A 576,716-nucleotide genomic window follows, 5' to 3' on the forward strand; every position below is an offset into this window, starting at 1 on the left:
AAGGGAGGCAGATGCATGGCTGTTGGTGTTGTTCTGTTATGCTATTCCACAGCAAAGCTTTTAGCTGTTATTTAGGCACGCATAAATAGATTGGTTTATTTATAAATCTCTACTTACTATAGTAACTCATTATTTTGTCTGACTTTCATGAAATGACGACTCTCTTGAAACAAATGCACATGTTAAAAGAAAGAAAAAGAGAAAAAAATCAAGCCAGAAAGCCCCCAGCCAAGCCAAAGAATGCTCCAACTCTTAAAGTTGAGCAAGATGATCCTGAGAAATGGAAAATGTCCTAAAATTCAGATTAAAGAAGGAAATATGTTCTTTTAGATTCTGGGCCTTTACAGCACAGTAAAAACATGTGACTTAAGAAGTCTCTGGCCCTAATACTTGCAGGTCTTGCTTGCTTGTTTCTTTAACAAGAACTGAAATGTTTGTGTGTAAGTTGATTCCATCTGCTGGGCTTTACGCATGGTATTTAGTATCACGAGAATGTCTTGCCCATTTGCGGTTTTATCTTAAGTTGAGCTTGCCAGCCAACGAGGGAGAAGTTTGCATTAGCTGTGAGGTTAGGACCATAAAACTATGACTAACTCAAGGAGAGAAAGTAACCTGACAATATTTCAAATATACCCACTGGATCAGGAATACTATATACCATCAATCGCGAAATAATACTTTACTTTCAAAGCTATCCCTGTGGTTTCATAAGCTTTTGCCTTTACCAGAAATACAAGAAGTAATAAAAGAGACACAGTTCTAAATGCTATAATGGATCCGAAGGGAGTGCAGATGGGGCAGATGATTGCAGCACTGAACTCCCTCCTATGGAAATGGACATATCTGAATAGAAATTTCCCCTTCAGAACTTAACAATGAGGTTACAGCTCCTGAGACTGCATAGCGCTGACCAGTACTACTTTTCTGGCACAGTTTTCTTTAGTAACTTCAATAATAATATCAATTTGGTAGTAGTTTCTTTCAGAGACTTGTTAGGCTTCAGGCCCCAAAGTGTTCCCAACCCATGTATGTCAGGACAACTTTGTGGTTAAGCCCTTCTTCCCAAGGATTTCTTGAGAACAGAGCATTCTATAAGGAAAAGAACTAAGAAACCTGTTAAAGCTTGTAGTGTTTCAGCCATTAATCTGGAAATTCTTCCAGAGTAGCCTGATTTAAAACCTTCAAGTGGGTGGTTTTAAATTATTCAAAATATTGTATTACAAATCCATCTGAGTCAATTCAAATTTCAACAAAAAATTCAAAGGAACATAAATTATCTGACTGGCATTACATGATTACCTCAAAAATCTTAATGACTAAAAAAAATGTTTCCCTGTAAAATTGTCAGATAAATTAGAAAAACCTAAACCGCTTCCATACTGTGTTTCAATTGTTGCAGCAGACATTAAAAACCCGAAAAAAAATATCATCGAGAAGTTCTTTATCTTTTACATTTCGCAGCGCCCAAAATATAAAATGTCTGGTTTTGTTCATGTATTGCTTCTAAATCTCTAATCATTAAATTCTGACTGTTTGTGAGCTTAATCACTGCTCATCAACACCCTTTTTCTATGCAGCGCTGCTAAAAATGTTTGTTTGCAGTTGCCCTTGTGCTCTGAACTGTCCTGTTTCCCATGCATAACTTCCTGTGCAGGGAGGCAGAGCATTAATACCCTGTTCAGGTAATTCGGAGAACACAGTGACACATTGGCATAATTAAATAATGTCATCAGTCTCTGAAGTGTACTCCCTACGGTGATGCACCGCATGAGAAACCTCCTAATACGACACCTACGGGTTTCTTACACAAAACTGACTTTACTGTAATGTATTCCATTAGGAGAGCTGAAGCTTAATGGAGAAATCATTATTTTATTTTATTGGTATTTCATGGGTAACACGGTATGAAGCTTCTGCCCACTGGATCCCGTTATACTTTTTTCCAGCTCAATGAAAGACTTGTCTCTTCTATGTCTTTGCCACATTGGTGCTAGACCACCATGGTCCAGCCTCCTCGGTGTAATGAGTTTAGGTGGCCTCAGACTACAACGCAGGTTTTTGTGTTGCAGAAGTTCTTTCGAGCTCTTCTTCTAAAGCCTCTACAATTTTAACTGCCATTTTGAAGTGTGGGGATCCAAAGTATGACACAGTGTTCAAGTAACGGTGTCCTCAAATATTAAATCCCATAGCTGTAACCCTGAGCGTTTCTCCCACCATGCCATTCTCACCACAGCCATCAGGCAACATGAGATCCCAATCCTGAGGAAAATGGCTGGGAGAGGGGTCTCTGCAGTGTTGCAGCTGCTCCAACACCAGGTAATGGGCAATATTGTCCACACTGATTGTGACAACTGGGCAAGGCTTCAGCTCTAATATCCATTGCCCTTATCATATACTCCAGCTAGATAAACTTTCTTACAGCAAAGCTGAACACATTTGCAGTGTTTCTGTCTCAGAAAAGCACAGGACAAAGGACCATTGCTCCAGGGTGCAACAGAGGGCTTGGTTTAGCAGCTTCTCCAGGCTCTCATCCCTTGCGAAGTTTTTCTGCTGCTGACCTCCATGTCTTCTGCCCTTCCTGTTTCTGCTATGTTATACACGAGCTTTTGGGTTCCTACCTTGTATCACCTCTTGCAGTCAGGCTTGCTTTGTTTTACTCATTCCTCACTCTGACTCCTTGCCTCTCCTGTATTATTTATTTATGCATTTAACACTGTTCTCATGATTATGGTATTTGGGCACCAAGCAACTCGAATAAACTGTGTACTTCATTGGCTCAAACTGTTCTCATTTATGTCAGTTGCCTGGTAACAGCTGTTGTAACTGAAGTTGCAAAATTTTTAGTGAAAAAAGAATCCCATGCTCCCAAACAGTCTGAACTTGAATAAAACTGCAAGCAGAGCTGGAATTTTCCATGCTTTGGGGCTCTCCCAAGTTGATCTCTCGTTGTCAGCTTGGAGAAGTTCAAACAAAACCAAGTCAGCCTCCTTAAAGTCCTGTGGGGGGAAAGGCAGAAAGCCCAACTTGTGTCTCTGCTGCCTTAACTCCTGTCCTTGCTGCGCTCACATGAATGCAGATCACTACCTGAGCCCCGCAGCTGGCTGGAGGCTGGCGGAGAAGCTCGCTCTTGGCTGGAGGGTGTTCCTGACTCTCGAAATGGCAACAGAGGGTTTGTCTCTGTTTGTCTCTGTTTGTCTCTGCCAGTGGTTTCCACCCTGCAGGATTCAGTTTTGAAGCTAAAAGATCTTTCTAACTACAAGCACTGCAGAGGCAGGTTGGGAGGTGGGAGGCTGCATGATTTTAGCCATGCCATGCTGAGGAGGGGAGGCAGAGCATGCTGGCAGTCAGGCACGTACCCAGCTTGCCACGATGAAACCTTTGTGGCTGTGTGCTGTGGGTCCGGACGGTGCAGGTGGCAATGTCTCTAACCCGGCCTGCCCATGGCCCAGGGCCCATCTCATACTTTGCCTTCAATGGACTGGGAAATCAAACTGGTGGGCAGGGTGATAAGAAAGTAATTGGGCTGCTGGCAGAAGCAGCTTTGATTCAAAACCCGGGATGCAGGGACACTTTGAGCGGCAGTGGGGCATTGCAAAGATGGAGGCAGCTCTGGGGTGCACCCTTCTCTGTCGGCTCCTACCAGCCCCTGCCCACCAGCAGTGCGGGGATGCTTTCCCTTTGAGCTACTGCAAAACATCATTAAAACTGCTCCCCAAATTACTCCTAGATTCTACAGTACCTTGTAAAAGCCCTAATCCTCCCGCTAAGCAGGGAGGGGTTCAGCCCCTTGCCAAAAGCACCCAGACCTTGCAGAAACAGATTTTCATGTGACCATAAAATTAACTTTAGGGCCAAAATTGTAACTGCCGCAGGAAACAGATGAAAAACTAACTGTTAACCTTCTAATGAAAAATCCATACTACAGAAACCATGGAGAAAGAGCAAAAGATTTCATGGGCCAGTTAGAGTAAAAATAAGAAATTTCATGCTTTGTTGTATTAATTGAAAAGCATCTAAACCCACCAGTAACATTATTTCATAGTATTAATTATTATTATTTAGTGTTCAAAGTTATTTAATGATGAATCCAAATACAAACAAAATTAGTGTGACCAGATCATAATCTATTTTTAAAAATACGAATGAGCTGTTGAAACAGCAAGCAAAAGAAATCAGCATGTGTTTGTTTGTTTGTTTGCTTTTTTCCTTATGGAATTAGTGGGTGTATTTCATTCCCAAAGTCTAGCAGAGGGCAAAAAGAGCATTTAATATGAGTTCTGGAGGGGTGAGAAGCTGTTCTTAATGCCAACATGAAAACTTCCCCTCTGTGTTTGTAAATATGTACACAGATAACAGCAAAGGATAGTGTGTGTAGGCTTCAAGTACTGAGTTTTTCGGGGTAATGTTCTCATCACAAGGAGAAATCACTGAGATTTTCAAGCCTTAAGAAAAACCAAATTTAGCTCCTTTGAGGAAGTCGCAGATATGTACTGGCACTTCACAAACTTTGGCCAGGGTAGCTGGCTTTGAGGTTTCTGAAAACCAGGCTCCCCCCGTGTGAGATTAAAGAAGGGAAACCTAAGAGCATGATGTTAATGGATAACACTAAACAATATTTGCTTAAATTAACATGTCCCTTAATTACTGGTTAAATATTACAAAATTATGTCATGTGTAAGATTTTTTTTTTTTTTTTATCCTTATTGATCTCTTCAGTGTGGGTAAACATGTTGGGGCAAAATAATTACAGCTGAAAAATATTATTTATTATTAAACAGCGTGTCTTATTTTAAATATCAATATTATTGCCTCCAGCACTAGCTTTGCATTGACTGGAACAATAAGGGTTGTTTTTTCTGTTTTTTAAACAGATCCAACACTCTGTAAACAGTGTCTAAACAGATACAATCTTGGTTTATGTTCTGAAAATCCCTTTGGCTTTGCATGTAGTTAACAAGAATATTACTTGCACTTTACCCCCAGATTTCAGATTCCTCTTTCTCATCCCAAGTAAATGATAGCAAAGGTAAAATTCTGTTTGCTTCAAATGTAACATTTAATAAAATGGATGGTAGGTTTGCTTTGTGGAGTATTGTTCTGCTTTCTTTTATTTTTTTTCCCCCTCTCTTCCCAGGTGTCTGGTTTTGATCCCTTTCCTCCTCTGCTGTGTGACAGGCTTGATCTGGCGGCCTTAAGCCTTGCAGAAGCTGACCTGGGGCAGGCTTGTCCCCAGCAGACACATGGTGAGTCAGCAGCACAGGAACCTCTGCAGAGGAAGTCTTGGAAGAGCCCGTGACAAGCTCGGTTCCCATTTGAAGCCAGTGATTTCAATAGGAAACAATTTTCTTCCCTAGAAAAGGAAGGGTTTGTCCCAGTTTGTTACTGGAACAAGGGAGGAAGCTGATGGTATTTATGTCTTGGATCTATTTATTTACAGCTGTGGGATTATGTAGCTGGTGTATTAGGTACTTGCTAGTCCTACAGGTGCGGTAACTCAGGAAAGCTCTGAACGTGCAGCTGCAGATAGATGTCAGGCTGTGGACTGATGCCCAATAGGTCAGAAAAGTGAACTGTTTATTCAGGTCCTGAAAAATCCTCAGGTACTCACCAGACATGGCTGAGGTTTCTCCTCTTCCTGTATTTACGTAAAGCTAACCACACTTCCTAATCAGGAGCAATATAGTACTGGTGTACAGCCATCCGATTAGTGAAGGGTTAATTTCTTCTGTCCAGCTCAAGAACCTTCAAAATAACATTCTTCCCAGCATGGCCAGGAGTCTGTGTTGCAGGCTTAAATCAAGCCCTGAGCACTGCATGTCTGATAAGCATGGCGTAACCCCTGTGGTGACGGGACACTACACAGTGTCCCCCCGCTCCTCCTACCTTGTGTAAAACACGTGGCTTTCCAGGGATGTGGCTGGCTTGGGTGGCCTCTCCAGCGTTGCCTGGACTAGCTGCCAGCTCATGCTGAAAGGCTTGGGAGTGGGGGAGGTGGATGTAACCAAGGAGAGGCTGGATGTAAACTGTAGAGCAGATGAGAGAGTTTGTCTCGCCTGCTAGCTCTGTGCTGACACGGGGAAGTCAGAGCTGGGTTCCCGGCAGGCACCAGCGGCAGCGAGAAGCCGCAGCGGTAAGTGGCAGGCAGAGGAAACTCGGCGCAGTGCCAGGCACTCTGAGAAGAGCTGGAAAATCTTTTCCTGTTTGCCACACAGCCAAGTTTAGGCGGCCTGCATTTGTTGCTGTAGCTGATGGAAAGCTGAGAAATCCCTTAGGAGGAAGGGTGTGATAAAATGACTGAGGGTTTTACTCAAAGGCTGGCAAGGTGTGACCAGAAGGCCTATATTAATGAGAGGGAAGTCAAATTCTCATCTGTTCCACCTGTGAATCCCCACTGAAGTCAGTATGGGAAGGCCTAAATAATGGGAATATCTGAAAACCTCTCACAGCTTAATTATTATCAAAAAGGTCCAAGAAGGGTTTGAGTGGCTGAGGAGTTATGCAGTCTGAATACACATCACCAGAGTAAAACCGCATTAGAAGCACATGAAACTACAAGAAGGCGATAGCTGGACTACAGAATTCAAAGACCAATGTAATGTATTTTTCCACTGCAGGGCAGGATTGAAACTTCTAGCTGTTGTTTAAAGAGGGAAAGAAACTCTGGCCCTCAGGGCTGCAGTAGGAAAGATAGTTAAAAAAAAAAGATCATTAAAGAAAAATCTGTCTTGAAGACTTTGATGTCTATTGACACAAGGTGCTATTTGTTCTCCTCATGAAGACAGATCTGAAAGACTCTGCAATTACTAATAAATCATTTGCGATATTGAGCAATTACCAACAATGCAATCATAAAACAGTGCAATAACTAAATAATTATACACTTGCTGGGAGAATATGTTATTGGGCACCTTAGAAAGAAAGGGGAAGGAGGTAAAAATACAAAAGACAGGATATTGGATACCGCATAAATAGTAACAAAGTACACTTTGCAGCCAGAATGCTGAGTAGTTGTACATACTCAGGGCCAAATTCTAGCCCTGGAGAAAATAAGGGAAAGTTTTAACTATTGATAGGAAAATTTTTAATAGAAAGATTAATCTGTCATTCAAAGCATTAAATATGATGGCTGGAAAAGGCCTCTTCTGCCTACTGGCCATGTTCCATCCAAAACCAGCCCTGAGAGCACCAACTATCTCAGTAGTACTTGTTCTATTACTCATCCTAATGATAATAGGCTGCCAGCTCAACTGGGGGCCCAGCTGAGCGTGGGGAGCTCAGAGGAGGGTAGTGCACTGCAGTCAGAAGGGCATGTCTGTGCTGGTTACCGTGGCCCATCTGGAGCCAGAGGAAGCAGATTCCCACACTTCAGAGGAGGCTGAAATCCCTGTGGATGCATGGAGGCCACCCTTTCCATACCCGGTAGTGAAGGGAATGGGAGTGCTTGGACTGCGGGACTTCTGCACTGGGTTAAAAAGAAATGGAGGGATGGGGAGAAAAATAGCAAATGTGAAGCTGAGGTTTCATCAGCAAAAGCCGATTATGACAGTAGAGAGTGAGAACATTGCTGTTGTTTAGATTTCCCCCTCGATGAATTTGGGATTATTCCAAAAACATCTGGAGAAAACATCTGCATGAATGAATTGCTTCTTGGAAGGAAAGGTGTGTATCAGTTACCACAAGTCAGGCTGATACGCCGTTGGCTTGGCTCGCTGGTGCTCAGCTGTTGCCTTAGGTGTGAAAGCTGGAATACAGTGGAAAAGAATGAAGATTTTGAAATACTGTTGGGAAATACTGTGAAGTGCTGTAGAGGAAGAAAGCACACTATGTACCGTATGCACTAAAGAAAAATATCTGTTGTTAAGGAGATCAAGAAATCATAGCTGGAGGATTTTGGATATGTACAAGGATTAGGGACCATCTGGAAAAAGGATCATGTGAGGGAGCGTCTGTGGTAAAACATTAAAGGAAAGGCGGGGTGCTTAGCATGCCTGACCCAGATAGCTTTGTAGGCACTGTCTACATAAGCAGAATACAATTTATGGAGTGGTCTAGGGACTCTGATATTCCTACAAAGCACAATGCCATTCTGGGAACATCAAGCAATCCTTTTCAGTGGTGATGGTTAAGTAGGAGGGGAAGGCAAATAGGAGTAGACTGGGACTAGCAGGTGTGCCAAGACTCCAGTAGCCAAGGATTTATGCTCCCTTCCTCCTCTTGAACAAAGGAGAGGAGGAAAAGCTCTGCTCTAATCCTCCTTCTGGCATCCATTTTAAGTAAATCCTTTGTGGTCAAGGGAGAGGAACAGCCGCTTATACACCCTCCTCCTTCAGCTGCAGAAGGTAATGCAGCTGGCAGCAGGCACAGCATCTCTTTCCACTGAGTCCTCACTCCTCCCTGCAGTGTTGCTAGAGAGATTGATTTGTGATCTCAGGGACTGAAATTTCCTCTCTCTTTGAGTTCCCCCCAGGCTTCTCTGACCTGGGACCCCACAGCTTTTCCATGTTTAGAGCAAATCTTTCAGCTTTGGGGAATGAATGGGTAAAAAATTTTAGCATCTGCAGCTCATATTACTGGACAGTATAAAATAGCTTGGAAGGAAGAAAGGGAGAAGGCAAAAGAAAGGTAAACAAAACACTGAAAAATGGTGAGAATCTTCTTTAAAAACCTGCATCTTCAGCTGTGATGTAAATGGTCTTCTCATGGATTCTGTGCTAAAATAGATATTTTAAATCACATATATTACAACAAATATAGATGTTGCTGTTAGCAGTCACAAACAACGGCTGCAAACAGAACAACTAATGAAACCCAAAGTAGAAGAAATCAGTGCTAAAAGCTAGGAATAAACAGAATCTGGAAATTACATACTATTAAACAGGAATCAGTGGTGGCCCTTGAAAACTTGTTTTTTGCTCTCAGATAATCAAAGGCCATATTATGCCTTTAGGCACAGCTTTGAGCAAGGAGAGATGAATAAATTGTGATGCTACAGGAGTAGCCTTAGGGTGGGAAGAACAGAGAGTCAATGTAAGATCCCGGCTGCTCAGATCAGTAAGCAAATGTAGCGCTCTGCTGCGCAGCATCTGCAGGCCGTTCCTGGGAGCTGACAGCACTCTCCTGAGAAAGGGTGACAGTGTCCAGCCTCATGGTCAGGAGAGCAAATTACCACCACTGCAAAGCTGTCACGTGGCATGAGAGCAGCCCATGGACGTTGGCTCTAAAATACATACTTGACACAATGTTCTGTAGCAGAGCTGATTTGACAGACCCTGAGATCTTAACCTGAATCTCATCGGTCAGTGGTGTAGTAAAAGGGCAGGACCTTAATTTTCCTCGCTAGCTCAAGAGGAGAATTCCTCATGTACAACTGCTAAAGGTTGTTGTACAAAAAATCCCTATGAGGAAAAAGTTAAGCGTGACTGATTTTCAGGGCAGCCTATGTGCTTCTGCATAACCTCAATTTACCATATACCCTGTTTGTACATTGAGCTACCTGGAGATGAGCAAGAACATGGAGGGTGGCTTAGACCAAATCCCAGGCAACAGTACGCAGCCAACATTATCACAGAGTTAATAAAGAAACAAGCCTTACTATAGAGAACCAGGGAGAGCCCAGGGCTGGGCAGGCTCTCCACCGTCTCACTGTCTGAGAACATTTGCTAACACAAGACATCTCTTCCACAAACTGCTGTGTCTTCCTGTGCTGTTGCAGAGCAGAAGGGCTCCTTGTTCCCTTCCTGGATGTCTTGGGGAAACATCCTGCCATCCTGGCACAGAGGTTGATCCTGGCCAGGGTTCACAACAGATGGAACAAGAATGAAACTCTGACAAAGTGATAAATGGGACCTTAGTGTTGGTCATGGACCACAAAATCACTCTTCGTATAAAAATGAGGTTGAGACTGGAGTGAAGCAGACCCCAGTAGACAAAGTGAAAACAACAGTGAGTAAGAATTTTTGAGATATGTGAACAGAAATAAAAAAAGAAATCTGGGATTATATTCACCTATGCTTTTAAGTTAGCTTCAAAAGGCTTTTCTTTCTCTCTCTGGAAATCCTAGTGATTGTATCACTAAGGTGTTTACATAACTTGGGGGCTGAGGACCATTTTAAAGAAATCTTTAAACATGTAACTTTTATACATACATCTCCCCTGGGGCTCTATTTAGATTTTCCTTCCCCTCTGTATTTCTCTGAACATACTTTTTTTTTTTTTTTTTTTTTGAGAGAGAGAGAGAGACTAATTTCTTCACCTGCCAAACTTTTAAGAACGTTAATATCCTTTGGACCTATTTAGACAGAGCCATCTCCTGCCCACACTGTAAACAGAGCTCGTTATCAACAGCTCTTATGTTTAATTAACTGTAAACAAATCATTATCCGATTGGGAGCAAAACACTCCGCACCGCAGGGTGGGGTTTGGCCCTCAGTGTTCAGCTCTTGGGCGCTCAGCCTTTCCTTTTCCAGGCATGCATATACTGAAGGGTATGCCTGGTGCCAGCAGAACCTGGAAGGATGTATAGGGTGTTACTGCCCAGGTTGTTACAGCCGATGAGGGGGTTTTGCCAGCCCTCTCTTACCCTTCCCGGAATGGCAACGGGGAGAAGGGACCTTTTCTCATCAGAAAGGGGAAGGAGAGCTGTGAGTCCACCTAGACTAACTGAAACTGGATTTCTCCCAGCTGGTTCCACACTTTTGTTTTGATATTACAGTGGATATAGTACTGGCTATTCAAGCACGCTCTTCTTTCAGATCCTTATAGAACGTAGATATTAAAAAAGTTCTTTGTTGAGCTAAATCAATATAGTTATATGAGCAGAAAGAAGATCCAAGGTGAACTAAGGGTGACATCATGAATGGAAACCGAGAATCATCTTGCTTTGCAAGTCTATCTATTTCACAATTCCTTTGCTTATTCTTTCAGCTTTAAATTGGGTTCACATTAAACTTTGGCAAGAATCTGATTTTATATAGATTGTAAACAGATTTTTTATATTGTATTTTTAAAAATTCTACTGCAGTTCTCAAGAATGTTTGTTAGTTTGCTTTCTCTTTGTTCACCAACATTGTACCACTGAGACTTGGCAGTGAAAGTGGTTTTATTGATTTTCATTATCCAAGCTGGGAGAAATGCAAAATATAAACAGCAGGAATTATGACCTTTTTTGCCTTTAGTAATTGAAGGGTTTACTGGTAACAACATTCAGTAAGTAGCAAACAAATGTATTTTACTGTGTTAACAGAAAAAAAGTTTGAACAATCACAAATCAGATCTCCATGGATTATCAGATTGATTTAAATGATTAAGTCTTCTTTTCTTTTCTTTTCTTTTCTTTTCTTTTCTTTTCTTTTCTTTTCTTTTCTTTTCTTTTCTTTTCTTTTCTTTTCTTTTCTTTTCTTTTCTTTTCTTTTCTTTTCTTTTCTTTTTTCTTTTCCTTTCTTTTCCTTTCTTTTCTTTTTTCTTTTCTTTTTTCTTTTCTTTTTTCTTTTCTTTTTTCTTTTCTTTTTTCTTTTTCTCTTCTCTTCTCTTCTCTTCTCTTCTCTTCTCTTCTCTTCTCTTCTCTTCTCTTCTCTTCTCTTCTCTTCTCTTCTCTTTTTTTTTCTTTCATCTGGTCCAATTTTATCCCCAAATCCATTCCAGTCTGAAGCCCAGGAACAAAACATACCTGTAATAATATCCTCTTCGTGCTCTTTTAGGAGTTTTGGAATGTACCTGAACTCAGACTGACTGTATTCCTTTTATGATTTTTATTACTGGTAGAAAAGAGGCTGAGGCAATAGTGCTAGAAGAGCATCTTCTTTGGCAGCCCTGGCTCCTGATGTCAAATAGTTAAATGCCTAACAGGTGATAGTGTAGGAAAGAGGCACTGCTCCGTTCCAAAAATTAAAGGCCAAAACTTGTGTTGTCTTGTTAGCAGCAAAACTAGGAAAAATTCCTTTGTGTTTTTAGGCAAGTTGCTTAACAGTTCCACGTCTGCTGACACAATACTTGCAAATCTTCATTGACATTTGCTGACTGTTTTGGGATCTTTAGATAAAGCCTCATAGATAGAAAAGCAAAGTGCTGATTATTCTTACTGCAATTCACACTTATAACAGAGAAACTGTAAGAGCCGTTCAAATTAGAAAAATGTTAATTCAGGAGTCTTAAATTCTAGTCCTCTGTCTGGCACTATGCTAATGTAATACCATTGTGGGAAAGGCTGGGAGGGAGGGCAGGGGTGCTAGTGGGGGCCGCATTACTGGTACAGTATCAAAAGATCTATGCTTTGACATGGAGGGATTGACATAGCACAGTGATGATGATGGTATGAAGTGAATTTATACCTGGTCAGCACCTTATGTTGTGGTTCTAGAGTTTCTGATTCGGTGCTCAGGAGCTTGGGAACTGAGTGGATGGTCCTGACAGCCCACAGCCTGTGTGGAGAGGAGCCAGAGGGGACTCCAGTCGAGTCAGTTGTAGCACAAAGTTACATGAAACCTACAGCAGATTAGCTAAGAGTCATTTGGGCAAATGACATATTTCAGTTGATCAAAGTGGATGTCTTGTCCATTCTCCTGCCTGCTCCCAGCTGCAGGGCCCCGTGCTCACACTCCAGTGTGCTCTGGGATGCATCAGACCCTTCCCTGAGCAGCTTTAGCTTGCCAACAAAGGTGTTAGTTTTTTACCAGACTGATGAGCTGAAATGGCTCATGGAGATATCCAAGAAGCATCAGGTGGGAAAGGGCGATGGGAGGGGAGCAAGATAGCACTGGTATCCTTCAGTGGCAATGAGCTGTTAAATCTGCGCATCCCTTCTCACGAAACTGATACATTAATGTTGTGAATATTATCTCATGGATATGTACATGTATTTGTGTCTGAAAGTCTCAGAACTAGGCTGCCTGCAAAGCACTGTAAGCTGCTATAAGCCAAAAGAAAAAGACTGCCGTCTTGCTGAGCCATGCTCTCCCTTGGGCCAGCACAGGCTTTAAGCCCCATTACGGAACTGAGTTCTGATTTCTCCTGATTTTCTGGTTTCCGCAGAACTGATTTGGCTGAGAGCTAATCTGGCAAAAAAATTAATTTCCACAGCATCTCATTGCACAGACCTACAACTGTGCGTGCTGGCACATGAAAGGGAATGGATGGGAACAAACAGCTGGGGCAGGGAGGGAGCAGAACTCCTCCTCTGGGGGGCAAAGCCAGTTGATGCTGCTCACAGCATTATCTGGATGATGATCTCCTTAGAATGAAATATGGCTTAGATTTCTGTAAAAGAACCAAGCAGGCAACCCTCTTCAATGCACAACAGTGTAGTAAAAACTAGACCTCATTATTAGTCAGTTTTAAATGTTGTATTTTACTCTAAGTAAGTTTAAAATGGGCATAAGGATGATATTGACGAACCAGTTCTTAGGAGTTTTGTGTGCCCAACAAGATGTGCGTGTGACTCTGCAGCTGCTTTGGGGTTTAGAATTCTTCCACTCTCAAAGGTTCGTGGGGTATTTTTCTTTCAGGAAAGTATTTTTTGGTCATAGTTTCTGATGATCCCGTGCAGGAGCAAATGATGTAGAGATCTGATAAGTAAAAATTACCTTCAGCTCTCCTTTACCCCATTCCAACTCAGGCTGTAGTTTCTTAAGAAGTGTTTTATGGGAATTCCAGTTCAACACTCTTGGTCCTCTCATGCTTGGCTTCTCAGCCGTTATGACAGCTTTTGCTGACACACTGGTAGCTGTATTGGAGGAACTCAGCTTTGGAAAAAAGTGCTGTGTCCTTTTTGCTCCGTGCCCCAAGAAGAAAAATATCATGGCCATGTCTCCGATAAAGGAAAGGATTTCCTTTCAGAAAGTTGTGCAGACTGAAGTCCCAGAGACGGTTACAGGTAAAACCTCGATATGTAGGTGTTAATTGTTACCAGCTGGCTTCAAAGACTTTCAGACTGTTTCAGCGTAAACAATCGTGTAGTGCACCCAGAACACAATGATGTCTTATTTGCAACACCAAGCATAACTTTCAAACAAACACTATCAGACAGTAAACACACTGGTGATTCCTCTGCAACCTTTCCTCCTTCCCTATTGATGTGTGATAATTAAATATACTCTTAGTTTCTGTAAGATACTTATCATGCACATTTAAAGAAAACATTTTATTTTCTTCCTTACTGAAATAACTCTAGGTCCTTACAGTGTAACCATAGACACCTTGAAACCTGCTGCTTATGCTTCAGGTAGGGTATTGGGGCCAAAATTGTTTTAATTGTTTCCAGATGTATCAGCTAGTCTAACACAAGACACGATCTTTGTCAGCAAGCTCCATCCAACTCCAGTTACAGCCCATATCACCTGCACTTTTCAGAACTTGAAGAAAAAAATCATCATACCACATTTTTTCCTAAATGTGTCAGACCTTGCTCATAAACAGAGAGATAGGAGGAAAGGGAGAGCGAAAGAGAGAGAGAGAAAGAAGCCTTTATGTTCGCAGTCAATCATTAACCTAAACCCCCCTGTACTCTGTAGCCAAAGCCATATAAGCCCAGGGACCCAGGCTTCCCACCAGCACGCCAGCAGCTGGGATAGAGGAGTGCCTTGAACTCCTCTGTCTCCTGCTCTCACTGACTCAGCTCTGAGGCTGCCGTGTGGGACGACTCCCCCTTATCATTTCTCAAGAGCAAAGAAGAAAGGTGTGAGCAGCTGTTGCCTCCCTGCCCCAGGTACCCCTGCTGCTCCTTCCTTACAAACGCAGCTGATGGAATTGCTAGGAGTTAAACGAAGTCTTCCCTTTTTCCCCTCCTTGATTATTTTTCATGTGAATCATTTCCGTAGCCTAGCTGACCTGCTGGTCCCTCCCGCAGTTGGAAGGAATAATTATTTAACGTGATGAATGCTTTACAGTGGTGCTGACCCACGAGAAACCGTTGGGCCTCGCTCTGCTGCTGGGAGCCAGCGGTGAGTTGGCCTGGGGCTGAGCTGGCCAGGACCAACACTGGGTCAGGGATGGCCACGGGGGCTGACCCCAGGGAACCTTTCAGCTGCCCCTAGCACATTCAGCACTGCCCTAGCCGTCCGGGGGGTGTTCCTGGTCTGTGCTCTGATACCTTACCCATGGTGTTTCCTGAAGAAACAATGTTCCTGTTCCTTTGCATCACTCCTTTGCTCTGGAGGGAAAAAAAGTTACATTTTTCTGGTTCAAAGCATATGGGATGCACATTTGTGCACTTGCACATGCACACACACGTACATACCCAGGGAAAGCAGTTCTATATATGGTTTAATAGATTATTTCCCTGTGATTTGCTCTGAAATGCTGTGGGCTGGTGGCAGACACATCAGGATTAGAAAAGGCAAGGAGGAATGCTCACCACTGCAGCAGTCCCACACTCTGCCTGTGCCTGCTCCTAAGGAACCAGTTTAGGAGGGATGAGGATAGGCTCCAGCTTTCTGCTTGCTGGAGCCGATCCTCATCCCCAAACTGCACTATTCACTTTAACCTCCAGTTTAGGATGGTTTGGCCCACTTCTACTGCGACTTCAGTGGTACTATCATTTGGTTCTACAGCACAGGGCATGGGCTGCCTTTTTGAATGCTAATCTGGGTTGGTGGGGCATTTATTTTTACTGCAGCAATAGTCCCCTTGTGCTGAATGATGTCATGCTGTGGTTCAGAGGTATTTTTATACCGCCTTTGCTTTGCGGTGATTTTCAGTTGCACACATCTCTGCGTGTGCATCGATCTACGACGATTGTAATGGTGTTGGGCCGTCTCGTGTAGTTGCGCTATGTTGTACGCGATCGGGTGGTAGGCGAGATGCAGGGGCCACTACTCGGTACCATGTGGTACAGAAAAACGTACTTTGCAGAGTAGCATGTGTTTGGGGAGTGCTGCAGAGCCCGACATCCCATCGTGCAGGTTGTGTGGCTTTGCCACGAGTCAGAGGGCCTAATGTTGTGTTTCTGCGTGTGTTGTGGTACGGTGCAGAGCAGGCAGGGCGCGTGGGAGTCCCTGCAAGCCGCTGTGTGGTGTGCCAAGGCACGCGTCAGCTCCTGGGTCACTGTCGCGGCAGCCCGGGGCGGGCAGCCCGGGGCGGGCGGTTCCCTGCTGGGCACGGCGGTGCAGGTGCCCGTGCGGTGCTTCTCCCCAGTGCGGCGCGGGGTGACAGAGGGGCGGCTCCGCCCGTGCGTGCCCGTGCCACCGGGGCTGGGCAGCCTGGGGTGCGCTGTGCCGGCCGCGGAACGGGCGCCCTGTGAAGGGCTACGGCTGTGCTGGGCCTCTGAGGGCACCCGAGAGCGGCGTTCCCCGGCGGAGCCTGGTCCGATGCTGGTCCGAGCGACCACCTCGTGCCGGTCACGGCTGGCGAGGACCGGACAGAGCGCTGCTGCCTGGGCGCAGCGTGCGTGCCCCGCTCGGCTCGGGGGGTGCGGGGGCCGCCCGTCCCCAGCCCGCACAGGGAGGGCGCCGCGTTGCCCCGGCTTTGCGCGGCGCGGGCCACGCGGGGCAGCGAGCGCCACGGGGCGCCGCGGCCCCTTTAAGCCCGGCGCGGCACGGCCTGACCGGCGCTGCCGTGTCCCCGGGCGGGCGCCGCCGGCCGCCCCGCTGCGCCGCCCCCCCCCCCCCCCCTCCGCCCTACGGGGCCGCCCCGCCCGGTCCGGCCCGCGCCTCCCCGGAGAGCCGGGCGGGGAGGGGCGGGCACAGCGGCCCGCCGCGGCGGAAGGAGGCCGCCGGCCGCGGCCTCGCTCCCGGCGCTGCCTGTGCGCGGGGAGGCGCAGCCCGCGGGGCTCCGCGCGCACCTGCCGGCCCGCCCCCGCCGCGGGGCCGCCGACACGCACCTGCCGGCGCCGCCGGGCCCTCCCGCACCTGCGCCCCGCACCCCCGCTGCCCCCTTACCCCGGCCGGGCCGCGCCGCGCGGCGGCGGCCGGCGCCGTTCCTCGGCGGGCAGGGCATGGCGCTCCGCTGAGATGAAAGTGACCGTGTGCTTCGGGCGGACGGGGATCGTGGTGCCCTGCAAGGACGGGCAGCTCCGCGTGCGGGACCTGACCCAGCAGGCCCTGCAGCGCTACCGCAAGGCCCAGGAGAAGGTGAGGGCGTGGGCCCGCGCCTGCCCGCCCGCCCGGGGGGCCGGGCCGGGCCCTGCGCCGAGCCGGCCTGCGGGCTGAGCGGCGGCCGGGCCGGGGGGGCCGCGGCCGGCGGCAGGGAGGGGGCTGCGGACCACGGGCGGCCGCGGGGTCGGTTCACGGCCGGCGGCGGGGCTGGGGCTGGGCTGGAGGGGCCGCGGGCGGCGCTGGGCGGGGGGGGGGGGGGCTGCCAGGCCCTGCGCCGCGGGGCCCACGGGGCATGGTCGTGGAGGCGCCCCTCTTGCGTGGGCCCGTGCTGTGGGCCCCCCTGCCACGTACCGTGTGCGAGCAGCTGATGCCGGCGGGCCGAGAGTGTGTGCCGCTCAGCGAGACAGCGTGGCTCGTTTTACGTGATTTGTTTCCTCTGTTATTGCTGTGTATGTTGACTAACAAACTTGATACAGACACAAACATAACTTACGTTCGTATTTCTACTAAAGCTTGGGTTTTACGGCATCGACTGCTCTGTGTGGTGCTGTCTGCATGGGTAGATGACTTCCTTTACATGAAAGGAGCTCGAGTTTTTCTTAGGTTGTACCTAATTGAGCATAAAAATAGTTTTTTCTTTCTCCTCTAAGAGGCAGGTGCTGAGGGCTAACGGGATACTGTTTAATATTGATGAAAGGCCTAGTGTTGCAAATACTGCTTTGTGAAAGAGATTCCAGTTACAAGCCCTGAATTAAGGGCTTGCAGGATTGTCCACTCTCCTAACACATCTGAACAAAAAACTACGCCAACGGTTTATGGGATCTACTTTGCACCCTGTGCTGGTTTCTGCTCTGCCCAGTCAGTTGTTTGATATCCTGAGTGCAACACTGGAAGTAAAATTGTTGTTCTTGCAGGTTTATTCTGAGAGAAACTTGCCACTGATAAGTTAAATCCATCAGGAACAGCTGAGAGTGCGCTGTGGTAGAGATTATAGTAGTCACCATGTTAGTCTTTCTGAACAAGTGTCGTGCTTTTAACCTACCTTAAGACACATAGGGCTTGACAAATATTTTGTATGACAACTCTTCTTCATAATGAATATTGCATGCGTGTAATAACTGCAGAATGTTTATAGAATTCTTGCTCCTGTTACAGCCAACAGTCAGTGAGATCTTTTGCACCGAAGTATGGTTCAGACTACTAAAACAGGCATATGGTCTCTGATCAAGAATAGAGTTTATCAGAAACAGAATTACTTTCAGCTGAGACAAACTTAGAAACTTAAAATTTGATTTCAGCTTTGATTTGTGCTTGTGATGACATTGGAATTAGTCTCCTAAGGATGGCTGAAAGGTGGCCTACAAAGCTTTTGTATAAAGCCAAACACCTTTCCTTTTTTTTTTTTTTATTCCTTTAAAAAGGAGTAGAAGAGCGTCTGCATTTCTAGGTAGGGTCCTGACTGTTCTAGAAGGCTCAATAAGTAGTTTATAGGAGAGAAATTCCAACAATGTGTGAAAGGTTCAGATAAATGGCAGACGTTTAGGATGTACTACAGTCCAATTAGTTTCTCATGATTTTGCACCCAATTTAGTATTTAGGTAATATTTAAAGAAAATTATTTTTATACTAAGCAGAGATCTCCTGTGCACCCTTCAGTGTGAGGTCAAAATCATCCAACCATCTACATAAGGCAGTCAGAGGCCAGAGTTCATGTTTCTGACCTTGTATTTCTTGTCTTTGCAAATAAAACTTTGTCTTTTCTGGCTATTTCCTTATAGAAGTCTTGAGTTCCCTATTCTGCATCATAGATGGACAAAGTGGATATAGGCCAGTTTATTCAAAAATTGCTGATCACCTCGAGTAACGGGGATTCAGAGCTTGTACAAGGACGTGCGGAGAGGCAGGGTGCAGGGAGCAACCTAAGGACCTGAAAAATACATAAAGGTTTTCATTCAAGAAAGTCTTATGATTTATGCACCCCCTTGTTCACTGGAAATTTAAACAGTTCTCTTGCAGTGCTTTGATTAGTTATTTTCAGTCTCCGTGATCTGCAGTGGAGCTAGCCAAAAAGATAAATTCTAAGATAAAAGTTAAATCTTGACAAGCATCATTCGGAGTTAGTGCTCTTTCCTTAGTGAAAATTTGGGGTTGCTAAATAGATCATACAGAATTCACAAACAGTTGATTTTATTATATTGTGTAGAGTTTCTGGCCAATCTAACATGGATGGATTGCGTGTTTTGCCATTTTCCTTCTGTTGTCTCTTTCTAAAAGTAACTTTCTTTATAGAAGTATAACCTTATAAGAATGGGATTATCTTAAGATAATCAACAGCTAAATCCTGTTGTGAGGTGTGGGCGCATAAACAGGTTTATGTTGAAGATAACTTAAGATTTGGTTTTCTTTTCAAAATATTTAGAATGTTTGGAATACTTCCTGTGGCAGAATGCTGATGTTTCTGTTGGCATGTTAAGTGTTCTTTAAGGAATTCTTTTTCAAGTGTTAAAAATCTTTTGAAAGAAGGAAGTGGAAAACGGTATTGTTAAAGTGCCTAAAGTATTTGGAGAAGGGAGGAAAATTGATACAAGGAATATCTTTTACAGTTGCAGGATGGAAAATTAAAAAGGTAGCTAGGATACAAGCTTTGGGAAATTTTTATTAGACATGGTACTGTCAGCATAAAAACATGTGTGAGAGGCCCTGTATTTTGGGAGTTGTTCTGGAAGCCTAGTTTTGCTATTACCCTGCAGTCACTTGTCTGGTAAGGGGAAAGATGAGATTAGAATATTAATTCATGTGTATTGTAAAATATTTGCATTTCTGTGTATAAAAATAGGAAAAATTTTAATTGGTCTAAATTACTCGGCACTTCGTTACACTTGTAATGAGAAGAAGGTTGATGCAGTAAATTGACTTAAGTCTCATTTCTGTGAGACTTTTGGTAAACAGCTGAGAACTCTGCAGGCAGTTGCTTATTGGAGCCTGCTGCGTTTTCTTAGCAAGTTTGATTTGGTTCTTGGCTGGGCTGCATTGGCAAGGTTTGGTCATGAAGGCCTAGTTGCTCTGTTAACAGAAAGAAAATACTGGGCCAGTTTCAGCTGCAAAATCAGTGCTTATTGTTTGATGCTACTGAGTTTAGCAGGTGGGTTTCAGAGGTTCTGTTGCAGTTCTGAACGGGCAGATCTTGTCTGATTTCACTGGAGAATACAAGTAACTGTTTGGGCTTACGAAATATTCTGTGTGTTACAGTATCAACTAAGAGATTCCTGTTTTCTGGGGCTTATTGATGTGAATAGTCTTAGGTGTGTAAGAGAACATTTTGTGGATCAGCTGCTTTGTGACAACTGTAAATAAATTTTCAGGGAATTGACTGTCATGTCTGAAAGTAACTTGTGTTTCTGTGAAATGAAGCTTGATGGAACTTTGTGACTCGGGCTCTGCTTTTGTTGCTGTTTAGTAATGTGTGTGTTAAAGCTTCCTGCTGACAGGTAGATACAGTAGGATTAATGATTCCTTATTGTCGGCCCAGTCCTTTAGTACTACTTGTAACTTGGTGCCTTGGGGAACACTTGCGTGTCATCTGTTGTATTTAGGATTCTTTGCTTGAGTGGGAGCAAATGTGCTGCCAAATACTTGAGCTGCTGTGCCTGTTGTTACTGCGTTTGTTTCTCTGTGGCAATACGGCATAGCCCTTGGATGCCAGACCGAGGTACCTCGTTGATTGTTTTCCAGTTATTTGTGAGACACCTTTTGTTTGTTTGGTTGTTTGTGGTTTTTTTTTTTTTTTTTTTTCCCCCCCTGAGTATGTGGATGAGAGAGGGAGAAAGAGGGGGTTCTGGGTTCCATATGCTCTCGTGTTGTCTGGCTCTGTGGGGTCCTGTTGAAAGCCGATTCCTCAATGCATACGGGGCTAAATGCATTCAAGCTAAATGCACCATTGTGCTCATACTTCTTCCCTTTGAAATGCCGCTCCCCCCACGTAGGAGGCAATACTTGAATTACCAACTTTGTAGTGAAGCCCTTGGTTCAGCTGGAGATGCTAGTTTGCTAACTCAAAGGCCTGTAATGCTTGTTGGTACGGAAAGTGATGTACTGTACACCCAGGGAAAAGAACAGCTCTGAGACTAGCAAGTGAAATCCACAATGACTTTTGTTTAAGCTGCAGTGAAACGTTTCCCAGGAAAACGTACAAAACCATCTTGCTGCTCCAGATGTTCTTTACCTCTCTGGAGAAGCGGTGTTTATCGTCGGCATGTTGATTTGCTCATGTTTGCATGCGTGGCACTTACCTCGATGACTTGGTTGATGTGACTGCTTTGGCTGTCTAAAGGCATGTTCATAGAAGCCAGTTGAATGGGTGGGACATGGGACCTCTGTAGCAAAATTAATAAATACTGCAATTTGTAGTTTAAATACCAGCTTAAAATTTGTCATTTTAAGCACAGTTAAATTACTGAGGCGCACTTTGACAGCCTTTGTGGGCCTCCCTTTGGGAATGCTGACACGGACAACCAAGTATTAGTTGAGCTAATCTTACAGGGACTGGATCTCCAGTTGTTACAGGTATTAGGGTGAGTGTTTCCACTGCTGAGAGTGTACAGAAGCCAGCAGTTGATTCTGGAATGGTAATGGTAATTTTGATTGGCAGCCAGACTGAGTAGGAAGCAATAATAGAATGACTTAAGTTGATTCAAGAATGGTACATTTTTGATTAGGGCGAAAATAGCGGGTTGTTTTGGTATTGGCAATCTTCCCCAAATCAGATGCATTTAAAGAGCTAATACTGCAGGTGGACTGTCTGTATTATATTGTGATTCCTACTAATAAAATACTTTTCCCCTTTCTTTCTGTTCTTGCTTACCCCACAACATGACAGTTAGTTTTCTGGAATTGTGTATTGCTGTTGTAAATCAGCCAGCAAGCAGAAGAAGTACTAAATGTTCTTGTAGTTTCCCAAAAAACATCGGAGGTAGGGAAAATGATAATTTATTTATTTTGACTCCAAACTCTATGCTTACAAAAACTGTTTGCAAAAACAGAACATTTCTTCAAAAGATAAATGTAGAAAGTCTTGAAAGAAATCCTATTTTATGAACATATTTCTGTTTTGGGCAAATAGTAAGTATTTAGTCCTTTATAAAGGTAAATTAATACAGTTGTATTTGTGTGGCACTTTTGTCTTGGTCCTGGTCTGTAGTGGTGTGGTTTTTTTTTTCTTTCCCAGTTTGTCTTAGTTTAGGGCATAAAATAAAGGGGATGGAGTTAATCCATAATCTTTGTTTTATCAAAACAGTTCTTATTTTTGCTTTTAAGTACTTTAATGCTAGGAAATGTTTTAACTATTCATTCCCATATTTGTCTTAGTATTGCTTAATCAGCTACAGTATGTTAGTGAGCTTTTACATTGTATTGGAAACTGATGTATTTCAATGAACAGCTTGATTATCACTGCTCCGTTCAGCCTTCAGATTTGTCCACTATCATACTAAAATAGGAGAATATAACACTGCTTTTCCATTACTGTTGTATGACTTCATGGGTAACTGACTCATGTATAGAAGACAGGCCTCATAAGTAAGGGGAAGTAAAGGGAAGGAGACAAATGGTTTTAAAAAAAATTTATAAAACAAACTCTGTTACTGACTTAACACCAGTGGTAATATTTCACTGAGACTGGAAATCACTTTCAAGTGGCAGAAATTTTGAGTGTCTTAAGGATCGCGTTTACAGTGATCCTGAAAAACTGAGAGTTACAAAGTGCCTGCCTTTTAATCACTTCTGTAAAATGTCTGCTGTTATGCTGTGTGGTAGCCGCTAGTGTTGATGTAATGAGGTTTTGGTAGATTTCCAGTCTCCTTTTCTCTTTCTAACAGGTGTTTATAATTCAAACAGAAGAACTGCCATTGGATCTAGACTTGTCGCACAAAATGGCTTAAAGGACATTATGTACTTATGTAGCCTGAAAAATAAATTTTTAGATCACTTTGTTCTTTTTAGGAAGGAGACTACTGCCAGGAACTTGGGCTTTTGGCTGAATATTAATTTACCTGATGTTAATGTGTTTCAGGAGGGCTCAGCTGAAGGGTAGAACTAGATAAATAAAACTGGTGGAAATTCAGTAGGCAAAATGAGACTAACTCATCCTGGAAATACTGCAGGTCAGACCTCAGTGTATGCAATAATACATTTTTGTCTCCCAGATCGTATTTATCAGGTTCTGAGTACTATTCAGTTGTTATCACTTGAGAGACAGCAAAGATTTTGTAGTAACTGAGTGTTAAAACAATCATAGAAGGAAAACATTGAAGAGCAGTAGAGTTCTCGGAAGCAACTGCTTCCTCTTGCTCTTTGTCCCGTTGAAGATGAACTTGGAGTGGGCTTGTACGAATTTGTGAAGAAGGAATTTAAACCCCAAATGGTGTTTCTTGTGTATTTAGTTCCAACTTGTGAAGCACGTGTAGTACGGTTAGTCTCAGTGTTAAAAAAAAATGTTCTTTTGGCATAGGATGGAATTGGGAGGTGCTTTTGCTTGCATAAAGTGAAGTTTTAATATTTTTTTCTAAGTATTTGAAAATGGATGGTTGTGTTATATTGATGTTTTAAGAAAACTTAATTTTTAGTTTTTAACAGGGTTATTTGGGAATAATGGTTTATGTTATGTGACTACACTTTCCTCCTAACTTATTCAGTATGATAGGTCAGTTGAATCGCACCATACTGTGCAGAATCTCACATCCTGCTACTGAAGCAGCAGATTTCCTCCCCCATTGAGCAGAACATTCTTTAGGCTTTCCTAATGATGAGAGAGAGTGTCATAACTGCAGCTTTCCTAGCCATGAAGACCTATTGCTTCATTACTGAAAACTCCAGCCCCCTATTAAGATGCTTGTGTTTCATCCTTAATTAATATGATGCTAAAGGTCTTGAGCAATTAGTATTGTTGAAAACAGATTCTGCTTTGTATTTTTATATTTAAGTCTTGAGTCTTGCTTATGCATAAAAATATACCTATTTTATGTCAGGGAACTGGCTAAATAGAAATTACGGGCTCAAGTGAATGACTTTTTGATAGAAATGGACTTCTAAATTCTGCTAACCAGATAGTGCCCTGGATACACTGGTAAACTGAGAAGGCTGCTTCTTATGAAAAATTTGGAAAATCAGCATAAGAACTTTTGGAGGAAAACGTCGATGCAGTATTTGCATAGTATCTTCCTTAGTAAAAATATTTTTTTGTTCTCAGATTATAGGTTGTTGTGGTAGTTCTGTAAGTCTTATCGTCAGTGCTTCATTTTTTACACAGCATTACTTCAGTAATTTATATGTAAAGAAAACTTTGTGTTATAAGAAACTACTGATTGCACTGGATAGGGCTATTTTTGGCCCATTATCCTCACTTTAAAGAGGAAATACATATGGCTTGATTCTGTTAAAGTTTTTTTTTCTTATGCTTAGTGTGTTATATTGTGCTACAGACACCTCCATTAAGTGAACTGTTGTAATGTTTTAATGTCATCAAAGTCTGTCTTGCTTTCCAGGGTAAACCTGTAATTTTTATGCCATCAGTACATCCATTCAGAACTGATGACTTCGCTTTGTTGTGGCAGGTACCATAGATCTATTCCAGTGCTTAGATTTGCTCTTGGGAATGTTCCTGAATTGGGATGTTTAGACAAGTTGCTTGTTGTTTTTGTGAGGATGCACTGGCAGCATTTATTGCTACGGTGAGACCTCTTACATCAGTGCTTCTCTTTATTTGTTACTACATGTATGAAAAAGAAAATTACAGAATGCTTGAATGAACATGCTTCTTACAGCTGATAATAGGGATACCATTTGTAGAAATGGTAGATAAGGAGGTAGATGAATGACTAGTCTTAACAAAGACTGATATTTGGAATCACAGAATTCAGTCTGATGGGTAGAGGCTAACAGCTGGCTCTGAGCGCTTTTTTTTTTTTTTAAATCTGGCTAGGGATTTTTCTTCAAAGATGTGGCTTCATTGAGCCAAATGGGTTTGCAGTACAGCTTGTCTGGTAGAATGTTTTCCAGATTTCCAGTGAAATACTAGCTATTGGTGAATCTTAACATGTACCCTCCCTGCCATTTTCCTTGACAAAAATGCAGTAATTTCTCAATCGGTAGAAGAAAATGGAGTGCTTAAACTGAAGGACAATTTGATACAATTTAAAGAAGCTCTGAGACCTGCACTCCTGGAAGATTGTGTGGCTTCTTTTATTTTCTTTGACTAATCAGTTCCTCTGTTCATCTCTTCCCTAAAACCTTAGAAGACCTTCAGATTGGTATAGAAGATAGTCTCATTCTCATCAACTGGTCAACTGCTGAGCTGATCTTTATTGGCAAACCTGAATATCTAAGTTACAGATTTTCTGAGAGGAGAAAAAACTACTTTATATAATCATCTCCTGTTTCTTTTAATTTGGGCATTGGTGTAACGGTCAACTAAGAGTAGTTCCAGCTCCAAAGAAGTTACAATCCAGCATGTGTCTCTTCAGACCTTTGAAGGAGAGACAAGTTATAAATCCTGGTGGATTTGTCCTGTCTTCAAACTCTGGAATGGACCTTAAACACCCACCTACAGTTGAGGATTATTTCTTTTAATTTGGGCATGGATTTATGTCTTCCTATTACCTGTGAAAGGTAGTGGTAGTGTTTTCACATTTCCCTGAAACCTACTGTTACAAGGTTCTGTCCTTCTGGTAAGAAGACAGGTGATCTTCAGCTGCTACAGAAGGTGACTGGTTGAAAAGGTACACGTACCTGCTCTGCAGCTGTTCTCTTGGCTGGTGTGTCTGTGGGGCAGGCAGACTTGAATTAAATGCATCTTTATAAATTCCAGTGATGTTTGTATAAAGATAGCTCTTTATTTATGCTTTTCCTCAAACTAGAAGTTTTGAGGACATACAGTCTTTCCTAGCTTTTTTTCTTTTTCTGTTAGTCTTGCAGTGCTGATTGTCATTAATGGTGCTAAGGCCAGAATTTCCTGTAGAGAGTTTGGGGTGTAATTCTGCTATTTTCCTATGTTTTAAGGAGTCTAACTACTGCTGAATGTAGTTACCATTCACTTCCAATCCTGTAGGTCTGGCATTTTTTGTTGAATGCAGTTCTTAGTGGCATAGTTTATGACCTTTGCCTAAAGTGATAATTTTTTAAATAATTCCCTGTGATACGAATTTGGTGATGGATTTGATGGATAGTATTTTGAGTGTTACAAAACTTTTCACTAACATTTTCTGCTTGTTAATTTTTTTATTTCTGAGCACAAGCCAGAAGTGAAACCAGACTGCAAACTTAAGGCTTAAGACTTTGCTGTTAGTTGAAGTGTTGGCTATAGACTTTTGGATACAATCTTTTGTAAGGGATGAGTCTTATGAATAAGGAAGATAGTATGTGACCTGGAATTCTACTTAGCTAATTTCTTCCTTCACAGCTTGTCAGAATTGCATGTGCTGTCTAACCCTGCAACTCCTACATGGAGATCAGTTGCAGGATGTCTTTCCTGTGGATCCTTGGTTGAGCAGCTATTGAAATTCTCATTCTGTCAGCTGTAACCTTTTCTGTAAGTCTTTCTTAACTAGTTCAGTAAGGATTTTGATGGAGGGTTCTCATCTCAGAATTTTTGTTGCATTTATCCTAGATGCTAAACACCACAAAGGTGGGACAGAAATACAGTAATGCAGAAGTAGGGGAAATGATAAACAAGGCAACTTGTGACAGTGTGTCTGTAGCTCTTTTAAAAATAGAAGTAAATTCAGGGGTTCTACAAATGTGATCAAGATGAGGTTGCTGTTTTGCAGCAGTTTAAGCCTTGAAAAGCTTAGTCATACCGTTTTCTCCTTCATGGGTAGTACGACCTATTCCGTTGTGTAATGAAAACTGTTCCTCAGGTTATCCAGGCCAAAACCAAGTGGGTAACTTCCTCTGATCCTCTAGCCTGTGTTGCATTTTGTCATCAGTAAATTGGAGGATTGTACTGCATCTCACCTGTACATTTTTTCAACTGAAACAAGCTTTTGTTTTTAAAATAAATAATACTGAAGTCTTCCATTCATTACTTAAGATATTTCTTACAAAAAGTTTTTATTAATTACCTGGCTTTTCACTTGAGTTGTGAGTTAGTTTACATGAAGCCTGCATGGAAATTGGAAGTCATACAGGAAGATTTTTTGCTGAGTAAAGACTCCAGAGGGCTTGCATTTAGAAAAAAAATATCAGTATTTGTTAAGCTTGCAGGAAAAAATGAGACAAATACATTATTGGATCCATCAAGTGTCTATATATTGTGAATGCTATGAAAATCCAGTTTACCACCAAACCATGTTTCTTCCACTCATATTGAGTTAAAAAGTTGTTGGCTATAACAATGATTTTTTTTTTTTTAAGGTATAACTTTTTTTTCTAATAAATAAAATAATTGGCCACAGTAAAGTGTTGTCAGCAATCTACTGGATTGTTTTTTACAAGCTGGTTTATGTCATACCAAGTAAGGACTTCTACATTTGAGGAAATAGCTGGTCTGCACTAGTGTGCCCAAAATGTGGCATACTTTGCTTTCACTCATTAACTTAATTTTTATTTTCTTTAGGTTACACACTCTACTAAGATTTTCTATAGAAATTGTCTTTTCCTTTGTGTCCCTTCCCCCCCTCTGCTCCCTGCAGGGTAGGTTACAACAGTACACTAATATCAAATTTACTTCATTGGCATATTGTTCAGAGGTCTGTTTCTAGCAGTTGACTTATTTAACAAATATGGCATGTGTTTTTTTAGTTGATGTTGGAAATTTGGCTGTCATCTGCCTCTGGCACCTCTCAACCTCTTGTCTGCCCAAAGAATAGAAGATTGGAAAGGAGATTGCTCCCTTGAATTGAATCTTGCGGTGTTTTGTGTGTGGTAGAAAGACTTTCTGAAATTTTCAAGGGCTGAAGGGAGTTAACATGCTCAGCTCCCACAGAATTAGGCTCGTTTGAAAAACCTAGCTGCTGCCAATTCACAATTATTTTTCCCCTGCTGGCTGTAATGAATGTATTCTGAACAAACGTTTCAGTAGTTCCTGGCACTATAAGCTACAAAACCAAAACTTCCTGAAGACCTGGAAACCTGAAATAGTTGTGTTGGGCAACAAAAAGGAGAAGGTTCCTTGACATTTTGTGCATAGAGAAAGACCAATGTTTGCATAGTGGCAGTCATGTTTCAGGTATTGTTTAGACTGCTGTGAAAAATCAAGATAGATTTCTTTCTTTTTGAGGGGGGAAAAAAGTAGATGTTTGTGTAAATTAATCGAACGTTAGGGTCTGTCCTGTCAACGATAAATGAGGACTTCTCTATGTTACGCAAGAAGATTAGCACTCAAAAATCCAGACAAGTCTTCTGTTTTAATGTTTCAGGAACAGTTATTTGGATAGCTCTCGTTCAGCTGTTGACTGATAGATACTAACTTTACGTGAAAAAGCCTCATAGAAACCACTCCAGTAGCTTTACAAATAGCAAAATTAGGAATTAATTTTTGCTCAAAATACTCAACATAACTCAGAAATACTTCAAAGAACACTCATGGCCTGTGCATTTTAAATATATTACTTCTGAGGGTTTTTTCCTCCTTATGATTACTGTTGTATTCAATGCACTTATTTTTCAAAACTGTCAACAGAACAAAATTGCTCTAAAGTCATCCTTTTCACAGACTTCAAGATCATATGGGAGTATGCCAGTGCTGACCCCTTAATCCTTGAGCCTGGAAAAATATTGGTTTAGGCCATCTTCCATTTAAATTAGATTTGTTGTGTTGTGGGGGAGTAATTGCAGCACATCAGAAACTGAAAGGAGTAGATGGTTTGCTTTTGTACATGTGGTGTGCTTTTTCTTATTAGACCTTTCAGGTAGTATTAAGAATGTAGTGCTAAAGTTGGACTGTGTCATCCTTCTCACTCTCCTTGTCCCAGGTCTCTGCTAACTGTACTTGCAATGTGGTTTTTTGTTTTGGTTTGCTGGAGGAATGTTCACTACCATTAAACTCTAAATAGAGGCTGAATACCTACTCTGATTGTGGTTTTCTATAGATCATGAATTTTGCAGTTATGCATGTTACCATCATATTCTTTCTTGTCTGGAAAAATGAAATATATATTCATTGCCACCATGATTTTATTGAACAAGCCATACTCAAAGACTTAGGATAACAGTAGGTAGGTCTTTTTTGGTAACTTCAGATGTTCCAAATGTAACATACATCTGGCAGTATACACACGTTGTTTGTCTTGGTATGACACGACCATCTTTTGAATTCAACGAAAGTGGAGGAGTCTGGCTTATTGTTCATACTGCAGTTCATTAATGGCTGTAGATATGAAATGAGCATCTCGCTAAATGGAAGTCTTGGTCAACCTCTGACTCTTGCCTTAAGGGTTTGAGAATAGACAATATGCAAAAAATATCAGCTTCTTTCCAGATGGCTGAATGCTTGATGTGTCTTTATGTTTAGCTGTCATTCAAATGTGAATGCTGTGGTGATTATAAGTGTCTTCCATTTTTCTGGTTTGAAATGATCCCTTTTATGTATTGTGTGTTTAGAGATTAACTGTTTGGCTTATCAATAGGGATTTTAGAGGAGAAAAAAAAAACAACTTTATGGTATAGGAAAATCCAGGATGTTAGTGTTCGTAAGCGGGGACTTGACAGTACAGGTCAGCTCCACGTACCACGTTGCAGACTGTGATTGTTTTGAAATGGGTTGTAGTGGACTCCTTACATTCTGCAAAATGTTATTTCATTTTTGAAACATCTTATGCATGATAAGTTTCATATTGCTGATTTTGTTAGTGAAAAAATATTCTTCTGCAATCTGGGGGGTGCAGTTAGAGGAGGCTTTGAGAAGGATTTTCCTCTAATTGGGAAGAAAAGAGCTAGATTTAGTTTTTAAATTGAGTTTAAATCATACTTTTACATGATGGTTTTAGATAAACATGTGAGTTAATGAAGATGCCAACTACAGTTTAATGACTAAATTGTTTAATACTGTTGTTAAAGCTCACTTAATGAATTTTTAGGCTTTTTTATTGTTGGGGGTTTTTTTGTTTGTTTGTTTTGGAGACTAACTTCATAGTTAGTGTAAGAGATACCTCTAATAATGCAGCCAAAGCTGTTGCTGGTTCTGTAGGAGGCCAAATCACTTACCTTACGCATTATACCAGTGAATTCTGATGTTATCATTTTTTCTATTAACTGACAATGGCTGTTTCCTCACTTAGTAGCCATTTAAAAATGCTTCATTGCATGTGCTGGTTTCCTTTTTCAGGCACTGCACGTAGTGGATAAAATTTAGTGAAAGTAGATCCAATTACTTTGCTGAAAAGCCTTCAGCATCTTGTGGCTGAACTGTCAGTGACCGGCTCTCCACCGGTGTTTGTGTTATGTGGGTTGAGGAACAGAGATATAATCACCTCTGTTAATGAGAAGGTAATGTTACGCTGGAAGTCCTACTGACAGTGCATTGTGATAAAGCATTCCTGTAACCTGTTTAGCCTTGTGCATTCTTGTGAATAATGGCTATGTTACGTCCTGTTTGCTGTAGGTATTTCCAATAGGTCTTTGTTTACTTTTACACTGAAATCTTACTTCTGTTGGTGCTTGAGCATGGCGTAATATATGGAGCCAATGTATCTGGAGCCCAAAGAGAATGAATGAGGTGGCTGACTGAAAAGTAAAGTGGACTCATCTGTGTGAATGATGGATGGCATCAAACTGCAGATGAAAAGGTTGTAATGCCATCTCAGGACTGTTGCAAAATATATGCAAATTCAGCATTTAATCAAGTTTGCTTACCAGCTGTTGTTTTCATTTGAAGTTTCTTGTGGGGTTGTACTGACTGGATTAAAATTGTGTAATGAAAGCTTCCACGTGGCCCTCTTGCAAGCTCTGCAAAGAAATTCCTGGTTAGAGGGTTGGAGAAAGTTGCCACAAAACGGTAACTGGAACATGTGCCCCTGGTGTTAGTTTTCCGCGTTTGAGCTGAATGCTCCTCTTATCTGTTTGTCAGCTGTTTTGCAGTGACTTTCATTTTGATTTGCCTTCTCTTTTCCTTTAAATCTCTGAAGCTGTTCCTTCCCAACTCTTTCGTGGTTCTGTTTTCCTGAAGATACCTGGAGTAGCAGGAGAAAGCAGTTAGTTCTTCTTGTGCTTCAGGATAATGTGCAGGGTGAGGGGGGAACCCTTCTGCACACTAGCAGTATTGAATTTCAATGAAAGCATGAATAACCTCATTCTCTTCTTTGTTGTCTTCTATCTGGCCAAAATCCCCTTCATGTCTTGTGGTTAGGCATATGGTATAAAGTTTTGATGATGTATCAGTTCTGGCATGTTCTGTATTTTCAGCCAGGTGAAGGTGGAAGTTGATCTCAGGAGTGGGAGAATAGTCCTTGTTTGGGTTTCGTCCAGTTCCATCACTTGACTCTGCCATTATGATTAGAGGTAGAGGTCGTTTGGGCTATTCACCGGGTATATTTGTGGTATCTCAAAAGTCAAATACTAAAACTTATCAGTATTGTACTGTGATAATATCAATGTTATTAATATAACACAAAATGTGAGAGAGATGATCTAATAATCCCCACGATGTAATATTATGCTGGTAAATAGTTTTATTACTTTTTAAACTTCCTGCTCTTTTTATTTCAAACAATAGCCAGAACCAATGAAGCTGACTGTGAAATTAAGCAGTGCTTGCCTGTTCATTGTGCCTTCAGACTATTCTTGACTGAGTCATTTTTGTTATTGAGAAGTAAAGGGAGGAGGGAAGCTGGTTAATTTGGCATTTCATATGAGAATAAAGTGGCATGTAACAGCTTCATCTAGTACAGACCTTACTTCAACACCTGTGTGGTTGAAAATCCTTTATTTCCCTCCCCACACATGCAGTTCCTAGTTGATCTATTACTTTCCACCACTTCCCCCCCCCCTTTCTCTTGTAATGAACTTGAGCCTCACAGGGACTCTACTTACATCTTCAAATATTTCTAATGCTTTGGGTGTTTAAAACTACCATGACTGTCTCAGCATCTTTCTAGCACTTGTGACTAGTTGTCCCTAATGACTCTATTCTGGAGCACAGTGACCAAGCGTACTGTGAAAGCTCATGTATTTTCTTCGTGTTCTGAGTGAGGAGAAGGAGACTCCAAATGCTTAAAGCTTCTCTAAAGAGACCAATGAACTGTAACTTGGTAGTAGGTTGTCAGAGAGCGTGGAGAAAACTGATTAGGGTTGATATGGGAAGTGGCACTGGTGGGAACTGGTGCCGTTGCAGCAATGCACCAGCTTGGGAAGTGTGAGAAGACTATGGTGGTCTGGGGTCTGCCTGGCCTTACTAACAGTGCAAGTTTGCCAACCTTCTGGCAGAATTCCTCCCCAGCTTCTGCTTGGTGGTTGAACCATGCAAGAAATAGGATGGCACTGCAGCAGAGGAGTCCTACTGTTTTCTGTGAAATACTTTCATATGATTGAGGGAGGGGATTTTTTTCCTCCAAAAAATATGTAATGGTTTTTATGTGGAATTAAGGGTATACTTCTGTGATTTACTATTGTTCTTTCTTACTTGAGTTTTGTCTAAAGCTTGGTTTATGTTCTAAGGTCTTACAGGATTTCAGCATACCTGATCTGAATTGTTTTACAGGCATTTGTATTCTGTTTTGTGGGAGTTCAGAGTCTCCTGTTACTCAATCACACGTTTGAAACTCCCAGCTGCTTCTGATAAGCAGTCCTGTGTCTGTTGCAAATACATTAATCAATTTATCAAAGGAAGGCACAAACAGCTGTAAAAAAAAAAAGCTTCTAGATGCAGGACTGAAGTTGTCACTGCTCTTATTGTAGATACTGAGCCATTTATCATTTTTTGTTCAAGATCTGGTATACTTCAGTGCTGAGTTTGTTACAAACTGAGTCATGTGAATTTACAGCCAGCCTATGTTGTTGTTATCTGTAGCTGTATTAAATGGTTTGAATTTAAGGTATCTTCTGTTTTAGTTGGCAAAACAGCGGTGTTGTTCACTCAGCCTGGACTTTGCTTTTGGAATACAGTATTCTTGTATGCATGCCTTCCTTATTTTCTTAAGGTTTTTTCCTCATTTCTGTGTGAAAAATGTGTGGCAATTTGAAGGACTAGTTTTATAGTTGTGTGCTCACTTTAAGTTGGATTTTAAGAAATCATGGCTGTGGTACCTCAACCCCTGTGTTAACCTTCGGCTATCAAACAAAAAAGCCAGAGTTAATGCTAATTATTTGCCAGGTGCCTGTAGTTGTGTAGCAGTTTGCTTATTAGCATAACAATACTACTCTGAATCTTGTAGCTAATATATGACCAGAGAACTTGGGATATGAAAGCTTAAAATGTCGTGGGCTTACATAGAAATAAATGTTTTGTTCTGGAGCTGTTGTATTAACTTACATAGGGATAAATCTTTTGTGTTTCTACATTGCTGAAGCAACCTAGTCTACTAGCCTCAATGAGCTGAAGGATATTCTTGGTTTATAGCTGAAGATCGGTTTACACTTGTGTTCTTGCATTCGTATAGTTATCTTGGATTCAGAGCCTGGTGTACACTGCACTTCGGTTTCAACTGAGGCTTTAAGGAGAGTCTTCGTAATTGTTACAACTGCAGTTTGTGGACCTCTTGTCTAAATGTGTCTCCAGCTATCTTTGCCTGTTCTGGTTTTGCATACTTGTTTGTCACTGAAATATTCTTCTTGAATGTCAAATGTTGGAGTGTAATGTTAAAGGTGGGCTATGTGATCCCTCTACTGATGATATTCTCTACATCATATTTTATTCAGATAATATTTAGATAGTGGACCATATTCAGAGGGTGGTTCTCATTCACATTCAGATTGAGTATAAACTCAGAATGCCCTTATTTTTGAAGGGTTCTAGTGCTGCAGATCAAATCAAAGTTTGAGTGTAATGTAAAATATTTTTGGTCATTTGGGATTTATGTATTTATGCTCTGACTATTGGCCTGTTGGGATTCTATGCTAGGGATATCTCTGCCGTTTTTTCTGTTTTCATCCTCAAACCTAATGTGGGAGATAGGTATTTTTTTCCCCTGAATATTCAACTGCCAGGATAAACCAACTTTCTCTTCTTTCTGCTCTTCAGGGATAGTGGAGATGAATACCATCCCTGTCTTGTGAGAAATGAAAATACTTTCTATTTTTTAGTACACAGTCCTATGAATTTTTCAAAACATAGTCATTAAAAGATGGCTAAAGAACAAGGAATATTCTAGTCCCTCTTTGCAAACACTGTCTCTGAGAGACAGAAGAGATTCACCGTCCTGTTCTGCTGTGGCCTGCAGTACACAGGTGTCAAGTGACTTGGGTGGAGGAAACCTATTCACCGTGCTCCCTTTGTCATGCTTTCTAACCGATCTGGAGAACTTTCAGTGTGTTTGTGTTCTGTTGCTTTTTTTTTCCAGGAGCTCAGAGCAGGATCCTTATCTTAAAAAGTGAACTAGGACATTTAAAAAAAAATGAAACTGGGGTGATGGTGGCATGTATGTAACCTATATGTCAAGTTGCTTGTTAGCGAACATCTTCACCTTGAGAGACTGACCAAGATGGAAGCTCTCTGATGTCTAAGCCTGTCTTGCGTTAAGGAGGTGGCTATTATAACTTGTAAATGTTTCTTTTTCATCTATCTACTCAAGAAAAACAGAATGTGTTAACTGTAGACAAAAATGAATCAGAGAAGGAAGAAAAGGAATGGGAGAAGGATGAGTTTCAGTCATCTAAAATGAAGTGTATGGTGGTGTAAAGAGGTTTGGTGAAGGAGATGGAAAGTAGTTATCAGTCCTTGCTCTTCTGTTTTGATGCATAGTCATGGTAATACCTAGTCCTGTTAATTTCTCAGAGCATAATAATTTGAAGATGGCTAAAGATAAGAAATATTCTAGGGCCTCTGGTGACTAGGGACTGGCTAGCGATATTTTTTTTTTTTTTGACCATTTAGCATGTTAAGTATAAAGCTGATAGTGAGCTGTGCTTATGCTGTGTTAGTGTCATTCCAAAGACTAAAAAAAAAGAAGCTGTGCTTTCTGGTTGCTGGCTGTGTCTGCTTTCACTCAGTTGTCCCCCTGACTTCAAAGAAAAACATGGGAAGACTTTTCTGCCCTTTTCCAGATGGGTAACAGTTTTTCTGTGTCACAAGCCCGTGGTACTCCACAGGACTTATGCATGAATTGTTTGACTGTGTTTGTTTGTTTTGCTCTTTCCACTGCAAACCTTAAGAGCCAGCAAGGCAAACAGTGTGAGCAGACTTCACAAAAACTGCAGATGTGCTGAGATAAAATCAGCCATGGTGACAAAGATAAATCTGTTTCTGTGCTGACCTGATCAGATTAGAGTCCCCATTTTGACATCAGGTTTTTAGCACCTTCAAAGAGAGAAACTTTTAAAATCGGATATTTAAAGAGACCTTATGGGGTTTTTTGTGTGTGGTTTTTTTTTGTTTGTTTGTTTGTTTTTTTTTCCCCGGGACTTCTTTCCTACTTTGTAATTGCACCATTTGACTATATCGCATCCAATGATATATATAAAAAAAAAAAAATTGGGTGAAGGATAAGTTTTCACAACTAGTCTTGAAAGAGAAAGTGAATGAATCTTAACAATGTGAAAATACATAAAATGAGATTTTAACTTCTTTTAAAATTGCTTGTTCACATGGAATAGCTTCCTTCACTATAGTTTAAAAGCAGATCTTCTAAGCGGTAGGGCAAATTGTTTTGAAGAAAAATCTTTGGTTCAGCTCATACTTGAATGTTTAATTTATTCCTCTTGAGTAAAATTTCTTCTGTGTTGTCTTACTGTGTGAAGAAAACTTCTCCATCTCTCTGAAAATCAAAATGTGTACTTTGGCCAGAAACAGAGCATCATGGATATATTATTTAGCCTGTCTTTTCTTTGTGCAAGCTCTCATTTTATTTCTGTATTGAAAACAGGACACAGAAGCTGATGTAAACAGGTGCAAACAGATCAAGTGTGTCCTCCTCCAGTAAACACCCATGTTAAAAATTATTTTGATCTTTTGAGGTCCAGGTTTTTTGTGGTTGATGTGCTTTTAATCCTTGCGAAAAGATGGTCCTTGATGCTTATTTGCAGGTGACATTTTGCTTTTTAAAAAAATTGTACTGATCTAAGGATTCTTCAGTTTCTTTATTTCCTATAGGTTCCTCATGCCTAGATACTTTTTGTTTTGAGAAAAAAATTTTGGTTTGAGAGTTGAACATGGAAACAGATACACTAACTGTTGTATGTGAATTAGTAAGGGAGGCTTACTAAGGAGAAATTGGAGTTGGCTGCTAGTGTTTTTAGGATGATATCATGCTCAATGGTTATGATGTAATCTAGTATTTTAATTTTCTTGAGGTAATTGGTCTAAGATTGCTTAAGTTACTGTTGGGTGAAAACTTATTTTAAGAGGCCCTCATGTAGCAGGCAGTGGTGACCTGTCTTAGGCTAATGAAATATGTTAAGATCTTTGATTACTTCAGCTATGTACTTAAATGTGTTGCAGTCATGTGATACAGCCTATAATTTCAAAAGCATTTACTCAAGTAGTTTGTTTAATTGGACCTCTTCTTGCAGAAAGGGAAATGTGAGAGAGCAGCTCTTGCTGAGTTACAAGTGGGTCTCTTCATTGGCAGATGCCTTCCTGGTAGGAAGCTGACAGATGCAAACACTGCTCAAAATGATGTAACAGTCAATATTGTGGGGTTTGGTGTGGTGTGGGTTTTTTTTTTTTTTTTTTTTTTTTTTTAATTTCTTGTTTGCTTCACTTTATGGCTTATGGTAAAGAACAGTTTCAGGGCTGCATGCCTGTATCTGTATTAGCTGGAATGAAAATACCTATTTGTGAAGATTATGGAAAGGGAAGCAAAGTTATGTTTTGGTAGTGGGGTTGAAAGCTTGTTGGTCGGGACTATTTCTACTGTATGGTGTTCTGTGTTTTCCATAGTTTTACTGCAGGATGCTTAAAAGCAGTTTCTTTCTGAGCAGACTACCTTCTGTCCTTTGCCCTTGTCTCAGCTTTTATTTCTGTCTTTTGAGCTCGATCAGTATAAATCTTTTTCTTGAATATTACTGACTTAAGAGAAGTATAACTTCAATTGATAGAAGACTGTAAAGAAGTTTTATCATCTCACTAGCATCTTAAAGCATTTTCACTTGTAATGCAAGCAGATTCAGAGTTTTGGTGAAGGAAACAATACTGTGGAATACATGAGGAATCTTTCTCACTGTTTCACTGTGCTGTAATGTCTTTCTATTCCTTGTATTGATGGTTTCTTGAAGATTTCTGCTGCTTTTGAATTCCCACCTAGAGATGATAAAAAATGTCGTGCTTAATTTTATGCAGTTGATCTATAGAGCTATAAAGACAAGGCAATTAATTCCAGGTAAGAATTTATTTTCAACAGTGAGACTTAGAAATGCAGGTTTGTAATTTACTGTTATACTGTAATGCAAACTAAACTCTGGAAGCCTCCTGAGCAGTGAAACCTAAATGTTGCTTTTTCTCTGATTTTGGAAGTTTGTGAGAAGAAAACATAATTTATACTCAGTTGTCCTTCATATATAAGGTGACTTATTTGCATCTGGTCAGTGCTAGGATCTGCTAAACTTAGTAAATGTCTGGAATGGACTTCATTCCTTTTGCAGAAAGCGGTTCATTTTTGATTTTTATAGAAGCTTCTTGTATTTGTTTTTACTCCATAAAAATGTAATCTCAACAACATACAATATGGTTACAGAAATGATGCTGTTCTACCATTGCAACTGTCTTCACATGTGCGAATGCAGTTCTTTGCTTGCTAGGAGGACAGGGTGTGATACATTTTTATTAGGGTTTGTCTTAAGTTGTATAGGGACGTTCAAGTGCGTTGTTGCTGACATCTAACTGTTCAGCTCTAGATCATTCCTGAGAAATCCCTTTGCTGTGACTGAGAACAACCAGCAGTGATAATACGTAGTATGCAAACATCTGCTTCCTGATCAGCTGTTGATTTTGGGAACTCAGTATTCATATTCCCATAAAACCAGAGCCCTCCTCTACTACAGCTGATGGTGGCAGCCCAGTTGCTGGCAGTTGAAATGCAGTTTGACTTGAAGTACCACTTCAGGCTTGTTTGGGGGTGGTTATGGTAAACAAACACAAAATGCTAGAGGCTGTTCTAATTTAGTGATAAATTTTGAGAAGGATTTAGAGATGAAATTTGAGGTTGTGACCAATCTCGTCCATCTGTTCCTTTCCAACTCCCTTTTTGTACTCCGCTCTGCAAGCTATGGTTTAAGAGTAACAAATACTTACTGCTGTTTGGCTGTGGATAAATGATACATCATGTAGCCTTAGAATGCTTATAGAATTCATTAAATATGTATTGGGAGGTAATAGATCACATTGCAATATACAATCTAAAAATAATTAAATGGTGGAATCTCTCTGTCTTACTGACCTTAAGCAAAAATATCCCCTTCATCAGGAAGTATGTTTTGGTTGTGGGTTTTTTAATCTTATTTTTATGCTGTCTAAATGACAGAAAACAACGTAGCCAGAGTCCAATCCTTCCCCCCAACTTTGACCTAGCATTTATTCTGTTGCTGGGAAACAGGCGTATGTAATTTCCATTTTTAAAAATACGTCCTTTTTCATGCTGTATTTCATTGAAGTCTATTTGGTCTAATGAAGCAATAATGTGGAGATACTTCAAAAATATTGACCCGAGGAGTTATTTTGGGAGGAGCTTTACAAAGTCAGTCCTACTTCTGAATTTTTCAGTGCATCCTATCTTTACTGTACTTAAATTAAAAATTCCATGATAGGTATTGCAATTAATTTTATGCATTCTGCACAGAAGAACTAATAACATCACCAAACAATAATTAATTGCAAAATCATTAAGTGGTTTATTGATGGGCCAGCTGAAATGTATTTAAACTTGCTAGGATTCTCTTGCTCATTAACAGTCTGAAATACACTATATGAACTGCAACGCTGATAAAACGTGTTGCTTTAGTTTTAAGAAAAGTAGATTGATGCTTTCCTATTTGAGTTTGGAACAAAAGGAATTAAGATGCTGCTCTAAGGTTTTGATACATTACAAATCAGTGTCTAAAGATGTGTACGAAAACCCCTAACAATAAATGTCTTTTACTTGTAGACTGATTGGTCTTTCACTTGAATGTGTGTTTGTTGACTGAAAATAAATGCATAGAAGAATTCACAGAATCATCAAGGTTGGAAAAGACCTTGGAGATCATCTAGTCCAACCCTTAACCTACGACTGACAGTTATTTCCCAACTACACCAGATCCCTCAGCGCTATGTCAATCCGACTCTTGAACACCTCCAGGGATGGGGACTCCACCACCTCCCTGGGCAGCCCATTCCAACACCCAACAACCCCTTCTGAAAAGAAGTGATTCCTAATATCCAGTCTAAACCTTCCCTGGTGCAATTTGAGGCCATTACCTCTTGTCCTGTCACTTGTTCTCAGTTCAAGAGACTCATCCCCAGCTCTCTGCACCCTCCTGTCAGGGAGCTGTAGAGGGCCAGGAGGTCTCCCCTCAGCCTCCTCTTCTCCAGACTGAACCCCCCAAGTTCCCTCAGCCGCTCCCCATCAGACCTGTGCTCCAGACCCTGCCCCAGCTCCGTTGCCCTTCTCTGGACACGCTCGAGTCATTCAATGGCCTTTTTGTAGGGAGGGGCCCAAAACTGAACACAGGAATCGAGGGGCAGCCTCACCAATGCCGAGCACAGGGGTGAGATCCCTTTCCTGTCCCTGCTGGCCACGCTATTGCTGACACAAGCCAGGATGCCATTGGCCTTCTTGGCCCCCTGGGCACACTGCTGGCTCCTGTTCAGCCGGCTGTCAATCACCTCCCCAGGTCCCTCTCTGACTGGCAGCTCTCCAGCCACTCCTCCCCAAGCCTGTAGCGCTGCTGGGGGTTGTTGTGGCCCAAGGGCAGCCCCTGGCATTTGCCCTTATTGAAACTCCCCCAGTTGGGCTCAGCCCATTCTTGAACTTATTTTAAACTATTGAACACTAAAGGTGTTTCATGAGGTGGCAACAGTTAAGTTAGGTTTCTGTGACACCATGAATGTCAAAACCACTTTTTAAAATTTATGTCACTTCTCTGCCTACATCACACTTGTGCATTCATGTGACCTGGCTTTAATTTAACGTTTGGTAAATATTTGCATAGTAATTCCTAAAGTGTTCTCCCACACATAAAGGAAATGATGATAAACAGCTTTTAAGTGGCTTGATGTTAAATGCAAACATGACTTGCAGCCCTAAGGTAAAATGCATGTTAGAGTAACTGTTCAATATTCATTTGGGAAGTGCTGGTATTATACCAGGTAACTTACTCATACTTTTTCTTTACATATTTAGATGTTTCTGTTGTATACCTTAGCTAAACATCTGCATAAGCGTTATATGCCATGTTCTAAGATAACTTCTCCCCACTTGTGCTGTTTGGATTTTTTGGAGCCATTTTGAAGAAAACCTGTAGATGGGTTTTCTCCTAATGTGAGAGCATTTAGGAGCACAGATAGACAGTCACCATACCTGAATGCTGCCCAGAGCTTCTAGGCTGCCGTTAGTGTGTTATTTTTACAAGACAGGATTTTTACACTCATCCTTTTTCAAAACTAATTCTTTCTTCTTGAGCATGTAAACTTCTAGTGATGATGATTAAGGAGATACTGGGAGGAATCATTCCAGACATTGTCAGAATTAGAATAGGACTTTAATCTCAAACTAGAAAACTAGAACCTCTCGGTTAAGGGGGGAAAAAAAAAAAGTTGTCCTAGCATGTTAGAATACAGTTCTTACACTTTTTTTTTTTTGCTTTATATTTGGTAGTTTACTCAGCAGCAAGTGCCTTCTCAGTAAATATGTCCTTAATCAATCCCTTCCCCAAGCACAAACGGGATAAGTGTAATCTTACCCTGTATTGTTTAAAAATTGATAAATCTAGCATTTTCTGCTTTCAACAGGTAAGAAGTGTTATTTCATTGTAGCAAACATATGCAAGCTGGGAACAACCCTTCACATACGTAACAGCGTATCTGATACTGGTGTTACACTTTCAGACCTAGAAGTAGAAAAACTGTCTGTTTTGCAAGAACTCTAGTGATATACTTTATAAAGTTACCCTGTTACTTTGGAAATGCAGTCTCCTGCCTAGTGGTTTTAGAATATATGGAAACCTGAAGTGTTCATGATGCTCTTTGTGATTGTTGTATCTTACTAAACCATAAGAAACTTAAAATAAGACCATCCCTTTTTAAGAAAAGCTTTGATTTCTCTAATGATAATTCTATTTTGGATGTACCACAGTTATTTTTTCAGACCTATTCTATTCCTTTTGAGTTCTAAATAATGTCTAAAACATAAGTGCGTGTATGTGAATGCATATGCACACACATTCATTTTTCCGCCATCTATTCCCTATTCATCATGTAGATTAAATGCTATTTGGGACTTAAGATACTCAACTCTGCTGGTAGTTAATGGCTTATTTTATATGGTGAGTTAGCTAGAATATTGGTGGTTTATTTATTGAAGCTGTCTGAACTCTTGGTGGGAGTAAAGAAGCACAGAAGAAATTGCTATATAGATTTTAGAGTTTTTTCTATAGACAGTTTGTATCCTGTGCATGGCAGTGTTTTTGGAGTTCATCCAAAGAACAGAAAACGTCCTCTGACTTTGAAAACTCTTTGGAATGGGTGAGTGATTTTTGCTGGTCAGATGAGCTGTTGTTGCTTCTGTGACTGTGCAGAGGGAATTTCCTGCACCTAGGCTGTGTAGCAGTACTTACTATTTGCTTCATCAAACAAGTCTACGAAAAGCCTCTCTCTCCCGCCCCCCCTTTCCCTCCTGCCCCACCTAGCCTTTAGTAGATTTTTTTTACTTTGCAGGGATGAAGTTCTGGTTAAGTTGCTAGAAGCTAGTTTCACATTTGTATTTCTGAAACAGCAAGTGTTTTGTTGTAGTCTTTGATAGTTACTGTAGTTGGGGAGTCCTTGATATCAAAAAGTCATAGCGGTTCACTCTGTGTGTACCTGAGTCATAGTATGTTGGGGAGTGATACCTAAACTGTTAAGAAGTATTTTTCTGCTAAAGAAACCAAATCGTGTTCTGTTTTAGTTCTCTTATTTCAGTGTGAATTGTCATTCCTTTCTTTTAAGTAATCTAAAGATTGGTAAAGGAATGGCATCTTCTGTTCTTTCAGAATGATTTGATTTAGAGACTACTTACCTCTTGATATGGCCACTAACAAAACCATTAAATTTCTGTATTTCTTGTGGCCCAAAGTAAAAGGAAGGTTAGGAATTGGTTAAGCGTAATGTAGTTGAGGGTGGCTGTGTGTCTTGAGCTTGTTTCCTGCCAACTTGCTGCATTCTGTTGGGACAATAGAGCTTTTACAGTCCTTTTTTCTTTGTTTATTTTTCAATGACACATCTGGGTTGGTGCAGCTCCTGAATCACAAATAGAAGTGAATATTCCAATCAACTGTTTATTTTTCGCACATCAGCTTTATTCTGCCTACAGGACACTTGAACAGCATAATAGGTGTAACAGGTTTTAATATATCTTCAGACAAAAATGAAAGCTGCAGAAGTTTGGCTAATTAAGAGGAGTGGTTTTCCAAGTATGCTGTTTTAGTGTTTCAAACTATGAAAACTTTTTGTAATTGTGTTAGTAAAAAGGTTCAGGAGGAACATCTGTAGCTACTGATGCATTCCAGTTTGAGAGAATTATACTTTGTAAGTTTATTGGTAGGGTCAAGTGACACTCTTTCACAAGGTTTCTGCATTAGGTAAATTGTTTGATCTAAGTTAACGTGGTTGCTTGTTGGCAGAGGTATTCCTCTCTGCCTTTTCATCTTAGAATTTTGTGGTATGGTAAAAATACTTAAACCATGGGCTTTAAAATAGAATTTTGAGCTGTAATAGTTGTCTATGCTTTATCCCTTTGCAGAGACAAAAGCATGTTAATTGATTTTCTTAAATTTTGTAATTTTGAACACAATACCTAGCAAATGTTTGTTCATTCTATTTCACAAATGGGTGGTTTCACTGTGAAATAACTGTAGTTAGAGATAAATTACAGATTAAATAGACATGTTACAAATAGAGTGCTTACAAATAATATGCTTAATTGGTTGGTTGTTATTCAGCCATACTGTACCTTAGGTACACTTAACCCTCAAACAAGTGCAAGGGGGTGAAAAAGCTGTGGGTTAACCTAAGGCTTCTAAGCCCTGTACAGCTGCTTGCTCACTCCTTGCCCGGTGGGCTGGGGAGGAGAATCATGAGGGTACAAGTGAAAAAACTTACGGCCCGAGGTAAAGACAGTTTAATAGATAAAACAAAAGCTGATAAACATAACTCTAACCCAGCCCCCCTCCACGCTTCTCCTTTCTCCCAGCTTTTATTGCTGAGCGCAGTGTCGTATGATCTAGAATATTCCTTTAGTCAGTTGGGGGTCAACTGCCCTGGCTGTGTTCCCTCCTAACTTCTTGTGCACCCCAGCCTACTCCCGGAAGGGCCAGCGTGAGAAATGGGGAAGGCTCAGATGCTGTGTAAGCACTGTTCAGCAATAGCCAAAACATCCCTGTGTTACCAGCACTTGCTAGTCTGTATAGTGTGTCTGTTGTGCTTCAGTTTGCTTCCAAGAACTGTGATCTATTTAGACTTAGCAAAGAAGAAGGAATTAGAGATACAGGTCATTGGGATTGTTTATTTCACATCAGCAGTGCTCTTTGTCCGTTCCAGAAACCTTTCTCAAAGCTATGTGTGTGCAGGCCAGTTTATCGACCCTTAATTTTAGCATATTCTGGCCAGTCTCCGTAATATTTGATGGAGGACTCAAATATGCTTTGTAATCTTAACATATTTCTTTTCTTCAGCGTGCTGTGGAAGATGTGCCAATTCAACATTTATCAATGCTGATACATAGAGTATTCAAACACGTTGCTTTGACTCAGTGAGCTGCCACGTGCTTGTCAAACCACCATAGCTGGTCCTAACAGGATAAATGTTCAAAATGTTAACTGAGGGAATTCAGATGTAACTACTGCTTAGACTGTCCCCCTTGCAAGTTAATGTGTACACAGGTAGCTGGTATGGGTTTGGAACAGACTGTGTCTGCTCCCTGCTTTGTATTTCATGTCAGGGAGAATTTGCTGTTGAGCAGTGCGCTCTGAGCCTTTTGACTTCAGGGTCAGTGGAATGATGGCAAAGTTCCCAGTTACTGAAGTGAAGTAGTTAATAATATATGAGGAAAACATTAGTTTTGGAAGACTAACATGATTCTTGTTAATATGGTGCACAACTTTGCATTGGAATTTGAGAGCATTTATTGTGAAAACAAACTGGGATTTATTTATTCTATTCATTTCTTTTTGCCACAATAGCCAGACCTACCACCTCAGAGAAAGAAACTATGGTTGTGGGTTTTTTTTTATATATATATATATATATATATATATGTATATGTATATATATATATATATGTATATATATAAAAATGTATACACCCCTCACTCCAAAACTGTCAGGAGTGGTGCATGTCCGTGTATATATATATATATTTATGTGTGCCTGCTGATAATCCAAATATTCCAATCATCAACTGTTGCAAAATGAAAAAAGCTTAATTTAGCCTTATTTTTACTAACTATTTAACTTAAGTAAAGAGTGATAATAAAATGGTAATGTACATTTTAAAGATCATTTGCATAGTGTTCTATAGGTAATGTTATGTGTCTGTGGCTTTCAGTCTCTTGGTTTCAATTTCAAGTAGTGGCTCCAAGCTTCAACCTCATGATTAAAGAGGGAAATGAGTGGGAAGCACATGGGATGCAAAACTGCTTTGTCTGGTGGCATTAAAGGTTATCATCAAGGTTATGTTAAGAAGTCTTCTGCCTGTCTTGCAGGATCCAACTTCTTGGGTAAATATTCACCACCTGGAGTATACAGATGGAGGAATCTTGGACCCAGATGATGTACTGGCAGATGTTGTGGAAGACAAAGATAAGGTAGAGCTTGGATGAAAATACGACTTTTGCTTTTTACTGTCTCTTTGCAAATAACTAATGCTACTTTCTCATTTCTTGGATATCTGACAGAGGAGGTGGGTGTTAAATATGCTTAAATTAAACATATCTGCCCATGGGTGCTATAGCTCTCTGTTTCTATAGTAGAACTGGAGGGAACAAAGAAAAAGCATGACCAAAATGATTAAGATAATCAGGGGAGTCTAGCAGTTGATTTGGGACAACATTTTCAAGCAGTTCTGTGTTTATTTTTATTGCTGTATGAAAACGGAGTGGTGAAGGAATGTGAGTTTTGCAAGACATCTTTTTTTATGCCACTTAAAATATCTTTACAATCTCTCTTTTACTTAGAGTTAAGTTTTTGAGAATCATTCAAATGTCATGGTTGAATAATGTGTGACAAGCAGACAAATCCTGTGATGACAAGAACAGCTGCCTCAACTGTGTTAAATTTCAGGAGGAGTTCCTGCGATTTGCTACTGAAAATCTAAGCAGGCCAGTTACTAATTTTAAAAGCTGTAAGTCTCTAACTTTTCAATTCAGACAAGATAGATGTCCTTTCTGGGTGGAGAAGTAGCTGCAAAGAAGCCTCTTCTAAATTTTCTTTTGTAGTTATCAAGAAAGTTTAGGGAAACTAATTGGTGACATGTTAGCATAGAGGAGGAGGGATATAAATTATAATACTTTGAGGTTTTTTTCTTCTTCATAAAATTGGAAGAAAAAAATATATCTAGTGGCTTGAAACTCAAGATCCAAATACAGGATATGCCCGTACTTTAAGACAAATAGTCTTGTCTATTTATAGTACCATATGCTTGGTGATTTAAAAAATAATTTTGTTTATTGCAAACAGAAATGCTAGTTTTGTATGCTGTTGATTCTTCAGTGACTTAATACAAAGTGCAATATTTTGCTTACAATTAATGGGATGCTCAGTTTTCCAAGGTTTCTCAGTACCTTGGAAAGTTGTCTAAGGTGTAATTAGTGTCATTTTATGGTGTTTTGTGTGGGAACTCTTAAAAAAACAATGGAGCTCTGTTTGATATATGTTCTTTTTATCAAACTTGTGTTTCTTGCTTGTCCATCTTTACTGAAAAAATACTTAAAACACCCTAAGAGTTGTTTCCAGTAGCATTTGGAGACTGAAGATTGGGTTCTGAGGAATGACACAGCTCTATATAAAGGATAAGACCATAAGCATAAGGTGTTGCAAAATGAGATGTCACATCAAAGGGAAATGTGTTACTGGTCTCATCAAGTAATAAAAATTAACATGTCCACCCAGTATTTCCTCATTTTGAAGTACTGATACAGGAACACTTATGCAAATATGAGCAGTAGTTTGCATAATATTTGATACACCATCCAGCTTTTAACTTGTTGCCAGAGCCTTTGCTATATTTTATTGGGTGTCACTGATTGACGACGTGCTGCTTGATGGTAGTTCACACACAGATGTAGGTTTAAGCATCTTCTGTTTTAACGGTGCTAGTGGGACTCCATAGTTCTGAGGCTGTCTTAAGGAAGAACTACTGGAAAACTGGGATCTTACTTGCTGAAGTGCTTGGGGCGGTTTAGGTATACAGCAAACTCCTCAATTTTCTTCCTGTGATGTTTCAATTACATGTGATGCATCACTGTCATCTTCTCTTCTTCAGAAGGCCTTGGTAAAACAGTGGTAAGTAAGACTTACTGAACAGCAGCAGCTGCAGTGACAAATCAGGTTTTTTGATTAAACTAGGGGAGAATCATGTGAGAGGGCTGCTGTTTGAGAGGCTGAAGTATTCTTCCATTTGAGACTGAAATTGGGCCATAGCATGTGTAAGGTGATGTCCATACTACTTATTACAAGGTTTCATACGATCTGATAAGAACCAGCCCTATAAAAGGCCTACAAATATTTTAAATCATTTTAGTGTGGCCTATTAGCCTTTGAGCCTTCACCCCTGCTATTCCACACTGAGAAAATGGCTAGAGGATCTTTAAGCTTTGCAAGAAGGGGAGGACATATTTTTGGATCTAATTGACCTGATATCTAATTTGGTATTTAAAGTCCCTAAATGGATGAAAGACTTTTTGGTACATTTATCTGTGCACCGATTCTCTTTGGTTTGATTATATGCATGTGTGATAAATGAATGAGCCACAGCTTTGTTGCTTCCTTGTCATCCTTTCCTATGAATCCAAACCAGTAATGCAGCCTCCCATGAAATCAGTTGCTTTGTGTAAAAATAAGTGTTGCACTTAACCTCAGTGCCTTTAACCAAAGGTGTGTTTGGCATTGCAGAACATCAAGCTCTTATTCAGTGGCAGAGGAAAGTAGATGATGCTTTTTAAAGGGTTAATCTGCTCTAGATTGTACTTTGATAGCAGTAAATTAGCACAGTTCCTTCAAAGGAAAATGTGCTTGCTAATCTATTGAAATTCTTTCACTGTGACAACAAAACAGTGAATTGGAGAGAGCTATCAGATACAATTTTTTTGGAATTTCAAAAGCTTTTGACAGTCCTTAACAATAGAGTGTTAAGGAGGCACAGCTACTCATGAGGTAAGCAGCAAGTGCTGCCCTGGGTCAATAAATGATGGAGGGGGAACAAAAAGATAGAATAAATGGTCAGTTTCCAACATTGTGAAATGATGGCACTGGGATGCATAATGCATGTTACTGTGAGTGGCAGTGTTTTTGAGCTCTGCTTATTTTAACTTTGTGGTTTCCTCATGAATTCAAAACAAATCAAAATTCAGAAAATAGGCAGTACAGTGGATGATATTAACTGCTGTCAACTCCACAGTTTTGCATGTTGTAGTGGGTGGCTTGTTCTATTTGCATATAAAACAGGTCTAAATTAGTATTATATGTGCTTGGTAACATGTGTCGTGTGAAAATGCTTTGGAAATTCTTCATGGTGAGAACCCCTCTTGCTAGTGCTACCTCAGCAGTAATGTGTGGTCCGAATTGGATGTCAAAGCTTGTGTTGAATAGCTTTAAGATAATTTATTTTCACTAAGTTAATTGAGCTTTCTAGTATTTTCTCTAGGGCTTTGTAACTTTCTGATAACTGGAATGCAGAAAGGTTGGGATTTTTTTTATATTCTTCAGTTCATTGTATGACAGTATGATACAGTTGTTTAGGAAAAACAAAGTAAGATACATAAGACTTAGTTACAGCCGAGAATTTTTACCTATTGAAGTATATGCTGTAGTGTTTTTTTTATGTAGACTGCTCTACAAGTTGTTGCTTATTAGTCAGCTTTTCCCTGGAGAAGTTAAAAAAATAATAAATCCCTTTGATATAAAGAATAAATATGTAAGAGAGATGTCTGGTAGCATAGAAAGCAATTTAAGGATGTTAGTTTTGTATAATGTGGAGGTAACATTTTAAATGTGCAATGGACACAGGATTGTTCAAGTTGGTTTATTATAACTCGCGTGCTCTGTATCTTTCATAAAATCTCCACCAAAAAAGACATCAATCGAAGAAAAGAAAACCCAACTTTTTTCTCTGTAAGGTGGTGAAAGTTGCTCTGGACTAGGGTTTTGGCACTCAAATGTTTTATGACATTTAGTTGATTAGTACCATGGCCAAGTTACTATTTTAATGTGTGTGCTTTTACTGACTGTTAAACTGGTTGCGGGAAACACATGCTTCAGATTTTTCATACTTCGTGCTTCTGGCACAGTCGTCTTGGTTATGCTTCTGTAAGTTGAATGTCTTGTTTGAGAGAACTGTTGTCTAGAGGCAGATAACTTTTATGTTTAGTTCCTTGGGGCTAATGAAGTAAAACGGGGATTAGTAGATTAAAAAGCCTGGTGTGTTCAAGATGGGAAACATGAAGGTGCAGAAATTTGGCAAAACTGGTGTGTAAGGGCTGTTGTTCTTTGATTTGGTTTTAATGGTTTTTTTCCAAGTATAATTTTCAGGATGTGGTTAGCATCTGTGCCAGTATATGTGTAGATATTTGTCTCTGACACTTGCTGCTTCTGGTTTTGCATTCATATTTTGTGGTTTCATTAATGAGATGCTATAGATGAGCAGAAATATTAATGTTTGATTAGCAAAAAAGATAACAATTCATTCCTTTAAACTCTAAATTGGTAAAAATTAAAATCAATTTAATTTTTATTCCAAATAACATGTTTACAGCCTTCAAAAGCGTGATACAGTGTTCTTCTCTTTGTTGTATTTAGAGCATTCTGCTTTTCCCTTGTATTTATAATAGGTTGCAGTTGTTATTTCCCATAATCAAAGTTATTGGGATATGAAATTGTTACTGCTGACAGTATTTGTTTACTGAAATATTCATAGCTAATTCTGGGTGGTGAAGATACAAAGACAAAACACTACTATGAGTGAAACCTCTGTGTAACTTCTGCTCTATCAAGAGAGTCCCAGTATTAAGTATTCTTCAGGTGTCTGATAATTAGCTATGCATTGTGTGCCTACAAGAAAGGGAAGTATTAGAAAGGCCATTATTTTCAATACTGTCGTTATCCTTTTCAACACTTGAAAATGTGGAGATATGAGACACGAGAAAATTTTAGATCAAAATGGAGTATCTATTCTTTTGCGTTGACTGTGATGATGACACTTCCCCTCATCTTGAGTCAGAAGCTTTTTAACTCTTTCAAAAGGACAGTGCCAATGCTTGCTAAAAAAACCTTTGAGTTTATGCTTTATGTGTAGTTTAGAAACAAAAACAAGCATTGGGGATGGGGGACATTCTTATGGATGAACTGCGTACCTTGATTTGCTGGCCCTTTGATGAACTAGGGTGGAGTTTTGCTTTTGCTGTTGATGAAATAGTATGCAAGCCAGTCAAGCTGCAGCCTATTTTAAAAAAATATGTTTTCACACTTTTCAGGAAGAAAAGGTTTTATGCCATTTTGAGCCAGTGCTTGTTTAGGAAACAGATGTCTGATTTCACTCTTGTGTAGTAGGGTATGCTGTGAGCCACCATATATATATATATAAAAAAGGATATTTTGATAGGAGTTAGTCTGTTTATTTTTGAAGTGGGATCTGAACTGTGAGTACCAGAGGGAGGGGTGGGGGGAACCACCATCATTAGTACTTACTAAGCAACACTTTATTTCAGTAATGCAGTTTCTTTTAGAATACAGATTATGAAGCTCTGCATTTTTATGAAATTTGTTTTAATTTCTTTCTGCAGAGGTGCCATGCATTATTCAAGATTATAAAATGATTTGGATTTCAGGAGCATTTGGATTTGCTGATGAGGATTTCAAGCTGTGTAATTATGAAACTGTATGCACATAGGTTGGAAGTTCAGAACTCATTAGCGTAATCATTAAAATAACCATTTTTTAAGTGTGGTATTACATTCCGGGGTGTGCAATTACACTATCATGTGCTTCTGGTTACTGGAAACATTCTTGTAATAAACTTCAGGTCTAGAAATGTGCTTCAAGAGAAGTTCATAGCTTTAAGAACAGACACCTGGTCAAATGTTGCTTAGCTTATTAAAGAAATCCCAGTTTTATAGCTCAATCTATAACACAGGGCCTGTATGCATAAATTAGCTTCCTATTTAGCCTAGAAAAAATTACAAGCTTTTACATATTTAGTGCTGTATAATGTAATTTTCTTAAAATAGATATTGTCTTGGAACATATTGCAAGGGTTACTTATTTCAGCTCTACCTACTTTAAAAGTAAAAATGTGGTTATAGAGGTTCTTGCCAGATGGACTCCAAACTTTTAGTTTTTCCACAGTAATGTTTGTGTTTGAGCATTCTGAACTGTGAACTCTTTCTCTGAACATTTGTAACCACCAGAGTTTTCCATTTGTGATAAGTATTTCATTACTTTTCTTCAAATTAAAAAAAAAAAAAAAATTAAATGTGGCAGTGGATCTGTGATGCTAATAAAATTCCTGATAGTTTTGGAATAAGATTGCCTGTTTAAATGTTAAAAGGGGATTTTGGAGTTAAAATCCTTTTTATGTAAGATAAATGCAACCTGAAACTTCTGCTTTTCTAATTTGATTTTTTGTTGATCCCTCTATTATCTGATTTGTATTTTGGCATTTTTAAAAAAAAAGAGTATTAGAAACATACAGCAGGCAGAAGGTTTGGGACCTGGGTCATGTGGGTTTTGGGGAGTATTCAGCTCTACAACTGTAACACTTTTGACCTGAAAATGTGTTTTGTCATCTGGGTACTAAGTGCTATAGCTAATTGGTGGTCTGACAACTGAAGCTGTTGGAGTTTCTGTTCCTTAAACAGTGAGAGGGAGGGAGGGAGGTCATTCTAAGTGCATCTGGTCACAAGTGGTGGGCTGAATGGACATTCACATGTCCTCAGGAAAAGGAGCTTAATATCTCTTTGTTGTAAGCATAACCTGGTGGAAGATGCTTATTCCTTCTTAATGATTTTTGTAACAAATACTTGGAATTCTGTATTCACATGTTGATGCTTAAGTGCATATAAGCACACACATGTTAATGTTTACCAAGAGAGTGATATGCATTGTGGAAATAACGTAACCTTGTTGTGGAAAGATAATTTGGTGGGTTGTCTTGCTATAAACTGAGCTGAGCTCTTACCCATAGGGGTTTATTTATAATAAGCCTTGGAGACTGAGAGTTGGGGTGGTTCAACCCAGAGGAGAGTGGGCTTTGGGGAGGGAGACCTTATTGTGGCCTATCTACTTAAAAAGGGGGCTTATGAGAAAGATGGGGACAAACTTTGTGGTAGGGCCTCTTGCAATAGGGCAAGGGGTAATGTCTTTAAACTAAAAGAGGGTAGATTTAGTCTAGACATAGGGAAGAAATTTATTCCAGGGAGGGTGGTGAGACACTGGAACAGGTTGCCCAGAGAGGTGGTAGATGCCCCATCCCTGGAAACATTCAAGGTCAGGTTGGATGGGGCTCTGAGCAACCTGAAGTAGTTGCAGATATCCCTGGTCATTGCAGGGGAGGGTGTGTGTGTGTTTGGACAAGATGACCTTTAAAGGTCCCTTCCATCCCAAACGATTCTGTGATTATTATTTTTCTTGTTCTATTTAGATTGCAAATGGATGGAGGAGAGGGCTTTTTGTTCTGTTTTCCAGTTAGGGCTCCAAAGACTACCTCAGTACAAGAAATTGTAGGTGCCTCCTGTGGTATACCTTGTTGTGTAAGGCAGTGGTGAAGGAGGTGAGGTGTTGTGTTGGTATTTCATTCCTTTTCAGAAGCAACTGTGTTCTGGCCCAAGGAATCGGAGCAGGTCCTGGTACTGTTTTGGGAAACTGTTTCAGTGTAGTGAGCTTGCATTATTTTTGATAGGTACACAGCTCCTATGTACAGTTCTGTTCTTCTAATTCCCATGACTCTTCCCTCCAGAAAGTTGAAGCTTGTTTAAAGCTTTGAAATACAGGTAGAAATGTCTCTTACAGTTTGGGATTTGTGTTTCAGAACTGTTCTGTTGTAACGGGGATATTGTAATGGTGTGCTAGAGAGATAAGTTAATACCATTGCTATTGTGAAAGCACATCCCTCCTAAAAGATTAAACCCCAACCAGGCGTAACCCAGTTCTTGTGTGGAGGTTTGAGACATCAGCCCTTACTTTATTGAAGTTACAACTGACACGTTTGAGGAAAAGAACGTGTAAATTGCCATTAGAAATGCACACATAACCCGGTTGTGTGCCAGCTTCCTGGTGTATGCAATACGGAGCCTAACAGAAAGCCCACCCTAGTCTGACTTCAAAAGGTTGGGAAGGACACCGGCTCTGTCCTGCACCTGAGGAGCTGAAGCATAGCAGACTTCTACTGAAAGTGCCACGTAAGTGCGAGTTAGTGCCTGCTCTGTGGGGTGGAGAGGCTGATGTGTGCACAAGGCCGTAGGGGTGGAGGCGGCCCTGTCCTTTGATATACCCGTCATACAGTAAATATCTTTTGAGAATGTGTATGAAAAGAGAACACGCCTTCGTCTTTTGGGGCGTTTAGAAGTCTCTTCTGCAAAGAAGCAGAAGGCTGCTCCCCAGTCTTATGCGGAGCGGCGGAGGGAACTGGGGTTGTTCAGTCTGGAGACAGGGAGGCCGAGGGGAGGGAGACCTCATCGCGCTCTGCAGCTTCCCGAAAGCAGGTTGTAGTGAGGTGGGTGTCGGTCTCTTCTCCTGAGTGACAAGTGATAGAACAAGAGGAAATGGCCTCAGGTTGCACCAGGGGAGGTTTAGAATGGATATTAGGAAAAAATTCATCACTGAAAGGGCTGTCAAGCATTGGAACAGGCTGCCCAGGGAAGTGGTGGAGCCACCATCCCTGGAGATATTGAAAAGATCTGTTGACATGGCACTTGGGGACGTGGTTTAGTGTCACACTTGGCAGTGTTAGGTTAATGGTTGGACTTGATGATCTTAAAGGCCTTTTCCAATAGGCCTTTAAGGGATTCTATAAATCTCTTAGGTATTAGTGCTCTCCTGTTGTTCATTCTGTTGTTATTCTGCAAAGATGGCATTAATATAAAAATTAAGTTACAGTAATTTGAAGACTCAGGTATTGAGGGCTTTTAGTTTTCTTCCCTTTCTTCAAAGACAGATGGAACAATAGTTCAACAACTCAAAAAAATCTTTTATTCACAATTACACATTTGAGGGTCAAGATACAATGCCGCTTCTATGTAGTTACAGTTCAGCTAATTAGCCAAATAAAAATGAAGTTTAAAAAAACCCCCTTAAATATGCATTCAGGAAAATGTTACAAGAAATGACATCTAGGAATAAGTAATCTAGCTGGAAAAAATGGAATAATGTTAAAATATGCTGAACTTGCTAGCATGAGAATATATTTGCTGTGCTGCTGCCTTCTACAAGCCCTTGACTGAATCCATCCAGTGCTGGCTCTGTGTGCACTAGTTCCTTTGTGGCTTTGGGTTTTTTTTTTTTGGTGTGTTTTTTTTTTTGTTTGTTTGTTTGTTTTTGGCTTTTTTGTTTCTTTTTTTGTTGGTGTTTCTTTTTGGTTTTTTGTTTGTTTGTTTGTTTTTGGCTTTTTTGTTTCTTTTTTTGTTGGTGTTTCTTTTTGGTTTTTTGTTTGTTTGTTTGTTTTTGGTTTTTTTTTTAATTCAGATTAATCTGTTAGAGCTGTTTTCTTGCTGTTATAGTGCTAGTAGTCTGATTCTTGCTCTTTTACCCTAAACGCTATTCAGACATTTAATTGCACCCTTGTTTTTAAAGATTTCTTCCTTGTTAGAAAATAAGCCAGGTAATCCAGAAGTCAAAACTGAGGAAGATTAGCTGACAATAAGGAGGAGAAGCTGAGTGATACAGGAATTGATAATTGCCTTGTCTTGTTTATTGGTCATTTTGCACGGTAGCTACTAGGGATGCTTGAGAGGCAGAGGTAAGAAAAACTCTTTTTAAAAATATGATAACTTTCGGGGGTACTTGTGTCCTGAAGTGTATAAAGGCTATCTTAACTTCAGCTTTGTGTGGTAAATCTTACTAAACACAAAAGGATGCCAGACACTTCTTTGAGTTCACTTTTGCTCTTGAATAGAGGAAAATGCTTCTTACTGTATATCCATCTCTCTGAATGTCTTCATTTTTTTTGCTCAAACTCTTATTTTCTAGTGGAAGAACTGTCTATCCATATAACTGAAAGTGGCTCTTTGAAAGAAGGAAATCAACCAAATTTTCGTCGGGTTTGAAGGGTTTGCAGCTTTCAGGATTTCACCGTTACCTGAAAATACAAGGCATTCTGCAAATCACTTGGACTGGAGAATCAACACGGGATACCTGAATCTGAAGGAACACTGAAATTTATCTGTTACTAGGACCGTTTTGGACGAGTATGAAAGGAGTGGTGTGACAGAGCAAAGGAGACTTTTAGAAAAGGATTTTTAGAGTGCACTTGCCATTGCCTATGCCAAGGGCAGGGGCTGCAGGAAGCATCCTGTCTCAGAAACAGCTGGTGCAGTAGTTGACAGCCAGCGTTCCCAGTGAGGACACACCTTTCTCTTTATTAGAAGTCTGAGTATGTGAAGGAAGACCAGGCTGTGCACTGCGAATGCACAAGAACTTCACTGTTCTCTGCTATTATCTTAGGTCAGGCTCTGGGGCCAGAGACCAGCTGCAGCAGAGAAATGCAGACTTCTGAGAGGTTGTCTGGTACTGTTCCTTCTTTGGTAGGGAATGCTAGAAGTGGATAAGAAAAATTAGGACTTGTAAGGCTGCTTCTAGGTTGTTCAGTTCAGGGCTCCTCACTCAATTTTACCCTGAATTTCTGTGCCAGAAGAAACTGTAGGATAAAAATGTTTGGTAAAGAAATGCTTAATAACTACAGTTGAATCTTGGGAAATAAAAAATAACCTTTACTTCCCATATGTGTAAAACAAATTTATCTTACTGTAGAAAAATTACAAGGAATGTCAGTTGCAAAGAATATAGGGGAAAGGGTAATTCTAAAAAATTACTTTTTAAAATTAATGAAGTTTACATGTACACTTCAGCTTGATTGGAGGCTTCATTTGTAGATGCTTTTTCTGTTGCATGACTTGAAAATTGACTTGAAAACAATCAATAGTCAGAACTTAAGAAAAAAATGCATGAAAAACTAGTCAATAAAGTATGCACATGTGCATTATGTGGCTTCCTAGAATGTCATGAAAATAATATGTGGCTTTATACTACTGTTTTTGCAGAGTTCTATTTTTTTCATGTGGTGTGTGATTTCTTACTAATTAAATGTAACTAGTTTTAAATCTATGGGTTTTTTTGTTACTGTCCTTTTAACAAAATAATTTCTTGTCTTCCTTGAATTTCCAAATAAAATGAGAGCTAACTTTGAACTCAAGTTCTACTCATTATTTAGCAGGCTACAGTAATTATAGAAATTAGTGTGTTTTTTTAAAAAAATGCACTGGGAAAAAGTGTACTTTTATTAACTTTAAGGTATAATTCTCAAGAGGATAGTAAAATACACTGTGGTAGATTATGCAATCAAGTTAATGCAATCAAGTTGCTAATCATTATCTTGGAAGAACCTCCATTAGAGAAGACTTGCTCTTCTTCTACTGAAGAAATGTCCTCATTTTCTGTTGATTGAGGTCCTAAGCTTAAACTGCTAGGTTTAGCTTGACCCAGGTCATGTTAGTGTCACTTTCAAGTTCTGATTGCTTGCCTTCCTGGGAGTACATAGAGATTACCGACTGATAAGAAATCAAAGAACTGAATTTCAGAGTATTGAGATTTTCCTGATCTTAATGTTTTACATGTTTAAAATCTGAGGATTCTTTCATATAGTGCTAATGCATTTTATATTAACACTTCTGAAAAGTTTTTCTTAGATGGCATGTTCCTTCTTATATCGTTTTATGTTCAGCCTTCAAGGAAGTTTTTCCCAAACTTTCACTTATATCTAATAGTCAGTCAAAGCTTTAAGGAAAAAACCCTATATGATCAAGAAGTTCCTGCAGGTCAGTACAGAATAACAATAGTGAGATGAACAAACAATACAGCAACAGGAACTATGTGTCTTAAGATACTTTACCTTTGCAACATTGAAGCTAAACTGCTGAAGATAGGTATGAAATTTACAATGTGAGGAGCTTTGATCACCATGTGTGGTGTATTTAGTTTCAAGTTATCAGATCTATATGGAGCTAACACTACCCACTGGCTTTATTTATAATTCTTGTATAGAACTGTAGTTCTTATTTCTGGCCCCCCTCCCCGCAAACTGGTTATAGTAACTGATGTACAAAGGGGTGAAGAATTTTAATTTCTCCTTTTAAATGACAGCTTCTGTAGCGTTATTGTGTATGGTGGTTTATTCTGTATGGTAGCAGCATTCACTTAATGGCAGTTCAAGTAACATCTTCATAGCTAGAATTCTGTGGAGTCTCATATATAAACACAAAGTGGAAAAGTGAATTCATTTGGAGACAAATTAATCTAAGAAATCAAATTGAAGTGCACTTTAGAAAAGTTTTTTTCTTTTTTTCCCCTTCTGAAAGGTATTTTTTTGATTTTGTGAAGATGAAAGCCTACGAACATATGGCATTTTTGTGTTCAGAATCCCTTCTTCAGAAACCTTCCCTGTTCCTTCCAGCCCTCACGAAGCTGGCATGAGTTACAGCAAAGGGCCTGTAGCAATTTATGTTCTCTTTACTGTCTCATGTAAGTCACATTCTCATTTCCCTATAACCATTTTCGAATGCTGTCCTGATTGTCCCGTGTGAAAGAGAAGACAGCAGCGGTTGTGTACAGCTGTGCTTATGTAGCCTGGTTGGTTGCCTGTGTTTCTGGGAACAGGGTTTTTACTTCAGTGTATGAAGTCTCTGCTTCTAGTAGGGCCACTAAAATATAATGAAAGTTTCCTTGGCTTAGTTTTGCTTTGGCTCTTGTTTTCTGGCAGCCTTCAGCCAGCCAAAGTGTGCATTTGCTTTCAGGAGAGATAGTGTTGTCTCTCTCCACTGAATCCTGCTGCTCTTGCCCTTTGAACTGCACAGGAACTGATCTGACACAAAAAACTTCGTTTTTACCCAGAACAGTTTCCCAGAGTACTTCCTTTTGTGAGCTTTGTGCCTGCCAAAAGAGGTGAGAAGCAGCAGTTTCTCTGGGTAGTGGAAAGATGGTGCTGCTAATGTTCATGAAGTGGTCAAGCTACTGTGGTACATAAGGAGTTCAGGCTCCCGTTCTTTGCTTGCAACCACTACAGGAAGAACATAAGTTTCAAATTGTGTTACTAGGCAATAATACACCAGAATGGAATGAAAAATGTCCCTGGGAAACTGGGACCATCTGTCACTCCTTTTACTGCACTGCTTTGTTGAACTGGGCCATCCTTGCTGTAGTAGTTTACAAGTTTCAGAGATTTTGCTGCCATTGCACAGTCTAATTTTTATCACTATACTCTGTTCAAAGAAATTCCAGTAAATGGCAGGGAATATGTGAATAAATAATCATTACATGTTCAATACGTTTTCCAAGAACTGTCCTATGCCACTTCATGCACCTTACTACTCTGGGATGTTATTTTTGTACCAAGCTTGCCGGTGTTGGAGTCCTCTCTGCTCCCCTAGGAGAAGTGCCTGTTGGACACCTCCTCTTGTCCTGCCTCACAGGTATGGCTCTTAAATGAGGTTTTAGGATAGGTGTATGGATTTTTTTTTTCTTTTTTTAATTTATATACTGCTTCATCTAAATGCAGATTTGCAACCAACAAGCGCTTTTTCATGAAGACAGAAGTAATGCGAAAGAGTTGGTTTTCACCTCCTTGGACCAAAAAAAAATAGTTTAGAAAGGGATTACGGTGCAGCATAAATGGTTTTGTAGCTATGCTGATTAGCTGTGCTGCTTCAGAGTTTAGAAAACTTGATGATTGGCCACGTACAGGAGAGGAAAACCTGATAACTGCAGCATTTGGAACCCCAGCTTTTCTTCATTAAAACTAATGAGGATATGAATAATTCTACAGTTTGGAGGTTTTAAAAGTAAGTATAAAACCTGGAAATAGAGATTATAGGCTGACTGAAAAGAGTATCATTGTGCTGTGATACTTAATTGATCAATGGCTGTTTTAAAAAACAAAATTGTACATACCTGTCAGCAGGCACTGGCACAGTTACGTCAAAAGGCACAGAATGATCAGCATCATTATAAACATTAGTTATAAGGTGTTTGTGGGTTCCTTGCTTGTCTGCTTTAATTAACTATATTCTGGTACTAGAACAGGGCTTGAAAGTTAATGTGCACAAATGTTGTAGCAGACATACCCGGCTGGTAACCTCATAGCAGAAGAGGGGAGGTGAGGATGACTATGTCTAGCTTCCTGGCAACCAAAGCGTGTCACATAATTTAGTCCTAGATGTACTTCTGTGTCCTTGTATTAATACAGATAGAAACATATGCTGTGAAACTCTTTTGGAGATTCAAGTGAGAAGGTTTTTTTTTCTGGCTCATTTATTACTTTAAAAGTAAAAATTAGTAAAAAGGGGTAATTCAGTCTGTTTTGAAATTGTCCCAAATGTGTAAAGCACATGAATAAATGCTCCCAGCTATTCCTTTTTCTGTTGGATGTTTAATTAGTAACAGTAGCCACTCTGTGGATGATAGCTGAGAATATAAATATACCTTTAAATATCTTTGGATCATATAAGGTAGAATTGAGGAAAAATAACAAACAGCATCTGAAGTATCTTTATCTTATCTTAACATTTGATTGCAATGTAAACAGTGGGTGTTACTGGGACTTCCAGTACTTGGCTTTTTCCCCAGTATGTTCCTTCTCTTCAGAAACAAAAAAACCCCCCACAACCCAGAACTGTACTGTGAACATGTTATAAGCACCGTCATAGTTGCCTGGTGAATGTATTCGGCAGTACGATTTCAAGTAGTGGAAAATAGTTTTATCGAGTTAGTGAAAGACACGTTATTGACCGTATCTGATACAAAGAAAATCGAACTGTTAAACATGATGACCTGTTTATTTTTAAAATATCGTTCTGAAAGTGCAAACATTTGAAAAGGAAACCTAGATTGCTTATCTCCCAAGAAAAACAAAAGCATCTTTTAGCTTTCTGTGATCATCATGTGCTGTTGCTTGTTGTCCCTAATTGTCAGGACTGCATGTTTCCCTTTTGTTTGACCTAGATTTCATGCCTTCTTTTTAATTTATCTTTTTATTTCAGTTGCTAGATAAGATCTTCTGAATCAGTTGAACTGGTTTGTTTAAAATGCTAACAAAAACCCGAACAAACAAGCAAAAAGACAAAAAAACCCCCCCACGTCCCAAGGAATTGAAACTTGTCAAAGAAATATGCAGCTGTTCTCAATGGTGTTTTTAAGCTGTGAAGTTTCAGACAGCCTTAATAGTTGGCAGTGCTGTGTCTTCCAATTGCTACCCAGCCAGTGGATAGTCTAGAGTAGATAGACTGCTAGAAGTAATTCCACTTGCTAGAAGGTGTAATTTTAAAACTCTTAAGGAATTATATTTAGATCTGGAATGATCATATTGCGTAAACTGGAACGACTAGTTTTAATGTGTAACTGGGAATTGATGCTTTTCAGTTTAAGGAAGCAGGAATGCTAATATACTGCAGTATGACCTGACAGCCTGATATGGTGAACCCTGGGGTCTTGATCAGAGTTAGACCTCTAGTTCTAATGGGGGCCACTTACAAGCCAGGCTAAATACTGCTCATTCTGGTGTATATGTCTGGTACAACTTCTGTACTTTCTATGTGCAGAACAAAAGTATTCTTACTACTGTACTTTTTACGGGAAGTTAGTAGCAAGATACAGAACTTTGCCTTGCGTGGAGAGGGTAGTGAGTGGAATATCCCTACTATTTAGGGATGAAAGCAGATCTTTTTCTCTTAGTTGTTCTTGGATTAGGCAGAGGAATCAGGTTTTTCTCATGAGGGATGACTCATGGATTTGAAAAGTGATTGACATAGGTGGAGACACTATCAGATCTCTTGACCCTCTTAAAAACCCCCCCAAAACTCACAAGCAAACAAAAAACCAAACAACAGTCCAACCAACTGAAAAAAAACCAACCATATAAGCTTCTTTTTTGTCTGTAGTTAGAAACCAACCTATGGACTGATAATATACAACTGGATTTCCCAGTGTCCTGTCTCCCCACCAAATTACTGATTCCTGAACTGTCTTCCTCTAGCCCTATCTAGTCTCTCCTCTGGCCCTGACTAGTCTTGCCTCTTGCTGGCTTTGTTGTAACATCTGTGGTTTTAGAGCTCTTACTTTCTGGAGAGAGAAAAAACCCAAACCAATAACAGAAAACCCCAAACAAAAACCCCAAACCACTGCTTGCATTATGTAAGTAGTAGTAACAGCACATACTCAGTTGGCGTAAGGAACAATGGTTTGCAGATTTTTGAATTCTTTGAATGTGTTCATCTGTTCATTATAATGTTATAAACCTGAGAATTTGCTTTCTAATTTTCAACTCCCCCTACACCACCCCCACCCCCCCTTCAGTATTCTGTATGCAAGTACCAGGTAAGTATCAATTCTCATCTGGGAAAGGATGTGTTAATCTGGGCAAAGGACAGGTTACTCTCACTTTTCAAAACGGGTTACTTAAGCTGACACTAGACACGTCCATATTTTTCAGTGTTGATTCTTGCTTGATAAGCAAGTGTTGTCTAAATTTTTGTTCCGAGAAAATAAGTTTGTTAACATCATCAGCTCTGAACTTCCGGAGAAGTTGAATGGGTTAAACTCCTTGGATCACTCACTGGAAAGCTTCTCTCCACTCTGGCCTGCAGCATTTTCTGTTTCTTCATTCTGTGTGTGTGTGCATACAGACATCCCTAATTAAGAACTGTATGCATTTATACTTTTATTTATCTTGCACTATAAATTATATTAATTGAATCATATAGCTACTACTTTCTGCTCTTTTATGCAGCTAAAGGCTAAAAGATTAGATGGTCCTTACGATATGAACTACTAGCATGGGGAAGCTGTAGTCTTTTTGACTGGTCTGTTACCATGCTAAATGCCTTTGAATCACTCTTTCCAGAGAATTCCCAAATGTGCAAACCACATTCCTTATTCCTGTTTATTTTTTTTCATGTTAATTCCCTTGTTTCCAGCTGCTGTCTTGCCAGGAAAAATAGATATAGGATAATTGATTGGATGAACATATTGCAGACAAGACAATTTCTTTAATAAAGTCTAACACAAAGTCTGAGAGGCTCTGTCGAGAGTGGCAAACAACTGTTTATCCAAGTTGAGATTGCCAAGTTTTGGAGGAGTGCTTTATTTTGGCAAAGTACTAGAGCACATAAGGAACATCTTAAATATCTTTTTTTTTGGCACTTCACAAACAACAGATTTATTAACACTCGTCACCTGTGCTTTATGGAAGTCTGTAGGTGTAGAGCTGCAAGAGGCAGACTGTATTTGAAAATGGCCCCAGCCAGTTCAGAAGTGTCTCTAATAGTGAAATTTACTGTGCATCGAGAAGTTCAGCCACGAATACAGCTGCAGGGCTGTGGGTCTGTATGCTAGAGTCCTCTTCCATTACGCATGGGGGCACTGCTGATAGTAAAGGGAGGCACCAGGTTCATGTTCTGCTAACAGGTGTTAAATAGGTATTGTACACTAACTCTCAGCTGGGTAGTGTGCATCTTCGTGTGTTTGTGTTCTTCCTGATAGTGCTTTCCAGAGGTTTGTTTCTGACTTTGGGAAACTTGGCACTGTAATCGGTGTGTGCTCAAGGAATAATGGTAGATCTAAACATCAGGTATCGTTTGCCCTGGAGTGGCCAAGTTGCTGACCTTGTAAACCAGGGAGCAAAATCTCCATAGGACAGAAGCCACAAGACAGATAGCATACCTTGCAAAAAGCTGAGGAGAGAGGAGTAGTTTACAGGCAGGAGAAGGTGTAGGAGCCACTGATTTGTGAACATCAGTTACCTGGCCAAACTGGGCTTTTAACTTGCTCCCAAGGGAGGTTGACTTTAGGAGCAAGCCAACTGGAGCTTTCGCACCTTTAGCCTAGAGAATCAAATTATCCGGTGGAGTGGTAAGCCCTGCTGTTTGAATCTCAGAAGCCAATCCAGCTAAATAATATGCTGTTAAATGGCTCGCGCAGAGGATCTGAATGATTTCATGGAGCTGTATTTGAGTCTCCCCCACCCCAGCCTGCCCCTGCCTTCTGTATCCGTTACACACAGGTGCCATGGAGACTGCAATGCCTGGTGTCACTGGGACACTGAATCTCTTTTCATTATCACCTTCACTGCTGAGGGATTCTCTCCTTTATCTGCCTCCTCCCCAAGACCAGCAGATCCCCAGTGTGGGTATGGACAACTTCTTATTATTGGATCTCCAGCTGTTCTCCCTGTCACTGGGCAGCATACAGTGGGACCTGTGTTGGTAATAGCATGGTACTGATGGCAGGGTTGTAAACCTGAAGTCAGAGTACAGAGTACCATGTATGCATTATTGGTCTATCGTTGTAAGTCTTTGAACTACATCAGGTCTGCTGCTGATTGTGTGATCTAGTCCCCTTGTAAAAAGTGTGTGTGCGTAGGGTCTGGCAAGGCTTGTAGTCTTGCTCTGTGTGTCTTATGGATGGCTTGGGTCATAATTTCTTTTCCAGCTGGTTGCTGCTCCCTTGTTCTCTCCCCCTCTCCTTTGTAACCCAGTGTGTGGCATTTGGGTGCTAGTGAAATAATTCTTCTTGCCCCCTTCAGTCATTAGCTCACTATGTTAGCGATAATATAGTACTCCTTGGCAGAAGCACGGTGCATTGTATTTTAAAATGGTTTTGTACATGTAGTGTATCCAAAAAAAAAATTTTTATTAAAGAAGGCTTGAAAACCAAGTTAAGTGGTAGAATAATAATCAGCATGTTGAATGCACTGACATTTTAAGCAATTAAATATTTTCAGGAGAAGAAAGAAAAACTATTGGTTTGGAGTCATTTAGCACTTTTTAGTATTTCTAATAGCTAGTGTTGTGTTAGCTTGCTTGTATTGAGAAATCTGTAACAAAGTTTTTTATAGTGGCTGTGAGAGACATGTCTTTTAACTTGTACAAAAATTGCCTTTTCTATTAATTAGATATTGATTTGTTCTTCCCAGTTTTTAATTGCAAAATAGTTAAAAAAAAATTGTATTTAGTTCAGTTGTTTGTTGCTGCGTGCATTGGCTTTCAGCAGTGTAAAATGTAAATAAACAGTTAAATGTTGTGATCGCATACTTTTTATTAGCATTGTCTTTTGGGGTTTTGACCAGATTTTTAAACAAGGTACTATCTCTTCATTTGTCTAGCTGGATGAACTTCAGTGTTTTGGAGAAAGATATTCAGTCTGCAGCGGCTTGCAGTATAATTCCTTTGTAATTGTATATTGTTTTGAGTTTGTTCTTTATATTTCAGTTGAAAGCTTCTGCTTCAGTTAAGAATGGAACTGGATAAACAGAACTAAGGGAGCTTTTTAAATGACATGAGAATAGATCATTTGTATGTGAAAAATACAGAAACATTTGGAGAAAAAAAGTCTTAAGTCAATGTCAGGCCCTTTTCCAAAGGGTGAAATTTTGTCAAGGTGGATTGAAGTATTTTGATTCCTTGACGTGATAACATTTGAACACTGAATCAGATGATTGTCATGTCTTTAGACAATGTCTGTGGATTATTTGCTTTTGGATAGCTGCTTGTGCTGTATGCTGTACCTCAGCACATGCTCCTTGTCCCATAGATTTTAAATATACTATTGCTGAATGGACACTGTTGTTTCTTATGTTTTGGAGCAATTTGAAAGAAGTGGTGCACAACATGACTTTCGAAGTTTTTAACAGCTGTTGTCACTGAGTGACTTTGTGCTAATAAAGGCTTCTGAAATATTTTTGGTCACGAATTAAGAAAGGATGAGGGCAGATTTGAACAAAATATGGGTTTCTATTATTTAGGTGATACATGGCTGGGGCTTCCAAGTGCTCTAGCTCCCAGTTCCCAGTAATTTGAGCCTGGTCATTTAAGTGTTAAAACATCTGTTGAGGTGCTCTTTCCCTTTTCTGCAGTGTTGAGGCATTTTCAAAAGATTGCATAGGCTTTTATGTACAAGAATACACAACATAGATATTTCGATGTGGGAAAATGGATAATTAAACTGGTATGGTTCATGTGGAGTTCTCCAGGTACAAATAACTTGAATTTTGACATTCACAAGCTTGGCTCCATATGAAAACTAAAGCATGATGAATAGCCTTGGAGTTGCAGTTCTCAAGTCTCTGATTTGACAAACCTTATTTAAAAGTACTTTTTTTTTTTTTTTTTTTTTTTCTTTTGAGCTTGGCTATCTCTTCCTCTTGCTCCTTTTTTCCTTATTCCTTTCTCAGAACAAAACCAGTGAAAACTTCCAGCTCTCTGTTGTTGAGTGGTTTTAAAAGTTGTAAGATTTTAAGTCTTGTGTCATCAGTTTTCTGAATGAAGATGCTGTTAGGTACTATGAGCATTGGTTGGAGCAAAACGAAGTAACTAAAAAAAATAGTCTCTGAACACTTCTGTAAATCATGGGTTTTGTCTGTTTTGTTGGAGTCTGAAGGAGAACAAGGTTTCTGTGGCTCCTTTAGCTTGGACTCTGCTGTATTTCTCTCGCAGGGTCCTTTTGGGCTGTGGAATGGCCGCCTTGTACTGGCATAGGCAGGGGACAAACTGAACTAGGGCTTTTCTTGTTGTTTTATCTCAAGCATGGTGCTTGGTTTCTGTGTTAATATTTCTTGGAATAAGGGAAAACGACAGAAGGAAAGGCAGAGGAGAGTTTCACTGGGGCTAAAACTCCGTAGAGTTTTATAGTGTCCTCATGATAAGCACATAAGCAAACACTTTTAAGTATGTTTTGTGGCTTTCTTTAAAAATCTGATGAAAAATGAAACAAGTATTTAAGAAGCCGAATTTTAATTTGATATCCACTTGATAGCTCTGTACTGGACTGCTCCTGTCATTGATTTTGCTTTTTAAAACACTGTTTTACAGCCTACTTAAAAATGATTTTCCTACATGTGGGAAATAGTGAAGTAATTAAACACATTTGGGTCTGTGCATAAATTTTCTAAAATTAACTGTCTCTTTCACACTAATCTTTCTTGTCTTTAATTGGGTTGAAATGTGTGAAAGGGAAAAAGGTTTGATAGGGAACTATTTTTCAGGGAGTAGTTTAACTACAGAGCACATAAAGGATTTGTTAGATAAGCTTGGGCCAGAGGGGCAAGAACCTTCTGTTAAAAGGGGAAATATTTTTGTATTGGTTTCTGATGCATCGTTTTTGAGTAAATCACCTGCGATTTCCATGCTTTTATACTTTTCACTCCAGTGGAGAAATTCAAGTCTTAGGAACAGAAAATCCTATTACTTTCAAGAATTAAAAACCCTTAATCATGGAATTGTGGCTGTCACTTACCATATTATTATGGATTCATTTAATATTAATTAGTTTACATTTTCCTTTTCCCTTTTTTGTTTCACCATCAGAGTTTGCTAACCTATTCACTAATTGCAGTGCTGGCTAACCTTTTCAGTCTTCAAACGTGTCTAATAAGTAACTAACAAATGACCCACTTGCACAAAAACTGAGAAATCATTCTGAAAGGTGCCCAATACATTTCAGGGAGAAATGGAAATGGAAGTGAAAAATATTTAGGTGTATATCCTGCTGTAGTAGAGTTGATGTAAAATAGTGGAACAAACAGTTGAAATACTTTGTTTGTAGCTGTGACTCTCTTTTGGCTTTATTTACAGCTGAATTCTTACCCCCTACTTTCTTCTCAGTACAATTGTTTCCTATTTGGAAATTCTTTTCCAGTGCTGAGTAGGAAGCTAACTTGTTTCAGGTGTATGTATATAAATTTTAACACCGAAACAAATGGTTTTGCCCTAGGGAACTTTTTACCTTTGACTCCATCTTTATTTTCAAAGTATGCTTGCTGTTACAATAAACTTAAATTCCAGTTAACTGGAAAAAAATTATGAAGCATATCTGGGATCAGCATTCAGTCTTTCACCTGCTATAATAAATTTGAGACACATGGTTATGCGTTTTGTATTCAACTTTTCACTTTCGAGTAAGTGATTAATCTTTCTTCTTGTCATGTTTCATGTCACAGTATCACTGTCGTTTTCTCCCTCTGACAGCCTGACACTGTTTAAACATCAGTCTAATTTTGCACGAGCCAGTTTAAGAGAAGGCAAAAAAGAAAAAAAAAAGAAAAAAAGAAAATCACGTGAGGCATGTCACAATAACTTATTTTCAGAAGCAGCAGGCTTGCAGAAGGCACAACTTGCTCTGTTCTGTCTTGATTTCTGCTGACAGCAGGCTGTGGTGTTAAGCACATATAACAAAAATCAGGAGTATTTCAGACAACAGAAGTATGGGAGAGTACATATCTTACTGTGAAATGAAAAGGCAAAGCTTGGTGGAGGGAGAAGGTGGTGGAGCCCATATATGATTGATTTGTACTGGTATCTCTATCTTTTTAGGGAAAACGTCTGCTTTATGCCATGTGTTTTAAGAATTACAGTTTTCCTAATATTCTATGGTTTTTGATACAAGTATTGCCCCTCACCTTCAGCATTTGAGAATGATGTTTAAATATGCTGATTTCACCCTTCTGTTTTGTAAGTTCACAGTAAGTCATATGAAGGTCATGTCTAAGATAAGAGTAAGTGATCAGTTAGGAATGGCTTTTGTTTCCTGTGTATGAAATCTTTTATGTGCTGTTCCTTACTCTGTCACCTTAGGTACATTTGTATGGCAGAGTCTTTCTTTTTTTGTTTAATTCTGCTCTAATTTGAGAACAGGTTAAGAAATACCTTTGTATCTGGACATTTCCATCAGGGTCTTCATGATGACAAGAAAAGAGAAAAAACAGAAAGCCTTTCAGATAACTTTTGATAAGGTATGGTGTTAAATGTTGTTCTGTATATTTTGTGGGTGCTTACTTGTCTTTACTGCAAACAAAATTTAGTTACCAGATTATAAAGGGATCATAATTAGGTTACGTGGGTCTCCTAGAATAGAGTTGGTAGAGTCTGAAACATGTTGAGAGTTTTAATTAAGCTCTGGTCTGTTCTGCTTCCCTGGAAGTATCCTGGACCACTCCTCTTCCTCAGTATTGAGAATGAAGAATTCAGGGAAATGCCTTTCTGTAAAACATCTTCAGCTTGTATTTGCCAACCTCCTTACTTTGCTTATAGGTTCAGGTTTGCCATTCTGATTTTCATTTTTATTTACTCCCTGACTTTTGCACATTCAGAGTTGCAAAGGAAAGCCACAATATAGGAATTACTTTTTAAAAAAAATATTATAATCACAAACGTAGTTTTATGTTGTTTTTCGTGTGTCTGTCTTGTCTGTGCTTGAAGAGAGATCTCAAAAAAAGGTGTGTGTTCAGAAAGGAAGGAATTCATTGTTAATGGGCCCGGTTTTCCGAATACTTTTCAGGATAGGTATGGGAGACTTGATGCAGATTGGAGGATATTTGTAAAAAACCTGCTAAGGTGTTAAATCTGGCTACAGGGAGAGTTTTCTGCCATGGGAATGATACATTTGAATAATGAAGTTCCAGCAGTGGTTTTTTTTCCACAGGAGGGATGATAATATTATGTACATTATCTACAAATAAATTTTCTTCTTTTGAATGTAAGAATACATGACTGAAAGGTACCTGTCATGTAAGGGTTTTACTCTAGAAATTAAACAGCAGGAAGTTAATTTTAATGTGTAGTCAGGATTCCGAAACGGTGAACATTTCTATTAATTTGATGTTATTTTTAGGACAGGAGCAAGAAAGAATTGGGAGAGCAATGCACGTGGAGAGTGGAAGAGAGACTTAATTTTTCATAGGAAAAGCTAGTTTTTGGTATCTTATTGTCAGCTGTTGTGTCTACAGTTGCGTTATGCTCATACCAGTTTTTCTTTTGAATTTTGAGGTGGTGAACTGGGAAAACTAGTGAATTGTCATGTATGTGTTCTTTTCTCTTGGAAGAAGTTAAAGGTGTAAGGCAAAATAACTTTATGTCAAGGTTTACACTTTTATTTCCATGAAAGAAATTTTTCTCTGCATCTGTGCTGAAGAAGGCGTGGTCAAATTCATCTTCCACTGGGAGTAGGAATTTGCAAAACTGGTGGTTCTTCTTAACTCCCAAAGATTTTAGTTGGAAATTTTCTTTCTGGCATAGAGGAGATGCTTCCTTGTGTTGAAGACATCTGTTGTTAGGTCCAAAGTTATGCCCCGCTAACAATTGTCTGTCTTCGTTAGAAAGCAGTGGGTTAAACAACTTTTTCCTGCTTTACTTAATTCCACAAAAGGAAAAAAGAAAAGATCATCATTTGGGGGTCTTCACCAGGTTGACATATAGGATAGGAAGTGTTCGTAACATCCAGGGGCTTAACAATCTGCCATAGACCTTTGTATCTGATTGTAAGATAATTACTTTCAGGCTTTTATGATTTTATTCTTCTCTGAGCAGTGGCACAAATGTGCACTTACTATGAAAATTACTTATCCTTGCCACTCTTAAGCAGCAATACCATTAAATTCTGAGAGTTGGGTCTCGGGGCTAATTATCGCTACGTCTACCTGAAAGACTCTGCCTGCACAAAAATCATGATTTCAAAATTTATTTTGGGTTTTGGTTTTTCAAGTAACATCTTTGAGACTCTGAAATATTCTCACCTCTCCCTCACTCATCCTCTGAAAAAGGGAATGAACTGATCAGACAGAAGTACTAAAGTTGTGTGGAAATACTAACTGAAGCGCTCCTGTTAAAAATATAACCTCTCTTTTTTGCTCTGTCCCCTAAGGATGGAAAAGAGTTTCTTGTGCTGTTGCCAGAGCACTGTGATACACCAGGTTCTGTTTTTCTGCATGGCCTAGCCTGGCCTTTCTCTGTTTCCACTTGCTTGCTTGTTGTAGTTGACCTTTCACAAGGTGTGCGTTGTGGTGTAAACATCACTACCTACAAGATCAGAATGTGCAAAAATGTTTTTATTACACAGGCTTAATAGAATGTTCATAAAAAGAAATACTATTTAGTCATTGGGAGTATCCTTCATCCTCAAGTAATGCAGGTTTCAATGGGCAAACATCACATAGGGAGCAAAATTGTAAGAACTTGAAAACACTCCGCTTACCTGCTAACTATGAAGAATAGAGACCTGTCTTGTGGGGCTATACCTGAACTTCTGTGTGGTCAAGGCTAGCAAAATGAATATAGCTTTTATAATTCTCTGACTCTTTTTGGCAGGTGAGAAGTTGATAGAAACTTGAAAATCACATAGTAACTTACTTAGAGCACACCTTCCAGTATCATGTGAAACGAGCTGGCAATTAGCTGGAGGCAAATTTTAATACTTATTTTTCCATTAATTTGTAGACAAAGTAGTGTGTATCAGAATTGGTACTGCAAATGACGTACTGTCAAAGTTGAAGTCATTTGACTGCAGGACATGCTTCCTGTGCTTACAGAGCCTTCTAAAGCTGTTTATTGCAGTCTTGAAAATCATCAGGAAGACAACAGGTTTTTCTCCCATCAGTGCAGCAGCAAGAGAAGTACATTGTTTCCATTGTTTTAAGGCGTCATTGGGAGAAGAGGGAAATATTACTTTTTTAACAAGTCTGGTTTATCAATCGATGTGCTATTGTCAGTGTAGGATGCCGTTGTCCTGCTAGGATACATTATAGGTACCCTGTCTTGCCTGAACTTTTTCAATTGAAAAAAAAACCCAAACTCACACAACAAAAAAAAACACAACAAAAAGACCACAACAACCACAATCAAACACAAAAACCCAAACCCAGCAACAACAGCACTGATTTCTTCAGGCTGAAGTTTACCTCGTAGAGCACTGCTATGCTGATACGAGCAGGTTAAGCTTTTCTTCTGAGTTGGATCCCTTACATATTAAGAATGAGCACTTTTTTATAGTTGCCACTGTATGTTGCCAAGCCTGGAGAATAGTTTCCTGCAGGATCATCTAATTCAAGTAAATACTTAAGCAATTTTCTTTAAAAGCATCTTTATGTGGATTCAGTTTTCTCCCCTTCTTTCTGGATTTCTCTTCCCTCCATACTTACATTTCCCTTTCATCTGCAGATCAGAGGAAGAAAGTGTTGCCACATGAGGGGCATGTCAAACTCCTTTGAATCAGAAATAAGCTTTTTCTTCTTCCTTCTGTTAGACTCCTTAGTATTAGTTGATCTCGCCTCTTGCCATTCCTTTGGGTTATCGCGTGCTGTTGGCCTGATCCAGTCTGTTACTCTGTCTGCTCAACACTTGTAATGTAGCCCTAACTGAAAGTGTTGTCAGGAGGAACGTTTGACCCTTATTGGAGTTTGTTACTAAAGCCGATTTGTATTATGCTGAGCTTGGGTTATTTGCCAGAGAGATTTCTTAAAAAACTTTCAAGGAAAATGAGTGAGCTAATGAAGGTCTTTGATCTCTTCTGTACAGAAGCTAACTGATATTTGGGTTGCTCATAATTAATTTCATCCTTCAAATTAATTTTCACAAGCGATAGAAATTTCTAGTGAAGTAGTAATTCATAGCTCTGGTCCTTCTAGTAGGCGTTTGGCTTAATGGTAACTTTGGGAAATTCTGTTTATGATAGAGGGCAGTATGCTGCCATTGGGTAGAAGAATCTGCTCCCTTGCTAACAGCATGACTTTCTTGGTCTTGTCTACTGTTACCTGTTTAGTGTCCCTATCTCTGGGTGACTTCGTTGAGCAGTTTGCATTTTTCTCCTCATGTCCCCTCGCAAAGATACTGTCTGGCTTATCACAGCATGTATGCAGATATGTGTCTAAAGATCGCTTGCTTAAAAAGAATTACATAAAGTCTTGACTGATTCAGTTTATAGGTGAAGTGGCTTAAAACACTTCTGAAGAATGATGGATGACAAAAGCATTGGACCCATTTAGCTTTAAGACTAGTATTACTATGCTCCAAGTCAGCAGTTTATTCAGGTAGAGCCTTACAGTAATGGCAAAAGATCCTGTGAATTCCACGTCTGCCTCTTTCAATAAAACTCAGAGATGTCAAACATCATGAAACTAGAAATTGCTCCTTAACTGAACTTCAATGCAGGTGCTTATAAAATATGAAGATTTAATCCTAGCGTCGTATTTTAAATAACAAGATGAAATTAGTTTTAAAAGCTCTTATATTCTCATGCTAACTCCTCCTTGTTTTGAATCAGCCTCTTAAGATGCTGGGCAAAGTTTAGTGGTGTTTTTGCTGTCCCTGAGGAGTTTTTTTTCATGATCTTTAGTCCTACCTGTCTAAAATTGCTGAACTGTGGATTGTTTTCTTCTGTGTTCGTGCGTGTGCTCTATGTAAGTGTTATTTGGATTGCTTACAATTAACTAAATTTATCATAGAGGAAAGCCCAGTAGGAACCTGTTTTAGAAACCAAGCCTCTTGCAATAGTGGACTAATAGGTCAGCACTTGTGTAAATAATGCTTAAAAATAGTTTTACACTATTTTGTTTTTCAATTAAATAGTTCCATGAGACAAAGCAGTTCACTGGTGTTGTGTTTCTCGTAGGATTTCTCCACCTTTGAAAAATCTGTTGTAAAGCCTGGAAATGTTCCATATTGTATTTATATTTAAAAAGTATTAATATGATGGAAAGAACTTTTAGATAACCCAAAGCTGCAGGTTCGCTTGCACTGTAATCACATTGTTCTCTAATTCCTTGTGGAGAAAATTGAAAATGGAGTTTGTCTGTTGTACCAAGTGAAAATATTTCTTATTGAATGAAGCAGCTAACTATCCCATAGGAAACTTTTGTATGTAGGGCCTTGAAGTACAGTGTAAGTGGAGGAAGAATAGGAAAAGGGAAAATTTGTTTAGCCTATTGTAATACAGTGAATCTCTTACACTAGTGATGGACCAGAAAGTCACGTTGCGTGTAGTCTCATCTTCTCTACCCCTTCCACTGCTAGGCAGCTTCAAAATGACAGCAGTGATGTTCTTTATATTTTCCCATTTTTCATAGACTCCCATTTCTGTTGAAAATAAAAGCACTGAAAGGCTGTGTTTACTTATAGAAGTAGTGAGAGGTGGAAAGAACTCTTGACAGTTCTCCCGAGGCAGCAGAAAAACTAATAATGAAAGAAGTAGTTCAATGTCTGTAAAATATCTGGTCTAAAATGAATACATCTCTGCCCTCCTTGGAGATATGCTGGTTAACAGCATTTCAACAGACTGGTAAGTATTGTGGATGATATCTGTTATGTAAGAATACTAGACATTTCTGCAGTGCGAACAATTTAATATTAGTGTTATCCCTATGTATCATTTACATATACAATAAATAATGAACTCGGGAGCAAAAAGGCAAAGTATCTCAAGTGATTTACATATTTTCCTTTTCTTTGTATACAGTTCATAAAATGTGATGTCACAGAGTGACCCAGAACTTTGTGAGTTGCTTGAAGACACTAGATCTTTTCCCAGAAGAACTTCAAATGTTACTTAGGCAGATGGAAAAAACCCGATGATTTAGATGTAACAATGCGACAGGACAGAGATTGCAGGGAGATAAATGTTATTGGAATTTAGAAGTGTTTCCATATAGCTTTATGAAAGACTTCTGGTTCTGTTACTCTCTCTTAACTAGCAAAGTAGAGATAATTTATTGGATTGTTTTTCAATATCCAATATTTGCTTTATGTACATCTTCAGACAAAAGCAAAAGAGAAGGCAGGCTCATCTTCAAAACAAGCACGTTAATGTTAGAAACAAAGCTATATAGAGCTGTCTGTGAGTAGCGTGTTCTCAATATAACCAGGCGATAAAAAATGTGGGCTTGATGTCTAATTCCACAGCCTCTCTGGCTTGCATTTAATAATTTATATATATATTTTTTTGTCATTGCTAGTCTGTAGAGGAAAAAAGTAAAGACTAATGAGGCAGGTAAACTTCTAAGAGCAGATTGAGAATGTTTTAAGCTTCATGATGCGTCAGAGTATGTTATGATGATGAAACACAAGCAGACATTAGATGACATACTTGGGTTATTACATGCAGGGGGAAGGCTGAATTTTGGTAGGAGCTGGGTGAACCTCTGTTCAAATCAGAGGATAGGTTGTTTGCAGATAACTGCAGCTTCATCCTTGGATGATTGATGATTCATATAATTTAGAAAGCCTGGAGTTTAGTGAAATATTCATGCTTCCCTGGACTACCTTGTTCCATGTGTACATGGAAACTGCAAGGTTAGTTTGAGAAGGTGGCCAAGCTGCAGAGGTGTGTTAGCTGAAACTCATACTTTATACAGGCGAGTGGGACAAGGGGCTTTAATAACCTTGAACTAAGAGTGCAATAGAAGATGTTTTTAACATTTTAGGAAAATTCCTTGTATTGTACAAGATTTGGGCTTATTTAATGAATATTGTATGCTATTAGATGCTTGGTCCTCCAACTTTTTCCTGAAGTAATGAATATGATGCCATTAACACAATCTACTGCTTCCAGGAAACCAGCCCTGTGATAAGAGGGTTGTTCTCTTATCACACTTAAGTGTGGCTTAACGGTTAATTACAGTTTGTTACAGAACAACTAAATATTGCTGCTTGATTTAAAAGGATACTATTTCAAGACTGTTGGTTTGGGGTTTTTTATACCTCTTCTCAGCTGTGGTTTTTCTGCTGTTATCCTTTAGTGCTGTTTGTGTGAGCAATGCCATTTAATGGGCAGAGCTGTTAAGATGGACTTTTTTTGGTGACAGCGTAATTTTACTACAAATTTATTTGGAGATTGTACTAATACCATTTTGCCTTTAGCAAGTTAACGTAAGCGTGTCTGTTGTGTGTTGCTTGTCCCACGTCGCATCCTTCTCCACCTTTTAGATGGAATATGTAACCATTTTGACATTGATCTTCCCTCCCTTGCTAGTTGGTAAAAGAATGTTTTTGTTTGTTTTGTAATGATTGTAAAGAAAATGGTAATATATTTATGGCTATGTTCTGAAAAAAAAATTAAATATTTTGTAAGTATTGGGGGGAAAAAAAATCAATCAGGGATTTGGGATCATGAGCCTTGTTTTTCTGAAATTGCATGAAATGTGAATCTGTGTTTTCCTTTGTCGTGTAAATGCCAGTAGTGCTTTGCTGTTTTCTGCAGCCTTTTCATTTGTATTTTGAGGGTTAAATAACTTTTCTATTTTTTCTTGGTCCATCACTGTAACCACAGTAACCATTTTAACTGTGTTTGATTTAGTCCCAGTAGGCAAGCAAAAAATTAATATTTAGAGCAATTCACAGGCAAAGCAAACTTATCTCTTCATCCCAGAGGATTTAGGAAATGAATTAATTAACTATCGTTGGCTTCAAAATTGGTGTTGTATTGACAAGTTAGAAGTTGTTTTGTTGTATTTTCATCTTTTTAACTAGCTCCACATTCTTTCAGCTTAAGAAATAGACAAAAAAAAAAAAATAAAAAAAATCTAGCACTTGTTGAAGCTACTGTTGTAAAAATACCAAAGGAAAGATCAGAAAACCTCCAAAAACTACAACTAACAAACTAAAACTACAACAAACCCCGACTTCCCCCACTCACAAGAGTTCACTTGACCCTGACTTGATTGCATTAGTGGAGATGCAAGAAGCCAAAAAAGTCAATGTCCAGCAAAAGGTAGCTTCACCGCTGTTAACGTTCCTTTTTAAACCTGGAAATTCTGTATGTTGAATATTAGTCACATATTTGAACTGTTGCCTGTGGTTTTGTGCTGTTTACAGCTCTGTAATTTCATTTCTAGGTTCAGAACACAACAATGAAAGCAATTTCTCTTAGTCATATATAAAATATGAGATACAATACACAGATTTGGACACATAAAAATATATTATTGCTAATATAGATCTGTGTATATATAAAATACAGATATATTTAGTTATATAATACGTTATATTAGATCTATATATCACATATTAGAGACTATCATATATATCTAGTATAATTACATTTAGTACAACATATACTACACTCTATATCTCGATGTGTGTGTATATATTAAAAGAAAATATATCTCTGTGTGTGTATATATATATATCTGCAGTGGTCAGATTGATCTACATGCATGCAGAAAGTATGGTGTCTGTAAGGGTAGAGCCCTTTAAGTGGGGTGGAAGTTCTTAGGTCATGGAGAAACAAGGGGCTTCATTTTCCAGTAGTGACATTTGTTAACACAAAATTAAGTTCAGTTAAGTCACAAATGCAATCGCAAGTGGGAGTTTTGGGGATGGAAGTGGTCTGTTACTCACATGAGGCATGGTGGAAATAAAGGAATTGGTCACTAACGTTCAAAGTTTTGTTATTTCTTACACTGCGTGGCTTCAAAATGTTATTTTGTTAGATTTATAGCCTGAATGCATATTTTTAAAAGAACTTTTACCTTTTAAAATGTTTCTTACAACAGTTCTCCATTTCCTTCCCAAGCAAATATCAACATAAAATATCTGGAAGTGATTAACGGTAATTACCTTTCTGCATTATTCCCTGTGTTGTGCAGTTAAGAACAAAGTCAGGAAAAATGTTAGAAAAAAACCCAGAATGATCAGAATGCCAACATGAGAGCAGCAATTCAGAGAGGTACAAGTGCATTGTAATTTGTTTGAATGTGTTAGGTCTTTTGAGAAATATTGTCCCATACTTTGATCTGCTGATACACTTTGATTCCTGGCTCCTCTAGCAGTCTGTTGCTAAGTGCTCTTCACAGCACAGATATTGCTTTTTGTTTGTCATCACTTCAGGGTACTTCCAGGGAAGCTAATGCAAACTCACACACGCCATAGAGGAGTTGCAGAGGGAAGGTGGGGGAATGCGGAGGTGTCTCCAAAGTGTCATCACCCTACCTGGTGGTGCTGTGGTGGACACTCTGCCATGCTGGCTGCTGCCGTGCGCCTGGACTTGGGGTTCTTTTCCCGCCAGAACACGAAGAAATAACCTAAGGCCACAGTTTAATCTGAAAATCTAAAATTGTTTTGTTTGCTGCTTCAGTAGGTAATGAGTGTATTGTGGGATTCTGTGCCTTGCCAGGAACTTGGTCTTAGCCTAATAAATCATTAAAGCTTGTCAGTGTACTATGGTGGAGCTTATTATTAGAGACTACATGTATTTCGGAGTGCTGTGACCCTTTCATGAGTAACTATAGAAACCTCAGCAACAGTAATTATTAGCTTATATTATGGAGTTCGTATTTTAAAAAAAGATATTGGCCAAAGTCAACAGCTAATAATTTTGTGTCTAAAATGGTGAAGAAAGATTGTAAAACTAGAATTCTGGTTATTTAACTTTGAGTAACAACATGATAAACAGACTATTAGTTTTCACAGGGTCTCTCCCATACTTTTCCAGAATTATAGAATGCTTGTGTGAGTTGTTAGACAACACTACCCCCCCCCCCCCACTTGCATATTTTCTGAAATTATTGTATACAAAACATTTTATGTCCATGCCCTTTCCACCAGATTCACAAGTTGAGTGAAATTTTCTGAAATAGCAAATAAAATGTCTTTGGGTTTTTTATTTTATTTTCGGTATATTTCTAATAATATTATTTCTTATTATTAGACTTGATTTACCCTGGTAGATGAGGTACTGCAAAAAATTCTGTCTCAATTTGCAAAACAGTGTTAGGTGTAATTGCCTCTGGTGAAATATAAGGGAAAAAGAAGAAATAGCAAATGTGAATGTTGCTGCAGAACATTAAGGCCTGTAGGTATAGCAGGTTTGAAAATGGGAACTGAGTATTTGTACAGCTAATGAGATAATTCAGTTGATGCCAGCCTATGTTTTGGTAGAGAGTTTAAACTCAGTCCTTTGTGACTTAAATTGCTTTTTAATTTTCTTTGAAAAGTAGAAGGAAACGTGATTTGGAGGGTGAGAGTATTCAAAGATCCTCTTTACTCTGGTTCATGACACATATGGCACAGGGCAGTGTGAGGAGGTAGGTTATTGGATTATATGTAAAGAGCAAATGCAGTATGGTAATCCTGATGTTTTCTGTGTTGCTAGAGCTGTGAAATGCAGGGGAGAGTGCACCATAATGTATTAATAAGAAATAAAGGTGCTGCTTGAATGTGTGAGGATGAATTTTGCCCTGATTGAAAGAGAAGCCATTTCAGCAGTGGTGCTGTTTTTAAAGTACATCCCAAACCATCTTGCTTTGGACCAGATCAACGGGAGTTGAGCGAGCCCGTCGTCTGTGTTTGTGAGTAATTGGGATACAGGGAGCGAGCCAGTGGGTAGAAATGAAACTTGTTTTGATGGCAGGATCAAAATGTTGAAATTAGGCAGTGGGAAGAAATGCCTGTGTTAACTTGGAGTAAATGTTGTCCCGCATGTGAGTCACTGAGCTGTTCAAGTAATTAATGCTGTCATTGTTCTGTTTTTCTGTGCTTCCCTCTGTGTATATTGTGTATTGCAGGCTGTTGGGTCTGCAGGTGCTTTTCTGGCAGGATGCCACTGGCGTACTGAGACAGGACTGTCTGCTGACAGAGCAGTCCCTTTAGTACAGTCTCCAGGGTACTTTTCACATAAATACTTTGTATAAAATGGTTACCTCCTTGAACTAATATTGAGGGAGACAAACTTAATTCTTACGCATATTTTAATCTTAGAGTGATGTTTTAGTAACTGGAACCTGCACATATGAGTGATGGGATGTTGGGTTGGCCAAAGTTTGCAGGCAGTAGTATTTTTTTTTTTTGTCGCACTGCCAGCATTTTAAGAGAAATTTGTCAGAACTGTGGATCTTGGAAACTGTGTTTTTATTATAGTGGAAACTAGAATCGTGAAGATGCTTAAAAGGAATAAATATAAATATGGAGCATGGCAGAATGTGGAGAGGGCTGGTGGAGCAGTTCCCCAAACCCCACCCCACTGTGCCCAGATCTTGGGTTTGTTTTCAGTCCAGCAGCCCTCAGTGGCTTCTTGGGTAACAACAAATACTCTGGAATAGTAAGAATAGTAAGAAGAGTTCTTATGCCACCTCCAAGACCTGTTTGTGTTATGTTCTCCCTGCTTTTCTTGGGAAGGCTCAGCCTCTGCCTGCCCTGTAGGGGAGACTGTGTGGGAACCTGGGGGAGAGGGAAGCAGGGGAATTTGTCAGCTGCCTGCTCTCTCCTGTGTCCTGCATGGCTCACCCGCAGCTCAGTGTGCTCAGAGGCTCCCAAAACCAAAATGCTGTAGCCAGGAGAAGGCCACCTCGGAGCCTTTCATCCTGCAGACCTGTCATACCCTTCTGAATGATGGCATATAGTAATTGCAGATCTCTAGGTATTATCTATCATAATGTGCATGGATATTTTGTTTTGTGTGTGCTAACTTGTAAAAATGTGTGACCGATTTCCTATGTACCTTTTAACTGTTGAATCTGCCCTCCTTGTGAAAATCCATATATTCAAACCACCAAGTTGTTATACAGTACTGCTGCTTATTTTGCTAGTTTTTATGCCTTTCAGTCCTTTTGGGGTTGAAGGTTTTATCAGTTGATTAGCACTCATGTGTGCATGTTAAATGTTCTGTAGCATTTAGGCATTGGACTGTCATTAGAGTTGTTCGAAGATTTATTATGTTATGCTTCTCTGTAAAACTTGCCTTTAAAAAAACCCAAACAAAACCAGGCAACAACAATTTCTCTGTTATATGCTGTGCTCTCAGTTCAGCCTTTGGATCATCAGGTTAACTGACAAAATAGTCATATTCTTACTTCTGAAAACTTGAATCCAATACATGTTTGGCATAGAACGTTAGTGAAAAAGATACTTTCCTGTAAATATACTTTCTATATAACAGAAAGAAGACATAAAGATTTCAGTGCTCACCCTTTGTGAGTCTCTCAGAGAAGAGCACTGAGGAGAAGGAACAAACACCTGCTTCCTCCAGAAGCCTGTGAGCACTGGGGAAAGGAATGGTGCAGAAACAAGAACTGGCTTTCTTGATCTGAAGTAGGCTTTTTGGTTGTTGTTTATATCACTGGTTGGTTCTTTGGGGTGGAATAAGAATGGAATAAATGTGTCTTAAGCTTTTATAAAAGTAAAAATTTAGATATTGAGATAAATCTTAGTTCTTGTTCTTTGAAGACTACAATGTAAACCTGTCAAACTTGATCTGGTTTTTTATGTGCTGCTTTTTTTCTGAAGAAATATTGAGGGGGTAGTTACTGTATATATGTGATCAATAGTCTTCAAAATAATTTCACCAGTGACTTCATTAATCCTATTCAAAATGCGGTGGCGAGGGGAGAAAAATTTAAAAAAAAAAATCACTAAAGAATAATTAGCAAAATTAAATTGAGTTAGGAGGTGTGACATCCAATTATTTTCTGCCCTGGAGATAAATATCAAGTGAAGGTTGGATATTACAGCTTCGGTGTCGCACCTCTGCTTCTTCCGAATCAGGCGGAGTGAGAAGTAGCCATGTTGTGTGAAGAAGAATGATCGTCTCTTAGACCGTTGTGGCTAACACATAGTTTGGTTCAGGGGTGGGTTAGCCACTTTTAATCGCCACTTTAATGAGGACTTCATAAAAATTATTGGCTTGTGGCTTGCTACATGGCAGTTTAATTTAGATAGTCTTTCTGCTCTGTGGGTGGAAACGATTCGGGAGCGGTTGTTAACGCGCAGAGGTTGAATACTGTGCTGCAGGGGGTTTTGAAAGACTTTTGTGTTCTGACACAGCATCCTTGAGGGCTGAGACTGAAGCAGAGCTTGCTCCCACACACCCAAGGATTTCTTCTAGGCTTTCCTGCTAAGAAGGCAGCTTTAAATAGTTGCACTTCGTGTTGTGACTGGCTGAGCTAACGTGGCTCTGTGATAACTGGATTCCTGATCCGTTGAAGTCTTGACATGAGGTGGAAAAGCTGGACGTTACAGACTGTATCAGATTAGCTGTAAGTGTGTAATAGACCTTATCCCATGAATTGCAACTAAATGCAGTCTTCTGCAGTGCTTTAGGCTGTTGTAGACATGGTTTTATCTGTGAAATATGAGAGCTTTTCTTTTCCCTCATTAAAATGAAGAAAAAACATTGCATTTTAAAACCCTGGTGCACTTTACTTGAACCTTGATTGGAAATACTGTATCACTGCCTAAGTTGATACCATGCTTACGTTTTGTCCATGCAGTGTTGTTTTAATTTCACTGCTACCTTGGGATGTATTTCACGCATTTAGTTTTTGCTAGGAAACTGCCCAGATTTCTTTTTTTTTCCCCTAAGACTACAGGTATCAATTTTTCCTTGTTGGTTACTTAGTACAGTCCAATTCATTCTTGGACTTCTGACAAAATAAGCTCATGGGCTATTAAGAAAAACTCAACTATTTAAATAGCTGTCAAAAACAATGTCACAGGTACATGTGTATGTGTACTTATGTCCATGTAAATTATAGTTTATGGAAAACTTAAGTATTGTTGAAGAGTTTCGATACTAAACCTGTAGCACTGGGTTAGAAATTTTATATAGATTGTATAATTACCTGTTTGAAATAAATGAAAAATGCTGTTAAGAGGATTTTACATCATGTGAAAATGGCCTGTTTCTCACAAGCTAGTTATTCTTCCACTCCATATTTTTAACTTGATGTTGAATTTACCACTTTCCCCATGTACTGTTTTTCTTTGAACTTGTACAGTGTATAACTTAAGTAGCCGGCACTTTTTTTGGGTGAAAGAGGTGGTTTATTGATGTGTTTGTAAAGCTGTAAGAATTTAACGATACTGATGAGATGCAGAAGTGCTTATATTGGTTTCTTAATGTAGTTCTGGTATTTCTTCTACTAAAGTACTCCACTGCGAAGATTCTGTCCTCAAACTGTGTTCTGTTAAACGCAGATGTGTGGTGCAGACAAGTGTGTTTTGAAATGAGATTGGAGATGATGAAACTTAGTTCACTTGACTGGAGTGTAGCACAGACATTCAGATCTGAACAATAAAGAGACTTGATTTCAAGCAGTAAAACTGTAGCAGTGAAAAGGCACTGATGTGGTGGTGAGAAAGCTGGCATCGTTCATTTAAAGGAGGAAACCTTCTAGGTTAATGGGGGGAAAAAAAAAAACCCAACCCCTCCCCACACAAGCAGTCTTGACAATGTGTAGATGTTTTAATGAAATTCATATTTGGTTGGTTTGGGTGCAATTTTCAGTTCTTACAGATTTCATTTTCCATATATTTGGGTCATTAGTTTTACTAGTAACTATTTTAAGTGGTTGTTTATTTCTTGGAAATAAACACAAGTTTATAGAAGTAATTCTGTTGGACTTTAATAAATGTGAATGAAGCAATGATCCATGCTTGCTGTTGTTGAGATGCTACTGCATCTAGAACTAATGCAAGCAATCTGACATTAATGGTGTCTTGGAATATTTTTTTCAGGCTCCCTTGTGTAGTCGGACTAAGCATATCGAGTGTGGGAAATTTAGTAAGTGTTCCTTGTTGAGCAGGAAATCAGGTTACTAAACACTTGTTTGTCTGTGCAAATGAAATTCCATGCGTGTTTTAAAATGAGTGTTATAAAACCTTGTTCTGTAGTGTGTACATTTTTATACGTAGAATGGACATTTAGGTGAGAATTTTTTTTAATTAAAAAAACTTGTTGGGATGGAATAAAAGACAGCTTTGAGTAATGTTAATGTTTCTCCTCACTGTAAAATGCGGTGGCTAATTGAATGCACTTTAATTTCTTTCATGACAGGATGCATGGCAAACAGTTGTGTACAGGTACCTCTAGAGATGATGGAATTCACTCTGGTCAAAATGGGTGTGTATATTGAGAATATAATTAACTTGTTCAAAGTAAACTTAACTGTATATGACTTTTATCTGGCAGATTATAAATGACTCATAATTTTCATATGGCTTACCAGATCAGTTTCAGGATATTGGTAATTTTTACTTGACCCATTTTTTGCAATTTCAGCAGACTTCATGGCCAGCTACTTTCCAAGTGTTTCAGTATAGAATTTCAAATTTTATTGTACCTGTATTTTGAAAAAGCCAACAGTAAACAGCTTTAAGGACTTTGGTTTCTTTAAAATGCATTACGTGTGACCTGTGCAAAAGACTTCCTTTATCATATGATCATGCAGTGTTTTTCAAAAGCTCATAGTAGAAGGAAGTCCTTTTTGGAGCCTATCTTGAATACAGAAAAGCTTTAAAAAGGCTTCTTTTGCTACCTTTGCAGCTTCCTTGATTTTTTTTTTTTTTTTCCCTCCCTTACCCTGAATGGGAACTTGAGTAAGTGGTTTCCACCTTCATACTGTCTGTTGTCCATTTATGTAGCCATTCACACAGCCAAGCAGAGTCTCTTAGAGGTAATCCAAATTCTGATCTTTGTAAGAGAATGCTCAGTTCATACATGCCAATTTATTTATACCTTTAAGAATAATGTTTAGATTTTTTTATGCTAGTCAATTGTAGAATTTATGGTGGAAGTACTACTCTGCTTTTAAGCCCTCTGAGTTTATGAAGACTAACAAAAAATGATGGCTCTTTCAGTGAGAATGCTGGATTTCATTGTGTTTGCACACATACCATTCTGAGTAGACTGTAGCTACAGCTGATCACTACATAGCCTGTTAGTAAGGACCGGCCAAAGTAAGGGTTTCAGGGGTCCCATAAATAGCTGGAGTCTTAAACAGGGAGGCCATTTCTACAAAGGAGGAGATAGTGATTTTCTTTTTCTGGGAGGGTACACTCAGACACTTCATAATTACAGTGAGTCTTTTCCCATTCTGTGTAGTTTATTTTTTAAAAAAAAAAGAAAAAAAGGCAGGGGGGCTGGAAGGAGGAAACCCTTGCCTTAAGAACACAAACCAGCCAAAAGTAAAGGCCACATATGATACTTATTTTAAGCTTTCTCTGAAACCTTAAGTAGACCTTTAGCTGTGGAAGAAGGCTATACTGGGTTTTATACATTTTCACACTTTTCCAGTAGAGTAATCACCAGCAGTTGTAGGAAAGACTGTAATTCATTAGCAATACAATTTTTCTGTCCAGTGAAGTTTTTGCCTGAAACAAAATGAATTCAGGGTCATGCTTACTTGCTATTTAAATAAAAGCAGTTCCTTGGTGTTAATGCTCTGCATGTAGAAAAATTTTATCCTCAAAGTAAATTTACAGTGTGAAGAAAGGGGGAGGATGACTGGGTGGGCCCTTACCACAGTTCATATGGTTTAATGTTTAAAGTACATCAACCCTAACATTTAAAAATATTAAGACTATTGACTAAAAACTTAATTATAGTGTAATATATATTGTGTAAGTGTTGACATAAAAATACTGACAAGTCACTATGGAGTCATTCAGATAACTACTAAATACTACATTGTTAAGAATTTGCAAGGCTTTTGATAAGAATTTCTTGGTTTAGACAACAGATGTTTTTATTTCTGGATTCAGGCAGACCTGACAGATCTCAGTACTGAGACTTCATGGAGAATGCAGAGTGAAGAGCAATGTGAAGATTCAGGAGGAAAGAGGGAGTGTGTTTAAAACAAACCAACTCTGGTGTGTCGTCCTGTTTCACCCCCCACCCCGAATACCGAAGTTAGAGGTCTCATCTCTAGCCTGTTACTAATAGATATCAGTTTAGAAATGCAGTGTTCTTTCACTGGTAGTAAAACCAGGAATCTGTAATCTGGCACTCAATTTTACAGGCTTTTTGGGACCCTCTCTACGCAGGGGATATGACTTTCCCCAGTGAAAGCAAAGTTAAATCCTGCAGTGTGTAAGAAGATGTGAATCCTGAGGTGAGGAGCTTTCTAGCTCTAAAGTAATCATTCTCCAAAAGGAACTCAACCTCTTATTTTTGTTAATTCTGAAATTATTGCTGAGAATATTATTACTACTTTTAAAAGGTTAGGAGATTTATGTCATATTGGCCAAGTAAGCCTATAATCAGCATAAGAACAGGTTCATTCTAATAGCTGGTAGTCTCCTAATTGGAACTGGCCTTATTAGTGGCACATTTTTCCTTGTAGCCAATTTCACGTGTATCTTCAACTGACAGGGAAAGCAGCAGCATAGAAACTAAGAAATACTTGGAAACAAGTTGTGATTGTCCTTATATTATAACCTGGGATTCCTGGTAAGACTTTTTGGGCTTGCTTTCCCTCTGTTGTCTTTAACCATTCATCTTAGAAGAATCCAGTTTAGTTCTGGATTCTGGATTGAAAATCTATTCTCTTTTTCCCTATGTTCCTTTTTAATTAAATTGATACAAAGTACTTCTATTTTTTTTTAAATATTACTAATGTTTATAGACTTTAATTAAATATGTAACCTTAGCTCAAAAGTGTCATTTTACCAATAAACTGTTACCAGACCCCAGTATGTTCAGTATCATAACTGGGGTATATAAAATGTGATGGTAGTGAACTGCTTTGTCTAGTTCCTCAAAGGCTAGCTATCCTTTCACAGAGTAGCAAAATACTGTTGGGTTAGGAAATTAAATACCAGTTTCTTCTATTTTATTTTATTTTTTTTAAAAAAAGAGACCCTCTTCTTCCCAGTTGCAGTTAATCATTTGGTTAGTCCTTAACATGCAGATGTTATCTCTGAAATGTTGTAAGGGGTGGGGAGAAAGCATAACAGATAGTAGGTTTTGATAAAGGGGGAAAAGCATGATGTACAGATACATTCTAATTTATTGTTTGTTTTTTTGCTTTGTTTTTAATATTCTGGCTTTTTGTGCAATATGCATCAGTTGTCGCAAGTGAGCTACTTCAGGCTGTCAGTTTGACAAATGGTACATTTTAGTTTTTAAAGCTTATTTGTAGCTTCATGCTGTCTTCGGATATGTTCTTCTGTAGTGTGTCTAAGGCGCTCCTTTAACATCACTCGGAATCTTTGAATATTCACAAATATTTTTGCTTAGGTAATTTCACTGTAATGTTAGTACATCTTAAGAGAAAAATCTAATGTGATAGAGCACTATGGGCCATGTAGTATTTTCTTTTTTCCTAAAGATTAGGTTTTAATATATCCTTACAGAATTTTGAGGGAGTCTCAAAATCTGTACTTTTAGTGCACTATTCTTTGGCTTGTTACTATGATTCGTTATTGAAACACAAGTAGCTATTAAGATTGATCTTAGAGGTATCTGCTTTAGTAGATGAAAGGACCCTGCTCTCCTACAACGAATTAGTTTGTAAAATCAGTTTAAAAGAAAAAAGTATCCATCTTTTCTGTGTTAGCAGTCACCAGGCTCTCCTTCCTGACCTTGTTCAATGTTAACAGGCTACAGGTTCTGCAATGAAAACATCTGTAATGGAGGTGCCAGTTTCCAGATACCTGCTGTTCTTGCCCAGCGGCTTCTATGGTTCTGTGATCACAATATAAAAGGAAATCAATTGAAATTCAGTAACTCCTAAAGTTTAGCATGGGAAGAGGTTGTAGAAATTCAGATACGATAAATGCCAGACACTGTTTATTTTATGTGATTTATGGAATGTCTGTGAAAACAAAATATTTTGGGTTTGTTTTCTGTCTTATTTAAGCCTTTGGATGCTGATTTGGGATGTTTTGGTTGTAATGTTACAGAGATAATCCTCAGTTTGTAGATTCCTCCCCTATTAATACAATTATTTTACGTGGTTAGATTTGCCTTTGTAGTTCTTCTCTACAGTTGCAGCTTTTCCTGGTAACATTTTTACAATTTTCTTTTCCTGGTAACATCAGTGAGTATCAGGTTATGGCTGTGTATATCTGACAGCATGTGAGAAGCCAGTGTGTGTTAATTTCCAGCTGTTGGGGGTTCTGCTAAGTTTCTTCCTAATACACCTCAACATGTGTGGTGCTTCCTACAAAGCCAGTTATGTCTTGCTGTGCTCCAGAGGAGGACGGTTATCTCTTGTTCTGCTTTCAGAGGAGGACTAACCTGCACTCCATTACCCCAGAGCATAGAGAATTCACAGGTGCTTGTTGACTCTGTCTCCTTAGACTTTGAGGAGCTTACAGATGCAAGTATCAAAAGGATACTGTTTTTTTCTAAAAAAACTGGGGAGAAAGAAAGCAAGCAAGCAGAGGGGAAAAAAAAAAAAAAAAAAAAGAAAATGGAAGAGGTGCCTTAAACTTTTTTTTTAACATTTGAGGCTGCTTTTGTGCCTTTTTTCCAAGCACTATACACTCTGGTTTCCTAGGAGTGAAGTGCTGAAGATCCTGCTTGATTGATGTCCCATGGATGTCTGGGGTAGCAAGGGTGTGATGTATTTTACATCAGCAGCTCCTGTCAAATCAGTATCTTGCAAGTACACCTAGTAGTCCTTACCATTACTTTTTTTTGGTTAGTGTTTAATCATCACATTTTTCTTTAGCAAAATGCGGAAGCCATTAAAGTAATGTTAACAAGAAATACTTGGGTAATCTCATCATTCTGTACTTTTTTGAGTTCAGGATCATAGAATGGTTTGGGTTGGAAGGGGTCATCTTAAAGATCATCTAGTTCCAACCCCCTGCCATGGGCAGGGACACCTTCCACTAGCCCAGGTTGCCCAAAGCCCCGTCCAGCCTGGCCTTGAACCCTGCCAGGGAGGGGGCAGCCACAGCTGCTCTGGGCAACCTGTGCCAGTGTCTCACCACCCTCACAGGGAAGAATTTCTTCCTTACATCTAATCTACATCTACCCTCTTTCAGTTTAAAACTGTTACCCCTCATCCTATCCCTGCAGAGTCCCTCCCCATCTTTCCTGCAGCCCCTTTCAGCACTGGAAGGCCGCTGTAGGGTCTCCCCAGAGCCTTCTCTTCTCTGGGCTGAACACCCCCAACTCTCTCAGCCTGTCCTCACAGGGGAGGTGCTCCAGCCCCTGATCACCTTTGTGGCCTCCTCCGGACCCGCTCAAGCAGATCCATGTCCTTTTTGTGTTGGTGCCCCCAGAGCTGGACACAGCACTGCAGGTGGGGTCTCATGAGAGCGGAGTAGAGGGGAAGAATCCCCTCCCTCGCCCTGCTGGCCACACTGCTCTTGATGCAGCCCAGGACACGGTTGGCTTTCTGGGCTGCGAGCTCACATTGACTGCTCATGTCGAGCTTCTCGTCAACCAACCTGTTCATTAATTTCATGTGTATCTTGTATCTGGAACAAAAACTTCTTGAAGCAGTGTTATTAAGAGTGTTTTCAAATTGGAAGGCCAGATCGTGTGTTATCTACTCATACCCAGCCGTGTGATGTCTTGGCTTGAGTTTGAGGGTTTTTTTTGTCAGAGGACAATATCTGCGTACCTAGAATTGGTAGATTTTAGCACCACTGTCAAGTTTACTGTTGCAGTGCAGGACTTCTTCTTTAAAGCCCATTACAGGTTTTCTTCAAGAGCTGAAGTAGCATGTCCTGCATTCCACTCTGTAGCATCAAAATATCCTGAGTTTTAATTACCGAGAATATGTGGTTTTATGCTGTATGATATAATTTCAAGTGATACTGCCCTGAGGACAAAAGTGGAAAAACTGAATGAGGAAAAATAATAAAATAATATCCCTTTTCTGAGGTGGCAGGAAGGCATTGCAGCTTGTCAGAATCCAGTTGCACATACTTTCATTGTGTGTGTCTGAAGTGTAGGGAGAATACAAAGGATACGCATTTTCAGAACACCGGTGAACTTGTGTTACAACCTGTTTCTATATCTTCTTCTACTGGTAAGTAGCCTGATGCTTTACCAGTGATACTTTTCCCTTCCCCAGCTGCCCTACTCCCTCTAAATCAGGGTTAACACTTGCATTAAATTAAATGCTTCAGTGAAGAGCATGAGCTTAAGATTCAGTGACTGATAAAAATTTGTTCAGAAAGACCAGCAGCACTGCACAGGAGGCAATTGGATTGGAGTGCTGGTGGGTAAGTCCTTTACTGTTACATGAAGGAGTAAATAAAATTAAATAGTGGACATTTTGGGATCTCCCCTCTAGGTCTGCATCACGTTCAGTACCTGCAAAGGTTTTTTTCTGATTTTCACCCATATATTAAATAGATAAATCAGTTTCCAACTAATTGACTTAAGACTTGTTATGTATCAAGCTTGGCAAGGAAAAAGTAAACCCTGATTTTGAAATGTATCAGTTGTGCTTTCAAAATAAATGAAAGATCAAAAAGTCATTCCTATTAAACTCAACTGTGTTTCTGAATGTACCTCGAACGTTTTAGTGAAGCAGTTCCATGAATTTTTGGGTTAACCTCAGTGCTCGTGCTACACAACAGACAAATATAAAAAGCAGTCCAAAGCTGAACTGTGAAGTGCTATTTGGGTAAGATTAAGTAAACCTTGCATGTTTGTTAGCAGCTTCAAAACTCATTCTAAAACTTCCTCAGATTTTAAACTTCAGTCTTTATCCAGCAGATGTGTTTGCACAGTATTAAGTATGAGTTAAGCCACATTTGTTTCAATGAGAACACACTTGAGCCTGAATTCATTATCTTGTTTTAGCTTTTGCTCATTAGCTTTTGCTTTGATGCTTCTGCTTGGAAGATTTGTACTCAGAATTGGATGTATTCAATATGGATGATTTTAAGATCTGATGGCATTGTAATTTTTACCTTGGGAAACTCAAGCAAGTTTAGCAGTACTGTTATAGGTGCAGAATGCCACTAATTTCTGTGTGCCAGTCAGCGGTAGAATTATGCTTGGTTTCAGTAACGTAGCTGTACTCATGAATTTTCCCATATTGTTTGTATGAATACTTAGGAGGATGAGGGGTGATATTTCTCTTCATTAATGTGTTTGGGGGGTTTGGAGTTGTGTGTTTTGGTTTGTGTTTTTTTGTGGTGTGGTTTTTTTTTTTTGTTTTGTTTTTTTTTTTTTGTTTTTTTTGTTTTAGGAGCCTAACCGGGAATCAATATTTTCATAGAAATAGATTTCTGAAGATACTACATGAATATGAAGCCAGGCTTCCATAGGGGAGCTCTTAAGTTTCTAGCAGATCTGAGGGAATGTGTATGACTGTGGCTCCTGTTAGGTGTAACAGAATTGTTTGGAGTTACCTGCCTCATACCACCCGGCTTCAGATGGACAGTCCTCTCCTCCTTTCAAAGGCTGCCAGACTAGTTGAAGTAAAAGACCAGCCTTAGATTTACATTATCAGCTGTAGTCCATTCAGAGAGTTAAAAAAGCTGCACAGAGAATCTTATTTCCACTTAAATTTCTTTGATTTTAGTGGAGCAATATTAATAATAGAGTAATTTTAGAAATTAACTTCCTAATATTCTGAAGTTGTTAGGAATAATGCATAAAGCATAGTGAGGTATATGAAATTTAAATAAGTAATATAATTTAAGATGCTGCATTTCCAGAGGTCATGTTAATTTCATAGGAAGTTTAATACCTGAATGACTCACGGTGAAGAGTGAAAATACTTAGAAATTATTACTTTAAAATATTTTATGGTATGTTGTGAGGGTTGCTGAGAGATTCCTTGCCATGATCATCATAATTAAAAAATGTAAATAATAGAGCATTCATTTTTCTCATGACCTTTTAAACTTACTCTCTAGAGTTATAAAACCAGGAGTCAAAACCTGTGGGTGGCTACTTAATTTTAAAATATGTTGACAATATCAGCAGAGAAAGAAGAGACCTGAAAGCATAAACTTTATATGTTGTGGAATTAAAAGGATAAAAGTAGATGTACTTGTTTTGCCCTTTTTTTTTTTTTTTTTTTTTTGTACAAACTGAAGCGATATCTTCTAAATGGACAGAATTGAATTGTAATGCTTGAGAGTGCAGATTGTTGACAGCTTGTGCAGAAAGTTATTTTAAATTGTATGATGGATTGCTTGCTGATGGAATATTTAAAAAAAAAATAAAATCCAGCTAACAAAGTCAAGATTAGGTGAAGAATGCAACATTAAGGGCTGCTTTTTGCTCTTGTTCATTCGATCAATATGAAAGAGAGTAATTGTTCAAATTAATAAATGAATAAAAAAAATGAATAAATCCTTGCTTTGAAAAAACGTTGTGGGTGGTTTTTGTTGTTGGATATGTGAGGATAACACAGCCACATGATACTAGGATTCACCTGGGTAATTTAGCAAAGTTGTGTACAAGCTAATTGACTTGCTGCTGCTTTTAGTTCTAGGCTGTCCAAAAAGAAAAACAAACAAATGAAAACCCCAGGATAAGCCTGTGGTGTTCTTGTGTGGAGAAGAACCTACCATGCTAGAGCAATAGAAATTTAAAAAATTAAGATAATGATAAAATGCATTAGAAGCTTGAGAATAAGAGTACTCGAGACACTTTCCAGTAGCAAACGTTAGTATTCTTTTTTTACATATGGGAAGATGAGACCAGGTTAGTGGTCTTCAACAGATGTGACATAAAGTGGTTAAACCTTAGTTAGATGTCATGCCTTTCTGTTTCAGTGCTCTTGCTTCTTGCTAAATTCTGGGCTGTGTATGATAGGGTATTGAGCATCTCCAGCAGTAGTGAAGCTTGAAGCTATGAAAAAGTACTTTTTTGGTGATTTGAGGCTTCATCAGCATGAGTTTTAGATTAGTAGAGTGACATTCCTTTTTTTAGCTGGAACAAGCAAATACTTTTAAAAAAATTAATCATTTGGGTATATTTAACAGGAACAATGTTGGATATTGTCTATTACAGATTTTTAAAAAAAAATTGAAAAGAAATTAAAGATTTAATAAAGGTTCTTAGAACTCTTTGAAGAATTTCTTCCAGTGTTATTGGTTCAGTATTAACTGTAGAGGTTGGTTGAAGAGAAGCAATATTCTCATAGAAGATTTTGCTTTCGGGGTTCGTGGCTCAAAACAGTGTTGTGTGTGTGGATATGGGGGTGTGTCTTACTATCACTTCTGTGTGAAACCAGACAGAAGGCTGGCTCAGGGACAGCTGGCGTGGAGGAGTCCCTTGGGACTTTGTATAAGTAGTCCTGGTTCCTTGGCTCGCGAGCAGCTCATTCAGCACACTGTCCCTTTGCAGCACATGCTGAAAGCCTGAGCTGCTGCATTGCTGTGGAGGCAAGTTGGATTAAAAAGGGGAGGCAAGTTTTTGAGCATCTTGACAATTTTTCTAACCTACCTGTAATTATGCTTTTAGCCTGATATAATCACCCTGCAGCATCTAAAACGTCCTGTGTATAATTCAGGTCTACTCAGTGCAAAATTAGAAGTGCATTTCAGTGCTAACTGAATTTTAAGATGGAACCTAACGTACATTCTCATTTCAGTGAACTCAATAAAATGGGATGCTGTGGTGCTAGTGAGACAAGACATGTCCCGCACATTTCAAATACTGGTTTACATCTCATTTTCTAACTCCAAACTTCACTTGCAACTCAGAAAGATGAGTTACCAGTAGGATGAAGATTACTTTTGTCGTCATGGGTCATGAAGAGCTCATAGAGGCTCTGTTGCCAAGTGCTCCCTGTTATTTGTACCATACAGTCACTAGAAAGAGAGAAACTCTAAAATGATTTGGTTCATTTTTAATGATGTTGCCTTGGAAAGTTGGAATAGAACCTGCAATCTTTAAAATGTGGCACTAAGCTCAGTTTTCAAACAGTTTTTGATAAGGTTGACTTTGAATAAAAGGATTCATGTGTGAAATGAATTGGAAATTTCAGTTAAGTTGTTCCTACATAACTGTTTGCGGTGTGCTTTCTGTCTCTCATTACATTTGACATGCTTTTTGACAGTCTGACAGAAACACAGCTCAGTAGACAGTGAACCTGAACTAGATTTCTTTATTCTTCTAACCAGTGATAAAACAGAGTGGTTATGAAAATAATAAGCTGGCAACAATGAAGGAAAACAACAAGACTTGGAATTGCAACTGTGTGGAAGCAGTCAACTCCTGTGCATTCTTTTCTTTATGGAACTTTAAACAGGGTCTCTCCTTTGGCATTAGTGCGGCTTTTAGTTGACACCACTGTCCCTACAGTTTACATAGTGTTTATATTCAATTGTGCAAAGCTTCACTAAAACCGGGTCATTAATTTTTATGATTGCAATTCTTAAAAAGTAAAAGCAAGAGCTTTACTGCGGAAGATACTACATGCAGTTTGTGAGAGAGCAACTGAAGTGCCATAAAAAGTCGCTTTTAATATGAAATTGTTTGAACCTGGCCAATCTTTATAGCACTCTGACTGACGTACATTGTTTTTAAAACTGAAATCTTGAGAATTAATTTGTCATCAAAGAATGGTAAGAGCAGAAGAGAGAAAGGTGAAGCTGGAGCAGAACCTCTCTTCAGGAATAAGGAATTAATGAGTGACAATTGACTTAACTATAAGCAGAGATTTTCTGGGGATCATTATATTTCCCAGAGGCAAAGTCAAATTGCCTTTGGCTTGTGCCTTGATGTAGCAGGGACAAGCAGTAATTTTGCATACAGACAGTCCCCTAAAGGATCCTAATTTTTAATTATATAAAAGTCCTAATTGTTCCATTTTTGAGTGCTAACTTAAGTTGCTCATATAACTTGTGTTATGAACATACTGGATGAATCTGTGAAGCAAGTTTGTCTCACAAATAGTACTTTAAAAAAACAGAATTAAGGACATGTTAAGAAAGCATTACATAAAGGGTTTCATGTGCTGGGAAAAAAAAAAAAATTAAATCATCCTCTTCAGGTTCCTTTACCAGCAGTTGTACTATGTTTTTCCTCCTGCGATTGCATCACCAGTCATTTAACAAGACTTCAGTTTGATAAATTCACCAAGGAACATTAGTGCAAAGTTGCTAAGCTAAGTGATGCTCTTCATTTATTGAAAATTATGCCCCAGCAAGGTATTCAGATAGATTATGTTGCTGGTGAGAGCTGGTCAGAGACTGATACCACAAGTCCAGGAATAAAAGGTTGGAAAGGAATGTGAAAGCTGAGGCCAAGGGAGACGAGATGATTTCAAGCCTGTATTCTCTTCACCACATCAGCTCTTGTGTGATTTTCTGTTGAAAGTTGGTTTAGGGGAAGTGGCTGCCTATTGGGCCTCCTTACATACCCCTTAACACTGGTGTTCTGTGAAGCACTGACTTGCTGACGCTCTGTTTTAGATTGCCCCACATCTATGCAAGGTAAGTCCTTCCATTGGAAAACATTTGTTACTTCGTGTTAATGAAAAGTGTAGTTTTTAATAAGGTTTATTGATAACACCTAGTAGTAAGGGTGAAGAATGTGAGAATAGTTGGAGGGCTGTTGTTTCAAGCTGTTTATTGGCTTCTGTACCACTTAAATCCCCTAATTAGTTTTTATAGTGTTTCTGACTAGAGAAGTCCTGTACAAAATCTGTCTTGTTCTATGTCTTGTTTTTTCTAACTGAGGCTATTGGTAAATTCCCAGCGATTACAGTCTGTCTTACAGTCTAATTTATTAACTACTGACTGAAAAAATGTATTGGTTCCTAAATCAAATGTCAGAAGCAGAAGAAAGAAGAGAAACATCAAGCAGACGGTTTGCCTGTCTTGGGAAATAGGCACCTGCCTGGAGGAAACTTAATGTGGATTAAAACTAGTAATGAAAGATGTTGATAAAAGACATCCCTTGAATTTCCTTCAAACTGTGGGAAAATACTCATTCTATCAGCTTTTCCACACATTGATACCCTCAGTTGAATTCTGGAGTTTTTGGGTGGTTGTTTTGAAAATGATTGCTTTTTTATGCTTGTCAGGTGGCATCAGTGAGTAGAAGAGACTATCCTTTTCTGTGATAAGTTATTCTTCTGTGTTAGATTTACAAAATTCATGAGGCGGTATAGAAGGAAGGGAGATGAAATGCATATAGTATTCACCTCTTGTGGTATTTCCTCCATGCCATCTCCCACCCCAAGTGTCAGGAATATACTTTAATTTTGATGGTAGAAAAACTATAGATATATGTTTCTTACACGTTTTATTTCTATTGAGAGGATAGCAAGGCTTTATGTAGTATTGAAACTGCTTCAAAAATTCAGAACTTGAAACTGGTGTAGAAGCTTACAAAGACTCAAAGCAGGAAATTCTTGAGTTTTTCTGGAGGTGCTTTCTTGCCGTGTGTTCTGTGTAACTGCTTCCCAGTAGAACAGACGCACTGTAAGAATTTAACAATTTCATTAGGACTGTTTAATCAACAGCTTAAACGTGAAAGGTATCAACAAAGCAGTGTTGAATGAGGAATGAATGATAACTACCTTGGATATATCTTAAATTGAATAGAATTTCCAAAGTAACTATAAATAGAAATATTAAGGAAGTAACCACCACTTAAAACAATGAACTACTCTCCCTATTGCTATTCCATGAAAAAAACCCACTAATTAAAAAAACCCAAACAACAGAACACACACAAAAAACCCACCAAAAAAGCTCAAGAAACCAAAAACCACAGGTAGAAGAAACATTATAGCACTGTGCTCCTTTTAACAGGAAGATATATACACACTAGTAAAATGTATTTTGCAGTTCGGTCTACGCTTTGGGGATGTCGATACTTTCTTGTCACACTGTTAATATTGCTAAAGAGTGGATATATACAACTCCTGATGATTCTGGTTTTGATCGGATTATAAATCAGCCACACGTTGTCTATAAATAATGAATTCTTTTGGGCGACTGCGTAATGCGTTTCAAACACACGTTGGCTAACACCGCGTTTACTAGGCAAGAAGGGAGAAGAGCAAAACTTAATCAGCATGTTTAGACTACTGTTTCAGCATGCAGAATTTCCCCTTTTATTGCAGCCATTGATTTCTAATTAGAAATGATGTTCCAAATAGTAAAACAACTGCAGAATATTTCATTCCCTGGTAAATTTAGTGTAACTTTAGCGTATCTAAAGCTAGTTTATAACATGCGTTGAATATTTTATTAGCCCTGGTGCAAAAATGTTTTTGAAATGGGTTTTTGAAGTGGACAAATTGAACGCTTCTTAGGAAAGCTACACAGCTAAGTAATTAAGACCAGTGGTCTCAAGAAGGGAGTTCGTTGTATTAGGAACACAATTCTAATATCACCATTATATTACTGCTTTTCACAGCAAAGGAAGATGGCCAAGTTTTTTAAGTTTTTAGCATAATGAAAGCATGATTTTATTCCGGGGGGGCGGGGAAGTCTGATATAGATTGTATTACTTCAGTGATTAACAGTCTAGCTCGTTTTTTATCAAATGGATTATCTCTCAAACCCAAGCTCTTAAATGTAAGGCAAACCTAACCAATTAAGCAGGGGAAGTCACAAATTCAGTATTTGGTTAAAAACCCAAACCAAACAAATCCCAAAACAACCACCCCCAACCTCCCCCCCCCCCCCCCCCCCCCCGCCCCAAGTTGTTTATCACACTGAAGGCTGGCTCCTGTCCCCCATGGGGGAGCTGTTCAACTGAATGTCAGGGACATCGCTTAATAGAAATAAATGTAATTTTAATTGTGGATGACAATTTCTCTCCTTCCCAGCGCTTTGACAACCATCCTTTGTTTGAAGTAGTTACAGACTTCCTCTCTGTATGGTGGAACAAGGCAAGACAATTACTAATCACGGGTTCACTAAGTTGGACCTCGTAAAATAGGTATTGAGTTGCTCACAAAGGTGTCTCCACAGTCTGGTTGAGATGACAGGCTGTGTTAAGCTGTGCTCAATTGTTTTATTTACAGGCTTTTGAGATCATTCTCTGGTTGCTCTGAACTTTACCAATAACCCTACTGAAATAAATTATTTTGGAGCTGGTTTTCGGTAATCTAAGATTCAGGCAGTGACCTGAGCAATTAAAAAGAAAGTTATGTTTAGTTTTATTTAGCAGTAAACTCGTACATTAGTTTTCAGGTTCATTTAGAGTTGCATATCTATAGCAACTTGTTTGATTAAAATTCCAAATGTCACAGTTGTGATAAAGAAGAAGCATTAAAGAAAGAAATTCAAGAGATTATGCTTAAGGAAGATGAACTTGATTTTGCTCCTAGCCTTTCAGACTCAGGAAATGTGTTAGCGCATTAACTGTGTGTAGACACAGTTATCATGGATCCATTACAACAGATTACCACTTCTTTCTAATGGCTTCAGTTATGCTCTTGAGTATCTGGAATTTAGACAGATAAAACTGTTATTTCTCACAAATGAATCAGATGCTTGACAGTCAGTTAAAACTTAATTTATGTGGGGGATATGGAGAGTGAACATGGCAGACTTCCAGATTTTACTGTTAACTTGTTCTGTGACTCCTGATGAGCATCTCACCCAATGAGCCCCCAAAAGAAGACTGCTGATGCAGCCATGAGATAAACTATTGTCTTCTGGGAGCTAGAACAAACTACCCTAGAGCATAATCCACAGCAAAGCCAGAAATTCGCTGGCTTTAAGGAATTTTCTGGTAGCCTTAGGGAGGGTATTAATAGAACTTCTCAAGCTTAACCTTGTTATAAGCCTGTAACGTGGCCCTTGTTTGTTCTTAAAAGTCAGGAATTTTAAGCTGATTAATGTGAAGACTAACACAGCCCAGCCTGAGTCAGGATTTATGATGCTGTCAGTGTCTAGTTAATTCTTAAGTAAAAGTTGCTTGTTTTGGTAAAATATGCATTAAACCTCAACAGTAGTTTTAGTCAAATGTTCGTCCTTAATTTAAGTAACAAAACCCCCAACAAAATAAAGCTGTATTTAAATCCTTTTGATACCTTTGGCATTGTTAAAAGCTTCCGGTGTACATGATCTCTGTTCATTGTGGTGGCTTGTTGTTTGTTTGTTTGTTTTTTTAATTCAGAAATAGCAAATTTACTATTTGATCTGGGATGTTTGAACACTTTTCTCACCTCTGCAGGGTTTTTAGTGTACACGGGTGGAGGAGAGGGCCAGCTTGGTCTCAGGGTGAAGAGAATTGTGAAATGCAAAGACTGGCAAACAGCATTGAGAGAAGGGAACACCGTTGCAAGATGCCATGGGCTGTTGGACAAGAAGTTGCTGGATGATATGTTGAAGAAATGGACAGATTTTATTAAAGCAAGTAACTTGTGTGCTCTTGCAATGCACAGGACTTGCAAAGAGTCATGAGAACAGAAACAGAAATGAAGAGAATTGTAGTAGGGGAAAATATTTATTTTCATTCTTGAATGTAAATGTTTATAAATAAGTGATGATGGATTATTGAGTGATGTGATTGCATCTTTTTTTTTTTTTTTTTTTCCCCTTTCCCCCCAATTTTGATGTTGGGGAAAGGGAAGACTAACTTTTGTGGTGCTTTTTGAGTGGTATGCAGTTAGACAATTGTGAATCTCTTCTGCATGGGACAATCCTTACATGGTTTCCTCCCTGGAGGTATTGTTTTGGTCTTCACAATATAAACCCTGACAGAGTGTGAGAAGGTTTTAGCAAATAATGGATTGCTTTTGGTAATGACTCTGTTCTTCAAAGAGCTTTCATTGGGATTAAGAAAACACTATGATTTTGTGTATGTCTTCCTTTACTTGTCTTGTGTATCTCCTAGCTGGGTCCTGTTAGGTTTTGCTGTACAGCAGATCCACACCAATAGTTTGTATAACTGCAAGTGATGTGTGTTCTGTTTTCTATGCTAGCAGATAAGAAGAAACTAACCTAAGATATCAGAGATGACATGGAATAAATATTGACATTTAATCGATGTATGATACTTAACATTTCTAATGCTAAGCAGAAACACATAGTCCTTAAAGCACTGAGGCATTATTCTAGTACCTTCAGCTCTGCGTGGTGACAAGCAGTAGCTTAGCTAAGACAGGTGGAATCCTGCAGGTAAAGAAAGCTGAAAGCCTAGTCTGTAGGTGCCTTTCTAGAGTCCACAAAAAAGGAGATGATCAAGTATGGAAGGATGTATTTCAGTCGGCACGGTGAGAGCATATGATAATTTTGAGGCAGCTTCTTGTGTTTTTTGGGAAATAAATATGGACAATTAAAACAAAAGTTGTGTTCGTGTTTGCAGTATTTCTGACTGGAAATTTAAATTTAATCAGAGTACTTATTTTGTTAAGATTTTTACAACCGAAGGGATGAATGGGTGAACTGGGCTGTAACGATTTTGTGGGAGAGGTTTTCTGTATTGGCTCTGAAGTACGTGGTCAGAGATCAGAATTTTTTGAATAGCAGATTTGGGGTTTCTTCCTTTTCTGCTTTTGTTCTGAAGGGTGCAAAATAGTACTGTGAGGTCAGGTTTCCCAGTTTCCTTGTTCTGTGTCTGAGAACAGCACCACTAGCAGTATCTTACCCAAAGCTGTAACCAGGCTTCTAGGATATAAAACAGACTGTGTATTTTGGAGATCTTTAGTTTTTCTCAATTTTGCTTAAGCTGGTGGCACAAAACAAGTTGTTCCCATCTGTGTTAAGAATTTCTGAAAAATGAGACAAAGATGAACTGATCACATCGAGGTGTTTATGGGATTCCTCTGGGGCACTATATTATTTTAGTGTGCTTCCTGTAGTGGTCCTGTGTGGGCAGTGGCCTTATGATGGCCAAGTTGCTGTTGTTTAGCCCAGTCTGTGTGGGATGCTGAAGAACTCTCACCCAGGCATCTGTTGTGAGCTTTACAACGAAATCACATTCAGTGCTGTTAGTTCATTCTCAGAATTTGTAAAGATTTGTATTTCTTTTATTTGGCTTCACTAAACTCAGATCTTGAAGTGTTTTCCTCTTCATGAGAGCATTTCAAGAGCATACTGTAGAGATTTGTTGACTTTTCATTGCCCGTGCAAGAAAGGGGTTTATTTCCTCACTGATTTCAGTCATAGTTCCTTTTCTGAGGCCTGAGGATAAGGCACGAAGCCCTGTTGGCCCAAGAGGATCTCCCTTCCCCAGCATACTGATGTTTTTCTGTAGTCTGTGCTTCTGCTGTCATGTTGTGGTCTTGGTGTGGGGGAGTACTTTTTTTTAAAAAAAACACTCCAACACAACCCCCCAAAAGCCTCAATAAACAAGCAACATGTCCCCAACCCCCCAATAACACCATGAAAAAACAGCAGCAAAGAAACAAAAGAAAAAACCTAAAGCCCAAACAAGCATTGCACAAAACCACAATAAAACAAAACAAAACAACCCCCCAACTGTACACCAAAACAAACCCACCCACCCTCCAACAACGGTGTAGTTCAGGTCGTGCTGTTGCTTTGCAGTGAGCCTCGTGCCACTCTGGTAGAATCACCTTCACCAGGTGAGCTTTCTTTCCAGAGTGACTGTCTCCTGGTGAAGGTGGTGCTTCTGTCTGCGCCTTGCTACAAAATATTTCAGGATCAGCTTCAGAATAGCTGCAATGCTGAAAACTTGAGGTGGAAGTTTGGTGAAAAAACGTTGGGTTTGAATGTTTCTGCCTAGCAACTGTTTTCTTCTAGTCACAGCATCTCAGAAGCATGAGACATATCCATGTCATAACTACTCTAGAAAAGAGAGCCTAATACATACTAAAAATGCTTTTTTTTTAAAAAAAAAGTCAAGATTAATAATTTTCTATGTATTCCTCTTAGCATTTTATGTTTCATTCTAAAACAGTGGTGAGATGTTGTCAATTTAATCTGTGATGAAAACCTTTACAGAAATGGGGATAGAGATACACTTGATATTGTAACATATAAGGTTGTTAAGAAAATATGCTGTAGATCTGGGGTAGTCTTATGCGAATTCAAAATACCGCTGGAGATTTTTCCTTTTTTAAAGGGACTGAACTTCCCAAACAAAATTGGCAAGATGTTACTGTCTGCTGCTACTTTGTGATCATTCAGCAATCTGTTGGACAAGGAGGGATAGGAGGAATATTGGAATGTGCTATTGATGGAAAATCCTAAAAAAAATTGTAGTGACAAGATGCTATAGAAACTCATTTTGGTAATCTAAAAAAATCGCAAGAATTGTCATGAAAGATGTTGGTTTCTTCTTTGTAATTATTTACGTTTCTTCTTTTGTTAAGATTTAATAGCAGTTATGAAACAGGAGAATTTTTGAACATTTGCTTAAAAATGCAGAGCCTGCTCTTTTTGGAACGAGTTGAAATTACATATATCAATAAATGAAGAGATTTAATTTTGTATATGTGTACAAAATAATTTTGTATATGTATACATATATGTATATGTCCCTGAAGGTGTTGTATTTTTTTGATGGGTAGTTAGCAAAGTCCAGCTACCTGCAATGTGTCCTACTGAAAATTAGCAGAGTTCTATTTCTTTTTTTTTAACTGAGCTAGTCTTATTTATTATTTTGTCATGATCTCAAATTGGAGTTCTGCATTTGTAATGGATATAGCTTTCCCTGTGGCAAGAAAACTTGATACAAGTACACACTGTGATGACTTGTTGAAGAATCTTTAATGGAAAAATGTAAACAGTTGAATTTATGCTGTTAATTAAATAAGCATCAACATAAATTGAGTAAAAATGTTGACAGAATGTATTTTATAAATATTCTTAAGTGTTCAAGTGTTGCATATGTTTTCACTCCTTAGAGTCAAAATGATAGTACTTTAGATAAGGCACAGAGGTTGTGAATTGGTTTAGCCATGAGCTAACCTTTCACAGAGGGATGGGATTGATGACCTGGTGTTTTCCTTGCTAATATTTTGTCCTGATATAAATGAGTGTATATTCCTTTGTTCAGCTCAATAGAGTTTGAAATTGTATATCCTCCTGTGCAAGTGTCCCTCCCCTCCCGGTAGGACCTGTTGGAATCTCCCTGCTGTTGCAGAGGTGTCTCATGAGCTGTAGGATGGAGCCTGTGGTCAGCCAGATGCATCTCTTTGTTTCCATGTCGCTGGGATCGCTGGGGAAAGTCTTCATCGCTTATCTCTGGTGCTGTGATGCATGTGAAACAGTGTGGCGATGAGAGAGAAGTGTTTTAGGTCAAAAAATGAGCAGTTCACAGCCCCTTTGTTTTGTCTGTTGACAGTGCACTCATTCCACTAAATGAACTACATCACTAAGAGGATGGTCACAATGGAGAATAGGTATACATGCACAAAAGTGCTTAAATAATTAACCTTTAAATATGACCTCAACTTGCCTGTTAAGAACCAGTATATCTACGGCTAATATTATCCCACGTCAGTGTGTGTATGTGATGGCTGAGTTTTCTTGGGTTTTAGGTTGCAGTTACTTAGATGTCCCAGTGATTTCCATCGTGCAGAGCTAGATGGAGCTATAAGATCTTCTGTAAATAGGTACAGTGCTAGGGACTCTATTCCAAGTTCTCTTGTTTCTGTATTTTACTTTGGGCTGGCTTTGTCAGTTGAAGAGTTCTGATGAGTAAGCACGTGCCATAAGCCATAGAAGCTCGGTAAGCAAAGAGGCACTGTTTAACCAAGTCCTGGTAAGTAAGTACGCCGTAGCCAGCGGACACCCTACATGAAAGGCACAAATTTTCATTTATTTATCACAAATTTGCTCCTCTAGGGAATGAAGGTATTTAATAAGTTGACAGCTGAGGTACCTTGAAGGCATTGTGCATATGGCTGTCAATGATACTGGTATGGATTGTAAATGCAACTGGCCTGGCCAATCTGCTGAAGATCTTGTAATCATACAAGAGTCACAGTATCTTACATGTTTATCTGTGTCGTGCACAAGTATAGGGACGTGATAACCAGTAGCCACTTTTTAGTATTAACTTGTAAGTCTGTTTTCCCCATTGTTTCCTCCTCTTGTCATAACTGTGCTGTTGCTTTGTGCTGCTAAATCATGAAATGTAGCAGAATAACATGAGATTCTAAATGTTTTGTTTATTGCTTAAGAGTCCTGTGTATTGTCAAGATAGTTTAATAAAGGTCACCTTTGAAGTAGTTAATTGCAGTAAATTACTGTGTTGGATACTCCAACTGGATTGCTCAGGTCCTTAGCTGTTAACATATGCAGATAATCATGATGATGAGCACAACAATTTTTTAAGTTTTCAAACACCACTGAAATCAATCGGATATTTTGTGGACTGCTTAAACTCTCTAAATATTCTTATTTTTCCTTATTTTTAATTTTCCTTCTATCTAGCTGTCCTTTTGAGTTTGTGGGAGACAGGCATGTGGACCACACGTCCTTTGCAAAAGAATAGAAAAATACTTTCTGCATTCCAAACTTACGTGGTTTGAATATTGCAAAAGATGCTATCTTGACAGGCCCAGAGGCTGTATTTCTATCTGTAGAAAACAGACAGCACCCCAGGGGATGGTAGTGCAAAGTTTTATCTATTCCACGTGATTCTCATCAGCCCTGGAAGTGACCATCTTAAATGAGGTAGCTCGGTCTCTAGTCTTCAGTAGGTCTACTGACAGTAGACCATCAGCATTGACATCCTTATGCATGTGCTGGTCTGGAATATTAAATTGGCATTATTAGTTGCTCAGGAAGGTAGGAATTTCTCTTCTGGATCAGCTGTTCTTGTTTCTGCATTTCTTAATTTTTGGATAGTGTTCACATGAGTACAGTATCTAATGGATTTTTTTCCTGACACTGCTGCACTGTGGCAACATACTGCTCGTATTTTACAGGCATGAAATACCATTGAGCAGGTGATGCTTGGAGTTCCAAAAGACATTGTGTAACAGGATGCTGAGCAAAAGCCAGCTTTCTGGGATCCTGTTTTATATCCTGATCCTAATCAAGCAATTATTTCTCCCTAGGTTTGCATTAAGGTGTTTGTGTCATAGTGTACATAGTATTTATTACCTGCTTTTAATCCTTTAATGGAACTAAAGATGTTTTCATCTGTACAGATTTCATATCCCACTTTAAAGTTAGTCTGTTAGATTTTTAAGTATTTACAATAATGAATGGAGTATAAAGCGATTAAAAACCGTTAAAGAAATTTGACAAACTTCTGTAGCGCTATATTCAAATGTTAGAGTATTATAGATTATACATAATTGCTGTGTATTGGTTGATTGCTGTATGCTCATATTACAACACTGTGTAACTTCAGGGTATAAGTTTCTCTTGCTTGATTTGGATCAGTGTTATGCTGCAATTTTGTACGTAGATGAGAAGTTTCAGCTAGTCCTACGTTTTCCATTGTGTAAATAAAAGCCATCCAGGAAGCTCAACTGTAAAATTTCAACACGGCAATATACACCAGTGTGTTTTGAAAGATCTTTTATAGTGGATAGCTAAATTCATAATCACAAATAAAATTTGAATTTTCTGTGGTTGAAGTGTCAGAAATCTGATCACTCTTCTAGGTTGTTGGAGATGGATGTGGCCATCTCTGCCTCAGGGGTGTGTGTTGGGCTATGCTCAGAGGTACTGATTCTGAGACTTTTTAGGTGAGATTTTAGCTGGTCTGTTGTAGCTCTGTCTGGTTGACCAAGTACATGGGTAAGAACGAGGTCAGCAGAGTACTTCAAGTGTGTATGTCTTGAATTGTAAACAGAGGCAGGGACCTCTGAAATGAATGGACACCATCTGCTGTTATTTAAAGTACATAACTGCTTCAAAATGCACGCGCAGTGGTGTCTCATGGGAACAAGTGTTTGCACCCATGGAGGAGAGTATTTATCTAACTGTAAGCGCCTTAGAAGCCTGGTAAATTAGGTACTCTGAAAGGGCTGCTGGAAGAGTTGGTCACTTTAGGCAGAGATCTTAACCTTAGTGTTTAAAATGTGATGTATACAGGAGATGATGTGGATTCCCTCACTGTCTGTAACACTGATAGCTAAAGCACTGGAATAGCCAATGATTATTTTTCTTTAAAATGTTACGAAGTATATAACTTGGTTCGTGTATTGTTTTTTTACTTTTGAAGTACTCAGAAAAGTGCATCTTCCTTAGTAAGATTGTCCAAGCCCTTAGAACATGTCTAGCTGAGGTTAACCACCAGATTCCCTATTTAAGCGTCTAAATGTGATTTTATATTTTTGTAAAGGGATGGAACAGCAGTGGGGCTTGTGGAAATCACTGTATTCTTTAGGCACTTCAGTCTTCTGAGCTCTGCGGATTTGCTAGTGTGGTTACAGGTGACTGACTTCAGCCCCTGATTTTTTCAAAAGCTTGTCATAGTTATTAAGACTCATCTTATGACCTCTTGTTCCTCCTTATTGAAGGTGGTTCTGTGATGCCTTTCTCTCATAGGAAACATATTATAAGGAAGTTACTATCAAAGAAATATACAATGGGACGAGTGTTTTAAGAAAAGAAAAACATTTATAGTCCTTTTTCCTTTATAATAAATGAGCACTTTAATCTGAGTAGAAAGCAGTAATTGGTGGGTGCTGACTCTGTCTTCTGTTGTTCCTACCCTGTTCACATCTCTGCGTAAGAGTGCATGCTGTAAACCTTCTACTCATGTAATTTTCGTTGCACCAAAAATTGTAATTTAGTTATTTTTAAAGAAGAGGAGGAAGCGGTATCTGATAACACTACAAAATTGTGTTCTCTCAAGTTAAAAATAGCAAAAAATAACAAATTTGAATGGCATTTTTTAATGTGTTTAGAAAAGAGAATATGTACACACTAGTACAGGTAATTTGAGTTCCTGAGTTTGTCATCAGAATTTGCAGATGTGCAGTTCTGCCGTAAAGAGGTTTTGACAGAATGATTGTTTAATAGTTTGTAGTGGGCTTGAGTGTGTTTGGATTTTAGCCTCAGGCTCTTTTGTTGGGCCTTACAGTCACGGTGAACAGGCTCTTCTCTGTGCTTAGAAGGCAAGGTAGATTAAAACAGAACCAAAAATAATCTATAAACTGCCTCAACTTTATCAGCTTCATTGAATGTTGAAAGGGATCTTAAATCTTATCCGGGCCTAAGTTTTCCAAAATGTTTTTTATTTTGCTTTTTCTTAGCTTTCTATCATTAAAATCGAGACACCTCAAGTATAAAAACTAGCTTAATGGGCCTGTGAGGCTCTGCTTGTTCATTTACTTGTCATCCACACCATAATGATGTTTTCTGGTTTCCTTTCTGTATTAAACCAAAGTTCTTGTGCTTTTATTTTGATTTTTTTTTTTTTTCCCCCTCCCCAATTGTTAAATGATTCATTGCTTCAGTGTCCACTTTAGATAGTTCAGAGATTAAAAGCTGCAATTTAGCAAGATTCTCTTGTAGATGGGGGGGTGTATGTGAAGTAGAACGCTAGCAGAAAAACCACCTCTGGAGCGGTAGCGACTGTGTGTGATAAGGAAGCCCCAGCTGCTCTGTTTCCTATCAGCAGAGTCTGGGCAGATGTGTGGTTTGGCCACAAAATACAAAGAGATGTAAGGTGTTGTAAAGCTGTATTTCCTCACTTCTTTAGCGATATCCTAAATGACACTTGGCTGAGAAAGGAGGAACATCAAACCTGGCATTTTATACATTTGTGCATATTCTGTCTGTGTTTCCTGAAGTTTGTTTTTTTGCAAGTTGTCTTCATGCTGGAGCTAAATTTATGATATGATGTCAGATGGCTTTCCAAGATATCTTTAGAGGAGCACAGCTGGTCATTGCATTGTCTGAAAAAGCAAAAGCATTGAGATGCTGATAGAGACTTTGGGGGTAGGGTGATGTGTGTCTGCAGAGTGTAAGTGGGTAGTGCGTCTTTTAATGTCTGTTGATGAAGGAAATTCATTGTATCATTTTAAAAAGACACTTAAGTTTTGCTTTTCTTTAAATACTAAGGCTACAAAAGAAAAAAATTGGAAGTTGTTCATTGGCTATTGTTTCCCTTATGGAAGAAAAATCATAGAGAACAGATAAAAATAGATTATCAGCAAAGTGATTTACTGCTGTATGAGTACTCCTAGATTAATGTAGTGATAATGTGCTGTCTAGAGCTAGGAAGATGCTCAGAGGAAGAGCTAATGATACTTTATTAATAGTTAACTTTTGTATACTCCTACTGTCAAGCTTCATTGTCGCTATGATTTGTGCTGTATATTTCTTCTAGAGATGAAGAAATCTGCTAAAGTTTTTCTAGTGCATGTGTGTACACATCTGTGTCCCTCTGTCGCTCTGTCTTAACGTGCATCCTCATAAAATGTTCTGTCGTTTACTCTTAATGAAGTTTTCTATTTTCAGCAGTTAATCCCTCCCTTGGTCATGAGACTGACTTGCCTTTAAAACATATTAAAAAAAAAAAAAAAAAGCAAGCAATGTCTTTATTTGCTGCGTAATTTTGCTCGTGGTTGGGGTGTACCCACATGATTGGAAGCATTTTTCCAGACTGCAGAAAGTGACAAACTTCCTTCAAGTCAAAGATGAAATTCTCATCTCCTAAAATTTGTCCCACAGCTGCAGTTTGAAGATAAGATCAATTATTGTGAGATAGGCAGTAATGTGTTTTGAGAGCTGGCAGCTCCTTGAGTAAAAGACTCCCTTCTGTCTCTTATGACAGTTTTCAGTGGGAGGCAGGAACTGGGTGGGAATCTAAAAAACTTTGGTGAAACATCCTAAAATGGAAAATAAAAACTATTAAATTACATATAGTTTTCAAAATCTCAAATGTTGTCCCTTATGAATATTGGGCTCTAGTTTCTCGTATTTAAATGTTAGCAGTGTTAGATCCCCTCTTTAGTGACGCTGCATATTGTTCAAATGCCTACAAAAAAAGTCTGTTGTGGTTTCATAGTTTGGTTAAATGTATCATCTTATAAGGGCTTTCAAGAGAGGCAAGTGAACAGAAATCTGTTGGAGTGGATCAACCAAGTTGCTATAGGTAAGGAAACAGGTTTCTCCCTGCAGTGTGTGTCTCTCACTCCAGAAGGAAGGATCACTGGCTTGTCAAAAGACTGGAAAGACCATCTGGTAGGTATCCAGCTGCACCCGTAGGTTCTCATTGATAAAATTCTGATAAAACCATAATGCACTTCTGATGATCTGGGTTTCTGTGCTGAAGAGCTTTCCCTACTGATTTTTAAAAGACAGAAGACAAGAAATCTGCTTAGAGGCTCCTGTGCATCATGAGACTGGGGAACCTAAGCTCTAGAGCGTGGCCTTCTTGGTTGCCAGTACCAGATGAATTCGAGAAGGATCTCTGCCAGCCGTATACAAGCCAGGCACAGGGCATGTTTAATTGCACATACACTGATGTTGAGCAGGGGTTTTGGTTTGCAGAGGGAGTAACAAGTCTGTGTGCTTACAAGAATCAGTTAAACTGCACAGTATTTTCTTTGCCTTAATAGGAAAAGATGTGGTGGTTGTGTAACTATTTGGATGCGTTTCACTTATGTGCAGTAGAAAATCCCAGCTGGAGTTAAATTCTTCTCTGTAGAAAGGAAGGGTGTGGGCTATTACCTCCCTTTACCAAACTGCTAGCTGCCTTTCCTCTTCTGTATAACTTCCAGCTGAGTCTTTTTACTTTCCTCTGAATGCTCCCTTGCTGCTTCAGTACAGAGCATTCAGAATGGTGTAAAGATAAAGTCTGGTTTTTAACAACTGTCTGTTGTTACTGCGAGGTAGAGACTTAGAGGAGATTTTCAATGTTTAATGTAGCTGTAGGACATCAGTGTAGTTGGGATCATCTGTGCCTCTGTCTCCTTTGACTAGTTGTCTTGAGTGTTCCATGCAACACTTTTGGAAGACAGCAAAATGCATGTTTTACAAGCAATCGAGTAAAACTCACTGTTGTTTTTCAGAAACTCACAGCCGATGTATAGCTGCACACCAATTACTTTCCCATGGGCAAGTTATCTTTAAAATAAATAAATTTGCATAACTCTATAGGGAATATTATAACTGACGTAATAATTACTTAGGAGCAGAGCCAGCATCCTGCAGTTACTTTAAAGCACATGTGCTGCAATGTCTCTCTGTACTGATATGCTTCTTTTGACGTCCTTCTTCTGACATGTTCAATTAATGTTTTATTATCTTCTTCCTATTTAAAAACCCCCAACAACCCAGTGACTGAGCTAGAAGCAAAATAGCCTGTTCACTTACTTAACAAGAATGGTTAAATGGGTTTTTTTTGAATCATACTGGCAGTATCTTTGCCATGTGAGTTGGCCTTATATCATTGCAAGTTATTGATCATTGTATTGGGTTTGCATGGCAAGGCTTTGGTAGTGGGGGAGCTACAGGGGTGGCTTCTGTGAGAAGCTGCCAGAAGCTTCCCCTGTGTCCAACGGAGCCAAGGCCAGCCGGCTCCAGGAGGGACCCACCACTGGCCAAGGCTGTGCCCTGACGCTGGTAGCACCTCTGGGATAATGTGTTGAAGAAGGCGGAAAATAACTGTGCATCAGCAACTTCAGCCAAAGACATGAGTGAGAAGATGTGAGGAAGGAGGTGGAGGAGGTTCTCCAGGCCCTGGAGCAGAGATTCCCCTGCAGCCCGTGGTGCAGCCCATGGTGAGGCAGCTGTTCCCCACAGCCCACGGAGGTCCATGGTGCAGCAGATACCCGCCTGCAGCCCGTGGGGGACCCCACACTGCAGCAGGTGGGTGCCCGAAGCAGGCTGTGGCCCCGTGGGAAGCCCACGCTGGAACAAATTTGCTGGCAGGACTTGTGACCCCTCAGGGGACCTGCCCTGGAGCAGCCTGTTCCTGAAGGGAAGGGATCCACGCTGGACCAGTTTGTGAAAAACTAGAGCCCATGGGAAGGACTCGAGTTGGAGCATTCATGGAGGACTATCTCCTGTGGGAGGGACCCCACACTGGAGCAAGGAAAGGGTGTGAGGAGTCCTCCCCTGAGGAGGAAGGAGTGGAAAAGACAACATGTGATGAGCTGACCACAACCCCCATTCCCCATACCCCTGCACCACTGGTGGGGGGGAGGTGGAGGAATTGGGAATAAAGTTCATCCTGGGAACAAGGGAAGGGTGGGAGGAAGGTGTTTTCAAGATTTGGTTTTATTTCTCATTATCCTACTCTGATTTGACAGGCAATAAACTGATTTCCCCAAGTTGAATCTCTTTTGCCCGGGACAATAATTGATGAGTGATCTCCCTGTCTTTATCTTGACCCATGAGCCTTTCATTATATTTTCTCTCCCTTCTTCAGCTGAGGAGGGGAGTGATAGAGCAGCTTTGGTGGGCACCTGGCATCCAGCCAGAGTCAACCCGCTACAATTATACATATGCCTGTGGTTGAAGAGCAAAGAGGGCATAGGGTTTCCTTCATTGAGGAAGATGTAATAAGATGGATGTGGTATTGATTAGAATTTTCAAACTTGTTCAGTATCATCTATATTTACCATGCAGCACATGTGGTAACTACCAGCCCAGAATGGAGGTGTTCCTCATCATCATCTTGAACTTGTTGGTTTTTTTTTTTTACTCTAAACAGATGACAGTGCAAAATGCTGCTACTTTAATAGAATGTATAATTCCACGTGGATTGCGATCTTGCTGATTTTCTGTAATTTATTATCTGCTCGAAAGATGCCGTTTCCTTCGTGGTTTAAATGGTTGTATTTGTATTAGTCCCTTTTAAACAGCTATATGTCACAAAGGAAGAAGATGGTGAAGCTGTAAAACTATGACAGGAGGCAGTTTCCACTGGCTTTAGAACTATGGTGTTTATAAAAATTTCACTTCTTTCCCAAAACACCTGTAGGGGAGAGGATCATGGACTGTTAGCTCTGGCTGCTGCACTAGCTGTTGGGGTCTGTAACCACTGGCACACTTGAAAACTGCCTTCACAGTCTTCAAAACTATGTAGTGGCTTGAAGCAACATACAAATGAGAAACTGTAGTCAGATGGTTTGTCTGCATAAGGTATCTTCATGACTACAGCCAGGAATGAGTCTAGTGTGCTGTGCACACGTACACGTGTTGAGTGTGCCGGGAATGACACCACACAGCACGTTTGGTAAGGTGCCACACGCAGCATGTTAAGCATACGTGTTCATATGTCTGTACAGAAGGTGCTCACCTCAGCTTGGTGCCGAAAACTTTTTTCAGCTTGTTCAATGAGAGTTTACAATGAGAGCACTATGACAATTCCAGTTCTGTGTTGTAGTTGTGGTAATTAATATTTAGCATAGTATCTAGTAATTTTCAGCTTCAGTGCACTTTACAAACATTAATTAATTGTCACAGCACCCCTGTGCAGTAGGTAAATGCTTTCTTTACTTCTATTTTACAGAGCAGCCTGGAGCCCTGAGACTTGCAGGCTCACTGAGTCTCACTTGGTGATCTGCTACTTAATTTTTTGAAAAGTTCTTTGTTAAATTAGGATAACTTGTTGTTAATTCTGGGTAGTAAGAAAGTTGTCATTAGATTATTATTGCATCAGCTCCTGCAATACTGTGTCTGTTTTGAGGCCTCACAGATTACGTTAGAAAGGAAAAAAATTAAGTACCTAATAATTTCAGTTGTATTTTACCTATTCTTTGTATGCTATGCCTTTTGTTGCGGCGGTGGTAGAATTATTTGGCAGTCTTTATTCAAGACTTTTCTATGGCAGTCTTGCCCTTGTTGTCTTCTAAGAGTGCACTTATTTTCCTGTAGTTCCAGTCCTTTTTTTGCAGTGCTCCGTGAATACGCTGAGAGCTGGCTTTGGAAGTATGCTGCCTTTTGCTGCGTCCCGCCGAACTTGAAAGCAGCAGTGTAGGTGATCTGTATGGATGGAGGTATGCATGCTTGCTGGAGATTGTTTCTGTAAATGCTCCCCCCCAACCCCGATTATACAGTTTAATGGGAATAAAACCATTCATGTGTAAATGTTCTTCTGTATAGCTCTTGGCATGTAGAGCGGTGTGGCTGTGTTTCTAGCTGTTAGCTTTTGCTTTTCCGCAGTATTGAACTCAAGCAGAACATTTGACTTAAAACTTTCAGCTCCTGCTACAAGACTTTACCCTGGTAACTGTTTCTACTTAGAGCTGCTGACAATTTATGAAAGCTTTTGAAAAACATTTTGCTTACAGGAACAATTCTGCTGACATATTTTTCTTCCTATCTTTTTATTACTAGTAAAATCTGCATGAAAACAGGTCTCTGTTTATTAAGAGTTTGCAATCCTCGGTTTGACAGCGTAATTAGAGCAGCGTTCAACTTGCATAATGGAGCTAGAAGAAACTCACTTGAGTTGAGTTTCTTGTGAACCTGAAACTTCAAGCCCTGTTTAATGATCCTAAACCAAAATTGACTTAATCCATGCTTTGGCGTGTAACTGAGGCAAGATTCAAAATGAGGTGTGGTGGACAGTGGAAGGGTTTGTATGTGGCAAGGCAAAACTGAGAAGACTCATGTGGAAAACCCTCCCCGCACCTCCCCCCAGACTAATAAAAAGTGTCAGGTTATGCCCAGTTCTGGTCCTAATGACTGTGAACCTAATCATCCCTGTGGCCCTAATTATGGTGCTGTGGTAGGCTGAGGTGAGGGATAAGCAGCAGGAGTAGATAGGCTCTTGAGCAGCAAATGTCTCATTATGCTCAAGTGATCAGTATTAAAAATAAAGGGGAGGGAAGAAGCAGAAGCACACTGCTAAAATACAATCCAAAGTATCAGAATTTTCTTTCATTTAAATTTATTTTTAATTCTTTGTGTGAAGCATGTAGCTGCCTTGACAGTGCAACATCTTCATCATTCCTTCCTCCTTCAGAGCAGCTTTGCAGCCTGTCTGTCCGGTTGCTTACCTGTGTATCAGATGTGTGAGGCTGGGTTCGGGAGTTCACAGCAAACCTGTGACCCTTCTCATTTTATGAAACAAGATATTTGGTAGTGTGCAACTGGGTTTCATCAGCGCTTTACTAAAAGGATTTATGAATTCAGACATCTATATTGTCTTCATATGAAGTTTTTCTGTGTTACTGCTCTTTTGAGGTCTGGGAGTATTCCGGAGTGGTTTTTACTCATTAATCATTACATTTGGCCCAAATGAATAGTGGCTGGCTATAGTTTGTTTACTGCTCCAGCAATTTGGAAGCATTTATGTATAAAACTAAGAACACAGTCTAGTTTTCTCAATTAAATGTTTCTGTTGATGCGTTTTAAGAAATCAAGGTTAGCTTTTATAGCTTCTGAATAATCTTCTGGATTTTCGTTATCGTATTGTATTTAACTTAAGCAGCAGTGAAACCAAACAGATTTTTTTAAGTTTTATATTTTCTTAGAGGGTTTTGTTGAGAAGATGATTCAGATGGAGTAAGTCAAGTGTTTTGATATTAGTAATAATACTTTTGCAACAGTACTAATGTATACTTCTAAGAAATAGTCAAATTTTTTTTTCTTGAATGGTATCAAGTATTCAGTACGGTAAACATGTTAAATATTTATGGCTCTGTCTATAGATGGTATGGTAGGGTTTTTTCAGCAACATTCTAGAATATATTTCCTTTCCCCTCTTGTTACATTTTCATTTAGAAAAGCAGGTTTTGTAACATATACAGAACACATGCTGTACTCACTTTGCAGTAAATCAACCAAGTGGAATCTGGTCCACCAAAACAAGCCATTCACCATACGGTTTGTTCCCTGCTTCCCCAGGACTTGCATGAGCTGCTGGCCAGACAAGTTGTACTGGCCAACAACTGCCTGCTGGTCTATATGGTCAACCGTAGTCCTCTCCTAAATAAACCTTCTTATGCGATGGGGTTTGCTGTCAGTTCTGGTCAGGTGGTAGATGTGCTGGTCATCAGATCAGAGCGGTCTGACGTGTGTGTCATCAGCACAGAGCAACCTGTCCTGGACATCTTGGTCAAAAAGGCTCTGTGCTTGAAGACACTAATCTGCATGTGTACTAGCTCTGATGACAACTCCTTAAGAAAAACATCCATCTATCTAGGTGCTATCTTTATGCCAGTTTATTTGGCCTATCCATGGAATAACCTATTTCTGTGCCATTATGGGCTGATAGACTGTTAATCCTCTGTGACTTGTACTGTTGGAATGTTCCAAGAGTACCAACGGTTAGAATTCACCCCTTTCTCATTCGTAGTGTCTCAAAGAAGTGTAGATGTTGGAAGTCCAGAAAATGCTCTATAAATGTTTATTGCAAAGAACTCTTTCTGCTTGAAAGAAGAAAAATATCTTTGAAAACAATAATCTATTTTTAAAAAATTGTTAATTGATGTTTCCAGGCACAGAAGAAAAAAATAAAGCTAGATCAGAGAGCGTTCAAAAACAATTTTGTTTACATTTTCAGCTATCTTTATCAGTCCATTTTGGGACAATGAAAAGGAACTTTCCTAGGCTATTTTTTGGCACTATGTATTAAGCTGGAGTACGGCTTTGTTAAATAATAGACCTATAAATGAACTGGAATGCTTTTAACACCTCTGTAATATATAAAGTGTGCCTCAGTGATAGATATAGCTTATATCATGGTTTACTAGCTGTAAATGAGATTAATAGAGCTCTAGAAATAATGTTGGTTGTTTCTGGAGATGAAAGAGAATTCAAAAGATAATGACTACTTAAAGTTAAATTTCTTTGTATAGGAATACTACAGTAGACAGTGATTAACTGTGAAAGTGTCTTACTGTAATAAAAATTTGCAGAGCTATAATGTTTACAAAGACGTCTTTAATTGCAAGGTTATCTCTATGTCTTTCTAGAAAGTTCTGTAAAGATTGATCAGGCAAATGGCTGTTACTCGGTGTCCTGCTGTTACCCTAAGGCACTCTTGGGGTGTTCTCAAATGGTATGCTCTAATTGCCTCTTAGAAGTGAAGCGAGACCACTAGCCTCATTTCTCATTCAAGGTTGTTTCTGTCATACTAGCCTGGATTATATTCCTGTTTGATGGCCCCTAACAAAGCTATGCAACACTACTTGTGTAGTGCTTGTGATTTGCTGGCAGTTCTGTTATTTACTATGGCAGTGATGCTCATGAGCATTTAAAAAAAAAAAAAAAAAGCGCCAGTATTAAATACCTATATATCAACTTCATTTCCTTGCAACTCCATTTGTTTGATTAGTATTATGGTGGTGTGACAGGGCAATATATCAGAAGTAATCGATCTGATTAGTATGGAGATGATATAAACACAGATTGTATTGATGTTTAGTAGTATGAGCACCCAGGTTCTGGAAACACAGATGTTACGTAGGCTATGTGAAAGGTCTCTATAATGAAAACAGCAAATACAGCAGCTTTTTGAGCTGTTATTTTTGTGCCAGATTTCATAGCAAGTTATGGATAGTTTGACTTTGTAGTGTTAGAGATGGCAGTCAGACGGGCTGGCACAAATTGTTTTAATTGTTTTTTGAAATACATTATTTTTTTCCCCAAGGCAGATATGAATCTTAGTTTCTTAGGCTGCCTTATGTTGATTACAACACTGTGTTAAATATTGCAGTATTATTAGACATGAAAACAAATACTTTATATAATTCTGTTTTTGATAATTAAGTTATCTACATCTATTATTAAAATCTTGATCTCTGGGTAAATTGACGTGATGGAGAATTACTCCTCTCTGTAGCTTAACTTGGGAAGAGATATAAATAAGTAGCAGTAGAATATGCATTTTTGTCTGATATTTGAGTGAACAGCTGGAAGGCAGTTACCGTGAATGAGGGAGCGGAATGCTGTTATCACAGTTACGTAAGGAAGAAAGTACTTAAGTTTCCCCCATTTTGGAAACTGTCATTATGCCCTATCTGTTTCAGTGCAGGCCCCTTGATTGCTTAAGGTATATCTTGAGATATCCAAGGCTGAAACCTTGTAAAAGGTTGGATGTTAGTGCTCCTGATGCTCCCACTGCCAGGAGGGTTCCAGGAGCTGAGCTCTGTCTCTGGGCAGGGTGAGCTGCTGCTGCACCACTGGAGCATCCTCGGGAGTGCTGGGCTGTGGGGCTTGGTGTCATCCAGCCTGTTTGGCAGCCTTTTGCAGCAGGCACTTGATGTAGAAATAAAGATACTGCTGAAAGACAAAGTTGCATCTTTAAAGCAAAACCCAACGTGTCAACCACTTGCTTTCTCGGTTCCAGTCCTGAACCTGTATCAACTAACAAACTTCTGGCAGTGTCTTCTTCCAGTGACTTGCCTGCTCCCCACCTGCAAGAGCAGTGCAGGAGCTACCTGCCATCGGTGTTCCGCATGCTGGAAGGCTTGCTCCACTGCTTGCAAAGCTGGACACCTCACAGGAATTCCCAAGTACGATTTCTGAAAGTAGCTCGTTGTCTGCTGCGCGGAGTCCATTTTGCTTTACTTCTGGTGTCAATAAGAAATAACCCAATAAATGACGTAGACTAAAATGTCACTCTTAAAATGCTACATCGAAGAGGAGCGGTAGGGGGCAGAAGCTGCAGAACTAGCCATAGAACCTGGATGAGGTTTTCTAAATAGATGGTTATGTGGAAAATGGAAAAAAAGTGCTGGTTAAGTTCAACACTTCAGACCTTTTTGAATGTAAAATGGTTTCAGATTCAATAAGCTTTCTTTCTAATGAGTGGTCTTTTTGTGTTCAAGGTCAAGAAGCAGAGTTTCTTAATTGTGAATTTCCCTCTTGATAGGCAAAGAAATGTGTTGTGTGGTAGAGCAAAAAGGAATAGCTGTTACGCTTTTTAGCGCATTATTTTCAGACTGAATTTGCTTGTTTAATTTCATCAGTTAAACAGAAAAGCATTCTTTCCTGTCCGCTTGGTGTAGTACAGTTATAGAAAAAAAGAAGTACTGTTGGGAATTTTTCCTTTTTAATATGAAACATTTTGGATCAGATCACAACCTAATTTGTGCCAGCCGTCTGGTATTAAATTCAATTTGTGAGGGAGGAGGAGAGTTTGATTTACCCACCTGTCTTAATATCATGGAATATATTTCATAAAATATGGAAAAATATGCACTGCCTCACACCTCTTTACACATGCAGTAGTAACTGCTGATTGTAAGCATTGTTGGGGTTTAACAACGTGACAGTATTGAATTTTCAGTTCCATAGCAAAAGTATGAAACAATGTGTATGCACACAAAGGAGTTTGTCATTCATAGAAATAGAAAATATTTTATTTCTATAATATATACTCTGGTAAACGAGTCCGTTCCTTTAATGACTATTTCTTTTCTTTAGTCTTAGGGAAGGAAGAACACATTTCAAGGTGTTCTGATTGGTCATGTACCCACAGAGTTCCTGATGCTGATGTGGCTCGGTGCTGTATTCCTCAGATGCCTACTGCAGTTCTTCCATGTTTATTTGGCATCCCATCTTTACTAGAAAACTTCGGTATTTCCAATATCTAATATTCAAATCAGTTACACCTGTGACAGTCTCATTTTCAAAATATTGTTGATAACATGTCAAAGATTCAAAGGTGATTTTGAAAATCTAGATTCTGCTTCTGTTTTCTGCTTTCACTGTAGGCTGCAATACAGGCTCAGATTACAAAGTTGTTGCTTGTTTGCATTTACATTCTTTAATGTCTTAACTCTTCAGTGTTATTAATAGCTACTGCAGTGGTGTCCCTGTCATCTTTAGAAGTTGGGTCAGCTCCTGCAACATGAACACCACATGCTGAAATTTAAAAATTTGTATAAAGCTGTAGTCAGTGGGGTTCTTATCAAATTGGTCTCAGGTAAACATCTTCAAAGATGGTGAAGTAGTGTTGTTTTTTGTAATGTCAAAAGTTTGAAGGAGAGTGGGATGCGTTTGTGATCTGCATACTGGTTCAGTATTTACTAGTACATTAGCTGGTAGTTAAGCTGCTTATGTCCCCATTCACTTATGATGCTGTTACATTTTTGCAGGTGTCTTTTTCCCATTTCCTCCAATTAAAGCAACTTGTTAAAACTTACAGATTGTTCAGGAAGGTCATTTGATTATTAAAAGTGATCTTTAAAAAAAAAAACAACCTACCTTCAAGAATCAATGCCATAACACTTTTAAAGGGGTGGTTTCAGTACAGAAAGTAAAAATGAAACTGAGAAGGACTGTTAGAAATCTAAATGTTAAATTCTGTGAATGAGAAATAATTGCCTTTAGTGTGGCTCATGAATTTAGATTAGTAAACCTGTCTTTTAAATTTACCCTGAACATTTTTTCGTAGAATCATAGAATTGTTTGGGTTGGAAGGGATCTTAAAGATCATCCAGTTCCCATCCCCCTGCCATGGGCAGGGACACCTTCCACTAGCCCAGGTTGCCCAAAGCCCCGTCCAGCCTGGCCTTGAACCCTGCCAGGGAGGGGGCAGCCACAGCTGCTCTGGGCAGCCTGTGCCAGTGTCTCACCACCCTCACAGGGAAGAATTTCTTCCTTACATCTAACCTAAATCTGCCCTCTTTCAGTTTAAAACCGTTAGCCCTCATCTATCCCTACACCCCCTGACGCAGAGTCCCTCCCCAGCTTTCCTGCAGCCCCTTTCAGCACTGGAAGGCCGCTGTAGGGTCTCCCCAGAGCCTTCTCTTCTCTGGGCTGAACACCCCCAACCCTCTCAGCCTGTCCTCACAGGGGAGGTGCTCCAGCCCCCGATCACCTTCGTGGCCTCCTCCGGACCCGCTCAAGCAGGTCCATGTCCTTCTGTTGGGGGCCCCACAGCTGGCACAGTGTTCCAGGTGGGGTCTCACGAGGACGGAGGGGGAGAATCCCCTCCCGTGGGGTGATCACCTCCCAGACCACACTTCTCTTGATGCAGCCCAGGACACGGCTGGCTTTCTGGGCTGTGAGCACACATTGCTGGCTCACAGTCAGTTTTCCATCCACTAATGCACCCAAGTCCTTCTCCTCAGGGCTGCTCTTAATCCACCCTTCTCCTACCTTGTACTTGTGCTTGGGATTGCCCCGACCCATGTGCAGGACCTTGCCCTTGGCCTTGTTGAACTCCATGAGGTTTGCACGGTCCCACCTCTCCCGCCTGTCCAGGTCCCTCTGGGTGGCACAGCCCTTCCCTCCAGCCCATGACTGCACCACACAGCTTGGGGTTGTTGGCAAACTTGCTGAGGGTGCACTCAATCCCACTGTCCACGTCACCAACAAAAATGTTAAATAGTGCTGGTCCCAACACCGACCCCTGAAGAACGCCACTCGTCACCACGCTCCACTTGGACATCGAGCCATTGAGCTCTTTGATTGTGACCATCCAGCCAATTCCTTATCCATCAAGTGGTCCATCTATCAGATCCATGTGTCTTCAATTTAGAGAAAAGGATGTTGTGTGGGACAGTGTCCTCCACAAGTCCAGGCAGAAGACATCAGTTGCCCTACCTTTGTCCACCAGTGCTGTAAGCCCAATATAGACGGTCATCAGATTATCGGCACAATTTGCTCTCAGTGAAGCCATGTTGGCTCTCAGCAGTCACCTCCTTATTTTCTATGTGCCCTAGTGTGGTTTCTAGGAGGATCCACTCCATGATCTTGCCAGGCACAGAGGTTAAGACTGGCCTGTAGTTTCCCAGGTCTTTTTTTTTCCCCTATTTAAAAATGGGGGTTATGTTTTCCCTTTTCCCATCAGCGGGAACTTCACTGGACTGCCACGACTTCTGAAATACAGTGGATAGTGGATTAGCCACTTCATCTGTCAGTTCCCTCTGGACCCATAGATGCAGCTCGTCAGGTCCCATTCAGGTTCCTTAGATGGTCCTGAACCTGATCTTCTCTGACAGTGGGCAGTTCTTAATTCTCCCAGTTCCTGCCTTTGCCTTCTGTGTCTTGGGTGGTGCTGCTGGAGCACTTGCTGTTGAAGACTGAGGCAAAATAGTCATTGACTATCTCAGACTTCTCCATATACCCAGGTCACCCATTTCCTTCTGGAGAGGGCCCACATTTTCCCTAGTCTTCCTTTTATCACCAGCGTACCTATAGAAGCTTTTCTTCTTGCCCTTGATGTCCCTGGACAGATTTATTCTATCAGGGCTTTGGCTTTTCTACTCTGATCCCTGTCTACTCAGACAGTTTCTCTATACTCCTCCCAGGCTACCTGTCCTTGCTTCCACCCTCTGTAGACTTCCTTTTTGTGTGTCAGCTTGTCCAGGAGCAACTTGTTCATCCCAGCAGGCTTCCTGGTGTTTTTCCCTGACTTCCTCTTTGTTGGGATGCATCACTCCTGAGCTTGGAGGAAGTGATCCTTGAATACTAACCAGCTTTCTTGGGCCCATCTTCCCTCCAGCGCTTTATCCCATGCTACTCCGCCAAGCAGACCTCTGAAGAGGCCACAGTCTGATCTTCTCCTGAAGTCCAGGGTACTGAGCTTGCTGCGTGCTCTCCTTGCTGCCCTAAGGGTCTTGAACTCCACCATTTTGTGGTCACTACAGCCAAGGTTGCCCTTGAGCTTCACATTCTCCACCAGCCCCTCCTTGTTGGGGAGAACAAGGTCCAGCATAGTTTTTAAAAGAGTTCTGCACCATGCTCTACCCTCTTGCAGTGGGAGTGTCTCTTGGCTGTGCTGTGCTCTCTTTTCAACATTGTCATGTTGGTTTTAGCGTTGGAAGTCAGACAGAGAGACGTGTGCTGACCCTGTCCAGAAAACCATGTAAGTGAGTGTTCTGTGTTGTGAGTTGTCTCTGGACCAAAGGGTTTTTTTTCATGTGCCTGAAGCTGAGCATGTGTTTGGATGTCCTGGCAGTGATAAGTAACTCATGAGTCTGACTCTAGGTTTTTTTCACAGATCTCAGCAAATTGTTGTAAAACTGGGTGTGTGTCTGAGTGCATTTCCAATTTAGTAATCCATCTAGCATTTGGCTGAGTGTTAAGACTGCATCCATGCTTCTTGCATACTTTTTTTTTTTGACTAAATGCTAGACTTGTGGTACTGGAAGTGTGTAATTGTTCAGCACTTACTTCCTCCTCCTTTCTTCAATTTGAGGGTTTGTTTTGACAGCTAAAATTCTGGTGGTTTTCTGGTTTTCTGCTGGAGTAGAACCTATGAACAGATGTCGTAGCAGAATGTTTGTGTCCCCTTTTAAATAGTGAAAATTCAGTTTCTCCATTAACTCACAGTTTTCCCACCCAGATATTGTAAATTTTTTCTGGATGGCTGTGTATCATCCCAAGTTCCAAATTTTGGTCTTGGTGTAAAGGCTTACTTAAAGGTAAAATACTTAATAATTTTTTATTTGCTGAACAATTGCTTTCATTATTAAAAAATAGTTTTGGTGATTGACTAATGCATATTTTGTGCGTGTCTGATATTTTTCTTGAGGTGGTATGATTAGTTAGTCTTTGTTTCGGAGCAGATTTTTATCCTGTGCAAAGAACTAACGTAATGCTCCATACTTTAAACACTGGGTGCACCTTGCTTGTCATAGGTCTGTCACAGTTTTTGTTGTTTGGGTAGCTTCTAAACCAACATTTCTTAGCGTGTTTGCTTTTAATTAATTTTGCTTGACCCTATTCATGCGCTAGAATGAAACTCTGAGCATGGGGTGACTTTTCTGTGGATTTGCTGCTGTCTCTATTAACCAGGCTCTCATGCTGCCAGCTCCTTTCTCAGTGAAACTTAACACTGGAGTGTGAATTCTTGATGTGAAATAAGTTTGAGATGGTGTTCTTGGGGTGATTCTTGGGGAGTTACCCTATTTTGTGGGACCTACTGTAGTGATTAGGCTTTATTTAGCTATTTAGGCTTTAAATATTAAATTCCAGAAGCTTTAGGTTAAAAGCAGATGGATTGTATGAATTCTTTAGGGACTGCCTTAAACGGTTTGTTGGGATTCCAGCTTACAGGGCGGGTGCTGGCAGGCTGGTTCATGCTGGTGGCTGAGTGCAGGTTCTCGCCAGGCTGCACAGATGCGAGGTCTCAGCCGGCATGTGTGGGAGGCTCGGCTGCTTTCCGCGCATCACTCCTCACTTAGGAGTGGGAAAGGAGAGTTGAGGAAGAGGGATTTAGGGAAGACACTTTGTGATCACATGTGGTTTATGTTCTCGTGTGGTCTTTCAAGAGGTTCATGAGGCATTAGGTGCGTCTAATCATTATTGGCAATAAAAAGGCAGAGAAATCATTCTCAATGCTGTAGGATAAATCCCACAAACTAGACTTTCATTATTTAGCTTAGGTTGTTAGTTTGTTGGTTTTGGTGTTTCAGGTTTTTTTTGGTTTTTAATCTGAGGCCAAACATGCTGGTAGTTAGTATGTAAACTGTTGTTATTTTGAGAAGTTTTGGGGTTTATATTTAAAGGTGCACTTGTTTGCTTTTTTTAAGTTTCAGTGGAACACAAAATAAACTTTGGATTTTGGTTTCTCTTTGGAGAAGTGAGGATTTTTAAAATGCCTTTTTTTTTTTTTTAAACAGAATTTCACAGTCCACTAAGCAAAAAAAATCTCACCTCATTATTGCAGGCTCAGTATTTGTTTCTACAGAAACAGCTGTTGACATTTTTTTTTTAAACTCCTTCTAATTTCTCATATCTCCAGTGGGTTCTAAAAGAACAATTTCCGGAAACCCTTGAAATCAGTAACCTGTGACAAAACAGCAATGTGTAGCGCTACCCAAGCAGCACAGATTGGGAGCACATTGAGAAGTGGGATTATACTTGTTCAGAATATACAAGCGAAACTTCCTTAGATATTGAAGTGATTCATCTGCATTACGATATGTGGAGTGTTTTTTCAACAATTTTTAACTGACAGAAGGCTGTTAAGAGTAGTGTTTTTTTCTTTGTCAATTTAAGTATTTTAGGTGTTTTGTCTGATTTCTCAGGTGCATCTCAGCTGTGTTCTTAGTCTCTATCTAGAGCTGAAAATAACATGCTTTGGTCAATGTTTTGTCTTGATAAGCTATCATAAAGCTTTTTGAAGAGTATATGAGTAACAATATATGTTTTATAAAATTGCTGATTGCAGCGAGTGTGATAGGAAGTGTGAAAACCAGATGATCTGAAGTTTGCAGGTGCCCACTATGCTCTCAGGAGTGACTGATCTATGACTCGACATTCACAAGCTAGTAGTTGTTCGTGAATTGTTCATGTTGATATTTTGACTCCTGAAATTTTACACTGTAAGTAATATATAATATAGTCTGTCACTGACTTCAGCAGTAGGAAATAAAGCAGAAAGCTACTTCTTGGGGGTTGGGAAATATCTGTTAAGTTGTTGGCATCTGATATTGCAGAAGCACAGAGGAAGGCCTGGCAATTTTAAAGAATAGAGAAAGATGGACCATTGGTCCTTTGTGGCACCTGATTCCTGTATGGATCTTCATCGATTCCCCATTCAATACATGTGTATTTGAAACCATGGTTTCAAATAAACATGTAGTCTCCCTGCTCTGTTTTTCCCATCCCTCATCAGTGGCACCTATTTAATATCATTGCAACTTGAGGTGCTGAAAAAACGTGAGGGAAGACAGTGGGTGCTGCCAGGGATGGGTAAGGATGAATAAGTAGTGGCTGTTAAGGTGAATATAAATTTTGGTTTGAGTTGCCCCTGAGATAAGGTTAAAACTGTTGGGGGCCCTAGTGGTGCCACTAGTCATTTGTGCCCTCAACAGTCTTCAAATTCTTGTTGCAACTCAAGCCCATGTGCACTTGGATAAGCATTTGTGGCTCTCAGATGCTATACATCCCTTCTTATAGCATCAGTGAGCAACATCAATACGCAGCTCTGCTTCGCTTCCTGGGTGAGCAGCAAGGGTCTAGTGTCCTCTCCAGAAAGTCACCCGCCAATGTGCTTTTACTTTTCTTCATGTATGCTGGCAGGTGTGAGATACAGTTTGTATGGGGATGGACTAGGCTGTGCTTCACTGTTACCGTGAATTACACTGGTCTTTTTGCTAGGGTAGTGTTGCCAGCACTCTGCAAAGCTGTCATTCCTGGCAGTTTTTGATACAGAGGTTAGGACAATTCCCCAAGTTCATTTGAATAGGCCAAATGCTGCAGGACATGGGTCCTAGTCAATGACTAGTTGGGGTTATATAGAAATTCTTGGGTTTATGAAGTTTTCAGGTTTAAATATTTCAAAATATTTAAGTATTTGCTGCAGTTACTCGAACTTGCGGGTTAGGAATGAAAATAAATTACCTAGACTGCAGTTCAGTATTTGTTTGCAGTTGAGTTTAATATCAGTGCTTCTCTTGAAATTTGAGAAAAGGATAAAGAGTTCATAACAGTTTCTTAACAAGTGAAATGTACTCGGCAAGTACAGAGAGAGTGAAATAGGTTAAAGGGATAGAAGGAGAAAGGAAGTAAAGATGGTTAATTCAAGCCTTACCTTACCTGTTCCTAAGCGCTTGTTCCAGCATTACCATTTTGTCTGTGATCTGCTCCTTGTCTCAGCCCTGTGGGCTACAGTTACTCTCTTACATTAGTGCACATAAAAAGATAATAGGAAAATGAATGTTTTACAAAAATCTGTTTTAATTGAGCACCAAATGCTCAAACAAGATACTGCTGCTTTTGTATCCTGACCAACTGTGGAATTCTCAGTGACAGTGGGGTGGTGCATTTATCTGGTCTCTACCTGCTTGGAAATGCAGCTATAGGTGCTTTAAGAAAAGACATTTTTTAACATACCTGTTCAGTTAGATGTCTTGTTTTCTTTAGCTATGTACCTTTAAAGCAGCAAAACAGCAAAAACTCTGCTCCAGGGTACAGTATAACAAGTTCAATCATAAGCCAGGCTTTTATGGCATAGTTGTGAGCTGTAATACAACATTTCCATAGTGTAGCATGTAGTGTCAAAATAAAAAGGTATTTATGCTCAAGAGTGTGCTTCTAACATGCTTTAAAAGGGCTGTTAGATGGTGTGAAGTAGCTTATCATTAACAGGTGTTATCTTGTATGGGGATTTAGCCAGACATTAAGTATTTCCTGTAACTTTCATGTCACACAGTTCCATCAGACATTTTTTTTTCTTCTCCCTGCTCTGGTTATACTCTAACTTCACATGGGCCATGTAAACTTGGGGTTTTTTTGTTACTTAAGGCTTGAAATTGGATGAAAATTTGGAACGAGGTATTAAAATTTTAAATGTAGAGGTCATTTAATAAATATATTTTTCCTCTGGTTGTGTTGCCACTGATGCATACCGTGGAGCCTTTTAAATTACCTCCCTCAACGCTTTGTAAAAGTCAGATATGAAAGAATTAAAAATTCATTTGAGGCTGTGGTTGTGAGTTTGAGCGATTAAAGGTTGAGTAGTCGGTTCATAATTGTTCTTTGGTAGCCTGACCTGTGTCTTCCCCAGGGTCGCTTGTGCCCTCTTCTGGGCATCGAGTGTTGGTATCATAAAGGACATGATTATCTTCAATCAAAAAATTGAGTAAAATTCAGTGATGGAAAAGCAAAGCAGACCAAAAATTGAAAGAGAACTTGAAGTACTGGCTAATCCTAAAACTTTGCTATTTGCTTTTTTTTTTATTTATTTATTTTTTTTAAAAAAAGTGGAAACCACATTATTTCCAGAGGATGATGTAGCAAATATTCTACTATGGGAATGCTGCAGGGTTAGTTTGGTTTTGTTCTAAAGATGCAGGCTACTCACAAAATAAATTAATCTGCTTTATTTCAGTAACATGTAAGCTTTCACTAGGCCTCTAAATATGAACAGACAGGAGATCTATTATGCCACTACTACTGCTTACCTATCTTCCTCTTAGGTGTTTAAGCAATGGCCATCTTTGTTTTGATTATCTTCCTATATAGCCGGCAAGAAGCCTGGATTTGGAGGGCTGGGTTGCATACTTAAATTTAGGTGGGGGAAGAAAATCAGAATACTGCAGAAATTCACAAGTAAATCCCAGCTGGCCTTGCAACATTTATAATCTGTGGATTTGCAACAGAAGGTGTCAAACAGTATGTATATGTGCATTGAATTGCATATATTGGATTGGATGCAAAGTACTTAATTTGTAGACCAAAATGAAAATATTTTAGTTAAAATAATGCATGTTAGAAAACCCCTAATGGTTAGAGGTATGTGGCAAAGGTACAAAATTCACAATCTTCAGGGGTACTGGTTTTCTGAAAATAGGTTTATTGCAATTGCTTCTCCAAAATGAACTAGAAAGTCTCTGTTCTGAAGTATCTCACAGATTTCAAAACAGCTTGATAAAAATACTCTTTTAAAAAAAGGAGGTTAGGATATAAACAGTAACACTAGTGCTATTCAAGAGGTTGACAGAACCACCGCTGTGGCACAGACCTGGTTCTCTGCTGGTATGTCCATTGATTTAGAGGTGAGACTTTCCTTCTTCACTCCTTTTTCCACCACTTCACACACATGCTGATAATACAAAATTGTCATGTAGATTGAACTACACTGGAGAGGAAGAAGGGTGGTTCAGGGCAAGCTGTCAGTCCTAGTCTTAAATTATACAGGCTGTTTCCCGTTCTGCCACACAACGGTGTGCTGCCACAGACTTCTTGGGTGCTTGTCAACAAGATGCCTTGTCTGTCACTCCCGTATAAGCTGGACATGAAGTCAATGCACTGTTAGTGACTGGCTTGGCTTTTGATGCTAGCTTTTTGGAGTAGGCATCAACTTTTAACCTGTCTCGGGGGCGCAATGGCTTTCTGATCTCCCGAAGTCCTTGTAGGCTGCTGTAGAGTGAATGGCCGGCAAGTAGCATGGTCAGTTCTTGTCACTGGCTTTTGGAACAATATTTGCAGTATTCACAACTATATATGAACTGACTGTACCCTAAACACTTTATGGCTAAGCTATGTATCTAAAGATAAATAGGATTTTAATAGATCTGTAGTGATCAGGCAAAATGTGAAATGCCAGAAGGTTGAAATTCAGCGTCTGGGCTGGTGCTGACAGTTGTCCTTGCTGCTGCTCATGGACATTTACATTTTCATGGCGATGCTTCATGCCGTTCTGTTAAGATATGGATAGTTTTTTCTTTCATTACCAAGAAATTAATTTTCTGGTCTGAACTCACCTATTGGCAATTGCCAGACATGGTGATCATTAAAATATTCCTCTGAAAGGCCAATATTTCTCTTATCGCCTTATCGTAACAATGATCTCCGTTGAGAAAATTACTGTAGCCATATTGCCCTTGAGGTATTAGCTGCTGGATCTACCTGGTGATCCAGGGAGAACATCTTGGAAGGTACTGCAGACTAAGCTGCAGGATGTTGCAGAGCTTATTTTCCCTGAAAAGGATTTCAAAGGCAGACTGCTGTTAACAGCCACACCGGGCAGCTGTTGTGTGAACATCTCCTCCTTCTAGAGCCTGTTCTTGTCCCAGGAATTGGACCTTTGAATTTATTTTCACTTATTTTCTGCAGCTCTTTATGGCATCCTTTTGATACACATAGTAATAGCATCTCTTGCATGTAAAAAATTCATTTTGTTTTATATGGATTCTGAGTGTTTGATCTTAACCTTCCTATTGTTTTAACACTGTGCATCTCTAGTAAACACAATAACCACTGCTATAATGTATCCATGCGTTAGTCACTCCTATCAAAGGCTCGATCCAGTGTGTTTTAACATAAGAAATTATTCTGTTAGATTAAATGCAAAAATCTGTTTTTTCTTTCCCCCCTCTTTTGTTTCTTTTTCTTCCCTCCCACTGTGCATTGTATAGGCTTTTTATTTACTCTGCCAGATTGACAAGATTATAAATGAGAGCTCTGTGTGGAAGCCTCTAATTTTTCATAAGTAAATGAATTAATTTATCATAGCTGTTGTGTTTTATTGCTGTCTCCATGCCAGACTGGCCAGCTTCTTTATTCCCCCTTTTACCTTCTAAATACTGAATCCATGTCATTGTGTTTGACAGCTTTCTGATTCCCCTGTCAGATGCAATTTGGTGCTAATCACATTTTCTTTGCTTAGTGTCAATGATACAGGCCATGCATAATATTTCTGTATGTCCACTTATTTACTTGAAACACAGCTGAAATGTCTTGGGCATTAATCTGATGGAGCTACTACATTGAAATGCAAAGATGATGCTTGAGTAGTAAGATAATGTGGTGTGGCAGATGTGCAGTAGATAACATTGAGGCTAAACTACTGATCTTTACCAAGCTCTAATGCATTTTATTTGTTGTTTTTGCATACCTTTTCATAAAAAAAAAAAAGATTGTAATCAATTCTGGTTCATTAGAATGGTGTCACTTATAAATTAATTCCTTCTCGGTGATCAAATTAGGAGAAAGTACTTCTATTACACACATACACATGCGCACGCACACACCCAGAGCCATCTCCCCCCCCCCCCCCCAATTTTTAAATACAGGCTATATCTTTTTATAAGGTTGTGGGATGAATTTTATATATGTCTACCTTTAATGTGAGTGTTCATGTCTTTCAGTTACTTGTGGTTTGGAATATTTTAACTTCTTGTTTTTCTTTCATACATCTCTGCAGTTTTCAAAGCTGCCGATAAGTAAGTCTTGAATATTTTAAACTTCTGTACGTTCCTCTGGTTTCTGTTACTGAGAGCTAGAGCATGCTGTAGGTCTTCATCTCTTAATTCCTACAAAGGGTGGTTTGCAACACTTTTCCCTAAACTGTATTGAAACTATATTTCGTAGTATATGTTTTCTCCAGTTACCTCTTAATGCTTTTTTTGTGTTTTGAAATCCTTCTCTTACAACAAAGTGAATGTTTCTAGAGAATGTGACGAGAATGTGACCTTTAAACTTAGGTCCTTATAGTGAATATCAAGAATTTGGTCATGTGTTCTTGTTAGTATTTACCTACTGAATTATGCATTTTCTTTGGTTTCTGTATGGTTTTGTGTACTCTGAAATACTGCCGTGTACTCTTCCACTACTTTATAGAAACAGTGGTGGTGGCTTGTGAAAGACCTAACTGCTTTATAGTTGAAATTTATTTATTCCCTCTTTGTAAGAGTGCACTTAAATGGGTGATTTGGGAAAGGATGTAGTGTTGATCTGTCATAAAACAGATGAATTTTGAGAAACGTATATTTTATGAAAAACTTTAGACTATTGTATGCTTGTCAGCCACAAAGACAATTCAGGATGTTTTTTTTCTAACAGCACCTTCTACATATGAGCTTTGCAGCTGAGTGTCTTTATTTTAGAGTGTGTACTGATGTTAGGAGTAAGAGCTTCTGCAGCGTGAATCAGCAGTTCTAAAATGCCCGTCTCTTGGTATGGGAATTCTCTTCCCACACAAAGAAATAAATCCCAAGCTGGAAAACATCCTTTATGGAGAGCACATTGATTCTGCTTAATGATACTTGCATCTCTCCCTAGACGTGAATATATATACTCCCAATAAAGTGTTTTAGCAAGTAATTAAAGTGTAATTACATAGTGGGGTTTCTAATGAAGTTATTTCTTACAGCGGTACAGTTCTGTGTATTCCTTGAGGGCTCAGGGTTCTTGAAACCTGAAGGTTCACCTGAAACCCTGAATAAAGGCTTTCTATTTTTCTTTCAATTGCCGTTCTCTTTATGTAGAATCTGCTCACTTGTGCTTGAAACAAGCTGGACCATGAAGCTGAAGTTCTTTTTCCTTTGAAAAGGAGCAGGTTAAAATTCCTTACTGCTCTTTGCGGCAGAGGTGCTTACATTGACCCACAGGGATGGTGTGTCCTATTTGATAGTGCATGAAGCAGAACCTTCAGTTCTGAGATGTTTCATTCATTTTGTGGTCAGTCGTAAGTGATTTGACATAGCACATCAGTTCTCCTGTACGTAAAATTAAGATAAAGATTTTGTAAAGAGCTTGAACTATTATTGACAGAAAATGTTGGTAAGGAAAAGAAGATAATTTCATGGTTGTATGAGTAACCTGGGACTTGAGGGAGAAAAGTAGGCTTAATTCCAGGTTTGTCATGGATATGCTGTACTATCTTGGATAAATCAGCTTCACTGTGCCTTCATGTCCATTTGTGAAGTAGGAATGATAGTTCCGCCGTCCTTCACAAGTGTTCATTAAATATATGTGTATATACACACGTGTATATGTGTACACTTTTGTACTTGGTTATTTTTATGATGTTCCATTGTCAGTGTATTAGATATGGAGTGTGCTGCTAACAACAAATACGTTTAATGAAACCAGTGCAGTTTGTCTGCTGGAGATGTAGGATTTAGGTACTTCAAATTAAGGAATTGGAATATAGCTGTTATGTATTTTTTGTTTGTGGAAATAGAAAATGTTTAACTAATGACATGAATATGTCATCCATGAAATACGGTGAAATTCTTCATAGTGTCTTATACTGTTTATATTAGTAAAAGTGTTGAATAAAAAAAAATAATTGTTGAATAAAAAAAATAATTAGATGCCTTATAATTCCTAGCAAAGGCTGTTTGCTAGCAGAGCTGCTAATTTTTAGTCCCTATTTCTTTTTAGGACACCTTAATAACATTGGTATATGCATTAAATTTTATAGATTATCAGTTTACTTTGTTGTTAAAGGCATCTGAATCTATATAATGATAGTGGATCTAGAACTGGGATTTTGTGGTACTTTAAAATCAATTTACCTCATGATTATAGGACAGTTCATAGTATATTTGATTGTGGACATAAATGCTCTTTATTTTTTTTTTACTTATACTTTGGTTTTGTTTTGGAAGATACTGGAAAGTTTTCCAAAGTATATGAACTGAGTATATTCAGCCCTTAGTCTCTATGATGAGATTCCCCGTGGTGATGATTAATCGGTGACGTGAACATTTGTAAGGAAATAGTCGAAGTGTCAAACTTTTCAGAGGGGCTATAACTGGTTGGTGGGCTTCATGGTCATAAGATGCGGAAAAAAGTATCTGCCATATAGATAAATCTGCCTCCATTAGTGACTCAGATGATGTGTTTTTTAACAATACCTGAGGAAATACTGAGTGACTTACTGAATGTTGGTGAGCCTGTGATCTGGTTGGATGTACAGTACATCTTAGGACAATTCTAATAATGTGCTGGGAGATTCATAGACTAATCAAGCTGATCAACACATGTCCGATGAGGCAAACTAATGGTAGACACCTTCAAGGGGGAGTGGGCTATGACGACAACAGTGATGTGCTGTGAACTTTCATGATTTCTGTTTACATAGCATTGATTTGAGAATCTTGAACTGGTGGATTTGTATAAAAGAGAATGGAAGTTGTGTTGAAAATGTATTTATCACACAGGATCTAGCTCTCATTTGCCCATGTTCATCTAGGAATAAAGTCACTGATAGGGTGGTGAAGTGCTGTTTGTGTGCCTGAAAGCTGGAGTGTAGCTGTTTGCTTGGGATCCTCCCTTTGATATGAAAGGGCAGGCTACTTGACTGTTCCCACTAACAGGATCACGTACCATCATATGCAGTAGAGAGAAGCATGTAAAGGAAAGTTTTGACAGTACAGGGTACACCTGGGCAGGTAACTGAGAATGTTCCAAGCGCCTTCTTGGGCTCTTCCACCTGCTGGCAGGCTCCTGGCTGGCACCTGCTGCATTGGTGCAGTTGAAAGTGAAACGTGCTCCTTGTATGCAGAAATGCTTTTTTAAACTTCCCCTTCCAAAGTACCATATTATGGCTTTAAAGGAAACCATCTAGAGACTTGCTAAAAATGACTGATTGGTTTTGAAGGCTTGCTAAAAACACTGAGATGGGGGAAACCCTGTCAAGGTTGTCCTTCAATAACATGTACTTGTGTACCTGATATGAAATGAAAGTTGAAGCAGAGTGTGTTTGGTGCTCTTGGAGATGGAAACTTTCAAAAAGGGTTAGGCGCATAATAACATCAGTAGTTGTTGCCTCTTTTGTTCACTTTTAATGCAGCTGCTAATGGATTTGTTAATTTTTATTTTTATTTTTTAAAAAAAACCCCACAACAGTTAATGTGAGAATTAATATCTGATAATGGGGACCAAGAAATCTTTGAATGTTAATGGCATTGTGCGTGCTCTCTACCCCTTTATATTTGCATTCTAATAGGATTGGAATATTTTAATGGCATTAAAAAAAAACTTCTGTAAAGAGATTGAGTGTGGGTAAATCCTCGGTGATGCACTTTTGGATGAGAAATGTGGGTCGTCAATTGATTTCACTGTCAGCATAACTGTGTTGATTGCAGAAGGGAAAGGTGCTTTAGTAGTTAGTAGGGTTATGTCCTGAGATCCTGTTTCCTAACTGGAGAGTGAACTGACTGAAGTCTAAGTGATTGAAAAGTAAACAAAAGTGTATTTGAAGTAATTGGATTGGAATTAAATATATTTCTACATTTATTTGACAGAATCATTGATTATCAGTGATTGATCTCCACTAAAATGTTGATGTGCAATTAAATGTCTTTACATTAAATTCAACACTTCTTATAAAGAGGAAAATGCATTATATGCATATTTATGCAATGATATTTAGCATACATTTATTCAGAGTCTTAATTTTTACATTTAGCTTAGGAAATGCTGAGTGACAGTTCTTATTTAGTAGAATATTAATTTCTTCATGGCTTGTGTCAAGCTAGTTTTAGTAATTGAAGTTCAATTAAAGCTGCGGAGAACTAAAATGAATTCTAGTTAAGAAAAAAATGGGAAACGTTTTGGATGTGTATTGGGAAGAATTTTGCATTTAAAGCTGATATATTGAACAGAAGCCGTTTGCAGATGATGCATAATAGACTATGCAGCTGATAAAGTAGATGAGACCAAGAGCAGTCTTTCAGGGTCTTGGAGCTAATGGTGCTCAGCTCTTGTATTTAGTTTTTATTCGGAGGCTGTAAGAAAGTAAGACTATTAAGCTTCCTGGCTTTTCAGTTCTCAGCTGATTTTTCATTTTGAATGAATTTATTGTTGAATTGAATTGCCTAGATAAACTGAAATGAGAATATATTCGTTGCCAAGAAGTGGCAGCCACGGCTGTCAGAGCTCGTCATTTTATCTCTTCAGGAAGCTCTAGCTCCATGTGGTTAGCTCTAGGCTTTCCCCTCTTCAATAGCTTGAGTTTCCTTAAAATGTTACAGGGGAACATGCAACTTGGGAGCAATCCTGTGGAGGGTAGGAATTGGCTGTGGAATCCTGATCCTTTTTTTAGTCTAATTTACATTATTTTACAGATTACACAGCAGCCTTATCTCTCTCCATACTGCCAAGTTGTGGTTGAAGAGTAGATCAGAAGTGATTAGTATGAATTACTATAATCCTGGTGGAATGGGTGCTGGGTCAACAGAAGCTGCTGAGTTTCTTGATAGAGTCTGAAAGCATGGAAGGAGAGAAGTAGCTAGCAGGCTAGCAGAAGCCTTCTAGTAATTATTGTGATGACTTTGGACTGGAGCCCAGGGGAGAGGATGGAGCTGCCTTTCTTGCCTCTCCCCTGTGCTAAAGGCCTGAAGGTCAAGAGGCCAAGGACTAATTAGTTATTAGTAGACTACTGACATAGGGAAGGATCAGCAGACTGGAATCACAGCTCTGCAAACATCATTTTGATTAAAACCTGTATATTTTTCCCAGGTAACCCAAACAGAATGTATAGGAGAGGCAAAGAGCAAAAATAAGTGTTTACCACAAACTTAACCAGAACTGATGTTTAGTGTGCATAGTCCTTGTTTCATTTTTGTTGTAATGTCTTTGTGTTTGATTTGTGTTAGTCTAACTTAATTAAAACTAATTCAAGTTCAAATGCAACTGTGAGGAAAAAACCCTAGTCTTTTATGCACCCACAGTGATTAATTCTGTTTTGATATCCCATGCAACAGATACTTGGCAGATTTTCCCCTGTCTCTTAATATCTCTGAGGAGTAGATGAACTTCTGTTGTTTTCTGTTCCTCAGCTTTTCTGAAATCCCTGAATCCCTGTGCAGGGAATGCCTGGAGGGTGCAACTTAAGAGCAACCAAACTGAGCCTGGCCTTTGGGCTCCAGTCTGTGGTCTGTTGGGCTCAGACTGTGTGGTGCCCTGAATTAACTTTTAGATTAAAGTTAAAACTGTGAGAGGAGGGACAAAGGAGTGGCATCCCCCTTTAACATCTGACTCTTCAATTTGTGTCAAAGTAGATAGTGAACATCCTTGGCAGTTTGGCAGTTGTGGCTCCCATCCATCACTGTGGAGTGTGTTGGTTTGGTTTTTGGTTGGTTTTGCCTTGGTTGGGGGTGGTGGTGTGTGTGTTGGGTTTTTTTTTGTTTGTTTAAAGTAGTTTGGGCACTCAGATCTTTAAATCAGAAGTGAAGTTACTTTGGGGGATCTTTCCAAAGACCACTGTCAAATTCTGCAGTGTATGTCTGCTGCATTTCTAATAAAAAGCTATTTAACTTACACTGGATAGGAACCCCTGAGACTTGATTTCAGCTAAGTGTGAAAAAACACTCTTAGTCTCTTGGAAAAAAAATAATTTGACTAGAGGATAAGGATCCAAGGCAGCATGAATATATTTGTTAACTTGTCTGAAACTTTTTTTTTTGTGGATTTTTTTTTTTTTCCTTGGGTTTTGTAAAGCCTAGGAAGCCTCAAAGAACAGTGTGCCATTATGAAAGTGTGGCTTACCTGAAGGGGACTGAATTCTCAGTGTGGTGTAGCCACAGAAGAATGGAAAGCTCTATGCATGGAGAAACTGCTTCAGAGGAGCAAGAATGTCACTTTCATAATAGGGTGGCAGTTTTATTTTTCTTATTGGAAGAAAAAAAATGTGTTAAAAAATCTTCTATAAAAATAGGCAAAGAACTGAATCAGTGTTTTTAGCATTTTCTACCAACTTGAACATTCGTATATTTCAGACCATTAGAATAATGTCAAGTAACGAGGTCATATGGCAGTGAGGAAGGCAAATGTGATTCTACTGCGAATCCATTCAACTACTAATAGTAAATCCGGGAAAACATGAATTCCCATTTACAGGGTCTGGTGAGACCTCAGCACAGATAGGTCAAGGAACAGGAATGTTAATTTTTCTGAAGGAGGCTAAAATACTTGGCTAGTTGTGTGGCTTCAGTTTTGATGACTCTTCATGATATTCAAGATGTTTGAAGAATCATGACGACTGAATCATTTGGGGAGAATTTTCTATTAGCTGAAAGTATTTTACGCCTCTCCCATTGCGTTGTTTGTTGAGTAGTTTAGCTTACTTTTGAAAGTGGAGCCAGGTATATCATTCACTTTGAGAGGTTTTTTTTTTTAATAAAAAATGCTTTGCTTTATGAATAGGTCCCTTTATAATTTGTAATGAGGAATGGAAAATGGATGAACAAGCTTCTCTGAAAAATCACATTTGAGATTTCTGAGTAATGATCTGAATGGTCTGAAGTCATTTATTCCCAAGACATATCACTGTTTTGCAGAGTATTCAAACTACTGTAATCAAAATTAAACTGTGCCCTAAGCATGAAGAAATTTTATTTAAAAAGAAAGCTTCAGAACACATTAAAGCAGTATTTCAGAGTAACAGGCATCTGTTAATTCAGTTCAACTTCTTGGTTGAATATATTTTTCAGTGTTTTTTATTATCTAACAAAACGGTTTAGTTTAATTAGTGTAGGTAAGAAATCATGCTCAGTATTTTGTGGTCTGTTCATTCAACAGGGGAGTTTCCTTTTCTTTCAAAGCTTTTCTTACAGAAGAGTCTTCTTGAGAAATGTTAACATAATTTTTATCATAATTCAGAGGTCAGACTTGCATTCCACATTTTTATAGCTAAATGTTACAAAACTCTTCATCATGTAAATGATCAGCACTATTCATAATAGGGCATTGAAATTCAGCCTTGGAAATGAGGATCATGTCAAAATCCTTCTAGCAAGCAATTATAGTCTCACTTACGGAAAAAGTACTTTGGTTTTATTTTTGGATTCTATACTGTTGTGGAAGGACAAGAACGTACCGAGTGTTGTAATGTTTTGAATGGTTGTTATTTTTTCTTGTGTATTCTGTTTTAATAGGGATGTGTTCATATTTGAATGACAAGTACCGATGCGTGGGTAGTAGAAGGGTACATACGTGAGATCTCGCAAACAAATTTCGTGTCCAAGGGATGCATAACATGCACACATACATACATAGCTGCTACTGACTTTGCAAATGCCAGTTTTTCAGTTGTATTCTGAATTCTAACTCTCAGAAAACCTTGAAGTAGGATGTTTAATTTTACTGTGGATCTTGAAGATGATGTCAGCATTTAATTTGTTTACTAAGAAATTAAGAAACTTAACTATGAAATTGTGCTGTGGGCAGCTAATGCTAGGGTAAAAAATGACCTAAATTTATAACATGTGGATCATTCTTTTAAGGAGTGTAATGAGCAAGGCAGCAGTAGGATGTCTGTTATGAACTGATTGCTGAAATGAGTAATTGTCACTGAAGGGTTTTTTGTTATTGCCAGAGCTGTGACTATCTCTGGAAATTTTACTTTTAGTTCCATTGTTTTCACAGTAATGGTGCATTAAGATGTCAAGTCAAAATATTTTTTTTCTAGTCCTTCTGTTCTGGTAGTTCATTTGGGAATGGATATTTCTGGAACTGCAGTGTTTGAAACCACCACGCTTCTTTTAAAGTTTCTGAATATTTCACAATTCTGTGTATTACTGATCTTGTAATGTGAGAGAGCATAACTTTATAGGTTTCTTCTTTAGTTGTTGTAGACTTCTTAAACTGGTTTGCCTTTAAAAAGGGCAGAAAACACAGTTGTTCTGTGAGTGACAATGACTGACTTTGTTAATGAGTATGATAAAACAAGCCGTGTGAACTAGCCAATTACTAAATACATACTGAGGATTTTGGTGATATTCCCATTGCATTTCTGTTAAAACTTCTTTCCTTCTTCTGTTCTTCTCTGTCTCAAATTTTATGCCTAAAAGGATCATGGCATTTAGGAGCTTGCTTTAGGGACGTGGTTGCTTGAGGTCAGGGTCAGTTGAAGCATATAGGGTTATGACTCTTCTGAAAATGAGTTCACTGTGTGAAAGACAAAAGGTGTTTACTTTCTGCTTTTTCAAAGGGATATGTATGCATTATTATAATACACTAGAAACCCCCTAGGATTACTGTTTATTGACAGAATTAATAACAAACTAGTAGAGACTGATAGCGTTAGTTTATCATTAGGGACAGACCTTTCCTCATCAAGGTGACAACCAGCTTTGTAAGCTTACTTTTGTCTTTCTAGAGCCTGACATATAAACTGTCAGATACAGGGCAAATAATGCAGTCTCACTAAGCTAGGCATCAGTAAGAATAGGACTCTTGGCAGTTGTAAATACTGAAATGTTTTTCTGCGTAGACAGAAACATAGTGTGAGAACTGTATGACGTGTGGCAACATCCCAAGATTTATCAAGCCTGTCTGTACTAATGAAAGTTGTTGTGTTGTTATGTTGTACAGATGGTTTTACACTTTCTGATGGGTTTTACAATTCGAGTCTTTTTTGTGCTGCCTTTTTTTTTTTTTACTTCCGAAGTTCCATTCCCCCATCCCATAATGTCCTCTAAAAAGATCAAAGCCATTTTAAAGCAAATAAACAGCTAATTCACATGCTGTCAGTGAGTAATTGTGGCCAAAGCAAAAGCTTATTTTTGCACATGATGTATGCTGTCAAATCAGAGGGGGGGGGGGGGGCGCAAAGTTCTGGGGTTTTTTGATCTTTACAGCTAGGAAGGCTAAATGTGCATTCATGTGGTGAGCAGAAGCACAGTCATCAAGTCAAGGGAAGCATTTCATCCCCCCTGTTTGGCACTTGTGAAGCCATGGCTAGCATATTGTGTCTAGTGTTGGTTTCCTTTGTGCAAGAAAGACATTGACCTACTTGAAGCAAGCTGAGCACAGGGTCACCAAAATGTTCAGGAACTGAACACAAGAGGTGTGGTGAGAGGGTAAGTGAACGTCATAGGATAAGGGGGAATCTTACTGCTGTTTACAAGTTCTTAATGGAAGGGTGTAGAAGAGAGTACACCCTACCTTCTTGAATGTGTGCGGTGAGAAGACAAGAGTTAATGGACATTAAGTGGTCATGAGGAAGACACTAATAAGATATGAGAAACTTCCCCCCGACCCCGTGAGCGTAGTCAAGCACTGGAACAGGTGCCCACAGACTTGTGAAATCTTCACCCTTGGAGATACGCAAAACTGGGTTGGTCTCTGAGCAACGTGAGCCAACTTTAAAGTTTGAGCTAAGTGCCAGTGCGGCCCTACGTTGAGTGAAAGACTGAAGTAGTGACTTCCAGAGGTCTCTTCCAGCCTGAATTGTTCTGTGGGCCCTACTCATTAGACTGGAATCTGGAAAAGATGGTAAAGTTGAAGTGCTTAGTTACAAATACAGAATGCTTATTAACATCAAAAACGATTGCCTAGAGTATGAAGAATCATGCAAATTCCTAAGAATTTCGAGCATACCCTGTGATCTTACTGACATGGTATAATGTCTCTTCACCGCAGTTTACTTTGGTTTAAATTTCTGAGGATTTTCACATGTTTATATAATCTGAAGGTTAACAAGCTGTCTTGGAGGACTCCGCTTCCTTAAATTTTATATTCATTATATGCAGTTGAGACACTAGAAAAGAGAGAACAAGTGAAAATTGTTGGTACTGCAAGTACATCTGACAGTGTACTGAAGGCCAGTGCTTCTAAGTAGGGTCAGAAGCAGAGCAGTTACAAGAAATGATGATGGGCTCCCTAAATTCATTTTTTCCCACCTCCCTCTCAGCCCTGTGAGTTCCTATATCCAGATCAGATGTGACTGGAATGGGGAAAGCTAGTAGGGAGCAGTCTCTCTCTTGCTTCCCTGTCAGCTTCTGCTCCTTTTATACAAAGCTGTGCAGTGTTTCAGCCACCTTAAATGGCATCATAGTGATCAGGCAGCTAATGGGGATTTGGGAAAGTCCACAAACATGCATATGGATGGGCTGAAACTATGCCCAGGGTATGAGCAGAGTGGGAAGGAAACTACTGGAAAGGAGGCCTGAGGGTACTGTGGGTGCTGGCAAGTGTGAATCCACATGCCTACAACCACCTTGCACATGATTCTGTCCTCTCTGGATTGATGCTTGTTTGTACCCGCTTGGGGTTCCGTAGAAACCCTGTTGAAAAACCCCCAGCAATGAGACAGCTTGTGAGTCCAAGAGCTGCTCCGTTTCTTCTTGCAGCTTTGTCTTTAACTAAATGCTCAGCAGCAGTCCACTTAGACATTTCTTTGTGTCTTAAATCGGGAGCGCCCAACAGGCTGGATTTTTACAACAACCCACCAGGACTTCAGAAGCATCTGGAAGGGGTGAGAAGGTTGGAAGAAGAGGTCAATGGAGTTTGCTGGAGAGGTCTGCTGAATAGCAGGCAAGGTGCCTGCTAAAGTAGGAGTGGGCTGCAGGAATGCCTCGTGCTGCCGTAGGAACTGGGAGCAGTTTGAGCTCTCCTCGTCCGGCTTTCCACCCCTTTGTGTTGCTTTCATGTGTGACTTGGAGTATCCAGCGTTACTGTGTGTTCTCTGTTCAATAAAGATGCTCATTCTATCAAGTGGTTTTTATGCTATTATCGGCTTGTTTTATTGTGTGTTCCATAGGAGGTTTGTCAATGGAATTGGACTAAGCTGTTAATTTAGCATTAAAGTAGTATTTTAAGGCAAGATAATTCATATTATGGAATTACTATAATTCATATTACAAAAGTGAACTTTTATTGATGCTTACCCACAATATAGTAACTGTTACTTGCATTTCTAAAGATAGACTGTCGTATTTCAGATATCATGGCAGAGTAAATTTTTCCTTTTCAAAGACTGATTACAATAAGTGCGTTTAACAAGCACGGTCCTAGTAAGTGATGTAGTCTTTGATATTAGTATCTACTTTTTTAATAGTAACTGTTACTTGCATTTCTAAGGATAAACTGTCTTATTTCAGATATCATGGCAGAGTAAATTTTTCCTTTTCAAAGACTGATTACAATAAGTGCGTTTAACAAGCACGGTCCTAGTAAGTGATGTAGTCTTTGATATTAGTATCTACTTTTTTAATAGTAACTGTTACTTGCATTTCTAAGGATAAACTGTCTTATTTCAGATATCATGGCAGAGTAAATTTTTCCTTTTCAAAGACTGATTACAATAAGTGCGTTTAACAAGCACAGTTCTAGTAAGTGATTTAGTCTTTGATATTAGTATCTACTTTTTTATAGTACCATTTTAAATGGACTCTCCACAATTAGCTCATCTTCAGTAAGGTCCATATAAATGAAAGTACTCAGTTTCAAGGTAAACAGAAAGGAAATAATCAGTCTTGCATTTTACAGTCCCCCTGCCATTTGTTTTTTCACTTGGATAGAGAAAGAATAAAAACAAAGGGCAGTCGTTATCTAGCAAAACTCAGAAGCTCTTTCACGTGAAAACATAATGAGTGTGACAGGCTACAAATAGCATTGAACATGAATCTTTTGCAGAAGAAAGGAGGAATGTCCTTTGCTATATTTACTTCAATCAACCCTAATAAGGCTTGTTTTATGTGTTTTATGCATCCACCATCATAATTATAAATCCTTGACATTTTAGCACTAGCATTTATATCTGCCGGGGAAGCTACCAGAGTCAACCCTCAAGGAATGTCTGTATTGTTACTGTGGATCTCCATAACAGCTCTCAAGTAGTTACTAAGTGGCTTAAAAAATTACATCTCAGTCATGCTTGAAGGGCTCATCAAACTTTGCCACAAATATCAGTGTTAAGTACCCAATCAGCTGCATTGTTTGAAGTACAGTCACGTGTGCCCACGAAGGAATAGGTTGGACAGGAAGAACTAGTATAGAAGGTCTCATCAATCAGGTAGATTTTTTTTTTTTTATTTTTTTTTGCCATGACCTTTCAAAAAAAGAAAAGCAACCCCCAAACCTGCCAGTTCAGCTACAGGGAAATAACAGGAAGATAAGGATATCTTTTGTTTTTCTGTGTGTGATCAAATCAGCAGCTAGACTTTGTGAAAAGTGTGCACAAAAGGGTTTTCTCAGGCATTATTTCTTAACACAGTTATACTTTTTTAACCTCTGTAGAGTAGTTGAGGGCCTTCCCAAAACAGCAATTAAAATAAAAACACACACCAAAAGATAGAAAAGAAATTATATCAGGCTGTTAAGAAAATCTTGGTGATCTGGAAACTCAGGTTCATAAATTTAGCTAGCTACCCAAATTCAGTGATAAGACTGAGAGTTAATGCAAGACTTGTAGTAACAAAGCAGTCCAGAAGTTTTGATCTCCCAGAAATAATGGAGAGTTTGAACCTCCTCCCATGACTGTAATGTCAATAACCACAAATCTAGTAAATTCAAGTAAATGCAGTCAGCATATTTCTTCAGCAAATAAAAATCCCATTGGGTGACTGATAGTCCCATAGCTAGCCCAGGCACAGCAAGAGGGCTGGAGAAGGAGCTCCAGAGGCTTAACATGCAGTTCTTTCTTTATATACTGCTGTCTCTAATTAATTCTCTTTTAGATGTAGTAAGTGATGGGCAAGAAGAGTAACTCCAGATTTCCTGGGAAGTAGATACGCTGATTAAAATGTGAAGACTGGAAACAATTAGTATCTCACTGTTTGGACAAATTTTCACAGCTTAGTGATAATATGAAAATCTCAGCTTAATTTATGAAGAAAATTTTTTTTTTTTAAAGTATCTCTGCTTGCCATAGCACCCATTTATGGTGAAATACAAACATTTGAAGCATTTGACAGGATCGAGGACCTCCAGTGGGCCTGTGCATTTAAACCTCACAATTCCGCATATTCCACCCTCAGTTCTTAATTTTGTCCCCTGCTCTGTCCCTTGGGTTGTGCTAAAACTTCATTGTCACGTGGGTAAGGATCCTCCCCTGTTACCAGGACACTCCTTTCCCACGGAAGGAGCCGGGACTTGGGCTGGGTCTGGTCTCTCTTGTTTTAGGGATGATGCTTCTTTTCCTATTTCGTATTTTCCTTGTATCTTTGAGATAAGTTTTGAGATCGCAGGCTACCAGTGTTTATACTGTGTGCAGTAGGATTCTGTTCTTGGCTACTTTTAGACAGTATCAAAAGAAATCTGAACAATAAGGGTAGGAAAAGCCAGGTAGTCTTCGGGAAGATACTTTGGTGTATGTAGTTTTGGCATGTAGGTAAACAAGATGAGCTGATCACTATAGCTTTCATGTAATGTATCTGTAATTTGTTTTCATATGTAGGTGTGAAGAAGGAAGGCTGCCATATGGTGTGTATATTGGTAATTTTCCTTGACAGCCTTTATTTTAAGTTAAAGAAATTCCAAGGCAAACTATTATGCAAGAATACCATTTCAAATACTTATCAGTATATACCAGAAGAATGCCTTGAAAGAACATTGAGGAAAGGCTGTAGAGCTCCAGGAAAGTTTTAAATTGAAAAATTAAAGAACGCTTTCATCCATTTTTGAGTTACCCTAATTACCTTAGTTCTGTCTATATTGCACTGTTACCAGTCTTTCATCTTTTAACCATTTGAACAGGAGTCTTTTATAAGTAATATATAAAATCTGATTTTACATTAATGAGTTTGTGGAGTTCTGAGATAAATTCCACAGTGGTGTTATGAAATTTTTTTGTTCAACATATGGTACAGCTTTACTTTCTTGCCTCAATCTAAAGTGTTGTCCCATTGTGGGCATAAGTTAAAAGTATAATCCGTGCCTGTAGAAGAGTTTCTGTTAGTAAGATGAACACTCTGAGAACTGCAGAAACATTCCTGGTGTTGTGTTCAGACTTCATAACATGTATCTTACGAAGCTCTTATCGTGCTGTCATGGGAGCAGGGACACAAACGTTGGTACATCTTCATTAAATGAGACAGAGATACATCACTACTGCAAGATTACAGACAATGGTAGTCTAAGGGGATGTTAGTGATGTGATGACAGAAATTTGCTTTGTATGGTTCACAGAGCTGAAGCACCTGGTGATGGAGAGTTGCTTTTCTTCCTGGTTTAGTTCCCTGAACTGACTCACTGTGGGTCTAGGAAGGTTTCAGACTTTGAACTTAAGATGGCCTGGTGCAAACTGCTGACTGAAGAAGTAACTTTGCCTTTATCTTGTGTTGGTGCTGGTGCTCAAATGTCTTAGATGGCTGGAGTGAAGAAATGACAAAACACATAGCCTTGCTGAAACAAAGGAGAAAAGAAAGAAAGAGGAGAGGATCCCTTTTCCCTTTTTGCATTGGTCATATGTAGGCTCCTGTCAACTGCAGCCTTTCCCCATCTGTGTCTGTTTGTGTCTGAGGAGAAATGAAGTTCTGATCTTTAAATATTTTTTTCTCATTTTACTTTGAACTTTGCTGTATTCTGGTATCATTGTGTCACATATAGAAACAGCGTGTGTGTTTCTACCTCTGTTTTGTATGTGTAGGGGCAAATACAAGATTATTCCTACGGATCCCAAACTGAGGGATCAGAGAACGAGGTAATGTGATGCTGTGATGACTGTCATTTTCTGCAGTAGCTTGAGCCATCACTTCTCCTTATGTCACAAAGTTTGGCGAAACAGTCACAGAGCTATTCATTCACCCTTCCTGACAGCTCTTTTGTTAAGGTGCGAGTGCTTTGTGTGAAAAGTCTTTACTATTTGATCCAAAAAAGGGAAAGGTGTTTTGCTGCATCATTTTATAAGTAACTAATAATCACTCCCACAGGGGCACTGGCTGTCAGAAGTATAGATATGGTTAAAAAACCACAGACTTTTTCTTAAATGAACTTTAGAAGTCACGGACAGGGAATATCTGAACAGGAAACAAACGTGTCTTGAACAAAACAATTTTACTACCTTTGTGGTCCATAGTGAGAGAAGAATGTAAATAAAATTTTGAATGTGAAAACAAATTAAGAGGAAAAGTTGCCATCCAACTTGAATGAACAATTTAATACAAGTTGAACCTTTATTCCTTGTTGTGCTTTTGAATATATCATTTCAGCTGTGGAAAATTGCGTCTTTTCAATCATGTACTGATGCTTGCCTAAGACTGAGAACTTCTCTTAGTGATTTTATCCTGACAGTAATTGAAAGCTGATTAATTTAATTGTAAGCAAGCTTTTATTATACCTTCCTTAGTACCTTGTGTACATGCCTAGTGTTTGGGGTCAGAAAGGAAATAGTAGTGTCTGTTTTCTAATTCAGTACAGACAAGCTAGTAAAATATACAGGTTTTAACCTTATTAACAGTAATCTAGTTGTCAAAGTTGTAGTTTGAAGAGAGAAATAATTATGAAACCTTTTATTTAAAATGATGTATAGGGCAATGGAGAGTCAGCTGTTTCTGCTTTAACAGACAAGTGCCTTAAAGCAAGATCTGTAAAGTTCTGCTATTTGTTCAAAGGTGAGGATGTTTTTCTTTGAAGTTCTGAAACTCCATGAAATTGTTTGTGTTTAGTTGAGCTTAATTAGTAAGGACTAAACCAAACCTGTTGCAATTTCGGTTTGGAAGGACTTCATTTTACTGTTCCTTGTGTGTAGGGTGTATATCCCAGCACATGGTGATGCATGGCCACAGTGTATGTGTATGAGCTGCGTGCTTGAATACGGTTCTGCAGGTGTCTGCAAACAGGAGTGACAGCAAAGCTACTGCAGCTGGGGCTTATGGAGGTGAGTGCAACTCATTTGGGAAGGACTCAGAGCCCCTGGAAAACGTTCCCGTGGGAACAGAGGTAGGGGAACAATTGTGGGGAATTTTTAAATGAAACCTTGCATCAGTTTTCTGTTATCTTAGTGGCCAGTAATTCCCTGGTGCTCAGCCCCTTTCAGTTAGTAACGTCATTGCCCGCTATTGGTATTTACCTATTTTTTTGTATATGAAGGTTGATCTTAATTGAATGTGTGTGTGTTGCTTTGTGTGTTTGGGAATATAGTCACATAATTTTTACATAATCTCGTTTTACTTTTCTGCAAGCTTTGCAATTGAAATACCAGTAAACTACTGAAAGAGCTGTGCCATAGGACACCAAAGAAAGTTAAAATTTGGCAGTACTACATTGCCTTGTTAATAAGCTTGCCACTTAAAGATCAACAAAAATGCTAATAAAATAGAACTGTTCGTTATTGCTGCCTTGTGTTGTGACTACGTCGGTATCAGTAGGGAAGAGCTCAGTACTCAAAAATGACAGATAAGTGCTAAATTTTGATAATGTATTGATTGTCCAGGTCACTGGTAGGTTAATAGAGATTACAATAATACTGAGTTGGAAGGAGTTTACCTAAATGGAAATACATAGATGTCTTTCACAGTAAATGTTGATATTATTTAAATAACATTTTTTAAAAAGGAGATGCTTGAGTACAGCAAGTGTACAAAACCACAACAGAGCACCAGCATAACTTCTACAGTTTAAAAATGTCTAGAGTAATATTTTGATAAGTTTAAGAAAAAAAAATCAGCTGACCTACTGAACTCTCAATATTTATAAATAATGAACTGTAAAGAATAAACTAGTGTTGCAAACAATGTTGTTGTCATGATCTGTTTATGGGAGATTTCTTAATGTGTTCTGAAGCTCTTTTCCATCAGAAGAGGTTTGAAGTCTGATGTAATTAAAGAATTTTCTATACTGGAAATGAGAAATCAATTACTACAATTATTTTTGAATAGTTAATTTACATAACTTTAATTGTATTCCTTTCTTTTGAAAGGTTGAAGCTGATAGTCTATAATACTTTGATTGATTAGCAGTGTATTTATACATGTTAGAATTGCTACTGATAAAGATGCTTCTGCAACTGCAGTCCTGAGGAGTTCTCTCCCAAATAAACTTTTTAGAAAACAAATGACTGTTTATTCGGTTGGTGAGGGAAGGCATTGCACCTTTGCTACCTCCACATGGAGTACTGAACTATCTCCTTTCCACACTCTAAAAAATGGGACTTCAGATCACGTCACTCATTTAATGGTGTGTTCCAAACTGTAAAGAAATACATTTTCCTCATTTTGTTCAATCTGTCAAAATAGTGCTTAGGTGTAGACTAGGGAACTGCGAGCTTTTCGCTGAAGTCACTCGAAGACTGACAGCAGTGAGAAGCTTCTGGCTTTCAGACGGGCGTGAGGCCTGTGTGGTTTAGCTCGGATGAAACCTTCTGGCCCCTGGCCAGGCTCTGTGGCGGGTGTTTGCCTGCTGTTGGCTTGCGCCTCTGCCCTGCCTGCTCCAGCACAGAGTATGGAAACAGAGGGCTGGCGTGGGTAGGGCTGGGAAGGGCTTGGTGACGGAGGTGTCTCTTTCTCCTGACTGCTGCCGGAGCTGGGAGGAGAGGAGCTGGTGTGTCTCCATCTGCTGAACTTTCTTCATAGGTGAGTGAAAGGGGCAGCTACTTTAGGATGCAGAACTGATCAAATCATCAAACTATTTGCAATCCTTCCATATAATTAGACAGGTGAAGATGTGGGGGGTTTATCCGCTTTCAGGCACTGTGATTTCTCTGTCATTTTGCCTGAACCCCACTCGTTTCTGGCCAGCTGTCAAGGCCATCATTTGACTTACAACCTGTTGGCTCTTGGGCAGTGTCACCCAACACAGGGGCTGCTGCTTTAGGGATCCTCGGTGTAGCAATGGCACACAAAGTTGTTACAATCACAACTTTATTTTAACCTGGACCCTCTGCAGATCGGTTCCTCTTACACAACTAACACCCCAAACCCTCTACAGGTTGGGTCATTCACTAATGTCCTTGATGCTCTGCAGTCCAAGTCCTTTGAATGCATCAGCCCTTGCTTGAGCCCCAGGTACAGGCAACGCACATACAGAACAACTCCGTCAGCCCTCAGAGGGAGCAGCCAGAGGGGCGATGCCCCAGGCTCCACAGCCCGGCAGCCGCAGCCTCGGTGCCTGCCTGGTGGGTCCCCGCTAGGCCAGGTCCCCGCAGGGCCACCTCTGTGAGGAGAGGCACCTACGTGACCGGGCAGGTGTGGGCATGGCGCACCCCAGGTGATGGTGCATGGGGGGTAGGAGCAGGAGCACCCGTCCCAAGGAGCCAGTGAAATTACGGGGGTGTAGCCATAATGCAGTTGGCCTTTCTGGGCTGGCTGGGGCTAAGCTATCATATCTTACAGCCATTGGAAGCCTGTCTGTGACCTTAATTGTCTGTTAAAATAATTCTATATTAGCATTTCTGCTAAAGTTTCACTTGAACTTCAGGGGAGTAAGGAAAACGTATAGTGCTTAGAAACCGAAGTATGTGATAACACTGTAACATGTGTGTGAGCCTGCAAGAGTGGCAGCGCAGGGCCAGGTCGCTGCTCTGCTGTCTGCTAGTCGCCAGTGGGAAAAGCTTGAAGAAAGCGTGTAGAAATAGGGTGATAATAAGGTCAATGTTCTCCTGGTTTACTTTATGGTTTTTACTACTATGAGTTTGGGGCGCTTTTGAGTCTTAGGTGTAGTGCTTGTGTGTTTGCGTTTAACAGTTCTTGCTTGTCTTTTCCATCAGTTTCTCCAATTTTTTGGAGCCAGTCCCTGCTTTTGGCCTCTGCAACATCCTGGGGCAGTAAGTGGAGAGTCTTAGAACATAATATAGTGTATAATATGCTCGTGTGTGAAACCATGGGGAAACTCAGCTTAGTCCAGTTGAGGAATTCACTTACTTATTCCCATCAAGTCAAAGCTGAGCTCCATTTACTCTATTCTACATTGCAAATGCTCAAGTGAACTTCATACCCTATTATTGCTTAAAGTGCTTTTAGTGCCACAGTCCCACACAATCTCAAATTTCCTCTTCATTAGTAACACCCTCTTTCTTAGAAATAAAGTTTCCACAGGAAAATTGAGATTGAGAAAGCAAACCTTTTGGTGGGCAACAGTTGTAGAACTTCTTGAATCGTGATGGACTTGCATAACAACATGAACATGAATAGTCATTTTAGAAACAAATGGAAGACACCATAGGTTGGGGGGTTTCTTTGGGTACTGAAGAATGTTTCTGTGATGTGCTGGTGTCTGGCTCTAAGGCAGCCTTTTTGGGGCTGTGGGGCATAGCAACAGCCTGGTGAACCAGTGTGAACACCTGGGTAGATTCTTTGTAACGCCAGGACTAAGGTACAAAGATGGTTGTCTTTGTTACCTGAATTAATCTTTCCTATATGCTTTGGACAAATAAAAACCCCAGACTGTGTGTTGTAAGAGTTAGTTGTATGGCCGTGGAAAGGAAACAGGCTCCATATGGAAAAGCAGAGCGAGTTTTCTAGCAAATTATTTAAGGGGGTTTGTGTGTCTCTGAAATATGCATTGGTAAATGTAGGCTGACACATTTCTAGCAACCAAATTATAAATGAGTGGAAGACCTGAAAATGTCAGTTTTTTCCTTAGAAGCACTTCAGGATTTTCCTTTTAATTTTTGTGTTCTTTTCCCTCTCATATATTAATTTCTTTTCTTAGGCAAGTTGAGTTCCTTTAAATGTTTGTGTCTCTGTTTCAGTATACTATTTATCATAGGGTATAATTTTTGATACTTCTTGGAAGTATCAGAGGAGATTTGTTGTACTAATATTTTTATATAGAGAGTGTGCATGCATACTTTTAAAATAACACAGAAAGTAGTAAATCAATCCTTTAAACTTGTTTCTGTGTATATCTTGACATCAAACCAGTTGTGTGTGTTGTAGTCTTTCACGATTAGCTAAGAAAAACTTTAGGATAATCCTAAGAGTTCAGAAAAAGTGAAATAAATGAACACCTTAAGATGAAGATACCTTACACAATGCTTCTTGGCAAAGTGTTTGTCACTGTATGGCGTGAGAACTCTCCCATGTCAGGTAGCGGGGCAGGGAAAGCACTTGCACTGCTGCTGTTACCTCCTCTGCTCTGGGAGAGAGCTCTGGATGTCACGGGTCCTGTAGGTTAGGAACAGTAAGTTTTCTAATTGTTTAAATTAATTGGGAATTAATCAATTTTTTATTTGTTTTTCCAGAACTATAACACATTTAACTCTTTTCCTGGAACTGTATTGCAGTTTACACCCAGCAATGTGTTTCCAAGTCACAGGTGGATGCAGCTATATGCATATTATCTGAGCACTTTGTATTAGTAGGGGCCAAAAGGAAGATTCTTGTGAAAGGCCAGGTTAGCTGAGGCAAAAAAAAAAATTTTTGGTGATTTTTTTTTTTTTTTTTTTTTTTTTAGCATTTTCACATCAGAATTGATGTGAGTTTGTACAGTACACTTTGCAGTCTGTCATTGCCTAATCTTGACCTTCCTGTGAGCCTGAGACTGTGGAAGAGTCGGTGACTGTGGGACAGTTTTCAGAAACAATGTACCTGGTATAATCTTGCAAGAGAGAGTAGGGGGAGATGGTAGGTACATGGTGTGTCGAGAGTGTGCGTCTGTACGTGTACCGGACTGGACCAAGAAACTTTCAGCCTTACAGAGGCGTAGGTTGAGTGACTAAGGATGCTCTGTACTCTGTCACTGTGTGGATGTATCTTGTCCTTGGAATGTAATTATTATGTACTTATAAATAAAACATGTATTGCCTCACTTGGTACAGCTTCCATGGTTGTGTTACTTTTGTGCAGTGTGTCAGTCAGAAGCACTAAATTTTTAAAAATAATAACACCCTCCACCCCCAGGAATTAAGTGCTATTCTGTGTTTTTAAGCATGTTCATCCTTAAATGTTTTGTAACAATGTAAAATGCTCACTAATGGTAGCATGCTAGCTCTGGAAAAATCATGTCAGCACAGGGCAGTGCTGAAGCATATACTTAAGTCATATTGAAGTCAATGTATTTAAATACAAATGTATGTGCTTTCCTGAATCTGTATGTCTATTGTTAGCTGTTATGAAAGTTTTTGTACTCCCAAAGAAGGATGGTTTGTTTTTTTTTTTTTTTAAAGTGAAGCTTGGGAATACTTTAAATATACAAACTGTATTATCTTTTGTTTTGATAGCTGATTGCTGTTTATGATGAGCAAGAAACTCACCGTAAGACTGACGGCACCAATGGCAACTTGACAGACAGAAATAGCCCAGACTCTTTTGAGACGGAGGTGGCGGCGCAGCTGGCTGCCTTTCAGCCGATTGGTGGTGAGATTGAAGTGACTCCTTCTGCCCTAAAACTGGGTATGTATGTCTGGCATTGCTATTTCTAATTTTTTTTTTACCAATATATAGTACTTTCTTATTTCTTTTTTCTTTTCTGAGTATGTCTGTAGTCTGATTTTTCTGTATTTAAAAAAATTTTTAGTGCCCTATTGTTTTCCTTGTAACTCAGTGAACCCAATTGTAATGACAGGGGTTTTTGAACAGTTGATGCTGAAGACTGAGCATGGCAAATTTGCACCTGAGCCTTGTATCCTGCTGTATGTTATGCCTATCCATACAGCTGGGACATCTCTTTTTAAAATTCTTTTCACTGACTGAGTAGGTTGCTGACAAACCATTGTAATCTTCTGAGAGTGGAATAGGTGAAATCTATGAAAAGTATTTTCAAATAACATAGTCATTGAAAAAAAACACAGCATGTTTGTTGAGGAACCTGGTTCATCAAGTATAAAACTGCTGTGTGCAAATACTTTTACTGATTATCTGAGCTAGTGCTCTGTTTTGAGGATGGGAGGTGAAAAGAAGGAGATGCTGGCTGCAAACAGTTCAGCTCTTTGCCTTTGCAGAAGTTGCACAGCAGAGTCTGTTTGCCTGTCTGACTTCCAGGTGAGCAAACCGTTATTAGAAGAGGCTTCTGCTTAATTCCCCCTTATATCACGTGAAGTGTTGCTAACCCTGTTCTCCCGTGTTGTTTCAGTGTGCCTGGAAGGCCAAGAGTTCAGACACTGCTTTCCAATTATAAAGAGCTGGAGTCTTGTACATTGAACACAAAGCAGTTTGAAATACTTTCCTGAGAGCAGGCTAAGCTGTCACCTAGGTACTAGATATAGTAGCTTTCAAAACCAGATCGAAGGTGAATCCTCTTACTACCTGCCTGTAAAGCAGTAGTACACTGACAGCATTTAGCAAATGAATAATGCTTAGGAGAGGCTTCTCTGCATCCCACCACAGCTCATCGTTCAATTCAACCCATATTCTTGAGTAGTGCTGGCCGTCTCCTAACAGTGTGCAATAAAACTGAGTGTAAGTGGGTGGAGTAAGGATGGAAATACTGCCTCTAGTTGTGCTACTCCTGTGGAGCAGTCTGATTACAACTTCAGAAATTGAATATTCACTTGTCTGTTTATTTTAATTACATTTTTAAAGGAAAAGGCTGATTAACAAAAACAATGAGCTAAAATTAAATTTCTAATAAAGCTCATTGGATGAGGCTCTGTAACTTCTAACAGATTTCTGTGCTCATTTCTGTGCCTGATGTAAAAAATACTGAAATTTGAGATGCCTGCAAATACTTAGATTCAAATTTCTGTTTTAATGGATCACCTCTGTTTTTTCTATATTCTAGAATATAGAAAAATACTTTTCTATATATAATGCCACACAGGAATTTCTCATAGCTAAAAATTTTGGGAGGATACTTATGCTTGCCATAATTTGTATGTATTTGAGGTGCATTTTTGGTAAGGATGAGGTATGGAAAAGTTTGTGGCTAAAGGTTCACTGGTTTGCCACTTCATTGCATATTTTTAAATAACACTGTATAAAAACATTTTAGCATGTTTTGGAAAGTGGAGATTGTTCTCCATATAATTCTGAGCCATATTAAAAAAAAAAAAAGTCATTGAGAGTGGTTTCTCTAGCGTACTGTTGTACGTAAATTGAGGATTATAAATAAGAGTATTTCAGCCTCTCACAGTTTTATGTAAAACAGTTAAATGCTAGAGCTCTTGAACTCACCAGTAAGTACTAGGTAGTTCAGTTTTCATAGCATTTATGTAATCCTCTACTACAGAGTGTAAAGGAGATGAAACGTAACATGAGAAGAGCAGCCAATTAGGATTCTATTTCATTTTCAGTGCAATACTAATATATATTTGAAGTTAAAATGCATGCTTGCTGCTTAAAATCGAGAACATAAATATAACGTGTTTGTCTCAATGGTTCTCTTTCAGATTGTTTTATTTTACAACATAAATGAAAGATTTTCTTCTACCTGTCAGTCCTATAAACTCAGTCTGCACTCTGAAATGTAATTGTTTTCTCTTCTGGATTTTTACATCATGGATTACAGTTCTTCAGACTTAATTTTTGGCTTTATCTTTTCTGTACAATTCCCTGGGCCTTAAATTATGTTCCTATTTCCACTAGAGGCAAATTGAAAAGTAAATGAAGAAATAGAAGGACAATTTGGTTGCATCAATATCATTGATGCATGAACCACAGTAGTCTGTCTCCCTGTCTAATTATTGAATTGACTCACAGTTGCTAGCAGAAATAAATAATAATAAAAACTTTAAAAAGCTGTTCTTATTTTGAGAGCCAGAATGTGATTAAATATATACATGGCAACCAAGTGTTGCTTTCCATGGTAGACCCATGCCTCAGGAGTGGTCATATGCTTACCTTTAAGAGTATTTTTCCAGAATACCTTTAGGAATGAAATGCAGGGAATCTGTTGTTATATAAATTGTCAGATTGTGAAACAATTTAATTTCTGTTCGATGTTTTGTATTTTATGAAACAAGATCCACAGTTTTATGTAGAAACAATGTCCATGTATTGACCTTCTCAGAGAATACTTAGAGCTTGATGCTTGATAAGCACGTGAAACCAAACACTGTTTCAAACATGTGAGAATTGGCACAGATTTTAGAAAAGGCACTTGAGATACTACCTTCAAACTTTTTTCTTTTTTATAAATTGTGTATTTGATCCAGTTTAATTACGTTATACCTAGTCTTAAAGCCTTCACTGGGTAGATAGTGATGCCGACAATGGGGGAAATACTTTTTTATTGTATGGTTACTTCTTTCAGGTTTTTTTGCGGTTGTTACCCTTTAGAATACTGATCAGCTTGACTCTGAAGTAATAGTTTTCCCATTATGTAGTTAGTTACCCTTATTTTTCCCATTATCACCTGTAACTTTGAAAGCGAGCTAGAATAAAAGCAGTCTTGTATTTGACTTGAAAACTAAAAGTACCTTGTATCTTACATTGCTTCCACATACTAGCAAAATTTTAGAGCAAAAGTAAGTTTGTTATTTTACTTATTATCAAATTACTTTCTTAATACTTGGCATAGATCTCCTTAAAGCAGTTCAGGAAATTATTCAACTATTTGTTTTCTCTTCCCTGAAATCAATGCATCTCCAGTTTTAAAGCTAACTCAGTGTTCTCAAACAGGTGAAATCATGGACTCTTATGTTTAATATAAGGAAAATGCAGGAAAATACTAACTGTTTATGAACACAGTATCTGCTGTGTCCCTAACATAAGGTGAGGTGCAAACGTACTTAAGTGCCTCCCTCCTCCCGCTGCAAAGCTGGATTATCAGGTGTTGTTGCTGACGGTATCTGAATTCAGACTGCAAAGTAAGCAATACCTGATAGTTTCTTACAGATGAAAAGGCTTTACTGAAATTTCTGATACTCAGGGCCGAAATTACCAAGGGGAACAGTCATTCACTTCTGTTTAAGTACATAATTCTCAATTTGGTAGTGGGTTTTGTGTCCTGGTATTTTCCTGTTAAGAATGACGTCCACAGTGGTGACACGATGAAGTAGTTGTTCCTCCACAATTTACTTTTTCTGTATTCAGGAGATGTAATACTTATCTCTTGAAATCTGCCATCATCCGTTTGGATGTAGATGAAAACCTAGTGATGATGTCACATGTACTTTTGCACAGCCAATGACCATAGGTTTTTTGAGAAGCACCAGTGCTGTCTTCATTCTTGTTTGGATAGGTTAGACAAGTAATGCTGTATCTCAGTAGAAACCTCAACAAAACCTAAAGAGGGGGAAGGGGCATTGCTTGTTTTGTTTCTATTCAGTGTAGATCTTATAAGTATCTTGCTTTTTTTGGTTTAGTGAGCAGGAGAGTACTGAAATCAGATTCTGCAGAGGGATCTTGGGTTCAGTTTCACCTCCAGTTCCCCTTCTATTTTTTCCCATAATTTCATTATGGGAAATTTCCCATAATATTCCATAATTCAAATATAGTGCAAAATAATATCAAGGTTGGCAGGGATTTGTCAATTGTACTCAGTTTCTCTTATCAAAATAAAAAATAAACTTTTAATACTGAAAATCTTAGTGTACAGGTTTCAGATGGCAATGAAATGTCAAAAAAAAAAAAAAGAATCCCCATTTGACAGAAAATGTGATTGGGTAAATACATTTCATACTGCAATACAAATGGTAATAAAACAGCTGTTAATGTATATTACAAAAGTTGAAGATGCACATAGCCATTTAATGTGTCCAGTCAGCTGATTAAAACAGTGAAGAAATGATCATCTGATTTTGGTATTTCTTTGGGTAAGCAGAGAATATTGAGACACTTTTGCTGAACTTGCAGCAGAGAGAACTTGTCTTTTAAGACTGCTTCTTGTGAGCAGAACTTCCCAGAGTACACTCGTGATGTGGACACTACAACAATTTTCAAAGAATGATACAGGCAACTAAATGCCTAAATAGCTGGTTTACATTCGAAAAATTGAATGGAGATAAACATCAACATCTCTAACCTCAAATTCTGTCGTAAATTCCTGATTGCCATTTTTTATGTTGTTTCTTTGGTAGAAAACTGTGGGTAGACAAAACCTTACAATGAACGGTGAAATCACAGTATATCGAATACTTTTCAGCTGCATGACTTTAGCCCATGGTGAATGTAAGGTAACCTACACCCCAGTGAAAAAGTTTATTTTAAGATTCTGTGTCAGAGGTGGTCTTCCAGCTGTCTGACTCCTCAGCCCTCTCCTGCGTGGCATAAAGGCTATTTTATGTTAAGCATCACTTCAGAACTCGTGTGCCCTTAGAAGACTAAACTTAGCCGTTTCACTGGGCCCAGACCATGACTGACAATTAGGGGTTTTCCTGTAGTTTCCACAAGACCTTTTGCTTTCTGAGATTAGATGTGTTTTCTAACAGTGTTTCATTTCTGGTCCATATTGTTCTTGCACCTCCTTTGGTCTGAGCTTACATAATCAGACAAAATTATTTTGAACAGATAAATTGAGATGCAGTAGTATTTCTTTAAAACTGGTATATCAAAGTCATTTAAGAAACACTTATTTCCTTTTTTTCTGCACAGGTGATGGGTTTTGCTTTCTAACCAAATGCTGTTTTAGGTGAATACATCTTTCCTGTCACTGTTGTTGAACATTTATTTATCTTTATAGCAGCAAAATGTGTTATGTTGAATTTTTGGTAAATTGTGTCCAAATATATTAATTGATGCAATAACTAGTAAACTAACAAGTGTTTGGAATGCGGAAACATTTGGACATCCTTGTATGTAGGTGGTAGAGTAACTACTGGGTTAACTAGCACTGTTTTGTGCTGGCACTGATTTTAGATGTGCATTTTGTTTACTCGTTTTTTTGAGTATATCATGTCCTAATATTTCTCTTTGACCAGACATGGTAGCTGAGAAGACTTTGCAGAGTAGGTACTTAACTTTGCAGACCTTGTTGACTTGATTGCCTTTAATCCCTGTTCCAAACTGCTGTTTCATCGCTGATGTATGATTAAGCAGTCATTCTCTCATCTTAAAGGTAGCTTTCCTGGGTTAGTGGATGACATCCTTGTGGAGTGTGTTAAGATCTTTAGAGAGCCCATGATGGATGAGCTTATGTATATTAGGGATACTAACAGTATGCGCAGATAGTCCTGTATGGGATTCTCTAGTTTCGAGGTTTTATAATGCATACCTGTTTATTGTTAGAATTATTAAAAATGAACTAGCAATGTAGAGTGGTAAAACACAACTTTATGGTAGCAACTAATGGGCTATGTGAAAATTGATGTGATCTTCCCAAAATATTTTCAGGAAGTTTTGTTTTAGATGTTTATCAATGGTTTTAATAAGTCTTTTCCAAATAAATGGTTACCCATCAGTAATCTTCTGCTTATGAACTGGTAGCATCCATGATACTTTAAGCAGTGGCCTGCAGGTTGTTGCTAAGCTAATGTCCAGTGAAAGTGTGCTTCTTCAGAGACCTCTAGTCTATAAGGAATGCTTTGTGTGATCATCAACTGCAAGCTAGATATTCCTGCAGAGTATACAACATAGTCACTTCAGAAATGTCCCAGTTTCTTCTAAAAAGCAGTAGTGTGTCATTATAACTTTTCAAGTATGTAACATGCCGGTAGAGGTCCTTTGTTTTTAGTAGGAGAATATTCGATTTCATATAAGGCTTTTCAGTTAAACCAACTGAACTGTCTCGAGTTTTTAATGCTTGTGGTTCTGTTGGCCCTCATAAGTCGTCTCGTAATTTTCTGTGTACCCGTAAGTGTGCTACTGGTCCTTCTCATTTCCTTTTGCACCGAAAGTTGTATTCTTTTCAGGTGGCTTTCCTTGCATGGTAGGTAATAGAAGAGTTAAGGGGGAGTAAGAGATTTAACCTTTTGGGGTTTTTTCATGATGTCGGTTTGTTTTTTCCTTTCCAGTCCACATGGGCAGGAAGGGGAACACTAATTTATTTATGGAGGATCCATTTTATGGACATGTCACTCTGAGCTGGAAATGCTATATGACTGGCTCGATGTTTTATCTGCTTTATTTGACAGATGATGGTCAAGTGCACACAAACTTAGTTGTTGGTTTTTTTTTCTTGCTCCTCTACTTGGTGTTAAGTAGTCATGATTTTGCCTGGAGGAAGACAGGCAGTATTCTGTGATACTTGTCACTTCGGAATATTAAGGTAGGAAAAAAGTGAGGTATGTGTAGGTATCTATCTACACAATAATTATTTTAATTATTCTTTTCTCTTTCTCCCTTTCTTTGGGAATCTGGTTGAAGATTTCTGAAGCTGTTTTCTGAGTACAGGCATTATGGGAAGCAGATACGATTAGGTTACTTTGATTGTTGGCTTTTACCATAAAATTTAGCTTCTAATGAATTTATACATTTGTTGGTGTTTAGTTAAAATGGAGTTTAGATAAACAAATAATTGCTCATAGCAGTTATTGACAGCAATTTACAAAATTCTCTTGTAAACTACAGGAGTTCAAGTCCTCCCTTTGGAAGCTTTCACTGCTAAGTGGGGCAAGTTCTTGCTTTTCTCACTGAAAGGTCTTACTTTAGTGTTTCAAAATTTGCATTCCTTTGCTTTATAGCAAACCTCTGAGAACAAGATTTTCTTCTTTTATATATACACATACACATGCAACCCCACCCCATCTGTTCAGTGTTCTAGGCAAGTGGAAGACTTGAGTGCAGATGATGGTTGGAATGGCTGATTATAGTCTCTCCTAAAATAGGCTTATAAACGGCAATGATGGTTGAAGCTCAAATAATGATGCACTTGTGCTTTTGAACAGTCAATTCTTTCAGTTCTGGACATTTTATGTAGCGTCTTCACAGTTGACATTTCGTTCCTGAGAACAGAGATTGTTACCTGGGAATGCTCCAACCCTCAGTAGGTCTAGTACAGGATAGTAACAGTACTAGCCTAGGAAGTTTTGATTTGCAGTCATTGATCTTGTGGCCATGTCTTTTTAACATTTGGGAAAGGTTACTTGCACTCCTTATGGAATTTCCTTGAAGGTGTTTCAGGGGCTTCAGGCAGAGAATATACTTAATCAGCTTAATATATTCCCATGGTTTTAGACTTGCTCTAGCTTAAATAGTGCTTCATGGGGTTGTTCAGAACACTTACGTAGCTTGAATGGCCCTCTGTCTTTGGGCTGCTACGTCAGTCAACAGACGTGCTTCCATTAGCAGTGTCTTAGTCTGAAGTCCAAGGGAATTGAAGGCAAGGTTCTTCCAGGAGTTTTTGCAAGTTTCTCTTGATAGGGCCAACAGTGTTGAAATTGTTACCTCCAGGGTACGGATGTTGCCTGTTTCTGTGCGACTTCAGAGCTCAGAAAAAATTCTTTCTCTTTCTCATCTACTTTGAAGTGGAAGTATTGTAAGTTGGCTTGGGGGCATTTTAAACAGCATATATTTGGTTAGTCCTCTTTCAGGTTGGTGTTGAGATACTGCGGATATAAAGACATCATATTTTTTAATACATAAAAAGCCACATGACTGTGGTTTTTTAAAAAGTTATGAAAACAGATATGAACAAACTATTCATTTGATAAACAGTGCTGTTAATGCTTGTATACAGCATACATGCTGTGTCAGAGTAAGTAGGAAAGACACTTTTTCTTTCATAAAAACTATCCTGTTAATCTTGCAATGTTAATTTATTGGCTGAGTGTTCCAGTGTTTGTCAGTACATTGAGTGTGAAACATGCATATAATACTCTCCTGTGTGATTCAAGGGAAAATTAACATCTTGAAATTGGTAAGGTTCAAAAGAAATGTATTATAGGAGCACATGCTACCTTCTGCTGTTTGAGGCAATACTGCTTATTTCCCTAAGCAAATACGACTTTATTCCCTTTCTCTGCACTGGAAGGCTGCTCTCACAGTAGTGATATCAAATGTTATTCTGTGCTGTTTGTCATAGGTGTTCTGAAGATGACACTGTACTTGATAGATTTTTCTCCTCTGCAGCATTCTGTTTAATCTGCTTTTAAAGAATTGTGATGATCAATTAAAGTCTACTTGTGCTCCTAAAACAAATGGTTTCTGTTCTCAGGCAAGCTAAAGGTTTGAAGATAACTTTTCATTTCAGTCAGAGTGCAGTCTTGGTATATTTTGACCTCATGACTTAAGCTTGGTATTACTTAGTTGTCCTTGATTCATGGAAATGAGCTTTGCACCAGCACAGCTGAAGTTTATCTTTGTATTGTAGCGAAAGAATATAGTAATGCTTTCTGTAGATATATAAAAAGATAGAGATATATAAAAAAAATTTCCATGTGTTTCTCTGTCTTTGGGTTGCCCATTTGGAAAACAAGCCAGTCTTGCCTTCTTTTCCCCATGCCCAAGAATTTAGTACTAGTGTAGGTAATAAATTTGTCTGCATAGCTGGTTACCAGAGAACCCCATTTCCTTTTAATAGCCCCTCTGCCTCTGATTTCACCAAAAATTGTTTCTCATCAATTATTCCCCTTGTCTTTATTCCCTTTGCACTTGGTTTAATATGCCTTACTTTGGGGCAAGGAAGTATCCCCATGAAAATATGTTAAGTAGGGTTAAAAATATTTTTCCATCACAAGTTAAACGTTTTTTTTCAGTAGCTCTCTAGATGAGATGTTCATTTCCAGCCTTTTATAGTGTCGGGGAAGGTTTTTGGGAAGGTGATGAATGGAACTTAGAAGGATGGAATAAATTCTGTTACAAAAGTTTGTGCTGGTTTTTGACACGCTTTATACGATGTCAGTATTTTTCCTCAGATTTTTGTCTATTTTACTAATTTTGTGATGTTGCTGGTTTTGTATTTGTATACTGTTATGATGCATAGCTAGTTTCAATGGTAGTATCTCTTAAAAAGAAACAGACCAACCCACTTAGTATTTGCAGCTGAAGGCTTTGAAAGTCTGTAGTATGTCTTACTCAAAGGCTGTAGTGCAGTCTCTGTTAGTACGCTCTAGTGCTAGGTAAGACAAAGGAGTGTGTACGTGTGTTTATAAATCTCTACAGTACTGTGTGCTATATTAGCTCTGAGGCAATATGACAAAATGTGTATTTTATGTTGAAAATGAGCCTGCTAAGCTTGGTTGATTGATAGTTTGAAATTGTTCAAGTTACCCCCCAAAAAAAAAAGCCTTCAACTAAAGGTCTTGAGGTAGTAGATCACCCTTTTTTCTTAAGAAAACAAACTAATATAGTTTTAGACATTTTTTTGCAATGTTTGTTTGCTAATGATTGTTTACTGTTTGCTTCCATATGAACATGTTCCAGTGTAGAAATGAACCCATCTTTATGAAAGCCATCATTAGACAAATTACAAATAACAGTTAAATGACTCAGTTTGCCTCTTGCCATGTAGTTCTCGTTGCTTTCTGTTTAATTTACCCTTACAAGAGACTGAGCTGATAGTTAATTTTTTTGTCTCTTTACCTCAAAGTGCCACTTCAGATTTTGATTGTGCCTCACAACAGATATCTAGAATCTTAGCCAAGTAAAATGGAGAGTTGTGTATATACTACTCCTGAACATAGTTGGCAGAAGATGCACCTCCCTCCCAATATGTTGCACAATTTTCCCAACACTAGCTGTTGATTTATGTTTTGCTTTCTTCATGACTCATTACTTACATTAGAGGGAAGTCTGTTTTACTATAGACATTAAATAAAAGGAGGATGTAGTATGTTCACTAGAAAGATGAATCCTGCAGGGCATTTTGGTCAACTCTTCTTAACTCTCCCACAGAAAGGGACAGATAACTCTCTGAGTGCTTTTTTAACTTTCCCACAGAAATAGTCATCTTAGCATTTTAAATATTAAGACGGATTCATAGGGAATGATTATTCACTTTCCCTACCATGTAAAAACTCTGAGTATCAAACAAAGCTATTGTTCAGCAGATCACAAAGCAAAACAACCCTAAACTTTTTCATGAAAGCATTCAACTAAATTGTGTAATTCAGTGTTACAGGCCAAAAATCTCAATGAGTTATAATAGAATTAGACAAATTCACAGGAGGTGGCTTATCAGTGACTGTTAAAATATTGTGGTCTAGATACCACTCTGATTTGGAAATCTTTCAAACGTTATTTTTTGCAAGCTGGTAGGATAGAACACTTTGTTCTTCTCCCTAAGCATTTGCTACCACTGTTAGATGCAGGATAATGGGTGAGTTGGACCCAATATAGCTGCTCTTATGTTCTTCACAGAAAGTTTCAAATTCAGGAGGTTTCGCTGTTTTATCTTAATATCTTTTAAATTTGGCGGGAAGAAGTTTGAAATTTGAGACTAAAACTAGTTTACCATGACCAGAATAAGAAATAATCATAATAGGACTTGGTTTTTAAGGAAAAGTCCAACCAGAAAAGGTTCTTAGTTTAAAACAGATGTATAAAGCACAGGTCATATTTACATATTACATAAACCTATATTAATGCCGTAATTTATGATGCTCCTTTAAAATACCATTAAAATGTTCAAAAAATATATTTTTACTATTCTGCTACTAGCAGTAAAATGCTACCAAAGTGATACTCAAGCTGTACAGTTTAGCTGCCAAAGTTTTAAAGAAAATTAAACCGTTGAACTGTGGAAAAGTGACTGCATAAGCACCTGTAACTGATGTTAGCTGAAGTGCTAAACCAGCTTTTGGCAGCGTGGCCTCTTCTGCAGGTGCACAGAATATTTTCTTTGTGTCAGTTTATTCAACTAGTACAGTTCATTAAGTATTTCATTTGAAGTTGAGAAATGGGCTGGGAATTGAAATAGAAGAAATGCTTATTTTCACCTTTCAATCTGTGAATAAAAATGAGGTGCGAGAGTCTGAGATCTATTAGTTTTAAAATCTTATAGGATATATTAGCCTAAAATGATTGATTTAAATTCAGTAACCGCAGATAATATTTTGCAGTCTGTTTAATAAGATGAATGCTTTTTGCTGTGTCCAGCAAGTTAGATGACTAAGACAACTGGTGTTTTTCAGTATATCTAAAGTCTAGTTTCCATTGACATCCAAATGCCATTTGAAAGAGATTACGTTAAAAAGTAAACCAACCTAAAAACCCAAAACCAAAAGTAAAGACTTTGCATGTGTGTGTAGGGAAATTCTAATATACATTCTCCCCCCCCCCCAAATGACAGTTAAAAACATGAAATGTTTGAAAGTGCTCTAATCCTGTGTCTGAAGCTGGAAGTTGGAGGATGTGCGTCAGTCGGTGGGTGTACAGTGTTGGTGTGATTCACAAGCATGTTTTCACCTGGACAAGAATAAGAGAAAGCCTGGCCTGTAGCGGATAGTGCTGATTCTTGGTGGTGATAGCCAATGTGTTCTCACAAAGCTCCTAATCAGTCTGCCCAGCAAGAGTAAGAGTTGCATATCTTGCTAGAGCTCGGGTTGGGAAAAACCCCACAACTCCCTGTTGTTAGTGAGGTGATGAATCCTTGTGCCAGGAGGATTCTGCCACAGCTCCTTCCCCTCTGCCTGGTCTCTTCCATGTAGTACCTGTAGACCCTTTGGAGTAGAGCCGTGGTGTTCCCAGCACTCCAGTAACTCTGCATGCTCCCTGTCTGTCTCACAAGTACCTGAAAATAGGAGCACTGTGTTGACAGAGGTGAGAAGATCCTGAAATTACTCTAGATCTGATGTGTATTATGACCTTAAATGTAAGAAACGATACTTGGTTAAGATCCGAACTTGAAGTCTTGTCCTTCAGCTGGAAACTTTCTTGAGAGAGGATTTGAAACAGGGAGAAAGTAACAGCATTACTTGTACGTCTTCCGTAGATACTTACGTATCCTAGTGCCTTAAGATGAAAAGTGGTTAACTTCTTTTCATATGGATGTGGCTTTTGATCCTGAAAATGGGATCTAGATTATCTTTATTACTGAAATAATGTACGTAGCAATTCTTACATGCCTATCTCTGAAACTCTAAAAGCTGCAAATGTAAACATTCCATAGTTGTTTGATTTGCACCATTTCTGACAATGACAACACCAAAGAAATTTCATTCTGGTCCTAAAAGCTGTGAGAAGACTTTTTGTACTTCATAACTGAAATCTGACAATGTGTTACAGCACATGCAACCAAAGAAAATAAATCTTTTGAAATTTATGGCACCAAAGGCCATTACCCCAAAACAATCTCTGTTTAAAGCCTTTACTGGGTTTTACCTGCAGGCAATTGCTTTTATTTTTCTTTGTAAGAAAAATTACACCCCATTTAGAGTGATAAGGAAATACTTTGTTCTGCACTGGATTAATATGTAAAAGAGACTGTTGGAAATGGATTTTCATCTGTTTATAGATTTAAGTCAATTGTCTTAACTGTTACATCATCCCAGTTCATTAATATAATCTTGTATCCGTGGGAATTTAAAAAGTACAGTATGCACTTTGGAAAGAACAGATAACTGTAGATCTGAAATTGTATTGATAGGTGCTATTATGAGCAATTTGAGTTAGCTTTAAACATAAAAGTCACACTGTTGGAGCATTGCATATTTAAAACATAAAAAAGTGATACAGCTCTACCACAAGGTAGAACGTACAAACTAATGTCAGCTACATTTTAAGTACATGGCAGAAGCATTACATGATGCCTCAGGTGGTGGTAAGCCATAAATCTGAGGGTGACCAAATTTACCCACACTGATTGCGTAGTGCTCTCAAAAAGCGCTGAGCGGCAGAACTGTCTGTATGCCTGTTGATGTGAAATTCTCCGATAAAAAGAAGAAAAATAGGCATATGTTAATGACCTTTCCTATATTTAAATATAAATTAATATCCTGCTTGCAATATTTTGTTTCCAGTGCCTGATCTGTTTGATGACAGGACCAGTTTAAAAGTCATTCTGTCTTCCTGGTTTAAATGGTGGCTGGTTTTGTTGTATCTGTTCAGAGATCCACCAGTCAAGAACTGTCTCTGCTGAAGTGCAATTTCACATTCGTGTGTGTGTATGCAGGCAGTGTTTCTGGTGTTTTGTTTCAACTCTGACTTGAAATTTTGTTGCGGTTTGCTCAGAAGGAGCTCTGAAAAATATTTAGAGGCACATGCAGGTGAGAAAATAATTTGTCTTTCTGTCCAGGCAAGTGTAATCTGGAAGCAGGCAGCAGGCTAATTGTCATTGGTATGGCCTTTAACAGTTGACAGTTTGATACACACTTGATGGACGGCTTTTTCCCCATCATAGTCAGCATTTTTATATGCAGGTGCAGAATTTAAAATGACGATGTTAACTGTGTAGGTGATTTATTGTAAATCTCTTTCTACACACTTACGGTGTTAATTCCGAATGCATCTTTCATTATCCTCTAAAATAGTTCCTCCTTGTTACTTGGAAAAACAAACAAACAGAAAAACCTCATAATATGTTAGTTGCCAGTGGTGCAGTGGCAACAGATGTGCTTACATTTCCTACGTTCTTTGAACTGTCAGCCAAAAAGTCATCTGAGAGCGCTTGCACCCAAAGCATGCTAAAATCAATTTTTAGTACATAATTTGACTGCACAGCTTATTGGAAATGCTCATGGGTGATAAAACTCTGGTTGTCTTCAGCAGTTTTCTGAATTTGGCCCTGTAACAGCTACCTGCAATGTAAATCCCAAAGAAGAAAAGGATTTCAGCCTGGAGGTGAATTGTGATTTCCTGAGCAAGGAGACTTAACAGCAAAAGAGTGAAAATAAGGAAGGGTTAGAATAAGCTTTTTTTTTTTTGTGATAGTGGTTACCCTGAGCAATACTCAGCTGTCTAAATTTAGGCATCAAATTTGATGCTAGCACTTGGAGCCTAGAGACCCTGAAGAGTTTTGGGGGGGACCCCAGGAGGGACAGCTGGAGCTCCAAAGTTCCACTGACCATGTTTGGATCCTGAACTCCAAACCTTACATTATTAACATGAGGTTGCGGGTCACTTCGGGTTAGTCAGATCCCTCCTAACCTCAAATGCTGATTTCTGATCCACCAAAGGTCTTAAGTGAAGTGAGGCAGAGTGCACTCCTTTTCAGGGTGTGTGTTAATGTCTGTACAGCTTTTTGATGAAATTTAAAAAAACCCCAATCAATCAAAAAACCCCAACCCAACACAGCAAAAACCCACCACCAAATAAGAAAATAGGATTACATCTGGCGTGGAGATGTTTCTTTTGCCATTGTGTTGATGCAAGTTTTCAGTTTTTAATTGTGCACAAATGGCAGAACTTATCTTCTGTTTTTTTCTAATGTAACCAATTTAAATCTAAGTGTGGTTTCTACCATATGCTTGTTTCAACCATATTTGCAGTTAAAAAAAAAAATATTTCCAAAACATAAGAGTTCAGGGAAAATACACTGCTAACCATGAATCTGTGTAGCTACTAATTTTTGAGGGTGATGCTAGCAAAAGGAAAAGATTGATCTACATGGCTTGAAACAAAATGATGGAGAGTTTACTTCAAGGAAAGAAAACTGCAGAACTCTTTTCTCATCAGTTTTGTCAAAGATGTATTGTGAATAAGGCTGAGACATCCACGTGTGCTTAGAAGGTGCTGTGGTACCGTAATAGAAGGCACTCTGCAAATTTTTGAAAGACGGGGAGATACACCCTGAAGTGATTGACATTCAAAGCTGTCGTCACAAAAAAAAATTTAGTCTTGGGCATGTGTTTCAATTTTCGTTGTCTGTAAATTAGTGATGCAATGCAGCAAGATGAGGATAACTAGTTTTTTTAACTGAGTTCCTAAGTTTAAAATAGAAAGTGCTACCCTGGCAGAGAACAGTAGTGCTTGTAAATAATGTGTTTGTATGATCAACTTGGTATGCAGAAAGGAGTTTTCCTGTGTCTCATCATTCAGGGAAAAGATGAATTTTCTGTTCGAGCTTGCACTGGTTGTTATAAATGTTCGGCACAAATGCAAGAGCGTGAGTAGAATAACATGGAAACACAGCAAGACAAAGGGAAAGCGGTAAGGAAAAAGGCAACATTCTGTTTCCTGACAGAGGAAAACAGATGACAGAATCTCTTAAGTAAATGTATAATTGTGTGTAGTATGTCTGTAATAAATGGGTATCACTGATGGTTTTTCGTTACATTTTATCCATGCCTAAGGAAGATGGTGATGAACAAGTTCAAAGTATCTGCATATAATGGACATGATCTGACTCCTGAGTCACGTTGAGTCCTGGGCAATGGGATTTGGAGAGGTTTCCTCTTCCTGAGTGCCAGGGAACATGCTTGACTGTCCAGAGCCTTGTGTGTGCAGTACAGAGGAGGCAAGGAGGGGCTGAAAAAGGAAAGGAGCCTGTGGGAGAAGCATGGGCTGGGAGACACGAGTGGCGAGGAGGGTGTTATGCCAGGGTGCAGCCTGAGCCGCAGAGGAGATGAGGGGAGATGGAGGAGAGTTGTTTAGCTCCAGGAGGTGCTGGGAATTGCTGTCTCATGAAAGGGAGTAAAGGATTCTCCACAGAAACAGGGAGAGTATCACTTCTTCTCAAGTCTTTCATCTAATCTTCCTGCTTGCCATTTGTTTTCTACTGTTAGAGAGGGCATTTTGGTACAATTTACTTTTGCCTAATAAAAGGTTGTTTTCATGCTCCAGTGTCTTTGGTGTATGCATGTAAAACAATAAAGACCAGAGGGACTGTTCTGCATAACTTTAGCTAAAGACTGCAGTTGACATGGTTCACAGACATGTTACAACTTGTCATATCTCTGTACAAAAAATTATGTGTCAGCAAATATATTTTAAAAAATTTGATATAGGACACCAGAAACACTTCAGTTGTACATGAAAAAAATTATCTGAAGGAATAAATATTTATCTTAAAGAAAGGAATGACTTAAAAATCCAACACTTTTTAGCTTAGGTTTTATACACCTTCTTATCAGATATGCTTAGAGGGAAAAAAAAAATGCAGCGCCATATGAAGAACAGGAATATTTGAGTGGAGAAATTTGGTTCCTTTTGACCTACTGACACCTTTGGAAAATAACACAAAATGGATGCATTTGATCATCAATCACTTTTTTCAGAATTTCCCTGTAAAAGCTTGTGTAGCTTTTGATACCAAGATGAGGATCACTTGGAACAAAAAACAATGTTCACCTTTTTGAACATTCCCTCAATACCAGGACACAAATTCAAGTCTTACTTTTGCTTTTCTTAATGATTTCCTGATTAGGTAGACATAGAAGGGATTACCTGCATATAAAACCTGCTGCTCACTATGAGGAAGGGTAACAGCATTAGATTTGCGTACTTGTTCCAGAGCATCAGGTGCTGGTATTTATTCCAGCTATAATTACAAAGTTGCCCTGAGAGTGAATGTGATACAGGCATTCCAGCTTTGTTAGCATCTCTCTAATGAGGAAACTGTTGCATGTTCAAACTTCTGTTATAGATCTAGTAATTATGGTTGCCATCAGTCCCAGCCACTGTAATTAATATTATAACTGACAGTTACAATCTTATTTTCACTCACTTGCAACATCTGAAAAATTATTTTCTTAGACTAAAGTTCTCTTCATTTTTTTTTGTTTGCCTGTGGATAAATTCTTTTGGAAAGACATGGGAGGAAAAAGTAATTTTTGTTTGAATTTCATTTTGGATGGTGTGAGAAATTTCTTACTCATATTACTAAAGATGTTTTCCCTCTCACTCCACCTGAAACTTTTGCAAGGAGTGTTGCATAGTGTATTCTGCTAACTGGATGCCTGTGTTGCTAGAAGCTGCTTACTGGTCTTTGAGGTTATTTCCAGGCAGCATGTGAATAGACATGAATAGTTGGTGAGTCTGATCAGAGATGCCTGCGAGAGGAAGCTGTTTAGTCTACAGCTTCTCTGAAACAACTGCAACTGCCTACGTATGTTCCCTGGGAATCCTGGTAGTCAGTAGTGGGTGGCAGATCTGCTGTGAATAAAATCTCTTCCCCCTCTTCTCCTTATATTCTTATTTAGGCTGTCTGTGCAGAGCCAGCCCGAGGCAAGTTAGATACTAAATTAAGTTAATGTAGGGAGCTACCCATTTACCCTTTAGCTGCCTCTGTACCCCAAATCCTGTGCCTGATCTGTCATTTACATGCCTCAGGTTGGGACAACACAGAAGTAGTGGTGATGGACTGTTGCATCTTGTGGTCTTATGGAAATAAGATTTATGACTGTATATATATGGTCATGCCATCATATTCAGAGTGACGTTCCACCGAGGTTAAATGTGGGTTCTTATGACTGGTGTGGGAGGCACAAGCAGTTCCTCATATGGCTTTTGGATGTATACCAGGAGAAAGTAAGGAACAGTTGAAAATGAGATTGTGAGATCCCGGTTTGGTGGGTTAATGCAGAACAGCACAGCGAGAGCTGTCCTTAGCGTGGAGTGAAAGGCTTTATATCATGCCTTCGTTTAGTTAAGTAACCACTACCAGTTGTAGGAACTAACACTAGCAGTCCAATTCTTCCTGTGTTCACAGTTATCCCTTAGACCAAGCATGTGATTGCCCTGTCAGAACTTGATGGTACATGTGGTCACAGATACATGCAACTACTTGTTTATTTTTCTGAGAAGGTGTCTTTTTCTCCTGTTTGTCAGCAATTTTCATTTAATTTAGCAGCTCATGGATGAAAGTCTGTATAACAGAGCTTAAAATGTTCTTGTTAACTTAGTAAATACCAAATGGCGCAACCCCATCTTATATTTAAGCGTTGTACACGTCTCTTAGTTAAACCACATGAAGCTTTACCTCGTGTTCCTGTAGCACTCTTGAACCGTTGCTCTTTATTTTGTCTCTTAGGCACACCGCTTCTAGTGCGAAGGAGCAGCGATCCAGCTTTGGGCCCACCTGCTGACTTCCAGCCAAGTGCTTCTCATCCCAGTGACCACAGTCTCAAGCATGTTGTGGCAGTAGGTGTCATGTAACTCACCTTTTTCTTAAGGGCAAAAACTGTTCTCACCTGTTGATCTATAGCAGTTTTATAAACTATACATGTATTTGGATCTAAGACAAAAGTGCCTCATACCCATTTTCTGTAAAGGAGAGAATTTCTTCTGGATTAGATGGTTATTTTAGATTATACAGTCAATTAACAGTGGCTCTATTTTTAAAAAATAAGATATTTCCGTAAAGCTCAGTGGTGTTGTAAGGCACTGGAATATGAACTGAACTTTTAGCAATTATTTATTTGTTCAGTATCATATTGTCCACTTTACCATTGCTTACTGGAAAGAAATGTACTTTCCTTTTAATATGCTGTATTGGTCTTTCACCCTTTTCACTTTCCTTGTTTTCTCATGACATTTCTGTCTTCCTTTGGCACCCTGCTATTATCCTGCATGGTCTCATCTTTCTCTCACTTTTCTGTTTTACAACCTGATTCTTCCCTTTTGAGGATAAATTTGTTTTCAACATAGTTATTACTAAATATTGGTGCAAGGACACGATTAGTGAGGATGTCGTAACTCTTATTAGATCTTATTGCAGGCCATCTTCAATCTTCTAAAAGTGATACTGTCTTGGTCACACTTGGGCCACAGTTTTAGCTTCACAGTTTTAAGGCCTGAAGCTTTCTGTTTGTGTGAGGGGAAGACATTCCTATATTCCTATAAAGAGATGAATGTCAGCTGGGATACAGAAGTGTATCAAAGCTTTCTGTTAGTCTTGATGTTTGCCTAGAAAGCTCAGGTGGATCTGCTTCTGCACTACTTTATGCCAATTGAATGCTGGCTTAAATGATAGGGCAGTTGCACCTACTTTTATTTGCCTGTGAAATTTATGGCTTTCCCCTTTAGCTTCCCTATAAGTGTTGCAATTCACTCCCTGTCCGCAGTCGTGTAAGCCAATCTATCGCTGTTTTGTTTCAAAACAAAAAACATTCAGAAACCCCCAGCCTCTTCGTTTGATGTGAGGGGGATGTTTCAGCCTAGATCACAACTAGGCTGATTCCACAAATGCCCATTTTCGCACATTAGGGAGCAGGAGGAAAGAACTGGGATTTGTTCCACAACACGTGCTGGAGTTGGGAAGTGTTAGAACTCCACATGTTGGAGTTTTCAGCTGAAGATGTTGTATTTAAGACCATACTTTCTATTAAGTTCACATGAATGAAGTAAGTAAATCGCAAGTCAGATGGCTTGTGTATAGATTACGTTCTATGCATCTCAATCTTAACTCTGTAATTCTGAAGGCCAGCACAGGATTTTAGTTGACTGTTCATTGTTTCTCTTTGCATGGCCAAATGTATGTGCATCTAAATATTTCGTGTGCATCTTGTGTTATTTACTAACTGGTGCAATATTAAAAGTGCTAGTGACTCTCCAAGTACATTATGGTGTTATAGGGGGCTGAACTTTGTCAAACTCCTGTGTCATTTGTCAGACCTGTTTGAGCTGAGAGGTTTTTCTTGATGTTTCCTGCAAGTACTTACATATTAATGAAATACTGGCTTAGCTTGATAAATGAAAGTACAAAAAGAACTCTTGGCTAACATGCAGATCTTACTCTCTTTGCAAAGTTGAGAAATGTGTAAAGTGAGTATGTCAGTATGTAATGCTGACCTCTGGTATTTTATAACCATGAAAATTGAGAAAAAGAAGTGGAAAATTTGGTGAAATCTGTTGCATTCCAGGACATGTTTTGAATGCTTTATTTTGACCATCAAGGAGAGAAAGATAGGCTTTTGGTTTTTTTTAAAATATTGTATTAATGGTGTAAGTGCATCAGTACACAAGAATCCTCTAGGCCTAAAGGAATTTTGTGTGCCTAAAATACAGAGCATCCCCTTGACAGCTATAGGGTTAACAGTCAAAGCTTGGATAGATAAAAACAGTGCAGAAGGCTCTCGGATTTTTTTAAATGTCATGTAAGGGACAGGGGGAAAAGGCCCAGCAGGTTGAAAGTTTTTATTGTTAAAGTGAAAATCTGTTACAGCAAAATACGTTACACCAGCTCTTATTTTTGCAACGGTACCATTTCTAAAACTCTCATTGTCAATCATACTGAAATGTGCTTTGGTGTAATAGTTAAGCACAGAAAGCTTAAATAACATAGGTTAAATTAGGTATACGTATTGTTTTAAAACATGGCGAAGAATCAATATCTGACAAATGAAAAAAGCATTTCAACTGAAACTTCACAAACAACTGAAGACTGCCTTTTGAATATACCTATGCTCTTTCATGCAAGTGTTAAAGCAGTATCTAGAGAAAATTCATTTGTTCTGTATATTGCTGCTGAAAATTTAAAAGTAATACTGCATTTCCTTTGACACAAATGTATTTTTCTCACATTAAACTGCTTCCTTGCCGTCACATGCAAGTTAGAAAAACCAGAGCTGCTGGTAAATGAAACAATTTTCAGTTGCAAGTAGTAAAAATTAGGTCTCTGCATTTATGCCACACTTACCTTAGCAATCATTTTGTAATTGAAACTGACTTCCCTAATTACCTTAATTGTTTTGGCACTTCTGGCATTTTGGCGTTTGGCACATGTAGAACTGACAGTTCAGTTCTATGTGGAAATACTCACAGTTAGACTGTATACTGTCTTCTATGGTATGTACTGATACACCATTAGTTGATCAGATTTTTGAGAGGTGATTATCATACGAGTCTCTGAAGACAATCACTGATTGCACTAGGAGAGTGCAGGATAGATATACAATAAGTAATGCACAAAATAAAACAGCAAACGTACAGCAATATAAGAAAAGATCATTCAGGTGATCTGGATGAACCTGGTGAACCATTTGAACTGTTTACAGTATTTATGGAATCCAAGCAGAGCATATATTCTGGTTTTTAGGTGTTGTCCTGTTCATTCAAAGGAATTTCTTTTTTCATGCCATATGATGATTACCAAAATTATAAAATCTTTCCTGAGTGACTAGGTAGTCTGAGAAGAATTTAAGCTATTCTTTCATATTTTCTCTGACACTTATTTTGTCTTAGCTGTAGTTTTAGCCCCAATTAACACAATACTTCTAGATCAATCAAAAACTGATGGTGAAGTCCAGCATCTGTTCTTTCAGACTGGAAGTCATTTAGCAGATGGTATGAAATTCGAGTTTCTTTTTTCATCCAAACTTCTCCTTCCTTATCGTGATAGATGCCACTGAAAAATTTAGAGACTATGATCAGGGAAAAATAGGGACAGCAAACATCTGAATTTGTTGTTGAAGAAAAGGTATTTGTTAGTGAATTTGTTAATTTATGAAGGCAGCTGTTAAGCTCTTCTGCTTAGTTATGGTCATAGAGCCCTGGCCAGACTCAGAAATGGGAACTTCTCTCCCTAGGTTTCCAGAGAGGACTTCAGGGAAGCATCATTAGTTTAATGCATTTCTCTGAAAAATTTTGTGGCCGTAGCTTTGTTACTGCAGTAGCCACATGCTGGTCCAGCTGCTTTTTGTCTGTGAAGGGCCTGGCTTCAGAAAGTGGAGTTAGCAGTGTACATGAAGTCTTCCGCTGGGGACCTCCCCTGGAGCGAGGCCATGCTGTGTGACTGAGAGGGTGGAGCCCTTGCTCAACACCCATCCCCAGCTTGCTGAGAGGAGGAGATGCAGTTTCAGGTTCTCTGTGCCACCTCGGAAGTTCCTAGGTGGATTCCTCATCCCAGGCTCCGCTCTGATAAAGATGAGATGCAGCAAGGTAGGAAGTCTGAATTGTGGGGTTCCTTTGGTTTGTTTTGGAAGCAGAATACATTTTGCTGCTTTTGCTCAGTCCCATTCATCCAAGTAGTAATTGCTAAGGTATAATTAAAGCATCCAAATTTTCCTTTCTGGAGCTTTTACTTCTGCTTATCTGTCTTTTTGCCCAGGGACAGACTTCCCTACAATCTTAAGACTTGATCTGTCATGAGTTTTAGATGGAGGATTGGAGTCCTATTTAAAGTTGATGGGAGTTTTGCATTAATTCTGCTGGGACTAAGGTTACACCCCCTCTTGGTAACTTGCTGATTATTATGGGAATACTATGTTCTGCATGACTTTCTTTTCTTTTATAGTTGCATGTTTCCTGCATAAATGCTTAGGTTAACTTGGGAGTTAATCAATGGGAATGGATGATTAAATTGCATTTATCCATATTTAAAGGTACAATGAGATGCTGGATCAATTGAAGAGCTGCTCTGGTGGCTCAATACAGTTTCAATTTTTACCTAGATGTGACTTGAAATTGACTGTATTTTATGCATTGTGGACATATAATTTGCAATTTTGGATAAGGTTCATATATAATCAGAACATTTTTATGTTTTGAGCCCTTGTTAAAAAGGGTCAAAACCTCCTCTGGTTCTTCTGGCCATTAATTGTGTTTGTAATGTATTAGCCTTCCTGATTAAGTGTCTGCAGATTAGCATAATGTGAGCATATGTAAGGATGCAGCTCCACGTTTTGTTACTTTTACATACTATTTTATGTACACATGTAAACATAAAGATGTGCTACAATCAGAGCTTGGCTTTGAGACAAAGTTTATGAGTAGAACTTTCAAAAATGTGTGGGTATTTTATGACAAGAAAAAGGCAGAAATATTGCTTCATCTAATCAGGCAATTTAAAACCTGGGCAGGGCAGAAAAGGTCTTTTTTGACACGCTGATGGAATAATGCTGTAGAGTCTATAACTTGGCTTGATCCAGCAGGTTTCTGCTAGGTCTCAAGCTAAGAGACTGCACTGCCGTGAAGGTTGTATTGTCTGTCTGAATTTAGGAGGTAAAACTTTTGTCCAGTTTACTCACCCTGACTAGGTCGGGTAGTTTTAATTTCTGGTCCGTTTGCATGTGTTAGAATTTCAGTATGAAATTATCCCATAGTTATGTGATAGAATCATAGACTAGGTTGGGTTGGAAGGGACCTTTAAAGGTCATCTAGTTCAACCTCCTGCAGTGAGCAAGGACATCTTCAGCTACATCTGGTTGCTCAGAGCCTTGTCCAACCCAACCTTGAATGTTTCCAGGGATGGGGCATCTACCACCTCTCTGGGCAACCTGTTCCAGTGTCTCACCACCCTCCCTGGAAAAAATTTCTTCCTGATATCTAGCCTGTCCCTAGTTATTTCTTCCTTATATCTAGTCTAAATGTGCCCTAAATCTACCTTTATTTTAAAACCATTGCCCCTTGTCCTATTGCAACAGACCCTACTGTCTGTCCCCATCTTTCTTATAAGCCCCCTTTTAAGTATTCCTGGAGGTGGGCTGTGAGAAGGAAACCAGATATTGGGAGAAATGCAGTAATTCTTCAGGAACTAGCAGTACTGGAAGGATGGTGCAGTGCTTGTTGATGTATAATAATAATTAGAAAACAAATAAAGCAGAGATGGAAACACATCTTGGGTATTACAATGCATGTTGCAGAGTAGAAGCTTCCCTGAGGTGGTGTGGTCTCAGACTGTCATTCATAATAACAAGGTTTTTAAATTCTAGAAGGCATTTATTTTTCTTCTGGTAAAAGTTTTCCGATTAATAATTTAACTCCTGCTCTTGAGATACTGCTGTGTGGAACTGAACAGAAGATCTGGGGAGATTTAAAAGAATTTTCTGTCATTCAGCTGGGGAGTTCCAAACAGTTTTGAGTTTTTAAAAAGGGAATTCTGATGTGGGTGAATCCATTTTTAAAGCAACTACTGTGTGTCTGTTTACGTTGTGGAACATATATAGAACACTCCTAATCAGCACAGGAGCTTGTCAGTGTATTGCTTTTGATGTCTGATTAGATGATCACAGGGACATCTGCAGTGAGTTAGTTTTGAAGTTGTTGGTGTGAGGCACTGCAAGAACCAGAGCTGTGTGGCACTCTTACACCATGAAAAACTGCTGCTCTTAAAGAACCTTTTATAAATCCAACTATGCAGCTAGCTGAGGGCTGTCAAATTAACAAAAGCCATTCCTTCTTGATTCTTTCTGTTGCTTTTCAACCCTGCACTACTTTTTTTTTTTTTTTTTTCCCCCTTCCTTGTGCTGTGTGCTCTGGCATTCTGTGTCAAAAAGAAATTACTTTATATTGTAGAGGAAAAACTAAGAAATGTAAATGAAATATTTGTAATACTTCAGAATACTGAATAGATGATCTGAAAAAGGACAGAAGTGCCCCTGTGGTAATTTCTTCTTTTGAGAGTGCAAAGAGGTGTGTGTGTGGGGGGGGGAAAGTCCTCTTTGTGTTCTTTGCACAGCCTACATTTCAGAAAAAGTATATTGTTTTACCTGTATTGTTTAAGATGAGCAGTGGGTGTAATTTACATATTTTTATTTGAGAAGGATAAGTAGACTTTTTGTGATTTCTTTTAATAAGCGCTAATCATGACTGTTCCATGACGTTAATACAGTGTATAAATTATCAGTAAAAGTGGTACAATCGGTAAAAGCAGTTCATTGTTAATGTGTTCCTTTCTAAAGCGTGTTTCCAATGAGAGGAGTGCAGGGTTCTTACTATTTATGAAAGAAAGTATCTATTCTGACAACCATCAAAGTTCTCCATAGTTCTGGAACTTATGTTAGTAGGGGGGTGGGAACTTATGTTAGTAGGGGGGTGGGTTTTGTTTCCTCTTTAAAGTAAATTCTGGGCCTTGGCTGTCGTTTTGAAGATACCTGATTGTTTATAAACCTTCCTCTTTTGTCCTCTGCCTTGTGTAGTCAGGTAGATGTGATTGCAGGTGATGGAAGATGGTGGAGAGACTTAAACTCCTTCTTTTTCCCACGTGGCCTATCATATAAAGAATGTGGAAAAAAGTATGGGATGGAAATAAGAACTGTTGACAAAAAAAAAAAAAAAAAAAAGGAAAAAGGTCGCGCTTTCAATGCTGTTGATACATATTAATCTCTATAGCTACATCTTTGGGGTCCTACAAAATACTGTCATTCCATCTGGAACAGCTTTTAGCAGGCAGCTTATGCAACAGGCTCATGGCGCTGAAATTGGAATGAAACATTAGCAAGTTACTCGTATGTCTGACAGTCAAATTAAAAGTGGAAGATGGCAGTCAACATGGCTCATGCATATAATTTACTGTCAAGCTCTAGAAACATTTAGCTAAAATAAAATAGGTTCTCAGTCAGTGTCCTACTGAAATGCCTGCTACTAAATAAATAACATTTTCCATAAACATAGCAATCCAGTGGACAACTGGGAATAATGACAGAGATCTTTGATATTTACTTATACCTGAATGTTGCTGTGACATTAGGAAAAAACTAATTTTGGATTTTTAAATACATCATCTTGCAGTCCACTGATGTATGAGACTCCACTCTTGTTGTGGATAATATTTATGTCTCTGTGAAAGTGAGATCTGTGGCTTTGTTTCTCTTACAGGATTGACAGTTATTCACACTCAAAGGGCAAGCAAGATTTTTCTTTTTTTAGGAGAGCCACCTTAGACACTAAATTACCCACCCCACTGGAGAAACCTTATCTGGGGGTTTGTTCTTCTCCTATGTAGTTGGTGTCTCAGCTAATCTGGATTTACAGGTTTTCGAGTTGTGATAATAACATAGTGCTCTTTCAAACTTGCATGTTCTTTTTTTTTTTTTTTTTTATGGCAGCAGGTCCTGATTTACCCCATACCTGTGAAGCAATTTCTTACACTGACTAATGAAGGGAGGAATATTTTAGTGCTTCTGCGTACTGTGTGATTTTGGTGTTGCAGATGTTTGACATGTTGGACTTGGGAATAATAAACTGAAACCACTGTGAATATAGACTAAAATGATAACGGTGATTCAGTGAGATTCAAGATTTTGAACAAACATCTCAACTTTTAGTTTTGTCAGTATTTGCAATGGTTTCTTCTGGCCTGTAAGTCTAATATGACCTTTTTTCATAACCCAGGCAGTAGAGCTTCTCTGAAATAACTTTAAGTAAATAAAACCTAATAAATAAGCAATTTGGTAAATAAATCAATCTTCAGTTAAAAAGGAAGTGATTAGACTCTAGAATAACTGAGCTGATGCAAAAGCAAATTGTTGTCACTGTTCCTCTGTACTGTGAGGGACAGTAATTACCTGTTTGCGAGGCACCCTGGTCTTCTGGTCCTGAGCACCCAATGGTGGACATACCTGCTGTCTGACCTGGCATAATTGTTCTTAGGACATATTTCAGATCCTAAAGAAGCATGTTTGCCAGTTCAAGGTTTTACACATTCCAAACAGTATCATAAAAAAGAAAAAAAAAAAACAAACACAAACTTTGACCCCCAAGAGAGATCTTACAGGAACAGTTGCTCTTGTAAGTTTTTTGCTATTTGTTTTTTCTTGACATCAGGTTGAGTAGTGGCTTGTGCTTTATAAGATGTATTTTTCTATTTTTAAAGTACTAGGAACAGTAAATTTTGTCTTTAATTCATCTTGGTTTAAGCCTTTGTTTAACACAGGCTTCAGTTAGAACATACAGGTTTTCAAACTCCTCTAAAATTCAAGTAATACAGCTTTCTTCTTTGCATCAGTCCCAAGGGATGCTCAGAGTACCATATGTACTGTATTTGAACTGCAGCATGTAACCTGACTGGGCTGAGAACATATCATGTTATCTTAGAGTTAGCAGAACTGCTCTCCATTTTGGCATTCTCGTTGCTGGCTATTTGGTGGCTGGTTTAGAATGATGTGAACTTGGACATTAACTAAAAGAGCCACTCTGTTTCCTGTAGGATGCTTGCTCCATTGGCCTAATAGTGGTGCATCTGAGATGATTATACATTTAACACCTGTGGAGGTATATTGGCCTCCTACTTTTCATTTCTCCTGCTTTTTTTGGAATTACCAAGTACAATCAATTTCATGGTCTGTCAGCTTTACAGAAACAAAAGGAAACCCCTTCTTTTCAGCTGGCCTTGTGTCATTCTAAGAAATATGGTGAAGGTTCCTCCAATCTGGAGTTTGCTTTCACCCCCACACCTCTCATTCTTTAATGATATGCATAAATCTTTCTGTTCTTCAAGCAGCAGAATGGAAATCAAACAAATATATAGGTTTGGGGTAAAGTTGTGTGAGCAGCACTACTGAGCAAGGGCCAGTTACTCTTCATCGTCTCATCTTTTGACACTTTACTTAAGAGCCCAAATGAATTCTGTTTCCGATGCAGAAGAGGCATATTCAAAGGGGAATTTTATAAAAAACTTCTATGAGAAGTTGCAAGCATGTTAAAAGGAGGAGAGGCCAGGGAACAAAAAACCACAGATTAAATGGATTTTAAGTCACAAAGAAGAAAAAAATTCTATTATCAGCAAGAAGAAAGATATATCCTTCAGTTTGGTTTCAAAAGACATAGCCAAAGTATGGACATTTCATCTTAAAAATAAATAAATAAAGTCTGTGAAATGCTGCATTTCTTAGTGACAAATCTGTTTGCTTCTCAGAAGTTCCTGTAGTGAGACTCTCTTTAGGCGAAGAATTATTGTCTTAACCATATTTTTGGTTTAAAAGAACATAGGAACATTTTTCCTCAGATGTGTGAGGCATCTGCCATAGCTGCCTCTAGGCATCAGATGTTTCTGTGTGCTTCTGTAAAGATGTGTTTTTTCCTAATTTTCCTACTGGTGAAAAATCTGTGGCGCAGCAACCAGCTACAAGACCAGTGTGGCTAGCGTATGCCACATGGATAAATTTATCTGCATTTCCTTCATGCGTAGTATGTGCTGCCCTGAATGCTCTCAGATTCCCGTTTGAGAGAGTCAGTTCAGTAACGTTGTATATCTGAGGGAAGAACAGTCTGTAAAAGATACCCTGAAAATACTGATGGCTGAAATGGTTTGCGGGGTAATGGTAGGAACAGCTAGAATCAGAAAGTTTTGCTCCTTGGGGGAAAAATGCAAAAGAACTACTAGGCTTATATTACAAGTCCTCCTCGAGTTCCTACCAGGAAAGCTCAGAAGAGCAGAGATGAGTCAGCATGGGCTAAAAAAGTTTTTTTCACAATGTTTTTATTATTTAGAAGATACCCTTTAAACGTCTAAATAGCAGAATTAGCTCTTGGGATTTTTTTTTTTATATATATATTTTTTTATATATATTATGTATATCTTGGGATAAAAGAAGTCAGTTCCTCAGTTCCTCTTCAGTCCATTCTGTCCACCCTTGATTCCCTGCTCCATCCAGTCATGCGGAAGAGAAGGGAAATTGTCTGGATCACTGTTCAGAGATAGAGCCAAACGTTGCTAGCCAGGATGTTTTGAGATGGATACTGTCTTATGGTCAAATTGATAGTCTGGTCAATACACAAAAGAGAATCTCTGGTGTGTGTTTTTCTCTTTAAAGCACCTCAGAACATAGCAAGAAATTGTCAACAGTAAGAAACACTTTTAGATTAGGGATTACCATGTTAATAATAACGAAGCTATCATGGGTTTAGAAAACACTGAACCAAATGATTGCTAAATGCCTGGCTGTGATTTTCTGCCTTTTTACCTTTCAATGTCTAGTTTATGTGTAGTTGTCATTTTCAAATGACTGTTTTGAGAGACGCGTTGATGATGCTATTGTGTTAATGTCATCAGTCATACAAACACTGATATTACCAGGTAAAGTTATTTCATTAGAACCAGATGCATGCACTCGTAAATAAAATTATTATTTTTTTAAAAGTATGCCACTATGTCAACAGATTATAACACTTTTGGGAAATTAATCTGCTGCCAATTATACGTATTTATAATACTATGCAAGTATATAAAACATCAAATTATTGATATTAGTTCTGTTAAAATTACTTTTATATAGTGTCTGATGCCCGTTCCCAATTAAGCACAGGTCTAACATGCAGATTCTAGGTTTATAGTGATTTAATTTTTGTGTTAAAATTAATTTTATTTAATTCATTACATACTATTATGTATTCATATGATTATGATGATAACTACCACAGAAATAGTTCTTTATTTAATTAGTAAGATTACTTCAGTTCTAGCTTTCTGTTCTGCTGCTGCTAATATTTCATTCTGTAACAATGAAACATGCACATTTAGGGTTGATTGGCAACTCTTTAGTTTGCATTGCCAAAATCAAATGAGAAAATACTCTTTGATTTGATACATGCAATTTATAACCTGTTTGTTTTGCTGCTTAGGTAGTTGAAATAATCTAGGCTTCTGGTAAGTGTGTATTAAGTAAAATGGTACAAAATAAAGTTAGAAAGCAAGTTTGTAGTGTTCACCAGCTCTTGAAAGAAAAAAAAAAAATTTTTTTTTCAAGCAGAAGACAGAAAAATGTCTCTGCTTTGAGCCTACCAGAAGCTCTTTTTAGCAGTAAAGCATGTCTTTGGAAAACAATATAAAGTAATGCTACCCACTTATATGTTCATGTGGTGCCCTTTGTTAACAATGTATTTTAAGAGAATTGAGATGGTGCCTCAGATACATAGTTGTGAAAAGAACAGGAACTAGATAAATATATTACAGTTCACAGATAATGAAAGGATGTCTGTGCAGAGGAATCTGAGAATACAACTCACTAGAGAGTAAAATTTATTTTCCAGCAACATTGAAATCTGAGAAGGGCTCAGCTACCTAGGCACCTACCCCTGGTTTTTACTGATACTGTTGGGATCAGACCCTTAACCCTCTCTATGCTCCCTTTTAAATAGGACCATATTTAGTAAAGTGCCATGAGGTTTGGGCTTTTTTGAACTGGGGAAGGGGGAGCCAATTTTGCAGGCTTGGAGTTCCTCCTGGGCAGGCCTCCTTGCCCCTGCGCCCTGCCCTGTTCCTGCAGGGGACCAAGGGTTACTGAAGACAAGCTGGCCTTGCCACTTGGGGCCCTTCCGACAGCCTCACGTCTTCGCAGTTGCTGGGCAGCCTCTGCTCCCGCTCCCCAGGACTGTGCCTCCTGGGTCGTGGTGGGGCAGGTGGCTCGGAGTGCCCAGAGCCTGGCCAGGGTCACCCCACAGGGCTCCTGCTGCTGCCGTGGCTTCCTTCCTCCCTTCTGTCCTTCCTGCCTGCCCAGCAAACTCAGCTTTATTCTGTGCTGGTTTTTCTTTTCTTAATTTGGACTTTAAGCAGCTTCAAGTCAAATAAGAAATACTAGCCAACAGATATCGATAACTTTCCCTTGCTTTTGGAGCCAGACTTGACTGTACACTGCAATTGGGGAACAGGAGGCTCCCGTTGAGGAAGACAAATTGTGTCAGGAGTGTTCAGCCTCCAGTCTAATATGTTTTTCCTACTGCAGATAGCACTTCTGGGTTCATTATAGCTTGCTCTCATAAGTCGTCATTTCTGTCTCAAGGCTGTTGTGCTTTCCAGTGTAAAGCTGATTGATGCTGGCACATTTTTTTCCATTTTAATTTTACAAAGTTGTCACACTGAAACTGTGCCTCGTATTAGGAGTGCTTTGAAGTGAAGAGATAAACAAAGAGCTAAAATAAAATTAAAAAGGAGCATGAACAACATTTCATCCTGGTTTGTCTTTTTTTAAAAATCAGCTGAATGGATGTAGTACCCTTGTGCCACTGTAGTAAGTCTGCAAACATTAGCCGATCAATCTAAATTGAGTTAGTGTATATGCAGTAAGCAGAAACAGGTGAAAATTAGATTATCTGTGCCCAACTCTTTCTATTTGCTATGAACAGCGAGATATAAACTAGTTTTTAGACCTGATTAGTTTTGTTTATTTTCAGAGAGGGACAGAGGCAGAACATGTGCTATATCTACCGTAGTTATTAAACCAAGAAACTTCATAAAGTCACTAGCTCAATTGTGACATTTGCAGATAAAGGTAGAAAGCCCTGCTATAAATAAATCTGAAGTGAATTCATGAGGAAAACCAGCAGCAATCCTTGGTACATTTCAGTTTTATCTCTATGAAAACAAAAAACCCGAGAATTTTCTGTCCTTTCACTAACAAAAAAAGGAGAAGTCATTGTCTCTGCCAGTGTCAGAAATGCCAACCAGTTTATAATCTGAAATATGCTTTATAACTTCAGTTCTTTTGGTTTGTGGACTCCCAAAAATTTTCCAACAAAGATAGTAAACTAGATCTTCACAGTTACTTTTTGTGAAGTTCTAAAAGGTAGTCACGTAGTTTAGAGATCTGTTGACCAACTATGGAAGTCATTGCCTGCAGCAATAAAATACAAAATATCCGTGGTAAATATGCTCCCACTGTTTTAATTCTTGGGTGCACAGTTACTATTAACCTTTGATTTAAAGGGGAATGACAAGACTTTGTCCCTAGACCAGCTTTGTAAACGTGACATGTAACAGCTTTTGCACCCTATAGAAGCCTTTTATGCACACTTATGCACCCCTCTCCTTACTGGTGAGAAGCAGCAGTTTCAGAAAACCCCATGATTTCTCCTAAGTGGCAGGGTGAGGTCCATTTCTGAGATCACAGTCTTACCTGTGCAGTAGTGGCTTGTATTCACCTTTCCCAGCAGAAAAGTAATTGCCTTTTTCTTTTTCCTGCACCAAAAAGTATCACCATCACTGCAGAATATAAGTAAAAACCCAGGAGACCCAGCTGTGGGCTTCCAGTCCAGTTGTTAATCCAACTTGAAACTACTTACTGCTAGAACCCAGTACCTAACCTGTCTCCTGAATTGTGTTGAAGGGATCTAAAAATGAAGCCAAACGCAGACTGGAAATCCAGTGTTGTACTTTCCACTAGTTGAACAGGCTCATGAGCAGTAGTCTTATGTACTGATATCTTAAAATGTCTATGCCTGTTCAGCCTGTGTACTAAAGAATCAAAGAAACCTCTTACTAGAGACAGCTGTTTTCTTTGACAGAGGTTCTCTGTCACTTATATTTACCAGAGAATTATTTTAAACAATAAAAGTTAATTAGTTGACAGAGTATTAACAACTTCTGCCCTCTCTGCAGACTGAGAACCTGACAAGAATCATTCCCCAGTGCCATTTGCCAGAGCCCTGAATCCCTCTGAACCGAACTGCTGATGGCCTTTGCCTTTTCCCTAGAGGAGAGGTTTGTGGAAAGAACGTTTTGCTGTTAGGTTTTCTGGCATTTAGCATCATCAGTGATCAAATGTGCCTGTTCTGCCTTCAAGAAGGTTGTGAGGATAAATGAAATATACTCTGAAGCGTTCAGGTTCTTTCCATCAGACCAAACTTCAAGGTCTACTACTGTTTCTGTGTCATCTCTCACTTCAAAGATTCCTGCCCTTTGACTTTTAAGTTGAGCTGTTATTGGTGGGGCCCCTTTGGGCTGCCTGAGGCTATCAGATGTCCAAATAGCCATAACAACAGAAATAATATTTGCTTTCATATGGTAAACAGTTCCTATGTGATTGTTACAAAGATGTAAGGCAGTTCAGGCTAGAGGAAAAAAAGAAACCCAACAAAAAACTGTTCAAACTTTATTTCAGTTTGCATTCAGCTCTGTGGATCCTTGCATTTGTGTTTTCCAGACTTGGTGGTGCTTGTAGCTGTTGGAATTGGCTACAGCCGTGGGGATTCTTGCACAAAGGAAACAAACAAATTTTCAGTCCAGATCAAGTGTAATTATCCCTGAAGTTGTTCTGGTTGGGTTTCCATTTAAGTTCCAGTGAAGGTTTGCTAACTGAACTGATCACTATTGAAATTTATAACCACTTAAACAGGAAAGGGTTATTTGCTGGGAGAGCATGTAGCAGATGGAAAGCCTCATCTCTGTTCTTCTTTGAACATGGACTCCTTTAGTGCTTGCAGCACGGTGCTGTAGGCAGTTCACACTTGAGCGAAACTGTTCAGACTGGTTTTTGAGTCGGAGTTCAGCTCCCCAGGCTCCTGTATTTGTGATCTCCAGGCTTGATCGCTGCATTACCATTGTACAGGAGTGAATGTGTGTTGGGGAAGCTCTGAGTAGCTTAAAATACAGAAGTGCCTTGGTTTAGCAACACAATCAGTATTGTCCTGTTATTCCACTGATTTGTTTCATGTATCCAGTACTTCCTATTAAAATATTAAGCCCAATTCACTGTGCTTTTTTGTTGAAATTTAAAGCCCTGCATGAGATCACACACAGATACTTGAAAAAATGCCATTCTCTCCATGATCTTCTTTTCTACCGGGAGCTACTTTTGTCTAGGATGTATTGCTTGTGCCTGCAGGATGTACCATGTTTCAGAGGTCCTAGACTATTAAGCTCATTTTCAGAAGAAAGCAGTGAATGCTTCCTTCAGTTGCTTTTGAATTTGCTAAAGTTCATCTCTGAATGAGAGGCCTTTCTTTAGGAAGTCTACCTTGTTCTTCACAAACATATTAAAGCTATTTCTTCCCCCCTTTTCTTTCTAGAAGAAAAGAATGTCTTTACTTTTGAGTACCTAGAACACATTGCAGTGATATGAAACCACTAAATATGCAGATGAGTAGTGCTCGATACAAGAAAGATGCAAACAAAGTCTAGCAGCTTGCAGTGCTTTGTATTTTTCTAATGTAATTATAAAGTCTTCAGAAAAAGCTTTGCTTTTCTACGTGATAGCATAAGAAACTTTACTGTTAAAAATATTTATAAATTTGCTTTTCTAAGTAATAAATTTCAGCAAATTTGGCATAGGTAATCTTGTTTTCTTAAAGAGTCAGACAAATGAAAAAAACCAAAAAAAAACCCCACCCCCTTACCCCTAGCATCTTGTCAGTCTTCCAGCACTTTTGGTTGTGGAGTGTTTCTGTGTAATCAGACCTGGATAATTCATGTTGGGTTTGTTAATAAGTAATAATATTTGAAATATTTAACTGGTAAATAAAACTGCACTGTGCGTTGTATCTAAGCATATTGTACTGAAGTTTTAAAGCTTAAATAATTCACATACGTAAAAACTTTGTTAACTTACTGTTAAGGTCACTCAAATTTTATGTCAACACATTTCTTAAAATCAAGGAGATTGTACCTTAAGGAAATACTAGTGTTTAAATCATTCTCACTTCACACGCCTTAGCTCAGAAGCATCAAGTACTCAGATGTACTGAACCTTGTAACTCCTTCGTGCATCTGTCACGTTCCTCACTGTCACAAGCATGGTCTTAACTGACCTCGGCCCTCCCAGGTAGCCATAAAAAAATGACAGAATTATAAAAATGAGGAAATCTGAAGAAGGTGGTTTACAGTTTGGGAGGGATGAACCGCAGGAGAGATTTATCCTTGAAGTCAGGGGAGAGGTTTGGATGCTCTTGTAACTTGCACGAAGTTGGGGTTTGTGTGGTTTTTTTTTTGCTGTGTGATTGTTGTGTTTTGTTTTAAAGAGGCGACTTCGGCTTTATGTGTAAAACAGATCTGTTAGCTGTGTCATTTCCAAGAGCACCTTCACCGTGTTACCTCAGGGTCTGCTCATGAAGCAACTTTTCACTATAGTTTGCTTTACCACCTTCTGTTTTGTACTGTTGTCTGAGATGAACTGCCACAAATAGGTAACAATGAGCGAACAGATCAGTCCAAGACAGTTATGGCGTTACAGTGCTAACTGGATACTTTCATTTAGTGAACCATAACGAAATGGCAGTCTTGGAGATAGCAGGGCAGCTGAAACTAGAGGTTTGTAAAGCAAAGCTTTCAGTTTTTCAGTCTTGCTGAACATGATCAAACATTTTCTGAATATTAAAAGACTGCATAAATTTTGAGTTCCTTAGCCTAAAAAGAAAACACTGCCTTTTATATCTAAAAATTTTCAGAATTCAATAGAATACCGAAATGAAAGCTACATATCTGCAAACATGAGCAACATCGTTGTGTCTCACTGGGTTAATTATTGTTCAGAGTACTTTGACTTGCTGGAGTGCTCATGTGATTTGCTTTGGTCGAGACCTAACTGTGAAAGGAAGTAGTAGTTAGGTATTGAGTTGGCATGTACTGAAAGTAGTTTGGTTCTTGATTTACTTTGTTATTTGGTGCCATATTTTTGGTTTGTGAGTTCTGAGGAACTGGACACAAGGGAGCTATTTCGTCCCAGCACGTAGTTTCTCTGTGTATCTGAAACCAGCTTGAGCATCTTCTGTGGAGAGGTTAGGAAAAAATGGAGTGATGGAGTAAAGGCATGCAAGGTGACAGATTAGCTCTTTCCTTCTGCTTTGTGGCAAACACTTATGTAGTAAAAATGCCTCTGGGATATTTTGTTTCTAGGAAATCATTGATATAAGTGAGAATGTTTGTTTATTTTAAAACAAGAATAAGCAAAAAAATTGGGAATTTTGGCTGGAAGACCTTTTTATTACCAACACTTCTGGCGGCACACTTTTCTCCTATTTTCTTCAAAAGTGAAGAAACAGGCATTGAATTGAATCAGGCAGGTTTGTCCAGGAACACATGCAAGAAATAAGAGAATTGAGAACTCACGCTGTTTTCTGTCTTTCAGAAAATTACCCATCTGTTTGTGTCACCTGTCATGCTCTCCTAAGCAACAGCAGTGTGTTCTCTGACTTTTGTTCTTGCAATTAAAGATCCTGCTATTGGTAAACAACTGTAGTGCAATTAAGTCCACCTGTAACATTAAAAAAACAATGTCTGTTGATAAATATAACTTCATAGCGTGAAAATGAAGTTACTTGCATGATTTCTTTTGCTTATTTTCTTTAAGTGACTAAAAACCACCCCTCAACATGCTTGTGAGAGTTTTGTGTAAGATCATCCCCCTCATAATCTGATCAGTAGGTAGAACTTTGCTTGTTACAATATCCTGAACTTAATTAATCTATACAACTTTATTATTGCTGTTCTATTTTATTCCCAGTGAATATGCTAATACATCTTTGCTTAAGATATTTTGTTCAACCTGCTTTCTTTCAACCATGTGATAAATCCTGTTTTCTTCCACTGCAGTTTTTAGTGCTGTCAAATTATTTACTAACCAGCGCTGTTATTTCAAGATGTAGTTAATAATTAAGATGAAACCAGATTATTTTATGAAAGGTTATTTTCTGATTACTTTTAAAAGTCCTAGGAGAGGTTGAAAATACCCTTATGATTCATAAGTATTTGTTGGAAATCACAGTATACTCTCAGGTGATCTGTCTCTAGTTTAAATTGCCTGCTAGGTTTAAGATAAGCCGGTGAATAGTAATGTCTTGGCTCACAGGAGTCAGCTCAGGTTTATTATTAATACCCACTCATAAATTTAGGGTAACATCATGCCTGTAGTTTCAGATCCTAAAATAAGGTTTTATATACAGTTCACAGAATTAAAATGCTACACGGTTGCTTTAATTTCCATTGAGAATTGGGATCGAGATCAAGGGCTTTATGTAGGGCAGTGTGTTTTCTTCCATTTGGATGCAGGAATCTCAATTCCTTGAAGAGATTCAGACAACATTTTAACCCTTATTCACTTGTTTGATGCTGTCTAGGTTAAGATGTTCTCATGATCCCTTAAAAACATCTTCAGGACTGATGGTCTGTTTTTCCTCTGACAAGTTCTTTCTTAGAGAATGTCAACAGAGAAATTCAGGGGTATCTCTAGTCTGGAGTTTACCTGTTAAACAGAGGCCTGACAAGACTGATTTGTGTTGGGTGTTTTATTTAGGCTATCATGATGGCTCCCCGGGCACAGTGTTGGGGAAATTTTGTTAAGAGTAAAGGTTGGCAATTTGGTTTGGAGAATGCCCAGAGCCAAGGAGAGAGTAGGATTTCTAGAAGAAGTAATTCCTTCGTGTACTGACTTTTGTGGCGAGACTTCCATAGTACCTTTGTGACCAGATAAGATTTTGGAAGAACTTCACTTGCAACTTATTTATATATACACAGATAGATATATCTATATATACACATACATATATTTATACATAGGTAGATATATAAAAAGTTATTTTGATAATTTAGCATCTCCTGAAGTACAGAGAAAATGGTTAAATATTAGATGGCTACAAGATGATGCTCGGACTGTTACCAATAAGCCACTTAGACTGAAGCAGGCTGATAAGTCTTTCATTAACTCAATGCCTGAATCTTCTGAAAAGTAAATAAATTTACAATCCAGAAAGTTAAGGGGGAATATTTAACTCTCAGCAGGAATGACGGTGCCTTTAATCTAAACAGGCAATGTATTTTTTAGTACCTTGTTTTCAAGGACTGCATTCCAAGCTGAGGAAGCTCAGCACTGATCACAGACTGGTTCCCTGGGATGATGTGGAAGTGTCTTGGGAAAACACTGGATGAGTGGGTCTCTGAGAGCATTCAGGTCCTTGTCACGCTATAGAGTGGGCTTCTTGTGGGACCCTGGTCTTTGATTTATGTGAAGATTTCTGATTTTACGGGGTATAGTGGATAGTTTTCTACTGTCGCTTCTTAGCAAAGCATTTCCTCTACCTTTTACATTCTTGTTCAGTCTTTATCCTTTCAAACAGAGTGCAGCAGAAGCTTTATTTCAATACTTGTTGACTGCACCATATTTTCAGTTCTTGTCTCATCTCTTGATACCCATATGCATTACTGGCTAGTATGCATACCTCCATTAGACAAAAGAAGGGGTCTTTGACTATTGCATTAGTGCCTAAAGGGGATCATATATTGAAACATAAGACATGTCTGGGAGTTTTGTATTCATGTTTTTTAATTGCAGATGTCCGTTCAGTGTTCAACCTTTGACAAGGGCAAGCAGTGAGGGATGTGCACCTTGGACATCTGGAGAAAAAGCTTCTAAGCTATTTTATATGCTTCTGTTTATTTTATAGTTAGTGGGCTCTGTCGGTGTTTAATTAAAAAAGCAGCCTTTTTTTTAATGTTCTACTTAGCACGACTTGTTTAATCAGTGTTTCTGTGACACCTTTTTTGACTGTTTATACTGTTGGCCACTGTGTTGTGCAGATGTGCCTGTGCATACTGGACTATAAGAAATGATGTAGCTGTTCTACAAAGATTTAGTCAAAGCTAAAATATTCATCTGACTGCACCATCTGTCTTGTGTTCTCTCCCCTCTGCATGTTCTTCGGGCTCCAGCATGACTTGCACACACAGAGTCACATTCGGATAGTTGTCTGTCTAGTTCTGCGGTGAGAATGTTCTAAATATTCATAATGTTATGTATATATCATGCTAGGTGGCTGTGTATTGTTAGAAATCCTGGGCTTTGAGCAGACTGTCATCCATTGTTCAGTAAACACAATTACGTTGCCCTATCTTTCATCTCTTCTCTAATGAATCCATGCTAATTGATTAATCAGTGCTGTTGCTTCACTATGATAATCCCATATGAGGAGTAGTAGTAACATAACTAGCAATTACTAACATATGTTGTACACTGAGGAAAACATAATGTAATACACTGTAAGTGGCAAACCCAGATGAGGAGGGAAGGGAGCAGTGCCGCGGCCAGGCCTCACACGCTGCAGCACAACTCTGTCTGCTGGGGGGAGAGGTGGGCCTGATGCTGCGTTGGCTTTGGATGTGAGAGTGATCCACTGATTACTGGCTTAGGGAATATCTCAGGTTATCACCGATCAGTGGCGTCTTACAAAAAGGCACGTCTGAGAAGGCGGCAATGTGATCAGCATTTGGTGTTGGTTACTGAAGTGACTGTCGTCTTGACTTAAATGTGGCTATGACAGTGACTTCTAAAGAGAGATAAAGATCCTTCTTATACTGTTACATCATCTTATTGATGTTACTGTTTAACGTTCAAAGCAGCGAGTAGAGATTTCTGATCTAAGACAAAGCTTAACGTTGGCTCTCACAGGCTGTGAGTGGTACCCTAGCAGACCGATGGACAGTAACGATTTGGTTTTCCTTGCTGTTACAGAATCAACAGAACTATGGATTCCTGTTGACCAGCCTAGTTTGTTTAAGTCATCGTATTATGTGCTTTATTCATAAAGAGAATTAGCAGCAAATTACTGAATAAAATCTTGAGAAGTCCCTTTTTTAGACTTGAAAACAGGTGTGATTTTTAAATTTTGGAAACCATAGTTGTTCACTCACACTTTCATTGGTGGCGGTGATGAAGATATATAATTATTTTCATTTGGATGAAAAAGACAGCTAAAATTAATAAAGGATTTATTGCGAGGAATAAAGATGTGAGGCTAAAGTATCATGTGTACATTCACTTTTAGATAATACACATTCTTTATAAGCCTTTCATATAATATTGGGGGCATGTTGGTGTAGCAAAAGCAGAAAGTTTTGATTTGGTGGTACAGTTACATTTGTGAAGTTTTGGGTTTTTTTCTTTTTTCTTTTCTGTATTTTGCATTAGTGCTGTTTTGTTTTGGTGGGTTTTGGTTGGTTTTTTTTTTTTTTTTTTTTTTTTTACTGTTCAGAATTAGTAGTTTTATGCGGTGTGAGTAAAATCCAAATTCTAGTTGTGGGAGAAATGGCACTGTGGCATTATGCATAAGACTGTTGAGATAAGATTTAGATGTCCACTAAGTAGTACTTTCATGAAGAAATTATCCTGATGTAACACTGCCCTGGGTTCAGCTGAGACAGTTAATTTTCACAAGAAGCTGGGAGGGGGCACAGCCAGGACAGCTGACCCAAACTAGCCAACAGGGTATTCCATACCAGGTGATGTCACGCTCAGTATATAACTGGAGGGGACAGGCTGTGCGTTGGGTTCCGGGTAGTGAGCAATTGCATTGTGCATCACTCACTCCATATACTCTTTTATTAGCATTATTGTCGTCACTATTTTTTCTCTCCTTGTGTTGTCTTGTTAAACTGTCCTTATCTCAACCCAGGAGGTTTTATCTTTTTCTTCTGATTCTCTTCCCATGCCCCCAGAGGGAGCAAGTGAGCAGCCACATGGTGCTGAGATGGTTTCTGGGCTTAAACCATAACAAATGTATGGTGGTCTCAGAGATTTTACTTTTAGAAAGGAATAAAACCAGTTCCTCTTTGTACAAATAAGAAAAGAGTCAAAGTACAGATTTATAGCTTGCAAATCTCTTGTAAAAGATTCTTTCAAGTAAAGATCTTGGGAGGCTTTAAAAAGTGAGTCAAGCTAGGGAAGATAATGCTGATGTTCTCTTGGCCTGAGAAAATATGGTGAATTTTCTTGTAGAAGTATTAATTTCTTTCCTATTTTTGCAATATTAATTGCCCAAAGGCAGTTTCCAACCAAGAGAAGGGATTAGTGTGCATTTGTAGAGCTAATGATAGTGCAATTTTAAAATGAAGCTTGTTGCCATGGGATTGCTTACAAATAATTTATATAGTAGCTCAAATGTCCAAAGTTTGTGCACTTTCTTTGAACACCAATTTTTGTCTCCAAGTGAATGATACAGAGAAATCACAAGTTTTAGCTTTTAAATACCTGCTTCTTTACTGCCTTGATACTGATAACACTGGCAAATGTTCTCTGTAAATAAAAGACCACCCGTGGATTTCTGGACAGTAAATTTAGCAATAGTCCTTAAAATATAGTTAAAACACTAGAAGGTAAATGAAATATGAATAACAATATCCTAGCAGAATCTCAGTATCTCTGTATGTGACCTTTAACACCTAGGCACAAGACTAGCCATGTTTCAGGTCAGCCAGAATCTTTTTAAATGCTCTTAGCATGGATGAGCTCAAATTAATAACTTTGCTGAGATGCAAATAATACCGGCTCAGGCACAGTGACCTCCTAATACAGCTTTGTAGTGTCTAGTTGGCTTGCAGTGCAGGCAGAGAGCTCGTAGGCAATTAAAATCAGGGCTAATAAATGTAACCTCTCTTTTAAAGGTGCCAATGGTCTTATGGCTGGCCAGTTACTCCATCCTTTCAGTAGTTATTTCAGTATTCACAACTAAAAGTTGCGAACACTTACCATATTACTTATGTTTCCAGTAGTTTTTTGGTTGGTGTGTGGGTGGTTTTTCGTCTGTTTTTTTTTATTCCCCCTACTTGAAACATCTCTTTTTACTTCAAGAATTGATTCTTGGCCAGTGGAGGTGCTAAATCCAAATATTTATCAATATGCTATCAATGCTTTTAAAAGCAGTTTTCTACTGCTTTGGAAAATACATTGCTCACACCTCACCTTGGAAATTCTTAAAATGTTGGGCTTAAGTCCAGAGTTTTATGTGCAGGAAAGCTACTTCTGGAGACTTTTAACTGAGGCAATTTTTCCATTTTTCTTTTCGTCTGAGCTCTTCACAAAGGGAAGTTACTTAGGCACTCAAGCTGTACCTCTTCCTTCCCTTCACCCCTGCAAAACAACTGCCAAGAAAGCTGTGAACTTCAGTGCTGTTACAAGTGGTGGATTTTTTTTTTTCTCTTCCTCAGTGTTAGAGAAGTTTTTCATCTGAGGACTCTTGGAGAGTTTCATGGCTGAAATTATGTGTAACAATTTTGATCTCTAGGCCTAAAATAATCCTTGCTGTTAAAATAAAAGAAATTGCTGTTTGTGTAGTACTTTAAGAAACAAAGCTTTGCTTATTTCCATGCAGAGAATGCTCTTCAGCTTGATTTTTGTATGGTTAAGACTGGGAACAAATTGAGAATAGATAGAGCAGGAAGGGTTAGGAAGAATATTTTGAAGGTTGGTATTGACAAGGTGTGTTTTACATGTAGAGGCTGAACATTTCCAGATGAGCTCAGTGGGAGCGAAGAGGTGAGAAACTGGCTGGTGTAACTTCCGAAGAACCGAAGCTCCTTTGGTTTTTGTTTCTTGATGACTCCTTGCTCCCTGGGAGCTGTGCTTGATACTAACAATATCTTGCACATGTAGAAGGCAGGGGCTTCAAGGTGCCTACTGGCTTTGGACCAGGGGCGATGAGGAGGGTAGGAGATGTTGCCTCCCATGCTTAACCCCATGAGGTACCCTTCCCCTGCCTTCTTGGTGTGAGAGCACCCTGTACTACTAAGAATTTGCCCTCATATTCTTTTGACAGAAGTCGTTGACCACTGAGCTAAGGGCATAAGCAATAATTTTGAAAATATATGCGTGTTCATAAGATGTTCCCGTCCCACTTTTCACGATGATACGGAGTACTTCAGTTGAACTGCGCATGTGATAAGAGTTGCTCCTAATCTGCTTCAGTGCAAAGTTGCCCAGAGTAGTCGAACCTGCCAGAGAAGGGGGTTTCAGCCAGCTTGATTACGTACACTGAACAACACAGTGTACGTAATCCAGCAGTGCAGTTCAGCTGTGATGATAACGCTCAGCAGAGAGTTGTTAGCAAACAGTTTGGGGGAATAATGTCTTACTCCAGACTGATTCTCACGAGAGTGTCTATTTATGCCCCTGGTTTAAAATACCTTTATAAGTGCTAAGACCACAACTCACTACAATATTCAAGAGATCCGTTGGTAACTGAGAGGGAGGAAATGTTGCTGTTGTGGTTCCCGAAACTGTCATGTAATTGCTAAAAGCCATACTATATTATGGCTTTTCTTTGTGCTGTGCTAATTAAACATGAATTCACTTGCATATTATTAAAAATATCTGAAGATATACAGCTATTCTTATGTTGAAAAATATCTTTTACCAGTCCAGTAGAATACATTTCAATTGACAACACTGAAAGAAGCTGTATGATTCTTATTTTCATATTTGTTGCCTGCCTAAAGATCATCTTTAGCAAGTGATTAATTGCATTTGTAGATACTGCACAATTGCATCAATTATCCATTTCAAATGAATTTCATTCTGAATAGTTGAGACGATGATGTAGTTTAATCAGTAAGTGAAATGGAAGCGTTGTAAGCTGTTTAAAAATACTTAGCACGTTTTATGAAGGCGGAATGATTTAAATCAAGCAGACCACTGGAAAAATACTAAATACGCAGTAACAAACACTAGTTTAGCAGCATTTTATTAAGTTTGCTTTGCATTGGTTTCCATCCTTGATATGTTGAGGATAGTGATAGTGGGGGGATGTTAGATGGTTAGGAATTTTTTAATTGAGATAAATTAGTTGTCGTTATAAATATACTTGTTTAAATATGACATCTTGCATTTCTGTTGCTCAGTGTCTTCTCTTTCAGACAAGCTCTGTAAAATTAAAGAGTATACTGAGCGACTTAATTTTCTATTGGTTAGTTTAAAAAGGGTATTTGATATTTCATTATGCTTATTTAGAAGGAAAAAAGGAAAGTTTTGTGTTAAAATAACAAAATTAATCTGGAAAAAATTTTTAAGTGTTGTCATGCATGCTTTTGCAATGATAAACCATTTAAAAATATATTTCAGGAAGTGGTTTTGGGTGTTATGTCAAGCTGTGTGGGCAAGAAGATAGTCTGGTATTAGCTTGGTAATGGAAGGTTAGCTAAGCAGATGAAATGCAGATACTGACACCAGCTTTGTTTTCATATCCAATATTTGAATGACATTGAGTTTCGTGTAACTCATTGGAAGCTGGTATGTTGTAATGTTTAACCTATTCAGAACCCCTGATTTTAATGCTTTACCCCATTTCCAAAGGTTTTTTTTTCCTGCAAAGGTGTTTTAAGAACACATTTCTGCTAACTGATAACTTGCTACATATTTCAATTGTCAGAGTGTTCCCTGACATAGCCTGACTCTATACTTCATAAGTAATAAAGATAAAAATAACTGTTTTCTTAATGTAGTGTTTTAGGGCCACAGCTTTAATTAGGCCCATTGTGGATTTAAGGCCAAATGGGGGAATTCTGATTTTAAGTCTAAAACATCTTTAAAACGTGTGGTTTGCTGCATTCTTTTTTTTGCAGTCGGAGGGTGACAGGAGTATCATAATGAAGGGCGCTGGTTGTTGGGGTTGAATGAAGTTTCTTTGCCTTTTCAGAAACACACATTTGCACACAATTGGGGTGTTGTTCCCAACAGCCCCAAGTGAGCCATGGAGAAGCCTTTCTGAGGCACAGTCATGTGCAGTTGGCCAGAACTTGAAAACAGCAGTGTGTGTAACTGCTGGATGTTACATCAAGATATGTATAACTTTGGTTCAAATAAGGTTACGATATTTTAACTTGTGCTTGACTGTATTATTGCTGAACAAAAAAGGGCTTTTATTTATGTTCCTTGACCTATCTGGTCTTGGGGATCATATTCTGTATGCAGTGTCAGCTGTTGCATTTTTTGCTGTAACTGGAAGTAAACACCTTTACTTTGTAACATGGACTAATTGGTTTGGGAATATTTATGGAAGTGCTGGTTTTTAAAGCTAAAAATAATGCTATGGCTTTTTAAACTCATTCTGGATGTCAGAGATGCTCATGTGATCCTGAAAGTGTGGCTAAAAATGTTCGATTTTTAAATATGGTAATTAAAATTGTCTGTTGTGGGAGCAGTAGATGAGACATTTCCTGCATTTGTAAACTAAGCATCCCTTTCACCCCCAGGTTTCCTTGCATCTGACTGTTTGTTATGTTGGTAGGATCTGAACTCTCAGTGAACCTTCTTGGAAGAAAGTTTTCTGTTGGCCAAGTAGGGAGTGGGAGCTCTGCAGCCTGCCACCCTGCTCCATGACCTTCTGCTTTAGGGTTTGGATGTCTTTCCTTTGTTTTAAAAAGCTGATGCCCTCAGGGAATACAATACTGTAAACTGGAACTTCAGACATACATTTTCACTTTTAACTTTATCATTAAAAGAAAGCTTCAGATAAAGATACTTTCCCTTGGGTATAGCAGCTTGCTTCAGTCCTAATTTGAGTAGATACCACGGGTATTTCTTCTATTAATAGATGTTATTTATTTCCTTCAAGTTTATTTTTAGTGTTTGATGACCATTTTATACTCCAAGTATACCCTGCACTCAGAATTTTCTCCAGTTGTTTATGCAGACTTCCTATTCTCTAAATTTTTCTGGTTCTGAGATTTGTCTCTTGTTGGTTATTGGTCAATAAGATTTTTTTCTTCCAAGTAGAAGGGGATGTTTTTTGCTACATAGCTTTTATAGAAGTGATATATTTTCAATTTTGTACTACCTGCAAAATTACTTCCTCCCTTAAGAATAATGTTCTGAGCCTACCAGAGGGAACTGAGGTGATTTAGGGCCCTTTTGTGCCCATTGGTGGTCCGTGAAATATTTCTAAAGCAGTCTTACTGGGCTAGGTGGTCTAGTCCACTCTTGGGTGAATGTCTAAATTTTGCTACAGAACCACCTCAGCAAAAGATTTAATTTTAGCTAAAACGTAATGCAAAACTACACTATAACCAGGGTTTAGTTGGAAGACAGATCTGGTGCAGTTTAAGATATGAAAATCCAGGTTTTCTGGGTTGTGATGATAGTGAAAAATCAGAGCACTGGGGCTGGTCAGTAGTCTGGCTGTCAGGGCAGCCGTCTGCTGTGTTAGCTGCTCAGGGCTGCACCCTTTGTTTGAAATAAAAATGGTTGTTTTGACTGTTTTCAGTCAATTCTCTCTCTCTCTCCCTCTCTCTAGAAACTGATACTTTCGTGTCTCTGTCTGAAAGTGCCGCTATTGCTTTTTTTCCCCTAGACATTTTGTATTTTTAATACAATAAGCATTTTCAAAAAATTAAAGAATAAATGGAGAATTCTCATGCTCACTAATATCAGTAAGACCTACGACTCATCCCAGCAGATTTATTGTTGGGGCTAATATATGTCCATGCTGACTGTTGAATTGAGAAGTCTGTGCATGTTCATAGAGTAGAAAATGTTAATCTTATGTACTCTGACGCTCTTACTACTGCTACACATACGTATATACCTAATTTGAGAGCTGTCACATAATAAATATCAGATATTTCAAGCATTTGGGTTACTGTTGTTTGCAGAGGGCTGTTATTTCCTGGGCACTGTCTCTTCTGCTTCAGTCCTAATTCGAAGAACATGCCTTTTGCAGCACTAAGAAAAATTGTCTAATTCAAATTATCTCTGTGTAGATAAATTGAAAAACTTCCGCTGTTCTTAGATGCATATGCTTTCTTGGCTTTTATTTTTACCACATCGTTTTAGATTTTATTCCTGTTTCCTAAGTGAAAACTGCAATAATGTTGCTGTAAATCTATTAGACTGATTAGACTGTCAGCTGAATCTGATGCAAGTTTTGTGAGTCAGTGTAATTATTTCTTCTACTACTGAAAAACTGACAATCAGTCTTTAAAATATAAACAAGAGATTGAGAATTTTTGTGTGTATTGGATCATTGTCTTCTAATAGCGTCTTTACCCTGTGCATTGCTGGTTTGCTGTCATGCTGCTAGTTGAGCAGGAGATGATCTGTTCAGATTTACTGTGTTTCTAATGAAATGCTGAAGTATGAAAGGCATCTGTCCATTTGTAGTTACTGTTACGTGACTGGAGCTCTAATGTCATTCTCTGAGAGCTCAATTATCATTTCAGTGTTATGATTCATGTTTTTTTGATCGGTTAAGCCTCTAAATATATTTGGTTTTGTGTGTACAGCCTTGAGCATGTGATGATTTGTGATATGTGTGAGCACTATATGCCTTCAAACCCAAACAGGCAGTGGTGTGCAGGATAGGGGCTGTGACACTGATCTTCCCCCTGTGGCATTTCTGAAGTCTCTTGGCACACTTCTGCCAGCTCAGGAGAGGGTAACTTTTCTTTAGGAGCTTTTACCCTGAAATAAAAAAATCCCCAAACAAACCACAAAATAGCAACAGCAACAACAACAAAAATCACAAAAAAACCCCAGGAAAAAAACAGAAGAAAGCAAGCTGTAATTTTGATTACGGACTCCAAACTTCATCCTCTTAATTTCTCACAGAGGTTTTATCTTGTGGAGTGATGAAAATGTGGAAATGTGAGAGTCAGGCACTTCACAAGACTGCACCATTATTTTCTGGCAGAGGAATGAACATGCCTTGAAACTTTTGTGACGTGTTTATAAATCTGTTCTTGAAGACCTCTACTGAAGGTCTGATACCCCTAATATCTGTAATAATCCTTTTATGCCGTTACAAGACACTTTTTGCTGGTCTGGTCTTCAACAGACAAGAGAGCTGTTGGTTGCTGTTTTTTTTTTTTAAGAACTCCCCATCTCAGAGTGTTAACTGTGCCCTTACCAATGTTGTGCTGGGTCACTAAACAAATGTAAGTATGAGATTAGACTTGTTGATCAAAAAATGGTTCCTTGTGGTTTAAAACCTGAGAATCAGTCAACAGAAACGCGAGATGAGCTTGTGTTCTGAACAGCAGTATTTGTCATTACAGTGAAATCTGTTTCCCAAGAAGTGGAGGTGGCAGACAAGTATGGATGTAACCTCATCACAGCAAGAACAACAGTAACCAGAAGCCCAGAAACAGAGAAATAACACAGCTTCTGCAGACTTGTGTAACCTGCAAGGGAGGCTTTAAATAGCAAAACAGTTCTGAGGCATGAGTAGCAAGTTCTGTCATGCACTTGAGCAGCACTGTGTTGCAGCCAGTGTCTGGAAGAAAAGAGTCTAGCTAATTCACAACCCCAAAATCTGCTTATGGTTTGGCTGGTTTCAGCCCTCCAAAAAGAAGAGCCTTTGTAGCACCAGTGTTTTCTGTGGTTAGCTAAAGAAGGTTAGCTTTGTTTGGAGCATTATTTTTAAGAGATCTGTCTGCCTCTAGTATCAGATCTTTTTTTGAGATGAAGTCAACATATGAAGGCTGTGTGTCAGATTTCTGTTGCTAATGCACTGCTACAGGTTGTTTTCCTTAGTATGGAATATGCTTCATATAACAAAGAATTGCTTCTTGACGTGTGATTCCACTGTGAGAAGTAATGGGAAGAGATGGCACATACTCAGTACAGGTTTTTTAAAATAGTTCTTCCATTAGTGACAGAAGTTCGCTTTCAGTGAGCTATATTGGTCTTGCAGTGGAAGCCAAGTCTGTTGGCTTGCGCTCTGGTTAACACACAAGGAGAATCGCTACCGATATTATAGGTTCAAAAGCACCGTGTGAACCAAAAGGGGATCCAGCTTGATATATAGTACAAGGTTTGCTTGCAAGGCTGGTCATGATTCTTTTTTTAAAACACAAAGCATCTCACTCTTGCCCCAAACTCCCTTGGTACTTATAAACTGAAAATAAGTTCTACAAATCTTTGAGCGACTAAAAACATCAAACCTTGCAAGCCATTTTTCTGAGTAGAGCCATCTTTTGAGAGAAATTGGATGTTTTAATGTACAGTGTAGAACCTTTACTGAAAATTAAATTACCTATCTAGTTGGCTTTGTTATTTGGAATTAATTTATAACATCGCTACCTTTTTCCTTGGGACAACTTGATATGACAAGTATATACATTGGAAAACTGTACCACTGCAACAACAACAAAATAATTATTAACTTCAGGCTTTATCTAGTTAAGATCAAGCTCTGAATTGAATTCTTTAGTGTGTCGACAGCTGAAGATTTATGTCTTCCAGCTATATTCCTGTTGCAGAGTTGGCAGAAGTGACCTCTCCAAAGAAGGCCTTTGTTACGGATTTTGCTCTGTTTACAGTATTGCCATAAGGGTCACAATGAAGTACAGTACATTAAAGCTAATATATCACCTGCTGACAGTGATCTTATCTCATTGGTACCTCTTTCCCTCTCCCAGTATGAAAAAAATGCAGACATTAAGAGTCTAAGGATCACGGAAAGAAAGTTAAGTAATAGTTTTCAAGAGCTTTAGCATTAATGTCATGTCCCTATGTGCACTGTATTTTTGTGTCTGGCCAAATGGTTATATAATTTCTTTTTCTGTGAAGTTACTGTGAAAATATGGCTTTACCAGATAAATGCTACTAAGGGATAGAGCATAAAAAAAGCCATTTGGTTTATCCAAGGTCTGTGGAATCTATTGAGAGAAAGGAGGTTAGCTCAGGCTGGGAAGGTGGCATTCAGGTTAGATAGGCAGATAAGGAATCAGTACCGTGAGCTTCTCCAGTGGAAGCATGGTGGGACTGGGGTGAGCAGCAGCCTTTTAGATACCCTCCTGGTTCTCTCAATGCTGTCAGTTATGCTACATACAGAATGGGTCTTTCAGTCCTCACTGTCAGTGAGATGTTGTTACTTACGGCTTGTTTTCCCTTCCAAATACTGGCTAAAAATATAAATACAACCATTGTTACGTATGCATAAATACGTACATAGTTTCAAAGTATGCTTTGAAATCTCTCAACAGGGTGCTTCCCAGGCATCCTTTCAGGATGGGGAGATAAACCTCGCTGGACCCACAGAACTGTTGCTGGCTCAGAGGGCCCGACTCCCTGTCAGGTAGGAACATCTTCTGTTCAGTGCGGACTCAAGCGTGGTTTATCAACATGCAAGACAAGACTGGCTTCTCATTCCAGCTGCACCTGTGAATCTGCATCGGGCTCATCATCATCAGGATCTCTTCCTCTTAGTCTCTTTCCCATCCTAAAACTCTACTCGACTGATATACTGAAGCACATTTGTGCATGACAGTCTTTTACCCTCGTTGATGAATATGAATGATTTTATTGTGGTGTTTGTAATATAAGGCTAAGGGAGAAATATGCTACTGTGTATACTCTGTTTTTGCTTTCTACTCAATCCTACAAGTATTTCATGCCTTAAGATAGAGGATGTTCTTAAGTAGTATATTATATCTCAATAAATAAACAGTCAGCTGAATCCTAAAATGATCTTTTTCAGTTAAAATGTCACCTCTGTTTTTGAGTGGTAAGTTTATTACTCTGCTATATCGCGTAGCAGATTTTATAACTATGTTTATACGCTGTGAAAACTATAGCCAGTATTTCCAATATTTCCCCCTGCATTGCCTCACTAGAGTAGTCAGAGGGAATGCATCCCTCTCTTCATTTATAACAAACCAGAGATGGCCAGTGCTGTTATAACTGAAGGTGGTATTGGTCACATTGATCGTTTGGGAAATAACTTTAATTTTGACCAGTCTAAATTTTGGGTGAAATTCAGGTAAATATATAATCTACATTGGAAGCCAATACAGTAAAATTTGAGAGCTGCATAGCTGAAATGAGAGTAAACTAGGTGTTCTCAAGAGGTTTAATAATGAACTTTGGGGTATATTATTTCTGAAATCTCAGGGAAAATTCTAAATGGCTGAAATGAAATGATTAAAATAATTTTGCAGATTACATTTGTTACACTAAAATTAAGAAGCCAGGCTGCAATGCGGTGTCACGGAGTAGGGCAGTCAGATCCTCAGTTGTGGTAATAGAAGATTTGACCTGGCAAATTTAGAGCAAAATACTTCCATGCCGCTATTCTTCTGTCCCACCATAAACTTAAATTCCAGTTTTGACTGGTGGGTGATTCAGGTTGTGCTGAAGTCATCTTTTTAGTTGGCAAAGGAATTCAGTCCTTTGTCCAGTACGTAGTGTTTTTGCAGAACTGTAACGGTATTATAGCACATTGTATAATGAAATTAAGAGGTGTTATATGGCAAACTTCCATGTGACAGCTAAAATGTCAAAAATCAATTTATTTCGATTTTGAAGAGAGCAAATAATAATTTGCTATAATTCTGCAGTTTATAGTTGTTTGTCAAAACAGCATAAAATCAAACCCATAAAATAAACAGTATCTGCACACATTAATCTTAGAGCATTTATCCTCACAAACACCAGAGAAAAAACGAGTGTTAATATTCCCATTTTACCAACATGAGGTTCATGAAGGAGGCATGGACTTATATACCCAAAGCCTGTGGGGAAGTTTGCAAGAGCAGAGATGGTCTTATGGGCCACACCAGGATTTGGTAGAAGGATCGCCTTTCCTTTTAGAGCATGTCAAAAATTAGTCACTTCCATGCAAGAAAGTTAATTTCTTAGTTTTCCTTGTTCTTTGAGTCATCATTTAATTTCTTTTTTTGGGAGATTCTTTCATTTTGGTAAGGTTGTGCTTTTCAGCTCATCTGTCTGGAAGTTTCCTCCCTTTTGGAGGCCTCCTTGTCACCTGCTTCGTATGCCATTTTATAATTTCTTCTCTTGCATGCTGGTACTGATACATATTTTTAGAATGGTCTCATCATGAAAAGGAACTGGAGTGGTGTCCTTCCAGCTTTCTCTGCAACTGCCAGGCCTCTAAGTTACACACTAGCTGATTAGTGTTCATCATGCAGGTATAGAACTTGGTCAGTTTGATTGCTAATCCTTATTTTCTCTTTATGGAATGTTGCTAAAGACTTCTACAGCTTGTTTCACCTGGGGTAATTTTACGCATCACCAAATATATGCACTCATTTGTCTCTTGATCCATTAATTTGTAATGGGGATTAATCAAGTTCTCTGCACGCTATGCTCATATTTACTGTTGTACTTACGCTTTTACTAGGGTGTTTTAGATGATCTAAGTCCTCTTAGGAATTTTCTGAGAGCTTATTATTGTTTATTGAGTTAAACAAGTCATTGCTTGCCTTTGAAATTCTTCAGAAGGAGGTTGTCATACTCATTTGCTTTTAATCTTCATGGTCTGATTTCCAGTGTGGCCATTGGAAATGTTGACAATGAGGAAGACTTCTGTAAGACTTTTCAGAGATACCCAGTTTTCTGAAATGGCCAGATCTTTTCTGGCATGTCACAAAACAGTTAATAATAAACCTAGATTTCTGTAACTCTCATAGGTTTTTTGCTGAATTCTGCAAACTGTCTTGACAGAGGAGTATGGAAGGAAAAGTGATAAAAGATCTAGATTGTGGCCCACTCAATTGATGCCTGAACCAGACAGGGAGCAGAGAGAAAGCTGGCTAGAATAAAGTATTCCCAAGAACCTTTCTGCATTGGTTGTAATTTTTTTTTAAATAAAATGAGTTGTCTTAATCTGGATTGAGATTCGTGCATTAAGGAGAAGCATTGGCCAAAGAAAAAAACAACCTAAAAATAAAGAGAAAGTAGCAGTATTTCCTTAAATGCAGAGTAAAATAATTCTACCAAAATACACATTGCTTGTGTTTCCTGTGTCCTGAGGAGATTTTTGAAAACACTGTTTTGCCTGCAAGTGTTGAGGTGGGTAATAAGGATTTTTTCCTCAAAATTGTGAATCATATTCAAGTATTTCTAATATATTCCAGTTTCTTCAAACAGAGAACTTAAGAGGAATTCAGAACACATTATTTTGTAAAGCAAAGTTTGTTGTTATTTCTGTGAAATTCACTGGAATTTCAAAAGTCAAAGAATATAAATTTTAAGGCAATGATTTTGATTCTTGTATGGCTTTCTCCTTAAAAATGAAGAGGGTTTTTTTAAACTATTTTGCCAGAAATTTTTTCATTAGGAGTATCAGGTTTATAATGTAACTAGTCACTAGAGACCATCTGTCTATCTTACTGATACCTTAATTTGATTGAATAAGAGTAAAGAAGGTTTTATTAATAATATTAAATAAAACCTCCGTTTTTTCCACAGGTAGTAAAAGTAGCATCTTAATATCTGATTTGACTCCTTTTACACTGTTCTTTCTGAAAGATAGTATTGTGTAGGTATCTCTCTTCTGTATTTCAAAGATGTTAGGACCATGATACCTTAAGCCTTCACTTAAATAAGCCACGTTAAGTTAAGCAGTGTTAATAAAGCTGATATTTCAGCCTAATTGTGAGCTACTCCATGCTATGGGAGGAAGAAAACCAGTATTGTCACTGCTGCTCTCACTATATTCCTTCCTGTCACTGAGTTTGGTAATCGTTATGACCTATAGCACTTAAGCAAAAGAGCAGCTAGTCACCTGAGAAAATTATCTGAGCCTTCTCATCAGTGCTCCAACCTGTCTGAGGTCAGTGTCCCTTCCCTAACTACAGCCAAAAATGGGTATTTCAGAGGGAAGTGGAAAAAAAGAATACCGTGATTAATATTTTATGGTTATGAAGCCTAGTCAGTTGAAGTTAAAGGCTTCAGACTTGGCTTGTTTTATATTTCTCATTCAAGTAGAAAAACGGTTCCATTTGAAGCAAATCAGTTCACTGATTTAAGTAGGTAAAATTAGTTGCACGTTGGGTAAATGAAATGAGTGGCAATGTGGAGGATTTTTAGCTCCTCTATTCAGAAGCTAATAGGAAGTAAGGTTTTTTGCTTGGATTCTCTTAAAACATTTCACTGTAAGAGTATAGGGAAGCTTTTCAGGACTGTATCCCTCAGGAGTCTGAAAATTTTAATTTGACCTTTTGAGAGTTGAACTTTGCGAGAAGAGAGACTTGAAATATTGGGTCATCGGCACGTTTTTTAATGGAATAAATAAAGACAGGACTAATGACAAGCCTCTTGTAAATTCTGAAGTTGGATTTTTTTATTTATTTCCTAGTAAAGATGATGTTCAGAGTAAGGGAAGCCAAACTAGTGCCATCTGTATATAAAATTTGTTATTTTTTCCTTGCCCTCCCTTCATGTTCAGGACTAGGGCTGGTAGATTTTTAAAGTAACAGCAGGGTCTTGATACTCTACAGAAGTCAGGTGGAAATTTGTCACAACCTTTAACATTTAAACCCTTCACATACTATACATAAAAATACTGATTTTGAAAACCTTGCTTTTCTTAGTAAAAATGACGGTGTTAAGGAGCAGTAAACATTAATCTGTTTGGAAGTGGATGTTTAGCTTAATAGCAGTGGATTTGTTGGAACTCAGAGGGTAATTTATGCATAGATAATTCGTTACATGTTTTCATTATGTTCTGTTTTGCTGTCTTCCCACTTCTTTTTAGCAGAGGTCAGGGTCAGTTCCTTGGTTTAAGCACTGTAGATACATAATTAAAGTGTAACTGCAGCGTTTTTTCCTTCTCTGTATCTTTTTTGTTTTTAACCCACTGTGTCTTTCATTAGTCTAACAATACAGAACTGGAACAACTTGACTTAAAGAAAAAAACCCACAAAAACCTGGTGCCTTCAGGCTGTCTGGTTTTTCTCTAAACCTTTAGACATTTAATCTTGTGAGAATTTACTAATTCTAGTAGGGAAAAAAATTTGGATTACGGTAGCATCTTTACTAGATTAACGCATTTTAGTTAGGAGAGGGTGATTTGTTACCTTTTCAAACCCAAAACTGGAAGATTCTGTCATTATTTCATAGAAAATACTTAAACTTTGTGGATAGTTTGGTTAGTTTTGTGTAGAATGGAGCAGCTGAAATGTGCCTGTCTCCATCAGAAAGAGAGCGAGCAGTTTCCTTAACTGCGCCTGGAAAGCTCTTTCATGACTGCATGTTCAGTTGCTTTCTCATTTCCTTGTAGGGTGTTCTCCATCCCTATTTAGATATTGCGCAGATTTTCATCGTTTAAGCGTATTCACACTCTTTAGCTCCTCTTTCTTCTTCAGGGCTTTCATGACATTTTCATCAGAGCTTTTGAGCATCTAGTTTAAAAGAGGGAAGGGAAAACGTGGAAAAAAGGGTAGGAGGTGGGTGGGAAGTGTGCTACCTGATGGGTTTAGTTGAGCTGTCTAGCCTGGAAGCTTCTTTGGAAGAATGGGTACAAATGCTTTTTATTACCATCAGCAACTGTACTGTTGTAATATGCAAAAGTAGTACACGGACAGAGTCATCACCCTCTTTACTTGGATAAATCAGTGCATGCTTCATCTTTAAAATTCCCTTTAGTAACTTGACGTCACCTGTAAGCCTGTGCTCTCTACCAGATGTCAGCACCCCTTGTTAATGGATGCTCTCCTCCTCTGGAATGGCAGCCTTGGTTGGTGGGGCTGGAGGCACAAGTGAAGAACAAGCTATGAAGTGCAGCTTAATAACTTCACCTGTGAGCTCTCTGCATCTGAGTGACATTTCCTTTGCCTTTTATTTGGCTGTGGTCAATAAAAATGCCACAAAGCATGTTCAGAATATCAGCTATGCTTTTCTGTTTGCAAGGGAAACATTGACATCTTGCACTAAGAGATTTTTTTCAGATACAGCACCTTACTGTACCTTTGCTTAAAAACATATGAGGAATTCAGGGATCTATTCAAAGGGTTTTGCTTCATCATGTGCCTGGGTTGAAGACTTATGTGCCAGTGTTGAATAAGACTAAAATGGAAAAAGAATATGCCATTGGAATGATAAATACTTGATCTGTGTTTACTCAGGCAGTAGATTCTTGTGACATCCACATGATGACAAGTTTTGCCCAACAACCCATGCAGAAAGCAGATTTTTCCAAGGTACTCTCTTCGCTATGTTGCAAAACAATTAATCTGCTTTAGGCTGCTTCTGCTGCGTTCTCCGAGAGAAATCCTACCAAGATTCTGCTAGTGTTTGTAGTTGGAGAAGGTCAGAGCACCTTACCGAACCAGGTCCTGCTGCAAAACTCCAAACCATTTCTTTCTGGGGAGACGTCCCTTTTAAGCATTGGTGTGTTCAGTGGTTGAGATTGGTTCTTCAGTATTACTGGGTAGTTTGCAGAGAATCTTTCAACTAACAGATCTTTTCCCCATTTTGTAACTGACAAACAGGTAATTCTTGATACGGTTTTCAGGAGAGGGAGCTATAGTATTCGACAGCAAGGACACTGCCAATTTGAAGATCAGACTGATTCACCACTGAATATGTGCTGCTGGATGTGCAGCACTTCATTTAAATTTTGCTTTCCATGTTACAAATGGACTGCTGTGCATGCTCACTGCACACGTGTACATCTCTCTCTCTCTTTGCTAAACTGTACTCATCAACATTTTTAATAATATGCATGGCAAGCCTTCCTGACAAATGTGATAGACTGTAAAGAATCTGGCAGAAATCAATAAATATCAAGCAATGAAGAATTTAAATAGTAAATGATGACAGCTCATTCAGGTTAAAAATCAATAGTACAGTGTTGAATGTGGTCTTGGATACCACAGTCAGATCATGCTAGGCAGGTGTTCTCCCTTCACTGGTGCAGCAGGGAGAAGGGAGATGCCAGCATGCATTTGGAGAAGCCTGAGTGCTGTGTTTCTGGTTGGGGTGGACCCTGCAGTTCTGATAAATTTCACCAAGATAAATGTTTTTCAAAGGTTCATGTATTTTGATTGCTGTGACAATATATATGTATGTATTCCATCAAAACTGGATTGCAAACTTAGCAAGGACAGTATTTTCTGTGGTAGGAGTTCTGTCTGCTCCTTGAAGAACACGCAGGAGATACTAGCAGTGTAGCACGCTGAGGTACCTTCTGTGCATTGCTCACCAGTGCTCCAACCTCCCACCCCCAGCTAGCAATTAGACTCCAGGTCTTTTATACTGACTTTGATAGGCCAGACTTGTTTTTTCTTTTACTGCAAAATGCATTTAAGATGTATAGGGGAGATTTGAGATAGGATTAGGTGACTAGTAGGTTACTAACTTCTGGAATTTGATTTTTTCCTATTTTGGGGGTTAGTTTGTTTTTTTAAATGTGTGGAATATTGCAGAAAATCCATAAATTACCCTCTCTGTTGTCAGTATTACAGCTATCAACCAGCAGTGGAAGGCCATTCTGCATTCTCCCTCTTCTTTCAGTTTTTAAACTCAACTTTATCAAACTGAGGAGCCCCAGCACCTTGGTGTCCCTTGTGCCTGTGTCGTTTGGTAATTAGTATTCTTAAAGTTTATCCTGTTCAGGATCCCGTTCAACCATGCTCTATTCCCGAATACTCTCTCCAGTGTAGTGTAAACTGTAAGCCAGTGTGGAACAGTAAGTACACTGCTGGAATTCAGCTGTTCTTGTGGGCAGATTAAACCTACTGAAAGATGGACAGCATGAGTGAATTATGTCAATTTTTTCTGAAGTCCCTAATCTTTGAGGTTCCTAAACAAAACAAAAAAAACAAACAAACAAAAAAATCAAATCCCAGATATCCTGCTTTTTAATTTTTTTTACTGTCAGGCTTTCATAAGTATAATATAACAATAATATGTCCTCAAAGATCTATTAAAATTGTTGTGAAGAGCTCTTATTTTGGATTTTTAGTGCTTTAGTACACCCATAACTGTTAGGATGTGCCACAGTGTTTAAAAATAATACACAATCTAAGTGTGAGCTACTTGTTTTCAGAAAGAAACCGGTTTTTCTTAGTGTGTAGATTTCATGTTAGATTTAAAAATAAACTTCTTTGTTTTCTTTGGCTTTGAGCCTACTTATAACTCTAAGTGCATTGATTTAATATGACAGCTAACCTGTCTATCGTGATAGCACTCAAAAAAATTCCTGCTCTATTTTACAATTGCTTAGGAAGACAGCTCTTCCCTGGAGTACTTATGCAGCACAGGGTTATCTGGGGACAACTGTAACTTACTTAAATTTTCCCTGTACAAATGAAAGCCCATTCACTACTTCTGATCATTTTCTGGATCTGTAGGACTTGGTTACTTAATTTGCTTGTAAGTTTTGATTCTGTAAGCTTCTTTTGTTAGCTCAAAAGACAATAAAAGTAGCCCTTTAATTTTATTTTTTTTTTTCCTGACTCTTAGAGAATTGGAGGAAGTAAAAGATGGAACTGAAAGAAGAGTTAATTTCCTGTGCATGCATTTTTGAGGTTTTGGTAACCACCCTGATTAGCTTCTCTGACCAGTTTCACTAGAAAAAAGTGATTTTTAAAAAAAATTACAGGAAGGTTTTGTCAGGATTTCCCTGTTTGATTCCTGAAGAGAGGGGAATACTGGAAATAAAAAATCAGGAAATATAAATGCCTGTTCATTTTGCCTGTCTCATAAATATAGTAACATGAAAATCTGTTACACTGAGATCAGGGGTGGTTTGTTGTTCCGGGTCTGTTGTTCCATTTCGGGGTTTGTTGTTCCATTTCATTTTCATGGAATATAAATTCATTCCAGTATCAGCCTTTTTGTAAGAACAATAAACAGAAAAACCCTCCCTAAAAATCCCAACAAACCAACCCTCTCCCCCCTGCCCCGACTCCAAAACCAAAAGAAAGTTATATAAACTTATTTTCGAGTGTTATTCCATATTTAGCTGACCAAGCCAAGAATTGTATCTAAGGCAAGTTGCTTCCAATTAATCATTATGTAACTGGATATAGGTTCATAACCAAAAAAAACCCCAAACCTCTTACATTATTAGGAAGCAACGCCAGAATTTGTCTAAGATCATTTACAGTAACTGTCCTTGTGAGATAGTTTAGCTGTGATGTGGTTTTATGTTGTGTCTAATCTGGTGTAACCGTGTTGCCACTTCAAGGGTAGTCCCAGATTCCTCCCTTACACCTGCGCATTTCTGATGATTCTTGCATCAAATCAAAGGATCATAAGACCATGGGTCAGTGAGGTCAGTCATCTGATCCCAGAGGAAGTTGTTGTGCAAGGAAAAAATCATTTGGGGTGGGGGAGTGGGGTGGTGTGGAAGAGTTGGCTTGGTCATCTTTCTCATTTTGCAAACATGCACTCTCTAGATCTGTTGAATGCTTTTTGGAGAATGATCAGAAGTTTTTTTTTTTCTCAACAGCAGCCTTCACTTGCATCAGTTAGACCGAGTCTTTAACTCATGGCAATATACAAACTGGCCATTTGGTTCAGTTTTACATGTTCTGTAAATGCTATAGGATTGACACGCAAGTGTAGAGCTTCTTATAGCTTGAATGCATTAGGGTGTTCTAATGTAAATGGAAATCCCCAGTAGTTGTCCACTGGCCACTAACCCTGAGTGCTGATAATGTTCAGTACAATTTCAGGGGAGGGAGCGTTACAGAAGATGTAGGTAGTATAGAAAGAAGGAGTGTGATCTGCTGTAATACAGACCGTACTCATTTCCCTCTCTTTTTTTTTTCCTATTTAAAAAAAAAACCACAAAACAACCCACCACATTCTAGCCAATTCAAGTACCTTCCTTTTCAAATTATGATCACCCAGAATAGAGTTAAGGTCACTGTAAGGCTGGCAGCATAAAATACTCAATAGGAAATGAAACGGTACCTAGCCATGAAACAGCAAAAATCTGTCAGAGATAATGTAGTGGGTTTTGATAATGGTGTTTGAGGAAGGAAACTTCCTAATAAAATGAGCTGGGTTGCACTTTTGATTACAATTTGTGTTGTTCTTTGTTTGTCGGTGAGGTGGTATGCAACTGAGGGCAGAAATCAAGATATTTAAACATGATTTTACTGATTTCCTTATTGGCTTGATGTTTTTAATTTGTTAAATTCATGTTTATAATGTGTCCACATAGGGAAATTGACTAAAGCAGCTCATGTGGAGTTTAAATTAAGAGCACATAGAATAAGATTTTTTTATACTTTTTTTAATGATGAAGTCTCTCCTGATTTAAAAGCTTATTCTTTAATATTCTGGTTAATTTACTTAAGGGTTGACTTAGGAAAATGTCTAGTACTTGGTGTCTTTCCCTTTCAAAGTACACAAATGCTAATTAAAAAAACCTGAAGAATTCAATAGCCATTTTACATTTTGTTGTATTTTTATATATTAGTGAGCTCTGAGTTGAATATTTTTTCTATCCTTTCTGCTCTCTGATCAATCAGGAATTTGTTTTTAACATAGAGAATTCTGTGAGGAAGCATATGAGATGTGTTTCCCTGTGCTCTCTTCTAGTGAAATGACAAAAACAGTGGAGATTTCTGGGGAAGGTGGACCCTTGGGAATACATGTAGTGCCCTTTTTTTCATCTTTGAGTGGAAGGTAAGATATTTCCTGCTCTGCCCAAGAAGTATATTAATGAAAGGATTTCAGTTGTGGTTCTCTTTAAAATACCTACTATTTAACCATAGGGAAAAGAAATGCTTAAAAGAAAATTGGTCTATGACACTGTTTTCCATTACCAAAATATTTACTAGTCTAAGAGACCTATGAGACAATACCAACCCTTTTGTTCATATATGTCTTTTTAATTACCTCTGTTTTTATCCTCTGAATGGTGAACTAGACTTTCTGTAGAATAATATCATACTGAAGGTATAGGGTCTAGGGGGTTGGGTTTTTGTGGGTTTGGGCTGTTTTTGTGGTTGTTGTTGTTGGGGGGAGAATGTGGGGGGTGTGTTTGGGTTTATTGTTTTGGTTTGGTTGTTGGTTTGGTTTTTTTTTTTCCTGTTGGGTTTCTTTGCATAGAGGCCCTTCCTTAGTGACATATCAGACAAGAAAAGTCAAAAAAATTGCTTGCCTGGTCATGCCTCATATTTTCCAAGCCACCTTTCAGATTTGGTTGTGTAGCATTTATAAAATGTGCACTATACCATGAACTTTTCTTTGTCACAATACAATTACTTTAATTATAAATGATTTAACATAGTCTCTTGAGATCACAAAAGCCTATTATACCAGTGTGCTCATATTGATGTACTGTAGTTAAGACTGTGTCAGCATTTTCATTATAACTGTTTTCCAAGCTATGTAACTCAGATGTAAAAAAATTTTTTTTTAAATTCTAGGCTGATATTTGACGTACAGAGGCTTAGCCAGAGAGTTAATTTGACACTGGCAGCCCTGAATAAGAGAGGAGAAATTGCCAGTACCATAAATGACACTACAGTAAAATGTCTGCCTGTAACACAAAGACAATTACTGCAAAAGTAAATATTGTCTAATTCTTAAGTGGTTCTTGTCATCTTTCATGTAAGGCAGAGAATGTGAAGGGTTAAACTGCCTTGTAAAGGTCTGTGTGTGTAAGTGTTTTCTTGGCAAGATCTGAGTTTGTTAGTGGGCCCAAATTCATCCAGAAAGTTTTATTTGCCAAATGGGGAAATAGATGTCCACCTGCTGCCTGGAAAATGTTGCCACTGTCTCAAGAAGAAAGTTGGTCTTCGATGGGAACTGCAGGAGGTTTGAATTGTGTCCTTGGCTTTGCAGGTTGTCTGTTTGTCTTGAGAAAGACACTTGTGTTTGTTACCCCCTCATGAAATGCAGACAGTAGTTCTTTGTTACAGGCATGCCATAAATGTTGTGGTGTTTCCAGATCATTAGGTAAAAAATGCAATGAAATTGCAAGCTATTAAAATCAGTAATTATTGTGACTGTAACACAGTTCTGTGCTGAAGTATCACTGTTGGGTGCAGCTTTTAAAAACCTCCATGAAGAAATAGTTCCTTCGTCTACATAGCATACATGTTTTTATGTCCTTATTTACAAATGCTTTTGGGAATCCCTTGGAGCAAAGGGGCTTTTGACAGATGGACTATTTGTTTAGACAGTTGTCTTGAAATTTTAATGACCCTTGGCAGAACTATACTGTTATCTTTGTAAAAGCACTAGAATGACTCAAATCATTTGCCCCTCTTCTTTAATCAAGCTTGAGACTACTGTATACATTTTAACTCATCATAACTTGAGAAGGTACAGAAGAGCATGTTTTATTTCTGTTAATAACAAGGTACAATTTATGGGGGCACCCTGGCCATGACTTGGTCTGGTATTTCAGTTATAAAGTTATCTTCTAATAAGGTAATGCTGCCTTTAGCCTAGTGTTGCTGTAGAGCAAAATTTTTCTAGAGGTAGTTAAAACGTTGTATTAATTTACAAAATGTTAAAAAAAACCACAAGAACTACAAAACTAATGGAAATCATTTTTCCCTTTTCTTTCGCACTTAGATATCATTAAAAAAGGAAATGAAAATTTGATAGTGCATTAAAATAATGGTAGAATTGAGGCTGTGGTAAAAAGTAGTGGAGCAATGAATTGAAGCTGCCACAGCATACGTAACTCAAGCCACTCAGGTACTACAATACACACAAGAAGTTTCAGACAAGTGAGCAATCCTGTTGCATTATATAGATGAAGCATCTAAGCACAACAGGATTAGTGAGCAACCAACTTAATTTGTAATTCCTTTTAATTCTCTACTTTTATTGATTTGCATCTTAATTATATTTCATTAGTTCTTAGGGTTTAGGTTTTTGGTTGCCACTAGTTGAGTGTTTGTCATCAACAGGGCTGCAGCTCCTCAACACCACTGGCCCTTTGAATTCTTCTAGTGAAGGGTAACACAGGTTGCAAGAGAATCTTTATGCAATAGATTAAATTGTTTTCTTTCTGTTATATGTTTTGAAGAAGTAATATTTGGTAGGAACCAAGTTTTCACTTAAAGTACATTGATATGACATAATTTTTTAAATGTTATACAGTAAATATCAAATAGGATGCATGGTGAATATGTTATTATTATTTGAAATAGTTAATGATGTGCTGTGTATCTGTGGAATGGACTTAAATACGAGGGGCAGTCATGAAGCTGAGAAAGAATACAAGACTTCTGTGCTGTGATTGGAGTGCTGGCACATTGGAAATTGCACATTAATATTTTATGGAGTATAACCAATAGAAAATGGTCTCTAAAGGTCATCTGTCTTTGCTGCTGATGTGGTGTGGAAATTTAGCAGATAAAACTAGATTATAAAAGGTCTTCACAAACACGCAATTGTCAGGTTTTTTGGACATTATACTGGTATCATTGGATATATCTATGTTGAGTTGTAGTCTGCAGTACAAAGATGCTCCAGGTAGGTCAGAAATACCTTAGCACTCCAGCAGAGCTAGCCACACTGGAATTTTTCACCGTGCACGCTTGTTCACTTAACGCATTATCAGAAGTTTCTGTGCTGCACCTCAGTTTTCAATTTGCACATAATCTGGTAACAGACAATTTAGGTTTTGATGTTCTGATGCTCTCCTGCTGCATGAATAAATAATATTGCTGTCATTATGAAAACAAGGGGCTCTGGCAACTGAAGTTTCAGAGACTTTTCAGGTGTAGAAATAGTGGTTACTTTTTATCTTATTCTAATGCCTGTTTATTATAGTCAAGTTAGATAATTACTTGTAATCTATTTGTGATTTTCTTTGGAGCAAGGTGTTCTTACTTAGTGGCAGAAAAATATTGCGTAAGCTACATTCAAATTTTTAATTGGGTGAGGAGATCTAGGTCTTTTCCTATTTCTCCAGGTATGATTTACAGGACTTAATGCTTCCTGAAGTTCTAACAAGTAGTATAGTCCAGCAGTTTTTCTTGATGTTTCATGCAATCCCCTTTCTTTTAATTAAAAAATGAGCTGGAAATCCTTTCGCCATGTTAAGCATTTCATAATGGTCTACTCTAACTCATCTTATACACAGTAGAGATTAATACCTATTTTTAGTTGCTATAAATTCATACCATCAGATTAAGGATAGTTTTCGGGGATTTTTTTGCCTTTTAGGATGCTGGGACTCTTCATCCGTGGTATTGAAGAAAATAGCAGATCTAGGCGTGATGGGCTTTTCCATGAAAATGAATGCATTGTGAAGATTAACCACGTGGACCTTACAGATAAAACCTTTGCACAGTAAGTGCTGGTTTACTGATTCTTTTAACTAGCCAGGATTTTATACAATGCTGTATAAAAGTGATTCATACAAAGACATTAATATTTATTTCAGATAAAATGCCTGTAAAATTGACACGTGGCAGAAACTTTGTAATTTTCTTTCTGAAACCTCCAAATAAGGTGAAATTTGAGGATCAAATTCATAGTCTTAGTGAACTTATTGTACTTACTTAATTTAAATAACAGCAAGTTTTTTAATAGTTATCTTTACTTTCTAATTCTCCTGGGGTTTTTTCATATTTTCTCTGTAGTTTTTCCTCATAAGACCTTCAGAATGAATCAGCATCACAGCATGTTTTTTAGGGTTCTTTCGCAAATGAAGTAAGGTTTTTGTGCTGCGGCATTTTAAACATTTAATTTTTTTGAAAAATACTAGTGCTGTCAAACTATGATTAGTTTAGCTAAATGGTCTCACCTCTTACGACTTCTATTAAAAAATTGTTGACATTTATTATCTATCTCAAATTACTTTAAGTAACAGGTTGCTTTGATCAGCTGTGAATTAATGTGACATTGTTGCACAAAAGAATAGCCTCTCAAATTTCACAGATATTTTCTGTAGTAATTAAATAGTAATTTGGTTTTTCTTTTAATCCATATGTTTAGACAGCTGACTGACTGTTTATAATATAACAAAAATCTATTGAGATCTCAAGGGAGTTGAGGCTTAACTTTCTAAACAGTAAGCCAAATGTTCAAGGTTTCTAGGCTGAAATCAAATACATAATTTCATTGTTAGGGATAAATATTTGCAAAATAGGTTTTCGTAAAACCAGTGTAGTTCTGTAGGGTAGATAGTACCTTGTTTCTGAGGCTGTTTTTTTTGCCTCCTGATAGATGTCATGTTACTGCTTTCTGCATATTTGGTGGTAAACGTATTCTGTTGTGATGTAGTTCATGCTGTTCTCTTACACCTATGAAAAATTCCCTCATAAGATATCACCTTTATCAGAACGTAAGTGTTGGTATCGTATTAAAATGTTCATTGCCTCACCTGTGAAATTTTGTAATTAATCTCAAGTGAGATTTTGCCTGAATCGAAACCTCTCTTTTCAAAATTGTATGTGATCTTTTCTTTACAAATTTATTGTCTCTTTTGTGTTCTCTTCAGAATGTAACTAGAGCACCAGAGGCTTTAACCCATGAGATATATGTGGAGTGGAGGGCTCCGCATACTTTTCTATAAGGTTACGAGGTTTTGGGACAGTTAGAAATATTACAGTAAACTTTCCAGTTTTCTGTCAGGCTTTTCTTCAAAATCAGAAATGCAGAACATAACACTTCAAGTTTGTGTAAAGGTTTGGGATTTGGAAGGGATATTTACAAAGACAATTGTTAGTTTGGAGAGGACAGTTTTGTTAGATGATATCTCTGTCACTGGCAGAGTGAGAGAAGTGACTAAAAGGGTGTTTAAGTGCAGAGCCTAATTTAGTCGGTCACCTTAAGTTAAAATAGCAAGTAGTGTGGTTGCAGTGGCATTGGATCTGAGGAGGAAAACTGTGGGCAGTGAGGGCTCAACATCCATCTGAGGACTGGGGAGAGTATTTTGGACAAACTCTAGCTGGTCCCTTATCCTGTTACGTTGTTCTGGTGAATTGCTTTCCAGAATACCCTTCTGTATCATCTCTCTACCCTGGCTGTTGAGAATGGCTAAAGAAAACATCTTTCCAGGTTGAAACTAATCTCAGTGGATATGCCTTTTAGTTTTCATCTGGTATGACATAACTGTACTAACCTGACAGAAGTCCAAGTTACAGAATGCAGTAATTGTAATGGATGTGATGAAGTATTGTCCCAATGACTATTGACCCACAAACAGTCATCAGATTCTCTTTTGAGAGGAAAATCTGTTTGCTAGTTTCAAATTGACATTTCTTCGTAACCCTTGTAAAAGCTGTTTTAACACTTAGCAGAGACTGTTACATACTGTCTCTTTCTGTTTTCAGCAGAGACTTTCTAGTATTGCTCCTGATGATTGCTGCTTGTGCAGCTGTAATAGCAGCCTACTTTCTGTATTCCCATGTTTATAATAGTTTTATATATTGGGACTGTTGGTCTGCTTTTTCATTTGCTGTTAATCTATTCAATTACGTTCTGTTGTGTTGCAGTTTCTAGCACCTCTTTTAATTGATTCCCTTATTTCTTTAAAGTATGCATTTGGGGTCTCAAGAAATGTAAATGTCTTCACCCATTATTTTTTCTCTTTGAAGTACAGCCAGTTATTTTGCCCCTGAAGACAGCATATAGGCTTTCCCACAGGATGTCTTGCATTATTTCCACTGGTTTTTTGTTTGAAAGAGATCTTATATTTTCTCTTTCATTTATTTAAAATATTCATCTCCCCAAACTGAGTTAGTAAATTACCTTGTAACGTATGATGAAGTGACTACTTGCAAGGATGAAAGACGGAGTGTGAAAAAAAACCTGGTTAAGACATTGCATCCGTATGCTGGGAGCATGCCATAGTTTCTACGATCAGGGTAAGGTCTGTCCTTGAAAACCTTCACAGGCTACATATAGGTGAGCAAGTAACCTCAACCCCTGCCAGACACAGTGGAACAGTCCTGTTACAGTTCTGAAACCTAACCCTTGAGGGTGATGCTGGAAGAATCTCTTCCTACAACACTCTTATTGCTACCTTTCTTTTCCAAGTTTGAGGTTTCTTTTCTGGCAGTGTCTCCTGTCAGTGAACATGGTTATTCTGACTCTCAGTGCACATACTCTCAGTGTAGCCAAGATGGTTCTTTCCCACAGAATTATCCATTGGGATTGCCCCCTGACTTCAGTGTCTTCACACTGCAAAAAACCTCTCAGAACATCCCCTCCCTTCTACTACCTGCAGCTGCAAGGTAGAGGTACTGTTTGGCTCTGTTGATCTGGGAAAGCAGTACGTGTGTGTTCAGGATGTTAACCTTTGTGGGGGCTTCCTTTCTGTACTAGTATAAAAAACTTGTTTGTTTCAGAAGTACTTTCAACACTGACTCCTGTTGCGTAACTGAGTGTAAATCCAAACCCAAGAATTCAGTGAAATACTGACTTTGCCTGAAAAACATGCTGCAGAAAGGTATCAGATATACAAGTTGTTCTCAGAAGGACCCCATGATTTATTTAACAATTAATGTGGCCATTACTTCCACTCTTGACCTGATTCTGCTAAGCATAAGTTCTTATTATTAAGATGTGCTTCAGCTACTGCTTTTGTTTGTACTTAAGTTGACTCCTTTGTTCCTTTAGAATCCAAGGTTTGTAAAATGTCTCGATGGACCAATCTACGGGTTATTCAGATCCGGGGAAGGCTTTATGAACAGTTGCTTTGGCCAACTTATCTTGATTGCCTTGCAATGCATGGGAACCTGCACGCTGTGCTGTTACTGTGTTATCAGTTCAAGGGGAGTAGTTTCCTTAAATGCTCTAACACAGTTTCTGGTGTTGCAGTTGAGCACATCTCTAAAGACATTGATTAAGTAAAGTCCGTATATCCACCTCAGCAAGAGGTTACTGCTTGGAAAATGTGAGCAATACTTACCCATTTATCCATTTATGTAGAAACACAGTGCTCCAGGTGGGGGGTCTCACAAGAGTGGAGTAGAGAAGGAGAATCCCCTCCCTCGACCTACTGGCCAATAGTTGCACATTTTTGGTCACCAGTTTTTTTTCTGACATCTGTATATATCCCATACCATCATCCTTTTCTGTTGCACCATTTGCAGTCATAATATCTCTTCTGAAGATGTCCATATATCCCATGCCATCGTCCTTTTTCACTGCTGTGGAATCAGCCAGCAGTTGCATTAGGGATGATGAAGGTATCTGAGGGGCAGTTAATCTGTACTCGGAAAAAATGGAGTCCTGAGCTTGCTCAGAGTAGATGTGTCCACCAGAGGAATTGGTCATAAGTGCTCAGCGTGCCTCTGTGCCAACAAGAACATATGTAACGAATACTTGAAAAAAGTAGCAAGCTGTAACTTCAGGAGTCTTTTGATGAGTTTTTGCCATCAGAACTTTCCTTCCTGATGCTCTGCATGAAGAATTGCATTCATTAGTTTATTCTGGCAGATACATTTTCATAGCAGCCTAGGAATCCTGACAGATAGGCTGTTCCTACTTGAAATGTAAGGAAATGCTGTAGTTTAGATATCTTATTTCATGCATACTTTTTAGAAAAGGGACCCTGTAGATGTGAAGGTAAGGTTATTTCTTCATGTTTAAGAAAAATTTTTGTCTTATTCACTGTAAACAACTTCAAACTTTGCCCAGATTTTCTGATTTATTATGTGAATTTTTGTACCTTTCTTTTAAAGGGCTCAGGACATCTTCCGTCAGGCAATGAAACTTCAAAGTGTCATCTTGGAAGTGCTTCCTCCATATAATCGAGAACAATATGAGAAGTCTGCTATTGCTCCTCTTTGTTTTCTGGATAATGAAGAAGGAGTTCCAAAAACAAAGATTCCACCTCCTGTTCATCCAAAACCTGCTCTGAAAACAATTAACCTTTCTGGAGCAAGCAGCTTGGAGGCAGGTGTACAGGCAACACTACAGCAAGCTAAGAGCCCTAACCTCCCACATCTGGGTAGAAAGTCATCTTCTCCCTCACTGTCTCCCCTTATGGGCTTTGGCAATAAAAAAAATGCAAAGAAAATAAAGATAGATCTGAAAAAAGGTAAGTCTTTGAGGAGGATATGATTAATTCTGTATCATATTCTCTGTAGTGATACCTTAACTTTTAACTAAACCAGTGACGTTAAAAGTACAAGCAAGTTATTTATGGTTTAAAAGTTCCAGAACTTCCAAAAGCTAAAGGAATGTTAACACTAACATTCTCAACAGTCCACTTCCTTGTAATTTTTGGATGCGTGTTATCCACACTTCCAGTCCTTTAAAAACATCTCAGCTACTAATTATGTGGAAGGTGTTATGTTAGCAACATGCGACATTAAGAGAAGCTTCAGCCTTTTTGCGAGTACAGAAGAAAATTTGAACTGACTGCTGGTGACTTTTGTTATTTTTATTCCTATCTGCTAATTGACCCCAGCACTGTTATGACATTGTTTTAAAGATATGTTTAAAAAATATACTCTGTTCTGTTTCATGTTATCCAAGAAGTTGACCACAGATTTACCTGTCTTTCCCTGTTTTACTTTCTGCAAACCTTTGCTTTCCATCTGTATTTATTCAGCTGTCAGCAGGCCAAATTTTGTGTGTATATCTTAAATTGCCGCTCTATGCAGATGTCTGTCTTTGCATGGAGTAACAGGTTTATACACATGTAGTAAAATGTGCTTAAGCAGATCCCAATTAGCATTTATCTTTTCTGTTTAATTCCTGTCTCTGGTTTGGCTGAGAGTTAAATTTGATGCTGGAACTGGCCCTTTTTAAAAACTGTCTGTAACTTTATTCTTTTAACGTATAATGAATGTAATCAAGCTGTCATTTCTTAAATTTTGTTATTTCTTAGCTTAAATCACTCATTTTTACTTCTGAACTCTTCAGCTTTGCATTAAGAAAACCTACTTCATCGTTTTCCTTATTTTAGATGCAATGCTTTTGATTCTGAAACAGTAATTTGTATTTTTAGAAATGGTAGGAATGTGATACTGACATGATATCTCTGGAAACTATCACGTGGGTAGTAATCTTGCTCAATATAAGATTTTTATGCACCCTGCTATTCCTGGGTGACTTTGGTGGCTTATAAGCAATACCTGCTAATACTGATTTTACTCCCCAATTATTTGTTAAAACATTTGTCTGTTAACACTTTTCCAAGCAGCAAACAATCTCACTAATGAAAGCTTTGAAATACACTTTGTCCCTTCTTAACAACAGCATGTTGTCAGCAGTGCTTGCATTCAAATCATGTGACATTTTCCACCTTTCACCAAGTTTAAGTAAAACCTGCTAAACTGTATGTATGCTCATAAATAAACTACTCTGATTTGCTCTGATTTGTTTCAAAGACTTTTGACATTAATGTGGAGGCTGACACTAAAACCACCTAGAGACAAGGTAAATGCTTTAAAATGAGAGTTCTTGCTTGTTTTGTATTATTGTGGGCTATCCAAAAGTGTTACTGTCTGTAGCTGTTGCAGGAGGATATCAGCATGTGTTCTGACATTGGTAGAATTCTTCTCTAGACCATACAGAAAATAGGCTCATGTTTACAGCTTTTTGTTTGCTTTCTTTTTTTAAGAGCTAACCTGATTGAGTGTCTGTGATCCATTGCTGACATTGTTTACTTACTTTTAAAAATCATCATTTGCTTGTTGAAATTTACGTTGGGATTTTTTTTTCTGACCACCTAGGTCCAGAAGGACTTGGTTTCACTGTGGTTACCAGAGACTCTTCAGTACATGGTCCTGGTCCGATTTTTGTGAAGAATATTTTACCAAAAGGTGCAGCAGTAAAAGATGGTCGTTTGCAGTCAGGAGACAGAATCCTGGAGGTTAGGATAAACATCTATTGTATTTGCATTGCTGAGTATCGATCAGTCGTTTTGGCATTAATATTTTATTTCCTTATACATACTACTGATACATGGAATCACAATTCTTGACCTTGGTTTTTTTTTTTAAAAAAGTGTCTTATGGCTTTTGTATTGTTTGTCAACAAGTATTTTGCTTGTGCTTTTCACAAGGGTCCATGGGATATTTGAACAAGGGAGACCTGATAACATCCTGGTTTGTAAAGCAGATACTTTTATCAGTTTAGAAACAAAACACACCTTGCCTCTTCAGCCATGTCCAAAAATCTCTCAGTAATAGCGAGGTGGATAAATGCTCATTTTAGGGCAATTTTGCTCAAATCGGTCTGTTTAAAATTTTCAGCTATCTTATGACAGACACAATCTCATTATCTAATGGGTTATTTCTGCTTACTAACCTCAAAAAGCTCTTAAGGTAAACAGTTTTAATACTTAGGTCTTGTTTCTGTACTTTTCATCTTCAAAGTGCTTTACAAACTAATTAAGCCTCACAAACCCCCTGCAAGGTGGGTAAGTACTCAGAGCTGCTTTAACAGATGGTGAAACTGAGGGGGAAAAAAAGGTTAAGTGATTTGTGCAGGGCCAGAGGGAGAGACAGTGTGGAAGCTACTGCTGATTCTTCTTTGCTCTCAGTTACTGAATGACACCTGTGTTAGGTGAGGGGAGAATGACAAAAGACACACTGATATGACATCCTCTGTTCTTTTGTGTCTGGTAGGTGAATGGATGGGACATCACTGGCAGGACCCAGGAAGAGCTTGTAGCTATGCTGAGGAGCACAAAGCAAGGGGAAACAGTCTGTCTGATTGTAGCTCGTCAGGAGGAGGCTTTTCTACCCCGAGAGCTGGTAAACTCTTTTTTTTTTTTTTTTTTCCTCAAGAGTGATATTGAAAGAACTCCATGTTTTAAAACTAGTCCAAGAAATAGAAGTTGTTGACCGAGAAAGCCAGGGTAACTGTATAAGGCTTGTGTTTGACAAGTGTTTGTACTTACATCTGATTTTGAGGGATATTTGATTTTACCTACTTTAGATCCAATTCCACAGAGTCTGATTTTTCATCCCAAAAATGACATCATAAGCATAACTCGCAGGGGAATATTGTAACTTAATTTTGTAATTGTGAAGTCAAGCATGACTGAAAATGGATTATTCTCTTTCAGAAAAGCAACAAACTTTAAACCAGAAATGTAAAGTGCACATAAGGAGTCCTGCAGGTTATCAGTAACAAACTAGCGAGAGTGGCTGCCCCCAGGAGGTGCATCTCCTAAGCCAGGTGCCAAACTGCAGGAGTGGTGAGGAATAGAATTCCATTGCACTCCACACAAACTTTCGAAGCAAGCTTTTCCCTGGCTGCTAGTCTTTGACGTAATAGGCTCTTGCGTGTCTGATTTTGTTCTATCTCAAGTGCTCAGTTTTTGCTTCTATTTTTTTTTCAACACTGGCATGAAACTGTGTTCTCTTTCCTCCCACATAGACAGAGGAGGACTACATCAGTGTAAAAGTGCTATCCGATACCTACTTGTTTCCCCTCAAAGAAGGTCATCTCTTTGGTCACCTCTTTCTTATCTTGACTGATGGCTATACTTGACCTTTCATTAAATTCGCAGGACAAGGGAAGGACAGCATTTCCTGCTTTTGTCTCATTTTTATCTCCTTCAGAGAACGCAAACCACCTTCGTTCTTTTCTTAAGATGCTTTTCCTTTTGCTTTAGACTGTTAGTAGGATCTTCTGCAGAAATCCCCCATTATGTTTCCTCACAAAACACTGCTGACAGTTTTCCTCTTGTTTCCTTGTTACCGGTTGGATCTTGTTGAGGTAAGGGTTTCTGCTGTCTTATGGTAGGATAAGAAGCTGGAGGGGAGTTCAGATTCTCTCATGTGAGCCTTTCTTCTTGTGCTGCTGGTGCCCACTTTTTCCTGTAGTAGAACAATTGTCAGGTGTCCTAACAAAACTATTTTTGTTTTCGTTTTCCTTTTTTATTGTGTAATCTTTGAGTATAATGGTATAATATTTTCAGCCCTGTAATTGGTCATTCATTTTCAGTGATTCCCAAAGCACCAAAGCCAGTCATTTTAATGCTCTTGTTTATTGAGCCCTGAGCTGTAGAGTCAGTGTCTGTGTGGATTGGAGGGGGATGTCTGAGTCTGAAAGTAGTCAATTATCTATTATATTTAGGATTTCTTTTCTTCCATCAACTCTTCTAAATAAGAGCTTATTTTTTGAAAAGGCTACCCATCAACAGTTTTTCTGGTGGGTTTTTTAAATTATAAAACACATTACTTGGAAAATGTACTTAAAAAAAAAAGGTATCTATTGTTCTTTTCTCTTTACCGTTCCTCCAACACTGTACATGATTCTTTATTGTCATAGTACAGATTCTCTGGAAACCACTGTAACTGTGTGTGGGTATAAAAGACTGGAATAATCTGAAAGCTATTTATAATTTTTACCTGCCACAGTTGCCTGCTATTAAATGCTAGCCCCTACAGCAAGGATTAACTACCTTTCAAAAAGTGATTTACTTATGACTGGCATGATTGAAATCCAGAAAGTAGCCACATTTATCCTGCTGGCTTGACCTTCGCCTAGATTGCTTTCTCTGCAAAAGAATGATGCACAAGTGATGGCCCTCACTGTAAGGGTGATGATATGTGAATTCTAATACCGTTCTGTGTTTCTTGTTATCCCAATCAAGTACAATATTGTACAAATGTGAGTTACTGAAATACATTAGATAATTTTATGGAACCAGGCCTTCTAAATTAAAAAGCCTTTCAGCAACATCTGCTCGTGGCAGAAGTGTGGGTTACCATACCACTAAGCTACCAGATGTTGATACTAGCATGATGCTTGTTAGAATTCATATCTGAGAATAGTCTCAGCAAAGATGAAAACAAAACAAACAAAAAAAATTGGTTTGTTTTTTTGTTTGTTTTTAGCTTTAGCCATGATACTACACTGGCCTAATCCTCTGCTACCTCAAAAGTTACAGTGCTATTTTGATCAAAGAGGAGAAAAAAGACAGCACTTTAAATGTTTGTTTTAGGAAGGAAAGGCAGTGGATAATCCAATATTTTTCAAGGACAGCTGTAACTAAATGCTCTATGTAACGTGCATGCAGTTTACCGAACTGCTTGGGGGTTTTGTTAATGCCTGGCAATAATAGGGTAATTGCTTTAAATCAGTCTTGTTCTTGATTTGAGGAGTTCTCCAGGGACTGCAATCTGAGAAGCTGTTTTCTTTAGACTCCCTGTCATGTGTGGAAAGGAAAAGATGCCTCTGGAAGTTGGACCCACTAGACACCATGCAACAAACCACTTCTGAGCATGTTGCTTCACCAGAACTGGGCTCTTACACTGATTACTGGAGAGAATTTGGTAGCTGCATGGGCACAAAGCAAATTATGTACCAAAGTAACAGCATTTGGCATTAGGTTGCCTGGCTCTGTAAATACATAATTTGACTTTACCTTGCCACAAAGCTGCAGTTTGGGAAAAGCTTGGTCTCATGAATATTTTCTCTTCAGCAAGCTAGATGGAGCAGAGTTTGAGGGTTTTGTTGCCGTGATCTGTGCTGATGAATTGCTAGCAAGTAGAAAAATATATTCAGAGTAGCAAACCTCTACCGTGCCAACCAAGAGAGAGATGTGATATGGGTGAGGATGAATCAGTGTTGCAAACAGGCATTATTAAATTATAGGGAACTGGGGCTTCAGTTACTCTAGCCCATGCAACATCTGAGAGTTGTACAGTTCTATTGTTTGCACATAACGAGGGAATAAAGGAGAAAACCCAATCTTTGTAGCATTGTTATTGCTTATAAAAAAAAAGGAGGATCTAACGAGATATTTTTTTTTTTAATTGAAGCAGATCAGTGAAGTAGAATTTGGACCAACCACAGGCTGTCCTTCTTATTATCCTGTTAGCCAAATGTTCCCAGTAATTCATGCCAGCTGTTGACAATGTAGCAGCTGAGTAAGGAGCTGATTCCAAAACTCAGGGGAAGATCTTGATTCACTTAATTACCACAGTCTACAGAGTGGCCGGTGATTAGTGCATTCTTTAAGGTGCATTTGGGTTTTAAACTGTGTAACACTGATTTTTTTCTAAAGGATGGTGAATATACAGAGAGAAACTGACTTAATAAGTTTGGATTTTCTAGCTCTTATCAGAGTAAATGGAATACATCAAACTGTGGCTATCATTCTATTGTGTCTTCAAAATACAACGTTTTGATCATGTGTGTTTGTTGCATCTTGGTTTTTCTCCAAGGAAAATGTGTGATCTGAAGGTGCCATTTCTTTTAATAATGTTATAAAGATCACTTACTCTCCCTTTTCTTTCTTTATCCCTGCAATGGTAAAACAAGCAAAGCTACTTGAATGAGAACAGCTCTGGTGTAACCCATGCTGTGCCATGACCCTATGCAATTCTTTATTATTATTATTTTTCATGAGCCTTTAGGATGGTGGATATTACACACATTAGCAGAGGAATGTGGCTGTTCTGCAATTGCCAGAAATAATACTGCACCAAAAATATTTCGATGCATTTTTCTTTAAGTTAGAGGACATATATAGTGTAAGCTTTTACTAATGCTTTATGTTTTTGTTTTAAAGATAGCTTTGACTTACCAGTTTCAACTGCAATCACTGTTTCTGTGGTTTCTTGGCATATTTACTGAACCCTGAAGAATGGAGGAGGCAAGGGAGCAAACCAGCATTTTTATAACAAAAGCTACAAGAACAACAATGTATATAATCTTGCAGTTGATCTTTAACTCTGAGTCTTTTTTTACACATGTACTATACAGGATAGAAGGAAGCAGGATGAGTGGGAAGCACAATTAAGCAGTTTTTCTGCTTACCATGTGATTAACTTCTATGTTTCAGTCTTTCTCTAGTTAATTCCTTCCACTACCTTGAACTTCTGTGCCTGAAGGAGAGCTTGTTTGCCTGAAGTGTTGTCCTTTTTGTTTTTAATATTCAGAGCTTAATTTCTATTACTTCCTTTTAATTGTTTCTTGCTTTTTTATGTGCAGGAAATAGTAGGTGCAATTTCATCCTAGACTTAATCATTTTTGCACCTTTTTTTTGTAGGTCAACCCAATGATTCTAGTGCTGAGTTAACCACAGATCCTCAAATAATTTCAGTCAGAAAGTGATTCCAACAAGTACCAATGCTCCGTTATGTTATCTCTATTCAAAGGAAGAATCTGATAGGGAGAAAAAAAGTCAGTATACATATATTGGATTTTAATAACATACACAAGATTCAGTTCTGGAATTATTCTACATAATGAATAGAATGGTATTGTGAATACACAGGGCACCTTTCATCTTGACTAACTTTATAAACTATGTAGATTTTTAAAAGTCCTGTTTTCTTCCGAAGAACTTTTCAAGGAAAGTGTTTCTTTTGGGGCTTGTAGATTCTTTTTATCTAGAATAGTTGAGAAATTAGTGTAGGTTGTGTCTACACAAATGTATCTTTTTTAGAGTGAAAACATTGTGTAGTGCAGCCCCTTGAAGATTTTCAGCTTTCATTATGTATTTCAGGAGACGGTTACTAGTTCATTGTAGCTTAGAGTACTGGAAACTGTGCACTGAGGTTTGTTGATTAGTTACAGGGCTTGTTATAAAAGTCGGTAAGAAATCACTGTTTAGAAGGAACGTGACAGTCTACAGTGAACAGGGGGTGTGGCAAAAAGTATTCCTTTATTTATCCTGGGTTTTGGTGGGACTCCCTAACTTGCCAAAGGGCAATAAAATGCTTAAACACTTCATGTATCTTTAAAAAACGGTTGGTTTTTTAATTATTTAAACCAGATCCAACAATTTTGCAATGGCAGAATGAACTCTCATATGCTGTGAAGTGCCAATATAGCTACCAAGACAGCAAACATGTTTACTGTGTTTTTCCATGTGATAGTGGTAGTCAGCCTTTTCGAGGCTGCAGAGACCTTATTGCATCTGGTCTACCATTGCTTTCTCTATCAAGACCATCAAAGTGTTACGATCCAGCAATGATTTGACTCCCAGATCCCACTCTTCCTATTTTCCAGCAAATCCAAGGTGGTCTGAAAGCTCTGGTCATAGCACTTATTGCGTACAAGAACCTTTGATGGTGCTCTGCCTGCTGGTAAAGAAAAAGTTAGAGTGGAGACAAGGAGGGAAAAGCTTAACGTTACTCATACCATGAGATATTGTATTTGCCTACAGGATTACCGCCCAAAACTCCTGTGTTGAGGAACCCTACCTCAGAGCGTTGGGAAATGAATACTGTTTACTTAATAGCATCAGTCTCAGCTCTGATGTTGTTCAGAATTGTTTGGCAGCCCACTTTAACCTATGAAATAAAAGTATGTGTACATCAGAATAGAGGCGTGTAAAATCTAGCTCTTAACAGAAATCGAGTCTTCATGCATTTCAGGTACATTTATCTAATTTACAGTATTTGCATATAATATTGCCAAAATACTTTGTTTTTTCTTAAATCTTACTGGCAACTGTAGTACCTTGCCATTTACAAGAGTCTCCTGATTTATTCCATATACCATATGAAAATATTTAAGTCTCTCTGCCTTAGAATCTATAAAAGTTTTCCTAGGCTGACTTAATGTAAAACGTGTGCATGTGGTGTTTGAAGTAGACATAGAAGAATTATACACTGCTTATTGCTTTGGTTACCATCCCTTTAAAACAGTAACCAGTAAATCAAGTAAAGAGTTGGATTTGTACATCACAATGTTGTGACCTTTTTGCCCAGAACATATTCTGAGAGCATATAGTAACAGCCATCCTAAATTCACCCTGAAAATACCATGCACCTTCTTCCACCTTCATGAGTGATAAGATTTTAGGATCTAAGTGGTCGAGTGTATTAACTGCATAAGGCTGCAGCTCAGTAGGTTGCTTAAGGACATGGCTAACCCCATACGTGGGATGAAAATGGATGTTTTCGCAGTGGGGCATACCTTGATTGAGGGCTGAACTAGTTAATTTTTCTCCCTCTATTTCCTGCAGTTATGTAACTTAAAATACTAAATGGGACTGCATTTTTGAAAGTTGAAGAGCAATGCAACACCACATTACAAAACTCTTGCAAAGGCAAACCATTTTCGTGGGTGAAACTTGCTATGGGATCTCAAATAGCCATGTCAAGCAAACCGGAGGTTCTCCATTTTTGAAGTGTCCCGTGACATCAAATAGTAAACTGTGAAATGCGATGTATCTGCTTTGGATGAAGGGCTGAATCTAGTTTTGTCAGTTTTTGAAGCTTGATTCCAGAGAATCTACATAATTCAAAGCAGAACCATTCTATCTAATATGACACAAATTTGTAGTGTACTGTGTTAATGTAAAAAGTATTCAAATACAGTATAATATATCTCCATGGATTTGCTATTGGCTTTTTTTGTCTTAGCAGGGTGTGCCATTAGTGACCATTTAGCTTTTATTGCGGTACAGAATACAGACTTTAAAGAAGCCAGTATGAAAGCATCTGTCAGAACTGCTGAAGATGAATACATGCAGCAGTGACTTCAGTTTACTAGATCGTGACAAGATTATAGCAGTGCATTACCTTCGAGTATTATTTTCAAGAGCGTTACTGTATATCTTTTGCAAAATACGCTGTGGATTTTATAGTGAGTGAATGACTGAGCTGTCAGTAAAGTATTTCTTAATTCTGGCTAGGCTCTTGGAAGAAACATAGAGAATAGTGCAAATAAGGAGGTATCTTCTTTTCAGGCTTTTCTGCCAATAATAGTTATGTGGTGCCACAATTTAAATGCTGCTCTTTAACTTTTACAGTTTTTTTTTTTTTCTTAAAATAATTGCAAAAGCATGTAAATGTCTTATTTCCTTCATAAGCCTTTGAAAATAACCCTCCTGGGTCTCTTGCCTTTTGCTCTCAGCTCTGAATGGCACTCCAGGGAGTTGGCATCTCTTATCAGAAATGAGCAGCCAGGCAAGGGGCAGCCAGCATATTGAGAAACCATAATAGTGTGTTGGTCAAGGGCAGCAGACAGGTACTGAAAGGTCTCTTGTTGTGTTAAACAAATGCTATTTCCTTCCTGCCTTAAGTGGGAGCTAATTTTTTTTTTGTAAGCTTCTCTTTTGGCAAAAGAACAATAGGGATAAATAAGGCTTTTTCCAGTGAGAGATATGCGTTAAATTATCATAAATCCACAGATCAAAAGTGCCGTGGTCAATGAGAACAGGCATTGTAAGATTAAATAAAAGGACTAATTCAAAGTGGTGTCCCATGGCAGACAGAGGATTGACACAATATTGAATAGATATAACCATGAACTAAGTAGAAAGGGGAAGAATATAATGCACAGTACTTTTTTTCAAAGGTTACAGTTCTGTTTGTACTGGTGACTGAGCAGTTTTTGTATGTTGCGGGAGTAAGAGAAATTGGCTAAAAGTATATTCTATCTGTTATTCAAAATATTGAGTAGTTGTTGGTGAGAATTACATGCCAGGAAAATTTTAGGTTGTTTTAAGAATTCTTTATTATAGCCTTTTAATTAAGAAATCAGACTCCTGAGGTATAGATGTGTTTCTAAAATTTAAATAAAATCATTGGCAGAACATCAATAAATCAAATGTATCCTGAGACCCTTAGATAAAGGTTTTCAATCTGCATTGCTGCATGTTATTTAGTACATATTCTTAGGGCTTTCTGCTGTCAAACCTAGCAAACTCTGGATTCTCTCACCTTCATATAAACTCTTCTGAACTCCTATGTCTGGGTTGTAGTGATTCAGTAAATATCACAGTTGATTTTACTGAAGTTCTATGCAGGTATCGTGGTAGATTAAAACATTCCTGCCCTGATTTCCCTTGTGAGGGATGGTATCTGTTGGGTTGTTTGCTCTGTTCCGTTTAACGGCTCAGTCTGGACGGCAAGCAGAAAGATTGCTTCTTAAACTTCTTCTAACTGCTGCATTCAGGTCCAGGAGAAACCACCTGGAGAAGGAGAGGAGATTGTTGTCTGCCCTAGGCAGTTGAGAGTGCTCAGGAACTGTCTGGAGTGCTGGGTGGCACAACCAGGACGGAGCTTTGCAGCAGGAGCTGAGGCTGGCAGACTCTTAGAAATAGTAGGGAACAAACATCTTCAGGCTTCAGAGGGGACCAGAAAGAGAGATGTGCATATGATTTAAGATTTAGCAAAGCTGAAAGAAGTATCTGCCCAACAAGCACAAAGTCAGCAGTGGCAAGGACAAAGTGAGCAGTGGAGATTGATTTTTCAAGTCTTTTTATTTTTTTATTTTTTTTTTCTTTCCAACTTTAACCTGTTTTGTGGTTAAGTATGTTTTATTAATACTTAAGATTTTAAAATCCCTTTTGCTGTCTTCATTGTACCTGTCTTAAAGGAAGAGTACAGGCAAGGCCACCTCAAAGCTCTAGCCATCTTGAGGTCTCATCACTTGGCTACCTGAACGTTGATTTATGTGAAGATTTCTTATTTATCATGGTACCATTGAGTTACTTACCTATGTCTGCAGTAGGGAATAACTTCAGTGATATACTGTCATTTAATGCCTGAAGTGTTGAGGTGTGATACATTTGTTGTGGAAAATACACAACGTGATTGTTGGCTGAGTAATTTATAACGTTAAACTGTAAGTTTTTCCCGGGCTAGAAACATGTTCGTGTCACAGTTCATTTCATTCATTCTGTGTTTGAGTGAAATCGGATTCTAGGATAATCTTGAGGTAAGAAGTATTTCTAATAGAATTCAAGGTTTAGTGCATTGGAGAGCACTTCTTTACTAGACCATAATTCAGCCGATGGTGGTTGCTCTGTTGTAAAGTATTGTTGTCTTGGGATAATGTTTTAGCAAAGTCAGGGAAAAAGAGGCAGTGGGAATCCAGCTCTTCGAATCACTAGCAGCATGTAATAGTCATACCTGCATATTCTAGGAACAGGGACCATCGCTCATGAAATTAGTTGCCCAAATGAAGCAGTTAATGGATGAGATGTTGACTGAAGGATGGCTGGGCTCTTTTTGGTCATCAGAGAAAAGGCTTTCCTTGGGAAGAGCACTACCATCAGGATAATAATTTGAAGCTATTTAGCAAGTATAGGATGAAATCACTTTTCTAAGTTCTGTTCATCCCTTTTTTATTTCTCCTGTGGTTTTCCTCCTTTCTGCTGCTTCTCACATTTTCTCACAAATAAAAGTTTTCAGTCTCTTATTTGCACCAAAGAGCCTTGATGATATAGACCGACTGCCAGGCATTTGTTATCAGATGTCATACAACAAGTAGCAAATGAAAATTTTAAGCAAATAAAGACAGGGTTTAGTTGATCTTAAAATGAATTCATCATTGGTTTGTGGATGTGCATCTTTCCTGTTACCCATCCTTGTGAAATCATTGTAATGTTAACCGTGAGGAAGGGTGAATAGCAAATTTTTGATAGTAGTATTAAACAAAGTTCAGCTTTAATTTTAAATTGACTTTTGCTGGATCCTGGCTAGAGATTTTTATGGTAATTGAACTATGTTGTACAACAAACAGTTGTGAAGGACTTTAAGGAACACTAGAGAGTTCTCCAGAAGTAGGTAAAAGCAGCTGTTTTTTAAACTTAAATTAAATTTACGGAGTGTTTGTATTATGAAATTATCTGTTTCCCAGAGTACTCTAGCAAGGAAAATGGAAGTCAAATGTTATGGATTCCAAATTAGACGCTAAACAAAGCAGAGGAAACAAAATACTGACAAAAATTTACTGTACTTGTCTGGTGTCCTGCTGAGTACATCTTAATGTCTGATAGATGCAGGCATCCAGGTATGCAGACAGCGATCTGGGAGTTACTTAACAAGAGCTAATGCACTGCAGAGTTACGTTAAAGGAAGTTGGGAGATACTATAGACCACTGAACAACTCTGTTACTTTTTTTAATTGCTCTGCTTTTAGCAATTTATTTGTATGAGAAATAACACTGAAAAATTATGTAATACCTTTATCTCAGTAAGTTTATAGTGGGAGTGTTCTAGTGACCACCGAGTCAGCCTTTTTTTCCCCAGATATCAAGGGCAAAGGTCTTCTTTGAGACCCACTGACATTTCCTTGCCTGCTATTTGAGTTATTTCTTATGTCAACAATTGCCTGCAAAGAAAAAGGGAAAAAATGCTACTGTAAAGTGTTTTGAAGACTATTATTATGTCCTCTTTTAGGCTTGCTTCCCCCCTACCAGGTTAAACAAGGTTGTTAGATTGCTGTCCTCTGGAATCCCTCCAACTTGTTTCTTGAAGCCTAGAGCTGAGCACAGTGCTGCTGCGGAGCCTGTGCCCATGCTGCAGAGAAGGGGACAGCATCCTCCTCCCACCACTCCCAACACTGCCAAAGCCTTGTCATTAGTGCCATGGGTGGGTCAGAGACAAAAGCAGTAGTACAAGTGAGAATGGTATTGATTAGAGTGCTTGACTTAATTTCAGACAGACTCATCTGCCTAGTTTTGTTTTCATATATTGGCTTGAGGGACACGTATAGATCCTGTTGTCTTTGGCTTTTTACACGTTTGTGTTAACAAATGCATGAAATCCTAAATCTGAAATTAATGTACCTCTTGGAGCTTAAAGTGAAACAGGTAAGATGCTCCCGAGAAAGAAGCTAACAAAAAAATACATAATTTTTTCTTGACAAAAATACTGTGCCACCTTTTCCTTGAAAGTTTGTGTTTTTTCCAGAATAATAGCCTTTGTGCCAGAACTTACTTTCTGCCATCCCCATTAAAAATTGATCTGATTGGGACCAAATTCAGCTTTATATGAAGTACAAGTTCATGTTGAGGTAACATTATTAGGCAATTTGTGGCTGCTGTGGAGAAGGTAGGCATGGACACGTAACAACCCCCCTCACTGCTTTCCTCATGGTACTGGGAAAGACAAAACCACAGTATTGACATACAGAAGGGACAAGATCCGATGCAGGTGTCATGGGTTAAAGTGGAAGAATAGCAGCAGCACACAGGAACTGCTTGCTTAGGAGACAGGAAAGAAATACAAAATAGATTGTCCTGAAGGGCTGCAGGAGACATCACATGTCTTGGGCTCTGAGACAGATTTCTTCTGTCCGAATCTGGGCAGGATGTGCCATTCGAGTAGAGTTCTAATCTAAGACTTCTGAATCAGCTGACAAAAAATATGTGCATTCTGAAAAACAAAAGATTGGGTAGAAGAATCTTTCCTCTAAAATCTTGAGAAAGTTAAATGCAAAATGCTTATTTTAGAAGGCCAATAATAATGAGGTTTTCTCTTACACTGATTCCTTTGAAGGAAATCAGAGCAGGTGTGTTTACAAATTATCATTCTGTGTTGTTCACAGAAGTATGAATTTGTGGGGTTTGGGGGGACTAAGTTCAGAATGTCTCTATATCCACAGCTAAGAAACAAAAGTGACAGATTCGTAACTGAGAATTGTCTACTTCTAGTGAACAAAGACAAACCCACAAATGAGTAACACAGGTACTGGAGATGAGTGTTGGCATCAGGACAACTGTCAGTGTTGGTGCTATGTCATTTTTATATTTGGCAGTTAGACAAATTATGTTGACTTAATGTCATGTAGTTACATTCCAGAAACAATTTGATCATGGTGCATATTGGGACTGAGGTGTGTAGTTGTAGCTCTCTGGCTCACTCAATTCCTCTCTGGCCAGTCGCTGTTTCTCAGCCCATGCTGAAAAGGCATCTGAAATAAATGAAACTATAATTAGTGGTTACTGTTTCGAATTTTTTGTTGTTTCAGGATAATAATTTCTGCTCTTAGTTCTGTGATCATACTTGTTGGTCAGACAGCATAATAGATGAATATATGGGACTACTCTGGCTGCTGAGAAAACATCTGTATTGCTGGCACCTTTGCTGACAATTTCTCTGATACTGGATGTACCGCAGCTTAGTCTCTGGAAACAATCTTTCGTTAGGTGAAAGGAGGATTGGCCCAGCTACTACATTCCTCCTTGCATGTGGCCTCTCCTTAACAATTTAACGTAAGACTTTGACACCCTCGAAAGCAGACCCCTGTCATCTTTTTCAACTTGGACTTGTTCTGTGTATTTCCTTTTCATAGGTTTATTCCTATTAATTTTTTAACACCACTGTTACAAAGAACAGAAAATGTCCAAATGACAAGAAACATAAACTAATTCATTGTCTTAGATTTATACAGAGAAGGAAGAGTCGAATAAAATCGGATGTGATGCATAAGGTCTTTTCCGCTAATACTTTCCATTAACGCTTTACTCCATCGTAGGTCGTCTTGTCCTAGTTTATTTTTGTAGAGTGCCAGTATGAATATTTCAGGCAAGAATTTGATTTTGTTTAATTTAATGATTCTAATCGGCTTTAACAAAACCAAAACAGACACACGCACACACCCCCTGACAACATAAAAGCCTACAAAACTGCAGGTACAGTATACAGTAGAAGAAAGTTCTTTCTGATCTTACCTCGCTATGGATACTTGACTTGGCAGTCTTGTAAACAACAGTCTAATCTAGGAAGAATCTGGGGATCAACCTATACCAGAAGGGAAGAAAACCCACAAACCTCTATGGAATAAAAGTATGTACAAAGGGAGTTAGTGCAGAAGAAGTTGCTGTGTTTTCAATTTTCACCCTTCACTTCTGTTACACCAACTTCCTGCTGTAGTCAGGTTTAAGGGAAGGATAATTTTTTAAGAATTAAACTCAATTTTCAGAGGGGAATGGGATTTAACAGTACAACTATCATTACAGTTTGTGAGCTGCATGTGAAGATGTTGAGAGTTTTATGGCTTACATTTTTAATGCAGCTGTGTTTAAAATAAATGTCTTTTTTATATTCTGCTACAACATCAGTTTTATATCATGTGGAACTAAGCTATTTTACCTTCTATTTAGGCATATTCGTAGGTATCATTAAATAACATTTTAAGCCAGATCATGTGACAAAATGTCAGCTAAATGCATTGTTGGTTATACAGCTGCTTCCTCAATCTACTTTCTGGAAAAGAGGACTATTTCTTGTCATATGAACCTATGGATACAACTAGTTTATGCATTGTCTCTGCCCCCTTTTCACCCATGTTTTCATCCTTACTTTCTCCAACAGAAAGGAGAGCCAAACTGCAGTATTCTTTCTCCAGAAACCACAGAGCAGCTGACCTTTGAGATTCCTCTGAATGATTCTGGCTCTGCTGGACTTGGTGTGAGCCTAAAAGGCAACAAATCTCGGGAGACTGGAGCTGATCTTGGGATTTTCATTAAATCCGTTATTCACGGAGGTGCTGCTTTTAAGGTATGGAAGAAACACATCAGACAGTGACTGCATCAGAATTCTAACGTTTCGATGTTGAGTACTGAATCTCACTTGATAAGCATTCTAGAAATAAATACCTTTCTCACTCATTCCTTGAGACGAACTGCAAATCTACAAATGTTTTGTCCCAAGATTCTGGTGCTGTGTGTGGTAGGGTTTGCCACAAGGAAAGTGAACTGGTGGAAACCTTGAGGGGCAGTTGGATGCTGCACAAGATGGGGAAGGAGGAGAAGGATATGGGTGCGTACCAGGATGGTGGGCAGAAGGAGAAGGCTGCCCCCCAACTTCCCCACAGCCCACAGAAGTGCATGAGAAAGTTTGTGTGCTGCTAGGCTCAGTGACAGAAAAGTTGGATATCTACATTCGTTGTCTACCTGCACTGCCTTTGGTTCTCCCAGCCTGATAGAGGCAGACCTATAAAAAACAATCAGAAGACAAACTTCTTAACAAAAATTAGAAATTGACAGTTCTGTAAGGTTAAGGATTATGTGTTTAATTTACACTGTAAATAAAAATACAGCTCATCATTTTTTTATTCAAAATTATTTTTACCACTGTAGTAAAAATGTGACTTGGTGGAGCCTGACATCAATTGTGCAGAAGTTACTGATTGTTCTTGAGGTGGATGGAATTGGTAATATTAAATTGTTAAATTACAGTATTATGAATTGTTCTGCTCCCTCTAAGGACTATACAGGGACTGTTGTACATTTTTATGATTACAAAGTGTTTGAATTATTTTCTAATTTTTAGGAAATCTGTTTACTGCATTTTTTCCCAAATAAAACTTGGAAAAGGTAAATTTCTTGAAATTAGTAACAAAAGCCTTAATCTTTCAGGGCTAGTATGTTCAACTCTTGTGGATCCATAATGTAATTTTTTTCTTTTGTGTTCTCCCAGCAATTCCTTTCAGTTCTCTTTTCTGTAAAAATACCTTTTAATTCAGTGTATGTAAATTCCTCTACTGACATCAGCCTGCTGAGTAAGACAATTCGCAGCATTAAAACTTCCATGATTATCTATTTACAGCAGCTGGTAAATAGTAATAATCAAGGATTTAGCTTTGATGTGAATGTTTAGTACTTTCCCTGCTTCTATTATTTCCTTGTCCCAGTCCCACAGTTATTTCAAAGCTTGGATCTTCTCAGGTATAACTGAGCCTGGTACATGCTGTTCAGAACATTGTCCGTTGTTAACTCAGGGCTAAATGACACGTGAGTAAGGTCATCTACTTGGCATATATCAGAAATGAGTTAAGGCAGGATTGGTGAAATTAGGGCTAGATAAACTCAATTTATGTGCATGTCTGCTACAGAGTACAACTCATTTTACTGCGAAAATGAGGCTGCCCTCGTTACTTTCCGCGAGTAATTGTCCACACCAGTTGCAGTAACAGTGTATATTGCCACGAATAAACTCACTGGTTTGAATAGCAAAGTTTGTGGAGCCATACTGCGGCAGCATTAGTAGGCTGGCTACCTGACTTGTGCCTATGATGTGACGTAAGACCCCCCTTTCTGGCTTTGTGTGTTTACTACTCTCTATTCTCCCATAGTTACTCACTCCAGTTAATTTTGGTTTGAAGGGTCTGTAGAACAATAAAGCAGGACTTCTGAGCTCACACCTAAGTAAATGAGCTACTGGCACAGTTAGTTACCATGACTGGAAGATTATTTTTGTCTTGTGATAACCTGTGGTCCTGTGACCTATTCTTTATTCTACCTTGTTATAACCCTCTCACCAATTAGAATTAGAATTAGAATTAGAATTAGAATTAGAACTGTGTAGTAATAGATCTGAGTGCAGACTCCAGAGCAAATGAGATAGTAGCTGAGGCTCTAGCTTCAGCCAGAACTGTTCAGAGAATCTTCCGATGTGTTTTACACAAGTACTCACAGAATACAGTCATTTTGGCAATGTCTTAAGAACCAGTTTACTGTTGCATATTCATGGAGAACAGCTGTCTTTCTCCTGTCTAATGACCTTTGTACAGAACAAAACATAATCAGTGGGTATTAACAAATAATAGAATTTTTTGTATCAAGTTAAAAAGCATGCATATATTTGTGCATAAACATTTAAAATGTACTTATTTTAATATATCGTCTTGTAGCAAGTTTTTAAATAAAAAGCCTTTCTTTCTAGCTGGTAGTCATCCAGAGTATTTTCCTGTGCTATTCATCGTAACTCTCTGAAATGGAATATTATGGATTTAGACTTGTGCATTTGCTTTTCAGTGTACAAAGTTTTCTTGGGAAACTATTACAGGAGGAAATCAGAATGCTCACTGACATAAGAATTCAGTATTTCTCACTTCTGCATTTAGAGTTTAAAATTTGATCTGATTTTGTGATATCTTGCTAATTCAAGGGGGAACTTTATCCCCTTGTCTATACAGTCACCACTTGTCTTCAAAAGAAGACATGTAATACATCGAACTTCAACACATTTGCTTCACTGCTGAAGTAAACGCTCAGTCCTTCTAATGCTGTATAAAGGTTTTGATACATTAAATTTCTTTCACCAGTGTGTTTTTTAGAATGAAGTTACGTATGAGATGCAGAAAAATTTGGTTGATTACTGTTACCTCTTATTGGTCTGAACTAAAGGTCTGAAGAGAGGCCAACATTTTTTAGTGTTTTTCAAAACATTAACACATTAATCTAGCTCTGATGTGTTAGTGGCGTTGCAAAGTACAATAAGGGAGTTGTTAAAAAAATAAGGAAAAATTGAAGTCTTTAGTTCTATACTTTATGATTTATTTTTTTTCCTAGCTGTAGGTTTTAGAAAATATCAATTAATCTTGCATCATACATGCTACAGTAAGACTCTGCCTGTTTACTGCTGTTGCTATAAAACCGAAAGAAGTAAAAATGCCTTAATGTTCTTAGTTGGTATTCTAACACTCTATCCTGCAGGAATAAAAACAGTTGCTTTTGCTGATTGAACCATTATGTCCTTTCTTAATCTCCTTTTGTAATTTTTGAAGTGTCTACTTTTTATCATCCCTGAGATAAGAGGTTACTAAGAATACTTGATACTTATAATTATGCAGAGCCTTTCACATGAAGAAAACTAACATTAGACTGAGTTTAAATGCATCATCTTTCCCCATAACTTTAGGGATTTCAGCCTTGTTCATCTCGAGACATCTTGGCTTTTCACTTGTGATGCATTCCTGATAATCAGGTACTTGCTGTCTACTGCAACTGAAATGCAGCAGAGCCGTTATTATAGAAATAATGGAGTATTTTCTACATGTGCATTTGTTCAAATCAAGCATGGTATAGATTGAACCTCCTTGGGGCTTCTGAGTGCTGTAAATGTTGCTGCTTGTCTGCAGTGGATGGGGAAATTGGATGATTCCAGTAAATGCCATCAAGGAATTCCTTCTGAGAGAAATGTCATTGCTGTGATAAGGGAAATAACTAGGTGTGCTTTGATTAAAAACATAAGGCCATGAAGAACATGGCATTATATCTCTCCGCTCTACTGTAAAAATCATGAGAGTCTTGTGACTGACTGTCTGAATATGGTAGCCACGTGGTGGTAGGTTCTATCCCCTTCTGTGAGTCTCCATAAAAAACACAACAGTTTTTGAATAAGCAAGGGAACAGTAACTTCACCCTTTATTAGACTAGCTCACTTGCAGTTTCAGAGATGGCATTTGAAAACTGTTTTGCTGAAATGCCAAATGTTGTTTTTCTACTCAGAAGCCACAAAGCAACCTACCTTTCAGAGATGAAAGAAAAAAACGTGTTAAAACAACATTTAGCTTGTTTTGAGCCAAGCAGATTGTCTTGCAGTTCAGGCTTCTAAACCAGGCCATAACACCAGTCGTGAAAATCTGTGTTTGGAAACTGTTTAGACATTGGGAGATTTTTTTCCCCATCTTTATAACAGCAAAAGGTTTTTCTGCGAACTAACTTCTACCTGAGCGTGTGTGAAAACAGTGTTCAGCTGTCTTCCAGCCTACCTTGTACAGGTGACTTAGCAAGTGTAGTTGATCAGCATTTATAAAACATGCACACCTTTTTTCTCTGATCATGGTTGAAGTGTTGAATTCGAGTTGAATTTTGCATTTAAGTGGAGCATATAACAGAGTGGGAAGAAGAGAGATGCATCAAAAGAAGTTCTTTAAGAACTGACATTACTAAAATATAAATAAATACAGAGTCTCATGCAAAAGTATTACAAGGCAAATTAACAATCAGGCCAATTCAGAGCATTCTGAGACTGCAGTGATTAATTTTAAAATATGCTTTCTCTTCAGGACAGTTGCATAGTCAACAGATACAGTCATGACAAGATGCATTTGACGTTGTATTTGCATAGACTTTAGTAAGAAGCATTAACAGGTATTTATACATTTATCCACAGAAAGGGAAAAAAGCAATCCAAGAACCTATGGGACCATAGGACAAGGACATGAGAACCTGCAAAATTTTCAGTCTTAGAGAAACTCACAAAAAATAAAACCTTATTTCCTTAAACTCCTGTTGCCATGAATGACTCCATTTCAGCAAATTTTGATAGAACACAAAGGAATTGCAACATGTGCAAATAATAAAACTCCTAGTTCAACAATGTTAACTCTTCTCTCCCTAAACTTTAGCATGTGTGATGGCATCATTTTGTATGTAGAGAAAGGGTGGGGTTAACCTATTGACTTTGGCTGTATGTAAGTTTATGTTGGCATGAAATATTCAGCAGAGGGGTAGGAGAGGTTTTGGTATCTTTTCCAAACGGCATTGCTGTTTTCTATCCTCCATTCCCACACCCTCCTGAGAAAAGTTTTATTTCTCTTCATTTTCCTTTATTGAGTCACTCATCTCCCAGTTCTGTCTTTCCATCTTCTTGTCCCTCCCAGTTTATTTTGGATTCTGGTATATCCCTTTCTTCTTCAGCTCCGTGGCTATTGATACTCTGCCGTGGTAGTGACAGTACCCAGTTCCAACAAAAATAACACTTAAGGAAGCTGGGGACACAGCTTCTGTAACTCACTTGAGCACAAATGACTTAGACTTGGCAGGAATAGCGGAATAGTTAATTGAACAACTTAGTGATAGAAGTAAAAAACAAAAAAAGTATATATATTTTGGATTACTCAGATGCATGAAATATGTAAACAGTTCAGACAAGTGCCTTATGAAGAGTATGTAATGAGCCTATGAATGAATCGGATTAATTTTAACCAAGCAAAGTATTTCTATGAAAGGTCTTTTCCTGCTATTCTTTCTTGACTGCCCTTCTATATTGGATGTCTTCAGTTTCTTACTCTTTCTCTTCCTTCTGTTGCCAACCTGATAATTGTGAACTTGACAAGCTTTAAAAGAAACTCTTGTTTCTTAATTAAATAGACCTTATTTTCTTGTTAAAGACAGAAAAGTCCATGGCACATGTTTTTATGAAAAGAAATAAATCACAGGTAATAATGACAACAGTAATAGGACTTCTAAATCACAAAATAGCACTGTCCACAATTTTATTACACCTGCAAATGTCAGTTAACCTTGGCAATGAAAGTGAATTACTTTTTTCAAAGCATAGACTACCTGATATGGCTCAACCCTAATTTTATTATTGGCAGCAGGTTGGGATGTTAAAATACATGGATGGCATTAATTAAAATAAGGATGCTTAAGTCTTAATGACCATTCTGAACTGAGAACACTACGCCATATGGGTGGTATGGTAATTGTGACAAGATAGACACTAGTGAGATAATAAGACAAAATTTTTGGAGCTGTTTCTTACCAGACCCCAATAGCAGATAATAATGCTTGTAAAATATGTTGTGGTACTCCTTTGCAGTTGCACTGCAGATACTAACAGCTATGGTGTGGGTCCTTTTAACTAACCAGAAGCTCCTTTTCCTGTTTTCTTTATGGAGCCTTATGCAAATTAGATTGTACAGGCAAGAAAAACAGCAGCATCTACTATGTTTGTAATTGCCCTATGAATTCTTCCCAAAATACAGTAACTTCTGGGGGAAAAAAAGGTCACTTAATTGGACACAAAGATTTTTCTTTTTAAAGGAAAGTTTCTGGTTTCTTAAATTTTAGAAAACAATGTCTGATTGTCTGCATCTTGTGTATGTAACACCTCTGCCTAATAATTGTTGATTTTAAATTTTTTTTTTTTTTTTTTTTCTTGTAGGATGGTCGTTTGCGAGTAAATGATCAGCTTGTTGCAGTAAATGGGGAGTCACTTCTGGGCAAGTCAAATCATGAGGCTATGGAAACATTGAGGCGCTCTATGTCCATGGAGGGGAACATTCGTGGGAGGATCCAGCTGGTCGTTCTCCGAAGACTAGAGGTGCAGATAGAGGTGAAGCAGTAAATGCATTTATTAAGATAAATGTCTTTCCAGACCCAGTGTTTTTGCGTACAGGAGATGATGGCTAAAGTCTTGGTCACAGAGAGCTCCTCCTGGCAGAATGAATTCTTGACTTCCTGGAGTCAGGATTCACACAGTGTTTCTGGTTGGTATCTTCTGGTCTTGCTGTTTTGGTTGAGACCAAGCTAAATGTTGCCTCTTATTTTAATTTGACAAGTATTAGAACAAAAGCAAATGTGGTCCCAAGAGGGTTAATTTGGGATTAATGAATCGATGTAGTTTTGACTGTCTGCTACTTCCTCAAGGCAGTAGCTGGGACAGAGACAGTTTTAATTCTTCTGATTTCATTTGTTGTCATGGTCAAAGACTTCAATATCTTAGCGCCCCCCCCCCCTTTTTTTTTTTCCTTTTTTTTTTTACACCTTTGAGGAATTAATATTTTACTTTACCTGGTCAGATGAGGGCCCACCACTTCGGGCTGGGTTTCTGAGTTGATTAACTTAAAACTTCCTTAAGCAAGGTAACAATATAAGAGAAGAAAGAAATTTTAAGTTATGTTTTCTAGACCTCATATACATTGATGTTTGTCAATCACCTCTTATTTTGAAAATGTCTGGTTTTATGATCTCTCTTGCTCCCTCTCTTTCATGCATTCACATATGCACACTCTTTCTTCATCTTTACATAGATAATAGGTATATATGTATGTGTACTGGCTGTCCTTACTACTCAACCCAGTTTTAATTTTGACCCTTGAGTAAATATTTTAATAGTTTTTCAACATCTATACCGTTCATTAAAATAAAAATACATACAAGTGGATTTGTGGTATAAAAGGTTGTAATAAATCTCATTATAGAATTCCAAGAGATGATTTCAAGTTTCTTATTTAATAAGCATTGCTGGAACATCTTAAAATGTTAAGAACAATCATGTCTGTGGGTGTATTTGCATAAAATATCATAGGGGGGAAGAGAACACAAGTATCTTTTAGTATAATTAGCTCTTAATATTTTCCTGATAATTTTCTATTTGATTTACTACCAACATTGATTGATTGAGAAACAGATTTAGAAGCATATTACTTTCTGAACATTATGCTCTAACTTTATTGGGAGGACACTTTTCAAAAGTGTCACTGTGAATCACGCCAGGAAAATATGAAAAATATTAATTAGCAATTCTGGAATGTTAGAGGAAGACACATTTTTTTTCTTGTCTTTTCTATGTGACATAATGTTACGTGTTATAAGGAGGAATTATGAAGTACATATTTTATTTATTGTGTACTCTTTGGTGGGTTGTCTTGCTATAAACTAAGCTGAGCTCTTAAATACTTCCCCATGGGGTTTATTTATAATATGCCTTGGAGACTGAGAGAGTTGGCTGGAGGAGAGAGGGAGACCTTGTTGAGGTGTTGTGTTGGTATTTCATTCCTTTTCAGAAGCGACTGTGTTCTGGCCCAAGGAATCGGAGCAGGTCCTGGTACTGTTTTGGGAAACTGTTTCAGTGTAGTGAGCTTGCATTATTTTTGATAGGTACACAGCTCCTATGTACAGTTCTGTTCTTCTAATTCCCATGACTCTTCCCTCCAGAAAGTTGAAGCTTGTTTAAAGCTTTGAAATACAGGTAGAAATGTCTCTTACAGTTTGGGATTTGTGTTTCAGAACCGTTCTGTTGTAACGGGGATATTGTAATGGTGTGCTAGAGAGATAAGTTAATACCATTGCTATTGTGAAAGCAGATCCCTCCTAAAAGATTAAACCCCAACCAGGCGTAACCCAGTTCTTGTGTGGAGGTTTGAGACATCAGCCCTTATTTTATTGAAGTTACAACTGACACGTTTGAGGAAAAGAACGTGTAAATTGCCATTAGAAATGCACACATAACCCGGTTGCGTGCCAGCTTCCTGGTGTATGCAATACGGAGCCTAACAGAAAGCCCACCCTAGTCTGACTTCAAAAGGTTGGGAAGGACACCGGCTCTGTCCTGCACCTGAGGAGCTGAAGCATAGCAGACTTCTACTGAAAGTGCCACGTAAGTGCGAGTTAGTGCCTGCTCTGTGGGGTGGAGAGGCTGATGTGTGCACAAGCCTGTAGGGGTGGAGGCGGCCCTGTCCTTTGATATACCCGTCATACAGTAAATATCTTTTGAGAATGTGTATGAAAAGAGAACACGCCTTCGTCTTTTGGGGAGTTTAGAAGTCTCTTCTGCAAAGAAGCAGAAGGCTGCTCCCCAGTCTTATGCGGAGCGGCGGAGGGAACTGGGGTTGTTCAGTCTGGAGACAGGGAGGCCGAGGGGAGGGAGACCTCATCGCGCTCTGCAGCTTCCCGAAAGCAGGTTGTAGTGAGGTGGGTGTCGGTCTCTTCTCCTGAGTGACAAGTGATAGAACAAGAGGAAATGGCCTCAGGTTGCACCAGGGGAGGTTTAGAATGGATATTAGGAAAAATGTCTTCACCGAAAGGGTTGTCAAGCATTGGAACAGGCTGACCCAGGGAAGTGGAGGAGTCACCATCCCTGGAGGTATTGAAAAGATCTGTCGACATGGCACTTGGGGACGTGGTTTAGTGTCGCACTTGGCAGTGTTAGGTTAATGGTTGGACTTGATGATCTTAAAGGTCTTTTTCAACCTAAATGATTCTATGATTCTATTCTATGACATAAGAGAAGTAGCTCACCTTCAAATAAAGCTCAGTCCTGCAATTTTTCTTCAATTAACAAAAGCCAAAATTTTTAAAAACAACTTCCAATCAAACAGCAGATTGACAATAAAAGTATGAGGCAGCTTTTTATAGTTAAGTGTATAGTTTTGTATATTAGATATATGAATTTTAGATAGATAGATTAGATAATAGATGTATGAAAGAGGTAAATAATCTTGACTCATGCCCTGTGAAGAATGCATAATGAGCTCTTGATTGAATCAAATTCATTTTAGACAGGAATTAATTTTTATGGGGTAGTCTTTAGGTTCAATTGTAATTCCATTTGAGTCTGGAGACCATAGCAGAAATGGGTTGTTGCCCATTCTTTCCTTTCCCCAAAACAGCTTCCTGAGTACTGCATCTCAGCTTGGTAGAAGGAGAATATGTTTAGAAATGCATTACTGTTTTTATTGGTCAGGACGCTAATGGAGGTCTTCCATGACAGCTATGTTTTATAAGCTGAATACTCTGATTAGGCTGGTTACTGATCAGTTGTTGGGATATTGATTGTGTCATTTATCAAAGAGCTGGAAAAGCAGATCTGTTGTTGCTGTTAATTTAAGACTCCCTATCCCACTGGGTACAAGTCTCCAATGTAGTAGCAGTTTGGATGTTGCAAGGCTTAATTTATCTAGCAGTATCTATGAGAAAGTAGTAAGTGTGGACCTCATGATGTAAGGAATCTTACATAAACTAACAAATTTCTAAGGTAACAAGAAGAAACATAGTTGTCAGTGGCTTTGGCGTGTGTGTTTCTGTACTGAGGTTCAAAATAACCTTTTCAAATGACTCATGCTGCACGGGGAAGGAGAGAATGTTGCATGTACAGCCTGTCCACTGGGGCTCCATTTGTAGCCGTGTTGTCACATGAGCATCCCACCATTGATTTGTGTTCTGAGGTGCATTTTTTGCTCTTGTGGAATTATTTTTTATTGTTGTTATACTAATAATTATTAAGCTTGAAAGGCAGGTTGCAAGGTGATGTAACACATCAATGTCCTTACACGCTGGTTTGCAGGCAACCATTTGCCAATGCATTAAACTCACATCATGTTACAAAGATATCACATGGGTTAGATACATACATTTCTTCTGTGGATGTGACTATGAAATTTAAGGAATGATATATTTATTGTAACATTTGCTGGCATAATGAACATGCACTTTAAAAATAGAAGCCAGTTGGAGGCCCCTTTCAAGAAACAGATATAAAATCACAGAAACTATAAAGGTTATTTTGAAAACTAGCCACAATATTCCCCTGTGTGGGTTTTCTGTTTTCACTGAATAACAAGTACAAAAACGTCTTTCTGGGTCTGTCCCAGTTTTAGAAACTGTGATTTTAAAAATTTTTTTCCCCCTTTTTTTCTTTTCAGCAACTGCTCAGGAGAATAAATTAGGCGATATGGCATGTATGAGGGGGGTGGGTGGGTGGGAAATGTCTCAAAAGAAAAGCTGACTAGAGGTGTGACAGGAGTTTGTTTAGCTGCTAGCCAGAAGACCTGCATTTGGGAGTTTGGTGTAACTCCTTACTTGCAAAACTGCTCTAGTGTGTGATCATCAGAACATATGTACTCAGTCTCTGAGAGAAGGGAACCAGCTGGCTGGCAGAAAAATACCATTGGCATTGCCCGTGTTCTTGTGTTGACAATGTCACAAGCTGCCCTCCCAGATGGAGAATTTGAATGAAGCCAGTTGTGGGTCATAAAAAAAAAAAACAGTCCTCGCTTTTGTGTATCATTCTTAATGATTGTTACTGCTTTAGATATCATCATATTCATGGTTAGCAAAAACAGTCATTTTGAAGATATCTTTCAAGTTTCTCATTTGAAAGTAAGCAACGTACAGTGAACATGTTACATTACACGGTATTTGTGTACTGTCTGTAGTGATGGCTGATCTTCTGCACTGTTGAATGTTTAGTTTTTTTGTTACAATGTGTGGTTCTGTTTTTCCCTTAGGAACGCTCAGACCAGGGACTCTTCCAAAAATCAGCCTTTGATGGAAGTCATAATTTTGCAGGTGCTTACCGGCGGAATGATACTATTCTTCAGCAATTCGTCACGTGCAGTCCTCAGGAAAGAATAAAAGGTAATTTCTAGATATCCTTCCCCGTGCTAAAAGAAGGTGCTTTGTGGTTCTGTTTTTTGAAATCCACAGCCACTAGAAAAGCAGTTAATTAATTAGAGTACTAGTGCACACTATGTTACTTTGAGGCTTGAAGATCCAGCGAGGGTGGGAGAGCTGACTCAGAAGTTGTGAATTAGATTCCTGGCAGAAATTCCAGTTTAAGTAACAGTTTCTAGCTCGCTGCCCCAACACGTAAGGTTGGATAAAAAACAAATGATGAGTGCAAAATATATGTTGTCAAAATGTTTATTTTCTATATATCTTTAATGAGTGCAATGATTTTTGCGCTGACTATTTAGATTATGTCCCAGGTTATTATAAGCTAAATTAATTTATACAAAAGCGTGATATTCATAAAGTACTCTTGCTTATTTTAGACTTAAACGTAAAACCTGTTCACATTCCCTTAATTTACAAATTGGAATTACATTAATGAACTCATTAAATAAAATTAGGTAGACGTGTACATTGTACAAAGAAAACCTACATATATGAGCATATGCAAGCCTATAAGTAAGAGATTTTAAGACCATTTAGTTTCCTGTGCTCTTTCATTTTTAATGGCATAGTGTACTATCTATCCAGTTTGCACCCGACTCAGTAAGGTACAAGTTATTTGAAAAGTTTTAAGTATTTGAGATGGTCTTGACCCCAGTCCTTTTAAGTGTGCTCTTATCCTTCAAGCCAAGCACATACTTAAACACCTTCCAGTAGGAGAAAAGTGTTTTCTTTGATGTAGTTGAATTATGCATAATTTTTCCCACTTCCCTAGACAACTGTGGAATCTGGGTTGCCTGCAAAAAGTAATTTCATAGGCTGCCGTGATGACTGTGTGGGGTACTTTTAACCAAAACCAGAGTGCCCATATCTGTAAAGCTCAAGGGAAACTCCCTTATAATTTAGGGGTAAATCATTAGTGACTTCAATATTTTGACAGCGTGACTCCAGGCAAAAATTAGATGTAGACTCAAGTATTGTAAATATTCAAGGATCAGATCCTTTTGTTTAGATCTACCTTATATTTCTCTTGTATGGAATTTATACTGATTCTGTAGTTACAGGAGAAAAGGGTCATCCTCAGAGCTAGCCTGCCCTGTAGAGTTAGTCATTGCCAAAGGATCAGAAAGCAACAAACACCTTTAAATACGTCCTTAAAAACCATATAAAAGCAACTGCTCTGGAACCACTCATACAGGTGAAGGGCAACAGGTAACTTTACTTTAAAGTTCAAAACAAAGAATGTGGAAGAGCTGAACTTTCAGATAAGGATTCTCCAGCTGTAATCCAAAAATCAGGATTGAGTAGTTTGCAGATCATTAAGAGGTGTCTATTGAAAAGGATTTTATGAAAGAATGGTGATAAGAAGGTATTATAGCAAAAAAATATGATTGCCTCAGAAGAGAATGTGTGTCAGGTATGGAAATCATGCTCTGGAGTGCTGCTGAGGGCTACTGTCAGGGAGGGTTTGGCACGGTTGGGGCTTTCCAGGCATGGACTGGGAGCAGTTTCTTTCTCTAATTTTGAAGTTGTAGTATTAATTATTATTGAGCTAATTCTCCTTCTGTTTTCTGCATGAGCTTGTTGCCAGTCACGGGTTCAAAACGTGTTTGTTGCACTGTTCTAAATTTTTGTCCTCAATCTTTCAAGGCAACTGTAAAGGCAGAACACTACACCTATGCACAAATCCTCATTTAACTCAGTTATGAATTTTAGGTTGTATGTCTGTTTAAGGATGTGCATCACAGACGTAGTGAGCTTCTAGTGACAGTCCTTTGTACGTTCTTGTGGTGTACTATCCAGATCTTGTATGTAGAAGTACGATTGGTACATTTTCACAAAGAATAATAAAAGAAGAGATTTTTAACATAATATAGGATCTAAGTAAGAATTTAATGACATGAGCTGCATTACATTTAATAAAATGTCACTTTCTCAATTAATGTTTTCTAATAAGTTATTTCCAGTATCATTCACTGCTCCTACCAATAAAATTCTTATAAAAGCTCAGCAAAAATACACTGAAGCTTGGCCTGCTAATATTGCTCTCTGTTTTAACAGTCTTTTTTATTATACATGAGCAAGAAAAACTAATGTCTGGGGAAAAGTGGTTATAGCCAAAACATTACGTTTTGTCTTGCCTGTGGATATTTAAATGAAGGGGGAAGGGATACTGATTCAATATTGAAATGCCAGTGTTTGTTCTATTTTTGCATGAATAATACTTGCTGCCTTCAGGTCCTCACTTCTTTTGCTGCCAAGCTGTTGCACAGATTCCGTGTTTTTTAGAACAACCTCTTTGAGAATTGATACTTCAGTGCCAACAGCTTTACATTTCTGGTGTTGAAAGATTACTGGAATGTGTTTCATTAGAGGTTCTTACATATTTCTTATAACCCTACATAATAAATGGTTATAGGGGACATGCTGTCATCTCTCTGGTTAAGTAGTAGAATAATCATAAACTGCCTCTACTACTATAGACTGCCAAGTCTTCATGGTTGTACAAGGGACTCTGTTTTCATACATGTGTGGTAATGTCAAGATAAAAATTAAGAAGTTTTAAATTAATGTTTAAATTTTGCTTGTAAACATTGCATATATCTTATAGACAGACTCAATTATTTACTCCCCTAAACTGTTTAATATCTGAAAATTCAGTACATTTTTATTGAGTGGCTTAGCTGTTCCTCTGATCTCTCTGGATCTGTTAAGTTCTTTTCCTGAGGTCTTGGACAGGGAGCCAATGACTGCCTCTTAGGTTAAATTCTCTCACTCTTTTGCTCCTGCTCCCATTTTGCAGGGACCTGTAGTCCCTTGTGATCATTTCCGATTCACTCAGGAATTCTGACATTTTTCTCTCTGTACCATTAGTGTACTGCAAGAAAAATGCCAATGGTAACCTGTCACCAAACAAAGCCTTTTGAAATGACATATCAATTACTGTGAATCAAAGTTAATATACCTGCATGATATGCTCAATCTCTTGCTATGGCTAGCAGTGGCTGCTCAAAGAGGGTAAGGCACAGTGTAGGGTGTAGTGTGTACTATTTTTGTTGTTCTTCTTCCATTGGGCATCTGTTTCCTACTTTGTGTAGTCAGTGGTTTAGGGACTTCCTAAATCATAGGTTCAGTCTGGACCATTGTGCTATTGATAACTCTCTAACTTTTAGTCCATTTCTTAATATTTTTTTAAAATTTGGTTTCCAGAACATCCTCATGGCAACGAGTTCCATGATTTAATTACACAGGAAAAAATACTATTTGTTGTTTGTCCTAGGCATGATAGTTAAACTTGGTGACTTCTAGTTACTGTGTGCAAGACAGTCAGGGAAAGCTTCCTTTTCAACTTATGCACATCTTTTACAGTTTCACAGACTCCTCTTGTATCCTGTTTTATTGCTTCTCACTCTAAACCAAAGAATCCTAGTCCATGTTCCTTGTAGGAATGTTTCTACGTGTGCCCAACTACGCTTGCCACCTTTTTGGTATGTTTCTGAATTATATTAAATCCTTTTTCAGATAGGAAGGATGAAACCTTAGATGCTATTTAAAAACTAGGCACACCATTAACTCTGTAGATAGAGTGTCTGGACTTTTTTAAGGCTCTAAATGTCTGTTTCATTTTGACTTCACTAAGCATATATTCAAAGAACGATCCAGTGCACTTCTATTGTATTGTTCTGGAGTGGTAATCGCTAAAATAGCCACCTTTGAGTATGTGTCAAGAGTTTTCTCTACTCCTATGTGTATCCCTTTGCAGTCACTGACAGGGAATTTCACCTGCATTTCCTACTTACCTAATATCCTGCAATCTTTTTGCAGAACTTCATAGTCTGCTTATTTGTGGTAGTTCTGAGTGTTTTTACATGAGTAAATTTTTTCATTTTCTGGTTCATCTTTCAAATGATTTAATTACATTGAACAGTATGAGTTTCCCTTTGTTCTAAGTATTTTTTACTGTACTAACTTGACATTTACACCTCATTTCTGTTTTATGTTCTTAAATTACAACCTGAAAGAATGTGATCATAATGCAAGAAGCCAGTGTGCATATATGTTAGAAAGCATACCTGTTTTCTGTGTCAGACTGGCAATAAATATTTTTTAAGGTCACACTAGAACTTGTCTCCTCATTTTCTCTACTTCACTTCTTTCTGATGACATTCTCACTTTTCCGAAGATACAGGGTTCAAACTATTGCTTATCTTCCTGATCTTTAGGAGACTATCCAGCCAATCAGAGTTTTATAGTATTCTTGAGCTAATAGTGTGGTTTTGTTGGGGTGGGGTTTTTTGTTTGTTTGCTTTTAGGGAACTACCTCAGTGCTCTTAGCTAATAATCTATTGCTGTCTGCCTTGATCCCCTCTTTGTAAACCCTTTTTCTCTCAAGTTACCTTCGCACAGGATTGTGCAAAAAGACTAGCAACATTCAATGCAACAGAACAGTTCACATGAAAATGTGGTATATCAGTACTGTTAAATTGCTTACCTGTCATTGAAACCCAAGTATTATTAAATGCTCGTGTTTCCTGCTAAGTTGTGGAGGGGTGAAGGCATATTCTACACTCAAAAATGTAGAGACTTTGTATAAGATTAGACCTTTAGATTGAGAGGTGAATTTACAGGACAATGATGAACTGGCCTACAGCAGGCATAGCAATCATATTAAATACTGCAGGTATGTAAGTGTTGTTGTTTAGTAAATCACTGAATGATTTAATTGAGTAGTACATGTTTTTCTTGGTTCAAAGTAATTTTCTGGTGTGAGCTGAACACCTTTTGTAAAGGTAAAGAAGGAATTACTGTAATGGTAGGAAAATGAAGACTCTAATTCAGAAATGTCTCTTTCTTCTCTTGTTCTGGGATAACAGAAATTTTTCTTCTTCTGAACTCTTTGCTGAGAATGTAGTTCTCTTCTGTACGTGAAAGGTGGGGTAAATGCTCCACATCAAAAGGAATGAAAGCATGAACCTACAATCCGTTAGGATGCAGCTATGTAGAAGTGAAAATCCATTCAAATGGAGTAAAGCAATTTGTGTCTTGCACTCAACTTCACTATAAGCACAAAGTTTCCCTATATTTATCTTTAATTATGCATATGCAAATCTGAAAATCAGCTCTTCAGGAAATCCCAAGGGGTATATTTTCTGCTTGGTGTGATTTCAATTCTAGTTTAGTTAGTTTAGGGATTTGAATAATTTGTGACTCACTTCAGCATTGCTTGAGGCCTTCCAGTCCAGTCATTGATCAGTGAACTGGTGTAATGTACTTGTTTCTGCAGCTTATTTAACCCATTTTTAAATTTTATTTCAGAGTTGCCAGTGTATGATCGTGGCAATGGTGAAAACGAAACCCCTCCACCTCTCCCACCACATCCCAGTGAAGATCTGTTGAATGAGGATTATAATCATAGGTTGGACTTTGGCTATTCTTAATAGTTATAGCCCTAATTGCTCATTAGGAGTTGTGATAATAGTTGATTTTAAAATCACTTTTTATTCTGTAAAAGTTTGTACCACTGTTTTTATCACCTGGATGATCCTTTAATATAAGGGTTATGGGAATGTTCTTTTAGCATTTAGTACATCATTCATTTTGGTTGTTCGTAAGCTGCAGTGTGCCTGCTATCCATAATATACAGATCACAATGCCCAGCATGTGTTCCATAAAACAAAAAAAATCCCCAAACATAATCCCAATTTAAAAAAAAAAAAAAAAAAAGTTGTTGATTTAAAGCTATATCAGCTATATCAGTGGTGGCTATGTGTAGATGCAGAGCCTGAAGTCTTTTAAAGCTTCAAAAGTCCTAGCCAAATTCAGTTTACAGGAAACTGAATCTTCTTATGCAGCACACCAGCCAAAGGCATTCTTGAGGTTAGAAAATGAAGCTTCAGCAAGTTTGAACATTGAAATGTGTAAGGGAGAGATTAATGGACACTTAACCAGTTGTAAATGCATTGGATAGATTTTTGAGATATTTTAATACCCTTTGTAAAGACTGGTGTGCTTGATGGCAGCTACAAGCTTTAATTTCCTTAGTAAATATGGAAGCTTGGAAGTGCAGAAGACAGTGTAAACATGCTGAAGTTCATGATGGCATATACTTTGTCTCAAGTAGCACAGGATTCAAATCAAGCATCATTTCAACCCATCATAGTTCTGATGCTGAAAATTTCATGTTGAACACTGTTTACTCATTTTGTGTGTATTCAGTTTTGATAGTCATGCAACTGTTTTATTGCAAGGATATGTGGAAAATATTAATTTCAGCTAAAAACTTACCCATACTTCTGTCCTTTTGTGCATGGATGTGATTAAAGACTACCCTTTAAATGATTGGTTACATGTAGTATCAAAGAGTAAATATATTTTATTATGGATACCATGAATTCTTCATACAAAGAAGAATCTTGTAACTATTTTCTTTTTGCTAGCATACAGTAATTTGACTAGGGTCATTTCATAATTTCTGGTCTCCTAGGCAGATATGTATGACATGGTAAATGAACAAAAGTCTACACAGGCTCATGGAACTGCATGAGAGTCTCAACTGCAGTTGCTTGCTAGTATCTGTTCTGAATTTTTCAACAAGCTGGGAGCAAAAACTTCCTCCTAAATGATAATGATGTATTAAAATGATGAGGGTGATGATGAATTTACAGGTGCTTTCTCCCACTCCGTCCAGTGTTGTATTGGTTTTCCGTTTGGAACTTAAGTTCTGTTGAATTGCTGTGTCAAGTCACGCTGGTTTCACTGAAATTGCATTTCAACAAAGAACTGGGGAAAGTGTTTTGACACAGCAAAACCAAACCTTTTGACTGAACGTTTTGGAAATAAATGTTTTTAATTTTGGAACTGCTTTTTGATTTTGGAGTATTTAAAAAATCATTTCTGTTGCTGTTTGAAAAGAGAGTTTCACCCAGGTGGAATTTTTAAATAGTTTAGGTATTTGCCTAAGTTGAAGTAAAATAATTAAAAAACAAAACACCAAAACCTAAACCATAATACCTTGGAATTCTTCAGAATGTTGTGGTACCCTCCATAGACCTCCAGTCTCTAGCCTCTGCAGAAGTGGTGCAAGGCTGTAAAATAACTTTGTATTAGCAGATGGTGCAGAATTGAGCCAGGTATGTTGGCAGTATTTTCCCAAATTTCTGTAGCATGTTATTTGGAAATACAGTGATTAAATAGAACTAAGAATATGCAAAATAAAAACAAAAATAAAATCAGCAGGTACTGGAATGTGTCTCCGTTATTCTGCTAAATAAAATATTGTTTAAAAGCGATCATCACTAAGCATGTACATTTATATTTGCATCCATGATGAAAAACAAGTGGCTGGAGGTGTTAAATCTCAGAGAAGAAAGCTGAAGATCAATAACTGATTTTAAAATGCATGGCTGTAAGCAACTGGAGGAAGAAACACATGTACATTTGTGCATGCTTTAATTAGTTCACTTGTGTTTTGAACTGGTACCTAAATATTTTACTTTTTTTTTTTTTTTTCTTCCCCTGCAGCTCTATCATAAATTCAGCAGTGCATTTAACAGAACAGCACATCAACTTCAGATCTTTAACACCAGCCCAGCAGTCTGAATCAATTAATCTGAAAGCCTCAAAAAGCATGGATCTGGGTAAGAAGGGGTGGGATGACATACAGGTCAGCTTTTTAGCCTTAGGCCAGCTGCACAATCTCTGTTCCTTGCTTTTGTTTCTTAAACACAAACATCAGGGAGTAAGTTCTGCAGAGAAGCTACAATGGTGGGGACAATGGTCAGCCTCCTGTAGCATCTAATTGCAAGTACCCTTTTTATTGAAGCAGAGGGAAGATTTACTTTTTTTTTTTTTCTTAAAGGCCATTCTATCCATTGTATTGAAATCTTAGCTGAGGAAAAGAGGGAGCATTTGTAAAAACCAGCAGAAAGTATTGCTGTACAAGTTTTATATGTCTAAAAAACATAGCAAAGCAGCAATAACAAAAGTCATTTTTGTATAGAATATAAATGATTGCAAAGCTACGCTGGATGAAGGCTAACTTTCCTAAGACAAGTTGTGTATTTCTTCAGTGACAATGACAAACACAGGCAATCAAAGTGTTGCAGTAGATCTTTATAAATGCTTGAAGAGTGATAAGGTTATGGTCCTCTACCCATCAACACTATGCAGAAAATGTTGCAGGGTGGGTGAAGCAGAAAGCAAATGGTTCTTTCAATACTGGGAAAGCATTTGCAGGTGGAAGATTGAAGGGTTACTGCAGTTGAAAACCGAGTCCTGTTTTAATGAGAGTTCAAGTAAAAATTCACAAAGTTCTTAAGCCTCAAAGAAAACCAAATAAGCTTTTCTTTTTCTATTTAATTCTTCTTTGTGGCACCCATTTTTTTAATCATTTTTTTTCAAATTCAAGTGTTGATGGAGTAACTTTGAGACCTACCGTTAGGATGTCTTTAGTCATACATTCATGTGTTTTGTCAGATCAGATTTTGTGCACCATTGATAGAAAATTATTAATTTCATATATAGCTTCAAGGTAGCATTTTGGTGGTGCTGGTGTTTTGGGTTTTTTTTCCTGAAATGCTCTAGGTTGGACTTAGGTTTTGTATTGTCATCTTAATGTAATATTTTAATGTAACATAAAATGTGTGTATTCCTCTAATGGAGTAAGGAAAGTCAAACAGTTATTAATGCAGGATAAGAATGGATAAGAATTCATTTACGGGAGTTCTTAAGGCAGAATTTGAAAGCTACTGCATGACCAGATCAGAAATTCTTCCTTTTTCACTTCTGTTCCACTGTTTTGACAAAGAGTAATGCATTAGGTACTCTTTTAAGAGTGGAAATGCTCTTCAACAAAGAAGTGAGTTTACAGACTTGAGTCAAAACATATATTGTATATAGTCTACTAGAAAAAATAATGTTTGACTTTACTGAGTCTTCGTTTAGAAAGGTTTACTTATAACTCCTACAGAAGTCCCTAGAAAGAATGCTCACAAACACCGATGTAAAATTAGGCAATGGGAGTGCACTTGAGAGCATATTCAGAACTGCCAGGTAAATAGTACTTCCTTTTGTCCTGTTCTCTGTTCATTTATATTGTGAGATTCAAATTCATATAAGCAGTCTGCTCTTCACACCCAGAAACAATGCTTTGAGAATGTAAGAGTCACTGAATCATAGTGGTTAAGAAAGAAAATAAAATTGGGTGCAAAAATAAAATAAAATTAAAATTTGGTATAAATATCTCTTTAAGAGCTTTCAGAAATTGTTGCTTTAAATGGTAACTTTTGAAAATGCCTCTTGTGCTATGAAAGTAAAAATCAAAAGGGATAATAATCAGTCTGATTGCAGCCACTAATGTTTTATCTTTATATATGGTGGTGTGAAGGAAAATCTATTATCTCAGTCATTTAAAGAACTGTAGCGACTATGAAAGAACTGCACACATCCTGTTTTATATAAATAACAACAGATGACGTGGAATTGCTTGTGGATAGCTTGGCAAATAAAGAAACTGAGGAAGATGAAAGCTAGGACCTTTTGCAGTTGTACTCTAGCAAGCAGTGCAGCACCGTGTTCAACTTTCCACCTTTTGAATGTTTTTTAAGCAGAAGCTTCTGGCTGGAAGGGTAAAAGGAGAAGAAACATGAAAGTCTTAAGTGAGTTAACTGCAATAAAAAATACTTCTAACGCAAATAAAATCCCAATAATTTGGTATGTAAAACTGCACTTCCAAATAGAGCATTTGTATAATGCACACTCCAAAATGGATTTTTTGGGAAAGTTATTTCTTTGATTTATATTTCACTCATTACCTTAACTTCAGTCATGACCCATAGTAACTTCTCATCCCAACATGCAGCTGTGTACCCATTATTGATTTCAGTGCATTTTTCACCACAAATTTAAAAAAAAAAAAAAAAAAAAGAGGTGGGATGTGCTGCTGTCTTCATCTTCCAGACCCGAAGTTGAGGTGGATGTGAAAGACGTGTTCAGCATCACAGAGGAACTATGCAGCAGATTTGGTAACATAGAGGAGGTGTCCCCAATCTGAAAATGCTTGTGTAACTGCTAGGCCCTCTTTTTTCCAGTAGTCGTGGGATGTTGACCACTTACTGCTTTTCTTTTGTTCTCAAATTCTGCCAGTCACTTCCAAAATAAATCTAACACGATGAACAGAAAAATCACAGAATTGGAGCCCAGGAGGAGAGCTCAGACTCCTTACAAAATGTGGCTTAGATGCTGTTTCTTTCCTCTTAACCCAAGTTGTCTCTGAATCAGGTGTCTACGCAGATCTGGGAAGGCAAAACCAGACTTTTGGGTGGCAAGGTTCAGAAATCACCTGGTTGTCTCTAGACCAGAATAACGTAATGAACTCAGCAGACCACAGAACTGGTGTAATACAGGGCATAAATGTGAAATCTGTACTGCTATTCCCTTATGAAACATTCTGCTTTACCTTGAAACGTGTATAATGCATCCATTGCATAATTACAAGATTACAAATGCATGGATTGCATAATGGCATCACCGTCAGAAGGATCATCAAAGGCAGATAACAGAAAATTTTAAACACGAGACTTGAGAATCCAGATATTGCTACAGATTGTGAACCTTATGAGAAACTAGTAAATTCATTAAATTAGGGAGCTAATGAAATTGTATAGTAAGGGTCGTTTTGGCTGTGATGAGTGTTGATGTATACACAAGAAGCAAATCTGTTAAATATAGACTGGTCTGTAATTACATAGATTTACAATGGAAAACCATTTAACGTTGATGTTTATCATTTCAGTTTTATATATTTTAGGCCCAGAAATCTTTGAGTCCTTAATCTGTTTTCTAGTCATATCAATTTACAAAATAATAATAATTATAAATTAATATCCTCAGTGAATAATACCAGGAAATAAGGATGGATGATCAAAAAAGCGTTCAGTACAGCTAACATGTTGCATCAATTTGTCATTTTTACTCACTGGAGCAAATCTTGCAATGAAAGGAATTTGGCACATGTAGAAAAAGCGTAAGTTACATGCCAGTAGGGCAGGTATGGTTTAGTTTATTGACTCTTGGTGCATTTCTGTATTGTTGATTGGACATCTGGACAGGAGCAGAGGGCATGAACCACTACCACCGGGTTGTTTAGTCAGGGCTGTATGCCATCATGCACATGCCATGAGTCACACGAAGTGACACAAGTCTTAATTGCTAAATTCATAAATGGCATGAATCCAAAAGTAGCGTTGTCTGGAGCTGGTGTATTTGAAGAACTCAAGTTGCTTGCAGGTGAGTTAGTTTTTGCTTGAATCTAATTCAAAATATAAATCAGTGGCCTGTATGAGTAACTGAGTTGCTGTTGAATAAAAAATACGAAATGGCAAGTATAGTGCTAGTGATAATTCCTTTGGCTTTGTAGGCATGAGCAGAACCTTGCTTCGTATGTGCAGATGTCCTTGCAAAAAGTGTATGGAGGCAGGGTGACTGGTTTTCTACTTTAGCATCCATCATTTACACAGTGGTCAAAGGTTTAAATTTCTCAAAATTTAAAGCTTCATTCAGAGTAATAGGGTACAGATTAGTTCCATATCAGCTATAAGTCCTAATGTTCTTCCCTGCTGCTGTGTTGAGATAATGAAAGCACTTTCTGGATCACTGGTAGAGTTCATATCCTGTGTCTTTTGGTATATCTTTTCTTTGCCTTGTCTACTTTTATTTTGAACTGGTGGTGATAAAAGAGCACAGCCACCCCTTTCCTTCTACTTATCCTGGCACTTGACATGTCCACTCAGTTGCATAATTTTTTTTTGTTATAGATGACGGTGTTTGGCTATGTTAGTATAAGGAGAAACTTTTCTTTGCTGTGATTTCAAGAATTAAATGCAGGGCCAAATGAAGTCTGACTTAAAGTGCATGCCTGTACTGACCGAATTTAGACTGCATGCCAAGTGTTTAAAAATAAGCAAAACAAATTCAGAAATGCTGGAAATAAACGCGTGTTGTCCTTTTCCACTTAAGTGGCACACTTTTTTGAAACTTAACGGCAGATTGAAAATGAAGAAGAAATCATTGGCTTCTATACAAGTCATTGGAAGGATGATTTTCCTTTAACAGCTTTCTGTAGACACGCATTTTCCTATACATAACCACAGTTGTCTAGAGAAGAATTTCTATATAATAATTCATCAGAATCCATTTTCAGTAGTATTTCTTCTAACTGTATTAAAAACATAATTTTTGTGGAAAATGAATAGCAATATGGATTTTTTAAAAAATATGTTGTATTGGAAGGTGAAAATCAGTGTGCTCTAAGAAAAAGAAAGAAAAGAAGGTGTTTTATTATTTATCTTCAACACCCTTATTTTCTGTATATCTTTATGCACGGGAGTGATTTGGGCTATGCATAAATGTACTGTAAAAACTACAGCCATGGGAATTCATGTATTCAAACACATGAAAGGGTGGCTTGTTTTAACCTGAAGCAACATGAAATTGAATCATATGAGTATATAGCAATTCTGCTGTGTATCAATTCAGGCAAACTACTGTGTAGATTTATATTTGAGGATGTTGGTATAATAACCCATGACCACTGTCCCAAGGTACTACTCAGCTCCCCCTTCCTTTCCCCATAAAAAGCAAACCCCATAAATCTTAACTGATTAAGCTCTACAGCCTGAAGAGATGGAAATGTCCTTTACTTGATTTTAAATGTGAGTGAAATATTATTTGCTAAAACATCATTAGACTTACTTAGAGTCCCTTAACCTTGGGGCATATTTATTAAAGAGATCAGCCAATTTATTTATGTGTTTATGAATAATTAGCAAGTAAATATGCAAGATGTAAGGTATGGAGTGTTCTGCAAGGAAGCCAATATTTAACTAAATGCTAATTTCTTTGTTCGTGAAGGGGATGCATTTTATTACAGTTTACTTTTAAAACACCTCAAAACAAAGAGAAACTGGTGTTTCACATCCAGAAAGATGTGGAAAATGCATTCAAGATGCTACTAGCTATTAGCTACTTTGTGGTTTGCTCTGAACCAGATTGTTCTTTTGCTGAGTGTAATTTTGAATATTGAAATATATATGTCAAAATGTAGCCAAATGAGGACCAGGCAGAGCTAATGGAGATTACTCTTCAATTTAAACAATGTTTTGATTCACATACAATTAAAATAATACATTCGGGGAGGTCCCTAGTGGTACCACTATGGTATTAGTGGAGCAAACAGTGGTTTGGTATTTTAAAATCATTATTTTGCTAACCATGTTGTGTATGTATGGAATACATTTGTCAGGTTACTTTTGGTTGAAACTTAACTTCAAAACTGCAATGAGGAGCCAGTTAAGTTCATTAGAACATTAAGGAGGAAATGGAAAAGTAGATGGCTTAGAATTCTAACAGACTTTTCAATGTTACTGGCTTATAGCAGTAATTTAACAAACCATCTCTTGAGAATGACTTCTCAAAACCAGAAACGTCATGGGTTTAGGAAAAACTATATTGCTTATGGCTGTAATTGACTTTGGGATCAAGAGTCAAGAGAGATTTAAAAATTATTCTAGTTTATGTCATGAGTAACTTTTTACTACTGTTGGATTAAATGTATATTTTCTGAGGCCACTTTGCAGAATAAATTTTCAAAAATGAACATGATGTAGTTTTCTTAGTTTAAATGACATTCAAATTTCTGTTTGTAAGATCTATAAGTAGGGAATGAAAAAAAATTATTTAAGTGATAGGGACTGTGAATTGAATTGAAATGACATTGAAATTAGGTTTATTATGTATGAAAAGAAAGGCTTTTAACAAGGTCACTTTCATTACTCAGTTTTACACCAAATCTGTGTTGATGCAGTTGAGGGGAAGGTGAGCTGTGGCATAAAATCAGAAGTGGGTGGGAGGGAATATCAACTTTTTGGACTGGTTTTGTAGAAATCTTCTAAGATTCAAGGAAGCTCGCATGGAGCAGACTGGGAGCATCGTATGAGCTATGATGGTGATAGCGATGAGAAAATGGTAACACAAGGTTGAGGTGATAGTTTCTTACGCTGCTTTAGTGTAAGTTTGAAGAGAGTTGTTCTGTTAATGCACTTAGATTATTAAAGTGTTAGGGGGAGAAAATAGCAATTAAGTTAATGTATAGCTACTGTGAGAAAGAAATTACAAATGATAATGAAGTAACTTTTAAGAACACTTCATTATAAATCTGTTCCCTATACTTTGTCTTAAATCTGTTCCCTATCAGTGTTTTCAACCAGTGAATGACAGATTAGGTTAGGAACTTGTGGTTTAACCCTAGGAGTTTGGAAGAAGTGTTAATGACATACAGAAGATGCGTAGTGGGGGGCTGGATCAGTTTTAGCTGGTACAGTTTCTCTGGAACAGAGGTGAGAGAGGATTAGAGAAGACAACAAAAGTGTAAAAGAAGCCGTGATGGCCTCAATTAGCAGTATAACCTTCAAGAATGAGTAGTTGTGCCACTACAAGAAACTGAAGAAATTTTTATTCATGCTGACTGGGAAATTGTAAAACAATGTTATTTTCTGCCAGGAGAAAGAGCTTCCATTTAAAGGCAAATGTGTCCAGTGGACAGTGTCAACTGTACTGATGGTTCTTCAACAAGTAGTATTAATAGTGAATGCAAGCTTAAGCATTTTCATTCTCATGTGCTGACACATGATGTATCCCTTGGGGACCTTCTCTGAATACAATTGAATTAAGTATTAAATCAGTTCTAACAAAAATGTTCTGAAAAAAATCTAATTAGAGAAAATGTTGTACAGGTGAGAAAAAGAATCCAGTATCTTGGTTTGGATGTAATTTATTCCTGTCTTTAATGTGCTGAACAGGTCATCCCAAATGTTGTGTTAGATGCCATTTTGGAACAGGTTTATCGTTTTTACTGCATAAGTATAATTTATCCTTGGCCCTTGTGCAAGTTTTTTTGCTGCTTTCACTGCTTCTCAACACTGAAGTGAACAGGAGGCTCTCAAGGACCCATAATGCTTCAAGAGTGAGTAGCTGGTGGATAACCCAGGGACTCCAAAGAAGCAGAGATGGGGCCCTTACGTGAAATTTTACTGTCACATGAGTGGGGAGAAGGGGGAATAATTGAAGGAAAATATTTTAAGACAACACAAGTTTACCCTTCTTAATACACACATTTTATTGCTCCTGGAGATTTTAGTATAAAAGCCTGTGGTCTTTGTATGCAGTACTACAGGACAAACCTAGAACAGCAAGCAGCATTTTCTAAGTGATTGTTGCGAGCCAACATTTGACATAATTTCTATGATTTATGCCGCTCCTAGATGGGGAAATGCTTCACCAAGAAAATAGAAATGGCAGAGAATTATGTCATTGGCACTATCATTGACTAAAATTAATTGATGATGCAGTGCCTTCATTATGACAAAAGACATGAGTAGGGACACGGTTCATCAGAAAAAAGAGTGACAAATTTGTAGCTTTGCTTTATTTTCTTGTGTTTATACCACAGAAACCGATGGATTCTAAAACGCATGGAAGCATCGTTTGTGGTTTGGGAATACAGCCCTTGTTAACTGATTAATGTATAATAAGAAATTTTATACTGACCTTCCTATAGACTAATAATGGTATCAAGAAATTTGTTTTCTAGGAAATTTTTGATGTTTCAGTGTCTCATTATTACTTTTCATTAACTGTAATTTTAATCCTGGTTTGCTTCTTTTCTGAGTGCAGAACTGCAGCTGGTATTCAAAGTTATATGTCGGTTTGTCCAGCAGAAATACAAGAAGATTTTAAGTAGTTCTTAGTCAATGTACAAAACTAATCCTTCAGAAAAGAGGCACTAAGTTGAATAGTCCTTGTTTTGGGGAAAACTAATATAGTGGTATAGCAACTGAACCGGGCAAAAGGAGGGAAATGGTTATTACGATTGGCAGCAGCATCGATCTGTGCTTCTCTAAACTGTAATTAGGAAGCAGTTTGTTGACCTTTAAGTAAACCGGGACTGCATTTGACGCAAACTTTGAGGCAGTACAGAAAGCTTGTTGTGTACTAAACCATTGAAAATCGTGCAGTTCAAATAAAATGGCTACCTTGGTAGGGCACAGAAATGGCAATCAAAAGATAATGTGGAAGGACATGGATGCATTGTTGGGTGCTTTTACTGTTGCTGAAAAATACTACTCATTTTCATAAAGTAAAACAGCACTCCAGAATATTACCGTAGGAAATCTTAATACATCTGATTCTTCATGTCATAGAGAGTTGGGGTTTTTTACCATTTGTTGTTGGCATAGTTTGTTTTTTTTTTAAAAAAAAAAAGTTTCAGTTGTTTGCTATTGGCTGGAAAGATTTGTTTGCTTTAGTAATATTCCATCTTTTGTAATCGGTGGTCCCTCAAATGTCCGTGTTTTTATTAAATAGCTGTAGAACTTCTGCCACTTTTATTTCAGCAATTACTTTGAGTACTGACGATGAATACGTAACTGACTTCACAGTTCCTAAATTATAGATGTTACTTTAAAAGAGCTAGCATGTTTTATACTGACAAACATTAATAACTTAATGAACTAACATCCCTTGGAGTTCCAGAGATATTTCAAAATGTGAAGAATTTGTTTGATTTACAAATTAAGGAGAAGTGTCTTCTTGTTTGTGAACGTATTTACTCCCTTGCATTGATCATTCTCAGATTTTTGTTTGAGTTTTGTGTTTACAATCCCCAAATGACGTGGTTTCTTTTTTTTTTTTTTTTTTCATTTAACAATTCCAGCTCAAGAATATATAGTATTTCTAGTGTTGTCATAAAAGTAGTTACAGTTGAAATTTTGTTATAAATGTTTTCCTGATATATTCCAGTCTGGCACTGCACGTTCCCAAGTGTGATATTCGTGAGCTGAAATTTTTCATAGTTAGTTGCAATGTAATTACTTTTTGATGTTGCAATATAAAAATAATTAGATTTTTTTTTTTACTTGAGTTTTAAGAGTAGACAGTATTTTTTCCCTGTTTAAAATCTTTCAGGTGCCTTTCTGCAAAGATAAGCTGACACTAGTAGAATCTGAGGAAAGAAATTTCCACTTAACTCTTGCTTTTTTGAAAAACCAAGGAAGACAGCCAGAGAAATTCTGTTTTTGTCATAACTGAATAATTGCATGAATTTTTAACAACATGCAGAGCAGTGTTTTCAAATGCTATTTTGTGGAACAGGACATCTTACGCACTTCCTAAATGAAATCTTCAGTTGCAAAGTATTTGGCTTTGGCATATAAAGTATTTATCTCCCATTAGCCTTTTCCTTCTTTTCTGTCATTTTCTCCTTGTTCCCAGGGGGAACAAGGGAAGGAATGCTATTCTTATCCAATGGACTTTTCTGTGCCACTCCGTTCATTCTAATGAAAGATGGCAAGCCTAAAGGTCCCTGCCTAAGCATACTATCCCATGAAATGAAAATTACCCTGTGGAGGGGCACACATATTTTGTTCAAACTTTGATAACAAACTTTAATTTTTGCATTTCCTAATTTTTGTGTGTGTGTGTTCTTAAACTCATAATGCTAACCTTGTATTCCTGTAAGATTATTTTTCATTTTCTAATAATTTTAGTCTTTCTTTTTTCCCCTCCAGTATTAAAATCTAATTTTTGTGTGTGAAGCTGGTGTGTAAAGTATGATTAACTTAAATGGATTTATCCCCTTTTAATAATGTAAAACTTAGTTTAGTTTCAGGCAAACCAAGTCATCAGTATAGTTTTAAAAAAATGCTGTGAACCTTAGTAGCTATTTTTTTAAAGCTCCTGTGTACTGTAACATAACCTACTCCAAGTAATTATCATACATTATAGTGGTTGCCATTAGTGACTGCTATAATTAAGGTTGCAAATCAGTTTCCATTATAATCCCTTGTTTTCACACAATCATAACTTGTCAAAACACTAACCTTTGGGACTAAAGTTTTCCATGGTTGTTCTGCTTAGAGGTAAATTTGGGGGGAAGGAGGAGAAAAAGGAGTTTGAACTATCCTCATGGCAAATCCCGGTCTGGTCATTTTGTGTTATAGGGTCAAACTGCATTGCAAGGAGATAAATAGTTATCATTTCCAGGGACTAGAAAAACCTAGAAGAAAGGTTAATGGACAGGGAGTACAGAACTGCCTTGCATTTTGGTTGCACTTCCAATTTTGACTAGCCCCACTGCTATTTTGCTCTGCAGCATCTCTTCACAGCACTGCAAACAATATGTCTTACTTTACTGCATCTGCGTCCCAAAACAAAACTACACTGTGTCAGTTTTACTGATAACCAGATGGCAATCAAATTACAGAGGTAGAGAAGTGATACGATGATCAGTTGTGGATTCATGATTCCAGCTGTGAATCCCAGCCCTGAATCTGATGCTGGTTTGGAGGGAGAAAAGCTTCCATAAAAGTGAAGTGGGGAGGCAATATAAGAAAATATTTACTGTGGTTAGCGTCCCAGTAGTACCTCCTAAATGTCAGTAGTTACTGCACTGCTCTTTCCTGGGTAGAAAATAGCACATTCCTGTATCCTTGCAGATAACTCTGTATGTAAACTTTTTATGGTGACCACTATGCAAATCTTGTGTAAGTTCCCATATATAGTATTTTTGGTATGACTTGACAATTTATTTTATCATATAAAGAGATCATGTTTTAAGGCATAATGTCAGGGAGTGCTTGGGCAGACAGAGTTGAAGGATAAGCTTTCAACCCTAACATTCATTTCCTGTGCTTGTTTTATCATCCCTAACATTACATTAGCACTGTTTCTTTGCATAGAATTCATTTTAAAAATGGTGATTGGTTCTTCCCCTCAGCCCTCCGGGTGAGTATTTTAATTAGTTTCTCGAGATATATGATAATAAACTGAAGTACAGTTACTGAAGAAACATTACAATTTTTGTTACATTCAGAATTTGCTCCTCCACTAGTCTGTCTGCAAACTGTTGCTACTGTAAACATCTTTCTTTTTAAGTTATTGTGAAATGCTACAAAGGTACGTTAAAACAAATCATAACAGAAAAAAGCATAAACCTTCCAAAAGATTCGTTTTTGGGAGAACTCATTGCAGAGTGTCCTGTGAGTCAGTGAGACATCTTGCAGATGGGAAGGTTTCCACATCTGGATTCTTTTTACAATTGAGGTCTTTGATCTGAAAATGTTACAACTCTCCTATGCCCTGTGATTTGTCTGGCAAGATGAGTTATTTACAAATGCAATTGCTCTTCTGACAACTCAGTTTTGAGTGTGTAAGTGGTAAGGTCCTGATCTGTAACCCACAAGGACTGCTGGTAGTCCTTTTATTGGTTTCAGTGGGCTTTGATTCAGATATTTGGACTTTGAAGCACCCCAGGTGGATTAGGCAAAAAAAGGCTTTTTACAAACGATTATAATTTAAAGATTTAGGATGCTATGTGTCTGAAATAATTTGTCAGTGTTTCAAAGGCTTGTGAATTTAAGTAAGTTTCTGATCTTTGTGTCTTTTCTTTTATTCCTCCAGTGGCAGATGAAAGCAAGGTTGGCTTGTTGGCCGGACACAAATCGGGTAAGCTGGTCTCCTATTTTGGAGGAAAAGTCAGCAACTTGAAAGTAGTATGGGCAGTAAGTGAAATCGGCATACAGAAAGAAGCTCTGGTGACTGAAAGAGCTGCAAATTAAGGCATTACTTGTATGCAGTGACTCCAAGTTGTACAATGATGAATTAGGGATTGTTCTTTGCTAGGCAGTGTATATAGCTGAGCCATTTGCAGGAAGAGCTGTAACTTTATTTTTCAGTCCAGGTGTTGTAAACTGAAGAAGACGCCCTTTCAAATAAGTGCAAGTGCAACGTGTCTTGTGGAGTGTGGAGACTTAAACAATGTTTTGAAAAATAGAACTATTTCTTGATTTTTCTCCTTGCTCTGAGTTCCGAGTTCCACTTCCATTACCAGGAATATTGAAGATAACACTAAAATTCTACAGATTGAAAAAAAGAATGTCAAAGCTTTTCCTTTCATGGTGCTTGTGTGGTAGAAATAATCTGGTTTTTCTTAAATTTTTTAGGCCGTAGTAATAAAAAAATTATCTATACTGCTATCTTTACCTATGTATTGAATAAGTTCCACAAACCACACCATGGTACTGTGCAACTTGCAGTTCTTGTATTAAAAGAACTTTCAAGGAAATGTCACATAAGATTGTAATTTTTCACAAACCGTGGATAAGCTGATATAAGAAACCTTAAACTTTTAAGAAAACTGAAGTTATTCAGCCATCTCTTCTGATGTTAGAAAACCCTGAAGTTTCAGGCTGTCCCTTTGTAGCGTGATTGCACGTTGCCTTTTTCCACTCCTTTGATAGAACTAAAAAGCTGAATTCATGTAAAGGAAGGTCAGCTAGGAGATTCCTGATTGTTTACGGTATTCCTTCTCTGTGCAACTGGGTGTCCTCCTTCAGTTCTCTGGTATGGATTTTCCTTATCTGAAGACCTTTTCCTGAACTTAATGGACAAATTCTTCTTAAATTTTACTGGCATCTTTCCTAAGTCTGTGAACTACTTGGATTCTCTTTCTGAACCAGGGAGTAGTTCTTCTTGTGACATTATCATTCGTAGAGAGAAAAAAATTCTTTCAACTTTTTGTTTTGGGGATGTGAAAGCTTCAAAGAAATGATCTTGTCAACTTGAAGAAGCTAGGGGTGTTGCCCTTGGGTTTTTTCCTGTGCAGAAAAATTACTACAAATATTGCGACTTCATTCACTTTTTCAAAGATCAGTGGAATTCACTTCTATCAAAGAATATTGGAGGGAAACCTGGTGAGATCATAACTCTTGGGCAGTTGGTTGTTGCAGGTAAATTAAGCTTTATAATATCGCTTTTAGCAGCATTTGATCTCCTGCACGCTTCTCCAGATTCTTGAAAACTGTGGCTTTGGTAAGTTTTCTGTTTGAAGACACCTACAAATTATATGTGGAAATGTGGACCCCTGCTTATTGAAATTCAACTTGTTTGCTTCAGTTACCCTTCACAGACCTCTTACGTTTACCTAACATCTTTTTTTTATAGACTTTTTTCACCACCGAAGGAAGAGCTACAAAAATCCTACAGGTTGTTCCATTTTTTCCCCTTCAGAATAAAGGGATCTAGCTAACTTATGAGAAGATTGGAGTGTAAATTGTTTTTTCTTGGGTCTGTTCACTTTAAATACTGTTCAATTACTGTTGGAAAATGTTTATCCCCTCTCTATGTTCCATTTCCTAACCCTTCATAAGGAGAAATCAAGCTGCAGTTTCAGTTTTCTCATTCTTCCATTCAAATATTTGTTTCTTTGGTCCCCTTTTACTGTCTGCTCTTTGGAGTTCTATATTGTACACATTTTTCAGGCATTCAGTCACATCACAGAACGCTTGTTTTCACATCATTCATTGTGCTGCCTTCCTATAGGTACCTTTTTTAAGAATGCGCTATGGGAAACATTGCAGCTTCTTGTGCTGGGAGCAAAACACTGTTATTTTCTCATTACAGAACGAAGAGTTTCCATCCTATTCTAGACTTCAGGAAATTAAACATATTTCTCTACAGAATTAATTATCACCTACTAACAATCAATGCGATTATCCCTTCTCTCCTTCAATGTGACTTGTTCTATGAAATATGCAGTTGAGTAATTCTCTCTAGGGAAATATCCTTTGTATTCCTTCTGGGGCAGTGGCTCTTCAAGCATTTAGTCTCAGCTTTTGGCATCGCTACTGTATCCCTCACATATTACATGTTACTCAGCAGCAGCAGGAGGTAGTAGCATGTATTCATTTCAAAAAGCGTTATCACAATTCTGCAGAAGACCAAGGCATTTAGAAGGATCTGTGGCTGTAGCCCCATCTTTCTGTCTTTTTATATATTGCACACACAAACAGCAGTTCTTCCCCCCCCCCACCCCCCAAAAAAAAGTAGGTTTGATTTTTAGAGGCATATCTGGACACTCAGTCCTGAGCTTGTAAGCACATTCTGTGGGAAGATGGCAGGAGACTTGTTCCTGTGTTTCACCCTCACAGAAATGCATCTGTGAATTCTGTTTCTTGTAGTTGGCCTGTCCTTCATCCTGTTGGATGGCAGACTCCTGCAGGGCTTACAGGTGTTCTTAGTGTTGCAAATGTTTGCCACAATACCGTTGGCAAAAGCACTGGAGTGCTGTATTGATGCAGCTAACTTGGCCCCTTCTGGAAAAGGCTGCAGTTCAGAGTGTGTGTGTGTGTGTGTGTGAGGCATCTTCTCTGAACTGTCTAAGGAGGATTTTGTCCTCTGTAAGCTTCCTGTGTGCTCAGCAGTGGTGTGTCTGCGTTCCCTAAGCTCCATTCCAGTGATGAGAATGAGAAGCAGACGAGTGGCGCGTCTATCATAAAGCAGAGAAGATCCCTGAAAATTCTCAAAGATGAAATATCGGCAAACTTAACTCCGTTTTTCATGAACTCTTAGCTTTTTAGAAAAGCACTTCCAGGACAGCTAGGAGGATACCCTTCATAAGGAAGGACAAGACCATTGTACATCAAATATAACCTGATTTATATCAAATACTGAAATCAAGTACCGAATTCTTTGCAGCTGTTTTTATTTTTTTTCTGAAACTATTTTTTTGTGTTCTGATTTACTGCTTAGAACACTTTTAGTATGTATTGACTGTCTCCTGAGGTCTCTGCTGACACAGCTCTTTCAGATGATGCAGTGCTGGAGAAAAGCTGATGAGTCTTTCTTTATGAGCTCTGACATATTAATTAGCAAAATGGGCAAAAAAGCTTTCCTATTTTTATTTTAATGTCACTAGACCATGCTTTTGGCTGGGGCTATATTTTGAGACAGTTTTGAGACAAGATGAGTTGAAGATCTTATTTTCTTGCTGGCTGCTATGTGAGGAACATGTGACTGGGCTATGGATTAGTTACCAGCAAGATTGAATGATACAGGGGTAGCTCTGTTACCAAGCTGAATTTGAATTAATGCTATATGGCAAGACATAGGGTTAGGACATGAGCAGGAAAAGACCTGTTAGGATAGTTTGAAGGATGCTTCTGGTCAAGTTCTGCCCCTTACTGTGAATTTTGCTGACAGTGCAATTAGCAGGTTACTGTTCAGCCTGTAGGGAGGATTACTGTTCAGGGAAAGAAGGCTTGAAAATGTAGGTGTACAGCTAAATCCTGCAAGGTTAGGGCTTTGCTGAGGTCCGAGTGCTAACACATGTGGTAGACCTCCAGTCTGTAGTGCTTCATGTATGGGCAACTGAGTTGTGGTTAAAATGAGATTCAGGTTGGGACTGAAGATAGTTTGGAATAAGGTAGGTTGAAGGTCTTGGCGTCTCAGTGCATCCTTTAATGTCAGGATGTGTTCTGCATTAAATAAATTTTACTGAGGTTTCGTTGAGGCTAGGATGAGGATTAAGGTTATGGTTTAAGGAACAGGAGTGGTTGATAACTTAGGCTTACTGGTAGATTTTACATGACCCACTGGAATAGGGTATGGAAAGTGCAAGAGGTTAAGCTTCATTGTTACCTTCAGGAAAGACTCTCCAGCCTATTGCGAAAGCCATGGTTGCATTGGTAGGTGAAATAAGTCTATGAGATGCTAAGGCTGCAACTATACAAGTATAAGCTGAATGTCCCCTTTGACTTTAAAGTTGAGTGGCACGGGATGATGCCCATCTGTGCCATGAGCCTCTCTTGTAAGATGGCTTTAGGTTGCCTCTGAAAGCTGTGCCTGCTATATCCTAACTCCTGAACCACTTCTAGAAAGTGTTTGTGAGAGCAGAAGAGCTGTTCTAACATTTTTATCGTGTAGATGATTACATTCTAGTAAATTTGGGTGTGCCCAGCCACTGCTAAATTTGCAAATGTAAACATAACCTATTATTTTAAGAACTCCTTAGTTTTTTTCAGGGACAGAGTGGGGTCTGGTGCAGACAGAATCCAGTGCATTCAAGTTTGTTCTGTTAAAAGTGTGAATAATGGCTAAGCTTATTGCTGCAATCTGAGTTCAGACTTAGAAGGGCAGACAAAACAGGAGAACATTTTTTGTGTTGTTTTGTTTTGTAACTGGATGAATCATGCAAAGGTTGAGCTGTTGAAACACCAGCAAAATCCAGTGGTTTATGCATGCTTATGTATAGCGCAAAAGGCTTTCTTTTAATCAAGGATTTTGTTGGGGGTTAATAGCAGGGTTAAGAAGGACTACAGAAAGCTCAGTGGGTGCTGCTAGGCTTGTTTGAAATGGGTGTCGTTGTAGCAACTTTGGATTCTGTTGTGCTTTTGGTTTGCAGGTAACACAGTTATGTCAGAGGTGTATAGGGAAGTGGTGTTCTCTTCTTCTTGTGCCAGATCTCATAATTTTATTAAACAAGCCTTCTTGCTGCTGTAGATGTCATTAAAGCTGAGCTTCTCAAAGGGGGCATTGGGTTTAGTACTGAGTTCGTAAGGATTTATATAGTAACTAGATCCACAGTAGAAAAGACTCATGTAAATGGCTGAGCTGCCTGACATATGCAAGTGAAGAGCCTGTCCAAACAAGGACCTTGCTACTATCTAAGTGAAAGAATATGGCATATAGAATCTGACACTTGTCTTTGCATTTGTGAGAGGAGAAAAAAGGTTGATTTTAGTTCATTTTATTTCTCTTTGATAATGAGCATAATACTTGGTTGCATCAATCATTCTTGCAAGTGTGAAGAGGAATTGACTCCTTTGCGGACTGCAGTGCGGTACACCTTAGCAACACTGATGTAGCCTAAACCTGTATATCTTGGCAGGGATACTGGAGGCAAGCAAACTCTGGTGGCACTGGAAGCTGTGCAATGTGATTTTCACTTAGTTCAGCCAGTGTTGGTGCTCAGTGCTATTTCAGTTTGACTGACACAAAACCAAATGCAAGTATCTTTCCATGCTGCTTCAGTACACTGTATTACCCATAACCTCTAAGCTTTGAACCGTTAAGCTATGGGTTATATTTGCTTTATTACTGGGAATATTTTTGCAGGATTTTAATTCTGTTACTGTTACCTTTACTTTGGGCTTCTCTCCCTGGATGGTTCTTTCCTTGTGGTGGTGGTGTTATTATCATCACCAACTTTGATTATGATTCTCCAAGCAAAGTATCCCTTTGACCACATAGTTCCAAATAAATTGTTTTCATCTGAGAATCTGTATCAACTCATGCAGCCAAGAAACAAATGATAAGATTCCTTTTTCCTACAGGTCACTTATGGAGTTAATGTTTTCTTCTATACTTACGTCTGGTAAGGTCTAAAGTCAAAGATGTTACATTGACTCTATTATATTTTTCGGGTTTATAAGGATTTCTAGTCCAAAAGTTAAAATGCTTAGCTTTCATTGAATCTCTGCCTACTGTTGTTTTTTTCTTATCTTCAAACACAGCTTGTCTAGTGAAACTAGGATGATACATTAATTTACTTTGTACTCGATCTCAGTATGGCTTTACTACCCCTTTTTTTTTAGTGGACTTTACTTTTTTAAGGTTTTGTTGGGGTTTTTAAAATATGTATAATAGTTTCTATGTTATAGATTGCTCTAACCATCTACACTGATTAGAGCTGGAGCAGCAGGGCTTGTTTTAACACTGCATAGTTGCACAAGAACCAAAACTATGCTGCTGTCACCAGGCCTATGGGACAGGACAGCACAATACTGAACTGCCAGGCTGCAGGATTTTTTCATGTGTTAATGGTCAGAGTCTGAAAGTCTGTAAGAATAAATCCCAAGCCTCCAACTTTCATGAGCTGACTCTTAAGAATTAGTGTTGAGACAAATGCTCTTTTAATTTAATCTAGTATTTAGAGTGCTAAATATAAAGCATGAATGTTTAGTTGGAAAAACTTTCATTTGTCTGTTGGAACTTCATGTATTTTAACCTGTCAGAGATAGGAAAGTGTATTGAAGCAAAATGAAAACAAAGTAAGAACTCTTGTCAAGTTCTCTATGGGTTTTTTGAGCAAGACAAGCTCAAACTGGACACTACAGATGCTGATTATTTTTAAGAGGCTATTAAAAATGGGACTGATAAAGCAATCTCTTCCGTACCCCGCACCCACCCCCCCACCCCCCCCATTCAAATTGTATATAATTCTGCATGAGAAGTTTGATTTTTCACTGACTCGGGAAAAGGAAGGCTGGACACTTAGCAGTTCCTGTGCTTCAAACAATTGTTCTAAATTAACAGAACTTGCTGTATTGTTGAATTTGAATGTAAAGCAGTTTGTTGGTCAAAATCTCTTCTGAATGCCAGGCTGGCAGTCTTTATAGTCCCCCTTACCTGCCAGGCCTGTGTGGCTGATAAACAGCTCTTGCGGATAACCTAGTTAGATGGCTCTCCTCTATGGAGGCAGACACACTCTCATTTTTACTCTGAGAAGGATCATATTATGCACCCAGTAACTGACCAGCTGTAAGTATTCATTTGACAGCTTTTTTCTCTTGTTCTTGAAGACTTTATTAGCTGTGTGGTGATGATTGTTGTGACCCCTTTTTGTTAGGTCCTGAGAAAGTAATCTGTTGATAAAAATCCCTCACTTGAGGGTGCAGTTTGATGATGTTGATCTAAAAGCTTGCTGCTGCTGAAAAAGGCAGTCTCAGTCACCATACCTTCTGCCTGCAGCTGCCTGGTTCCTGTTACTACTTCTATTCCAGTCCGACAGCTTAGCTGGTGAGATGGTTGAGAGAGCTAAACCAGCCAAAAAGTAAACCAAGAAAGACAAAAGTGAATAGTGCTGGGCTTATCTCCTTGAACCACTCATTTGAGAGAGACAAGCTTGCATGCCAGCAGAAGGGAAACTCAGCAAGTGGATGGACATGAGAACTGTGGCTTTCAGAGGCAGCTGCCTATTAAATCACTTTATGTGCCATGTCATATCATATCCTTATTAAATTCAAATGTCAAACATCAATTTTTTTTTATTTTTTTTTTTTAAAGACTGTTTTACTTGCCATGGATAAAATTACTTTTCCAGTGGCAGGAGCAAGGTTAAAAAATGACAATAAACCTCTTCAAACTGAAGGAGAGCATCCCTGCTGTCTCATCCTTGAATTGCAAGGATCTTCTCTTAAATCACTTATCCACTTTGATTTTATGAATTCTTTGTGTTCTGTGACTGACTCTTAGTGTGCATTGAATTAAGAGCAGTACCCATTGATCTTTCTTTGAACTACAGTCATTGAAGTGAATAGATCTGATCTGCTGAGAACAGTAACAAACTTGCAGGAGAAACCTGTTTCCCTCAATGTTCTTGTGTGAGATTTAGGATCTAGAGCAGAGCTGAACATAGACCAACTGCAGCGTGGATGCACATTCAAGGGTCTGTGATTGAGATTTTATAACATACCATAGCTGATTTAGTGTTTTCCTGTCTCCTGAAGAGGATCCCATGATACACTTGTATTTATAAATGCCTAGCCACATGTTTCTGCCCCCTTTCTTTCTATGCCAGCATTATTATTATTATAATTCTGTGATAAACTCTTGCGGGGAGCTTAACCTAGCAGAAAAAAAAATTCTACAGAAAAGAATAGTATTCTTCTAGTTTAGCCAAGGGAGCAAGAAAAGGGAAGTTCGGGAGAAGAGAAGAATGATTTTCTGACAGTTTTTTGATCCTGGGATCAGCCTGAGCTGAAGGAAGTTGACTGGGGTGGAGGGGGTAGACAGAAACATCTGAGGGAGAAAGCATGGATAAAAGAGGATGTGCAGATCTTCAGAGATGTCTTTGTGCTGCACGAAGAGAAGTGGAAGAGCAGGTTTGAGTCTCGAATATTTCTTGCCCTGAAGACTAAACTGAAAGTGAGTTTGAGAGGCTTGTTTAATGGCCAGTGAAACTTAGTTTTCTATATTTTTGGCTGTGTGATGTTACTTGCTGTTAAAGGGCTATGGCTATCTTTTAGCTTTGTTCTGGCTGCTGTGCGCTGGGTCTCATCCTGTCCTAGGGAGTGAGAGAAGATTAAGCAGTCCTTGGGACCAGCTGAGTCTGACAAGCAGGGAGAAGCTTTCCTAAGTGCCGGATGGAGTGAACAAGCAGCTTGGACAGAAAAGACAATTTTCCTTAAGAACCACAGGGACTGGATAGGGTTTCTTTCAATCCAGCTGATCATAGAAAGGCATTGAACCAGAGAATAAATGACCTGTAAAAGCGTAAGTTGAGCAGAAGCTTTTGTTTCACTCTGTCTCACTCAGCAAATGTGAGTTTTCTGTACCAAGAAAGTGTAGCAGAACAACCCTAGCTTCAACAGCAAAGCCCTTTCCATGTTCCCACTTCAAGAACAAAAGTGCATGTCCATCTGCCAAAGTCCTGAACAACTTAGACTTCTCTGTGAAGTAAGATTGTGCCCTAAAAGCGTACAAAAGAGAGGTATTTCAGTTTGACCACCATGAAATAAAACTTAGGAGTTCCTGCGAATAGGAATTATACAGACTGCTCCTATGAATGCATAGCTAGGGAAATGCCTGCTAAAGCTGCGACATTAAGTTTATTAGAGCAAGATTGCTGGAGAGTGTTTCTGAGTGTCAGTAATGCCTCATTTTTACATGTGAGTGAACTTGGAGTGGAAGGTCCATGGCATTAATGATGGCCTTTGCTCGGAGGAGAAGGCCTGGTCTGGCAGATATCCAAACTGCCATCTTCAAAAATAAACAATGGAGGTGAAAAATTTACTTCTTTTCCATCACATCCCATCAGTAGGGGAATTATGCATTATCCAGTATGAGTTGTTGGCATCCATGGATTGCAAACCAACAGTCTTTTTCCTTGGGGAGTATTCTTTGCTCCAGAAGCAGAGAAGGGGTCAGGAACTTTGTTTAATGTGACCGGGGAAATTCCGGTTACCCAATGTTACACTCATGGGAGTGGGAGAAGTAACTAGGAAAAAAAAAAAAAAATCCAACACAAGAATTTTTTTCCAGCCAAGATACTCATACATTCATATTTCTTCTACCTCCTTTTTTTTTTTTTCTTTTCCCTCTTTAATTTCCTGAAGTGATTCTGGGCATATTGTTATACTAACTGGGGCTTGAGGGGGTATGTTTTGGTGTTCACACTTCATAGTTGCTATTTCTCCCCCTGGTTAGTATTGCTGAATATTGTTCTGTGCAGAATTCAGTGTATCAAGTTGAGAGACTATTAAAAACCCCAGAATGTTTAAGTAGTATGAAATTAAATAAAGTGCAGACTTTTAGTAGTTGTAATGAATGCATCCACTTACCGTAAGGCCTGCTAGTATTTAAAATAAGTGGTCATCTTTCTGTGGTAAATACATTGTCTGTGTCAGCTTGCAGTGGACTGAAGGAGAGGTGTGCCTGCAGAAGTCTGTATCTGTTGCACACTGAAATACTCTTTCTAATAAATGGTGTGATGCTGGCATGAGTTATCAGTCGTAGGCTTTTTGGGGCATGCATTCTCTTCCTGAGACCTGGTGATACTTTTCCCTGTGACTGTCTATGCTGAGCCCGCCACATTTCATGTCTTTGCTGAAAGTTTCTGCTTTGAGTTGGAGCTTCCTACTGCCTCATATTCCAGGTTGTTTCTGATACGAGGGTAGGAGAGCTTGTAAATACGGTGGATCTGTCTGTATGAGGAGTGCTATATCAGACATAAATAAAGCTTTCTCTGAAAGCAGAAGCAGTGTAACTGTGTTAGTGCAGAATTTCACACAGGATAATAGATACTCTAATTCTGCAGAAACGGTTATTAGGTCTTGAGATCTTGGCATCTCTGGATTGTGGAATATCATGCCCAGTAAGAATTGTTACCAAATATGAAGTGATTGGAGATGGAAAAAAACCAACCAGAAAGCTAGCATTAGCCCTAATCAAATAATAAGAAATGGTAAGTTTGATGAATGAAGAATGTAAATTTGAAGCTCGAAGAATTTGAATAATTTGGTGTGCTTCTCATTGAAACTGTGGAGATTCAAAGTAAGGCACAGCAGCCTGCAAAATAAGTTTAACGTTTAAAATCCTGGAGACCTCTTGCTGTATGTTGATCTTTAAATGAGGGCTTCTCTGGTGATGGTGCCTGAACAGATGGCTCATGAAAGCACCTGCATGGCGGACAGTAAGCTGATTTCCTTCATGGAACGCCCTCCTTGGCCCTAAGAAGAATGGTGAAGACAGCAAGTGGATCCATCAGGTCTTCTGCATTTCTGGGGCCTTGTAAGGCTCTTCGGTCATCAGCCCTTCAGCTGGTGACAGCCAGGCTGCATCCGTTTGAGAAAGCAAAATGAGTTGCCTCACACTGCATCTTCTGTAATTGAGGAGAAAGTGCTGATATCATTCTAACACCCCAGGGTAACATTTATTACCCTCTGCAGTTCAAACTGGAGTCACAGCCTTTCTGCCAGTCTCTTCTGACAATTGGTTTCATGTTCCTTCAAGCAGTATCTGTGCGTTTTTCAGGCTTTGTGGTGAATGATCTGCAGATGTTCAGGAAAGACCTTCAGGGTACTAGGTACTGAAAAGTTGGCTGCGATCAGTGTTGGCAGCTACTGTGGTTCTTTTAGTTGCTTGTTGTGACCAAAGAGACCAACAGCCACTGCTGAATGCCTCATTTTATTAATCCTTTCCCTCCAGGAGCTGGGTTTTTGCTGGGCATAATACTCAGTGCTGGCAGTGGCTATCCTGAAGTCATTGGTGCCAAGGAGTTAATGAATTTGGAAAACTTCCCAGATAATACATCTGGCCCTCTAAATCACATTTCGGAGTATGAAGTATGAGATGTAGAAAGAAGAGCCCTGAACTAAGTGAGCTACTGGCTGAAAAGGGGAAAGGGACACTTCTTTTTTTTTTTAAAACTAGTTGACTGAAAGTTAAAAATTGCACATCCCCACAGAAGATTAAACTGCTGTGGTTTTGTTTGGGGTTTTGTTGGTTTATTTTTCATTTTGTGGAGTTACTTAAAATTTTGTTAATACCATGTATTTGTCAGTCACATTACTGTCTGAGGCTTGAATACGGACAGGGAATATTTCTAGTTCTCCACTTTGAATGATTCTTCTCCATTTTCTTGTTTTGAAGTCCCATCATGTTGCCATGTCAATAAGAAGTATTTTGAAGGTAGCTGCCAGTAATTGATATTTCTAGTCCAGCTCACTTCTGGAACAGTATCTTATACAGTGTTTGCCTTCCATAACATTTGAAATAAGGTGTCATTATATAAAATGGATTGCTGGTGCTATTTATTAATACACATTTTTGTGTAATAAAAGCTGTGCAGAGCAATATGGTTCAGAAATTAACTTTGAAGGACAGAATTACATTGCTATTTGTATGTCTCATGAAACAGCATTATTTTCAGTGGGTCTTTCAATACAGCAATGCTACATAGCACTTACCTGCACAGCACTCCAAAAGTACACAGAATATCATCCCTAATTAAGTGTCCTACTGAAATGCTTTTTTCTGACCTAAAAGCAGAGTGGGAAAGTTTTTCTGTACATAGCATTGGCAACCTAAATGGAAAGCATTTCACAGAAGAGTAGGGAGCACTTCCTTGAGTTACTATTGACTACCAGAAGGTACTTTACCTCAGACAACGGCACCGCGCTGCCCTTTCAAAACATATGAGCTTCTCTAGTGTTTACCCTTTTTTTTTCTGCCTAATGTCTTGATAAATACAATTTCTCATTGGCCTTAAATTAGTCTTGCATGGGGTGGTGTAGTTTCCAATCATTTCATTTTTGTCTACAAGTATTAAGTATAATGATTGGTATCTTAACACTATCAGTGCACAGAAGATCCCTACTGACATCAGACCAAGTTTATTTATGTTTGAGGGTTTTGCTAAAGAAACTTAAATGCTGATTTCACACACACACCCCAAGTAGTCTGACACCTGTGTTCCTGCCCTTTTAGTTCTTCACCTTCTGTTGTGAAAATCCTTTCTTTAGTCCTTCCCTCTTCTTCAGTCTGGCTCTTATATCTAAAAGAAACCTTTGTGAATGGGAGGGGAGCAAATCTGTGACCTGAAAGCTTCACCTCCAGATTTTCAAGGACATTAGGAGACTTGCCGCAGACTTAATCTTTATTTTGTTGAGTTCTTTTGGCCATTCTGGTACTAGTTCATATAGAACTAGTTCTGCCCACTGTTCTGCTTATGGTTTCCCTCTGTCCCCTATGGCCAGGAGAGTGTGCAGGGCATAGTCACCTCCTGGGGACAGTTGCTTGCACAGCATGTTTCAGTATTAGTGGTTTGGTTTTTTTTCTGGGCAGCTATCTTCTTCTCCTGTTCTACTGTTGCTTGCTTGCTAAGTTCACAGACTGAATGGAGTAGGAAGGAGCCATTCTGCCTAGTGTGAGTAGTAGGCTCGGGGCAAAGCAGGGAATTCACTGGAGAGAGGCAAACCCCAATTATGCCATTTGCCCAATTTCAAAATGATAATTTCCTTAGTGCTATGTAGCAGCGAGACCCAGACTCTGCCACGCTGAAAGCTTACATGGGGAGCAGTTCCCTTCCACTCCTACAGTCAGGACTTGGCCAAAGGGGGACACAAACAGAATAGAGCTAGAACTTGGCACTAGAAGTTTGCATCCTTACTGAAGGGAGATTGCACTTAACAAAGGTTGCAAACAAACATCTCAGTTAATTTGCTGGGGCAAGTCTTCAAGCCTCTCTGTGCAGTAGGACCAGATCAGAGGATCCGGCATTGATTTGTTTGGGTTTTTCATGTAATTGTGGTTTTTTGTTGCTATCTGCAGTTTGCATAAATTCCTGTATTCGAAAAAGGTGTTGGGTTTTTTTGGTTGCCAGTTGTAATACTGCTGTTGATAAACAAAGGTGTTATAGAAAAGAAATCCAGTATAGTGTAGTTATTCAGATGTCTATTTTTTTTTATTGCTTTATAATCTGCTCAGATGCTTAATTCCGAAAACGAAAGGACAAAATTGTTCGATTGAAGCTTCTAGAGTTTAATTCTTTTCTAAAAAATAGCACACTAGGTTTTATTTTAAAAGTACAAAAAAGAATGAGCATTACATTCAGGACTAAATGTTGTCAGCCATTGCATCAAGTAACTCACTGCTTATTACTGGAATGTACATCACAAAATAGCTACAAGGAACAATTCTCAATCTGAGTTTATATTAAAAGAGCAAATACATTTAAAAAAAAAAAAAAAAAAAGCATACAGGAAAAAAAAATATTTCTTACAGTCATTCTTTTTCTGCTGTCCTGAAGGAAATATGGGTAAATCATGAAGCCTCAGGAAAAACCTTTGGTCTCCTTTGCTTATGGTTTGCTTTTTCTTTTCTCTTCTTGTGTATAAAGTGTGGGTGTAGTGTGCAGTAGTCACTGTGTTATCACCTGTTAAGTGTCATGCGTGACACATCCCATTACAGATTTTGTGAAGCTGGAGCTGTTTGAAGTAAAACTTTCCATTCAAGTGTCAATTGAAGCATGGGTTTTATTTGCTTTTTGACAGAGGTTGTTCTTTTACTGTCTCCTGAAATAACTCTGATACTTGTTTTTATTTAGGAGAGGAAAAGGTATGCCTAGAGGCTGGGAAGATAGCAAGGTAGTGGGGGCGGGAGGGGGGAAATAGAAAAGGATGCTGGGATGGGGGAAAAAAGAGAGATTGGGCATGTGGCTAGGTGAGAAGATGCAGTGTGGGAAAGGGTGACAGAGAGGGTGAGACTTGTGCTGTCTAGGACAGTTTGTCCAGAAACCACATGGGAAAGAAAAGGGGGGAAGCCAGCACTGCAGTAAAGAAAACTCTGGTTTCTGTAAAACAAAACAAAACCAAACAAACTGAAAAAAAACCACCAAAACCCCACAGCTAGGAAACTATATACAACCACTATTAAAAGAACGTAAGTTTGTAGGTTTAAGATACATTAAGTAGGAAACACTAGCTGTAAAGATGTCTGTAAAGGCAACTCAGACCCTTTTGCTAAGATGCTGATGGTGTGACTTACATATTCAAAACCTAATTTTTTCCAAAGACTTTACATTCAGAGTACAAGGGGAATCTGCTTAAGGGTAACGAAGGCTGCTACGTATATTCTGGTTGGAGGATGTGATGTTAGTGGTGTAGATGATCTCAGGAAAAAAAAAACCCAAAACATTTTTTCTGTTTTCTAGCTGTTAAATTTTGCCTGAATTGTTTTCTAGCCTGTACCTCAGAATTGCTAGGGGTGTCTTTAAACCACACACAATAAGATAGTGTCTTCTTCACCTTGTTGGTGCCTGACCTGTGTGTGTGCTGATTTGAAGAAGTGCTGAATGTATTCAGGCTGCAACCAAAGTCAGTGGCAGTAGTGCTGTGAACCCAGGAAACGCTGGATGTTAAGTATTCAGAAGAGGGAGTGGAGGGCAGGGGAATCCGCTCTTAAGAATCTTAAAATGGGAAGCTGAATTCATCCTTCTGTTTGAATTCTTTGTCTCTGAGATACAGACAGTATACATTTCTCTTAAAATTACATAATTAGTGTTTGTTAAAAATGTTACTATTTGATCAGAGAAAAATGCATGAAGGACTGTTTAATGCCGATCTCGGAACAGAGGGTTAATTGCTGTACCTGTGGAAAAAAATATTTGTAAATCTTTCCTGAAAGAAGGAAGCGGGAGTTTCACAAATATTATTGTCGTAATGTATGTGGGACTTAAAGTGAACGTCTGTTACCCTGAGTGCATAGAGAGATACATTAATGATGGACACCTCTGCTGTGACATTCTCCGAGCCTAAGCACTTTACTTTGCAGTGTACTCTTTTAAGGTCATTTTTTAAATATAATTTTAATGCATAGTCTGTTGCTTTAACTACTTTCATTAAAATTTCATGAGCCTTTTCAGAAAATTACCCAGAAAAATGCAAATAAATAATGCATTTTATTTGGTATGTAGTAGATACAGTATTACTATCTGTGTAAACAAATAAAAATGTTTCTTTATTACAATAGCAAACTATGTGGAAAGATCCTACTGTAGTCTATAAACCACATATGCCTTAAAGAATTACTTTGACTTCAAGTAGCTAGTTCTGGACCTAATCCTCTGGATATGGAATGATATAGAGTAATAAAAAGATTAAGTATCTTGACTATTGTAAATAAAATCGGGGGTCATGAGTTACAGGGCACAACATTGAAGTTGAAATCTTAAAGCATTCATTTTCCAAGAGCAAGTACTTAATACTTTATAAAATCTAATCTCTGTATAGACCCTCTGATTTCCTAGTTTCCATTCTCATTTTCTACCCTTCTTCTTTTCGTGGAAGAGTCCACAAGTAATCTTTTAAAATTCTGACCTGAGCACTCACCAGTCAGCACAGTGGTATGTGTCTGTGATTAGCTTACGTGTCCAATACTGCTCCTTCACCCTCCAAGACACCAAAGCAACATAGAAAGTATGTGTAAGGTACTGAATGTTGTTAGTGACAAGAGATGTGAATATGTACTTGATTGCTTCAAGTCAAAATAACGTCTTCACTTCTGTTTGATGAGAAGAACCCCAGCTTCTTAGCACCATATACGCAGATCAACACAACCCTCCTTCCATGTATTTTGGGTTGTTGTTTTTTGGCATTATCATTTTTTGGTTGGTTTTTTTTTAGGGGAGTCTTTACGAGGTTCTGATATCCTTTTGTACATTTAGTATTTCATTTCAGCTGAAGAGATGCAAGAATCTTCTGATACTCACCTGGAGTAAAAGAAACAGTGAAATGATCAAATATAGAGCAAACTCTGCCCTTGTTGGTTTTGAGCTGTTATTTACCTTACAGGTAGTCCTGCTCATTTTGGTGCTCGTCAAACCTTAGCAACAGTAAATGATTCTGCACCAGTAACTCCTTTCAGACCTACATGACTTGGCATTAAAAGCTCCACCTCTTCGCTTCTGTCTTGTTGCAGCAAATATGTTATGATCCAAACTGAAAGAAGGGAACCTGGACATTTTTAAGGAAGTTTTTATAGCTAAAAAAGCAGAGGCAGTAATTCTTCTCCCAGTTTAATGATGTTACAGTGTATGAAGAGTCTTCACTTGCACTGTAATTTGTATTAGCAGCACTCTGTTAGTGATTTTGTTAGTGATTTTTAGACAATGGAAATCAGGAATGACTGCTCCAGTAAATAGAATCAATAAACAACAAAAAGGCCAACAACTCTAGAACAACTAATACTGAAACGTGATTTTGCAATTTGAGCTTTCATATGTTTGTTATCTTTGGTAGGGAACTGTTCTTAAACTTCAAACAGAATTTCTTAGTACTTTCATATAAAATCAATTGCCTGTAGTTTTCAGTTAAGCAGTTTAATTACTTAATCCGACTAAGAAAACCTAGTGATTAAAATTTAACAGTCATATCGTACAAGGCAGTATCAATATCAGTTCTTACTCAAGGTAGCTGCTTTAGATCAAACTGAATGAACTAGAAGGTAGTATGTAATGTGCTTTAGCATACAGGACTATCATTTAAGTCTTCTCTAAGAGTTAAGAGCACAGACACTGAAGAATGACAGAGCAATAAGACTGTATGAAAGCTGTCACAAAATACCGACTCCAAATCAGAGGGCTTCTGTGTTAAAACAGACTTAAGGGTTGTTGGGTTTTTCTTATAATCTATTTGGAGAAGAATTAACCCATATGGTGAACAGCACCTAAACAAGAAGGGACCATTCTGTCAGAACTGGCTTGAAATAAACAAATAGCAAAAACAGTTTAAGAGGACATCAGGAAATTCTGTGCTCACCTATTCTACATTGCTGTTCAGAAGAAATGAATCACTGATGTCATCTTTTAAAGGTAAGGAGGGAACTTGTCATTAGCTCTGTTATGGGCTGATGCTTGCAACATTCATTTGAAATACTGTACTTAACAATTCAGGTTCAATCTGAACATTAAATCTGAGTAAATTAATACTGTGCCAAAACATCTGTTTTTTCTGTTTAAAATGGAAAACATCTGATGCATAGGAACATAAAAGGAATGTAGCAGGAGCTGAACTGTACTTTACAAAGTGTTGACAAATCATCAGTCACTGCAGAAACAGAGTTCTGTAGTCTTGCAACTTAAAAGAGAGCCAGTATTGCAGAAATACAGGTAGGCTTGATCAAAAATTATTAGAGGTACTGAATACTATTCTGCTTGGAGTAGGTATAACACCTAGTGCACTGAGGGTTTTTGGCTTATGATTAGAGAGGTTCTGTGTACTTTCATAATGCAAGTAATGAAGAATTAATAGGAACAGGAAGAGGTGTCATCTTTATTTTGGGATTTTTGGTTTGTTTGTTGTTCCAGTCACCTTTCATCTTTAATACATCCCAAGAAGATAACAGTGATCATACTGGATCACACAAAAAGTCTGTATAGCCCATGTCCTCTTTCTGATACCACCTAACAAGAAATACAATGATACTACAAGTTCATATCTTATTTCTCCTAGAGCTCTCCTTGCCTTCAATTATTTAGAGACTTAAAGACTGAAGGCAAGAATAGTTTCTATTTATCTGCTAATCTTCAATAGATTTTGCTTCTCTGGAGTTTTCTTGCTTCCCTTTGTAAACTCTTAGTATCCACAGCAAAAAAAAAAAAAATTATTCACATAAACGTTTATCAGGGTTGTTGCTGTGAAGAGAAATTATGATTGATTACCCGTTACTTTCTTTTACAGCAAGATACGAACCCAGCTAGTAGCTTCCTGCTCTTTCCTGTGGGACTGCTTTTTCACAGGGGGGCCAATTAAGCATAGGGTAGAAGAACCATTATGGGTTTTATTTTAATAACATTAACCTCAGTTTTTCAAAATCTGAAGTTATTTTTCTGCTCTGAAGTAAATTCCTTAGTATGTATCCCTATCCAGTATGAGGATTGACATACTCATTAAAGGTTGAGGGAAGAAGCTTCCAAGCAGCTCTGATAAACTGTGTGATAATATGCGTGAAGTTTTACAAATTATATAAATATTGAAGTAATTGATCGCCTTAAGTCTATACCAAGCCACAGTATGGCTTGTTTCACATTATCTTCTTGAGGAAATGGAATGGCATGTGTTTCACAGATTAACCAAATTTCCCTCTTACTGCAGAGGAAATACTGGGCCACAGTCAGAAAACTAAGGAAGGCAAAAATATTTCACAAAAAATACGATACAGAGCAGAATACAGATGCAAGTGTTCACTCTTGATACAGACGAAACAGAAAGTTAATTGTATAGATGCTAAAAGTTTTTTACATAAGGTAATCATTGAAGGCGAGAGCTATTTTCTTACACAGTTGGTCAACCTGAAAAAGTTAAACTGCAGCACTAGCTACTCTAATAAGGCGAAATAAGGTGTTCAGACATTGCTAGAGAAATCTGGCAAAGCTACTTAATATCCTTGAAACTGTTCAAAAAGTTTGTGTGCGTTTGTTCTTAATGTTTATGAGACTGGCTTTTATTGTAGTTGGAGCAAAAGCCTTTAATGTCAAGAATGTTAGTGATACTCGTTATTTAGTTTCAAGAATCTACTGAAGGGCTAGGAACACAAGTAGTGGTATCTAATTTTTATATTCTTGCAGCATTTAGAAATGCAGCTGAGAAGTGACATGACTGTGTGTATTTATACCCAAATATACTTGCGTTCATGTTTAAGTAAACTGTGTTTATAGACAATGTCTGGATTTTGAGGGCAAAGAGAGATTTATGTGCTATCTTTTTAGTATTAAATAAGCTAGATATAAAATTCAAATGAGATTACTAGAAAGGAAGACATTTATTGTTGCAAACAATTCAGGGTATTAAATAGCAATACGTCATTTGCAGTATCACATTAGAATTTGAAAACTTTATACCTGCTAACTCTCAAATTAGCATAACAGGATAGGGTTAACAAAAATAAGTTTTCTTTATTCGTGCTGTATGTCTGACAACAGTTTTTTGTACACAGACTTATTTCCTGGTTGGTTGATGATCAAACAGTAACTCCTGCTTTGCACATTAATTACTTTTTCTCCTTTAAGGTGTTCTTGGCAAGAGGTCAGGTCCTACTCAAGTTAGCTGTCAGTCTCAAGCAAAACCAAAGCTGCAGATGAGTATTTCAGAAGTTAGCATCGTTCAGCATATGATGGGTTGATCGTGTCATCATGATATGGTATGATCATATCAATATTGATCATATCCATCTTGACCACAGAACCAGCAAAACATCAGCAGAGGAGGAAACCATTAGTTTAAATAAGAAAAAGAACAAATCTAAACACACTGCTTGGAAAGTGTTCTTTTAAAAATATGTTAGTTTTGTTAATTTTTTTAAAATGTTGTAGAACCAGAAAAAGAACACTGTGAAAATTTGCTGTAGCATAGATAAGGGAATTCCAAATTATTTCTTTTTTTTCCCTGGACCGCACTCATCACAGACACACATAAGATAAAAAATAACCGGGGGAAAACACTGCAACAAGCTGCTTTTGTGAGCTGCGGTTAACAAAGGTGCTCTTGCCTTAGGAAGTTCACATGATGATGTGCTTGAAGCATGAGGTAGTATTTCAAAACTACTGATAATTTATGATGATGCATCTTTCTGCTCCTTATACTTCTAAAGCTATTACTTCTTCACAGACCTTTGATTCCTTGAATAAGTAAAACCAGAACTTTCAGAGAGTCCTTTGTCATGACTGGGGGGAGGCAACCAAAGATGGCTCTGCAGATTGCTAAAATAAGAAAGAGCTTTTTTTTAACCTGCAAATCACTACTTTGAATCACCACAGGCTGAACTTACTAACATCTGACACGACACTCAGGCTGTAACTTACATAAAATGAGTTAATGTTGTCTGACTTTCCATGAGCAGGTATGTGTAATGCCAAAGTGTGGTGCCAGTAGAGTACAAAGATCAGAAGACAGGTACTCAGCTGCTATAAACTGGCAGACAGTGGAAAAGTGTTGATTTTTTCCAGTTGAGGATTTGACTCCCAGGCTTGAACCAGGCTGGAAATGAACCTACCTGTTCTAGTTCTAGAATCCCTGTTAATTTGAGCACACATAGGCTTTGATTACTTAGAGTAAGGCTCCTTAAAGTTGTAGTTGGTACCAGTTGCTTAGGACCCTGCTCTAGGCAAAGATTGCCATTAGGTGTTAATTTAGGATATTTCCTTGTGCTGATGTATTTTGATTGGATTGCTGTCTATTTGAAATAACTGCCTGTTCCTGTAGAACAGTTGTCTTTGTAATACAAGTTTTTGAAATTTCATCCAAGGATCCAACCACCAAGTAGCAAAAGTAGATCAAATTGGGCACTGAGCATTGCACCTGATCTGTGGTATTACATCAGTTTTCTGATACAGTTGGTTAAAAGTCTTATTATCCAAGTGCATCCTGATCTACTGGTAGCTAGACTCAGGTTCATGCTTCAAGATTGTATGGAGTCATTGAGCAGAATCAAGTCCCATAATATTGAGCCCCAGCTTAGGGGAAACCTTTGTTTTTCTAAGATAAGCCGTCTTGGATTTGTCTGTATTAAAAGTCATTTGATTGTGCTTAACCTGTATCAAGTTATCTTGGTTGCAGTATCACTGTGGCTGCTGTTCACTATCTTATTTAACCTGGAGAAATCTGGAATTTTTGATCTTAATTTAGGATATTGCTTTGACTAACTTCTCCAGAAATGTCCCCACTGGTTGATGAGGGATGTTGCCAAGAAGAATTAGAATGACCCTTCCTTCTCTTTTGACCGTACATTTCTGCAGTCTGGTACCATATTATGTTTGGGACTATATTGGTATATAGTCTCCGTTTATTGGGCAAGTGGAAGGGAATAAGGTAATGTCATTTGTAGATAAGCAAGAAAAATGGATAAGAAAATCTCAAGAAAAGTTTGTATTCGTTTGCTGTTAAGAGTTAAATCATATTCTAAGTTGTTCCATGCAGCAATTCCATAAGCTTTTCTAATTTGCCATTTAAACGCATTGTAGCAATGCAAAACTCTGCATATTGAAAAGATCCTAAACACATAACTCGGAAATTAATAGACTGACATTTTTAGGATACTAAAAATTGCTGCAGGGGAAACAAAATCTAGATGTCTGGAGAGGTTCCCTTTTCCATGGGGTATATTAAAGGCTAGGTGCACATTTGCTAAACATCTAAGAGTGTAACGAGTTTTCCAAAAACACAGATTTGCAAAACCAGCTTTATTTGATCTCTCATTCACATCCTTGCCAGTTTCTTTTTAAAAATAACCTTTTCATTAAAATGACACATCATGACATATCTAGCAAGGGAGCTGCAAACCTCTTAAGGCAGGGTTGTACTGTACGTGCCCCAGAAAAATGTTAAGTGTAAAGTAGTAAATCATATAGACTAGTCTCAGCGTTGACCAGTATAACTAAGGTAGTATTTTGACTTTATTTTTAACCAAGGTTGGGATTGTAATCCACTTATGAATCGTGTCTGTTAAAACGCCAGAAGACAGCCCTATGTCATGGGTGTGAGTCTGTGTCTTTGTATACTACGCAACAGTTTACCAAAATCCTTGTCTGAAGCTGTTTAGAAGGAAAATTCCTTACCATTTGTTCTGTGAATTGGACATGATTTTGCTAAAGATTCAGTTTTGTGGAAGAAAGCCCTGAAAATACCTGTCATGTTTCAAGACCTACAAAATAATTGTTCTCAATACTGCAGTTGTTATTTTACTTACCTTCTCTGTGCTCACATGACTTTCTGCCTTTTTGAGTTTCTTATTAAACTTTGCAACTTATTTAAACAGATAGGCTGAGGAGCATGTGTGAGTAATCCTTTTTAGCTTCTGGTGTGTCAGTACATGGGATCATTGCAGCTGCTGAAAATGTGCACGTGGAATATCATTGTATGCTCACGTACCTGCGGGAATGCATATGTATTTCTGTTCCTGTACTTTAAGCAGAAGTTTACCCAGATCCAACTAATGTTAGAGGAAATAAGCTAGACATGGAAATTAAACTTTCCTTCCCTGAAAGCTGTAGTGAAGGACCTAGTTCACAGCCTACTTGCATGAAAAGCTTGAAAAGTTTCCTTTCAGTCCTTTTTGAGTTACTGGTGAGTAGGGGGGAAAAAAAAGTATTACCCAACTGGAAGAACATACTTTTCCCACTCCTCAGTTATTCAGATATGGCAAGAGGGAGGTGTATTCTTCAGTGGTTTTTGTTTTTCTAGAAACAATCCTCTTCTCTGGAATGACCAAGCAAAGAAGTTTCAGTACAGAGGATAGTTTAAGAGGAATAAGAAAAAAAAAAAAAGAAAAAAGTGAAGCATATAAAATAAAGCTAGGTAAAAGACCCAATATCACTACAACTATGGATTCAGCTGTGAGGAATCTATAATAAAATACTGTTAACAAATTTTTAAGTATTCGAATGATCTTAAAAATCTCACTAGGAAATAAAAAGAAACCTTTGCTGAGGACTTTTGCTGAAAACCTACATAATCCTTTCAAATTCTGTAGGGATTTTCAGTCAGAGCTGTGCCAGATAACTGTTTCTGCTAGTTAATAGTAGGTTTGAGAGAATTCTGCGTATTCCCATTCAAGAGTTGGATTTTGACATCAACTTCTCAGAACTGTTTCAAGACAAATATTATTAAACTCGCAAACAAAGCAATTTCAAAAATATGCATGCCTTTATGAATGGCCTCTGTGCACGTGTGCATATATAGGTTGATTACAGGTGTATACGTACCTTTTTTTACAGGTTATCTGCTGGCAACTTCAAGCAAAATCTCTTAATTTTTTTTTTTTTTGCGTTAATTTCTTAAACTGAAAATTAACCTATGCACTTTCTGTTTAAATATGTACAAATAAACAGAAGAAAACGGCTTTCATAACTACTTCTGGAAATCAGCGTATAAACTGAGCCAAATGTAGATTAGGAACAAAAGATGTGAATTCACTACTTCTTTTGGTCTGCTCTATTTTGAAGTGCTGTAAGGAACAAATTGTCTTGCATTTCTATGCTAATAGGACAGGCTAATCACTGGTAAAGGTGATTCTGGGTTTGTTCGGGGCTTATGAATAAAGGGCTATTATTGGAAATGGCTCATTTACTCTGTATGTGCCTGAGACAGAAAGTCTGAGTCCTCTGAAGCTTTTGTAAATACACGTTGCAGAATCTTCCCAGACTGAGATGTTTGCCTGTTTGTAGTTGACTAATCCAGAAGTGGTTCCCTGATAAGGTTAATGCCCAGTTAATTGCTCCTAGCCTTGACATACAGTTTAATTGCTACTTGGCCAACATATGTTTGTTGCTTGCTCGGTGTAGAATTCTAACGGATGTAGTGATGCAAACCACGGACTGGTGGAGGGCAAACAAAATAAATACAGTATTTTATGTTCTTTTAATTCAGGGCCAAGTGGATTTGGATGAAGTGTTTATTTAGTTTGCTGGCTGCTTCAGATGCTGTGGCATATTGATTCCTTTTATTACTAGCAGCCATTTAACCTGACCTCTCTCAGATCCAGTATTTTAAAAGCCATAAATTTTAACTTTACTTATGAGCAAGGACTGAAATGCTGTGAAAGCCTTTTTATTAGCAGAGCTTTCCCTTACTCCACGTTCATGTGTCACCCATGGCAACAATATTTAGAGCATCTTAAATTAGAGTGACTCTTGGGCAGTCTGATGGTGGGGGGGTTAGCAATAAAGAGACCTCATAAATATCTCAAGCATGTAGGATTCACTGATCAGAGTGTGGGCAGGTGTACAAAAGCAATGCCATTATTGCAAAAGGTATCCTTTTTCCAGGTCTTTTTTTTTTAGAAATCTAGCTTTTATTACATAGTCTTAATGTTCACAGATAAGGAAAAGCACACACAAAGGAAGTGTTTTATGTAATTTATTTTTTAATTGCAAGTTAAGTTGGTGAAATTGAAATGTATTTTTCTTTGTTGCCTTGGCTTGGCTTTTCTTTTACAATAATCATCTTCCTTGTTGTTGCAACAGCCTAAGTTAATCCCTGAATGATGCTCAAAGCAATCTTTACATGCAGCTTACATGAGTGTCTGTAAAAATGTGTCCAGGCCAAAATTTGATGCATAAAAATGACATACCACTTTTTCAAACAGAAAATAATTGTGAATAAAACGATTGATATGAGAGAATTTCTTTCTGCATTCACAAGAATTCAAAAAAAGCTTTGAATTAGCAAAGAAAACAGAAAACTTAATATGAACTTTTTGCATCCCTCTAATTTGTTACTTCTGACTTAAATTAGTCATTTTTAAAAATATTTTTTCAGGCCTGATGACTGAGTAATAATTCAGCAACTTATTTCAAAATAGGCTTAATGTAATAGAACATAACCGTGACTTTAATATAAGCATTTGCTTGCTCTCTTCTGTTCTGCTACTGAAGAAGTTTTCTCCTCTGTCCCACAGGTCAAAGGTAACACTCTAGAAGCTAGCCTCATGGCATTAGGAGTGACTTTGTTTAGATATTAGTGCAGGAACTCTCACTTCGTATTAAACTTTGGCCTGGGAACAAAAATGCTGGTTTAGTTTGAGAAGTGTAATTTATATCAATTAATCCCAGAAAGTGTCGCATTTCCTAGTCTTTTAAAGCTAGATTGAAATGTTTGACCTTATCAGAGGGTGGGTGTGGAAGCAGAGGTAAAGCAATCACAGGGCACTGGAATTTTTTTTTCCTACTAAACTCCAGACTGATCAGTTTACAAGGTGCCTGAAATCACTGGGGAATCATATTTTCTAAAAACGGGACTTTTTCCTGTCTGCATTGCTTTTCCTGTAGCAGTTTTCCTCTAGCAGGTTTTAACAGCTACGTTTAAAATCAATTTGATATACACAAATATCATTGAGGAGAAAGATCCAGCTTTGTAGAAGCTGGTATTGCTTAATTTATACCGGACCTGTTCGAAGGGCAAGTGCTTCAGTTTGCACAAGAGAGAGAACACTACTAGCCTGCTGGAGGAGTAGGGATTCAGTTGCCTGGGAAAAGTTTTCACTGGATGCAGAGCTATACTGTGAAGTAGGAGGTTACGTGAAAGGTTAAACTTGTGTAACCAGATGAAGAAAACTATTTATTTCAACGGGTAACATCAGACGTTCTTTAATGCAAAGACAGGCTTCGTTACATTTTGTCCAGCGTTCACCACTAACAAATGCATTTGCCATTTCTCCGAGTGTTCTTGCTTGAACCTCTTTCTTTTGCTCCTAATTCTTAGCTTTAATATTGTTGCACTGTGAAACTTATTAGCATTTTTGAGATGTTTAATGCTGTGCATATTATTCTTTTTGAAATATTAACATGTTCTTCTGCAGCATTGTTGTTTCTAGACTATAGAAAACAATGACCAGCATACATTTCTAAGATGACAGTAGAGCATTTTCGCTTCTTGCCTAATGGCTGCCTCATTCAGAGCTTTTCCTCTTCAGCTGCCTAAAGCTCAGTGTACCTTCTGGACTATAAATTGTGAACTGCCATTATTCATAGTTGAAATTACAGTTTGTGCAAATATGGGCTAAATTGCAATCATTATATGTAGGAAAATAGATTGAAATATCTGTAAATCTGAAGACTGTAGCTGGCTCTTTTAATCAGAGAACTTGTTAAATTCTCCCCTGCTTTGATTTTTCTTTCTTAGATTTCATTTTTTTTCCCTGTCAGGTGTGAGGTTGTTCTGTGTTCAGTATTCCTGCTTCTAATTTGGAATGCTTGGTCTGAGGTATAAAATGAGCAAAATGATACATGTTGTCTTTAATATGTGAGTGCAAGGTAGTTATTTTTCTCTTGCTTTTTATCAAGCCCTTCATAATCTTTTCTATGGTACCTGTAAAACCTAGTCTTGAAGACAAGGCTCCAGTATGATCTAAGATTATTCTACAAAAATGTCTTATTACATCTCTTCATTTGAAAATCACGAGCTAAATGATGTAATGACTTTCATATTCCTCCTTCCTAAGTCATTCTCTGCATTGAATCGATTGATGATTGAGGAAGTATCTCAATATAAAAATATAAGCAAGAGGAAAAGATCCTTTGCAGTTGTGCATACAGTGAATCCTACCAGAAATAAATGAAACTACATTAAACAAAATCATTCCGAAAGAATTGAACATTAATTAATTTAAGTTACCATATGATGTTACAACCCTGTGGCCAAAAACCATGTCTGTCTACCTATTTTCTGACGTTTATGACACATGGAGATAGGTAATAATGACATGTTTTATCTTTTGACCTTATGCTTATTAAAAGAAACACTCACAGTCTTCACTTTACATACCACTTTATTTAGAGGTAAATTTCCAAAAGGAGCTAAGGGGAGAGTAAAACAGTCAAATCTTACTAGCGGTCTCTTGCCTTTTCTACCTTTGGACATCTTTCGCTGGGGTAACAGATCTGGTTCATTCTCATACAAAAGGTTTCCCTACAGCAGGGATGTATTTTGGCTGCATTTGCTGAGGAGCCTATTTTACCAGCCTGATACCTATATCATTTGTTTCTGTACAAACTCAGAAATCTGAGTTTCTCCTTTATAAACAAAAGTTGTGGTGTTTCTGAAAGCATGCTTGGTATCCTCACCTCTGCAGGGGCCACGTAAGGTTAACAATACATTAATTTGTGTAAAAAACCTCAGTGAATTGATTGTATTTGGAAAATCATGGGACCATACAGGTATCAAAAGATATTTTAAACACGCCCCAGTTCCTTTAGAGAAGAAAGAATTATAGAGCAAGCAGTGAGATCAGTTAGTCTGGGGTAGACCCAAGTTCAGTGAGGCTAAGTTGGGCATTGTGAATGTTACCCAAGGTGTTATGTCCAAAACAGAAAAGGCACTGGGCTGTAGCTGCTTCCTGAGAAGCTGTTGGCATATCTCACGCTGAGTCCTACCCACAAAAGAAGTCAGCCTTGGTGTTTCATGAACAAACAGTTGGGTGCCTGCTAAAAGCACTCACGTGCTATCTCCAGCATCCTAATACCCGCAAAGTGCAAGACTCACTGTTTTCGTAACCATTTTCTTTTCCCTAATAACACATGCACCTCCATCAATGTGGTAGGAGCAGGAATGTGTGTGTTCGAGGTTCTGGTAGATACAGAGTTATTTATAATCTATTCCAACTTTGTGTTTATTCTATATTCTCAGTCTCCGTGACATCTTCCCTTTTTTTTCTTCATAACTGGTTTGACCTCACTATATCTTTCAAAATATAAATAGTGAATATGTTCCTCTAAATATTATCCTTTAGGCATACTCATATAGTTTCAGTTTTCAAGAAGAATCATTATCTAAGAAGTAAAATTAATGATAAATGAAATGTTTACTGTTTGGGGTGTCTTAGGAGTTATATTTCATTTAGTGTGGCAGTGATTCATGGCTTCTCTTCAATTCCATTCTCTCTGCATGCACCTTTGGGGTGACTTGCGTTGCCCACAACGCTGTGTCATTTGTTTCCATCTGTTTTTCATGACTGACATCTCACTTTTGGCATGTTTCCTTCTGCTGGGGTATAAAAAAAAGAAAGGAATGTGTAGATGGGGGGAAAAAAAAAAGAGAACCCTGGAACTAATAATAATAAAAGAACAGAAATCAGGTTTACTTTTACTAGTACATTAAGAAAAAAAACAAACCTGTGGCAGCCATGCTGGCTTTGAGCAGAAAATTGAGGTACATGTAACACCATCTCAGTTAAAGTCAGTTACAGATACTGTCTGGAAACCAGCAGCTTGGTTTCAGCCAGTCCTAGGCAGGTACTGATGTCAGTTGTTGTTTTCTCTCATAAATTCAGTAGAGATGCATAAAGTAATTCACTATTTATAAAAAAAAAAAAATAAAGTGGATGCTTCAGTTGACTTTTTATCATTGTACTACAAGAAGCAGTAAATTGAGGACTCAAGAATTCAAAATCCATAAAAAGAAACATTTTTACACAGTGAATAATTAAATTTCTCATTGCCAAACTATGTTTTTGTGTTCAAAATCTGGATAAGGCTAGATGTGTACACACACACCCCCCATGCACCCCCAGAAATGCCTGTTAATTTGTAAAAGGTGGGGGGTTGTGGTGGGGTGTGGTGTGTTGTTTATCTGTTGGTTGGGGCTTTTTTTAAAAGCCATGAGGAAAAATTCATGTTTTCAGGCTTATGGCGGTCCTGAAGGTCTGCAGAAATGGAAGAGGTACGGGGCAGGGGAGAGAAATTTTGCTGGTTGGGATCTGGCACTTTTGTGTTTCTCTGTAAAGCATCCATTAACAGAAGCTGGCTGTGAAAGCAAGGGGACTGGTCTCCCTGCTTAGGGAAGCTCCTCAGCTCCTGTATCTGTAGTTGTGTGCTAATATGTGATTGTTGCAGCCTTACAATGAAAGAAAAAATTAATAAAAGCTGAATTGCAAAAATATTAAGTTCTCAGTGAAAACCCTGGTGAGAATGTTCAAGGATGTAAACTCCTTGAATTAGTGTCCCCCTTCTTAATGAGGTCGCATTCTTACTACTCTCATCAATAAGAAAAAATGCAATTATTTTTCACCTGGGTTCAGATGCTTCTTCACAGGTGGATTTTGATGGTTACAGTGAGAAACTTCCAATGTTGCCAGTGAAATTGCAGACTAAATTATTAGTCATAAAAAGGGGCAACTAAATGCTTAATATCAGTCTGTTACTAAAGGTTCTCAGTAAGTTTTCAAATACATGAGGACACCTTTTAAATGGTGGAACACAGGAAAATCACAGATTAAATTTAACTTTCTTTGCCAGTAAGGGAGAAATACAGTTAATCTTTGTCATTTTATACTGTCCTTTAAGGTAACCCATTATTTGGTGATGTTAGGCAATGAAATGACCACAAGCCTGTTCTATTTCTTTTGGGGTTGTTAGGAAAAAAATACTCAGTTTTCCAAGGCAGGAGTATTCTTAATTTACTTGCTAGCTAAAGAGTGCTCCATTTAGCTTCTTTTTTTCTTCTCTTTAGTAGCAAAGTGAAAATACTACATGAAGGTTACTCTTAAGTATTCTCTTTAAAATATCAAAACCCAAGTTATTGCTAGTTATTGCTAAAGTTAATTCCTTGGGGACTTTCATGTTAGGACAAAATAAAGATTATTTCTACAGGAAGAAACGTACTTTGCTAGTAAGTCTGGGTTTCTGTTTTGCCAGTTATTAGGCCTAGCATAAAGGACACAGCCAACATAAAGATGAACCAATAACCAAATTGTATTTGATACAAAAGGGTCAGTACATGGGTGATCACTGGGGGTACAAACAAGTCAGATTATACATAATCAACATCAATCCCACTGACCCCAACAACGACACCACACGACCAACAATGGGTGGAATAAATGGTGAAATGCAGTTTCCCATAGAAGGGATGGGAGACAACCGAGTCAACAAACCAAACACATCAGACCAAGGAAGCCACACACTGAATCTCTACACAGCCCGCGTTTACAACAGCCAGACCTGACTGGAGCCCAGTCCCAGGGAGGCGGGAGGTCCTTCCCCAACAGGGAACTCTGCACAGGGCATCCACCTCACACACAGACACTGCCCCTCCTGCAAGGGGTCCCAGCTTTTATCCCTCAGTGGGACACCTGACCTTTGGTCACTCAGTGCGGGACACCCAGGGCTCCTTTACCCAATGGCTCTGTCTGCCAGGCCGGCACCACCCTGGAGGGAAGCCTGAAGGCAAACTCACCCCCCTTTGGGAAGGGCTGTGGGAATCACCCGTATGTCAACCTTAATTTGGGGCTTGGGTTGAAACCCCAGCATTTCAGTTTCCCATGAAATGAAGGCAACTATTGGTCAAAGAAACCTGTCTTGGTGACCCTGACCGAGCTAGATAGTATGTGACGAGGTGCCTAAAAACTGCATCACAGTGTGTGCAGAGGAAACTGCAGCGATGCCAAGCAGACAGCTTGTTTTCTGGTGCATGTGACATTAAGAGTGTGTCACTCCAAGCCTTAGGTATTGGCTTGGATTTTCTTAGGAATGGCCTTAATACCTTAAGAGTAGTCTTCCAGTCTGAGGAATCGGGTTAGCTTTATATAAGACAGGCTCTAACCGGCATTTAACCTGAGACTTTTTTTTTCAGGTAATACAGCTTGGGGCACTACTTTAATGTAGTACAGCTTGTGCTGGGGTGTGCACAGAAACGCCTTAGCACTGGCTTTTGACAGAGCAGTTTCAGGTGGCTGGGTGGCTGCAGCTGCCTGGGAGTCAGCCCTGGCTACTCAACCTGCCCGAGCGGCGAGTGCCGCTGGTCGGCAGCCCCTCACCGCGGCCACGGCTCCCTTGCAGGCCTGTAGTCACCCCTAAAGCACCCCCAGGGGTGCCCGTCCCCGTGGGCCACGCACTGGTCCACAGCGGCCCACAGCCGTAGCCCCGGCACGCCTTCGCCCACCTCCGCCCAGGCAGGCCTCGGCTTAGGCCTGCGAGCCAGCCTGGCAGAGCTCCGCTTGCTCCGGGCCGCTGCAGCACCCGCGCTCGGCCAGAATTACCGCTGTGCCCGCTCTTCGAAAGCAACCATCACAGCTGCTTTTCCGACTGAAAAACAAGAAAGCTTTTTCTCCGCTGATCAGAGTGGCTTTCACTTTGCTGCCTTTTACAGTGATTGCGCTTCCCTTGTTTTTGTTCCTTCTCAGCCTGAGATAGGCACCACAGTGCCTCTTACTAATGCACTGGGTTTTAGTGATTTTAAGCACCTTTATGTTGCATGCAAGTCATCGCTCCAACTCCATTTTACCACTTGCTAATTTGGCAATAATGGGCAGACCCCAAAATGGTAATTAGGGAACAAAAGAAGGTTGCACGGTGTGAGGGAGCAGCCAGGCTTCCCTTAAACTTGTCTCCACACACACCCCCCACACCCCACCTTATTTGCCGCCACATATCAGTCTGCAGGTAATCGAAGTGTAAATTGCTTTATCTAGACACTACTGATTAGTCTCTATTTGGTGCCAATTCTTCGCTTCTTTTTTTTTTTTTCCTTTTAAGAATTCACTGATTGCACTGTTTTGTTCAGAAATACCTCTTTCTAGGATTGCTAAAATCACAGCATTACAATACTAACATAGCTGTCTTTTCTGTCATCCTTGAATCTCTTCAGGTGTTACTGATAAATGTTACTGATGTACCATTAGTTAATAGTGTTTGATTTTAATAGGAATATAGAATTATAAGAAATATTTTAGTAGAAATTGTATATCTATTGCAGTTTGCACGTTCAACCAACAACTGATAGCTACTGTGAAATCCCCTGTACAGCCCTGTACCAAGGCCAAAGGAAATGGTCAAAATCATCTAGTAGGAACATTTAGAACTTAGGTAACAGGCTTAAGATTCAAGATAATTTGGATACAGTGTTTACTTATAGGAGTATTTTATCACCTAGAGGAATGCATAAGATGTCAGAATTTAGAATTAGTGGGAACTGGAAAGAGTCAAATGTAGCAACTCGTAGTTACCTGCCAATAAACAGTGAATTTAAGCAGAAGGTAATTCCGGCAGGAGGAGATTGCAACCACCAACTCATAGACCACCTACTCACATTAGACCCCAGACCCATTTTGAGACATTTCTAACATTTACTGCGCAGAATCGGAAATAGGAGGAGAGTATGTTGATGATTTCCAGGGAAATATATGTTTATGCATGAACACTTAATGAATATGTATGAGCAAGTTCTATATAAGATGTATTCTTTTGGTGCATGGTGTGCGTTGTTAGTGAGAGCACTCACTCACGCACTCGGCCATCAGTAAAGAAGTGTCTGCTTATCTGCATCAAATTGGTGTCGATAAGTTCTTTATTCCCAGTTTTAGGCAACACAGGCATGACAGTATATGGACATGAATGCGAATGTCTTGTGTTCTTATATCCTCCCGTTGCTTACACTAATATCACTTAAAAGTTGAAAATAAAAGCATTTATGTTCTCAAAGACAGAAGGCACATTGCAAGGCAGTGTCTCTTCCTTGGTGTCTGTATGTCACATTTACCGGTCTGCCATACAAAAATTAAGTAGGTGCTACAAAGGCTTTTAAATTAAGCTGTGAATTTCTTCGCTGATTGGTATGCATGTATTCACTGAAAGTTTTTCTTGACCTATTCTACTATAATATTAATACTAATTAACACTAATGCTACCACAAAATAAAGCCTTTCTGAGGTCAGATAGTCAAGCATTCAAAGAGAGGAAAGGTTTGAGAGATTTGGGAAGGTATTTGCTTTTTTTTTGTATGAAGTGCTTTCTTATGCCTGTAAACAAGAGGCAGCAACATCGTTTTTGTTAACTTGTACTTTGTTGGAAGGATTTGTTTCTTAAAAAACCTGCTGTGTGTGTTGATAACAGAGCACCACTTTCAGCTTGAAGAAGGAGATTGGATAAGACTATGAGAGAACTAATAATCTCACAGGAATAATTCGTTGGAAAATATCAACCATTCATACAACCTGACTCACTCTAAAACCCAAAACTCTCGTTGTGTAGCAGTGTTTGTGAGTCTAAGGATAATAATGTTCTCCTTGAGACTGTTAGCAGTGTCCAGCTGGACATTGCTGTCAGAGGAGGAAGAAGCAGCCCCATCTTTGTCACTGGTGCAGGCTTTAAAGTGACACAGAGCAAGCCAGCTATTGCCCATCACTGTTGTCAGGTCTGTAAATTGTGTGCCATTCCCTCCAAGTTTTAATGGGGATATCTACTGAACTAGGTTTAACTTGATGTTATTTTTAGAACAAATTACATTGATTGCATACTATTTCAAAGGCCCCAAGTAATAAAGTACACAATTAAATGTGTCTGACTAGTTTCATTTCTCTGCGTGGTTTTAGGTATAAAAACGTAGCTGTTTGTTTTCCAGACTCATCTGGCAAAGACTTTGGTCCTACTCTGGGACTGAAGAAGTCCAGTTCTCTCGAGAGTCTTCAGACTGCTGTGGCTGAAGTTAGGAAGAACGAACTGCCTTTTCACAGACCCAGGCCTCACGTGGTCCGTGGTCGGGGATGTAATGAGAGTTTCCGAGCTGCCATTGACAAGTCTTATGATGGACCTGAAGATGGAGAAGAGGGTATGTTGCTAAATGGCACTTACTGAGGAAGCCACCTTCACTCAGCACTGCTGAGGGCCAATTCAATAGAGCACATAAGCAAGTGATTTAGTCCAATTGAAGTTGATCACATTTTAAAAGCTGCTCGTGTCTTCCACTGAATAGAGCTGTCTTTGCTGTACCACGTCCAACCTTGACTGGGTTTAGTGTAAAGTCTTTCACTGATCTCCTCTGGGGCAGGGGTGAGTTGGAGGATTTAGAACTCAATCCTTAAATAATTATATTTTTCAACTTCAAGAAGCAGCTGCCTTCTTCAGATTACATTAAAAATTATCTTGCTCATTTTATAGAGCTGTCTACAATTCCCGCTTCTCCAACCAGGAAATTTGTTTCCAGTTATAGACAAGGCAGAGTGTATTGATAGCACCCTGCTGCTCATTCTGTCACCATGGGCTTACAGACCCCAGTCTGGAAATATGTCTCCTTTAGCATGAAGCATAAGACTGTGCTTGGATCCTGAGCCCCCCAAATAGAAACAACACAGCTCTTCTCCAACCAGACAGAACAGTTTATCTATTTCTTGTTCAGCCATTAAAATAGAAAGATTCCAGGGAGTGAATGAAATAATTTTGTTACATAGATTGATTATGTCAGTTGCCAGAATCACTTGTTGAAGTAAGCTCACAGTGTTTGCATCCCAGTATGTCAGTTTTCTGAAGCTGATGGAGGTTAACAAGCTAGATTTCAAATAGAATAGTGTTTTACCATGTCAGGATTTTTGTATCAGGAATAATAACTAGACAACAAGTCACTAAATTAACTCTGTATTTAATTTACAATAGAAATCTGCTTGAATTCACTAGATATGTTTAGTCTGCTTTTTAAATTACTCAATTAAATGAGTAAGTGTTGTGAGTCATTTGAGCACTCTGTAGATACTCATGCTGTATTTCATGTGTTTGCATTTTGGTGGCCCCTAGCCATCCTCACTGATTCTTTTTCATTCTGTGCAGATGGTTTCTCTGATAAGAGCTCTCACTCTGGTCAAGAAGCTCAGAACATGGAATCTGCCCCTCCAGGGAACCCTGAAATAGAAGATGCGGAAACCAAAGCGAAAAAAGACAAAAAAAATAGAGATAAAGAGAAGAAAAAGGAAAAGGGCAAAGCTAAAATCAAGGAGAAGAAAAGGAAGGAAGAAAATGAAGATCCAGAAAGGAAAAAGAAGAAAGGCTTTGGTGTCATGTTGAGGTAAGACATTTTGCAAGGCAAAACAGCCACCCGTTCTCATTATAATGTAGGAAACAACGGATACTCTCATGAAGCAGTGGAAAAATTATTTCACTTGGACTCAAAATAATGTTTATGTTATTTAAAAAGAAAGCAGTTTATACTTTTACACCAAACTTGTAGCTGAGGCAGAAGACATTTGGCAGACAAAATGTCTTTTTGTGCCTTTGAAATTCATTCCCATATGTCAGAAAAGATTCAAGGTTTCATGCTAAAAACAAGCGTGTGTCGGTGGGGAAGGCTTTGTGGGGAATATTTCTGAGTAATACACGACCCACTCCCACGCTCAGACATTCGCCTTCTTTGCTTATCTGCTTCCTTCACAAGCTTCGGAGAGAGCAGGATTGCTTATGTTACTGTAAACAGTCCAGTAACATTTGCAGTTGTTGAAAACCACTAGCGATGATAAAATCTGTGCTTCACAGCTTCAGCCATTGGCTGCGGTGGACAAAAGGTCACCATCCTCTCTGCCCAACTTGAAAATGTTTGGATTTCTTCTGTGGCCAATGGTTGGGTTTGCATCTCTGGAATCATCAGAGATCAGACAAAGTTCTTCAGGCCATTTTTTTGCTATTGCTGGAGCCTTTGGTGCTGTAGGCACTCTGGTTGCTGTCACCCCTGCCTCTGGTACCTGTTTACTCTATTGAAGGTTGAAGTGTTTCCATTAAGTAGATCTTTGCCATTAATATAGAGAATGCAAATAAAATATAATGGTCAGCTGGAGGAGGTTAGATTGTATGACCATGTGGTTATTTGTAGCACTGAACACTTAATTAGGAGGCTACTGGTATTTCTTAGCATGCTGTGTACGTACAAAAGCCACAATCATTGCTTAGACAAAGATGCATTTAACTGGTAATCTAAGAAATTCAGCTGCAACATTATTAATTTACAATTATATTCATTAGGATGTTGATATATGAACTCACATTGCAGCTTTCTGTTGATATGTCCTCTGGAGTCAAATGGGTTGTATTGTGTTGACATGGAAGGTTTTAGCTGGCTTTCTTCCATGTGTCATCAATAGGAATCCTCAAAATTGTCTTATCAACTTCTGAACACTGTAGAGATATTGTCAAAAATATACAGGCATGCTTATGTGCCAAATTTGCATGATTTCAGCAGTTAGAGTTTGTAAGATGAAGGTGTGTGGGCATACCAGTCTGCATCCAAATGGGGCTCTTCAGGAATGCTGAGGAGGCACATACACCTGTGCATCACACATGCATTTGTGTTCATAGTGTTTAAAGAAAGAGGGCTTAACATGGAACACTAGTCAAAACACTGAATAATTAGGAGGGTGGCTTCGGCAACTCTCTTGTGTATCTTAAGCTTTATGTCTATTTTCTTTCTTCTTTTTAACTCTTTGGTGTGAACAGTGCTGTTGGAAAAGAGTGACACAGAGGTCTGACAAAAGCCTAAGTATTCTGTTTCATGTATCACTGGCAGACTCGAAGTTTGAAGTGCAAAGTATTACTTATGGGGTGTGATGCCTGAACCAGAAAGAACATGGGATAACATCAGAACCCAAACAAGCGATTGTAGTTGACAAAAAAAAAAATCTGGTAATGATCAATATGCAAAGCTGAGAACAATAGGTTGCCATTCTTAGTGATTTCCTTTTTCAGAATATATTTTGGTTGTACACAAGTGTTATACATCTGTTCTTTTCATAAGCTTGCTTTTTATTTAGATTGATAGTCTTCCCAGCAGACAGTAGTTGTTAATAGCGTTTATTTATCTGTATGGCAGCACAGAATGGGAATTTCTATCCCACACCATTGAAAATCTCTACAAAGCCACAAATATGGGAGCAACAGGTTATAACGAACAGAGGAGGAGATGTTTGTAAGAGCTAACAGTTCAGTTTGGAGCTTTTTAGAGGTTCTGTGTCCTTGTCAGTGTTTCGTCCTAAAATTTATAAAAATTGTTCTTGAAAAAAGATTTCTTCCTGAGAAGGTGAAAGTCCTAGGGAATCCCAGCTGTGATAAACGTGAAAGGAGCGTAATAACCTGTAAAGACTGAACAAGAGCAAACTGTGAGTTTACAGAAGAATTGGGGACCCTATGGTCCTGCTCAAGATGAGCAAAACCAGGCTGATATTTTTTCAGGGAGAAACCGCTGTAGATGACATGAAAAACAAAAACAATTAGTCTGACTGATTTTTAAATAAATAACTAATATGGGAATTTAGAAGGGATCAAATACTGACTAAATACTAGATTCAAAAGGTATTTTTCAAACTGGAGTTTTGCACTGATGTGAGAAGTGAATGTGAGAAGGGCTAGCAAGGAGGAGACAGCAGTAAGAAGGTTTGAATGATCGAGTATTTTAACAGCACGGATGGAAAGTAACAAGCAGATTTTTTTTTTATGACATTGTGGAGATGAAACTGACATGTTTTATTGGTAGAACATCTGTGGAAGGAAAGAGAAAAGCTGAATACCACAAAGTTGCGAGTTTCTGCAGCAGGCAAGGTGACGCTAATTCTTGGTAGCTTAATAAAGAAAGAAGTAGGTAGAAGTATTTAGAAACAGAGATGAGGTGAGTTTTTGACGTGCTGAGTTTAAACTGGAAGGGGAACCTGCCATAGGAGACATTAGAAATGGAAACACCATAAGGGAGCGTAAGCTGGATGGAGAAGGATACCTGTAGTGTGCTTTTTGTAGATACGGTAGTAGTTGTACTGTGATCGCCACATGTGGGAGACTACCAAAATGAGGAATAAAGTACAGAGCCTCTGCTAGACTGACAGGAGAGAAAGACCCAAGAGAAAAGAAGTTAAGAAAGCAGCTTGCAGGAGTGGGAAGAGGATATACCTCCCTGGAACTGGGCAATGCCATGAATTTTTTAAACTAGTCCAGTGACTGCAGCCATGTAACTAATTGATCCTCCTGAGAGCTGGAACCCCACACTGATACATTAATACTGTTTGTAATTTGTGGGCTGCTTTGTTCAGAGCTGTTTCAGCTGTACCTGCATAGTTCTGCTGTACTGTGTAGATGTGTTCAAACAGGAAACAGACTTGCTGAACCCATGTCAAGATTGGGTTGAGATCAGTAGGAAATGATCATCTGTGGTGAAAGCTCCAGGACCAGAAGGACAATGAAAATATTCTGAGCTCTTGCCAGAAAGCTCAGTGCTAATTAAGACTCATGCACTTTCTGGTGAATGGCTAGGGCTCAGGTGTAAAGGACAAAGGGAAGTAGAATTTGAGGCTAAAGCAGCTGCTGGGAAGTCACACTTGTCTATGGTGGGATTTCTGTGCTATACTTGCTGGGTCACATATACAGCTATAACAAGTTTTATCTTGATAGTATGTCCATGTGAATTGGCTTGTTTCTGCTCCATAATCAGTAACAAAACATTTCAAGATATTAAAACCAAACCCAAGTATTTATCTGTACTACAAGCACTGAGCTTTAGTCTTTTGCATCTGAGATTTTTGAACATATTGGAATTGCTACTGCATTGGTTTTTTTACTTTTTTTTTAATTTCACAACAGAAAATAGCAAAGCTGTTAGCAGTTGCTAACAGATTTCACTTAGTGCCTCATCTGTTGCTCAGCTGCTATTTACTTGTAGTTCCTGGTCTTTTTTTACACATACAAAAAAAAAAAAAAAAAAAAAAAGCATGATTGCTTTCCTGCTAAGCTTTTCCTGGATTGAAGCTTTATTTAGGTGACTGTGATTCAGGGAGACCATCAAGAAATCATGCTTTTATTTTTGTAATCACTGTTTTTAAAAAAGTCCCGTTGTTTCACCCAGTATTAACTGAACTGCTCTTGACTGGAGCATTTTAATGTCTGTGGCACTTGGAACAAAGTAGGTTAATATACTGGAGATTTGAAATGCAGATGACACTGGTTATTACTGGTTAGTTAAGTCTCTATAATCCAAAGTACTATTTTACTGTGGTGCAGACTGGACAGTGTTTGTTTTCTTGTTTGGATGGTTCTGATGCATATATTGCCTGCCTTAGTACTGGATGTGTCTGTATGTGCTGTCCAAAGAACAAGAGAAGTTGACTCTGTTAACTGTATGTAACGTTGGCTAAGGAGCATTAGATTTTACTTTTTGATGTTTTCTGGTACATTTGCACCATCGTAGCTCATTAAATAACTCACTGCTAGATGACAGACAGCAAAGTAAATTGATACTGTATCAGGAAAACAACTACATGAAATATTTTCATTATTGGAGCTCCTGTACTGCACTCTCAGGAAAAAGCCAGTATCTAGCATCGATGCTGAAATTCTTTTGGAACGGAAATAACACTCAGTTCTATGCAGATACATACCAGTGGCAAGATTAGGCAATGCCACATTCGATTCTTGGTTCATCCCTTTTCTTACATTGAGCTGACTGATTCTTTCAGGGCACAGAGTCTTTTTGGGTAACAAGGAAACTGCTGGACTTCAAGTGAGGTTTGCTGTACTACTTTTTGAAGGTGTTTTAAATTTTCACGAGAAACGCTATAGTGAAACAGCATATTTGTGCCTTTGAATCAAGGTAGTGCGTAGTATTACTGGTTTAGGACTGTCAAAAGCCCTGTGAGGTGGCTCTGTAGGCTGTTTGGAAGGGTTAATTAACCTGTTGGTGCAGGGTGTTAGAAATTCCTGATGCACTAACGCAAAATATGTTATCACTTAGCACCAGGAATGCAAAGCTGATCTGACTAAGAGGTTATTTAAAAAAAAAAACAAACTTCCTCAGTTTGCTAGGTGATGAACTCTAGATTTTAAACTTGTGATCTATAGTTATTTAATCACCATGCTTTGAAATACTGTCAAAAAAATATTTTCTAATGAAGGTAGGCCTTGTATTGGTTTTCTAAGTTAAGTCGGAGAAAGACTGAATCTTTAAATCACCGAGGAGTTGTGACCTCTGCATGCAGTGCTGCTCTGTATCCTAATCCCATAGCAGTTGTTACAGTCCTGGTGTACCATAAACATAAGTCTGTGACTCTCTCACTACCTTTTCCAGAGAGTGATTGTAAAAGTTCTGGGCAGCCCTTTCAGATTTATGGGCATGAAGGTAAGTTAGCTAATGGACTGCAGCCACGCCAATGGCATTTTAATAAGTAACTCCCTCAGGCAGAGACCAGTAGGCTGAAGTCATAATTTTGTAGTGGTATAAAAATCTAAGAGCAAGGATGTAATTGGTGACTCAGAGTAAAGAGTTTTGCTAAACTGGAGTACAGTGGGAGAACACCCTCTCATTCAGTCTGTATTTCTAGGCTGAATTCAGAAGGAAAAATAACCAACCTTCTTCATATAAAGCAACTCTTGTCAGCTTGGCTTCACTAGTTCACTAGTAAATACTTTCCAAATTAGTGTAGGTGAGAATATGTCTATCCCTCACAAATATTGCACATGAACCATGACTTACGTATTTGTGCATGTATACATGTAACTGCAAGCCCAGGAAGCAGGAATGTGTATGTGCATATTAGTTACATTTGCTTTTTTCTCTTCAGAAAGAATGCATTTTTCCACATAATAGTTCATCTTAAATTATTTACCTTCCATTTCACAATATGAGCCATGAATATTTTATTTTTTGTCCCCTTAATTTGCCAATTTTCCTTTGAGCTAAGTGCCATAGCGATTTTAATTTTTCATTCTAGTTGGAAGACAGAAATGACCCTTTTTTCATTATTACTATTATAGGCCTTGTGCTCAGAACGATACTTTTTACAACCAGCACTGTTGAGCCTGTAATGGTATTGCAGAGTAGATAGCATAATATACAGATATTGACTTCCATTAAGTATAGCACTGTGATAGCTTATGGAGATATTTTTTTCTGCTCTGTGTTGCCCTGAGAAGTTGAGCATGGTAGAAGAAAAGTTAGCAATATAATGAAGAAAGAACAAATAGTAAAGGTGGGATGTGCCAGAGAGAGGCAGTGTATATAACTTTTTTATGTATTTAAATGTATGTACATAGGATGATGGAAATCGCTGTGAACGTAGATGTTTTTTAAAAAATTACTAGATTAAATTATAATTTAAATAGGCTAAAGTTATTTTAGAATTTTTTGTCCTCAATAGCAAAATAATGGATCATGCCTGTGCGTTTGATAGACAGCATCAGTTAATGAAGCAGATAAGTTATTTAGAGGCCTTGATTTCCTTTTGCCTGATAAAATTCCCACTTTTCAAATAGGTAAATTAGTAAATAAAACTCCTGTTTCCTTTAAAGAGAATAAGAGCATGAGGGAGAGGAGGAACCTAACCAATTCAACGTACCTCGAGTTTGTCAAGTATTTTAAACTAAAAAAAGACAAACACTTCAATTTACATGTATCACTTTTTCTTTTCCTCCACTATATTGATTCTTCCTTGGCTGCATTGATAGTCAGACTAAAACAGAGAAAATAAGGGGGTTTTGTACTAAAAATGATCATGTGGACTGCCTACTAAAGGCTTATTTGTTTAATTAAGCATCTGTTCTCCTCTTAATATGCATGCATAAATCTCATTAACGTTAGATGTATGCAAGTGCAGTGAAGAAGAATAGACCCCTCACTCTCATTACTGAACTTGGATAACAAGATTTATATTTACTTAACAGATCAGAGCAGAAAGTTCCCTCTGACTATTTAAAAGGACTGGAAATTGCAAACTGTTTGCAAGGAGCATGCTTTTTGTGAAATAGTTGCATGTTCACTTCAAGTTGAAATATCATTATTCAAGCCATTACTAAGCAAAAAAACAAACAAAAAAAAAAGGAGAGTGCTTTGCCTGTAAGGATTAACTTTGTGCGTTAAATTCCGTGATATGTCTACTTAAATGTATCCTTGCCTATTTGATATTGACCTCTGTGCGTGCCACACCTGCTAAAATAAAAGCAAACTCCAGGTTTTTCTGGAGGTGGCATATTTCTTCTAAGTGTCTATCTCCTCTCTTCCAAGAAATGCCTTCTGCAAAAAAATGTCCTAGAAAGCAAAGTGTATTCTTGATGAATACTGAACACTCTGGCCATGTGTTTATCCTTCATTCGCTATAGTTGGCTGTTACTTTTTCTAAAATCCATCTCTTCTCTGAGGGTAAAACTTGAATTCTAGATTTTCCATATAAGTTATGGCCCATTGGGTATTTCTGTATGTAGTACGGATGCATTATGCGCAGAGATCCTTGACAGTTTAAAGTCATGTCCGTAAGAATTTGAATTAAGGCTTCCTGAGCTGCATTTTAACCAATAAATATATATTTGACTGTGGAATACAGTGAGGAGTGTGAGTTCTACCTTGAGATAATAAAAAGCCAGCAGTTTTGCTGATTTTCTGTTTCAGTAGTTCTTGTAACATGAACTTGGTAAATGGGGGAGCTAGGGGGAGAGACAACAATTAACAGATAAATTATACAGAAGGGGACTCCTGACAGATTCCTTAACTACAGAGTGCTGGCAGGTGCCAGTTTAATAGGTATTGCCATTAACAGCCATCTGTAGAATGAAATGAAATGTACTCATCTCACTGAATTATGATTTATGCCAGACAAAGCAGTCAAACCAAAGTAATATTTATATTATAATGCAGAGTCATTGATTAAATGCACATGGCATCTCAAATCCAGTTGACATTTTAAGTTGAAATGATTGCAGACATGTAGCCATTTATTTAACTATTACTTTAAAAAATGTGTCTCTACTTGTTATTAATAGAAGAAAGTCAGACCTGACCAATATTTCAATAGGCTGACCTTTTGTTTTGCTGACATATAAAAGGAACAAAGCACATTTTGGGGTAGTCACAATTTCAGAGCATATGAAGTATGCTAGCTTCAGAAAAAACTGACCCCTTTGAACCACTGTGTCTCTTTCTTCCCTCTTCTTTTCCACATACGATTTTTGAAAGAAAATGGACAAGAGATGGTTGAGGAGATAGGAAAATAGTCTGAGAGGGGCGTTGTTTCAAGTGCCTACTCTGCTCCTGGTTTCTTGGGTGACACTGGTTAATCCATTTAGCTGTTCTGAGCCACAGTTGTCCTTATACAAAAGTTATCCTCTGTGCTTATAAAAAATAAAAATAACAGCATTTCTCTGCTTCATACGATCATTGTTCAGCTAAATCTGTTAAAAAATAAGTACATTTAAAAAATAATCTGACTATTCCTGTAAAAGTATAGCAGGCAAGTAGTTTTATCTTAAGAAAATGAAAATTAAAAAGTAGTAATCTTTTGTGTTATTTCTCTCAAACTAATTTTCCTCTAATCTCTAGGATTCTTCCTTCTCTCTCTGAGGTCTTCATATAGTCTTTCCTTTTACTTTATTCCAACGATTCCAGTTTTTCTTATTTGTTAATCTCCTGTTATCCAGTCTCTTATTTCCACATAGCATCTCTCCATTCTCTTTGTAACCTTGTCTCGTTATTGCTTACCTTGCCATCCATTTTTAGCAAACTTTGGTCTGTTCTCTCTTTGGAAAAAAAAAATAAATTAAACAAACCTGGCCAAGTTTGCAAGCTCAATCTTCTGCTCTTCCACTTTGAGAACTGTTTGACAGAATACTGGGTTGCTCACCCTTACTCCTTCTTGCTACTGCTAATGCCTGAGGTACCAAGCCAGGTTTTCCCCCTCCTTTCTGTACTACCTCCTAGCTACAGATACTCTTACCTTCAGAAATGCAGTTTGGCATATAATGCCTCAGAATTATAGCTGACCTTCTATCTTTTACCCTGATTTTATGCCTTCTTGCTAGAAAAAATTGATTTGTCATTTCAAATTTAACATGGGAAAACTCTTTTTTTCTCTGCAGATTATTCCTCTTTATGTCCTTCCTCTGTCATCATGGAAAGTAGCAGCATCTTCTCCCATTCACAAAAGCCCCGATACGGGACGTCATCTTTCAGTGAACCTTAAACCCACTCAGCAGGGCCATGCCTAAAATTCGTTTCTGAGCACAACACACCAAAGACCTGGCCACACAAAAGAAGTTTCTCCCCTTTCTGCTTGGACTGCTGTTGCTTCCAGGTTCTGTCAATCTCTCTTGTGGATCACACCCCTGAGTTGTTGTTCTGACTACTCTTGCCTGCCCCTGTTAGCACAGCACCAACTTTGTCTCCTTCTCAGTTTGGTCTGTGTTAACAGCCCAGGGTGGTACCATACTGCTTTGGGCAACCATGAACCCTTACCAGCCAGCCCATCTCAGCGGCACAGTTTCTACTGCAATGTGTTCCAGCATGTCTGAGCAGAAAGTATTTTGTATAGCCCTTCAACTTCCCTAAGATTTGCCTCTGCTGTAAAACTTCCACGATGTGTGAATGTTGGCAGGACTAAATGAGTGATGAAGTAAGGCTTTGTATCCTTTCCACCCCAGCTCCTGCTTTCTGTCTCAGTCCACCAGTAAGTAAGCAAGCAGTAAGAAAGAAAAGCTCTTTGCAGCTTCCCGCTCTGCACCACATTTGGCTGTGTCCCATTCACTTCCACCTGTCATTTGTTTGGAATCTGTTAGGATGCAAATGCAAAGGTGCAGGATTGATGCTCGTTCAGCTGTTATTCAGCAGTGAACTGGAGGTAACACCATCTTCTTATCACCTCCAGCCCTCTATCCTCTGACAATGCTTGTTTGTCACCAGTTTTCTGCCCTTGTTACTTTCTCCTCCTCTCTCTACCCCAGGCTGTCTCTTGTCCTATAGCTTTCACCCAGCTTATGCAGAACCTTGACTAATGAGCCTAGCAGAGTTTGGGCTCTGCCCTCTGTGTGTGTTGCTTCTATCCTGCATGTTGACATGAGGAGTGACTGCTCTAATTTCTCAGTGGTCATGATGCTACATGGCATTTAGCACGGAAGTTAATTATCCTACTGAGTGTTGCTTTCACAGAAATATTTACATTCAGGTAACCCTCCCCTGCTTGCTTCCTTCAGACGTCTCTAAGGCCTTGGCTTGGTCCTGGAGCATTTGAGAGGATTTGGTCTTACTCTTTAGAAGTCTTTAAATAATTCTTAGTGGTGAAAATGAAGATGTCTTCTCCCTTTTCCATTTCTTTTCTTTCAACTTCCCACTTCTGTCCTAATCTTTTTTATATTGTTGAGAAGATACAGTAAAGAATGAATAAAAAGGAACCTGGACAGATATAAAATGTTAGCCAAATGCTGACATGAAATAAACTATCACCCTCTGTGGGTGTATATATATTATATAAACTCTGAGATATGTGTCACCACTGGATTAGGAATTTAAAAAAAAAAAAAGTCTTAAAGGTTGACTCACAAAGTGAAAAATTGTCTGTCTCTGTGTGTATATGTAGTACAAGATACACAGGCCACTAAGTATCTGCTATAACTCTTTAGCATTTAACTTCAGTATTAGGTTTGAAGTAGTGAACTGTATGCCTGTGCCATTCATTGTCCCTTATTTGAAAGTAGTGAATACCTGGCCTCACACTAACCCCATATTATCAGGTTGGTTGGCAATAACGTGTAAATAGAATTGTAAAGCAATTTTCTGGTGACAAAAGGCCACACTGTTGTCTGCTATTTTCTTTCTAGCCAAAGAACCCTAGTGAGTAATGAGTTGGGCGCTGTTCATTCTACCTCTGTCGTCTTTTTGTTTAGCTTTTTATCCTCTAATGTGGAAGTCTGTATTACAGTAGCTTAGTATAACAGACATCCTAATGTTCTGGGTTTAATTAAAATTAGATTGAGGAAATAAACAATTCAAAGAAGTTAGCTTTCCTCTCCCTATCCCCCCCCACCCCCTTCAAACATGCTTTCCATATTCTCCTCTCCATTTGGAAGCGCTTGTTTCAATTCACACTCTTGAATTGTTCATCCTCCCTAACAGGTAGTGAGGAAGGACTGTCAAGGAAGATCACTTGCATTCATTTAGTCTTCTTAGCAGTGCATGGTTTTAAATTACTGGGTTTAGTCTGTTTGTTTTGATACAGTCTGCATCTGTAAAATATAATTCTTCATATAAAACCTTTGTCAAAGTATGAAGATCTCACAAACCAAACTGCACTGCTCTTGAGAAAAAATTTCCATTATACAGCTGCAGATCATTTTTACTATGACTACCTTATATGCACACACTGGAAGAGTGAGTGATTTGATCTAAATTACTCAGAAATTAGCAAATATTTATTTCCTTTAAAAAGGCATATTATTATGGGTGTAAAAGCTGCAATAGATTATTGTACCTCTTCATCTCTGAAGACCTCTGATGCATCTTTTTGCCAGTCTGGTGAAGAGGGCTTTAAACTAAAGTTGCTGGGGGAGAGGAACCTCACTCCATCCCACCCCTTCCAGTTTGATACCAGTGCCAGCAGTAGATGCCCAGAGCCTGGAGAAGGTCACCGGTCAGCAGGAGAGCACCAGAAGAGCAGCACAAAGGAATTCCAGACAGTAAATCAGGTTCATCAGAGGCCCAACTTAAATGCCTCTATGCAAATGCACATAGTATGGGGAATAAACAAGAGGAGCTAGAGACATGGATATGCCTGCAGGACTATGATCTTATGCAAATCACGGAGACATTGTCGGGTGGCTCCGATGACTGGAGTGTTGGAGTGGAAGGGTACAGTCTCTTTACGAAGGACAGCCGAGGAGATGAAGAGGGGTTGTTGCCCTCTCTGTCATTGACCAGCTGGAGTGAATAGACACATGCCTGGGGATCAATGAGGAGCCGACCAAGAGCTTATGGGTCAGGATTAAAGGGGGGACAGGGACAGGAGATGTTATAGCAGGGTCTGCTGCAGGCCGCCTGACCAGGAAGACTGCACGTGTGAGGCCCTCTACAGACAGGTAGGAGAAGCCTCAGGTTCATAAGACCTGTTCCTCATGGGAGACTTCAACCACCCCAATATCTGTTTGAGGGACAACACTGCAGCATGTAAGTAATCCAGGAGGTTCCTGGAATGCATTGATGATAACTTCCTTCTCCAAGTGATAGAGGAGCCAATGAGGAGAGGTGCTGTGTTGGACCTTGTTCTCCCCAACAAGGAGGGGCTGGTGGAGAATGTGAAGCTCAAGGGCAACCTTGGCTGTAGTGACCACAAAATGGTGGAGTTCAAGACCCTTAGGGCAGCAAGGAGAGCACGCAGCAAGCTCAGTACCCTGGACTTCAGGAGAAGATCAGACTGTGGCCTCTTCAGAGGTCTGCTTGGCGGAGTAGCATGGGATAAAGCGCTGGAGGGAAGATGGGCCCAAGAAAGCTGGTTAGTATTCAAGGATCACTTCCTCCAAGCTCAGGAGTGATGCATCCCAACAAAGAGGAAGTCAGGGAAAAACACCAGGAAGCCTGCTGGGATGAACAAGTTGCTCCTGGATAAGCTGACACACAGAAAGGAAGCCTACAGAGGGTGGAAGCAAGGACAGGTAGCCTGGGAAGAATACAGAGAAATTGTCTGAGCAGCCAGGGATCAGACTAGAAAAGCCAAAGACCTGATAGAATTAAATCTGTCCAGGGCATTGGTGATAAAAGGAAGACTAGCAAAAATGTGGGCCCTCTCCAGAAGGAAATGGGTGACCTGGTTACCCAGTATATGGAGAAGTCTGAGATAGCCAATGACTTTTTGCCTCAGTCTTCAACAGCAAGTGCTCCAGCCACACCGCCCAAGACACAGAAGGCAAAGGCAGGAACTGGGAGAATGAAGAACTGCCCACTGTCAGAGAAGATCAGGTTCAGGACCATCTAAGGAACCTGAAGGTGCCCAAGTCCATGGGACCTGATGAGATGCATCTGTGAGCCCTGAGGGAACTGGTGGATGAAGTGGCTAGTTCACTCTCCATCGTATTTGACAAGTCATGGCAGTCCGGTGAAGTTCCCACTGATGGAAAAAGGGGAAACATAACCCCCATTTTTAAAAAGGAAGACCCAGGGAACTAGAGACCAGTCAGTCTTATCTCTGTCTGGCAAGATCATGGAGTGGATCCTCCTGGAAACTGTGCTAAGGCACATGGGAAATAAGGAGGTGATTGGTGACAGCCAGCATGGCTTCACTAAGGGCAGATTGTGCCTGACGAATTTGGTGGCCTTCTACAGTGGGGTTACAGTGTTGGTGGATAAGGGAGCCACATGGATTTGACGGATGGACCACTCAGCGTATAAGGAATTGGCTGGATGGTCACACTCAGAGTTGTGGTCAGTGGCTCAGTGTCCGAGGGGAGAGCAGGGAGGAGTGACGTTCCTCAGGGGTCGGTGCTGGGACCGGTGCTGTTTAACATCTTTGTTGGTGACATGGACAGTGGGATTGAGTGCACCCTCAGCAAGTCTGCCAACAACCCCAAGCTGTGTGGTGCGATCACGGGCTGAAGGGAAGGGCTGTGCCACCCAGAGGGACCTGGACAGGCAGGAGAGGTGGGACCGTGCAAACCTCATGGAGTTCAACAAGGCCAAGGGCAAGGTCCTGCACATGGGTCGGGGCAATCCCAAGCACAAATACAGGCTGGGCGATGAGTGGATTGAGAGCAGCCCTGAGGAGAAGGACTCGGGGGTATTAGCGGATGGAAAACTGACTGTGAGCCAGCAATGTGCACTCACAGCAAAGAAAGCCAACTGTGTCCTGGGCTGCATCAAGAGCAGTGTGGCCAGCAGGGCGAGGGAGGGGATTCTTCCCCTCTACTCCACTCTCTTGAGACCCCACCTGCAGTGCTGTGTCCAGCTCTGGGGGCACCAACAGAAGGACATGGATCGGCTTGAGCGTGTCCAGAGGAGGCCACGAAGGTGATCAGGGGCTGGAGCACCTCCCCTGTGAGGACAGGCTGAGAGAGTTGGGGGTGTTCAGCCCAGAGAAGAGAAGGCTCTGGGGAGAGCCTATAGAGGCATTCTGGTACTGAAAGGGGCTGCAGGAAAGCTGGGGAGGGACTCTGCGTCAGGGGGTGTAGGGATAGGATGAGGGGTAAGAGTTTTAAACTGAAAGAGGGCAGATTTAGATTAGATGTAAGGAAGAAATTCTTCCCTGTGAGGGGGGTGAGACACTGGCACAGGCTGCCCAGAGCAGCTGTGGCTGCCCCCTCCCTGGCAGGGTTCAAGGCCAGGCTGGACGGGGCTTGGAGCAACCTGGGCTGGTGGAAGGTGTCCCTGCCCATGGCAGGGGGGTGGGAACTAAATGATCTCTAAAGGTTACTTCTGACCCAAACCTTTCTATGATTCTATGATCTTTTTCTTAATGAATTTCTATTTAGGCTATTTTGGCTTGGCTGTCATTCATTGCTTCCCAAACCATCAGTCATCTGCAGCAATGGAGGGTGCTGCAGGCAGGCTCAGGCAGAGCTTCAGGTGCTCTGGGCTGAATTGGTTTGGGAAAATAGATAGAGAAATTTCTAGGTATAGATCTACTTTGAATTCTCTCTGCCTATAGTGGTAGTGTTAGTTGCTTTGTTCCTACGTGTGAGATGTTTGCTAATTTCACTAATTACAAAGTAGAAGTTGTATTTTTGTATCTGTAGTATGAATGCTGACGATGTTCTGTAAGACCACAATGAGACCTGTAAATCCTATGGTGCTGGTTCTCTGTAAACTGCATAATTTGTTGAATGCCTGTGAAGTATGTTGCACACAGTGAGTGGTGAAAACTGATTTGGCATGCAAGCTTGCTAATTCTGAGTGGATAACTGGCTTCAGTCCCCAGTGCTGTAATAAAGCAAATTTGGTTTTATTGCGTCTCCTGCATGGAAATTACTATTAAAAATCTGTGTTGTAGAGATATTTCAGTGTTTTACAAAGACTTACATGTTTCTGCATGTTTGGAGGGAAGGAAGGAAGCCACACCCATACAAAATATGGGCTCTAGTGGTCTAATTAGAAACACACCAAGTTTTAGGCAGTCTGAAGTATGCTAACAAAAGTATTCCACTAGCAGTGTATTTATTTAGTTCATCCTTAACATTTATTCTGGTTTAAATACCAGCTTCCTCTATCTTGTGGGGGTATTCAGATTGGAGAGAATGAGTTTAATCTTTTTTGGTTTTAGGCTAGAGTTTAAAGAAATTGAAAGATGATGTTCCTGTCATAACAGAAAGAAGGATCACTACCGGCCCTAGACTTGCTGCAGAAAACTGAAATTATACCATAAAGTGCTGTCCATGCACTTGTATGCAATTGAAAGTGGAGCACAGACAAGATGATCTTTCACTGGGGAAGATTAAAAAAAAAAAAGGGGGGGGGGGGGGCAGAAAAATAAAAGAGAAGTAACCAACAGTCCTAGAGTAGGAAGAAAAATGTGAGGATCCAGGTTCAGAATCGCTAAATAGTTAAGATTTACCTCAGTAGTTTAATAACTTCTTGAGGCCTCAACCTAGCAGAGCAAAGCAATAAGCTACAGCTGTATTATATATGCTTCTGTCCTCTTTGCTCTAGATCTTTATTAAAACAATGCATTCACACAGTAGTAAAAGGCTACAGTGGAGCTAAAATTAAATCTTTTGAGAAGTGTGTTGATTATGTGTATCGATTGCATGTGTTTGTGTATAATTCACGCATCACACATGGAAATTCAGATTTTTCTACCTTGGCTATTTTAAGCTGTTACAGGTATTCTTGTATTTTCATGGAACTGGTGGATTAGCACATAAATCATTTAAAGCATTATATAATTAATTTCTAGAATATCAGGTAAAGTCTGGGTCTTTGACAGGCTATTTCTGTCTCTAATGAGAACACCAAAAGGTTAGGAGAGGAGGTTGTGGATTTACGTGTTTGAGTGCTACAGGGGAGGGGAATAAGGAGGTGCTTAAGGGCTACATAAGCTAAAGGAGCTTCTTTACAGTAGAATAGTCTTGTCACATCACTATATATCTCATTCATCTTCTCAAGGACACAGAGGCACTTGGACACGTTGAAACAGACCATGTCTGGAGGAGAGCACGTTTAACAGAGTGTTGTATTAATAGCTTCATGGGATACCAAGACCATTTGTTGATCTTGGCTTTCAGTTTATTGTCTTTCTCAGTCTTTGTTTATTTTGTGTACATCAGCCATTCACTGAGTACCTTGGGACACAAATTGCCTATAATAGATCAAATTTACCGGTCAAAGGTTAAGTCACTCTCATGAGGCTGCTTGCCTGTGATAGCATTGGTTTCTGTTGGCTTTGATACCATATTTATTGCAGTAATATTGTAATGTCTTCACAAAATCATTAAAGCTCAATAGAAGTTCTAGTGTAGCTGTTCCAGGTAGATGACAGCTTGGTAAATTTGGACTGTCATTAACTCAAGTAGATTTCTTTGTGAGGAATCTTACATGTTGTATTTAGAAAATGCCAGTCAGATTGAAACTGGGACCACTCTCTTCTGTAGAGAGAAATCCTTGTCTAGGGGCGTTAACCTTTTAAGTTGTCCATCGGCGTTTAGACCTGCTCCATCCTTAAGTTTCCACAAATATAAATGGAAAATTATGTTCAACATCTCAGTTTCTGTTTAATAACCACCATGCAAGGCAGATGCAGACCTAAAACAAGCCTGCAAATATGAAAGTTGGTATGGAAATCTGTAATATAAATCAGAGGAAATTTCATGTACAGCAGTGATCAGAGGAGGAAGAAAAATACAAAATTAAATTGGTTGCATAAAATGTCATGCTAATTTATAAGCTAAAAGGAGAGAATTGTAAATGAAGCACTGAAGTATGAGGGTTTCACTCTGTTTATAAATATTGACTTAAAATGAGCTTTAAAAAGGAATACCAAAAAATAAACCCAAATTGTGGTTGGTAGCCTTCTTAAGGACCCAGTTTCAAAGGGTGACGAAACAGAAGAGAGGGAGACTAAAGTAAAACATCAGGGTGGAGGAAAAAACCCAACCTAGAAAGCAACTTAAATTGATACCGTGTCTGCATACAAACAATTGAAGCCATGAGATTTAATTAAAATTACCAAGTGGATGTTGCTATCAAGAATGAGACAGTGAAGCTTAAATGGAATTTGTCTGAATGCAACGGGGAATTTTAGGAGCAAGGTAAGAAAAAGAACAATTTTACTATCAGCTATAGAGAAAGGTATTCACTGAAGAACAGCTCAAGCTGTGGGCATTTTCCAGGACCCCTGGGTACCAAATTTCAAGGATAACCAAATGCCGTATAAAAGCATCTTGTGATCAATTGTATTGAATGGCACAGTCAAGTTCCATTGAATCCACACAGATGACAATCCATTTGGCTGAGCAGGGAAAGATCGTTACAGACCTTTAATACGGCAGTTTCAGTTCACTATCTATCCGTTTTGGAACTTGAACTTCTAATAATTTTGTTGGTTTCCTGAAAAAGCAAGACTTTATTAAAGTCAATATACTGTAGCAGTTCTGAAACACAGAACGTAGAAAGCTGGGAGAGCACTGTAAGAAGGAGGTTTTGTAGCCTGTTTCTTTTGAAGCACAGCTAACGTTTGTGCATTGAAATGACAACAGAAAAATTCCAGAAGCTTAGACTAAATTTGCATGACCAGCAATGAGATGGAGGGTAAATTGTTTATTGTTTCATGGCAAAAGTGGAAGTAATAGGGATCAGCTGCACAAGTGATCAGACCTGATTGCAGAAAATGAAATAACCAACTGAGGCAGAGCAGAGTGATCAGAAGGAAGGGTTTGGGGAACCTACATAACCAACAGTTATTTCAAAATAGTGGAGAGCATCCTGGAGCCTGTCAGTCTCCCTGAACTAAAAAATAGCAGGTGTTTCAAAGAGATACAGATTGGTCTTAAGCCACAGAAACACGAATGTGTAGTGGCTTTGTGGCAAAATTCTCCAGGCCTGAGTCTAAGCTTGCTGAACTTCATGGAAATCTTGTCCTAGACCCTCCATGTTCCTGGTTACGTTCAACTGAGATCGAAGTAAGAGAGTATAAAGTTGAGACTAATGCTTTTTGTCTTTGGGTTGTAAGGGTGTAGGTGAATTAACTCTAGTCCCAGTTTTGTGTAGACTTCAAGTGGTGAAAGTTTTTTCAGGCTTGCTGGAGAGATCCTAGCTTGAAACTGAGAGCTGGTGAGGTCCACTTGATCCCTAAATAGTGAACTTAAAAATGGTATACCGACATTCTGTATTTCTTTCGGTAACTCAGTATCTTTTTTTTTTTTTTCCCTTCAGAAATACCTTTTAATTAACTAATAATCCTGAAAACGCCAGTCTAAACTTAAAAATATTTCTGCTACTCATTTATTCTCACTGGTATACAAAGATTTCTGAAACGAAATTCTTACTTTAGCTGCATCTTTACAATTCCATTCTTTTGACTTGTGTTTCACAGGCATAATTCCAGATGGAATTCAGCCTTGTAATTCAGGAAAAAGAATAAAATTCAGGGTTTTGTCTATTAGCTTTGCTGGTGATTTGGGTCTAAAAGGAGTAAAAAAGTAGAAGAAACTTCATTTTATTTCCTTAATAATACATGGCTGAATTCCCAGGGGAAGCAGATCTGTGAAGTGTTATTTCTGCCATGTAGCACTCGGTGTTGGGTAGGGGAGAAAACAGGCTTTTTGTCCCTGAGAATCTTTAGGTTTTCATACAATATCTTGCCTGAGTTGAGACAACAGTTCCAAAACTCAGATGTTCCTCAAGGGATAATTCTGAAAAAGAAAAAGCTTGAGTGAGTTAAAAATACTTATTTTTATTCTGACTTTTTGTTTTTAGAGCCTTTTTGTAAGGACTAAGATGGATATTAATCTGAAGAGTCACATTGTTTAAAATCCCTGATAGCGTATTGTGAAAATACAAGAAAACTTGACAATTTAAAAAATTGTGTTGTAAAATTACTGAAAAACAAAGAAAAATTGCTTACCAAACAAAAAACCTGATAACCTTCTACAGTCTGCTTGCTTAGTAAAATCTCCATCCCGCAGAACAGAAACAGTCTTTTATAGTACTTTAGGAAAATTACCATAGTGATTACTGAACCCAAGGTTTAAAATTACAAAAAAATGTGCATGATGCAACTGAAAAATGTAACCTCTTTTGTATAGTCATTGCTACTACTAATTCTAAAAATGTGGCCGGTGACATTACTAGAATAGGGAGCAGAGCTAAAAAGAACTTTCAAGTGACATCAACTCACGATCTAAAAATGTACATAGTAGTAATAATAAACTTCTGATAAGGCACTGACTCATGCCTGTGAGGAACAGATGGTGATGGCCAGTCAAGCCCCTGCTGCAGCCCATGAGGATCTGGTAGGATTTAGTGTGGCGCTGAAACTGAGGAAAGTAAGAAGCCTGCTTAAAGTAAAACCAAAATATCATGAGCTCAGAGACAGACTCATAAGAAAGCCACTCAGTAGATTCAGCTGAAAGGTTATAGGATGAAAATGAGTAATAAAGAACAATGGCAACTCTCCAGGAGTGGAGAGGGAATACTAAACATGAAAATCAAGGCATATAGTTGCCTGCCTTTGTGCCTCTTATTTTGCTAAAAGTGGAGCCGATGGTGTGTGTCTTCTTTCTTTAAAGAGAAGAAGAATACTAATTTAAGAGCTTCCCCAGTAGTGCTCTCCTCTCTGGATCCCCCTTGCCCCCATCCTGTGTTCAGAGTGGTGACAGTACAGGGATACTGTTGGGTGAGGGACAGCAAGAGAAGTGCAGCTGCCCTCCAGTAGCCGTTCCCAGTCACTACGAAGAAGTCTACCATATAATGTGAATGAATGAAGAAATACAATTAGAGATAAAATAATGACTTTTCATTCCCCTCCTTTTAACCCTGTAGCAGTAGCTTTCCAGATTTCCTCCACCTATGCCAGCCAAGAATGTACTTTCTCCACAGTCTGCCCCATAGAACTCCTGATGCAGGACTTTCCTTTGTCTTAACCAGTTACGATCTGTGTCCACATGCAGATGCCCTTCACAGCTTGTTTCCAGAATGAAAGTTGGCATTATGCTTGTTATTGTTCAGCTATATATAAAGTGAAACAGATTTTCAAAAATCATTTACAGAAGATTTGCTGTGACTATTGACATTTTCTGACAACCTAATTTTTCTTGTAGACCTTCCCCTCTCCTCCCACCTCCCCTCACCCCCCAATTCCTACCCTGCACACAGCAGAAATGTATTTGGGAAAGTGAAAAGGTTATGAATCAAACTTTTGAGGTATTTTTTAATTGACCCCAGGTAGACATTTAGATGGAGCTGATAGAAAGGTTGCAGATGTTCTGTATTAAAAAGTCTCTTTATATTAGATGATGCTGTGTCCTGCATCTAATGATTGAGTAGTCTCCTGTGGAAACATGCATTTACCCGTAGTACATACGGAGAAGTTTCAGTTATGTACATATTTCATCTGTCACTGAATTAACCTGAAAATCTATGGGTAACCAGATCCCTTGGATGGAAGGCCTAGCTTGATGCTTGTTTGATAAAGAACTTTTTTTCAGTACTAAAACTTAACAGGTTTATTTGAAATGAACCCACTGATACTTCACTTGGAACCGTAGGCTGCACAGACTTAAAAGCCCAGCATGTAATGTAGAGACTTTGTTCCAGTTACATTTTTCATAGTTTGCACCATGCAATGCAGACTGGTTTAGGGCAGTTTGGGTTGTTCCTGGGGGTTTTTTTTGTTTGTTTTTTGTTTAAATCCTGACCAAAAATGGTATTAAGCAAAATCAACTATGGGCATTTACACTTTCATTAAAAATGGGTGATGCTGTCAGAGAAAAATAGCTAGAAATTCTGAAGACTCATGTTAAATTATACTGATATTTTCAGCATTTGGAGTAAAACAGTATGAACTGGGATTGAGTTTCAGGCTAGAGAAGTGCTAACTTTAATTCAGTTTGGGGGTTTCGTTACAAGCTGACTCTTATGGTATAGCTGGTCATCAATAATATTGTATAATATTTCACTTGCGTTATATGAAAACGTGATCGTTTTCCTTTAAAAAAACCCAACCACCTTAATTTTTAATGTTGTAATCTTTTAATAATGAGTGGCTGAATTATCTCTGTAATTCATTACCCTCTCAGCTGTTAGATGAATGGGATATGTTATGGTTTGTCATTATTCTCCATGGTGGCAAGGAGAAGAGACTGGGGATTTAAATCGCCTTCCCCTGCATGGGCTATAGACATGCTGATGACTTGCTGTGAGATTGCATTTAGCTTCAGGATCTCTGGTGCTTCAGAGTGTAATGCAGTCGGTTGCCATGATGAACAAAAGCTTCTGATGGTTTATGTAGGTATGCCAGAAGTAAAATGAAAGAGAAAGACCCAAGAATGAAAGTACAATGTTGCTTTCTTTTGCAAGTGACTCATTCAGTACAGAGGAAAAAGTTATAAATTTATGTCAGGAGGGAAACAAATATGATATTTGAAATATTATACAGACATCTCTACATGAGTGTGTGCATAGATATATAATGTGAAATACAGTATAATCTTAACATTGTTATGTACATACTTATGACTGCACTGGCTCATTACCCATTGCATCAAGGATGCTCAAGTGTTTATTATGCTATTTACCAAATTATAGCTATTTCCTGAACAGGCGGCCTCCGCTGAATATACTTGTATTCTGTCCATCTTTAATAATGAAGCCTGCACTTTGGGGCAGAAACATAGTCTGGTAATGATCAGCAGGAAATAAGAGAGAAATTGGTAATCTCTTTAGCTTTACTGTTTCATGTTGTTTATTTGCCTCTCCCAAGTATTCGTTTAGGGAACTTGGGCAACATAGGTCAGGCAGCTGAATTTCTTACTGGATATTAGGAAGTGGGCTGAAGAGCAAACAAATCTCTAGTTCAAGTTTTATATAGTGTTTTGTTTTTCAATCACATAAAAGATTTAGCTAATCTGTCTTGGGGAGAGTGTTGTAATAATTTTAATAAAAAAATCAGCATACCATTTTATAAACGTCAGTTATTTATGGCAGTGACTGAGTAAGTACAGAAGATGGATTATATATAAATAAATCAGTGCTGGGAGATAGAGGGATTCCAAGGAGTTTTTGAATATACAGGCTGTTCTGCTACTAAGTGGCCTGGTAGCAGCAAGGAAATCTTCCTCCAGGGTTAGGGACATTACCTTTTGAGGATAGAGTCTACCGTTGCCACCTTGTTGACCTTGATGGTAGCTTGGATGATAGCATCTGTCCAGGCTCTCATCTTGGACCAACGTCTTCCCTGTGTAAGGACCAGGGAGGATGGGGCTGCCCATCTCTTGCCAAAGTAAAGGCAAACCTACCTAAAGTAGCAAGGGAGGTGTAGCTGTGAAGTTCAGAAGAGGTCAGGAAAGATTTCTGTTGCTAATTGCTGATTGAGTCTACCTGTCCAGTGTTGTAGGGTTTGGGTTTTGGGGCTTTTTTGGTTGTGTCATGGTTTGGAATTTTTTGTTTTAGTTTGGTTTTTTGCTAATTTTCTGCAGACCTTTATTAAATGGCGAGGGAAGGAGGAGCCAGTCATGTGCAGTTGCTTTACAAAAGCAGCCTGATAAAGACAAGACCCTCATCTTGGCAACAGGAATTTGCTGGTCAATGGATTAAGAGACTTTGCGCTGTGGGAAGATAGAGACCTGCAACCAAGTTAAAACACTTAGGTTTCCGACTGTATGTTCAGTCACAGGTTATTTTACACAGAAGAGATTGTTGGTCCCCTTTTAGTAAATAAGGCTTGAGTAGTTGGTGGGGTTTCAGAGTTCGTGAAAAAGATTATTGTGGTCATTGCATCTCTTGTGTCATTAGTGTTTAAAAAAATAACAGGAAGAATTGTCTGGATTTCTAAAAATATCTTAGAATAATACTCAAAAACTAAGAGTTTTTTAAAAAAACACCTACTTTTTACCATTTATAATGGTGTCATTTTTACTTTTTTCCAGATACGAAAGTTAGTTGCACATACTGTTCCTCCTGCCTTGTAGCATTGCTCCAAAGTTTCACTTGCTCAGTAAAGCAGTGCTTAATCATAAATCTGATTTTATTTCATTTTAACATTCGGAGGAATAGCCTTAATAAGGTTGAAGAAAACTGTTTGGAATATAAATGTTGGCATATAATCCCTTCAATTATTGAAAAAATAGTCCAATCAATCTCTAGGTTGGCTTTGTAGCTCAAAATGCCTTAATGTGACAGGAATGCACTATAATCTATGAAAGGCACGTCTTAATTTATCACAGAGCCCATTACTTTTGAGTTATATTTTGTGCTCTGGGTAGATGTACTTAATTCTTCACAGATAACATAGAACGAAGTCTTGCCCATGATGTGTTTTAGAAAATTAAGCTTATTGTTTTCTTTTCCAAAGAAAAGAGTAATTTTTCTTTGTGTGAAGGCAAATGCGATGTCTCATAAGTTTTTGGAACATGCTTGTAATTCTACAAAGTGAATGTTCTCAAGATCTTAGCAGTCAGCTGTGGAAGCTGAGCATTTCTTTGTGGCTAAAATGCAGCTGGATCTTCTTCAACCGTTGCGTTTCCCCTTCCACCATTAAGGTCAGTACTTCATACTCGTTTCTCGTGTACTAGAGAGTACTAGTCTGGATTAGTTTATTAAATGCTTGAGTTTGAGTTAAAAGTACAATGAAGACAGGCATGTGTTCAATGATATTCTGTGTGTTTGGACTTTGAAGAACCTCCAAATCTATTTAGGATTTTCTATGATGAAGAGTTGAATTCTGTTTTAAGGTACTTGAATCTACTTACTGCCAGTTTTTGTTGATAGCAGAGATGCTCTCCAGCCCCTAACTTTGTGCATCTGTATTTGATAAGGTTGGCAAATGCCTTTGATTAGGGTATTTTTTTGGAGTGGCCATTCAGAGACAACCTTCTTCTCTACTCTGCTGTGTCTTATAAAGAAAGGTTTTTCACTTTAGTGAAGCAGTTAATTACATAGGAGCAGCATAGTTGCTTTGGGTTTTAGACTTATTTGGACTGTAAAAGTGAAATGTAACAAATGTTACCATCTGCTACTCTCATCCCCCCCCTTTCCCTCTCTGTGCCCCAACAGACTCTCTTCCTCCATTTCATCCTCACTATCTGATTCAAAATCTTGTCAGGATACTTGAGGCATGTAGTAGCTTCAAGGCATGAAGCAGGAGATCAGCTTTTCCCAGACAAGATTCCACACTTGTTCTGTGAATTAAGGGTTTCTACAAAGGTTAGCCAGAACTGTAACAGCACCTTTTTTTCTCACTGAAAAGTAAACTTGACACATCTATCACGTCTGAGGACTGGAAATTTCTGGCTTCATAGAGGAAAATGTGTCACTGTGGTGTATGTCGTCTGACCTAACTATCCTAGAGATTTTTGTTCCATTTATCTCCTACATGCTTTATATAATGAAGGAAGTCTCCCTAGGCATGATCAACCACAGAGAGTGAGTGAAACATAATGGTTTCAATCAAGGTTTCTGCTAACCCAAGTCAGTTGTTACTCTTCAGTCAAAGGTGCTAGCTTTCACCTTGGAAACCAGTAATAATTATTCTATTCACAGACATTTTGTAGATTTACACTAGCCACTGGTCACAACCTTGTGCTTAAATTTGTAAGGTGCTATTTTCATTTTGAGTCCTAATGTTTTATCCCTTTCAGAAAAATAAGCTCCTTGTGACCTGAATTTCTGGAGTTCTGTGATGATCTCTGACATGAATATCTTGATAAGAAATGCTGCAAATATCTTTTTTGTATCAGCCAGACTGTATTCCAAGCATGCATGCAACACAATTCCAGCAAACTTGGGGTAGTGCTTTTTCTGTAGAAATCTGTCCACAGCATGAAAGAACTACCAAAAAAAAATGAAGCGGAAAACCTTAAAACTCATGTGTTGCCCAGTTTATTATTACTAAATTATGTTGGAAGAGCCCCTTGTTTCATTTCCAGGCAGGATGCAAAAATTGGAACCCAGCTAAAGATATTTCAGGGTTGAGGAAGGCACTGAAAAGCATTAGTGATTTTTTGAAAACACGATTTAGTTTCCCTGAGCACCCAACCTTGTCACTGAGATTGTTTTCCAAAAAGCCCAAAGCACTGAAAGCGGTCAGCTGTTGCGGAGTTAAGGATCCTGGAAGCCCTGGCTTCTCCCAGCGCTACTGCTGCTAGCGGTGGAGCACGGCAAGAGAAGGGGGTTGTTGGGTGTCCTTCTGGCTCTCTTGGGCAGCTCCCAGCAGACTGCTTAGGGGCTGCTCTTGGATGGGTCCCTCCAAGCCTTTGGGACCCCAGGGAGCAGAAATGCTTTGCTGCCCTGGAGCTACAGACAGTAAGGTCAGACTTCTTCATGGGAAGTTGGGTGGGCTGCTGAGAGGCATGGTGGAGGCCTTTCTTATTTGCATTAGATTAATGTCAGGCAGTATTTTTCACTATAGGGTGTTTAATCTCTTACAAAAATTTGTCAGAATTTTTCCTTCCAGTTCTACATGGGGCTGCACACCCTGTCCACTCCATAGAAGTTACCAAAGCAAACAGCAACTGCATCCTGAAAACTGGTCATTTAAAGCACATGTGTAAAAAGAAAGGTGTAGCAAAGCTTTGTTTGGCACTGCATAATGTTATGAATTGTCTTTGTCAACTAAACATTCATTCAGGCATTTCTGAGTTTTGGTGCCCTGCATTTCTGTAAACAGGTTTCATGTGGTCAAGGCATGACCCTGAAGGTAATTACCTTTGTGGTTTTGTTGGATTGTTATTACTGACAGAAGAAAGAAATGCATTGTGTCTCATCTGAGCAGGTATGAATAGATGTTTCTGCAGAGTTTTTTCTTCCTTTGCCTGCTTCTGGTAGTAGTAATGGTGACAGTTATCTGAATGGTCCAGGAACAAAAAAAACAGAGGTGAAGAGAACCTAGTTTTCTCTTGGGACTTTTTCATGCTGCATCTACCTTTCTCAGACTGGAATGTAATTAGAGAAATGTGGTGCATGTAGCTGTATTTTTTTATGCAATACATTTAGCTGCATTTTCTTGGCTAGGTGTAAACTAGAAGACCCATTTCACCCTACCTGTGTGGGGAGAGCAAGTGAGAGGGTATGCTTTATATGCTACATGATTGTTATTCTTTGGTAAAGAAGTGATAATAAATGCACTGCTTGTTAAAGAGGTTTCACATTAGTGCAGGCCTGCAGCATTGATCTGGTCAAAGACTTTACTTTGCAAAAAAAAATTTGTATATCTGTCATAGCATCTCAAGCTGCTTTTGTATCTGCATGTGGCAGTGAACTTGTAAAAGATATTTTTTATTTGAATACTCTTAATTTCCTTTGCTCCTTCTGTGATGAGAGGGTCTTGAAATCACATAGTGTCACTACTAGGGTTAAATATTTCAGTATGGAAAATCTTACATGTTAGAGGTAAGATCAACTAGCAAAAAAGAGGATAAATAAGCAAAGGTAAAAATGTGCATTTATAAACACAGAACAGCAAAGCCTACAAAGTAAGAGCTGCAAATATAATTATGAAAATGTCAACAAATATGCAGCTGTTTTATAATATGGCTCTTACGGTATGACTCTGTACCCCAGCTGAATTTTTAAAGATGAACTGTAAATTCTTCCATTCTTTCTCCTGCTTGGTCTGCTCCATCCCGCATATGCAGGTGTTTCAGTATTACTTTGAAACTAGCTTGAGCTGTGACCCTAGTTCATCTCCCTGGGGCTGTGTAAAGCCCATACAAACAGAATGGGGATGTGTTAGAGGTATTTATAATCATTCTGTGAGAGGCCTAGGACTCATTCTGGAGGTGGAGAGTATGTCTGAGGTATGGAAAGCTTCATTGACAGCCTTAAAAAAACCCAGCAACAAGTAACCTGATAAATGGCACAGACTGTTAATTAGATGTCTAAATTTACCAATTGTGTCAGGAAAATTAGGACAGTGGGAACAATATGTCCCTAAGCCGCTCACTAAACAACTGCTGTACTACTTATTTATATTTATCTGATGAAAAAGTACGTGCTGAGAGGAGCGCAGGAGGAAATCTCTCCTCTCTGACTAGCTTGAAGCTCCCAGACCTCTCTTCTCACAAGGCCTCTGTGTCCTGATATTCCCTTGTCTAAACTGATCATTGTAATATGTGGCCTCAGAAAATATTAAGCTGTTAGAGGGTTTTGATAATGTATGTACAGGAGGGAGCTGTGGTGGAATTCTAAGGCCTAAAGTAATGCTCAGTGAAGGCGTGTTACAAATTCTTGTTTCTCAGGAACTGGGTCAGGCCCCCACATTGATGAGAGAAAGAGGGAAGTTAGTCCCCTACATAGGATTCTTATTTTTGTACATATTTAAATAAGTATGTATTGCAAAATGTGGGATATTTACATATGGTTATGATTATGTGCATATTTAAATATATTTATAGCTAAGAAGGCAAACGTTTACATATATACCTGAGAACAGTGCCAGTTCCTCCCAATGGAGGACCCTGGTTCCCAGGCTGCCCTGTGCCACCGTGGTGGGAGCCTGGCTGGAGAAAGTCGGGAGATGCTTCCTGCAGCACTTCCAGCCAGCGAGCTGCTCCCAGCCCTGGAGAACAGCACGGCCTGCTTCCCATTGCTCCTGCTTCTGGTGCCTTGTTGCATTCTGCATCTGCGAGGGTCAGGGAAGATGATAATTTCAGTAGTCACTAACTGACTCTTAATTAGATGGGCAGAAGTGAGTAACTTTAAATTACTAAACCAGTCTTTACCATCCTTCCTTGTGTACCTGGTACTAGGCAAGGCTAACAACCAAAGATGTAATAGTGGCGTTTTGAAAGATAGCCATTTTGTTTGTTTCTGACACTTCTGTATGTGAGAACTTTTGAGTTGTATTCTCCCCAGAGCCTGCTTTGGGTTAGTTGGTTTGTTTTTAATTCAGAAGGGAGTTGAGAAAGGATACATTTGCAGCTGGGCTGCATGTGCACTGCTTGGTTTAAGGTGCCTGTGCGTGCACTGCTGTTGGTTGGAGCTGATAGTGCTGGTCACTGGCTGGAGCCACACGGTGCGCTTGGCTGGCAGCCCTGCTCTTGTGGGCTTGCTTGTGCTTGTACAAGTGCTGCTCTGCCAGCCCCGATTTTTGGAGTGCTGAGCCATATGTTGGCTGGAGCTGTGCAGAATGGCTTGAGATATGTGTCAGGCAGGCGGTCGTTTGAATCCTTTTGAAGGGAAGGTCACGTAGTTAACACAAGCTTCAATATTAGTAAGAGGAACTCATGAGTGTTACTGGCTGCCGAGCTGAGAGAGGGAGATACTAGGATTACAGGATGAGAAAGATCTGGATGGTTTGAGGTGGGTTTGTTGGTTTTTTTTTTTTTCAACTGTGACCATGGCAAAGCACAGCGATATCTGAAGCAGCTGGAAGGAATATGTTCTGGGGACAGAGATCCCCAGCAGTGGCTAGTGCTGATCCCCTTTATCCAACTGCAGCTGAATCTCTGCAGCTCTTGAAAAATCTACACTGCCAATGAGTTAATGAGAGGAAAAAAATAATAGCTAGGCTAGATTTATTGAATATAGTCAAGTCTGCCTGTCCTGCTTCATTATCAAACAGAGCATTATGGACTTCCAGATTTGTATAGGTACATTTTTGGCATTGAGTAAAAGTGGAGTGATGGTGTTTTCACTGTGAACAGATTCTGCCCGGGAGAGGAATGTGGATAAAGAAAACTGGGCAGCAGCCTTGCAACATGCTTTTTCAATGTGTTAATGTACAAGACATGGTCTTGCATTGGGGGGGGGGGGGGGGGTGTTAAGAGTTGAGATGAGAATTTCTAAGGATTTCTTGAAGTAAAAGTAGGTGGGAACAAAAAAGTTCTGACTATATTATATTCACTGCAACTTTGGCATGCACAATTTGCTTATTGCATGAAACAAACTCAACTATACAATTAACGTCAGATCAAAATAGTCTTGTTTATTCTGGTTTTAGTTCCGCTTGTTCCAATACTGAGATTTATTTTTGTTGATAAGGGGGAGGGGGGAATAACCTTTTATCGGTATGCAGGCAGCATAGCTGAAAACTTGTTAATCTCATAGTAGTTAGTATAGCTCGTTACCTCAACCCCAGCTTTAGCCCAAGACTTCCAGCCTTTGTCCAGAAGAAACAACTTCTCAGGGAAAGATTCTGTTTGCAGCCTACTGCTTCCTTGGCAGCCCCTTTGCTGCCACGTTCCAACTGGAGCTCTAGGCTTTGTCTCTCTCGTAACTCTATGGGCAGTCACATTCTTCAGGCAACCAGGAGGCTTGCTGGACCTTGTTGTACACAGCAGCAGTGTTGAGTTTTCTTTTTTGTTTTTAAGTTGTTCTGGGAGAGGGTGACAAGCAGCAACAGGAGGAAGTCAGCACCATGAGGATCCAGGCAGCTAAAGAAGTTTCCACCATCCGTTCTTGTCTCTTTTGTTGCTTTGCTGATGAGGCTTCTTCCCAAGTGCAGAAGAATCTGTTGCTATAGGGTCCTATCCATTCCAGTTCAGAAGTGCCACTGTTTTCTTATTGCTTTTCTAAGATGTTGCAGGAGAAAATTAATTCTTGCTTTGGTGCAAAAGCTTAAAAAGCATGTGGGGCAGCAGGAGAGAACCGACAGCTTCTGCAGCTTTGGGGAGGCCAGACTTTGTGCCTTTGGAAATAACCCTATACAAGCAAAATTAAGAAGGATTGGAGAGAGCGGCATGTTTCACACCGGTGGCAAAAGCCTGTTGAAAGCATCAGTTTTTCTAGTTTTGGAGGCTTTAATGAGCTTTAGAGAGTAGTAGAAATTGATACATTAACTTATTGATGTGAATTAAATTTTCGGTCTGTTGCTGGAGTGGAGACATCCCACAGTTTACATGATGATGTATTCATGAGAAGCCAGACTAGTTCTTATTTAATGTTGAGCTGTCCCACAGAATTCATCCTTCTTTTCTGTCTCAGTGTTTGATGAGTTTCCATGAAATAAGGAGACAGCTTGCACTTTTAAGATTAGTGCTGTTTTAAAGTACTTACCTTGTTATGTAGCTCATCTTACAAAATTTTAGAAAGCTTTGAACCTCTTCACTGCCATTATCATACGCTTTTTGACTGTAATTTCAATCTGCATCAGCTCCCTCTTCTCTCCACTTTCTGTCTTCTACCACATATACAAAAATACAAGGAAAAAAAATTGAAGAAAATATTCTTCCCTGAACATCACTGAACTCTGGACCTGTCAGTTCCCCAAATTCGGTATGTTTCACAGATGTTGGTCCTCAAGTAAGAAAATGTCCCAGTCAGTCTCAAAGTGGTGGATCCCAGCTGGTCTTAGCATGAGGGACAGGTAGCAAGTGAAAAGCATTCTACTGGACAGCTGTGCTTCAGCCTGAAACCATTGCCAATAGCCTGAAGGGCACACGTGAGAATAGGGGTGAGGAAATGAACTCAACTGTATGCCAGCTGACTTTTACGGATGCTGTGCAAGGACAAGGATGTGTTGCAGTGACTTAGCTTAGACATGGTGAAGGTTTAAGTGAGACTATTTTAGTAATAGGTTATGGTTTGAATCTGAAAGGAGAGCTCAAACAATGGAACTTCTCGCTGGCTATCGAAGGACCCAGAGGCTAATGGCAAAGGCTAGTAATGAAAGGAATTTAAGTAGGACTTACAATTCTTCATCTTGTTTGCCGAGTTATTTCTGGGTCCTGATTTGAGGTTAGGTATAAGGTTCAGAAAAGGGGGAACACACTAGTTTCTTGGAAAGGGTTATGATTCAGAAGGGAAGGGGTCTAAGAGATTGCTTTATTTCTGGAACATCAAGGGATATGATAAAGATCAGTTAAAAAAATTAGGTCATTAGTAGCATAAGTGATCTGGCTAAATTTAATCCTGTGCTTAAGTTACTATTTAATGATGATAAGAGAGGCCTTAGCTGATTTATCTTAACAGTTTTCCTTTTAGAGGAACTGTTCCACGTCTTGATAAAGTTGCATTGAGATTATTTTCAACCAGTTTTCTCTCTGTGTTTGATATTTGAGAAAATAACACATCTGAGAAATATCTTCCTTTGTTGAAAGGACACATGGAGTTTCTCTGGTGCGATAACGTGAAAACTACAGGACAAACAGAGTGTTTGCATTTGTTCCAAGCAGCTGTTCTGTAAAACGGTAAACACTGCATCTTCTGGGGGAATTAAAAAGATGGGCTAGAATGAAATAGACCTTTCTCCTTTGGCCCTGCCTCAGGGAAATGAACATTCCTTAGAACATGCTGTGATTGCAACCACAAGGACACGGAAAGCCTGTGCTCTGCCTCCTATGCTCCAATTCAGGATACCAAGTACTGCAAAGAGGAGAAGGAATTTCCCACGTGGGGTGTTGTGCAGGCCTCTGTGTGTATTTGGTTTGAAGTGGTTGTGCTGATAAGACAAATTGGAATGTGGTGTCCACTAAATGAGTTTTTTTAAAATGTAGTTAAGAGAAATAAAATTAACTTGCAGGTTAAGATATTTAATGCACAGACATTAGTGATATTGGACATCTATCTCGATACTAGTGTTTTCTCTTCCCCAGTGATCTTCCTCCACAACAGAAATCACACAGATACTTAATGTTTGCTCATCTGATTTGTATTTTCCTTGTCTTTTTTTGCTTTAATGTAAAAATAACATCTGAGTTCTTTTGTATTCAAATCAACAAAAAGCAAGTGTTTTGCACTTTAGTGCAGTTAAATCAATTGTTTACTTTCTTCCCTTGTCCAGGCATTTTGCTTCTCAGACTTCCAGTCCACCTTCTGGATATTTCTTGAGCAAGATGAGAACCTTTAGGTATCTCCATTTCTTTACCCTTCCCTTTTCGTTTCAGTTTCAAACAGTACAGCCACATTATGTTAAGACAAAATTCTCACTGTCCTCTGCATAACATGAGAATTCCCTATTGGGAACCAAATTTCAACCAATCTCTTAAATACTAGCGATTTTTGTTAAAGATTTCCAATAGCAGCACTGGGGCATTAACTGGCTTTTACTACTCCGCTTATTTAGAGAATATGCCAGCTAATTGCTAGAGGAAGTAAGTCCAACAGCGCAAAAGATGTAGTCATTAATTCCTGCAATTGAGAGTGGACTTAGGGGAATGTTTTTTCCAGGTGTACAGCTTTCCAGTTATTGAAATTCAGGACCTTGGATTGACCATGATTTCAGCTTTGCATTCCTGTATCCTGTTGCTTCTTTTTTCCAAGGATTGATGGACTGTACTTGTAGTGATACTTGTCTATTCAGCAGCAGCTGGAAAAGAGGCAGCGGTACAAGTGAACAGCGATGTACAAGTGAGACAGAAAATGGCAGGAAAAATTGTATGACTGGAGGGAAAGGGGTAAAAAGCTTTCATTTCCACACATGAGAAGAAAAACAAAATTGAGGCTAGGCAACTGGGCTTTTTAGTTATAAGACCATGACAGAATAACAGACTTGTGGCACTATAAATCAATAATACAGCTTCATCTAAAATTCTGTACATCTTTGGTGCAGTTGTCTAGGCGCACAACAAGAGTATCAGAGTACAAAGACAACTCAATTGTCATGACAAAAAATCTGTTCTAAATGTTGTATCTCATAAATCAAAAGAAATGGTGGTATAGAGAGATCAAATAATGAGTGGTATATAGTTGATAAATTAGGCACTCATTTCACTCTTTCCCATGATAGAAGACCAACAATACAGCAAAGAAATGGAAATGCAGATGCTTAAGTTGTTTCACAGTCAGGTCTCTAGTTTGTTTTACAGATGAAATACTTTCAGCTAAACGTAATTCATCAACTGTGAGCACTCATGTGGTGAAATTTGTGTTCATATAGTTGTGGGGGTTTTTTATGCAGTAAGTTTTTGGGCCTGTGGCCAAAACATGTTTTTCAAGAAGTGCAGAGTGGCTTCTCCTCCCCTCTGCTTGTGAAGGTAGTTTTTAAACAATGAGTTATCAAGTTAAGAGACAAAAACAATGCATGCGATCAGTTGCAGTTAATGATGAATAAGCAGAATGTTCATTGTAATGAATACTGATTGTGTTCAATTCATGGGCAACCTGTAAGCCAGAGTTTTTCCCTACAAATTATTTCATGGAAGATGGCTAGCAACTAATACGTTCAGGAGAAATTGTGGTTGAATCGGGCAGGTTGGAAACAAAAAACAATTAAGTTCATCAACTGACTACACACTCTGGAATAGTTTTTTATCAACGCCATTTAGTTTTTATTCGTGCAGTGATACTGTTTTCTCCTGTCAGCTCCTGTGGCAGAAGTTTTAATGAAATGAGTGACAGACTTCATCTGTGTTCTTCAGTCTTCTGTGCTGCAATGGGCTTTGAATTTAACATTTGTTTTATCATTCTCGTAATTAAGTTCTTTTTCAGACTAACTTTTTTATGCTCAGATGATAACATGAGGAATTTATAGGGTATCTGTGCTCGTTCTGGTCACTAGGTAAAATTAGTGCTAATGGTTTAGTATTACAAATAGTTGAATGAGTGAACATAACCTTAGGACATGGAGCTGTGGGGATAGTGAGAAAAGAAGTCAAGCCTTTGTGTGGTGAACAAGCATTGCTGGATCTGAACAAGAAAGCAAAGAGATTATTCCGTACATTGTCACACAGAAATTAACAGCCTGGCAATATAAAAAACAATAAGAAATAATTCTAAAAATAGTGTATAAACATCTGTGGTAGGGAGTCAGTACGTGGAAGGCAAGAAATGTGCAAGGAGGAAAAAGTTTGGGGAATCTGGGCTGTTTATGTTGTTTGTGCTACTTCAAGCTACGCTGTTGTAATAGCAAAATAAAAGTACTTCGTGGTTTTAAGCACTATTCTAGCAATTTTCTCTGACCTTATCCAGTAAAATGTATTTCTCTATCTGATTGCTCCAGAATTACTGCTTTTAAGATTCAAGAAACAGAAGCGATTGCCAGGTCTTCACTGAAACCTTATAAAGAAAGTTTCTGGCGCATAGTTCGCGAGCAATACTATTGAAAGCAGATATGAGAGCGCTGTGTAGTTCATGTAATTGACTAAAAATTTCAGTCACTTAGTTCTGATATTTGTTCTTTATTTATAAAGTGGCACTGAGGAAAGGTTTTTAATATGTTCAGTCTAGTTTCCCAGCCTGATGAGAGAGTCTATTGTGTAGCAACTGGATGAAACATTCCCTGTCCTGAACCCTTGTCCTTTGGCTGCCAGAACCACATTTTGTGAGTATGGTGGAGTCCTTTGCTTTTTCCTGTGTTAGTTAGTCACTCTCTTAGCATGAAATTATCAGTGGAGTCCTGAAGGGTTAGCAGTCTTGCTGACTGATTTTTATACGTGCCATCTAGGATTACCTCTTGCTTAAACAACCAGTAACCAAAAGCCGCAATGTATGAGAGTTGAAAATACTTTCTTAAATTGTTCTTAAAGCTTAAACTCGGCTATAACTAATCAATTTGATTCCAAATAGCTATTTTCTAAATCCACAAAATCCTAGTGGCAGAAGATCTTGGCAAAGGCAGGCTGAAGTTCACCTTCCCTGAACATCACCACTTCCCAGCTCCTGCTCCTGACATTTTGCTTCATGTCAGTTTTGCTGTAGCAAGAACAGGGAAGAGCTTCCTCTTGAGATTTGTGGCAGAGGTTTCTACTTAATTAACTGGCAGAGGCTGCCTGAGAGTGACAGACAGTGCCTCCTTCAGTCCCCAAGTGAGCGGTGTTAATTTCCTGCAAAATACAGGGGAACATATTCCCATCAGTACATCCACACAACTCTTACTGATGCTAATGAGAGCTGGGTGCTTGTATCAAAGGGGAAACTGCTATCTTGTGCCATGGCTGCATCCCGAATCAGTGAATGGTGGGAAATTGCATCGTCTCACTGGTTCTTTTTCGATGCATCGTGTCTTTCAGCAACTTCATTGTTTTTTCTCCTGTTGCTATAGCTATCCTAAGCCAAATTTTCCTAGGAAAACCACAGAATAATCTAGTATCGGTTTTGTCAGTATGCCACGTAAAATGCTCTAAAGCTAGGGTTTCTGGGAAAATAACAAGGGAATTTTGGCAGGTCAGACTGGTTCTTCTGGACTTGCTCAAAAATAGTGGTGAATTTGTTTCATGTGGACAGCTGTTTGTCTGCAAGCTTCGTTTAGTACAATAAGAAAGTGATTCAGCCCCCTAATTTATCACTGGAAATCTCTGCTACCATCCAAGACACTTAAAGGAATCACATTTACAGTTCTAATTGATAGCCACTGTTTTGACAGGCAAACAGATTTCTCCTCCCAGTGGCTTCATGCAGTTGGCCTCCAGCAGACCTTACCATTAGCACAATTCCACTGAAGAGGATATACAAGCTAATAATAAATCTGTAGGGAAGGATGTTAACCACAAACTACTATCTCTAATTAGTAATGTACAATAGCCAAGGCCAGGGAGGGAAGGTATTATTTATCAGAAGGACTGATTTTGACATTTTAAAAATGCAAAACCATCTATTATTTATTATGCCAAAACACATCTTTCAAAATACAGTGTATATATAACTCCAGTCTTATTTTGGCGTTGTTTTAAATGTTACTGCTTTGTAAAAATGTCAGCTATAGTAGAGGCACGGAGGTGGGATTTGTGATGCTTTAACCTTAGAAGTGGAACTTAAAAACAAGTCATCTTAAGTTTTCTCTTTGCCTTTCCTACCTCCCTTCCCTATTCAGGAACCATCTCTCTCCCTCTTAGAAGTCTCCCCTCGAAAGAGTCTCTTCACTGTGTGCTGTCTCTTAGTTCAGAGTTTCTCAAGCACTCCGAGCAGTGCAGAGCTCAAATACAGGCTAATGCATCCCACTGAGAAAAAGTGGAGACCGTTTTTTGGTAGCTCAGGTACTGTAGAGATCTCTACATGTCTCTGCTGCATATGGCTGTGCGGTGTGTCAAAGGCAAGAGTGCTGGTTCCCAAGACACCATCCTTTCACGCAGTCTCCAGCAGAAATCTCCAGAAGAGATATTTCTGTAGCAGTGCAGCAGTAGAGCATCTGAAGGGAGTGTGGAACAAGGAGGAGGAGAGTGAGTGTGTTAGGAGAGGAGGAGGATTGAATGAGAGGAGAACTTAAAGGAGATGGGGGGGAAACAGTCAAAGGGAAAAAGCATCATAACAAACTGGTTGGAAAATGAGGCACATAGATATGCGGTGATAATGTAACCATAGCTCTGAGATGATCAGTAGAGAAAGAGTATAGGACCTTTTAAACTGGGGAAGTAATTTTTACCCTTCATGCCTCAGTTTTTTCATTTGTAGAATTGATATGATGATATATGCTCAACATTAATTGATCATTAGAGAGTCACTACAGTCCCACAGAGAATGGAGCTTTCATGAAGGCAGGGGTGTTGTCTCAGTCAAAACATAGGGGAGTTCTTTGTATTCCTGATGTTTTCCAAGGGTCATGTTTTATCTCGCTGGAACCTGCAATGAGCGGTTTCACTTCATGAAAGTCAGATAAGCCCCAACAAATCCCCACTGTGGCATGTAAAGGGGAGGAGGGCACGTGGTTTGGTAGAGAAGATGAGTACTGCAGTGCTGAGATGATTAGCAAGTCTGACACCTCGAAGTATCATGGCTCTCAGTGCAAATGTAGCACGTTTTCAGGTTTGTTTTGCAAATGTCTTTTATTTAATCTGACTCATGAGTTTTGTATATGCAGTTCTGATAATGTCACAGTGGCATGTTGTTTTTTCAATAGCCAAGGGGGCTGAGCAAGAAGTTTTGTAGTGCAAGTGGAGATTCTCATATAGTGCCTCTCTCAAATACCATGAGAGTTAAGGTACGAAAAAAATGTAAAGTCCTTCCCCTCACAAACATGCATGATGCATACATATACTATACATACATATATAGTTGATATTTCAGTGAATTCTGGGGTCGTGTGCCTAATAATAGGGGAAAGAAGCACACAATAGATGAGAAGAAAGCATGAAACGAAAAAACTCGGCAGCTTGTTCTTGTCAAGTTTGGCATACAAAGAGCTACTTTTTAGCTTCCTTCAGTTGGTCTTTTCCCTGTCCCACCTTCAAGTGGTTACCTGCAGAGGGCCGGAGTTGCTGGTTGGACGCCGAGGCATACTGGCTCGCACTTGGCTGCAGAATTTCCAAATCCACATCTGAGAAAACCACAAAGTCAGCAAGTAGTTCTGGAGGGGCAGCTGGCAACATCTGCAGGCTGCACAGGGGGTCTCTGTCTCCTACTTTGTCTTACTGACTGAACCTTAGAGGAATAGGTTCAGTCAGAAACTGCGTTTATCCTTTTCTTGCATGACAGAGAAAAACAAATTCCTGGAAAAATTAGTAGCTGGCCTAACTGCCTGCTTCCCTCTTCTTTCTGTGGAGAAAATAGGCGACTATGAAATGGGAATTAAGAAAGCAGAGTCAAGGGCTTAATACTCTGTTCCTTTTTCTTTGCTCTAAGTATGAGGTTACCATGCCCAAGACATGGGTGTGATTATCGTGTTTCCCTGGGGTTGGCAGGTTGGCATTTGCAGACTCCATACAGAGTGGGCGTAGCTATGTTTCTGTGCACTGTCTGGGACAGAAGAATTTCTTCACTTCAGAAGAAATTACTTACCTGTAGAGTAGAACCAAGAGGGGAAAATGGCTGATGTTATATGAAAGTCGGGAAAAATAAAAATATATGGGAATAATTCCTTACTTGGGTGGAGGGTAATTCCACAGCCTGGTGGACAAGCAGGCAGGGCTTGTTGCATTGGACAGACTATAAATCAATTTTTTCCTTCTTCTGATCAAGCTGTAAATCACAGCTGTGCTCTATTGCTGCAGTTTTTTCTTTCTTGATGTATGTGATGTGGGATGCAGAATTCTTGTCCTGGTGACCAAAAAGACCAGCAACATGGTCATCAGATGATTGAAACATCATTTCATGGAATGAAATAATGTCCAATAAAAATAGTGGTGACCCCTCTTCATAAATGCTGTTTCCAACACTCAGACTACCTCAGCATGTTTTCTAAAAACAAATTCCTTGAGGTATGAAGGATGACTCTTCATAGCTGCCTTCTGTTGCCTACATTTACATAGCAGTCAGGTGGGACTTACTCCATTCCACTGGTTCAGTAGATGGACTTTGTGGTTTTGCAGCAACCGCTTCTAACTCCGGTGGCCCAAGTCTTAGGATACCACCACATTCCTTGGTTTTTGTCTTAAGTCACTTCATATGCTGCAGAAGTAAGATTTGATATCCAGTACAGATGGAAAGGACTGCCCCACTGGTAAAGATTTCCTAATACCTAAGTACCAGAATGAGTTACAGTAACTCACTTCTATCTAAATTAAGAGCAAGTTCTACATTTAAAAAATAAGGATACGAGGCTCAAAAGCTTAGGGAAGATGATGTGTGAAGAGATTTTGGGGCTATTATTTAGATTGCCTTTGTTCTGCAATTTCTAGGCAGGAGAACAACCTCTTGCATTTCACATGGCAAACAGCCTCCAGTCTTTTATCTGATACTGAAACACAGATAATATCTGAGACAATGATGCCAGCAATTAAGATTTTCTTTTATTGCTGTCCACATGGTTGATACTCTCAGGGTAAACTTCACTATGTAATTTAGGGCTTCTGTTTGACATTTCGTTTCTGCATTTGGCCCTCTCCATTGAAGATTATAGATTATTTACCTGTGAGGTGTTGCAGCAAGCAGCTTCTCAGCTCGGTGCTGGGAATTCTTTCATTAGCCCTGAAGTCTGTGAACAATGTGATGATCCAAGCATTAATACAAATGTGATTAACTGTCTTTTCTCAGCTTTGTTTGCTTTGTTCTACTGATGCCTACAAGTTACATAATGAGCAGCATGTACAGGGTATGCATTAAAGGCAGTTCCCCATTGTAGCAGGCTTCATGGCAAATTTATTTTCCTTTTAGCAAAACTTCAGTGGGGAAAAAAATCGCACTGTTGATTTATTTTGAATGAACTCCTGGAAGGCTTACTAAGTATGCCATGTGGAAAGCTCCTTGAAGTGCTGAGGGTTAATACTCTTCGCTCTTAATTTCAAATTCCAGATAAATATGGTTTCAGCTTTGATCTTATCTGGACTAATTCTTTGTCACTGTACTAATTAATTCAGCATGCTGCAGAAAAGATGCTAATTTGGGCATCAAAGAAATAAACGGGTGGGGGGAGGTTGTGTTTAATCAGAGTTGTTAAAAAAGATAAGTTTTACTCCCATTAGACTGGATTTGGAAGCTCGGTCATTTTAGTCTAGCTCCAGCAGCCTAATACAGTAAATTAAAAAGAAAATACAAAAAAGGCACTTGTTTGCTTAATGTTGACATGACAGGAGCAACATACTTCGGTGTTAATATCTATTTCTTTATATTCGCGTTTTCCACATAACTTTCTGTTTTCCTGCTGACCGTAACCCATTGAACTCTGATCACAGCAGTAGAATAATGTGGATTATCTTCCAAAGTAATTTAAAGATGGCTAAATATGATGATACTCACATTCACAAAGCTTAGCTACATTTGCAAAATACAAATAATAATTGTAGCACGGGACATTTTAACAAATTGTTGTGTGCCTCCATTGATAGGTTAGGTCGTTTTTCCCTTTTCACGGGTGCTGTTTTTGAGTGCCCAGGGTGTCCTGTTGTTCGCTACAGAAAGCTGCTGCGCTTGCCGCCTGCCTCTGGCTTGGCACTGAGAGCAAGCCCCAGAAGGTGGTGAGCGGGGATGCACCAGGCTAGCCATGTAACTCTTCCCTCAAACCTCACTAAATCTAGTTAAAAGCGGATTTTTTTTTCTTTTCCAAATCTCTTTCCAACTTACCGAACAGTATCGGTGTTGCACACAGCAGTGCTCGGCCCAGCGGTGGTGTTCCCATTTTACCCTTTCCTTTCCCTTTCCCCAGAGTTGGAGGCACTACCCGCCCAGGAGTAGGGAGCAGAAGGGGCTGAAATGGTCCTGTTCTGTGTTCATCATCTTATCTGGGCTTTTCTTCTCACCCTGCCAAAGCAGGGAGGCTGCGTCAAAGCCTGCTCCTGGGCAAGGCTTTGTCATGAGAAGGACTTGCTGCAATAGGTCTCATACATGAGGGCATTTCCATGTTGCTGGGGCTAAATCCTCCACAGAGGGAATGGGATCCACTTGTTGGGAGGTAGGGGGCTGGCAGTGGTGAAAGTAAAAGAAATGCTCATCCCTCCTGGCTCGCAGGCCCCTGTGCAGAGCTGCCCTTTTACCAGAACTCATGTCATGGAGGTACTTTCATCATCTTGGATATTGGTGAAGATTTGAACAGTGTTTCCCAGCCCTTGCTGTATGTGTTTCATTCTCAACATGTCAGAAGTTGTTTTACCAAAACGTGTTCTGTTCTTTCTGTAGTTTATTCAGCTGTTGCAAAGCTCTTGGTCCCACGGGTGTAATAATGCCGTACTTCTGCCCAATAAGTAAACACTTAACAAACTTTTTAGGTATTTACAGAGCCACTAAAAATGTAAAAGATTTATTTCATTAATGCTGCTATTAACATAAACGTAAAATGAGCTTGGCCTGTAATCACCAACAAGTCTGATTCACTAAGGATCTTTACGGCAATGTTTAATACTCTGTAAAAGTGTATGTATGAAAGTGATTAATCAAAGCACAGCACTGCTTCTAGAGTATTTCTTCTGCTGTAAAGCTGAGTGATAAAATAACTTAAAACACACGGCAGTAGTGGCAGTTAATAAGGTTTTTATAGTCCCTGTGTGGACCTGAAAATCATACCTTATTAGTATCTTTATCTTTCTTGCTCACTCATTCATTCTTACTCACATTTAAATTTAATTTTAAGGGTTATTTCTAGTCTTTCATAAGGGAGCTGCTTTAATAATCTCAGCATTTTTCCCCATTTGCTGTGAAATGACTAGGAGTCAGAGCTTTTGTTATGTACTTTACAAATCACTCTGGTTTTTTGCAGATCATTTCTGGAGATGTCAAGATTTTATGACATTGTTAGGCTTTGTATCTTGCTTCACTGTGTCATAGGGCCTTCTTGAATTATTTCCTCGCAGATGTTTGCAATTCCATTAGGTACCCTGTTAGCTGCAGTGACACCTACTGATCTAGGGCAACTGAATTAACTAAGAAATCCAAATTGCTGAATTTAGTCAGCAAGCTGCTTAGGGTTCCACCCACCAGATGTTTCTCCTGCTTAGAAGTCTGGGACTTTATAGACCTGCCTGCTTTTTAATCCTCGAAGCAAATATCAACACATTTGAGATCTGGAAGCTCACGTCTCCACACAGAAATAGAATGTTGCCATGACCACAGCCTTAGGTCTTGCATATAAGACATTTATCCCCAATATAACAGAGCTGATCTATAGGAGGTTTGTTTTAATTTTTATCCCTTGGAAGCCTTGAAAAGAAGCATACATATGCTTTAATGCTATAGCCAATAGAATGGTAATAAATACTTGCAAGAAGTATTCATACATTTGGTATTCAGATTTCGGTCATTAAATGCTTCTAAGGGGAAAAAAAATAGTTATTTGCAGGGCACCTTTTGAAATTAATAGAAATAGGATAGTTTCTCACTCTTGCACAGCGTGTTTTCAACTGTTGCATATGGGCTTTTCCCATAAGGATAAAGTGCTCGGAGATCTGATCGCATAAAGAAAATCCCTTTGTGCTTTTGTTTACAGGAGGACTATTCTCTGAATAGTTGAAATATTAATTTTCTCAACTGAAAAGTATACTAAAGTTGTTAAGGCTTTAACGTGCTTAACCGTACTTCCCAGTGGATAATTGGAGAACTGGGGCAGGCACTCAACCTGAGAAGATATGGATTTATTTCCTTACTGTCATTATGATTACAGGTGGCTTCATTTGACATAAATTGATTATGGATGGATATAAAATAAGAGGATACAGCCAATCCATTTGTTTTCTGATAGTCTACTTATATTTCTCCATTTGCAGCATAAAGTTTTCAGAATAACAATTCCATCAGATACTAAGTTGAAGAGAATTATGCTGTGCACAGTATAGCAAAACAGACCTTTGAAAAATTTGTCCACCATATGTTTTTTCATTAATGTTTTTATTCTTCTGACAATAGTATTAATATGGAAGACAGATTTTACCACAATCCAATTATTTGTTGCCTGGAGAATTGGAAACTTCAAAACCCAAAGCTATTCAGTTTTCACAGAATTTTAATATAGATTTGATTAATTTCATAGTATAATTTTGACAGTAGATTTTATCCTGACCTTACTGAAATCGCGAGAGGGCCTCACACTGATATCAATGAGAACATGATCAAACCCAGTTGGGCAGCAAGTACTCTTACGTCTTTTTATCATTCCTATAAGCAGTAGAGAGCCATTAAGCCTGTAGTGCACAAACCCATGCAAAATTACAGTGAGTGTAGTTTTATCATTGGAAGCCCATGGCCATTAGAACACATCAGTGAGCAGATGATAAATTTTAGGACAGGGTGTATAAATTCAGGCAGAGTTGATACTGGGTTTTTTTGTGGTTTAATGCTGTCTACTCTATATTGCTTTTTTTAACTGTTAAATTTTTTGCTGCTTTTATTTTTTAATGTTTGCAAGATTTTTGTTGAGCCGAAAAATATATTACAATAATAATAAAAGAGAATGGATTTTTATGGTATAGCAATGTGCAAAAGAGGCAAAAAATCTGAACATTTCCCTAGCCTTGAGCTATATGCTATATACTTAGTATAACAGGTAAAAAAATGTAAGGCTGCACAAATCCCATCTGAAGCCAAGAATAGCAAAAAAACCCCAAAAGTTGTTTTTATCAAGACCAACTCACTATTCCCAATTTATAATTACATTGGAACTTGCCAATTTTGTGGTAAGAGCAGCTCAACCAGCAAACAGCACTATTTTTGCTGAGATTTGTCATGTTGGCAGTTATTACAATCAAAATTGTCGCTTTATTTTAAAATGTATTTCCCCGGTAAGCAAAAAATAATACCGAAACTTGGAAGGGATGTATGTTAAAGATTTTTTTTTTTTTACATTTCTCTCGAGTACGCAACATATCCAACTTCAACTCCCTGCAGCAATACAAAATGCCCAGAATAATGTTTTCAAAATCAATAAATACTACAGTTGAATATGAGACTCCACAAACCCATAATTGAAACTGTGGGAGTAAAGCAGGCAGCCTGAATATGAACAAAGTACCAGTGTTGGATTATGACCAAGATGCAAGTGCTAATACAGCCTCTCTTGAGAAGACTGCCATAAGACCTTCCCAGCATGTGCAAGCGCTGGAAAGCAGGGGTGTTTCAGGTGCAGCCTGCGGGTGTTCATCCCCAAGCAATTTGTTGTTGGGCTGCCTGAAGCCTCTGTAGAGAGCAATATGTTTGGTTTCATCTAGCTTTTCCTTCTCACCTGGGTTGTCTTGAATCTGTGAGCCCTTCTCACTTTGTATCATCTTGCTCTGTATGTACAACCTCTGTCTCGCTCTTATGTTTCCCAACTGATACCTTCACTGCCACCACCACCCTTGGACAGGGTTTGTGGCTCCACAGTCTCTTGGGACTGCTAGAACTCAGGAAGCAGCAGTGGAATTAGTGTGCTGCTCTATACTCAGGAAAAGCAAAAGCAGGGAAAGTACCTCCCGTCTTTCTGGAAGCACTGAAATGAGTAGGGACCATAAAAAAAAAGAATTGAAGGTTGTAGGCGAGGTGTATATGTATATTTTGATCAAAGAATGTAAGACACCATCTATCTCTATTGCCACACATAAGGAAAAGGAAGAGAAAACCATGCACTGAGATATGACTCTTCTACTCCCTAGCACAGTCCATGGCAGAGCCACAGTAAAGCTTCTCAAGTTTTTACCTGTAGTATTTGCCCTTCTTCTTGTTAGCTCCACACACTACATGTCTGTCTTTCACGCCCATCTTTCCCTTTCTAACCACGTTCTTATTGTCTGGAGGACTTGCTGCAGAGTCCCTAAAAACTTCATTTGACCACAAGTTCAGAATTATCGATTAAATTCACCAAAAAATTGAATCATTAACTTATGAGCCTGACAGAGCATTTGCAAGATTTCTGCTTTTGTCAGAGAACAAACTAAAGTCAGTGATTTACAGCTTAAGTATATGCACAGTAGTTTAGCTATTCCACTTGAGGCAGTTTGGGCTGACATGAAAAATAAAAAGGTAAAAGAAAGATCACCAAGTCAGTGCTGCAGACTTTCACAGAAGAGTTTGCAGGTTTGAGTCAGAATAATTAGTTTGCAATGTGGTATATTTAATGAGGAAATCATTACTTTTCTTTACGTTGTAAAGGATGCAAGGACACATTAATTTTCATGGGAAGACACAGATTGATCATTTACTTGTGGAACTGAGAATTCCAAACTGGGGAAGAGGAGAAGAGGGTTTTATACTTTTTGGCTCATAATTCATGAACATATTGACATACTTGACCCCTGTATTCTGTCTATCTCCATCAGAAATGCAATGTAGCTTCCCAGTTCAATCACCTTTTTATAAGCTGCATAAAGCAGACTTACGTTACGCATATTTGTACACTGTATAGAACAGTGGGACCCCAAACTGACTGGGGTCTCTGGAGGACTTTCACAGCATAAATATTACGTGATAGTATATTACTAGGCTGAAAGAAAAACCCAGAAGTACTTTTTAAAAGAGCTCTTATGAACTGTCTGGTTTTGTACTCTCAGAATATAGAAATATTTTATTCTTTCGGATTGCATCCTCATTTAAACAAAGTAGAAATCCTTAAATTAAGGCCAAACGTGAGTGAGAGACAATAGTTACTGATAAGGGCAGAACACGTGGTCCATTCTGAGTGCTGACTCCACAGCCACTGCAGATTACTTTCAGAGAGCTGTCCTGTGGTGAGAACCTTCAGCCACTTTGATGTGCTGTATTAATAGTGCAGCTTTGCAGTGCCTTGCATTTCAGGTTTGGTGGGGCTTTTCAAGTTTGTTTCAAGCAATACCTTTCAAAAGTACAGGGTCCAAACTGATTTGTAACCAGTCCTTCCTATTGCATATGGCCCATTTAATACTGGTAACTTATTTTGTAGTGTGGGGAATTTATGAATGACTAATATAAGACTCACAGTGTTTTGGTTGCCTAAACTTTCTGTGGTTTATGATAGATAAGTACTGGTAATTATTTCCTCTTGTCTTCTTCCTTGATATCTTAAACAGATTTGGAAAGAAAAAAGAAGATAAAAGTGGGAAAACAGATCAGAAGGGGAATCCAAAGCAAGGCATGCTTAAAGAGGAGGAGCTGGAGAAAATGAAAGATGAACGTGAAAGGTGAGTAAATGGTGGAAGCACCTTTGTTCATCAAATGAAAGACTTCAAAGCAAGAGATTGCTTTGGACAGACAGCCTGGCTGGAGGTGTCCCAGACCATGCCTGCTGGCAGTCAGGTCCAGACAAAGCAGAGCTTTAGGCCAGTCTTCTGGCCAAGTCAGGGCTGCTGTATGGCAGGAGCTTGTCTGTCTCCTGCGGTTTCTGTGCACTTCACTATGGTAGCTGCTATTCAAATCCCAGCTTCTGCTTAGTGGTGAAGATCAGTTACTTCAAAACCTGTTTCACCCCTGCCCATTCCCAAGACCAGCTGACTTCGTAATTTTTTTCTCTACTTCTCTAAAGCTAGAACCTCCTCCTTTCTCTCCTGACAGCCTCTGCTGTGTTTTCCAGCACTTCAGACCTCTGGCTTCAGCTGGCTGTGCCATCAAATGGTAGTTTTTGTACTTTGGTATGTTCTTTTCTGCGCAGGGTTTGCTGGTTAGCCACATGTTGCAACAATATCTAATCAACAGATGATGAGTATGCCGAGGTACACCAGGAAGCAGCAGGTTAAAATGCTTAAAATCAATCTGAAGAGGCAGGGGTCTGCATGCAGTGGGGTGGGTGAGATAGGCAAAGCAAGAGCCTGGGTGTGTGCCAGCTGTGGGTTGCCATATTTCTGAAGTAAGGCTCTGAGACTTGAGATGAAAGGAGCCACTGATGTGAGTAAGCCCAGTTCTCTCTCTCATTCATAAAATACTCCTTTTTCATGCCCAATCATAGCAGTTGCATTATCTTTCCAGACAAAGAGAATTTATCGTTTTCTTTTTTACCCATGTCTGCCCTTCGGTAACTGGGGACAGTTTGTAAGTTCTGACAAGGCTCAACAAACTCCTTTCTCCCTTTTCCCAACTCATCCAGATGTACTTCATGATATATTGAAGAAAGTCTTTGTTTCCTTCTGACGACTGCTATCAGAAAAGTTAAAAAGCCCATACTTGCTGGCTCTCAAGAGGTGTCTGCAGTTGCTGTAAAACTTTCCAAGTTGTAGTAGTATGGTTTGTCAGGACATGGGAAAAGCTTTCAGAAATCTCTTTCCTTCACTGGAACAGCCTGGTCCTGGGAGATGGAATGGAAGTAGATATGGTTCCTTCTGCGCAGGCAGGGTCTTTCCACATGAGCCAGCCTTTGTGGTGCTGGTCAGTGCCCAGGGAGAAGACACCCTGCTTTCATTTGAGTCATGCAGCGCATGGTCAGCTATATAAGTAGTAGTGCTAATGGGTTTGATGGGGAAAAGAAATAAATCCAAACCAGAACCCTTGAAGTCTGCTGCTAATATTTACTGTTTTAAAAGCTAGTAAGGTATCCAGTTGCTACAGTGCTGCTACTGGATATGCTTAGCCAGTGTTTAAGTATTTAGTTTATCTAAGTTAAGTAGTGTCAGGAGAAACTTTGTACCATTTGTTTTAAAATTTCTGTGCCGTGTCCTTCATTTTGCCAGATTGATGAGTGCCTTTATTTTAAACTGCTGACTCCCAATTTGGATACTGGCAATTTGAGAGGTATGTGTCCTTCATTTTAAAGAAGCCAGTGTCTTTTATTAGGATCCTGGCAAGCTAAGAAGCATGTATCCCATCTGTTAAAGGGCCAGTGTCATTTACTAAAATGTTGGCAGGCTGCAAGTAATGAACCCTTCTGTCTAGAGGTCTAACGTTCCAATTGGACACAAGATAATTGTTCTTAATATTTCTTTAGCGTTGTGTGCTTTTTTTTTTAAATTACAGTCACTGATTGACAGTAACTTGGTAAGGCTGCATATGAAACTGGCAGCTCCATATCTTCATCGTTCTGGTTTCTCTAGTAATGATTTCAGTTTTGACCTGGAAGAGTTTGTGACTGAAATGGAGAACAGCAGGTGTGTTGAAGTGGATGAACCAAGATGGTATTTTTAACTCACTTATTTGATTCTTCTTCCATAATACACAGGAATAGAAATATCGCGTTTTTAACAGGTAATACATCTTATATGTTTGGGGGATTAAAATTTTAAAATTTAAAAAAGAAAGCTAGTTCTCATATGTGGGTAAGAACTGTTTGGGAAATTGATTCAAATCCGTGGAAGGAAACATTACCTGACTTGAAGGTAATTCAGTCCTTTTGCTTAGTTGTTGACTGTTCGTCTAGTGAGATGTGTTCAGGAAGACAGTAAAGACAAGTTTTATAGCTCTGTCCCAAGATTTAGTAATTCTATAATGTATTTCAAGTCCAAGATTTTAATGCATATATTGGCAAAGAAAACCTTGTAGCACATCTACACCATAGATCTTCTGCTTCTATGACTTCACTAGCAGCAATCCTGCATACTTGGTCTCATATTTATAAAATCAAGCCTCACTGAAGCTTCCTAGAACATAGGCATATTTTCAAATCTGTTCTTGTTAAGAGTGAAATGAGTATACGTTAAAACTACTAGGGATGCAATAGAACAGACTACAGAACTGTTGATAGAAATGTAGCATATTTTGTCCCCTGATACCTGTGAACAAATCCTGTATTTAACAGTTTGAACAAAACACAAATTGCTTTTCTAACATTTAACCTTTCTAGAATTTGCTTAAACACGTACCTAATTTTACCTTTCCAAGATTAGCTGTATAAGTAATTCTTGTTCAGATCCTCAATCCAATTATTATGATCTTAGTCAGGCTTTTTGCTTAAACTTTTTAAATGCTGACTGCCTAAATATTTCAGAATCTGTTATACTAACTGATACTACGATTTTTCACCTGAGAGTGTTTTTCAGAGGCCAAGCTGTCCATTTTGGATGCTAGTGGAAGAGGTCAGAGTAGTTGATTTTTGGGCTGGGTGTGACAGGATTAATGATAAAGTACATTTCAGCATCTTAGCAGCTGTGGACCTCGCGTGGTTTTGGATGTTGGTTTTGCATGCAATATATGCTTGGCAGCTCTCCAAAAAACAGAATACCGTTCCAAGATCTCAGCTGAGAAATATTTTTCAGTAGGAAGTGCATTTCCAGTTTGCGGGAGTAGGCCATTTCTTGGAGTTTTGCAGAGTTTTTGGATTGGTATTGGATAGGTACAATAATATTTCACAAAATTCCAGTGATAGGCTTTCTGTAAAGGATTCTGGAAATTTTTGACAAGATTTACAGGCATGCAAAAGTGTCAGATGTGTTCACAATTATGGGTTGGCTATGCAGTACAAACTCAGTGGCTCTGGCAGGAAACATCAGATCTTAACGTAGGTAGGTGTGCTTCATGAGCGTAAGTTCATCGTGCTCAGAATAGGTTGGATTTCCTGCTTGCACAGCGAAGGATTTGTACAGTGCATGTGCAACAAGTCTGGCACATCCAGAATGTGTTAGAGCTAGTAGGCGTGTGCAGACAGAGTATACAGCACTCACTCTGCAGTGCAGATGCTTCCCAAAAGGATTGGACTTGCTGGCACATTGGTCCTCAGCACAGATTTGGCTGGCAACTCCTTTTATGGGCTGACAAGTTTCAGATTTGAACGTCAAAAAGTGAAAATAAATCTAGTATTTCGTTAGCCTAGTAATTTTTATTTCCATTTCACGTTGTCCTATTCTCAGTTTTCAGTACAACTCTTTGTGCTGCCTTGTAGCTGCAGTTCTCTGAAGCAGCTCCACATCCTGCACTGAAATGCTGACATCATTATTTTTTTACTGCTTGTATTCCCTAGCAATCTGCACCAAGATCAAGGTCTCATTGTGCTCGTTGCTGTTAGGGAAGCTTGGGCCTGACCCCAAGCACTTACAGCTGAGGTAGAAGAGAGAAAATCTGGCAGGAAAAAAAAAAAAAAAAGTGTCCTGTGGGTGGGAATCTAACATGCAGGCAGTGCAGCTGCTTGTCCAGGTTCCTAAAAAGTCCCTGTCAGGCTAGGAATGTGTTCCAGACCTCAGCCCCAGGCCTCCTTTCTTTTCAAAGCCAGTACTTTATTATATGACTACTACTTCTGCAAGCTTTAAGTGGTTAACGGGAACTTAGGATGTTAAGCATTCCTTCTGTAGTAATAGCATTATCTGTGTCCAATTGAATATGAATTCAGCACTTCCTCCAAATTTCACTATTTAATCCTTCTCTCCCTGTACCTCCCTTAGCTATCCTTGTGCCACTGTGATGCAATGTCACTGAAACTTGACTGGAGAAAGTCAGAAGTTCATGACACAGTTCAGGAGAACTGACTTAACTGCTGATACAGTTCTCTGAGGTGGTGGTTTGTCCTTCCTGACACAAGTCAAGTGGTTCATTGGACTGAGGCCCTATTTTAAATAAACGCATTGTTTTGTTCGTGCTTCAAAGAGTTTGGCTGTAATAAAGCATGTGCTCCAAAGGTCTAGAATCTGCCCATAAAAGGAAAAAGCAAATGCTATGTCTGAGGTTTATTTTGATCAAGCTGACTCAAATCTGTATTTTTAGTGTGTTCTGTGTAAATTACTCAGAATTTATCATTTTAACAAGATGTTCACTATATTATTAAATACTGGAAGAGTTCCTCTCTTTTCTTTCCCTCAAAGGAAGATTTCTCTTCCTCCCTTTCTCCATCTTTTTCCCACTTGTTTGGAATTGCCTTTTCATTTTCTAACGCTTGAAAATGATTGCAAAACAAACTGGATAAATATATTAAGCACTTGAGTTTTACACATAATAGTTTGTTTGCATTTCAAATGCAAGTAAAGTAACTATCAATTGAAAGAAAACTGTTTTTTCCTGTTTGGTTAGGATTATTTTACTGAAATATTCCTGCTGAGACCAAAGTCTCTCTTCCATCGGAAGTGAACCTTTCTTTGACATTAGAATAAAATTTCACAAAATGAAGTACCTTGTTGAAAATGGGGTGATTTTAAAAAGTGGTGTATGAGTTGGTGAATAAGGAGGCACTCTATGTAAAAAATAATACCCTGCACTTGTTTGTAGGAGTAGTAGTTTGTTGTTTTGTTAAAAGTCTTGGTTTTGTGGTCCTCATTGGAATTAATTGAGGAATATTTTTTAATAGTATTAAGTTTTTGAGTAAAGTGTTAGAGAAACAGAAGGAACATCTGGCCCTTGCTTTCTGAACATCTCAACTGAATGCTTAAGTTACAATGAATCACAAATTTGGGTAAAATTAAATGGTTTCAGTTTTTATATTAAAGACTGAATTTCCTTTACTTTTCAGAAACCTTCCAGCAACCGAAGAGTGTTTCTCTCTTATCGGTTCTGATGCTTGTTGCCTGTTCCCATAGTTAAAAAATCAATACATATGTTTTTGATATTTGGCAAACAGAGGTTTAATTTTGCAGCTGCAAGATCCCTGTACGAAGCGAATGCATCCTACAGAAATAAAAACATTTAGAGACCACTTATATGTGAGAGAATACTTGGGAGTGAAGCTCCATTTCATTTCTGTCAGCATTTGTTTCATTATATTTAATTACAAACAATTTGTATGTTACTGGAAATAAAAATGAAAGCAAGAATAGCTGCATGCATGGCAGTATGGTAGAAAAGCGGAATTGTTTTGAATCAAAAGTTGAAATTCAGACTGTTACGAAAATCAAAGTATAATTTTTTGAATGCATAGTACATCTTAGAGCATGCTCATACATACACACATTGTTGCTGACCCCATGTAGCTTTTGTGCCTGTGTTATCTACTTGCCAAGTCTAAAAGCATTATTATGGCTGTTTATAGTTCATATTGATCTCTGATAAAATGTTGGTAATTGCTCTCCTCACCATTAAGCTCTGTGTTAAACCACATGTTTTCGGGACTCCTGAGCTTGTGCATCATTATTTATTAAGGGTTAATCCAACATGGTATATCTGTTCATTGAGTATTCGTGACTTTGCAGCACAGCTAGGTCCTGTGGTTTAGACAAAGTGTTGGATGTGATCCCAGTTTTAATACTCCCAATTTATTATAACCATTGAACCCTGATCAGATCACGGATTGGATTGGATCCCAGTTTTTTAAATGTCCCAATTTATTGCTGGCTTGCAACCCTGATAAGAATACATATTTGATTAAGGCTTCAGTTTTCAAAAATTCCAGTTAATTACTTTTAGATTCTTATTAGATCATAGCTGTGTAGTATGGTATGTTGAAGTTATGAAAAAGTTACGGGATGATGTTGCACAGGTCAAGGTCATAGTTTCATTTTGTGCTGACAGTATGAAGTTATCAGATTTCTGTTTATTACTGTGGCAGCACTTGCATTGGACAGGAGGACAGATTAATCCCAACCCATTGATTCTGAATGATTCTCATTTTAGATCTGCTGCTGCTCTGCATACCAGAACATGTAATAAAAGCCTACCACAGAACACCGCAAGATTGATCTTTGGTTATAAGTAGCTGAGGTAGATAGGTCTCACCTACCTTTCACAGTTGTGATGTGGCATTTAGAACGAAATAGCAATTTTTGAGCTGCTTCATGTGGCTAGCCCACTGCCAGGGAAAATTTTGAAGACAACACTAGGCTGACAGTTGATCCCAGATTGTCCTAGATCAAGAACATTAAGAAATGAGGATAACAGAGTGGCACATGAACTGGCCTTTTTCTGTAACTATCACAGTACTATTCCAGGTATCGGAAACTAATGTAAATAGCACTTTTCAGGTGTCATAGCCATGCCCTCTAAATTTAAGCACCCAAATTCTCATCCAAGCCATTTACTGTCCTTGGTTTGCCCTTCACTGAGGCACTGGTTTCACTTTGCTGTGGAGACCATTTTTCACAAGCTCTGCCACCTCCCCACCTAAAAGGTCAGATCAGCTCAGGAGCAATGGCCTGCCTCTTTCTTGCATAAATAGGCCAATGTGTGATTCTTTTCTGTATATGCTGGAGTTTTTTCACTTGATGTTTTCTTTAAAATGACACTGTGAAACAGAAATACTGCTATTAGAAACTTTTACAGCCAAACTAATCAAGTGAAACTGCCCAGTGTACCAGCCAACCTGGGTAGTAAAGTGTTTTCTAGGAGGCAGACTCGTGTGGCCTAGGGATTTCTTTGATGCAGTTCTGAATGTAGGTCAGCTCTTGCCTACCCCCAAAATCAATAAGGGCACAAGAATGACTTGGAAGCTGCATTTCATTCTTTGCCCTTCTATATGTGATTTATGACAGTCTATCATAAATCAGTGGCATGCACTTTGAAGTAATGCCACAACACAGAATTCCTGTTCTCAGACTCCCTTACCTACAGGATGAAAATGAGAATACAACTTGTGGGGTTAGTCAGGCAGGAAATCGGTTTGGATGTGCAATTCTCCATAGTGATCTTAAACCAAAATACTTGAAACTCTTAAAGCTTTTTCTGCTCAGTCAAAGCTGAGCTGAATCCCAGACTGTTCATGTTCTTGAACAGAGAGATTCTGTTCGATAGGTTCCAAGCTCAACGTCGTATGTGTAGAATAAAGACACGTGCATGGAATATCATATCCCGCAGAGCTAGGCTTGCTCCTTCCACTTAGTAGGATTTCATTCAAATGAAAGCATAACGTTTATGAAGTTGCAGAGATGGTTGCATGAACTCTGGAGGTCTCACTAGCTAAGCGGAACTGCGAGTATTCATGCAGGAGATGTTCCAAGAATACCCAGGTACTGAAGGAGGAGGCCCCAGAGACTCAGTAGGTGTCAGTCTTCCTGGGTCTGTTCTGAGCTACGTTACTGCATGTGGTTGTGGATGATGGGTATTCATGAGGTGTCAAATCAGTGTTGTGTCTTCCCATGGTCATTACAGTGTCTCTGGTACTTTTCTGAAGACAGTGTTACAATCCTCAGTATTTTTGACTGATATGTACTCCAGCAATTGCTGGAGCTGAGCTAGTCAGTGGCAATGAATAAGTTCATAGACTGATGTCTCTGTCTCCCTGCAGGTATACTGCAGTAACTTTATACTCCTTCACTGTTTATCTGATGAATTTATCTGAAATAATTTGCTTGATGTCTTGGTTGGAAGGGTGAATCTGTAGCTTTGACTGCAATGAATATTGTTTCCATTCCTGACGTTAGGTTACCACTGACTAAAATATAAGCAAAGGTAGATTTTGCTTTCTAGGAGTATTCTGTTATTTTGATTATCTTTTCATGATTATTTGTTCCAGAATGAGCTAACGTTAGCAAAAGGGACTCAGGTATGATGTGCACAGCACCTGATTTTTTAATGGAAAAATACAAATTAGAGCAGCCTGCGAATTCCTCTAAATCAATGTTACCTATGGTCTGCAAAGTCCCTGCAGACTCAGGACCATTTTATAGGAGGAGCTTAGAGCTCTTACAGGCATCAGAACGTCTCAGGTGAAAGATACCAAAGTAATTTTGACAAACAGGAATGAGTCTACTATCTAATCCACGTTGTCACAAAACAAGGAACGTCCTATTGACAGGAAACAGAGCAACCTGATCTGTGCAGTCAGACTTGAGCAGGGTGATCTTCAGAGAGTTCCTTCCAACCCTAGTTTTTCTGATATTGTCACTTCGACAAATAGCTCAGGATAGTTGTGAGTAAAGAAAATTGCATAATGTAGTAAAATACGGAATATAATATACCTGGCTTTTCCAATAGTTGGCTTTCTGTAATCTGCTGCATTTTACCCAGTGTACAACCAATGTGGACAAAAGAGAGACAGAAAAACTTACTCAGATTTAACAGCAAAGGTAAAATCCTGTTATCATTGAAGTTCATGGAGTAGGGGAAAATGCACTGACCTCATTAGAGCCAGGATTTTCTTTAGAGGGCAGGATCCTGTGTAAGTTGGTAATCGCTCCCTGTCACCTCTGAAATAAATGGAAGAACATTAAGACCTCAGTCTTGTCTATCCAAAGCTCACACTCTTCATTTTGTGGTGTGAAAAGACTATGTTTAATCTTCACTTCGTCATCATCTTAAATTTTAAGGTCACTGTAGCTCTATCTCCTTCTTAAATTTTTCTTTGTTTCTTCACTCACAACCTCCCAAATGCAGCTTATTTGGTCAGTTCACCATTATATAGGTATGGGGTAGTTATCTAGAACAGGAAATATTTTATGTTTAGCCCTGGTGGTTTTTTTATCATTGGGCTGGTTAATGCTGTTATAAGATCTATCTAGTTTAATCTGAGTTACAGTCACTTACTCCCTTGAATTTGTGGCTTGCCTTTTTTTATTTCTGAGACTGTTTCTGTTCTTGTTTACAATTACAGATACTAATTATGGGGGAGAAGATGTTCAAATCCAGCACAATAGAATGAGCTGGAATGAAGAAATGCTTGCATAGTTTATGGGGAAGATGTTTTTGACAAATATGCCACAATAGAATACCCTGAAAGATAATACTAAATTAGATATTGTTTGAGGCTTGATGAGTCCATATCAGATGTCCTCAATGTACTGGCAAGAGGTAGATTTTTTTTTTTTTTTTTTTTTTTTTTAGCTATGAGACTTGCATGCCTCTAGAGTTTTCCTAGGTGATGGCTGAAAAAATACAAATGAGTCTTTTCCTGATAAAAGATGCAGGTTTGAATAAGATTGTTAATGTCATTATAGACCATGTCCATCTGAAAATGATTACGAAATAAAAAAAAATTAAAAGCACTGTCCTGAAATTATTGCCTCTGATATTCAAGTGAAATACAGCCATTCCCATCAGTGATTACAGCTTATGAATATCTGAAAGCAGGATGTATTCAGTCCACTATTATGTAAATGAATGAAAATACAAGATTTTAGTTACCAAAATATATTTTGCTAGCAGCTAGAAAGGAATTAAAACATTAAACCCAATGGAAATCTAAGTGACCTCCTGCAGAAAAAGTCTGCTTTCCTCTAGACAAGCCGTTACTCAGTGTATGTATGAATTAGGTAAATGAGAGACAAAAGGAGAAATGTTATGTAAAATCACAGTTGAAGTATTAAGATACTAAATCAGATGTAAATTAAGTAATCATTACAGTATGTAGATCTCGGGGAGAGTCACATGAGTGGGGAAAAAAGCCATGCAGCAGCTTTTATTCCGCTGTTCACAAGAACAGCCAAATGAGTGGAAGAATGTTTAGCGTCTCAATAATCTCAAAAGACTTAAAGGATCAGGTTCTTTTTCAGAGTTTAGGTATACCTCAAGCTGATTATATGCATACTTGCTTACCTGCTCTTATTCTGGTCCTCTTATTGCGAACAGAATAGAAATTATCCTAAAAGACCTATAGCCCTGTTTCTGTTACACATTTGTCTTTGCTTATTATTTGTACTTTTCCCCTGGAAACATCTTTCATTAGCCAGCATCTTGCCTCATTCATGTACCTGTTTGCCCTTCCACAAAGTCTATTGCTTTTAATCCACCATACAAGAAATGTTGCCGTATTTATCTGAAGTATAAACAAGGTCCCTCTGTGAAATATGCAGTTGTGGTCAACAGCTGCATTTTCTGTCCTGTGTTCAACTACTTACATAGGCACCTTGGTGCTCAAACCATGTCATTCTTTGTGCTCTGCTCAGTACTAAGCACACGGTCAGTGCATGGTAAATAAAAAAACGTTGCATCACTTTTACACTTTTCCTGGAAAGTCAGAGGAAACAAGATGACCCAGAGCTCATGAGGAGTGAAAAGAAGGAAGAGTTCAAACACCTCAGGAAAGGTTGGCTTTTTTGTTGTAGGCCTATTTTAGTCAGTTTTCCCCATCCAAAACTGTTATGATGTGAAGTGCAGCCTTGCAGTTCTCCGAGTAAGAGAGCCCATGGTATCTCCTGGGCCAAGCTTCCCACCTGCAGTTTTTGCACTCTGGCCAGATCTAGTAGCTGTGATGCCACTGAGTTGCTTCTCAAGCCTCCTGTTGGGCAGCAGTTGCCCTGTCCCTCCCTTGGGGGTGGCAGAGCCAGGAGGACATGCTGCTTTTGAGTTTTGTCCTAATCCAAGGTGACAGTTTGTTAGACTGTGACTCACTGTGCAAAGCTCCTTTTGAGCTAGGGCTGGTGGTGGGCCTCCAGAGCTACAGGTTGGGCTGCATCCAATATCTTGCTGTTTCTTGCCCCTTGAAGGCAGTCTTTGGCTTCCACGTCTTTTAATGAGCCTGGCCTTCTTTGGGCTACTGTGCTGGTAACATTAAGTCCTGCATTTTAATTCTCAGAGGTTTAGAGCATGGTTTTTAGAATCTTCAGCATTTTCTTGTTCCCCACTCACAAGCTAGCCACTTACCCAGCTTCTGCCTAGTGGGCCAAGAGATGAGGAGTATTTCTTACAGCTTTTCCTAGCCCTCCCATTCCCAAAAGCATTTCTGGGTCTGTTCCAAAAGTCATCTCTGCTCAGCTCTTTTGGAGTTTTCTTGAGGTGGTCCATATCCCTTCCTGCAGCTGCCTCACTCTGCGTGTGCTGCAGTCTTTTAATCCAGCTTTTGCCTGTCAGTATCTCTGTCACTGATGTCAGGCTAAAGCGTTTTACATTGTGTTTGTCACAGGCGGCGAATACATATGTGGTCATTGACAGTAGCTCAGCAGAAACACAATAACTTGTTAAGCCACAGTAACTCAATCGTGTGTCTGAGATGCAGCTGGAAGGAGCTGTTTGGGCTGTTAACCCTTTTATGGCTGCTGCACTCTAGGTTCTTGCATCTTTTCATGGTTTTTTGTACATGAGAAAACACCATATATGATTTGCATGGATACGTCAGATAGGAAGATTGTATTAAGTATACATGAGAGCATTCCTTGATTTATAGTTCTGGGGATGTGTTCCTGAACAGCATGTGAGGTGTAGAGAAGCGTTTTCAAAACTCATGTCCCATTTCCAGAAGGTATATAGGATCCTGTCTTCATGGGACTTCTACAAATAGGATGCAACGTGTTTTGGAAATGTTACTTACAGTTCTACTGAGGTTATATATTTTATCAAACTTTTTTTTCTGAAATTATTTTTTGTAGAGAACAGTTCTAGTAATAGCTAGTGGGTCTTGAAAGCAACAGAAAATATTAGGATAGGATGCGTGTTTGGATGCTATTGACAAAAAGATGGGTCACAGAGAAAAAAAAAGGGTATTGTTTGATATGGCACTTCTGTTGCCTGTCCTCTGGCTGCTTGTGTGCAAAGGTTGTGTTTTCACAGAAACACAGCTAAGGGAAGTTGATGTAGTTGTCGTGCACTGATTTAACTGGAGAGCATGGTGTTCAGGTGGCGGAAGAAAGCAAGCAGGATTGATATGGGATACCCAAAAGGAAATATATCTAACTTCCCTTCATTCTGTGTAAGTTTTTCTTTTCCCTTTCCCTCACCAGGAAGTTTGTAGAAACTTTAGTGCTACACTAAATTGTTCAGATGGTGACCTGTGCCTCTCCTCATCTCTGGTTTCACCGCCAGCATTGTGATGCTGAGTGACATTTTATCTTTTGTCACAAATTTGCACCAGTTGTTTAACCAGACCCATCCTGTGCTGCAAGTTTGGAGCTCTCTTTTAGTAATTGCTTGTTCAGTAATCTGGTTGCTATGTGTTAATTTGGAAGAGCTTTTTGTTGGTTATTTTTTTTGTGATGGGGAGTAAAAATACTGCTGTTTCAGATGGGATGAATGCAGAGCAAGGTGCAGAAACGGTAAATTACTGAAGTGGGATATAGCAGAAGTAGTCTGCTTAGCAAGGTTGGCAGAACATTCTAGGAGTGATGGAAGGAACAGCACATTCATTTTTTGTGCCTCAGTAAAGAATTCCGGGGCACCTACTGGGATGTGCTATAGAAAAGACTGCTTTAAAACTGGGTGAAAAGATGATGCTGAAATACAGTGAGGATATTTAAAACTTCACAAAAATACAAAGAAACTTCAAAGATGAAAAACATAAGAGAAGGCATGGAAGGACAGGTAAATAGAAAGAAAGAAAAAACAGCCATATGATAGTTTATTTCCCTATATTTGACTGTTTGGATTGAAATGAAAAAGATCACTGAACAAATTCTATAGATTTGTGTGGAAGAGCAGAAAGGAAACAAAAAATATTAATACAATTATAATAGCCATAGTGAAAAGATGAAACATTGATTATGAAGAATTTTACATAACCTGGTATTGACTGGTCCATATAATATAGAACGGAAATAATTGTTCTTGAGCAGGTTCGACTTATAATAGTGGCAGCGATTGAAGATTGCATTCAGAAGAAGTTGAAGAAGCTAGGCTTATTCACAGGAACAAAAGAAAATTGTGGTGACCTAATTCTGGCTTTTGTTGTGCAGAATATACCAGTATTGATAGCAGGACAAATTACTCTCACTGTCAGACATGAAAGCAAGATTCACGTGATGCTGCTGTGCTGCACTACTCTTGCTTTCAAATAGGTCTTAAATACCTCAGGGACAGGTGATGTATTGGTCTAAAGAACATTATGGCTCATCATTTTCTGAGAAACTGCTGTGACTCTCCTTGGGACTGTGTGCCATGCCTTCTGCTCTAACGTGTGTTAAGAACATTCTTTGAAATGCAGAGTCCTTCTGTTTTTCTGCCTGCATCATCCCACATGAACCTGTGTGTGCCATAAAACTTGTACCTCATATGATACATCCCCGCACTGATGTCTGTGTTTAGGCTTTTTTGGTCACTAATTGAGGGTGAAGCCCTCCATGGTCTCCCAGATTTTTAAGAATATTCATTCCTTTTTGCAGAGTTAATCTGGAAGATAGCAACAATCTCAAAGTGCTTTATGCATTTTAGTAGAAGAGTGGGAGGATAATTGGAGGCAAGGACTACTACTAAACTGACAGTTATTGGGTGCAGGAGCTAACAGTTACTTGTGTGATTTTTTTAAAAAACAAAGATAGTGCCTTCGTTTTTACATTTCTGACATAATCCCATGTGGGACATGTAAAATATTAATCTTTCTGCAAGAGGATTTCTCTTGAAGTGCCTGTATGTATAAAAGATGGAAAACAGCAGTGTAGACCTCCCTCCCACCCTGCTTCATTGATGTCTGAGGCCTTATTTGCAATGGAAATCCACCCCATCCTGGTAGTACGAGTGCTCTTGGATGATGAGCTACCTGAAAAGGCTGGGTTTTATGTGAATGGACCGAGTGATAACTTTGCTTCAAATTCCTTTGTGAGAACAATGGATGTGGTGTTTCACTCATGGGCATGGAAAGACTGGTTCCCTCCACCACTCCCTGCTACATAATCTCTCTTTTAACTTTATTCACAAACCCTTGGAAAGGCTTTGTACACTTTCAGCTGTTCTCTAGTTATTACTCATTTGCTAGCAACGGTTTGTGGTTTAGACAGAAATGCAAGCTGACCACTGTTTTCAGTTTCTGTTTTCATATACAGCTCCTCAGTGTTGACTTTTCCCCCGGGCCACTGTTCATTGCTTTAGAATAAAAAGAATAAGTTGTATGTCCCATTGTTCCACAAACGCCATTAAACTCTCACTGTCCCAAGAAGCCATCAGCCAGCTAAGACAGTGCAATTGACAGTAAAATGAGAGAATATGTGCCTTACTAACTGAATTTATCACATACTGACACCAGGCTATGCCCTCCATAAGATTCCATATGAATTGTGCAGAATCAAAGGCTCATTTTGAAGTCCACCACTTCATCAAGACACTGTCTTACCCTGGGAGAGGTTGCACTTGAGGATAGCTCCTATTCTGACCCAGGCCACCATTTCAACTCAATATGGGGAGTATGTGTGGCATAAAAACCTGAAGCAAAAGAGAAATGGAGTGAAGGTTACAGAAGGAGGAGGTGATTGTGCGGGGAAAAGAACGTCCGGGAAGAAAAAAGGAGAAATTCTGAGGAATTCTTAGGAAGCCTCGGTGTAGAAGCCTGAGAGGTGTTAAGGATATAGATGCATTGTATCTTATTTCTTCTTATCATCCCTTCATTTCGAAGAATTACTGTAGTAAATTACATTAAGGCTTTGTGAGTAATTTTACTAGTATCTTAAGAAAATGAAAATTAACTAACTGGGCTGAGATCAGGAACTTGAGGAAAAAGCAGAAATGGTGAGTTGGGAAGATATTATTCTCTCACATAGTCTTTATAGTAAAATATTTCATAGAATCATAGAATATCTCAGGTTGGAAGGGACCCATAAGGATCATCAAATCCAACTCCAAGGATCATCAAATCCAACTCCCTGCTCCTCACAGGACAACCTAAAACTAAACCATATGACTAAGAGCATTGTCCAGATGCTTCTTGAACTTTTGACAGGATTGGTGCCATGACCACTTCCCTGGGGAGCCTGTTCCAGTGGCTGACCCCCACCCTCTCAGTGAAAAACCTTTTCCTGATGTCAAATCTGAACTTTCCTTGACATAGCTCCATTCTATTTCCTCGTGTCCTATCGCTGGTCACCAGAGAAAGGAGATCAGCACCTCCCCCTCCACTGCCCTCCTTGAAGAAGTTACAGCCTGCACTGAAGTCACCTTTCAGCCTTCGCTTCTCCAAGCTGAACAAACCAAGTAACCTCAGCCACTCTTTCTAAGTCTTGCCCTGGAGGCCTTTCACCATCTTAGTTACCCTCCTCTGGACACACTCTAATAATCTGATGTCCTTCTTATATTGAGGTGCCCAAAACTGCACACAGTACTCAAGATGGGGCACACCAGTACTCGAGTACTAGGGAGGAGAAAGGTCATCTGCTTCACTGAGGAAAGGCCGAGTGGACAGTGGGCATCCCCCTGACTGACAAGGACTGTATCATATGCAGGCCCATCCTACTGTAAAGTATTACTGCATTTTAAGTGTTAAAAACTAGCATCACCTCTAGATACATGCTAGCGCAGTCAATGGAGAGGTGTAACTGGAAAGCATGCGTGATACACTTTGATGTACTCAAGTGTATGTGTAGAAAGGCATATTGTTCTCATTTTAATTATTTGTGAACATTTTTGGCTACAAATTATTTGAAGAGTATTAGCATTCATTTTGATTGTGCAATTCTAATGAAACAAAATAAACGGTATGAATCCCATTCTGCACTTAATAGCTCCTGTGTGTCAGACTGGAAACTCCCAATGTGCTCACCTCTGTTTCTTTAGGGAACCATTTTCTCCATGTCTTCTAAAGACTTTCTCCAGAACATCTTCATTTTTCACTGTGCAGAGTGCTGAGGCCATTATGCTTTACTGGGATAACCAAATCTGCTAGATGCTTATTACTTATTCTCCTATGGTACAAATGATACGGTTCTTTCTGTGATGCTTTCTGTGGTGTACTTCAGATACAGTCAACAGTAAACGTTGACTACTTCTGTCAGGCACTGCATCTCTGTGTCTGTCTTCAATTCTTTGTTTCTTCCTTCATGCTCCTTTTTTTTCTGTAAATGCTATTTATTACATACTGTGGTCAGCATTTTGCCAGATCCATCTCACTGCATTTAATTACGCTGTGTTGAAGAGTAGCTGAGCAGTTAAGAGAAGTTGAATGCTCACAGAGCCTTGCTATAGGTTTTTTTTTCTCCAGCGTGAATGTTGAATCATTGAATATCAGCTGAGTTTGAAATTTACCTGAATATGTTTTACTATTCCAAAGAGATTACTCAGTGGCCCTGATTAGCAGCAGCATTTTGTAATACCACTTAAGGCTTTATCATCGTGGAGTACTGCCAGTAATAGTCTTTAATTCACTTATATGTACCAATTCATCTCTGTCAGGTTTCTATTAATTTCTCTGCTGTTTTACTTTGTTCCTATCCCCTGTATAATAAGGCGTGATTTTCACATTTATGTAGCCAAAATAAAATAAAATAAAAAAATTAAATCTTCAGCAAATTAACTGTGGTCTTTTGATTTGAGACAGCTGTGCCATCTCCCCATTTACTTTCACATTTAATCCACTTTTCACAAGTTAATGTATTTAGGAAAATCTAGGTGGCTCAAGTGACCAAGGGGCAGTAACAATTTTCCTGGCTAATTTAGATGAAAAGTTTCAGGATTAGGTTAGGTGTATTAACTGCGAAGTGGAGGATAGGTGTAGAATTAAAACTGTATGTGTTCATGCACACACGCATGCACATACACACTTGTGAAAAGCCACACTACATTCAGCATTATTTTTTTTCATCAGAATGATGACCAGTCTAAACAGTTGGGTTCGGGGTTGGCACTCCAAATTTCTGTGATGAATCAGTGTCTGTGATTGCTGTTGAAGCACATCCAACTGTCTATTTGTTCTTTCTTTTCCATTATAAGGATTGGTGCAAAGCATCAGGAGTTACGGCAAAAGCAGCTGAGAGGCCTGAGTGATTATTCTACTGGTCCTGGAGGACCTGACATTGATGATGATGAGACGGATCCAAATTATGCCAGAGTAAACCACTTCCGAGAGACATATCCAGCAGCAAGCGTCTACAGGCCATCATCACCAGCAGTAGCAGAAACCTTTGTATTTCCACGTGATTCTTCTTCAGCACCAATGGAGAGGGAGCACTTGGAAGGACTGTATGCAAAAATAAACAAGCAACACTATCCACAGACTCCTGGTGACAGGTAATATTGCCACCTGGCATTACAAACAATGATAGCTTGGTGAGGAGGGAGCCTGGGGCTGGGCGGCAGGAGGCTGTTCAAATGCCCCAAACCCCTGTATTTAGTGACTAGAAAGCCATGGATTTCTTCCTAACCAAAGCCATGATTTGCTGCAGCGGTACCCCCAAAGCATTTGAGCAAGGCAGCAGTCAAACAGAAATCATTAAAGAAAAGTCCATATTTCACAAACAGAATGAATGAACTGACTCTAGTCCAATTCCTGCACTGCTGAGAGAGTGTTTTTCCCTATTTCAATTGGGAAAAGTTCTTACCCTGCAGCAAAAATAATCTTTGTTTTCAGATCCCTTTCGATCCTGCTGATCATCAAGTGCCTGTTAGTAACAGGTTTTGTATGATAGCATGATAAATTGCATATGTTTATGGTTTAGTTTTCCCCAGCTGTGTGATATTACGCAGTTTCAATTAGGTTGGGGAGAGGACTGGGAATCATGGCATTTTTATGCAGACTGTGAAGTGTGGCTTCACAAGACTGATTGCCTTTCACAGCCTTTCCAATAACCAAGTGGGAAGGAAAGAGCAATTTTTAATCCTTACTGTCAAGCTTCCAGGTTGATAGCATTAAAGAAAGATGGTCAAGTTTTTCCCTGGGTTAAAAAGAATACAGAAATTCCTTTGAGTTGATGATGTACCCACTATTAGGATGATTTTAAAACTGGTTGCGTCTGGAATTTGGGGCTAAAAGAGCGTAAGACTTCATTACTGTCATGGCATTAATATATCAATGTTGAGTTTTTTAAAACCAGCCTATGAGTGCGTAGGCAAGATATACAAGTCTATGTGAAAAGAAGAGCTGACAGTAAGACATGGGGGACTTGAGGAATTGTTCACGCTTAGAGTTCATATTACAATCTGTAATGTCTACCCATAGTCTCAATCTGTGCTATGTGATACCACACTTGTTAATTTTGGAGAAATATATGAGCACAGATACAGGAGTGTTTTCAGTTTGTGGCATCATAGTACTTTAAAAATGTCTATTGAGTCATTGTTATAAATAGTAATAAAAGACTTCTGACATAAATCTAAGTTTGTAGTGGGGAATGGGCCAAGTATCTCTCTTTTTCACCTAAATACAGTATGGTAGAGATCTTTCCAAACAAAACAACATTGCTGATTTTTTTCTTCCACATTATTAACTCTTCCCCTACGGCGTAAGAGTGAAGAGGGTGAAATAAAAACGTAGTGATTGCAGCTTTTTGCCGTCTAGAGGGTTTTGCTTTACTAGAAAAGTCTTGAGGCAATTGTTGCTTAAGTCACACTAACATTTATGTATAGTGAAGGGATCGAAAACTGAGTTCATACTAACTCAATAAACAAAGATCGGGGAATTCATAGTAGGAGGGAGTCTCAATTCAGGTTCATGTATTTTTCAAATATAAATATATACAGATATAACTAAGTTGGAGTAAGGCATTGTCATAAAGGTTGCTTCATAATTTCAGTTTTAACAGGACTTTATAGCTTTGCATTTAAAAATGTCATCAACTTTCAAGTGTGGTCTATACATTGTTTTTCCATGCAGCAAAAAGAAATGCTCAAGCCTTTCCCTCTGGCCTTTTTTATTTGATTGTTTGTATGGTGGTTGTAATTACACCGAATGAACTCTTGACTTGCTGTGTGGACAAGATTGAAGTCCCAACCAGGTTTGGATTTGGTGTTGGGATCCTGGATTTTAGTGTTGTTTTATCTGTAATTGCATGATAACATGATAACTCAGTGAAAAAATAAAACCAAAACATCTAACAGGCAAGCAAATTTACCTCGTATCTGATCCTGTGATCAGAAGCCACACTGAGAGGCTGTTCCATCTGTGTTGATTCTGTACTAAAGACAAACAGTCCACAACAACTTCGCTTTGTTGAATTCCTCAGGCTTAGAGAGGCTGTTTAACCAGATTAGGAAAAAATAGGAAATGTGGGATTCTTATTAGGCTGCCTTTGTTCTTTTTTTAAATCTTTCTTCCCTTTGTCTCAGAGACAAAAAGGTTGTTGTTATTCGCCAGCAGAAATGTGCCAAACGTGAATAATTCTACGTGAATTTATGCAGCGGGTCCTGAGGTCTCAGCCAGCAGTTGTTGAATATAGTGGCAACTTCAGGCAAAGGAAATCTTTCTGTTCTAGAGGGAGAGTACTGAAAGGAGAAAGAGATGTGGAAAGAAAACCCCCTGGATAACATGTTAATTACAAAAACAAATCTGCTTTCAAGGGTCAAGTATGAAAACTACCTTGTCTGCCTTAAAATGATGGGAAAGGGCTATAATGGATGCTTATTAGCCAAACCAAAGTTATTTTGTGTTTGCAGGGCTGAACATTTATCAACACATTTGTCATGTAATAGCTCATGCTTTGGTCTTACTAACGCATGCATGCTCTCTCTCAAAGTGTTGCTATTAATTTTACTTTAGATGGATGGCTTTTTCTCCCACCTCTGACTTTCAACTTGTAACGTAGTGTGTGGAGACTTGATCAGTGACTAAAGTAAATGAGTTTTGGGGTAGAAGGGGGATTTCGACACAGAGAGAACGGATTATTTCATTTCGGTCTGGAAATTCCGGTTATATGTCATTATGATACAGAATTAAAACTCATCATTTGAAACAAGAAGATCATTTTTATTTTATTTTATTTTTGCAGAAGAATGTATTAACATAATTAATGGATTTTAAAATTTTGAGGCCATTTGTAAAGTAAGAAGCTTAGTGAACAGATGAGTGCTGTTCACAATTTCCACACACTTACTCATCTTCCCTTTTCTCATCACCAGAATCCCATCGAGTGTTCCTGGTTCATCCTTCTCAGCAGATTTGCAGTTTAAACTGAGAATCTCCCTCAGTATGCAGAAAAGCAATGGACTACACATGTATGAAGTCTGTTGCTTTAATCACTGTGAAGCATGTTTGCTGCCTCCGAGCACTGCCCCTCAGGGCACACACAGACCCGCTTCACATTGCTGCTTGCATACTAACGTCCCCTTTACCTACACGTGCATCTGGCAGCTCAGAGGGTTTTTTGCTTTGGATTTTTGGGAGATTTGCTTTGTGTCTTATCTGCAACTGTTGTGTAACGTTCTTCTGCACTGCTTCACAATTGTTGATTTTCATTCCGACGATGACTATATTCAGTGAAATAGATGTAATTTTTTGTGTATATTTTGCTGAAAGCTTTGGAATTCTTAACTAAGAGAGGTGCTATATAAATGTAAATTGTCCTTATTAATGAATATAGTGAAAGCATTAGCATGATCAGTGTATTCTGTGAATGTTAAGTTAAAGAGAGTGAAAAAAAAAAAAAAGCTGGCAAAAATCACACATTTCTTTGTAAATCAAGCATTTCTGTGTTTATTTCTAATTAGCCACAATTTTCTCTAATGCAAATGGCATCCCAAAGCGTGGTGCAGCCTGCACAGCCACCTTGTGCAGCTGGGGAACTTGCAGGGTCTTTGCCTGAGACGCTATATGTTTCCCCAGCCTGCGACAGAGGCTGGGTGATCTGTGGCCCATATGTTCCTGAAACGAGTGGTAAGTCACATCTCTCTGAGTTTAGTCATCAAGGCTGTATCATGACAGTGCTAAGTTGCACCATGGCAGAGCCTAGGTGTCAGACCAAAGCCAAAAGAGCATATGCACAACACTGTTATCACTTAAATGTCAGGCATGTCACATGGTGCAACCCTGTCTCATGTTTCAAATAAGCAATTTCCTCTTTTTTCCTCCTTTGAACATGGTGCTGTCAAGTATATCCAAACACCCTGAGTACATCTCCGGAAAGGTTCTGAAGACTTTGCTCAACTTATTTCCTCAGCCCAGAACTATGAAACATTTAAAGTCTGATGCCAAACTCATTGCCAAGTATAATTCTTCATTTATTTATGTGTCTTATCTTGGGGAATTTCAAAGTGCTGGTCTGACAAAAATGAACAGAGTTTTCCTTTGTTTAGTGAGAATAGATTCAGAGCTGTATCTTGTTGCAGATTTCAAAAAATACTAATAAAAAAAATCCAGCACTATTTTATTACATAGGAGTAGAATCCAAAGCCCCAGTCTGATCCAGCTTTCTGGTTTTGGAGATGCTATGCTGGGTCCCACTGTGCGAGATCTTGTACTCTACAACGTTAATTAATTAATTAAAAAATGGATCTTTCTTATTTCAGGGTAAAAGGTTTCTTATGGAAACTCACACTCTTCCGGAATGTTCAATCTAGCAGCATGCAAAGCTGAAAATGAGGAAATGAAAGCCTGGCTCTGCCCCTCACACCCCACCCTGAGAGCTGGCCAGAGTCATGAGAGAGAGGGGCAAGACATTGAGCAGTCTGCCTCTCCCTGGAAAGGATCAAAAGAAAAAAATTCTGTGCGTGTCCTGAGAAAGCAAATGGCAAATGTAAACTAAGTGTAAGCATGAGAGGAGAGGAAAAAGGGTCCAGAGTTTTGAACTTTAGCAAAGGGAGCATTTTTTACTAAAAAGCAGACTAAATACTTGTCTTTTGGGCAGGTGTAGGTCACTCCCATCCTGCTCAATCCAAGGCCGTAGGAATCCAGAGCTGCACAGAAAAGGCTTTGTTCAATAAGGGCAAGTTAAGGTTGCCCAGATATGTTACTTAGCCCTATATGTCTCATAAGCCAGAAACTGAAGTTTTCTTGTTCTCAGTTCAAAGTAGTGTGGGCATTTCTCATTGTGCGTCTGTGTACACCACCTTTTATTACTCACTAGTAAAAAAGCAATCCACTGCTGTAGAAGTGGATGGTCCTTTAGTCAGGAATGATTATTCCTTAAGATGGATATGGTTGAGGCAAGGTAGAAATTGAATGAGGCTGTGTAATATTTACGTACCGTTTGCCACCGTACCTTGTGTTATGGGGGAAAGAGGATTGAGGTCATGCGTCGGAATATTTTGATTTGCAAAGTGTGAGAAGTTTAAGCAAGACATGCACTCTCTTTTGCCATATAGCCTCTTCTGCTTGGTGTCCTAAAATCATCTACACTTTTTTTTCTGTCCTATACTACTCTATATCCCCTGAGACTCTCCTCTGATTTCCTCTGGAATTTATTCTTTCTGAAATGTACCTCAGGGACTTCTGAACCTTTGGTTGTGATCCAGTCATTGTTCCCCATAATGTTAAAACCAGACACTTAATGTTCAACAACGTACTGTCCTTCCTGGCTAACAGATTCTGATAATAGTTAAATCCAAACTGGCATTGGCAAGTACAGCAGAGGTTCAGTGGTTCCTGGGGGCTCTTAGTACAGCTATCCTGCTCACGGAAGCCCCTTTGGCCACCAGTTCCACAGAAGTGTAGGTTGTGCCATTGAAGTTACTGTGGTTTTTTGCTCCTGATACTATTTGCAATTTTCTTCCTCAGAAAGTATTGAACAGGTGCAGCGTACTCGCTGTGCTAACTAGGGAAAATGTTGAGTGACTGGATTTCCTGGGACATGTTTAAATGAGCCTTGGTTTTATTTCCCACCTATATGGAAAAAAAAAATTCTACTGGTAAAAGTCAAGAAAAACTACTTTACAGATAGACTTCAAAGTGCTTCAAGTGAGGAACCCCTCATCCAGATCCTCCCAACTTTGGGACCCTAACCCCACAATTCACTTCTCATGGAAACTCCAGATTTTGTGGAACTCGGGTCACCCTGAGCATTTTAGAGTGTGTCTAAACAGAAGGAAGTTGTCAGGCTTTAACTAGAGCAGAGCTGCCACTGCCATGTAATGTGTGCATGCTTGTTTGAGGCCGTGCATTCTTCAGTAGAAATAAATTCTGTCAGGGATAGTCACAAATCTGCCTGCATGCATCCTGCCTGCTAGGGTTTGCATTTGGATCACCTCACTTATTGACAGAAGTGTAAAATTTTATATACTGCACTCCCACAACTCCCTTGTGACTGTCCTGCTGCAGATGCTGGTGAGCCTGAGTTTTGGCAGCTGTGTTAAGCATTCAGGTTAGTGGGGGTTTTCTTCCCCTCCAGCCCTGTCTTTTCTTATGTGATATATTACTGCATGGAATTATTTCACGTTAATTCTGCCTGTTTGTTGGTAATGTCCCATTCTTTCAGTCATTTGGATGCAAATGCAAAAGATAGGTCCCTGGAGAAAGAGCAGGTCTGTTACTGGAAGATGAGACCATACCAGAGGATACGGAGTGGAATGCAGATGGTGTTGTCAGCCTCTTAAATGTACAAATAAAGACAAAATGAGATTGTCCGTGCAGCTGGAATGAAATCATATGGCCTTGCATGTGTTCCTGCCATAGCATATTTCCTAGTGTGAGCAAGAGATGCTAAATTCTCTTATGCAGGGTATCGTTTGACCAAAAGTCCATACTTGCTCCTTTAATGAGCAGCAGAATAATGTGTGTATGTATTAACTTTTCTTTGCGCAATATTTTTTTTTTAACAAAACACCATTTAATTTTAAATGCTAATATGTGTGTATGGTTAATTAAGGAGCCAGGCTGGTAAGCTCCAAGAAACAGAGAGGAAGATCATTACACTTCTGCTCATAGATAGCTATTTGTGAACCAGCTGATAATGTGCAAAATTAAGATTTCGTAAGTGGCATTTTAAATGAATGGTTAATGGCTGAACATTAATTAAACAGTCAGAGTTGTTCAAAAGAGAAGCTGTTAAAATCTTGTTTATAGGCCAGTCACTTCCATACTTAAAGTGCAAACCCTAATAGCATGTGGTATTTCCATTTAGCGGGCAAGCAATCTAACTAGGATATTTTCCTTGAACAAGGAAGTCTACCTTACTGGATACACAGTGTGGATGGGTTGATGTAGCATTGTGTACTGTGTTTTCTTCTTCCTAATTCATAGTTATCGTAGCAGTGCAGACAAAGAAATGCATCTTTTGAGAATTCGGTAATCAGAAATAAAATTGCTAAATCTTATTTTAATCAAAGTGTAAGGGACATGGTTAAGTCTGATGTGGTTCTATTTTCCCACTACTCTCCAGTAGTCTATTCTACTTCATATACTTCAGGGTTTTCAAAATGCCCAGCTTTACATTGCTTCAGGTCGTCTTCTGTCAGAGTGAATCCCTTTGGCCCCATCATTAGCCTTGCAGAATTGCTCTAGCTAAGAAAAAAAAAGGTATGTTTTCAGTCAGGTTTATTCCGTACTGCAATTCTTGTTAAATGATGAATGTTAACCTAATCCCATTTCCCTGATTGAAGAGAAACAACAAGCAGAAGGTCATTATGCTGTTCACAGTTGTGAGGCTTGTCCTTCCAGCAAGTCCTTTGCCAAGAAACTGTTTTTCTTTTGTTTACCCTTTCTCTCAGCTCAGTTCGCAATTTTTTTGTTAACTATCTACTGGTTTTCCCCCAGCTTCTTGACACAGTCATTTTGCCTTACGATCTACTAGCTTCTGGTTATGCAGGTAGTTCCAGAGAAGGCCCTGGTGACTTGGCCTTGTGCAAGCTTTGCCATGTAGCCCAGTGTAAGATGAATCTGCATTGCTGACCTCAGGGAACTCACACTCTATCCAAAACCATGACTTTCAAAAAGTCCTTTCCTAAATTTTTTCCTAGCTTCTACTAGTTAAGTGGAAGAAGGAGATTCTTTCATTCATTGCAGAGATAATCTTGGTTTGGTAAAACTGACAAGTAGATGAGGATATGGGATTTTGTTGTGCTACACCTTTAGGTCTCTGCATACGATGAATCTGTCTTACTTGGAGGTGGACCAAGCTGGACGCAAGGAGCACAGTTTAGCTCATGTATGAGCATCCATGTGTTCAGAATCCAGGTGATGGCATGAGCTCACACCAAGCTCTGTCCTCACTTTTCACTTTGGTTGAGATAAATTAGTGGCTTCTGGTCAAATTATTTTTTTTTTAAATAATCAAAAGTTTAGTGGGAGACAAGAATCATTTCCCAAAAATCTTAAAGTAATGGACAAAGCATTAAGTTTAGAAGAGAGGAAAAAAGGGCTATCACTGCTTCAAAATTCTGAGTAGCTCCAGTTAAGAGAGCAGTGATATCTGTCTAGTGAAGATGGAGAAGTAACTCTTATATGTGACAGGGAAAATGAATGTAGACTGACTGGAGTCATGAGAAGTGTCTTCAGTGTCTTCACTTCTGTTTGAGGTTATCCAAGGACAGTGGGACCTGTGCTAACAGCTTCCTCTGAGCTACAGGTAAAGGAATCCCCAGCCCTCCTCCTCATTAAGCAGTGAGGAGCATTACCGAGTCTTGAGAGTCTTCAAGTGACATCCCACAATTGCTCATACGTTCTCAAAATAAACATTCCATTGTTTTTTCTCAGTTGACCAGGAAACTCTTAGACCAACTGAGATGACTGCAGCACAGGGAGCCATGGGGCCCACCTCAGACCACCAGGAGCAATGCAGTAACTCTGGTAGGGCTCTCCAGCATGACCGCTCATGTCCAGGCAGAGTGCTTAGGTCTGTATGGTACTCATGCAGCTTGACTGTGTAGTAGAAACCTTACAGTGGAAACTGTTGTCATCTCTACATGTCCATGAGATGTAGGAAATTCTTGCCATACACATTTTTCTGCAGTCCTAGTTTACCTGGAGTTTACAGTGTCAGATCTTTTAAGATTTTTCTGCTAATCTTAATTCTTCTGTTCCACTGAGTGACTTAGCTTTCAGCATAATGAGATATAAAAGATCTAACAGAGCCACAGATCTGACCTCAGAATGAGTCGATGGGAACCTTCTCATGGAGGGTTCAAGCACCTAATAGGAGGATAAAACAACTGCTCCTAAAAGAGTCCAGGACCTTGCTCCCTGCTTGTGTCAAGATGCCAGTGGTGAAAGGTTACCCAAGCACTTAGTAAGCAGCATTGCTGACAGCAAGTATAGACAGAAGCATGAACAAGATCTTTTGGTTAGCAGAAAACTGTAAGAATTGATGTTGTTTGAAAAGCTGAAAATCACTCAATATTGTACTAGCAAAAATATTGGGAGAACTGATGAGATGTGATGGAAATGGCTTAATAGACAACAAGGTGCTGAATAAAAAGCGAATAATTGTGATTATTGTCTGACAGCTGTGCAGAGCATACAGTCAGTGACAAACTCTAAAATGTGCTATTTTTCAATCCATGATCACAAGTCCACTGGCACAGACAATAATCCAAGGGGTCACACTAAACCAAGAAATAGTTTATTGTTTCATCAGCTCAAGTCTTCTAACATAGTTAAGCTGGTATATACTCTGAACCTCTGTGACTGTTCTTGCATTCCCACAAGGACACCTGACACTGTATGGAGTCCACCTGTACTGTGGCTAAGGAGCAGTTTCTCTGGCAGGCCATGCCGCAGCAGAGCATTTGTTGACGTTGATCAAGGTATCAGTATTGATCTTGGGATGTGCTAAGAGAATTGTGACTGTTTTGTGCAGAGTGATGTTAGACTTCCATAGAAAATGAAATAACTTGTCTTAAACTACATTGTGGCCTGCATCTGAGAGAAAGTGAGGTCTTTCATGAAGACAGAGGGACATGAGAAAATCATGTTGCTTCAGATAACCATGCTGGTTATCTTTTTTTAATCACTAACTTGTCCTTGATGTCTGGAAGCCATTTTTATAAAGCAGCGGAGAGCAATTGCATGAAAGATTTTATACTCTTCAGTTGCCTGCAAAACAAGTAACTGCCTGCATTTTTCCATTCCACCAAGCTGAAGTGAAGAAAACCAAAAAGCAACTCATGATACAAAAGATGCAAGAGAAAAATGAGGGTGAGATATGTCTAGAAAGTGCTAAAAATTAAATAAATATATTTGTAGAGCAGTAAATGCCCTCTTTATTTTTTCCTGTTCTTGTTTCTCTCCAGTTTCCTACTTTTGTACCAATAGGTCAGTGTGACAGTTTTGCAGTGTCACACTGATGAATCTGTACTCTGGGAGTTTGTTAGCCCCTTCCCTCCAAGTGTCTTGGAAGCAGTGAGGAGAAACAAGAAAGAGCCAACTAATGTTTTAACATTTCAAACACCATCTTATAGTTCAGTCTTTAATCCATATTTATGGTTTAATTTCTTCATTCACTTAAAATTTTAATCTTAATAAATTTTTCAGCGTAATAGTATCTTAGGGGCATTTCTTCTCAAACCAGTATTAGCTAGAACATGTCCTTCAGCTGTGGAGTTTATCTGTTATAAACACTGCTGCCCTTAGGCTTTGATGCCATACTTAGTCCTGGATATGGTTATTACCTTGTACATGGGAATCAACCACAAATTATCATTATGGTATTTACATAAAATGCGTGGAAAACAATTATTTTGAGTCTGGCCCATATGTTTAAGCGTAGAACATGTTTCTAATACAAGTGTTGTACATGGCCTGACAATTGAAAATTAAGCAACACACACCCCTTCAGAGGGATGAAAACACATTCAAAATGTGGTCTATCTTGCGGCAGGGCGGGGAGGGGGTAACTCTTTTTTTATTCTTGAGTCACCATAATGCTCAATAATTGTCTGAAAGGACTGCTTTAATTGAGCACTTGTATGCTCAAAGTGTGCTGCTGGCCAGGGGACCTGAATGGCTGCTTCTCTGCTCTCAGGTAATGACAGGGGAGGCCTTCTGCGCCTGGAGACCCTGCTTTAGGGATCAGCAGATCTGTGACATAACAAAGGGCTGTGAGGTTGTGCAGGAGGGTTGAGAGACATCATCAGAGCAATAAACCTGTTCCTAATCGTTACTGATTGTCAGTGCACAAATTACAAGCAGACAGTCTGAATTCCTTCACCTGAATAAGGTGGAGTTTTCTTCCTTTAACATCTTCTGCTGTCCCTGATTTGAAAAAAAACAGGACACAATTATTGTGTGCTTCTGTATACAATGGCAATGTTTAAGCGGCAGCTGCTTCAGAAAGGGAGAGTAAAGGGGACTAGGGGGAAGGGATTGATCTTTCCCTCCTTTTCTCTGTAAATACCACTGTCTGCATCACTGGTGATTCTTTGACCTCTTTGCTACAGAGCTTGAAAAGTGTCTTGCACTTAGTGACATGTTCTGGCTCCAAAACTGCATAGGCAGAAGTCAAATTCTCTTTCTTTGAGCACTGCTACAAACAGATTATCAATCTGAATGTAATAATAGCTCAAGAATTCCTCCCAAAATTTAGCCTCATTAGTCTGAGTACTGGTATATTTTACGTGTCAGTGTGACTTCTGAAATGATTAACAGTGTTCCTTCATACCTTTTTGCCTTTAATCTGCACTCTGCCCACTATCTCATTACTATTAGCTGTGGCAAATATACCAGATGTCTGAGCAGCTTCATTGTTCTGCTGGTTTTCTTTTCAAGACCGTCGTGCATAGATAGATGTTAATTTCTCTTTTGTGTTAAGACCTGCCCCTGAGGAATAAGATTACCAGTGTTCAGTCTTTGGCCGATAGAGATACGGAGGTCTCGTATCTTCTGAATGCTTTGTCTCAGTTAATGTTTCTACTAGCTCAGTGCGTTTATAGTGGAGGTCTGTTCTTCTGTAATGCCCATGAAACCTTAAATTAATGTCCCCTGACTTTAGGAGAACAATTTTAACATGTTTTCTAAATGTTTTCTTTATTCCCAGGGTTGAGAAATGATACACAAAGACACCTGCTCTTCCAAGTGGGTAGAAATTGAAAATCATGCCAAGAAAAATGCTGTTTCTTAGAAAAGATTCAAAATATGCATTGTTTAAAGTGTGGCATAAACAGAATAGATTATGTAAGGTTTGTGGGCCCTTGTTTGGGATGAGATCACTCACTCATGGGTCCATAGCTTCTCTGTTTAGTCCTTACATCTAAAAAGCAATGTATGAACTACTGGTTTCCCCATCGACTCTGACAAAGATAGTTAGGAAGCTACAGGCACTGAATCGGCACAGCTCCATTCAGTGGTACATGAGAACCACTGTTGTGTTTGGGTAACACAGCGGTGGCTCCAGACCTCTAAGAAAACACTTTTCTTTAAAATGGGTCAGGAAACAACCGATTGATTTACAGGTAACAAGTGTGAATGTGTGTTTAGTGGGAAGAAGAAAAGTGACAGTTCACATCTGAATATAGATAAACACATAAATTTTGTGGTGGATGCTTCATTTCTGTAGATGTAGGTAGTAACATGTGATAGTCACTGCATATGATAAGATCGCAGCAGTTGCTGCAGTACATGAAATACAAGAACAGATGAAATCATTAACGCTTTCCTATTGTATCCTGTCTTATTTCTGGTAACTTAGTATGCCTAGTACTTAATGGGGCATATCTTTGAAAGAATCAGCAGGTATGATGTTCTGGAAGATGTGAAAATCTGCCACCTTGCATCAGAGGCCGAAGCACTTTCTGGAATCTGATGCTTTTTTAAAGTACAGATTATGTCATTGGTATAGTTACATAAACTAGAAACTGTAAATTTATGTTGCACAATCTGAAAAGCAAATGATAGCATGTGGATTTGTGTCTGCTGCTCAGAAAGAAGACTGATGCGCAAGTCCCGTTTCCATCAAAGTAAGTGGCAAAATTTCTTCTGATTGAGGTGGGAAATCAGAACTGATTCCCCTGCCTGGTTCTCCCTGAAAGAATGATGAAGTGATGTTTTCTTTTCTGTTTTATACTTATTAGTTTCACAGCCAGATTACTGTAACTTGAGCTTTTTTGCCATACTTCTGCATGACTGTTTTTGTTAACCACTTTTTATTACCTTTTGGCCTGTTCTTTGCATCATACTATTGACAAAATTAGTTTTACATTTTTTTACCCCAAAGTTTAGAGCATAGAATATGGAAGAAATCCATACCAAAAAAAAAAAAAAGTCTGAAACATTAATTGGACTAGACTACAGCATTTAAAGTAACCTATTCTATCGTCCATTTACCTCCCACAAGAAATGAAAACTCTATTTTGATCTGAACTGTCACAGATAATTTCTGCACATAAAACACATCCAGAGACAGCTTTCAAATGGAGTTGTCACTTCTTATTTAGCAGGCTGGGGACTCTCTATTGTTGTCAAACCCTCTTTGCAAAAGCATCACTAACACACTGATTTGCACAGTTGTATGTAAGAGGAGGAATGGTTGCACAGCATCCATGAAACACAAAATTGTATGTAATAGGTGCTGGAATCCTCTCTAGCTGAGCTTACCTACCTCTTAAGAGAAAACCCTTTTTTTTTTTTTTTTTCCTGATACTATTTTTAACCAGATTTTCATATCGTGTGCTGTTGTAGGGAGGGATTGTTTTTAGTGTAATAAAGTTTTAGTATAAATAGTGATGATTAACATTTAAAAGCTAATAAGCAACATTCTGTTATTTTCCCTGACCTTTATGGGACCAGAAGTTTGGCTTTAATCTCTTCACAAATTTCAGGAGTTCTTAAGCAAGTGAACTATGAGTACAGAACTGCTGCCTCAGAGTGTATTCTAGCCAAGATGCTGAGGCAAGGCTGTAGGCCACTTGTTTCCAGACTGCCATTCTGATGGTGCCCAGGGTGGCCATCTGGTGAGGCCAGCTGGAAGACCCAGCTATGGCATCGCAGAAGAAGACAACTTAAAAGTTGAGAACTACCATTCCTCAGGCTTTATTTTTGTAACATTCAGTTTGCCCTCAAACATGTTATGTTTTCATAAAATAAATTTGCCTCCTGGCCTCAGTGGTATTCTCATAAATGTATGTTATTGGAATGTGCAGTTAAATAGTAGGAATGTATGATTTTTATTTGATTTTCCTCTCAAGGCTGGAAAACTGACTAGGATTAGAGCGTGAAGAATTTGGTTAGTGTGATGAGTTGTCCTTTATTGCTGTCTCCACGACTACCCTATGCAGGATTAAACAGCAAAACACAAGCTGGCATACTGCTCTTCTGACCTAATTCTGCACCACAACACAGATAGCAGCCTATCTGCTGATCTGTCTGATAAGCATGACTTTGTCAAATCCAGATGTATGTTCAGGAGTGAAAGAAGTGAAACACAGATGAGGCCTGAGAGCCAGGGTCTTGCATTTTCTCCAAGCTGCCTGAAGATACCTTTAAATATCTTCACTGCTGCAGCTGGGGGTGGGGGGCAGGACTGGAGGGAGGGAAGCTGCCTGTGGCAGTGTGGAATCTACAGAAAAAAATGAAAGCTGGAGCCTAAAACGTTACTGGTCAAAGCTAATTGCCTGTTTTAAGGCCTGTATCTTCTGTAATGAAACCAAAGATGGAGGCTGGAAATCACATTCTGATTTCTAAGCTGTATGCCAGAAGATTTGAGAGTTCTTTGTTCCATGTGTCTCAAACTCCCTCCTGAAGGAGTGAATCATGAATCAATTTTAATGGCTATCCCATGGGGAACAGTGAAATAGATGGGGGGGGGAAGTAATTTTGTGTATTAATGGAGAATATGCTTGAATGGAGAAAAATGAGGAAATGAGGGAAGGAAAAAATCTTACGGTCACTATACGTAAGTCAGTGATAATGCACATCCATAGGGTTTTAAACCTTGGCCACTGCAGTAGAAATACAGCAGATGGAAGCGATCTCTCTTCCTCCTCCTCCCAAATCTTGGTGGGCTGGCTTGCTTTCCTCTCTCCAGGTGGGACAAGTGTACGGAGCTGGACTGGATTCAGAATATCCATCTCTCTCCTGCTCCAGGAATGGAGGCTGAGGTCCATGTTTGTGCTCAGTTGGCAAGCTTATAACGTTGAGGACTAGAGAAGCGGATGGACGTTTATCCTACGTTGGAAATAGTAATTATGTTCTGCATACACAGTTACCTGGCAGCAAAGCAGCTTGGTCCTATTTGTCCAGTAGCTCTATCAAGTTGTTAGTTCTTTTAAATTAAAAAAAAAAAATTTATACTGACTGTCTGTAGTGACTTTAAATAGCAGAGGGACTCATGAACTCTGAAATCAACTTTGCAGCCTGTATAGGCATGTTACATTTGCCTCCTTTCTAAAACACCAAATACCATTGTCAGGCATCCCACAGACCAGTATCGTTTCCATATTATCTTGCACTCCCCCACCTGCTTTTACTGTTTCTATCGTTCTGCTATGTGTGGGAACAGGGCTGTCCTTTTATTATGCATCTGTGCAGAGCCTGTTGCAAAGAGAGTTGTGTCTCTGACAGGGATGCTGCAGTGGTGTTCTGTCTGCAGGGTTTCCTGAGGTGGTCTTGAAAGATCTGAAGGCCATCTCAAAACTATGTGGAGGTAAGGAAGATACCCATCAGAAGCTCAGGTGAGGCCACGCCAGCCTACCTTGTTTAGCCTGGCCCTCACTACAGAAGAAAGGTCAATACCCTCGCGCATTTGCCTGCCCTTTCAGAGGCAGCACATGCCTGTTCCTCCCCCGTGCTCCAAAACAGCTAGCAAATGGCCTACCCCTATCCACAGGTGATGTGCTTAGGTTAATATTTGTGTATCCTTCTCAGAGCACAGTCCCATCTGAAAAATCTTCAAAGCTTGATTTTCTGCAGGTCTGCCTTCAAAACATGAAGCAAACATGTCCTGGAGCAAGGCCAATTACTGACTCTTGAGAATAACCCTAAGTAATGGTCACACCCTCGTTTCAAAGGCAATATATGGGGCCATTATCTGAGCAAATACAGTGCATGTCACTGAAGATCCATTGATGGTGATGAATTCTGGTTACTTTTGACTGCATCCAGATATGGGGTGGTGAGTAAGGGGTGAAGCATTAGCCCTTGAGCTCTGTGGGTTTTTCTCTGTAAACAGGTCAAGGTTTCAGAAGAGCTCAAGCAAAATATGAAAAAGAGAAAAGATAAAGGTGAGGGAAGAGTCGGGGAAATAAGGAGGGAAAGAAAGAAGAAGGAATAACAAAACTAAATAAACATCCTTTGGGGGGAGGGGGAAGTCAGATGGAAAGATTTTTAAAAGGGAAAAAAAATTAAGGATTTGAACAGTGCCAGGAGCTTCTCTTTGCAGACTGGCAAAAAAAAGTGTTTGTGTATAGAAGAGTTAATTCACATTTGAAAAAGTCCAAGAGTTACAGGGAAAGCTGAATTGCTTGATTATTTTGAATCCTTCAAGGAGAAACATATAGGAAAATTATGGAAAAAAATTTACTGCTAGAAATATTCTTGATCTACCGTGGGATGTGTGTTTGTGTTTGAAAACACTATCATGTCAATATTGTTTTAGTGTCTTGAAATTCGTTGTTAAATGGAGTTAGCTTGTGTGAATCTGAAACATTTTGAAATTTTTAGTAACTTCTGCTCATGTGATGTGACACTGCTGTATGCCTCCTTCCAATTAAAAAAATGTAGAATTCCAGAGATGTGCTGTATGTAGATCAAGATTTGATAAAGTTACTCTTCATTAGTACAAATACCCTTTTGTGGAAATACAGGCAGTTTCAGCTCCTCACATTTCCATAAATTGGTGTAAGCACAATGTATTTTGTATACTTACAGCAAACTTAGTGCTAGAAGCAGAACACATTTTGATTTGTGGATGGGTGGCGTTTCCCCTACCTGTTCCCCTGCTCGCAAATACCAGATGAGTGATTATCGCTTGCCGGCACATGCCGCTGCTGAGCACGATGAGCAGAGTCAGCTCCCTTCAATAGCCCGAAGAGGTCCCTGCAGTGGGTATGTTAGAGGAGCTTCGGTTGGGGTCCTGACCTGCTTGCAGGCTGGCGATGGGAACCTTGGCGAATATTCTCCCAACAGGGAATTTTAGGAGTGATCTTACGCCATGGTACACACATGGCCTCAGCGTCGATAGTGGGTTCTTCTATTTATTTGTCTTGTTCATGTTAGGAAACAAAGGCAATGGAAGAAGAGATTTGTTTTCTTGGTCTTGACTCAGAATACCATTAACTACTCCCTCCTAACCTTTTCTGTAGTATTCACTTGTCAGCTTTGGCCATGTTCCCCAGGGTGGGATTTCTCCTTGTTTTATAATGAGGAACAGGACTTTCAGGTTTTTCTATGTGTTGCCACCAAAACTGATGTTACAGCCAGACTCGGCAGCAATGATGGCAACACGCAATAATAACCATTCCACATGAGATTTAGATTAACTGCTCTTCTGTTTATTTCAGCCTCAACAGCCTGATCCGATTTGCTGTTTTCACAAAATCCATCATTAATTGTCTGGGTTAGGAAACTAGGTTCTTCTGTAGCAGATGGAGAGACATGGGCTCCCCTACATTCAGAGTGGAGCTTCACTTTCTCCAGCTGCAGCTATGTCACTTTATCTGTTTTTTTGATGTTTGCATTTACAAGCATGGGGATTTTGGGGAGCAGTTACGCTTCTATTGGAAGTGTTACCTCTGAGGCTGCTTTTAAGCATAGGGGAACTAAGTGACTGGCTGCAGACCTCCAGCTCTGGTGGTGATGTCTCCTCCTCCATCTGAGGAAGCTGCTGTTGTGGCTGCCAGTGGAAGCTTTTGGGCTTGTAGGGGGACAGCTATGGCACCCACATGGCTCCCATCCATGGTGGCAGCAGCAGGAATCGGAGCCGTATTCTCAGCTCTCTCCTTCCTCAGGGCATGCAGTAATAGTGGCTCTTTGGAGAGGCAGAATTGTTTCCAGGACTTGTGGAAGGGAGTAGACGAGAGTTGCACAGAGGCAGGCAAAGTCATCTGTCTCGCTCCCTCCGCATGCATGAGAGGTGCAGAAACTCTGCACCCTTTCTGCCCCAATCTATCGGCCCTTTGCTAATCGTCTTTCCCCACCTAAAACCTTTTGGTCCTTTCCTGTCCTTCTCCTCTTTTTTTGTCTACAGTGTATTGAAACCTTCCCTGCCTCCCCCTGAAACTTGCTCTGCCATTGCTGAATTGCATTTTACCACTCCACGAAGGAGAACAAAATAAACTACTTTATCTTGATCATTTGGGCAGCAAAATGCAATTTGCTTGTGTTGCCACAGATCTTTGAGCCAACTCTGGTCTGGACGCTTTTATCACTCTGCAATCTAATCTGCTGAATATCTCAGATCTTCTTGCATTGGAAGAAAATGTTTTTTTAAGACAAAATTTTTTAAAAAGCCAGCTGTGTACTTATGCATGTACAAACCCACATGTCCTCATATATCTCTATATGTATGTATGTACATGTATAATAAATAAAAAATACATATAACTCTTTGAAAGTCCACACCTAACTTGCTAATGTCAGCTACAGTTGATAGACAGCTAAGTCAGACTCTTTTTATAGTCCATTTCTAAAATGAAACCATAAATTTTAAAGCCAGGCTTCATCATTGCAGAGAAAAAAGCTTTTCCAGCCTATTGATGAAATATAACATTTGATAGGATTTATGAGGCCCAGATTCAGGAGGATCATTTGCAGAGCACTTAAAGCTCCTTTTTCCTGCCCTTTGCCTTCCCTCCTCCCAAATACACATACCAAAAAAAGCCATTAGTAATGAAAAATTATTAAGGAAGATTTTTCTTTATTCCATACAAATGTCCACTTGAGAGAGAGAAAGAGGAAGAAAACAGTTGTAGGAGTTCTTACGGTAAAGGGGTCTAAGTAGAGACAAACTGTTTATATGAGAGAGGTACTGACTTCTAATAAATGCACAGTGTGATTATTTGCTGTAATACAGTCATTCGTACTCTGTGTGTGTGTGTATGTTTAATAGTACTGGATGGAATTTATTTTTTTATTACATTAAGATATTCACAAACCAGCCACATAAAGTTAAAAATAAAAATGATACCCAGCTTCTTGGTATCTTGATAAAGTTTCCTTCTGGCTTGTATTACCAGTGTGATAATTTCAGAGGAAAAACATCTTCTGTAACTTGTGATCACAGTATCTGTCAAATGGTAGGAAATGAAGAAAACTGCCAGACAGTGTCAGATTTATTAACAGCTCTAAGAAAATCAAAATTAATGCATTTTCTTGTCTTTGATGGGTTGAAATGTCCATGTGCTGTACTTATCTTAATGGACAAGCGGAGGAAGTAGCACTCATCAATTAAGTCTCTCATTAAGCTGACTACAGCTTAATCTGGAGCACATGCAGGAGTACTGTGTGCTTACCAGGTTGTACCTCAAAGGTGTTGTGGTTGTTGTTAAGGAGTACTCATCCCGCAGACGTGAGGAGCAAACCAGCTTTGTGCTCCCTAGCCGCTGGGCTGGGGAGCATGTAGTCCTACAGGGCGGGGAGAGGGACAGTCATACAAACCCAGGCCTCCCTGGTTGTATGAGGGCTGTTGCTGGCCTGACTTCCATTAGAAACTTGTACTTCCACCTGTTAATAACCAGTCTTCAACCAGTTGGGTTGAAAATGCCTATGTAGGAGGTGTGCTGAAGCTGAATTTTTATGGAACACGATGACAGCTGTTGGGGGGGGCTGGAGGGAAAAGACAAGGGGATGTTTTGTCTCTGTCAAAAGTAAAAATAAGAAGCATATGATTCTTTCAATAAGAAGTGGTAGTCTTTCCATACGCTGGAATGGGGCCTTTATATTTAGGAAGGGAACGCAGCCTAGTTTTGTACCAGACTGTGCCTTTTGCCACCCCTTGAATGCTGACAATTTGACTAAGTTATAAGATTTAGAGTACTTCCCACACACATGATAGAAACTTGGCTGCTGACTTCACCAAAAGTGCTTGTCCTGAACTGCCAGAGCCTAGATGTGTTTTTTCTAGTAGTAGGTTCTTCTGGCTGCAGGGATCAGAGACATTCCTGGTGCAGGAAGGAAGGATGAGGTGAATGGGGCATGATCAGTGTCCCCTTGCCCTTATTCCCCACCTTCCAGGGAGGGAAAGGCTGAGATGATTTGAATGCAAAATCCTAAGAAATGCCATGGAGGGGCAGGACAAGAATAGGAACAGAGAAGAGGCGGAATTGCTGGAACAACTAGAGAATGGGGAGAACAAAGGAGGGGTGCTGGGTCAGGGTAGAGTTTTGGACAATAAGTGGGTGTTTCAGCGTAGAGAGAAGTTTACCACTACTGCAGATTCAATGCTCTGTTAGTGTGTTAGCCGTGAGCACACACATTTGAACCAGTGCAGAAAGGAAGAAGTGCTGTTGGGTGTCCCATGCCACCTGCAGCTTCATCATTACTGGCAGGTTGCTTTGTGAAATTCTTCTGGGAGATGGGTCTCAGGGAGTGCTGGAAGGAGAGATGCTGACCTAGGCACGTCAGGGGAGGTGTTTCTGTACTCGAGCAGCCCATGAGACAGGGACGTGCTTGTATGGGAAGCCAATAAATGGGTGGGAGAGATTGGCATCCTTGGCTGAAAAGTATGAAAGCAAAGACTTCTGAACATCAGGATGAGAACAGGGAGTGTAGGGAGACAAGACAAAAACAGATGTGAAAGCATTTGTTAGGTGTGTCTCTAAACATGGCAGTTGAAACCATATGAGAGTCATTCTTTAGAGACAGAGATGGGCCTGAACCAGAACACTTGCTTTAGCATTTCTGGGGCTTCCTAGCCAAATGCAGAGAGATAGGCTGGCTCTTTCTCTTCCAGGTGAGCTATAGCAGGCGATGTTTGCGCATAGTTTGAAGATTCCATTACTTTGTTTTTTCCATTTTAATTTAACGTTTTTCAAAACAATTACTGAAAAGGAATAGTTTTAAACACCTGAAATTCAGCCCTGACTTCTCCAAGTGGAAAAGTGGGAGTAACTTCAGAGGTATGGTGGAGCTGCAGCCATGGGAAGAAGGAGCTAGAAAAGCTGTGCGTGTCTGGAGGTCCAGGAGCTTCCATTGCCTGCGTGACAAAAAGTAATAAAATTACACTGCTAACTTTAGGCCCCTGATTCAGATATATTTCTCAAAAATGCAGTTTGGCTTATAAAGTATTTAATTCTGTTGATGTGGAGCTTGTGATGAAAGCTAGTTGAAGGAATATGCACTCCCTGGTCTTTGCAAATGTGAACAAAACAACTGTGCTCTGAGGAGCCCAGCTGCTCAGGGAGGGGATTGGTGCCCGAGGAGGGAGGCTGTTGGAAGGGTAGGCAGGGTGGCCTTGAAGGCAGCGAAACTTTGCAAAATCCATCAACCGCTTCAGCATCTGGTAGGGTTTCTGTTGAGCAATAACCACAAGCTAAATTTGCCATATATAATTCCTGAGAGAAGCTAGTAGTAACTGATGTTTTGACTTTTGAGTGTGTTCCTGTGAAACTGCTCAGATCTCAGTAGTAGTTTGGAAATACTGTCCTATCAGAGAACTAAAATGAATTTACCTTCAGGGTTGTCCCCATGGTAAGATTGTCATAAAATTTTTAGCCCCTTGCACTACTACAGTGTAGAAAAAGATAATAAAGCCTGTTTCTCTTGCACATCTGTTAAATGCTTTGTGTGTCATTTTAGTATATATTCACAAGAAGTGAACTTTGGATCATTATATTGGAGTTATGATGTTCCAAAGGGTGCGTATGGATTATACTCCCCTCTCTGAGAAGCCCCATGTGTTGTAACAGTCATTTGAGCGTGTTCAACAGTGCTTTCATTTTGCTGTGCACTGCACTCGCAGCTAGTAAACTACGTTAGAAATAATTTCGTTTGTTGTCTTTGCTTTTCTTTAGCTTGTAGTGGGAACGTTAAATGCTTTCCTTATAAGGCTTACATGCTTCACCTTGCATGTGCCAGTGGCTTAATAAGAACATCTGCTGTCTTTCTGTAGCAAATCTGATGATTTTTCTATGCACGTATATTTAGTCGTACATATAAATAGAATCCAGGCACTGTTAGATGCATATGAAAGTGTACGTCAGATTGAAATGGTAACATATGAGGTTTTCTGCAGTTCCATTTATGAAGTATCAAGTTAAAAACGAAGCTGTGAAGTAGCCAGAAAACTTTTTATTTCTGCAGCCAAAGGCATATGCTTGTACAGCCTAACCTAATTAGGTCTCTGATATATTCTTAGAATGGTCAGTATTTCATGTGTTGTATCATTGTCTGCGAGTTGCTTTTTCATTACAGTTGAGCTTTTACGCAGCAGAATGTAGGAAAGCATTGCTCCAGATGTCTGGCCCCTTTCACCGATTTTGTTGCTGTCTACAGCAGAATTTGAGTTTTAGCTCTACAGTGCAAATTCCCTTTGAATCTTTGGATGCCCTTAAACAGTGTAGTACTGGAATATGTGTAAATGTCTACAAAGTACGGTGATTGGAGTGGCTGGTTTAAGAGGAGCTATAAAACAGTTCCAGCTGGAGTACATTCTTGAGGTAAGCTCAAAATACACTCCAAATTGTCAGCACACTACTCAGGAAAAACACAAGAAACAAATCGTCTTTAGTGTGCTTTGCTTCCTTTAATGCACATAAGGATAGTGTAAATGGAAGCCAGTCAATTTTCAACAGTTTGTGTAAAATTGTCCCTAGGTTTTGCTTCTGTACTTCAGCCTTTGTGAATAAAGACATCACACTGGGTTGTAAGTATACCTGTGTGTATTTCTGTGGACATAACGCTGTCTGTATTTCAATAAGTATTGTGTAACTGTCCATTAATATTTATATGGAACTGAGAGCTTTGGTTCTTGCAATTTTTAATAAACATTGATGGTGTTACTAGTTTATACAGAGCGTTCAATATGCTCCATCAAAATGGCAGCTCTAATTAGGTTCCCTGAATTAGCTAATGGATTTTGAGAAAGATAGCTTACAGAGCTCTTACAGCTGTCCAAGATATTCCTGCCATGGCAGAAAGACAAAAGGCCGCTGGAAGCTACAGACTTTAAAGCTTTAGAAATGCAGCTGACAGTTAAAAAAGATAAATTACATTTGTATTTTTTTTCCCGTAAAAGTCCTCACGCTGGATTAATGTTATCCTCATAGTGACCATTCATTAAAAACACCCAAAAAAGCCAACTCTATAGTAAGAATGCATTTTGGCAGTGAGATCTGTGCTCTTCCCCATTGCTTTGCATGTGGTATAAATTAATTCTTTTTTCTTTTAAAATATAAACTATATCTGTAACAGGATTACAGACAGTGAGACTTCTGGTTTTTGAGTTGAGGTTGAGATTTCTACCTCATTTCTACCTAGGCCAGGTATTAGAAAAACAAACCACACAGAGGAGTAGATGCTGCCACTCTGCCAGTAGCATAGATTTGCATGTGTGTCATGAAAAGCAGGATATAGTCTCTAGTGTGAAACTTGGAGAGGTAATTTCTGGGAGAAAACGGATAGTTACTCTGGGCTTTGTAGTTTTCAACAAAATATGTTTTAGAACATGGGCAGCAGCATCTACTGTGAGTGAATTCTTAGATCCTTGATTCTTCCCTCACAAGGGAGCGCAGAAATTAAGACTGTACTGAATTGTCACATTCTCTCCCTCCTGCCTTTGCTTTGTGTGTGCTAAAGGGAATTCCTGAGGGACTCTTGAATAGCTAATTCATTGGAAGTCTGTAAAGTACTTATTATTTCAGCTTTAGCGATAAGTTTAATAAACTGTAGTGCAAAAAGCAATAGTCTGCAAGTGAAAAAAACTAGCTGCCAATTGCAGGCAGGTGTGATAGCCATTAAGAAATAGAGCTACATTTCCACACAAGAGTTTAGCATTCAGAATTTGCTTTGTTGAATTGTTAAAGCTGCTGTAAATGGAATTCGGAGGACTGAAAATCTGCTCTGTGTTGATGTGACCTATCTGTTGTAAATATGCCAGCTGCTTTACATCAGTAAAGTAAAATACCCCCTCCCGAGCTGTGGTGTAATACAAAGTGCCAAAAAAGGCAATTTAAGTACTTTGCCGTGTAAATCCAGAAGAAATTACCTTGGAGAGAAGGCCCTCAATTATGCCTCACACATGACTTCTGCATGATGGATAAAAGGCATAATTGATATCATCTTTAGTGAAGAAACCAGAAACTGTTGCATTGTCTAGAGGCTACTGAAAATACCAGGAAAATCTGTTTTTCATTATTTTCATTGTGTATTGTTTATAGAGAGTTTGGTTGTTGTCAGCAGCTGAGTCCCTAATCTCCCTGCTTTCCGAGCCCTTCGGAGACACGTGCACATCTCAGATCAACAAGACAGCAGTAAACTGGTCACATGCCAGAAACAGACATTGCCATTAACCAGCCTGAACTGTAAGGCATCTTTTTTTTATTATTTGTTAAATTCTGGTGATTGCCTTACTTGATGAGGCACAAGATATTGAGCAGAAGAATAAGGAAAAAAAAAAAAAAAAGTCTTTGAAGTAAAGATGACAAGCTGGGTACAAGAAAATGTCCCCTTTTTTTCTTTCCTTCCTACTTGATTGCAAATAACTTGTTTCTGTTAGAGTAGCACATACCATATCTGCTGTTACTATGATGCTAAACCTCGGTGTGCCAATTTTGTTTCCATAAAGCAAGAAATTAGGCTATACCTCCCATTATTTCTGGCCAGCTGTAGTCAACTATAAGTTATAAAGGAAAGTAATGGAGATGAAAAGTGGCCTGGATTGAAAAGATGATGCTCATCTGAATGTCTAGGCCATCTGCCATGACAAACAGGAAAAGGTGTTGTATGTCATTTGAAAGGAGGGAAACATAAAAGGATGCTTTATGTCGAGACACTGAGAGATATTTTATAAACAGTTTGGAAAAACTGAAAGTGAACAAAACTGTTGGTCACAATCTTGAAATTGTTCTTTTCAGGCTTCGCTAAACATATTATGAGCTATATAGGAAAAGAATGACACTGCTAATTCATATCATGCAAGGTTCTCTTTCCTTCTTGCTTCCTAATGAGTCTGTAGGAACCTAAGAATATCATCTTCTCTCTTTCCACTAAGCTCCTAATGTCAAGAGGTCAGCAGTGATGTTACAGGGTCAATAGGACTCAATTTACATCCAGACAAATGGTAGTCATGTGCTGCCCTAGGAGTCTTTGACCTTTTGGACAGAAGTGGTTGTACTGCTTTTATGTTAGCCTAAAGAATTGAAAGGTAACAGTGTATGTTCCATTGAAGCACAGTTATGACTTTTAAATACTGTGAAGCAGATTAAGACTCTGGGACTTTAGTATACAAGTTCAAATAAACTCAAATAAGCATAAATAACTTCTTCAGTGTAGTTTCTTTTCCTGTAGTTTATTTATGATTCTTGACTTCGTACGTATTTATGTACGTGTGGATACAGAAAAGCATATCAATCGAATGCTTCTCATATCAGCCCATCTATGTCTAAATGCAGCTGGGCTCAAAGTTTTCCTCCCGGTCATTTTGTACAGGTTTCCAAATCAAGTGTGCTACTGGGGCCTCTTTGCATTGATAAAGACAGTAATTGTGTATACGTAAGGTATATGCCTGACCAGAACAAGAAAGCAAGTGTATGGAGACAGTAAAACCATTTTCATGGTTCCAGTAGCTACAAAGACATCATTCTTAAGTTGGGTCCTCAGCATGGGGTGTGTATAGCCAAAACCCAGGCTGGCTCTGGCTGAACATCAAAGATGATTCCTGAGCCCGCAAGACAGTATCAGTGATGTCAACAAGGTAGTTCTGACGAGTCTTTCATTGCAATATCATTCATTTACTCAAGTGCATATGAAAACAACAAATGTTCATTTTTTCTCAAACTCTTTTTCTCTTGGTGGTTGACAAAGATGAAAGCTGAAATATTGTAGAATCATGTTCTTATCATTGATTTTCTTTTTATCGCTTCCCACCATTCTTTTTATTCCCTCTTACTATTGAGGTTGCAGAAATATCTTCATAAGCAATGTAATACTTCAGGGTAGAAAGACAAGTGCTGAAGCTGAAAGAGTAGCGTACTTACATTTATTTGTTATAACTTCAAAATGAAAGCTTCGCCCTAACTGAAAGATACTCTTACATTCTCTGTTGGACTCCCTTATACTGTATATCTTTGCAGACCACTATGTTCCTTTTAGTATATAAAATTAGTTTTGTTTTATAGCAGATAGTGAATGGAAGATTGTCCATACTCATGAGTCTGTGAATCATGTTTTGTCTTGGATTTGTTTGTTAATGGAAAATTTGCTAAAAGAATAATTTTTCTTTTTCTTTTCCTTTTTTTTTTTTAAAAAAAAAAAAAAAAAAAAAAAAAAGCAAACTTGGAAGCACCAGTTGTTTGTTTAGAGGCTGACAATCAGCTGGGTGAAATCAGCGTTTGAAAGAAGTGCCTGGCAAAAAAGCCCTGTGCAATATTAAAGTGCTCAGGAAAACCACTGGAAACAAAATTTTTATTGCCTCTTTAAACGTATGTTTATATACAGCTTGAAGTGGTTCATCTCACTCTGTACGTGCAACACTTGTTTTTAATTTTGTATTATCTAGAGAGCTGAAGTAAGGAGTCACTAAATTAAAAAATGCCATTTTTAACCTGAATTATTGAAATTCAGATTAGCAACTCATAGGAAGAACAGAGAGGGGATTTTATTGTGCAAAACTTGAGCCATATGTATTAAGTACTGATGATGATGTTTTGATTCTTTGAAAAAGATAACTTGTATGTCATATTGGGTATATTGCTATGGTGCTTGTTCATGTATCTCTTCAGAGATGACGGGATTAAATTTCACAGTCATATTTTATGTCATGTTAGAGGTAGCTTGAAGCTAAATCTGTGCCAAATTATTGTTTCCTTTTTGTTTTGGGATGCCTCTTCCAAGTGTATCGGTTGAGTGGCTGTTTCTTAGCAGGTTCCTTTACAGTCGCGGTGGGCAAAGTGGAACCTGTATAGTGCCTCTGACAGATTCAAGCACACAGCAGAAGATGGTGATTTCTGTCAGTTGTTTATGTAGTTGGTAGGACTGCCCCAGCAGCACAGGTTAGAATGATCACTCAGACTTTTTTTTTGCCTTTCTCCCAGGCCAGAAGAAAGCTTTGGTTTGTAAGGATTGTCTCTAGCAAAGCTACAGAATGGCTGACGACAGGAACATGCTTTTTCCTCTTTTGAATGTTCATATAAGATTATTTATTATTTATTTTTTCTACTTCCAAAAAAAATCCTTGCAGTGTGTGTGGCTTATTCAAAGAACCGTTGAACTTTTAAAAAGATTGTTTGTGGCTTTGGATTTTGGACAGGTTTCATTACTGTTACTTGAAATCGGCGTCTGAGTCTTTGCTAAACTTTTTGTAGTTTCTCAGACGTTTTTCCCAATGAGTTTTTTTAATTTTAAAACTTCCTCAGAAAGCTTCAGACTCTATCCCAGTATCAGCTGCTTCTGAATCGGTCTCCTTACATGTAGCAGAATTTTAGCAAATCATCCTGAAATCAATTGCAAAAATGGAGAGTGGACAATTCTCTTACAGTCTTGTCATGACAATGGAGAAGTCCACGGGTAGATTAAATATTAGAGCCTGGGCACACGTAGTGGTGGAGGGGAGTGGCAAATGTGTGGTTGTGCAGTTCTTCAAAGAACGTATATATAGCACAGGGAGCCATGTCAGGGAAGTGAGTTGTGCATAGAATTGTAGATATGATGAGGACTGTAATATTTATATCTCCTCAAGGAGGGAGCACTACATTAAATGTAAAGCTACTGTAAAAGAAATCTGTCTGCTGTACTGACCAGGCTTGGTGAAAAGTTTCAATAAGTCTCCTTAACATAATTGACTTTGATTGGAGTATTGTTTTTATATTTCTTCTGTAAGCTCAGGTTCCTTTTCAGTAAAAATAGTCATGCATCCACATTTAAACTGGTATTCGTCTGCTGTTTCCCCGTCTAGAACTGCTATCTGATCAAACCAATATTTTTTAATTATGTATTTATAGGCAGATGGGAGAATAGTTTACAGTCAATGTATGATCTTCTCCGCAAATCTTAGAAAATTGTGTTGTTTTTTTTAATATTGCCTTATCAGTTTCTTTTTTTTTATTACTGATGACTTCATTCTGTTTGAATTCAATGCTTCAGTTTCTTTGGGGTAAACTAATAGATTATGTATGCGATATTTGCACAGTGCTGATTGAATTCATCTGGTGAGTTTGAATGTGGTTCATATATTCACATAATTGTCAGGAGCCAACTTGAAATTCAGAACTGTTTCATGAGCATTGCACAGGGCATCATATTCATCTCACATTACTCAGGAGTGGGTAAAACTTTCATGGTAAGCCAGAATGCCGCTCTTTCAAAAGCCAGTGTCTTTTACATTTGTGCCTATAAACAGTGATGGGGGAAAGAAAAAACAAACAAACGAAAAAAAAAAGCTGTGGAGCTTTAACCGTTTTATAAAAAAATGAAGCTGATGTACTGACCGACTGTCTTCCAACCTGTTCCCCCCACCTTTCTAACAAATTATGAACCTGCTGGCCATTTTTGATCAGACTTGACAGGTGATTCGATGTTGAAAAGATACTGGATCACTGAGTTTCATGAAAATAAGCCGCCTTCTAGAGAGGCCCAGACAAATGCCCTTGCTGGGGAGAAACACTGCAGTGTGAACTCAGTCCCGTTGTTGGACACCAGAGAACCCACAGGAGAAAAGCACAGGAAATCAGACTTCACGGAGCTGTTTGTTTCCACAGAGATTATGCTTGTGTTTTCGCACTAATCCAGATGGATAACTTCCATGTGCTGCTATCTTTCATTCAAACGTTTCCACTCATTCCCATGGTTAGGGGTTGTACTTTAATACAGTGTGGCAGAGGTTTGCCATAGAAAGAGCTGTCAGGCCCAGTCTTTTAATATATATAATTAGCTCGCTGTCTGCAGCACCCACTTCCACTTGCTGCCAAGATGGATTTAAGCAGAAGGAAATAATTCACCTACAGGAGTTCTGCAGCAAATGGAGCACAGGCTGTTGTTACTGCCTCTTACAATATATCAATCTCAAATTTCGTTTTAAAAATGAAAAAACAAAAAAACAAAAAAACAAAAACCCCCAAAACCCATACGGTATTTTCAGATCACCTCTTGGGCCAAAATATCAGGAGGCAGAAGGTGGGTATGTGGCTCTTCGGCTGCTGGTGGCGGGTGCTAACTAACACAGTTTGCAGAGAGCTGCAGGGAGCCAGACTGGCTGAAATCAAACCAGACCTGTTGCCTGTAGTTCAGCGTTTCCCTCTCTTAGTTAATGCTGCTTTGGGTAATGATGTTGGCAAAGCAACAGGGACAACACTTTGAGCCTTATCTGTATGTTAGCAGCCCTAATTAAATGCTTTATCTGTACTCACAAGTAAAGTCAGGGGATTTCACAGGTATTGTGTTGCTCAGGAGCTGTGGACCAAGCTTCTCTGTTCTAAGTGATAGCCCCCATTATCTAGTCCCCAATTCCAGTGTTTTGCAAACTGGAAATGGTTCTCCGCTATTTGACAGGAATTCATGCAAGGAAGGAGACATTTATCTGTGGAAGGAATCAAGGGGAAAAGGGAATGTACTGGGGTTTTTTCCTCAATAGTCCAGAGTTTGTGCAAGCTTTCTGCACTGTGTTGGCAGATCATGAGAAAAAATTTGTATGCTCTGGAAGAGTTTGGTAAATCAGCCAGAGAAGCTTGAAACCTCTGGGACTTTGCAGAGTAGAGGATCTGGATAACTGAGGATCCAGGGAAAGCAAGTAATTTAAGTGTTTGATTTTTCATGGAAACATACTGATGCTGCAAGTAAACATTTCCAGTCCTGGCTGCATATTCAGTTGCATTTGCACCCTCTGCGGAATTTCCCTTCATTGGTAATTAATTTCCAACCAATCTAGATTCCTATTAGATACTAGAAATTACTTATTACTGAACTGATAGGTTTATGACATTTGTGTGTGCTTTCCAAATTCAGTTTGCTATGCAAATCCTAGGACAGGCTTCCCTAGATTGTGGCATACTTACAGTGGAGTGCTGTGTGACAAGATGCCCCACAGAGTCTGTGCTCATGTGAAGAAATCTGTAACTCTGTAGCCCATCGTTGGTGAGGCAGAGTTAAGGTTGCAGATGAAGAAAATATATGATGATGTGCTGCAATAACAATGGTCTGAGTTTAGAAGTGGCCACAAATAAATTCTATGAGAATTCCCTGTGAATGCCAGTAAATGCTACTGAGCCATACAGTCAGTGCTGACTAGAGCAGGCCTAGAAAAAGCTGCAAGAAACTTTTAATTTATTCATTTTAAAAGTGGCTGATTTTTTTTTTTTTTTTTTTATTCTTGGGCGTTTTCAGGAATTTTTTTTAAACTTTCCAGGTATAGCTTGAGCTTCCACAGTTGTACAGGTCCAGCTGTAAGATTTTGGAAAACTCGCCAGGGTCAAAATCAGCAAAGACAGGCATGTGTTTAACTTGGTAAACTAAGGAACTCCACTAGCTGTACCACAGAGCTTGCAGTGTATGTAGTTCATCATACAAGTGAGTCATTGTGGATTACTAAATGGATTACTGTTTAATTGCTGCTTTAAAAAAATGGTGTCAAGATTTGATAGTGTGCTTTCCCATCTCTTGTCTCCCCTGTATTTTCATGGCTGATATTTTAGTTCATTGTATAATTAGGAGGGAGGATGGTTTTTTATGAGATAAAACTGCTTTCTGTGCTTCTCTGAATATAGTTTATTCTTTACCTTGAACAAATTTAATTTTAGGGAAATTCCACATTTAGCGTGGGAGCAAAAGGAAACATTTTTTTGGCAGCTTATCATCATCATCATCATCATCATCATTATTATTAAAATATGATAGCCATTTATAGCTGCTCATAGGAATTTTAAAAGTTTCCTTGTGCTCCCCCATCTGTCTGCATCCATCTGTTGTCTCTTGTCTTGTACTGGAATTGTTAAGTTCTTTGGACAGGGACAGCATTTTTTCAAAACGGAGATCAAGTTCACATTTAGCAGCTTTATTAATAGAAGAAAGCAAAAAAAAAAAAAAAGGTGCTATGGGCCAGTGGGAACTATGCAAGTCAGGAGAATCAAACATTGATAATCTGCTTGTCTCAGGTGTGGCAATTTTGTGTGTGCTCATATGGGTATCTGGTGTGTGTACATATGAGTTTTATTTAGCATTTTTTTATTTTTCTCAGTGGCTGCACAGGTGGTGGGAATGCTGATCGTATCCAGAAGTTACGGAAGGAGTACCATCAGGCCAGGCGAGAGGGCTTACCTTTCTATGAGGATGATGAAGGAAGAACGCAGCCATCTGATTACGACCAGCGTTGGGTACGTCCACAGTGTGATGCAAAGTGCTTTTGCAGCATTCAGGGTTAGCAAAATGCTGATTTGTGTTTTCCAGAAATTTTCTATCAGCTTAACATGAATTTGGAAGGACTGTAAAAATGGAGAAATCGTTAATGCCAGCCCACCAGAGAAAACATTCATAGCATGAAAACTTGGATAAAGTAACTTGTCCGTTCTCTGTGTTTGATTTAGGCCCTGGTTTACAGTCTTTAGACCCAGGATATGCAGGCATTGCCAAACTTTGTCACATGTGGCAGCATCAAGGCTTTTCGGCAGGATTTATGGTGCTCTGGCAGTTCATCCAGTGATTCCTTGGGTTAATGAGAGCATTAGAAGAGCAGACTCACCATGCTTAGCTGCAAAATGAGAGGGAGGAAATAGAGGCACGTCTGCTCCTGCCCTTCCTTCCGCACACTGCACAGTAGCAATCTGGCTAAGATACATCACCAGTAACTTTTAGAAAGTGAAAAATTGAATCATTTGCTACTCTCCCATCAAAAGATCTTAAAATGTTCTACCAACACTATAGAATTGTTACAGACTTGCTGTATTCCCTGTTTTACATCTAGGAGTCACGCTACACAGGGACGTATTATCTACCTCACTACTGAAGAGTAACCTATTGTAGAATCAGAGATTAAATCAACAGATGTCAGATTTTTGAATGCGTTAAATAAATGCAACAGCTATAGTCTATGGGATGACAACTTTGGTGCTCAAGAGCTCTACCTGAGCAGGTTTCAGAGTTGGAATCTGTCTCTTTAGAAGCAATTATAATCAACCAGCATTCAAAAATGTAACTTTGATAAGATGCAATTTATGCTAAATTTAAAATTTTAGTTTAAAAAGAGACAGAATTATGTTAAAAATCTTAAGAATCTAGATACACCTGAAGTTTGAACTAACATTGTTGGTTTTAATGTCCTCCAAACTACCAGTGTGAACGCTGAAGTGAAATCTTCAATGATTGGAGCTGTAGTCCAAGAAAATCCTACGCAAGACTAGACTTTAGTGCAGTTGAGGAGAGACAGAGTTAAAAGAATTGTTTTTACATAAATTATCATATACTTGTTCATTAACCCCAAAAATGTTGTTGTATATCTTATTCTGATTCAGTTTCCAAAAGTGTCACCTTCAGCAAAATAGTTCTTTCCTTAAAACAGTTAACTTTAGTCTACTGCCTTAAATTTTGTGACCCAAATTTGGTAATTTGTGTCGCTGCCATTCTTCTTCTGAATAGCTTTTGTAAACTGAAGTGAGAATATGCATCAAATGTGTCTTTCTGTTAAAATTGTGTGGCATGATAAGTGTCCTGACAGAGGCCCCAGACTGGGCCAGTGCTGCCTCTTCAGCAGCCTGCTTCTTCTATGAAACTGATAAAGCTTTATTGATCCTTGGAGGAGGTTGAGATTTATGGTCCAGTGTAGTTTCCTAATATTCACAAAGGTTTCTTCTAGGTAATCCTTTCTAAGCCTTTCCTATTAGGTATAATGCTCAGAGATTACTGATTTCCAAAGCTTTGCTTTTCCTGTGAGGCAAGTTGTTCTTAATCAGAGCACCTGAAAAGGAGCATTAAGTATCTCAATCTTGAACTGATTAATAATAGTGGTACCAGGATTGTTTCTTTTTGTTCCCCCATTGCAGAATATTTTTAAGTGTTTTTCTTGTGAGGAATGGTAGTCTGCTCAAAAATCAGACTTTACCTTGAGGGCTTTAATACTCTGAAGTTTGTTGCTGCAACAGTTCCTCTTGTTGAAGTGGTTTACAAATTTCAAAGACTTCTGGTCTCTTCACTGCAACAATATCATCCATTGATCCATCCAGCCTTGCTTTCATAGGCACTGTATTTCAGTCTGGAAAATACTGTGGCCGCAGCTTGCTTTCTTTCGACTCCTGGCTGAAATTTCTACTCTTACATGTAGTTTTACCCTTAAAATACATATGTTACATCAATCCATTGAAACAGAAAAGAAGGAAAAAAATAGAATCAAAATATTAAAAAGAAAATAAATGTCTCAAAGCATCTTGCCAGGAGAGTCCTCTATATTTTTTAAGCAATGTCATCCTTCCCACCTCAGGCTGCTGACCCTCAGCAGTACTGTGGTAACACAGATTGAACAACAGCTGATTTTTTCCACCTTTACTCGTCAGTGAAGAGACATGCTGATGGCTAATTGCATAGTGGTAAATAAATAAAAACTTACGTTAATCTTCGGGATGTCAGGTCTTTCTTTAAATAATTGACAGACAGCTGAGGAGGAGGAAAACCTTCTGGTATAAGGTTTTTTCCTTCCCACAGGAGATTATGGCACCAAGGAAAGCTGCAGCTGGAAAGGAGATGCTGGGTCTCCCTATGTATTTTTAATACTTGATTAGTTCTTTCTATGCTTTTGTCAGTCAGCTGTTTAACCTAAACCAGCTTTCCTATAAGATGTCTTTCTAACGTACAGCAGCAGCTGTGATCATTTCCCACCATCTCATGAAACATGCAGATAAGTTGGGAAATAACAGAGGATAATCTGAGAAGACACTGTCCCGTCACAAATCAACAGCCTCAGAAATGGACCCTGGGTCTCGTCCTCCAAAAAAGTATCTGAGAACTCATGAGGCAAATTTCTGTCTGATAAAGCTGACATTGACAAGTGGCCTTTAGCTGACACTGTAATGGGACAGAATTTCTAATAGAAGGGGTATTTCTAACAATCCTTTTTTTTTTTTTTTTTTTTTAAAGTGGGATAAATCAAGTTAAAGTGCAGAGCCGGCTGAAAAGCTAGCATTGTAAGGGAAAATGATCTCATGACAGGCAATTGGGATCCATAAATGTTTTAAAAATAAGGTCAAAAATTCATTTTAAATAGGCCTGCTATTCTCTCGTCATCCATTCCTCCCCCCTGCATCCATTTTCCAGTTCTCCTCTGCTCTTCTCATCTGTTGCTGGATGAATTTTTTGCTCTTTTGCGCCTTCATTCTGCTCCCCCTTCCCCACAGTCTGTTCTTTTTCTTTTTGTAAGTAACTGAATAATTCAGTTTAGTGTATCTCCATACACAGACGCATGTATATAGCACTGTCTGTGCTATAGACCCAGATCCTTTGAAATTTTTTTCCAGTTCCTTTGTGCTTTGATTTGTTGTTGAGTTTTGCATCCTTCGGACTCCTCCCCACCCCCGCCACCCCCCTTTCAGGTTTATAACTAGAATAAATGATAAGCCAAATTCTGGAGGGTGGATCACAAGGCTTAAAGCAAACCTCAGCTAGTTGACCAAAAGACAGGCTGATGATAAGTATAAATACTGTCTAGGAAAATTAATGTCTGTTGTTGTCAGTATAATGTGTCAGTATAATGTGAGATTACCTTAAAATTTTCAAACAGCTAGGCTATATGGGGAAGTGTCGGCTCAAGACAGAGCATGTGCGTACATACTCGTGTCTTCGTGGGATGTCAGATAGTCAAAATGTTCATGAACATATCCTATACAAACCTAATCCGGGTCTACAGAAAGAGGCATAATATGTTTACGTAGTATTATCATATACTGCAGTTATCAGTCAGACCCTGAGAGAACTACGTAAGCAATAAACTGCAAGAAAAAGACCTCCTTAGTCTCCCTTGGAGTTGGCGGTCTTTTTCATGGGGCACTCTCTTTCAGGGCTTGAGACTCACAGACTAATAGCAGATCATGAGAAATAGCAAAGGAGCTGTCAAGACAAAGCTGTGAAGTCAGTAGTATCTGTACTTGCATTTAAGGGCATTTAAATAATGAAGAATTAATCATCTATTTGAGGATTTACTTGGATTGTCTTACAGACTGTACAAATCCAGTTACTTGAAACATCAATTCTTTCTTTCAGGGTGGTAGTAAATCCTTGAAACTTTATCTTTTTAATGTACATTCAAGGACTGCATGGAATACCAGCCACACTGCAAATAGTTCTTTACTTGTTAGTGACCACCTCAGGTTCACTGTACCAAACCTTATGTTAAGTGGTTCTAAAAGCCATTTCCATATTTGCAGATCAGGTTTGGAAGCTGATAAATAACCTAAAGATATAAGAAAACCCGTCTCTGGATACTAGCTGTGAACATTTCGATTGAAACAAAGCTGTAATGTACTGAGTTTTGTCAGTTCCCAGTTGAGAGTATGAAAGAAGAATCATGCCTGTCTGTGTTAAAGGCCAAGTACTTTATTGTGTGTCTGGCAGGGATCCAAGCCTAAAAATCAACCAGAACAAAAAAAGGAGCGCTAAGAACTGCATTATTTTTCCATAATATGTCAGAGGGTTTTATGCTTGCTTCAGGATGAATAAGGAGCTGTTTTTACTTTTCATGATCAATTAATTCCAGGTTCAGAATGTTGCATTTCAGATAGGTTAGGTTCCCAAAATGCACAGACGTTTGTGTTGGACCATGGTTAGAAACCAAAATTCCAACTTCTAGAATAATAACATTCCTGTCTTCTAGCGCAATGGGAGAAGCTGACAATTTTATGTACTATGTGAAACCATATAGCAGAAACTGTTGTGAATTCCAGACTTTCTGAGCCCACAGGCTATTAGTTGAAAACATTGAATTTTGAAAATAATAATAAAAAGACAATAACTTACTTAAAGTATAGCTGCTTTGAAAACCATGGATCGGAAGTATTTTTGTATATGTTATTAAAATATTAATTAAGAGAGTATGTAAAACATTTTATTAGAATGTATGATTAACTTACCAATCAAGAACTTTTTATGGTCACTACTTATCTCTGTATAATGAAGGTTTCAGATTGGGGTGTAGTCTAAAGAGCTGTTCAAACTAAGCAGAGGGATTTTGAAATTTACAGGCTGGCTTTTGGGGTAGGTTTGGGGGGAAATTATTCTGGAGAAATCCCTGCCAAACCTCATGTGAAAAATAAACTATTCCAAATGGCACATGCAAGGAGAGCCAAATTCAATTCCATTAATACTAGTAATAAAGAGTGACTCTTATAACTTGTTTGGAGTCATTCCTACTTATACAAAGGTTGAATTTGGCATAGATTATCTGGACCAGCGGGGAGTCTGAAATGCTCGTGTCTTCATGCTAACACTATGTACACACTCTTATTTACCAAGGGAAACAGTTCTGATGCCATGTGTTGTCTTATCAAAGCCCACTGGTACTGTTTATACCCTACAATATTATGTGAGTTCCAGAAATATATCATGCCATCTATGCCACAAGGTACCTCATCACACAGCTGCTTTTTGTTGTATTTCAACACAGTGGCGTTAATTCTGAGGAGGACAAACATGCTAAGCATTTCTCTTACTTCATACAAGTAGTTGAAGGAAATCAGACAAAACCGTGGTGCTGCCGGGCTGTGGCTGTCCTTGCAGGCTCGCGGCACTGAGAGGTTCTACATTAACACGCGTGCCAGCGCTCGTGTCCCTTGCAGTTAGGAGAGGTTCTTCTGATGTTGCTCAGAGAGCTTGAGTGGGGCATCACAGAGATCATGACAGCTGCCACAGATCATGTTGATATCATATGAAGGGTCCTAGAGGTTTTCTGGTTTATATATTTTTCCTAATTTGCCAATATCTTTAGGGAGGCAAGAAACATCTTTAACTAGTGCTTATATTGATGAGGGGAGTTCGTGAACAGGTAATCCACACTATGCTGAACAGTTACTGCATGTGTGCATATAGGCCACAGCTCTGCAGCTTTTATCCTTTGGAGCATAATCGAATGGGCACAGAAACAGCCTTTTCAGAGGTAGACTATAATGTGGCTTCACTGTAGTTCTGAGTAACACAGTAGCTGGGTCTCTGCAATTTGTTTTGGTTTTGGCAAGCTTCTGCCAGTATGGGCTTTAACAGTTTTCTCTGTACTTGTTGATCATTCCATAGATAGGTTACTGTGTGGCCACTTTCCCTGAGCATGTGTGCACACTGTCAAATCTCAGGCCAGCATCACGTGGGGAAGGTAGAAGAGAATTGAGATTTTAACATTGAGCCCTTGCATGTGGGGTTGCTAAAGCTAAATCTTTGCACTTTGAACCTTCCCTTACCCACAGTGATATGTACTTCTCCGTGACAGCTTCATCCCGACCCCTAGCAAGTCAGTGCCCCACCATAGAATCAAATACAGCTGCTTATGGGTCTGACTACAAGGGGGGAGAAAAAGTAGGTTTCCTTTTAAAATTGACCTCTTCCTCAGGCCATTAGTAAGAGGCCTGCTTCAACTTCTGGAAAGGGGCCCCAGTTACAACAACACTCATTTTTGAATCACAAGACAAGTCTGTAATGCCATTAAAATTCATGTCTGAAGCTAAGCATTTGCTTAGGTATTTATTAGATCAGGCCTGAAATCGGGCCTCAAACTTGACCCCTTCTTAGGCACAAGCTTTTGCCTTTACTACCAGGTATCTGGTGCATTTATCAAATAGATGCTGACACAGCTGACTTCTTTTTGAATTCTCACCGCTTAATCTCCCTGGGTTATGTTCCTGTTCAGTGTGTTGCTGATTAAAAGAAATCTCTTCCCTAAAATATACTGATGATCCGAAGAGTTGCCTAGCTACTGTTGTCCCAGACAGCACCCTGTTTCCTAAAGATGCTGGTCACTGTCCAGCTCTGCCTGCTAGGGATAACATCCCCCTAAAACAGAGAGCAGTTTTGACAAAAGGACTGCAAAATTTGTCCATTTAACATAATGGAAAGTGGAATGACCTCAGTGAGGCAAACAGCAACAGTTGCCCAGTGTGTGCAGAACAGGGTCAAGCTTGAAAGAAGCTGGGTCAAGCAATACAACTATGTCATTGAGGCTGTTACAGAGTACAGATCTTTTATTTGTTATAGTTAAGTATGTGACAGAAGCCGACTGAAATAATGGACTTTTGATTACTTTTGATTTCTGGATTGAGTTCTTCTATTGTACATCTATACAGCACTTCTCATTATTGCAGCACAAGATCTGAGGTGGAGGCCTTGGGTCTTCTTGAGTTTTGCTGAAGTTCCTCACTGCAAAATGCATTAGCAGAACTGCTTTTCAAATTTCATCCTGGGCACAGTTTCAGCAGTCAGGGTGCTGTGCTCTGGCTACATTGTTGTCTTGCAGTTAAAAAACACTAAAAAGTTCAAGATTTCTTCACAGCCAAGGTGTGAAAAGTAATTAGAATGTATCACTGGGTGCTGGGTATAAGCAATTATCTATGAATATATAGAGGCTCTGTTTTTCTCAACAAACAGGCGACATTGTTATAATTATTTAAAATGAAAAAGAAAGTCACTGACTCAGACATGGAGAGATTGGGCGGATAACTTTATTAGTTCTCAGTCTAAGGTCTATAGTGCAGATGCTAATCTAATATCAAGACTGTATTAAAATAAAGTACAAAATATGGGAAAAGAGAACTCCATTACCCTGTAAGGCTGATGCTGTACATGAATTTGGCTTTTCTGCTCAAGGCCATCTCTTTTCAACTTTCAATCTCAACTCGGGCTGTTAAAGAACAGTTGGAAAAAGGAGTGTTAGCACCTTTTTTCTTGCTTAGTACAGGGTCTGGCTGGAATGCATTCTTTCTGTCAAATGTGCTGAGTTTTGAGAAGTTAATAATCAATTCCATTTTTGTTTGCATTTGGTTTTCTAAACCTTCTTTAATGTTCTTGCTTTGTTTAGTAAATTGAACTTGTAAGCAAGAATTTCCCGATGCAGGAGTCTGATAAAATACTGGCACTATGCAACCTAATCTGAAGGGTTGATTTTGATTTGATCTTTTTTAGTGGTTTTGAGACACTTGCTGTGCAACTGTATTTATTAACAATAAGAAAGCAAGAGCGACAAATACTGCTGTCTGTGGTTTTGCTGCTTTTTCCTCATCAGAAGGCCTGGCTGCTGTGTTAAGTGTCATGTTGTCCGATATTAAGTAGAGCCATTCCAGCCGAACTGTATGATAGTCTAAGTCCTGCACGATCGGAGATATTGAGTCTTCTGTAATCCAGGTGATACTGGGATGTCTGCCTTCCAAGTAGAAATATGAGTTCTGGCCCTGCTGCCTCCAAGGGGCTCCTGCTGTTCAAGGCAGATGATATGTGAATAATCCGGTGTCCTGGAATAGCATAGATTTCATAAAGTAGAAATAAATGTCAAATTCAGCATGTATGTTGTGAATGCGTACGACCGAGCAAGAGAACAAATACTGGTGTCTCTTCTAAAATGCAGTCTGGCTACCAATTGTCAGGATTTTCTGGGTTTAGTCCCTTCATCTATTTCCTTGATAGGCTGGAAGTAATGATTGTCAAAATTACTATGAAATCCTTGTGTTAGAAAGACCAGTGCTTCATGTGGCAACAAATAATGGCAGTGGCTCTCAAGAAACATGGGCCCTGGGGAGACCTGGACCAGGTGTATGCTTTACACCATTAGGTATTCCAAGAAAAGTCGGAGTAGCAGATGCCTAGATTGAAATGATGACTTTGAAGTTATGATATGACTCAAAAGAAAGAGAGCAAATTGGGATTCTGAGTGGATCGAAAAGTTTCTTGTATTTCAGTAAGCATGGTTATATCAAATTATATTCTGTACTTCATAATTTGATGGTAACTCCTTCAAGGTAAGATAAAATTTTATAATTTGAAATACATGGCTGTGCCTTCTATCCCTGGTCTGCCATCATCAAAACAAAGTCATTCTGACAATCTAAATTCAATCCTTCCTGCGAAATGATTATAGGGGAATTTAGCAAAATACTATCTAGTGGTACCCACCAGTGGATCAGTATTAACATTTACATTTGCATTTGAAGCTAATTTTCAAAGTATTTCTCTTAATTTACTAGTAAGATACCTGTCAAGTTAGCAATTAAACTGTAATTTGGTCACTGAGGTGTTTACACAGATTAATAGATCCCTCTCTTAAGCGTATGCTCCTGGGTTTTAAATAATGGCTATACTGCGTGGTAGCATGACCCCACTTGAGTTTCACACACACATGCACAAAATCAAATTCCATCACATTTTAATGCAAATTTTACCTTTGCAAATGATGGCCTGAAAAGAATGAGTTTCCATGGTAACCTTAGGGAACACATAACCTGTTTATCATAACTTCTCCATGAAGCAAGACAGGGGGTGGGGAACATGCTTTGATGTCTGCTATATTCTTCTGTAGACAGCATTCTGCTGTAGCACATTTACCAAAATGCTCCCATACTGTCCTAAATAAAGTTTTTTCCATTTCTTAGAAACAGGAGCAGTCATATGGAATAACATAGGAGGGAACTGCAATAGGCAGTATTCAAAACCATTAACTGACCTTTAAGCTCCTGTCTATAGTTCGACCAGTAGGTTAACATTTTGAAAGACCAATCACAAATTAATACTTAAAACAGATCTCTTCCATCCCTTTCTTTCTCTTTGCTTTCCCTCCATGCTTTACATTTGGCCCTCAGGTATCCCTGCTGCCTTTCAACGTTTTTTGTTTTCTTGTTCTTCCACTTCACTGCTGAAAGTACTGTTTGAAAAATGCCTTGAAATACCTGTGAACTCCTACACTGTGGAGCTACCACAGAAAAGAATATATTGATTATACTTCACATTCAGTGCTGACTTTCAGAGTTGAGGTGGTGGCTTCTGGAGCTGCCATTAGTGAGGAGTGAGTTTGATGTCTGCAAGCATCTGCAAGGTTGTATTTTTCCTACAGATGCACAGTAACTCCTGGCTAAAGGCAAGTACGTCTGCAACATTTTTTTTTAAGGTCATTAGGAGTAAGGAACAGATGTTGAGGTTTTTCAGAATGCTGCTTTGAAGTGCCATTTAGGACTCAACTGACAAGACTGACCCTATAGGCAGTGATTTTTGGGACTGGAACACAGAGGAACCATTGCCCACAGTTACCCATCTGGTATCCATCTGGTACCAGCAAACAACAGACAGTACCAAATCACAGAGAAACTGTACCAACTGCTAAACTGGTATCAGCAAGTAAAGAAGGTCGCCACCCAACAGCAGTTGCAAGCAGGAGAAACAATGTCTGTAACATTTACAGACTGGTATCTGAAGATCCGGAGGAACCTGATGCCATAGCATATGGAAAGCAATTCCTCTCTCTAAGCCTGCTTATGCTGATGTTGTTTGCTTAGTATTAATCCAGGTTTGGGCTATTTTAATTTATTTTTTTGTTAACAATATTGAATTTGCAGTGTGGAGAGCTTTTGTCATGATGCCATTGAGAGCATGCCTCTCTTTAGTGGCATCTGTGTTTAACAGGATTAAGGTGGATTTAATACCCTGTGCTACAGACTAACCATTCAGTTTCTAGGGGTACTGTTCCAGAGTGGTGTCACATCACAATGGAAGGAGTTGAGGTTAACTTTTAACTCGTGGCGATTTACTCTTTGCTGTCTTTCTTTGATGTGAAGTATTCTTGGGGAGAGCTGTGGCAGGGGGTTGTTTCCCAATTTTATTGCCATCTCCCTCTTCTCTTTGTTCATTTTCCCCCTTCTTCCTCCTTTTCTTCTCTTGAAGCCATGTGCTGGTTTGTACAGTGGCTAAGTGTTTAGAATGTAATAATACAACAGTGAGAGATTTACCGCCTCTGGGCGCTACCCCTTCTACTCTTGCGGACCTCCAGCAAGGCATGATTTTATAGACAATGAAAGGCTCGCTCTCCCCTGTGAAGCCGCCTGCCTGCAGGAAGCTTTTCACTGTCTATTTCCACTACTTGCTCTGCAATTTAATTCCATGCCCTGCTATTTCTCCCTTTTCTCCCTCTTCTTTTTCCCTGACATACGCATGCATATACCCACCACATACACATTCAGCACCAACACCAGATGTAGGTAGATACAGCAAAATAGCATCATCTCAATGTATGGATTAAAAAACCTCAAAAATACCCCAAACATTTTCATTTTGCCATCCTCATCATAAATGGAAATATTGATCTGTCCCCTGTTTGCTTTCCAGGTACTGACACTGTCATTTCATTTTCCCTAAAAAGAACACGAGCTCATAGCTGGGCTGCAAAGCATGGCTATTACACCCTGGCATTGGTGCCAAGAACTCTGCTGACTTAGCTAGAGAAAGATGCTGAAAGCTCCTGACTTTGAGAGAAAATTCAATTCAATTTACTTCATACAGTGTCTTTCATGAAGTATTTCAAAATGTCTTACATCAGGAAATAACATAATGAGAAAATGCTTAAGAGAACTGGGTATTCAGATAGCAAGACAAAATGATACACAACAATGAACTGGAGTTAAAAAAAAAAAAAGACGACTGTCATTTAAAAGCAGTAATCATCTGGATAAGTAGTCTTGTAAACTAATTACAGTGAGAAGAGAAGCAAAGAATGCAAGACTGGGAGGAACAAGAAACAGCTTAGTTTCAAACAGGCTAAGGCAGAGGACTGGTTTCATGGGGGAATGAATTGTGCACAGTATTGTAGAACAACTACAGAAAACCTGCTTTAGAAATGTATTCACATATATGTATTATGTATGCTGTATATTGCATCATGAGGGTATCTCAGTGACAAGTTAAGTCTCTAGTGACTGGGAAGAGATTAATTATATTGGCCTGATTCAGTGGAAGAGCAATTGAAATGCAGCCTTGTAGTTGGAAAGAATCAATGCTGATGGGTGCTGAGGTTTTTTTGGTTTGCTGCTTTTAAGTTTTGCTCTCAGCTCAAGGGTCTCTGCCTTTACTCTGAGAATAGGTTTGCAAGTGAGGGTGTCGCAAATCTGGTGCTCATTAAAGATAGTTAAGAGGTAGAATTAACCAAAACATATTATACGACTAATGGAAAAAGAAGCCACCCACAGAGACGGACACAGGCCAGGAAATGATCTCAGTTTGCATGGTCACAGGCAACCATAGTCCTCCAGCACCAGGGATCAGGGCATCACAGAGCTAGGGTTCAGAAAGCAGAATATTATCTTTGTAGGGCTGTGCAAAAACACTTTGCAGTTTTGGCTTCACCTCCATCTTTGCTATTTTCTCTCTACTTAGTGTTGCAAGATACAGCAAATGCTGAGAGCTTGTTTTCTACTAAGCTAAGGCAATTGCCATGTTTTTAAACTGTTATGGGAACAGCCTGTTTCCCTTTTAAAGTTCCCATCTGTGTTTGTATTTCCCTCAGTCTATTGCCTTTATAGAGAATTTTCCGCTCTCTCTAAATCTAAACCATTAGTTTCACCTCCTTGAACAAGAGGTAGGGCATTACTGAGGAGGAAAAGTAAATCCTGAGATAATCAGCCTTGCTTAATTCCAGAGTGGAGCACTGCTGTCATCAGTGTTCCTGGTGTTCATTGCATAGGGAGAAGGAACAATGACTGTAAGTATGTGCATTTGTGTCTGTGCGTGTATACATGTGTATGTGTGTGTGTGTATAGATATGTGGAGAGAGAGACAGAAGGGGACCATTTAATTGCCTAGCAATCTGACCGACCAAGTAGTGTTCTGATTGCATACAGCTGATTTTCTAAGTGAACATTTTCAGAACTACTCACCAGCAAAACCAAGATCATCAGTGACTCTGGAGTGTGCGTCTGTTACTTACAGGGAAGAGAAAGGATGGTTTGATTACTATCTCTTTTTTCCTTAAGACAAGGATGTTTTTCTCACCCAAGGGAAATGCGTTCTAGCAGCATGAACATAACTATTAATCAACACTTAAGCAATAATCAGTGAATGAAAAATGACCAGAACCAAAAAGGTACTTGCATAGCTACTTCGGCGCTTTTCATTTGAGATCATGCCCTTGCATTTTAACATGAACAATTCTTATAAAATTAGTGCTGATGTATTCCAAAAGGTGGCGATTTAAAACGCCAACGCTTATTTTTCACATTAAAAAAATACTAATAGTGAATGATACATTAAGATCTGCATAAGTGATGTTATAAAGCTACCTCAGTAGTCTCTGAAATAGATCCTCAATTTATGTGAACCAGTAATATCTTATGGGGTTACTTCAGAGATGGAGATGCCAAGATCATCGTCACTAGAATGCTGCGTTAATATGTGTGAAGATGTGTTCAAGATACACAGTAAAAATATTTCTATCTCTGTATTTTCACCCAAAAAGGAGATACAGCCACGGAGAGATGCAGGTGTATGTCAGCTTTGGGAATGCCTCCAAGAGGAATCAAATGCTATTGAAATTAAAACAAACCACCCTCATCAGTATTTAGCATCCTTTCCTGAATCAGGGCCAAGGTATGTGGTAGCACCCAGCAGAAACCAAGGCTGTGAAACTACTAGCAGTGCGGCGATACCATCCTTTATCTCTTCGAGATGTTTTTTAACAAACTTAGTCACAGTTCTAATAGCATCAAGTATTCTTTGGAATAATCTCAAACCAAGGCTATTTTAAAATGCTTAAAGTGAGCATGTGCCTCACAAAACAGAAGGATCAACATTCCCGGTGACTGAGCCCAGGAAACAACTTCAAGAGTCTACGAGATCATGTCTTGGTGATTGGGCTGTGAATAGGCACCTTTGGCCCTCTGTTCATTCACCTTCCCAAATTATTTACCCTGTATTTTCTGTTGACAAGAAAATAAAAAAGTTTAAATTAGTTGCCGGGTTACCCAAAACAAACTTCGAATGCGTCAGACCATGATTTGAGAACCTCTTAACAATTACACTCCCGGGATGTTGGTAAAATGGAGTGGGAACAGAAAGCAGGGTTTCTCGGGACCTGCCAGGAAGATACTGTTTCCTTTCTTATTCTTTAAAACTGTCCCGTGAGCAGGTTTGCAACAGGGAATTTGAAAGTGCTCTCACTTCCAGTGGTGGAGGTGGTTTTGAGGGTTCTTGTGGAACATCATCTTGGTTTGTCATTGCAGCCTCTTAGCAAAGAAAAGCACCACTAAGAATATAAAAAAGAAGTATTAAAGGTGCTGTCTTATATCCAAACAATGGCAAAGCAGTACCGATGGGCTAATATAACATTAGACTCTTCTTTGAGGACTGCTTCTGTCATTAAAATCAATGCAACTTAATTAAAGCAAATTATAGATAGATACATCTATAAATAAGATATTAAAGTGCGCTGCTGAATATGATAATTGCTGCATATTTAGCAATCAGCGTGTGTGTTCTGCTTTTGCCAGGAGGGATTTCTTTCAGTGGAATCAATGGAGCTTTATTAAAAACCATCCAAATTAGAGGGAGAAATGATGAGTGTTATAATAACGCAAAATCACTGTTTCAACTTTCATTGCAAAACCAGGAAAGCAAAATACATCCTTCTTTGTGTATGTAAGGAAAACATCAGGAAAATTCTTTTGAATCACGGACACTGGTAGAATTTTTAATTTTTACCTTTTGATGCAAGACATAAAAAAGCTGGATGGAGGAAAACATGTTTTCTGTGGCAGTGCTGGAGGTCTTGAAGGGTGGGATAATTAGGATATCACAGTAGTAAGGAATTAAGAAGATCCATTCAATCAACTTCCTCCATTTCACATGGAACATTCAGTTCACTGCCTTACTTAACCCACCTCTGTTTTAACAGCTAAGGAAAGTGTTAGTGAGGCAAACCATGCTCTTAAATTTCACTTGCAGTCCCTCAAACTAGGCAGACTGTTGAAATGCAAAAAATAAAATGGGTAAATTTTGGTGCTTCACCTGTGTATCAAACATTGAGACCGGGGTGGGGAACAAATCTACTTTTACCTCTCTCAGTTTTTCTTCAGTTTTCACTTAATTGAAAACAAAAACCAACTGTGTCTCAGCAGAGGGGAGACCTGAAGGTTAAAGGGCAAATTCCGTTATACCACAGCTCTTTTTGGCATGCTGAATCTCAACCCATGTGATTAGAAACGCTCACAGACAAAAGAAGAGCTTTGAGAAGAGAGGTCAAACCAGCATCTGAATCAAATCCTTTAACAGATGATCACAAGACTATTGAAAAATGTACTAAGCAATGCAGCAGTTCTATGTGCCATGTTTATACACAGACTTTCAGGCAAAAAGCAGAACTGGGTGGCTTTTTCAAAGCACTTGGCTGATGGCAGAGCACATGCCTCGCTCTGCAGCCGCACTGGGATGGCTCCTGTCTTTTAGTGCATATATACAATGATGGTATCACACCATTTTTTATGGGGAGAAAACCACAATGCAGAAGCTCAAGTGACTTTCCTGAGCGTACACAGTGAATAAGTGAAAAAGTTAGGACTCCCAGGACTCCTGTCTTCATAAGCTCTTCCTGATCTCACATAATTTTAAGTAAGTCAGGCATGACTCAAGTGGAGTCAGCGGTGTTTTGGACTGGGTTCACAAACATGTAGCTAAAATCACATCAGCCTTGATGAAGCTGCTATTGCTACTTACGTAGTGAGCAACACACACTCCTCGGTTTCCTTCTGATCTTAATGATAATTGAAATGTTTGGAGAAGGCTTATTGTTCAGAAGTGGGGAAAACAAAGGGTTAAAAATAAAAATTAAAAGGGCAAAGGAGTTGTTTGGCCTATTAGTGCAAAAATAATAAGCCCGAATGCAATACCCACTGTGTATTATTCTTTTTTAAGAGTGTGAAACTTCTGACTCTCAGCTGTGGTTTTTCTACAGCTAGTTAAGAAGATTTAAACATCTTTTTTTTTAACAAACTGATCTCTGCAAAGATGATCATAGTTTTCTGTGTGCAGCACTAACAAAATTCTTGCAGGAGAGGGAATGGTGACTACAGCTTTCTGAGACAGCCACCCTGAAAACTGGCTCTGCGTTGTATTTTTCCTTATGAGTAGTACCTGCAGTCTTGGGTCTTCAGCGTACCAGCCTCACTTGGGACAGACCTGGAGCAAGGAGCTCAGTGGGAATTTGTGAGAGGAGATAGAGTCCCGGGCAAAAACGCACTGTCCTGCCAAATGTGCCCCACTGCTAGGGGCAAGGAGCTGCTGGTGGCTTCCATTTGCAGCGTGATAGCTCTCACCTTGAGCTGTGTGCAGATGCACAAGAAAAAGTTGATTCTGGCTTTGTGAAGCTTAAACTTTTAAAAAAATCACTGTAGTTGTTATTGTTCATACTGCAATGGCTGGCCAACCCCAAATACCTTGATCTATATGAAAGGGGCAAGGGAGACTTTCCTGCTAGCAGCTAGTCTTTTAGCCCTTAACAAATACTCCAGGAGGAAGGCAGTGCAAAGCAGGTGAGGAGGAATGAAATGCAGCATCTCCTAGGAAAAAACACAGTCTCTTGCACAGGTTTCAATGTAGTCTCAAGCTTCAGAATGAAGTAAATCCTTTCCCTGCTCTTATACAATTGTTCTTCTGCGGCCTCAGAATTTTCCTGTAGGCAAATACTAGATTTATTTTAAGATACCTGCCTGCAGGTATACTCCACTTATGCCTTATGATTTATTTGCAAATATTTGAATGCTCTAAGATATTTGATCTACAAGTGCATGTTCATATGCCCTTTTTTATTTTTTTCCCCAGGAAGTTTTCCTAGAGGAAATTGGCAGGTATTACTTCTGTGTATTAGAAAACTCAGAAGTGCCATGCAGTTACCGTGTTTGCCACGGACATAGCTTGCACTGACACCTGCACAGCTTTTGTTTTCTCTTTTTCTTTACAGTTGCTTTCCTTTTCTGCCTGTTTTGGCTGTGCATGTGACATGTAAAACTATGAATCTTTCTCTCTCAGCTTTGTGTCTTGAAACAAATGTGGATTCAGTTTGTCTAGGGAAGTGGAGGGAGCCCCAACCTGGGCTCATTCTTCTCACCTTCGCATTGTGCTCCCCTGCTGCAGGCTTTGGACTTAGGGGAGAGCAGCATGCAATGCCCACACTGTTCTTCAGTCTGTGCTTCCCCCAGCCTGGTTCTGCCACTGGGGACTGGCAGGGGCTTGTTTAAGGATGCAGAGGTGTCATAGATTTTTTTCTTAAGTGACGCATTTCTAACACAAAAATCTGGTTTGCTAATGGAAATTACTGGTTTAAAAAAAAAAAAAAAAAAAAGAAAGACTTGAACAACAACAATGTTATTAGCTATGTAGAAAAAATGCCATTCTTGCACATAGAAAATCCTGACCATGAAGGCACTGAGTTATATGGATGCAATGTCTTGCCCGTTCATTTGGTACCTTGTCACCCAAGTGTGACCACTGCTATGTGCTTCAGAGAACTCACTGAGATTCCCAAAGGGGCGTTTAGGAGAAGAACCAGCTGGTACAGAAGTTTCTGCTTACTCTTCCCTTCAGGGAATGGCTGACTCTTGGAGGCTTTACCTCTCTTCAGCCTGTCAAAGGCCTTACTGTTTTCTGCTAACCTGTTGCTAGTTGTTTCGAGTCATGTGTGTATCCAGTTTATTTATTTTCCATTCTACAAAGGGCTTGGCCATGCCAATACTTTGCAACAGTTAAGTTTCATGAAGTGTTTGTTGCTGCTGTTTTTTGATAAAGATAGCATTTCCTTTCCTCAATTCAAGCGTGCTGCTCTTTTAATTGCACTGATGCGATGATGGCTGTTTCTGTGTTTATCTCTACCCCATTATTTTTGCATATTCATGTTTTGCTTGTTAGTTGAGGCCGCTCTAGACTAAGAGATGATCTCTTCATAATGATGGCTCTTATTTAAGTTGATGTCGTTAATTTAAACCCTAAAAATACAGGAGCGTGTTTTGGATCATTCTTTCTGTTGTGCATTACCATACATTTGTGAAACGTATTTCATCTGCTGTCGTGTTCTCTCTTTACTGATTGGGGTGTTGGTCTCAAAAGCTCTTGCAGCCACCTCCTTTATGGACTCAGCTAAGTAATGCACCTTCCATCAGCTCACATGCCTTGCTGGTCACCTCGTGGTCAGCATCCATTTGGCTTTGATGGGACTTCCAGGTTTTCATCCTTTTTCATTAAGGTTACTGTTTGCTCACCTAAATATTTTGTGATTATTAATTATGTGGTTAAATCCTCCACACCTGGACTGAGGGCCAGCTGCATATGTCCTGTTTCAGGGAAGGAGGAGAAGCTGGAATATTTTGATCTTGTTAATTAGTACCTTTCACACTGATTTTTAGCTTAGTTTGTTGTAAAAGACCACAAGGAACCCTTTGCTTCAACTGTCTCTGAAACATAAATAACTGCTACAAAGGAGGTGTTTCCATTTTCGCAATTTCTCTTTTCATCAGGGTGGTATTTTATTCTGGGCACCATTTTGCTGGTGGCTGAGTGATGATACATTTCTACTGTCGCACGGACAGATGGAGCAGGGAAAGAAGAAGAAATTGCTGAGTCTTTAATTAGCCGTGCAGAGCCAGAGCATGCTTTTCCAGTGCGTCGAGGGTTTTATATAGGGTGTGGAGGCTCAGCCGCTCGATGAAACCAAATTAGCAAAATTGTGTATCCACCACCAGCATGTTTCTATGGCAACTGTCTCTCAAATCATATATACAAACAGACCTGGCGGGGGGTATCGCCTTCTATTTGGTCTGTAGGAAACCATTGGAAAATGGGTGCTTTCAGGCTGCAAAAAGGCCTTGTGATGTAAATATTTTTTACTTTCTGGTGACTGGTATAAGTTTGGGGATCGCTGCTCGCTGCTGGCACAATTCCAAATCTGTTTGTGTTTTTGCACGTTGACTGGCTGCTGTTACTCCCGCTAGGTGTGAGAGTCATCAGCAGGAAACTTGCATGGGGTTGCGAATGCACAGTTACCAGGCACATCCTTTAGCTCATAAACATCTTGCCACTGCAAATAATTAATAGCCTATCTACAGCCATGCAGGTAGACCATGTACTACGTGACTTTTGTGCTGAGAGAACCAAATTATACATTCATTTCTTTTCCCCTCATTCTTCTTCATAAAACGGCAGAAATCCAGAGGCTCTTCTCTCACCGGTGTACCTGATCAAATTAGCAGTGTAAAAACAGCCAAAGTGGCTGTGACTCTTCACCTAAGTGCCTCTATCTTTACAAATTCTTTCTACATGTCACCTTTTCTGGTGGAAAAAATGAATGAATGATCCATTTAGGCTACTGCCCTCTTTTTGAAATGTAGGGCAATTACTGTTATTTTTTCCTCATCCAAAGTCAGGCACCACTAAAGCACGGGTCATATCAAATCAGAGGTGGTTATTTCTTGTGGCCTTCAGTTCCGTGCGGACTCCTTTCTGTTTTTAGTCAGATAAACGGGAGTTAGCAAGAGGCCTGTGCTATATAATTTTTTTCAGTTATGAGTATCTTGGATGTTCAGTGAGTGGTAAAGTGCATAACGATACTTGTCTAGAATAATTCCTAAGCTTGCCTAGTAGCTAAAAGGGATAGTGCTTCTCTTAGCATTGGACTCGGCTTATGTAATGGGTTCACAAGAGGCTGTAGACAGAAATGGTCTGTAAAGGTAGGTAAGACTTGCTACCCCTTAGTGCACAACCTTTCCCATTGTTAGAAGCTTATGCATCCCTTCAGTGAAAATGGCATATTGTGCATAAATTACAGGACTGACAGAAGTGTACTCTAACCTGTAGAATGTGAAAACATGTTCATTTTTGTTTATTTTCTCTTTTAATAATCAGGGATTTGCCAAAAGCTTGGTGTGATTTATTCTTTTCTTTTTAATGAATTGTTAAAAATGTTTGAAAAGGCATTAAATCTTCCTTTCTGCTATTAATCTGTAAAAGGGAACGGGGATTTTAAATGGCCTCTTAGTATATTGCTTTATAAAACTGCTGATTCTAGCAGCACTGGAATAGGAATACATACTAATGTAGGAAACACTGAAGGCAGTCAGAACCTCCTGCATTTATGGAGGAAAAGACTAATAGCTCCATTTTAACAAGGCTCTTAACACTTTGGGCCATCAGCAGGCATTGAGTGAGTGAAATTGGGAGAGCTCCTGTGTGCTAAAAGCATTGAAGTTCACCATTTTGTACCCCAGTTGGAGCCTTCCTGATAGAACTGTGCTCTCCAGCCAACTCCAGTTGCCATCTTGAAAACAAACCAAGTAGCAAGCTGGCATTTTGACTGAGTGCACTAATGCTTCACTTTTGAAATGGCACCGGAGCATGATAAATGCACTTAACTCTCAGCTGGATACTTAGCTTTGCAGTGGTGTTAGGGAAAGTTTCTGGGTTTCTGTTAAGAATGAAAGCAAAGCCTGTTTATATCATGTTTTATACTTGAGCAAAGCACACAAGTGGAGAAAAAACAGAAAACTTGGTACTAAAATGATATCTTTGATGCAAGTAGTTACGCCACTGGAATCAGAAGGGGTGTGTTTAATTAGATTACATCCTCATGTTACTGAATTCTAGGAGGAAGGCCAGCCAGGGAAGGAGAGAGAGTATCCCGGCTAGCAAGCAGACAAGAAAAAAACTCTGAAGATTGTACCTGTTCTAAATAGTTCTTTGATATGGAAGCCTTTCTTGTTAGCAGTGATAAGATTATGTATGGGATTTGGAGCTTCCTTGAGCCCCTGCCTTTCTTTTGTTGATTTTGGCATGTTGCAGCATCATGTGTTCTCTGCTTATCGTTTTGAGATGCATTGTTAGTAGCTGGGCTGCATAATTGATCTTCATCTCTAATTACTCTCCTCTCCACAGGTGCCTGGAAAAGGTCCAGATGGGAGCTCATACAATCTCCACTTCGAGGGGATGGAAAGGCAGTATGCATCCTTGCCCAGGTACAGCACCGAGCCTCAATACACACACACTCTGGTTCACCCTCCCTCCGATGGGTGGGGAAATCAGCCCACAGCTGATGTCTGGCTCCAGCATGAGAGATTATTTTACGGTATTGTCTTGTCACCTTTTGCTGCAGATTTAGTGCCATCTTTATAACTGTACTATTAATTTGGACTTTTGAATTCTAAAAAAAAAGTCTGTCATTGAACGTGTCAGCAAGAGTCATGATCCACAGGTAGAGAACATGACAGTGAGGAAGCTGGCTCTGCAAGAGTTATAACAGGTCGTAGCAGGGCATAAATGACTGAGTTTATAGTGATATAATCCTAGCTGGCACTGACAGAGCACTGCTGTGGAAAGCCTCTACTACAGCAGCCACAGCTACTGAAGCCCCACTGTTGCTGCAAGGACTGACTAGCAGTCTTATTCCAGTAGAGCATCTCTGTGCTTTAACTGAACACTGTGGAAATGAGAGTGAATTCTCTGAGGGCTTTTTTTAATTTTTAATCCTTATCAACTCGATGAAGAGTAATTCTAGTCTGAAACCAGTGAGGCATAACAAAAAGGTAGCATTTCAGAGTTTTCAGTCACATTTCTATGGGACTTCTAATAGCGGAGTGTAAGACTTAGCAAATCAGAAAGGGGAGCAAGAGGGTGCTAGAAGAGACAGTGGGAAGAAAACAAAAATAGCATAATATTCCTCCTTTAGAATTAGAAGGCTGGGACAGACCTTGGAGGGGTTGCTCAATCCACTTCTTGGACCTACAAGCAAGATAATTTGTAAAAGCAATGCAAAAATAGCTATTTAAAAGCAAGGAAAAATTCTTCATTGTGAAGTAGTGCTGGCATTTAGGAAATCAGTAAATAGTTTCTTTTTGCTTCTGTTTCTTTTTCCTCTAAGCTATTTACATTCCAAGGTGTCACTGGAGAGATTGATTGATAAATATGTAATGCTGTGTCCAATTCCGGATGAAAATACAAAGAATATCTTACTTTTGGAAACCAGTGTGTATATATAGGCTGTCTCACAAGACGTTGAATGTTTGTAGGCATCTTTAATGTATGTGGTTTCTAAACCCAAGGAGTGTCTGTAGTTCAGTTACTGCTTTCAAATGATACTTGTGTCAGCCATTGCTTTGGAAATTCATCTTGTGCAATAACTGGCTTTTCTAACAGAATCCTGCTTTTAAGCAGTGTATCCTGTATATATGTCCTGACTGACGGTGGATATTCTTACTCTCCTGGGTAAATAGCCATCTTTTTCTTGTAGTCCTCCAACACTCCTGTCTCCTGTCATGTTTTTTTTTCTGCAGGTTGGTTAGGTGTAGTTTAATTATGCACACTCTTTTTTATCTATTTTAAACTTCAGTTTTGTTGAGTACTTCTTGTGAATTACAAGAATGGATTAGCAGTTGATGTCCAGTGTCTCTACAGCAATTTTTGTATTCCTGTGTCACATCTCCTTTTACTGGTTTTCCTTCAAGCTAATCAACCCCATTTTTTCAATCTTTATAAAACAAACTTCCCAGTGAAGTAACTTAACCCAGAACTGTTTTTATTTCACCAGTATTCCTTTCAAGTGAGGATGACCAGAAGTGAGCACAACAGTGCAGATGCAGTCGTGCCCTTGCTTTATGCAGCAGTGTTCTCTGTATTCCTTCTATCCCCTTCTTTTTCAAACCCACTGCATCCTCGGCAGGTCCCCTAGGCACGTGAACTGCTCGCCTCTGAACCCTGCATTTTGGTGTTGTTTTTTAAAAGAAGTAGGTCTGTCTGAATCAGATCATGAATTTCACAGTTTCTTCCCAAAACCTCCATTCAACTTGCTGGAAACATGACTCTCCAGCTCTTATGACAGGTTTGAGTATTTAGCTGGCTTGGGACTCACCATTTAGGAAGTCATCCAAACATTCAATAAGCTTTTGAAGATCAGTGTGAAGAGTGTCATTTCTCTCAGTGCCGAAGAAGACTGTGCTGGAGGGTGAGAGGGCCTGCACTTCAGCGGGGTTGTGAGTGCTTCCTGACCCAAACCCTACGCTGCCGCACGCAGGCTATGCTGTTGCCACATCTCCTGAGGGTTTCCACCCTGGTAGGAGCAGAGCTTTGGGACAGCGCATCCTTGGGTGTGCCTGCATTTCAGCAATCGGCTGTTGCCTTCTATACTCTGTTTTCTTAAGTTTTGCGGTTTCGTCTTACTGCAGTAATTAAGCTCTGGCAGTCACAAATGACTAGATTGCTCAGTGAAGTCTCAATCCAGAAGAAGGGGATGCACTCTCATTGCCAGTCACTAATGGAAATGAGTGATTTCTTTTGTTCTCGTGGCTGACTGCCCAGGAGTATAGCAGAATCCAGGTAACAACCACCCATTTGCCAACCTATTCTCAGTGGAGAATCCATGAATGGGCAGCATTATTAAATAAAAATATGGGAAAGAAATAGGAAGTTAGAGAAGAAATACAGTATTTCCTCAAAGAGCAGTGTTCTTCTCCACAGCATTCTAGTATTAGTTCATGGTTTCCTGCCCGTGGGCTTATTCCCCTCCTTGTCTTGTCCTGTCCTGATCTTGGTCAAACCCCTGAGCTGCATGTGGTATATAATTGTCTGCCTACTTAGCCGTTTAAGTCCAGTTTAATAAGAGATACTTAAAGAGGCTTCAGATGTGGGCTGTAGATGCTGGGAGACAGATTCTTACTGCAATATTGTGTTGAGTCCAGGAGGATATGACCTTTGCCTGCCGCTCTGGTGTGGCACACACAAGGAAAAGAGAGGAAAGCACTTGGCCTACAGCCAGCTTCACTGGATGAGGAGGGAGGAGGGGATCTGTATTGTGTCAAGAGTAGCTGTGACCTACACAGTGAAACTGTTCTGCTTACCTGGAAGCCAGCAGGAGTCATGCCAGTGTGTGTGGGCATGGACAAATTGAGTAAGAGAGCTTTGGTTTTCCTCCCCACTGGGCAAGAATGAGGAATGATCACTTGCCAAAGAGCTTTATGAATGTCTGGTGCCCCTAAGGCACTACCCGGTTCCTGTGCAAAGGCACGCATCCTGCACGAAGGGGAAGTCACACTGCCAGCAGCATCCAGACATAGCTGCTGCTGGCTTGTAAAAATCTAAGCTTTGAGATGTCATTGCTGCTTTGCCCTTTTGTTTTGTATTTTTCCGTCTTTCTCTGAGGCTGTTAATTTAAGCCTAGATATTATGGGCCAAATTCAGGTGATATAAATCTGTATTAGCTAGCTGTATTTGTGGAATTCAGCTGTGTCAAGTGTGCTTGCCTTGTTGGTAGATGCAGCAGGAAATCCAGTGTCCCAGTCTCAGTGAGCTCAGTGATGCCCTTTTTGCCTTTGAGTGGAGGATCTGTTCCTGTGTAAGGTTACATTTTTAATTAAAAGCTGAAAACAAGAGGCAGCAGCCTCTGGAGGAAGGCTTTGCATGTGACTGGCTTAATGAGTGGCCAGATGAGTTGTGTAGTTCAGTTTCTAGGTAAAATAATATCAGTCTGTAGCCTTGGTTTGGAAATGTCTACAGAGGCAAACATCTGAATTAGATGATAAGTGGCTGTGGCAGGAGACTGGCAGGTCTTCATCTCACACTGCATTGTGCTGTTCTGTCTGCGGAAAAGCAGCAAAGTGGGAAAGACAGAATGGAAGGCTTTGCAAGAGAGATACACTTCTCTGCACTCAATACTTACGTGTTGCCCTGGGGCTACGGCTAAGTAGTGCTGAGTAGTAGTATTAAGCAATGTTAAATCCTCCTGTTTAGGAGGAGAATGGCTTTGATTCTTAGACCTCTTAGACTCTTCTTTTGGGAAGAGGAGCAGGGCAAGGGTGTGGGATCCAGAAAAACATTTGTATTTTGTAAACTATTTTTAATGCCTGTTTTCTTGGTGTAATCCAGAGTATTTTCCTGATGGAGCCATGGAAGAGATGTGAAGCTGAGGCTGCTCTGTTTTCTCATAGTTTTATTTTTGAGCTTGCTTTTATGGAAATCTGTCTTAATGTAAATCACAGTCTTGCCAATGGCAGCCTTGTTTGGAGAAATCTCGTGTTCCGAGGACATGTTCTTTTCTGTGTTGATGGAAAAGCTGGCTGGGACCAAAAGCAGACTGTCAGACACTGAGACGGGACACTGGTGACATGACGAGTGTAGATCAGAAAGTTCTGCCATCTTCTTGGTAAGAAATGCTGATTCCAAAGGAAAGCTAATACTCCAGACTTTCTCTGGAATCCTCGTATTACTGAAAAACATGCATTTTTGTTGAGAAAAGGGGTGGGGCTGGAAAGGCAGTAAGAGCATTAGAAAATAACTGTCAGCATGGAAAAATGAGTTTGGGCTGTGTAGATGAGTTCAACTGTATTGCTGTGGCTGGAAGGACACCACTGAGCACACTGGTAATTGGCTCACAGGAGTATCTGTCATAAATGTAACGTGCGTCTTAAAACTGGGACACTTGCAAATGTATTAAGGAACTAGCCTTGCAGTACAGAGCTTCTCCTCAGATTGACTACGCAACTTGTGCTTCTTCAGGCAGTAGCTAAAAGCAGCACATCCTCCATGTCTTGGTGTGAAGGCAGAAAGGGCAATTTTGATCACCTTGCTTGAGCCCTCCACGACCTTCTACGTTTCTGAATCAAACTAAACTTGAGGTTTGACCCATCACATTACTTTTATAAATGAATTTACAAAAGCATCTAACCTAGAATTTAAATGTCACGTTGTAGAGAATTCATTACATTCTTTAGAGGTTAATTATTTTACTGTTTAAAAAGATTATGCCTTTTTTTTTTTTCCCCCTAAATCTGAAATTACCCAATTTCAGTTTCTAGATTCTATGGTAAATATTTTTTCTGATAGATTTTAAGAGTCAAGCCTGCAAAGTGCCTTCCTTTCAGTATTTCTGTGCCATTTATGTTACCCTTTAAGCTCCCTTTCAATAAATTAAATAGATTGAGAACTTAGGTCTTACACTACAAAGCATGAAAACAGCATTGACTCAAGGTGCTAGAGTCTCCATGCAGTCAATTTATGGGGTAGCCTCTAGAGTTGAGTCAAAACTGTTTTCAGCTCTGGCTCAAAAGCAAATTCTATAACAACCTATGTCATGAAGAGATAAGGTTCCTCAAACAGAAGGAATGGATTACTTAGCAAGTTTCATTGGCTTTTTCTTGCACTTGAGTGTTCTTGCCTTTATTTTACTAACCAAGTTTATTTCAAAATGCAGGATCTCTGCAATTTAACTGAATCCCAAATACGTCATCAGAAAGTGACTTGACACAAATCACAAGTTAATAGACTATTAAATAAGAGTCATCATTCACCGTTGTCTAGCAGAATCTGAAATTAATATAGTGACATTGCTTAAATATGTATATAGTGTATTCTCCTGGTTAACAAAAAGAAATCACAAATTTAGTGCAGACTATAATTAGCTGCAAATCAACTTGTCAGAGCATTCCCGACCTATGGGAATTGACTAACCAAGGAGCACAGATGAAAAAGCAAGGTTTAAAATCAATTATTTAAATCAAAATTCCCTGCTTGTTGGTTTAAATCACAATTAATTCTTTTGGTTTTAAATCACTTTAACTTTTTCCATCCCATGTTGCAAAAAATCTGTCCCTCTTCTCATTTTGTATACTTCATTTAAATTCCTCCTTGACATCCCACGGTATGTTATACAGCATTGACCCAGCAGTGCAGTCGTAGTTATAGCCATCAACTGAGGGATGTGATGTCCTGGTTGGTTTTGGTGTTGACCTCCCTGCACTGACAAGTTCTGCGCAGTGGCCCGGTGGTTCTCAGTAACAGTGACAGTACTGCTCTGTCCCATAATGCTGCTGCTTTCTGCCAAATTATCTTCTTGGTGGTCAGACACTTCTTAGTAACAGTCTGCTTCTCATTTTTCCACTGTTTCTGTCTTCAGTTGACTGAGGCTCTACCGAATTTGCTTTTTTTCTTTTTTTTCTTTTTAGCCCAAAATTGTGCATTATGGCAGGCAGAGGGGGGCAATGCTGATGCAGACTGCAGGTATCGCAGGGAATGCCATTGCTGCCTTGTAGCACTGTTTAAATTGGAGCATCTTTCACCTGATTAAAAAAGAGTATCTGCAGATATTATTTGCATTGGGGGGTGGTGGTGGTGTGTGCCAAAACTTTAATGGCAGTGAAATTATTTATCAACCCCGTCCAGAATCGCCACAGTCTGTCAGTCAGTGAAACCACGTTACTGGACATATATTGTGCAGTTACAAAGCAAACCTATTAACTTTTGGTGCATAATCTAATACACAATATTTTTAGTAAGCCCAGACTTTCCCTCTAAAGTGGTGGAAAACAGTTAAGGGCAGGGTGATGGGAAAATATTTTGTAGTTCTGGGTAGCTGAAAAAAAGTCTGTATCAATCTCATTTCTCATATTGGTTAAAATTAATAGAAGATAAGAGAAAAAATTGAGAACTGATTGTGAGTGGTCTTTTTTAATTTTGAATGCAAATATATATATATTTTTAATATTGCTCTGACATAACTGCAAAACTAAGAAGAGTTGATAATTTGGAGTCTTAAATTGGATTAGAACTAAGTAAGGTGCAAAAATGAATGACACACCTAGTTTCATCATCCTGGTCATGTGAAATATAAATAACATTCAAAGAGTGTATTCTACAGTATCCTTGATTATTAGCTTTCTCTTCTGTTTTAATCATCTAATGTAATATCAGTAACTCGGGGATATTTTTTAAATACGATTTTTATCTTGACAGCTGTACTTTCATTGAAAATGCAGCAAAATCTTATCTGTCTGTATCTTCCAATGTGGTGATCGCAGTATAAATGAAATATATGTATGGTTTTAGTTGGGTTTTAAGTCCTGGTAGATTAATTTAGAATCAGTTTTAATGGAAATACTGGTCCTACTCAAGGACCTCCAAGATACATTACAATAAACCAGCCAAGATGAAATACAGGCAAAGTAAAAAGATCATTGTTACATGCTAGAGCACAAGCTTGGGAACCAAGCTGATGTACTCATTAAAAGATTAGCTTAAATCAGATATCAAACAGTTTAAGATTTGCTTAACTAACTTTACTTAACTCTGCAAGATAATAAAACCGATTGCTGTGGAAACTGCCTAGTGTCTCTGAGATGTCAGGGAAGTCACTGTATTTCAAGAAGAGCAGAGTCCAAATCCATAGCAGAACACCGGATTCAAGATACACACAGGAACAGAAATCTGGAAGTGCTCTGTTGCAACTTGTTCTGGTTTATCTGTTTCAGTTACTGTGCTGCACCGTGCCATGGTACTGATATCACCTCAGTGTCTATGTGAAGTCTGAAGGCTTTATTTCTGAATGGTATCCAAAAAATTGTCCATTTGTCAAAAAAATCTGCCGGGTTCATAAATAACCTGTGTATACCTTCTACAGGGAGAGCCTCAGGCATTAAAAGCAGAGCAGGTAGGAAAGGCTCAGTGTACTGTAGATGTTTCAAAAAATGGTCTTGTGTCTTTGTCTTAAGACTTGACTGAAAGGAGGAAAGAAAATTGTAAACAGGATCACAATTACAGAGAATCTCTATGGTGAATTGAAAAGGAAGGAGATTTGGTTCTAAAACATACCTCCAACTTTCTAATAAAATGGAAATATCACTTGAAATTAACAGGATGCCTCTATCCAAACCAAATTAAGTCTCAATACCAAAAAAGAATGCTTTAGAAAGTCAGAAAGGTCAAGGTTCATGACATTGAATCATGGATTGTGGCTGGCAGGCCACCTCTATAATTTCTATGGGAATAACTAAAGAAAATTGACCAAACAAAATGTCTGCAACAACTGGGATGTAGCTTGAAAAAAGCACTAAAACCCAGATGTCCCAGAAGAATACTTTGAAAGTGTAGAAGGAAGCAGACAGGGATGGGTTTTGTCAATTTTTCTAATAAGTCAGTCAACTCCTCATAGCAAAAAGCCAGTTAATGCAATATGGAATAGTTTAAAAGTCAATTAATATTTTGAAACTAAACAGCCAACCTTTTTGCAAGGGGATACTAGCCGGAGTAAATAAAAATACTTCCAAGTGGTGTGCATTTTAGTGTATAACCAGGCGCAAGGTCCTCCCACTGAAACTAAGGGCAGCAAATTTAGCTTAAAATTACAGGAGATGGAGGAAAATACTGCCTTTGAACAAAAGGGCTTGAATTAATATTATAAAATCTAATGAAGTCGTGGAGACATCGCCTCAAAAAAAAAGAAAAAAAAAGCTGTATTAGCTATGCCTCCAGTGAGTAAAAGAACAAAACAATGGGTAGGGAACAAAATATTAATGGAAGAAAGAAGTGTCAGTACAAAATGGTTAGGATAAGATGAAGGATCTGTGGAAAAAGATAAGTGAATGCAAATTAAAAAGAATATGATCAAATTAAAAAACAAAAGCATATATCCCATAGAATGCATCGACAGAGTGATGTGCTGAGTGAAACCTGGGGAATAAGATGTGTGCTACAAAATGCAAATACATCCACCGCATTGTTGAGATGGGTATTGAAATTGCTCAGGAGACCAACAGGCTGGGAAGCTCAGCTGGCTGCTTTATAGGTATGGATATTTGGAATAAAAACATTTCTGCTTATGGTGGGTTATAATTCAGAACTGATCAAAAAGTGTGGACTATAGGCTGCAGAGGTGAGGAAATAAGTTTTTCTTTCTATGAGAAAGTGCATTGTAAAATAAGGCAGCTCCATTGCAGTTCTTGGCTTTGGCTTTCCCTCCATAAATAGGTCTTGGAGGTGTGGCTGAAAGATGATTGTCAGCTAACTTTCTTTAAAAACAGCTAACAAAGAAGAAGTGTAGGAAGCCAATAGCATCAGGTGTAAATATATACGGGTTTTGAGGATGTCGGATCAGGAATTTTTGAGCAAGCTTCCTGCAGTTCTCACAGAGTTGTGCATGAACCTCCTGTGTGTTCTGTCACTGCTCAGGTAGGTTCCTGTAAGGAAACAGCAGCTTTGTGATGGCACCCATTGCTCAGAGGCAGACTGCAGTTAGTTCTCCATAATCTAGCCAATTCCTTTGTCTCCATCCAATATTTGCAAAGCAGGCTCAGGAAAAACAAAACAAAACAAAACAAAACACAACCAACCACAAGAAAGGTGTTAAAAAGAACAAGGAAGTTGCACGATGCCAAGTTTCAAGCATCTAATAGCAAGCCATTTAAAGTGAATCAGTTACAGGTATTCTTATGTACATATTTAGGAAAGAGGAAGGGAGATTATGATGATAAAGTAGGACAGTGAATTGTATGTGGACATTCTTAATTGCATGCTGCAAGGTAATGAAAGGCTGTGAAATCTTAAGAACTCAAATATAGTTCTGGGTTCTTTTACAAACACACAGGGGACAGAGTCGTGAGCACTCAGCATGCCACCCACCGAGAAGTAAGAAGCAGGGTGGGGGAGATGGAGCCATAGAGAAACACAAGGACAGTGCTTTAAGCAGACCTGCAGTTGTTTGTTATCCTTGGTGAAACCCTGCCTTGTGAAGAGAGAGCTTTTATATAAACTGGTGATTAAAGGAAAGAGGTATCTAATTTGGGATTAAGAGAATCACTGAAGAATTTAATAGTAAAAACAGTTGCTAGAGCAGCTGTTTCAACACAGCTCATACAATTGGCAGCCAAACAGCTTCCATTTCATAAGTAGGTGACATCTTTAATTTCTCTGCACAGAAGTCTCTTAAGCACATAACAAGAGAATATTCTAAATTCTAGAGGTTTTTGTCCAACTTTCTTTGCAAATATATTCACCTAAGGCTTTTATGTTGCTCTTCAACTACGACACTTCAGAAAGTCATGTTTTGGATGTGTTGATCCAGGTTGAGTAACACCCTATTCTGCAAGAAGTGTTGTAGCAGCGAGTACAAGCCCGATCCAGAGCCACTGCAGTCCTTGGATGTGTTCCTACCGATTGCAGTCAGCAGTAGGTTTAGACTGAAAAGCAATCACTGTTAGAGCATATTCCTTCGTTTCTTTGCTGTCTGGGTCAGTCTGGTAGTAATTTGATAAACTCTGATTAGGATATTTGTTTTTTTCCTCAGGGAATCTGCCCACCAATGTTAATAGTCTCTCTCCGTGTTTTGGAGATCCTAGAAAAAGGAATATATCCTTCCCTGCTCCATATGTTATTCACCCCATCTTATCTTACCACAGGTATAAGTGAAGTAAAAGTGAAGGGCTTAAAAATTAATGTAAGTCAAGGTTGTTGAAGAATTGAAAACGTTCGGATCGCTAGCATTTATGGACCAGTAACTTTTGTTAAGAGCAAGCATGGAGCTAAAACTCCTGTAGTACCCTGTTAGAGAAAATTAATTCCTGCTTTCTTAAGAATCTTTACCCTCATCTCCATGCCTGGAAAAGATTGCATTGTTCTAGCATTTAATAGTTATGTAAATTAGCACTAATTTTGTCACTTAACACCTGTAGGAAGTTTTCTACTAGAACAGTACTTTATGGTATAAACAAAGCACAAGATGCACAGTGATGCTGTTCTTTTGTTGATGCTTATTTGGAAAAATCTGCATAAGCTGTTGAGCATCTTTAACACGGGTAAAGATGTTGTGGATATGCCAGAACATGCCAGCAAAATTTTGTAGGTGGTGGTTTGTGTTGAATAAGTACATAGGCCACTAGTCAGACCTTCAGCAAACATTATTTTGGAAATATATTAAATACCATAGTGCATATGCTAAAAACTTAACCACATCTTTAAGGTAATGGTAGTGTCTTTGCTGTACTCAAAAACTTTGTCTGCCAAATGTAACTTAATCTGGCTATAGAGATATTGACAGAACTCATACCTTCTGCTGGCTTCTGTCTGGTATCGCTGTGGCCTCCACTAGTTCTGCGCTCTGTTCTGCGTGAGCAGATGGGATCCTACAGCTGTTTAAGTATTAGTTGTAAAGAGTTATTCTGCTCTGATTAACCATTCAATGATGCAGGAAACGGTGAGGGAGAGAGCACCTAAGGAATCTCTCAGCTGTTGGCCTGTTGTCCAACAGGATTCATTTAAATGTTTGAGTGGTGATGAGGAGTCATGTAAACTGGAAGCTGTTCCTCAAGTCACCATCTTCCCTCTGTGCACAGAGTTACATAGTTCATGCTCTTGCAACTGTTGAAAAAACAGAGCAGAACATGCAAACACATCCACTGTATAACATACATGGGAAGCAAGAGGAGGAGAGGGTTGACTTTAATAGAAAGTGAATTATCTGTCATTTTTGTTCCACTCCAGATATAATTCAGCAAGAAGATTGGATCTGTACATTAGATAGTCTGAGACGGCACCTTGGAAATTGGCAGTCAATTCCAGCCAGAGAGGGTAGTAAATGTGTGAACAAACCCCAGCCCAGGTTATCAAGTAAAACCCTGAGCCAACGGGGTTCCTTGGATATTGAGTAGCTGGCACTTTTCTTCATTTAAAGAAGAAAAATAGCCTTTGTTTTCCAGGTGGAGGGAAGTACTTTGAGAGCAGTCTGTTGTAGATCATGACAAAATCTGGCAAGCAAAACCAATCTCAGCAGGATTTCACAGTTGAAAATCCATGTGAATGCTTTTTGCTTGGATCTAGGTGTTAGCGTACTGTTGTACATACCCATGTGTCACCAGGTTTTGGTCCCTTATTTAGCATTTTTGTTATGAATTTTGGCTCAGTCTGAGTTGCTGTGCTTTAACAAAAAGGAATATTTGTTTACTGAGAACTGAGATAAATGTCTTCCATATAAAAAGAATGTATTTTTAGAAGCATGGTATGGTCACAGTTTTTCCCCTTTGTTTTGCTTTCTTACAAAGGTAATAGTGATATGCTCTTGAACTGAAATCAACCACCCAAGACAGTATCTGGGACGAAATGAGTAGAACAAAGGACATACTAACAGCCTTTCTTCTAAAGATCCTCAGACAGCAAACACACTTTACAACTATACCTTCAGCGATTACAGATTTCCAAAATGAGTTAAAAGCTTTAAGGATCCCAGTAGCCACTCATAAAGCTTATGAGACTTTGCTGTGCGTACTGTTTCTTACTGGCTGACTCAACTTGTGGTAGTCCTCTAATTAGCTTTGTAGGGGTCTCTGAAGGCATCTGAGTTTCTGACTGACTAGGGAATTAGGCTGAATTTAGGCTGCCTGGATATACCAGTGCTGGTTTTGAGCATTTTTTTGTAAGGATCTTGTTACTGCGTGGTGTGCTGCAGCCCCCTCTGGAATGGCAAGTGGAGGCAGCTTGGTGGTACAGACTGTGCTGCGATAAATGGCAGAAAGCACAGAGCAGATCAGTTTGAAACGAATGGGAATTAAAAAAAAAAAAAAAAAAAAAAAAAAGATGAATTCAATTAGTCAGTTGAAATTGAGTTGGGGTTTACAACTTGAATTTTTAGGCCCAGATCCATCAGAGCACTTAAGCACCTGATTTACCTCGAATACATTTTGCTTTTCAATAGCAATCCTTTGCCTAGCTATCAGAGACCTCCAGGAAACCTGGACTTAAATGTGCATTGGAAAGCATGGGGGAAGGATGGCAGACAGTCAGTGGTACTTAGAGAAATTCCACTTTTTCACTCCCTGCACTTTCTGTGGTTTAAATAATGCCTCTTTAATGTTGCCTTAATGCAATGCTCTTCGTTAAATATCCTGTAAATAATATCAAGAAAGGTTATTTAACGAATAATCTGACTTTTTCTTTGAAGAGACTTGTTACTGATCTTAACCTGGAATCTCTTTGGTATTATTGAGGGGAATAACAACCTTAATGTCATTTTGGTTTGATTTCTTTGTGTGAAGGCTGACAGCTCCCCCTTCTCTCTTGTCACCAAACATCTGAAGAAAGCTCTGTTATTGAGGGATTACTGCAGTGGTCCTTGGTCTTACAGAGATTCCATCAGAAACATTTTGGTTTTAATAGACAATGGAAAATGTTCAGCTGTCCATTATTACATTTCTTTGTACACAGTCTAAAAATATAAATGAAAATTATAATTACGTCTGTAATTCTGAGTCTCAGCTGAAATCACTTTAATCCCAATGTGGGGGAAAAAAAAAAAATCAATACGGAACTCTTAACCCTGGTCTTTTCCTCCTTAGACATTTCAGTTGTACTAGCTTATGCCACAAGTTTTGTAAGTTTTTCAAGGGACTTTAGTATACAGAGACAATTTTGCATCCTCAGAATGGTATTGCTGCTTTGTGCTTTTCTGATTTAGCAGCTGGAATGTTCTTCTTGAGTAGTGGTTTATATTGTAGCTTCTTGATATGATATGAAATTTCTCCCTTTTACTTTTCAGTCATTAAAAAAAGAGGGACCTTTGAAATGTTGCAAAGTTCTTTTAAAGAAAATCCCATTTTACTAGAAGTAGAATTACATGTCTTTTCATTAAAGAGGGAACCCAAGTCAGCATTAAAGATTTAACGTTGAGGTTTGGAAAAGATGTCATTCTCAACTCACCGCAGGCTCTTTCTACTATATTGTGCTTTTTTCCTATGGGATTCAAATAGTAGGTCTGTCAAGGTTAAATTTTATCATTGTTGGGGTTTTTTTATACCAACATCTGTAAGTACAGACATGCCATCAAGTGTTTTGTGTTTCTGAAACCCGCACCTCTCTGCAAACCAGAACTTAGACCTATAGTTGCTTTGGTTTGAGTTAGCTTCTGGCGAGGAAAGGTTGCTTTTAATGCTGTAAGGCCTATGCAAACTATTAATTGTCCACTAATTACAGCTTCCTTTGAAGCATCTGGTTCTGGTAATAGTCAAAGATGTGATGCTGCAATTTAGGAAACACTGCTACATTACCCCAGTTGCCCCACTTAATCATAGATGTAACATCTGCAGAGCAGAGGTGTGCTGTGCATCTGGTAGAATGTCTTGTTTCTTAGCAATTTTGCATATATGGACCCCTCTCTAGATCATGAGCGTTCAAAAAGTAAAGCATAAATTAACTGCACTTTGGTCAGTCTTTTCTCTGAACACCTGAAAGACACAATTGAAAAGGAATGCTTCCACGTGGAGTGAGGCATTTCAGCAACCCACATCTAGACTCAAACTATTTATTTGCTGTCTAAGGCTGTCAGGCCTTAACTTCCTGACTTCATTCCAGGATACAGATGTCTCATTCTCTCCCTGCCATCTCATCCCCTTTCAGATACTATTCTCCTATACAGGAGCCTAATCCAAAGCTCGTTGAAATGCTTCCATTGACATCCAGAGGCTTTAGCTGAGGCTGGATGACTCTGGGGCACAGAGTTCCTCATCACATCGAGTTCTTCTCTCTTCTCAGTCTGGTATCTACACAGAGCACAGATCTCTTTCCAGCTTTTTCACTCTGCAAAGTATCTTGATTTATTTTTTTTAATGAACATGCCACTTCAAGTTTATCACATCATGCAATCTGAAAATACTTAGAATGATATTGTAGTAGTGACCTTTATTGTTCATTAGTGAATCAGCAGCCTAGCTTACTGTGGCTTTAAATGAGCTATATAAATTGGTTGTTATTTTCAATGATGATTCCCTTGATTTGAACATACTAGAGCAAAGATAATTGTTTGATTGATTCATTATGTAGAAGATTGTTTCAAGTTAGAAGGTGTTTTTATTTAATTTTTTTTTTTCCCCCATCCAAATTGAGACTTGCTGCCTGGAATCTTTCCCAGGTTCTTACCAGGTTCAGATGAGGAAGTGCTATTGCTCCTCTTTTTCTGTCTTATGGCATGTAGTAGACTTCCTGGGTGGAGTAGGGGTGTCTCTCTGATTGAGGCGTTGTTCATCATAATCTCAACTGAAGCTACTGACAGCATCACGTCTTGCACATAAGACTCTACCGCCCATGGTAGTCTTTGACACATGATGTATATATGTGTTCAAAAGAAACGAAAGTCTGTACCTGGTGGTGCTGTCCAAAGGCTCTCTGTATCTCAATATTGGCCCGCCTCTGTCTTCCAGTTGCTGTGCTGTCACCTCTGAAAGGTGGTGCTGATTCCCAGCTGTTGGCATCGCTTTCCCATTGCTCAATGATGCAATGTTTTGGTGTGTCTTTAAAGCACTTTTTTTTTCTGCTGTGTGCTCCCTCTTCCAACTTCAGCATCCTGATGTCTTCTGTTCTAGGTACATGACTAAGCTGATATAACTGTGTTGTCACGGACTGTGCTTGCACTCTCTAAGAAGATTGCTGTACTCCAAGAACTTTGCTGTTGCAAATTTGTCATCTGGCATGCAGCATGGTGTGCAGATGGCATAGAAACAATTTGTTTAGAAGCTACATATCTCCTCTATTACAAGTGTTGGGGGGGGATAGACATAGATCTGGGATACTGATGATTGCACCAGTTCCCAAAGAGCAAAGGACACTGCATGGCACAGGGACCATGTTAGTAAGTCCTGCTGGATGCATGGTGCTGCCAGGAATGCATGGAGGAAAATCACATAGATCTGATGATGTCTCATATCATCTTGGACACCTTGCTGGTGCCACTGGGGGAGAAAGCAAAGAAGAGAACAGTAGCCAGGCCAGGAGGGGAAAGTGGCAAAAAAAAGTGATAGGAGACATGGACTGCAGAAAACTGAACCTGGGCCTTGTGGAGTGAGGCAGAGAGGACAGCAGGGGATGTGGCATCTTGCCCTGTTGTCATGTCCTCCCATCTCCAGCCTGCAGTCTAACATGATGTCCACTGACTTCCAGATTTGCTTTTCTTAAGGGAAAACAGTCCAGCAAATGAAAAGGGGAAGGGGCAGAACTTCTGACTGAGCACGGAAGTGTGTGAAAATCAGCAGTTACATAGTCTTCATCTGTGAATGGACGACATAGCTTGTAGAGATCTGTAGGCATTAAAGTTAGTGCCGTATATACGAGTAAAAACTCTGCCTATGCCCATAAGGCCGGGTTACAGCAGCTGGGAGCTCTGTTGTGCGTTTCCTCTGTGCTGTGTGGTTCAGGTCTCAAAGCAACGTTACAGTGATGTATTTGGTAGCGGTGGCGCGCGCGTGTGTGTGTCTCATTTGCACACAGCTATTCTGCAGGGCGTGTTGAGGGGGTGTTTCAGGAACCGAGCAGATTCACGGCTGTGTCTCACGTCTCCAGAATCTGCTTCTGCTACCAGAATCTGGTGCGCTAAACCCTCCTCATCTGAGCAAGTCAACAGCCTGTCCCAGGCTGCCGCCTCAGAGAATGGCAGGGACTTTGTAAATAAAGGAAACAATTGAATGATAAGTTCACACTTCAGCACACTGCTTAACAACCTGATAACAGTTAATTACATACAGTATTTTCAAATGCAGCAACAGGGAGATAACTCATGCAGAGATGGAGCACAGGCACTTGGGCCTCAGGACCGGAGGTTAACCTCTTGCTACCCATGTCCCTAAAGAGGCCGGTGGCCCGCAGCTTCGAACCTCACCAGGTTTGCACATTCACTGGCTAGCAGTGACCCGGGGCCATCCACACAGCATTTCCTCAGCCACAGGTGGAGGCAGGGGGAAGCTGCGCTCAGCCCCTCGACTTTGAGAGAGCAACCCGGGTGCTGGCGGGCAGGACGGGCAGGGTGGTAACCCGGGGTTGGTTGTCTCCACCACGGGCAGCAGGTAGAGCGTGTCCAGTCGGCAGGCGCTCCACTTGCTGCAGCTGCGCTGATGTTGGTGTAACTGTAGAAGCTTAAGGAAGAAGCCAGCATAAACACAGCTGGAATGAGCTGCCGTCGCAGGGCGCGGGCGGCCGTCTGCGAGTCACGGCAGCTGCAGTCAGCGCTACTGCTCTCTGGGCACCGGGTGGGACGTTTCCGTCTCTCCTAGCCCGGTGGGATTGAGGGGTTTGACCCTTGTTATTTAAAGCTCAACTTCAGGACATCTGCTGTCAGAGCACCTACAAAGTTTGTGACTTAATGCAAGTCTAATTAACTGATTTGCCTATCCAAATCTGGAGATTTACACACTTCTGTGGAGGCAGCTGTAGAGTTATAACTTCAGCTGTTTATCATGCCCCAAGCCTTTAAATCTCAGTTATTAAAGGTGGTGTTTAATGGCTGGCTGGAAAAGGGGTGGTTACCAGAGTGTTAATGGAGTGCAGCAAGCCAGGAAATCTATAATCTAAATGCCGGTATAGAAATGAATGGTTCTAACAAAAGAAAATATAGGGGGGAGGATGTACTTACAGGCTGTTTGCACTGTTTAGGAGCAAATCAGTACATGAGCAGTAGGGGAACAATGAGGACAGAAATACTGCCTGAAGAAGGAAATGAGAGCTGCTTGTTTTGAAGGTCCCACTCACCCCCAAAAAGCAGCCATTATTCTTCTCTGGATCTTGAGCTTTGCCTTTGTTGCAGAGGTGAAAAAAGGGAATGGCACATCCCAGTTAGTTGAGCAAAATGTCTGGACCCAGAAAGAAAAGAAATGAAGGGAAAAATAACCAGCTACAATCAGTTTCAAAAATCATTTTCCTTTTTTATTGAAGCATGGTTTTACTACCCAGTTTGTGCCATCGGAGGCAGAATTGACAGCCATGCTTCATCATGGCAATGGGAGAAAATGCTGCAAGGAATGCTTTAATTTAAATGAGAGATGCTTTTAAAAAAAGCCTAAAAGCTTGGTAATAACATTAATAACCACTTCTTACAGGTTTTTACTAGCCCACTAAAGATCAGACAGCGTGTTAAGTTCCCAGCGGCTGAATTGTAAAGACCTGGGCCCAGGTTGTTATTACTTAGGAAGATTCTTTTAATGATTTCTGTTATTTGTTGAAAATCATTTGAACAGCACAGCTGAATAATCACCATGCTTTAAATTCATTTCACGTGAAAAATGAGAACAGGATAGAATTTGGGTTTATGTGTCTTTGAAAGCACTTTACAAAAACTGCGTGGATAGCAGTAGTGCTGTGGATGGACAGACCAAGGGAGGAGGCTCCTTTGCTCAGGAGGAGCTCTCCTGGAGCCTGAGCGGTCTGATTGTTTCCTCCTGAAGAGGTATTTTGACTATGGCAACAGAATTTCCTTTAAATCAAATTAAAATCTCCTGAACCACTGCAGGACCTTTAATTTCTACCCTAATAGTCTCCAAAAAAGCAGAGATCTGCAGTAGAAGTTAGGGCAAGGCAAAGAGATCTGGATAGTATTTCTGGCTTTTGTGCTGCAGCTGTGCTGGGGCCAGCACTGTGGTCTCACCTCTGTGCATCTCTCTCCCTTCTCATTGCTTGCCTGCTCTTGAGGGAAGTAGCTGGCTTTTCTCCTGGCAGGGATAGTGGGGTCCCCATGGCTGTTGGAGCTACTGTACAGTAATGCAGTACAAATATTACCACAAGAGAGACTTCGCTTTAGCATTTTCACTTTTTTGAGTGTCTCGCCCCAGCGGTGGCAGTTTTGCCTGCATTCAGTACTTCTTCTAATTAGTTTGAGTCTGCATTGTAATACAAAATTCAGCTGAGAAACCTAAACATTTGCTTCTTTTGCTGGCTTAAGATGCATACATCCTTTAAAAAGAAGTTTTCTCCCCTCATCGTCTCAGAAACTTGATGCAAGAGACCAAAGGCCAAGAACTCTTTTAGTCTATAGGAAGAGCTTTCGGCCCCTGCTGATCTACAAAACAAAAGACTAAAGGGACCTTAAAATCTCATCCAGGTCTCTCCCCGACAGAGCATGGGGGTTCCTGAGCAACAAGCATGACTGCTTAGCATTGAGAGTAGGTTACCAATGCCAAGAGGTTAATGACTCACACAGTATTATGTTGTGTTGAATAATGAGTAACATATGAAATGACACATGTTGTAATGACTCGCTACTTAAAGTACCAATCTACTTAAGATCCCTTTAAGCTTGAAGAGATCACAGAATAGCGATGTCTTGTTCAATAGGTGCTACCTCATTTTATGCCTCCTGGTAGAAGAGATGTAGCATGCCTGAGAGCATATGAACAAAACAAGTGAGGAATTGAGTAGGAGGGATTATTGGACTAGTTGTTTTGAATGCTTATTGGACATTTATAGAGCACCGGGTAGCATATTTGGGGTTTTGTTGCTGTTGATTTGAAGGTTTTAATCCTGATTATTGCAGTTCCTGTATTTGGAGGTTGGATTTAGGGAAGGAAAGAAAGGGGGGTTTTGCCTGCAGGACGGGATTATTTGAAGCTGGTCTGAGATCTGCTGTGGAAAATAAACTAATGGTGGAGCAAAGGAGCAACAGTGTTTTATGGCTTTGTTGCCTGTGGGAGGGGGTTTAATTAAATGGCACTCTAAATTCAGATGTTAACCAATTTGTGACATAGTTTGCTCCATCAGGAATTAAGAACAGTCAATTTGCTTGCATGCAAAATAGACTGTTCATGGTGTTGTGAGAAATCTTATATAATCTTATAGTAAAGTTTTGAACCTGTCAGACTACTATTTTCCTATCTTACAGTTGTTTCTGCAGTCTGCTTATCTGCATGGAGAACTACTATCTGACTGACTAAACTTAATCTTTGGTCCTGGATGTACAAACACCTAATGTCTCCAATTGCTAAGAACTACCGAGGGAGCTGCTGGGGCCCAGCATCTCTCAAAATGTGGCCCCCTGCAAACAGTAAAAGACTTTGTTCTCCAGACACTTTAAGGCTAGACTTCAACTAGAGTAATATAAACATGTCTATGCACTTACCTTCCAGGATTGTGGTGCTTTTGCTGTGTGTTTCTAAATATCCCAAGCCATAACACTGTAGTGAGAGAAGAACTATGCATATAAGCTCTTATGTTCAGGCCAGTCAAGGCCACTGTTAAACTTTGCAAAGCTTCATGGAAGGGAAGAGAGTCAAGCTGCCTCCATTGCATCTGAAATGTACTTGCTTGAATTTCAAACTTGTATGGTTCCCTCCTTCTCCAAGTCCAAAACAAATATGAATTCTTTAAAAGGGGAGGAGAAAGATTTTCCTGATCTTTTTTCCCCCCCAGTAACGCAGGTCATGAAATGATCATTATTTTTATGGGTCTGCAAAGCCTGTAGAAGTCAAAGCTATGTAATATACATTGCAGAGTGTTCTGCTAATCCAGTCCAACCGCAGTCGTGCCTGGCCCAGGGATGAGGGTCTGGTAACTGGAAACCTGACACTGAAAGAATTCCAAACACAGTCCTCAAACTAAAAACAGCTCTCTCCGCATGGCATGTGCTACATGAGAGCCAGGGATTGTATTCGTTTATGTTATCTGATTTTTTAGCCTTGTATTGTTGATAAAAGAACAGGAGAAGAAAGCACCTCCACCAGCTCAGCCCATAAATAATCTGTGTGTGGTGTGTTTGAGGTTAGTATGACATTGCTAGACATCTGCCGCCTTCTGAGAGGTACAAGCCTCTCTCACAGACAGCAGCCACTGAGCACTTCCCTTGTGCTGCAAATTCTTCCCAGCACTAAGATACCAAATTTGATTTCCAGTGTTTTTTTAAATGCAAACCACATCATCGGCTATGGGAAGTATTGGTCTGAAACAGCAAAGAAGGTTTGTTACAGGAGTATCTCGCCTGTTAAGATACAGAGACAGACTTTAATGAAGCTCAGAGTCATGCAGTGATTTTTTTGAAACCTGTAGTGATTTAAAAAAAATATTTTTTTAAGTTAGATCCACATTGAATATTAACCAACAGAAGTTCTTGGTGCCACTGACTACAAACAGCACTGTGATGTCTTTAATACAGTATCTATAGAGATAGGGACTACATGGTCTTTTCAGTCAGTTGTTTTCAGTGTATGTTGAGAAGAGCTTCATAAAGACACAGTGTAATGTATTTGATACTGTAAGATTGTTTGTTTGCATAATTTAATTCTTACATCAGCTTCTCCTTTCTTCTCTATAAGTAGATCCTCCTGACTGAGAACAAACAGCATGCAATCACGATGCATACAATAGAGTTCTTCAGTGAGAATTTGGACACAGATAGGACCTTGTTGCTTTCTCCTGTTCTTTAATCACAGCCTGAGCTGCCTGATGCCATCACCCAGAGCCTCTGTATGTCTTGCTTAGACATGAAAGAAACTGCAGCCAAATGTGGGCTTTCCATTTGCTACTTAGTCTGTGGCTGTCTTTGAAGTTTATTTCAAGAAGCACTCCCTGACAAAGTAAGAAGGTAGTTTTTCATGTGAGATTATATCCCTTGCAAAATATTCCCCCAGCAGTGAGGAGGAGACAGTGATGTAAGAAGAGAGCATTCCCTTCCTTGCTTTTTACCAGGTACTAAGAGGGTGACCTCTGTGATTCTCCCTATAGAACAGAGGCAAGAAAGACTCTTTGTCATGATGAAATCCAAACCCTCAACATGATGGAAAACAGTGTGAATGACCAGACTGTCATTTTGCTTCCGTTTCACGTAACCCAAGCATGTGTCTAGTGGCTGATGCTAAAGGTGACCTGCAAATGAGGGTTAACAACGGAACACAGTAAACCTGAAGTGAAATTATTTTTTCTGGTTGTTTTTTGAAGCATCAGGTATTTAGGCCTGTCTACCCTGTGAGATCCTCCAAACTGAAGAATTACTGAAATAGGGGCGCTTTTTAAAAAAAAAAAAAAAAAAAAAAAGGAGGAACTGCAGAAAGCAAAAAGTTTTATTTAGGTTTTTTGAAACCTACAGATAACTATTTAACTTCAATGACTAAATAACATTTTGGGTAAGATAAGCCTTTCTTAAGTTTTCTGAATCCTTTAGTTCAGTTTTAAATAAACCCCAAAGCTCTTAAAAATTCTGCAGCAAAGCCAGAAGATACTAGATTTTCTATTCTTTGTGTTTGGAAGATAAATAAAACAGGGATAGAAAAACAAACTACTTGAGGCTTTACTTGTCACAGAGAAAATAACAACACATGTACTGTTAATTGAACATCAGTCACAAGTTACCTGCTTTATTTGGCCAAGGCTACTTTGTGCTCTTAAAGCTCCTAATGGCTCACAGTTCCTACCTGGTGAATCATTTAGAAGATAAACCAGTAGAGCTGCTAACCAGCATATGAATTGATATGGCAAGACATGTTTGCAACTACCTGTGTGTGTGATCTATAATATCTCTGCAGGGAAAGGTGAGATTTCACATCCTCACAATAAAATCAACATTTTAAGGGGCACCCTGCCCATGAAATTTTTGAGGAGTGCATTTCACTGCCCCACCAGTTTAATGCCTTTCTTGAACCTGGTGTGGTGTTTCTACCTCCCTTGCTTCTGCTGATTCCTTCAGCAGCAACCTCTGCTTTTGGCTAGACCCACATCAGTGATGCATCTTCCAGTGGGAGACAGCAGAGATGAACTATCAGCAAAAACACTTTTTGAGCTCTGAGATCAGTTCCTTCCCAGGTTGTTGTGTCAGCTTCCCTACCTTCTGCCTGCCATTAATTTCACTGGACCCCCAGGTCAAACAACTGGCCAAAAATCTGGAAAACAGCTGACGGTCAGAGCAGCTCCTACTCAGCATGTCCTCTCAGAGGGCACGCTCCTGGCCTGGTCCTTTTGAGTGGCTGGACCTGTTTGACCCAATTTGTGGATTTTTGATCACTCCCCTGGGTCAGTGATTTTCCACTTGAGGTTATTGGTTTGACCCCAAAACCGTGGGTCACTTGGGAGGTGTGATATGGCCCTGTGAACTCTGAACTCATCAGGAGCCAACAAAAACAGTGAGGGAGGGGAGAAGAATTTCATTAGGGCCTCCTCAGAGTTGGCAATGTCTGCTGAATGAAAAGGCAGGGGTTGTTTTGCTTCTTGAAGAAACAAGCATAGCATCTACAAGGGGCTGCCAAGTAGAAAGTGTTTGGTTTGAGTTGTTATGGCAATTTCTTTGAGGATAAACAACAGCATATACTTTTACACCATGAGCTATCAAGTGAAAATGGTGTTGCTTTAGAGGAGCCCAGCTCTTCCTGACATGAACTACCCCCAGAGTCCTAGGCTTACTCCTAATGGTGACAGCATTCCTACAGCCAGAGCTTGGTATCTGGAGGTGTTTCTTCTACCTTAAAAAGACTGACTTTCTGATGGTTAATTTGGCACACTCAGGGAAGGAAGGACCGTTTTTTCCCTGTATTTTAAGACTTGGCAGATGGAGGTTCATGTCAGAGGTTCATGGAGCCTCCTCAGGCTGGTTGGTTGCACTGTGAGCAGCTCTCTAAGAACAGACTTCACCGGGCATGGCCGGTACGTGGGGAAGAATGAATCCTCGGGAGATAACTTGGCTTCACCATACAGTGCTGGTCATAAAAGGGAAGAAAAGTGTCATCATTGTAGCACGTGTATCCACATGCATAACACCCACTGCGATCACCAGGGGAAGTGAGCTGAGAGTGTGGTGCGGCCACAAGGATTATCTTTCATTAAATTTCTCCCTAGTCATGCTGCCCAGGGGCAGCCTTTTGGGAAGTTGGAGGGTTTCCCAAGGTTTTATTCATGCAAGATTTCTGGTAATCATTGCTTGTATTATTGCCAAGGCTGCTAAAAACCTCACGTACCTTCTGTCTTCCTGGGGCTTTCCTGAAGGATCCATGTAAAGTGGATTTGAGCCACTTCCAGCAGATTCAATTCCCTTTGTGTACAACCTCTCCTCCCAGCTGCCAAGCTCTCACTTCTAGGGAAGACACTCGAGAATGATACCGCCTGTGGATGTTTCACCCTCAGAGAAGGGAAACTGGTGCTGAGACTGAACAGCTTGGATATTTCTTTATTTTTTTAGAGAAAGATTTTGCTCTTCCCATATGTTCCTCTCTGCCATTTGTCTACACAGCCAGAGATGGAATTAGCTGTAAGTGAACCAATGGTGGATTCACTTTTGTAGCATAGGTAACAGCAGTGAAGACCTCACAGAACAAGCTTGAGCAGCTTGGGTACATGCCTCAGGTCTGGCATACTTCGATTTGATTGCTCAGGCTCATCTTCACTGCACAGTCCTAGGTCAAAGCTACCTGAATGCACTACCCTCTGCAGTCACAGCTTGTGTGGCAGCAGGGTCTCGCTGCCTCCTAGAACTGGACTGGCTGAGCTTTCCTGGATACCGCTCTTTTGGCTGGATAGCAAAACACATCCCCCTCTTTTCCTGCGACATCCAGGCCTCTCGTGGGAGTTGGAGGATAAACTGTGTGCTGAAGGCTCAGTAGATGATGCTGGTGCTTCAGTCCTCTTCACAAGAGTAATTTTGGTACCAGTTAATCTTGAATTTGTTATTCTAGAGTAATTCAATTTTGCAATTAGAGCTGTGTCCAAAAGCTACCTGGCTCTTCAGTGAATTCTGGATCAGGTTCCAAGCTCAGTCCCTTTTTAATGTAACCCATGAGAATGTGGTTGATTATAGCTGCCGATGAGAACATCTTAATACAGGATTTTGAGCATTATTGTTACATTAAAAGGTGATGGGTATAGGTTTAACATTTGTTCCTGTTGGTTTGCTGCTTGACACAAAGCAGGTCCTACCGTCGCAGAAGCCTTTTGTGGTTGAAAGTGCGTTTTTGCACACAGAGGAATTAAAAGCTGAGTGTGAGTGGACTGACTAGTGAACAAATCTTCATATAGGAAGACATGGAGAAACTCTTTGTCCTGCTGTGGAAATTAGGCTTTGTTGCAAGGCCTAGGTGTGAGCAGAGACAGCAGTTGTCTCAATACATACAGTTTAAGAGTTCTTTTAGTATCTCAGAGGGTGGCTTCAGGCTCTTCAGCACTTTGTCTGGACTGTCTCACCAGGTTGCAGGGGGGGGCAGGGAAAGCCAGGAGTGCCTGTCTTTTATAATGTTCTGTTTTCAAAGCAAAAAGTCTCTAGGGAGCATAGGGTCCTAAAAGTCCAGGGCCTGGAATTCTTCCTTTTGCTCTTTCCATTTTAAACAGGAAACATTTGCACTAAGTTATTCCAGGGGGAGAATTGTAGGTTCATTTCAAGGCAGATAATGTTTGTTCATTGCCTATGTCCATGATTTACCCCATGGGCTTAAACGAGTGCAGCAGAAAACCACATGTTTTGTTTAACTTCATGCAAAACAAGTTCCAGTGGAGTCTGGGAGCCCAGATTAGGAAGGGGGGAGCGTGCTTGTAAAATCACTGTGTGAACAAAAGGAGGCATTAACAAATTGTGAACACCTGATCTGCTGTACCAGAATGACTTTTTAAAATAAATCTATGCAAAGAATATTTAAACAGTTGATGAGTTCAGGCCTAAAGCCACAGAGCAGGTGTAATTGATTTATACTTTCAGCCCCTGTTTTGGGTCAAAACCCTGCCATCTTCCTTCAGCTCTCACTTGGAGAGAAGCTTCCTCTGCAGTCAATGAGAGATTTTGCCCAAAGTGCAAAGACATTTGCAATCAGACTGGCAAAAACTCCTAATTGAGTTGAACTTTTGGGGATGCTCTGGTGACATGTCTGTGAGAACAATTATTTTTGCCATTTCAAAAGTATCACAAGTTAAGCTGTACTAGGAAAAAATATCAATGCTTCATTAGTGCAAATCATGAAATTAAGATGCAAAAAGCTACAGAGAGGGCTCCATGGCACATCCTCGGGGATGATGTGTTCACATGTTGCTTTTCACGTGAAGTAGAGCTTGTCAGATGATACTGATGCAGACGAGTTACAGTGCTGTTGTAATGTCAGGCCTTCTAGATCACGGGAGTTTTTTTGAAACCCCACTGGCAGCTCGCCCATTAAACACAGGTACTGTAGCCTGACATCTCTAGTGTTTCTTCCAGGAGTTCCAGTTTTTCCAGCTATGGTGTTTGGAAAGTTTTATAGTCTGACATGTTAGGAGAAAAAAATAGTGGGAAATAGCTTGGAAAGCGTGAATATTTGTGCATGTAAAGCTTATGGGATTTGCAGACTTGCAGACCCAACTCATCTGTTTATCCTCAGGCTAGATAAGATTCAGTCAAACATGCATTGTTTAAAGGAGCTTTGTTTCCATTATAGCAAATGGATCACAGGAGGCTGACTTTGGGAGCTGAAGGGCTCCAGTGCTCCCCCATTGTAAAAGGGCTGTGATGTGCGCTGGACCTTTCCTCCAGCGTCCTGGGTGTTACAGACTTTTGTAGCGAGCAGGTGGGAGGCTTGTTATCCTTCAAAAGTTCTTTTGATTCATCTGGACCTGTCATGCTTGAGGTGGCATTTCCTTTCCCAAAGTAAACATAGAATGTGAGTACAATAATGTGTTGCTGGGCTAGTAGACTGCCTTTTTATGTGCTTTATTATGTTTTTCTTTCTCAGGCGTGGACCTGCAGAGCCACTGGAATATTTAACAGGGCCACGAGTAATATACAAGGAGAGAGATCTTCCCTACTACCAAGGAGGGCCGCCTGTTGTCACCCCCTCTAAGGGGAACTACATCCGTGCACCGGACACAAGAGTGGCAGAATTGAGGTACCCCCAGTACTACCCAGCCCAGCCTGTCACAAACCAGCACAAAGGACCCCTCCGGCAGGACGTGCCTCCTTCCCCTCCTCAGTCCCACCGAGCACCAGCTTATAATGAAATTGTCCGACACCGTGGGACCAGTCCAGACCAGTACCAGTACAGGCAACAGGATCCCAGGCAGAAGAACCCCATGACTGCAGCTGTATAGCCATGCACTGGACTGCAGGCACAGCCCGGGAGGAATCCCGTCGGACGTCATCCTTGTAGAGTTGTTCCCAAGCGTAGTTGCCTGTAAGTGGCACACGAGACCTGGAGTCGTTCTTACTGAGCTGGGCTCAGCATAGGTGCTTCCTAACAGGCAAACCCACGTGAGGTACGATGTGTTTTGAGTATGTGAGGTACCAGACGGTTGAGTATTTTTTAATTCTTTTTAAAAGTAGAAAGTGGCTGCTGGAACACTTAATACACCTCAGGGCTATTTACCGAATCCAGTTACACCTATACAGTACGTCTGTATAAGGGCAGTGGTGTCACCAGAGTTTACTTCAGAGTGCTGTAATAGAGCCTTTAAGTGAGAACACAGCATGCAGTATGGACTTCGTGCAGAGGTGGGGAGCTCGTGTAATCCCGTGTGTGATTGTGAGTTGACAAGGGACTGCCACGGAGGTGGCAGCCGCGTTCCAGTCATGTTCAGACCAGCACCTCTGTGCTTTAAGGATGCTGCAGTTTCAGATTTGTAATCTGGCCTCTGTCTTCCTCTTTGTGTTTGGTGGTGGCAGCAATCTTGTAGCCGTCATTTTTTGCAGTTTGCATAGCAAGATTCTCCACTTCTTGCACCTGCTGCATTTGGAGTAAGGCAGAAAGCTTTATCTGCCATGCAGCCAGCCACCTGAGAAGTGTGTCTGTAGATGTGCGTGTGTGTGCTTGTGAGCGTTTCTTAGTTATATAGTGTGCACTCTTTAAGTGTAAACCCTGGAGATCAGATCCTCAGCTGCTGTCAGGAAGTGTCGCTCCTGCGGTTTCAGTGGAGCTGGCCTATAAGAAGTGACTGAGGAGGTGACCGCAGGCATGGACTCCATAATTCATATTAAGTTACTATATCAGGTGCCGCCTTGGCTCCGGCGGGGCAGCCCCATCCCGGCCTGCTCCGGCCAGGGTCGCAGCGAAGTGCCTGCCAGCAGCATGCCAGGCCCTCACGAGCCAGCCACTGCGTGAAGGCACCCGCTGGTGCGGAGCCCACTGCCAGGCTCTGCCAAGTGCCAAACTACTCGAGGTCTTGCAGCCAGGGGCCATCAGGCCAGCGGGGAAAGGGGCTTTTCACAGCAAGTGGGGAGGGAAAAGACAAGGAAAGCAACAGGGAGGGCTTCAAGACCCTGGGGCCTAAGAGGAAGAGGAAAGAATAGCTGTTTGTAACAAGTTATTTCTGCAGTGCATAGGAGGAGAGAAGGTGTGGGTGAGGAGAGAGGCTGGCAGCACAGCAGAGCCATGGGGGCACAGGGCAGTGGGGTACATGCCCAGCTCTTTGCCCCGCACAGCCTGAGCTTGCCCTGCAGCTGGCCAGCCTGGGAGGTCAGGAATGCATGTCCCCAGTCACAAGGACCTGTGCTACCCAGCCCAACAGGGCTGTGGGTGCTCAGAGATTTGTCTCAAGGATTTTGTCACAGGGAATCCATACAGTCTTGGCACCTAGAAATACATTTTGTGAAGTTTCAAAGTGTCCTTAATGCCTCAACTTCTGCCTTTTGGGAGTGCTGTTAAACCGTTTGGGCTCCTCTCCTCATCAGGGAGAGACTGTGACCTGGCCTAGGATTAAGCACAAGGATTTCTTTGATGTCTTTTTGACACCTTTGGTATGCAACAGATTAAATCACATGGGTCACTTCCCAGGTATTAAGTATCACCAGGAAGGTTTGTCCTTCTAGGAGCGTGTCTCTTTACTAGATAACCCTGGGAACAGGGCTCGTTAGAGTAAGAGGTCCGTAAGGTGCAGGGCAGGGTGTGTTTGTGCACGGCTGCTTCCCAGGGGCCACTGCCAGTAGGTAATGGCCCTGATGAGAAGCAGCGTTTAATCCCAGCCAACATTTATTCTGTGCTGCTAATGCCGGTGAGAGACTGGCATAACCCTGAGGCACAGGGAGCACTTGCAGCTGCCCCGCTGGCTGGTAGACTCTAGCATTTGCATTCACACCAATCTCTACCCACCGGACAGGCTGGGAAGCAGAGGAGAGGAGACAGCTTTGGGTGGTGGGGAAACATCTCTGTGATTCAGATACAGGGCTGGACTCCCTGGGGCAGGGGCAGGCAAGCTCTAAATCCAGTCAGGAGGAAGCACTGGTGGGAGGGAGAGGAATGCAACCGATTATGAAGCAACAGTGTTCGGTTCTTGTTCCATTTCTTTCTGCCCTCTTCCCTAGTAATGTAGGAGGGAAAAACCTCTGGAGGGAGGGTTGGATGTAAAGCTGGATGTCTCTTGGTACCCTCCATAAATAAGGCACATTCCCCAAGGAAACTCTGCCTGTCATGTACGTGCTGTACACAGCCTTGTACTTCTCTCAAAGAGTTTTAGATGCTGTAGGATACTCAGCCAGGACTTGGCAGCCACAGGGTAGCTGCTGGTGTTATGAAGGCCCGCTGAAAGTGAAGCGAAAACAAATTAAAATACTTTCCTTTCCCTTCTTGAAATATAACCCCTGATACATTTGATCCAGCTGTAAAGAAACTAATATGTTTGCGACAGTGGCTTTATCAAGCCAGGCCACAATTAAAACCAGCTCTGAATATAAGCTACTGCCTTTATAAATCACTCTCAACTATGGCATCACAGCACAGGGAACAGAACTTATTTACAGTATTTCAAGAGCCAGGGCCAAATAAAATCTGGATGGAAACAGCTCCCGGGTTATTTATAGCCTTTGAAGGACCTGCGCAATTGTCTCCCCGTAACCTGAATCTCTCCTGAAGAGCTCCCCTTGACTGCATCGGCTCCACTTGGTTGAGGCGGACAGATCAAACAAACACCTTCTGAGCTGTTAATCTTACCCAACAGGTTATTAAATTATGCTTCTGCTGTTAGATCAGTACAGAGCTGCTTCTTAAAAAAAAAAAAAAAAAAGTGCTGCAAGTATAATATATGGATGCATCCTACAGATGAGGAGCTAAGGAGGAAGAACAGTCTGACCTAGATGGGAAAACAAGACCAAAAAGTATTACGGAGCATCTCATCAATCTCTGATGCCATTGTTCTGGGAGAAAATTGCCATTTGCTGGTTTAATATCTGGTAGAGGTACGGTATGTTCAAAAGTATAATGTGTAACTACAGTATATATAGTCAGCTTCTCTGCAGTGTAAAATGTATGATTTTAGCACCATATTGTGGAAAAATATGTACCGTGCAGAATTCACGAGGTGCTACAACTGACGGTTGAAAATACACACTTGCAAAATCCAAAAGAGCCGTTAAGTAACAAGTTGTTCTTTTCCCCATATGTCCATATGTTTGGGAAAATTATGAGTCTGAAATGCTCTTGACACGTAATTGCCTCACACTCCCTCATCCAAAATGTGCCAGTCCAGCAGTAAAGTTACTGACGTAGCGGGCGTGAAGGGAGAGTTTGGGTTTGCCACAGGAGCAGCGTGCCATAAGTGTGCGTGTGAACAGGAGTCAAGACAAGGGGGAAAGAGGCCCGCTCTAACGTGAAGCTGGAAGCTTTGATTTCCTGAGCTGGTGGCGTGCAGCCTGCATTTCTGGCTCTGGCGTGGGGCCAGCCAGGCCCAGCAGTTGAAAGATTAAGAGATAGAAAAAGAGCCTGTGGATTTTCTGAGTGACCACCCACTAGTGAGCCACGATCTTGGCCTGCAAGCAGACATTACCACTGTGATATATTATGATGCAGAAGTCTCTAGGCACCCCTCGAATGCATAAAGAAATATCAATTGCCCTTTGTGGAAAAAAAAAAAGAGGGAACTAAGCATTAAAAAAAAAAAAAAAAAGGCTCCTGCCTTGAAAAAGTGCATGCAGCCCTAAATTCCAATTCACTCCAGCTTCCTGATCTAGAAATAGCGTCACATGCTGCCTAATTTTTTTACAGATGAATTGTGCTACCTCCTCCTCCCAGCCATCACAGATGTGTTTATTCAGAGTGTTAGTGCTGTGAGTGAATCCTACCGACTGCTCTGCCAGGGCCGCATCCAGACACTCTGCTCTGAGCAGGGGCTGCTTTGCACTTCTGAGAGGCCCTACACCTGTGCTCTCCGTCACAGTTCTGCAGAGTCTCTAAGCCTTCCATGCAAAATCGGAAGCACTATTCACTATCTCTGCATAGAAGAGAAGGCTTTTTAAGACGCTGTTCTGCTATTGTGGGGGAAAGAGAGGTGTTTCTGATCCTGACAATACCTGTGTGTTTAGGTAAAACTGATTTTAAAATCATGTGTGATTGTTTTTGGGGAGAAATTCAACAAAAAATTTGAGAGGTTTTTTCTAGTACCACATCAAAGATTTCGATCTTTTGTTATGTATGGCTATATAAATTTTACCTGTTTTATTTTGCATTAAAATAAAGGCTTTAAGACTATATATGATTATGTATTTGTATGTAGAGTCTTCCTCTTGTTTGTATCTACAAAGTCATCCTCACTTCTGGATGTGATTTGATATTAGAAGACCATGTGTGATCAAGCCGGATCAGAATTGGTAAGGTGAATTTTTAAAAAAATAAAATGAACCACAACAGCCATGCGCTGCCCTGTAGGAAAAAACAATCACAGGGCTTAACTTGATTCCTTCTCAAATCCGCACTGTCTTCAGTTGTAGAGCCGGGGTCCTGGTTTCATAGCCCTGATTGAAAGCAGAAGCAAAAGAGAAGTCCCTTGCCATCTCGGCAAATTTCAGCTTAGGCAACTGCATGTTCATTGCTGAAGTTCCCTAGAGTTTCATCTCAACATCAAGCTCTTCTCTTGCTGTTGGTAACAATCAGGGTGTTCTGCAGCCATGTAGCAGGTACCACGTCCAACCAGCTGAGGCTGTATTTCAGTGAGATGGCTGCAGCACTATCTTGCCAGAGATTTAGGACTCCTTGAAAGTTTTACACAGGTACTTAAGTTCAGGTACATGGGTCATTCCACTGAAGCTGGTGACACTACTTTTCATACTGCAGATTATGCACAAGCATAAGTCTTTGCATGATCAGAGCTACGGGTTGCAGAGCACACTGAGATTCAGCAAGAGTGCTATGTTAGATGAAGTAATATTCTAAATAGCAGATATTTAAGTGAAAAGTCACTAGAACAGGGAGAAGGAACAATGTAGCCTTTCTGAGATGAAAATTTTGTTTTACTACAAAGAGTAGAGAACAAAACAGAAGGACAGAAAAGTGCAGAAGGTTTACAACACCAGATATAGCATAAATTGCAGTAATGGTTCAGTAAAAATAAATCTGTACTGCATTCTAAAATATTTTTAATGCAGATCTTGGTATTTATGGCCAAGACAGCTCATGGGCAACTCTGAGTCAATCTTAGCATGTATTAAATTATCATTCACATAGATGCCAATTTTAGAAGTTATCAGGTCATAACTTGCACCTACAGCTAAAATGGACAAATAAAACACTGATACCTTAGTTTCTAATTCTGCTGAAGTTGTACACAGAGTGGCAAAAGACAAACTAGGAGTGTATTAAAAGCTGGAAGCTCAGTGAACACAGTTTCAGAAGGTACTTGTTCCGCCTTGGCGGTGGTCTCCCATGGTAGCACTCACCTCCCTGAGACCTGGGCTCAAGATCTGTTTTGCAGTCGCCGATGTGTCTGCATAAAGAAGTATACGGAGCCATTTGACTGTTAATTAGTTTTAACGAACCAGACTACACCCTCAAAGATGTGTATTCTGCTGTAAGCACCGTGGGATGTAGCGCCCTTCCCCAGGAAGGCTCTTGGAGCTGGGTTACTCACCCCAGCACCAATGCAGTGACCTGCTGCAATGTGGCAGCAGTCGAGCACTACCCAGGGGCAGAGCATAGCAGCCTCTCAGGGGTGAGGACCATGGCAGCTCTGTTATTGGAGGCTTTCAGTAAGCGAAATGTCATTATCAAGATTGGAGTGGAGCTGGGCTGCTCCTGCAGCCTCCCAGAAGGCGTTCAGGGCTTTTAATAAGCCCCAGAGGCCTCTGGCTCAAAGGCTCTGGAGGCCTCCTGAGGAGGTTTCTCAGGCTCACTGCACTTGGTGCACTCGTCCCCGCAGAAGCGCGGAGGCGCTGAGACATGTCTTGGGAAAGTGTGGAAACAAATGAGACTGAGAAGGGATCCTGCTTCCCAAGCATGCGATATGCCGCTGGTTTTCCCCATGGGCTGGAAGGGAGTGCCTGGTACAGGCAACTGGAGAGACAGGATTGCTCTGGGAATTGGGAAGGAGACACAAGGTGGGGAGAGTGGGAAATGATAGGGAGAGGCAACTGGAACAAAGGAAAAGGGATAAATTAAAATAGGTTGGGGAGGGGAAGGTGGGGGTGGTGTCAGACCTGAGCAGGAGAGAAGAGAGTGGAGAGAAGAGGGGATTGTCCCCGATGTGTAAAGTTCACACACCGACAAGGAAGGTGGCACCTTCTGATGCACTGATCGCTGCTCCCCAATTTCCATTTTGCATCCCAGGTTTGTGACATCCCTCCACTGAGCCCAGAGTCAGGACCTGTTTGCAGCAAAAAGCAACCTGTGCGTGAAGGAGGAGGCAGAAGGGCAAGTAGGAACTGTGAGGAAACCCATCAACCAGCATGGGGGAGAGAGGGACACCTCTCACCCATCACTGCCCACTCCCCTGGATCACATCTTGCCACCCAGATCTCATGGCCTGCTCCTGACACGCCACCCTTCACCTCCCTGGGTAGCACTAACACCACAAAGTCCCCTTCTCTAACTGCTTCTTTCATCCCGGATTCCCCCTGAGCTCTTGACATCCTCGAAGCCACATTGACCTTCAAACACAACTTTTGCCTTCACTGCTGAGAAGCCTTGAGCCATCTGTGAGTATAGGTAACCAACACCGAGAGTTTTACTGGACCTGAAAGCGATACGGAGTCAAAGCATGCAGCCCCCAGGGCCAGCGTTCCCACATAGCGCGGGCTGGGGCTGTGCCATCGTTACAGACAGGGACAAGTTGCAGACATTTTTTTTAATCAGTTGCTTTGTGGGTATAGATTGCAAGAAAGACACAGATTTTATCTCCACTGTCTTTTTGCTTGTCTTGAACAAGCCTTTGACATGCGCAAAAGCTGTTTTATTGCTGGCCTGGCACAAAAATCCTGAAGTGGTTTCAGGGGCCAAAAAGGTGATTATAGTCTTTAAAACAGAATTAATTCTCAAACCGTTCCCAAAATATGCCTGACAAACTAACCCAAGCCAGACGAGTTGGCTGTGCTTATGGCAAAAAAACCTCAGTGCAGAGGAAACAGCCCTGCTTTGCTTTTCCAGAAGAATATCTGCATCTGAAAGAAAATAATTTATTGGGAAATATGTACAGTAGAGTAAAATTGCAAAATAAGACATTCAATGAAGATTCTATATAAAACCGTGCCCTTTGCCTCCAGCAGGTAATGAATAAAAATGATATAAAGAAGCAATGAACATTCAATGTTTTATATTTAAAATACATTTTGTGAGGAAAACAATGTGGCATAGAAACAGGACTGAAAGGTTCTCCAAGATAATGCCAGAAGCTGCAAGATGTTAGCAGCATTGTCGCATAAGTTTCAAGGTGTAGGTTTTTAATTTTCTCTTATGAATCATAGAAGCAGTCGTGAAAACTGTCATTAAAATTCATTACAAGAAAAGTAAACTTACATTAAAACCTACCCCATTCTTCTCTGAATTCTTGGTACTGGTTAGGAAGCAGTGTCTGCTTCTCTGCCAAAACCTTACCTACGCAATGTGATTTAATCTCTAGGCTCTGTTAAATTGGAGTTTTCATACATCACATCCTTCAATCCAGAGTATAAAAAAAAAAAAAAAAGGTAAAATGCTTCAGCCTAGATTTTCAAACCAGCAAGCTACAATTTTAAGAAGCTTCATCTGCCATAGTTTTTCTAGGAATGAAAAGATTAAAAAAAATAGAGCAAATATGAATAAATTAATTTGTAAGTAAATAAAAGTAAATAAACCAGCCCCCCCCCCCCCCCCCCCCCCCCCCCCTTCCTCCTTGCTTCCCTCTTCCCTTCCTCCTAGGAGGAGAGTCAGTAGTTAGAGCGATGTATGCACATGAGAAGAGTGGTAAAAACGGTGACCTCCTGATCTGCGAGTGGATGGATGTACTGAACAACCAGGACTGAGCCACACACAGCAAACCGAGGAGGAAGTTTTCAGAGAGAGCAGCATTTCCACACACTGTGCATCGCTCCAACAACCATATCTCTGTAAGTGACAATTTGCAGAGGTGGACTGAGTTTGCAGGGAGGTTCCTACCCGGCTGTGGAAGGGATTTAAACACCCTGACAGCCTGCTGGTTATTTCAGCAAGCAGAGGAAATCATAGGCACCCTTAGCATGTCCAGTTGCCAGCTCTGCATTCATATTTGGCCAAATCAATCACAACTAATTCAGTTACAGGAGTGTTAGGTGCAAGAAGGGGGTTTCGGAGTCTGTTCACAGAGGCACATGCACATATTCTCTTTACTATGGAGAATGCCTTTCCTTCCTTTTTGTTCCTCTCTCCCTTCTGTTGGAAGTAAGCCCTCCAGGCCAGTCCTTTTTCTTTATATAACAAGAGACAGTGAGGCCTCAGTCCAATGCGCATTTAACGCAGTTGTGCTGCCAGTTGCCTCCTTCTGCCCCATCCCGCCCTCCTAGCACTTGGTCCCACCCCATCCCCCATGTCCTTTCTCCCTCTCCAACTGCAGAGATTTTCATTGCTGTGAGAGGACAAAGGTAACTGAGCTGCTATTGAAAAAAAACACTGACTTGTTTTTCCTTTGCTGGGCTGTTTTTGACGTGGATCATTTCCCAACTTGGTCCCCCAAATTGCTTTGATGGCACAACAGAGTGGATAGAGTAATGATGGGAACAAGGCTGGAGGGTGAGGATGGGTTGGAGAGTGGTTAGACTGCCGTTGCTACAAAACAGAAAAGAAAAAGAAAAGCAAGAATCCTAAATCACAGCCAAAATGCAATGTATTTAGGGGATTGGATTTGAAAAGCCACGCACCATCTTCTGCAACGGTTACATTCCTCTGCACGTTTACTTCTGGCCAAGTTTCCTGAGAGCAGAGGCAGCATTCACCAAGTTTGAATTCCTGAGGCTCTTGCCTGGGGATTTTCTTCTGTGTTTAGCTTTAGGAAGAGAGAGGAAATTGTGAGACTTCACTTAGGTTGTGGCTTTCCCCCTTCCTGGGATGAGTTACGCACAGAGGCACCAGGGAGCCCTGGGACCCCTTTCCCCTTGAAGCCTGGGGGTAGTGCACACATTGCCTCAATGGCCTGGGAACACGGGGCACTGGGGCAGATTGGAGTCGTGGGCCCAGATGTGCAGTGCACACTGAGGTTCCCACCCACTTGGGCTTCCTCAGCTCAGGATGGCTGCTGCCCAAAGATTCCTGCGTGAGGTGGTGGCCAGAGCAGCAGGTCCCAAAGGATGGCCGGGGTGGTCACTGTCACATCAGGGGCTCTATCACGGTGGTTTTTCTGTCGGACTTTGTTCCCCTGGCAGGGGCTGGCTCAGGGATGCCAGGAAATGATTCAAGCCACCCTGCAACGTGGTATGTATCAGTCACAGGTTTGGCCAGGAGTAGTGGCATTTGGCCGGTGCTCCCTGGGCCCCAGAGGCAAGAGGGGAGCCCATCTGCCAGCTGAGCCTTGCGTCGCCTTGCGTCCTCCCTGGCCTGCAGACTCCGGGAGAACAATGGGAGCCCTGGGCCCACCACGGGCAGTGTTTAGGGCAGTGTTTCAAGGAGTGCGGCTTTTGTTTTGACTGGTTACATGTCTCCTCTTAGATGTTCATGCTGAACAAGAGACACTTGTTCTCTCACAAGCTTCAGTTAGGTTGAGTCCAGCTGGATTTGTGCTTTAGGTGTAGAGAGCCAACAATACATCCATCAGCTGCCCCATCCAGGAGAGCCTGGGCAGAGTGCTGCCCTGGGCACATGTGCTTGTCCCAGTGCTCCCAGGAGCAGGAATGAAAACAGGCTTTGCAAAGAGCCTTGCCAGAGCAGGGTCTGGGTACCGAACACACAGGGCAGCTCTCAGGGCCCTCTGCTTTGGGGAATGCTTCGATGCTTCATGTACCCAGAATTATTCAGGTTTATTCTCTAGCTGCCAAGTAAACTGCTTGTCTGCTTTAGTTTACTAAGCCTTTTATTTTTAAGAAATCCTTTATTTATTTAAAAAAACCCACGCTTCAAATCAGTTCACTCTGCCCCTTTCACCTCTATCTTGCTCTCGTCCCCATACCTCCTGTAGCTAGAGCCTTGGCTCACAAGCCAGAACACCAACTGGCATGAAAACATAAAATAGGCCCAACACTGAGCAGAGTCAGACACGTTGCGTGGGTCCCCATGCGAGGCAGGCAGGCTCCAGATAGAGCGATTCAGCTGCAGGCACCCAAACGTGCAGTCTCCTGCCACATCCGACCGTCTGTGTGCAGGGGAGGGCGGTGGGGCTGCCGGGGGCTGCATGGGGCAGCCCTGGCGCTTCGGGCCAGCACTGACTGATGATTAAGCAGGGTGTGGGCTCAGTTTACTTTTACCCCTGCTGTGAGCCTTCTCAAGCTAAAATGTTTTAAATTGTCCTTATCCTCAGATTAATAAATGCTGGGCTGTGCAAGTGTAAACACAGGAAAAGAACTGGCCAAAAAAAAAAAAAAAAAAAGAAAGAAAAAAACCTAAAAAATTCAGACTGGTGCAGTGCAGTCACGACATTTCTTTTCCTAACAGGATATGGGATCAGAGGAAAAAAATATGCATTATATAATGTGTGTCAGGAGCAGGGGTGTTAATAGACCAATTAAGCATCTTGTTGTCTGAGCTGTAAAGCCCATGAAATGAGACAGTTTAGGACGGAGTCCCTGCAGTGGTGTGTCCCCCGAGCCAGGGTGGCAGGCGGGTGAGGAGGCATGGCAGGGCCTGGCTGTCGCAGTGCATCATCCGTGGGACTCACTGGTAGCAAAGGGGGGAGCAGCAGCACAGGTGAGGGTCCTGAACAGAGCCGCTGCCCTGTGGGCACAGGGCCAGCCTGCCTCGCTGGCAGCTCCACCACAGTGGGTGAGAGGGCAGAGAGTGAGCAGAGCTCCCCACCAGCTTCCCTCAGCCTCAGATGGAAACCCAGGTGGGACAGACGGACTGGCACGTCACACCCCACGGCCACCGTGGCTGGACAAGAAGATCCTCCAGGCTCCTCAGCCAGCTTCTGCAGGGGCGGGTGAAGCACCATGGTTTTGGCCATCCTCTCTCTCACTCGTCTGTCCCAGTGACACAGTGTTTTCTCCAAATGCAAGCCTCCTCTTGGGATGTGGCCGGTTTTCTCCCATGGCAAAGGTTGGTCATGAAGAGAGAAACCCTGGTGTGGGTGCATTTTTGCTCCTGTCTGCTGGGGTCCCCTCAGAGGTCCCCTCCATGCAGTCACAGCACTCACAGGAGCGGCCCCCTGAGCAGAGCGGCTGGCTGCCCCCGCACAGCCCCCCAGGCCACACCAGAGAGGTGGGATCTAGGCCACAGGGCTGCAGACAAAGCCAGGAAGCTGTTGCTGGTCAGGCATTTCAGGGGAGGGCATGATTTCCACAACAATAAACGCATCTGATGATTTGATTAGAGGGAAGATGAGGTCCCCAGGCGGAGGGCCTCACACACAAAAGAGGAACAACTCATGCCCCCGCTGGCAGTGACAGGGCAGGAAGATGAGGCCAGTGTCCTATTGAGGCTTTGATCAGCCGGGGTCAAGCATGCGGGCTGCTAACATGGCTGAAAACCACCTAGGAGAAGGAGGTTCCTGCTGCAGCGTCATGCCTGGCCCCCTCCCAGCCCTCCACTCCTCTTTTCCGCAGCCCTTCAGCCCCTGTCTGGGGAGCAAGACGGGAGCCTCCCTGGGCAGGTCCTGCCTCCCGGCCTCTCCTGGCTCCAGCAGGGCCATGTCCGCTCTGAGCCCGCAGTGCCCAGCATCACAGCACATCCCTCTATTCCTGCCGTTTATTCATCTGCCTCTTCTGTGACTAAGCCGGGGAAAGAGGCTCCTTGTGTCCCTTGTCAACCCTCTTGCCATGGCGCAAGTGGAGAGATGCTGAAGTGCTGGCAGCAGTGGGGAGGCAGGGGAGTGATGGGAGGGCAGAGAGGATAATTTTCCAGTTCCACTTCTCCTGGGCATTTGAATAGTCTGGTCATAGTCACAGGCCCTTGGGGGCTTTCCTGTCTCCTGGAGGGTTAAGCTGTCCCCCTTCGCCTCCGCAATGAGAGGCCTTGGGGACTCGGCTGCTTTTCAAGGGATGGTTCTCCTCAGTAGTGCCAGCAACTGGTGATCCTTTATCCTGGATAAAGTGTTTAGTGTAGCTGTTTTACAGCTGTTCTGTGCCTTCCTAAGACATCCCAATGCAAACCAAAGCCCTGACACCTCAATAGCTTTACCCACATGAGTCCCTCCTTCGGAAGAGCCCGGGCGCACAAAGGGACCACGTGTGTATAGAAACAGCTTGGAGATCTGAGCTGCACCTTTACTCTCCCTTGGACTGAGCTACAGTACGTGTAAAAGTAACTTGTATTTGGCCCACAGAATCATAGTACTTGGAAGCGAGAGCAAGCAAGAGACGACTTGGCACTCAGAGATTGGAGCTCTCCAAGATCTTTACAAACACAACATAATTAACCCTTTCAAGAGAGACAACCCCTCCTAGTCTTCTGCGTGGAGGGGAGCACTGGCTGCACACAGAAATCACTGGCACTCCAAAAGGCAGGGTAAGGGGGGACAGGATAAAGGCAGCTGTTATTTCAAATAGAGGTCTCTATGCAGAGTTCTATTGTATGGGTGCAGTATACAGATCAGTGTGTGGACAAGCCCTGAGATTTTTGATCCCAGGTTACATCTAATAGTTTATTTAATACAGAAAAAAAAAAAAAATCTGCTTTTCCCTTTGATGCGTGTATGCTCTGTGAGGGTTTCCATGTGAATGCAGAGCAGAATAGGCTGGGGCAGTGGAATTTTTTGCTGTGTTTACTTCATAGCCTCTCTCACTCTCCAGGCTCTCTCCAAGCTGTCTGAGCAGCCAGCGCCACAACAAAAGGTTTGCCACCGTCTGTTCCTCATCTCACACCCTCAGTAAATCATCCCAATATCATCTGGCGCAGAGCTCCTAGGAATGTGGACAACCTTGACAGAAAGTGTGGGTAATGGACTGGGAAATCCAGCGGAAGAGTTTTGGGGAACATGAGACCGTAAGATAAGACTCTTCCCTGATCTGCCTCGAGACCTTAGGTCTCTGCTAAGAGTGCAGCTAGAAAGCAGCTCTTTAAATGGACACTACTTCAGAGATATTGACTTACCAGTGGCCTAGGTACAATTCCCCATGAAACTTCAACCTGGGATATGCGTGTCGCTAAGAGACAAACAATACCATCTGCAGCCTGCCCCTTGGAGATGTCTCTGTTTATAGAAAAGAAGGGGGTGGCGGGCGACTGTTAAAATGTATTACTTCCTGACGTCATCTCTGAGAGTCATATATTTTAGTGGGACTAGTCAGTCAAAACTGTTCAATGGCACAACAGTCAGTGCTCCTTAGCTTCTTCCTCGCAGTGGCTGCAGCAGAGGGTCAGGGATGCTGAAAATAACATTTCTGTCCCAAAATGTCGTGAATTATTTGAGAGTGTATGTGTAGAGGGAGCACTAATATTTCACATAGCTGGTGCCCTGCGACCTGTGCACCCCTGGGAAGGCAGAGCTCTCTGGAGACTTGCAGTGAGAGTAGATGAGTGAAACCATGAGCTCAAGGAACAGGGAAAATTTTGCGGAGCAGAAAGAAATGTTTGTGTCACCTTCCCATAACTACAGGCTCTGAGGCGATTACCAAAAGAATCAATAGGTCCAGCTTAAGCTAATGAAAAAAAACAGGGAAGAAAGATACCTTCCCCAACCTGCACCCACAGTCTCATTTACCTTGGGCAAAAAGCAAAATAAAACATGACTAGATATGAATTCCCCACCAGAAGCAGAATTTTATACCCACTCACAGAGGGTAAGTGACTTCATGTGGTATACAGCAGTGGGAATTCAGACATGTAATGTAATAACAAGAAAGGATTTTTATATTTGTCTCAGGAACCCTGCTAGCTCAGACATTATAAAAAAGAATCCCAAACCTTTATGTCCATCAACGTCTTAAAAAGAGTGAAATATGTCCCCAGTTTGAGCCTAGTTCTTTATTTTGAAAAATTGCTGCAGGAAACATGGGCAAACAGCACCTCCCATTTGAACTGTACATTACCATCCCTCAGCTCTTTAGTAGTGCGATTAAATGCCACAAAGCAACTGCTTAAACAACTTCTTTGCTGAGTAAACTTTTCACTAGTCATTTGCATGGGATGTGGCAGTACCAGGTCCAAGCCTGGATCAGGGCTTCAAAGCAAAACCACAAGGCGAGGAATAAGGAAAAGTCTTCTAGTGCTGCCTCTGGGGGTGAAACAGCAACACAGCACAGCAGACCAGGACAGGACATGAAAAATACAGTATGCGCTTAGGGCTGACAGCCATAATGTAATGTGACCCCAGTCACATTGGTATTTGATTAGCGAACGCAAAGGGATCAGGAAACAGCCCTGCTCTTAGGAGAAAGAAATCTTTCATATCCCCTATAGTCAAGCCCTCTGCTTTGTTTTATCTGGGAGATGGTATCTGAGCGCTTTAGCAGAACAGGCTGTTCTACCAGGACACGTTAGTCCCTGTATGTCCCTGTGCATGGGACTTTTCCCCTGGGTGCCGGCTGAAGGAGAAGTGTCTTGCTGCAGCCCCAGAGGAGGTCTGTGGCAGACTCTGTGGTGGTTTGTGAGTCTCCCGTGTGCCTGCTGTGCGCAGGGCTGTGGCCATCACACCGCAATAGGGAGGGCTTGCGAGCTTGTATGCGATGCTTTTAAATTTGGGTATCGGGAGCTGGTCAGGGGTTTGAGGGGCAGACCAACTTTACATGCTGCAGTGGGGTCACAGGCTTGAGCCACTGGTGTTGGGCTCTGTCTGTCTCTGTGGGATCTCAAACAGGGACAGCCAACAAGTCCTCTTCTCCTCCACCTCCTCCTCCTGAGGCTGCAGGTGGCTGAGTTCATCCTGCACACAAGCCCAGGCAGCTGCCAGCCTCTCCAGAGAGGAGGTAAGCATAGCCAGCCACCATGAAAGAACTTTTTTAAGGGGCAAAATTAGAGGCTCCAGCTTTCCCCTTCTCCCTCCTCATCCCACCCCTACTGCACTGCACGTCTGTGATACTTTATTTCAGTCAGCTCAGTTTTGCTCCTGAAATCTGCCTCCCTCCTTCTGTCCCAACATTTCCTTTCCCTTGGAGTGAGGTAAATAAGTAAATAACGTTAGTCAAAACTGTGGGTGGACCGAAGCCTGGAGTGCCAGGAAGCAACTGGTGTGTCTGATTTTCCAGTGAAAGTCCAGGTGCAATCTCGGCAGCGCGGCTACTGTCTGCCTTTCAAGCAGATGTCTTCATCTAAAGCTCCCGCCGCCACCCCACTCCCTTTGTGTATCAGCGCAGGGAGGACGGGAGTGGGAGACAATATAAATTAATATCCATTGGAATGACAGCAGCTGGTGCCTTGCATAGCTGTGAACACGTGTCTTAGAAGTAGAGTGATTAGTCGTAAAACTGTAGAGCTGAATGTTTATGCTTGATCAATTACAGGAAAACAATGGATGGGGTTTTTTGCAAGTGGGAGGAGTGAGGGGAGGGAGGCTTCAGCCATGAGATGATTTTCTTCTTTTTTTTGGTAGTGATAGCTGCAGAGAATCTGGTCCCTAGTTACTGAAGCGACTAGCAAACTGGCTTCTGGGAAACCCACTGGTTGCTGCCTCCCAGCAGCACTTTCAGAAAACAAGATCAGTGGGGGGGTTTAGACTGCAAATTTCTTAACGTGTAAGAGGGATGGACTCAGCTGCCCAAAGCAAGGAGCATGTGGGAATGAATTAGGCAAAGTTTTCTAGTGCATGAGTGTGAATGGATTATGCGTAGAGGCCTTCAGCTGTAAGAAGTTGTTTCGGTTTGTTTTATTACCTAGAACCTCTCCTACCCTCCCAGTTAATCAGAAGTGGTCCTGTCAGAGAAGTGTCCCATTAGTGGCTGCAGTGTGGCACAGGAGTGTGCCTACAGCTTCAGTTTCAATTCCTGAGCAGCTCTAATAGCAAACACAGCCCGAGTCCCTCCCCACATCCGCCAAAAAAAGGAGAAATTGAGTTACATTTTGCAATAATTCTAATGGAAATGCTAATGGGATGAGCAGCAATACGCAGCCAGTGAATGACCCAGCAATTTCATCTGTGCTGGCAACGGATGACCATCTAAACCATGTTCGGGTAATTCTTCCTCTCATTAGCAGCACAATAACTCATACGCACAAATCCATAGGCATTTGCTATAATTTTTTAACATGGCTGGAAATAGAAGTAAGCACATGCAGTAAGGGAACGTTACAGCATGTGTTGGCTGTAAATCTGTCTGGAAGTGGCCTGATCCTGTTCCTGGTTAAACCAGTGGGAATTTTGCCATTGACTTCAATGGAAGCATGATGGGATTTTTTGGACTTATTTTAAAGTGGGACTTTGTTTCTTTGGAACAAAGCTTTCAGATTCACAGCTATATTTTAGTACTTGGCTTGAACTCCCATCAATTCACCTTTCATATGTTTAACAGATGGGGCTCCTTTGCTGCTCACCTTCTGTTTGGCGTCAGCACTGTGACCGGTCTCTTCTGGGCCACGGCCACCCAGGACCTGGCGTGCATGGGTCCTGTGACTGTGCTGTGGGACTGAGCTGAGAGAAAGAGGGAGCTCACATTGCCTTCCCTGCAGTCCAAACACGTTAGAGTACTTTGAAGAGAAAGCCACAGACTCCATATTTTTCAGCAGGTGAAGGGCCAAAATGTTTCTTAGAGGACAGAGGAGAGAGGTGAGTGGTGGTGAGGAGCACAGGGACTTCTGCTCTGCCCAGAATAGGTCTAGCAACTCTGTGTTGTGTCATGTAAAATGGAGGTAATTCTAATCACTATGGCTTTCCTAAACTACCTGTAGCCCTTTTGGATAGCACCGTGTTGCAAGTATTAGGATATACATGTATAATTTTAGCTTAAGTTTGTAAGGAAAAGAAGAGGCTTATATATGGTGTATGACCATGTGTTTCTCTGCTGCTGCCACTGTAAGTTTTGAACCGCTGGGCAATTTCATCAGAAATACAAATCTCCGGCAAGGTTTGTAAAAACAGCTGGGGAGATAGGACAGAGAGACCATGTTAGTGCCATCATGACAGGAAAAACCTGAGCTCAACCTTCATTATACACCCGTGGATCCAACCACATGCTAAGCACCTCTAGGAAAGCAGCGTTCATTTGTCCCGTTGCTCACAGAGCTAATTGCTTCATTGATATTCATTTTTGGTGGCCACAGTATGACAAATCCAGGTCTTTTTTTTTTTTTTGCTTCAAAGAGCACACTCTCATGCTGCTCCTTTCTAGCATTGTCCCTGCTCCCACCTGGCTTTCTTGCTGAGCACTTTCCGCTCCCCCTTCCCAGCTCGGCCTCTGCCCTGCTCCCCCCAGAGAGCCCTGGGCTCCTCTGCCGATTGTCTTCTCACTTTCCAGGGGGACATTTCTTCTCCCTTGCACTCTGCTAGCAGTGTGTCATCTAAGCATCCTCTCATTACTCACCCAGGGCACCCCCTCTCAGCTGTTGATGCTTTACAGCTCATCCCTCCACCCCCCATCCAAAATTTCCACCACAACAAAAACTCAGGAATGAGGCAATTAATATGTATTATTTCAATAGGAAGCTTAAAAACAAAAAGCTTTTGCAACAACTTCCCAGTCAGAACCACGGAGACTATTGTAAGGCAGAAAAACCTAAGAAACGGCAGCTGTAAAATATATTTAAAAGCCTTTATTCTTTCCTATCACAATGTGGCAAAAGAGACTAAATACAGCTTTCCATTTGTTTAACTAAAAGCTGCCATTCCTCAGTCTCTTTGATGATAATGATACCCACAGTTACAATCAAACTCCAGCACACACATGGAAAACTTTGAGCTCTGTACCAACTTTGCACAATGTATTATTAATAGCAAGATACGCGAACCCAAACGCTCTGAGGTGCTGAGAGCAAGGGAAAGCCTGCCTGTGCTGGGCTCATGGTTGATGCTGATAAATGTAGCACACTGAGGAGGGAAAAGAAAAACCTGCAACTGAGGATTGTTTGTATTACGGTAGCCACTGGACACACTGTGCTGCGCATGGGGAGAGACCGTTCAGGAGTTCAAAATCGAGAAGAAAAGTCAGGTAAGGGGTGGTGGAGAAAAGGTATTAGCAGTCCCATTTTGCTAATGTGGAAATGAAATTAAGTACGGTAAAGGTCCAGTACTGCCCACAGGCTTACACTGGGTCGGGTCCTGCGTCACTTGTGTGGCTCAGCAAGGCCAAAAGACCCTACTGATTCTCTTAATCTGCAGCTGCATGGCCACAAAACCACCCTTCATTTCAGAGTGCTTGGTAGTCGTTATTGTACTTTACTTCATCAAATTCTCAGTGCTAAGCCCTAAGTCTGAACTTATGAGAAGCACAGCCTGAATCTGCCAAGGCTACATACTCCTAATGTCCTGTGAAGGCAACTGAGCACAAGAGTGAAACCACTACCCTGCCGTACGAGCTGCTCAGAAAACGGGCAGAAAAACTTTTGTTCTGCAGGTCCCAGTTCCCTGGATGACCATCCAGGGTAGTTATTTGAGGCGTGGGATTCGGTGCCATCCTATTGACTGTGAAGCAGCCTCAGCACCATTGATTTCCATGAGAAGTTATACTGAAAAATCAATGGGGTCTGTGTGCAGGATCCTGGGGAGAGAGGGAAGACACCTCTTGGGAAAAAGAGCTACTCTGCAATGATAAGGAAGCAGCTCCATCCCCAGAGGGAAAGGGTGATGACTGTGGCTCAAAACGTTCACAGAAAGGGAAAGGAAGCAGGGTAGAGCTCCTCGGAGTTTATAGATTTCTTGTCTAGGAAGCAGTGTAAGTGCGAGGTCTGACTCGAGATGTGCACGCATGTCAAAGGGAGGATTATGAAGAGAATCTTCAGCTTGTTACATCCAGCAGGGTTGTCTCCAGCAAGATCATAGCACCCCCGTGGAATTTTTAGGAAGGTAAGCATGTATGTAAGTTGTGTGCCAAATATGCTTTGAAATGTTCTCAAAACACAGGAGTGTTTGGCTATGATGAAAATACAGCTTGGCCTCGCTTCCAGCTATCAGCTGGGATCCTCTAGATCTGTTCCCTTTCCTGTCCTCATCTGTCTTTTATTAGCAGAATATACATGGCTTTTTCTGTTATGAGATTGCTTTTTGGGGTCACTGACACATGCTTGGTGACGTCAGGTGAAAAGTAATGGCTCCCTTAGGAATCACTGACTTTCTGGGACATCCTTGCCTAAGTGCTCCGTGTTGAAAACCCATCTCCAAACAACTGGGTATCCAGCAGCATCAGAAGAAAGTTCCTACCTCTGATACTGCACAGGCATAGTCAAATGGCAATCTCTCCCTCAACAGTTTACAACTTAACTAAATGCAGAAGTAATCCACAGGCTTGTCATCCACGTTGTATCTGGCTCTTGGTTTTTGTCTGCTTTGTCTCTTCAGATTGTAAACTGTTTGAGGCAAGAACTGTCTTTGACTCTGTGTTTGGACAGCAGAGGGGTCCCAGTCCTTGCAGAGCCAGGTACCGTAATACAAATAAGGCACAATAATTTATTTTAAAATGAACATCAAAGAAAATAAAAGATTAAAAGGGAAAGAAAACCTTTCATAGCTCAAGGCTTCCCCCCACGACAGTGCTCCAGAAGAATGTGCTGTCTGCTGGAGGGAGTGTCTAACCCCAGTCGCTGGGAGGGCTGTGTGACGTACCATCATGGGACCCAACACCGGAATGCACCTGGGCACAGGGGGTAGGGGAGAGGTCAAAAGCTGAAGCATGATAAGCAAAGGAGAAGACCCCTTGAAATACACACACGCATTTTCTTGCCAGGATCTATCAAGCCAAGAGCCAAAGCATGGTAATGGTATTTTGTTTATAAGGAAAAAGGAATCGCTTCTAGCCTAAGAATTTGTTTGCCAAGTTTCAGGCGAGGGGGGGGTGGGGATTCTAAATGCCTTGCTGGTTTTAGATTTTGTGTATTTTTAAGGAGGTGTTTTAATAAGATTGCTGGCGTGGCCCTTTATAACGCCGAGCACACAGCCCTGTAAGTACTTACTACAGAGCATGACGCTTACACCGTGGAAGCCAGCCCAGCGGAACTCAATGGCAGCACTTACAGTTGAAGACGTCATGCTGGCTTTGCAGGGCTCAGCCGCTTGGGTCACATCCAGGCATCAGTGAAATTGATGGATGAACTCCCACCACCTTCAGCAGACTTTAAATAAGGCCCTTGGTTTGTGACTGTAAGCGGGTAGGAGTCCACAAATGTGCCCCTCTAATTCAGTCTGTGGAAAGTTTGCTGTTGACCCTACCTGGAGCGTGGTCCAGCTGCAGCTTCCCCAGAGTGAAGCTGACCAGATGCTACTCTGTGGGCAGGGACCTGCAGAGACCATTTTGGGTGCTTTTAGCAGATGAACGCACAGAGCTTGAGTCACCTCACACGTGCAAGAGGTTATTTGATTTTTCAAGGGTCTTAACTGCACCCCACGGTTACAGTGGGGTAAGAAACTCAAGCCCAATTCGAAGCGCTCAGCAGCAAAGCCAACAGAATTGCCAGGGGCTGCTGACGGGACAGACAGCCTTTACAGCTCCATGGTGTCCTCTCTACAGGCAAGGAGAGCTGTGAGGCATCACTGCCTTCCTCACAAGCTGGTGGCCAGCACCAGTGGCTGCATGGAAAAGGGTACCAAAGTGAAGCAGGAACCAAGCAGGTTATTCACGGAGATGGTGCGAGGAGGGTTGACTCCCCTCAGGCTTGGGGTTTTGCTGCAGTGGCGTCTACTGCCGTTAGCAAAGGGTCAGGCGCATTGGTGTGTTACAGTGGTTCAGAATCTGTCCTCTCCAGCCTGGGTCACTGTGTGACCCCCTCTCCTCCTCCATGTCCCCTTCCAGGTCCATTCACTGTGCCAAACAACAGCATGCAATCATCTTGTGGGGGTTATTTCTGCCTAATGTACCCACCCAGTGGGATTTCAGTGAACATTAAAGCTGTAGATGGAGCCTTTAATGAAGTTAACCTGCTGAAACCAGGAGAGCGTTTGGTTGAAGTACACCTGAAAGCCCTGGATTACACAGCAGCTGCTTCAAAAGAAACCCATTGCCTCCTTTCATACTGCTGCCGTATTGAGAAATAATACAGCGCCTTTATATTCAGCCTAATTTAGTCAGCCTGCTGAAGTCTGAAAGCTTTTTTTTATTAACTCTAAAGATGCAGGGGCTTTCCTCTCCCTGGCCAGCACGCCGACCCCCCCGCACAGGCCGCTGCTCGGAGCAGGCCCCCAGCAGCACGCCCGCGCCCCTCCCGCAGCTGAGCACCTCCCGTGCCGAGCCGCGAGGAATCGTTCTCCCTCTCTCCGCTAATCCAATGATGGATTTTAACTCCATTAGTTTGCTTCCTCTGTTCTCTTCCCGGTTTTCTGCCGTTTATTCATTTCCCCCCATCCCCTTGTTCTGTCTCTTTGTTTCTTTTGCCAGCTCCCCTCTCTGCTCATGTCTCCTTTTTCCTCTGTTTTTTTCCTCCTTTCTTTTCATTTCTCCTTTCCAGGCTGCCTCAGCACTCCTCTGCAGTGGTGCTGCTCCCCAGCTCTCCCTGCAGCCCTTGCCAGCTCCTAGCACAGCGGCAGGGCAGCGCTGGCCCAGGGCCCGCAGTGGCCACCTGAGCTTCAGGCCACGCTGCAGCCAGGCAGCGCGAACGCTGGAGCAGCCTCTGCACACCAGCAACGCTCCTGTACAAAATATCTGTGAGCAGGAGAGGTCGGGGGGGATAAAGCAGCTCCCTGCCGCCCTGTGGTCGGGCTGGCAGCTGGAAAAACGTAGGGGGGACATGTTAGCAGGCGGCGAGCTGTAACAGGGTGGGCAGGAGTGGGGTGGGTGGGCAGTAATGGGGTGGCCGAGCACCTGCAGAGCAGAAGGGGCAGCCTCTGGGCTCGCCCTGCAGCCGCTGCTTTCAACCGCAGATTAGCAGCCATGGTACCCCCCATGAAAAATTAACTGGGCAGCTTGCTAATTAAGCCACCTTTATACTGGAAGTTTATGGACTTGGATGCAACGTGCCAAACTGCTTTCTCCAAGTCGGGGTATTGGCCTGCTTTTCGAATATGGACAAATTCCCAAGCAAATAGTCTGGCTGAAGACTAGGGCTAATGGGATGCTAAGGTAATTATTGGCTATTTGTGGCTATAAAATGAGATCTCGTAATCATGCACCTGATAGACTAATAAAAACATTTTATATGATGCACTTAGAGCTTTTTAGCTAAGGATCTCAAAGCACTGTCTGGAGGAGGAGAACTGCATCAAGAAGTCTGCGCTCCTGTGAGGAGTCGGGGAGACAACCAATGCCGTCTGCCCCCATGCCCTGCACTCCTGCTCCTTGGGTATCCTGCCAAAAATGTCTGAGTCCCTGCTCGCCTGCTGACTGACAATACTTATGGTTTTATCTAGGCCGAGTATCGTTTTTCCCCACTCTCATTCCTAACCCCGTTTCGGTCCTGCCGTGTTGTTTTCTCTGGAAGGCTGTCAAGTTCTGCATTGGAAATAGTGTGTTTTGACATAGAACTGGGGAGAGACCCTGTTTGTCCAGCCACTCTGGAGCCCAGAGAAAGTTATAGGAATACATGATGCCTTGGTTTTAATTTTACTTTCTTTTAAGTCATGATTGAGAAAGGGTCTGAGGAAAAGCCAGGGGGTTTCCTCCTTTACAGACACCTCCTGATGGCCGGTCCATAATGTGAGAATTCATTTAGAAAGAGAGTTTCAGAAAAGGAACTGCAATCAGAGGGAAGAGAAGAGCAGAGCTGAAGAATGCCAGGGAAAACCCTAGGTACGTGGGCCTGCAGGTCAACAACAGGAAACGAGGCAGTGTTTGAGAAGGCGAAGGCTTTCTGCTGGAGATGGGGGAAATTTCACTGCCTCACAGCTCTGACTAACACTTGGGCTGCAGGATTCCTTCAACCAAATTTAATGCAGATGGTACGTTAAATATTACAGTACCATTAAATTACATACTGTCTCATTTTCAGTGAGGTTTTGTGGATGTTTCTGACATACAGATATGGAAAAATGCTGTAGTTCCCAATGGGTTTGGCGAGAGCTTACTCGTGGGTTTTAAATACCCACAGGAGGACTGAACAGAAAGCAGAGCCCTGAGCCCTTTGGCAGAAGCGGGACTTCCCTGGCACAGAGAGCTGATGAGGTCCAGCCTTGCTTGGGGCATGGAGTGCCGTGAGCATCTGCCCCTGGAAACAGGCAGAGGAAGTTCAAGGTGCAGAGCATCACCGTGTGCTCAGTGCCTCCAAACCTGAGAGAGGATCTGAGTCTTAGCTGCTCCTCAGAAGAAGTATTTTTGACCCCTTCGTACCTGAGCTGGACTAGCAGGTGTCACCAGCTCAGTTGTCACCCTGTCCTGAACACCTGCAGTGGTAGAGACAGCAGCAGTGCTGCCTGGTATTACAGTTGTGCCTCTCCTTTCCCGACAGTGGCATGTTTGTGGAGAGGAGACTTGAGATCTGATGCGAAATACGGGGCTGGATTTGTGGAGAGCTATGGAAAAGCAGCTGAGAGAAACCTCTGAGGAGCAGCAGGTAACTTCGTTTCCCATCACCATTTTGTTTCCTAGGGTTATCTTCTCTTCACGCGCTAACAGATCAGAGCTGGTATCAGTGCAAGGTCATGTTTGTACTCTTCTATTGACCTTAACCAGGAGAAACTCTGACTGAATGTAATGGGAGGAAAATTGCCTCTGCGCTGTATGGTGTGTGAGATGGGGCCGTCTCTGATTAGGGCTTGGTAACCTCTTCCTTTTCCATGCACGTCTCAAGAGAGGAATGATTCATGCTGTGAGTTTATATTACGCTCCGATATCTCTGTTATGGTTTGCAAGGGCTATTTATACACACAAAAAATCACACTTTGCTAGCTTGATAGTAGTCTAACTATAAGCACGTAGTAAATAATAGTTGCATAATTCCACATCAAAATACAATAAATAAGGCAGTAGACTCAGTTGCCACTTGGCTTTGCACTGATTCCAACAGGTGTCGGAGCACATCTGAGCCACAGAAGATGCAAAATCAGGTATCAAAACACACAGAAGAAAGAGACAAGCTCCAGCCCTCAGGATAACGGCTGAAATATCAGATCTATCTGTCAGGCCAAATCTGTTGCTGCCGATGAACTTCCACCGGCCTCGGAGGAACTCGGTGCGTTCGTGTTGCGTGAATGTGCTCAAACTGGTTGGCATCGTGATTTCATTGACGTGAGCCGGTAACGCTACCCGTAACTGATAGACAGCAAGAGTACAAAATAATTAGTCTCATCACCCTAAACGAACACCAGCGAAACGTTCGTACTTTCCCTCTCACCCACACAATGATGTATCTCAGTTCTGCCACATGCCAGTATCTCCGCACTAATTACCGACTTGAAAAAACTGAGGTAACGCAGTTTTAATCCCTTTGTCTACGGTATATTTGGAAGTTGGAATCTATAATCTAGGGATGATCAACAACATACAGGATTTGTTTCTAAGCAGCTTTTTGGTGCGGGGTTTTAGGGCCTGTTGCGCTTGTGCTCTCAAGCGGGCCGGCGGCGTGAGTGAGCCCCGGTTTGTGAGGTACCGGCTTTTAAGCCCGCTGCGGTCTGCGACCGTAAGCGGCAAGTAAACGCAAGGTCCCGGCGGTTCCGAGCCGGGCAGGGACTGCTCCTCCTGAGGGGCAAAGGCGGGCAAACTTCCTGAGCGCTCTCAGGCCGCGCACGCTGCTCGCGGCTCGGGTTTTTAAAGAGCGTCTCGGAGGAAACCGGCGGGGAGCGCGGGCGGGGAGCGCGGAGCCGTCCCGGCGGGTCCCGCGCTCCCCCGCCGCGGCGGCCCCCGCGCCGCCACGCACCCGGGTGTCGGCAGCGAGGGAGCGCGTCCCGCGGCGGCCCCGGCCGAGGCACGGCGCTGTGGGTCTCGGCCGGCGGCGGCGGCAGCCGGCGAGCGGGGACAATCCTTGTCCTGATGCTCCCCCCTCCGACGGGCTCTGGGTGTCTCCCCTCGCGCGGCCCCGCTCCTCTGCAGCGGTCGCGCCCGGGGGGGTGCCGGCGCTCCGTGGCTCCCGCCCGCGCGGAGGCTCCTCGGGGAAGGGCCCGCCCGCACCCGCGGCAGGACACCGCGCCCCGGCCCCGCCGCCGCGGGACTCCCGCGCGCCCGGCCGCGGGCGGGGCGGGGCGGGGCGGGGCGGTGCGCGGGCGCGGGGCGGCGCGCGGGCGCGGGCGCCCCGAGGGGGCGGTGCGCGGGCGGGGGGGGGGGCGCGGGGGGCGGCGCCGGCGCGCGGCGCTGACAGCCACATGCCGCCCTGCCTGAAAAGGCTGCGAGGCGCCGGCGGGGAGGGAGAGGAGGCGCAGACGGCGCCCCAGCCCGCACCGCCGCCGCGCCCCGGGGGATGCCGAGGCGCCGGCCCCGCGGGCCGCCCTAGGGGAGAGGCGCTCCGCCGGCACCGCCCGCCCCGCAGCCCCGGCCCGGGGGAGGAGGAGGCCGCCGCCGGCCCCCGCTGAGCCCCGCCGGAGCCGCTCGCGAGTGGGGCGCCCACGCGGGCGCGGCGCGCCCGGGGTAGGGAGGCGAAGCCCGGCCCCGCAGCCTCGGGTGTTCTGGGTTTTTGTTTTTGTTTTTTGGTTTTTTAAAAAATTTCTTCCGGAGGATGGATACGTTTCTTCTCGCGTGGGGATTTCTAGGGCTGTGCTTGCCCGGCTCCGGAGGCGCGGCGGAGACAGGTAAGGCGCCTCCCGGGGCGGAGGATGCCCCCGGCCGCGCGTGGACGCGGGAGCCCTCCCCTCCCGCCCAACTTCGGGGTGCCCGGGCGCACGCACAGAGGCTTTGCCCGGCCTCGGGCATCGCGTGGGGAGCAAACGAGGGGTCGGCGGCGCCTCGCAGCCCCTCGCGGTGCGGGTTTCGTGGGGGGGGGGGGGGTGTCGTGCGGGGCGGGGATGGCGCAGCCCCCGCGGCAAGGCGCGCAGCGGGTGTAGCCGCGCAGCTCCTGTCGCCCGGCGTGAAGGGGCGAGGGGACAGAGCCGCACTGGAAAGTTGCGTGCTGGTTCGGGGGGGAAGGACGGGGAAGGGAGAAGAAGCGGTAGGGACCGGCCGCATCCCGGACACCCGCGGCCCCGTGCCCGGTTGCAACCTCGGGAAACTTTAGGTGCGACATGAAAATCATCTGGCAGGGAGCAGGCAGCCGGGAGCCGCGCAGGGCGGCGCAGGGAGCAGGCGAGGCTCAACGGTGGTGGCGGCCCCCGCCCGTCGGAGGCACCCACCGGGCAGCCCCCCGGGAAAGCCCGCCCGCGGTGTGTGCGGGGCTCTGCAACCGCACGGGCGTCCCGGGACCTGGCGCCTCCGTGGCAGGTTTTGGGCCGCGGGGGTGTTTTCCTGGGTTTCGCTTAAGAGCTAGGCTGGGCTGGCAGGAGGCGCTGGGACGGAGCCCCGGTGCTTGCGTTGGCTTCGGCTCGGGCACGGGAGAGGGGCGAGGGCGAGCTGAGGCTGGGCCATGTGCTCCCCGGCCACCGGCTTTGGGTCTGGCTGACGGGGGCAGCAGGGTCCCCACCTGGAGCAGCCACCGGAGGAAAAGGATATGCCTCACCAGCCGTCCGCCGCTCTCCCGGGACTCCTCCTGCGGTCGGCAGCCCCGGAGCTGCCTGGCAGGACGGCGGTGCCAGGCCAGCAGCTGCTGAGCTGGAGGTTTCCCTTCCCGGCAGTCGGGGCCTCGGGACGTGCCTCGGGCGGCCCGTGGGGTCCGGAGCCGGCGGCTGGGCCGGGCGGCGTTAGACGGCGGGGCGCGGAGTGCGGCGGCCGCGCCTGCCCTTCCCCTGCCCCGGGGCGGCGTGGCCACCGGCTCCCCGGGAAAAGGGCGAGGGCAGACTCGGCTGCCTCAGAAAGTCCCTCTTTTTTTCCAGCGGCGAAGCACAGGCGTTCCCGGCAAACACGCTGCGTCTACATTCAGTTGCTGGGTGGCATCACCTCCTTCCTTATGGTTGTAACAGAGAAAAAAAAAAAAATCCCATCTTTTGTTCAAATGGGAAAACAAATGAATAGACACTCGATGGGGTGAAGAGAAAGGGCAAAGTCCTGGGAGGCCCCCGCTAAGTGCAACAGTCTTTCAGATGGTCCCTGTGGCAGAGGCAGTGTGTGCTCTCCTGCCTGAGTATTGTGCGGAGGCACATCGGGCTGTAACCCGAGGCTGCTCCTGAGGATGCCCTGGCCAGCCTGGCTGCGATCCCTGCGGCTGCTGAGCCTGAGTGTGTGCCTGTTCCGTGTGTGTACCCCCTTCTATCCTTGAGTGGGCTCGGGATCAGGACTTCTAGCGGGGAAGGGGTTTGTGAGCCAACCGTGTTCCTGAGGCCATCCAGTCACTGTGAGAAATGTTTATTTGAACGCGGGGTTTTCCCGGCTAAGCAGAGCATCACATGGGGTTGGAGCCAGCAAGGAAGTTGTTTCCCTGCGGCTGACACCAGCGGCTGTTTGCTGAGACGTTGTGGTGGTGCTGCAAACCCCGTCAAATGACTTTATTGCTAGCCCAGCGAGCAAAGGTATGGGGTAACGGGACGTGAACCTTCATCAGGCTACGCTCAGCTCCAGTAAATTAGCCAGCCTAGTAAGAAAAACACGCCAGAGGTAGATGGATTTATGTTTCAGCCTGGTGTATCTGAAAGCCTTACCCCATTATGAAAGTCCCTCTTAAGATTCCCTAAGGGAGGTTAGTAGAGAGGGGAGATGTTTTTAATAGACAATAATATGATAATCCACATGGAAAAAACCCTCGTGCAATATTTCTACAGTAAGAGATAAACAGTGCAGCTGCCAATTTGTATGTAGCCAAGCGAACCCTGAGATAACCGTGGAGGGGAGTGGGTGGGAGACCCTGGAAGATAAATCTGAAGGCTGTCGGACGGCTGTGTGTTTTTCATCTTCCCGTAAAAAGCAATCGAGTAAGAAAGTAACAGATTTGAGTGACCCAAGTACTGAGCCGTTCAGATGATGTTTATGCAGCTTGGAGCAAAGCTCACTCTTAAAGCCTTCCAAATAGTTTCCTTAAAAGCTAGTATTTTTAGTCATGACTTGGGAGATGTAGCAAGGTGGGGAGGGGGACCGAAACAAATTGCTGCCAAGCAGGCACACGGCTGCACACACACACACACACACCCTTGCAAGCCTTGATGAGTGTAATGCTTTTTGCCGGTGGTGCTGTTAACTCGTCTCTTACTGGGAACAAAAGCTTTTTTAGCCTAGGAATCAGACAGTTGTCAGGAGCATCACTGAAAACGACTGATACAAGCTCAGTGGGGGGCTCTGACCTAGGTTAGGATGCTGCATTTTGTTTTCCTAACTTTCCTGCCGCAGAAAAATCATGGTGTGTGGTGTCTGGAGTGACAGGCAGGCATACCGGTCCCAGGGGGCTCTATGGAGGCGCTTCTCGTCTCCCTGCCCTGCTCCTTCTCCCCCACGCCCCCAGCACTCTTCCCTGTATTTACTCTGAGTTTGGTACCTCGCGCGTGGCTTAGAAGGTTAAAATGAGAAAGCAACCCACTCTGCTGAGCCGGAGCAGGCAGCGCTCCCTGTCCCAGCAGCATGCTGCTCCACGCAGGCGGGTGTGTTGACGTCCTAGCAGAAACCTCCAGTGCCACTGGGCTCCAGGACATGGTGGCCTTGTATCTCAGATAGCCTGAGAGGAGAAAGCATCCTTCATGGGGTTTAGGAAGCTGTCAGGTTCAGATAAGGCTGGGATCCTATCCTGTGGGACCCCCAGTTGTATTAATAAGGAAAAATTAATTTTTAAGCACTGGGATTGCTGCCAAATTATATGACCTCTGACAGACCAGCTGTGCTAGGAAAATAAATTGTCTATATCTGAGACCCGTGATCCTATCTGAAATCGAAATAGAAAAAGTCGGCATTTAGCCACGATGGTGGGGGCAGATTGCAGCAGCCTGAGAGCAAACTGGAAGCCGCTAAACTTGCTCTCCATTGTGCGGTGAAGTCACCGCCACCGCGTCCTCATGGGGTCTCGGGAATACAGTCGTCTAATCCGGGAAGTGTGGAGAGCTGATGTGCCTGCGCACACCCAAGCTGGGGCTGACGGTGTCGGCACGGAGGTGGGGGCACAAGCGGGGTGTGAACGTTTCCATCTCTACCCTCACTCTCTAACAGCCCTTTGACACATTTCTAATTATAATACACACACAGACAAAGAGGTAGCTGGGCTATTTTCGAAATCCCTGTCTACACCCTGGTGGAAACCGCAATACTAGCAACAACATAAATCAGGGCTGTTGCTAGCAGTGTTGCACACGGCTTAGCGCTACAGTAGCATGGTTTTAATCATACTCAGAATCAAAGGGTCAGCCTTCTCCCTGCCTGAGCCAAATCGCAATCTCAGAAGGCCAGATCCTGAGCCAGGCTTGATGCCTGTGCAGTGAAAAGACACAAGCGCAGACAGGGAGGAGAGGTTTGTCAGCACGAGGTCGGCAGGCACAGGGCCAAACACTCGAAATCACAACTCCGATCTGTAACCCTTTCTATGTGCCAGTGGTGTCCATGGAACACAAGGCGGAGACAACTAGGGTAACACTGGGGGGCCGGGGCCCCAACAGCAGCCTTGGTGAGGCAGCCTCTTTCCAACACATTTGGAAGAGGGGTGCAAGCAGTGAGTCGGCATGCAGAATAGCCTAATGTATTACTTGTAGGGATGGATGGCTGCAGAGACTTTCTGTCTGAATGCTTCTCCCCCTCTCTTCATACTTGATGAGTCAAAGAAAATGGGCTCTAGAGATGAAGTGCTGGGCTCTGGGTCTTTGAAACCTGCCCTAATTTATCCATGTGCATTTGAGACAAAGGCAAGACATCTGCCCCAGCTGTTCTGGTGAGTCACCCCTCGCTGTGAAGTGCTGTCTGTGTGGGGCTAGAATGCCTGCTTTTCTCTACGTCCCTCCTAGAAAGATGGTGAAGCCAAAAGGACACTTTCCTCTCGTTCTACTTATGTTTTGTTGAAAGGCTCCTTTGGACCCTGTTTTTTAGGGGATGCCTGTGGGAAGAAGAGGGAGGAAAACTCCAACCCCTTGTGCATGTAGACATGTATACACACACTATCTCCCTGGTTCCTCCTCTCTCTTCACAAGCACACAAATCTCTACCTTTTCTCTTATGCACAGAACCCCTCTGGTCCCCCCCACCTTGCTGCCTGACACCCATACGATCCTGTATCTTTCTCTTGTGTGCCCAAAGACCCTCGGCTGACTCCTGCTTTCCTCTCTGTCAGTTTGACCACTGAATATGTGCTCAGCAGGAAACAATGTGTTTAAGACACTCGCCAGAATGTGTAATAACTTCAGCGCTAATAGTGAGGTTCAGCAGTAGCTGGCTTTGAGCAAGCCATCGTAAAGGCTGAAGCCGCTACTGCTCGGCTGTGTGCAAGGAGGAAGCTGCAGCGGGGCTTCTGCCCAGGTGGCTTGGGAGGTGCTGCGTCCCGTCCCGTCCCATCCATGGGGCTGCCTGCTGCCAGGGCGCTGGCTGTTGCTCCGCAGCTCCAGCAGGGCCCCTGGGAGGGAGGGCTGAGCCAAGGGCGTTGTGCGATTCAGAGAGGCTCTGCCAGTTGCTTTGGGAAGAGGCAGGAATAAACTGCCATTGCCCGGTGGGGAAAGGCAGGATTCAGTTTCAGAATGGACCCTGACAGATGGGCTCAGAAGGTGTGAGGAGGCTGGGAGGGTGCAGGGGGGAGATGAAGGACGAGACAGGCTTTTTTGTCTTCCTGGAATTGTCATAACAATACTAATTAGTATTTCAGAGGCACTGAACACCTTTCATCAAGCCTGAAGCTCTATAGAGAGGAATCCTAGGTGAATCCTCTCTTTCTTCAATGTGTGGAATTAGCAGTGTCTCTTGCTTTTCCTCCATGGCCCTCAAATTACCCTCTTACTGATAACATTCATGGTGATGGCTCAGCAAATTGTTTCATCCTCTTATTATTTCCTAGTGTAGCCTATAGGTAGGGTGGCAAGCTGCCATGCAGGAAGCCTCCGCTTTATTTCTGCCTCTGCTCTGAGCCTTCAGTCTTCCCCAACTCTCCGTTTCCCTGCCTGCGATACCAGGGAGATTTCCTCAGAAACTGCCTGATCTGCAGCCTGAAGGTCTCCTGAAGCTGCCACCTATTCCTGGGAGATGGCAGTGTGTTTCCATGAGACTTCAAACCCTTGGGAGCCTAACACAGAGGCAGGATAAACAGGCACGATTCTTGCAAGTTCAATATGCAATTATCACCCTCCCGTGCACGTGCATGCACACCCTCACCCACTCTCTCGAATGATTACCAGAGTAGCCAGGACTTGTAATTTCAGACCCGCCGATTACATTTTCAGGCAAGCTGGGAGAATTGTGTGCACGTGTATCTATATAAAGGCTAACGTTGTTAAGCTGGTTGCCCAACTGGAATTGCAATTGCCTGTGATATGACAAATAACAAAGTGGAGGTGGCACCATGTAAAACCGGGACATAAAATCTCATCAAAGGCGGTCTGGGGTTTGGAGTGAGGTGGGACATCCACCAAAACTACAAAGTGGCAACATTTAAAGGTCAAGGCTGCCACTAACTCAAGTGGTACAAAGTGATGCCAGCCCCTGGAAGGCGGCTATCCAGAACTACAGGGGTGGAAATCAGCTGAACTCCAGTGATTTCAAAGCAAATTAGCTGGATTTGCATGAAGGATTTGGCCCTCTCATTTTCCACAGTGGAGCTTGAGTAGGTCTCTATTTCAGGCTTCCACTTAATTCTTCTGTGGATTAACGTGGCAAAGAAAGTGCAGGTATCAGAAATCTCCAAACCTCCGTCACCCTCTTCCTCCCTCCAACACTCCCTTCTTATTTCAAAATAATTTTAAATGATCTGTTTTTGCAACGGCTCACAGTTAAAATGTTCCATTTGCTGAGCTTTCCGGCGTTCCCCTCTCACTGCTGTCCAGCGCTATAAAGTGAATATATTGCATCCCTCCCCGGTTGCCTTAGGAAGTGGTCAAACGGCTGCATTCCTCAACTGATGGATTGGCGCGTTCCTTTCTTGCCTGAGCCCAGACAGTGTTTTTATGAGCCTGTCTCGTGACAGGCTTGAGACACTTTGAATCAAACAATATCCTAGTTCGGATCACAAAAGCAGTCTTTAAGTTCTGCTTTGCTGCGACTCTACTTATAATTGAAATTTTAGTTAAACTGGTAAAGGCACTCAATGAAATGTTCAGGGGACTTTCCCTGGCTGTGTGAAATCCCAAGACGTGGATGTGGGTACTGCTCTGGGATAAAATGTGTCTGTAAGTGCTTTGTGTTGTTTGGGTGTGTTTGTCCATTAATTTGTTCAGGAAGCCTTTGAAGCTTTATCTCGCAATCCAAAGCAAACACATTTCTGCTAAAATGATCTATGCTACTGGGGATAAAGTACCTAATCTTATTAGCTTCCTCTGCACTATGTCTCTCTCCACGGCCAGTGGCTAAGCTGTATCATTTAAATCCAAGAGTTTGCATTTGTGTTCCTGCCTGATGAGAAAGTTGTGCCGTACGGTTTGGGGTGAGAGCCCCTGCTAAATTAGTCATGCCCAGACTCTCCCCCAGGGCCAAAGCGTGGGGAATGAGGTAGGATGAACATTAATGGTAGTGAATCCTCAGTAGAAGAGATCTGTTTGTCCCCTTCATATGGACCTTGAAAAACTTTGCTTCTTGAAGAGCTCTTTGACTCTAACGGGACTGAAACAGGGGGTTTGCTGCATAAGGGCTCATGCCAAGTTCAGCAGCTCTGAGAGCGGTAGGTTGTGTGTGCCAGGACCGGTATTTTGCTGTGCCCCATCAGAGGATGGGCAGGGCAAATCTCTATACAGAGCTGAATCTTGGGATGTAGAAATTTTCTGCAGTCGTTGGATGGGAGTGTGGAGCTGGGCTATGAGGGCCTCGTGCAAGGAAGAGAAATAAGTGATGAGGCTAGGCGGTGCATCCCTCTGCTGTGGAACTCCCAGGATCTCTCTCCCTTGCTCCTTTGCTGCCCTTGAAGGCTTCTTTTTCTGACCAGCACAGACAGAGATGATGCTGCTGCTTGCTTCTAAGGCAACAAAGAATGCCTTAAATGTTGTGGGCAGCCCTGAATTACATCCCTAAAGTAAACTGAACCCAGTAGATCAAAACACGTGATAGTTTTCTGCTGGATGCTACAGGCTCTGAGAGGCTGTAGTATATGTATTTGTTGTGAAACGGGCCTCTCTGGTGATGATTATTTTTGTTACAGGCAGAGTTGGCTTTAGTTTCTGTGTTGAAGGTCCAACAATAACAGTGAGCTCTGCTCTCCTGGGGTGAGGGAAATCCAGAGGGGTTTAATCGGCAGGAAATTCAAGTAGGAGAACACTCCGCTCCCGGCCTAAGGTTTCAGTGTGCGCTGATGAGCTGCAGAGTTGAAAAACCCTAAGTGTGGGTGGAGGTTCCTGAGGCCTGACTATTATTTTTGGGTCCCCTGAGTGATGATTGCTTGTTGCAGCCTGGGGGAGGCAAGGGGAAACTTCAACAGCCTGGATGTCTCTAGCAGGTCAGGGCAGGGAAGGAGCGGTCTGCCCCTCACAAAGGGTGAAGAGCTCAGTTGCTGATACCCATCTCTGTGGGAGACTTTGGAGTTGCCCACTGTATGTTGCAGCGTTGCAGGAGCCTGCCCTTGTGAGCTTCTCCAGGTCTTCCTTTCCTGTCCCTATGGCTTGGTGGTTGTCCTCTGGTGTAGTTCTGCTGCTGGAGTGGTCTTGCAAGGAGAGGGTTGCTGTGATAATGTAAGTCATGTGGTGGGCCTTAATGAAGAAGGGGATCTAGGGGTTTTCCATCCTGAACACAGCCTGTTCCGACACTGCCGGGGAGTGCTAGCCTCCATTGAGCAGCCCGGCTCCTCTCCCATGGCCTCACTATCGGCACCGTGCTCCACTGGCCCCTCCACCATGTGGGCAGGGGTCCCAGCAGTTTGCTTTCAATGCCTGCATTTTGCTTACTGAGCAATGGGATGTCCCATGCACCTGGCAGACTTGGCTTATACTTCCAAATTTAATTTTAATTTATTAAGTGAATTCGGGGGTGGCAGAAGCTGCCAGAGCCCATTAGCTGTGGAGTACGTCTTGCTTCCAAAGCATACAGCCTGGGCAATAGCCATGCCACTCACCTTTTTTCTATTTTTTTATTTTTGCGTGGATTCAATGCATCAGTTTGAAAGAACACATTTATGTAGACGCTTGACCCTCTGCTGTGTACAAAACAGACCATTTTATACAGAAAGCCAGTGGTTGGCATGTCTGCCCGTCAGTGAGCACAGTGATATTTTTGTTGTTGTTCTTGAAGGTGTTTATCTGCTAGATACCAGTGAATCAAAAGAGAAAAAGCCCAACAGAACAATTACAAAGATGCTATTTTGTTTCTTCAGATAACTCTAAGAAGCCCTGGTTTTCCTGGTATGCTATTGCCCACCACGTGGCCTGGTGCTGTGTGTGGACAAGGCAGCACTGTGCTGAGGTAGCCCCCTTTATTTCTCTGAACCTTCTTGGGGAGCCATGAATGAGAGGGCAAAATCTGTTCCTCAGACACATGGGTAAGCTTTCCTGCAGATGGAAGGCTTTCCCTGCTGCAGAAAGATGGTGAAATTTTCCTGGTGCTCCTCTCCGCTTGCCTGCTTGCCCCATTTTGCTGCAGAGACTGCAGTCGCAGAGCTGGGCTCCAGCCCCTTACTCTGGCTGTCCCCACTGGCACCAGAAGTTTAACTTGGGCACCAAGGTGACCTGAAATTAGGATCAAGCCCAGGGATTTCCTTAGCTTGGTCCTGCTGACCTTCAGTGGCCTCGCAGGGCAAGGGAGAAGTTTTAAGATCAGGGTAAACGGGGGTTTCTGCTTCTGAGTTCATTTGTCAGAGAAGAGCTGGTGCAATCTGGACCCTGACACCCCTGTTCACGTTGCAGTTCCCCTTCAACTGGTCGAGTTGCAACGGCTCACAGAGTATTCATAGTATCCAGCGTGAGTAAGGGGCTAGCAACTTCTGAGTGGTGGGTGATGTTGGTGGTATCAGCCTAGCGGGTAGCATGTGTGTGAAAGCTGGAGAGACGGGGACGGGATGATGAGGTGTGGAAGGATTGACTGTATTTTCATTGCTTCAAGACTTTGCCCTTTCCAAGAAAAATAATCTGCAGCTTGAATATTTCTCTTTGCTGGAGGGGGTGGACATGTGTGCAAACGAGGTGTGGATTTTTATGAGAAGGTGTGAAAGTGCGTACATGAGTGAAGTGTGAATTACACGTCTATTTGTACATTGATGTCAACAAGTCCATGAATTTCTTCCTTCCACGTGAATGTCTCTTTCTCTTTCTCTCCCCCCAAACCCACATAGACACGTGTGTGGGCAAATATGTCTTGCTGAGAGAAGAGATTTGTGCAGGAACGTAGGTTTGTAAATGTTTGTATGTTGAGCAAGCTCTTCAGTGGAACAAAACCAGATGTTTTTTGGTATTCTCAGCTCTTCCGTGGCAGTGTTGCGATTTTTCCCCTTGTATTTTTCAGGGTACTTACTCAGGATTATTTTAAGAAAAAAGGCAGGGCTGCAGAGCTGCCTTTGGGTGTGTGAGAAGAAAGTTATTTTGAAGAATGCATGTGTTAGAGGGCATGAAAAACATGGGGGAAACTTAGACGGTGTTTTTTAATGGTGAAAGAAGCCACGCTCCCCCTCGAAGGGCCCTCCTGCTGCCCTTATTCCCACTCAGGCAGCGTGCAGGCAGTGTGCAGGCAGCAGGTTGTTTATTCAAAGTGCTTTATTCCAGGATACTGCTGAAGGGTCCTGCCTCGGTCCTGTTGCTTGCGTTGGCTGGGATGTCCCCACCGAGAGCGCGCAGACTTGTGACAGCTTGTCAGGGAACACTTCTGAGGCCTGGCAGGCCCCATAGCGGAGGGACAGAGCGAGACCCGCAGTGTGGGGTTGAGGCCACAGGAGTCTGCGCTGCTTTGCTTCTCCCGGGTGGTCCCAGGGTTTTGCAGTGGGCGCTGCTGCGGGAGGGACAGGAACAGCCCTCATCTCTCGGCCCACAGAGCTGATGGGGGTGTGGGATGTCTGGTTACTCTCCTACACAAAGAGTCGTGCTCCTGTGCCTCAGCTCCCCCGTGGGCACGGGATGTGCCTCAGGCCCCATCACAAGGTGTGCACATGTGGGCACTGGGAAAGCCCACCCGCGCTAACCTGTGGCCCTCCAGGGCTGTGGGAGACTGTGGGGACAACCCACAGAGGTTTGCATCCCATGTGGTACCTCATTGCTTATTGTCAGGGAGGGGAAAGCCTTTCCCCAACAGGGGATTGAGGTCACTGTGTAAGCCTGCCAGCCTGCCCTGTAGAGGGGCTTGAGATTTTGCTGGGTATTGCCTGTTTTGCTGGGTGTGAAGAGGCAACGCTGTCTTCTGGGGGCAGCTGGGGCAGCCTGTGGGGTTGTGGCACTGGGATGGGGTGGTGGTGGGGTGGGGGAGCTGTGAGAGGCATGTGGTAGGGGCCCCATGGAGAAAGGGACTTTGTTGGGATTTGTAGTGCCTTATCAGTTGACCCTGTGATGCCGATTTTCCTCCCAGCAAGTAATGCAATAATAAATTTGATTTTCAATGTTCATGAGATTAAATGTGTTTTTTGAAGATGAAATCACCCTCAAGGGCTTGTTCTAACCCAGAGCTGAGAGTGCTTCCTCCACTCACCATGCAGCCGTTGCCAGTCATTTGTGGGCTAGCCCCACAGAACCGCCACTGCTGATGATTCGCATCTGCAATTCCAATGGCTGGGTTAGCTTGAAAGGTTTTGGGAGGTCGGAGGCCAATCTGCCGAGATGAGGTCGTGGGGGCAAGCAGGGTTGGGGAGGGAGAGCACAGCAAGTGGAGAAGGGCCAACGTGGGGCTACAGGCCAGGGCCAGGAGGGCCAGATGTTGTCCTCAGCTCTGCTGCTGCCCATGCGGGTGGGTCTGGGCTTGTCATCAGCCCTGCCATACCTCAGTTTCCTTCCTTGGGAACAGCAAAGCTTTCTGCACTCCCGTGGCGGTATCCCATTTGTATCATCCAAATCTTGGTGTCTCCCGGGGCAGCTGTGGGAGACTGCCACAGAGCAGCTTGCAAAGGAGGCAAAAGAAGGGATAAAATGAGGCAGCTCCAGATGATCTGATATCAATCTGTCTCTTACTTTATGGCTCTATAATTGCCTTGGCAAGAGCATTTGTTTCTCTTTTCTGGTCTGTGTGAAATGTGGTATGTAAGTGTGGCAAGAGTTGGAGGGGAAGAGGAGTAGGTTTCTTGTGTAGAATAACTGCCCTTGCCTAGAGATTAATATGAAATATTAGACTACCAAATGGATGACAACAGCCTGGAGAATGGCCTTTATCAGACCACCCCCAGCAGCGGCCCAGAGGGACCGGCTGCCTGCAGCCGATGCCCCGAGCCCATTTCAATACCTTGTTCCTTTCTGTGTCTCTGCAGCTCAGCCGTGCGGGGGCCGCCTGAACTCCAAGGACGCTGGGTACATCACCTCCCCGGGGTACCCCAATGACTACCCCTCCCACCAGAACTGCGAGTGGGTCATCTATGCCCCTGAATCCAACCAGAAGATTATCCTCAACTTCAACCCTCACTTTGAAATCGAAAAGCACGACTGCAAGTAAGAGCCTTCCTCTTTCTCTCTAGTACATAGTGACTTCCTCTTCCCACTTTTGCCTAGCTGTATGGGCCTCATGCTTCCTTGTGCATGAGAACAAGCTTCATCCAGAGCCCCCATAGCACTTCATCTCATTGCCTTTCAGGGGCAAGTGTGCTTCTACCAATTGGGTGGTTATAAGATGCTGCTTTGGACACATAGAATGAGCCTACTCTGCATTGAGTGGTGGTTCTTAACTCAGCCTGGTGTCACTGAAAGCAAGAGCTAACTGGTTTTCAACCTGAATTTGACTTTGTTTAAAAGGCAGCTTGTTTTTCTCAGTGTTGAAGTGGCCTCACTGTCCTTTCAAACCATGCTATGAAAGCAGAGCAATTTCCTGGCGTGTAACTAAGCAGAGGTATGGCATAGAGAGCCCTAGGGCTGGAGACCAAGGCTGGGGCCTTGGCAGTCTGAGGTGTTTGGGCTGGATCTGACTTTCCACAGTGCTTATTCTACTTTGTTTGGTAAACTGGGGGGTTAATTTTGTTCACTTTTATTCTTTTTTCTTTTAAGAAGGGACTCAGGACTAGCTGTCCGGGAAAAACAATTAACAACTAGTAAAGAATAATCAATGGCATCAAAGGGCACCATAAAAGGCTGACTTAATAACATGGTCTCAGCAGACATATAAACCTGTGTGTTTAATCTGGAATTCACAGCCAGCTACAGGGGTGCCTGAGCTGTGAAGGAGCTTGGGGTCTCCTAAAATGGACCTGACACAGCAGTCTTGCCAGACACACTGGTCCTGTTGATTAAAAGAGGGTTATATATGGAGAGGGGAACTCTGTTTGCAAAAAGGACAGAGGGACAGGGGAAACATTTATGGGGCTGTAGAATCAGTCCTGTGGAGAACAAAGAATTTAGCATGGGTTTGATGATGTACTGAAGGTTATGAAGTGTAGAGCTGGATTCTCGGCTACCATAAATCAGTGTAGCTCCTCTAACTCTAATGAAGGTGTGCTGATTGATGTCACTGGGGATCCCATCACCCCCTACAGATAAAGCCTGGGCTAATAAGGCTTCGAGCACCATGAACTCTCCCTGAAGTCACTGTTTGTGCAAGGCATTTAGCACTTCGCAGGATGAGGCTTGTGTTTAGAGAGGGGAGAAGGTAGAGAAAAGCTTATCGTGGGCATGGATGAACACAACAAGGCCTTGACAGTGCATGTGAGAATGATGGTTGCTGTCAGGTTTTATTATCGCTTGCACAGGCTGAACTGCATAGCCTTCTCATAGCTAATGCAGTTGCCCCAAATTCACAGTAATAAAAGCTTTGTAGGCCTATAGTTGCAGTCCGCAGAGTATGCGATATGTATGCAGGGCAGTGTTGTGTGCAGGGCAGGGGTTGAGCTATGCAGGAGGGACTCCAGCTTCTGCCTCTCAAAGGTCTCAGGCAAGCAAAGCCAGGTTGAGCAGAGAAGCAAAACCCCCATGGGCACCTGGATTTTCCTCCATGTGTAGGAAGCTGTCAGTTTTAGTTCTGAGCACCTTAGACAACTTTTGCCATGTTTTGATGCCTGTGAGCGAGCAGGGTCTGGTCCCAAGCTGTAGGTGGTGTGTGCTGGAGAGGCTGTGTGAGTGCTGGAGACGTTGTCCCTTTGTTGCTTTCTACTTTACCATAGCAGATCTGAGCATCTGCTACGTGGTCTTGACCTTTCCCTTTCTGGGTGTATGTACATGAGGGAGCCTGTAGTTAAAGCAGAAAGGTTTGAGTTGGAGGGTTTTGGTCCCTCATATGGGACATGAATGGTGGAGGGTTTCTCAGGGTCTCTGATTCAGTACAGCTCCTGCAGCAACATTGCTTTCTAGGTAACCTAACATCAAACCTCTCCTGAAAGTGGAGTTTGCCTGCACCTCTATCCCCTCAGCTGCCACCTGTGTGCAAGTGAAACAGGGTTCATCGACAGTGCACTTGGGCTTCTGCTGGCTACAGGTGTGAGCTGTGAGCCAAGCTGACTTTGGGTGCCTGCTCCCCAGAGCCAGCACTGAAAGGACTGGATTTGAAAGAACTTCATGGACAGTGTTTGATAGGAAGCATAACAAAACAAATGAAAACAGTGCACGATAAACACTGCCTGAAAGAAATTGATAGGAGGGAGATTTTTAACTAATTTTGTGACCTGCCAGAAGATGACAAGTATTAACACTGTGTAATACTTGGGCATTAAGCAGTACTAATAGGTGACCATCAGCTAATAAATCTTATCCAAGTGTCAGAGGCTATTTTATGAAGAAGCAGAGGCCTCAGTGCAGCTGCAGGTGGGAACCTTAACAGGAACAGGAGTTCAGCATCAAAGAAACAGTCTCAGGGCAGAGCCCTTCTTTTGACATCTGGTCGTTAATATAGAGCACATTCGCACAAAGATGACAGGCTCAAAGATGAACCTCATTGTGGCACTCTGTCTCTGGGCAGACAAGGTTCCCCCTACTTGGCTATTGCTACCTGGCAGCTATCGAAGCGGGACCTGGTCTGGTCTGTGCTTCCAGCTGCCAGAGGTAAACACCATAACCCCTTCCACTATTGCTTCTTTCTTCCACGTTTCATTTTACCTTATTAGGCTAAAGTTTCTCTCTCAAAAAGCATAACATTTACATTCCTAAAACCCATTCTAAGGCCTACAAAAATATCTGCAAAACTTTTTAGTTTTACTGTGTCCTTTCTGGCCTTCCTTGTATCTGCTTCAGATTTCCCTCTGGGACGGGAGGCATTTCCTCCTGTGTTTTGTACAGTGCCTGGCACCCTGGGGACAGCTGCGGAAAGGTCAGTGGTTTCCCCACGCCCGGCAGCTGGCCGGAAAAGGCCTGTGTACCTGGTGCTACCAGGATGCCAGAGCAAGAGCTGCCTGTGGAGAGCAGCTCCGGCAGCCAGCCCTCCCTGCCTGGAGGGTGGGAGCATCAGCCAGGGATGGACGCCGGGAGGTGGCAGCCAGGGGCGGTTGCTCTGTGCTGGTTGTTGCTATTGTTTTTCTGGAGGCACATCTGGGCTTTTATTTTTTGTCTGTGTCCAGCTGCATTAAGAAGTAACTGCACCCCCACCACCACCATCATGAAAGGAGTAATTTGGTGTAATTGAAGCCCCAGAACATATTTATCTCTCTTTTTCTCTCTTTCATCCATGCTCTGAGGAAGCACTTTACTTTGGGAAGGCACTTCAGGTTAGGAAAATTGGCCTCCTCCTGCTGTTGTGGCTCTCATGTGCCAACACAGCAGGGATCCCTGTTGTGGTAGGGTGGGTACGCGGTGGCAGGGAGTATGGGACCCAGGCTATTGTTCATATTGTCCTGCAGCTGTGGGGCCACAGTAATGGCAGAGCCAAAAGGGAAGTTTGATGCTATGATAAAAGACCTGCCTAACTATTCGGAAATAATTGTAATAGTCCGTCTGCTCGCCATTTCTTCCTCTCTGTGCTACAAGCGCAGCTGTTGCTCAGGCACTGCGGCCCCGTGCCATTGGTATCTGCTCTCTGAACAGGGAAGTGGCATCCAGTGGAAAAGAGCACGCTACTGCTGCTGTGGCAAAATGTTTCCACTCCCTGCATGGCATGGCGGGAGCTGGGCAGCCTCATGCATGTCAGGGTTTATTTGTGATCCCAGGAGCGACCTGAACCCTTTGCAATAGGTGTGCAACAGGGGTAGCTGTCCCCCAGTTTGTGCAGTCACGTAGCTGAGCTTCCTCCTCCTTCCTGATCGCTGTTTTGCTGTTCTGTCTGCGCTGCTTGCTTGGAAAATCCAAGTCAGAAACCTCAGCTCTGAGTGAATCACAGCATTTATAACCAATCACCTTTTCCATTCATGCCTCCTCCCTACTGCTGGGCTTCTCTTTGGACCATTAAAAGTTCCCTCCCAAGATTGGCTACTGACTCTGCTGTCCCTGGCCTCACTTGGCTGACTCTGCCAGAGGATTAGGCTGGGCAGAGCTGCCGTCAAGTGCCCGGACACTGTTGTACACACACGGCAGAGGCACGCTCCCTCCAGACTGCAGTGGATGGGCTCATGCTCCCCCCGCAAGCAGAAGACTTTTCAGCTGAGTCATAACATCTGCACCAGAAGAATGCTGCTCTAAAAAACAAAAAGTGCAACCCATAATCAGATCACGCCGGTGGGTTTTTCTGTAGCCCTTTCCAACACATGCTGCAACTGGGTTGCGATTGGTGGTGCCCCTGCCTGGGCAGGATCTGGGGGACTGCTGCCGTGGCTCGCAGCCCCCTCTGGTGGCATACGCCAAGTGCTGGCAAAGGTTCCTGGAGACGGGGCTCAGGACTCCAAAAACAGGCAGGAGCTGGCAGACTGGAGACAGCCTGGAGCTGCACAGTCAGGCTCTTCCTCCTGACTTTGGCTCCCCATGTCAAGCCCTGGGGGTTTCCAAAAACAGAAACTGGAGCTACCGTAATGAGGAAATTTATGCAGTTGTCACTGTGAACTCGTAAGTCCGTGGTGGTGCCAAAAGACTTGAACCAAGTTCAGCATCCTGATGTGTGCTAGATACTGGGCAGACATGGCAGGAGATGCCCCTGCTCCCAGCCTGAAGGGCAGAGGGGACCAAGGTTTGGCAAGGGTCACCTTGGCACCACGCTCCCAGTGCCCACCTCTTGGAGCACTGCCTGCCAGGGGACACTGGCAGTAACATGCTGATGTTTCCAGGCCACAGTACAAAGAGGCATGCGGGCTTGGCTAGCCAGTGAAGGCCTCTTCATGGCAGCGTGGCCATCTCCTCTGCTTCCAGGAGGTTGGGCACTGGAACAAAACAGCTCTTCATCCTTCCTAGAGAGCAGCAGAGATGCTGGCCCAGATCCTTTGCTCAGGTGGCAGGGGGAGCTGCAGCCAGCCCCAGTGCCCACAGACAGGCAGGCAGCTGGTGCCTGCAATGTTCAGCTTGGCTTTCTTGACTGTGTCCTTCAAACAAGATAATGGTATTGCAAGAAGCTGTCTCTCCATCAGCGAAGGTTAAGAGTAGACAAGGCAGCAATTGTGGACAGCTAATTAGTAAATGTTTTGAGAAGTATGCATAACTAGCTTGTTAATAAACATTTCTGAAACAATACAGTTCATCTTGAGATTGGGGAAATGCTCAGAAAAGAGAAATACATGTGGAGCACTACAGAATACCAGGGCTCGTGGAGGTTCTTCACTGGGATGCAAAGGGAAGTGACTGCATCTCCTGCAACACTGGGGAAGCTGAGCTTTAACTCTGCAGAGAGGGGAAGTCAAAGATGAGATGTTAAGGAAGGCATTTGCTTGCTCATACATTTGTGGCATGGGTAGCCAGAAGCAACATTTCTAACGTACAGGAAATAATTCAGTCTGGGTAACATGACACTGCAGCTCAACTTGTCTTCAAACGAGCTTCTACTGTTTTTTAACTCTGTCTGGCATCCGCTGTATGGTTCATAATTCCCATCAAGCCCAGGTCATTTTCCGAAATGAAACGTCGATGAATGGGTTAGTTGTGACAGCGTTAGACCAGTGCATGAGTTAACAGCTCAAGGTTGTTCACATCTCTCTTCTCTGCTGCTCATCTGTAGGGCTGTGAGAGCACGGCTGTGCTTCCCTGTGCCCCAGAGCCTCTCCCTGGAGGGACAAGTCCAGGCTTTGCAGAAGATGATGGCCTCAAAGGGACTCCTGTGGAGTCTCCTATGTCCCATCAGCTCACCAACATCTGGTGCATAGGAGTCAGATCTGCTTTTGCACCTTGTTTCCTGTTGGCCTGATGACAAATTGAGGGCCAGCTGGTGACACTGGGAACAATAGCGTTAGAGATAGAGACCTCTCCCCCTCCTTCCTGCTAGCCAGGAGGAAGAGGTGGTGGTGGACTCACTTCTTACTCAGACTCTCTGGCCAGCAAGGGTCCCTCACAGCATCTGGGGAGGGAGTGAGCACAGGGCTGGCTGTGGTGACTCCTCACTAACTGGGTTCAGGATCCAGCTAAAAGTGTCAGAAACTGTGTGCCTTTTATGAGCGTGAGTGCAAGCCACGCTCCTGCTCCAAGCCCCTTGTGTCTTTGCTGACACCTCTTAGCGCAGATGCCATAGGACGGTAGTAGAGCAATCCCACTGAAATGGCCCGTTTATCACATAGCATTGAGATGCTCTCAGCAAAGCAACCAAGGCCCTTGGCTTCTTAGCAACAGTGCTCTGACTCACGGGGTGACACCATTCAGAGAGGCTCATCCCAAAGAGATTGATCTCAGGAGCCTAAAAATCTGTGGGGATATGAGTCTCGGTCACCTTTTTTGCATCACACAGTGGGGTTAGCAGTGCTCTCCTTATCATGTGTTTGCTGTCTAGATGTAGGAGTTAGAAGGTTTAGTGTAAGGAAAGTGTCAGAATGACATTTTTAAAATTACCCCTTTTTTGTTAAGGACGAGGTGCAAAGCCCAGTAAAAGCAGTGGGAGGTTTTACCTTGATTTCCATAGGAACTGGTTTAGGCTTTTAATGAGCAACTGTTTGCCTTACCTACATGCAGCCTTTTTAATGAGTATCATCTACTGTCAGGCTTTAACAGGGGAGTGACAGACTCGCCAGCAATATCGAATCTAGGAGTTGTGAGATTTGGGTTCTTCCCCTTCCCTGCTATTGATTTACTGTTCCTGCTTTGGCAAATCACTTTAAATTCCTAGCCTTACAAAGAAGAGAAGACCTGGGCATCTGCAGGCATAAAACTCAGTCTAGATAGCAACAGTGCACTGCACACTCCTCTCCAAAGGCTGCTGCGTAGCAGCATCACATAGGAGCAGGTCAGAGCGCTGCAGATGACGACTGGTTCGTTCCCAGCCTTTTCTGGCCGGGTGTGAATTCTGCAATTAAATATGAATGCAAAATAAAAAGAACAGACTGCAAAGAGCAGACTGAAAACAGAAGAAATTTCTGGTTGCTTTTGGCCAGAGCTCAGCACAGAGCTTATTTGAAAGAATTGGGGGAGGTTAGTTTTGAGTCTAAGACTAGTCTCCGTTTTCTTTAAATCAAGTGGCTGCACACCACCATTGAATGGCAATGTAATAATATGTTGCAAACCACAGTCTGGTGATCCTGGATTTCCTTATAAGTTAATAGCAGTCATGGTCCACTAATCACAGCTAGGATGTTTTATGCAACTGTCTTTGATATATTGGTTCAAGCACACCATAGAAAGCCTTCCTTATGCTGGCTTAGCGAGTAGATCAGTAGATCATTAGAAAAAGTGAATAACCCAGGGTTTTTTGCTGGTTTTTTTCCTCCTCTGAATCCTAAGGAATTCTTGGGATCTGTGTACAGCATTGCTGAGCCATCACAGTCCAGTAGTATGGTGGTGGTTTTAAAGTAGCACTGGGTCAGATATGGAGATATTAGCGTGTAATAATTTGCAAGAAGCAGAGCCTGAAACACTGGGGTCTGACAGCAGAAATTTTATGCCAAAGACTTAGTCCTGTTACAGACAGCATAGAAACTGGCAAGGCAGCTGCTCTGTGTGTATGCTGTGGCTGCCCCAAATGTCACTTCTTGCAGAGGTAGAGAAGACATTGTGGTCGGTGTTGAGAAAGGGTGCCCCCCTGTTTTTGAGGCGGAGTCCCCCTTTGTTGAGCTAGGCAGCACTCGCCCACTGATGGTGGGAGAGCCCCTGCGCTCAGCCACATGCCTGCTGAAGCTGTGCCTCATGCAGGGTGTTTGCATGGGAAGTGCTCAACGTATTAGAAACCTCCAGGGAACCCTCGGAGCTGGGGTTGTTGACGGATGTCCAACAAGGAGCAGACCCCCCCGACCAGCAGCACGAGGGTTAGAGGCATGTGCTCAGCTTCCTTCCTCTTTATGCAGTGTTGGTGTGAGGTTTCATTTACGTTGTTATTTTGCAGTGAAAAGGGAAGATGTAATGCCTGGCTCTCACATGTTGTGCCTTTGGTAATACTGATGTTTGGCTGATAATCATGGGCAGGAACGAGGTCTGGAATCTCCATCAGCAGAGGGGACTGACTCACCATTGATCTATGTTCACTGCATCTTGTTGAAGTTTTTTTGACCCATTTGATTTCTTAGGTTTTCTTTTGTGAAAACCCTCTGATTTTTCTGCCGTTCAGGAGCAAACATCTCTCTGTGTCTTTAAGTATGGCAGATGGGGATTTCTTCAGATGTCCAACAACTCAATTGATGGAGACCTCAGGAGACCTCTCCCCTTCCCTGTCCCCCTTCTCAGCCTGTCTTTTCATCTGCAATCTGGAGATGTAAGGGCTATAGTAATAGAGTGTCAGAGGAAGTAATTGATTCATCACACGCCGAGAGAGGAGTCTGTTGCCTTCAGTGTCAATGGAGCTGAACCACAGCCTGGAAGGGTGAGGGAAGCTTGTAAACACTCCATGGCTGAGCTGGCAGGACAAAGCAGACGCACTGCCGCAGCTGAGTGAGAGGGTGACACAAAGAGTTGCTTCAAAGAAAATCTTCCTGAACAAAGCAGTGGCAGGACCCTTGTTTGTGGATGAAAGAGGGATGCTCCCATCCCCCCGTTCACAGAGCGCATTAAGGAGAGAAGGTACCAACCAGCTTCGTGCAGCAGCCCAATCCGTCATCTCTGTCTCGGCCTGACTGCCTCTCTGACCTGCTGTCCCAGGCAGGGCTGAGCTCACCTCAAGGGTACCGATCAGCCCCTGCAAGTGGCTAATTCCTCCCATACCCCAGATAGATACTGCTGCCTTCGGGACCCAGCTGGAGGCTACCGCTGCTGCAAACATGCAGCAAGGTGTGATGTGTGCGTGGCAGAGCGCTCGCTCTTGTCCAGGCATTGATCAGGTGTGCTCCCTTGGAGAGACTTGGTTCAGATGGCTGTTGAGCTGCAAGTGCCCATATTATGGTGGGAGAAGGGAATAGGAGATGTTATGCTACCTACCTAGCATGCAAGGAGGGATCAGGTGCGTGGTTTGACTCAGAAACTGCTCTTACTACAAGCTGGCACAGTCGAGTTGCTGTGGAAGTGCCCAAATAGCAGAGGCTGCAGGCCAGCCTTGGCGGCAAAGCTTTGCTTACTTGTGTATCAGCTAATGCAAGAGCTGGACTGTGAACAGGCTGTGTCTGAGAAATGGTGGGGTCAGAAATCTGTCCCATGGTGGGCTGGTCCCGGGGTGACCATCCATCATTAATGAGGGATGTAGACAGCCCGAGCACAAGGGTGGGCTGGTCAGGGCTCTGTTCTTGCAACCTCTTTTATGCAATTGGTGCTTAATGAGGTGTTTGTTTCAGTTTTGTACTGAAAGAAGCCAGTGCAAATGAGTGATATGTGGAAAGCTGAGCTGCAAAGCTCCCATCTGATCCCAGTTATTACCAGCTCTTTCATTCTTCACAGCAAGTTGTGCCTAAGGCCATGACTGATACTCTGCCTGTGAGGTGCGATGGGACATCACTCGCAACAGCTCTGTGGAGGGTGTTTTCCTCTGGGAACAGGGCTGGCACAGCAGAGCCTGTGAGTGTCCCCTAATCCTCATCAGCAAGTGCTAGCCAGTCCCCAGACCTTCAGCCACCAGGGCCAGCCTGGCCCAAGCTGGGCTCCATCTCTATTGCCTGGGCTGTCAGGCACTGGATCTCATCAGGAGATGGGAGCCTGTTCACCTGTTACTCCCGCTGCAAAGCAAACAAAGTGAGCATTTGCCCCCTACCTCTGCCCGCTCCACTGCTTTCTGGCAATGAATTTTCCTCTCATTGTTATATTTTATTATATACATTTTTTTTCTTTCTGTTAGTGATCAAGAGCCTGTGAGTGGTGACAGTAAAATGACATAGAAACCAAAGTCTAATTTTTTCCACAGATGGATTGTGGCAGAAGGAGGAAAGTGCAAATGCAGTTTCTCAAGTGTCCTGCCTTTTGGGGTATGAAAGGGTTGTGAGTTGTTTCAGTTCCCTTAGAGCCGCAACAGAAGGCAGAATGCCATGGAAAGGGGGTTTATTCTTAACATGCTTTATATACTTGATTCCTGGTTTCACCATGATTTTTTTCTCCCCAAAGAATACCAAATACATATTGCAACAAAAGACCCCTGTAGCTAAAGATAGAAGGGTGAGGAATTTATAGAGATGGTTTTGGAGACAAAAATAAAATTAAACAGCCATGTGTAACTCCTGAACAACAGCCTGCAGAAAACCCCTAAAGTGCACATTAGCACATCTTGTTTTCTTATATAATGAACGGTTTTCCAGACATGCCCCAGATGAGAGCACTTCTCTACTCCAACACGACTTTCTGCAGTGATCTGGCAACGCAGCTTGAGGAAGGCAGCCTGAGGATGAACGGCAAAGCGCAGGGGAGACTTTGCTCTCCCGTCTCAGGGGGTGCAGCAGCATGCTAGGAGCTGAAATTCCCTCCTGAATCAGAACTTGCCACAGGAGCAGTTTGCAGCTATGTTTTATTCTTCCCTTTGCAAGATGTATTTTGGCTACCTTATTTTTTTTTTTCCACATAAGTTAGCAGTAACTGCTGAAAGACTTCCCATCAGTGCTGCTTGTACGGGGGTGAAAACAACCCAAGGAGTATAAATAGAGGCTATTTGTAGTTTCCAATTTTTGTCTTCAAGGCATTTTTGAAGAAGTTTTCCAATCTGTTAGGGTTATTTTCTCTCCCTCTCTCTTTTTTTTTTTTTTTTTCTCTTTGACTGTTTTTTTCTCATTTCTCAGAAATTCTGGTCAGATTTTTGTGGAGATAAGAAAATAATCCAAAGCACAGTGAAATGATTACAAAACCCCACAATAGTGTGATTACACAAGATGTAATTTGATACAACAAATTCAAAACAAACTTCTGAGAAATCCTAAGAAATTATGCCCCTCTCAGCCCTAGGCTTGGCTCTCCCCCTGCTGCCATCAGATTTTGGTCATTTTAGTCAGTGAAATCCCTTCAGATTCAGAGCAATGGTAGCCTATTTCTCTTTGCTGTTGCCAGGGGCAGTTATTTCCATCAGGGCAAAACAAGGGCAAGCTCTGCCTGTTTTGTGAGCATGTTTTGCCACAGCATGGTCAAAAGCTGCAGACTGAGACCAGATTCATCTCTCTGATGTTCAGCCACCCAAAGTCAAGGTTCAGTCAGTGAGAGGGATTTAAACTACCTCTGTCGTCTGTGTAGAAGAATGATTAATCCCATCCCAAGCTGGGTGTAAGGAGTCTGCTTCCACTGGGAGCAGAGGACATTTAGTTGACTAAAGCTAGGTATGATACAAGCTTTTTAGGTCTGTGCACAAATCTATATCAGGATCTGTGTCTATGAGGACTGATTCTCTTCTCACCCCAGGATAAATTAGGAGTGATTACCCTTAAAATGATGAGTTACACATGTGTAAACCCAGTTCAAGTCAGAGGAGAATCCAATTCATCTGCTGTATTTATAATTAATTACTCTGATTAAGGGCTGGCAGCTAAGATCAAACTTCATTGCTCTTGTTTCATTAGACAGTAGTGGTGCTTGCCTCTGCCATCATGGCTATAAAAAAAAATATCATTTGGAAGTCCCCAGTAGCTTCTGCAGCAATTTAACCTTTGAAGGGTAAGTTCTGCAGTTGCTCAAGCTTGCATAAACATCACAGAAAAGTTTTCTTGTCTTTCATAATGTGACCACCCATGAAATAAGGATTTGGTTTCAAGGTGGCATATGAAAGAGTGTGAAGATGGGTGGTGACACAGAAAAATTGACTAAGCTAGCTAGCATGTAATGGACATTAATTCTAGCTGCCCCTTGATTGTAAAAAAAGCACAGAGATGCTGGTTCACCATTTCTTAACTATATACTGCAGCTGCTATTTCATTTTTAAGAAACAGCCTTTTCTTAGAGGATGTTTATAAAACCTTAGGCTTTTTATGACAGTTTCTGAGAAACAAACCACCTGCCACCTTTTCAGAGGGAACAATGAATTTACTAGCTGCTGCGGCTAAGCAGGTTCCCCACGCCTTCCCCCAGCTACCTGCAGAGAGTATTAATGCCTACTGAATTTCACTAGAATTGTAGTTTCTCTTCCTATTCTCAGTAGATGCATTCGAGACACTGTGAAATACGATTCAAGCAGATCAGGGGTCTTGAAGGCTCAAGTCAACACTGGGCACTCCCGAATTTGGGGCTGTTGGCACGCAGTCAGTACCTGTTTGTCTATCTAGGCCAGACTCCTCCAATACAATATAATCTATCTAATCAAGGCTGGCTTCTATTCTTGGCTGTGCTGCAAACTTCCTGTGTGACTTTGTGCCAGCCACTGCTCCTCGCTGCCTTCCTACCTCCCAGGGTCTCTGAGGATCCCGTCATTGCTGTTTGCCAGGTGCAGTCATGAGCCCCGTGGAAATGCCTATAAATAACAGCTCAAATCAAACGTTGGGGAAGTTCAGGTTAGAGCCTTGTGACTCTCTCAGGCCCCGGCAAGCAATGGAACCTGGGCTTAGCTGTGTGCGAGCCTTCACCTACTTCAAATCATAGCTCCAGGAAGAGACTGAGAAAGCTGACAGCTAGGTCAGAGCTTGGTCTGGGGAGCCAGCCCTCCTCAGGCTTTGAAGCAAGGCTTGCACAAGTTTATGGATTGGGAGGACTCGCATTATGGCTGTGAACATACAAATGATTTATTTTTTGTGTTTCTCTCCATCCTAAGTTAATGCCCCTGTAATGTCCTTGAAGCATGTTTCAGGGGGGAAGGACTCAACATCTCTTAGGACCTGGGGCTGAGGGGCAATAGGCTTGTTGATTATGTGTGGAGTCCCAAAACTGTGCTTTGTGCCAAGTTGTGTACCTCAGGAGAGGAGCATCCAGAGGAATGGTGCAGGCTTTCTGGTGCTGCTCCCCAGGTGGGCCATAGGTTTTCTGGAGCTCACCAGTGCCTGGGTGGGCACCTGGGAGGTCTGGGCTGGCCTCGGGGATGGTGGAGCACGTCTCAATGGCTAGGGACCAGATTAGCTATTTCACAACAGAAAAGGACTGAAAAGGTGGAGGTCTTCTCCTAATCACTGCAACTGGGGCTTGTTTGCCTTTATTGTGTCTTGTAGACTTGTTTGGAAAGCCATCAGCAGAGTCATTTAGGGAAACTAGAGAGAAAGGAAAGACTGGGAAGCAGAGAGGGTTGACTGGAGGAAAAAGCAAGCAAGCAAGCATGAGTAATGCAGGCATTAGAAGTGCTTTATAATCAGTTTATAAAAGCTCTCTTAACATCAGCAAAGCACTTTCTATTAAAAATCTTTAATAAAAATGCAGCAATATTTGTAAGCATTATACATTTTCTGTTTAATTCTGTTAAACAGCTCCGAGAAGAGTGTCTAAGCAATGCATTTCCCTCCTTTCTCAACCCCCCCCATTGTCTGGGCAGTTAACAGCACTTCAGCTTTGCCTCTCTGTCTTGAAACTCCCTGGTGGAAACCTCTGAGGCGGTTTTCAAACCAACTGGCTGGCATTACCACTCAAGCAGCAGCTGAAAATATCCTGCTGGTGGAGCAGCAGCCAACTGCGGTCACCTTCCCTGCAAGAAGAGTTGGTTAATCCATTGACTGTACTTGTGGGTTACAAATGCTGCACCCTGCCCTCACATACTTATGGCTGGTTCATGGGAGCAATGTCTAGATGGGGAGAAGTGGCCATGAAATGTGCTTGGATATGTCAGCTTGTCCAGTGGAGGTAAAGCTGGAGTGGTCAGCCCACAAGGATGTTGGTGCACATTGACTGAAACAATGGATTTGGTTATATGAGTGAAATGCAAATTGCTGGTTGCTTGTCAAGACAGTCTGGATACCATCACTGCATAAATGTGTCCCACCCAGCTGTGCCCTCGTCTGTAATTATCTGGAAATTAAATGGTTAGAGTAGAAAGCATCCCCAGGGTTGGGGTTTCTTCCTTCCAGTTTTTCTTGTTGTTTTTCACACGGGAAGAAAAAATTCTGGAAACCATGCTTAAGCTTAACAGAAGCAAAGATCTGGCCAGACTAGATTTTAACATGGCCAGTGACCCAACATGAGGAGAATGGGGTTTATCAGCTTGTTTGATTGTGGGCCAAGGCATGGACATGACTGAAGCACATGATGCCAAAAGAGTCTGTGGTGGGGATTAGTCAGTGTTCTTGCTGAAGTTTGAAAGTTTCATGGTTTGGACCAGATGTCTTCGCTGTTTCATTTTGAAAGCCTAAAGCTTAATTGCTATGTTGGAGAGCAAGTAGGTGCTCCTGCTCATCTGGGCAGAGGTTACCTCCTGAGTGTAATACTCTCCCAATTCACACTCTGTTTATATGACCTGAAGAAAGAGTTTTGCCTCATGAGGAGCAGAGGGTTTGGGCCAACATTTTTTAACTAGGGAAGAAAACTCTTGTGCATTTATATTCATTTTATGTTTGGCAAAAATGATTCCCTGACCTTCTCCTAGGGGCTTTTTTAGTTGTTTGTAACATTTGATTTATTAAGGATTAGCTCCAGTAGGAGAAAGCTCAGTTAGATGCTTGGATGAAGCCAAACAGGGTTTAATTCAGAGAGGCAAATATTTCCTGATGATTTACTTACTAGATTCATTCTTTTCATTTTCCATTTGCAGATTGCCCATGAGCAGATTGCAATATTCCCAAATTGTGTGTATTATTGGAAGTTATTCACCCATTCAATAAGCAAATATTTCTTGGTCCAGAATTTGCTTCTGAAATTGCCGGGGCTCCTAGGGCAGAGTGGTTTGAGGCACCATGTGGACAGCACTAGGATGTTTGGTGTGTTGGCTACAGCAGAACCTGTGATCATTACAGTCAAGTTGTCGAAGTCTTGTACTGTGTTGGCGAGTTATAACCCCATGAGTACACAAACAGATGTGATTCCCTGGGATGCAGCTAACCTCTGCCTGTGCCATGCAAAAGGTAGCTTTTACAGTCCGCACAGTTAGCTGTGTTTTGCCAACATTCATGTTTTTGCCACATTATTTTTTTGTTACATATTCACAATTTCACTAGTAGCCAGTAGTCCTGCGGCACAGATGTGTACTTCTGGTGTGGAAGGGCTGTAAGGACACTGAAAGCAAGTAGTTATTTAGAGAACAAAATGTCCTTGCTGTTTGCTTAGCACTACTTTAAACAAATAGACAAACAAGGAGGAAAAAATTCTACTTAAAAGAAGCACTAACACTGTGCTCCATGTTCTTCCTCCCAGGGGAGACAAGGGGATCAAGCCACACATGATGGACATTAGTAGGGTCATACAGGGTGCTGCTGGACAGTGTCAGGGTAATAAGGGGTCACGAGGTGATAGGAAGCTGCGCAGAGCTGAAGCGAGAGCAGAGGAAACAGATCTTCATTTACATTGCTCAGTGTCCACCCACCAGCTAAGCCAAATGTTGTTCCTGTGTGAGTGCCTCTTCTCAAGACCGCTTGGCCAAGCCAGTTGCGTCTGTAATGAAGTTAAAGACTGGGTGATTGCAGCTAGCAGAGTGCTTGGTCTGGCGTAGACAGGGTTTCATCTGCAGGCATTTTGCCTCTGGCTCTCAGCCTGATTTAGTCCCAGAAAGGAGTGAAACCAAAGCCATCCGGGCCATCTTTCTTTGTGGAGGAGCACACGGAGTCCCTTTAAGTTTGTTTTGAGATTGTTGCCTGCCGATGTGTGCTTTGCAGAACAGGAATGAGTCACATGAGGATCATTCTGCATCCAGCAAGCTACTTCTCCTTTCAACTCTCCATTCCCAAACAGGAGATCTTGTGACAAAGAAGAAAGGCAGATTCCTGGCAGACTGGAAGTGCTTTTTCCCACCCTGGCCCCGTGAGAAGAGCTGCAGCATGTTGTTCAAACAGGTTGATACAAAGTGAATAAACAGTCAAAGAGAGATGGGCAGTTTCTGTAAATAGTGCGCTGGCCAGAGAGGAGGAGAAGAGGGGCGGGGAGAGCGTGGGTGTTAGAAAGCAGCCGAAGAACAAGATGTTCACGTAAAAGCTGTTTGTTTCTTCACAGCAGGCAGAGCCTGATACTACCTTGCCATTAGTCATGGCCTAGAAAATGCTAAGGAATCTGTGGGAGTTTCCCCTTCCAGCCAGACTTTGCGACAAGCTTTTGTCTCTGTACCAGGAGGCAGTTCCTCTAACTCTACACATGCCTCCCCCAGACCATTCAGATGCCCAGGAGCCATGCCAGTAGGCAGGTGGGACATCTCCAGGTAGGGCTTAGCAAAGGCAGGTTGGGGTTACTAAGTGTACAAGGATCAGGCAATAGTGAATGTGGCTCCCTAGCTCTTTACGCAGCACTTCTCATCCACAGGAAATCTTTGTTAGCACTTAATAGATCAGCATTACTGGCCAAGTGCTAAGTAAGTGTACAGCCGTGCTTGTTAGAGAACCAATGTGGTGTCAGACAATGTACAAAATAGCTACCTCCTCACATGGATTGAACACTATTGTTTCATGCTTGGTGTGTGCTTGGCCAAATCTCTCCTGAATAGTGGAATAAACTGAGCTGTGCTAAGTAACACAGTAGCACTTAAGGAGAGAGGTAGGGGAAGGAGAGCTGCCCCAGAAGAGTTGTATCTGAGCTTCTCCTGTGCCAAAGAAGTCTCGTGGAAACGGGGGAAAATTGTGTCCTAAATATTGCATGTTGGCTGTGGAGTTGAAGTGGATGTGGTTGCAATAAATTAATGATGTGAGGAGCAACAGAGGGAAAGACTTAAATGTAGCCAGACAGACAAAAGGGAAAAAATGTATTGGAGGATGCATGTTGTGGTGTGGTGTGAGTGATAGAGTCCCAGGTACCTGCCTGGAAGATCTTCTGTGAAATATACAGATATAAAGAAGTGTTTAGTGTTTGTTCCTGGCATCCTGAAGCGTCTCCCTGACAGATGGTTTTACTGCCATTTCACCTGCCTCCACAGGTATGACTACATCGAGATCCGAGATGGGGACAGTGAAGTGGCAGACCTGCTGGGCAAGCACTGTGGGAACATAGCACCTCCTACCATCATCTCTTCTGGCCCCTCTCTCTATATCAAGTTCACCTCGGACTATGCACGGCAAGGTGCCGGCTTCTCCCTGCGCTATGAGATCTACAAGACAGGTGAGTGTCTGAGTCAGTGCCTATCTCCCAGGCTGTTTGCCATAATGATCTTTGCAAGGAGATGTCTCTGGCCACCTTTTCAATATGATTTTTAGCATGTTCTCCAGAGATAAAGGGTTCCTTTGGTTTTGTTCTTTTTTAATTTAAGCGAGTCTGTTTCATCACATTTCCAAGATGATGTTACTGGTGCATGATAGTGCATTTTTGGATCACAGCGTGGCATCAAAAGCAGGATTCCTCCATAAATGTGCTCTTGTATTTGAGGACTAGAAACATGTATCTGTTCTTTCTTGCATGTGTGAAGCTTATTAGGGCTAAGAGGGGATTGTCCCTCAGTTAGGAGCGCATGGAGCTCCCCCTCCTGTGGAGTTTCGATTCAGGGCTGATCAATGGCGCTGTGTTTTCTCTCCCTGGAAGCCGGGTTTTGTAACTGGGGAGCTCTGGTTTTCAAGGGACTGCTGTCAGCAGTGCTGTCAAGGGTTGAGGCAACACCTTTCCAGGGAGGTGTAAGAGGAACTGTTCATAATTCTGTTTAATACCGAACTATTGTTGAGGAAAGGAGAAGCTGCCCAGAGGCATTTTAATAGTGTATCTGTCTAAATATTTGCCAGAATTGTGTGTCTGGGAAGAAGGAGGCTTGAGAAAATAAAACCCGCTCAGTGTGTGCGGGTGAGAGAGGTGTGCCTGCATGCCGAGGGAACAAGAGTGTGTTTTGCATGGGGACGTGGGCGCCTGCCCTGTGCCCACATTCCTTCGGTGGTGCGTTGGAAGAAAACACACATGCGGCTTTCACGTCATCGCATCCAGCATGAAAAAATTGCCCACGCCTGGTGAAGAACCAGAAAGGAGCACAACAGTGTCGCTTACCCCGCCTCTTCAAAGGGAGAGCAGGGAGCACAGGCACCAGTGCTGGGGCCCTGGCCCAGCTGTGCAGCAGGCGGAGGTGTGCAGGCAGCCTGCAACCCAGTCACAGGTAGATGTGAATGTGGAGACTCTGCTGCAAGAAGATGGGAATGAGACTCCCCAAACTCACTGTGAAATGGTGAGGGCGGGAGGTGTCTGGACATTCAGGTAGATGAGGAAAGTGCTGTTGCTTGTGGTTGCCTGGGCTATATAACTGGTCATTGATCTGTTGTGGTGCAGCCAGCTCACCACTGCTGTTTCTTAATGTTTAGGATGCAGATTAGTTCTGAAAGAGTTTAGTGGTTCATCTCGCTGTTGGGGTTTGCTGAGGCCAGTTGCCAGCGTGGAGAATGGCAAAGAATAACTGTTCAGGTGGGAAGACTGCCGACCTAGCTCAGCCTCCCTTGCCTTTCACTCCCTGTACACTGAGCCCAGCAGACTGTGCTGGGTTGTGCCTGTCCTCACATGGGGTCCATGCCATGAGTCGGGGCATGGGGCAGTGTGGGGTGGTCCAGCTGGCTGAGGTGGCCAGGCCAGGCTTAGTGTGGCTGTGGGAAGGAATGGCAGGCCAGAACCCTCTCTGCCTGGGTGGGAGCCAGCAAGGTGCCAAATTCAATGGGAAAAGGAGATTTTTGTTACTGCTGGTGGGGAGGGAGAGGAAGCAAGCGCTGGTCTGGGAGAGAGTGGATGTTGAGGCTGGAGCTGAGTTTGTGTCTCTTGATGCAGGTCCCTACAGAGCTGCCCTCAGGTCTGAAGTGTTGGGGCTCCTTTCACCACCACCATTCCCTGCAGAGAGATCCCCTCTCCAGAAATAGACATAATAGCTTTTTTCCAGCCACAGCCCAAAAAATCCAGCCTGGCAGGGCAGGTTTTGGCACAGGAGCAGGGATGAGCCTGTGATCCAGGAGCACTGCCAGCCCACCTCGTCTGCCTGGCCCCTGTCCCCACTCCAGGGTTCCCAGGGAGAGCAGTGGGCAGTGCCGGGTTTCTGTCTGAGCTGTCAGAGTAGCCAGCAAGGGTGTCACCAGCTTTAAAGGTCATTGGATTGCAATTGTCCACATCAGTAAAGGCAACGTGGCTACAGCTTTTTTCTTTTTTAAAGGTGACCTAAAAAACCCAACTCTTTTAAACTGAGCATTTATTTCCACACCTTGTGCTAAATTTCCCTTATCACATTGTGGGAGAGGAGCAATATGCATACAAACAACTGTATACCAGTCTTTGAATCCCCTGATGGGTATCAGTCAGCGGTCTGTGGGCTGACAAAAGAGCCACCTGCCCTAGCTGGTCCAGCCACCCTGCTGCTCACTTTGTGAGTCAGTTTGGCAGGGCTGGCCTGAGCTCTCCATTGCTGGACATCAAAGTCTCCTCTCAGGCTGGTCCATGCTGCCGAAGCCAGCATGACTCCGGTTGATTATCTGCAGCTTCCTTATAAAAAGCTGATCATTGTGTTTGCTGCTATCAGCCAAACTGTAGGCAAAGATGCCAAATGCAATAAGAGCCTCACATGAGGAAACTTGCTGTCTAATGCAGTGACATAGTTATGTCTCTCCTGTCTCTAGAGGACAATCCCTGACTCTGGGTTTAGTCTTTGATTTTATCCCTAGCTCGGAGCTTATGTTATTTTCCCTGTTTATCTATTTCAGGATGTTTGGAATGAAGTACACCCTTATCCCTGTTCATGGCATTATGCTGTGATTTGTGTTTGGCCTTATTTTTTGCCTCTGTGTTTTACCCCACAGGTTCACACCAGAAAAGCTGGCTGCTTCATTAGGTAGTCAATTAAGAGCCTCTCCTGAGTAGCTCTCCAGCTAGGCACTGCATAATGCAGTGTGGGATCCTGCTATTACTGCGGGCTGCTGGCCTGACTCCTGTAGGTTAATGCTGAATTGAATAACAAGTCTCCTATTAGTCCCAGGAAGGCTCGTGTGCTGCCTGGAAGAACCGGAGCAGAAGGATTTGTAGAGGAGGAGGGTGTCCCAGTAAAACTGAAGCAGAAACCTTTGCAAATGCTAATGCCGGGTTGCAGCGGTGGCAGCCTCTCCAACGTCCCCTTTTGCCTCTGATAGCTCCAGGCTGCAGATTTCTGTTGCCTATTGTCCTGCCTCCACAGTGCAGCAGTTTCAAAGTCACCGTGGTATGAATTCCCCTTTCCCCAGCCACCCCGAGGCACCTTGTCTGTATGAGAGGGGGCACGGAGCTGGCCTGACTGCAACCGAGGCCAGTGCTGAGGTCAGCAATAAATAAGAGGCAACATTGTCTGCCCTCCTCACCACGCAAAGGTCTTCCTTAAGCATAGAAATAACTTGCATTTCTGGTGCGGATGGTTCAGTCTGTGAGAAAGAGGCCTCTGTTCCTCCTCTCAGCAGAGATCTCTCTGCCATGGCCCCTGCTACCCCGGCTCTTGCTGTAGCCATGTTGTGGGGACATATGCTGGAGCTGGCCCTTGCATGGGTCTCAGGAGGCCACAGGCTAACTGCGCACTTCCCAAGGGTTTCCAACTAACAGAGGAGACATTGGCACCCTCCCCGGGGCCCTTTCACTGTGTAAATATTTGTGCTTCCTGATTTTCTTGAGAGGAAACTGAGGCACAGATGTCTGTGTTGGAGGGGTGAAGGTTGCAGGAGATCAGCCCCTGGGGACAGCCTTTCCAGAGATGACATCCCCATTACTCCTCTCTGCCCTTTCCCAGGCAGCCCCCTCCCCAAACAGGGGCTTCTCCATCAGACCTGGAGCTGATGCGACATGTGGCAGCGAGGACTGCTTACGGCAGCCCCCTGCATGCTGGCTGACCCCTCTGCAGGCTTTGGGGCAACGGACATGGGCCTCCTGTCAAGTTGTTGTTTGGGGGCCAGCTTACAGTGGATAGGGCTGAAGCCCAGCCCAGCTCGGTATGGCCTCCCTTCCCCACCTGGGCTACCACACCAGTGTAGGGGACGTGGCAGGGTGCTGGCCTGCCAAATCACAGCTGTGGCTTTGGGTGCCTTTGGATAGATAGCTCTCCTAGTCCTGTTTTTGGAGTAGCTGGCAGGAGCATCATCAGTGGTGTACAGGTTACGTTTGCAGAGCTGTCTGAGAGATTTAGAACCATGCTGTCCACTCCAGTGAAGGCATGGATCTTGTTTTACCACCTGTGGAAAGCTGTGAAAAATCACCCTGTGGGTCCTTGCAGGAATTCACACAGCTCTTGGGCTACTGGAAGTGCATGCACAACCACTCTAAGCTCAAAATGGGGGTTCCGCAGTGTCAAGATGTTGGCATTAAGCTGCACTGTTGCTAAGGCTGTGGGTTTTTTCCTGCCACTACAGGCTCTGAGGACTGCTCCAGAAACTTCACTGCCTCCAACGGCACTATTGAGTCTCCAGGTTTCCCTGACAAGTATCCACACAACCTGGACTGTGTCTTCACCATCATAGCCAAGCCAAAGACAGAAATCCTCCTCCACTTTCTGCTCTTTGATCTCGAGCACGACCCGCTGCAGGCAGGGGAAGGAGACTGCAAGTACGACTGGCTGGATATCTGGGATGGTATCCCTCAGGGTAAGCCATGGGGTGCTGCGCTGCTGTCCTCAGTCTCTCTTAGTGTCTCACAAAGCTCCAAAGCTGTGCAGTCTGTGTCTGAATGCCAAAGATGTCTAACTTCAGACATGGCTGCAGCATCCAGCCTGTCATCGGGGTCCTCAGTGGCCAGCTGTGAGGACAGTGGCCTTGTAGAAGACTGCATGCATTACGCCCCAAACTACTGCTCTGTTGTAACCACTGATCTGAAAAGCCCCATGGGACACTTCAAGATACCACCAGTCCTCCCTAAGGGAGGGGCAGTGGGTTCATGCAGTGCTGGGAGGACCTCCCTACCCTATACCAACACTGAGAAACAGAGCAGTTTGGAGCATTTCCTGGCAATTGCAGAGCAATGCCTGCTGCAGTGGATAATTCTGCATGGCGTACTGCATGGCACCAGGCCAGCGGATGTAAAAAATAGCCCATCTCCAAAGCCTTTCTTTTACGCCAGTCTTGCTCTCCCTGTTGAGTGATGCCAATCTGTTGGTGACCCAGAAGGCCAGTGGAAAGCCAAGCATTACCTTTGCTGCTCTTTCTTTTGCAGTTGGCCCCTTGATAGGCAGGTACTGTGGCACTAAGATGCCGTCAGACATCCGCTCAACCACCGGTGTCCTCTCACTCACCTTCCACACGGACCTGGCAGTGGCTAAAGACGGTTTCTCTGCTCAGTACTACTTGATCCAGCAAGAAGTCCCAGAAAGTAAGTTGATAATGTCTGCATATGATTTAGGCAGTCGTGTCACCTGTTTTGCCCAAGCCTTTCACTTGGCACATGCAAGAGTGAGGAAGGCAGGAGTGTGTCCAGGGGCTGGTCCCCTACCAGCAATGCAGACAGCAGTTACACTAGGTGTGTTCTCTCTTTCTGATAGAAGTGAGATTTCAGTAAGAATCACACTTTATGACCTTTCTTTGACTTTTCACTTGCTTGTGAAGTCTTCTCAATACCTTTTGGGATAGAATCCTTCATGTATGTGGCTCAGCCCAAAGGGTTTAGCAGAAGACTTCAGCCCAGCAGGTGCAGCAGATTCATTAAGGCACAGGGGAAAATTCTCTCTCTCTCTCTCTCTCTGGTTTTCCAAAAATTCATAGCCCCAAACTACAAATTGGAATTTCTTGACTGTCTAATTAAAAAATGCCTAAAGGTCTAAGAATTTCCAAACAAAATTTGTTTTAGATCCCTTGTTAAGGGAGGTAAATTGATGTGGAGTGAGGAAATAAGTTGCGTGTTTTGAGAATGAAGAGCGTTTTGATTCTTTGTGATAACACTTGCAGGCGAGGAAAGATTCAAGATTATTTTCCCATGATATTTTTACATCAGAGCTACAGTTCTCGACCTCTTTTCACAGTAAACCTGTGATACAACAGTAGAAGCCTTCAGGACACCCCTCAGTCCCAGAGAAAGAGAGGGTGTCCCTGACCCAACACTGAAAGCTCGTGACAGAGAGCAGGGTAAAGCAGAGGTTGTGCAGCGCTAGGGCAGCTGGGTTATAGGATCTTGCTCCTTGACTGAGTTAGGAATGTTCTGCTGAGGCTGTGAGAGTTACAGACAAGCATGAGCTCTTCATCATTACCTATCTCCACACTCAGTTGATCTGTTCTTTAATCTTTCTATTCTGTTCTTTAAAAGGATTGGAAAATAAAATGTTATGACACACAAAGCTTAAGAAATCAAGCACAAGAGCTTTTTAAAGGGCCAGGCCTGAAACTTTAATAATACTGCTGTGATCTTAGCTTCTCCATCATTTCTACCCAGGGTTGACTTGCCACATTAAAAACAGGCAGTTTGGCAGAGACCCGTTGGTTAACAGCAGCAGCACGCTTGGGCCCATGTGGTATTTCCTATTAATGTTTTATTTGCTATTGTATTTACAGGACAGCTGCCATAAAAAATGAGAGATGTGCAGTAAGATTGAGTTAATTATGACTTTTAAAGCCTTAGAAGTGAGGCAGCCCAAGTGAAAGCATACCAGAGAGTTTTTTCATATTCTTGGCTGGTTAATTCCTATGGGCCTGATACACATATAGCGCATGCACATATACACAGACACTTCCACACATGCATCCATACTCTCACATGCACACAAAACCTTTACACCTGCCTGTTCCAGGCCTTGACATTCCTGCAAGTAGCACAGCAGTAAGCGCCGCCCTGTTGTGCCTGCCCATACTCCTTGCCGTGTCAATGCTTATATTTCACCTCCTGCCTTCAAGAAGATGGGGAACTTTGTGGCAAGGGGACTTGGGATATCTTGGTGGAAACGGAGGGAGGGAAGGGACAGAATTATGTCAAAACTGCAAAGATAAAGAAGATAAAGGGAGAATGATCTAGACTATATTAGTTTTCAGAGGGCCACACAAACATAAAGCTGCCTCATCTTTAATTTTTCAGTGCCATCTGTGAGCACACACAACCTGCAAGATGGTGCAGATCTGTTCATCTTTCCAGGCAGGCAGCTTTGCTTGGGGTTAGCTGGGGAGGATAGTTCAGGGCTGCCTTCCACTTGGGAGTGAAATACGGAGACTGTAGGCTGATCTGTGTCTCTGTGTGTGTCTGCTTCAGACTTCCAGTGCAACGTGCCACTGGGGATGGAGTCTGGCAGGATCTCCAACATGCAGATCAGTGCCTCCTCCACCTACTCAGATGGGCGATGGACCCCTCAACAGAGCCGGCTCAACAGTGATGACAACGGCTGGACCCCCAATGTAGACAGCAACAAAGAGTACCTCCAGGTATGCAAGCTTTCCAGCCCCCTCACCTCACTTCTTCCAAATGGGCTGTCGTGCTGTTAAACTGATCCTTGACTATCAGGCTTGTTGAGTTTTTTATTGCCTCTGTGGCTCGTGGGGAGCAAGCAGCAGGGGAGCTGCAGTGCCTCCATGAAATGAGATGGGCTGACTCTCCCATTAAGCATGCCTGCACAAGGGCTGGCTCGACTCGTTGTCCCTCTCCCACCCCCTCCTTCCTGCCTAAAACCTTGATGAACCTCCCAGCATATTGACAGAGACTGAGGAACCCTCTGCCACTTACAAAGGCCACTGACTCTGCCACTGGCCTGAGGACCAAAGTCTCCAGGGGGTGCTTGGAAAAACAACTAGAATAATATTTATCTCATCAGTGATGCAGGGAGCATGAGGCTAATGTCAGGTAGGGAGCTGACAGAGCAAAGGCTTTCCCTGGGAGCTGGTTATAAGCCACAGACTCTGTCTGCACAGGACTTCTGGCTGTGTCACATAGCCATGAGACCCTGCTTGCTAGAGAGCACTAGGAACAGGAGGTGGTGAATGTCATTGCCTCTAGCAGACATCTCATTCTTCATTCATGGCCGTGCTACTAAGCCAGCTCTGCTGACCTTTTTCAACCCACATTGTAAAAAAACCCAAAACAAAACAACCAAGGGAAAACCAAGAACTGCAGTACTTGCTAATTGGACATCATGCTTTTATTTTACATGGAAGAAGTCAGCCTCAGTCCTGTTTTAATGGACATGAGCTTCTGTGCCGATCGTGTTGCTTGGTCTGAAGCAGAAAGAAGGCTTTGTGATGGTCCCATAGGGACAGACACCAAGATCCTTAGTTACTCGTGTCCTGTGGTCCTATCTGCAAGCATCCTGCTGAAGTCAGCCGGGAGGGGGTTGTACCTGTTGAAATGTGGGCCCACAGATGGAGTGAGACAGACTGAATTTGCACCTTTTCATTTTTCAGAGTCTGAGGGAGGAACTAACTAGCCAGCTTGGGCTCTCAGGTGGTCACCACTGTCTCTCTTGTCCCTTTTTCCCTTGGAAAGGTGGACCTCCACTTCCTGACTGTGCTCACAGCCATTGCCACACAGGGTGCCATCTCCAGAGAAACCCAGAATGGCTACTACGTCCGTACCTACAAGCTGGAGGTCAGCACCAATGGGGAGGACTGGATGATGTACCGACATGGGAAAAACCACAAGGTAAAAGCCTTTTTGTCCCTTTTGCATGTGCCTTGGTGAGTCTTGCAGCCAACAGAAGGGAAGAGAACAGAGAGATTTTACAGGCCTGGAGGATTTAATCTGTGAGGGACTCTTTTTCTGATGAGGGCTAAAAGACTACTCTGAGCAGTAATAGTCCTTTCTCCTCTGCATAGCAATAAGGAAACACTGTTCCTTGGAAAACCTGGCTGCTGTTGCATCTTTCGTGGTGGTGAGAGTATGTTCTTTGACTGCAAATGAAGGAGAAAATGCTTTCACAGCCTGTCTTTTGCCCTACAAGATTCATTGAGTTTTTATGGCCGTAGCCCTGTCTGCATGCTGGGTTAACAATCACAAAACCGCATGAAACTGTAGTTCAGGAGTTACTGAGGCCTGGAAATGAAAGGGCACAAATCCTAAGAGGGGATTGCACCATCCCAGAGAACGAAATGAACAATAAATAATGAGGAGCAATTCAGGCTGCCAGAGCTGTGGGATCTGCACTAGCAGATGCGGTCAGCAAGGATGCATTGAGCCCTGGGAGCTGCCGCATGTTCTTGCCATGTTTCTGGGAGGCACACAGAGATGGGAGCGAGCAGGACTGAGGGTACGTATGGGTGTTCAGCCCTTCTAAGCCTTGCGGGTGCTGTTGCGTGGCACAGTGAGGCAAACTCGAGGTGGTTCACGTGAGAGTTTTGGCGTATGGGGTGAGAGGGGTTAAAGAAGCCATGGTGCCGGGCTGGTCCTGCTCTGTCGCTTGCCTGTGTGGTTGTCCCCAGGTTAAGGGCACCTTAACAGCCCTTCCCTTCTCTTCTATGGTGCCCACCAGCACGGCTGCTGCGGTTCAGGTCCTCCCCGTTGATCTGTCATAATCTGTCTGTGTGAACTCAGTGGCTGGGGTCCCACACACCTTCCCCCCACACTCATGTCCCAGCAATTTCTGCTTGCTCAGCACTTCTGTTAAATTAGCTGTCCCCTCCATTTGCTGGCACAGGCACTGCTGGCATGAAATGCAGTAGCGTGCCTTGTCCAGGATTCATTCAGACATTTCCTTCCCTTCCGGGCCATGTGATTTCCCCTTCCCAAGTGTGTCTCACAGTTCAAATCCACTCTGCTTCCCAGAATGAGTCCTCTCCGTGCAGAGGCCCCTAGCAGGGTCTCATACCTCCAATATTTGGAGTATTTAAGCTCCTTGCATGCCAGTGGGGTGGTGTTAGTCCTATTTTAGAGGTAAGGAAATGGAGGCACAGGGCAGCCCAGCACCACATAGGAGAGTCAGCTGCTGGGTTCCCCCAGACCTCAGGTGGGCTGGGCTGCGGCTCAGGGCAGCACTTGTGTATAACCCTAACACGGGGCTGTGTGCTGGTGTGGAGGTTCTGTGCATTTCCAGGACTTGCTGCAGCAGACCTTTCTGTGAACCAGGGGCATCTCTCCTCACCCTGGGCACCCCGTGGGAATGGATGAGTTTGAAGTCCCGCTGGGACTGTTTCTGCAAGCTGAGGCAGATGGGAGATTGGCAACACATGGGGCAGAGAGATGGGCTAAATACACAGTTCAGCATTTCAAATAGCCACTGGCAATAAATTTACCTTTTAGAGTCTAACTGGGGTGGGAAGCTGGCCTGGAGGGTGATTTTAGTTGCCAGGGAGAGATATCCCATCCTTGCAGTCTCAGAGGCTCATTGGACACTGGATCCTCAGTGAGGGTGGAGCAGGACAGCGCAGCTGGTTTCAGTGCTGCTGGGCCAATTTACATTGCTCCAGCAAGACCCTGAAGCCTGGCTTTGAGTGTCAACCCAAAGCAGTCCCATAGCCACGTGAATTGCCACCATTTCAGGATTTAGCCCTGAGTTCTATCATCTTTTTTTCTGCTCTGTTTTCTCGCTTCATAAAAAAGAGGAAAAATCAAACCTCCCCTTTTTTACTCCTTTATTCCAGTCTCACTTTGTTCCCATGTTCTGGCCTCAATTTAGCAGACACATCTCGAGGCTGGAGGATAAATAATTGCTTTTTTGGTGGCTCACTTGCCCCTTGCATCCAGGTGACTGCTTTCCCTCCCCGACGAACAACTGGCTGCCAGCCACCGAGCCACAGCAGGGCCAGGGCAAAGCCTCTTGCTCATGGGCCTGGTGCCGGGGGCTCTGGCCCCACGTTCCCCACCCGCATTAATCCCTGCCGTTCCTGCGTTAGGCAAGCTCCCAGATGTCTGTATTCAAGGTGCAGATTCCTCCCTTCGTCAGTGCGGCGCTCTGCACAGTTCAGGCTGCAACAGTGGAGCGAACCATGCCAAATAGATTTGTCAAGTCTGCCGCAGCTTGATTTGGTGCCATGAGGAGTGGGGAGGGAGGGGAGGGGGTGGACAGACAGGGACTCTCTATTCCTCTATATACATGCAGATATATACATATATATATACACATCTAAATATACATATACACATCCATATATATATATGCACATGCATACATAGGCATATGGGGCGTATCAGACACTGGTCTGAATTTGTGCCGACTGTGTGGGCCAAAAGCAAAGCACTGCCATGTTACAGGCGGGTCAGCGAACGTCTGCGTCTTCATCGGGGAACTAAAACAAGAGGAAACCAGTGAGTGCAAGAGGGGTGGGGAGGGGATTATGCTCTCTGCAGAGGATGGGGAGGGAGCTCTGACCTCCTCTCTTTCACCCTCCTGCTTCCCCTCCCTCTGGTGTTTCGGAGGAGAGTGAGGCCAGGGTGTTTCCCTGTGAAATGTGATGGTTCACCTTTGAGTCCCCAGCTGCTGGCACTCACGGCGAGGGAAATGGGAAAGGCAGGATGAAGCAAAGGAAAACAAGATTAATATGTGCTTGCAGCAGACAGAGCTGGCTGGGCTGTTTCCGTGCCGAGCACTGCTGCATTTCTGGGGTGGGGAGGCAGTGGGAAGGCAGTAGCAGGTCTGCAGCCAGCAGGAGAGAAGCCCCACACCCAGGCTTTCCCCTTCCCACCCCATCGCTGCCAGACTTTGCCCCTGCCTGGCAGCCTGCTCCTCACAGAGCCCTGCCCAGCACAGCCCAGACATCTCCCTGTCCAGGGGGTGACGTTCTGTCCTTCCCCAGGAGGTGGGACCAGGGGGAGAGCCTAGCCCAGCGACCTGGCTGAAGGTGCAGAGCTGTCTTCCCATGTGTCCCCCAAGAGAGGAGATGGGGAGGAGAGCAGCCACCACCATGTGTTGCCCCACACTCCCCCCTTACTACACACCAGCACATCCCTATAGGACAGGGCTAAACAACCCCTGCCCTAGAAAGGCTGCTCTGGCTCTTGCCCTCCCCGTTACATCCCCCTCTGTGTCTTCCAGGGTCAGTGGCCCCAGAGGTTATCTTCCAGGCACCAACCCTGGTGTGTGCACAGAGATCTTATCTAGCAGTTTGCAAATGTCTTTAGAAAACAACAACTCATTCTTGAACCCAAGGAAGGAAAAGAGCACCTGGCAGGATTTGACCTCTTTTTTTTGGCCATTTTCTTCAGGCAGATTCAACTATAAAGATTTTATCAGAAAACAAAGTGCTCATCCATTCTGATCCATTTCCTTCTTTGTAGGGTCTTGTGTTCCAGCTCCCATGTGGTCTGAGCTGGCTTCATCTTAGTAACTGCAGAGATCCACTCATGGACATCATCTAGTGTGGCAAGGGCCTGGGGGACGGGATGGGTTTCAGGATTCAGAGTGTGGGTTGGGACTGTGATGGGTGCTCTCACTGCCTCCATTGCTCTGTGTATAAAATGGGAGGATGCAACTGAAGAACTTGCTTTGAGAATCTGTAGAAGTCAATGGATGAGAAATGGCAGCAAGATCCAGCTGATGTGCATTTTCCATTTCTGTGCTTGTTATCAGCTAACCTTCCTGAGAGGTATTTAGGTAGATGCAAGAAGGCAGATTAAATTGCTGCAAAGAGCTGAGTATCTCAGCTGTGCATGGAGCTGGGGATGTCAGGGGTGTTTGGTGCTGGCAGAGAATATTGAGTCATCATTCCTTGGAGACTCTTGTGCCTTCCCTTAGGATCATTCCTCTCTCCTTTTGGTTCTTAATGAGGTCTCCTGTGTTCATTCACCTGAGGAGGGAGAGAAGAGCTTTCAGTCCTGTGGCTTCTTTATCTGGAAAACTCAGGAAAAGCCTGCATGATCATCCAGAAGGCCACAAGTGCTTCTGCACAGAGACATTATGGTGCAGTGTTTCCCCAGAAGCATCTCTAGGTCCCAGTTTGCTTCTACTGCTTTTGCAGGCAGGACAAAGACATCAGACTTTGGGAAAGGCAGCCCCTCACATTCACACTTGGTGCAGTACCAGGGGAGAATTACAGCCCTGGCTTTTCTAGCAAGGCTGCAGCTTTGTACTTCTGGGCCTGATATCTCCTTTGCAGGCTAACAGAGTGCCATCCTTGCATCCCTGGTGACTCCTAGATCTGAGTGGAACCTCTCAAAGACACAGCACTGGCAAGCCCAGTCCAGCACGCTGTGCCTTGCCCAGACGGCTGTGCTTCATCAAGTGTTGCCAAGTATCATTTTTATTTTACCTCCTTGTTCCTGGATTTAATAAATCCAGAACTATCCACCCTCCACTCGAGCCAGAATCCTCCCACCATCAAACATGCCCCATTTTATGCCTTCCCTATCTGACAAGGAAAATAATCTCCCCTACTTTTCTCCTTCATGCTTCTCTGTCTAAATCCTGAAGCCCTAATCCTGTTAGCATACTCTGTTCCAGGGCTCTGTCTCCACGGGAGTAACATAATCCTGCAGTAAATCTAGTGGGTCCAGAGAGACACATACATATGGACAAAAGCAGGGCTGCTGCCATCCTTGGCCTTCTCCTCTGCCTCCCCCAGCTGCTTTCTTTAGCTCCCCAAGAAATTGCATAGTGACCCAGCAGCACAATAAATAAAGCGGGAGAGAGGTTACCTCCCGCCCCCTCCCTGACTCGCTGTTGCTTCGACTTCACGGCACTTTTTGTCTCCCTGTCCTTCACTCCCTTCACTCCAAACTGCTGTTGGCACAATTCCCATACCCACTGGAACTAATGCAGCTTCAGAAATCCCCCCCATCACCCCACAGCAGTTCCAACATGTCAGAAATACAACTTGTAAGTGTTGGTGTGGAGCTTGCATGCGTGTGCACATGGCAAACTTGCTCAGTTCTCTCTAGCCTAGACATCATCTCCCACCACTTGCTTTCTGCAGCAAATTAATTAGACAGTTCAGCTCTCATTGATGATCAGTTTAATTTTACATGTAGACCTGCCGACTGGACTAAAACGGAAGTAAACATAAAGTATATGGGGAGGGGATGGGCAGCTTTTGATGCAGCAGTGAAAAGGAGTTCCCTGACTGCTTCTTGGGAGGTACTTTTAATTTCTTAATGGTTTTCCCATTTGTCTTCTGGCTCCGTCACCCTCAGTGCGTGTGCATGCGCATGTGTGCTCTGCTGAGGGTGTATCTATCTAACTCCCTAGATCACAGCCAGATTTTTTTTTTTCTGCTGGTGTAAATTACTGTGACTTCTTATACTTCGATGGCGATATGTTGATTTACACCATTCGAAGACTTGGCTCAAAATATGTGCTGAGTGGGATGGGAAGCAGATAGGATGGGAGGAATAGCAATGTTCTATTTTGGTAAGGGGGAAGAAATCTTTGCTTTCTTGGCGCTCCCAGTTTCACACATTTTCCTGCTAGTTCTTCCCATGCCGTGAGTGCTAATTTGAGGCAGCATGTAGAACCTGTTCAAGTCATTGGGACTCTCCACAGTGTGCTTGGGCCCTGGGGTCAGCATTTTCAGTGCAGAGACACTCAGGGTCAGACCCTGGTCAGCAGCATTGGGACCTGCGGGCTCATGACGCCTTTCTGCTTGGGAAGAGTCTGAAAGGCCAGGCATGTAGGACGACTCCACTTCTCTCACAGCATTAAGCATCCACCCTCTGAAAATGGCCCCTTTCTGTTATGCTGAACAGGTGTGAAGCAATGACTTGCTATGATCAGTCGGGGCTTTTCAGAAACAAGGTTCACTGGGGCAGATCCTGCCAGTGCAGCTGATACTAGAGCTGGAAGTCAGGTTCCATTTCTGCCCTCATAAACTGGCATGTCAAGGCTCCAGAGTTGCGTGGCTTGTGGAATGTGATCTAGTCTGAGGAAATTACCATGCCCCAAATCTAAAGCAGAATTGAGGTTGCTCTCCTTGGAAGCAGGTGGTTAGGACTAAGGTCGTGTAAGAGATTCTTTTCAGCAACGCATGTGGTAGTGATGAAGTTTTTGGGCTTGGTCCTGCTTCTGCTTTCTGTCAAGCTTGACTTTGCAGAAGTCAGCAACAAATTACACTGGTGTAAATTTGGATTCTGGCCCCTGATGCTTGTATGTGTGAAGTGAGCTAAAAAAGAACAAAACTGGAAATATGTTAAACCAAAAAGAGCAGCAAACCTAGTCAGTGACTGTTAAACATGCTGGTCCATATGCAACCTTTGGCTCGTGGAGTCTTCAAACTGCTGATTGTGGGAAGCGAAGAGAGGTTGCCAGGAGAAGACTCCCCCGGGCTTGCTGCCCCCAGGCATCTGCTGGGACCACCATCAGGAGCCACCCCCTGGGACAGAGTGACCTTTGGGCAGACCTGACATGCTGCTCCTCATACTAAAATAGTTGCACTGGCTCAGATAAACATTTCCTGTCATCCAGTGTTAGGTTCGGAGGTAAGGTGTTGCATGTCAGCTTCTGTGTTGACATAAAGCTGGAGGCTTTGTTGTAGTGTGGAAATGTATCCTTTCAGCCTGTGTGTGTGTGTTCCCACAGGTTTACAAGACACACACACATGCATGCCTGGAGAGTGTTGCACAGTAACCACTCTTGTTACAGCCCTCCTGCTGGAAAAAAGGGTATTTGGTGTCTGCTGAGCAGGGAAAAGGATGGGAGGTGGGGTCAGACAGGATAAGATAGGATATTAAAAACACATAAACCATGCTGTGTTGCTAAATGGTAGCAGCATGATATATACTCTTCAGATTAGCATTTCTGCTCAAATTCACATCAACCCCAAATCCCAATTACCAGCCAGATTTGCAACCAAGGCCCCCTGTGAGGTGGCTGCTCCCTGCCCTGGCAGGAGTGCCACCGTCCCCGGCTGGACAGTGACGTGCAGGGGCAGCCCAGAGCTGGTTGTGGTGCTGTGAACAGCCACTGCCTTCTCCGCAGACACCCTCTGCACACCCTGGTGTGCTGGGTCCTGGCAGAAGAGCAGTAACATGTGCCTCCTTCAGCCCTAGAGTGGTGGGAGGCTTATAAAATTCTTAATGGCTATTCAAGGTGAGAGGCCAGGATACAGCCTCACCCGTTTTTCTGTCCCGGATCACAGGGATCTGCAGCTGAATTGTTTGACTCTTGCCTCCGACAGAAGGAGATCAGTGCCAGAGATTACACTCTCCTGCTTCACTCTGAGATAAACTTAGCGGGAGCTCCTGTGCTTAACACGGCATATGCAGGGTAGGAGCCTGCAGAAGAGCCCAGCCAACATCTCGGTGCGGATGCAGTTCCTGGCTGAGATCGGAGGATACTCTAGTCCTGTCCTGAGAGCCTGTGTGCTTGGAGGGGAAGCAGGCAGTGCAAGCAGCCTCAATCTGTGATCTTTAGTGCTTTATGCTGGAGGCAGAGAAAGAGTTGAAAATTACCTTCACGTTGGATATTTCCTCTTTCCTCCTTTTTCTTCTCCAATATGGCTCCACGGCCTGAAACAAAACCACAAGTTTTTGTCCGTCCTGTTAAAAGACTGGGCAGGAGGGGTGTAACGTCCATCTGGTAGTTATTGATTATGGCCATCTGGTAAGGCAGCAGCCTTTTCCTATCATGTCAGATCATAAACTGTCCTGAAAAGCTGTCTCTGTGTGGCAGGCTGCATGTGCACTGGAGAGGCAGGGGCGAGGGACTGTCTGGGATGGCAGCTTGTCACCCCAGGCAGAGGTGGCATCCTCCCTGTTTGCGCCGCTCCTTGCACGTGATGCTTCCCGGGGGAGCTGGATGCGTGGACGTGTCAGGATGTCAGCACGTTTACCTGTGGAGGGGAGGCAAGATCTCACGCAGTGTTCAGGGACATCTGGCCCTTTGCGTTGGAGCGGCTCTAAGTTAGGGGGCCAGCTCAAAGCAGCTGTGACCTGAAAGTCTGAGGTGCCTTAGGGTGCTGTGAGAGGCAGCAGGGGCAGCAAGCTCCTGGATCTCCTGCCTGATGGGCGAGTCCATCCACCGTGCTGTCCTGTCAGCGGCTCAGCTCTCCCGGCCTGCCCCTGGATCCATGCCCTGCTCGAGGCTGGCCCTGCCCAGAAAGCCTCTCCTCTGTTTTCCCTGCTGAGATTATTTCAGCTGCTGGTTATTTCTTCCTGTTTGGAGAGGACATAACCATATTTGTGCTCCCTCTCTGTTGCAGACATTTCAGGCCAACGAGGATGCCACGGAGGTGGTTCTCAACAAGATCCACAGCCCGGTGCTCACACGTTTTGTGCGCATCCGTCCCCAGAGCTGGCACAACGGCATTGCCCTGAGGCTGGAGCTGTATGGCTGCCGCATCACTGGTGAGGGTCCCCTCCTCCCCTCGGCCTCAGCCCTCCTTGCCTGTCCCTCTGACAGCCTGTCCCGGAGTGCTGTCCCCCGCAGCTGTCATGCCTGCTTGGGGTGGGAACAGTGACACTGTGAGCAGCATGGAGGCACCCATCTCAAGGGATCTGCCTGTGGGGGGAGGCACCCAGGCCCCAGAGGCAAGGGGAAAGCAGCCAGTGCTGGTGCTGGTTTAGTGTCCAGAGCTTAAACCAGCGGGGAAAACCACAAGCGCTCCTTTCAATAGCCCTTTCCTTCCCTGCAGATTCACCTTGCTCCAACTTGCTGGGAATGCTTTCTGGCCTCATTCCTGACTCGCAGATCTCAGCCTCTTCCATCAGAGGCTACGACTGGTCTCCCAGCATGGCCCGCCTGGTGAGCAGCCGCTCAGGCTGGTTTCCCCGCATCCCCCAAGCCCAGCCTGGGGAGGAGTGGCTGCAGGTGGACCTTGGCATGCCGAAGAATGTCAGAGGCGTCATTATCCAGGGGGCTCGTGGAGGGGACAGCGTGACCACCACTGAGTCCCGCTCCTTTGTGAAGAAGTTTAAGGTGGCCTATAGCATGAATGGAAAGGACTGGGACTTCATCCAGGACCCCAAAACAATGCAAGCCAAGGTAGGCACTGCCTGGAGAAGCTGAAAAACAAGATATGTTTCTGGCTGTCTTCAGTCTGCCTGATGGCGTCTTGGGAAATTAGCTGTCTCTCCCCACAGAGACCTCGGGAGTCTGGGTTGTCACCATGAAATCCCACGTTGTGTCCCCTGGTGCTGCTCCTAAGCTTGTACTAGAGGCTGTAGGTTCTACCTTGCCCCAGGAATAGCAGTTTTCCTCAGTTTCTTACTGTGGACCAGGCCTGGGGATGTGTATATTCTGGTCCTCCCAGCTCTTGCATGTCAGAGCCCACAAGGTGATGTGTTAATTATGTTTGACACGGGCTAGTTACGTATTTTAAGGGGAAAGGTGCTGTTGTGGTTTGCGCATCTGGAAGAGGAAGATGAATCGACTTCTCTTTGGGAAATGTGCTATATATGAAGTCCTTTTTGCAACATTGGTGTGACCCCGAAATTCCCCATGTTTTTCCTGTATTGTTGGAGTTCCCCATAATCTTTCTGCTTAGCAGTATGAGAGTGGCAGGGGGCTTGAGGAATAAACAAATTATCAGCTACTGCCTATGCTGTTTTTATGCAAACTCATCTGCTTATGAAAATTTGAATAAGTTTTATTTTTTCCCGATCCTACAAATGAGTCTTAGAAGGACTAATGCTATCCATAGCCCTCTGTTTATTCTCCACAGGCTTGAGTTCGTGCACGTAAGCTGAAAAGCAGCAGTTCTTGGACTGTGAGGAAAACTGAGAGTTTACACTATCCTAGAACATGCAGTAGCTTCTTTATTTGCCAAAGGACAAGTCTGATCTTATTTATATGTGAACTTAGTGGATATTCCCCAGGCATCCCCTGCATGGCTTGGATCAGAATCTGACCCCTGCATATAAAGCAGAGGCCAAGAGACATTGTGCAAGTTTCTTAGAAACAGCCTGTCTGGTCCTCTTGAAACTGAGGAGGAACAGCCTGATTTCTGCTCAGCTGGACATGATGGCCAACAGTCAGACAGCTAAACTATTTCAAACTGTGACAGTGGCCTGCCAGACCCAAATTATCAAGTCTGGTGGAGGGATGCACACATCACTTGCCTTTTCTCTCTCTCTCTAGCTTTTTGAAGGCAACATCCACTACGATATCCCTGAAGTCCGGAGGTTTGACCCTGTTCCTGCCCAGTATGTCCGAGTGTACCCGGAGAGGTGGTCCCCAGCAGGAATAGGAATGCGCCTGGAGGTGCTGGGCTGCGACTGGACAGGTAGGAGCCCCTGCGCCTCTGCCCACTAGCTCCCTCGGGGCCACAGCAGGCACTAAACCAGCAAGGTGAAAGTGTAAGGTTATTTCTCCTCCTGCTGTCCCACCTCAGGGCCATGCTACGTCAGAGAGGCTGCAGCCATGAAGGCAGGACCCGCAGTGTGGCCTGACCCCATCTTTTTACTTCGACCTTAAAAAGAACTGACCTTGATGCACAATGTAGCAGCAATGTTTGGACTCCAATCCAAGCTTTCACACAGAGCCCCATGCGGGATGTTGTGCAGACTTTCCCAGTCTCCGTGTTAGAGAACATTTAGGCTTTTTAATCCAAATCAATAAGATAAAAAGTAGGAAGAGAATCAGAGGAGCAGAAGAGGGGTGCAGTGACCAGTACAGGTATCTTGAGCTGCCACAATAAGGCTTTGCTGGAAAAACAACTGTCCCTCTCTTATTGAACCCCATGTGGAAATCCTTTTGCAGACAAGGTTGGGGATTTAACTCTACAAAGTCTCTACAACATCCCTAAGACCAGGGAAGTTTGTTCACTTTTGCCCACCTGTTTTTTACAAGTATGCCTTGCAGCCACCGCTGGTTTTAATACAGAGGTGAAAACTGTCTAACGTGCTCACTGGGATTGGTAGAGGTTGTACCTCTGACCCTCTGAGGCTCAAGGTGATTGGATGCTACATAGTTTCATCCCCAAAAGCCAAAAATGCGCCCAACAGCTCATTGGGTCTGATGTTAGCTTTTCAGTGCCGGAGGCTAGTTGTCCCTTTTTTTAATCTATTTTATTTTTTAATAATCTGCTTCAATCTGAATCTGGTGTCCAGATGTCTGTGATAAAGAGGTATGATTTCCATTTTATAAACACATCTGTAGAAGGCATTTTCTTGTAAGAATTCCCATTCTAAGAAGCTTAAAAGATACAGAGCTTTTTTTTTTTCCACCCTTTTGTGGAGTCTTTCTTCCTGTGAGGTGCTGTGAGACGCATTACAAACACTTAAGAGCAAATCACACAACTGATGTACACACAATTAATAATGATCATTTGTCACCCTTGAAGTCAATTGCAAATCTCCTCTTGGACTGGGAATCCACTGTAAATGATCTAAACTTGAAAACAAGATTAGATCTTCATTTAAATCTTACAAGATCTTTGGGGTGTTGTAGGAGAAGCAGACACCGTGGCTTTCATGCAAGCAGTGGGAGCTGAGGCTCGGTGCAGAAGTCAGGCAGCTCCCACATCGCTGCTTCCTGCAGCTCCTGGGAGTGTCCAGCTGCCAGATCTCTGCAGAGCATTGCTGGCTGGTGCATCACAGCGCCGCATCACTGCTGCAAAGGGGGGCAGTCACGCAAGACGTCCAACCATGTACATGTCAGCCCCTCCATTGCACTCCTCCAAATTAGAGAATGAGGGGTTTGGCATCCTCAACTTCTTGTGCTATTTTTGGTCCAAATTTTCTTTTACAGCTGTGTCCGTGCTCGGTTTCAACATTAGCAGCAACAGCCCGTGTTTTTCCCAGGCAGGGTGCTCTATGGTCATTTCCCAGTGTGGCTGTCTAATCATTTGCACATTGTAATGTTTAAAACTCAACTGCCAAGTCATAAATATTCGTAGCTTCATTGATCTACAGGCGTTCAGCTTTGTAATCAGAGCAAGGCTTGTAATCTTGCGGATTCACCATGTTATAAAAAGCATTTATATCCCTGATGCAACCTGGGGAGCAGAGATAGCCCATGGCATTATCTGCATGCTAAATCCAGTCTGGCCACATGCAGCAGTCCTTAACAAAGCCAAGATACAGCTCTGCGTTGCTGAGAGGACCCAGGCACATTACAGAACTGGCTGTGAAAACCCAGGCAATTGCACTTGCTTGGGAACAAGATTAAGAGATGGATTAAAACAAGCTGATTGAAAATATTTTCAAGTGAGGGCCTAAGCCCATGTGTGCCCTGCCCAGCTATTTCTATTTCTTATCAGTAACAAGTATCATAATTACTGAGTCAAACAGGTAACTTAACAGCAACTGGGCTCACAAACTGGTTGGCTAGTAACTCAAAAATTGGGAAGCAGGCAGTCAGCAATTGGCTTCTTTCAAAGACCTGCCAAAATTTTTCCTCTGAAGAGTGGAGATTGATGAACATTCACTTGCAGCTGGTCTTCTCTCCTTTGAAGTTCCAAACATCTGGTTTCAATTGCTCCGTGACTTTGCATTTTGATCAGCAGTTACCACCAGTTGCACAGACACTTGCTGGGCCAGGGAGAGAGAAAGCGAGCAAGCAAGACCTCTCTTTTTCACTTTCCATTTCACACATCACGTTATCCTCCCTGCTATTTTCATTATCTCTTGTAACCATCGTGTTGCGGCTCTGCCATGGTAACTGATTTTTCAAGATATATTTCTGCGGCTTGTCCAGGGCAATGCAACACTGTTGATTTACATCCGCTCAGCATCTGTGTCCCGTATGGGACTTGGCTTTCAAGGTCCTTCGACATTGTCACATTTCAGCTATAAATCTCAATATACAAGAACAACAACCTAAAAAAATGTATCAGCTCTAAATAACTTGCAGCTTTTGATATGTTGCCTTCACCTGCTGCTTTTTTTTTTTAACTTTTCCTTTTTATGACATTTTTCTGTGCCTGACTGCTTGCAATTTGCTTCTTGGTTGCTTTTGGACTTTTATGGGGTTGTAACAAATTTGAACTTACAAATTAAAAGACTTTGAGGTTGTTTGGTATTTTATCCTGAACAAAAGACAACCATTGGAAAAAAAAAAAAGGGGGAAAAAAACCCTGAGACTTTATGTGCAGCATGTTTAATAACAGGAAAATAAAGGGCAGAAAGGAGCCTATGGAAAATATTCAATGTATTTAGCCATTTCCTCCTGTTTCTGGCTTTATTAAATGATATCCTGAAGGGTGCCGACAAAGAAACACAATCACACGTAACTGAGCAAAGCAACCTCTTTTTAAAAGTGGAAAGAATCAAGCCTGCTGTACTCCAGTTAACGCACCCATAAAAGGAGAGACTGCTGGAACCTAATGTCATTTACTGTTGCTCTTAATATTCTTCCCTTTCTTGCTTAAATTTCCCCTGACACCTGCTTGGAGGTTGTTTCACATGGGCCATGTTGGAGAGAGGGAAATTGGAGAGAGACACTTTGAAAGCCTAGTCAGGAGCCTGGAGTGTGAAACCAGATGCTTTCTGCAGTGAGCCAGAGCGCACCAGGGGATCCTCTGAGTCCGTTTGCGGTTACGTCATTTGTGGGTTGAGTGACTTGTTTTATAAATTGGCACAATTGGTGTGAATGTTGTGTGTGTTTTTTTTAACGTGTCGTATGCCTTTATGAAAGAAAAAGACGTTCTGTCTGTGATCTCTCTTATCCAGTAATGACAGCTAAGCAGATTGCCAACACAAGTGTAGATTAAAAAATTAAGAGAAAAAGTAGCATATATGTCTAGAGGAGAGCCTTGTCCAAGGGGAACTCTAAATCAAAAGAACTCCCATATGGAAACAGCCAGTTCACTTGAAGTTCAAACCATGCTGACACTTGTAGCACATGGAAATTTCATGGTATTCTTGTTCTATCTCTTCCTGCCATTATAGAACATGAGAAAAAGATTTTTTGCTTAGTTTCCTCCTACCTGGGCTTTTTGTACTTTTCTACTGCAAGTAGCATCTCTACTCCATTTTTTCAGACGTAAAGCCCACTGCAGAGACGCTGGTGCCCACTTTGAAGAGCGAAGAGACCACTACCCCATACCCAACTGATGAAGAGACAACCGAGTGTGGTGATAACTGTGGAGAAGAGGAGGGTATGTATCAGAGCAGCACATCTCTATCTCAATAAATGACGGGTTAAGAGCTAAGTAAATACTCTTATCTTCCCATTAGCTCCTATACATGGAGCTGATTCCTGGAAAACTTAGAGTAATATTGTTAGTGATAGGCCAAGATTTAAAAAAAAAAAAAAAAAAACAAACCCGCCCAAAATCTGATAAGGTATATCAAGAAAGGATGCAAGAGCAAGAGATAGCAGCTAATTTAGTCCCTAGGGTATGAGACTTGAAGAGCTGCTCTCCCAGTTTCCTTACATGACCTGAAGAAACTCACTTAGTGCCCTGTTTAGAGCCACCTCTGTTCCAGATCCCCTTGGCTGGGTGTCATGAATTCAGAAGGTGATTCAGGGAAGCAATTCAGACTGCCTCCTGTGCAGGGTTCCTTTTGCAGAGGTCACAACCGTGGGAGTAAATCACGACGTGTAGAAGCCTGATGACCTGAACACCTGTCTGTTAAGGATCATCTTCCCTAATATCAGCTGCTTAAAATTTAGGAGGACAGTCTGGGCTCCGTGTGCAGGCAGTAGAGAACAGGAAACGCTAACTCCAGGCAGGAGTCCTCCCAGCCTTAGATAGGCTGTTAGATGGACAGGGAATGCTTTGGTATTTGTGGCGCTTGCTTGCCTCTTCTGACCGTAGAGGAGGCTGAATGTTAGTTTAGACTACATGCTGTGGTTGTTAAGAGACAGTGCTGGGGGGGATTAATCATCTCTGGGTCAGATCCCTACCTGTAAAAGCAGATGTCATATTCTTCTGCTCCTTGCAATGGAGTTGTGGGCATCTAAAGCTTGTGAAATGTTCAGATTAAGGGGAGAGGGCTCGACAGAACTGTGCAGGGTGCAGTGTGCAGGAGATGCACACCCTTGGGACACAACAGCAGACCCTGGGCCTCAGCACTGGGGCTGGGGCGTTTACACAAGAACTTCACAGAAAATCTGATGAGGAAAAGCTATCCTTTGAGATAGCTCCTAGGACTTCTATCACGTCAGCTTCCAGTCCCAGAGAAAAAATTAATGGGTTTTAAAATAAATACATTTAAAGAGGAACATTAATTGGCTTTTTCACACCTCCCATCAGGAGTCTGCCGTAGTTCAGTTCTGGAAATGCAAGTTGCAAGAGTAGCTCAAAGAGCCTGATTCTCATTGCTTTGCCTCAGTAATAAGCCTGTGCAACCCTGCTACCATTGAGGCACTTGGGAAACTGCCGAGAGGAAATTTAGGCCAGTAATAGTCTCTGCAACAACACTATTCCTGGGTGCAGTCCAGGGTGAGAGAGCAAGCAGAGTATGCCGTGGAACCAGCCTCCCTGTCAGCTTCCCTCAGATTTAGCAACAATTTTAATTCTCATACTCCATAAACAATGACTGTGTTTCTCTGGACAATCAGATTTATGACAGCCAAACAGAAACAATGCTGCTCTGCAGAGTATGAGATCAAATTGGAATAAAAGGATCCATGATCTGCATTGTTTTATTTCGGAGTGGGAGCACGTAAAGAAAGACCTCTGCCCCTCACAGCAAAGTTCCCCCGATGCCTATCTCTTGAGTCACTCACCTCTTTCTGACTATCACTCACTTTGTGGGCACTGTGATTTAAAACTTCCTCTTTGCTCAGGAAAAACCCAGCCTATAATTGGGCTCTGACGTGCATGTCTGCTGAGTGCTTGGGATGGTCTCAGACCATTTCTGCAACCTCTGTGTCTTATGGCTGCTTCCCCAACCAAAGGAGCCAGCAGTTGCCTCACTGCTGCATGCAGCCCCTGGCATGTGCCCTCCTGCCCAGAGACCTGTCTCTGCAGGAAGGCTCTCCAGAGCTTTTAAAGCTGTTGACACAGGAGAATCAGCGCTGCTCCTGTTTCACAGATGAAAAGTTAAATGATTCTTCCAAAGACCATGTGGTGAGTCCATAGTGGAGTTAGAAATAGAGGCTGGCTCCTTTCACTCAGAATCCAAAAGCTTGAGCTCATGGTGGCCCTGCGTTTCCCCTGGTAGCGTTTCCATGAGAAGGTAGGAAGTGGTGAGTGACAGCTCGCCACGTTGACAGACAGCTCCCGTCTGGTGCAAGTGGCTAGATCTGTCACTCAGGAGCTGGGTTTCTGGAGCACTTGAGATTCTCCTTTTGGAGCCAGAGCAGGAACTGATGAGCACAGGGCACTCAGGAAGTGCTCTTCCCTGACATTTAAGAAGGCATTTAATATTTGACCGCTGTAAGGGATGAAGAGAAGGTGCTGATTAGAGTCTGGAAGCATTTGGTACTTGCTTTTATATTTGCTTAGTTTGGTGGATTAGCCTCAGGACGTGGTGTGAGCATTTTGATGATGCAGAACTTAAGGCTGATCCCTGGAGCTGACGAAATCTGAGATAAGTTAAAAGCATCAGCGTGAGTGAGATTTCATGCTTTATTCAGTACTTATGGCTTGCCAGCTATTTTAGGTTTTGGGTTGTTTTTTAATAGCAACCCTTTACGGGTAGGTCACTTTTTAATCCAACTTTATTTTGCTTCTGTTTCTTTTTATAAGATTTCCACCTCCCTGTGAACTTCAACTGCAACTTTGATCTCCCTGAAGACCTGTGTGGTTGGTCACATGACTTGGCAACAGGTTATACATGGTCTTTTCAGCCTACAAGCACCTGGATTGGCAACTCTGAACCAAGCCCTGAGACTGTGCCAGGTAAGATGGTTAAAACCACGCTGAAGCAGGGTGGGGATGGGTCTTTCTCCATGTGAACAGTATGACTGATTATTGAAAAGCTATCGAGAGTTGTAAAGGCTGTACAGAGCTGAATGTTTTCTTTTGTGGAAGTTTTCAGATGCTTTGCTGTATGGTTCATGACTTATTTATAGGAGTGTGACCGCTGGCACTGAATTATACTAACTATGCTCTTGAGATAGTCTTCAATCAGACAGTAGACTTTGAATCCCCTGTGACCGTGAAGGTTAGCCTGGGCTTTGTTCCACATCCTGAGCCAAATGTCTTCTGTAAGACCCAGTGCTTTTTCCCCTGAATGCATTTCCTCTTTTGTTAGAGATGCATTTCTTCCCCCCATATGTTGCTCAGATTGTCTATAGTCTTTAGCTATTCTGCACTGTGGACTTTCGTAGGCTGGATTTCAGCCTCCTCCAGGTGAAGGATGAGTTAAACCCTAAGAATGCTGAAATATGCCAGCTTCTTGCTGTTTGACTTTTGCTCTTTTTCTCCTGTGTGCTTTGGAAGCAGAAGATTTACATGAGCATGGCAGAGCCTAATTTATGGAGGATCTCACTGAGATGTGCTGGCATGGGTTGGAAGGGAGCCTGCCTCTGGCAGTGCGGTTGATCAAGTTCTTCAGCTTCATATCTTGGAACTCACCCCAGGACTGGTGCCCTTTCCTTACCCTCGTTGACTTTGTGGCACGGGTGGCATGAAGAACATTTGCCAGTTTCCTTATAACAGTAGACCGCATCACTGTAGCATCGCTTCTCTTCACTGTCAGTCATTGCTTATGAAACTCTAGGCTCCCCCAGGGAGAGCTGGCTGATCCTACCAGCCTTCAGCTCTGCCCTGATGCCCGGTGACTCCAGTGTCTGCATGCCATACACCCAGGGAGCCGTGCGTGCTGTGGGCTCCTCCCTGCCCTCCCCCTGGGAAGGTTGAGTCTCGAGATGCAAACATTCAGGCGAACCTGTTAGCCACCTGGCAGAGGCGCTGGCCAGATTGGCAGTGCCGCCAGCCAGTTGGAAAGCCGTGCAGCCAACACCTGGTAGGCAGTGCTAAAGAGGAAAATATGTATTCCAGAAACATATGGGAAGAGGAGAATCTGCTACATCTCCACACACAAATCACCCCCACACAAATGCACACATCATTTCTCTTCAGCTCCTGAGGTGCTCGGCATTTTTCTAAGAGACACGGTAATGCTGTAAACGCAGCCTATATGGACATCTGACAAATTCTTTGGCGTGACATAGGGTCACAGTGCCTGCTATGGAGAAAAACATTTTCATATTTCAAGTGTTTATCTCTTCAGCATTTGAGTGCTTTAGAAGATTAATATCTGGAGCTCAGTGGAGCCTCAGGCAACAGGAGAGAACACTTACAGCCAGCCCCAGACTTAATAACCCTCCCCATCTCATTCGCTGTAATAATGTTTAATTAATATAAGCCTCCTGCAAGTAGGATAAAAATTACTTATTTTTATAACTCAGACTCAATTTTTCATTTCATTTCCTCTCCCCCGAGTCTCCCTACAATTAGTTGTCCATAGTTTCTTAGAAGGCTCTGCTGTATGTGCGCGTGTGTGTGTGCACAGCCTGGGAGAGGCTGGTGCTACCTCAGACAGCTCAGCTTGCGGTTCTGGTTTTTACCTTTCTTGTACCCTTTCTTCTCTTTCTAGTTAGTTATGAATTGCAAAACTGCATTGCTGTGGCCGGGGGATTGTTTTCCTATTGTGTTCACTGATCTGGTTTTGTGCCAGTGTGGAGAGCTCTCCCTTAGGGTGCTGTGCTGAGCCAAGCGTCGACAAGGTGCAGGCAGGCACTCAGGCCCTGCCCAGCAAGTCACGGGCTGTACAAGCAGAGGAAAAGGAGGAGGTAGCAGCTCCAGAGGACTGAAGTGTCTTGCCCTCAGCAGTGGATGAAGTCAGTAACAGATACCAGGCACAGGCTTGAGGGATGGTTGTTGGCCCTGCCGTGGGATCAGCCTCCTGGCTGGGTCAGGCGGGGATGTGCCCTCCCGGTGGCCACGGCGCTGCCATGCCTGCGCAGTGCAGGGCTGCAGAGGGGCTGGCATCACAGCCATGCCTCGCTTTGGTCCTGCTCTTAGAAATTAAGAAGACATGACACAAAAGGAAACAACTATTTGCTTTTTTCCTCCCTGCACAGCTTTTAAAAGCAACTGAAGAAACATGAAAAAGAGTCGATGCCGGCCCCTTGTCGGGGACAGAATCGAAGCATTGTTTGGTTCACACTCCCCCATTCTTCCCCTGCCTTTCCCTCGTGCTCCCTCCAGCATTTTGTTTCTACTTAGAAAATTCATCCTCAGACTCCAGGGAGCGAGGAATGAAAAGCCCTTGTTCGGGGTGGTCTTTTCTTGTGAATTCCCCACCCTGGGGTGAGCAGTTGGGTGAAGGAGAGCAGCTGTGCTTGGTTTAGGGGCAGGGCAAAAGCTAATGGGAACTCAGAGCTGCTGGAGCCCAATTTACTCTGATTTAAAGGTGCTAGTCTGGGCTAGAGGCTGTAGCTGCTCCACCATAGCAAGGAAATATGCTGTGCCTTTAAGAGCCATGTGGGGTGCGTTTCTATTTCTTCTGAAAATGGCAAAACAAAAATTAAAATTAGAAGGGAAAAAAATAATAATGAAAGGAGGAGCCCTGGCTCAGCCTGCATGAGAGAGAGAGGGAAGGAAATGACCATGGTGAAATATCCTCTGTGAGGCACTTGATTAGAAAAGTCTGCTGAGAGACAGGCCTGAATTCCTCAGATATCTCCCTATTTCATTCTATGCACTGCATGCAATTCCTCCTCATCTTTGGCGCGGAGAACTTCTCGAGACTGACAAGACACCCACTGCTCTCATTCCACTATTTTTATTTCCAAGATACTCTTTCAGGCAGCTCTGCATTTCTTTTTTTAGCCCTGTGTTCCTTGGGCTCTTCGCACCATGGATTAGCTCCACGTCCTCTCCTGCAGGCTCCTGTTACACGTCTGGGGACCCCGTTGGTGAAAGTGGACCCAAAGTGCCCAACTCAGCAGAAACCCAGCGTGGTTCCAGCTGTTACCCAGCCCTTTGCAAGCCTAGAAAATACCGTTGCTCCCTTTTTCATGCCCCAACAAGAGATTGCCAGGATTTTTCCCTCTATGGGTTTTCAGATGCTTCCCATCTGTAGAAAGATTCCCCTTAGCTGTACCTAGCAAGCTTTGAGAAGCAACAAGTTCAGGTTTCAATGAGGTTTGATGCCCTCTCCTGCTGCACGCAATGGCAATGTGCCATTGGTGTCAAGATAGAGGTCTTAAGATGTGAAAATAAATCTAGGTTGGTAAGTTGGGCACCTCAGCTCTTCACCATCTTTGAATTTCACCAGGATCTTGATCCTGAAGGGTGTAAAGATCCTTGGTCATATCCTTAGCTGGTGAGTGCAGTTGCGTTGCTCTCAGTGATGCTACACTAATAAGACAGCACTGAAAAGCTGGAATTGGTGTGTTTTGCCCATTATTTTTTCCCTCTCCTTTTCTTGCAGCCATTAGGTAAACACCTTGCGGTCCTAGAAGAGCACTGTGGGGTCTGCACCTTTACCATACACTGCTTCTCATTCAAATGAGCACAATGTCAGGGTCAAGCCCTGGCAGGACTGTGAACCCCGTGTTGTTTGGATGTTGGCAGCTGTGCATGCATACAGAAAAGGACGCAGTTTTAACCCTGCATCTCTCCTGACCACATAGCTCTTGGGCTGGGCTGCAAAAACCCACCGAGAGCTTCTGTTGTGGGCCATGGTCTGGCTGGCTTTGAGGGTCAGGAATGCTGCTCATTCGGGTTGCAGGCGCTGCAGGGAAAGGTTTATTTGTTTCAAAGCATTTCCAGCAGAGGAATGTTTGTAGTGCTCTGAAGTTTCATAAGAGCTTATTTTTTAAGGAAAACAAACGTTGAGCTGTTTTAAAGCTGATGGTGACCCTTTACCATTCCTGTGTTTTTCCCATGGGATCTTTAAAAGGAAAAGTTTCATATTTTTCCTGCAGTCCATGAGAACTTCTGCCTGAAGGCCTTGATCCTACTCTGTCCAAACCAGCAGAAAGGTTTTCATGGTGTTAATAGAGCAGTGCTGGACTGAACTGCGTCTGCACTTAACTCTCATGAGACTTACTCGCAGGGCTTGTGCCTTGGAGTCATATTTTGACCTCTAGGGTCAATCCTGCCCCTTTTGAAGTAGGATGAGTTTTGCACGTGGGGTGGTGTGAACGTCAAAACACTTCTGTGCAATGAGTGAGCAGCTGCACACTGTGGGAAGAACACGTACCTGGCTCTTCACTCCCCCCACGTGTGGTGCAGATTGCCTCTCAGCAAAGCTGTATGCGGCTCTCCTGACCCTTGTTTGCACAGTGAGGACAGCAAACCCTAAAAAGTCATTTGTGCCTTTTCTGCCTGCAGCATGGTGGAGCTGGGACGTCCTGGCACCCAGATCACAGGAGGTTTGCTGAGCATCGGCTGGGCTGTGCAAGTGCCCTGACTGCGGGCTAGGGCCAGGCTGTGGCTGGTCCGTGGCTGTCCTCGTGCCCATACTGAGAGAAGGGGCTTGGCCACAGTCTGTTGTTGCATTCCCAGCAAAGCTCCCGCTCTCCTGGGCTAGGCCAGAGGCAGAGGAGAAGAAACCATTCTTCTGGGGCTCACCCATTTCTTTGCTGCTTGCCTGTCTGAGTCCTTAGTCACTTTTTGGACCCAAACACCAGTGACACACATGCCTATAAAACTGCGCTGGAATGCTCTCTGGAAAACAAGACAGTGTCTCTCAAATCCTAGCGCATGCATCACTCCATCACTTCACAGCAGTGACTTAGCAGCCTGTGAGTCACAGAGCCCCACTGGGGAAAGCGTCTGCACGCACGAGCAAGCCACAGTGTGCAGCCTGTGTGGTGGAAGCACCGGCTCAGTTAATGCCTTTAATTGTGCATGCACAAACGCCGTGCGCGGGTGGGTGTGCGCACACCCTTTCGTGTAGGGGCATGCAGGGTGCCTGCCAGGCTGGCGGTGGATGCGACGCGGTGGCAAGGAGCTCACTTAGCATAAATGTCAGGCTCTAATTGGCATTTGGTTTGTCAGGGACACTGTGCCCTCCCTGCGCTCCCGGGGCAAGAGGCAGTAGGACTCACAATCGCACCATGCTGTTGAGGATGTGAGGCTTAATTAAGAGAGAGGATGTAATGGTGTGTCCATTAGAAAGGCTCTGGAGAGCAGGCAGAGGGCTTGGTTCTGGGCAGGTATGGGGTTTTATGCCTTTTCACGGACTGATTTAGAGACTGAAATGGCAAGGACTTGGCAAGCTAATTAACACATAATCAAAATTGAGGGGATTTTCCAGCAGATGCAGTGATCTAGTTAATATAAATATTAGTTTTATGGAGGATTGATTTCCCTTCATAAATGAAAGACTGTCATTGAGGAGAGGCCTGTCACTGAAATTACAGCATCAGCCTTTTGAGGTGAATTTGCGTGATTTGCCAAAAAATAATAAAAATATAATAACTATCCAATTTCAATCTGCATATTCATGCAGCTGCCATTCCCCTGCTACTGGAGCACCCTGCAGTTGTGAGGGGATTTGTGCTGATCCTCTCCCTGGGAAAGGCAAGGGCTGATGCAACCTCCAGCTCACACGCCCTAGAAGAACAGCAGGATCAGGATCCACTGGGACATCCCCTTGGTCCTGACACAGCATGGTTGTGGCATTTGGTGCTGTGCAGGCAGTAGACTGGGCCCGAAGCAGAGGTGTCACCTATGGGATTTAGCAAAAAAGAGGTGGCTGCCGGTGGGCTGTGGTGCTGTCACTAAAAAACACTGTGAACCAAGCTCTTGAGTGAAGAGTGCAGTGACCTTTGGAGGGACGTAAGTGAAGGCAATTCAGCGTTGGTCCTCCAGGGGAGCAGCAGCTGTAACTCAACAATACCCAGTGAGGGAGAAGTGTGGAGGGAATGTGAGATCTCAGTAATTGCTTGTGTACATTCTGCCCAACATGTTTTTCTGGAAAACCTCCAGATGTGCTGCTGAGACCAATGAGAGAAGATGCTTTTCCTGGGAGGGTGGGCGAAACGTGCAGGACCCAAGCACAGGCAGGCTGACCTTGCAGAGGGGGCAGCTGCCATGGCTCGTGCTTGCAGCCTGACCCAAACTGTGAGGCTGCATCCTCTGCTGCCCCTAATGTCCTCTCAGATGGCTTGCTAGCAGGAGGGAATGGGTGTGCCAAGAGGAAACTGCGTTGGCCAGATGGTTTGTTTGCAGGGCCCGGCTGGTGATTTATCTGGGACTCACTGCCGTGCACATACAAGCGACTCTGCCATCGTCTGGCTGGGGATGGTTTGCATGTTCACACTCCTCTGGCTCCCCTACATCCAGATGATCCCATAAATCTTCCATGAGATTTATGCCGTAGCATCAGTTGCAAAAACAGCGGTAGGTTAAAATGCCTGAGCAGGTTTGTCCTGCCTTTTTTGAGCCGGTGCTTTGAACTACCAGTGCCAGTTAGGCAGGGGATGTAGCTGCTGTGTTAGCTGGAATAGAGGCTGCAAAGCAAAGTTCTGGGAAAGAGATTAAAATGCATTTCTGATCCTGGAAGAATTGATCAGCTCATTGTTGCAAGGCTCCCTTCAAGTGTTTTAGCAGGGGAAATCAGCCTTTCAGGTGCTTTCTGTGCCAAAGGCTTCCATTTACTGTATCAAACAGAGCTACTGCTGGAACCACCGGGCTCCCACATGCTGTTCCAACAATTAGCTCCACAGTGCCCTTTTTCAGTCAGTCTCAGCAAATTCGCGGGGCTTTTCAGAAGGTCCAACTAGCCATTAGAGTGATCCAGCCATTTCATCTTCAAATGACACAGAAAGTCATGTCTGCTCGCACTCAGCTCTCCACTCCAGAAACCAGGAGTAGGAGTGCATGGTACCCAAACCCACTGCTACTTGCAGGGGGGCAGCTGGGTTCAGCACCCGAAGACTGTGCCTCCCCGCAGTCCTTGGGTCCGGGATTGAATCTCTGTGGGCCCCAGCAAGTGCTGGGCAGGGAGCACAGGAGATGCAGGGCTTGGGAGGGCTCCCCTGGTTCTGGAAGAGCCTGTGTGGTTGAGGGGGACATTGGTTTTGGCTGCAGTTTAGGAGTTTCTTTGATTTAACAGCTTGATAGGAATGGGAACAAACAGGAGGTTGGTGTCATGCCTGGCGGGAGGGATGTGACTCAGAGGCACACAGGCTTTTTTGCTGAAGCAGTGGAAGCAGCAATGCTGGCTACCACCGGCTCCCAGTGAGGGATGCAGATCGTGGCAGGTGTCCAGCTGCACAATTAACATAGTCCCCTGTGGTCAGCTTGTGGGCTTTGGGTGGATCCGAGGATGGCTTGCATCCTTGCACTCAATCAGGCTGCCTCGATACTGGCATCAAAGGTTGGTCCTGAACTTTGAGGATCTGGATTTGATCATTCGTGAGTCTGGCTGGTGCTTTTATTAAAGATTTGCCTGTGAGACCATTTCAGCTGTGAGATAATTGTATGATTGCAGTCTGATTTGCTCTTCCACCTTGTTTGTTGTTGCTGCTTTTTTCTTGTTGTTGCTTTTTTCTTTGAAGAGGCTTGTAGTGAATTACAAAAAGAGGATTTTAATACCGGAGACCTTGATGACTTATTATGCCTTATCGCTCCTTAGGCATGGAGTACAGCTTGTTCTTTTTTTTTTTTTTTCTTCCTCCACTTGTTTATCTCCCACATCTCCTCCTCCACCACTACCACTCTGAGGTAAATCATAAGAACACTCCTCCATTAGAGAACGGCATGGTACTTTTTCAAGTGATTCACTCAAGCAGGAGTGGGCAAACATGCTTTCATCTTTTTTTATGCTACTGTTTGTTAGCATAGAGTGCCAAGTGGCCCAAGTACATTTCATAGGTGCTAGAAAATATTGCTGGAAAATGTTGCTCTTTCTTTGTGTGGCTGGTCAGGGACAGATTTGTCCTTCACGCAGCAAAATCAGTGAAAGTTCATATGGAGTGGATACGCTTTTGAAATATTTTGATCATACATCCCAGGAGTAGAGTGATGGCAAATCTCTCTGCTGTCTTGCCCTAAATTTATTTTATAAAGCTGCGTAGCTCACGGTGGTTGGTCTCAGCCCAGCTCTCTGGCAGTAACAAACTTGAAGCAGTGCCAGTGGCTGTGCAACCACTGATACATCTCCCTTGGGCTGGGTTGTCACCGGATTGCTGAGCGGCAGCAAGGTCAGCTGCTGTTTTCTGTGTGGGACCTGTCTTTCAATGCTTGGGAACTGGGTTCTAAGTTCAAGTGTCTCTGGTTTAAGTTTTGGAGGTGTTTTGGGTGTACTTAGCAAACATTATCCGGGCAGACGCTGGTCTTCTGCCATTGCTGTGGGCACTGAGGCCACAGAGGGAGCAGGGCAGACGAGCAGGAGGCAAGCTGCTGCTCAGAGCTTTGCCCATCAAGTGCAGCAGCTTAAGATGTGGGGAGAGAAAGGCACAGCCCCTTAGGGGGTGGCTGGGCTGCAGGAGGGCTCCCAAGTTCTGTCACGAAGCACCAGTGACACTTGCTCACTGTGTAGCAAGAGCAATCATGTTCATCCCTCTTTGAGTGAAACATGAAATACAGCAATATCTGTCATTGGCCTGTCTGTGTCACCTCGCACTGCGGACACTGCAGTCAGAGCAACCCAAGGGACTCTGTCTTGCCCTTGGTCATGATGAGGGGGCAGGGAAGGATCAGATCAGCTACACACTTGGCTTTCAGTCTGTGCTAAGGGACTTCAGGCATCCAAGCTGCAAATGGGAAACTCCTTGAGGAGGCATCAGAGAGGGCTGGAAACCACTGATTCCAGACCAAATCGGCCATGCCCAGGGATTTGTATCCATGGGCTTTTGCTGCTATTGGTATTCAGATCAAGTATCTCCAATTCCAGTCTCAGCCTTGAACTTCTCCTGGGATGTCAAACTTACCGAATCTCCTCTCTGAGGACTGACAAAAAAGCATGGCACAATTTAAATGTAATATGAAAGCAAGTGAATCCCCTGCTATATATATTTTCACTACCTTCAGGTTTGCAACTACCCAGTTGTCACCTGTGCATACTTCACTCACTGGATCACATCCTGCCTTGGTGCTGTGCTTTAGGGACTGTTTTGCTGCACTACAGAAAAGCTGAGTGCCAGGCTTTCATTTTGTAATGAATATCCTCAAAACAAAATTGTCAGCTAGATCCTGGTTGTGGAGTATTTACTGCTGGGGATGAAAAGAGGCAGGCTGAACACAGCTTGAGATCCCCATCCCAAGATGAGTTTTCAGCACCGGCAGTTAGAAAACCCACCTCAGACTTGTTCACTGAGCAAGCTCCCAGCAGAATAAACACACCTCCCTGCCAATGTCATTACCATGGCGTCGCTTCTTCTGACAAGCACTGCTCTTTAACTTCGCCTAATTATGTCGATTCTTGGCTTACCACTTTCTGCTTTTGCTGTCCGTTTCCTACCAGACAGTGGTGGCTGGTGGGGGAAGTGTGCTCCTCGATGCCTGCCCAAGCCGCACAGGGCGCAGCAGTGGCACGGCTTGCTTGCACACAGAGGGGGCCAGTGCGAGACCCCACTCCTGCAAGCATGGGTGTGAGATCCTGCCCAGCACTGCCAAAGCCACCTGGTAGGAGGTGAGACACTTGTTGCAAGTAGCCACAGAAAATAATATAATTGTGTTTTCCTCTCTGAACAGACAGCAAGAATTACCTGCAGCTGCAGAGCAATGGAAGGAGAGAAGGCCAGCGAGCCCGTCTCATCAGCCCCACCATCTATCTACCCCGGAGTGCTGTCTGCATGGTCTTCCAGTACCAGGCGTGGGGCAGCAATGGGGTGGTGCTGCGGGTCTGGCGGGAAGCCAGCCAGGAGCACAAGGCGCTGTGGGTCATCATGGAGGACCAAGGGAAGGAGTGGAGGGAAGGCCGCATCATCTTGCCAAGCTACGACATGGAGTACCGGGTAAGACACTCAGGGAAGGTGTGCTGGACCAGGCAGGCATCTCCAGCATCTTTATTTCAGTGTTTCAGAGCCAGGGCCCATTCATCATTAGGGAATGTGACTGTTTTCATTGTATTTCTTGAGTTACCATAGTAACTAAACGACACTGTTTGTTATTCAGAGAGTGCCTGTATTCTGCACAGACTTGGGCCTTTGTTCAGCCTGTTGCCTTTTATATTCCTCATATCTCCCACTTTGCAAATATTTTCCCTTCTTTTTTTTTCATTTTATTTGTGGATTTACCCCCAAAACTGATGGTCGTCAGATAGTCTGACCAGAGGCAGTCACGCAGCTCCAGGGAGCAAACCCAAACCCTGCAGCCAGGAGAAGTGAGAGGCTGGGATGGGGCATGGCCAGCTCTTAAGGGTAGGCAGCAAATAGTCCTTCTCCAGCTTCGGCTGGAGTGCTGACACGGGAGAAAGAAAAAGATCTGTTTGTGAATCTGCTTCTTGGATACCTTAGATCAGATCAGAGGGCTGGGTGCAGCGCTGTGGGATCAAGGCCCTGTCCCACCATCAGGAGATCAGTGGAAGAGGAGGGATGAGCTGGAGGGAGCTGTGCTGCTCACTGCAGCCGCCTGAGCCCCTCTGGCATGGCCGTGCCTGCACCCCACGGAGAGGCTGCTGCTTCCAGAAGTGCCTTTGGCGTGATTAGACCTTCTGGGCAGCGTGCTGTTTGCCAGGGAGCCAGGGCTACTGTTGTCATTTGTTAACGAGCATCAGCACGGCATCCAGCACCCTCCAAAACAGAAGAAAACATGTACTTGCAGGCTTGTGGTGACACATCGATGACCACCCCATCAAGGAGCCTTGCTCCAGCTGGCTCCCAGCCCCGACCCTGACCCAGGGAGCTGCTGCTCTCAGGCCACTGCTGCCTCCCACATGGGTTGATGGCCTGAGCTCGGGACCAACAGCTCTGACATTCTGTCTTCTGGGCTGCCCAGGCACCCCAGATGAAAGGGGGCGTCTAAAATGGGGAGAGGTTTGTTGAAATACATAACCCTATGGTTTGGACCCTCGAGAGTAGGCAGGGAGATATAAGGCAAAAGCTTTGCACTGGAGCTGCGTGACTAGTTTGCTTGTGTGTGTTTGGCTTTTTAATAAAATACCAGTAAAAACAGTATGCCTACAGATAAGAATGATGGGTACTGGCTGACTACTTTGTGCGTTAAACGTGAATATACCCACATTAGCTAAATAACGACATCATTATGTAAATAATGCAAGTCTCTCCACTCAGCAGTTCTTAGAGCTAACGACTCTATTTATTTTTGTAAATATATTTTGCCTGTGATTAAGTAGGAATAAATTGACCCTTCTCCTCTAACATTTCAATATTTCTTATGTAATGTTGATGGGAACAGCACTTTACAGTTAATGTAGCTGTGCATTTTGTGTCCTTCCTTTCCTTCTTCTGATCATAGCCCGGTTAATACCATGGGCCAAATCTGCTGTTGCTGTTAAGGCAGTGTTACACCACTTGCATCATTTGTGTAAGGGCCAGGGGGTGGCCTGCGATGCAGAACGTTGATTCACTGAGTCTTTATTCCATGCAAGAGGCATTTAATTGAACAAATTGCAGGCTGAGTGCTGCCAGGCCAGGTAACGATCTCTCTGCCAAACCCATCCCTGCAGAGCAGCTTTCCTGGGGCGAGGGGTGGCAGAGACAGGGTAAGGCAGTAGGACTAGTCTCAGGTCATCTGCGGGTGTGCGGAGAAAGGTAGGAGCAGATTTCCTGCCCTTTCCCTTCGGAGCAGCAACCGCTCTCTGCCTCTCAGTTTAGCACTGACATTTCTGTCCCGATTTCTCACAGATTGTCTTTGAGGGATTTATACGCCACGGCCACTCGGGAAAGGTCGCCCTTGATGACATCCGGCTAGGCACCGACATCCCGCTGGAGAACTGCATGGGTAGGTGCCGTGTACAGCCGCGGGGGGCAGGGGTGGCGGGGGCACAGCTGGGGCTGGAGAGCATCCGCTCGCAGACTGCCGGGGGGCCGCTTCTCCCCTGCGTGAGTTACTGGGAGTTTCTGGATCTCAGCTGGGAGTTCCCTTGCCCATGAAAGAAATGAGGGGGACTCAGGCTCTGGGGGACAGGGGCTCTGGCTGTGTTGGTGTGAGAGGCAGGAAGCACATGTCTCTGCTGCGCAAAGCTGAAAGAGCAGCTGAGGGTTACCGAGGACTGTTCTATGTGATAAGGACATACACCAAATTTAAAAGGAAAGTGCTGGACAAAAGAAACCAGCTGTCAGTCAGTATTACACGCTTAGAGGGGCCGATGAGTTCAAAAGGAGTCTTCTCTAATAAGAAATAAAATAGCAGAGGGGTTTTACAGCAATGTTAACAGAATAACAAAAGAAATTTTTGTCCTAGAATTCACCGTTCCCCAAACCAGGCCAAAAGCCAGGTGGATTCATTCAATGTGAAAGACAGAGAGGACCTTTTTTAAAAAAAAAAAAAAAAAAGAGAGCAAAAAAAGTGTGTTTTAGCAGTTTGCTGGTGGAGCTGTTGCCCTGCCCTGTTCCTCTGGCTGGTGTATCCATGCATACACTCTGATGGCTCTGGTTGCCATCTAGCTTGGATGTGGATTGAGAGCCATCCCAGTTAAGCAAGGGACCAGCAGCATTCAGTTAGTGGGGTGCATGCTGAGAGCTGCTCACAGTAGTAAGGCCTTGCTCTTCTGTGTGACCGGGGGGAGGTGTGTTTCACTGTTAAACACCCACAAAGTCTCTGACCCATCCTGAAGTCAGTCAGTGGAGGTAGTCAGGTGGAGCAGAGCCTCTCTCCTCTTTGGACTTTCAAAGGCCCAATTCAGTGAAGCTCTCCCCCACCAAGGGAGGGGATGATCCCAGTGCTTTCTAACCCAAGTGGGACAGATACTCTCTTCTAAGGGGTGTATCTCAGGGTAAGAGGCATGGGATAAATTGTGCTTTGGAAGGGCTGATCACGTTGCTTGCTGACCTATGCAGGCAGCCGATGGTGAAGATGGTGCAGGAACCAGCATTAATAATAGAACAGAGGACCGGGACTGCCCCAGAGATGCTCTTGAGCGCCGTCAGTCCCAGTTTCTTTGATGCTTTGAACTCTGCTGGTCTCCCATCTGCCAAAGAAGTTAATACTCCATATGTCAAATTCCCTGTATTTAAGGCTTGACAGTGGTGTTTTAATCCCTTGCCTTCTATGGCATTAAAGAGAAGCAAGACTGATGATTAACACTAATAGCATTTCCTATCTAACTTCTTTTGAGCTCAGCAATTCACCTAGCTCCAGTGTTATCGCATGTTGGGCCTCATGGATCTAAATCTTAGTATTTGAAAACAAAAGCATTAATAAATTATAAAGTTTCAAGCATTGCCAGCCCTAAAAATAACACCAAACTGTTACACAACATTATTTGTCCCATTCTAGGAAGTTGAATGGGAATCTTAAAACTGATAAGAATAGTTTGTTTCAGTTCATTTCTAACAAAGGGCTCACACTGCAAACTTTTAACATAACTCATGGGTCATTTCTGATGTCACCAAAATAATAATGAAATGGTAGAGATACAGTGCTGCGCTCTCTCTGTCAGAACCATGAGAATAGCTGACTCCAGCACAGGCTACTGTTTTTTCAAATGTAATCCTGGGAAGTATCTGATTCCTTTTTAGAGTGAAAGAACGCTAATAAGTCACAATAATTTTTTCCTTTGACAAACGTGTCATTCGCATTCTGAACTTCAGAGATGATTTCATAGCACTCAGTAGAGCCAGAGTCTGCTTCAGTGACTCACAGGGATAATGGAGAAGTAATCTAAAAATAATCAGAAGTCTATTACTTCTGTGAGAAAGTAATCAGTAGTAAGTACCGATTATTGCTTTTCAGATCCAGTAATTTGTAATAGATTACTTCTTCAAAGTATCTTGAAAGAAGAAAAAAATCACTTGCCTTTGTTTCTTGTCACTGTGAGATGGAGAGGAGCATGGCATCAATGCCCAAAAGTAACACAGTTCCCATGTGAATAACGATGCCAGAGTTGAGCCAGAAACCAAACCGCTTTTGGGAATTTTAGGGGGTTTCAGGATTTCATCACTGTGCCAGCTGGGGATTTGTCTTGGGATGACTCAGGCCAGCTAGCTGAATCCAAATGACCCTCAGCCTCAGAGATATTTTTCTCTGAAGCCAAAGCTTGTTGTGTTTGGTCAATCCCCAGCTGAGACAGGGTTTCTCCCCATCCTGGTGAGGCTGGCTAGCACCCTGCGCTGTTCCCGGCGACTGGCTTCTGTGGGGCACAGCCGCGTGCCTGCTCCCTTGGCCACTGCCAGTCAACAGAGACATGAACTATGGCCTTGTGTGTAATATTCCCCTCTCTAATACTAGCTTTTGTTTTTTTCCTTTCCAGAACCCATCACAGCTTTCCCAGGTGAGAACTTCTACTTTCCAGGTAAAACTGCACTTCTCTTAATGGTTTCTTTCTGCTGGCATGGGCTTTTACATCGAAGGAAAGCAATGTGCGTGCTTGTACAAACAGCAAATGTTCTGCGCAGTGAAATGGCAAGTGTGTGCTAAACCTCCCCTGCCGCGGCAGCAGAAGGTGGCACCCTCTGACTCCTGCTAGGTGACAGGGAGCAGGCAAGCAGAGGAGTCCCACTGTCTTGGGGCTGAATGGCATTAGGAAACCTGCCATCATGAGGCACCCAGCCTCCTGAGGAGTAAAGGGTATCAAGTAACTTAAAGGAAAGACCAGTAGCCAATTAAAAGTGAGATGAGGTGGCAATGACTTAGTTAAGTGTGGGGAAAGGCTGTTCTCTAGATTATAGATGCTCTGGCAGTGGTGGTGTTTGAGCTGCTGGCTAAGGAGGGTGGGGCTGGTCTGCTTGGAAGGGGAAGGGAGTTGGGAGGTAGAAGTGGCAGAGCAAACTGCCAGGAGTAGCTCTGAAGCTGACAGTCAATGAAAGGAAAACAAGGTGAAATGGTGCATTTAATAGCTTAATACTAGCCTGGAGGGTAGAAACTGGCATTTCTCTGATCAAGCCTACAGAATAAGAGAAAAGGTGAGGAACTCAGAAAAGCTGCCTCGCTCTTTGATCAGTCAATGGGGATGCTGTTTGTCTTGCTCTGGGGTGGGAAAAGCTATCTGCTTTTGGGGGGAAGATCAGTTTAGTCTGTTTGAGGTTTTTTCCCTGTGGTTTGATTTTGGATTTTGTTTTCCTGCCTGCCTCTTCAGGAACGTGTCTTGGGGCTGTTGTGATGAAGAACAAACTTGGGGCTCCCCTTAACTTTGGAAGTTGTTTTGTCAATTCAATCCACACGCCCCTTCTTTCATTCATTTGGACATGATGTCCAGACTCTTTCCATCCCCTACTCTGCTGCTGGGCTGTAAGATATGGCTGGGCTCTACCCTAGAAGCAGCTGCATTTCTGTGTGGGGCAAAGCTGTCTCTGGTGGGTACGTGTCTTGGGAACTGTGGCAGTAAAGGAAAAGTAGACACTGAGACTGAGATCACATGCGTGACTCCATCCCTGGGGTGTGACACAGGCTGTGGCGCGTTACCAACGGGAGGGACGTGTGCAGAGTGTAACACCGTATTGTACAGTCATACCCATAGTGTGACAATGAGGAATTTGGGTTTGCTTGTTTGTAGGCTGCTTATTTATCTGCTACTCAGGCTCATGGTGTTACTGAAAAGCTGCTGCAATATTCTCAGCTGACAGTTAAAGCCTCACAGTCCTTCCTGACTTACGCCATTGTTCTGTGTTCTCCTGGGCCTGATCCTGTACCTATTTTGTGGACACCATCCTTGTCTTTTGGGGCTTGTAACATGCATGTCATCTTCACTTTGAACATCCCTCTGGGTCCTCACATTGAGTCTGTCCTAAAGTCCTGATAACTCACGTTGTTTCTTTTCCTCTTCAAGCCATGCCCTGCTGCCTGTATGCCTGCATTTCACCACTGTATTCCCCAGGGCACACTGGCTGCGTGGGGACAGCATTTGCTGTGCCCAGCACAGTGAGGTCCCTGAGCACCACAGGCAGATGCTGTTGCAGGCACACCTCCCCTTCTCACAGGGGCTTGCTGTCTGTGCCAGGGGGCTCCTGCCTGTTACTAGCTCCCTCAAGGACATCTTAGCACTGCTCACAACGGGGGAGCAATTGCAGCAAAAGGTTGAAAAGGTTTCCCTGGCTGATGGGCAGGAATAGGTGGGACAGAGGGATGGAGTGACCAGGGAAAGAGCAAAATGCAGAGGGAAAAGATGAAGAAATGAAGATGAAGATTGGTGACTGCAAGATAGTAATTAAAATGAGGGAAAGGCAGAGAAGCACAACAGAAGGAGAGGGTAAAAGGAGAGGAAGAAGTCTCTGGCTGGAAAAAAAGGGAGCTGGAGAGGAAAGAGGAAGTCTTGAGATGCTCTGTAGCCCCCACTCCAATTACATGATGAGCTGAAATAGTCAGATGCCATTAAAAATAATAGCAAATCCTTCCTCTACTGGCTTGGGAGCAAAGCTGAAAATATGGTGCATATTCCAGGCTCCAGGATCACAAGGCAAATAATAAGCAGCAAATTGTGTGGGTGGAATATCTTTCAGCTAGGGGGTCGGGATCTTACAAGACCAGTCAAGTGTGCTTAAACAGTGCTGCATTTGAGAGCTGATGCATCTCACCCTTAAAGAAAAGATATAACAAGTGGCTGGAAGCAAGTAGTTAGATAAACACCAGGTTAAAAATAAGAGACATATTCCAAAGAGCGTGGAGATAAACCGTGGGGAGAAGTTGCCTTTGGGACTGGTGGATTCTCCCACACTGGGTATTCCAAAATCAAGACAGGGATATCTTCCTGGAGAAATGACAGGTAGCAATTAAGGGGTTGAGGCTGACACTGGTTTTGTGGCATTCAGATTAGATGAGTGTAATACTTGCTTTCATCTGTGCCATCTATGAAATGTCCAGCTGTGCTACTTGTCCACAGCAGTTAATGTCAGTGATTTCGGAGAGGAATACGAGCTGTGACACAACAGTGGCAGAGCAAGGCAGGCAGCCCTCTAGGAGGCTCTCTGGAAAGGATTTTCTCCTTTTTTTTTTTTTTTTTTTTCCCAGATGACTTTTGCTCTTGTTTCTTGGGTTTTGATTTCTGCTGCACAGCTCTAAAACTGGAGGAGAGGGCTGTGTACCTGGCCAGGTGGGAGGTGTGAGCGGAGCAGCACACCCACATAAAATTGTCCACCCTGTATGCACCCACAAACTTGACAGCAACAGCAGAAAGCATTTCATTAAGACGAGTCCTAGCGAATAAAAGAGGAAGGGCAACTCTGTGTGTGTGTGTGTGGCGGAAGGCAAAGGGGAGTGGAAAAATTATTAACTTAAGATGATGAATTTTTTTTTTCCATCTCCCCGAGCAGAGAACTTTTCCACTGATATAAGAGAAAACTTCCAGAGAGTAGCAGAGCCAGTAAAAACAGAGCAGATAACATCAACGCTGTGTGCTGAGTGGATGGGCAGCTATATTTAGGGGCTGACAGTGTAAGGAAGAACAATCATTAATGTTGGGAATTGGCTTCGTTAGGGCTTAGAGACAACGGAGTGTGATTCCTTAATGACTTCAGTTGCTAAATGAACTCTCCAGACTTCTGCTATCTCCTCAGCAGGGCTGCGAGGTGTGGAAACAGGAGCTGAGGAAGGGCTCTGCACCACCCCTCATGCTTGCAGCCCCAATTGCTGCACAGGGACATCTGGGGCAGGTCAGAGCCAAGCAGAGGTTGTCCTGAACCCGCAGTCACCTTGAGGTCCCCCAGGGATCCTTCCCACAAGCAGGATCATCTGGGGTGCACTGCGCCACCTCCCTCCATCCCCAGGCAGGCAGAGGACAGAGGTGTGTGGGGAAGGGGAAGGAGTGCAGCCTGGTCACCATCGCACATGCCCCTCTATGGCCAGACCCACCCTTTGGACTCTCAGCCCTGCACCGGGCAATGTACAGCCAGCCGGAGGCCATGGAAACCTTCCCCCGCTCTGTTTTTCAGAGAGGAGCACTGTGCCACTGCAGGCTCAGGAGCCATCAGCATCCCTGACACCTCCTCCCCTCTCCCCACCCCAACTTCCACCGGCAGGCCCCGGTGCATGTCAGTGGAGTGAGAGGCTGTTTGCCTCTAAATCTCTCGCTGGAGCAAGGCACTATGTAAGCAGAGAGTGTCACTGAGTGTAAACACAAGTGGCCTCTGTACAGCAAGCTGGGCCACAGTCCTCCCAGGGGTCAGCCCCGCGCCCCCATGCTGTCAGGTGCAGCGAGGTGTTGCTGATCCATGGGGGATGGCGGTGGGTCGCGTACAGGTCTGGGGCAGCTCCAGCGGTTGGATCTACGGTGGGAGACAGCAGCAGGTTATCAGTGAAGCTCAGGGCAGTGTTGAACATGCTCAATCCAGTGGGAGCTGGCGGTGGCCCCCCGTGGGGTGTCCCACCCCACCGCCCCTTGTGCAGCTGGGTGAGGGGCAGCAGCTGCTCGGGGAGGGGCAGGGATACGCCGCTTTCGTTCCCCCAACTCTTGTGGCCGCTGGTGGAGGTAGAGAAGGAGGTCAGAGGGCTGCCTTCTCCCTGCCTTGGCTGCCCCCAACACACAGCCCAGCTTGTACCCCAGGCACTGTCAGGGGGCAGGAGGGACAGGGCCCACCCCCTATTCCTGGCAGTGAGGGGTGGCTGGGGTGAGACAGGGTGAGGGTGGTGTATCTGGCAGGTAGGCTTCTCCTGAGACATCCGAATCTCTTGCCTACAGTGACAAATATGTGGGTGGTTCCCAGACTCCTGCTCTGTAAAAGCAGGATTTTTCTTGCCTGTGTGGGTTTCTTCTTGGTTTTGAGGGGTTTTTCGTTGTAGTTGTGCACCTAGGTGCAGTGTTCGTTCTGATTTTTACTCCCTGTGCCTGGGTTATGGGGGATGGGGATGAGAGGAAAGCCTTGTGTCTGGCAGAAGAACCATCATTTTGCCACCAGCAGCAGAAAAGCTGTCACAATCCCAAATTTGCCAGCCAGTGGCTCTGCTGGTAGGGCAGTGTTTGGAGGGGAGGATGGAGGCTGTGCTGCAAGATGCCCTTGCTGCTAACAAACCTGGTTCATCCTCCACTGTTTGGTTTTCTCCTCTTGGCATCCTCTGAGCCTGCTCAGGAAACCAAGGTGGAGTTTGGTTAATGAAGAGCTCAACAATGTGCTGACGCCAAACTGCAGGAGCCCGCAAAATTCTGCTTGCCGGTACCTAGCCGGGGGGCTGCCCCCTGACAGCGGGCTGGGGGACAAGAAGAGAGGGTGAGCAGAGAGAACTAAAGTCTCCCCAGGGACTTTGGCCCCCTTGAAGTAGCCAGTAAATAAATGTGGTGCAAAAGGGCATCTCTCCCGAGATCTTTACAGCTCGCCCCCCAAGCGGGGCTGGGGAGGTGGGAGCAGTGTGTGCAGGAGGAATAGCGCAGGGCCGCCCTCGGTGCCTGGCAGAGGCGTGTGTGCGTGCTCCTGCGGACTGGCAGCGAGGCCCTGCGCGTGTCTGATCACCAGATGTGCGCCGAGCTGTCCCGGGATGACCTGGGAAGGGAGAGCAGCCTTGCAGCCGTGCCCTGCAACAGGCTGCAGCTGCGAGACTAGGAAGGGTTAACCATCACTGGGCTGAGCCTGGGAGCTGCCTGCCCTTGAATTCAAGGGAGGCAGGTATTTTTCAGCCCTCTCTAGGTGTGTTTGCTTTATCAGCATGAATTCGTAGTCCTGGCTTGCTTAAGCTGCAGAGAGCATGAGTTTCTTACATTTAATTTCACAGCCTGTGCCGAGTAAATAATTGTAACCATCCTTTCTCGCTTTAAAAAATAGTAAGTAAATCTTTAAGTCTGTGAATGGGGCACCTAGTGAGGCCAGATCTGTGTGCAGAACACTTTCAGACAAACATCCTTTTCTCTGTCTTTTCCATAAGAACGACAAATGTTTCTCCCTGTAATTTCTTTCCCAGTCTCCTGTGGTAACTTCCTTGGCCATCTGAGATTACGCTCTTCCTCCAGTTAGGAACGTGATGTGTTTTGTCACTGCTTAACAACATCTGCCATGTAGAGACAAAACCAGGCGGCTGATCTGGAGAGGGCCAAAAAAAAGAGGAGGAAAAAAAAACATTTGTTGATGCCAGAAATAACAGTAATAATAGCGTGCATATGGAATTTGTACTGCGATCCAGGCAGCCTGATTAATTAAAAGGGAAGAAAAAGGCCCTTCAATATGCGGGCTCAGCAAACACCAGGCTGTGCTCCCCCCAGGAGCACGCCCCGTATCCGGAGGCAGCCCTGGGACCTCGTGTTTCTCCGTGCTGTACTCTTGAAAGCATGTGTGTTTCTTTTTGTGCGTCTGCATGCCTCCCACCTAGCAACCCTGTTCTGTGTCTCCTCCCCAGGGCCAACCCTTCTGCCAGGGACCGAGCCCACAGTGGACACGGTGTCAGTGCAGCCCATCCCAGCCTACTGGTATTACGTTATTGCCGCCGGAGGTGCTGTTGTGGTGCTGGTCTCCGTCGCGCTGGCCCTTGTGCTCCACTACCACCGGTTCCGCTATGCGGCCAAGAAGAGCGATCACTCCATCACCTACAAAACCTCCCACTATGCCAACGGGGCCCCCGTGGCCGTGGAGCCCACCCTAACCATAAAACTAGAGCAAGACCCCAGCTCCCGCTGCTGAAAGCCGAACAGGAACGAGACAGCAAACAAAACACAAAACAGACAGACAGACAGAAACTAAGACTTCAAATACGTTGCCTCAGTTTTGCACTTTTTTCCTTACCTAGCATACGTGTGAACTCTTAGACATCTCCGTCCCTTCTCCATCCCCCCAGCCCTTCCCGAATCTTTTAGAAACTCTAAACTAATGCTGCATCTTGGATTGCCAGAAGAGACACACCGCCCCTTCACTTCAGAAGTGAACGCTCCCTTTCGATTACTTTTCGAGGACTCTTGGGGTGTCGGGTGGGGTTTTTTTGTTTTGTTGTGTTTGTTTGTTTGTTTGTTTGGGGAATATTTTTTTGTTGGTAGGCTTGTTTGGTTTGTTTTTTTCTCCTACCCTTAGGCAACCGGCGAGGAAACTTGGTGGCGCGCCTGGAAGCTTGTGTGTGTGGCTCGTGCACGTGTGTGCTAAATCTGTGGATGCAAGTGTGCATGGGAGTGTGCGCGTCTGACTGACTGAATGTATATTTAGAAACAGTCCCTTTTTAATTTGCTCGTTGCTTCTACTTGCACAGGGAATGCTTTTTCCCCCCCCTCCCCTTCCCGCCTCCCCTCTGGAAGGTCTGGGATGTGTTTATGGTAAATACCCTGATTTGTTTACTTGGGGAAGAGAGCAATGCTTTTTTGTTGCCTTATCTAGCTTTGGCTGGGTTTCTTGTTTGATAGCGTTAATGTCTCGGGTGCAAAATGAGAAGAGGCCAGGCTGGACAGTAGGAATGTCCACCTCAGATGGCTAGAAGAATCCAGAGGGGTTCATAGACGTTCAAAAAGTAAGATCTCTCCATTTATTCTTTCTGCAGCCAACATGATAACACAGCCATTGTTTGGAAGTGGGGGGGAAACCCTCTTCTTCCCCCACCCACAAGTGAATCTATTTGAAGTTGCCTTATATCAGAGAAGCTCATAATGAATGTTTTGTTTGTATCTGTTAAAGCCAGCCTTAGGGTAACACAAAGACTTCAGCAGGTCTAAGATGGATGCTAAATACTGTAGTTTCTTGAGAATTGAAGGTTTATTTATTTTGTAAGTATTGTCACTCTGGGTGCTGATGGTTTTGCTTTTACACAGGGAAGGGGGAGAGGGCTCCTCCTTGTCTTTCTGCTAGAAATGTTCAAGGGACAAGGATAATTCCGCTTTCTGAATTTTGGGTTTGATTTTTTCCTCTGCCCAATTCATAGCTGCTGAATCATAAAAATTGCCAGTTGACTTTCTAGAATGTCAATTAGTTTTTCATTTGCTAATGTTCTGCTTCTTAAAGCATCAGTAACATCTAGCAAGCAAAGCCTAGCAGATGCACCTGGGGGGCCCAGCCATTGCTGCTGCTTTAACCAGGGAGGCAAGACAGAGCCTCCAGCACGCCTCTGACTGTTGAATGGCCCAGTGTATTATAGTGGAAATGCCTTATATAAATTACTGAATGATGACACCCGAAAGTGGTTGGAATCATTGACTCTAATCCGTTTGCAGGCAAAACAAGTACCTCCAGTGAGTAAGGTTCTCCATCTTATTTGTGTTCATTTGTGATGAGTGATCAGCTTCCCTCCCCACTCCTAGACTTGATAGTGTTCCCCACTACTCCTTTGCCCATGAATATTGCCTAAAATGAATCCAGACAGCAGATCTGTTAACTTCCCTGCAGTCTTGAGCTTCCTTTTGCTCTGGAGAAAAAGTGGGAACACAAACAGTGCTGTGCATATGTGGTATTGGCCCCTATTGCAGTGAAGCCCTCTCCCCAGGGAATCTCTGTCCATGGGGGTGTTACTCTCCCCTCCCTGCCTTTAATCATGCAGCCTCTTTCAGCTCCTCATGCTGTTGACTGAACAGATTTCAGCAGGACCCCCTCAGCTGCAGCAGGAAGCATCTAAAACACACAAGGGGCGCAGAAAAACCCAGGGTGCTTTGGCATGGTGAGCAGTGGTGAATGCCCAGGGCAGCGTCCCACCGGGACCCGGCTCCCACCAGCTTTTCGAGGATAGCAGGGACATGCCTGTCCCAGCAGAACCCGAAGGGACCCGGGGGAGCTCCTGTCACCTTGCAGGTGGTGGTGCCTAGAGGTCCCCAGAGAGGGGCTTCCAGAGCCGGGGTGCTTTCTCTGTGAGCGTCCTCGTTACACAGCACTGGTGTTGCGGTGCATATGGTTTGTGATGTGAAATCCCACCCCACCCCTCAGCCAGCTGCAGATTAAAACAGATGTGAAATACTGGCATGCGCTTCCTGCATTTTCAGGTCAGCCCAAGCCATGTCAGCAGCTGATACCGTCATGTTTCCGAAGTCAGTTCAATCTCCCTAGGTCAGATGATCCCCTCGCTTTGATCAGGTTCACCCCCATGGACTTAGCAAGCATGCATCGGTGTGTCAAGAGAGGAGAATGTGGCACCCTGTCTTTCAAACCAAAATCACCAAAGACAAAACAGAAGGTCACTTCGAGATTTTTATTCCCAGTTCTCCCCCTCTCTTTGAGCCCTGACATCCCCAGCATTGCCCAGTTGCCTGTGTGTGAAAAATATCTTGTGGAAATTTGAAACTCTTTGAAGATGTATTGTGTGGAATGTAATAAAATGATGATATTTTTATACAAATATCTGGGGTTTTTCTTCCTTCTTCTTTCTTTGCTAACAAGAATGCTGTCAGTTGAAGCGAAGCGGTGTTTCAAAACTCCATGTTTTCTTTTGGAGCGTCAGGGTTGTTCCCTTCAGCAAAGTGAAGCTCCCGTTCCTGCTGCGTGCAGACCCAGCTCCCAGCAGCGCAGCTGCTGAGCGCACCCAGCCTTGCTGCACTCAGGATCGGGCCATTAATAGCAGCTTTTAGATCCATTACATTTGTACCAGTCCTTAGTGGGAGCTTTGGTTGGCTGGACTGACACTTGGGATTGTTTGGGGATTTTGCTAAGGTTGCTTAAGTGCTAAATAGCTCGATGTGATTATGCAGAATTTCTCCAGCTGGGGGCCCTGGAGACAGGACATCCGACTTCCCAGGCTCCCGGGGGCCACCTCGGCTGCCAGCTCAGTTGAGCTGTGCGCTCCGTCCCTGAGTACACCGAAAATCGGGTAAGCCATTACAAAAATTAATAATGAAAACAACAATGCGTTCCTCTTCTCTGAAATCCTTGCTGGGCCTCTGCATGTTGGAGAGCTGCATGGGAGCAGCCCATTGCTGGGGCACCAAGGGTGGCGAGGTGTGCATCCCCTGCCTTCCCTCCACCCGAGTCCTCCCAGCTTGTTACAGGGGCCTCTGCTGCAGGACTTCTCCTTCCCGTCTTCTCTAGGCACACTTTCAACCCTTCAGACGAGTCAGGAGTCAGCAGCATCACGTTTCATGTCAAATACATTTTGCTGCTAGTTTGAGAGGTTTTCTTTCCCTCCTGCATTTATTTTCCTTCTATTATACTCTTTACCCTGGCATACAGCTCAGGTTTGCAATGAAACTTCCTGGCTTTACTAGGAATGCAGGCCATCAAGAAAAAAATAATTCAAATGTGATCCCTCTCTTTGGCTGGTCAAACACAAGGAAAGCTGAGGACCCGTGCCGCTTTTTTGGGAGGGGGGGAGCTTTTTTTTTCCTCTAATTGTACAGCAAAGCCCATACACTTGTAATTTGCATTTTATACACTTCACTGACTGTCCAAGCAAAATTCAAAACAAATATGCACATGTGAAAAAACCGGGAGGGAGAGATTGGCTGATGGCTTCCCAACAAGGAAGAAAAAAATTCTGTTAAGTAAACAGATGAAAAGGGAGGAATCGTACAGGGTTTAATTATTCTGTATGTGTACTGCAGCCAGATTGACCAGGCTGCAGCACATCATACTGAAGAAAGCAGCTAAAATTAGCACACTTTAAGAAAATAAATACAACTTGGTGTGATTTTGATGCAACTTCCTCTGCAGGTAACTTCAGGTGTTTTAAGACTCTACTTTAAAAAAAGGGGGTAAACTTTATGGCGTAGTAGTAGGGACTCTACATTTCAGGGAGTGGCATTAGGAGTGGAAGCCTGATGACTCCTGTGTCACGGGGAGGGTCTGGATGTGGCTCCCCCAGTTCTAAGTGGGGTGATGGTGTCGTCTTTTTGTCTCTGCAGTTGCTGCCATGTTGTAGGGAAAGCAACTCCATGTGGCTGGTGGGAGGTGGCCCACCAGCTCTCTCTGTAAGCAATGGGGCAAAGCCAGTGGTAAACAGGGGTGTGAAAGAGGGAGTGATGGCCTGGCAAAGCAAAGGGCGCCATGGGAGGGGCTGTGCTGGGCCTTGCCTGGGCAATGTCAGTGTTCCTGAGGCGGGTGATCGCTCAGGAGCAAGCTGCAATCGTTCACCCAACCCAGAGACGGGTCAGCCTCCTGCCTGGGCAAGCGCCTGCAAGATGACACTTGGCACAGGGAGCCCAGAGCTGCTTTCCCCTGGGCTGTAAGGATGAGGTTGGCTTTTTCCTGAGCAGGGTTGAAATGCCTCTGCTGGTGGATGCAAGGGAGTAAGGTGGAAACCAGATTGTGCACAGGACTGTGTTGGGATTTTTGCCCGTGTGAAAACCTCCTGACTTATTGGGGCAGGCCCCTGGTTACCTCGCGTCAGGGCAGCAGAGTGAGGTGCGCAGACACGAGGCAAGGGCCCCGAGGCGAGCTTGGACAGGCTTTTGGCTTTCTGCCACAGCTCCTCCATCAGTGGCTTTGGCAGCTCTTAGCAGCAATTGCAGGCGTGACTGCCAGTTTGAGGAATAGTGTCGTTAGCCATTGCTACTGTAAAAACAAACAGCAACAATGGGGAGGGCGATAAACATATCAGGATGCCGCAGAGCTGCCAGCTTCTCCCCCAGCTCTAAGCCCTTACGCAGCGGTGGTGGACTGGCAGCGCTGCCCTTGCACCAAGGAGCTGCTCAGTTTGGGACTGGTGAGCTCCATCATGGAGCGCCAAACTCAAACAGGGGCCCCTTACTCGGGTAGTCCCGCGCTAAGAGGGAGGGAGAGCAACCCCACACTGTACAGTGCCGCTGTAATGCCACACACGCACACCATCACCACTGTTCCCCTAGCCTGGTGCCAGCGCTGAGGAGAGTTGCAAAAGCAAAACATGCCAGAGAGGTGCCAGGGAAGGGGTCTGGCTGCAATGGGGGACATAGCTGCTGCAGGCAGGGTTTGGCAGGGTCCCCATTTTGGGCAGCCGCCTTGGCCATCTGCCACGCGTGCAGCAAGGGCAGGGTGCCACGTGTCAGAGGGCAGCGCCGGAGCTGGAAATAGCTGCCTGCGCACGTTCGCCTCCGCACCAAGCACCCAGCCTGGCTTCACGTCTCTGAATGCTTTCGATGAGCGTCTTCACCGGCCCAGCAACGCTTCTCCATCTTCTCTGCATATGGGAAGCCAAGGAGTGCAAGAGGCTCCTTGGTGCCCTGGTTTGAAGATGGTGCCAGGGCAACCCTAAGGCAATCTGAGAATAAGGTCCAGGGGTTCCTGCGCTTCAGAGGGTGGCTGGGCCAGGGGAGATGCTGCTTGTTTGCTTTCTCTAATGCTCAGCTGTAGCCAAAGCACTGTTTTAATTTGGAATTTGGCAGGCATTTAGCCTTTTTGTAAACTAAAGTCATCCTGTGTTTCTGGAGGAGCAGGGAAGAGAGAAGTGAGGTAGATTTTCGGCTGGAAATAAGCAGTGGGGGATTCAGAGGGAGTGTTTCTGCCGGGTGCCTGTGCTGCTGCTTTGACAAGCACTTCCCCGTTCCCTGAGGGTGGGAGGTGTCGCTCCCCCAGCCCCCCAGGCTCCCAGTCGAAGGAGCAGCCAGTGCCTTGCTGCCGCCAAACAGAGCGGTGTCACGGCGAGGCCACGGCAGCTGCTCCGCTGTGTCAAAACAAAATGATGTGTGTTGGAGTCACGCTATTGCTGCGGAGAGACAAGGGCTGGGAATGAGCAAAGGGAGAAAAGCGAGGATGGGAGCAGAGCTGGAGCTCTGCCTCTCTCTCTGACAGGGCTGGGGAATGGTAGTTTCTGACCCTGTTATCCTGGGCTTAGCTGGATTTAATGCTTCAGGCCCTCGTGGGTGCTGTTTGGCAGCAGAGCAGCTGTGTATCTCTGATGCTCCCCTTCCCAGGCAGGATAGCACTGGCCAAGATGGATGGTGTAGCAGCAGGAGAGAGAGGTGAGCACGTAGGAGGGCACTTGTTTTTTGGGGGGAAGTGACCAGCATATGGTTGTTTCCTCACTGTGGAAAAGACCAGAGTGCAGCCAGCTACCCCTCTTTTGTACCAGGAGGCACAGCTGCAGATATTACTGGGGAGTGAAAGACAGTAGGTAGCAGAGCCGGCAAGCCGCCTCCACCTGGTGCATCGCCTTCAGCCCTAGAGCCCAGGGACCCCTGTGGGGAGCAGGAGCACGGGGATGGTGGGAGTGCATCCCAGGCACTCTCCAGGCCAGGCTTCCTGGTGCTAGAGAGGCTGTGGGCAGGCAACAGAAAGAGTTGGAAATTTCTGCAAGTTTGATACATCATTTGGGAAAGGCACCTCCTTTGTTCACCTAGAAAGAACCCGAGAAGTGCTGCAGCCACCATCTGCAAATGCCTGTGTGTGGAGACATGCGTGGTGATAGACAGAGCTCTGCCCTGGGATGGAGGAGCCCAGCAAGAGGGGGAGCTTGGTGCCTGAACTTAAACCAGACAGACAGTCTAGAAAGAAACAGCGATTCTTTTCTTGATGGTGTTCATTTGCCATGAAGGAATGTGTCTAAGTTCCAGCAGTTGGGTCTGGGTGTCTTCTCTAAAGCAATAGCTCTTGGCTTGGTGCTAAGGTCTGTCTGCCTGAGGCGGTGGGCGCTGCTGGTCGGCCCCTGCAGGCAGGCTGGCACTGAGTGTGTGCGGAGCTGGGAAGTACATGCCAGTCCATATGATGTGCTGATGTCAGCTTCGCAGAGGTGAGCTGCCTTGGCAGGTCTGGAGAGCTTTCCTGCAAGAGAATGTCTGCAGTGGGACACCAGAGAACCTCATCTGCTCTTGTGCCTCCCCCATCTGTCCGGGCGAGGCATATGACCCCCCTTCCACTAGCCCTCTCCCTGGCCTAATCCCTCCCGCCCTTGCTGCTATTTTAAAACAGATGTACATTAAAGCTCCTTAATCTTTGGAAATACTAATTTTCTCCTGCTCTCCCTCCATCTGAGTTCATATCAACGTGGTACTTAAGTCACTCCTTGTCTTTGATTAGGATCTCATCTTTCTTTTTCAGGTCCCATAAATTAGCCTTTTAGCTGGCAGTGCTCTCAGATCCAACAGATAACAGCCTTTTCTCGGCATCCGGCTGTTTCCAACAGCATCGCTAACATCATCTTTTGGGCATGACCGGCTAGGCGCTCACCGCCATCATTCAGCACACGTGCTTTAAAAGGGACCTTTCACTGGGGAGAAAGCATTTCTCACGTTTAAATACAGTTTCCCCTAACTTTCTTGCCTACCCTTCTCCAGTATACTTTTTTCCCTCTTAAAATGCAAAGTAAATTGCACCTGAAAGCTGCTCTTTAAGGAAGCAGCTCTCCACAGCACAGGACCATGCATGTTTCTCCCATTCCACGCAGCAGCTTGCAGGGCTTTTCTGGGTACCGCTTTCCAAGGGGATCCCTTCCCATGGCCTGCTCCACCTGTGACAGTATTGCTAAGACTCATCACAAAGGAGCCTAACTGGTGACAAATAGCAGGCTACTTTCTGTGACAGGAAACCATCTCCAGTAGGAACTGAACTGAGACCACCAGCTTCAGTTCTCACAGACAACCACACAGCCAGAGCTGATTTTGTTAATGACTCAAGAAACCTCAGTGTGGAAAAAGAAACGTTGAGTTATATTTTACCAAAGCCTATGTAGAACCCTGCATGACAACATACAATCTGATAATAATGATATGGTGTGCAGGGAACAGAAGAATGGGGGCCTACCACAGGCCTGAGGAGGAAGAAGAATGGGTGAGGAGGAAGAAGAATGGGTGAGGAGGAAGATGTCATTTAAGCAGGACTCGGAGTCATATTAGCATGGGGAATTGAAAAAATTGCTAGAAGAGTAAATAGATTTTGGGCTGAGATTTTTCTATAAATGTTCTCTCTTTTCAAGTTTTCCCAGCGCTCCTTCCTTTCAGGCTGAAAGAACTGGTGTTCTTTTGAAAGTGTTGATTAACCAATACTTTGTTTTTTCTGACTTTTCCCTCAAGGCTACCCTGGGAAATAAAAAAACCACCAAATTACTAGCTTGTTCTCACATAAAATTTAGAGGAGCTGCAATATGGAAAGGCAAAGGACTTCCAACGGCCTTTCCCTGCACATGGGCTCCTTGGGCAGACCGTGGTCCAGGTTTCACCTTTGCTCATGTTTGAGCAACCTGCAGTTTCGTAGGGTTGTGTGGGTGACACGGATGGCAAATTTCACTGTTTGTCTTCTGATGGAGGACTAGCAAAACAGACATCTCGGTGTGTGAACTGCTTTGTGAGATATTTTTCCACTTGTTCAGCTCTAAATGTTTGCAAGAGGCCCTCAGGCAGTTCTTCCAGCCCTAAGATGTTGCCATCTGGGCCTGTCAGTTCTGGAAGTGTTGAGAAATCATATGAACTCGCTGCTAAAGTAAGCATTTACAGAAGCTGGTGTGCACCTATGTTTCTTCAGTGAGCAACCAGCAGCCTCGAGTCAACTTAATTACCTGGCTCAGTAGACGCAGAGCTCATTGTCAGGAGGGCAAGTGTTGGGTTCTGTGTGTTCCTGTTGTCAGGTTCACTAGAAAATTCAAAGCAATCACTTCATCTTTTGAGTGCGGAGAGCAAAAGCCAATTCTGCTCAAAGGATGGGTATTTGGGAAGGTATCATTAGTGCCACCAGCAGAGAGGATCATTGCAGTCAGGTGTAAGGTGGCACTGGGACAGAGTGATGTTCGGCAGAGCCCCCTGCTCTGGAAGTGAAGCCTGAAATGATTCTGGTGGGGATTGCCTGATACCGTTGCCTGGGATAGCAAAAATATGGATTCAGTAGTTCAGGAGGCCATTTGAAGTCCTAAATCTCTGTGCAAATATGCACAAATATTCTTTTATGAGGTTTTGAATAATTTCTTTGCACATGGCTTTTTAGGCGCAAGTTACAATCTTTGGGTTTGGTTTTTTATAAGTAACCTCTTTAAACTCTTCTTGCCATTTTTGCACACAATGCAAAGTAGCCTTGGTTTTCAACCACAACTATTTCAAGGATGTGACTTCTGCCGTTTTCTAGTAGTCCCTGATTTTCTGCATTCCTGATCATTTTGAGGTGCCTTCCCAGTTGAGCACCCCAAGTTACAGTCAGCTTTGAAAAATCTAAGCAGATTGACATTTTCTTTTGGAAAAAAAAAAAAAGCGTTTTCTTCTGGAAAACTAAAGAAGGGCCATGGTAACTATACATAGAGATAATGCTAGGAAGACTACACAGGAAAATAACTTCTCTCGGATTACAGCATGTGCATTTGGTTACTAGTGCTTGATCTGTGCTGAACAATAAAAAGAAATGTCACCACTAAAAGGAATTTGGATCAGAGAAATGTTAACATAAATGCCTAGTTATGGACACCCATTTGCCGCTCTCCCCATTTTCAACCAGCTTTTGCATTAAAACATGTAATGATGATACATGACTTCCTCAAATTACTATGAATTTGTCTGAAACCCAAAGAGAAACTGGGTCATTGAAGCTCTGTGTCCAGTAAGATGTATGGGAAAAAATGAAAAGTAGTGTGCTAAATGGATCTAGCATTAGTGGCAAGTAATGATAGGCACTAAGATCCTCTTCACAGTTGTAAGGATAATACCCATGGGCATGTTAATAGTGAATTATGGCCATTATACAGGCACCAATGACAATATTTTAGTGCTATTCAAGTTACCTGGTTTCTTTGCTTTTTGCTCACTCTCTTTTCTTCTTAAAAGCTGGTCATTTGGTGGTCATGAAATGTGATGTAGTGGGAGGATCCTGTTCTCTCAAGTGCGCAAGAGTCATCATTGACTTTGGCCAAAGGAAGAAGAGGAAGAGTTCTTCCTCCTTTCATGAGGAAGAGCCTTGCAGTAGTTTAACTATCGCTTTCCTCTGGCTGGTCTTGCAATAATGCCCCTGAAAGGCCTCTTTAAACAAACTGTGCTTCCCATTTTGTTGTTATAGTGAACTTCCCAAGAATGGAGGATGACTTTCCAATCTCTGAGCAAGACTTTGAAGACAACAGTGATCCAGGTTGGTACCCAAATTCTACCTGGGCAATTTATCTGGTGGATACTGTTTCAGTATCAGGTGCTACAATTACTCACAAACCTCAGCTTCAGTGGGGGTTAGGAGCCAGAACATGCTTGAGAACCTATACGGAAGTGGTGGCTTAGTCTGGATAAAGACATTAGTTTTCCTTTCTTGTTTTCCTTTTTCAACAACCAGCAACCTTGCAAAGTCAATATACTGCGTTTGTGTTAGGACAAGTGGAACTGATCTTTCAAGCATTAATTGCTGCTTGCATGGCATTTTGACTTGTAAATGGAGAAAATTAAGTCTGGGAGCTGTGACAGATTGTTTCCATAGTTTTGAACCCAATGGCACTTGAAGGGCCAGAGTTTCAGTGGGTGTAAAACGCTAGCATGCTATTTCCATAGCCTGAGATGTAAAAGTGAATCAGAGCACCTAACTTTCTTGGTAGTTTGGTGCTTTGCATTACATCTAGACCTGAGTTAATGAATCCTGCTGAGATATACCCATGGGGGAGGGCTTATACTCTTGTAAGTTCATCACAACTCCAAGTAAGTAGTGCATAAAGGTGGGGGGAAAAAAAGGTGATCCCTGGATAATAAGTGCCCATTCCACTGCAGATTACTTTGGATCGGATAGGAACGACACACTGTTCTCTACTAACTCTCCAGGAACCCCAAAGCTGGACAAAGAAAAAAGCTGGCTCTACACCCTGGATCCCATCCTGGTGACCATCATAGCCATGAGCTCCCTTGGCGTCCTCCTCGGGGCCATCTGCGCTGGTCTGCTCCTCTACTGCACATGCTCGTACGCTGGGCTGTCCTCGCGGAGCTCCACCACACTGGAGAACTACAACTTCGAGCTGTATGATGGCATCAAGCACAAGGTCAAGATGAACCACCAGAAGTGCTGCTCAGAGGCCTGATGGGTGCCCTGGGGATCACCCTCGGTGTTGCACCCGGCGAGGTGGGCTGGCGGGGGGCTACTTTTTTTGCTGTTTTCTATGGGAACTGAATGCCATAACGGGGAAGGAGGGGTGCGGGAGGAGCGAGGGGAGGCGCTGCTCCTGCCGCCAGGTCCCCACTGGCAGGTCACACTCCGCCAGGACTGAGTGGGCTTTCCCACAAACTGGACTGTGCTGGACGAGGGGGGACCGAGACCCTTGTTTGTTGGTTCATCTTCATTTTCTGCTGATGCGAGTGACTGGGACGTGGGAAGGGAGACTGGTTTACCTTTTGGATGTGAGAAACTAAATGTTGATTGTTATCTCCTTTCTCTGGTGAGTTGCTGAGAAGGCTGAGGGATTTCTTCAGCCACCCTGTCTTCAGAAATAACACACACACGGAGACCCTGTCCATTTTAGACCCCATCCAGATACTGTTTTGGCTGTAGGATTTGTGCACTTCACACTAAATCCAGGAAGCTGCAGTTTCCAGTCCTGAAAATGGAAGCATGTTGTTATCTTCAACTTTCCTTCTCCTGGTAGGGGCGAAAGGTGGGATGTTGGCTTTAGTGTCAATGGTAACAACAGCGCTTTCTAAAATCATTAAGAAATAAAATAGAAAGGAAACCCTATGTGTAGAAGCACCTCTTTGAGAGAAGCTGAAGAGCCTTAAAGTGATTTGTGAATAAGAGCCATTTATTAAATCCAGATCTTGGATTGCAACAGCTGAGGCCTTCATCAGGAAGGCCTTTCTTTGAATCTCCCACCCCTCTTGACCCTGGCCTTTTTCTTTTTGCTATAATGAGAAAATTGCAGCAAACAAAAGATAGAGCGTGTCAGGCTGCCGGCGCTCAGGTGACAGCTTTGGGAAGGGGGCTTCACTTGGGGTTTGACTTGAGACACAGTGCCAAGGCCTCTCCAAAGTGCCAGGGAGGGAAAATGAAGAGGGAAGGAGGCTGGAGCTGTGCCCACGGCCCCAGCATCCCGGCCACGGTGCCCACCAACCCCCCTCATCTTCCTGTTGCTCCCCTTCTCCCTGGAGCTGGGGGGCATGAGCTGGCTCCATCGTCACCGCTGGACCAAACGGCTGCCACTGTATCCCCTTTGGAGCAAAGCTGCACTGCTCCTGATCAGTAGCAAAACCCCGAAGTTTTATTTATGAGCTGTGTTTTGTTTTACTTTGAACAAGTGCCTTAGAAGAAGTATTTTTCCTCCGTCTGATGATCAGTGCTGTATCAAACAAGTGAGGCCTTCATCCTTCCCCAGCAAAACACGCTTCTTCACTGCTCTCTACTGGGTAGAGGCCAGCTGAAGAAGTCTGGTCCTTCTACTTTCAAGTGGTCTGGCTACATTGTCTGGCAGCTGATATCTCTTCACTTACCACTGTGCCGTGGGAGAGGAGTGTTATGAAAACAGTTTAATGGAGAAAAAGAGTTCAAATGCTGGGCCCCAAACCAATGCCTTCATTTCCAATTCAGTCCAATTCACCCTTATCAGCTTGCACATATTTAAGTGAGAAACCTTTCCAGCACCTTGGATTTGCTTTTCCAGGGGCTCTTCAGAAATATCTGACACCTCATGATTTCATGTTTTGCCTAGTAAATAGTTTGGGTTGGGGATGGATTTTTCTTCCTCACTAACCGCAGAGCACCGAAGGTGTGATGTGCTGTGAAGCTCAGTTTGCACAGCCCCTGCAAACACATCCTGCTGGAGGCCAGGTGTTTGGGGAGATGAGCAACATCTGGAGAGGAGATGAGCACGGACAGTGCCACAGCTGCTCCTCAGTGCGGTGGGAATAGGAACATTTGTCTAGTGTTTCATGAAGAGCTCCATCAGACAGTAAGTTTTTAGGGGGGAAAAAAAAAAAAAAAAGACTTCTCCACTGTAAGAAGGACACATATGTTACTGGGGAAGCAGATACCAGCAGCTGTGTCATCAAAACATCCACGGTTCATACATGCAGACGCAGAGACGCACACACAAAAAGGCCTTCATTTTTTTTAATTCACACTGTGTGCCCAACAGAAACAGCGGTAAATGTATCTCAGATTCTCCTTTCAAATCACCTTATTTCCTTTGGCGTTCTTCATGGACAAATTCCACAGGGGTGTTATTTTACTGTACAAAAGAAACAGAGGCAGTAAGAGGAAATGTACCAGACCATTTCAAAGCTGGATCGCTGCTGCTGCTCAATGATTTTGTCCCCTTCAAATCACAGGAGAGGGGAAGGATGAATGGAAAAGGACCATACAGTAGAAAAGTTGACTTAGGCAAACCATAGGTGAACTATATAATTAAAAAGGTGACGTTATGGTGTCTAGTAGGCGTACAGAGAGAAGAGTTCGTATATACATATATTCAGAAATAGTGTGTTTGCACACGCACGTGAATTCTCTGTATGTATCGTGTATGTGACTTACTCCGTGGGACTGACTCGTGTTAATATATCTCTTGATCTGGGGCAGGAGAGTACTGCTGATCTTGGCACTAACTTGGCATGGGCCCAGCAAAGCGTCCGCCCTGCACGTCCCACTTTCCCCTTCCAGAGGGGCAGGGCCCACACGCGTGTGCTTGCCGGGCGGGAGCAGGCCAATAATGCTGCAAAGCCGATACCTCACTTACCTCTGCTGGGTGCTTTACTGTTCTTCTACAGAAAACTGTGTTTGATTGTAACTTCAACAGGGAAAAAAAAAAAGTCGTCAGTGCATTCAATTCATTGCATCCTCCTCTGCAAATAGATTAGGTTTGTTGATCGCAATTCCCTCTGTGAAATTCAGAAAAGAAAAAAAAAATCGGTGTTAATGCCTTTGATGAAACAGGCTGTTGCCTCCACACTCTTCCCATGGTGAGGATGTGTTGCTAACGGGCAGGCTGTAGTGCTGGGTGAATTCATTTTGTGGGAAGGTGCTGGGGTGAGCATGGGAATTAAACCATTAAGAAATTATATGCAGAAATGGAACTTCTCCAAGGTTTGCAGTTCAAGGTATTTGACCGTTCACTGGCTGAGCCAGGACTTATGGACTTAAAGAGCTTTTACTGTGATTCTTCGGTGTAAAAAAAAAAAAAAAAAAAACACAACAAAAACAAACAAAAAAAAATCAAACTGTGTTTATATGATTTGTATAAAAACCTTTTAAAATTACTATTTAATAAACATTATGTTAGAGATTATGTTTCAGTGGCTTTTTTATTTACGAAAGTGCAGCACCGAGGAAACCAAACTGAGAGGGCTATGGGTAGCCAGAAACCCCAGGGAAACTGAGGCATGGCTGGAGGTGTGCAGGACCATGCCCACCACCCTCCTTTGCTACGTGCTGCCTATCCCCTCGGCTCACCCTGGTCTGCCTGTCACCCCAAGGTGACGTGGGGCTTTAACGGAGCCCCTGTGCACACAAGCATCCTGCTTGGACACAGCCTCTCGTCCCAGAGCAGGGACAGCTGGAAGCTGCTCTGGCCCAAGAGCAGCACTTGAGCACAAACCCAAAGGCGGACACAGGTCCCTTCCTGCCACCCTGCGCCACTGCCCAGTGCTGCCAGCAATCCCAGAGAGGAGTGTGGTTTGAGGCTAAGAAAGCCATTTAGGACTAAAACGGCTTGGTGCTGTGCAGAAGGTGACTCAGAGCATGGGGGCACTAGCAGCACGCAGGCACCGGCCCGTGCCCTCTTTCCCTCCTTCCAGGCTGTGTCGGGGGCGCACGGGGTGCCAGACTGTCCCAGCTTGGCCACCTCACCGGGGTACAGGTGCCGGGTACTATATCCCTGTCCTGGTCCCCCCGCCCTGCGATGGCGGGCAGTGACTGGGATGGTGTGGTCCTCTGAGGTTTGGCTTCAGCACCATCCTTGGGGGTCACAGGAGGCATCCAGCAGTGGGGACTCCCAGCAAACCTCAAAGCTAAGCCTGCCCCATGCACTTGTCTTCTCCACCTTCTCTCCACTCTGGCCCGGGGGAGCCTCACGTCTCACAGGGGTCCCAGCACCCTGCAGCTGTCCCTGAACCGGGTGACTGGGAGCCAGCGCAGGGCTGCAGGGAGCCAGCTGGAGAAGCAGTGGGGCTGAACCTACAGCATGGAAACTTGTTTATTTACGGGCACCCTGACAAACAAGAGCCAATCTATCAAGCCCAGGCACCTTGAGAGCAAATGAAATTTTGCTGCCATCTCCTTACCTCCAACACAGCGGCCCCCTCCCAAAGCGCACGTGTGTTAAAGAGGGTCTTTAAGCGATGAAGGGCAGCTGGCAGCTTAGATGAAGATGACAGTGTAGCTGCAACCTTGACAGCTCTTCCCTCACCCAGGAATAAAGAACTGATGTGCAGATTGATACCTGGGGGAGAGGCTGTCAAGAGAGCAGGACGGAGACAGCAGATAAGCGACTCAATCAGTGTCAGACCTGTCCTGCCGTAACACCGCCTGTAAATCACTGCGGTTAAAGAGGCGCCTCTGCTAAAGCGAGGAGCAGAAAGCAGGTAATAGAAAAACGGGTGGCAAAGCAGATGTGTGCACTGGCTGGGTTAAAAGCCTGAGAGTTGGGCTGCAGCTGTCGCCTGGGCACAAAGGGGAGGCAGGCACCCGCTTCAGGAAATGGAAACCTTCGGGGGTTTGTTTTATTTAGCACGAGCTGGGGTTGCATTTGGGTGGGCCGCTTTGCAGCCAGCAGGATGGGGTGGGACCCAGGAGTGCCTGTGCGCATTCGCCATGTACACATGGGTGCCCATCGCCAGCGGAGGCTGCAGTGGGGGGGGCCGTGGGCATGTTTCATGTGGCACAAGAGTAATCAGTGGCTGAGTGGGCTAATGAAATCGATTTCACCATTCTCAGGCTGCTCCAAGATGGGGATCCAGCCGCTTCAGCACGCCCTCGAGAGCTGATTGCAATCGTGCACGCACTCTCGCTGTCTCTCTTGCCCCTTCTTCTTTGAAATATTCCTTTGCTTTCGGGTTTAATAGAAAATCTTTTCAAATAATGACTTGCTCTCTGGACAGCTGGGGGCTTGGCAGTGAGGGGGAGCCATGGGGTTGAGTTAATGAGTGGATTCGTAATTAATTAATTGCAGGCAGGTGCAAGTGGAGCCTCCGGTCGCCTCTCGCCTCTGTCTGAAGAGCTCCTCTGTCTCCCAGAGCCTGGCACTATCACCGACTGTCCAAGGGGATTGAGCAAAAACTGTGACTTTGGCAGGCAGGACAGAGGCTGGTGCTCCCATCCTCTGCCCACGGGGACCACAGGGAGCCTGCCCATTGCAGTAGGTTGTCTTTACATTTCTGTATCTGTCAGGCTCCCTTCATTCAGACCATGACGACTAGCACCCATAAAGGCACTTTCTGTCCACCAGAGAGCTCCCTGCTGCCCCTCCCCGGGGAAGTTTGATTGCTCTGTTTACTGTAGCTGCACTGAAATAGTTCACACCTTCCCACTTTACACCCCAGATGGGCCAAACCCACCCAGACATGAGAAGTGTTGGTGAACCCCCAACTGGCTGCCTGGTGAGCTGAGCGCTGAGGACACTGCTGTGCAGGGCTGCAGCCAGTGCCACCACTGCCGTGTCCACATTGTGTCCTTCCAGCCTTTGGCTGCTCCGGTGGACGCTCATCAGAGCCCTGTGGATGTAAGTTCAGAGGGTGACACTGAGTTTCGGGCTGTACCTGTCTATAGCAAAATTTGCATTGAATTCAATAGGTCCCTTTTGCCACTCACACTGATCAGGTTGGATTAGGCTTTCCCATCAATGCCTGTTACACGCAGCAACCCATTTAAGGCAACAAACTCACCATGACTAAAGCAGTTTAACAGGAAAATAACTAATCCTTATTGTGTTGAGAGGGAACGATTCCTTTCTGGGCTCCTGTATCATAACTCAGTTGCACCACTAATATCCAAAATGGAAAGCACTGAATTAAACACTCAGCAGTTCTACCCCCGCCTTGGCCCGGGTGCCAAAAGAAATCAAGGGAAGAAATATAGCCCTGCTTCCTTGTGCTGCTGTGGTGGGCGGAGAGCTGTGGGATGAGCCAGCGTGGGCTGGTGGCTCAGGGCTGCTGCAAAAGGCTTTGCTAATATTTCCTTGGTTAAATGTTTACAAACCCGGAGGAAATAGCTGTGCCAGATGTTGCTGATAATTTCCTATCAGGTCCCTCCTGGTGTGGTGCTGGGCTGCTTTGTCACCCTTCGGATCAGCTACCAATCTCATGCTTAGTAACAGCATTGACTAACTTCTTTATAAACACTGTCAAAATCTCTAGTGCTATTTTTGCCCTCCTGGTGTCTCGGGTATATACAGAGAGTAACTCTGCCCTGGCTTCAAGCCCAGCTTTCTTTGCAGTCCTCGAAGCACACTCCCAAGTAGAGTGGCCTTCAGCAGAGGCACAGGGCAGCTCTTCCATCACCTCACCACCTTGACGATGGCCTGGGTGGTACAAAGCAGAGGCAGCCCTGGGCTGTGCTGCCCCTTAGGAAACGTTTTCCCCAAGGTGTCCTTCTCTGCCACACCAATGAAGGGGGTGAGCTCTTCCATCAGCCTTCAGGGACAGCCATTGCCAAATGAATTTCAACCTCATGTTTTAAGAAGACATTCGATGTGCTTACCAAAGCTGGGGAGCCCTTTACACTGCAGCAATAATCCAGCGCTCAGCCATGAAATCCTCAGCACAGTGACACATCCATCCCTTTCAGCAGAGAAGTTTTATTAACTTAGGGTGTGAAAAGTTTCGGAGAGCAAAAAGTCTCTCTCCCTCCAAGAGAAATAAGGATGATTTAAGCAGTCTGGGTGTATTTGAGATGGAGAGCAAGTCCCCCAGCTGACACATCAGAGGGAAAAACTGTAAGCCGAGGCTGCATTTATTAAAGAAGGAAGCTGGGGCTGTGTAAAGCCAACCTTTTTAAGCACTCCACGAGAGCATTTTAATAAAAAGCACAACAAACCCACAACAAATCACGGCTTGGAAGGGAAAAAAAATGTCAATTCCTGTCAAGTTTTGAAGAACCGTCTGAGCTTAAGGAAAAGTGAATTCCTGCTACACTCCCCTCCCCTGCCTTCCGTGCTCTTGCATGGAGCAAAGCCACCCCAAACACTGCCTGTGACATGCTGCAAATCACACCAGGGAGTGAAGGGGGGGCAGCCACCAACCCAGCCGCAGGAAGGCCCGCAGGAGGATTGAAGCTTAAAGAAAATGAAATTTATAGTCAGAGCATTAAAATATTAAAGGGCCTTAAAGAACAGCCATGAATCTGATTTGGGTGGGGGGAAAGGCAAGTCTGTCATCAGGCAGAGACAAACGGCTGCTGGACTTGACAACTCACATAAATCTGGCAGAGGAGAAGAAATAAAGTCCAATCAGACCCAAAAGAAAAAAAAAAAAAAAGAGATGAAAAGATTTTAGGGCATAAAGAATGAAAAGGAGAGGGAAAGCTGAAGAAGATAAGGAGTTGAAAGCAGAGAAGCAATTATAAAAATAGCAGCAGAACTACAGATGGAGGTAGAGAAGAGAAATTATTAAAACTGGCCAGAAGTGCCCTGATGGCACAGGTATGTTTAACAATCTTGCCCGAGGCCTCTTGTTTTTCTTGCATAGCAAGAATTCATTGGGTGGGCAACTTAGACCCTGCACGGACATAAGGAGGAGCAGTCCCTATCACGCAGAGCACCAGCTTTAAACGTTATGTCAAGGAGGGGTGGGCACAGGGAGCCTTCGTACAATCCCAGTGTTCTCGGGCGTGCTGGAGCAAAGATCCCTCCATTTCCAGAGCCAGACCAGCACTCACAAGGCAAATCCACACATGCTGCTCCCCATGAGCAGCACAACCCCCTCCTGAACTGGGGATCGGCTCCCCTGGGACGTGGCTCTGGGATGACCCCAGAGCTTCTCCGAGAGCAGTGGCCAGTTGCACAACATGGCCAGGCTGCAGATGCCCTGTGGTGCAAGAAGTCAGTGGGATGGACCTGCCGAGCCCCACACCTTTAGTCCCACATCACCAGGGACCCCTCCTGTGGCGGTCTCACCTGGTGACGGCCATGCCCTGCTGAGACCAGGGCAGCTGGGGCTCAGCCCCGCAGCGCCTTGTGAGCCGCTGCCACCCTGTGCAGAGGAGAGACCGCAAATCCAACTGGGAGCAGTCAGGCCCTGCTGTAAGTTGGGAAACAGGGTGCAGCAAGGGCTGGATTTACGAAATGCTGTCTGTACGCCAGCCCTCCCTCTGAAACACTAAACAAAAAACAACATTCAGATACATTTCAGAGGAAAACACGAAGCATCTGGTTCCCTTCGCTGGTGTTCATAGCAAGAGAAAAGTTGGCAGTACATTTGATTACCATAAAAGAGAGAGCTATGCAGAAAAAAGCCACATTAGAGTAACATTGCCCAAAACAAAGTTAAATGTCTGCCTTGTTTTGAACGTGCTCATGGTGGAAATGTGAGCAAAGGTCAGCCCAAATTAATGAGAACTGCAAATGAATTGGCTGGGCTGGGACTGGCACCCTGCCACCACATCTCACCCGGCAATTCTTATTTATCGATTTATTTATTTTGCTGGATGAGGAGACATCCTGCAAACACATAGCAAACCAGGCCTGGCGCTTCCTATGGGTGAGGCATGCTGTTTCAGCCACAGTGACTGGGAGCCGCTGGCTTGCACGCACCCATCCCCATCACATCCCTCTCCTGCACCCGCACGGGGGGGTGATGGGAGCCCAGCTCTCTGCCGGGGGCCTTCCTCAGTACGGGGGGCCCTGCCCACACACCTCCTGCTCTGTGCCAAGGCTGAGCCAAGCACCGTGCTGGGGCCACCCGTGCCTCACAGCCTGGGCAGGGATGAGGATGGGACAGGCACAGGAGCCCTGCTGCCTCCAGCCGCAGGCTGCCCCGTCACCTCTGCCCATTGCTGTCACTGAAAGAAAATCCCAGTGCCTGGAAGGTGCCAACTCCCCGCCAACATGCGTCAGGAAAGCTGTGCTGAGGGTGACAGATGTGTCTGCTCAGGTTTATGGAGCAAAGGGGTGTCTTCCATGGCTCCTTCTGACACACAGGCAGTGATGACCTGCTGAGGCAGCTAAAAACTTGGGTTTGTTTTGGTTAAGGGGGAAGGAAGAGGAAGAAAAGTCCAGCCCTGGCTCTGGCCTTCCTCCTGCAAAGGAAAAGCAATCTCAGCAACTCTCATTTTTCTGACTTCAAATACACAAACACCTCAGAGCAGTCCAAGCAGGTCCTTCCAGCTTCAGCAGCAACACACATCGGACTGCTGGGGGAAACATGGTGAAGCAGCCAAAGGCAAAGGTGGCAGCACTGTTAACCCTTTGCACGGCACCCCGGTGGGACTGCGTGCCTCGGGAGCTGGGGCAGGGGAAGGATGCAAAGCACATTAGCACATCCCCGAGGGGCAGGGAGCCCCAGTCTGCTCTGTGGCAGCTACCAGCAAGGAGCATCCCCATCTGGGCTCAACGGCATTACGGAGTGAGCCACAGAGTCCCACTTGGACACTGTTTCAAAAATAATTTTTTGTTGTGTTTTTTTTCCAAAGGAAGAAATTAGACTTTGAGATTAGAAACAGTGTTAGCATTAATTTGAGGGGGAGAGCTGGGTAAGAATAGGCCCCTTTAAGCACACTCTCTAAGGCAGTTTCGCATCTCAGCTGCAGCCCAACATGCTATCGGCACTGCCCCAGCCAGGGCCGCAGGCAGGCGCCGGGCTCTGGGCGCACACCAGATTAATTAGCCTCGTTGACCGCCATCAAACAGCTGGGTCCATGCTGCCGATGCGATCTCCAAAGCTCATTAAAACAGAGCAGTGCCACACTCGGGAATGAGACAGTGTAATGCTTTGGGTGTCATGATAAAACCATTAAAATAGTGATCTGCAGTCCCTGGCAGGCCCTGCTGCGCAGCGATGCCAGACCATGGCATGTGAGGAGGGGGCTGTAGTGTGACCTGCAGCCAAGCTGCTCTAACCCAGGATCTATTTCAAGGGCTAAACAGGACCATGAGGCTGGGTCAAATGGTCGAGGGTTTGGCAGGTGATTTGAGAGGATGGAAAGGGCTGCTGTATCTTGTATTTCTGGATATCCACAGTGTCACAAATAGGACATTGCTCAATGACTTAAAAAATGAACACCTCTGCCTGAGGTTATCAGCCTCGGGATAATGACAAGGTTGTGAACGCAGCGGTGTTGCTGGAATTGAAGAGATTCAGCATCCTGACTTGGGAATAAGTGATGATGATTCTCCCAGATACTGGAGATGAAGGGGAGATAATACTGATGAAGCGCAGGGACAGAGCAACGGCGCAGCCACAGTGACTCATCGCAGCTGCCCAGGCGACTTGGCAGGCTAGGAAAGTATTTGCACAAGTTTTAACAAGCCCCATCCAAGATCTTCCTTGATGCCCAAGAGATGCCCTGAAGAATTTGGATGGCAGCAGCAGGGTGCCAGGCTACTCTGACCAGACGAGCAGGGCGCAGAAGTCTCCTCTGGGCATACAGGGATTTTCACATCCTAAAAGCCTTTCTGGCCAGGCAACCCAAGCTGCACCATAACACTGTCCTTGACAAGACCAAACACTCATTTTTCAGATGAGGAGGCTAATTATAAAACATGGTCTCTTGAAGCCCCTGTCTAGCCTAGGCAGGATATACTTAGGCTCAGTCTGCAAATGTGGGCAGCACTGTCAGCCCTGTGCCTGCACCAGGCTCCTCCCTGAGCACAGGTAACTGGAATTTGAGCCACTACAGGACAAGATCTGGGAGACCCGCTCCGCCTGGCTGTCCCCCTCCCCACAGTCCCCACGTGGAGGGGGCCCTACATGCGTGCAGGGGCTTTGGAGGCACAACCTGCAACACCCACTCGCATCTATGTGACAAAGTTTCAATCTGGTCGTGGGCATCCTCGTATGGAGAAGTGGGCTCCTGATGCTTGGTGCATCCTTCGCTGTGGACAGAAGGTGCGGCTGGAGTTGATGTCCACTGGAGCTTCTGCCTGGTGTGGGTCAGAAATGATAGCCAGAGTCTTAAACACAAACATTCGTTTGCACTTCCAGAGGAAAAAAATACACCCAGAAACCATAACTTTAAAAAAAAATGAAAGCATGGAGATATAAATATAATTAATTAACAAAGTAAATTAAATAAGATCAAGGCCAGAATTGTGCTTTGGTGGCACTGAGCAGCAAAGTCTTTGCTGGGGATGTGCCACAAGTGCTGGAGCACTGCATGGGCTCTCTGTCCACAGCTGGCAGGGATGGGTGTGATTAGCCATGGCAGCGCCAGCTGCGGGCTGAACAAAAAACACTCGTGCAAGAGAAGGGAAGAGCTGGAGCCCTGGCCCCTTCCCAGGCGCCCTATGTCAGGTGACTATGGACTGCCTGCAGTGCTATAAAAGCCCAGGGGTTGCCAGGTGCCATCGCCACCAGCGAGGCTCTGCAGGCAGCCCGCAGTGGGCTGCACATGTGGTGAATGGGTCACACATGGCCCCAGCCAGCACCGTGCTCCAAGGGGACATGCAGCAGCAGCAGGAACGTTGTGGTCTCCCTGTGCAGGTTTCTGATGTGCTGCTGGCACTCCTGCATGCCGGGATCAGTGTGGGGAGAACTCCCTGGGATCAGACGTGCGTGCGGGCGCAGAGCAGAGCAGAGCAGAGCAGGCTGCCTGCCCAGAGGCATCCAGCGTGCCGTGTCAAGCTGTGCTGTGCCGCGGCAGCCACACAGAGCAAGTGTGACAAATTGCTGCGCAGGTGCATGGGCTGCTGTTAGCTGTGCCAGACTCACACACACGTGTGTCTAACCCACAGCCTGGCCTTTCCCCTCCCTGCAGCCCCTGCAGCCCCACAGCCCTGACTCGAACTCACATCCACGGCAGCGGATCCCTGTGCCGGGTGTCACCCCGCACAAGCTCGCTCTGCAGAGGGCCCCCAGCCCCGCTGAGGTGGGCTGCAGCCCTGCTCACCAGGAGGCTGTCCCCTTCCCCTTACTAGTCCGTGCCCAATTTTCCTGACTGGTTCTTGCAAGAGCTCCATGCTCCAGGCTCGGAGGCCACTGGCAAGGCAGGATGCCATCTTTATACTGCTCCTTTGTTGCTCTGCTTTACAGTGGAGATTAATTTAGGAAAAAAAAGCATTATTTAAAAAAAAAAACCTCACCCCTCTCTCTCCTCTTCTGCCCTCCCCAAGCAGTGATGGGGGATAATGAACTGCTGGGACTGTCATCCAAAGAGCACTTAATGACAGCATTCGCTCTGTGTGTGTGTGTGTAGCATTGGCTGTTCTCAGAGCTCTCATTATGAATAGTTTTCAAGCTGTTTTGACTATTATCTGTTACAAAGAGGAACTCACTGTTAGCTGCCTATTTCCATTGCTGAAGCTGGCCAACGTAATCCGCACGGAGCTGTGACACCGCTGCCGACGGCTAATGCTTCCGCTCTCTCTCCTGCACCTTTATGTCAGTGGGGAAGGGCCAGGCTCTCCTTCCCTGACCCTTGCCTCCTTCCCACCACCAGGCTCCTTTTTTGGGTTCATGATTCGGCTTTGCAGGTGATGCTTCTCTAAACTGGCCAGCTGCAGCGTCCCAAGTCGCATTCCCCCTCAGTGCTGGACCCACGGGTGTTCACGACACTGCCGCGCCTGTGCCTTCGACTGTCCACTTTTGGGGGCTGGGAGACACCACTGCAGGCTTGGCAAGGGGAAGAGGACCCAGCCTGCGCTTCATCTGTGCCGCAGAGACACCGTGAAGATACACGAAAACAATCTGTTCTCCCATCTTTTCCCGGACCCTTTGCCGTGAGACACAATATTTTGGAGGGGCAGCTGAAATCTTGCTGGTGTTAATTTAGTTTCGGTCTGCTCACTGTTAACTTTGGGCTTGCTGCGCTTTTTGTGGCTCCTTTTCCTTAAAGAAAGCTTATTTTCTCTTAAAACAGGGCGAGAAGCAGCTTGGCACCACAGACACTTTAAAGATGTTTGAACATTTGCAAGAGGAAGCAAACACATTTTTTAAATATTATGAAAAGCACCTTGAACAACAACTTCTCAGCAAGAGCCCTCAGAAGGCTCCATACTTTGCTGAAGGAGCCCGTCACTCAGCCCGGGGGCATCTGAGGCTCCCTGCATCCCTCCACACTTTTGTGCTGCATCTCAAAATCCTGCTCCTGGCATGCCAACAGGGCAGTGACTCCGGGCACCAAGAGGGAGATGAGCTCTGCTGAATAACAGTGTTATGAAAAATGACGAGGGGCAACCCCAGGCAGCGCCTCGCTGCAGCCATACTCACCTGACAGCCCTCGGGAGTTTTATTTGTAAAAATAAAGAGGAAAGTAAGTTCACGATGTACTTCAGCACCGTCAAGTGAGCAGTGGTTCCTGAGCCGCTCCCAGATCTCACTGATGTTTTCAGGTATCGTTTCACCACACCCTTCTCACATGAAATTGGGATATAGTTTGTCTTTTTCTTCTCCCAAATGAGGTTTTCCTATTGAAACCTTGATTTTCTGGTCAATATAAAACTTGAGAGGTAGTTTTATTTTCAAGGAATTGTGAGAAAAAACAGGGGTGGCTATGCACAAAAAATGGACATGTCTGATAACATTCACAGAGTTAATCTGTTCTTTTATGAAAAGCCATGTTCTGGCTAGAAGCCTTTCCTTTCTAATATTTTGACTCTCCCCACATGCCTGTCAGTCTTTGCCTGTCTTCTTCTCGTCCCTGCTGACACAGTGCCATGTTCCTGATGTTTTCCCACTGATTTTTCTTGGTAGAGCCACATCCCTGTCAGCCGGCCAGCTGCAGGCACGCAAATCACAGCCTCCAGGCGCGGGGGGACCGATGGCCAGCAGAGACCATTAGATCGTCTCACCTGACCTCTCACTGGTGCAGGGCCGAGTCCAGCATCCAATTACTCCTCTACCAAGCTCAGTAACCCCTGCTTGGCTTAAGTGTATGGTGCAGAAATGCATCCTGTCTGGGTCTAAATATATCAAAGGCAAGGGAATGCACTGCTCTCCTGAGTAGTTTAATCTTTATTAACACTCACTTTTTAAAAGGTCTGTTTGATTCCCAGTTTGAATTTGTCTGGCTTCAGCTTCCAGTCGTGGGCTCACGCGATGCCTTTCTCCTCTAGATTAAACAGCCCTTTAATACCTGCCTTTCTCTCCCCATGAAGGTACCTCACACAGCACAATTAAGTCACCTCTTGATCTTCTTTTTAATAAGCTAAACAGGCTGAGCTCCTCCGGTTTCACACTGTAAGACATTTTCCCCAGCACCTCCCAAGGATCAAGTCTCTAATACCACCTGATCCCGTGCGGGGGGATGTGTGGCGAAGCAGCCCTGTGCAGCTGAAGAAATTACGCAGCTCGCTGGGAGACTTTCCCCACCGCCTACTCCTCCTACCAGCCCATATTTTTGGGGAGGCTGCTTAGCGGTGTCTGCTGAGGTTTCACAGCTCTCTGGGCACCTCTGTGCCCCACATTCCCCCAGTCGCTGAGTGACGGGGAGGCAGTACCACAGCTGTCCACACCTGTGCATTTGAGATGCCAGATAAGCAACAAAATGTAGGGGTGTTTCCTAGTGCGGGGGACTTGGGTGCGTCCAGAGACACCACAGCTAGGGTGGGAGAGGAACCACGGTGACACACTGAGCCATCCCTGTCAACTTTAGTCATCCCTAAAGTTCACAACTTCCTGTGGTTTTAAGTGGTATCGGCCCCATCACTCACCCCTTCTCTGGGAGGGGGCTCAGGACATGCGGGTCACAGATGGCAAGCGGCAGTGCCCCCCACCCAGAGCACCCGCTGCTCTTACCAACCGAAACAAGCAACTGGACAAGGCCTTTCCTCATTCAGCATTTACCTGGAGGAACAATAAATCTCAGCATTAGCCAAAAAATGATAGTCAATGCGCATGCAATGCTGCACATGTTATTGGCAAGAGTCATCACTTTTGATCGGTTTTTTAATCTGTTTCCTTCTGAACTGGAGCCTGGGTGCTCCAGCCAATGCGTGCGGGGATGGGCATCTTTTGAACTATGTGGGTTTTACAGCCAGCCAGCCCACAAGCTGGATTTTAGCCACAGGCTTCAGCAATACCATTTCACACACCATTATAACGGTTTAGCCAGGAGAGTACGCAGAGCCCCTTGCACTCTCCGCCGGGTATTTGTCCTGCCTGCGAATCAATTACAGCAGAGACACCACGTGCATTAGGATTGCTGCTTGGCGTGTATTTCAGCCGTGATATATGTTGCTCTGCTGCGCAACAAACGACTTAGATAAACCTCCAGGAGGTCGTGTCTGTCAGCGAGGTTTTTATTAGGTGAGCCATGCCCATTCTCACAACAGTAAGGGCTACCTGGCAGAAAATTGTAAGCCGTTTCCCTCGGAGGGGGCGAGCCCTAAATGAGTTTCCCAGTCTCACTTTGGGAACACACTCGGATATTAAAGGGACCAGAGAGTATCATTACTGCCAGGTGATAAAAACAACCACTATTTGGGAAGACTGATGGCCTTTGTAAAAACTCCCAACAGAAGCTTCATTCTGCACAGTGGATAATAACAGCCGTCTTGGGCTGAAATCCCAAAGCAGCTGCATTTTCCAAGGCTACAAAAATGACTTCAGGACTCCTGGCGCCACGTTGCTCAAGCATCACTTTTTGGCAGTCACAAAGCCTGAGATCGGTTAATAGTCTTCAATGATCACAGCTTAAAGATGTCGTCTGCTCTCTCCCCACTTACAGCTCTGCTTTCTGGAGTGCCTCCCTGGCTCAGCAAGGAAGGGTGAGGTGTTAGCAAGAGCAGAGGCTACTTTGGGCAGGAAAGGCAGCAAGCAAAGCTTCTCCTTTTATCTTCCCACTTGTGGTGGCAAGAGGAAGGCTTAAGCCTCACTCCGTCACTAAAATAACTGCTAGCTTGCGATGCATATGAGATCACGAAGACATCATTGCATCACATTGCAGGCAGGACTTTGCATGACAGCTCCTTGTGCTCAGGGACCAAGCTGCACTCTCCAGCCCATTTTCACCCCATCTGGCAATTCCAGCACCCTGACTGGCAATCGAAGCACCCTGACAGCACTGGGACTGGCCCCAGGGCAAGGTACAGGCTGGGACATCCTCATTTACCTGCTGTTTTCTTGGCCACAACTGCATCAAGCAGGTACCTTTCCCAGCTGACAAATGGCTACTCTGCTCAGGAGTCACTGGGATCTTTCCAGGGTTTTGCCAGTCCCTGGGCCAGGGCTCCACACCAAGCACAGAGCTGCTACTAGCTCACCTGGGAACTCGTCAGATCCCCACTCATTTACTGACCACCCTAAAAGCCATTTTTTTCCATGCCCATTTCCTGCACCCCTCCCCACTCCCGTGTCACACACCCACTGGTGACCTTGTGAGAGCCCAGAGGGACGGCGGGGCAGCGTGGGGATGTGGCGAGGCTGTGATGTGCCATCACCCCACCCTTGGGGCTGGCTGTACACGGTGGCGGACCCAGCAGCCCAGAGCAGAGTCTGACTCCTGGGGCTGTCTCTCCCCAGCCTCTCTGCCCCAGAGACTGCCTCTGCTTGTGGCCCCCTCTTGCCAGCACAGGGGCTTCGGGTGTGTGAGGGCAGGGATGCTGGCCGGCCCCTTGCATGCCCGGTGCTGGGGGTGAGGGCTGTGCTCGGCCAGCTCCTGCACCCGAGCTGCCCACGCAGGGGGCTGGCTTCAGCTCGCTTTCACAGCAAGGTGCCCCGCTGCCAGTGTCACTCGCATTCAGCCCTGACACCTATTCATCCAGCTCAAGTGCTTTTTTCTACGCGGGTTTTCTTGGCTGTTTCCTCTAGATGAAGATTTTCTGAAGGCCGCTGGTTCCCTTTGTAACCTTTCAAGAGTCCTCTCTGTATGAAGTTCTCTTCACATCATCTCCAACAGATGCAGGTAATAAAGTCACTGCAGATTTACGACTTTGAGAATCTCATTATATCTATCTATCCGTCAGGTAAAGGAGCTGTTTTTAAAAAATGCAGGAGATGTATTTTGCTGTTATTTATTGTTTAAGAAGGGAAAGAAAAAGAAAACCTCTTCAATCCCTCCTAGCCCCAATTGTGTAAAAAACATCTCTGAACTCACCAAGCACTGTGCTGGCTCATGCCAACATCAGGACATGGCACCATGGCTCTTTGGAGAGGCAAGAGCACCCAGCTCCATGTCTGTGCCCCTCTGCCAAAGCGCCTCAGCTGACACCAATTTCAGGCCCAGCCATAGTGTGGCTGTGGACGACAATCACTCCAGGAGGGCTGTGCTCTTAGACAACCATCTGAGCCAAGTTAGGATGGCTCCTGAAGGACTATGGCAGCAAACAGATGCTGCCTGCCCATGAAGGTGAACATCATCAGCAAGCAGAGGGGTTGGACAGGATGCTCCCCAAGGGGTGCTCATGCCCTTGAGGTTATCCAAAGCCATGCTGCCATGCCCAGAAAGCACAGGTTTTGGCTGTGGAGCCCAAACACAACCTTCATCCTACCTCCATCCATCCCAGCGTAGACCCCACACCACAGCCCATTCAGCCTGGCGATGGTTTGCCATGAAGGACAAAGGCTACAAGTGAAGGGTTAGGCAAGAGAAAAAGAACCAGGGTGACTGACAGCCTTCAGAAGCATCACGTGTCAGGAAAGAGGTGACAATCCCCTGCCCTACCCCAAGGAGCATCAGTACTACCGCCCTGGTGAGCCCTCACACCACGCAGTTACTCTCGGGCTCTCCATGGGAGGAGCACAGCCAGCTCCTCGTCCGTTCCCATGCTCTCCACTGCTGCTTTCCCAGCAGCTGGGCCAGCTCTCCTCCAGGGAGCTCCCATATGCCCGTGCCTGCAGGGATGAGATGGGGGGTTTTGCACCAGGAAGGGCTGACACTGGTAGCACTCAGAGACAGAAACTTCTGGGTGGTGTCAGAGAGGGTTAAACAAGCACATTAGCAGGATCCAGCCTGGCGGATCATGGTAACAGGTCATGTGTTTGCCATGTCCTTCGACCACATCAGTCAGGGACTTGTAACTGCTGAAGTCCCCGCTTGGGAAATACATTTTCCAGGCATGGTTCCAGCCAAAAGGCGGCTCTGCAGGCCTATTGTCAGCATGATTTTGCAGCTTGTTTGCAAATGGTCGGAGAGCTGTCTAGCATCTGTCCCAGCCTAGCTCATTCCCAAGTCACCCAGCAGCCCCTGCCCTGCCCAGCCTTGGAGCAGGAGAAGCCCTTGGGCTCATCCTGCAGGAGAAGGGCCCAGAGCTGTGCTGAGTTATGTTTTCTGGGGCAGGTCAGAGACTGGGACTGAGAGGGGGGACTGGAACATGACAGACACCCAGCACAAAATCATGGCTTCTGCAACACCAACAGGACTTTGGTCACCAGGTTACAGCCACAATTTCAGCTTGAAAATGCTGGTGTCTGGGGCCTTCAGTCACTCACTCCCTGATCTGTTTTGCGGATATGGAGCTTCTTTCTCTGCAAACATAACAAATCAGTTTTGATCTTTCCCGTCAGCCTCTTCTGCAAACACACATCCCGTGCGACATCTCTGCTCATACATCAAAACACTTGGCGAAACAAAGCAGAAACCTGTTCTCCCTGTCAACTAAAAAATTAATTAGGATAGAACCCTGATTCTGAACAAATAAAAACCCCACCTCCCTCCAGCTCTTTAAGCAAAAATCTCCATGCAAGGATTAACTGCTGGTGAGCAGTCACAGCCATTTCATTCAAAAGGTGACTGGTCTATAGCTGAAATGTCAGAGTTCACTTTGCAAACACTTCCTGTTTTTTACAAAAGATCAGGTAAAAAACCCACCCTCAGCCACAATTGTTACAAATCACCACTGTTGTCTGAAGCAAAACACTGCATCCCATCTGAAAATACTCGTTCATGATAGTAATTATTTTGTCTCATGCTGATCTAATTTGTGAGCCGTGGTGAGGCACGGCCTGTGTGCGAAGGGTTTAATAAGTCACTGTAAGTGTGGCACTAAATTAAGGCCCTGATCAGATGGGACCCCCACCATTCCCAGCACCCCTGGCCTCGGTTTGCTGGACCCTGCGCTGGGCTGGGACTGAAGCCCTGCTTTTGCGTCAGCCCGACCCTACGGCCCAGTGCACCTGCTGACATTCAGGGTGCATGCATGTACAGCAGCCGAGGGGCTGCCCCTTCGCAGGGGCTTTTACCCCTGCAAACATCTTGTTAACAACAACAGCTCAGGGAAGCGGCATTTCCACGAGCTGTGCTGGAGGAGGAGGGATGGGCTTTGGAAGGGAGCAGCTGGCGGGCTGCAGGTGAACAGCAGTGCTGTTGGCGCTCTGCAAAAGCAATTGGTTTGTCCAAACCCAAGTGCATCACAGCCCAGGTGCTCCCACGCCACCATGCCAGCAAAGGGCCCGATGCCATAGTGTGGGGCTCCATGATGTCCCTTTAGTTCTGGTGGGATGGGGCAGCAGTGGCATCGATGGAGCATCTCACCAGCTTCGAGCTGGAAGAAGACAGAGAGCTCTGGCTCCACTGCAGGCTGACCACCACCAGCACGCCAGTTCTTGCCTGCTCCCATAGCACAGCATAAAATACCGCTGATTGAGGACTTCTGGTGCAATCTACAGACAGATTTCAGTGCAAGAGTCAGCAAAAATCTCTTCTGCTTGAAAAAAAAGCCAGTCAGGAGCAGAGACAAAGTCTGATTTAGAAGTGGGGGAAACCAATCCACAGAGAAAAGAGACAACGGTTTTGGCCAACATGCCATGGTCTCCATTAAATAAAACGACCTGTCATTTGCATTCACTTGGCAAGTGACTAGACCTAAACTTGGCTGGACACTTGATGATCCACCATTACTTTCCAGGGAGGAGGCTGAAATATTTTTATTCCTATTCATTAGGCCAAAGTAATTCTCTTAATGCCACCGAACGAGCCATGGACAAGATCCTGCACATAATGTCATTGGCAGTGTTGCTAAATGAAATCCCTCTGCAAGCAGCCGGGGGAATCAATACTCACGGTAATTTGTCCTTCCAAGTCTTCCTCCCACTCCACCTTATTCGTGGCGCCAGTCTGCACCAGCTCCATCTACCTCAGCCATGCACAGGGCAAGGAGGGTCCTGGGGCCAGGTAGGTGCCCCAGTGCAGTGCTCTACCTCTGCTACCCTCCTCCATTTGGGAGCTGCCTCCTGGCCCCATGGGCAGCACCTCTGTACAGCCTGGCATGTTGCTGTGGGTCAGATAGGCTTTGTTGCAGGATCAATTAAGAGCTCAAAGAGAGGGATGAGATGCTCTCCCACTCTCCATGGAGTATGAAGGGCTTATTTTATAACATGTAGCAAAAAAGAATCATGGTTTTTTCCAGTAATTGGAAATACAGCGAAGCCTTCATTAAATTATTAGCCAGAAATTCAGCTTCTGTTAGGCAAGGCTGCCACACCACGGCAAACATGTCAGGCCATCGGCTAGCACAGGGCCCAGGGACAACCCAGCCCTTGCACATTAGCTGGAGTAAATCTTTATTGCTTCCTGAGCCCTTGCTTTGGACCGCATTAAACATCAATATCACAGCACTCAATATTGCCCAATATTATATCAAATAATTAGCGGAGGGTTAATGATTACAAAAAGAGGAGGTCTCAGCTGACAATTCACTCATTTCCTACATGAAAGCACTATTATTACCGCAGCAGCAAAAGGTTTGCACTTGGCTGTACAGTTTGCATCACCGCGACCTTTAGGTTTGTTACAGCAGTGGAGTGAAGGCAGGAGGTGACCCCGTCTGTCCACAGTCAGAAGAAGGGACATGCTCAGAGGCCAGGCAAACTCCAGACAAATCTCCGTCCCTCCCAGCCAGCGCAGGAGCCAGCTCAGTGGCAGGATTGAGCCGCCAAAACCAAGAGCTGCATTTATGATCTTCCCCCTGGGATCAGCCCTGAAACAGGGTCCCAGTTGCAGCCACTGCCATCCCACGGTGCGGCGAGCCAGGCACCCTGCAGACCCAGGGAGGTCTGCGCGGCAGGGGGGAGGCGGGTCGCTTTAGTGGTCTGGCCTGTCATAAAAAAATATATATTACCAAGTTCAAACCCTTGTGTTTCTTTTCTGCTGGCATAATAACTTTGAAATGTATTATTGCTGAGAGACTCGCCTCTCTCTGCCAACAACTCCCCAGAGAGAAGCACTAGCAGAAGAAAAGAACTTTTTACAGCTTCTTCATAAAAGAAGTCAGTAATCCACTGGACCTAATCAGCTTTTCCTGGAGATGATGGGGACAGAGCCTCAGCTGCAGTAAACTGTGTAACCTCATTGATATGCCATTAAAGTGGGTTTTTTTACACTAGTGGACAATTTGGCCCACTAATTCAGGAGCAATGCACAGGAGATGACTCCAGATGTGCTCTGTACCTTTGCCGTTCTCTTCCACGGAGGCAAAAAATTTGTGTTGCTTCCTCCTCTGCCAGCTGGGCTAGGAAAGGGTGGAGGACTGATACTGCAGCCTTGGAAGAACTAACAGAAAAAGAGAAGCATTTAAGTAAAACCCACTCACTAACACTATAGATCCCCTTAACGGGTTCGCCAGCCAATGTATCAGCACAGCTGGATGGTGTGCATAAAGAGAACCCACAGCTGATTTAGGATAACAGCATAAATCAGGTGGCTTTTAGGCTGCTCTTTCACTCAGCCACAGAACACCAGTGCCAGAAATTTCAGCAAGAGCCACATGAGCGGCTTGTCTTTCCACTGCCAGGAGCTATACTGTCTGCAGGAGAAGACTTCCATTTCAGAAAGCACCTCACAGCCTCCGAGCTAATTTTCCCTGCTCCCAGAGATAAAGGCAGCCACAGATGTGGTTACAACTTTGATTATTTTTTTTTAAATCATTTGAGAAAGCATCTTGCCAGAGAACAGTTGGAAATGATAGTCCTAAGCAGAGGCAGCTCAGCTGGCAGTCTTCAAAATAGGGCCATTGTATTAAGCGCTTAAACTGGAAAAGTTAATGGTTTGGCAACGAGGCAGTAGATCAAAACCTGATGCTGTCCTGGGGTTTTGCAAGTAGACGAGAACCAAGGGCGGGCATGATGGGGCTGAGCTGGCCCAGCATGCTGTTCAGCTCTGCAGTACAAGGGCTGCCCCAGGCAGGGTGCCCCCGCCGCAGGCAGCTCTGACCCTGGCCAGCGGCACCCCCATGTCACTTTGCCTTACTGCACCCCAGTTGCCTTCGCCCGGGGACACCAGCACCTCTCTCAGCCAGCAGCACGTTCAGACACAGAGTAGGAGAGCATCCTGGTTGGCGGGTCAGGGATCTAGAGCCATGCTGCAAAAACTGGATCCCAGCACCGTTGTTTCTGGGGTGCATGCTGGCTGCCGCAGTGGCGAGTGGCTGCAGGCACCCAAGGAACCAACCGGTGTGGGGCAGACCACAGGGGGCTACTCTTCCCTGCCTTCAATTCCTAACAGAGAAATAGAAAGGCAAGTGCAATCAATTTGGTATGTATCTATTTACTGTGGAGTAGATACAAAAGACTCACAACAGATCTCCTCCCCCACCTTTGGCAGCCAGCCTACACGTTGGCAAGCAAAACCTGTTATCTTAAGGATACACTGCAATACCCTGAGTCATGCTGGAATTCTGAATCCTCCAGGAAGCCTGCTGAAGTCAAGGACCTAGTGCAGGGATGCTGCCTTCTGATGTATTCCTCACAGTGACATTCCCTGCTACGAATCCTCCACGTGGCCAGCACTGAGGAAGCTGACAGACAGCAATACGTCACCTGCCTGTTCCAAAGGGTGGGAGATACGAGAGCCCAGCCCCAGCACTGAGATGACAAGAGCAGCACTCCACCAAAGCTCTGTCCCAGCTGACTGGACTTTAATTGGCATCTCCAACTAAATGTAACCTTCCTATGCAAGGCCTGTGGGGGCTAGTGAGGTTGCTGTGGTGGCTGCCTCGGGGTGCCAGGCTGCAGGGAGACAGTGTGAGCTGGGGTAAGTGACAGAGGAGTGAAGGCAGCCAAGCTAAACTGATTTACATTAGCTGAGGAACTACTGCATGGTTGGGCAACAGAGCAGAACGATTCAAGGGAGGAATAGCAAATTCAAAGCCCAGCATTAACACGACACTCAGTTGAGCAACTCAAGGACTCTGAGGAGAAGGAATTCAAACCATGCAGCACCCTTAAATTAGTAGGATTTGGCAGCCAAGAGCTTTAGGTTCATGCCCCCATCAGGCAGATTTGGACTTGGCCAACAGAAACCTGAACACTTCTTGGGGACAAGAGGGGACTGCTTCTCCCACACTGTAAAGTTTTCTGTAAAAGCAGGTATTGGTTCCCACTATTTCAGTGACAGTCACTTTTCAGAGTAGCCAGAGCTCAGCAGAAATAAAACCGTACAGCCTCTGCAGATGATGCTATACACCTCGGTAGTCCTTGGCAAACAGCAGAGCCCAGACCACAAAACATGCTTTTAACACATTGCGCAGCAGCAGAGTCTTCAGCCATCCCTGGACAGAAAATGAGTGTGGGGAAAACGCTACACCACTGAAATCCATTTGAGGGAAAAGAGGGGTTCAAGGGGCACCCTGCTGTCTGCAATAGCACAGCAGTCCTGGCTGTACACCAGGACCATGATCTGGGGTGAGGCTGACACAAAGTGCATCATGTCATGGTCATCTACAAACTACCTTAGCAGGTTTGTGGCAGCTGTTAGCTATTTCAAGCAGATGTATAGATCTTAAGGCCAAAGGATCAGATAAAATAATTTAATATGAACTGCTGCAAGACACAGGCCACAGAATCACAAGTCCACAATTTCTGTCTAACCACAGGCATGTGTTTCAGAAAGATCTTCAATCTGGATTTAACGATATTAAAAGGTGGAAACTCTACCATCTCCAAGTACACTAGTAGATAAACTTAAGCATTAACAGGGAGAAGTCCCTCTTTTTGCCTGTCTTCATCTTTCAGGCATTATATGTTGTTATGCCTTTGTCTCCAAATTAAACAGCCCTCTGCTCCCTGAAGTCCCTTTCCTAAATAAGTACTTAGAAATGATGATCCGGTCAGATGATCCGGTCACCTCTTAACCTTTCCTTTGTTATACTAAATTAGTTTAAACTTCCTTCATGGCTGCCTCCAGGGAAAGTTTTCCAGCCTCTGAACCTTCTTTCCTTGGGCAGCGCCTCCAGCCACACTGCCCCACCAGAGGAGCTGGCTGATTGAGCAGGAAGTCAAGGCTGATTAAGCAAATCACTCTGGAAGGTAATGAAACAGCTTCTGGTCACACCACTGGTGTCCAGAGGCCTCTACAAAACCTCCTTTTCCCAGCCTGGACGTACCAACACCCAACCGGTGGTCCCTCCACGAGTGTCCTGCCAACAGCAGGGCTTCCCGGCCCTCTGCCCCTGCTGCTGCCATTACACCAGGCCTGTTGCCCTGGCTTTCCAAGAACCAAGAGCACCGCACAACCCAGTCTGCAAAGAAAGTAATTAACAGAGATAATTGGCATCTTCGATGACTTTCTTGTGGTCCCATCAAAACTCTGGAGTTCTTTTGTTTACTCGCTGTGTGACAGCTGCTTGATGGATCTCTATGAAGTAAATTAATAAATAGTTAGCACCCGTGGCAAGAAATAATTGGGAGGACTTAATGTCACCGATTAAATTATCCATTCAAAAACCACGAGTCCTAGCAAAGCTTTCCTCTGTTCTCCTACATCAGCACGTCGGGAGCTCAGCGCCTGCCAGGCCACCTCTCTGTGCGCCTTCACATCTCTCCCCAAAACCCATCGCTGCCACAGCGCTTCAGAGACAGGCGGCAGCGGCTGACAGCGGGGACGGCGTTTTTCACACTAACCCCCCACCGCATCATTTCCCTCTGCTGCCCCAACCACCCCCGTCTTCTGCCCACTCCTTGGCGGCCGCCACCCCAACCCCGGCTGCCACCCGCGGCTCCTCGGAGCAGGGACTACCGGGCTTCGGCTGCGGAGCTGGGGTCCAGCCCGACCCTCGCAGGCGCCCGCCCGCCCTGGCCGGGCCCGGCCACCGCCCCCCGGCTCCGGTGCCAGCCGCGGGGCCGTGCGGAGGGAGCGCCAGCCCGGCACCCCGGG

At 41.6% G+C, this 576,716-nt stretch overlaps 2 protein-coding genes across 8 annotated transcripts; both read left to right on the forward strand.

The window, feature by feature from the left end:
• Window positions 1–16,774: 16,774 nt before the first annotated feature.
• On the forward strand, window positions 16,775–443,903 carry PARD3B (par-3 family cell polarity regulator beta). 2 transcript variants are annotated; one of them, XM_074911133.1, is made up of 23 exons: window positions 16,775–17,060; window positions 45,036–45,137; window positions 148,981–149,152; window positions 167,424–167,533; window positions 198,504–198,595; window positions 208,819–208,905; window positions 212,413–212,538; window positions 216,882–217,240; window positions 218,883–219,022; window positions 219,780–219,908; window positions 233,175–233,360; window positions 239,541–239,711; window positions 244,387–244,516; window positions 249,869–249,968; window positions 252,074–252,189; window positions 264,065–264,109; window positions 297,328–297,534; window positions 298,527–298,761; window positions 343,800–343,910; window positions 361,057–361,353; window positions 392,238–392,373; window positions 412,898–412,977; window positions 439,183–443,903. In XM_074911133.1, the coding sequence occupies exons 1-23, from the start codon at window positions 16,941–16,943 to the stop codon at window positions 439,535–439,537; spliced, it is 3,606 nt and encodes a 1,201-aa protein (XP_074767234.1). In that variant the 5' UTR covers window positions 16,775–16,940; the 3' UTR covers window positions 439,538–443,903. The 2 variants fall into 2 exon arrangements, with proteins under 2 accessions (XP_074767234.1, XP_074767235.1); XM_074911134.1 differs by lacking the exons at window positions 16,775–17,060; window positions 45,036–45,137; window positions 198,504–198,595 and having other exon boundaries at window positions 149,136–149,152.
• Window positions 443,904–465,070: 21,167 nt separating this feature from the next.
• NRP2 (neuropilin 2) lies at window positions 465,071–554,824 on the forward strand. Of its 6 annotated transcripts, none has more exons than XM_074911135.1 (17): window positions 465,071–465,460; window positions 477,220–477,397; window positions 494,226–494,407; window positions 498,619–498,849; window positions 499,415–499,570; window positions 501,431–501,600; window positions 502,655–502,810; window positions 511,231–511,375; window positions 511,663–512,012; window positions 513,108–513,252; window positions 516,952–517,068; window positions 519,610–519,762; window positions 529,525–529,787; window positions 531,639–531,735; window positions 534,206–534,247; window positions 550,647–550,715; window positions 551,336–554,824. In XM_074911135.1, the coding sequence occupies exons 1-17, from the start codon at window positions 465,388–465,390 to the stop codon at window positions 551,638–551,640; spliced, it is 2,832 nt and encodes a 943-aa protein (XP_074767236.1). In that variant the 5' UTR covers window positions 465,071–465,387; the 3' UTR covers window positions 551,641–554,824. The 6 variants fall into 6 exon arrangements, with proteins under 6 accessions (XP_074767236.1, XP_074767238.1, XP_074767237.1 ...); XM_074911137.1 differs by having other exon boundaries at window positions 551,387–554,824; XM_074911136.1 differs by having other exon boundaries at window positions 534,206–534,226.
• The last annotated feature ends 21,892 nt before the right edge of the window (window positions 554,825–576,716 follow it).

The sequence above is a fragment of the Athene noctua genome, chromosome 7 (assembly GCF_965140245.1).
Source record: "Athene noctua chromosome 7, bAthNoc1.hap1.1, whole genome shotgun sequence".
Taxonomy (NCBI): Eukaryota; Metazoa; Chordata; class Aves; order Strigiformes; family Strigidae; genus Athene; species Athene noctua.

What these genes read in the sequence shown, in the direction of transcription:
- PARD3B (XM_074911133.1), top strand. Translation starts at nt 16,941, where the DNA reads ATGAAAGTGACCGTGTGCTTCGGGCGGACGGGGATCGTGGTGCCCTGC. An exon ending in GTTGGCCGGACACAAATCGG is followed by an intron (nt 264,110 to 297,327) that starts GTAAGCTGGTCT and finishes TTTGTTTTCCAG; the next exon opens with ACTCATCTGGCAAAGACTTT. An exon ending in ACCTGAAGATGGAGAAGAGG is followed by an intron (nt 297,535 to 298,526) that starts GTATGTTGCTAA and finishes CATTCTGTGCAG; the next exon opens with ATGGTTTCTCTGATAAGAGC.
- NRP2 (XM_074911135.1), top strand. Translation starts at nt 465,388, where the DNA reads ATGGATACGTTTCTTCTCGCGTGGGGATTTCTAGGGCTGTGCTTGCCC. An exon ending in CTATGAGATCTACAAGACAG is followed by an intron (nt 494,408 to 498,618) that starts GTGAGTGTCTGA and finishes CTGCCACTACAG; the next exon opens with GCTCTGAGGACTGCTCCAGA. An exon ending in AAGCCCTGAGACTGTGCCAG is followed by an intron (nt 519,763 to 529,524) that starts GTAAGATGGTTA and finishes CTCTCTGAACAG; the next exon opens with ACAGCAAGAATTACCTGCAG.